The sequence below is a fragment of the Mustela nivalis genome (genome assembly GCF_964662115.1).
Source record: "Mustela nivalis genome assembly, chromosome: 2".
NCBI lineage: Eukaryota > Metazoa > Chordata > Mammalia > Carnivora > Mustelidae > Mustela > Mustela nivalis.
The window spans coordinates 108,030,844-108,605,488 of record NC_139021.1 but is presented as its reverse complement, the minus strand read 5'-3'; the positions used below and the strand labels follow the sequence as shown (position 1 = coordinate 108,605,488).

The 574,645-nt window shown below is 42.7% G+C and overlaps 8 protein-coding genes, 7 long non-coding RNA genes and 2 pseudogenes across 19 annotated transcripts; 13 read left to right on the top strand and 4 right to left on the bottom strand.

Annotated features, from left to right (window-relative positions):
- The first annotated feature begins 224 nt into the window (after positions 1–224).
- Positions 225–7,513, top strand: LOC309860435 (renalase-like). 3 transcript variants are annotated; one of them, XR_014309370.1, is made up of 4 exons: positions 225–327; positions 1,945–2,050; positions 2,705–2,847; positions 7,429–7,513. XR_014309370.1 is itself a non-coding variant. In XM_082722567.1 (4 exons), exons 1-3 carry the CDS (start codon positions 591–593, stop codon positions 2,775–2,777), a joined length of 297 nt encoding a protein of 98 aa, XP_082578693.1. In that variant the 5' UTR covers positions 511–590; the 3' UTR covers positions 2,778–2,847; positions 7,429–7,513. The 3 variants fall into 3 exon arrangements, 2 of the variants coding, with proteins under 2 accessions (XP_082578694.1, XP_082578693.1); XM_082722567.1 differs by lacking the exon at positions 225–327 and adding an exon at positions 511–708; XM_082722568.1 differs by lacking the exons at positions 225–327; positions 2,705–2,847 and adding an exon at positions 502–708.
- Positions 7,514–65,157: 57,644 nt separating this feature from the next.
- Positions 65,158–91,208, top strand: LOC309859821. The gene is made up of 3 exons (XR_014308945.1): positions 65,158–65,403; positions 78,499–78,602; positions 90,569–91,208. It is a non-coding gene; the product is annotated as an uncharacterized lncRNA (long non-coding RNA).
- A 12,915-nt stretch (positions 91,209–104,123) lies between these two features.
- On the bottom strand, positions 104,124–303,820 carry LOC309859805 (phosphatidylinositol 3,4,5-trisphosphate 3-phosphatase and dual-specificity protein phosphatase PTEN-like; annotated as a pseudogene). Its single transcript, XR_014316664.1, has 12 exons — positions 303,779–303,820; positions 297,643–297,802; positions 213,101–213,241; positions 191,605–191,717; positions 191,356–191,482; positions 191,016–191,111; positions 140,858–140,901; positions 138,893–139,131; positions 117,419–117,560; positions 112,551–112,717; positions 109,291–109,515; positions 104,124–106,277 (listed from the first exon to the last, which is right to left on the bottom strand). The product of XR_014316664.1 is annotated as a phosphatidylinositol 3,4,5-trisphosphate 3-phosphatase and dual-specificity protein phosphatase PTEN-like (transcript).
- On the bottom strand, positions 151,356–173,069 carry LOC309859823. The gene is made up of 2 exons (XR_014308947.1): positions 172,973–173,069; positions 151,356–151,509 (listed from the first exon to the last, which is right to left on the bottom strand). It is a non-coding gene; the product is annotated as an uncharacterized lncRNA (long non-coding RNA).
- LOC309859827 lies at positions 202,315–203,693 on the top strand. Its single transcript, XR_014308951.1, has 3 exons — positions 202,315–202,403; positions 202,884–202,908; positions 203,410–203,693. It is a non-coding gene; the product is annotated as an uncharacterized lncRNA (long non-coding RNA).
- On the top strand, positions 207,176–210,431 carry LOC309859809 (uncharacterized protein). The gene is made up of 4 exons (XM_082720917.1): positions 207,176–207,220; positions 207,383–207,465; positions 207,852–207,928; positions 209,136–210,431. Exons 2-4 carry the CDS (start codon positions 207,443–207,445, stop codon positions 209,618–209,620), a joined length of 585 nt encoding a protein of 194 aa, XP_082577043.1. The 5' UTR covers positions 207,176–207,220; positions 207,383–207,442; the 3' UTR covers positions 209,621–210,431.
- LOC309859813 (uncharacterized protein) lies at positions 275,113–279,704 on the top strand. Its single transcript, XM_082720921.1, has 4 exons — positions 275,113–275,261; positions 277,180–277,314; positions 278,790–278,860; positions 279,328–279,704. The coding sequence occupies exons 1-4, from the start codon at positions 275,234–275,236 to the stop codon at positions 279,454–279,456; spliced, it is 363 nt and encodes a 120-aa protein (XP_082577047.1). The 5' UTR covers positions 275,113–275,233; the 3' UTR covers positions 279,457–279,704.
- On the top strand, positions 285,580–292,690 carry LOC309859814 (uncharacterized protein). The gene is made up of 5 exons (XM_082720922.1): positions 285,580–285,759; positions 287,531–287,596; positions 289,304–289,389; positions 289,776–289,852; positions 291,060–292,690. Exons 3-5 carry the CDS (start codon positions 289,367–289,369, stop codon positions 291,308–291,310), a joined length of 351 nt encoding a protein of 116 aa, XP_082577048.1. The 5' UTR covers positions 285,580–285,759; positions 287,531–287,596; positions 289,304–289,366; the 3' UTR covers positions 291,311–292,690.
- A 3,912-nt stretch (positions 303,821–307,732) lies between the features above and the next one.
- Positions 307,733–317,999, top strand: LOC309859820. Its single transcript, XR_014308944.1, has 5 exons — positions 307,733–308,751; positions 309,061–309,190; positions 309,874–309,936; positions 313,753–313,909; positions 317,518–317,999. It is a non-coding gene; the product is annotated as an uncharacterized lncRNA (long non-coding RNA).
- LOC309859826 lies at positions 309,020–309,937 on the bottom strand. The gene is made up of 2 exons (XR_014308950.1): positions 309,840–309,937; positions 309,020–309,779 (listed from the first exon to the last, which is right to left on the bottom strand). It is a non-coding gene; the product is annotated as an uncharacterized lncRNA (long non-coding RNA).
- A 1,961-nt stretch (positions 318,000–319,960) lies between the features above and the next one.
- On the top strand, positions 319,961–338,599 carry LOC309859335 (contactin-associated protein-like 3B; the record flags this gene model as incomplete). The annotated part of the gene is made up of 8 exons (XM_082719985.1): positions 319,961–320,001; positions 320,162–320,289; positions 330,703–330,873; positions 332,009–332,227; positions 334,664–334,907; positions 335,449–335,678; positions 336,892–337,025; positions 337,830–338,599. 8 exons carry the CDS (start codon positions 319,961–319,963, stop codon positions 338,049–338,051), a joined length of 1,389 nt encoding a protein of 462 aa, XP_082576111.1. The 3' UTR covers positions 338,052–338,599.
- A 131,701-nt stretch (positions 338,600–470,300) lies between these two features.
- On the bottom strand, positions 470,301–473,110 carry LOC309859808 (14-3-3 protein beta/alpha pseudogene; annotated as a pseudogene). Its single transcript has one exon. The product of its transcript is annotated as a 14-3-3 protein beta/alpha pseudogene (transcript).
- A 33,294-nt stretch (positions 473,111–506,404) lies between these two features.
- Positions 506,405–508,082, top strand: LOC309860442. Its single transcript, XR_014309377.1, has 3 exons — positions 506,405–506,669; positions 507,412–507,469; positions 508,022–508,082. It is a non-coding gene; the product is annotated as an uncharacterized lncRNA (long non-coding RNA).
- Positions 508,083–508,273: 191 nt separating this feature from the next.
- Positions 508,274–512,344, top strand: LOC309858739 (spermatogenesis-associated protein 31E1-like; the record flags this gene model as incomplete). Its single annotated transcript, XM_082719053.1, has 1 exon — positions 508,274–512,344. The coding sequence occupies one exon, from the start codon at positions 508,274–508,276 to the stop codon at positions 512,279–512,281; it is 4,008 nt and encodes a 1,335-aa protein (XP_082575179.1). The 3' UTR covers positions 512,282–512,344.
- Positions 512,345–521,627: 9,283 nt separating this feature from the next.
- LOC309858738 (uncharacterized protein) lies at positions 521,628–529,217 on the top strand (the record flags this gene model as incomplete). Its single annotated transcript, XM_082719052.1, has 7 exons — positions 521,628–521,775; positions 523,699–523,833; positions 525,366–525,436; positions 525,901–525,925; positions 527,715–527,788; positions 528,490–528,703; positions 529,213–529,217. Exons 1-7 carry the CDS (start codon positions 521,748–521,750, stop codon positions 529,215–529,217), a joined length of 552 nt encoding a protein of 183 aa, XP_082575178.1. The 5' UTR covers positions 521,628–521,747.
- A 638-nt stretch (positions 529,218–529,855) lies between these two features.
- Positions 529,856–534,668, top strand: LOC309858737 (uncharacterized protein; the record flags this gene model as incomplete). The annotated part of the gene is made up of 8 exons (XM_082719051.1): positions 529,856–529,944; positions 530,425–530,449; positions 530,951–531,024; positions 531,397–531,421; positions 532,275–532,367; positions 533,535–533,598; positions 534,127–534,192; positions 534,589–534,668. The coding sequence occupies exons 1-8, from the start codon at positions 529,880–529,882 to the stop codon at positions 534,666–534,668; spliced, it is 492 nt and encodes a 163-aa protein (XP_082575177.1). The 5' UTR covers positions 529,856–529,879.
- Positions 534,669–535,914: 1,246 nt separating this feature from the next.
- Positions 535,915–538,978, top strand: LOC309854453. The gene is made up of 3 exons (XR_014306244.1): positions 535,915–536,012; positions 536,399–536,475; positions 537,683–538,978. It is a non-coding gene; the product is annotated as an uncharacterized lncRNA (long non-coding RNA).
- Positions 538,979–574,645: the final 35,667 nt, after the last annotated feature.

Sequence of the window (574,645 nt, the reverse complement as noted above, 5' to 3'; positions counted from 1 at the left end):
CTTTATTTTTTAACAGTTCACAGTTCTCATTGCTTTTTGTTGTTTCACTGAGAATGTCCAGGACAATATTGAAGAGAAACGAACCGGTCATGTGTCCTTGACTTGCTCATCTTTATGTACCTCAGAGCACGTGGAATGTGTTCTAAAATATGTACCGAAGAGGCGAGTGAGCTCAAGTTTTCTGGTGAACGGTCACCAATCTGACACGCAGACGTTACGGTCCCCCTTTGACAGATGGAGAAACTGAGGCTCAGGGTTACAGGGCAGGCACAGAGCCGGAGCCAACCTGAAAAGGACAGCACCTGCACTCACGTGCTTCAGGAGGAGGTGAGCAGCGGCCTTCAGGGTCCCTCCCTCCGCCCTGCGGGACTGCGCGGTCACTCCCGCGCGGCTCCGGCCTGGGGCGGCGCTGTCGCGCTCCATGCTGCATCCCTGTCCCCTCCACGAGGCTCGGGAGCACCGGGGCGTGGTGCTCGCCTCCCGTCTGCCCCCTGGAGGCCGGCGGGCGGCACTGCGCGCGGGCGGGGCGGGGCGGGCCTGGAGCGCGGAATCCGACAGCCGCGTGCGGCCTCGCCCCGAGACCCCGGGCCATGGCGCGGGTGCTCATCGCGGGCGCCGGGCTGACGGGAAGCCTGTGCGCAGCGCTGCTCAGGAAGGAGGCGCCCCCTCCAGTGCACCTCACGGTGTGGGAGGAGGCTGGGGACTCAGGTGGGTCGTGGGGTGGTCGAAACCGGGGAAAGGAAGCCTGCTGGCGGCCTACACCGGGAGGTCTGTGGGACGATCCGGTCACCGCGGCCACCACCTCCCGGCGGCAGCGTGCGCGGTGCTAGCCGGGTCACGTGACCGGAGCCTCCAGCTCCCCGGAGACGCCCGGGGGGGCGGAGTAGGCGGTGACCCCCGCGCCGGGCGGGGAGCAAGGGAGTGGGAGGAGCCCCGCGGGGCCGGGAGGGAGGAGCGGGAGGAGCCCGGCGGGGCGGGGAGGGAGGAGCGGGAGGAGCCCTGGGTAGGAAGAGGGGGCCACTGGGGGAGTAGGAAGATCCCCGCGCGGGGTCAGGAGCGTGAAGAGGGAGGACACCCGGGATGAGGAGTGGGGATTTGGGGCGGGAGGCGGGAGGAGCCCCGCGCGGGTGAGGGAGGAGGAAGGAGCCTAGGGTAGGAGGAGAAGGGGGATAGGGAGAGAGGGAGCCTCGGTCAGGGTCTAGGTTCCAGAAGAGCAGGAGGAGCCCAAGGCTGGGGAAGTGGGCGTGGCGGGGGGGGAGGGGAGCAGGAGAGGGAACCTTGGTAAGGGTCGGGGAAGAGCGGGAGGAGCACAGGTCTGGGGACCACGAGCGGGAGGAGTCCCGCGCGGGGTCAGGGAGGAGGAGCGGGAGGTGTGCCACCCCGAGGGCAGCCCAGGAGCTCTGGCGGTTTGCACAGCTTGGGCCTACCCCCTTGGCCAGTGCGCGGGTTTTTTTTGTTTTTGTTGTTGTTGTTTTGGTTTTCATCTCGACCTGGCCCTGCTTTCCAGGCCATCTGCACATGTCCAGGATCCCAAAGTGCCCTTGGACCAGGACTACCAGGATCTAGTTGACAGACTCCCTTTTTTTTTTCTCACGAAACCTGTTTGCGGGAGTGAAAACATGCTCCCAGTGATTATTCTGACATGTCATGCGTTTTTTCGTTGGACGTTCTCCACGCACCCATTCCTGTTGTTTAAATGTGTGAATCCAGGGGCCAGGCACAGCGCTGAACACCGCTGTGTCCTCTTTAAAAATACTTCGCAGTGACCAAGTTGTCCTAAGGATGGTAGAGGACAAAGCCCAAAACTAAAACAGAAAAGCACAACAAAGTCCTCTTTTAATACAGCCCTAATCTCTTTGGCCCCCCCGGGGGTGCATAATTGAGGTGTTCATTGCAGAAGGGTCATTCTGATGCACTAAGATGTTTCTTGTGAATGAATCCAAGGGGGAAGAATGACGACAGCCAGGAGCCCTTATAATCCACAGAGTACGGTTGACTTGGGTGCTCAGTACATCACCTGCACGCCTCACTATGCCAAGCAACACCAAAGGTGAGTTAGTTGGCAGAAATCAATCTTCATGCCCATAGGATGTAAAAAGATAGAAATCATTAACAGAGCGACACCTTGCCCCGTGATATAGTGAAGATATTACAATAACGTCATTGATGGCATTAGCCTGAGTTAAGTGGGAAAGCCAGAGTCCCTTCCTCCCAAGGGTGGTCCTGGATACTGGAAGAGACGCTACATCCAGGGTTCAATTTAAATATGAGTTACTGTGCTGTGTTGGCAAAGAGGACAGCTAGTCCTGGGGGGACTGCATACCTTTCTATGTTCACTGTCTGTAATTTTGAGATATACAAGAAAATAGGCCTTCAGCTAATGTCAGCAAGATTTATAGATTCGCAAAACGTTTCTGTTCTTCACCTGGATGATGGTTTACTGATTTTTTAAGGAAACTCTGTGCCCCATGTGGGACTTGAACTCACCACCTCAAGACCAAGAGTCCCCTGCTCTATTGACTGAGCCATCCAGGTGCCCCTTGAATTGTTTTCTTAATGTAAAACATGCACTGAGTCAATCTTATGAAGATTTCTAGTTATTATGTAGAGTGATACTCTCTAAGAATTCTTGGAAGAGAATAGAGTATTTTTAAGCTAACTGATAGTGGTATTTAATTATATCATATATATTAATTTATTTCAGTTTTTATGATGACCTGTTAGCTCTTGGCATTTTGAAGCCTCTGACCTCTCCTATTGAAGGGATGGTGATGTAAGAAGGAGACTGTAACTTTGTGGCACCTCAAGGAGTTTCTTCAATTATTAAGCACTACTTGAAAGAATCAGGTGGGGATAGGAGTTTCTCTGCTTTCTTTTACTACTGGCATTTAAAGATAAAAGTTGTAAACATAATTAAATATTAATACTATAAAGAAAGTTATAAAATAGATGTTCTTCTCTTTACCAATAGCTGATTTTCTTTTATCCCTAATAATAGTTTTCAGTGTATGCGTCTAGAAAAAACTTTATTCATCTGTGTATTGATTTACATGGCTGCCTCTATTTATTTATTCATGTGTGTTTATATTTATTCTTTTTAAGTATACCAATGGGATTATTTTTCATAAACCAACACCTTGTTTGGTCTATTTGTAATAAATCAGCCCCCCCCCCATTATCTATCTGTCTACCTCCTGTTGGTTCTGTTTCTCTGGAAAATCCTAATACATCATCATAAACTAAATCATATCTTAGGTCTATTTTCATAACAACAAATTCAGTATGCTTCATTTTTCTCAATGCCTGTTCAGTGTTATATGATTTCTTTATGAATAAATAAATTCATTGCTTATGTCAGGATTAGCTTTCTGGAAAATATTTAGGTTGTTGGTGGGGTGAGGGGTTGTTTTGGTTTTTGATAATACAGGTATTGCTGCATTGTTTAAGTGTAACACACTTCTTTAGGCCTATCTGTAGGACCAGTTTCTAACAGGACAGTTGCTGTATCAAATGGTATTGTGAATTTTTAATTAAACTAGGTGGTTCCATCTGTTCCTCTTATAGAATATCTCATCAGCAGTGAATGAGGAGGTGCCTGGGTGGCTCAGTCAGCATCCGACTCTTGGTTTTTGTCTCAGGTCACAATCTCAGGGTGGTGGGATGGAGCCCCACTCTGAGCTCAGTGGGGAATCTGCTTGAGATTCTCTCCCTGTCCCTCTGCCCCTCCCACTCATGTTCTCTCTCTAAAACAAGTAAATAAATCTTTAAAAAAAATTTTAAAAAGCAGTGAATGAAAATTTCTCTCTCTGTGCATCTTGATATTATGGAGATTTTTAATTTTTGCTAGTGGGGCAGGTTAAAGCTGATGTCTTTTTGTGTTCTGATTTGTACTTCCATAGTTATGACTGAGTTTATGCATCTTTGTGTTTTTAGCGAGCTCTTTCCACCTTCTTTCTGTGAATTTCTTATTTATCTTTGTCCATTTTCTTATGGATTTTTTATGGAGTACCTATGTCCATCTCTTATAACCTTTGTCCATTTTCTATTAGGATTTTCATTTATTCTTTATGTATTTTATGCATGTTATGAAATGATCTTTTTTTAAAAAGTTGATAAGTGATCTTTGATGATAAACAATTTGGGTTTTTTTAATTTTTTAAAGATTTTATTTTTGTGGGGGAAGCAAGCGCATGTGCATGAGGCAGCAGGCAGAAGGAGAAACAGATTCCTCAGGTGAGCAGGGCGCCCGGCCCAGAACTTGATCCCAGGGCCCCGGGGAACATGACCTGAGCAGATGCTTCACTGACTGAGCCCCCCAGGCACCCAACAATTTGTTTTTTTAATTTTTTTTTTAAGATTTAATTAATTTATTTATTTGACAGAGAGCACAAGCAGGCAGAGAGAGAGAGAAAGAGAGAGGAAGCAGGCTCCCTGCTGAGCCGAGAGCCCAATGTGGGCCATGACCCACCCAAGCGCCCCAATTTGTTTTTTTTTTAACAGAAGTAAGTTTCTTGATGAATCATAAGTAAGTAAGGTGCCCAATTCAAGATCACTGATGAAAGGTGCTGAGACGTTTTCTTCTATAAACTGTTTCTAGAATAATTATTATTATTTTTTTCTAGAATAATTATTGTTTTGATTTTCTTCATCAAGTTTTACTTGTTGGGAACCCCAAGAATCCCTGATAGCAGGCAAGGGAGGGGTCGGTTAGATTCAATATCATACAACATGGGGACATAGTAGATGTCATTCTGGTTAGACAGCTTCTTATAATATATAATATATAATATATAATGTAAAATATATAATATATAATTATAATTATATAGTATTATATTATATTAATTACATATTTAATATATTTTATAGATATAATTATATATAAATATCTAATATATTTTATATATGATTTGGTTATTAACATATAACTATATATAATATATAATATATGTATATGTATTATATACACAAATATATATAATAGGATATTATTATATATAATAGGATATATTTGTATGTATATGATTTATTATAAAGAATTGGTTCTTGATTAGGGAGATTGGCAGGTGTCACGATCTGCAGGATGAACTGGCAAATCCCAATACAAGGGGTAGAAAAACTCCCAACAACTCCTTCTCCCAGTCTGAAGGCTCTCAGTCAGGAAGATTCTTTCATTTTGGGGAGGGTCAGTCTTTTTGTTTCACACGTGCCAATGACTGGATGAGAGCCATGGGTATTAAGTAGGGAGGGTAATCTGCCTTACTCATTCTACCAATTTAAACGTTAATCTCATCCAAAATCATTGTCAAAGACAGAGCCAGAATAATATTTGACCAAATATCTTGGGGGGGACTCCATGACCCAGTCAAGCTAGTGCATAAAATTAACCCTTACAGAATGTGATAGCATTGGATTTTTGTAGAATGTCACCGTCAGCTTCATCTCTTGCCACCATATAACTTTTTAAAAAATCTCATTTCCATCATGATTTGACCCAATTTGGATGTTCCTATTTACTGAAATCCTCAAGTACTTACCAGCTGTATTATATGTCCTATCCATCCATCCACGCACGTACACATCCCTTCAGTAAACACTTACTGAGTACTTCCTATATGCCAGATGCTGTGTTAGGTGCTAAGGATACAAAAACCAAAGTCCTTGCCCTCTTACATCTGTTGTTCTTCTGGCAGAGGAACAGTTCTTGAATACACAGTACCTACATCCTTCTCTTGGTAGGTGTTTGGGAGAATATATATTTTATCTTCCAATTTTGCTTTGGAAGCTCTTGGGAAAAGAGGTCATATTTAATTATTTGTGGCTCACATAGAGTTTAACCTATCCTGTACATGGCTTGGGTCTCAGAACATACCCTTGTACCAGGTGCCGCCGGTGCTGCCGGCCTGGGGTCCACAATTAAGAGAACCACAGACATACACCTTGCAGAATACTTTGGGATGCATATCCAGGGCATCCGGCTGGGTATGGAGAATTTCTAGGTCCATGGACTTCAGTTCCCTGAAGCACACATGCCTGCTTACCACTGCCCGTAACCGTGCACCGCTCTTTCCCACGGCACCGTAAATAAATAGAACCGAGTGAAGGGGAACAGTTCAGGCCGGCCTGGAGCTGGCGGGTGGGAGTTGAAGGGGCCTCGGGGCAAGCAGGCAGGTTGGAGTCTGTTTACTAGCTCTTGCTCCAGTGTATGAACAGAATGAAGCTAATTGCCTCAAAGAGACGGACGCCTGGGCCTAGTTAGCACCTTGTTCCTTCTAATATATTTGCATTTGATTTAAAAACTGAATGTTCACAGTGTTGCCGCGGGATTCCAGGGACAGTGAAAGCATCTGAGGTCTAGAGACGTGACATCGAGGAAATGAGTGGTTTTGGATGGATAAGACATACCTGATACAGGCAGATATTTTGAATCAATGTCAGAAGGACTGTGGAGGGACCTTCTAGGGGAGGAGGATGGAGTCGCCTCAGGAAGGAAGCTTCAGGGCCAGGCGGACATAAGCCGGATGTTGCATGGCTGGGATGCTGTGGTGTCCCCTGGAAATGATGAACGAGATCTTCCAACGTGCTTTTGTGTCTTGTTCTTTCTTCATTTCTTGCTTTTCTGTTCCTGAGACTGCATACAAGCAGATTTGTAAAAACAAATCCAAGTTTTCTGGTAATTGAGATGTGAGTAAGTGCTTGGTCTCACAGAGACTTAGCGATCCAGGGATATTTTCTTATCTTTTGGTTTATGGTTCCTGATTCATTCTCTTCAACTGGTACTTAGGAAATTGCAGTATGTGGCGAGTACTCTACTGTGTATGAGATACGGTCTTCACAGACACAGACACAGAGCAGACATGATTCCTTCCCTGGGGGCTCACAGGTTAATAGGGAAGAAAATATTAGTCAAATAACTACTCAGTTAATTATCAAAATACCTTGGTGATAAAGAGGAAAAATGCGATGAGAGGACATTCTCAACTGTATTTCTCTTCATTCTAATTTTTTTTTAAAGATTTTATTTATTTGACAGAAATCACAAGTAGGCAGAGAGGCAGGCAGAGAGAGGGGGAGGAAGGCTCCCCGCCAACCAGAGAGCCCGATGTGGTGCTCGATCCTAGGACCCTGGGATCATGACCTGAGCCAAAGGAAGAGGCTTTAACCCACTGAGCCACCCAGGTGCCCCCTCATTCCAATTTTTAATAAAGGTAAATTGATCCACTAACGAGAGCTTGGATCTCATTCACAGACACCTTTTTCAGGTTTAAGAGGGAAAGAGAGGAATTCCGACTTAATGGGGAAGTGAGCCCCGAGAAGGGCACCTTCACTGTTCAGTTCCCCTGAATGGATCCAGTCTGTAACTCCTCTCTCTCTGCCTGTTCATACTGGAAACCCTGAGGATGTGAACATGACCTTGCTTTTGGACAGGTGCTGATGTCTGCTTCAGACACCGTGTGACTCAGGTCAACCTGCGGAATGACAAGTGGGAAGTCTCCAAGGAAACAGGTCCCCCTAAAACTAACCCCTAAACCTCTCAAGTTTTCCTGTCATTTTGCTTCTATTTTAAAGGCCTCAACCCATAGTTAAGCCCTCTTAACTGTACAATAGAATTCAGTGCAACTGAGAATGTGCAAAACCTCAGAAAAGAAAAAAAAATCAGATTTCACATGGGGAACAAAGTGTTTTATTATTTCTTTCAAGTTCTGCCCCCTTTACACTTTTCTGGATGCATCTCTCAAGGCAGGCATTGCAAGAGATTTTGAGGAGAGATAAATGGTGATCAAACACAAGCATGGCAGAAATGCCTTTTCTGAGGGTTAATGAGGTCACATTGTTTGTCATATTTTTTGAAGTCTTAGAATACTTGTGGATTTTTATTCTGATGACAAAGTGAAGCTGTTTTTAGTCAACTCTTTTAAATAAATTTCTTTCGTAGTGCATCCATTTCAGAATCAGCCAACTGGGCCCCCAGTGAACCTTCCCCTGTGTGAATGCCAGACACTTCCATTATTTGTGGGAGTTAATCTCCAGGTTAATCTCCAAAGATAGATTTTTTTGGAATCACATATAAGTAAATAAAAATCCCCATCTGGATCTCTGCATCTGAGACTTGTTTTGAATTCATATATAAATTCTTTATTTCCACACAATTGTGCTATGTTAACCATCTCTGAACATAAATTACACTTTTCCACTGCTGAAATTCTCAAGTGACTCAATGAGTATTTCATTCTTTTCTCCTCCAGGGTCCCCTGGGGACCCTAGATTTGGAAGGAGTTCACTTATAAAACTGTCATCATTCACACCATCTTTCCCCCTGCCTTTTATTTTTATTTTTACTGAAATATACATATAGAAAAATCCATGTGTATTAAGTACACATCTTGGTCAATTCTGGCAAACTGAACATACACCCATATAACCAGTGTCCCTCCCAAGAAACAAGACACACCAGTGCCCTGAGAAGCCCCCACTCACACTCCTGTCCCATCAATGCTTCTCCCATCCCCCAGTAGCTATCTGCCTAACTTCTAGCAGCATAGACTTTTTCTTGTCTGTTTCTGTGCTTTATTTACATGAAATCAAACAGTACATGTGCTTAAGTGTTTAGCATATTTCTCTTTCCATTTTTTGTAAGTTATCTTATTGATACATGTAGTTAAAAATGTTTCTTTTTTTTAAGATTTTATTTATTTATTCATAAGAGACAGGGAAAAAGAGGGAGAAGAAGTCTCCCTAAGGAGCAGGGAGCCTGATATGGGGCTTGATCCCAGGACCCCAGGATCATGACCTGAACCGAAAGCAGATGCCAAATCTACTGAGCCATCCAGGCACCCAAAATTGTTTCTTCTTACTGCTGTGTAGTATTACACTGTAGGGACTTGGACATTTTATCCATTTCCGTTGATGGATATCTGGGCAGTTTTCTTGTTGATGCTTCTACAGATAGTGCTCGCTCCTGTGAGCATTTTTCTGGATTTCCCTTGGTGAGCAATTTGTATACATCTCTCTTGTATCTATATACATAGGAGATCATCAACGTATTTTATGTTTTCAATTTTTTTTAAGATTTTTATTTATTTATACAACAGACAGAGATCACAAGTAGGCAGAGAAGCAGGCCGAGAGAGAGGAAGGGAAGCAGGCTCCGTATAGAGCAGAGAGCACGATGCGGGGCTAGATCCCAGAACCCTGGGATCATGGCCTGAGCTGAAGGCAGAGGCTTTAACCCACTGAGCCACCCAGGTGCCCCTTTATGTTTTCAATTTTATTGATGAAACACTTACATCACTGACAATGTCTGATCCACATAAATCAACCAGAGTGACTCTGTTGAGTTGATATAATTTTTTTTCCCTAAATCATAGAAACTCAGCATTTTAGTTAGCCAGGCTTCCCTCTTGGTTTCAGTCAAGCTCATTTCATTTCCACCCTGTGCACTGTCTGCCTCTTGCCCTGTAGACCTACTCGTGCTCACTGTACTCATGCTTACTCCTCCCTCTTTGCTTGTACTTCTTAGTCATCATACTTCTAGTGATAAGTAACAACAGCAACTATGTATTGAGCACTAACCGTGTGAAAAAAGTTATATTTTTTACTTTATTTTATTTGACCCTTACATTATTTTCATGTTATGCAAATATTAGTGTCCCAATTGATCAGTAACTTTAAAATTATGATTATTATGATACAAATCTACAAAACAAGGACCGAGAACAATGTAGTTAACCTTCATGGACTCAACCCTCAGATTTAATTTATGTAGAAAGTCTGACATTTTTGCTTCAATTTTTTCCTGTCCCCAAGCTTTAGAATGAGACAACTTGCTCAAGTCACGCTACCATTAAGGGAAAGAGCTGATATTAGAGCCCAGAAGATATAAGACTCTTCATTAGTGTCCCTGTAAATTCTATCCTCCCGCTCATACTTGGTATTATTTCAAGGTCATACCTCCTTCAGATGGCTCTTCCTTGAATGACTCCATCCTGTTTTAGCTTTACTTTTTCCAAGAATACCAGCCAGTGTTTATTCATTTAGCCAACAAATATTTACAAACTTTTTTAGGTACCAGGAATGCTAGTTAGAATCTTTCCATGTCTCTTGTAATTCTTACTACAGCCTGTGGGGGAGCTACTTACTACAGCCTGTGGGGAGTTCAGCTGACCCAAGGGGAAACCACAGTTTAGAGCCTAAATCCCTTTTTAGTGCTCTAGATCTAGGAGTCCCCCAAGCCAGCACCCATCTCAAGTGCATCTGCTTCTAAAACCAATGCTTTTTTTTTTTTTAAAGATTTTATTTATTTATTTGACACAGAGACAGATCACAAGTAGGCAGAGAGGAAGGCAGAGAGGGGGAAGCAGGCTCCCTGCTGAGCAGAGAGCTGGATGCGGGTTCCATCCCAGGACCTTGGGATCATGACCTGAGCTGAAGGCAGAGGCTTTAACCCACTGAGCCACCCAGGCACCCTAAAACCAATGCTTTCAATAACCTCTAAAATGTTCCTTGGAGAAGGAATGTTACTTTTTATTTTTTTGGTAATGGTAGTCAGTATGCAATGCCAGCTGGGTGTGAGTCCCTCTCCCCAGTGTGTTCCATCTCCCGTTACACAAGTGGCAATGTCCACATCCAGAGGGGTGTGTGATGGGCACTGGGTCGAGGGCTACTTTGGGAAGCCAGGGCTGGATCCCATCTTCACCACACCCAGTGCAGGGCTGCTTCTCTGTGACATGACGTGCAGGTCTCCAGGCAGGAGGGGGCAAGTATGTGAACAGGTCCATCCAACAAAATCAAACCTCTGGTTAACTCTCTGATAAAAACTTTTTCTTCAAGCCCACATCCAGTGACCTCATCATCCCATGTGAACCTGTTCTCAGTCTTCACCCTCCTTCCTTCAGAGCCTCCTTCTGAGGCACCTCTTCCCCTGGCCACTCGGCACCTCAACTCTCCTTGCTTTCTCTCTAACTGCAATCACACTCTCTCTCCTTCCTAAGTGACTCTTCCCCTTCCTCCTAAAATACAGCCAATACTCAAGGCTTTGCCTTGAACTCTCTTCTTTTTGTGTTCTCTCTCTGTCAGCGATCTCATTTACCCCAGGACTTCCTGTGTAGAAGACCCCAAATCCTTTTATTTTTAGCCCTGATTTCTCCTTTGTGATTTCTTTATTTCCTTTTTATTTTTAATTTTTTTTTATTTTTTATTATGTTATGTTAGATTTAGACCCAGGGCTGGAGCTGCCTGTGGAGTTCAACTCGTGCCAAGCAAATTTTGGCATTTGCTTTCCACCCCACACCTGTTCCTCCCTTTCATCCCACTGGTTGGCTATTCTCTCTGTCGTGACCCCATGCCTCATTGACCTCTTGCCTGTGCTTTTATAAGGGCTCTTCCTGTTCCTCATTTCTACTTAAACTCAGCCTGGTAACTGAAACCAAAGTCCTTTTCTTAAGGGCACCACGGGTCATTTCAGTCTCCCATCCAAATAAATTTTGAGGTCTCCCTGGTGCCCACCAACTAAAATTGACCCGTCTGTGTCCCCTTTTTATCTAATTTCAACTGATCTTTCAAATCAAATTAATCTTTTTTTTTTCTCCTGATGTGTCTACACTTTCCCTTTTCTGAATCTTTTCCTAATGCTTTTTCTTTCTTTTAAACCAGGGATGATGGACAGTAGGGGATAAGTCCCATCAAAGGGAATCCACTTCAAATGGGGAATGGGACCCACATTTTATACTTGGCAAGAATAAGAGGGTTGATTAGGGACTTTAACTTACAAAGTGTAACTGAAAATTATGTTATAAACATAAGTTTATTTTCCTTATAATTAATAAGACTTAGGTTATAAATGAAATTATGTGCTAATTCTTGGAAAGTACAAAGAGCAATTATTGATCATGTTTTGGCATGATTTTCTGGCAACTGTAAAATAAAGTGACTCAATCACATTGATTTTGACTTTTGCAACACAAATATAAATGATTTTTAAAAAATTTTGGAAACTTAGTTTTATTTAGAGCACCTTTTAAATTAACTTGATTTTACAAGCACCACGTCAGTCCTTTAATTACTTGGGTTCTCTGTACTAGATCCTCATTTATGAGTGTCTTTGCATGGAATTTGAGTGGTTCTTCCCTGTCTCTTCTTTCATCGAACTGTATACACCTGTGCAGAGTTTCCAATATCTACATTTAGCACTAGGTTACTGTTGATGTTGTAATCATTAAACAATTTACAAGACTTCCTTTGATGACCTGACACTTTTCCCTTAGGTCTTCTATGGTGTTTACCATGGTTTGAGTGTTTGAGTACGTATCTGTTCTACCAGGTTTTCAGTTTCTTGCAAGGCAAGAATAGTGCTTTGTTCTTTTCTGTACCTTTGTCAGAATCCATGGAAATGTCTTATACATAGTAAAAATTTAAGAAGTATTTGTTGAATTCTGTTTTCTATTGGTTCCCCAGTAGAACCAAGCTTTGCCTTTTGCTAGATCTCATCATTGGACACAATGCCATCTAGTTTATGGAAAAATGGGCCATTTTTTTTTCTATAAATGTACTGTACTAATGAGGAGTTCCATTCCAAATCAAGGAGTCAACTTCAGATATACCAATAGTGATATAGCCAATAGTGCTTCATAAAAGAGAGAATAACTAAAATCTTCTATGATAGCAAGTAAAACGTGTATTCCAAATCTTGTAAAATATTTATTGGTACATGATGTGTAATGGTTATTTGTGCTAAAATATATACATAAAATGAAAAGATATAAATTAGGCTATTTAACCTAAGTGTAAAAGTTGTTACAAAAATCAGTTAAGATTCTAATTGACAATATTCTCTTCTCTGTCCTAAACTTAGAAGGGACTTTGGAAGATGATTTTTTTTTTTTTTTTTTTTTTTTAACAGTTGTTTTTTTTTTTTTGTTTTTTTTTTTTGTTTTTTTGACAGAGAGAAATCACAAGTAGATGGAGAGGCAGGCAAAGAGAGAGAGAGGGAAGCAGGCTCTCTGCTGAGCAGAGAGCCCGATGCGGGACTCGATCCCAGGACTCTGAGATCATGACCTGAGCTGAAGGCAGCGGCTTAACCCACTGAGCCACCCAGGCGCCCTGGAAGATGATTTTAATAATCCAATTCTTTCTGGGACCCCTGGGTGGCTCAGTTGGTTAAGGGTCTGCCTTCAGCTCAGATCATGATCCTAAAGTCCTGGAATTGAGCCCTGCATCAGAGTGGGGAGATGTCCCTGCTCAGCAGGGAGCCTGATTCTCCCTCTTCCACTCCCCCATCCTTGTGCTCTCTCTCTCTCTTTCTGCCAAATAAATAAATAAAATCCTTTTCTTAAAAGATTTAAAAATATTTTAATATAATAATTTTTAATAATAAAATATATTTTTATTTAAAAATAACTATATTCTTTTAAAAAAATTTCACTCAAGGAGTAGAAGTGTGTACCTTTGGCTCAGGTCATGATCTCAGGGTCCTGGGATCAAGTCTCATGTTGAGCTCCCAGGTTCGCAGGGAGTCTGCCTCTCCCTCTGCCCCTAGCACCTGCTTGTGTTCTCTCTCTCTCTCACTCTCTCAAATAAATAAAATATTTTAAAATTAATTAATTAATTAATTAAAATTTTTCAAAAACCTCACTGGAGTATGCCTTAAGCAGATTACTTTACTCCTAAGTAAGTAGAGATTGAGTTTGGGAGAAGCTGACAATTCTGTCAACTTTAGATTTGCCTCATCTTATTTCAGGGGTCATGCAGTACCTCTTTGAGGACAAGATAATAATTTTGTTTCTACCACTAAGAGCTGAGCTAACATTTTACCCAGTCACCCCTTTCTTACTCAACTTAAAGCCGTTCAGTTGGAGAACAAATAAATACTACATAAGAGCAAAAAGTAGTCATGGCATTCTCCTTGATATTTAGTAATGAGAATACTTCACATACCATTGGAAAGCCATTCAAACTATTACCAGGTCAGTGGAAGGGACATTCTTCTTCTGGGCAGAAGACAATGCCCAGACTTAGCATGTACTGTTATATCAAAATCAATGAATGAATAAAGGTGGCAAAAATCCAAGAGTGGTAGGAAATACGTGGCTGTGATTGAGAAGCATTGTGATCTATGAAGTGGGTTGAGGCAGTGACCACCAACATTGCTAACATCTAACTAGGAAAAAAAAAAAAAAAAGAATTGCCTCCATAACTTGAACAACCTTGCTCTCTCTTACAAAGCTTTTATTCATAAGTAGCAATGTAGTGTACCTGGCCTAATGTGGGTTTTTTCCAAATGTTCTGATGAATATACTCTGGGGTCAAATTAAAATAGATAATGTAAGCAAAAATGAGCTTTTATACCATTTTTTATACTTCCCTTTCTTTTCAGTACCTGAATCTATCCTTCTGGCTCGGAGTTTCTCTTTGTTGCCCTAGCAATGCCTATTAACTTGGAGGCTCCTTAATAAAGAAGGCTGCCTTGTGATGTATTTTTCGATGCCCCCATGTACTTGTGACAGCTGAAATCAGATGCTGTTCTCTGTTCCTCTCCAGTCGTAACATGCTATTTCCTAACCTTTAGCTGAGTCAGGTATTAGGACCCATGACTTCAGGACCATTTATCAAGAAACAGTTGTTCAGTTCAACTCCTATGAAATAATACTTCATTCAGACTTCTTTGGTCTTACCATGAAACTTTTTTTTTAATTTTTTATTTTTTATAAACATATATTTTTATCCCCAGGGGTACAGGTCTGTGAATCGCCAGGTTTACACACTTCCCCAGCAAATTCTCATTTGAAACAGTTTATTAGAGAGCAAAGCAACATCCATTTCTGGAATCCGTATGTTATCGTATTAGGCTTCTTGGATGACCCTGCCTTGGTGGACTCACTCAAGGCACCCCTGTGGACTCACCCATTCATTTATTTTGTCATCAGCACATTCTTATTAAAAGAAAACTTTCACTACACATGGCATTATATTCATCCAGAATGAATGCCATCATTTGTGAGAAAAAGTATAAATTCTCAGTTATCCAAAGGCTAAAGGATAATTATTATTTACATACCATCACTATGAGAATTATTAAAGGATGTACTTAAGCAGGAAGAAAAGCAAGACCAAAGGAAAAAAATAAGACATACAGGAAGCAATAGTGAGCATGGAGTTTCATCAATGGATTTGTACATGTAATTAACTATCACCTGCAAACAAATAGCTATTTTTTCATATTTTTAAAAACATTAAACCAAGATACTAGACAGCACCAAGGAGATTGTATGTGCATATGTTCAATGGGTGATTAAATTTGTGATTCCAGAAAAAAATAACTGGATAAAATTATAGCTTCTAAACTGGCAGAGGGGGTCACCTTGATGGCTCAGTTGGTTAAGTGACTGCCTTCAGCTCAGGTCATGATCCTGGAGTCCAGGGATCAAGTCCTGCACTGGGCTCCCAGCTCCAAGGGGGGTCTGCTTCTCCCTCTGACTTCTCCTCACTCATGCTCTCTCGCTGTCTCTCAAATAAATAAATAAATAAATATTTAAACTGGAAGAGGGAAGAACATGGAATTGAGGAAAATGTCCATTCAATAAAAGTTAGGAAAAGAAAGAAAATGAACAAAGGGAAGAGAAAATACAGAAGATGACAGAAGTAAGCTCAGAGTGTTGGTAGTCAACCTCATGTCAACATGTCAGTCCCACCAAGAAGAAAGACTCAGTGCAGGTGCTCTGGTGTGTGCCAGGTGTGGCTCTGAGTTCTCTATCCAGAGCAGCTCATGGGCTCTTAACCGACAGCCCATGAAGGGGGGACATTTCTTACTCCCATTCTGTAAATGAGGATACTGAAGTGTAGAGAGAGTAGGTCTCATGCCAGAAGTCACACAGGTTCAAGGTTGGAGCCAGGATTTGATTCAGGTCAAGTGTTCTTGGGCCTAATACTCTCCACTGGCATCACTGTTTAATCGCTAATGTTGCCTGGGAAACACGAGTTGCAGAATTGTATATTCAGTATGATGCCACTTGTTAAAATGCTAAAATCCATAAAACAGTGGTCTATACATACGTATAGACCATAAAAATATGGTGTATATATGGTCTATACGTAGTGTATGTTAAAAGTATTGGGAAAACACATTCATCAGAATTCCAGAACGATGCCAGTTTCAAGATAGTAGTTATCTTTGGAGAGAGAGAGAGAAAAATAGTATATGATCTCAGAGGGCTTCAGCTGTATCTGTTATGTATTTGTTTTTAATATATGGTCTGTGGGGTGCCTGCATAGCTCAGTTGGTTAAGCGTCCAACTCTTGATTTCACATCAGGTCATGATCTCAGGGTCCCGGGACTGATTCCCGTTTAATTCTCCCTGACCCCGCTAACCCCTCCCCATGTTCTCCCTTCCTCTCTCTTTCTGTGTCAAATAAATAAATAAATCTTTAAAAAAACAATATATGGTATGAAGCAAACATGGCAAAAATGTTACACTTTGTTATGGCTGGGTGATGATTCACAAGTGTTTTTGTAATATTTTCTATTCTCTTTGTATGTTTGGAATATTTCACAATTAACATATTTTCTCTTAAAGCAAAGAAACAGTCCTAGGAAGGAGACTCTTCTCTCTTCTATACTCTAGGAAATTAGTCATTGAATCCTGAATTTTAAATTGTTCTTTTTACATATGGCTCATTCTGTAGAATACACTGCTACCCACCATTGTGCATGTACAAAACTATAACAGTGTTGCTGTTTGGGGGAGCAGTACCTCACAGACCTTTCCTTCACTCGAATTTGGAACCAAATTGACAAAGACAAAGAAGTCAGATAAATGCAAATCAGACTATCACCATTTGTTACTTACAAGACATCTTGGAGAATGTGGTGGGGTGTGTGTGGCAAAAGTGGGCTTTTAATACTGAACAGACCTATCCAGCCAAGCAGGTGGCCCTGGAGAATCATGGACCGTTGGAAGGGAGGGCCTACCCCTGTGAGATTTACGCCAGTGAGAGGAAAGACCAGGCTGGAGTTTTCCTGCATGAGGGAGGAAGCAGCTGAGCTCTCTATACCCAGCTCCTCCCCATGGCCCCTCTGGCCTCAATTCACGACTGTGGAAGACTGAGGCATGCAAGAGAGGCTGGAACTTTCTAGAGAAAATTATCCTAGTGGAAATCGGAAGAGTCAGGAAGAAATCTTCTATAATCCTCCCAAGCCCACTCAAACAAGAGTAAATCCGTCTTCTGTAGCTTCCAGATGCTCAGAATACTAGGAGTTTTGAGGACATGAGTCATTAATATCATTAATTCATAGCCTGATTGGCACATCTGGAAACAGGCCGTCCCATCACAGCAGATATTCTTACCAACTAATTAGTTTATGTATGTATTTTCATTCATGAATTCATTTATTATTTCCTTTTCTGAGAGACTCTCTCCCTTCGTGCTCTCCCTTCTGGAGCTCTTCTCTACGTGAGTTGCTCTGTGATCCCGCCTCAGAGCTGCCATTCCCCATCATTTGGGATATTTCCACCACCTCTGCCCTATGTCATGTCCTACTTCCTGCTTGTTTGCTTCACTCCCTCGTTGGGGTAGAAGGTGTCTCTCTGTGGTTTCCTGACAACAGGTACATGGGAGATTCACTCTTCAAACATGCCTCTCTAGAAGCATCTTTTCCCCACTCTTCCCTACTGCTTTCCATCTTTGGGGCTTTTTTCTACTTTTTTTTTTTAAGATTTTATTTATTTATTTGACAGATATCACAAGTAGGCCGAGAGGCAGGCAGAGGAGGTGGGGGAAGCAGGCTCCCCGCTGAGCAGAGAACCGGATGTGGGGCTCAATCCCAGGACCCTGAGATCATGACCTGAGCCAAAGGCAGAGGCTTTAACCCACTGAGCCACCCAGGCGCCCCCTTTTTTCTACTCTTCAAGTCTTCTTCAGTGTTATCCTTCCTTCCTACTGCTGCATGTTTTTGACTGTTTTATTTTTATTGTTGTGTCCTTTATTATAAAATAAGATACAATAGCTTCTCTTATCCATCTGAGGATAACAAACTTTTTTTTTCCAAGTTTCCTTTACCTTTCCTCTTGGTTCCTGCTTTTGTTTGTTTGCTTTTGGCTTTTGGTGTTCTTCATGGCCGGTGACACTTGGTCGTCCGTTTCTATTTTAAAGGCACACTGCTGTAATGCCAGTTGAAAGTTTCGTGTGTGTGTGTGTGTGTTTGTGTAGTGGGAAGAGGGGACCTGTGGGCTGGCACACTTCACTGAAGGAGGCAAAGTTCTGACCGTTGGCGAGGAGACCACTCAACAGGACTGCAGTTGACCCATATAGCCCCTTTGTAGGAATCAGAAAAAAGGATCCCCTAAAGCACATGAGTTGTTGACCTGTGGATGACTTCATGCTGATTAGAAAAAGGTAGCCCCCTCCCTTGTATGGGGGGTAAAGACTGGATTTCATTCTTTACTCACCCTCTCAGGCAATGTCTGTTGCCTGAGAAACTGTGAGGGCCCAGCTCCTGAATGTTGGTGTGTTTAGGCCTTTTTCCTCAGATGGTCAGTGCTCTGCCTGGGGGCGAGGCTGGCTGGGGTTGTGAGGGTGGGGAGGGTCTAAAGGTCTGGTGCCAGAGTTCCAGGAGCCATGTAGAGGAAGAAAGCCGGGGAGGGGAGAAGGTCTCACCGGTGAATGTGTAGGCTTTCCCTTAATCCTCTGTTGCACTGAGGAGAGCGACCAGTACCCAGATAACCAAGCCTGTCTGACTCAGTGTCCCAAGAGTGACTTCACAGTCTTCTGGTCGTGAGGGGCAGGGGAGGAAATGGGGGGAATCCCTGGAACCCAAGGACTCAACCATACTCTTGTTTTCTTCTCCATCCCTCCCCGTTCCTTCTAAGACACAGTTCCTGAATCTTCTTGGAATTTTGCATCTCTGCGGGCTTCCCATGTCTTACCTGCTTCTCAGACTTAGAGTTCAGGCTCTCTCTAATGAGCCTGGGAAACTTCCCTGCGTCCATCTACTGAATGACTTTCGAACTTTTGGTGCTGTGCCTCCCCTACTGTTTTCTCAAATGTTCTTTGTCCTTTTGTGTTTATTCTGTTTTTATGTGGGTAATGTCATCTTAGTAGGAAATCGTAAAGAAGTAGAAAAAAACACGGATGCTCTGTTCGTTGTGTTTCATTGGAAAGTCCTCACTTCTTTATCATTTGGGGCAAGGTTTCTGGTTTACTAAACTTCTGCATCGACTCATTCTAGCGTGAGTTCTAAATTTGGTAGTGAAGGGTTTGATGCATTTTACTCAATACTGTAGTTGTTGGCGTTGCTCTTACTGTTCGGATTTTTTTTTTTAAGATTTTGTTTATTCTGTTTCTGATTTTCTTTGGCAGTAGTAAGGTGCTAGGGTCCTTTGCAAGATTGAGAAGATGAAGTAGATTTAATTAAGGGTGAAGGTCCAGCTTTGGTGTGCACATTCATTCACTTGGACCTCCTGTCATCCCACAAAGTTAATGGGGCAGATGCATGGACCCAATCGCATCTTTACGATCCTGCTTGTACCCTGCAGCAGCCCTCTGTCCAAGCAATAGAAAGTAATATCGTTTACCAACCACTTGACCTGAGTGCTTCTTCTTTGTGTGTGGCTATGCCCTTGCAAGATCTTAATTACAAGCCTGAATAGCTAATTTGGTAAGATACAGTGATCTAGAAGATGATGGATTACTTCTTTCACCACAAAATCTATTTGAATACCAGTCAGTCAGTGTTTGCATGTGCTTGTGTGCACGTGTGTGCACGTACATATATACATTTGTGCATATATGCAGATATGGGCATATGTGTGTGTATGTATAGAATTGCACATCTAAGCTATGATTGCAAACTCAGGGAGTGTTATTTGTAAACATAATTCTTGTTAACAAAAAAAAAAACTAAATAAATTGAAAATAAAAATGAAGCTTGCTAGAAACCTGTTTACAGATGCTCCTCTTCCCTTGGCGCCAAATGCTTTTGTGCTCTGCTGTGGATTCCACCACCTGAACTGTTTCCAGAACTTGGGCACTCTACGTGCAGTTACCAGGACGACCCCAGGGCATTTGTACATTTGAAGAACATTGATCATCCTGTGAAAGGAGAAGGTTTACAGGTTTCTTTGTGCTCTGTAGAGCGTATTTCATATGAGGATTGAGGATTTTATGTAGAATGAATTAATGATGATATGAAGTCTTTGGTTCAAATATATCTTTCACACACACACATACACACACACACACAACAACAACAACAACAACAAAAATGCAGCATCCTTTTTTGTTACTCAGATGACAGAAAAGTCAACTTTCTCCTTGCCGATATTTTTTTTTTAAGATTTTATTTATTCATTTGACAGAGAGCACAAGTAGGCAGAGAGGCACGCAGAGAGAGATGGGGGGAAGCAGGCTCACCTCTGAGCAGAGAGCCCAATGCGGGGCCCGTTCCCATGACCCCAAGATCATGACCTGAGCCGAAGGCAGAAGCCTTAACCCACTGAGCCATCCAGGTGCCCATTTCCTTGCCAATATTTCTTACCATTGGGTCATTGGGGTGGGTAAAGAAACTATAGTGTTATCTGCTTTCAGACTAGGGCAAGGGTTTTTAGTACTTGAGGTGTGTTGAAAGGCTAAATAGAGTCAGTATTTGGACAAAATTATCCAGAGAGCCAATGTTATACAGATAAATTTGAAAATGGTCTACTCTAGGAATATAGAGAAGAACTTTTCTGTGGTGATGGGAATGGTCTGTATCCTGACTGTTGGATCTAGTAGATGCTACCACATATGGCTGTTGAGAACTTCAAATATGTGTAGTGTGATTGAGGAATTGAAATTTTGTTTAATTTTAATGAATTTAAATTTAAATAGCTAGCCTTTTCCTCCCTGGCTGCTTGAAGCTCACCTGCCACCATCATGAACGACACAGTAGCTATCCAGACTAGGAAGTTTATATCCAGCCAACCACTTCAGTGACCTGAACTGCTCCAATGACCAACAAATAGTCATTGATATTCTCCACCACAGAAAGGCAATAGTACTTAAGACAAAATTTGGGGGGAAACTAGCCAAAATGTACAAAACCACACCAGATGTCATCTTTGTCCTTGGATTCAGAGCCCATTTTGGTGGTTGGAAGACAACTGGCTTTGGCATGATTTAGGAGTCCTTGGATTACGCAAAAAAAAAGTTAACCCAAACATAGACTTGCAAGATATGGGCTGTATGAGAAGAAAAAAGGTCTCAAGGAAACAGCCAAAGGAATGCAAGAACAGAATGAAGAAAGTCAGGGGGACTGCAGAAGCCAATGTTGGTGCTGGCACAAGTGACCTATAGGTTGCACAACAGAAGGAGTAAGGATTCTGCAGTGACTTTATCTGTGGTCATAGTGCAGATTTTTCAGAAGAGGGTTGATGAATAAACTAAGAACTTAAAAAAGATAAATCTAAATAGCTAATAGTTAATAGAATGTTCTTCTACAATTGCCTGGGACTATAAATTGCAGAGTACATTTATTTTGAGTAGCAGATCTAGTTTACAAAAAAGAAAATTGCCAGTAGCTTGACTATGATACAGGTCATTTATTCACACACCGATTCAACAAATACTAAGTACTCGCCAAGTTCTCTTCTATACTTACTGTATTACACTACCTGTTGAGGTCAGCAACTTTCCCGTTGCTGAATTCATCCTGAAATAAATTAAAACTTTGTAAGGCCACAATATCTATGTGAAGCTGGCCAATTAAGGTTAGAACATGATAGAAAGAAGAGAATGGCCCAGAAAATCATCAGGAACATTGCCTACAGCCAAGGACAGAGGACAGAAGCCAAGAGACCTGAAGAATTGTTTGTATTTAATCAGTTTGAAGAAATGATGTATGGTTAAAAATTACCAGATCGAGTTCAAGAAGCTAAAACAGAAACAGCCAAAATCAAGTAGAAATTGTTTCAAGATTGGCAGGGTAAAGGGCACATCCCAGAAGACTGTTGTTCAACCAGGATCCAATATTGTTCCAAACTAAGCCAAGTGACCATAAGCCCAGATGAAATCCGTCTAGCAAGCAGATGTAGACTGAGGTGTGAGCCCGCCACTCGCTCATTCCCGTACACAGTGTCCTGGCTCAGCAGAAGGAGACGACAGGGTTAATTTGTGATCTGAACAGTGACATTCTGAAACCACTGTGGTCCCGAGCCCCAGCTAGATTCTGCATTTCTCTACAATATCTAACAAGGACTTTTCTTGGCTTCTTTTTTAAATGGAGTCTGTGACCAAAAAGCTGCAATGACTCATGAATCTGAGATTGTAGAATGTAACAAAAGAATATTTCGTTTTGTTCTTTGTAATTTTCTAAACTCAAAGGGCAGGATGGACTGTAGCCAAATGTTCCCGAGCTTGGAACCTGATATAAAGTGACCCCTGACTTCCAAAGGAGACAAGAATAGAGAGGACAATAATAAAAATGTTACGATCTAGTCATTTTTCTCTAGAGGCTGAAACTTACATGTGAACAATTCCTTTTAGAAAAGTTGTCACTTACTTTCCAAAAGTCTGTAAACATTCAGGTTTGTGGGATGGTAGACGGTCCAGTGTTCTGCACTTAGCTGGGAATATAGACAACTGAATACAGTTGTTTTCTGAACAGCGCAATGGGACATTGGCAGAACAGACCTATAGCTAATCAACAACAATGTTAAAAAAGATCTTTATGATTTAAGGTTCAGAATCCACCCTTTTAAGCTTCTTAAGAAAAAGCATTCTTGTGAGAGTTCCTTCTCACATCTCTTGATGCCTGAATGTATGTGAGGACTTCAGAGCTGTAAAGATAGAACAGGATTTCTGTGTCTCCAAAGTTGTTCCTTCTTCCCTGGACAGCTGTTTCCATCCATAGAGGTACCCTCATGCTAAGGAGGGTCCAGAGCAAGAAATCCAACTTCCTGTTACAGTCTACGAGACAGAACCATCCAGCCCCTGCAGGCAGGCAGTAATTGGGTGAAAAACCACTCTGGTGTCCCCTGTCAGGAAGCCTGTCTTCTCTTGTGCTACCTACAGGGAAGCCGACCAGCTGCTTACCACAATGACAGAATGCTTAAAGATGACTCTTGGCTTATCAGCCTTCTCTCTTTGGTTAAATAAACCATATTTTTTGTCTTTCTGTTTGGGGCCAATTATCCTACTTTTATTTTTTAATTCCCTTCATCTCTTTGATCAGTCTCCTTATGATTCCTTCCAAATGCTATAGATGTTTTCAGTTTGCAGACCTAAAATGGAGGCTAATCATTACCCTTCCAAAGGCTGGCCTGGTGCTGAGCGCGATGGAGCAAGATTGACTTCAGTCATCGGTGACATGTGACAAAGACTCTTGCACAGAACTCAGTTTTGAAAATTAAACTGTAGCGTCCTCAGCTCATTTTAGCCCTGTTTTTTAGGGCCACAGGTTTTTGTTTGTTTGTTCTGTTCTGTTTTTTTTTTTTTTTTTTTTTTTTTTTTTTTTTTTTTTTTTTTTTGCGTCATGGATACTCAACACCAGGCTTGCAAAGTCTTTATTGGCTCAGGAGGAAAAATCATCTCTGTCGAATCTGTATTGTTGTCTCTCTTAGCCAACCTCTAAAACACCATTGCCATTTAGCATTTGATTTGGTTCTCCAACTTCTCCATCAAGTTGGTGCAGAGGAAAGTTGTCCCTGTTCAGGCACTCGTTGGTTCCTCCACATATGTTTACTGAACTCCTATTTTTTTTAGGCACTGCCTGTCCTCCCATGCGCATTTTTAACATATCAATCAATCCTTTGAAATCACTGCTGCAACCTCATTGCAGTCAAGGCAAGAGTGCACTGGCCTTGTTTATGGGGAAATGTAGTTAAGGAAGTATAAAAAAGTCTTCATTAGAACGAGAGACTTTGAAGACCGCATTGAGGTGATGTTCTGGTGTTGGAGCGACCAGGAACCCGAGCCTTCCCAGGCTAGTCTGAGCATTTACCCCTGAGGCAAAAATGAAGCAGCCCTTACTTAGGAGTTTCTTGGGTAATACCAATTAACAAGAGTTCCAAGAGAAGTCACCCTCTCAAGTCCACTTACTGGCCAAAATCTGAATCTCCTTTTTTTCACTTTCCATTCTGGTAACTGTGGGTGTTCCTGGGGTTTATTTAGTTCTTGGTGTTCGGTTCTCTCTGTTCTCTCCTTTGGTGATACGATCCTGTGCTACAGTTTTAACTCTTTTTGTCTGTATTTATTTTTGTATCTTCCCTGTCCAAGCCTCAGCTCTATACCATTAACAATCTCAAACACCATTACCTGAAATGTGTTTTATCTCAAACTGAGTACATTTTATTCTCTCCCAAATTATTGCCCAGTCCTGATTGCTGCGTTCCTTTTGCTGATATCCACCTCCTTCACTTAGAACCTCCTTCATTTTTTTTTTTCATTCTGCCCCTCTATCATTCTGCTCTCTCCTCGGGGTCACCTGCTTTGGGGGGCCTCCTCTTTATAATCCATATTAAACCATTATGGGAAGACGGGATTTCATCACATCATGCTTCTCAGAAATTTTCAGTGGTTCCCCGACATCTGCGGGATGAAGTCCCAACATTTCAGGACACGCAGACCTGGGAGCAAAATGGGGTCAGAATATTAAACATGATTATTCTAGAGTCTTGCCTCTGTTCACTGCTCCCAACTTCTGAACCATCCAGTTAGTTCCCTGAAAGGCAAAACCTTTGCAAGTCAGGACAGGGAAAAAGTGTACCCTTGGTTAGGGTCTGAACCAGAACAGGCTAATTCAAGAATAAGTTGATTTGGACAGAAAAGATTTTAAGCACATTTCCCAGCAAAGCCTATAGAAGACAATGCATATGGGCAGGAAATAAATAAGGTGCCCTAAGAGGGAGAACAAGAGTGATGGAGGAGGGCGTGATGCACTGATCTCTAGAGTGGAAAAAGTAGTGAACACCCCAGGGCTGCCCGGTACATTAGTATAAACGAGGGTCTACATAGCATCTTGGCTTTTGATGACTTGCCTTCCTACAACTCTCTCCAGCTTGTTTTCAGTAGGCTGGTATTCAGGGGGCAGAGTTCTGCTCAGGGATTTAGAACTTCTCCTCTTGGTGGAAGCTTTGTGGCACCTGTTGAGTAAGATATATATTCGCTGTGTGGCTTGGCCCTGCTCAGCGTGTGAGACACAGAGGAAGGCAGGGGAAGGCCACGCAGAGGCCCCTCGGCTCTTCCACTACCTCAGTAGGCCCTTTGCGGTCTTAGCTAGTCCTCGGAAGCACATTCTTAGTGACATAGACATCGTGGTGGTTGCTAGCTGCAGCCTAAACCAGGCCCATTACCCAAATCTACACACATCTGGGCATGTCTTGTGGGGCCGGTACAACTGACCCAGCTGGCAGACAGTTCATGGGTGAGATGGGTCAGAACTTTTGGAGAGAAAAGCTGTCACGGGGTGGATGGAGTTAGACAGAGTTAGTCCAAGAACACAGCTTTGGTGATTGTTGGGCGTGAACTGAGAAGATCACAGTGCCCATCGCTTGGTTTGTCTACCAGCCTTTCCCACTTGAAAGGCCAGGTGAATCCTATGGAGACGTAGGCAGGAGGGAACTTGAAAGAAAAACAGAGAGCTCTGCCCTACAGTCTTGGAAGTCTGTGGGGCAAGACTGCTGTAGCGCACATGTGATAAAAAAAGAACACTGTGTCCAGGAGTGTGGGATTCCCAGCCAACTGTCCACTTCCCATGCAACATGCAGTGACTTCTGCATCTCATGACCTGCAGAGAGCCCAGACCTTGAGCCTTGAGCTCTTCAAGGACTCCGGTTCATTGGCCCGAGAGCACTGCGAGGAAGTGGTATCCATCAGAAACGGGCAGTGTTTGGCAGATGCAACAACGTCTAGGAAGTTATGGTGGGAAATCAGGGATCCGTCTGCCAGAGGCTGCCGATAAACACACTTAGACACTATAGAAGTCTTCAGAGCCTGGGTTTCAGACATAGTGGGGATGGGGCCAAGAGCACACATGAGATAAACCATAGAGGTTGTAATTATTTGTGAAAGGCTTTGCAGGGCATCAGAAACACTGTGTTTTAATAGGTGGGATCGGGACATAGCACAACATGAATTCTTAAGTGTTTTGGGCTTAGAAGAAGGCTTTGTCTGGTTGTCGGTTGGTTTGTTAAGGAATTCTTGAAGTAAATAATGATATTTGAAACTTTAAAGAGCGAGATAAGATGTATTTTAGAAAAAGATATGTATTTTTTTTTTGTTTTAATAAGTTTAAAGAAATGGTAACTGGGTCTCTATAAACATTGATCTGACGTTTACTGCCTACTAAAGGAGATACATATCTATGAAATCCTTTTTTACGATGCCTGGAACTTAAGTAGATGTTCAGTAAGTATTACTGTGCATGTACTTCTTATCTTTTCCTTTCAACCAGAAAGATGTTTATAATTTAGGGGAGGATAGGGCTAGAGCATTTGCTAGGTTTGGACAAGAATAGAACTTCAAGCCTGAATATGCATCATATTCAACTGTGGAGCTTTTTTAAAAATAGAAATGCCTGGGAGGATCCCAGACCTTCTGATTCAGGATCTCTGGCTAGGGGACCCAGATACTTTTAAAATGTTCCTCAGAGGATTCTGATGAGCAGCCAAGCTTCTGAACCGTCAATTGGAGGCTGGAGAAAGTGCTGGTTTTCTGCTTTATAAAAAACAAAGCCAAAGGATTATTTCTTCTTTTCCTGAGGATGCAGTGGTCAGATGGAAAAAGTATGGCGCTGGGGTCTGGTCCTGGACTCAGCTCTGCTAAGGGAGAAAGTCAGTTAATCTCTTTTCTCCCAGTTTCCCAGCAGCTTAATGGAGACTCTGATTCTTGCTGCCCAGAGCTGTGACGCATCTGGGCAAGTAAAGGAAATGAAGGAAATGAAGTAAAGTAAAGGAAAGTAAAGGAAATGAAGGAAATGAAAGCACCTCTCCCTAGGAGGTGATCTGTAGTAGACAATGACCATTACTTCCTCCCGTGTATACTCTGGCCCTTTCTCTGGGTAAACAGTTATTCTTCAAAACAAGTGCTTTAGCTCCCCCTTTCACAGTCTAATGGGGCAGATGAGTGACAAACCAATTATACCAACATTCATTCAGTTACAATTTTGTCAGTGTCACAGATGTAAATTGCATGGCATGGTGGTCTCTAACGGGATTTTCTGACCTAATCTACACAGTATGTTAGCCTTCTGTTTTAGCTATGATTTTTCTTCATATTGATGTATTGAACTAATTTTTTCTCCAGTGTCAATACAGGAAAGCTTATTGTAGGGAATAGAAATCCCTTATCCACAATTATAAATGAACAAATGCACACCATGTTTTGCCCTTGGTTATATTTACATATGTATGTTACTTCCTATTATGGGTAAATATGTACACAATGCCAATCTTTTTGAAAACCTTTTTTAATGTATTTTAATAAAGAATCTAGATTTTAAATTTTATTTAAGCTGTTGAGTTAAAGTCAAAAAGACTAGTTCTCATTATGGTCTAACTTGGCTGAAGTGACAATGAAGAAAAGTCCGGAGTCAGTTTTATTTGGCAATACTAGAAAGAGAAATCTCTCCTACCATGTTTTTAAAAACAACTTTCAATTAAGTTTCATTTGGGATTAGGGTCTGTCTTAGTTACATACTTCAGAAAAACAAAGTTTATAACAGAACAGTCCTAGTGTCTTAACACCATTAGGCAGAACTGTAATCTGGTCATTGTTTCCCGTTGTGTAAAAGTCAGTGTTCCTTTTCAAATGGCATGAGAATTGCCTCTCAAAATCTTCTGGCATTGGTGATCAAGCCTTGTTAGGTGGAAAATCTTTATTCAGTTTTTTCACTTTTCGAAAGTAACTTAGGCATTCAGACAACTGTGTCAATAACAAATCTTGAAGACATCCCTTTGCTGAATGGTATAGATGCCCATACAGGAAGATTCTAGATTACTGGTAAAAAATATTTGAAGAAGAAAAGAATGGCTTGTGGAAAAATCACAATTTAAATTTGTCAACTTTTATTATGTATGTATATATAAATGTATAAAACAAAAGGTTATTTCACCCAGTTTATATTGTACACACATAAGATAAATATCAAAATGAACCTCTGAGAAAACATCATAAAAATTAGCACATTTAAAGCATTTAAATTCTCAAAGCATTGCTAAAACATTAAACCTTTTAGATATGTTCTCAACTAAATATTATTATCCCCATTTTATAGCCAGTGTTATAGGCATCCAAGGGCAATGTCGAATTTTGTTAATAAATAGTGCATCAAATATGTGCATGGCAAAAAAATTGATACATTTATTCTTTCCTTATTATGTAAAGTCTGTTTGTAATATAAAGGAGTTCTGTACATAGGGTAATAGATTTATGCACAATGAATTCATAATGATTTCCCAGATGTTCATATTTAACTAGCAACCATTATGAAAGGAGTGAGGCTTTCAAAGGTCATCTTCTTGATTAACAGCTTTCACCGTCCCTGGCTGGGTGATTTTATAGTCTGTCAGGGAAATTAACCATGTAGCCTCCAGATCATAGCCATCATAATAGAGACAATATAATTTCACACGTTTCCATCATAACTTCAAGTGAAAACCAGACATTACTTGATTTCAGTTAATGATTTATGTAGTGCCATAGCTATATTGACTTACCCAAAATAAGAAGGGAAATAAACAGTTTGTCAAAGTTGTCATATAGTTTTTAATACAAAATTATGGCCATCATCACAGATGAAACGCATGGCCACAAGAGCACTCCCAAGGACTTCAGGTCCCATGATTAATTTTTCTTTTTCTTGTAATGCCATTGAGTATGGCAGTGTATCAGATTTCATTTTCTAAAGAAAGCATCTCTTTGAAACAAACTAACCCAGTGGGAAAGAGGGAACTAAATCTGAAAAATATCATTTCACTTTATAGGCAGACTAAAAATTATAGTGATCTTTCAACAGTCCCAATAATGCAGTGTTGCTGGGAATGCGTGTACCTCCTTCAGCTTGAGTGGCTTATTATAATCAGACTAAATTCTCACACCATGTAAATCCATTATAGTTTATGACTTAAATCCATGAGAATTATAATTGAGAGAGCCTTACCCAATCAAAATCAAATTTAATTATATGTTCACATTATAATCTAGAGAACAGAGGTTTTAGTTTAAAATCAGCCTCATCTCTTTGTTCTGAATGGAAAATAAAGAACCTCTCTTTCTTTCTCAATTGGGACATACTTGCCAAGACATACGGCTCTCTACTGTGCCTCTAATGGTCCACATTTAGACAGCCCCCAACCCAGCCATCCTCCTTCTACATCCTCTAAGCCTCTCCGTTGCTTTTCTGAGACTGTGCTTTTCTAGGGTTGCCGTACTGGAAATTTCACAGACTGGGTGACTTAAACCACAGAAATTTCCTCTTTCACAGTTCCAGAGACTCCAAATCCAAGGTCAAAGTATTGTTGAGTGCTCCTGAGGTCTCTTCCCTTGACTTGCAGACAGCTGCCTCCTCGGCATGTCCTCATGCACTCTTTTCTCCATATGCATACATCCCTGGTATCTCTCTGTAGGTCCATATTTACTCTTCTTAGAAGGACATTAGTCAGATTGGATTAGGGCCCCACATCAACAACCTCATTTTGTCTTAACCACCGTTTAAAGGCCCTGTCTCGAAATACAGTCACATTCTGCCGGACTGGGGGTTAGGGGTGTATCGTATGAATTTGGGGGAGGGCATACTTCAGGCCACAACACCCTGTATATATTGCTCCCACTCTCCCTTGCTTCTTCCCTCTTTTCCTGTTTCCTTGCCTTTTTCCTTAAACATTTATTGATCACTTGCATATATGCCCTGTACTGGGCTAGTGGCTGAAGACACAATGATGAACGAATAAATCGTAGCCCTTTTCCTCACAGATCTGGAGGAGAAAGCAAGGAAGTAGCTCATAATGTCAGAGAAGGAAGGTGTTCTGATCAGGGAACACATAGGGTACTGTGACAAGACAGGATGAGACCACCGAGACCAGCCTCGGGGATTAAGGGCACCGTGCTGTCCATGCAGCCTCTCCACTCCGTCTGAAAGGACCGGTAGCCATCATCCAGGAGAAAAGAACTGAGAGAACATCCACAAAGAAGCCATATCTTACAAGAGCCCGTAGGTGGGAGAGATGCTGCCGAGTTGAATCTTGCAAATAACTCAGTAGAATGCGAGTGAAGCAGTTGTGAGGGTTGAGACTGGGGCAGTCAGTGATGGAGAAATACTACATATTTATCACTGCCTGGAAATAAATTAACATAAAGATAAAGTCACGATTGGAAAAGTACGTTATAGTAAAATCAAAATAGCAATGACAAACTTGGAAAACAGCAATCACAACTTGTAATAGAAGGCTCGTTTTGGGGGCACCTGGGTGGCTCAGTGGGTTAAGCCTCTGCCTTTGGTTCAGGTCATGATCTCAGGGTCCTGGGATTGAGCCCCGCATCAGGCTCTCTGCTCAGCGGGGAGCCTGCTTCCTCCTCTCTCTCTGCCTGCCTCTCTGCCTACTTGTGATCTCTGTCTGTCAAATAAATGAATAAAATCTTAAAAAAAAGAAAGAAAGAAAGAAAGAAAGAAAGAAAGAAAGAAAGGGCTAGTTTCCTCAGTATAGAAAGTTGTACTACTCAGAGTGAAAAGGACGGTAATCTGGTATAAAAATAGGCAAAGAATAGAGAACTGAAAGGAAAAGAAATGGAAATGGCTTCTACACATATGAAAAAAAGATACAAAATAAAACTATACATTTTTACCTTTGGTATTGACAAATATTTAAAAATTTGAGAATATGAGGCACCTGGGTGGCTCAGTCTGTTAAGCATCCACCTCTTGATTTGGCTCCGGTCTTGATCTTGGGGTCCTGGGATTGAGCCCCGAGTCCCAGGCTCAGCACTGAGCATGGAGTCTGCTTAAGATTCTCTCTATCCCTTTGCCTGACCCTTCTTCCTCTCTTTCTCTCTCAAATAAATAGATTAATCTTTTTAAAAAATTAAAAAGATAAAAATTTAATGATAATAATATTGTAAAGGTAGATAGAAATAGATAACTTGCCTACATTGCTGGTGGAAATATCAATTATTATAACCTCAATAGAGGAAAATTTGGCAATATCCCTAAAAATTATCAGCACACGTTCCTAACAATCCAGTTTCTGGAAAATAGCTACACACTATGTGAAATAGCGTTTCTACAAGTGTTCATTGTGGCATTGTAATGGTAAAGCTTACTACTTAATAATAAATGATATGCATTAAGTATTTTGAGGGAGGTGTCATGATATGTGCAACATGTCTTGAAATTAACAATGAACAAAAATGTGAGAGATGGGATAAAGCAAGTATATAATAAAATATTATTTATAGAATCTAGGTGGTAAGTGTATGAGTGTTTCCTGTTAAATTCAACTTTTGTTTATGTTTGGAAAGCTTTATAATAATGTGTTGGAGAAAAAATATGAGTAGGAATCTTAAAGTCTATCCATGGGGGAGTGATTCATTATCCTGGATCACTACAGCTGTTTTAAAAAAAGATTAAGACAGTTGCTTGTGTACAGACAGAGAGGGTTCTCCAAGATACATTATAAAGTGAGAGAAGAAAAATGTCAGTAACTGTGCTTGTATACCACCTTTGTGGATAATATCTCTACAAGGATGCACAAAAAATTGGGAAAAAAATGTAGCCTCTGGTAGGGGAACTTCATCTGGGGGATGGAGTGTAAAGGAGATCTGTTATTTGACATATTTTTGAGTTTTGAATCATGTGCATTTGCCGTCTATTCGAAAACAGAGTTTAAAAACATAATGGAAAGTTATTGGGCCACTTTTGATGTGTTACTTTGCATAATTGTCACCACCATCTTGCAAGGTGGGGAGATCATTGGCACCATTTGCTGGGGGCCGAAAGAGCTTCTGAGAAGCTCAGTGATTGTTCAAGGTCACACAACGAGCACACGGGAAAGGCAGAGCAGGGCCATAGTTCTGACTGAATCCCAGACCTTTGCCCCAGGCATCTGTTTAGTAGTGATGGATGAGAGCCCTGCATTCCAACCAGAGGAGCAACATGAGAGGACACAGCCACCGGCAGGGGAAGCGCCCCAGGCGGGAAGGGGAAGCTCTCGCGGGAGACCTGGAAGCAGTGCAGAGCGCTGCGGTGCAAGAATGCGCATGGAGAGCGCGAGGGCCAGGCCACAGAGGAACCCGGTATCCACGATCTTACAGACGCCGGGAGCCGGGCATGATGTTCAAGATTAGTTACTTTGCAGTCCTGTATGCCGAAGGATAGAGAAGAGGGAGACCCGACGATTCCTGACACCCGGCATCGTGGTAGACTTTTGCTGACCTTGTTTTCTGAGTGCCAGTGAAGTGATGGAATGGGGAACGCCTGGTGAACACAGAGCACTTTTCGCTGGAAGTGGTCGTGCCTCCATTTTATATGCACGCATGGAGACCTTGCGTCTCCCCACTGAGCAGAGAGCCTGATGCGGGGCTCGATCCCAGGACCCAGGATCATGACCTGAGCTGAAGGCAGAGGCTTTAACCCACTGAGCCACCCAGGCACCTCTATTTTTTTTTTTTTTTTAAAGAAGGTGGGATTTAGAGAGAAGAGTGTTGACGCCCTTTTGTCAGGAACAAGTCCCGTCCAGCCATAATTCTTGCTGCAGTAGCTTGGGGAAGTTCTATTTGGGAGGCTTCTGTTACACCTAAGCAAGATTTTTATTTATTTATTTGACAGACAAAGATCACAAGTAGGCAGAGAGGCAGGCAGAGAGAGAGGAAAGCAGGTTCCCTGCTGGGCGGAGAGCCCGATATGGGGCACGATCCCAGGACCCTGGGATCATGACCTGAGCTGAAGGCAGAGGCTTTAACCCACTGAGCCACCCAGGTGCCCCAACAACTCACTCTTTAAAACAAATACAGTGTTTGGCACTATAATATAGTAAGCCTTTAATAAATATCAACTCGCTTACCTTTTATTTTCATCTTTGGTGATACAAATATGTCCTCTTTATTAACAGAGATTTTGCTGGAAGCTAAAAGCTGTTCACTGTTGAGTGAAACATTTTAGGGGCAGGAGATGTTTGTCAAAAGCTTGGTTCTGAAGCTGTTTGTGATATGAGTCAGTGGAAATTTTAATTGACACTATTAAATAATTCCTTGTTAGTTTGTATAATTGAAGAAAATTTAAAAGTGTTCTTTTATCTTTTTCTGTGCTATTTTTTCACCAGTTTATGTCAGGATGGCTAGGATTATCTGCCCAAATGTTTTGTTTCTATTTTTTTAAAGGGAGTCCTCTCTCGCATTAAACCAGCGGTTGCTTGATATCCTGTGTGCATTCAATTCTTATACAAGCCCTGCTATTCTGTTGGAAAAAATATAGTCCTCCATGTGAAAGGCTGACATAAATTTGACATACTTTCACGAAATGTGAAATGGTGGAGACTTCCAATCCTAAATTATTCTCTAAATGTTTATTTATATTAAAAGCCTCGGTCGCACATGTACTCCAAATGTTAATATCCTAGGAGATTACTTACAATGGCCATTTGGACATAGCTGGAAAGGAGGCGATGAAAAATTTATCAGCTTTGGAATGGGGCTTGAGAAGTCATCTTGGCAGAAGTGGCCCTAAACTGTTCCAGGCAGATGGGTATCACTCTTCCTGTTTTCAAAGATGCTTGAAGAAGAAAGATTATATGACCCATTGGTGTCTTACCATAGTATTGAATGACCAGCTGTGAGGGCCTCCTTCCCTCCAGATGCTACCATGACAGCCTCCCTCCTAACATTGGGTTCTTATTTGAGAACAGCTCACCTTTATAATCACTTCTTGCATTTATATATTTTTAAAGATTTTGTTTATTCATTTACTTGGCACAAGTACACGTGTGCAACAGAGAGAGAGAGAGCATGAGCTACAGTGGGGGAAGGAGCAGAGGGAGAGAGAATCACAAGCTGACTCCAACTTGAGCATGGAGTCTGTTGTGGGCTGTCTCATCACCCTGAGATCATGACCTGAGCTGAGATCAAGAGTTGGACACTTAACTGACTGAGCCTCCCAGGTGCACCACAATTATTTTTGAATTGTCCCTTGATCCTTCATTTTCCTGACCTAAACAGTTCTTAAACATTCGGCTTAACCATTGAGTGACATTTTTAAAGAAACTTTATTTATTGGGGCGCCTGGGTGGCTCAGTGGGTTAAAGTCTCTGCCTTTGGCTCAGGTCATGATCCTAGGATCAAGACCCGCATCGGGCTCTCTGCTCAGCAGGGAGCCTGCTTCCCCTCTCTCTGCCTACCTCTCTGCCTGTTTGTGATCTCTCTCTGTCAAATAAGTAAAATCTTAAAAAAAAAAAAGAGAGAGAGAGAGAGAGAGAGATTTTATTTATTTATTTGAGAGAGAGAAAGCAAGAGCAGGGGGAGGGATGACAGGAGAAGCAGACTTCCTTGTTCATCGGGGAGCTGAACATGGGGCTCGATCCCAGGACCCTGGGATCATGACCTGAGATGAAGGCACAGGCTTCACCACCAGAGCCATGCAGGTGCCCCTGGGTGACTTTTTAATTTTTTTAAAGCTATCAGATGTTTTATAGATTTTATTCGGAGTTTAGAATTGCCCTTTTCCTTCCTTTCCTTCTGCCCATCCTTTCTCCCTTTCTGTCTGCTCTCTCTATTACTGTCTTCCTGCCATTTATTCTGTCATTCGGTAAACGCTTTCCCAATACCTAGCCACACCAGCCGCTCTGCTGGGTATTGGGAATGCAGTGGGGGAGCAGGGTCCATGTGGTACCTTGTCCCACGGAGCTCGCAAAGGCAGCTCTGTCCCTCACTTAGGATAGCGGGCAGTCATCGCCTGTGTGCCAGGGTCAGAGGCCAGCCTTCCACAAAATCATCATCAAACAAATAGAGGAGAAAGTGATGAGTCTGTCTAGGTCCTTAGTTGTGTCGCGACATTGATCTTCACGGTTGTGCCTTTGTTCAGTATCACTTCGCTGGGGGTCAGATAAAAACCAAAGGGAAATTCAGTTTAAGAATGCAGGAGAACTCCATGGGGGCAATCTTGGCAATCTTGGAAGAGGTTCAAGAGCCGGCACATCCTCCCCCCGCCAAAAAAGTGCATCACCAAAGGAAGAACAGTCATTTAAAACGATTGCATCCTGGGACCCAGAGAGAAGCATGCCGTGTCTTCCAGAAAGGATTGGGGGAGGGTGACAGTAACTCGTAAATCAGCAGTTATATTTAGGGATTAAGCTGGAAGGGGGAATATTTGACATTATCAGTGCCAGTGTTTCTTTAAATTTCTGCATAGTTTTCTTCTGCATACATAAGGTCTCAGATAGACCTTCCTGGATGGGCTAGAATGCGGGGAAAGCAGTGGAGGGGATTATGGGAAATCGGCCTTCACCAAAGGACACAGAGCTCCCCCACCTCCATGGCTACTGTGGTTACCACCGCCACAAGCTTAACCCCAATCGATTCACAAGCTAGTGATGGGACAATGGTGGCAAAGACACATTGTCTCGTGGAATCATCACAACCTACCAATGGGGTAGGTCATTATTACATCCCCGTCTCACAGATGGAGAAGTGAATGCATGGAAAACATGCGATTTTCATTAGGTTGACAGCTTGTAAGTGGTGCAGTTATGACAACCCAGGTCTGTGTGACCACAGGGGACACCGTCATAACCACAGGCTGCGGTTCCCCTCTGCAGCCCAGTTTCACTCGAGAACCTTCACTCAGGTACCCTCCATTTCAAGCCGATCTTCACTTGGGCTTTGCTGTTTTTCCCCCAGTCTCACAGATACACAGCTGGCGACTGCAGACAGGAAAAGAGATTTACTAATAAAAGGCTTCAAAATAGTGCTTACTTACAGTATAGAGACCATTCAAGATTAAAATCCAGATTTTCAAAGAATGGGGATTCGTTTCGCAGCTGCAACTGCTCTCCATTAACTTATTAACTGCTCTCACTACTGACTGTTTACCCTATTTTAAGGTTGCAGAAATACCCAGTTAATCCTGCAGTTACCAGTCATACAGACATTATATTTACATAGAATCAAAGTTCAAAGTCATGCCCATGGACGTAATAAACGGTTCCGTTCTTTTATCGGTGGGTTTAGTTTCTCAGTGGCCGGTAATTTTGAACTTGCAATGTGTGCTTCATTGAAATTAAATATTCATTATGATCTTTTGAAGTTTACATTGGAAAGTACTTCAAAAACGAGCAGTCCATCAAATTATAATGTATCGCTTCTCTTTTAAAAAATCTGATCGTGGTAATCCTTTGTGAATTTTGCTCTTTACAATTCTTTCATCAATGCAGATGTTAGCAACTCACATGGGACGGCTCAAAAAATGCCTCCTCATAAAAGCTGTGGAAGAAAGTCAGTCATAAATCATACCCTTTAAATACGGGGGGAGTGTCTTGCTGTCGATTGTAGAGTTTCTCAAGAACAGATGATCGTGAAATGAAGGGTTTAATACTTCCACGAACAGAGCTCGTTCTTTATTGGTTTGTTTGCTGCTGATTGGACTCCTTCTTTGGAGGATGCCATTTCAGACTTACATTCCGTATTCTTCAATAACCTTGTAAAATTACCAGGAAGAACATTCAAAGAGAATTCTTAGCCTCACTTCCTGTACGAGTGTATGTGTGTGTGTGTGTGTGTGTGTGTGAGAGAGAGAGAGAGAGAGAGGGAGGGTGGGTTGGGAGGCCCTCAGACTATGCATTCATATTTAATTGCATTGCATAGTTCATCTCGTGGCGCTTGGACTTGACTGATGGCTAACAGTAAACATGTATAATTATTCTTTCATGCACTTGGCCATTGGCAAGGGATTTTCATGGCAGTAATTTAACTGCTGAGGTTGCAAGTCGAGATTCCTCAGTTTTATTGGGATGCTGAACCTTGCAAGCTTATGGTTGATAATGTTATTAACGCTCTCCGCATTTCCTCTGTAGTAGAGGGGAAAATTGGAGGTACAGCACTTTTTGACAATAGTCCATGTGTGGGTAGCACACGGGGCCCCGGCAGGCTCCCGCAGGTCCCTGCCACCCTAGGGATCTCGGCTGTGCATTTTGTTGCTTTGGGAATACTTCAATCTTTCACTTGGCAAAAATGCATGCCCAGATTTATTCTGTGTGTTGACTCTTGGCTTTTTTGGCTTTTGTCTTTTGGTTCCTAGACCTTTTTTGGCATTAATTTTGGTTCGCCTTCTTAGGAAAATGTTCAGAATTGCAGAAAAGCTGAAAAAAAGAGCTCAATGACTTTTATATACATTAACTATTAGTGTTCTTTCAGATTGAGTTTTCCTATGTCCAGGTAAATAGAGGGAAATTTTAATTTATCTGTTTATGTTTATTTTTCCTGAATCATTTGAAAGTAAGTTGATAAGTTGCAGACATCTTGATAGGTTTTCTTTTTCTTTTCTTTTTTTTTTTTTTTTTTTTTTGAAATCAGAATCCAGTTAAATCTCATTCATTGCATTTGGTTGTTATATCTCTTTAGCTTTTTTTTTTTTTAAGATTTTATTTACTTATTTGAGAGACAGAGCACAAACAAGGAGCAGGGGCAGAGGGAGAAGCAGACTCCCCTCTAAGCAGCAAGCCCAGTGCAGGGTTCCATTTCAGTACCCTGATATCATGACCTGAGCCGAAGGCAGGCAAGTAACCTATTGAACCTGAGGTGCCCCATCTCTTTAGCTTCTGTCTAAAGGTTTCTTCCCACAAACCCTCCCAGTCTCTAATTTTTTGTTATTTGTGAACAAATAGGCCAGTAGACAATATGTTAATCTGAATTTGTCTAATTTTCCCCTCATTAGATTCAGGCGCAACTAGGGGTTCTCAAATTTTAGCATGCTCTTGCATCATCGGGAGGCTTTCTCAACCTAGATTGCCTGCCCTTCCCCAGGCTTCCTGATTCGATAGGTCTATGTTGGGGTCCACTCACTCATTTCTAACAAGATCCCAGGAGATGCTGATACTGCTGGTCTGAGGACCACACTTTGAAAACCACAGGGTTAAGCATTTTTTACATCACTGACGTACATTTCTTGCAACATAGGGCAAAAGGTGAAGAACAGTTCCACTACTGATGATAAGCTTGATCATTTGCTTAAGGTACCAACTGCTCGATCTCTCCAGTGTAAAAGATCGTTTTTCTCCTTTGTAATTAATAAGTTATCTATGGAATGATGCTTTGTAATTAATAAGTAATCTATAAGGAGAAGACTGTGAATTTCTATTCCTTAGCAACCTGCTTTTAGCACCCAGTGATAATCCTAGCCTGAATCAATTGTCAATTTTCTTTCTTCCTCCTCCCCTCTCCCTGTCCAGACACCCCTACACTCTCCCTCACGTCCTGTCTCTCTCGCTGTCTCTTTCTTTCCCCTCCCTGCACACCTACTACACATACAATTTCTCTCTCTCGCTTGCTGTCTTCCTGCCCTCTCTTCCACTCTCCCTCCTTTCTTCCTCCCACCTACCCTGTTTCTGAGTTTCACTTTGGATCAAGATTTTTAAAATTTTGTTATTATTTGGGGATCTTAAAATTTTCCACATTTATCCAGTAACAGCCCCTTCTGGGTCCTTTTGAAACGATGCCATTACTCTCAGGCATTGCCTTGTTTTCTGGCAAAAGATGTTCAGCTCTCACCTTGCATTCTTCCTGCTCTAGGCCCAGAACCTGCCATTTCTTTAAGGAGAACTGACTCCTTTTAGGAGGGAATATCATTTAGAAGCCAGTATCTGCGTGCTGGGGGGTTCTAATTGTACTGGAGTGTCACTCGTGTCAGAGAACAAACCCGAGACTTCATCCCTTCGGAAGTGATGAGATCACACTGATATCTTCAGTTCAAATGCAGCATCAAATGCACCTTCCTCTGGTCCCCACTGGTCCCCACACTCATTTGCAGTGAAAACTCTGATGCTCTAAAATAATTTTTTTCTTATAACTTTAAAGTATATACATACTCATTTGCTCTAGTGCACACAGAATAGATTCAGAATTGCAACAGCGGTCCTTCAACCAACAATAATGGAACTACTAAGAAAACGAGATTTCCTTATAATTTTGTGTCAGAATTTACTACAGGGTCTAGTATTGAGTGTGGTAAATAGTCTGAGTTCTGTGCTTCAAAGGGTCTTAAATTATTTTTTATTTGTGTTTGTTATCAATTTGATAGACAGTTTATTGTAGTTGTTCCTGTTTTTATTCCATTTTAGGGTTTTTTCCCAATTATTTTTATTTCATTTTATGTCTGAATATGTGAAATATTTACTTGGCTGAAGTAAAAAATTACATAAAAATAAAAATTGAGATGTTTTAATCCTATTTGTGTTTATTAGTCTCAGGTTTATTTTTTTTTTCCTATGTTTCTTTTGACAAGAATAAGTGCATGGACATTTCACCCCCCCTTTTTTTTTAAGATTTTATTTATTTATTTGACAGACAGAGATCACAAATAGGCAGAGAGGCAGGCAGAGAGAGAGAGGAGGAAGCAGGCTCCCCACAGAGCAGAGAGCCCGATGCTGGGCTCAATCCCAGGATCCTCAGATCATGACCTGAGCTGAAGACAGAGGCTTAACCCACTGAGCCATCCAGTTGCCCCAGAGCATGTGTCTTGATGAGCACAGGATGATGTATGGAGCTGCTGAATTACTATATTGTATGCCAGAAACTAGTACTATATTGTATGTTAACTATATTGGAATTTAAAATTTAATTTAATATAATTTAATTTTAAAAAATGTGTGAACATATTTTTACAACTACCGCATTGTCTAATGTGGAGACTTCATCTCAAAACACGTATTCCATGATAGCACTTGTACTATATGAACTCACAAGCATTATCTCACTTAATGCTAACAACCATCCTGTCCCGTGCCACACATCTCTCACATCATAGCTTTATAGTTTTAATGAGCTTCCTGGCTGTAAATCAGTTGCTATGACTGTACACCTTATATTACATTTTAGTGGATCACCGTACATGTCTATGCTACTAAGTGTCTTAGTTATTGTTTTAATGTTTTGAGGACAATGATTTTTAAAATGTAACCAAAGAAGAGACAATGAGGAGATCATGGGGAGCATGGGGAGAGATGAGTGAGGTGATAGATAAAGAAAGACTGACTCTAAGTTGGTGATTGTTGAAGCTCTGTGAAGGAGAGAAGCTTTGGGGCTCATTATACTGTTCTATCTACTTCTATATACTTTTTAAGCTTTCCAATATGAAAAGTCAAAAAAGGGGGGGAGAGAAAAAGAAAACCTATCTCTTTTCATTTCAGTTTTCTGCCCAAGATTTATTGCAGTAAGGGAATATAAGTGTTTTTAATCATTGGAAAACAAAACAAAAACAAAAACACAGCAGATGAGCAGTTCTTCTCATGACTGACAACTTTTCCGGTCATCAGAATGAGCCACAACTTTCTAACACGTAGCCCTTCTTCTGTGACAGAGTCCCCAAACTTTACCATACACAGGAATCACCTATAGAGCTTGTTAAAATGTCCCCAGGTCCCAATACCACCAATTATCATTTAGAACATTTTGGTAGAATAAGGAAATCTGCATTTTAAGCAAATACCCCTGGTGTTTCTGATTTCGGTGATAAATAGGCATCAATTTTGATATACACTCTTCTATAGATTTATAGTGAGGGCCCTTTCACATGTCAAGCAGTATGATAGATACAAAGATGAATGTGATGTTCATACATTATGCTGTATTTCCTAAAGAGACTTGCCAACTGGTAGAGAAGAATGACATGCATAAAGCATTATAACAGGTGTATAAAGACTTAGGCTGAGTCCATGTTATCCTACCAGCTCTCAGTAAGGAGTAAAGATCAGATTTCTTGTTGGGTTGAGCAGAAGATAACAGGAGCTCTGAAAATATAGAGGAATATATCATTGTTTGCTTTTCTAAAGAATCATGTTTCAAGCTGGTCTCGTCAAATGGTGAAAACTGTTTATTTTTTGCATGACATCTCTGATAAGTTCCAGGGGTTTTGGTTTTTTTTTTTTTTAAGATTTTATTTATTTATTTGACAGAGATCACAAGTAGGCAGAGAGGCAGGAGGAAGGAGGAAGCAGGCTCCCCGCTGAGCAGAGAGCCCGATGCAGGACTCGATCCCAGGACACTGGGATCATGACCTGAGCTGAAGGAAGAGGCTTTAACCACTGAGCAACCCAGGTGCCCCAAGGGTTTTCGGTTATTGATTAAAGAGGAACCCACATGCTTTGAATATAAAATATGCAAATGAAAAAGGTAGTGTGGAATTAAATTCATATTGTTGGCATTAATTGTTTTCTAATAGCCAAGCAGGAGAAAGACTCTCCTAGTTCAGTAGCATCAAAATAACTAACTTTTATTAAGCAGTTATAAATGAAGGATAGTATTCAATATATATTAATCCATCATATGTTGTCTCTTGAGTTAAGACAATAATCTCATTATATGGTGGCTATTCATAAAGGGTAAGGGAAAGCAATCTAATTTGTCCATTTGCTAGACTGAGTTACATTTTTATTGCGTATCTCTCACTCGTGAGTAATCTTTTTTTAAAAAGAGTTTATTCGACATTATCACATAAAGGACTAGTATCCAAAATCTATAAAGAAGTTATCAAACTCAATACCCAAAGAACAAATAGTCCAATAAAGAAATGGAGAGAAGATATGAACAGACATTTCTGCAAAGAAGACATCTAGATGGCCAAGAGGCACACGAGAAAGTGCTCTGCATCACTCGGCATCAGGGAAATACAAATCAAAACCACAATGAGATACCACCTCACACCAGTCAGAATGGCTAAAATTAACAAGTTAGGAAAAGACAGATGCTGGTGAGGATGCAGAGAAAGGGGAACCCTCCTACACTGTTGGTGGGAATGCAAGCTGGTGCAACCACTCTGGAAAACAGCATGGAGGTTCCTCAAAAATTTGAAAATAGAGCTACCCTATGACCCATCAATTGCACTACTGGGTATTTACCCTAAAAATACAAATGTAGTGATCTGAAGGGGCACGTGCACCTGAATGTTTATAGCAGCAATGTACACAATAGCCAAACTATGGAAAGAACCTAGATGTCCATCAACAGATGAATAGATAAAGAAGAGGTGGTATATATACACAATGGAATACTATGCAGCCATCAAAAGAAATGAAATCTTGCCATTTGGGAGGACATGGATGGAACTAGAGGGTATTATGCTGAGTGAAATAAGTCAATCGGAGAAAGACAATTTTCACATGATCTCCCTGATATGAGGAAGTTGAGAGGCAATGTGGGGGGTTTGGGGGGTAGGAAAAGAATAAATGAAAGAAGATGGGATCGGGAGGGAGACAAACCATAAGAGAATCTTAATCTCACAAAACAAATTGAGGGTTGCTGGGGGGAGGGGGGTTGGGAGAGGGTGGTGGGGTTATGGACATTGGGGAGGGTATGTGCTATGAAGTGCGTAAACCTGGCAATTCACAACTTGTACCCCTGGGGCTAATAATACATTATATGTTAATAAAAAGTTAAACATTTTAAAAAAGAGTTTATTTGAGAGATAGATAGGGGAGGGGGAGGGGCAGAGGAGGAGGGAAGAGAGAAGCTCAAGCAGACTCCCCACTCAATGCAGAGCCTGACTCCAGGTTTGATTTCACAACCTTGAGATCATGACATCAGCTGATGTCAAGAGCCGGCCACTTAACTGACTGAGCCACCATCTCTTAAAGGGATGAGTAAGCACAGAGAAAAAGTGTAGCAAGCAAGCCAAACTTTTTGAAGAGGAGGATAATTTAAAATATATCTTTGGAATAAATGGTGTTGATTGAATTGAGCACTCATCTCAATTTCAGAGAAATGTCAATACTAAATAGTGCGATTTGCTTGCCTTAATTTCTCTCTGTGGTTTTGAAGAACTGCTTCTATCCTGAATAAAACGAAACAAAGGTAGAAGAATTGAAGTGTATCTAAGAGTCCAGGTGGCCACAGGAGCATTAACGACTCCTCATGTGTCCCTGAACAATAGGTCAGAACTAACTCTGGTGAAGCCTGAAGTCACTCTAGAGTAGAGCATCTAGTTTAGCAAATACAGGTCTCTCGAGCGCAAGTGAGTTCATTCAGCTTTCAAATATGTCTAACATCAGTGCTGGAACAGATTATATAATGGTCTGTATAAATCCCAATGCTGAAAGTGAGGCATGTGGCTCTCCTTACTGTCTGCAGTGACAGTAGACACTGGTGGGGTAGATGACTCCTCTGTTGAAATAATGAAATGATGGCCTCCTGTTCAAACAGCCAGGAGGTAACTTACAGCTAAGGTATTTGAGAATAATCCCTTGAATTTCATGTCCCATTAGTCAAAAGTTCTATTTGGTGCAACAACAGAAATAACAGCTTAGAAAATGCTCATAAAAATTGTATTCTAACCAAAGCAGAACTGTGCCCTCTTTAAATCATTACCGGTTCATTGTAAAGGATATTTATGAGTATACATTATTCACAATTCTCCATGCCTCATCTTGCTAACCAGAGAATCTCTGAAGATGTGCATATCTTATAAATATATGCAGAACATTCCTGCCTCTCCCTTTTATCTCTTTGACACTTTTCTTTAGACCACAGTGCATTTTTCTTGCTTATCTGCTTATTTGTTATATGTACTTCTTGGATCTCAGTTGGATGATAAACAAGACCTGGGATTTAGGGATATGAGGGCAAATGTGCTGGGTCAGAGCTGGCAGAAATTGATTGCAGAGCTGGTTGAGGGAGAAGAGCCTGAAAAGCTATTTGAGAAATAACCCAGGCTGTGTCTACTTCTGGGATCCACAGCTACCTGGTTACTGGGGAGGGTGGGGTCCGAATAAACCTACATACAGAGCCACCAAGAAGCCTCCTTGGAGAGGGCAGAAGTAGGGGAGAATGCAACATATGCCCCCCTTTCAAGAAAAAAAGCCTGACAAAGAAGTCACAGTAAGAAATAATTTTTGTTGAGAGCTTGTACCGTGTTAGCTATTATGAACACAGGCCTAAATCCTAGGGAGAGAGAGAGAATTGTAAGGACATGCTGAAGGGCTATTTACACTAAATTTTGGAGCTCATGAGAACCAAAAAATCCTGCTTCAAAATCCATCTAAAAGAGTAATAATCAAATAGGAGCTCTTGTTCCCCGGGGATCAAGGCAGTCACCGGCAGAGAAATGCTGTGCCCAACTAAGGGACAAAGGAAATATTGAGTGTTGGGGAGCACCACAGATTGGTGAGTATGACTGCTGCCACTATGCCTTGTGAGCAACGATGGAACCTTCTCCACACATGGAGCTTTTACTATCGTCACTCCAGCACATCTCCTAAGACTGAGAACATCATTCTACATAAGCACACCACGATCACTAAACCTGAGAAAGATCAGTTATTATGTAATTTCACCTAATATTTTGTCTATATCTGGGTTTCCCTAATTCTCTCAAAAAACTACAGCTGGATCTCCCTACCAACCACCACTCCCCCACCCCCAAGCTGGATCCAAGGCCATTTCATGAATTGTTTTAGTTTGGCTTCTTTCTCTAGGGAGTTTTTCACTGCTAATTTGGAAATAATTTCAGAGTTAGAGTTACAAGGTTACAAGCATAATACAAAGAATTCTGATGTATCTTTCACTTGGATTCCCTAAATGTGAATTCCTTTTTTTTTTTTAAAGATTTTATTTATTTATTTGACAGAGAGAGATCACAAGCAGATGGAGAGGCAGGCAGAGAGAGAGAGAGAGGGAAGCAGGCTCTCTGCTGAGCAGAGAGCCCGATGTGGGACTCAATCCCAGGACCCTGAGATCATGACCTGAGCCGAAGGCAGCGGCTTAACCCACTGAGCCACCCAGGTGCCCCCCCCATTTTTTTAAAGATTTTATTTATTTATTTGACAGAGAGAGATCAAAAGAAGGCAGAGAGGAAGGCAGAGAGAGAGGAGGAAGCAGGCTCCCTGCTGAGCAGAGAGCCCGATGCAGGGCTTGATCCCAGGACCCTGGGATCATGACCTGAGCCGAAGGCAGCGGCTTAACCCACTGAGCCACCCAGGCGCCCCCCTAAATGTGAGTTCTTGACCTCATTTGTTGTCTGTCTCTCTCTGTCTCTGTCTTAGTCTTTCTCTCTCTGTATGTGTATAAGATGAAATTGTTATTTCTTTCTGAACTGTTTGAGAGTAAGTTGCAGAAGTGATATTTCATATCCTTAAATACTTCAGTACATATTTCCTTAAAACAAGTACACTCTCTTGTATAACCATAGTACAATTGTCAAAACCAGGAAATTAGCATGGATACAATATTATCTAATCTACAGACTTTATGCAAATTTTGCCAGTGGATTCAGGGATGCCTTTTATAACAACAGAAAAATATTACTTTTTTATACTCCAAGATTCAATCCAGGATCACATGTACATTAAGTTGTTATGTCTTTTTAGTTGTTGGGTTTTTGGTTTTGGGTTTTTTAATCTGGAACAGTTCCTCAGTCTTTGTCTTTCATGACTTTGGTACTTTTGAAAAGTTGGAAAGTACAGAACAATTGTAATACAAAGTGTCCCGTGATTTCAGTTTGTCTGATGTTTCCTCCTGATTAGATGCAGGTTTTGCCTTTTTGCCTGGATGTGATGTGTGTTTCTCAGAACATTGTGTTACAAGCCATGTGATGCTGCTCTACCCCATCACTGGTTAACTTACCCATCACTTTACCTTGGTCGTGGTAACTGGTGATGATCACTGGGTAAGAGGATGTTTGTCAGATTTCTCTACTGTCAAGTTACAATTTTTCTCTTTGTAATTAATAAGTAATTTGTAGGGAGATACTTGGACTATGTAAATATCTGTTTCTTTAACCCACTGGTTTCAACATCCATGGATGATTCTTGACTGAATCCAGATAAATTTTATGCTTTGACCAGGACTTTTTGCTTCTTTCTCTCCTAAATGACCTCAAAAACACTATTTTATAACTCTACTCAGAGTTTCTTCCAAATTCTAGCTCGTTGGCTCCAGATATCTTCCACGGTATGTTCATAGACCAGGTGTTGTTGTGTCTCTTCCTTCTCACACCTTCCCCTTGGACAGGTGCTTGTTCTCTCCCAAACTTTTATTGGCTTAAGCCATCAGTTTGTTATGTAAGACATTTCACATGACATTTCTGCTTTGTCCCAGTTTTTCTCCTGACTGTTCCTGGTTTTAAACAAAAATCTTTTCTCTTTAATGCCCACATCCTGAAACACATCTACTTCTGTTTCTCAAGTGGGCATTTAACAGCTTCCTTCGTGAAAGACTTTCCCATTGTTAGTTGCCGTTGTTTTATAACCATGGCTTTGAGCTTCCAAATCTTCCACTTTCTTTGTAGTGTCCTTCTTCTACCTCTGCCGTTTTAGCTTTGGAAGGTCACCTTCATCAAGCCTCTTAGGATCTCTTCCCATGTGGGCTGTGGGAATTTGAAGCCCATTGCCCGGTGGTTGTCATCTTACATCTTCGAATGCTGGAATGCAAAAATGAGCAAATTCTGTACTGTTCTTTCTAGCACCTCTGCTTCCAGGGAACTGACTTGGGTTCATTACCTGTATTACTACTTTTTCCCCTTAGGTTATGTTTCTTCTATAGTTTTACCAATTTCAGCTTGTCTTCCAAAAACACTCTGAACTCATGTTTTACAAATAGTTTGTTCATTTTTCCATTTACCACAGATTGCATATGTTTTCCCCATCTGTGTGGCTGCAAGCAATCAATTTCATTCTCACGAGTGCCCATTATACAGCTTCCCCTTCATTTTCATTTTGATATGTTTCCCAGAGAAGCAGTACATTCAGTGTGAGATTCTAAACCTTCGGTGTACCTGTTCTTGCCTTTATTCTACCATGTCCTGTGCTCTGGCCATCTCCATAGCTATGTCTGTATTCTTGCAAAAATTCCATATAGTCTCCCTCTTAAGAAATACCAGGTCAATTGGCAGTTCTCAAACTTGAAACCTTCCCCAGCTGCACCCCACAGAGAAGTGTTTTTTTGAATGACAACTACCATTTCTTGAGCTTTAACCATGCCCTTCCATGAAATCAAGTCTTCTTTAAAAGAAATGCAGTTTGGGGCACCTGGGTGGCTCAGTGGGTTGAGCCTCTGCCTTCGGCTCAGGTTGTGATCACCAGAGTCCTGTGATCGAGCCCCGTGTCGGGCTCTCTGCTCAGCAGGGAGCCTGCTTCCCTTCCTCTCTCTCTGCCTGCCTCTCTACCTACTTGTGATCTCTGTCTGTCAAATAAATAAATAAAATCTAAAAAAAAAAAAAAAGAAATGCAGTTTGTTGTGTGTTGTATATAGTGAAGGACATAGCACATGATCACAGGTAGCCTGTGAAGTCCTTGAAATTGTGTCCAGACTTTTGTGCATTTCTCTTGGGGGAGAGGGTTTATGGCTTCATCAAATTCTCAAAAGCATCTGCCTCTCTTTCTTAAGTTCTGGTCTAAGTTCATCTTCTCTGGTCTAAAAGCCAACCAGACTACCTCTTTTGCATTTTAGCATCTTAAGAAGTAAATCTTCAATACCAGAGTCTTCCTCTTCTATGCCATTCTCCAAGTGGGTACTGGGTTTAGCTTTTCCCAGGTTACTGAAATTCTGAAGAGTTCTCTTGGAGTTTTCCCATCCTTTTCTCATCAAGAGAACCCAACTTTGCAATTTGAAAATCCTGTCAATTCCCGAACCCCAGGGGCATTAGTTACGGTGTTGGATTCCTGCATTGTAGTCTGTAATCACTCTGCTTTACTGGGCAGTTGCTCTCCTGTTTCGTAGGCAGATGACTACAAATAGTTTTCCTTCCAGGTGTCCTTCTGGAGTATTTCTCCCTTCCAGAAGCTACATCCATGTTCCCTGCCCTCTTCCTTCTGTCTCCCGTACCTTCTGTGGTCCATATGGAGGACAAAATAGACAGGTGAAAGGTGTTTGCCTCCTTTCCATTTATTGTCTTCTGTGTCCCCCACCACAACTTTGATAACTGCTGCCTCTGTCCTGCCCTAGTTTTCCAAATATGCTTTTCTTCCTTTCAAAATGCCCACTCGAAGCTGACACTTATCAAAATCCTGAATCAAAAGAGAAAATATGCTGGGATACACGTCTCTGTACTCTCTCATTTCCGCTTCCATTGCTCTTGCTCTTGACTTCCTTTGTTGGTTAGCTCTGCCCTCGCTACACCCAAACCACACTTTCATATGCCTTCCCTTTTCCCTCTTCTACTGTCCCACCTGCTCCTTCCCAGGCAGGCTTTCCCCCACCTCCCCAATATTGGCCGTCATATTCCCATCTCTGCATCCTCTTTCTCCCCTCATTTCCCTTCCCCTTCACCCTCTCCAGCAGTCTCCCCCTGATTTTCCTTCTTTGCAGTGTGCTCCACTCACTTAAATGGAGATGATTTGTTTTGACACAATCTCTGTGAGGTACTGAGAGCAAATGTATTCTATGCTCCATCTTATAAAGATAGTAAGTGAAGCTTGAAAAGTTTAACTTATGTGTCTAACACCACACAACCAGTTGCCACAAACCCAGAGTTCCCTTGTCACACTCGTTTTATCTAGTGATAAGACAAAGAAATAGGTAATACTTGAATGTTGCTTATTACTCTCTAGAATCTAGAATATAAGTGACTTTATCTAGTGTCTTGGTTTCCTGAGATTTCTGCATAATTTTTAATCAAAAAGAATAAAAAATTAACCCTGGCCTAGAGAAAGATTCACTACTGATTTGGGGAGTTACTGTTGGCCCAAATTATGTACTTGGCACAGCAGTGGGACCATGACCTGGGCTACGTTCTCTGCTCCCAGATCTGATGCTCTGCTCTTTTCTTTTCTTTCTTTCTTCCTTCCTTTCTTCCTTCCTTCCTTCCTTTCTTCCTTCCTTCCTTCCTTCCTTCCTTCCTTCCTTCCTTTCTCTCTCTCTCTCTTTCTTTCTTTCTTCAACATTTTACTTATTTATTTGAGAGAGAGCGAGCCCAAGTGGGATTAGGGACAGAGGGAGAGGAATATTCCCTGTGAGCAGAGAGCCCAATGTGGGGCTTGATCCCAGGACCCTGAGATCATGGCCTGAGCTGAAGGCAGACGCTTAACCAACTGAGCCACCCAGGCACCCCACTGATGCCCTTCTGACATAGCTTCACCATCACTAGGAATATTATCTTTTGAAAATACTCCCTCTACCAGGCTAGCCTTCCAATATGGCACCACTCACCTTCAGAAAGACCTCACGCTTAATTTCCCAATGCTCTTGGGTCACCTTAGAAACAACAGAAGGACTGCTTTTGAAAAGTAAGCAGAGATTCTCATAAATCCTTTAACAAAATGAAAAAGTGATAATAAATATTGTTCAATTAAATCGTAGAGTCTCCTGTTAATTTTATTCACTCCTCTTTAAGCTCTGTAGTTATCCTTGTGTTCTGTACTGGCTCAAAGCTGAGCCTGTTCACAGCATGAGTGAGAAAGTGTTTTGCTGAATGGAGAGATGAACGAATATTCCATTTGTATGCTGATGATCAAGAAAGTGAAAGTCAGAAAACTTTGTTTCATACTTTCACTTTTTTGCAAACAAATAGTAGTCAATCACGATGCCACACAACTTCCTGTCATGGTACTTTCTCCACTCTGACCCTGACCCTGACCCAACTCCTGCTTTCTGCATTCCTCTCAAAAATCTGTCACTGTCCCTGTGTGTATTTTAACAGAATCCATGTGTGCCGTCTTCTTCCCCTTTACCTGATTTTGTGTGTGTGAGCCCTGTGCACATCAGGCACGGGCATCTATGTTGTACTATCATGACGAAGGATAATCTATCTTCTTTTAGGTTAATTTCAGAGCCAGAGGTCAAGACATTGTCATCTGAATGGCTTCCAGTGTTTTCCATCTTGCTTATGCTCTACTAATGTTAGAATTGTTTGGGGATGTTTTTATAACCCAGTCATCCACAGTGGTAAAAAAAAAAAAAAAAAAAAAAAAAAACATGGAAAAATAGAGATTTGAGAAGTGACTTCACATCCCACATCCCATCAAAGGGAACGATCAGGAGAGTTAAGATTTGTGCCTTCAATTTATTGCTTGATAAAAGAGGGTAAAGATAAAAAAGGACAGGGAAGGAGAGAGAGAAAAAGGAAGGGAAAGTCTTCTCCCACAATATGAACAGATCTAAATTCATAGTCATAGCCCCACAAAAATGGAAGACTGTGGTCTTGAGTTGGCTTATAAAGTGATAAGGACTAGTAGAGCACTCACTGTCTCAAAAATAATGTACAGAGGAAAACCTGGGAAACTTACAAATTAAAAAATGAACCAGGGGAAGACACTCTGCTGAGCATTACACAAAATCACAGACCACCTGATATCATTGTAGTTGCTCATTAACTGATGACTGATACTCAGGTGTCATGCTTCCCTCTGTTCCAATATAGCTTCTGGTAACATCCAAAGATACTCTGCAGGAGGTGGGGGAAAACCAGATTATTATCTGCTCAAGCCTCTATTAAATATCCACTTATATAAATAAATATCCTTTATTATCTACTTTGCCAGAATATCAGAATATACATTGTTGACGAAAACAATTATAGTATATGTAACTGCTATTAAGAGTCTGTTTATTGTGTTTTCTGACGCTACGTCAGGTCATTGTAATGGTTTATTTGACGCTGGCTTGTAAGTCAACACACGCCAAAGCCAGAGGTGACTCATGCTGGTGAGACAGTGAAAAATAAGCATTGATTGAATTTCTTGTACAACAGGAAAAGTTGACTAGTGTAAATGGTCAGCTATTGGAAGTAGGCCTCATCTGCAAATGTTCTGGGTTATAAAATATGTTAAATGGTTTCAGATCTTATTCACTTTCAGTCTTACACAGGAGTTTGTCCTGTGTGGAAGGAGGACTGCCATACATGTAGGGAGGGAACAGAGGCTATCCTGTCTCTAAGTTTGGTCTTCTGTTTCCCTACTTTTCATTAGCTAATTTATTTGTTTGACATAGAGAGAGAGAGAGATCACAAGTACGCAGAGAAGCAGGCAGAGAGAGATGGGGAAGCAGACTCCCTGCTGAGCAGAGAGCCCGATGTGGGGCTCGATCCCAGGACCCTGAGATCATGACCTGAGCTGAAGGCAGGGGCTCAACCCACTGAGCCACTCAGGGCCCCCTGCATCCCTACTTTTAGAAACCATCTACAGGTCACCTTTTGGTAATATTCAGGGATGAAGAGATTGAAAACAGGGGATAAAATTGCACACACACAAAACTGAGCAGGAAAATCATGTTGGGAAAATATAAAAAGCCCACAAAAGCAGGTGAAAAATTTACATTTTACTGTTATAAATACATTAGCAGCTTGTATGCCATTTCCCATAGCTGCTACAATACCCACCTCTTGGATTTTTCCTGATGTTTCTTTTTTTTTTTTTAAAGATTTTATTTATTTATTCGACAGAGAGAGATCACAAGTAGGCAGAGAGGCAGGCAGAGAGAGAGGAGGAAGCAGGCTCCCCGCTGAGCAGAGAGCCCAATGTGGGACTCGATTCCAGGACCCTGAGATCATGACCTGAGCCGAAGGCAGCGGCTTAACCCACTGAGCCACCCAGGCGCCCTTTCCTGATGTTTCTTATGGGGACTGAATGTTACTTCAAACATTACCTTCTGAAATGCAGCGGGCACCTGTTCCACGAGGGTACCCTAAGAAAAGTTCTGCAGACTGAGGGGTGGTGGGAGGGGGGCTGTGGAGTTCCCAGTAAAGTAATATTAGGAGGTTCTCACACAATCTCTTTTCCTCTTGACACACATGATGCGTAGTCGTATATGGAAAGTTCTGCTGTCAAGCCAGTTATTTAACTTTGTTTATCCTAGTTTTTCTCAAACATACTTCTGAGGTATTTTTTAACCAAACTTTTATGTTACTTGTTTTGTTTTACTTTACTTTATTTTTATTTTATTTTACTCTCACACCATTTACCAGCTCTGAGAATTGGCAGTCTCACTTCAGAAAACACTGGGCCGCCCTTCACCTTCATGGTCCTTCGTCACCTCCTGTCACATCAGCCCTAGTGCCTCAAGTTCGGCAGCGCTATTAGGGGTAATTATAATTAATGCTCCTTCTCCTGCTGCATATGCTGCAGACACACAGGGCTGTGGATGGAGAACTCTCAGCACTGTTCAGTGAGGTGGAGGAAATCTTCATAAATGGCAGCTTAATGCGATAGTTTGATACATTAAATCCCGTTTTGAAATAGGGGCCAGAGTACTAAATAGGCTGTCTGGGAATTATACGTTAGTTCGTTGGTTAGCTCATGTATACTCAAGAGACAATGGAAGCTGATAGAGGAGAGTCGGTTTCAATCCATTTTGGGGTCTACAACACAGGAAAATATTTACTAGGGTTTGGAATGCCCCAGGGGTTTGGTTGTTTTTTCCTCCTGTTTTAGGCTTTACTATGTTACAACTCCTACGTAGTTTGTATGCTGTGGCTGAATTGCATAGCTGTAGTCTTTTCAAGAAATCTTATAGGAAAAACAAAATTTTAAATTTTGAATAAAATCCCAGTTTTAGTTAAGAAGAGGTTTATATTTTGATGCTTTATTGTACAACCTTAGAATTCTGAGAATTTGAATGGTTCATCAAAATAAATCCAGTTTAGGGGCGCCTGGGTGACTCAGTGGGTTAAAGTCTCTGTCTTCGGCTCAGGTCATGATCCCAGGGTCCTGGGATCGAGCCCCGTATCGGGCTCTCTGCTCGGTGGGTAGCCTGCTTCCCTTCCTCTCTCTCTGCCTGCCTCTCTTCCTACTTGTAATCTCTGTCAAATAAATAAATAAAAACTTTTTTAAAAATCCAGTTTTAAAAATGAGTATGTCATATTTTTCAAATGGGTTGTGACTGTGACTTGCAGTTTGTAAATTTACTTTTAAGAGATCTAGAACACGTTACTCCTGCAAAAACTGTGTTTACATTTGCTGAGAATAAACAGGATTCTTGACCTTAAAAAACAGACAACGTTCTCTATCATCTGATCTTGTTGAGTAATTTATTGCCAGAGTCGTGCCTAACGTTCATCTTGTGTGCACACGGTTCTTTTACATAAAGATTGTAGGTGCTCCCACTCACGAGGTTAAAAAGATCATAGGTAAGAGTGAAGAAAAACTTTTGGTTTAAAATGGCACAGTAAGGGATTAACCATAATTAAAGTAACTGCTTACTATGTGTGCTTCCTTTAAAATAATCTCCGACTACTTGATATTTAATAAACTTGGAGATTAAATATTAGAGAATTACCTCAAGGCATTGCAAAATAATTTCACTAATTCAGTTTCTAAAAGGTAAATGTTTTGCTGCAGCTTACTCTTAAATCAGCTTAAACCAGGTCCTTTTGATGGCTAAGTGAACAAATTGAAATTAGCATTCTGCCACATAGTTTTCTCCCCGTAAAATCCAGCCAAAAATCCATATAGAAGGTTTATTTTCCAAAGAGTTTTAAGAGACTTTTAATGTCATTCTAATCAATTTTCCAAGACAGGGGGTCCCTTTAGCTGAGCAATGGGCTGCTGTCTCACGTTGCCGCCCATCTAGCTGCTCAATATGGAAAATCAGTATTTCAGAAAAGAGTTTGTAGTTTGATCAAGGCCAGACTTTCGAATTTCCCTTCTTCTCTCATAAGAAATGACAGCGTGAATACTCTGATTCCATATTCTGAATTGCTTCTGGGTACAAACAGCTTGAGAATACCAATGAATGGTCTTCAAAATCTCGGCTGATGAACCGAGTCTTCCACATCCACAGACATGGCCGTGAGGTTGACTTTGCTGCCGTAAGCGTCTCCCGAGACAGGCCTGATATACTGGTGTGGCCGCCCGCTGCAAGGGGTTATCTGTTCTTGGAGAAAATGGGGAGCTCGAATTGAGGAGGTCTTGCTATTCAGTTTCAATCTGAAAAACCTTGGGAACCATACACTCCACATTCGTTTTGGCCTTCGGCTTGTTTACACAAAGGGAACAGATTCAAAGGACTCATGTCCTAGAATTCCTACCGGCCTCGTGGTGCAGAGCTGTGGGTTTGATGTTCTTGTTCTCAATGTATCGCAGGGTCTGAGTACCCGGGTACCATGGTGATTAAGTGCCATTGAAATGCACAGGTCATCAGTCAGTGTGCAGGAGGATTGCTTTCTCCCTTTCCTTTTGCCAACAGACAAAAGCAGTCTTCCTAGAAGCAATGAGCATAAGAGGACACTTAACATTTACGTTATGAGGACAGCAGTGATAAAGGCAAAGATGCCATTTAATTACTAACTTCACCTGGGCAGGGACTATCTCCAGGGAAAGAAAACCCGAGTTGGCCTCTCCCCATATAGAACACAGGCCTCTTCCCCCCACCCCATTTTTTAAATAGGAAGATATTGAAACGACCAATCATTTGCCTCTCAAGCTGACTTCAGGTCCAGAATGGAATTGGGACCAAGACCCAGAATTCTTGGATTTCCAAGCAAGACCACTGTGTGGAGGGGGTTGTCTCATAGATCCCCATCCTCGCTTGAATCACTCAAGTGTCCTGAAGAGAAAGCACGTGGTGGTTGAAAAGAGGCCATGCTGGCTAAACTAACGAATAATGCTTTCTTAAGTCTTTGAAATATTCAGATGCACACGTTTCATTTTAAACATTGGCAGCTTTGCCATTCACAACTATGACCCAAATTCCTCCCTCAAATATTTTAATTGAAGCCAAATTACTTTGCTTTTCTGTTTTTACATAAGAATGTAGCACCCTTATTGCTGTGACAAGAATCATGGAAAATTTGGCTTCTGGCACTTTTGCTTTCTTAGCCTTCAACCTCTGTTTCCTCACATTTATGTCCTTGTTCAACCCATGTTCTCATACTTTATATTTTATTTTCTTTGATTCATTTATTGGCCTTTTTCTTACAGTCATCTCTGAGACATTTTTAACAGGTAACATTTCACTGTTTTTTTTTTCCTTAAATTTATTGAGGTATATTTGACAGACAATATATATATTTAATAGTATTTAATATATATTTAAAGTATTTAGTATGGGGTGCCTGGGTGGCTCAGTTGATTAAGCGTCTGACTCTTGATTGTGGCTCAGGTCATGATCTCAGGGTCCTGGGATCGAGGCCCACATTGGGCTCCATGCTCAGTAGGGAGTCTGCTTGAGGTTCTCTCCCTCTCCCCCTACCCCCGCATGCTTTCTCTTTCTCTCAACAAATACATCTTTAGAAAAAATAAATGTACAATCTGATAAGATTTATGTATTGTACACTCATAAAACCACTTACAATAATAAGGGCATCCACAATCCCCCACATTTTCTCATGGTTCTTTGCAGTCCACCCCATCACTCCTTCCACCCTTGCATCCCTAAGCGACCACTGATCTGCTTTCTGTCTCTGTAGAGACTCTTGACTTACCTAGAATTTTATATAAATGGAATCATGCAGGCTGTACCCTTTTTTCACTTCTTTCTCTCAGTCTAATTAGTTTGAAAGCTATCCTTGCTATAGTAGGTGTCAAGAGTTCATTTCTTTGTATTAATCATTAGTATTCATATATGGGTATATCACAGTGGGTTTATCCATTTATCTGTTGATGGATAATGAATTGTTTCCAGTTTGGGCTATAACAAATGGCCATTACCATTCCTGGGCAAGTCTTTATATTTCCTGTTCTCTTACTTAAATATCTGGGAATGAAATGGCTGAATCATAGGTGAATTGTAGGTTTAATTTTTTAAGAAATAGTCTAATTCTTTTCCAAATGTTTATGCCATTTTATATTCCCATCAGTGGCATACGAGAGTTCCAGTTCCTCCACCGTCTTGCCTATGCATTGTATAGTCTTTTCATTTTAGTCATCCTAGTCAGTGTGTAGAAGTATATTATTGTGACTTTAATTTACATTTAATTTAATTTTTATATGTCATTGTCTAGTGACAGATGATATAGAACACTATTTAAATATCTTTTTTATACATTTTTTGTACATTTTTTATTCAGTTGCTTTTTAAATTTTTGAGTCTTGAGAATTCTTTATTTAAGTATTCTAGATTCAAGTTCTTCATTAAATATATGCTTTGCAAATATTTTGTCTCAGTTTTGGCTTTTTTTTTTTTTCCTTAACAGTATCTATTGAAGAATAGAGGCTTTTAATTTGAAGGAGGAGAATTTGAGAATTTATTTTTTGTGATTATATCTTTGGAATCACAAAGATTTTCTTCAAACTTCACTGCAAAGAAATGTTATGGACCTTAGGTTTCACCTTATGCCTATGACCCATTTTGAGTTAATTCTTATATATAGTATGTAGTATGGAAAAAGGTCATATTATACATATGGATATTCATACAGTTGTTATTCCAGAACAGCTTAATGAAAAGACTGTTTTTTTCTCCACTGATTTGCCTTTGCACCTTTGTCAAAAAAACAATCACCTGTGTATGTGTGGGTTGATTTCCAGACCCTCTGTTCTCTTCCATTAACCTAATTGTCTTACACCCATGCTACACTGTCTTCACTTCTGTCACTTTATCATAAATCTAGAAATCAGGTAGTGTCATTCCTCCAGTTTTGTTCTTCCTTTTGAAGTTGCTTCATTAACTCTCGTTTCTTTGCATTTCCAGGTGAAATTTAGAATCAGTTTTTTCAATTGCTTCAAAATTTGCTGGGATTTTGATGGGGATTTTCTTGAATCTATAATATCAAGTTGGGGGAAATTGACATCTTTAATGAATCGAGTCTTTTGACCCAAGAACAGGCATCAAATACTAAGAAATGCTCAGGTATGAATCTGACTGTGTGTGAGTTATATACCCTGAAACCACAAAAATTGCTGAGAGAAATTAAATGTCTAAATACATAGAGAGATATGCTTCAACTGATCATTTAGAAATTTTGCTATGCTTTACTTGCCTTGTAAGGTTTTTTTCCCCCCTTCTTCTCTGTGTTGCAGTCCAACTTTGTAGAAATTAAGATATAATAACTTTAAAGGTGTGCTATTTGACTCTACCTTCAGTCACTAATGAAAAAGTGACTGATGGAAAGTTTAGAAAAGTAGTGTTTACAATAAATTATTCATGGAATCATTAGGTGCTCTATGTATTCTCCAGGCACTTTGTTCTTTCTCTTCTTCCGTTTTTCTGTCTACCTTCTGGCACTTCTAGTTCTCATTAGTGTCTTTTGGGGTAGATGGGGTAGAGAGGAGAAATGGGACTGAACTCAAATTCTTTTGTCATTGCTATTAAAAGCCCTTACGGAAGAAGAGATTGAATGTTGTGTTTAGGGATTTCACTTATCTTTTTGTTCCCATTCCATGTCCTGCATTTTCATAGATGAACGACAACTGGCAATAGTAAGAAAGTACAAATAAGTGCTTTTAGCTATCCAAGGCTACCTCCTAAATTTGTTAATGTGCCTTATCAGTGAATACTCAGAACATATGTGAAGTGAATTTCTCAAGAGGGAAGCCTATCTTTTTGAAGAAGATTTTTCATAATAAAAATTTAGAATTGGTCATTGGTTAAATTACCTGGTAGAGTTGGTTTGGTAGCTGTTGCAATTAAAACAAGCTATTACTGAGAGCCCTCATAAACTTCTGTGTTATTCCTACTTCAAATGAATAATTCTTATGGAAACTTCCTTTTGGTTCTCATCTTGTCAAAGACTTGGTATAAATTATAGTATATATATATATATGTATATATATATAGTTACCAACACAGGGCTTTTAAGAACTGTGAGGTCTGGGGGTGCCTGTGTGGTTCAGTGGGTTAAGCCTCTGCCTTTGGCTCAGGTCATGATCTCAGGGTCTCGGGATTGAGCCCTGCATTGGGCTCCCTGCTCAGTGGGGAGACTGCTTCCCCCTCTATCTCTGCCTGCTGCTCTGCCTACTTGTGACCTCTCTCTCTGTGTCAAATAAATAAATAAAATCTTAAAAAAAGAGAATTGTGAGGTCTGATAAATTGGATGTTATTTATAAGAGTATCTTCAATAAGAGATAGTCAAACCTATATTACTCTGCATAAAATAAAGAAAGAAAATAATACATATTATGATGCAATATCCCTAATTATCTTCATTATAGTTACTTGGTTGTTAATTTGCAAATAGGTAATCAGCAAAAGACACTCAGTTATTACCCCCAATTTGTAAGGTGTTCATGCAGTTTTCCTTCATTTAGAGTATAACTGCTTACACAGTAGGTAGCATGAGGTTATCAATTCTCTGAGGGAAATTGTTGTGAACAAAGAGAAACAAACAAAGATGGGAACCCAGAAATTGTCAAAAAAAATGTATTTGGTCTTTGAGAGGTAAAACTATAAAAAACACAACTATAATAAGAGAAGAAATAGTTCAAGAGTATCAAGATAATCATTTTGCAATATGTGTGGGTATTGAATCATCATGTTGTACACCTATATGTACACAATTATATGTCAATTACATCTCAATAAAACTGGGCAGGAGGGGGGAGAGTACTAAGAAAGACTAAATTAAAAAGGCTAAATTTATTCAGTAAATTCAATAAATTTATTTAATAAGCAAGTTCTGTGACATGCATCATATGACTTTTAGGGAACCTGCAAATGTCATCAAGGAATCAGTAGCCATCAGCTTGAAAAATCAGAGGTAACAAATAATTGTCCATGTGATATTTAGGAAATGTATCTATCTTTAAAAAAAGAAAATTAAAAAGTGAACTTCTCTGCCAACAGTTTCTGCAAGCCTACTATGAGTTAAACCTTAGAATGCAGAGATGAAAAGTCAAGATCCTGATTTCAAGGACTTCCAGCTGTGACCAAATAAGAAGCTTGGTTAATCTTCCTCCCAAAAAAAGTGATTATAAAGCTGGAAAAAAAAAAGAAAAACTTAAGTGTTGTAGAATCAACCAAAGACATGTGATAATCTGAGAAGCTTTATGCTTGGAAAACCATTTACTGTTGGATTTATTCATCAGAGGATGGAGACTTTACTAGCTCAAGATGTTTGAGTGGAATAACCTCAATCCAGTCATTGGCTGACCACTGAACTGTGCAGTTGCAAGGGTAACCCCTAGGAATCCAGGCTTAAAAATAAAAACAAGAATTAAAAGACAACCAAGCATGGACATAACTAGCTATACTCCGTGGGGAGACACATTTCATTTGTGTTAGCCCAGTCAATTTGCCAAACAAACAAAACAAACAACAATACAAATAAAAAACCACCACTGTTGAGGGGGGGGGAATCAGAATCCAGAGTTGCTGCAATATATTATCTAAAATGTTCAGTTTACCACAAAAAGTTAAGGCAACTGGAAAGTGTGACTAAGAAAGAAAGCGGTCAATAGAAATTATCTGAGCCTCCCCAAATGTTGGATTTAGTAGACCAATACTTCAAAGCAGCTAAATAAAATTATTTTTAAAGAATCAAAGGAAATTATGACATTCTGAATCAACAAATAATAAATCTCAGTAAGTGGATAGAAATTATTTTTTAAAGAGAATCATATGGAGATTGGGAAGTTAAAAATGCAGGACCTGATCACTGTGGAGTATTATGCCTCCATCAGAAATGATGAATACCCAATTTTTGTAGCAACATGGATGGGACTGGAAGAGATTATGCTGAGTGAAATAAGTCAAGCAGAGAGAGTCAATTATCATATGATTTCACTTATTTGTGGAGCATAACAAATAGCATGGAGGACAAGGGGAGTTAGAGAGGAGAAGGGAGTTGGGGGAAATTGGAAGGAGAGGTGAACCATGAAAGACTATGGACTCTGAAAACCAATCCGAGGATTTTGAAGGGGCAGGGGGTGGGAGGTTGGGGGAACCAGGTGGTGGGTATTAGAGAGGGCACGGATTGCATAGAGCACTGGGTGTGGTGCAAAAACAATGAATACTGTTATGCTGAAAATAAATTAAAATAAATAAGAAAAAAAATGCAGGACCTGAAATGAAAAATTTAGAGTGATTTAAGAGCAGATCTGGGATGGCAGGAGAAAGAATCTGAGAATTTGAGACTGATCAATAGGAATTATGCAATCTGAAGCACACATAAAAGGTACTGAAGAAAAAGTAAGTGTGCATTAGAGATTTATAGGGCAACAACAAAAATACCAACATACATGTAATGGGAGTCCCAAAAAGAGAAGAAAGAGAGAAAACAGCAGAGCAAAAAGTTTGTTGAAATAATGGTTCAAAACTTTCCAAATTTGAAAACTACCTTTACAGATCCAAGAAACTTAACGAATCCTATGAAAAATAAACACAAAATTATCCACGCCTAGCCACATCATGGTCAAACTCTGGAAAGCCAAAGAAAGAAAATCTGGAAAGCAGCAAGAGAGAAACTGATCATTACCTGAAGATCTGGTGCACTTAATGATTGACTTCTCATCTGAAAGAACAGAGTCCAGAAAACAGCTGAAGGATACACTCAAAGTGCTGACAGAAAAAATATATATATACCAAGAATTATATATCTGCAAAACTTACCTTCAGAAATGAAGAAGAAATAAAATCATCCTCAGATTTAAAGAAGAAAATAAAAATACTGGAAGAACACATCGGTAGTAGACCTGCCTTTGGAGAATACAACAGGAAATCATTTGGGCTGAAAGGAAGTGATACCAGAAGAGAACTCAAATTCACAGAAAGAAATGGAATGCACTAGAAATATGAAATGTGTAGGTTAATATAAAAGGCTCTGTAAGTATATTTTATCATTTCTTCTAATGACTTCTTAAAAAGGCATAATCTGTAATTTAAATATCATAACATTATATTACTATATTCGGATATATAGGTACACATTTATATATAGGTAATATTTATAACAATAATAGCACAAAATGGATAGGAAATGGAGCTATAAAGGATCCAGTTTTCTATATTTTACTGCAATTAATTGACTGTTAGTCTGCCGTCAGAATGTATGTTGTAACTCTAGAGCATCCATAAAGACAATAATTTGAGTAAAATCACAGAAAAATCAACAAGAGAGTTAGAATACCACACTAAAAATACACTTAATCAAAAATAAATGAGGAATAGAACAAAAAAAAGACAGGATATATATAAAAAACAAATAGCAAAATGAAAAAAATATAAATCCAACCATGTACATTAAATATGAATGGTTTAAACATCTTGGCAGACTAGATTTAAAAAGCAGGATCCAACTATATGCTGTCTACTAAGACCACAAATTAGATTCAAAGATATAAATTTATTTACATAAATGATGGAAAAAGATATATTATACAAACAGTAACCATAAGAAAGATATAGTTATTATAATGATATCACACAAAATAGGCTTTAAAACAAAAAAAATATTGCTGGAGAGACAGAGGAGTATTTCACAATGACAAAAGGGTCAGTAGACCAGGAAGATACAAAATTATAAGTATATATACACACACCTAACAATAAAGTGCCAGAATACGTGTAGCAAAAGCTGACAGAATTGAAAGGAGGAATAGAACAAATCATGGAAATGAACTGGTTATTTTAAACCAACTAAAAACATACCAATATCTGGATATGACCAGCCATCTCTTTGTTAAAATAATGTTATACTAGACCAGTATAAGTTCTATTTGCAATATATGTAACACACACACACACACACACACACACACACACACACACACAAAAGTACTGGAATTAACAATATAGATTTCAGTCTCATAAGAATCCTAAAAAAGCATGAACTTTATTAAAGGTTTCTCCTAAGTCTTACAGAGGTAGGAATTTGACTAAAGTCTCATAATAATATTAGAGAAGTATGAATGTTACAAAAGGTTTCTCCTAAATGATAATTACCCATGGTTAGGCATCAACTTTGAAGAACCTATCAAATTCAGCCCAGAGCCATGTCAAAGAACTTGTACTTAATTGATGACCCAGGAAATAGCACTCAGAATATGCTTACCAGATTTAAAGGTCCCATATGAAATGACATTTCTAATGCTCTCAAAGGGTGAATTAAAATTCAAAATATGTTATTAATAGGAAAATAAGCCCACACAAATTAAACAAAGTCCTGGCAAAGCAAGTAGAGTACAAAAAATGCAGTAATATGCTGGGTTAAGACTGACTCATCATAAATTTAAAAGAAAAAGAGCTTAAATAATGGGTGAACACTTGATGAATGTAAAAAGCTGATACAATGCAAGACTCTGTTTTTTAAAATGCAACATACAAGTTTTAAAAAGGAATGTTTTTATTAAGATGGGTTGGTGAATTTTCTTCATAGGTTGTATCCATTTATTTCTATTATACCTTTAAAAAAGGAGAAACAAAAAGAAAATACAGAGAAGAATGGCTGATATGAAAAGATAATGAATGGAAAATAGGTCCTTTGAAAGGGTAGAAAAAAAAGATATCTGGGTTCCTCTTCCCCTAATGGGAAAGAGTAAGAGACGGCAGCATAATTTTCAAGTTCTCGAGTTTTAATATTTGTAGGTTTTTACAAAGCAACTAGGTAAAAATCTAACCAAGGGAAACATCAGTCTGAGGCGGGTGGTGTACCACGTGACCTCCTCTGATTCCATGCATGTATTCAACAGATCTGCATTAGGTATTCAACAGATCTGTATTAGGTATTCAACAGATCTGCATTAGGTGTCCCTGTGACCCTAAAATCCCCCAGCTGTGAGGCAGAGACAGGGGCAGTGCCCACCTCACCAGAAGGTTGTGGGAATTAAGTGGGTGGGGGGGGGGTGTATAGAGAGCCTTTAGTCCAGTGCCAGGCATGGATGGTGACTGAGTCAGATGTCACTGATGGCTGCCTCTGAGTTCCCATCATCACTGTCACCCCATCACCGTCCTGTTTAGCATCTTCCTCTCCTTCATAACCATCACCATCATCCCCACTGCTCTCTACGGCCGCGTCATTTCTGGCCTCCAGGTTAGGAATTCTGCAAGGTGATAAGCACCTATTTTGTTGCTCTGTGAGTCGGTTTTTTCTGTGAACAAGTCCTGAATGCTACCGTTTAAGGGGCAAATCTAGATGTGGAACAGGTCCAGATTTGTTGTTAGTTTAGGTCACACCGTGTCATTCTCCTCTTCATGCTGTAATAATAGATAGTTAGCCATCATTTAATGACATTGATGCAAAAATGTAATTTGCTGGAATTATTCTCACTGGGGCTACTCCAAGAACTCGAGTTCCATTTATATTATAGCAAATTAATTGCTTGGAAAAAAAAGTCACACTAGTGTGGCATTCTTACCTCTTGTGGCGAAGGAACACAGTAGAAAGCACTTAGACATATCCCTGTTCAAAAATGATTGAATTCAATTGGAATTCAGCTAGCATTGCTACTCACATTTGCTGTTTTACCAGGCTTTGCACTTTGCATGTTTGATGAACGCTGGTCTGCTGGTAAACAAGGAATGGAGATCTGGCCCCTCTTCTCTGCCTCTAAACTCCATTTGTGCAGGTTTAAAAAAAAATGATGGAAAGAATTTGGCCATCTTTTTATTATTGCTAAATACTTAACATCTGTGGAGAAGAGATTTGTGTTGCAGAAATGTTCTTAGCAATTTAGGGAGATGGCTTCTATTTTTGTCCAGACTTTAGCTTTGAAATGTTATTGGATTGTTGATTTAGGAAGTGGCTTTGACCAGCATTCCTCAAGAGAAAGGAATAGTGTGTTTCCATTTGCCACAGATTCATGTTGGTGGGCATGGAAGCTCGTTTTAGATTCACCATCGTCCTCTTCCTAGCGCGATGCATTCCACTAAGGTTAAGGGTAGTGCCCAGTGAATGATGGAGTCATTCCTCGGCTCATCTGTGGACCAGAGCCTTCCTGCAAACTGCCTGCTACCCATCAATGACAAGATAAATCAGGTATTCAGAGTATGTGCTTAGAACCTTTCATAGTAATGGCATATAGGCATGACATTCAAACATATGCTTTTCTATCTAGCGGAAATCTTACTTACTAATTGATTGAAAGTAAAAAAAAAAAAAAAAGAAAAAAGAAAAGCAGTCACAATAACCAAAGCACGAACAAACAAAATTCTTGTTCTTTATCTTAATGACCTACAGAACACCAGTTCTGTGGGATATGAATAAGGGAATAAGGTTAGGACAAAAGGGCATAACATCCTTCAAGAGGTTTGGGAGGAACTGATCGAGTAAGTCGGGTAAATTCATGTCTTCAGGGCTCCTCTGAGACTGCATTGTTAACCTCCAGGAGAGGGGTAGGATAAGCCTCTGATCTCATAAAACCCTGCATTTGTACATTACCTGCAACGGGGACTGTCCTAGGAAGACCTTTATGAAGAGTTAGTAGCCCATAGCTGTCCTTTTTTTTTTTTTTTTAAGATTTATTTATTTACTTATTTGAGAGAAAGAGTGAGAGAGAGGGAGAGAGAACCTCAAGCAGCCCTCGTGCTGAGGGAGGAGCCTGAGGTGGGGCTTGGTCCCATGATCCTGAGATCATGACCTGAGTGGAAATCAAGAGTCAGCATCTCGACCGAGGGAGGCACCAGGCGCTCCTATTCTGAGGCTGTCTTAAACGTTACACTCTCTTCTTACATAGCATTAGGGCAGCCCCATAGTTCTTAAAACTTAATTTTTCCCTTATTTAAAAATTTTTGAAACCCCTGTAATCATGTTACCATTTTTCTGGTATCATGGGTTCATGGGTTACTTTTCATTTAGTTCAAAAAAAAAAAAAAAACTGACCAGTTGATCAAAAAGAGACAAAGTCCCAGCTCCTAGAAGCCAGGGACTACATTTCTCCTATGATTTCTGAATCATCCCAGAGAACGTGGGAAGGGCCTCGGCAGATTATGTGAGGGATGACTTGGCAATAATTGTGTTGGAAAATACTTCTTGGCAAAGGAAAGTGAGATTAGGAACTGAACGGATCCTGGAATGAATCAGATACAAAAGGTTTTTTTTCGTGCCACTCCAAGAAGGTAGAGGGAAAAAGATAGGGCAACTGAGGGTTTAAAAAAAAAAAAAAAAGTCATCGAAAATGTGCTTTAAAAAAACAAACATAAAAGTGGTCTTTAAACCCTGTTGGGTATCAGTGTTCTGAGGCCAAGGTCTAACGGGAGCAGAAGGTTGTAGGGAAGAGATAACTTCCCTTCCCGGTAGATCCAGCCTCTCCTTTAGCTAGCACACTATCCGTTCCAGTTTCCTTTTTCTTGAGCTTCATCTCGTTTAAGCAGCTCTGATGAGTGCTGGCCATCTCTCTTGTTGCCGGGTGTTAATAGAGTGCAGAGCAGGTGAAAATCTCGGGGACATTGGGCATGGTCCGCGAACACGTAAGCGCAGCCTGGAGTTTGGAAAAGCCGCATAGAATGCTGGTGAGCTCTCGTCCCTGTGTGCCCAGCTGGCATCCTCATCCTCTCACGCCACCTCGCGGCCCTTTACATCCTCCTGAAACTCAGCCTTATTTTCCCTACCATCCCAGCCCGAGGCCTTCAAGAGAGCGCGTCAAGTACACACAGTGTTTTCAGGAAGGGGAGGGGCGTGGGAGAGAAACTGACAACTGGAATCTGTCTAGTAACTTTTTACTTCCCACCTCCCTGTTTTTGCAAAACGTCTTAAACAAGGTAACTGATTTCCTGGCCACCTCCGCTGTCCTTCGTCTCCGGCATCTGGCTTTCCCATCTGGACAGCACCCACCGTGACTGACTTGACTGCACCAGCCTGGCTGCCCGGTGCTTAGCGCGTGATGCTTCATTGCATTCTTAGGACAACCCTCAGGTCTTACTCCTACTGCAGTGTTATCGGTGGGATGTTTAGATGAAGCAGCTTGCTCTGCACAGCGGCCCCTGTGGACCGGGCTGGGATTAAGCTACCTCTTTGTTTACTCCAAAGTGCCAGGAAAAATTTTCCAACTTGGAGAGGCATTATTATTATTCATTTAATGCACCTGCTTTTAGCTGGGAGCATCACCACCTTCCCGGGGGGGGGGGGGGGAGTTTGCAGGTTTGTAACGGTATTCGGGTATCTCAAGGTGAGAGCTGAGAATGTTCCTGGGATCTAGTAGCCAGAAAAAGGAGGAGGACCACGGTGAGAAATGCTGAGGACCACCTCATGGGACAAAAGATTATCCTGCCTCAAATGCCAATAATGCCCGGCTCAGAAACAATGGTAATGGATGAGAATCTAATAATGGATTCAGAAAGCCTAAATAACTTCCCCAAATCTAGAGCCATAAATCAAACTGATCTCTGTCTGGCCCTAAAGCTTATGCCCTGTTCACTCTCTTCAACAGAACATTAAAATATTATGTATAATTTGATTTACTCTCTGAATTATCATATTTTATATGTAGCATCTCAAATATAATTTATTTAGAGAATAGTTGACTAATTTCCTGATTGAATGTTCTTTTAATACATTTAACGGAGATAGCATGTATCATAGTATTTGCCAGATTTTCAGAAGGATGCTGAAACTTAATAAAAGAAACCATCAGCGCTGTATTAGATTAAGAGAACTGCGTATTCTGGAACATGCTGCTTCTCCATGTCGGCCAGGAGGGGAAAGGACTCCTATAGGGAAGGAGAAGGATGCAGGAGGGGGAGGCGAAGGCCAGGTGAAGAGGTTAGGAGAGAAAACCAAAAACAAAAAATCCTTGGATTTTTTATTTCATTCGGCTTATGTCCTGAGCTCTGGGCTGTCACTAGCAACATTTGCTTCCTCTGGAGCTTTGCTTTTAAAAACATTCATGAACGTTCTAAAGGGCTGCCCAAACTTAAATAAAATTCTCTGCTTTCTCCATATATAAAGGCATCTTTTAATGTGCTCATTTCCAAAATATATGTCATGTATTTTTTGAAGCAGTCTTGGGTTTTGCTGGGCAAAGACCTTGTCATTCTTGGTTAAAAGAGCTTAGGCCTCATCAGATCGCACACAGGGCCATGCACTTGGACATCCTCATCATCTGCAGATCTTAGCCATCCTTTCCTAACAGAAAGGCCACACACACACACCCACACATATGTAGCCACCCAGAAAAATGTCGTAGTTTTAGCCTCACTCCATGCCTACCATGGAGATTCCCATCCTGAATTGGAAAAAAGGAGGAAGAAAAAAAAAAAACACAAAAAAACCCCTGTATCTATTGGTTTCTATAGTTTTTTCCTTCCTCTTTTCACAACTTGAGATATATTTAAATTCCCAGTGTATTCCCAGTGTAAATGACTTTCTGGGCACCAGAGAGAACAGAGAATCTCAAACTTTAGTGGTGAGAATATCTGGGGAGCTTGTAAAAAATGCAGATTTTCAAGCCCTGCACTAGAGACTTGAATTTGGTAGCTCTTGGGGGGTGTAATAGGCTTTGTCGACAAGCTCCTCAGGGGACGGAGGGGGGCTCATGAACCAAACTTGGATGATGGTTCATTCGGCACTTGGTAGGCCCTTAATAAACAGTTGGTGAATGGATCCGAAGGCTCTCCTGGCACGTCTGTTGGTATCAGGAGGCTGTTACTTTTAACCACATGGGCTTACGATCCTAGAGGACTCTAGGATTCTAGCCGCTCAGCTTTGTCCCCGTTTTCAGTGACTTTGAAAGTTGGCTGCTTTTCACAGTCTCCTGCACAGGCCCTCTCCATTCCCACTGCTTCAGGCCATCTTGTCCCACGGGGTGTTGGCAGGGTCCCCAGGCTCCAGAATCTTCCCTCCAGCTTATCTTTAAAACCACTCCCACGTGTGTTATCCTCATCCCCGTGCTTCTGTGCATTGAACCTCTTCATGGTTCCTCTTCATGGTTTGGGCGAAGCTACTTTTCCACTTGACCTCTCGCTCCTCTCCTTCCCTTTAATGCTACTGGTTTGCACTCTTGTCCCTAAGTGTGGGTTGTGCATTTCCACCTCTCTGTCTTGGCTCATGCATCTCCCCGGGGGCAGAAAAGGGTTAACTCAGCAGGCCTGTGTCGTTCAGACCCCACACTTGCCAAAGAAATGTGTCTTTAGGACTAGCCCTTCGCCAGCTCCCAAGAGATAACCTCTTAGCCCCTGAAATATTCTTCTTCATAAGAGTGTCTTTGTGTTCCAAAGTCCTGGGGTCATGCTGTGTATATGCTGTGTATATGCTGTGTATACATGTGTGTATGCTGTCACGTTTCTCTTTGTATGCGTGTGGTATATACTGTGCCCAGCAGTCTCGCTTTTCGGAGTTTAGTCTTTAAAAATCACACAAGGGTAAACTGTGTGTTGCGGTCTTGTTTGTTGAGTCAGAAATCGGAAATAACTCAGTTATCCACTGATGACAATATTAATGGAGTAAGAATTCCATAGGAGAAATAGTGATAGAACTCCCAATTACTGAGCCCATTCTGTTTCAGCCCTGTGCTAAGGGTTTTACTTACAGTATTTCACTTTCATTTACAGCAAATCCTCTGTAAGTTAACCCCACTTAGACAAACACTGAGACACCTAGCGGTGAAATGAGGTCACGTGGCCAAGATAGGTATGACTGTACCCGTCAGTTCACAGGAGGGTAGTAAAGAGTGATTATGACAGAGTCATAGAGCCCTGTGTGCTGGCACAGAAGGATGCTTATGGCACATTATTAAGCCTAAAGAGGAAAAATCATGAACTCATTTGCATGTTACCATCTTGTAAGCCATACATATATGTCTATGCATAATGTCTATGCATATTGTGTAAAAGCTATGTTCAACATATATATTAAGAGTAATTTTTAGCTGTAAAAATATCTAGTAAATGAAACAAAGAACAAAGAAGAAAGTCATGGTCCATGGCCTGATCCATTATTTCCTTAGAGCAGCATTTCTTTTCTGGGTCCTAAGACCAGATCATACCAGCAGACCTCAGAGACCTTGGTGCTAGCAGGCTTTTTCAAAGAAGAGAAGAAAAAGAAAAGTATTGTTGTTGAACTAAATTTAACAAACACGTGTCACATCCTTTCCTTGTTCTGGATTTCTGTGATATTGTGATTGTCTAACTCTTACACAAGTTGACCGTCCCTCCCTGGGCAGCCCGCGGGATGGAAGGTGACTGTTGCTCCCCACCTCATGGCAGGAACCTGGGCGCTAACCACACTGTTTTCTCATCTCTTCATCCAAAAACAAATCAAGAGTTCCAGTTTATTGTCCCAGTATTTGTACCTTCGCGTACCACCTGAGCCCACATGCCCAGGCAGTGACTATGGAGATGGGCATAAGAAACCCTGATCGGTTGACCTTGGTCATAAGTTGGACACTGTGGCCAGGGTACTGAGCTCTGTGATGGCCCAGATGGCATGAATCACCAATATCTGAGTTGGGAAAATTAGTTGCACCTTGGAAAAGAGAGAAGGGAAAAGATGGCAAAATGGAAGATGTCTTTATATGTGGCCATATTCTCTTCCTGTACTCTGGTTGGAGCTCCTTCCTGTTTCATACAAACATGTGTTACGTGTTCACACCATATATTCCTTCTCATATTACACTTTTTAAGTTAATATATATTATGAACATTTATTTCCCATTGATATTATTCTTCAGAAACATGAACTTTTAGAGCTGCTTCATGTTCCATTTTATGAATGAAGTAGATCTATTTGTTTTTCAAATTTTATTTTAAAGTCTAGTATAGTTAACGTACAGTGTAGTGTTAGTTCCGAGGGTATGATATAAGGATTCAGTGCTTCCATATGTCAGCCGGGGCCCATCACATGTGCACTCCTTAATCCCCATCTCCTATTTCCCCCATCCCCGACCCACCTCCCCTCTGGTGACCATCAGTGTGTTCTCTGTAGTTAAGAGCCTATTTCTTGGTTTACCTTTCTCTCTCTCTCTTTTTACTTTGCTCATTTGTTTTGTTTCTTAAATTCCACAAATAAATGAAATTATGTGGTCTTTGTCTTTCTCTGACCGACTTACTTCACCTAGCATTATACCCTCTGGATCCATCCATGTTGTTGCAAATGGCAAGATTTAGCTCTTTTTTATGACTGAGTAATATTCCATTCCATATACCACATCTTCTTTATGTCTTCATCTAGTGATGGACATGGGGATCATTTCTATAATTTGGCTATTGTAAACAATGTTGCTATAAACTTAAGAGTGCATATACCCTTTTGAATTAGTGATTTTGTATTTTTTAGGTAAATACCCAGTAGTGCAATTACTGGATCATGAGGTAGTTGTTTTTTTTTTTTTTTAACTTTAAAAAAAATATTTTACTTATTTGAGAGAGAGAGAGTATGTGTGTGCATAAGCAGGGGCAGGGGCTGAGGGAGAGGGAGAAGCAGACTCCCTGCTGAGCAGGGGGCCCTACTCGGGGCTCCATCCCAGGACCTCAAGATCATGACCTGAGTCAAAGGCAGACGCTTAACTGACTCAGCCGCCTAGGCATGCCTATTTTTAACTTTTTGAGGAGCCTCCATACTGTTTTCCACAGTGGGTGCCCAGTTTACATTCCCACCAACAGTGCGCAATGGTTCCCTTTTCTCTACATTCTCGCCAACACTCATGTCTTGGGTTTTTTATTTCAGCCGTTCTGACAGGGGTGAGGTGCTATCTCATTGTAGTTTTGATTTGCATTTCCCTGATGATCAGTGATGTTGAGCATCCTTTCTTGTGTCTTTTGGCCATCTGGATGTTTGGAGAAGTGGCTGTTTATGTATTTTATCCATTTTTAACTGGATTATTTTTGAGAGTGTTGAGTTGTATAAGTTCTTTATATATTTTGGATAATAACCCTTTATCCGATAGGTGATTTGCAAATATCTTCCATTCAGGAGGTTGCCGTTTCATTTCATTGATCATTTCCTTTGCTGTGCAGCTTTTTATTTTGAAGTAATGCCAATAGTTTATTCTTGCTTATTTGAATGAACTATACTCTATGAGTAGAGTATATTCCTCTATTGTTAGGCATTTAGCTTGTCCCTAATTTTGATCTTATAAAGCTCTGGTTTGGGGCGCCTGGGTGGCTCAATGGGTTAAAGCCTCTGCCTTCAGCTCAGGTCATGATCCCAGGGTCCTGGGATCGAGCCCCGCATCAGGCTCTCTGCTTAGCAGGGAGCCTGCTTCCTCCTTTCTCTCTCTCTCTGCCTGCCTGCTTGTGATCTCTCTGTCAAATAAATAAATAAAATCTTAAAAAAAAAAACAAAAACAGAACTCTGGTTTATACATTTAGCATCAAGAATTCTTCTTGGTTCTCAACATTCAGCATCACAAAGAACACACATGACACATTCTACTCAAAGTTATGTAGAACGGGAACAGAGCTTGCTGGAAGGGCAAAAATGGGTACTCCTTGCAGTGGTCCACAGAAGTTCATGTGCAAAGAGATGAAATGCACATCGAGTTAAGCACAGGAACTGTCCTGGTTTAGAAGCCTTATGCCTCCCCAGGGAACCATAACTCTGACAACAGTTTCACTGGGACAAGTTTCAGGGTCCTTATAAAGAACATGTCCAGTTATAAGAGCACATGCTCAGAGAAGCTCAGAGCTATGGTTCCTATCCGTTATTTATAGTTCCCATAGCTTAGATGCCACTCAGCACAGCCCACGGTCAGGTTTACTATAAGTCATGTTGACTAGTTGTCAACATACTTGATGCGCCCTTTCATCAGGTTACCAGGTAAATGAAGGTCAAATTCTCATGCGGAAATAGGGAAAAGCTTTATAAACCCTTTACCCACAAACATTTTAAACATAAATCACTGTCCAGATATATGCTTATTTTCTTTAAAAAACAAAACAAAACTTAAAAATGGGAATATTGAGTCTAAGAGAATTAACAATTTAAAAATCCCTAATGCATACAGAGAAATTATTGACCAGAAAGGTAGACCGTATTAAAATGCTGCTGGTGGTACTATCAGGGTTGTACCTCCACCTGACTTTCCGGCATCACTTCTTTCACTTTCTACCTGAATGCCACTTTCCCTCTGGCCCCATGAGCCTCTTGACCATTTCACTCATTTCATCTTCTTTCACATCTCTTGCTTAGCCTTGTCCTCTAACTGGAATGTTCTATCATTTCTCTGACTGGTCCTACCTGATTTCCCTTTAAGGGTATTCTAGAAATGTCATCTCTCAAAATGATCTCCAGACACTGCTTCCCCTCGACTTTTTCCTAAGTAGCATTCTTGACTCTGTCCTTCCCAAAGCTTTTTGTTCTGAAGGCTACTTTAATGCTTCTCGGGTTATCTTATTGCCTTATTGTTCATACTAGAATATGAACTCCTTATTGTTAGAATCTACATTTGTAATCCTCTAGCTCAGAGCACTTTGAATAGCCTATAATGGTCTTTTAAAAATGTTTGTTGAAGAGCATGGATTAGTTTAACTATCAAGATTTATTGAACAGTTCTTCTAGGGCGGGCACTCTTAAAAGTACTCCATCCCTGGCATCTAGAACTGTCCCTGCACATAACAGATGGCCCGTGAACAAGCAGCACTGGTTGAATGAGTGACTGAATGCAGACAGAGCACTGAATTAAGACAAGTTCCCCATTCTCATGAAGAATGCATTTTAAAGAGGGGAGAGAGAGAATAAACCAACAAATAAGGAAACCAAGAAACAAGATGGAATAAGTGCTATGGAGAGAATTAAAAGGAAGATGATGTTATAAAATTCTGTGTGGCTACGCTAGCTTGTAGCCAAGGAGGGTTTTGCTGCCCAAGTGACAAGCTGGGTTATTTATGCCAAGAAGTCGCTGGCCATGGAAAGATGTGGAGAAGAGCGTCCAGGGGGAAGTAGAGCCTAGGGCTAGGACCTTTGATGGAAAGAGCCTGGCATGCTTCAGGTGATGACAAGAAACACACTGGGGTGTGCCAAAACAGAAAAACAGATGATTTTCAAAATATTTAATGGCTGCTCCATTATGAACATGGATGAATCATCACTCATTTCAACCGCTGTCTCCCTCTCCCTCCTGTCATCCCACTTTCCAACTCTGCATGTGTCCTGGATCCAGAGCCCAGAAAGCTTTAGGGACACCCATCTCATCAGTACCATCCTTTTGTTCTCCTCCAACTCTGATCGGGTGAAGGAATACTCCCTATCTGTATTTATTGCATGGAACGTCGGGCAGATCATATTTTCGGTGGGTATACTGGAACTCCTCTAAGACTGAGTCTGAGACTATCAGCAGGTTGTTTGCAATAGCTGTAGTGTAGGGCCCTGATTCCCAAACTTTAATGCCCTGGGGAAATCCCCCAATTGTCCTGCTAAAATACAGGTTCTAATAGGGCATGGCCCGAGATTCTGCCTTTCCAGATGATTCGGGCACTTCTGGTCCATGGTCCCCACTTTTTGTAGAAGGGACAGAGCTCTGATTCTGAGTCTTGACCCCCTGTTAAAATCCACAAGGGAACTTTTCAATCTCTTGGCCACCCCCAGGCTGTTGGATCTAAACTTCTAGCATTAGAACTCAGGCAGATCTATTTTTTAAATTCCCCCCAGTAATTCTGCTCTTTGGTCCTGGTGTCACCAAGTCCCCTTGGTCACAGGCTAACTCCTGTAGTCATCAATAAGGCAGCAGGTGCACTTTCAGAAAACAGACCTCCTAGGAACAAAAACCTTACCCTGTCAAAGTCCAAAGAGAAGTCTAAAGATAATTAAGGTTTCAGGTTTTTAAACTTTGTTTTTAGTAAGAGTGTGTTTGTGTTTCTTCCCTTAAGAACAGGCAGGACTTCATTCTTGGTCTTCGGCTGTCCTAGTTTAAAACCTCTGTTATTGATACTGGCCTCTCTTAAAAGAACTTTTCTTTTTCTGAAACCTTTTAGACAAACTAGGGCTATAAAGTGGGGGGGGGGGGGGAGGGACCTGGACAATGGCTTTTGCTGTATAGCCCAGTGGAATGAATTAATGGAGTCTGAGGTTTGGGGTAAATATGGTCACACCAGGTTGGCATTCTCTCCGAACTGATGAAAAAAATTACACCCTTCTGGAGCCCACTGTAATTAACTCTCGGATAGCATTTCCATTATAAATCCCTGTTTTAAGAAGTTTGTTACTCAGCTGTAAAATTTTGCTCTAGGCTACAGCTTGGACATAGACAATTTCAGCTTGAAAGAAGCTTTAAAAATAAAAGTTTTTTTTTTTTCTCTTTCATTGAGCAAGTGAAGTGTGGTTTTTAAAAGGAATGAAATACCCACAATTCTCAGACATTCTTTGCATCTTTCTCTATTTTTTCTCCAAGTGGTCTTGATTCCCAACAAATGAAGCCTAGTTATTCACATATTTTAAACCAATCGTTTAAACTACCAAATGTTTGAGGGACTCTTTGAATTAAGGAAATGCATTTTGAGGGTCACGACTCAATAAAAAGGACGGAAAATGTTCTTTCCCGTTTTTCAGATGTGCAGAGCTAGGGTGGAGCAGAACTCTGTTCTTTGAAGATCCTCAAGTCTGTTGTTCATTTTTCAAAGGGGAGTTCCACAAGAAGACAGCTGCATTGAACAACAGGAAGCGCATTCCCTATGTGAACGCTTTCACCGACAGTTTCTCCAGGGCTTTCGAAAACGTCTCTCTGTTCTACTGCATGTTAAAATCAACAGTGGTCAATTTCAGGATTAGAAAAAAATCTTGATTTCTGTGTCTTGGTGTCCAGGACTTCTTCTGAGGTCGCTCTCTCCCTGAATTCGGAAGGGAACCGGCACCTTTCTCTGGCTTATGGCGCTCCCCCAATGGCGTACTGAGCAGGGCAGTCTTGGATTTCTCACAGGACCTCACCTGTAGCCTCATTGGCCTTCTATCTGCTCACAGTGAGTTCCTTTTCCCCACCTCTTTCCTCTCCATCTGACAAAGGATGCCACAGCCATCGCGTCTACCTCCTGCCCAGCTGTGGTGTAACAGGAACCCAGTTGCACACCCCAGGGCCCGGAGTGGCTCTGCCCTAGGACCCTGAGTCTGCACAACCTTACTAGGGGTCAGTCTTGGTCGGCCCAAGGCCCCACAGAACTTCATGCATCCAGACGGACCTTACATAGTGTGATGGTGGCAAGTTACCCTTTATAAATGTATGCTGTTAGCGTGAAAAGTACTATTTCCTCTATGGGGTGCTCAGTCAGTTAAGCGCCCAACTCTTTTAAAGACTTTTTTTTTTTTTTTAATTTGACAGAGTTTAAAAGTAGGCGGAGAAGCAGGCAGAGAGAGGGGAAGCAGGCTCCCTACTGAGCAGAGAGCCCGATGCAGGCTCCATCCATCCCAGGACCCTGGGATCATGACCCAAGCCGAAGGCAGAGGCTTTAACCCACTGAGCCACCCAGGTGCCCTAAGCATCCAATTCTTGATTTCGGCTCAAGGTGATGAGATCGTGAGATTGAGAGCCAGGTCAGGCTCTGTGCTGAGCCTGCTTAAGATTCTCTCTCTCTCCCTCTCCCCGTCCCCTCCTCCCCCACCTGCCCCACTTGCAAGCTCACTCTCTCTCTCTCTCAAAAAATAATAAGTAATAAATAAAAGTAGCATTTCCTTTGCAAGATGAGATAATATAAAATCATGGCCCATAAAGATTCTTTAAACAACTACCAAGGGAAGAAAGAACAAAGGTATGCATTGACTTCAAAAGCACACTTTGAGTTCTTGGTCAATGGTGCTAGGGAATTCAAGGTGTTCTGGCTGTTACCCTCAATCTGATTGGCCGTCTCCATTCTAACTGAAACAGTGACACCTCACATTTTTGTCCAGACATCACCTCTAGGGAATGCCGCCTGATCGTGGCCCACCCCCACTCTCCTCCCCTACCCCAGACAGTCTGGATCAAGGCTTCCTCCCTCTGGCTTCCTTCTTCTCTGTCCTCCCGCTGTACCCTCCCTTACCTGAAATGTAACTCCTCAGAATGTCTGCTCTGTCTGCTCTCCACCAGCCAGGTTGTGAGCTCTTTGGGGTCAGAGACTATATCTTATTCATTGTCAGAATCCTAGGCCATGGAGCCTTGCCCCAGTACAGGGCTCGATGAATATTTGTTGTATAAATCAGTACTAAAATGAATAAACCAACAATGTGGGAACATAGAGACTTGTGTCTAACCAACTCTTGAAGTCGTTTGCCAGTATCCAATATTACTTTCTGGTTTTATCCATGTTTTGGGGGGGAAAAAAGAGTCTGGTTTTGTTTGACGAGGCTCATTCCTAGCAGTGGCAGTAGAAATGAGAGTAGTAACAGGGAACATTTCCAGAGTGTTCAGTCACAAGGCACTCTTCAAAGTGCTTTTTTTTTTTTTTAAGATTTTATTTATTTATTTGACAGAGATCACAAATAGGCAGAGAGGCAGGCAGAGAGAGAGAGGGGGAAGGAGGCTTCCCATGGAGCAGAGAGCCCAAAGTGGGGCTTGATCCCAGGACCCTGAGATTGTGACCTGAGCCAAATGCAGAGGCCTTAACTCACTGAGCCACCCAGGTGCCCCCAAAATGCTTTATTTACAGAAGCCATAGTTGATGGATGAGGAGACCGAGCTATAGCCCCCATCACTACTGCTGGTGGTTTAAACCCAGCGATTTCCACCTGAACCACCTTTAGTCACTGTGGCCTGTGCATGAGATAAGCCCACTCGGCCGCCTTCCCTGTGTCGTGGTTGACTCTTTTCGCATCAGTGGAACCATGGCTCTTCTGCATTTAGCTTGGCAACCACCACACCCCCATGCAAAGTCCGTTTCTCTGATCTTCATTTCCTTATAATGTGCACATGTTTTCCTTTCAGCCCCTAGCTGTTAGTGTTTTATGACTCGGGGAGCTCAAGGAGGCAGCTGTATTGTTAATGTAAGTCATTACCAAGACGTTTCTGCTCTTTTCCACAACCTCATAATTTGTTAAAAGTTCTGGTTTGGGTTTTCCTCACGTCTTATTGCTGACAGTTTTAGCAGTGTATGCCAGCATTATCGGCTGTCTCCAGGGTACCAACTGAGACAGGAAGGTTTCTGTAATTGTCTGAGATCACTTGCCACTTTATATAGTACAACTTGCTCATGTAGGTTCACTCTGCTTCCCAGCGAATCTTCTGGCCCCAGTGGGCTATAAAATCATCTGATGCTGCTATAACTTTAAAGACAACAAAATATTAGCTCGGAATCATTTGCTTTGGTTAACTCACGTTTTAAGGCTGCCTCTGTATGCTGAGAAGGGGGAAAATGATAAGCCGGGATTCTTTTGTAAAATGAAAAAAAAAAATGGATATTTTTCTCATCCTCACTTCTTTTCATTGCTGATGATAGCAGTTTTCAGTGCTATTCTTATAAGCTTTCTACTAGTTCTTTCCCATTTGAAGCATGGATATTAAATTTTTTTTTTTTGCAAACAGTGGATCATGGCCAGTTTCAAAAGCTGCTCTGACCCAGGTTTTGCTTGAGCTGATAGCAGTTTAAAAATGAGCACCAGTCCAAGGCCACACAGTTTGTTGGGGCCCAAACTGAGGCTGGACTCTGGCCCCCAGACACACAATTCAGTGTTTTTTTCCCCCATTGTTCCACCCCCCACACAGTTTATTGGATTGACATAATGGTCCATACTGTGTCTTTGCAAGAGAAGTTAAAGAAAGAATTCACTTGCTAAAAGCCAATAATTTTGAGAGCTCCAAGTCCTCCTAGATTTAAGTTCCCAAAGAGTAACACACGCACAACCACAAGTGGCTTGCTAGGAGCCTAGCAGAAAAGCGATGTAAAACCCATCTTTCATTTTCTAGCCAAACACTAGCCTGACCTAAAGCTAAGCTAAAACAAAACAAAAGTGCATGTGACATATCTGAGCGCCCCTGTGGGAGTTACTATAGACAGAACTGAAGAAGAGATAGTCATCATTCAACTCCCGGCAGGAGGCTTTCTGCAGCCTAGAGCGGAGGGAGGTAAAACTCCTATAAATATCAGCTGATACCGACTGTCTTTAAAGTGAAATTTGAGCAATCACATTTTCAGAGACTGAGAATATTCTGCAAATAGTAATAAAGACCCCAAAACAAGGAATAATGGGCAGAGTAGGTTAAGGACCCATGTCAGACTCAGAAGGAGGTCAGCAGAGGCTGGGAGAAGAGAAATCTAGATCAAGCCAGAACAGAAACAGCTCCCCAAGCCACAATGGGCAACAGCTCTGTGTAGCCCCTCAGGGAGGAAGGGATGGTGGCTGTCATCAAAATTCTACCCCTGGTTATATAATGATTGTGTTAATATAGAATAAAATATGTGTGGTTCTTTTCTCAATGGCATCTCTGTCACCCTTGTTGTATTCCTTTATTATTTCCACGAGGTCCTCAGTTAGGAGGCCCCTCTAGGAATAGAGATACCCACCCACCTGCCGTTTGGAGTCATTTCTGGGGAGGAAAGTGGCTTATCCTTGTCAAAAGAAGCTTCAACCAGCTTCCTTTCTAGCTGGGCCTGCGACATGTTCTCCTGGCCTAGGAGACTTTCCCCAGCCAAGCTTCTCTTTCCTTTGTTCACTCACTCATTCATTCGTTCATTCCTTCAAGAAACATTTATTGAGCACTTACTATGTTGCAGGCACCGTGTTAGCTTCTGGATATAGAGCAACAGCAAAATGAACACAGCCCCCGCCTTATTGTTCTTACAGCTCAGCTCTGCATGGGAAGACAGACAAGAAACAGGTAAGTCGATAAATGTACAATTACATATGTAGAAAAGGGTCCTGAATGTGGGGGGAGAAAAGAGGAAAATCATGATGTTCTCCAATGGGGAAGAACAAGAGACATTCCACCGAGGAGATCATCTAGGAGCCTCTGCCTGGGGAGATGGTAATTAAATCATTTTGGTCTGTATGCACCTTGTCTCGTCAATATATCATAAACACCCTGGAGACAGGGATTTTTGCATTTGGCAAAGTTAACACACACAAATAGGTGCTCATTAAATTCACTGATAAGGCGGCTGCCTCTTTGTCTTCCAGAAAGGGTCGGTCTAACTCTGGGTTTTGACCTCGTCTTCTGCTCAACTATTAGGTACCTAGGGCCTTATGGATGGTGTGTGTCTTTGCGGTTCCCAGCAGGCTAGAGGATGCTGAGGAATGATCTTGGGAAAGGCTACCTTCCATATGCTGGCCTTGGCTGTTGACACAGGCATCCTGGGAGGGTTTGTCCTGTCTGGACAGTTGTCTGTAGCTTTAGTGTTGCTCTGTCCACTCTCTTAAAAAAAAAAAAAGGTACCACAGTCAGAGTTATTATTAAAAGGGAAAAATCAAACAGTAATAACACTCCAGAGACACCAGAAGTATTATGAAAAGGAAGTGTTTAAGTAGAAAATACTGAGCTTTGGAAACAAAACGGCAGGCATCCGAACTTACTTACATAGGAAGCCCCGGGAAGGGATATGAGGGACGGTGGGGAGGTCTTTTGCCACTGAGTCAAGTCCCCAGCATTTGCTCTGGGATTTGAAACTTTCCATGGTCTTACATTCCATCAGCTGCTTTGAGTTACGTTTAAAGAAACACATTTTTAGTGAGAAATTTTTGACAGAGAACGGGGAGCAGATGTAATGCTTTGGAATAATTACTTCCTTTGTTGACAGCTTTTTTTTTTTTCCACAACACCCACTTGCAATTAAATACAACAGTAATTAAAATCTCTAAATTCACTCAGAATGACTGTCCCATCGGTCACCTCCAGAAAGCCTTCAAATGTCATTGTGAAAAGAATGTCTTCTCAGAGATGCCGGGTGCTAAGACAGAGGGTTTGCATTTTTCTAATTTGTAGTCAGAAATTGATAATATGCAGGAATTGTTTCACTGATTTGAAAATCATTGCCGTGAATTAAAAATCCAAGGCTAGAGACCATAGGATAGCTTAAACTCTCTTAGGAAAAAAAAAGGGGGGAGACCGGGTTGGTTTTGTTGTTTTTTGGTTTGGGGAGGCGGGGGTGTTTGGGGTTTTTTTGTTTTTGTTTTTGTTTAACATTTTCATATAAATTACAAGCACATCCAAGGATTTAGTGACATACATGTTAGCGACATAGACCATTCCCCCAGTGCAGACATGAAACATTCGGTCTAATTTAGCCATGATCTCGGTGTCTTTTTGAGCCTACCCCTGAGACAGAGTATGTTTACATCTGTTGGTAAACCTGTCAGTTGAGTCTCTGCAGGTTTTTAAAGTGATTCAAGAAGGGCCTCTCCTCCCCCATCATGTTCACTCCAGTCCTTACAAAGCCGAGCCCTTCCCCAGGGCCTCTGATACATCCCTCTCCTATTCCTGTAACTCTGATGCCCACTTTGCCCGCCCACAGAGCACGGCAGGATTGAGCCTCAGTTTACCTTCTTGTCCTTAGTTCTCCATCTAGATAGCATGCTGACCCTCCCCGCACCCTCTGCCGTGCTTCTTTCTCCACAGGGAATGCCTTTCTTCTTGGGCGTGCCCCTCTAATTTCTCTCCACCCTTGAGCCCCAATCTGAGAAGAGCTGCTCCGTGAAATGGGTCCTAAGGTCAGCACGCGGGGTGCGGGGGGAGCCTGTGTGGGAATCCTAGGGCATACGGAAAGTTCTCCATGCTGACTCAAATTACATTCAGGCCCTCTTTTCTCCTCGGAGCCACAATCGGAAATCTTCTCCTGATATGCCCATCTCCTACAATTAATTCTCACCTTTTTAAAAAATTAATTTATTTATTTTCAGCATAACAGTATTCATTATTTTTGCACCACACCCAGTGCTCCACGCAATCCGTGCCCTCTATAATACCCACCACTTGATACCCCAACCTCCCACCCCCCGCCCCTTCAAAACCCCCAGATTGTTTTTCAGAGTCCATAGTCTCTCAGTGTTCACCTCCCCTTCCAATTTACCCCAACTCCCTTCTCCTATCTCCCCATGTCCTCCATGCTATTTGTTATGCTCCACAAATAAGTGAAATTGACTCTCTTTGTCAATTGTCAATCTCTCAAGTGATAATTGACTCTCTCTGCTTGACTTATTTCACTCAGCATAATCTCTTTGAGCCCTTCAACAGATGAATGGATAAGGAAAATGTGGTCCATATACACTGTGGAGTATGATGCCTCCATCAGCAAGGATGAATACCCAACTTTTGTAGCAACATGGACAGGACTCAAAGAGATTATGCTGAGTGAAATAATTCTCACCTTTTGTTCTTTTGCTGTTTTATTTCCAAGGAATGGGACTGAGAATTGGGGGACTGTCCTGGCCAGTTTGGGGGGTACAAGTAGGACGGAAGGAGACTGGCTCCCCAGCACTGTTGGTAGATAATCATTCGCAACTTGAGAACATTCAATGAGCCCTCCTTGCAGGGATAGAAGATCTCCAGCCTCGTGGACATGAGTGTGAAGAGCGAGCTCTCAGTCCTGCTGGTGACCTTCAAATCCTCAAGCTCCAGAATTCCTAGCCATGCTTTGAACCTGTGGGATTCCTGTGAGGTGGAAGAATTAGGAAAAACAGGATGAGGGGAAAGACAGAGTTTCACGGTTCCACTCCTACAAAAGGAGGTTCTCTTATGCTCAGGGTCTAGGGCTGGGTCTTCTGGCTGCGAGAACACGCAAGCTAACATACACAGGTCAGTCGTTTGAGAATCCATAGGACTGTCACAGAAATCCAAGAACAAGAAGGAAAAGCACACCTGGGTGCCTCCCAAGAACCACAGCCTGGAAACTTCTAGAACCTAGGCCATTATTTACTTAGACTCACCCACATTACTCAGCACACCTGTTCCTTCCTTCTTGTCCTCTGCTGTCTGTCCTGTTCCCTCACAGTCTTTCCTCCCTCATGATGTTCACCTGCCCTTGGCTTTTTAAGTCCTCTCTTGCTTCTCACCTGATCCCCTTGCCCTCCTCTCTTGGTCTCACTTGACCTGGGATCTTCATGTCCATTTCCTGACTGGCTGGACCTCTCAGCCCCCATTCTACCTTGCTGAAAGAGCAGTGTGATCTACCCAAAAACACTGTGCACGGTCCCTGAGCAGCCTAATCAAGGCTCCCACCCGGCCTGTTCTGTGTTAGTGTGAGGGGGCGGTCTTCGTAGCAATCAGTCACGTGGTAGGTGTGACCACTCATGAGGAGAAGTTTTTCCTTCTAGCAGGGCAGAGATTAGAGCCCACCAGGAGCCCTCCAGGGTCCAATGCGAAAGATGCTGGAGGGGGTGAGGGTGGCAGAGCTCCCAGTTCTCCCCTCACCACGTCTGTTTGGGGTAGCGAGCACACTGGGAAGTCTCTTCCACAGTTTGATAACCTAGCCTACTGGGCTCCTCACTAGGACCTTAAAATGTTTTAAGCTATTGCCTTACTTTACAGTTAAATATTAAGACAGGATTTAGGATCACACACTCATGGAAAGATGGCTCAACTTCCATGACTGCTGAATTCTTTCTTTAAAAAAAAGGAGAGTCTCCCTCCCATATAACTCATTGGGGTCTACTCTGTGGGAAAGGTCCAGGAAATAATTGTGAACACCTGAGATAATTGGCCACCTTTGCCAACTACCGCTCATAAGAGAAGGATTTGCCCATCGCTGTTGGAACTCCTGAGGCTTAGTCCTAAGGTTTAGGATTAAGGGCAGTTGTCAGATATGAACTAGTGCAGAATCAAAGCCCCTACTCAGAAAAGGGGGAGAAGGCAAGAAGCAACAGTAGAAGGTCCTCGTTACCTCGGCCCCTGCCTCCCTTCCGGGCATGTTGAGCTGATGAGGAGAAAACATGCCATGTCTACACCTGGTTATGTGGTTGGTGAAGAGCCAGAGAGATAGCTTCTATCCTGTTCCCCAGGTGGCTCTGTCTTGTTCCATGGCTGCAACAGGGCCCTGAGGTCCTGGCCTGGAAGCTGCCTGATCAGACTCCTGTTCTCTGTGGGGCGGGCTTCTGCTCTCAGAGGGTAATGAGAACTTGTTGTGACTGGGAAAAAAACACAACAACGACAACTAGAAAATCAGACCGCAGTCTATCCATCTTGCCCTCCTCATGGGCGGGGGATGTCCTGTCACTTGTCACTCAGGGTCTTGTTTTCATCCTACTCTGCAGTGACAGTTGGACACAAAGCAAGAAGACCAGGGTAACAGATGACCTCTCTCCATTAGGAAATGTATTTATTTGATTAAGTTAAATGGGGAGAAACTCACTTCTGCATGAAGGTCAAAAGGAATTGGATAAAAATACGATATCAACACTTTTTTTTTACTTGTTCAGTAACCTAGAAAGAGAGAGAACAAAGAGATAGAACCCAAACAAGATAAAGAATGCCTATGTACAGCCAGCAGCTAATATGATATACATGGTGAAAAAAATGAGTCCCACTAACACCAAAAATAAGATAAAGATGTCCTCTCTTACCATGTCTAACGCAATCTGGAATTTCTAGTCAATGAAAAAAGACAACAAAAAGAAAAGCGAGAGGGAGCTTTGGGGAAGGAGCTAAAATTGTGGTCTGTATCTAATATCGCTATTGAACTAAAAAAAAAAAAAACAAAGCAATTAATAAAAATTATCAGTCCAAAAAAGAGACTGGAATAGGACAGAAAGATCTAAAATAGACATAATTTTTTTTTCGTTAAGTACAGCAGGAGTGGTATTGAAATTGGATCAAGGTGATAGACCAAACGCAGATGACTGCCAGATTTTTAGGACAACAGGGATAAACCCAACAAGCACAAGAAACTAGGAGAAAGAAACATACACCAGAGAAAAACTCTATGAAGAGTAAAAGAGAACGCAAGACCCTCCACACAGATTGGAGAAATACGAAGACTGGGAGGGGGGCCTTGGCTCCATCAATACGTGATTATACGTGATTAATAGTTCACAAGCAGTGTTAACATTTCCTAGGCCGTTTTGTATATTCCTGTGTAAATGTACATACATATACATGAATATTTATGTATTCTATTATTGAGTTATTGGAGTCATGCTCCTACTAAGGTTTAGAGTTTGCAGTCAGGGAAGCTGAGGGGAGACCTTCAAGGTCACCAGGGATAAGGACTGGGTAATATCCACGGGGTTTGGCAAAGAAGGAATTAAGCTGGTAGGCTTGTGTGGAACAGCTCTGGAGGGCTCGCTGGAGAAGAGTCCTGGCTCCCCACATGGGAGATGAGGGAGAACAGAGCATGCTGTAGCTAGAGGAGGGGCTGCGTGGCACGAGCGACTTGACTTGTAAGCTGGGAAAAGCTTGAATGTGTTATGTAGATGGTGCCCATGCGTGTCAATATCTGGAAGAACGAGGAGAGTCACTAAGAGCTCAGTGGTCGGGGACAAGTCGAGGCAGAGCCAGAAAGTTCTTTGAACGTGCCAAAGCAAATGGGGAAGGAATCCTGGAGGGAATTGCCTTAGACACCACCAAAATGACTTCAGCAACACGTTCTCCTGCCTTCTCACTAACAAGAAACAGTGGCACACAGCACTTAGTAACTTCCATGAGCGATGGCAGGAGATGGCCTCCAGTTCTTGATCCGTCTTAGGATCCCTCCTGCTTAAGCCTGGGGCTTCCTTCCAAACCACAGAAAAGACAACCAGAAGTGGTGGGACCATCCTCAAATCTGAAAACCATCATGGCCCTAGCTGAGACCTCCATTTTCTTCACACCAACTGTGTACGCTTAGGATAGCTAAGATCCAAACACACAATGACTCAACATAATAAATGTTTATTTCTGACTCGCATAACAGTCCAGGTTGCGATTCCGGAGAGTAGGGAGGCCTATGTTCATGGCAGCACCAGGATCTTTCAGACTTGGTTTCCAAGGTCTCAACTCAGTTGGCCGGTAGGAAGAAAAGCATAAAGCCTAGCACAGGAGAGGTCTCAAAGGCCCTTGCCAGGATGCAGCACAACTCCCTTCTGCACACATGGCGTAGACTGGCATAAGGGCACATGGCCACACCTAGCAGCAAGAAAGATAGAGAACTGTCATCTAGCTGTGTATCCCGGCAGAAGACGTACATTTGGGAAAACAGCTGGTGTTCTCCGCTAAACATCTTTTCTTTGCCACCCCCCTTCACTCTGCTGCCAGAGTGGTCCAACATGGAACTTGGGTAACATCTGGTGAGTGCGTGAGTAGGCGAGAGAATGGCATCTGTAATTCTCCTCAAAGCTCCCCAACGTCTCCCCATCAGCCTCAAGGCAAAGACTGTAACTTCCTGTCATTGCCTCAAGGCCCTTTATGCTCTGCCCCTGATTTCCTTCTTAGCTTCATTTCACAATTTCCCTCTGCTCACACGAGCCTTCGGCCAGACTGCGCCATTTGCCATCACCCGACTTTGCCATGTTCTCTCATATGCGATGTCTTTACCCACTTCTCATCTCACTTTTCCACCCACAGAACACCCACGTGTCCCTCAAGCCTCAGTTCAAGAGTAGCTTCCTCTTGGAAGCCCTCACAAATGCCCAACTTCCACGTCCACCCAGGCAGAGGTAGAGGTGGGCTCCCCCTTCAGTCCCTTGGCATCTGGACCCACCTCCAGTCCACCGCTGCCAGGTGATCTCGTGATTCCGTGCTGGGATACGTGTCTCTCCCCCAGGAACAAAGCTGGCTCACAGGGAAAGCAGTGGCTGTTCTATCTACTCTCTTCCTATCAGCAATGGGGCAGCTACCAGTCAGCCATCTTTAGCTTTCTCCGTTTCAGATTCCACTAGCAGCCAAAAATAAGCATCAGCGTACAGAGAAAATATCAGAGAAGTAAATAAGAAGTTCCCTGCTCCTGTTGGGTAAAGAGCACCACTGGCATCCAATGGGGCTTGCCTCATCTTCCTTCATCATTTGCACTGAAATCACCAAATCCTATCCATTCCACGTTCTTGATGTCGCTGGGTCCCCCTCCTCTCTGTGTGCTCCACCCTGGCAAGTCCTGCCCTTCCCCCTCACTCTCTCCTTCTCCTAACTGACCTCCCTCTCCTCAGGCTCCCCCTTCCACCATATTTGCACCGGTATGGATCCAGGAGGGGACTTCTAGGGGCACTCTCTCCATCCTAGCTGGGGCCAGCTCCTCTCCCTAAGCGCTAGGAGGTCCCAAACTCTTCCCAGCTTCATCCCCTGCACACCTGCCCTCCACCGATGCTCGAACCCCAAATTGCTGTCTATCATTCCTTGACTCTAATAGAAACGTTGAGCCCTCCAAGTCTGGCCCTCTCTTTGGAAGCACCCTTCTGCCCCAGTCCCCACCCTGTCCTTTCCTACCACAGAACTCTTCATTAGGAACTGATGCAGAAAAGATCTTCTTCAGAATCCATTGCAGCACACAGAGGTCCACACAGAGCTATTGAGTTCTACCCTCAGTTAAGCCATGTAGAGAAAAAGGGGAGCCCTGCCCCTAGAGGTATGGGTGGCTCCCACATGTGGGTGATTCCAGGAAACTTTTCAAGACGGCCAAGAAAGAAGTGTCTTGCGGAGGCGCCTTGACAGAAACAGGCAGGAAATTCTCCCAACCTGACCCTGACCCCTGGCCTTCACTCAAAATCAACCAGTATTCCATTAAAAAGTTGCAGCCACAGAATAGGGCATTCTTTCCTTGTGATTCACATTACCCAGAAGTCTCTGGTTTCCCGGAATTTGTGTTAAGTAGTAGCTTTCAAAGATGATAATATTTGCCAATAATCCTGGGGCACCACTTTACATTTTCCTAAAACAAAAAGGGGATTATTTTGTCCGTATTTCTCCTTTCTACAGGCTTTGGCCCTATAGTCGCTCTTGCCCCCTCTGGCATTAAGTAGCAATGCTGTCCCATTAAATTATGAGAATCACGCTTTGTCCTGAAACATCGGTTGTCAATTAAGGTTGACAAACAAGCTTCCTGACATTCTCAGGAACATCTTGCCCAGCATGTGGTTACTCATTTCTCACTCCTTTTGTGAAACACTGGTCCCGGACAAGCAGGCAGAAATAAACCCAGGAACGTTTGGGGTTTTTACCAGCTTCCCAGCCCCACCTTCTCAATTCTCCGCGCCTGCATTGCCCTCCCCAGTAATGGGCTTGGACGATCGGGAGAAGAAAAATGAGGCTGTGATCATTGTTGATCGAATAAAATCAAATAATTCTCTGTGAACGGTTTGTTATTTTTCTCCTCTGGCTTTTCCCAGCCTCCCTCGTAATGCAGGAGGGAGGGGTTTGTTAGCTGTCTCCCTCCCGCCTGCGGATCCATGATCCAGATTTTGGCTTCCGTGTAAGGTGCCGTGTGTCAGCTCTGTGAAGGTAGACACAAGTACTCTGTGCCCCTCTGCCTGTTGTGTTTCATGCTCCACATGTACAGACCGAATTAATTCCTCAAGATCCAGCCCCATTTCTTTCCTAACCAACCCCAGGTTCACTTGTGCCTGATACTATGTACATACGTATATATATATATGTACTTATACATGCATACAGATATGTTTATCCACATGTGTTCACAGACTTTCTTTGGATAATTCAATATACCAAGCATCCAAAGTAAGTAGCCTTATCCCTATTTTATAGATGAGAAAACTGAGCATCAGAGACATCTCAGTAATCAGGTTACTAGTCTGAGGTAACCTAGTAACCTAGTAACCTCAGTAATCAGGTTGCTAGGTCTGAGGGGCAGACCCTGCCCTCACATTCAAGAACGTCTAATGCTACAGAGATCTTTTTACTATGCCGCCCTGTCTCTTACCACTCCCAGAGGACGGAAGTCTTCTTCACTTCCCCAAACCAGCAGCAGCATCACATAGTCCTTCCAAGGTTATGTTTATTTTAATATCCATATTCCTTTGAGATTATTTCTGTTTCTGTTCTTTACCTTGTGGAATGCTGTGCTTGGGAAAACCTTCTGCCTACGATGGGCGCTGGCACCCTTCGCAGCCTTTTCCATATAGAACGTTTTGGCTTGGATTTCTCTCAATTCTTACACTTTAGTAAAGTTTCCCAAGCCCCACCGAAGGTTTTGTTGTCTGTACGCACGTCTCCTCTGTCTTCCTGGCTACCCCTCTCTTAGGACGGACCATCTCTTTACTAATAATATTTCATGTGAGTATCAGCTGGCTAGCTTCCCCCCTTTGCTTTTTTAATTATCCAAGTAATACAACTTCACTGTAGAAAGGATAGAAATTTCATATAAATAAAAGGAAAATGTTTAATAATTAAAAATATCACCCCCCAGATGGGTCTGAGGGAGGACACGAGTTGTGATGAGCACTGGGTGCGGTAGGTAAGTGATGAACCACTCAATTCTACTCCTGAAACCTGCACTGCACTGTATGTTAACTAACTAGAATTTAAATAAAAATAATTTTAAAAACTGGAATGCCCCCCCAAAAAGAAATCCCACCACCCAGAGAAAATACTTTTCCTACTGCTGTCTCCATCTTGCATTATTTTTACCCAGAAAAATATATTTGTATACATGCATGCAGAATTTTAAAAATAAAATTATATTATACACATGAGATATTTTTAACTAAAGATTTGTCATTTAGTGTTCCAGGAACTTTAAAAAAAGAAGACTTTTTTTTTAATAAAGAATAAAATTTGTTACATATTTTTAAGTATTATTTCTATTACTCAATTTATCTATAATTACAGATACTTTTGTCTCTCTGATTAGGTAAAAACTCAAAGGAATTATGCTAAGGTTTCTTTCCACTGTTGTTTTGATTCTTCTGTTCACAGATTACAAGTAGAGTTTGTAGTATATATTTTGTTGTCCAGTGCATATACTTTTATTATAGTAATTTTACTGAGGCTTGTGTATGTCAGCAAAAAGACTGCAATCCTTCCTCCCATTGCTGATTTTTACACGAGTATATAACTTTTTATGTTAAAACTGGCATATATTTATTGAGTACCTACTGTGCACAGACCCCTGCCCACCCAAAGCTCATGTTCCCATCACTAGTAGGACTCTGCTCGGCAAAGTGTAAGTAAGTAATTCCGTAAGCCTGAATTCAAGAAAGTCACCAAGCTGTTTCCAGGTGCTGTTAATCTTGTCATGAATTCATGCACGGGCGTATCTGGATCTTTCTTGAGTTCAGAAGCAGCCTTGCTCCCTTTTCTCTCTCCCTGTCAGGACCGCCATTGATCCACGTTGCACCTTTCTTTTTTGTCTACCCGTTGCAGGTCCTGGATGTTCCTTCCAGTTCTCTGTTCTCGTTGTCATTTTCCTCTGTGTTCTCAGAGCGCCTTACACTCGCCTTTCACTGAACTGACCTTATTCTCTGCAGCGGCGACATTGCTCCTTGTTGCTTCCAATGCTGTTGCAGTTTCTGCCACGGTCCTACCATCCCCTTGCATTTCCCTTTCTCTCCCATTTTGTTGTCTTACCATAACATCTTTTAGCTCTTCTGTAAGAATTTATGATTTCTCCCAGTGCCCTGAGCACCTTAAGCGAATGCTCCCTGGGATTTCCCTCTTTCCTGAAATGCTTTCATCCCCTGGTTTCAAAAGCTATGGCGATCCTCTAATTCTCTCTGCGGCAGAGTTTTTTCATCTATCTCATTTCTGTCTTGTTCTATTGATGTTTGCTTATTTTTTAAGTCATTCACTTAATTGGAAAATATATTAGTAGAAGATCTCCACATGTCAGGCACCAGAAGGAAAATGGTGAAAGGGGAAAAAAAAAATCCTAGGAGTGGCTGCCAGTCCCATTCCCTGCTGTGAATGAGACTATAAACAAGCAAGAAACCAAATATCCAGTATGAACTGGGGCAAGCTATTAAAGAAAAGGAAGGGAGTCCTTCAAGAGAGAATACCAAAGGGGGAGGAGTCTGCCTTTCACTGGGTGATGCGCTAGACCTCCTGGGAAGTGACAGTTAAGATGAGACTTGGAAGATGAAAATGAGCAATCCAGATAAAGAAAGGATAGGTGTGAACTAGGCAGGTATGAAGCACAGCAGGTGCAAATGCCCTGAGGCTGGGAACGCTCTTGCTCTTCTCTGTGCTAATCACTCTACACGATCTAAAGTGAAAGAGATGGACAAAACCAGGTCACTCCCAGGCTTGGATGTTCTCGGAGATGCTATAAGAAGTTACTAAGATGTTCAAGGAAAGGAGTGCATGGTCTGACTGAGACTTTAGATCTACCGTGGCTGCTCCTGGGAAGCACAAGGTGGAAAACAAGTCTGTTAGGATGCAAAGTCAGTGATCCGAATGAGAAGTCACAGTAGTTCAGATATTGGCAAAAGGATTCAAGATGTATTTTTGGAATTGGAATTTTGGATTAAGTGAACTGGATCAAATGTGGCATAGAGGGTTTCATTAAATAAGAGGAAGAAATTGCTAGGCTTTAGGTTCAAGCAATGGAGTGGATAATGCCACGCTCTCAGCAGAGAAACAGGTTTAAGGGTGAGAATCAGGAGTCAGGTTTGGGACACAATTGTGATGCCATTTGAAAAATAGACAAGCTTGGGACTTTGAAGGGAAATCTTGGATAGAAATATAAATTTGGGAGTCCTCGGGTTACGGAAGGTGTCTCACATCACGTGAATGGATGAGGGCACCATGGGTAAAAGCACAGAAAGAGAGATGAGTAGATCCACCTGGAGAGCTGACTTGTGTTCTCAAAACCATTCCAAAAGAAGTCTACAGAAGACTGGAAAGAACTGAGGCCAGAGTCTGCCCCCGGGTCCCACTGCACTGGGCTAATTTGTCTTTGTTGGTTGACTTCCATATTTCATTCTCTGTTGTAGGAAGGCAATTCTCCACATCAGTTTGCTGTTGGCTTGGTAACCACTCTTGATACATCCGCTCACATGAAACAGCCCTCCATCCTCTAGAGAAGAAAGTAGACGTTAATACCACTCTGTTTGGGAAAGTCCTTATCTGCCTCCATGTGAAACCCTGAGTTACTGAGAAGATGGATCAGAGAAAATCCCCAATTTGCTTTTCATTACCGTAAGCCATGTGTCATGTTCTTATTTTAGCCACCTATCCCATCCTCATTCTCAACTTTGATCACTTTAACTTAGGGGGTGCTGATAGGGCTTTAGGATTTCCTTCTCTCTCTGTCACTTCGTCTGGTCCCACTGCTCTGTACTTAATAGAAATTCTTTGAATTTTGAAATTCTTTGAAATGTGGTTGGCATCATTCCCTGGTTTCAAAACAAATTAGTTGGGGGTATTTTGTTTTTATTTCTTTAATGTCTCTTGGCCATTTCCAATTCTGAGAAGAGCTTCAGAAATGTATACATAAGTTACCATCTTTGCCAAAAGTTCTGAGGCAGCTGGCATGATTTCTTGATTCCCCTACATGTACTTAATTCATATCTAAATATTCTCAGAAAACGTGTTAAAAATAGACCTTTTCAAATTCACAACACAACAAGGACTTGTGTTGTAATGTATACTGTTCATTCAATAACATATTGTTAACAAGAGAGTTTAAGATTCTAATGCAAATGAAAAGTGGTATATCCAAACAATGGAATAGTATTCAGCCACAGAAAGGGGTGAGATATCACATGGATGAAACTTGCAAATGTCACACTAAGTGAAAGAAGCCAGTCACACACACACACACACACACACAAACATATTACATGGTTTCGTTAATACGAAATGTCCGCTGTACACATCTATTGAGACCCAGAGTAGATCAGCAGTTACCAGATTTGTGTTGCATTTGCTTGAATTTCAGTGTACCTCTAATACTCTTACATGCTTTTCCCAAGATTCTCCAGCATCTGTGTCACCTACCTCCTGATAACTTTTTGCCTGCACTCCAAAAACACTGGTTCCACTCCTCCTGGAGACCTGAGGCCTCCCTGAGGACTCGACGTTTCTGTTTCAGTCTGGACTGGTTTTCCTCTAGGCCTGCTCTGTCGTTCTATTTTTAGGACTTCCTTTTGCTGTTCTCCCTCCCCTTGCCCAGATCCCATGTCTTCCTCTTTCTTGGTTTACTTCCACATTTTCCCAGGACACGTTCTCCCATACCTTGCCAGGAAAGGTTGCATAGGTGATAAAAATTCGGAATCCCTAAATATCTGAACATCTGTCTATTCTTACCTTTGACTTGATTGATGATTGCGTGAGGTCTGGAGTAGTTCTAAATCGGTGTATTATTCTACAGGTGATTCTTGAACGTGCCTTTGTAACTGAATTAATATGATAAGTACTAGAAATAGAAAAGTGAGTGAGTGAGATGAGGAAGTCAAAACAAGGGTAGATTCTTCTTTTTTAACTTGATTTTTAAAAAGAGAGAAAAGGGGGATGGGGAATGGGCAAAATGGGTGAAGGGAGGTGGGAGACACAGCTTCTAGTCATGGAATGAGTAAGTCATGGGAATATGAGGCAGAGCGTAGGGAATATAGCCAATGATATTGTAATAGCATTCCGTGGTGACAGATGGTAGTGACATGTGTGGTGAGCATAGCATCAGTATAGAGACGTCAAATCACTATGTTGTGTACTTGAAAGTAATGTCACAGTGTGTCAACTCTACGTCAACAAAAAATAGATTTAAAGAAATAAAAAATTAATACAAAATAAAGAGAGTGCTATGTAAGTAGAATGCAAGATAAAGGTTTTCTTTTTCTCCTTTTACTAAAAAAAAAAAAAAAAAAAAAAAAGAGGGGGAAGAAAAGGATATCTAATAGGCTCTAAGAAATGACCCAAAGGAGATTAAAATGTCAAAAATGAGATGAAAAAGAGATAATTCAAGAAGACATGACCTAGGTCCCAAGAAAGGGAGGACAAGGAGCACAGTAAAAAAGCTGGCCTTACACAAGAGGAAGAGGGTTTTTCCTTTTGCATCACAGGGAAGCAGATTGAAAGAGGGAGAGTGTGGGGCGCCTGGGTGGCTCAGTGGGTTAAGCCGCTGCCTTCGGCTCAGGTCATGATCTCAGGGTCCTGGGATCGAGTCCCGCATCGGGCTCTCTGCTCAGCAGGGAGCCTGCTTCCTCCTCTCTCTCTCTCTGCCTGCCTCTCTGCCTACTTGTGATCTCTCTCTGTCAAATAAATAAATAAAATCTTTAAAAAAAAATAAAAAAAAAAAAGAAAGAGGGAGAGTGTGGGTTGATGATAGAAGGGCAGGAAGTTGAGAGTCTTTATTTATTTAGGAAAAGGCCGGGGGTAGGGCTGAGGGAGAACGAGGGAAGTGGGAGGGACAGAAAGCGCAGGCAGAGAAGGTTTGTGGAGCAGGAGAGAGCCGGACCCAGGAGGAGGCCGGGTTTGCCAGGGAGCTCTGGATGAGGAGAAGCCCCTCTGCTCATGGCCCAGCCCTCAGTGGCAGACTCCTGCGGGTCAGGGCGGACACACACTTCCCCCTACTCATACTGCCAGGACTCAGATAGCCGGGAGGCCTGGACTGAGAGTGACTCGGAAGCTTCTTCAAAACATGGTGGCACACGCAGCTCTCCTGCTTCAGACTGAAGAGCCAGAGGCTCTGCGAGGGGGAGGCAGGGCACAGGGCTGGTGAACGGTGACACCAAGAATCCGCCCGGTGGCCTGAGCCGGTCCAAAGCCTGAACCTTAAACAAAAACGCACACAAATTTCGTATGCTCATTACTTCATTCAGTCAGTGCACGCTGAACAGTCTGCTGCTTGAATGAAGAAGGGGAGAGAAAGTTTCTTGTGTCCCATAGCAGCTGTCCCTTTGGAACCTGACCCTCGCCTACTGCGGACAAATCATGGGAGGAGAGCTCGTGGGGCCCTAGCATTCCTCAAAGTGCAGACTGATAACACAACAGAGACCAGACGGAGTCTTCCGGGAGGCCCTCTGGTCAAAACTGGGACCCACGCTCTGTCTGCAAACCTCAGAAAGAACAGTTAAAAGTAAAGTTAGGTTCTTCTTCAAGTTACTATTCTTTGGTTGGAAACTGTTAGCTCGGACAGCACTGTCCACTTTCTAATCTAAGCCATATCTATAATTTTAAATTTTCTAGGAACCATATATTTTTTTAAAATATAGATAAAATTAATAATATTTTCATATAAACCCATGTATCTAAAACTTATCTTTTTAACCAGTAATTCCTATTAAAAAAAACTACCGATGAGATATTTTACATTCTATTTTTTATACTAAGTCTTCAAAATCTGGTGTGTCACTTACACTTAGAGCACATCTCAGTTTGGACTTGTCCTAGTTCAAGTGCTCAATAGCCACAATGTGACTAGTGGCTTTAGTAAAGGGCAGCACAGAGCTAGGACATCAAACTGTCTTCTCCAAAGTCCCTCTTGGTGATGCTCTGTAAACTGAGAGACCACAACTCCATTCCTTCCAGGGACCTTAACCTCTCATGTTACAGACACGGAACACCGGTCAAGACTTGACGTCACTTGCTCAAGGGTGTCCACTGAGTTGGCAGAAACCAGGATGAGCACATTTTCAAATATTCTAACTCCTCATGCTATGATGTTCCCGTAAGGCCATGCTACTTCCTCTCATTAGGTGGCGTTCACAGATTTTATACTGGATAATACCCTCGGTATTTTCCTTTCTCAAGGCCAATTCTTTTCTCTGTGCCCCTCCCGTCTGCCATTTCCCTACCACGGCATTTTGCATATGGCGGGTACTCTATAAACGGTGTCTAATCAAATGAGCTTGGTTCAGTTTGTACAAGCAGTAGCCATACAAATTATCCTTCAACTGTCTCTTCATAGTTATTAAAATACTTCAGGGTATACGTATGCCACGTGAAGCACTTGTCAGGTGATTGTGCAGGAAAACAAAACTTAAGATGACCTCCCATGAGTTATTCTGTAGGGTTCTGAAGCTACCTGCTATGGGATATCATATAGTCTTTTTCTGGGAATCAGAGTTGGCCAGAATACATCCCCTGGGAGAGTGAAGGCAATCTTTTCTCATTCCTGCATGTCTGAACTCTCTCCCACTTCTCCTAATTTATCACAGATTACGGCTAGTGATTTTGAGACCATTTTCATGTTTCTTCAGCACCCTGGAAATTAATTTGTTAGGACCTTTAGATAAATGTTCTCTTCTTTACTTCTCCCCAATCAAAGGTCTTCAACCAGTGACCCTCAAAGCATGGCCGATGGCCCCAGTGGGATATCGAGACCCCTTAAGGAGAATGACAAACCGTATTTGCCGTCAGGGATAAAATTCAAGCTTTTAAGTAAACGTTAGTATTTTAAAAAACTTATATCTGCCACTTCGAACTTGACAGCTTCCCAGTATTTAAAGACTTTTCTAATGAGCTCAGGGTGGTGTTAGCAAATGTGATTTTTTTTTTATGTTTACAGTGAAGTGTGTCAGTATTTGGAATATTACACAAATCAGTGAGCCAATATTTTCTAAATAATCCATTCATAATGTTACAGAATTATACATGAGTAAAAAATCATTCAGAGAATAAGATAGGAGTGCCTGGGTCGCTCAGGCAGTTAAGCATCTGCCTTCAGCTCGGGTCATGACCCCAGGGTCTTGGGATCAAGTCCCACATAAAGTCCGGCTTGGGCTCCCTGCTCTGCATAGAGCCTGCTTCTCCTTCCCTCTCTGCCTGCCTCTCCCTTCGCTTGTGCTCACTCACGCTTACTCTGTGTCTCTGTCAAAAAAATAAATAAAATCTTAAAAAAAAAAAGAAGAAGAAGAACAAGATATACTAACAGGTTCAAATCAAACAAAAGGTTCAGTACAAAAGGTTCACTGAGGGGTCCCAATCCCACACTGCAGTGAACTTTTCAAAAAGTACAACTTGAGTTTGATAGTATCAAGAATACCTACAATCATCTAAAAAGGCTTTTAAAAAACTTCTCCCTTTCTAACCAAGTATCTGGTACAGAGGCCATATTTTCTTCATGTGCTACAACCAAAACAATATCTCAGAACTGATTAAATGCAGAAGCATATATAAAAATCCAGCTGTTTTCTATTAAGCCAAGTATTAATAAATATAGAATTTTTTTAAAAGCCACCCTTAATTGCTAAAGTTTTGTTTTGGAAAGCATAATTATCTTCACTAAAAATGTTATTTATGTTAACATGTAATAAGTTTATTGTTATTTTTAATTAGTAAATATTTCTCAGGTAATAATGTCTCAGATTTAATTTCCAATAGGGTAAAATATCTGTAGGTAAAAATAACCTACACACGCAAAGCTTTTCAAGGTCCTCAATAAATTTTAAGAGTCTGAAAGAATCCTGAGACCAAAACATGTGAAAACCACTGCTTACCCGGCTGTCCTACTCATTTCAACTTGACAACTGTGCCCTTTAAAGAAAAAAATTAATAAAGATTCTCATTTGGTTGTTATAGGAAGTAACTATGTAACACAGTAGCTAGTGGTCTAGGCTCAGGAACCAGATAGAGGGGAACTCAAATCCTGGTTCCACTACTTACCAGTTTTTCTGTGCTGAACAGTTATCGAATATGGGCCTGCCTTGATTCCTCACACATAAGATGGATATAATTGTGCTTCCTAACTTTTTTTTTAAAGATTTTATTTATTTATTTGACAGACAGAGATCACAAGTAGGCAGAGAGGCAGGCAGAGAGAGAGGGGGAAGCAGGCTCCCTGCTGAGCAGAGTCTGATGTGGGACTTGATCCTAGGACCCTGGAATCATGACCTGAGCTGAAGGCAGAGTTTAACCCACTGAGCCACCCAGGTGCCCCTGTGCTTCCTATCTTACAGGAATTAAATGGTAGCACGTGTTAAACTCTTAAATCCAGAATTATCACTATTACAAGAATTCACACTGCTTTTTAAAAATAATATGGCACTAATGTAACTATGAGAGATATTCTAAAGCCTTGAAATTGTCTTCCTTCATCAGGAAGTTATTTTTCCAAACATAATACCAGTCTCATTTCCTCCAGACTCGCCTTAATGATGTCGCGTAACAGATTTCTAAGTATTAGCAGCATTAAACATTGCAATTTTTTTTTTTTCTGTTATGAGATTGGAAAGCATGTGTTGGGCCTATGAGACAGGTCGATTTTCATGTGACATCTCTGTAATCACATCCACAATTGGGAAAAGGCCCTATTACAAATGCTGTAATTAATTATTACAAAGGGGGTCTGGGTGGCTCAGTTGGTTAAGCAACTGTCTTCAACTCGGGTCATGATCCTAGAGTCCTGGGGTCGAATCCCCACATTGGGCTCCCAGCTCCATGGGGAGTCTGCTTCTCCCTCTGACCTTTTACCCTCTCATGCTCTCGCTCACTGTCTCTCTCTCAAATAAATAAATAAAATCTTTTCAAAAATTAAAAATAAATTTAAAATTTTTTAAAAAAGCAAAGAGTAAACATGAGCAGGCGAGCAAAGCAATTTATCAGGCACTGACTCTGATGATGAGCTTGGCAATTATCTAGCGATGACTCTCTTAGGTTTTGAAATTGCTTTTGCTGCAGGTACAAAACTTAATGGACCCAATTAGGGAACATTCTTCATCAACGCATGCTTTAGCTCAGACATTGTAAGTTGCAGAACATATGTGACATTTTTTTAAAATTTTTTATTTATTATAAACATATATTTCTATCCCCAGGGGTACAGGTCTGTGAATCTCCAGGTTTACACACTTCACAGCACTCACCAAAGCACATACCCTCCCCAATGCATATGTGACATGTTTTTACATATTAAGCCCGAAAAAAAACAGTCACAGAAAATTTGCATAATCATCACAGTTGGACCTATGATAATGCTAATTCCTTATTCAAAGTAATTGACAAACAGCAGGAACTTCTTCATATGTATCTCAAGGAGCCACATGAATGTACTTAGATTAATATCTTATCAAGGATCCCTATAGCTAATTATAGTTCGATACAGTTTGCTTTTCAAAGCCTCATCCACCTTAAAGAACTTAGGGTCATCATTAAAATTGGACACTTATTAATTTACTTTCAAGTGTGCTGATTCTTTCCCGTCATTTCCATTTTTCTATTGTCCATCTACTGGTTTTTATTTCTAATTTTGGATATTGTATCTTTGGCCATAAAATTTCCATGTGGTTCTTTTTATAATTTGGTTCTCTGCTGAGAACTTCTATCTTTCTCTTCAAGTGTGTTTATCTTCACCTCATGGAGCATAATTGTAATAGTTGCTTTTATGTCTGATAATTCCAACATCTGGGTTACCTTGTGGCTGGCTGGCATCTCTTGATGGACTTTTTTCCTTGGAAATGGTTTACATTATCCTGGTTCTTCCTTCTTAAGCAATTTTGGATACTGGGTTGTATCCTTTGGGTATATTTTTCTGAAAAACATTTTATTTACCAGTTTGTTTGTTTGTTTGTTTGTTTAAGCAAGTAATCAACACAGTCAGGCTCAGACCACAAATTTTCTATCACCTTCTGTTAGTGGTGGTTCCCATCTCATTTTCATGTTTTTGTAGACTTTGCTATGGTTCTTTAGGTCTGTCTTGAGCACGCCCGCTCCGGACTGAGCTCAGGACTTGGAGAAGTTCGTATACACAATGAGAGGGTCCCCCATCCCAGCTCTCCTCGTTCAGGATTTTCCTCCTTCCCTTAACCCACACTCTCTGGCCAACAGGAGACACTTTTCCTGGTTTCCTCTGGCTAACAGGTGGATTTCTCCTAGAGTTTCAGCCGCTCGTGTCTCCATGGCTGCACAGCCCTCAAGTGGGATGGACCCCTGCCACAAAGCCGTAAGACAAAAGAAAGAAAAAAATAAAAGCAAATCATCCTCATATAGGGTGCTTCTCCGAGTCTTAAGCCTCCTTCCCGGTCTGTCTGCTTGTGTTTCCTTCTCAGAGTTCTTAGGTATTTGCTTCTTTGAATTTGGTCCAGTTTTTGACAACCACAGCAGAAATGGCCTTGAGTGGTTCTACTCCACCTTGGTTGGAATCAGAAGTTCCCACATCTACTTCTCCAAATTTTACCTTCCCCTGCTTTCCACGCCACTCACTGTGCTCTAGCCTTTCTCTTCTTATAGTTTCCAAAACGGCTAAGTTTGTTCCCGCAACAAGCTGTTGTACTCTCTCTTCCTTCTGCTCAACTCTGTTCGCTGCTCTAAAAGGTCAGTGACCTTTTCTGAGCTCTACAGCACCATCATTCCAAGTGGACATGCTAAGCACGCGGCATACACCTGACAGGCCGCTGGTCGACCAGCTTAATGGAGAACGAATTACTTTAAACCACAGCGCATCTCTAAGTTCAACCACATGTAAGGTACAAGTTTATTCAACAAATTTAAGGCCAAACTGGCCCAACTTGCTCTCGTTCTGGGTATTTCTGTAAAAACATGTGTCAACCCCTCACCATTGTACCGATCAAGAACCTTGCAAGGATGCGGAGTTCTCTTTCATGGTACAAACACCTGTTAGACATTTCTCTTCTTCATTCATTTTGCAGGACTCAAGGCTTGTAATAAAATGGGCTTTTCTTCTGCCTGCGATAAAGGATATTGGCAGGATTCCATTACTGATTGTTTATGCGTTCGTTGTTTGTGTTGTAAACTTGATTATGTGTACGAGGGGGCCTAGTGTCGTAGTGTGGTCAAGAAGCATAGTTCCAGTGGGCTCCAGTTCCATTCCCTCCTTACTAGTTGTGAGGCCTGGGCAATTCGAATACTCTTTCAGGTTTTGTGCATAAACTGAGGTGAAACCATCCACCTTGAAGGGTAGGTAAAGCCCGGCAAGCATCTGCCGCCGCGGGGCTGGCACAGCGTTTCCCTTGCTGCCCTCCAGTACTAAGGGATAGCAGGAGCTCCCCGAGCCCTCTCGTCTTCCCTTTTCCTTCTCTTCACACTTCAACTTCCTGCCTTTCTGATCTGTGTTTTGGTCTCCAGGTAGCTGACTTATCACAGGACTCCTACGAGTTTCAAATCTGTATCTTTAGGTTTTCTGAGGTAGAACTGTGTAGAAACTTCCTTGGGAAAGATTCGAGCAGCCTAAGGTTTTCAAGTACTTGTATAAAAAAAATTCAAAACCAAATACTCAAAATAACTTTTTTAAAGAAAAAAATACTCTCCATAGGAAAGCATTTCTGTTTTTATGTCCATCGGTAGCCAAATGGAACATGATATAGACATTTCCAGTGCCCCAACTTTGGTTAAATGCACAGGCCTGAAAGTAATTCATTAATGCACACATCAAGATGCTACTAACAAATTCATTAATATCCAAGAGTCATTCCTCTATGTCAAAGTCATCCAAGGCTGACATTACTTTCATTACAGTGAACTGTGAGATTTCATGGAGAACTATTTGCCTGAATCAAACTATTTGAAACCCTGAAGTTGGACTCCAGCACTCCAAAATTTAAGGCATCCACCCACCCACCCAACGCACATTTATAAAACTTCCCAGTAAGGCAGTTTAGTGAGAGATGAAAGTAAAAACTGAAAGGCATTTGTCAACATAAGATATCATGTGGACAGCTGTATAGAGTGGGGAGAAAAATCCCGAAGGTGCACGTCAACTGATGCCAGTGAATTACAGGCTAATATAGGAAGCCACACAGGAACATTTTCAGAATTTCGCTGCGGTGAACAGTTGACAATCTGCAACACTAGAGCCTTGTTCCATTCCAAACAAAACCTCTGACTCTTTCAAGAACAGATGAGAAACCACATGCAACAAGAGACATAAATTATATTTAATTAAAAGAATGAAAAAAAATATAAATCCTTGTTAAACACTTCGTTTAAAAATACACAGCTTTATTTTATGACCTGGTAATGCTCAAAGATGGCAGCCGACTTCACTCATTCATGTAAAAATATTCTTTAAATGTCAATCAATAAATTTCTAAGTTATGTGTTGCCCTGCCGCTGAATTTTTTTCACCAAAATCCTCAAATAACTACCAAAGAAGAGCTGCATGTTTTGTTAGAAGCCCCCCATTATATTAAACATGGTGAATTCCAGAGCTGAAGGTGAACCACGCATGAAATACTGTCTCTTTGAGATGCTGGAAGTCACACAAGCACAGATTTCAAAACAATTGACTGATAAATAAGCAGTAGCTTTCCCTTTTGGGCAGGTGTCAAATCAATTCAGACCAAATTGAACACCTGTTTGGGAACTATAAAAACTGAAAAGCTCATCCTTCTCCTCCAACCTCGCAGGATGTGGAAAGGCAATAGTGAAATGAACTATTGCATGGTGTCTCATAGGTTCTGTTTAACCATTTAACATGCAATCCCAAAATGCACGTTTAAAATGGCTTTTGAGGAGACAGATCTACAATATTCAGCTTGTCTATGCTAAATAAACGTTAACTATCTTACTTACTCACTTATCACCCTGATGCTAACAGGATCTACACATCATGAGGAATCCGGGGTCTTGGACAGGGCTCTGCACACGATCTGCACCTACAGCACTAAAGTCACTGATCATTGTCTGATGTGACTCAACGCTTTACAAATACGTGTCACATATACTAAACTTAAAGGCTATGAGTATGCATAGTACAAACTTCACTTCTTAAAGAATACACATGAATATGCAGAAAAAAAATGATTGCAGAGTCACAGAAAGTATTCACAATGGCCATGTCTCCACATGGTCGAATTATGAGTATTTTATTATTGTTGTTATGGGAAAGGATTCTCAAAAGAGCTAACTGAAGAACCAAAGGGTATTACCACCAATGAAATTATTCGTCCTTTCCTGTTTTCATATTATCTATTTTTAAAGTCACTGGCCAATAGGAATTTGCCAAGAGTGGATAGCAACATTCTAATACACTTGTAAGAAGGAAGCTCTTGAAGGATGGAGAAAAGAGCAAGATCATGGTTACAAGAGAATAGACTTGCTCCAAAACCAAAACCAAAAAACAAAACAAAAAACCGATAAGCAACTTAGTTGTTAGGTTTCCTATGGCTCTACAATTTTACAGAAAAACCGGTCTCTAACATTCCACCTTTAAAAGTTTTAAAATACTGTCCTTATACCCGTTTGGACTGATGCTATCCATCTCCATTCAGAAACTTTTCTCTCTGTGCTCGTTAACAGCACGGCCCATCAAAACCTAGACTTCAGTCATCAAGATGCGTGGCTTGTTATCTGGCAGGAATTAAAGAACAAAAGGAGTTGGACATCAGCAACAAATTCTGGAGATTTAAGGGCTTGATGTTTCATCTGCCTCTGGGAGCCTGCAGGTTAAACACGGGTGGTTTTTACTTCTCAGTAGAAATGGTGGTGGCATTCACTGAATCCCACGAACGCAAGAGACAGTGTGGACAAAACGCAAGAACAATGCTCCTACGTCTCAGACATTGCCATGATCCTCTTAGGAAACCCAGTACTTAAAACTCCAGGATGGTAACCCTCACAATACCAAATGGAAGTGCATACACAACCACACACTTTGCATACTTTTTTAGATGATTATACATTATTCACACTTACTGTTTTTTAAAAGCTACACAACATGTAAACCTGAAAGGACATGAAGTCTCACTGTTCCATACACGGTCTGCTTTACTTCTCCCAACATCCCTACAAGCTACACCGTCACCTACTAGATCTTACTGTGCTCCGACGAAAGGAGGATACGCCTTAGTCTTTAAACTTTGACTAAGATTAGAAATCACAAGATTAATACAAGCACACGGAGTCTTTCAGACTACTCAGGACTATCAATATTCAAATGGCACAAGTCATGATGAGTAGATGAGGCTTCCTGTATGTTGATGGCAGTATACAAAGGATGGAAAAGTCACCATGTTTAAATCCGAAGTATCAAATCCATGCGGGGATTTTCCTTCAGACATCTGGCTAAGTGGGGGAAAAAAGACAATTTTTCAAGACTCAAACTTTTTCAGGACTAGAATGTTATTTCTTGTGCCTGAAACAACTTACTAAGTGTTGACTGCGGCCCTAAAAAAGGGCACGTCTCTTATTAAACATGAGTAGTTGGGACACTCTACCCTCAAGCTGACAAAAGGCCATGTTTTTATAACCGCAGGCTTTGAAGAACACGGGGCGGAGGGGTGGGTGGTGGTGTTACAGAGAACCACATCTGGCTGCCTTTTATTTTAAACCTCAATTCAAATGATTTAAGCAATTCAAACGACCAGTACTCTCATTTAATAAAACACCCACACAGTGACAAGAATGAGACTTTAATCAGTTTTAAGTGGAGTTTATAACACTAAGAGATAAAGGGTTAACAAACACAGTAACAAACGGACATCTGATTTGTATGAGGTGTTATCCTGCACACGTCATTATGTGTTTGTGTATCCTCAGTGCATAGCATTTACACACAGATCCACGGCTGCACAGCACGAGAGTATCTGAAGAGGCTGAATCGCAGTAAGGCTGTTTAACAGACTGAAATGTTGAGTATATATATGCTCTAGGAAAACAGACTGAACTGCTGAGCCGGCAGGGTGGAAGGCAGCTCTGCCAGACACTGCGGTTAGAGCCCCCACTTCCGTGCACAGCCCCACCCCTTCCGTCTGCATGCATGACACATGAACAGAATGTAAAGGTACATGAGGCACTTTGTGGCGACCATGGCCATCGTTATGAACATATTGCACACATTTTCTAGAACTAAACATGGAACTTGTACCCTACTTTTTATGTTTTAAAGCTGAAACATTTGATGCTGCCAGTAAACTCCACTTAAGTTTATAACCTGTGCCACAGCAAAGAACAGGGATGCTAGGTATCCAACTGCCCTGTAATAATTATGGCAAAAAAAAAAAAAAAAGTTTGCGAGGAGCTACAGAGGACTTGGGATGGCACAGGGCCCAACTGTATAAGCTTTCTTAAAAGTGATGCCTTCAAGTAACTTCAGACATGTAAGCGGCTGCACATCCAAAAAGTCTAAGAAAACATTCCAGAAACTCAAAGAGATTACCTACAGAATGCATTTCAGGCTAATTATGAATACTGTCATAAAGTTTTAATTAGGACTCAAAAACCTAATTAAATATATATATATATATATATATATATATATATATATATAATGCCATTTTTCCATTTCCAATGACTACATCATAAAATGTAAGCAAGGCTTCTCAAAAACATTGAAACATTCAAAATCAAAACCCTCATTCAGACCTTCACATTCCAAAGGAAAAATAATGTCATTATTGATGACCGGGCCCTCCATGTTATGTTTTAATATACTGCGCCCAAAACTGTAACAAATAACAGTATTAATAACTATCATCAAAACATGAAGAGTGGATTTTCATTTTAGTCAATTTTCAGCTTTTATGAAAGATAAGGTGGCATATAAATTTTAATGCTGAGATCTTAGGAATAGCTGTCTTCTAACTTCACCAATTTAACTTGAGCAATTCTCTCTATATATCAATGTTTAAATACAAATGTGTAAATCCTAGGAGCTTTGTTAAAAATGTAAAAATTTTATTTGTTGAATGAAACTGATGAGGTATGGAAAACATGTCAACATTATTTACTAAGAATATTTTAGATGAAGTTCTGCCTTATCTATTTAACCATCAAACTTTATAAATGCTGCTCTAGTAGGTCCTATGCAATCTGTATTTGTAAATTAACTAGGTCAGACCACAGCTAGTGAACAATTTCAGCACCAATAAGTTATTGAAAATGAGATTTTACACCATTAAGAAATAAATTGGCTGGATATTTAAATGTTTCAAGGTTAAGGTACAAATTGAAAGACGCCAAATTACTGGGGAAAAAAACTTCTTTTTAAATAGTATCTTCACATTAGCTTTACAATAGTAGTTGTACTCTGCTTAGAATCATATGCAGTCTGGGCATATCAAATATATGATATTTAAGAAGTGAAATTGAAGCCCTAGTCCTAAGTCTAGCACTATGAAGAAATGATTCAACACTGCACATTTAAAAACAAACAAACAAACAAACAAAAAAACCAAGAACTATTCTTTCAATAAAAAATCGATAAAAGCATTATGTGGGACAATTTCTACTGAAAAAGTAAATGCCTTATTATTTGTGCAGTGTTGAAAATTTACTGCAACTCTAATTTCCTTTTTAACACAAATAATGTTCTTTTAAATATAAACATTATATGTATTCAGTATTCAAGTAAAATTCCCTAACAGTTAATGACATTTAAAAAATGTGCAAAACTGCAAAACTCATTGTAATAGAATGTGTAAGGTCAAAAGGGCGGAATGGCTGACAGCTATTGGATTGAATAAGTGCATCATAATCTTTAAAGAAAAAACGCTTACTGTAGAATCTCAAATTGAAATTTCCTGTGCAGCATTACAAAATATTTTATATTCAATGAGAAAAAAGAAGCTTGCAGGCAGCACGTGAAGCATCCACAGCAGGTATATGATTGAAAACTAATAAAGTAAGTGTACGTGGTTGACTGATGTAGGGACTAATAGCATCTGACTTTTCGCACTGGCCTTGATTACACAGGAGATGGAGCAGTCGTTACAATTCAGAAAATGTATTTTAATAGATCATTGTCGATTTTTATAATGTTTCAAGCCCATTCTTTGTTGATAGCCTCCACATTTATATGTCTAAGTCATTGTTGCTGTGTTTCTTATCTATGACCACATTATTTTTATATCCCTTCATTTGTGGATTCTTAACAAGTTGTGGAAGGTTCATTCCTGTACCCCAATACAGAGTCACTCTCTCTAGCTGCCTTTTCTAGCACCAATATGCTTTAAAAAAAAAAATGCACAAAACAACAAGCAGTGACAGCGCCCAGTTCCTCAAACATCCAGATTAATAACTGTAGCATGCTAAAGAAAGGTGCGTGAAGTAGCTGGAGATGGTATATGGTCCAGAGTCCAGCTAACAGATATCCCTTTCTGAGCACTCCCTCCATTCCCCTAACCCGAATACATGCATTAGAATGTAGCAAAACCCTGGAGAAACTCCTCTTAGCCAACTGCAAACTTACCTGTTGCCACAAGTGCAAAGGGGTAGGATGTGAACCTGTGTTATCACAAAACTCTTGAGCCACTTCAGTTGGTGACAGAACACAAAATGAGAAATTCCTACGTATACACATCAGTCTGTCTCCACTTTTTATAAAACTGGAATAAAATGGGAAAGTGCCATCTTTATTTATCCTAATTGAATTTTAAATGTCTTTTTGACACAAAAAGGTATATACATGACACAGCTACACAACCTTTTTTCAACTGGACAACAAGTGTCAAAACCCTGTGGATGTATAGGGTAAAACAAGATTGGTCAGGAAAAGAGAATTGTTCCTATAACTGGTAATCTGACACAATGTCCTATTGCCATTAAAAAAAAAAAAAGGTCCAATTTCAGTTTATTCAAGTTTGTTTTCATGGTGTTTTATCCCTCTTGATTAAAAAAAAAAATTCAGACTTTTGTAATTTGTGTATGCTGATCTTCATCAAAAGGTTCATTCTCTGGATCAGAGTCAGTGGTGTCAGAATATCTATAATGATCAGGTTCATTGTCACTAACATCTGGTGTTACAGAAGTTGAACTGCTAGCCTCGGGATTTGACGGCTCCTCTACTGTTTTCGTGAAGTACAGCTTCACCTAGAGAAAAAAGACCGAGTTTAAGTGGAAAATCCATAAATCTGACTAATCTTAAATGACTTAGTAGAGATACATATTTTAACAGATTTGTTTTTTAAAAATGCAATGACAAACAGGATCTTGAACAGGCAGCTATCTTTTAAATGACCGTCTGCTTCAGATTTCCAATGTTTTCTTGTTATACACTGAAAAGATACACTGGGATGTACTAACATAATAAGCATAAGCTGTAAGCATTAACTAAATAATTCTACTGAAAAAAAAAAAAAGCACTGAGACTGAAGTTCGTTGGTCATTTAAAAAGTGTCTTTTCAATAAACTTCAATGTACAAATAGCTGAGATCCAAAAGAATGTTGCACTTACTACCACTCTGAGCCTCAGTGTATTTTCTGACACAAATAACACTAAACAAGTACTACATTATAAAAACACTGACTAGCAGCGATGTTTGGAATCCCGTCAGCCCTGAAGGTTAAGAACATCAGACAGTGATCTGACAGTGGACAAAGGGCCATCACAGCAGTGCTGGAGAACCGTCCAACAACTCAGCGAGGCAGGGATTTCCGTCTCCCCGGAGAGGAAGCAGAGGCCCAGAAGGCAGTGGATCTGAGGCTTCCATCAGATCCGCCAGGAAGACCCTTGCTCTTTCTGCTCTATCTACAACCTACCCCCGACCCACTATCTAAAAGTCGTCCTCACTTCTCCTCCTCTTACATCCAACATCTGCTCCATCAGCAAACCCTTTTGGGTCCACCCACACGATGCCATCTCTACCTCCTCAGACAGCTTCTCAGTGTGCCCACTGCTACCACGCTAGTCCCTGCAGCCACCACCTCTCAGCTACATTAAACCACAGTGGCAGCTTCTCACTTCATCTCCCAGCTCTGTCCTTGCCTCCTCTCCAGTCTACATTTTAAAGACAAAATTCAGATGACATCCTTCCTGTGCTGGAAACACACCAATGTCTTCACAGTCAGACCGATGTGCTTTAGTCAAAATGGCTGCTTGTCTACTGCTCCTCAAACATGGGAGAATCATTCTGTCTCAGGGCTGTTGTATCTGCCCCTCCCTCCCATCCCAGATGTTTGTACTGCTCACTCATTCCATGTGGGCCTCTGATAAAAGGTCACCTGCTAGAGAGGTCTTCTCTTAACTATTGGGCTAAAAAACACACCAAGATCGTGCTTCATGCCACCTCTGCTCATTTGTTCATAAACACTTACAGCATTATATCTGTTTACTGATAACTGAAAGAGTTTTAATTTGTAATCACAAATATATATTCTTGTAATATTAAAAAATATTTAATATTAAAACAATAAAACCAGAGGAAGTCACACCATAAAAGATAATAATTAAGGAAAACGCAGACATAGTCGATGGAAACCTGTGAATTCTCAAAGACCCTTCTAATCACTTAAAAGAAGTCTAAGATTTAAAGGCACTTAATATTGGATTTATTTTCACTTAAAATATGTAGCCTCCCATTTATTTTTAGGATTGCTCACAATATTCTTATACTTACCAACTATGGGTAGGCTTGCTGCATATTATAAAAATGGAATGAGGCAAAATAAGTAAAAAAAATTTTTTGAAAGAGAAAGAAGGGTATGGTGAAAGGAAGGAGGAAAATCAGGTAGAGGGAGGAACAGGAAAGGGGAAGGAAAAAAGGGCAAACTACCATTTGGAAATATTGACAAATCAGATTTTTTTAACCTGGAAAATTCTTATCAACACACAGGACTAAAAATACACACACACATCACATATAGATATAAGTAAGGACCCAAATAATTCCACAATATGAGGAAGTAGAGCTTTAGAAAGGGAGTAACACAAGAGCTTGACAAGAGGCCTTTCAGACCAACAAGACTGAAGCAAAGGCTACCACATGGAAGGGTAGCCAAATGTGGGAACAGCAGGGGAAAGATGGAAGGTGGGGAGGTCCTCAGGGAGAGAAAAAGAACTGAAAAGACTGGAGGCAGAAGGAGCTTAGCATTTGGAAGAACTGAAGAGAGAACAGATTGGGTGAATCTTGGAGCAGGAGCAGAATGTGGCTAGAGCTCAAGTGGGAGGTAAGCCTGGGCTGAATTATGTAGGTCCTTGTAGGTTATATCAAAAAACCACAAGGTCTTTAAAAAGTATAAACAGGAGTGATAACACCATATCAATTATAACAATCTATCTATCTCAAGATCACTCTGAGGAGTTGAGAATAAACTGGAAGGGGACAAAAGTAGGAACAGTTAAGAACATTCCATATGAAATACTATGCAGCCATCAAAAAAAAATGAAATCTTGCCATTTGCGACAACATGGATGGAACTAGAGCGTATCATGCTTAGCGAAATAGGTCAAGCAGAGAAAGACAACTATCATATGATCTCCCTGATATGAGGAAGTGGTGATGCAACATGGGGGCTTAAGTGGGTAGGAGAAGAATAAATGAAACAAGATGGGATTGGGAGGGAGACAAACCATAAGTGACTCTTACTCTCACAAAACAATCTGAGGGTTGCTGGGGGCAGGGGGGTTGGGAGAAGGGGGGGTGGGGTTATGGACATTGGGGAGGGTATGTGCTTTGGTGAATGCTGATTCAGACCTGTACCCCTGGGGATAAAAATACATGTTTATAAAAAATAAAAAAAATTAAAAAAAAAAAAGAACATTCCATACGAATCATTCCCAAATGACTGAATTCCCTTTAACTTCGTTCTTCCCTCATTCCTATTTCATGTCCCAAAAACTGAATTCCCCTTCCCAACCCCTGCCCCAGATTTCACCAAACAACAACGAAGAAGAAGGGCCGGGGTGGTGGGGGAGGCAGCTTTTTAAAATTTTGTGTGCATCCATGTTAGAAACTCACATTACTGATACCTAAATATTGCTTCTAATTAATACTTAATTTGATTTAAACCTCAGTCACACAAGTCCTTTACCAGCTATATACTTAACACAGACACACACACACGCAGAGTCACCCACAAATTCCTCGAAATGTTTTTAACTTACCTTAAAATTTGGAGAAAAGTATCGGTTGGCCTTGTCTTTGTTTGCTTTGTCAAGATCATTTTTTGTTAGAGTGAGTACTAGATATTCCTTGTCATTATCTGCACATTCTATACTGCAAATACTATCAATTTCTTGATCACAGAGACTTCCATTTTCAACTTTTTCTGAGGTTTCCTCTGGTCCTGGTATGAAGAATGTGTTTACCCAAAAGTGAAACATTTTGTCCTTTAAAAAAAAAAAAAGACATTAAATTTTTTTAAAGAAAATATATCACCTATATTTAATACGCATCCCAAGAAGTCAATAAAATAGGTGACACGTCATTTGGTAGTCTGAATAAAGACAAACATACAGACTAATATTTGGCAAGCTACTGGTTATCTGTTGCTCTAATTCACGTATGTTTATTCTTTTTTCAAATTTTAGACAAAAATGTAACTCCACAGGTTCTAAGATAACTTAATTTTGTTTTAAAACCTTAGGTAAAGTATTTCCTTTCTTGTCTAATGTTAGCCTTAAAAAATGTTTGAGTTTGTATATATGTATGTATTAAATAATCAGAAATGGGTTTTATGGTCTATTTCAACAAGCTATCCATTACAGGGTCACCTGGGTGGTTCAGTCAGTTAAGTGTCTGCCTTCAGCTCAGGTCATGATCCTAGGGTCCTGGGCTCAAGTCCCGCATCAGGCTCCCTGTTCAGTGGGGTCTGGTTCTCCCTCTACAACTCCCGCCCCAAATCCTTCTTTCTCTCCCAAATAAATACATAAAATCTTAAAAAAAAAAAAAAGTTATCCATTAGAAAATTTACTTTAACAAAAGTTCTTGAAATGTCCGTACAACTTCCCAAAGAAGCAAGGCAGATACATTTCTACTTCAGAAGCAATGCAAACACTAAGTGGCTCCAGTTTCTTACACTACAATGTATATGCCTGAAAAACCTCAGAATATGAGGGAAGGAAGACAAGTCATTCTGACTTTTTTAGGTTATAAAATGCCTATTTTTAAAGAATTACTTCTTAAAAATAATACAAGGTCCTGTTAATCAAAAAAACATATCAATCAGAAGTTCATCACGTCAGCCCTTTCATGACCAACACAGAAAATGTTCTCTCTCTCTCTTCATGACTAGAATTTGGCTGACATGGCCCATGTGACAGTTAATGATGTGCAGCTTTATGACATCTTATCTGGTGCCTTGAATTGCCATCAAATCTTTTATTCTAATTTACCTATTAGAACTATTATTCTAATAGTTTTGCTATTTTCCCACAAAGATGTAAGACCTTCAAGTATCTTTCATTTAACATTCTTTTTATCTTTTAACAGTACCTAGCAATCTCATATGTAAGTCTTTTTTAAAAAATATTTTATTTATTTATTCGACAGAGATCATAAGTAGGCAGAGAAGTAGGCAGGGGTGGTGGTGGGGGGGGAAAAGCAGGCACCCTGCTGAGCAGAGAGCCTGATGTGGGACTTGATCCCAGGATCCTGAGATCATGACCTGAGCCGAAGGCAGAGGCTTTAACCTTCTGAGGCACCCAGGCGTCCCTCATATGTTAAGTCTTTAAAAAAATTTTTGTTAATTTCAATTATTTTAGCAAAGTCACTAAGTTAGTAACAGTACATATACTTAACTTAGAGTCAGAAAAACATAAGCTAGTAATATTTAAATCTTACAAAATGTGGATTCTGTATAGGTAATGATTATATTAAATCTATTTTTGTTTAAATCACAGCAACATTTATAATAGGTAAGCAAAATCACATAAAATGCAAATAAATATATGTAAAGTAATCCCAGATATACTACAAATATTAATCTAATCTTCCAATTTGTATGTATTAAAGTAACATACAGACAACTGAAAATAAGGACTTACACATTCCTAAAGGTATAGGGACAGAGTGATGCAGGTGCCTATTTTTAAAAGTAAAATATAAAATTTTAGGGGTACCTGGCTGTCACATTTGGTAGAGCTTGTGACTCTTGATCTCAGGGTCATGAGTTCAAGCCCCATATTGGGCGTGAAGCCCACTTTAAATAAATAATTAAATAAATAAATAAAATTTTGTGTGTGCCAGTCTTACAATGAGCAGAAGGGAAAAGATAATTTTAAACACCTGCTAATGCTTCCTGGACTACAGAAAAATTATTTCCCAAAGTTATCAAGATATATTTAACTTTCACTTATACAGAATAGGTAGGAAATGGGTTTCTAGTGGAAAAAAAAAACAGTTTAACATTTTGTCATTTCCCAGCTATATGGCTTCTGGGTATAGGAAATTGTATTTCTTTAGATAAATCAAGGGAGAGTTTAAAGTTTTAATAATAAATGAAACTTCCTTTTTTTTTTTTAAGCTAAATATCAGGAAAACTAAATCAGTTCTATTACTGAGAATGTCTAAAGAATGGCAATACACTATGTGGTATGTTTAATGAGGCAGTAACAACATACAAAGCTAGAATCTTTTTTCATTATACCCCAAAATGTTGCACCTTAGGCGCACTCATCTCAAATGTTCACACTTCACATCTTAAACCAAGAGGGTTTTAAGAATGAGCTCTTGAATTCCCTAACTATGGCTCAGTAAGAAGCAAACCCCACTAACTTTCTGAATCTGTATACTTAATATCACACTTTTTCACTCATTATTACTTCTTTTGTATACTTATCACTCTAACTAAAATTCAAAATATTCAATAAATTTGAGAAAGCCAAATATAAAATGACATAGTGTCACAAAAAATAAACCAAAATGGGGGGAAAGTGTTTTGTGTCATTACACAAGACCATGGAACAGATCTTATTTATACATATAGAGAATTTTTTTTTTTTATAAACCCATGGCCCCTGGCCCCTTGCTAACTTTTTCTTGGTAATTGATCATCCTGTCTAAAAAGATGGTAACTGATTTAATGGGGTATGCAATCTTTAATATTTTTATAAACTTTCTCTGCATAACCCAACTTAAAGAAAATTCATTTCAAATTACAATGACATAAGACTTTTCCTCTAGTAAGATTTTTTTTTTTTTACCAATATAATGGCTCATCAGTGCTATAGTAAGCAAACCATGCGTAGATCTAACAGAAAACCAATTATAATTAATTCAATGAATGGTCAGTCACAAAATATTATCCTGTAATCTCTCCTTACAGAATGATTTCTGCCTAACCAAATATTTTAAGCAAAAGATCGGAGGTTACTCTTCAAAGTATGATTTTGGATATTCTTCCCAATAAAAGTAAAGGGCAAACCTTTTTTAGCATCTTGTTCTGCTTGTGGAAGAACTCTACTTTGATGTCACCACACACAGGCAAAGACTGAGGGAACTCAAAGTACATGAACTTGTCTTCCCGTCGTGTGGGTCCTGAATTGGAGGAATAGATCTTCACCTTTAGCTGGCAGACCACAAACTGAGGATCTGCATGGTTAAATACATGTTAGCATCATTCCACAGGAAATGCCTTCAAATGTCAAACTGTCAAACACCATTTTAATGGTTAATATTAGCAATACACACAGAATAGTAATTCGGCATCTGTAGCCCAGATCTAAAACACATCAATATTTTTTAAAAAGGTCAGAAAATATAGCCAGTACAAAAGTTTCCCTAATTTTAACCTTCAGCATAAAGTTCTACTTACTGGTTCTAGTTCACAAATACTAAATCCCAACAGTAGACTTCTGGAACTACAATAACAGCAAAACTTTAACATTAAAATGTTAAAAATCTAATATAAATTAGATTTATAATTAAGATGCAAAAATAATCTTCTGGCACATCTATGAACTGCATGAAAAGTAACTTTAAAAACAGATATTTGCTGCAGTATTTTAATGTCTCTACCATGTAATAAAACCCACAAAACACAAATCATTACATGTTTATAAGACGCATGAGAATACAATCTGTAACAAAGTTATAATAAATTCCATAAACACAAGACTCTATTTATAAAAATATTAACTATCATTTATTTTACCTATAGCTCACATTTAATTTCTTAAAGGGATATAAAGCCATCATCATGAGAAACAGGAAGACAGAGATTGGAAATGTCGGCAAAGAAATACAAGACTCAAGCGGGAACTGTAGCAAAATCCCCCTCCCTCCAAAACACACTCCACTTTCATTAACAAGTATTTTGGCTTTGGTCCCTGTCTGTTTTAAAATAAAGGAAAGGATTATATGTTTTAGTGATTAACCTTACGAGTAAGTGGGTCTTGAAGGAAATATGCCAAGACCATCAAGAAATAAAATCATAAGCTAGCAAAAAGTACATGAAAAATTTCATGTGTATCTCATTTATATTTATATATAAAATATGCACATATATAAAAACTGGCATAAAATCCTTAACGCTAAAAGGCATCATCGTTAGAGATGCAGAAAGAAGTATCATGTTGTTTATCAATGTGACCAACAAGTGAGAAAAAGGCAAAAGGTGTATCCAAGCTAGATGCACGTTCCCATCAGTAAACACGTATGGGCTTATCCGTGCGTATCTAGAGCAGCACCAGCACTCACATAATAAACAGAAGGTCTGATAACAGCCTGTTGGGTTTTTCTAATATGAATGTGAGCCATTTATCACAAGAAAAAGGGCACTCCAAAAAGGGGAAACATTACCAACAATCTGTCCATAATTTTCACTTCCTTGACTAAAGGTTCAAAGTACAGCAAGCCATTTTACAAGACTATGTGATTCTGAAAATTTCACTAGAAACTCTAGCTTGAAAAAGCAAAACATTTATTCCAAAGCTATGATAAAAATCAGCCAGGATGAAATGCCTTGTAATCTTATTAAGACTCCACTAGTTCAGAATGTGATAATCCTCTTTTTAGGACTTTAAAAAGTGTATTAACAGTAGAAGCCAGATTTCAATTAAACTACATCTAAAATGTGCACCTTCAGGAATTCTAGAACTGTGTGATCCATTCATAAACTAATTACAAATCAGCGTCACTTAGAATCTACCCCAAAACCTAAGTTTAAAAGTTTTCCTTAAATCACTACAGAAAATCAGTTCATTTACAATACAAATTCCCCATCTTAGATCTTCAAGGGCTAACTTATCAGAAGTCCAACATCAGTGCAGTTCTGCTGACTTCTAAGACACAAGCCAAGTATTTTCTCTTTGATACAACTGACTGTGTTCTAAAGAAATGACAAGTCAATACCTGGTCAACAAAAATCAGGATTAAACTGTTTTGACATATGCCTACTGACAGAAAATCACACTGATCATCTTTTACTAATGTTTTAACCCTTTCAGATGTGAAGAGTATAGTAACTTTTCCTTTATTTAGGAATATTAGGACAATAATTCAGTAAGAAAACAGCTGCTGACCCCTAACAACTTTGCAGAAACTACTTCGTTTTCCTCAAGGGTCCCAACCTTTCCCCTGAACCCAAACTCCCAACTCACCAGGTCTCACACTCCTCCCATTCTGTTTCCCTAAGCCTTCCCAACCTCTAGTCCAATACCATATTTACACAGAAGGCTAATTAGTTACTATGCCTGCTGCCTGATGCTCCCAAAATACCAGATCTAGCTCTCACCTAAGATTCAAACCCACTTTCAAGAACCCACTGAGGATCTTCATATAAACAGCTCCCCTTAACCTGACCAAAACATGTTTAAAAACAAAAAACATTCATGTCTCCCAAGTCTCAGTGAGATTCGTTTTCCCTTCTCCCCTCTTTTGGGAATTATTCATATGGCCAGAATCAAAACTGACAAAATGTTTAAATATAAAAGGGAAAGGAGATTTGACTGCCTTAGCAAAGCACATCTGGCTCACAAGAAGTCCCGTAACTGGATTCCTTTCCACCACTGGTTCCCCATCGTGCAATCACCACTTCCTACCCAGCCAGACTTAAAACAGAGCCTACGCCTCTTGACCTGTCACTGATGCAACAGCACCTATCAAATCCAGTCTAACATCCCCATTTAGGCTCCTCTGACAGCGGGCCACACATGCCACCCTCCATGCCTCTGGGTCCAGTTCATGTCCTGCTATTGTACTTCAAGTCACACCTGCAGTACTTCCTTCAGTTTTAATGCCAATATAAAAGGTACACTTTCTCTACCATTCAAGGAAGAGCTGGACTTCCTCTGTGAAACCATATGACAACCCCTAAAACTTTTATTTTTCTGAATACACCATTTATAATTTATACGTATAACCTCCCATTCAATTATGTTTACTTTTAATACAGCTTTATTACATAGTATGAAACCACAGGGCATAAATGGAGAAAATTAGTAAAGATGAAAAGTTTTCAGCAGTCAGTAATTTGAAAGTTTAAATGTAATAGTGGAAAAAGACAAGAACAAAACAAAAATCCATCAGAACATTGCAGGCAGAGCAGAACTGTCAGGTTTTTGCTAGAGAAGCCAATGAAAAAATTACACTAGATAGGTGGATTATTGAACTGAATGTTCTCTTTCTCTTATTCTCTCCCTAAAATTAAACCCTCCTTTTGGCCCTTACACCTGATATTTATCCTACAGGAAGAGCAAGAATGTTTTCTTCCTTTTTCCTTCTCCTCTATGAACGTGTTACGTTCCTGTGTCAGTCACCTCTGACAGTCTAATGCCTTGCATTTAGAACTTTTTTTTATCACAGACTCTATTATTTGTGTTGACGCAGAGTTGACACTCAATGTGCCATTAGTTTCAGGTGTACAACACAGAGATTCCACAGGTTTACACACCATGCTGCGCTCCCCACCAGCAGAGCCACCGCCTGTCTCCACAAAGCCCTGCTGTGGTGCTTGGCCTTTGCTGTACAGAGATGACGACAGCCATCAGTTAGGGCTCCCATTGTGCTTTGCTAAGGCAATCAAATCAGTGAGCCTATATCACACTCTATTAATAAATCTGTGGCCTATGATAAAGGTGTCCAGCTCTAAGAACACAGGAAAGATATGAAGGTGGTAATACCTGAGAAAGACAAACACTATCAAGAAATTAATTTCCTCAGTACAGGATAATTTAGAGATAGAAATTTTTTAACTACATAAGTATTTTCAAGAAGCAAAACTTAAAACTAAAAACTAAAACCACTAACAAATTACAAAACCTCACTGAAATATTATTAGAGGTATTCAAAGAAATACTGTAGTAGTTGCTTATCTACAGACTACAGAACTGCTCTCTAAATAAATGAAACATATTTCTTAAACATGAAAACATGACTGATCACTGCCAAGGCAGTTACAGAAAAAAAGCAGCAACAGTCTGATCTTTTACTGGGCTGGATAATACTTCCACCCACGCATTCTCTCTTGACTAACTGCTTGGGTCTGGGTATTCAGTATTAAGGCTCCTTTCAGTCTAAGAACTCCAGCCAAGACTAGCAGAGAAGCAGACCAGGATCAGGATCACTGAGGGAGGCTCACAGAGGCTAGGGTAAGAGAAATCAATGGGAGGCAGACATCACCGACATGAGCTCTGTTTAGTACATACGTAGAAATTTTCAGATTTCAAAATGTCTTCATTTTATTGACAAGCAAACATAAAGACAAGTAGAGTGTGCCTGAGGTTATACAATCTAGCAATGAGAGAGCTAACAAAACTGTCACTGGATCTTGGATTTAATCCTAGGTTGTCTCTAATGCTCCACACACTCTGACTCAACCCTATTCACTCAACATATTTCAGCAGGTCACTACATCTTATAATTTTTTCCTTTCCTTTCTATTGCCCCTGTCACCATTACTACCAATATCTAATCTTCCTAAGATAGGAAGGAACTGGTCCCTGCCCCCACACAGGGAACTAATGAATCCCACTGCTACTCGGATGCTGGATCTCTACTGGGATAGGATTTTTAGTCATCTAGTCACAGTTTAAGCTGCATTTGGTAGATGCAGCAAAGAATGTTTCTTTCATAAATACAATTTGGCTTCTAAAACATTAAAACCCATGGCTGCTGGCCTCCTTAGCCCAATAAGCTGAACAACGGAGCTACTTAGTTTGGATACTTCAGAAATATATACCCCTATGTACATTTTAAGTGTGGTAAATTTCTTTCTAGATTTCTATGTAAACGTCTAGATATGTCCAGAAAAATGTTCCAGTACATCGAGGGATGAGAATTTAGAGCACTTACTGCAAGTTCCGCCACTGAACATTGGAATAGTTTCAAACATCATCTTGTGAAACAACAGTGCCACTGGTCTATAATCCAGATGATTCTTTAACAGGTAGCTATAATAATACACATAGCGCCTCTGACTGGGAATAGTTACTCCCTGGTGGAGAGAAAAAAAAAAAAAAAAAAAAAAAAAAGAAAAGAAAAAGAAAAGCCAAATTCAAAAGAAAAATTCCATTACAGTTATTTTACTAAATTGTTACGATAACTGGGTTGTAACTGGGTTGTATCCACTGAAGACCATATATACATTAGCTATTTGACCTTAAATGATTAATATTTAAGTCTAGTTCAACAAGAGTAAATCAGAGCAACATCAGTACAAAGGAAATATCAGAATAACCTTTTCCCTTAAAATTATCATAATCCGCTCATTTATTCAATGGTCACCACAATGCTCCAACCCATGAACCCAGTAAAATAAGGCCTCAGCAGTTCCAAAATACGTGTCAAAGGCACCTGTACTACAGCTGTGCTCCTGAGACGTAGGAAATTTATGGACTTTTATTGAACACACAACTCCTCAAAAGCTTGGTTACTTATTTTTTAGGCAAAAACATATCAGAATCAGCAGAACACATAAAGGCATAGTGCCTTTAAGAGACAGAAATAGCAGCAGAAAAAAAATGATACCCTGAGACCCCCAATAAGAACAGGAATATGTGGCTGGGATAAATGTATGCAAGAATTCTCTAACAGAGGGACTTAGGAAATGTCCTCGAGCCACATGCATCTCTCTGTAGAAGAAACCATGGATATACATAATGTTTGAGAAAATTAAGTATTACAAATGCTAAATATATATAATTCATGTTCTATTTTTTTAAAAAGTTATCTAAAGAAAAAAATCTAGTGTGTACAGCCATGCAATTCATTAATGCTGCTGAATAAATGAGGGCTGAGGTCTCCTTTCCTAGGATGTATATAACTTCAGGAAAATTCAGGCATTTAACTTAGAAACAGAAGGCAAATAGTAACAGAAAGATGTCTGACAGTTACAAGTGACTTGCAGAAAACTTAGAAGTATATTCAAGAGGAGAAAGAATTTGTAATATTTTCAGGTTATTACTGGCATCTGAATCTCCCCATCTGTTAAACACTCGGGACATAAATGCTTTTCTTCCCTCTAAATAAAGTATAAAGTACGTTCATATGAATTTAAAGACAGATACACAGAATGGCAGGTAAACAGGTATTCACTCTAGTATTCTCAGGTTTGTTTCAAAAAATTAGCATGATTTCATTACAATTAAAAAATATATAGAATGTCAAAAAAATGGATAAAAGCCATTTCAAAGAAGGACAAATGACTTAAGATTCTGGCTGCAGTGCAAAGACTAGAATTTAAAAGCTAATGGTCAAAATATCAACTCTGATTGGTTTCTTCAGCAAAATGAAGACAATTAATACCTACCCTGTTTTCACGGGATTCTCATGAGGAGTAAATACTAAGTGTAGTTACACAAAAGCATGCTAAACCTACAAATGATACACAAATCCTAATTAGCAGTTTTAGAAATCCTATCTACATTTGAAGTATAATTTTGGAAGAACTAGAATTTTGGTTTTCTGTATTAAAGAAACAGTAGTAAAATACTATTACTGTGAAAAGCTCCTATAAAAAAACTAATGTTAAAAATCATTATTAATAAAAAGTGTTTACACTTACAATGGTTTATTGTATTACATTACTTAAATGTTACTTCAGTAAACAACTTATTCATATTTATCAAGACAAGACACAGAATTGCAAAGCAAGGTGGGGGGAATATAGCAGATGGACGATGGCTGGGTAGGAAGGAAGCTTTTTTGAACCATGTGAATTTATGATTTAGTCTAAAAACTAAATAAAATTAAATTCAAAAAATCAAATCAATGGGAGTGTAGAAGAAGACCAAGCTGTCAAGTTATTTGTTGGGATTCAATGCAATCATAGATGATTTCTTCCTCTTTAGCTTCTTGGTATAAGTTTGTATGAATAATTAAAATGTTTTCAAAGATTTGATTTTTTTCAAGTAGCAAGTGATTAGCAGCACATGTATAATGCAGCTTTTTATATAGTGAGTTAATAACTCTTACCAAAGGGCAAGGCAAAAGGATAGAGGAAGAACATATGAATCTACTAGATGTCAAACATGGACGAATAATTTGTGTGTTAAATATGAGCTAAACAAAATTACTGACACAATTCAAAGAAAAACACTGAAAGGCACAATTTAACTTAATTCTTTTACTATCAAATTATGCATAATTCAGCTTCTGTAGCTTAACTTTGCAATTCCTACCTAGCAGCATGCTCAAATTCAATGCAGTCAGATTAGCAGAAATAATTGAGTTGTAAGGCTCAAATATGTACCAACCATGGGCATTAGCGTATCCTTCTATCTAGTTACATCTCTCATGGCCACAATGCACACTTACTCAAATTTAATTAATGGTACAATGAACCATATTGTAATGTAGATTTTGAAATAAAATGAATACAACGTCCATAATAAATTGACAATGCAATTTATAACACCTCAAATATATTATTTCCTGAATGCATATGCTGAAAACAATGGTTTACGTGCATGTTTTACCTATAGTATTTTGACTATAAAGACAAATCTCTTTTAAAATCTAAGAAATGAACATTTTAAAGATCTTCAAAAATTTATTTTACATATATGAAAAGAGGGCTGAACTTCGAAGCTCTTAGAGATTAAAAAATAACTATGTGTTTTTAATATTTCCATTTTCATTTAAATTAACCAAGAACATTTAAGTTAACTGGTTTGTAACTATATCCCCAAAGTATCCACCCTCTACCACCAACGATTCTTCTTTTCTACTCTAAATGTGAAGAAAATTACTTGTATTCTTGACCTTTTTTTCCCAAAGGTAACTTTTAAACATTCTAATCTCAGCTAAACTTGGCATTCTTCAGGGTTGCCTTTACACCACATTCCTGGCCATCATCGCAAAAGACCACCATTGCTTCTTCGATTCCCTGATGTTCACAGACCTAGAGGAGTGCCTGCAAAGATGTGTCGTGTTCCTCCCAAGGTCTACTGCCTTTACTCAGTCTCACCTATGACTCTGAATCTCTATCATTCCATACGTCATTCTTCTGAAACACACTTCTTAAACTGAGTGATGATTTCAGCACTCTGTTCAACCCACCTTTCTATCCTGTCCTAGACATCAACCTCAATGAATGTAGCTCCTACTCTACTGGGAACCTTGGGGTCACCCAGTGTGGCACTCTCAGAATTCCCTTGTCCCATCTTAAAATTTTCTCATATTCTCTGATATTTTATAAAACTGACTGCATGTTTCCCTAGGTTCCATTTTGGTAAGTGCTCTATTAATTATTCCCTCTCTGGCATTTGTCTTTGTTTCACCTGTCTCCTCCTAATACACATCTCGGGTAACCCTTGTCCTGTTATCCAAAGCCACTCATGGGCTAAAAATGCACACTCTCCCCAAATCTTTTATCTTTCTCAAATTGTCACCCTTCTTCTCTATATAGACTCTCAAAGGTAAGCCTCTACCCCTTACCCCATAGGAAACTGTTTTCATAAGGCTGATTTCTTAATGGTCAGTAGTTCTTAAGTGTCACTAACAGTCATTTCCTACTATTTTCTCAGTCCCATCCTATCTCATTTTCCATTGCCATTTTGAAAATTCTCTGCCTCTATCCTAGAACACACTCTTGAAAGTTTTCTCCTAACCTTACTGGGTAAGAGAAAACTACCTAACCTCTTTCCCTAAGAGTAAGCCTACCTTGAAAATCTGATCTGAGCGAGCCCCTCTTTGTCAATCTTCTGTCTTAGTTGTTCAATTAACATGAACTCCAAAACCTGTGTCTCTCCATACCTGATTCCCAACTCCCAGTCCAGAACTTCTAAAACTTAGCTGGGCATTTCTACCTGGAAATTTCAGAAGCACTTTAAACACAACATATCCAAAAACTGAAACTTTCCTATTTTTGCAGGACCAACCTCTGTTATTTTTATTAATGATATTTACTATTTTCCCCAGTGCTCAAAGCTCAAAACCTCTTCTAATACCACCACTGCTACTATTTATTGAACTGTTACAATGTTCTTTGTATTGTTCTAAGTACTTTCATTAAGTATAATTTAGTACTCATGAAGTGGGTATTATCAGTAACATCATTTTATAGACGAGGTAAGGTCCCAACTCTTGTAAGTAATGGAACTAAGTTTCACCCTAGTACTCCAGCTCCAGAGTTTACAGTCAATTGCTGATGCTGCCATCTTCTTCCTGCTCGAGTCAAGGAAACAATCTGAGAGGGAGTAGTGATCTACACAGGGCTATAAAAGAGGAATAAGGAAATCCCAGAACTGTAGCAAAGGCCCAGGCCAACTACCGAGCATCTACACACAGTACATACATACAGAGAGACACAGACAGACAGACAGACACACACACACACTGTCCACACAACACGAAAAGCACACCAGTGGTTCAGTTCCTTTAGGATACTCTTAGTAGACTTCTACACATCTATTCAGAGTCAAAATCCAGACTTTGTGACATACCTCTCAAAATACCAGTTCTAGCTTTCTGTGGCCATTCTAGTTCAATCACCTCCTGCAATTCTGTAATAGTCAAATGAATACCAGCCTCTGATTGATCTATTCTTCTATTTTTACACCTACTCTTTAATTAACTTTATGAAAGTGTCAGATGAATCACACTAACAATTTAAAATGCTAAATGGTTTCCCAGTGACTATCCAAATAAGAAAACTTATCACAGATTATATAAATCCATTAACAACATAAAAATACAGCCCAACCTCTTTTCTGCTCTTACTTCATACAACTCCCCTGAATGTGCTTTTATTTTTGGTCAAACCAAAGTACTTAATTTCTCCCATGCTATACTTGCTGCTTTTTAAAGTATGCTATCTTTACCAGATTAAGGACATTGATCTGCAAGCAGTCATCTGGGAAGTTTTACCTATCTTCTAACACCTAGACCAACTCAAGTGACAGAATTATTCAGTATTTCCAGTTTGATAGCACCACCTGAAACAGAATTCAGATTAGGTACATGTTGAGGGCTTCTACACATTTTCATTTTGGGATGGTCTGTTCAAATTTTGGATTTCACCTTGAAACAATGATGTTCACTGAAAATTGCTTATTTCCCATTGAAATAGTCAAATTCATTAGCAGGGACCCAAATAATTCTTAGTTACCTACACAGTGTAGTTCTTCCCCTTTCTCAAACTTAACGTATAATTTGTGTTTCCCCTTTATTTTTCCTCAAAAAAAACCTTAAAAGAGATGTATTGCTTTTATTGGCAATTTCATACAATGTTTGAAATGATTAGTTCAAAAGGTTTACTGTTTGCTAATTCACAACTTATATTTTCATCTTTAGTAATTCCTCTCTATGTTATTATCTTAGTAATCTCTAAAATATATTTGTATTTCCCAAATATAATTGACCCCAAATTATTTAAGTAACTAGTTTTAAATTTCCAAATAGTTGATCTTACTTGATTAAACGTTTTAAAAAATCTCTTGCTGGAGGTGCCTATGTGGCTCAGTCAGTCAGTTAAAGCACCCAACTCTGGGTTTTGACTCAGGTCATATCTCACGGTCATGAGATCCAGCCCTGCGTGGGGCTCCAGGCTCAGTGCAGAGTCTGCTTGAGATTCCTTCTGCTCCTCCCCCTCTTGCACACTCTCTCTCACACACAAATAAATAAAATCTTTAAAAACAGGGAAAAAATCAAAATTATACATTTAAGAAAATCTCTCACTGTACTGAATTATAATCAAGGAATGGGGTTTATATATTTCTACCTGGAGATGAGATTTTCTTTGTAGTTGGCCTAATGAATTATCAATCTTGGTTAACTATTATGTGGATGTCAAAAAAAGAAAAAAGACAGATCTTATGGGCCATTTTTTATTATACTATTCAATCCATCTACACATCTTCTTATCTTGTACTTTCTTGATCTTCAAGTATATTAAAGATTCCTATTATTGTTGTTTTGCCATCAGTTTTTTCTTCATTTCTTTCAGCTTTTCTTACTGTATTTGATGTTATGTTTAGCATGTAAGAGTTCATATCTGCTAACTCTTCATTGTGGAGTGCACCCTGTGTTAATATAAAATGACATTCCTGATCTAGTTTTACATATTCTGTTGTAAATGTACTGATAATGATATCCTGTCATCTGCTCTTGAAATTTACATTTGCCTGATGTATCTTTAATGAACCACTTATTTTTCTAACCTGAGCTGTTTTACGCAAGTCTCTTGTATATAATTAATCTCTTAAAGAACAGAAACTTAGAAGTAGAGATTAAACACATCTTTCAACATGGTACTTCAAGGCCAGAATTCCACCTGGATACCACAGCACAAGCTACGTAATGTTTTGCTCATATTCTGTGCATCAGTACCTTCAGATCATCTTCTCTAAGATGAAGTCACAATCTAGCTTCCTCAGTCAAAAAAGTAATTTTCTACTTCAGTAAACTTTTCACTGGCACTTTTAAACTCAGAAATAATTTCGTGTTTTAAAATAACAGTGTTTTCTGGAAGCTTGAAAAAGTATGTTTCAGAATGCTCACAACGTTGTCACAGGAAAGTAACTCAGCACAGGAAGGAATATAGCTCTTTAGGAATGGTTACTATTGCGATGACGCCATGTGGCAGGAGTTTTGTTATGAAGCTAACTGCTGGGCATTGTACATAGGACCCTAATACCACCACACTTTGTAAGACAAACACTGTCACCTCTATTTCAAGGGTGAGAAAACAGTCCTGGGGCACATGATTGTCCTGTTCAAAAAACCTGGACCTGAACCTAAATGTGACTCTGAGCCTAGAACTTCATCTTCCGATGTCCTGGGTTTTACTAAGAGCACACAAAGAAGTCGTGACCTGTTTGAGCACTATTTTTCCCAACTATGAAGAGCCTCCACAAAGTTTAGAGTATCACAGAGCTCCAGCTCCATGGAACTACTTTTGAGTAACCTATCAACAACAGTGCTGCACGAATCACAGATCTCTGCGAATAGTATGAAGCAGACAAGGGGCATAGGTCTCTCTGCACAGCACCCCTTCCCCTTTGGGAAAGCTATCACTCACCCTGCAGTCCGATGGAGATGGGATGGGATCTATTCTTCAGCATCAGATACATGTCCCAAGCCTCTCGCCAGAATGTTCAGTTCAGGAATGGGTACATGCCCTAATCCAGGTAAATCAGAACCTAATCTGGGAATATTCACTCAAACTGTAGCTCTCTTCCTCCTGTAGTTGCTAAAGTAGCCAGGATGTAACACCAGAGTCGCCAGGAATCATACCTTGCTATTATTTGCAAGGAGAATGCCTGAAAAGAAAGCAAATACAGAGCAAAGGAGAGAGCTGAGAGAAAGATTACCAACACCTATTAAGCATCTAAGTCCAGGCCAGAGCTTTTAAGGTTATATAAGTCAATATAAAGGTCTCCTTGGGTTTACACTCTTTGAGTTGGGCTTCTGTGAGTAGATATTGAGAGAATTCTAATATGTTATAATATAGCTACTTCTTTTTTTCTTTTTTAAGTTTCTATTTCTACTTTGGGGATCAAAATGATACAGAAGTATAATCTGGACAGAAGAACACAGTACTGTAGAAAGAATACTAGATTTGAGGTTAGGAGACAGTTTTGAATAACATTACACAGACAGATGAAATGACCTAGGAGAGACTGATCTTTATAGATTCATTTGATCATTTATATTAGAACAGGCCTTAACTAAATCATTGCTAAAATCCTTCAAGGTATAAAAACCTTATAATTTTATGAATGTATAGATTGTATGACAGGCTTAAATACCATGTATTAGAGAAACACAGTTTAGCCCAAAAGAATTAGTATGTTAAAAAAAATAAGAATATTGTATTAGGCATTCTTTTTGTTTTGTTTTTACTGAAAATGAGAACAATTAGAGTTTAAGTGAAGGGGAAAACTAGAAAAATTTTTTATGTTATCATATGGAGAAATTTAGTAGCTAGAAAAAAGTAAGTTGACTATACAATCAGGACATAAAAATTCACTCCTCAGAGAATCCAGAAAATTTCCTCTTCATGGGATCACTTAGAATAAAGTTAATACTTATTATTTCTAGAAAGTTTAAGTCTTCATTACAGATAAGCTAATGAACTCATGTACAGAGATAATAATATATATGAATTTTGTCTCTAATAATCACTTTGAAAGCAAAACAAAAAAAGAAATCAAAAGCTCAGGAGGAGGAGTCAAGATGGCGGAGAAGTAGCAAGCTGAGACTGCTTCAGCTAGCCGGAGATCAGCTAGATAGCTTATCTAAAGATTGCAAACACCTGAAAATCCATCGGCAGACCGAAGAGAAGAAGAACAGCAATTCTGGAAACAGAAAAACAACCGCTTTCGGAAAGGTAGGACCGGCGGAGAAGTGAATCCAAAGCGACTGGAAGATAGACCCCGGGGGGAGGGGCCGGCTCCCGGCAAGCGGCGGAGCAACCGCGCACAAAATCAGGACTTTTAAAAGTCTGTACCGCTGAGGGACATCGCTCCAGAGGCTAAACCGGGGCGAAGCCCACGCGGGTTCAGCGTGGCCTCAGGTCCCGCAGGGTCACAGAAGGATCGGGGGTGTCTGAGTGTCGCAGAGCTTGCGGGTATTGGAACGGGAAAGCCGGCTACAGAAACAGAGCCGACAGTAAGCTCACAGCTCGGTGTTACCTTGAACCGGTCGCAGGCTCGGTGAGCTCGGAGCGCGGCCGGAGGTCAGGCAGACGGGAGTAACTGGGCGCTGTTCTCTGAGGGCGCACTGAGGAGTGGGGCCCTGGGCTCTCGGCTACTCCGGGCCGGAGACCAGGAGGCCGCCATTTGTGTTCCCGTCCTCCGGAACTCTACGGAAAGCGCTCAGGGAACAAAAGCCCCTGAAAGCAAACCCGAGCGGATTACTCACCCCGGCCCCGGGTAAGGGAGGTGTAATTCCGCCTGGGGCAAAGACACTTGAGAATCACTACAACAGGCCCCTCCCCCAGAAGATCAACAAGAAATCCAGTCCAGACCAAGTTCACCTACCAAGGAGTGCGGTTTCAATACCAAGGAGAGCAGCAGAATTCCAGAGGAGGAGAAAGCCAAGCACGGAACTCATGGCTTTTTTCCTGTGATTTTCTTTAGTCTTGCAGTTAATTTAATTTTTTCTTTTTCATTTTTTTTTTTTTTTTTTCTTCTCGCCTTCGGGTAAAATTTTTTTTTTAACTGTTACCTTTTTCCTTTTTAACGATTTTTTACTAGTTTATCTAATATATATATTTTTTCTTTTTTACATTTTTCTCAGGTGTTTTCTTTTTTTTAAAAAAATTTTTTTTCTTTTTTTTTTTTTTTTTTTTTTTTTTTTTTCTTCTTTCTTTCTTTTTGAACCTCTTTTTATCCCCTTTCTCCCCACTCACGATTTTGGATCTCTTCTAATTTAGTTAAAGCATATTTTTCTGGGGTTGTTGCCACCCTTTTAGTATTTTACTTGCCCCTTCATTTACTCTTATCTGGCCAAAATGACAAGACGTAAAAATTCAACGCAAAAAAAAGAACAAGAGGCAGTACCGAAGGCTAGGGACCTAATCAACACAGACATCGGTAATATGTCAGATCTAGAGTTCAGAATGACAATTCTCAAGGTTCTAGCCGGGCTCGAAAAAGGCATGGAAGATATTAGAGAAAACCTCTCGAGAGATATAAAAGCCCTTTCTGGAGAAATAAAAGAACTAAAATCTAACCAAGTTGAAATCAAAAAAGCTATTAATGAGGTGCAATCAAAAATGGAGGCTCTAACTGCTAGGATAAATGAGGCAGAAGAAAGAATTAGTGATATAGAAGACCAAATGACAGAGAATAAAGAAGCTGAGCAAAAGAGGGACAAACAGCTACTGGACCACGAGGGGAGAATTCGAGAATTAAGTGACACCATAAGACGAAACAACATTAGAATAATTGGGATTCCAGAAGAAGAAGAAAGAGAGAGGGGAGCAGAAGGTATACTGGAGAGAATTATTGGGGAGAATGTCCCCAATATGGCAAAGGGAACGAGCATCAAAATTCAGGAGGTTCAGAGAACGCCCCTCAACATCAATAAGAATAGGCCCACACCCCGTCACCTAATAGTAAAATTTACAAGTCTCAGTGACAAAGAGAAAATCCTGAAAGCAGCCCGGGAAAAGAAGTCTGTAACATACAATGGTAAAAATATTAGATTGGCAGCTGACTTATCCACAGAGACCTGGCAGGCCAGAAAGAGCTGGCATGATATTTTTAGAGCACTAAACGAGAAAAACATGCAGCCCAGAATACTATATCCAGCTAGGCTATCATTGAAAATAGAAGGAGAGATTAAAAGCTTCCAGGACAAACAGCAACTGAAAGAATTTGCAAATACCAAACCAGCTCTACAGGAAATATTGAAAGGGGTCCTCTAAGCAAAGAGAGAGCCTACAAGTGGTAGATCAGAAAGGAACAGAGACCATATACAATAACAGTCACCTTACAGGCAATACAATGGCACTAAATTCATATCTCTCAATAGTTACCCTGAATGTGAATGGGCTAAATGCCCCTGTCAAAAGACACAGGGTATCAGAATGGATAAAAAAACAAAACCCATCTATATGTTGCCTCCAAGAAACTCATTTTAAGCCCGAAGACACCTCCAGATTTAAAGTGAGGGGGTGGAAAAGAATTTACCATGCTAATGGACATCAGAAGAAAGCAGGAGTGGCAATCCTTATATCAGATCAATTAGATTTTAAGCCAAAGACTATAATAAGAGATGAGGAAGGACACTATATCATACTCAAAGGGTCTGTCCAACAAGAAGATTTAACAATTTTAAATATCTATGCCCCCAACGTGGGAGCAGCCAACTATATAAACCAATTAATAACAAAATCAAAGAAACACATCAACAACAATACAATAATAGTAGGGGACTTTAACACTCCCCTCACTGAAATGGACAGGTCATCCAAGCAAAAGATCAGCAAGGAAATAAAGGCCTTAAACGACACACTGGACCAGATGGACATCACAGATATATTCAGAACATTTCATCCCAAAGCAACAGAATACACATTCTTCTCTAGTGCACATGGAACATTCTCCAGAATAGATCACATCCTCGGTCCTAAATCAGGACTCAACCGGTATCAAAAGATTGGGATCATTCCCTGCATATTTTCAGACCACAATGCTCTAAAGCTAGAACTCAACCACAAAAGGAAGTTTGGAAAGAAACCAAATACATGGAGACTAAACAGTATCCTTCTAAAGAATGAATGGGTCAACCGGGAAATTAAAGAAGAATTGAAAAAAATCATGGAAACAAATGATAATGAAAATACAACGGTTCAAAATCTATGGGACACAATAAAGGCAGTCCTGAGAGGAAAATATATAGCCGTACAAGCCTTTCTCAAGAAACAAGAAAAGTCTCAGGTACACAACCTAACCCTACACCTAAAGGAGCTGGAGAAAGAACAAGAAAGAAACCCTAAGCCCAGCAGGAGAAGAGAAATCATAAAGATCAGAGCAGAAATCAATGAAATAGAAACCAAAAAAACAATAGAAAAAATCAACGAAAGTAGGAGCTGGTTCTTTGAAAGAATTAATAAAATTGATAAACCCCTGGCCCGACTTATCAAAAAGAAAAGAGAAAGGACCCAAATAAATAAAATTATGAATGAAAGAGGAGAGATCACAACTAACACCAAAGAAATACAAACTATTATAAGAACATACTATGAGCAACTCTACGGCAATAAATTTGACAATCTGGAAGAAATGGATGCATTCCTAGAAACATATAAACTACCACAACTGAACCAGGAAGAAATAGAAAGCCTGAACAGACCCATAACCAGTAAGGAGATTGAAACAGTCATTAAAAATCTCCAAACAAACAAAAGCCCAGGGCCAGATGGCTTCCCAGGGGAATTCTACCAAACATTTAAAGAAGAACTAATTCCTATTCTCCTGAAACTGTTCCAAAAAATAGAAATGGAAGGAAAACTTCCAAACTCATTTTATGAGGCCAGCATCACCTTGATCCCAAAACCAGACAAGGATCCCACCAAAAAAGAGAGCTATAGACCGATATCCTTGATGAACACAGATGCGAAAATACTCAACAAAATACTAGCCAATAGGATTCAACAGTACATTAAAAAGATTATTCACCACGACCAAGTGGGATTTATTCCAGGGCTGCAAGGTTGGTTCAACATCCGCAAATCAGTCAATGTGATACAACACATCAATAAAAGAAAGAACAAGAACCATATGATACTTTCAATAGATGCTGAAAAAGCATTTGACAAAGTACAGCATCCCTTCCTGATCAAAACTCTTCAAAGTGTAGGGATAGAGGGCACATACCTCAATATCATCAAAGCCATCTATGAAAAACCCACCGCAAATATCATTCTCAATGGAGAAAAACTGAAAGCTTTTCCACTAAGGTCAGGAACACGGCAGGGATGTCCATTATCACCACTGCTATTCAACATAGTACTAGAGGTCCTAGCCTCAGCAATCAGACAACAAAAGGAAATTAAAGGCATCCAAATCGGCAAAGAAGAAGTCAAATTATCACTCTTCGCAGATGATATGATACTATATGTGGAAAACCCAAAAGACTCCACTCCAAAACTGCTAGAACTTATACAGGAATTCAGTAAAGTGTCAGGATATAAAATCAATGCACAGAAATCAGTTGCATTTCTCTACACCAACAGCAAGACAGAAGAAAGAGATATTAAGGAGTCAATCCCATTTACAATTGCATCCAAAACCATAAGATACCTAGGAATAAACCTAACCAAAGAGACACAGAATCTATACTCAGAAAACTATAAAGTACTCATGAAAGAAATTGAGGAAGACACAAAGAAATGGAAAAATGTTCCATGCTCCTGGATTGGAAGAATAAATATTGTGAAAATGTCTATGCTACCTAAAGCAATCTACACATTTAATGCAATTCCTATCAAAGTACCATCCATCTTTTTCAAAGAAATGGAACAAATAATGCTAAAATTTATATGGAACCAGAAAAGACCTCGAATAGCCAAAGGGATATTGAAAAAGAAAGCCAACGTTGGTGGCATCACAATTCCGGACTTCAAGCACTATTACAAAGCTGTCATCATCAAGACAGCATGGTACTGGCACAAAAACAGACACATAGATCAATGGAACAGAATAGAGAGCCCAGAAATAGACCCTCAAATCTATGGTCAACTCATCTTCGACAAAGCAGGAAAGAATGTCCAATGGAAAAAAGACAGCCTCTTCAATAAAGGGTGCTGGGAAAATTGGACAGCTACATGCAGAAAAATGAAATTGGACCATTTCCTTACACCACACACAAAAATAGACTCAAAATGGATGAAGGACCTCAATGTGCGAAAGGAATCCATCAAAATCCTTGAGGAGAACACAGGCAGCAACCTCTTCGACCTCTGCCGCAGCAACATCTTCCTAGGAACAACGCAAAAGGCAAGGGAAGCAAGGGAAAAAATGAACTATTGGGATTTCATCAAGATCAAAAGCTTTTGCACAGCAAAGGAAACAGTTAACAAAATCAAAAGACAACTGACAGAATGGGAGAAGATATTTGCAAACGACATATCAGATAAAGGACTAGTGTCCAGAATCTATAAAGAACTTAGCAAACTCAACACCCAAAGAACAAATAATCCAATCAAGAAATGGGCAGAGGACATGAACAGACATTTCTGCAAAGAAGACATCCAGATGGCCAACAGACACATGAAAAAGTGCTCCATATCACTCGGCATCAGGGAAATACAAATCAAAACCACAATGAGATATCACTTCACACCAGTCAGAATGGCTAAAATCAACAAGTCAGGAAATGACAGATGCTGGCGAGGATGTGGAGAAAGGGGAACCCTCCTACACTGTTGGTGGGAATGCAAGCTGGTGCAGCCACTCTGGAAAACAGCATGGAGGTTCCTCAGAATGTTGAAAATAGAACTGCCCTATGACCCAGCAATTGCACTATTGGGTATTTACCCTAAAGATACAAATGTAGTGATCCAAAGGGGCACATGCACCCGAATGTTTATAGCAGCAATGTCCACAATAGCCAAACTATGGAAAGAACCTAGATGTCCATCCACAGATGAATGGATCAAGAAGATGTGGTATATATACACAATGGAATACTATGCAGCCATCAAAAGAAATGAAATCTTGCCATTTGCGACAACATGGATGGAACTAGAGCGTATCATGCTTAGCGAAATAAGTCAAGCAGAGAAAGACAACTATCATATGATCTCCCTGATATGAGGAAGTGGTGATGCAACATGGAGGCTTAAGTGGGTAGGAGAAGAATAAATGAAACAAGATGGGATTGGGAGGGAGACAAACCATAAGTGACTCTTAATCTCACAAAACAAACTGAGGGTTGCTGGGGGGAGGGGGTTTGGGAGAAGGGGGTGGGATTATGGACATTGGGGAGGGTATGTGCTTTGGTGAGTGCTGTGAAGTGTGTAAACCTGGTGATTCACAGACCTGTACCCCTGGGGATAAAAATATATGTTTATAAAAAAAAAAAAAAAAAGAAAGCTAAAAAAATAGATACCATGCTCTTTTCATGTAGAGCTTCTCTAACACACTCAGAGGAGCATGGACATGAGAAGTACTTTATAGGGGGCTCTGTTGGTAGGGAGAGACCACTAGGCCAGTGGCTAAACAATAGGTTGACAGCTCATCTACCTCAGACATGAGCAGGAGATGCCACAGAACACACTGGGATAGGACCAAAACAGCACAAGACCAGGGCCCCCTCCCCTACAAGGATGCAAGTTTTCAGCAACTACTCCACATTCCACAAGACATACTCAGAGAGAAACAGAATTCCAAAGGATGAATCCACTTAACTGAGTCATTCAAGGAGAGACTGAGTTATCTAAGGAGATTATTTAAATTATGGGCTTGGGATGAGGTTACTAGATGGACTAAAATAAATTGTGAGCATCACAAATAGCATGGAGGACATGGGGAGTTAGAGAGGAGAAGGGAGTTGGGGGTAACTGGAAGGGGAGGTGAACCATGAGAGACTATGGACTCTGAAAAACAATCTGAGGGGTTTGAAGTGGCGGGGGCGGGGTGGGAGGTTGGGGGAACCAGGTGGTGGGTATTAGAGAGGGCACGGATTGCATGGAGCACTGGGTGTGGTGCAAAAATAATGAATACTGTTATGCTGAAAATAAATAAAAAATAAATTAAAAAAAAAAAAAAAAAAAAAAAAGAAATCAAAAGCTCAAATATTTTTTCCTAAAAGATTAATCAAAGAATATAAAGATTAATGTGTACTTGGCCTGCCACCATTCTAGAAGGGGGAAAGCAACAGAAAGAGAGAGGAGTAGCAGAAATTCTGGATGGGTTTGTCATGTAACTAAAGTTTGCTTCTGAACTCAGAAATTTGGGGACTCTTTCCAAAATACATACTTACCAGTATTAGTAGGATGCTTTAACACTTATTCATAGCTTACAATAAATGCTGTGAGTTTATTCTCATTCCGATACATAAGTGTTAAGTGCAGACAGTGTGAAGCACAGGACTAGACAGGCACTTGCCCTGGGATTTAACCTGCACCAGGCTCTCCTGGGGGGGCAGGACAGGGAGCTGCTGAGAGCCTGTTTTACTCATGAAGAAAAAGGACCAAATCTCCAAAGGAATTACTCTTAGGGAAGTGTAACACAGGTTTCTTCTCAATTATTGAATAAAAGAAGGACTCTTCTTTCCATCAAGCAGTTATCCTGCTCTGGGAAATATGTTTCTTTAGAGGAGGTATCAGTTGTACTTTGAATTCTCGGCAGCACTCAAAGCCTCAAGCACCATTTGGGCATCACTAACACAACGGCACACTGTAGGGTCAGCAGGCACCCACCGCTTTGCCATTTAATTTGCACCAAGTCCACTGAGGGAAGCTGAGGGAATGACAACGCTGCACCAGATTAGTTTGAGGAGAGTCCCTGCCAAGTCCACAAATTCTTCACTAAAACATGCCAACTGGGTCTTCTTTCTCCATAACAAAGAGGGGTGGGGGGGGGGAGAAGGAGAAAGGGGGGAGGGGGGAGGAAGGAGGGAAGAGAAGAAACCATATCCTCCCATAGAAACGTCACCAGAACACAACTTCCTTCTTAATGTTTCCCTACAACTGAAATTAAGGATACAGGCAAAGTCACATTAAAGACAGTTTTAGTAAAATTAATGCTATATAAGCTGAAAAACTGACAAAATATATGTATCTCCCGTAATAATGGTTCACAGTTACAAAAATACGAGTCTATACATTCAACCTAAAAGGAAATACTGGCAAGAAGATACATTTTTAGCAGGTGTTTCAAGGAATAAAACTACTCTGGATAATCAGTTATATTTACTATAAGATACTTACTTCCCTGGAAGAATTCCACAGTTGAATGACAACAGCTTTACCATGTTCAGCTTAGCTCAATGATGAAACTATACTTATTTCTCATGATGAAACTATACTTATTAAAGGCTAAAAACAGATTATTTCACTAGCACCCTAACCATTAGGTAAACGTCTGATATGTCTGAAAATTGTTAGACAATTAAATTTCAAAGATTTAAAGGAAACCTTCAGCATTATATTTATAAGACTAACAACTTCAAGCTGCCTTTATCTGTACTTAGGTCAGGGGCCACCAAATTCCTAGGCATCAGTAAAAAAGGGTATAAACTGAGGAGCCTTGTCAAAATAGGCCCATTTGGGGACAGCTTGTCCCCATAGAGATCAATTCTGAACAGCCGCAAAATTCTTTTGCAGTTCCAGGATTCAACAACGTTCAGGGTACTCAAATTTTACTCTAAATGCTATCATTAACTGTTCGAATCATCTTAATGAAAGCACTTCACCTTTCTGGGCCTCCGTTTTATCATTTTTAAAGTAAGAAAAATTCCTGCCAAAAAAGGCTCATAATCTTATGCCCATAATCTTTATCTATTTAATCTAACTTTCTAACACTGTTTCAACATAAAATGCAAATGAAACCGTGCAAATGGAACAGAGCTTCATTAAGAGCATCTGCTCGTAAATTTCTTTTTGCCTTTTTAAATATATACAGAAGTAAAAAGGTAGGAGCACATTTAGAATAATACTGCTTTAGATGACAGCTGTGACTAATTCATCCAAAAATGGTCTGGGTATATTGATTAATCATGAACTAAAGCACGAAAGATCTCAATGATTTATTTTGACTCCAAGATGCTAAAAGTGATCAATTTTGGCCAAATTACTTAACTCTGAATCTCGATATAATGTATTAGCTAAGCATAACAATTTTACTGAGGATACCCTTAACAGTACACACAGAACTCCATTCTGTTAGCCTGTTAACTTCCACCTGGGGGAGATTCAAACCCGTAAGAGAAGAGTGCTGTGTGCCTGAAGCATTTCTGCTGATAATGGAGGGATGTTCACATTCTACAGTATACTGTATTTTATTTTTATAAACACTTCTCTTGCTATCTTTTCACTCTGACCCCTATTTCACAACACTATCCCTTGGGCCTTGCCAGTTTACTAAGTCTCTCTTCACCTTTACAGAGCAAGAGAACTGACAATATTTTCAAATGGTAAGGAATACAGTATTTTCCCAATGATAAATTAAAACATGTCTTCACTTTTTCATTAAGAAGACTTCTCCTGGATCTAACTTAAACTGTTTAAGCATCCTTGGGTTTTACTTGTATCCCTGAGTATGGTGTGAGAGACTATCCCAAGTGCTCCTTACATGGCTGGTTCTCATGATTATAAGCATTTAGCCAACTCTCACACAGGGGAGGTATGTGTGTGGGTGAGTGTGCGGAAGAGGGGAAAAGAGAGCACATGTAAAAGCACAGCTTGGTCAGAAAAAGTTAGACTACTACAAGAACCTTTGATTACCCTCTAACTCAAAATCCCGAGTAAAGCACTCTACAAGTCTGCTGGTTGTAATGCCAAACAAACAAAAAAGGTGTAGTTCAATATGGTGAAGACAAATACTTTAGAAATGGTCAAACATGTTTGTAGCTTGCAAAAGAAAAAAGTTAAGACTGTTGCAGTATCTCTAGCAAACAAATCTGGCCACTCCCAGAAAAACTGACCTCTTTTCCTAAGACTATGAAGCAGGTCATGAGAGGACTGGAAATACCACTTCCCTTCAGTATATGATGACGACTTCTCGGGTTAGCCAGCTACTGGTTTTCATCAAGTACACACGTGGTAACACAATCAAAGAATAATACTTATTTTAGAGTACTCTTTGGAAATTTGGGGGGAACATTAACATTTTCAAAATGCCCCCAAAAAACCTTCCCCTCAAGAAATCTCAGTATTTTCTAGGCAGATAGTACACCTTAACACCTGGCAAAACTTCTGGCTTTGTTGCTTGGGGAAAGACAGCGCTCTCCACATCACCGTGGCACTCACTGCTGTGTTCCTCACTGTGCATGAAGTACAAGACTCTAGCTCCATCCTGGGAGAAATTCTAGCCATTGATGGGGAAGTAGCCTGCTCTAGCAGTGCCAAGCCTCGAATCACAGCCTGTACAAGAGGGTGTTTCGTGAAAAATCTACTGCTATGAAAATTGCCAAATTCAGGAGAGCCAAGACATTCAATCAAGGGCTTTTCAAGAGGTTTTGTCAAGAAATGGGAGCAATTATGAAATGCTTTTCTCCCTGTAAGTTCACTAGTTTCAGAAGGCAAAATTCTACAGCCAGGATTTTAAATGCAGTCAACTGGATAAAATACAAACTCATTTGCACAGTTTAATTCTTTAACCTTAAAACTAAAAATGTGAAGTCATAATCCTTCCCTTCCTAACATAGCGTTATGCCAGAATCTTGCCAAAAATGATGTCATTAACCAAGGCAAAGAAAATGATGCAACATGAATTTTTCTGGAGAATTTTAGAGAATCTTAATTTTTTGATACAATCCTACATTCATCTGACAAAAGAATCTACAGATTTCATTTGCTCTTTCATTCTTTCATGAGATAGCTTTTTAAGCACTTGTTTTCACCAAAAACATAGTCATAATTGATTGGATATAAAAGATAACAAAGAAGTTTTCAAGTCAAAGACAATGGCATAATTTTAATGTATTATTTATAATCTAAATACTAGCAGCCCTTTCATAAAACTTCCTATTGGCAAAACCAAAGTTCAATTCTGATTAATCTGTAACCATTGAGATTTCGTCATTAACCTCAAAGAGCCACTGATTTTTCCATTTAAAAAGGGGACACTGGGGCACCTGGGTGGCTCAGTAAGTTAAGCTTCTGCCTCAGGCTCAGGTCATGATCTCAGGGTCCTGGGATGGAGCTCCACATCAGGCTCTCTGCTCAGCAGGAAGCCTGCTTCCCGCTCTCTGCCTACTGTGATCTCTGTCAAATAAATAAAATCTTAAAAATAAATGAATAAAAAATAAAAGGGGACATAATTCTTATAAAGACTCCTTTAATTTTCCACATTTAAAAAATCTGTGTAATTAAAAACTATAAGGAAAATTTTATGATCATGTATACCATGTACATTTTTAGTGAGAGACTATAGCTTTCATCATATTTCTAGAATATATGTCACATAAATCCTTTAAGAGCCATGAGCTTTGGGCGCCTGGGTGGCTCAGTGGGTTAAAGCCTCTGCCTTTGGCCCAGGTCATGATCCCAGGGTCCTGGGATTGAGCCCCACATCGGGCTCTCTGCTCAGTGCAGAGCCTGCTTCTCTCTCTCTCTCTCTCTGCCTGCCTCTCTGCCTACTTGTGTTCTCTGTCAAATAAATAAAATCTTAAAAAAAAAAAAAAAGAGCCATGAGCTTAAATCTAGTGTTCTGGCTCCATAAAACACAGCTCCTCTACTTTTATTTGAAATTCTTTTGATTTGATTTCTTTCCCACAACTACATACAGTGTCTACTGCTCATCAACCCTGCTTGCTCTAAACTTCTACCACTACTTTAGCTACTGTACTTTGATTCGACCTGTTTCTCTATTGTTTTCTTTCCATTCAGTCTCTTTCCCCTGTGCTGCCCTGGACTTACTCACTTAAGAACAATTTACCTTTTATATTTTTAATCAGTAACAGCAACTATTTCCCTCTAGATGATGAAAAAAATGAACCAAAGTAAACATCTCAGGCCTTCCACTCAAGAATTCACTCCACCACTATCATCTCAGGACATACACAACTTCTAAAGAAGTGTAAGGCAATCTACTATAATGAATATTTACTAAAATCAAGCACTAACATGAGATTCAGTTTTATAAACTCTCACCAATACACAACACTCTAGCATCTCTAGGAGTAATTTTATAAAATCACAAAGATAAATAAAATAAGAAATGAGGAAGGAGAAAAGGAGGCAGGAATCAATGCAATCACCAGCTAAAATAATAGAAGTGATCATGTTTCTGTTTTGAAGTTGAATTAAAAAGAAATCAGCTTAGGGGCGCCTGGATGGCTCAGTCAGTTAAACATCCGACTCCTGACCTCAGTTCAGATCTTGATCTCAGGGTCACGAGCTCAAAGCCCACACTAAAAATTAAAGGAAGGCAGGCAGGCAGGCAGGCAAGCAACTTAAACTGGAAGAGAACCTTCCTGATTGTAAATGTTATTAAAACTAGAATAAATTTCTTCATAAAGTTGTAATGTCTCCCTCAAGAGAGTTCTTTGTCTAGGTGAGTTTCTCCCGCTATCTGGAGCGGTTTTTCCTTCTCAGAGACAGAGAAATGTACAAAATCTCTTTGTAAGAAACATAAACATATTTTGTCACATTTACCATCCAAAGAAATGAATCTCTTAGAAATTATTATGAAACTTCTCCTGACTTTATGTTCTCCCCTCAAACATATTACACAGATTAAGTTTGTCAGTGATTTTCAACATCGTCTTTATTAGCCTTCTGAATAACAGAAGAACCTTTGACTAATCTTAATTATAACTATATTCGTGAATATTCATATCAAAGAATAATTTTCATTTACTTATAAAGGATCATACTATAGTAGGAAATGGCATCCAAGTTATTACCCAAAGACATCTTACTCTCAAGCAAGGTTCAGAAATATCAAGCTTACTTTTGTTCAACGTACTGCTTCTTTAAATGCTCTGCCAGGATTTTATAAGACCAAATATGCCATACAGTTAATACATAAGATTTACTAGCATGATATGAAAATGCCAGCATCAAGAGAAAAATTGAGAGATTCAGTCATTTGCTCATACAACAGTTACGGTAGAAGGGTTACCAACCATCTTTTTAAAAAGCTGTTTTCTAATAAATGCTCAGATCAAGGAAGAAGAAAGAAAAAAACATCAAATATAACTTACCTTTTTGTCTCTGGTCCTTACTTCCCCATAGAAATCTAGGGCCTCTTGTGCCTTTAAAAATTTGCCCTGATTTAATAAATATGCACAAATCATTACACCGGTTCATCCCTTTCCAGCTTTACAGTGAATTGCTGCAACATGATTGTCATCTTCACTTAGCCATTGGTCAAGATCTTCACAAAAGGCTTTGATAAGTTCTAGCTGTGGTGGATTATGGTCTTCAAAAGGATACTGTGCAACTGTGGTAAAAGGATAACCTCAGAATTAGGGGGAAAAAAAAGTCTTTCCTGAATTGTTTATTAAAGTAGATTAACTTTAGAAATGTTGCATATAAGCTTAATAGATGTTTAAAAGAAAAAGTGAACTCCAGAGAAAAATAATTTGCTGCCTGATAATTTACCAATATTTGAATAGAAACTAGTGTCTCAATTCTTAAACCTACCCACTAGAGGCAAACTCAAAATGAAATGTCATGTAGGCAGGTTTCCTGTCAGGGCTCTGAATGCGTTTTCTGACAAAAGGAGTCGTAATATTTATAATATTACATCACCACAAAACATATATTCCAGAGAAGATATAAATTACCAATCAATCAACAATGTAAAGGACTGATTTTTATATTTCATATAATAAAAATGCTAAGCGTGTTATTTAAAGATGATCTTGCAAATGTTAGTGTTGTATACTACATGTGATTTTAAAGACATTTACAAAAGAAGCTGAAAAAACTACTTATAAAAACGTATACAGTTGTAGTAAAGTGTATCTAATGAAGCTTCAGGTCTTTTCACATGAGTTATAAAAACCCAAAGTTTCTCTTTGCTTATAGTCACAGGGGTTTTGTTGTTGTGTTTTTTAAGTTGCTCAGAAACAGGAGTTCAACTATATCACTATTAAATTTTTTCTTACTGGTCCCTGCCTCAGCAGTTCCATTCTACTAAAACCCTTACAAATCCTGACTGACATCTAATGTACATAATTGTCCTCTGTGTCATCTGAATATGTGAGAAGTATGCCTTCTATCTTCAGTCACATCATCACTAATATGGAACCGGATTCAGTGTGTCAGGTGAGTGGTCCTGGGAGACGACGATGACCATTACAGGAGTCGCTGGGATGCTTTCACCTGGGCCTCAGCATTCCATCTTCATCTCCCCACGGGCACACAAAACAGCCAGGAAACTGTTAAACGTCTATTTAAAGCTAGATAAACGTTGACTAAAACACGCTTTGCCTAGTAAGCAGTAGCTTAAATTCACGAAAAAGGAAAAATTCTTAGTGGATCTGTACTGGCTCTCACCACTACCACTTCTGAATTCTCAAACCAGCTGTTTGAACATCCAATCTAGACTGTCAGAAGGGATCCACCGCAAACACATCAACATGGAGCGCATGGACTCCACCCTCTCTTTCTATCATGGTAGCATCTGCCAAGCTTCTTCACTCTCCAGGTCTCTCATGGCTCAAGGGGTTCCACAAACAATGAGGGAAGGTTTTTGTGGGACCTCAGAAAAATTCACTACACCTGGAGAAGAACTCATTTAAAGCAGCTCCTGCTCCCACTTGTCAGGCTCCTCTAATCCACATTTGTCATAAGCTTTTGCCCCTTTTAGGTCACGGCTCCACGGAGTTACTCTGTTGTCTGCTTTGCTCTTCCTATAATCCTTTACTATTAGACCAAATGCCTCCAACAGTAGATATAACCCTTTCTTTATTTTATGGTTTGTCTATAAACTTTTCCTAATTCTTACAGTCAACCCTGCATTTTAGTATTCCTACTAGTACTGGCAGGTTTATATGGTAACTGTAAAATTAAATTTTTCCAAATTGTCTAAGACCATCTTTAACATAAATATTTACATCACTTAATAATTGAGTTTATTCACTACTGTTATGACAAGAAGATTTGGTCTATTGGTTTTAAGTTATATAACAGAAATACATTACGTGGCAGTTAATACCTACCTCTGCAGTTAAATTTGGCGGTATCATAATGTCTTTCAGCACACCTAAAAGAAAAGTTTAAATGTGATCCAAAGTTATCTTTTGCACTGGCAAAAAAAAAAAAAAAAAAAAAAGTATAGTAACACACATTTCCTGAACTTTTATACTGTACCAGGCATCAGGTTGTTTTTTATTAACTACTTCTTTCAATCCTAACAATTCTAGGAAGTAGGTAGTGTCATTATCCCCATTTTACCATTAAGAAAACTGATCTTAGGTGTTATGCACTTAGGGCTTCCACTACTTGCTCACAAAACCTGTGATGCCGCTCAGGCACGTGTACACCTCCCACCCAGCTGCACGTGTCCCCTGAAACTTCCTGCATGCTGAGGGAGTATATGTTTGACTTCACCAAGTATGTACAAATACCTAATGAGCAACAGTACTGTCTTTATCCCAGAGTTGAGCATACATCATTTTCTTGAAGTACTATTTAAAAAGATAAATTTTTAAAATACTAAAATAAGGGAAAAGAATTTTTTTTTAAAAAGTGAATGACACTAATCTACTCAAAAACTACACTTACTAAAAAATTGTTAAGGCAGACTTTTCTAACAAAGGTAATCTTTGTCAAAAATCTCTCAGTTACGAGTTTTAATTAAAGTCTCAGAGTAATGAAGGAATAAGAAGTAAAATAAAGACAGAGTAGTAAAATGTTAACTCTATATTACTTAGAACATACTAAAATTGGTCTCTTTAATAGTAGTGACATGTTTGTCATCATGCGCTGGTTTACTCATGGTTAATAGGTGTGTTAACAAACATTAAGAAGGCTCTGAAAGGGATCCCACACTTGAATTTGTGGTCAGCAAAATCATGGTAACTACAACTACTAACCAAATGAGATTTTTAAAAATTATTTAAAATAAAAACTTAGTGTTTTAAAACAAGTCAAGGTCATTGTACACTCCCTTCCTCTCCAATTCTGAAATCCCAAAAGTCTGAAATATCTAACATTTTCTGTTAAACTTATGACAGGCTCAATTGTGGCAGCATCCGATCTGAGTTTATGACAGTGTGCACTCTTTAACTAATGCACTTAAGAGTAAAGAGTAAAAATGGTAGGAAGACCATTTTGCCCTAGACCCCACAGGAGTGTTATGTAATATTAGTAAGTTTATGCTTCCATGTTATCTTTCTGCAAAGGGAGAAATTCTGAATGCTGAGACACACTGGCCCTAAGAGTTTCAATATGTGATTGTGGACATGTATTTCACATCTAAGAAATCCTAAAGATATCTGTATGGTTCCTCTACTTTAAATGGTTTTAAATCCTAATCCACATGAAAGCTGAACTAATTATAAGCAAATCAGAATCCACTATTTTCTAAATGGCCAGACCTGAAATAAATCAACTTTCATACTACTACTTAAAACAAAGCTTTCCCCCTTTTTCACTTATAATATATTGAGTTTTGCTCAAAAAAATCATTTAGTAATGCCATATGCATATTTATGTACCCTTGCTAAATAATTTCATACTCCCTCCTATGCAAAACATGACAGGTAAGAGGAAGACTGACCAAGAAAATAGTCACATTTTACGCTATCTTTAATACAGATTAAAGAAGAGGTCTGGTAAATAGTGCAGAATATTTTATAAAGACTCATGTAAAGATAGGACTTAAAAGGTGAGGGACAAGGAGCAGGCTAGGAAACAAAGCTCTAAGATGCTGGTCTCATGGCAGCATAACAGAAAAATCAACATTTTGAGTTTCACACAGCTTTAGTCTTCTAAAATTCTCCTGCTTTTTCAGGAGCTCAGACATTTGGTTTGACAAATACTGCTTAAGACTCCATCATAAACTGATTCTCAAATATTACTGTTAAGAGGCAGAAATGGTGGAAAAATGGAACTAATGAGCTTCTACATGTTTACCACATGTACACAACCTTACAAAGGAGTTTCCATGTTTTTTAATTCATAGTCACACCAATATAATAATAGAAAATATAATCTCCATCTTATATATGAGAAAGCTAAGATTTAGAAGAGCCAGGACTCAAACCCAGGTCCTCTGGTTACAAAAGTCAAACTTTTCCCAATACAGCTCCATACTTCTTCCACTTACAATACAAAATAGAGAACAGCTTCAAAAACAAAAGCAAAATCAGCCTTCCTACTAGAGCAGTATTTGGCATAAAAGATAGAACCAACAAAAAGCGACCATGAAAACATGAAAAGGTTATGAAAATCTCTACAGGTATCGATGAAGTGGATGAAGAGTATGTGAGAACATATACCGGGGCCTGTAGTAATGGAAGTGATCTGGAGGAGGGGTTGCTAGAATAAGAATGATGACTCTCTTCTTTAATTAAGACCTTCTCCAATAACCGTGCATACGTGCACACACACGTGCATGTGCACATACCCAATTCCTTATAACTTTTGTGTGGTATGTTAGTTGATAAGTCCTTCAACAAACCAAAACTGAAGATACATAAATGGAAAATGGGATTTGACTGAGACAAGTAGTAGGTAAATCTGACCATTTACACTTCCTTAAAATTAAAATTCAATGGAAAAGATACCTTTTTTAAAATCCTCACCTTATATTGGCTTATATGAGACAAGAGAGATGAAGAAGCATTGCAAGAGTTTCTAATGAAGGGGTTGACAGAAAGTGAAGGAAGAGTAAGACTAACAGGAAAAGCTTCCAGATAAGTGAGACTTCCCAAAGCATTAGGGAAGTATGCAGGTCTCTAACTCTCTTCAACATCACTATCTTAAAAAGAAACCTTAACAGATAAAAATTAACAACAGGTAGAGGTTCATCACCAAATGATGGAGAGTTGTGTGTCAAATAGAATACACAATGAAATAGAGTAACCCTCTTAAAAACAAGTATCCAGTGAACAGTTAAGGTCCTCAAAGGCAAGAAGTGTATTATGCTTCTATCCCCATCATCCTCCCTTCTCCTCTTTCCCTCACCAGCCTACAGGTATACAGAGGAACATAGAAATATGAAATACACACACCTGCCCAAAACAAATTCACTAAGCATCATCATACCCAAATTTGACTAACGATATGAAGCTAATTTTGTCCTTTCTTAAGATAATTTATTGAACACTTGATAATATAGAGACATAAACAGATTCAGTCAATTATTAAAAAGTCCATATTGAGTACTGTTCTTCATCCACACATCACAATTGCCATAAAAAGTTTAATATACCATTAAATACATGTACGTCTAGTGTCAATATTTTAAGACCTTTCAGTGTATATATTTGCAAAGATATACATCACATAGAATTAACATCCCAAAAATAAAAGAAAGAAAAGAGAAACAGCTTCTGCTTGCCAGACTCACTTACCCAGAGCCAGAAATACAAATAGGGGTAGAGAGAAGGTGAAAGTGACATCAGAAATCAAAACATGCTACAACCTGGTAGTTTTAGAAACTTCTGAAGTAAAATTTGGGGAGGTTAAAACAAATGACAACAAAACCAGAAAGGAAGACTGGCGTCAACGGTGGGTGGTCTGCTACCATATGTACCCATGTGACCTTGTTCAACTCACTTAACTTCTCTAGGCCTCAGATTCCCCATGTGTAAAATGAGAAGGTTGGACTAAATGATCTCTTTCAGATACTTTCCAGTTCTGAAAGTCTATGACTCCATCAAATGAACTGGGGAAGGGGAGCTGAAATATATATACCAAAAGCTACACTCAATTAACAAAGAGACGGTTCATTAACTCTGGGATCCTGTGTTTAGAAACACAAAAGTAAAAGGGCAGCCAAGTTCCCAGACTAGCTTCCCATGCCACCTATAGCCATAATAATGTTAAGTGAGCCACAGTACTGACAGTGCAAGCCTAGGTCCTAAATTCTGGAAGCAGGAAGCCACTGAATACAGGAATGAAAAGAAGTTCCTTCCTTTTCTTTGGATATAATGTTAAACTCGAATAAAATTTTGAAAAAGGCAGAATCTGTCTTTGGTATCTTTCTACCTTCCTTCTGGGACTCTAAATGCCTAATCTTAAGAGTCTAAACCTGCACTGACTCACTTAATAGACTGCAGCTTGACACTTCTTGTCCTGTGCTTTCTTTTCTTTTCGTTTTTTTTTTTTAACTCAGCTTCTGAATCTAGTTATTCAAAAGTATAAAGCTTTGTGGTTTTTATTTTCCTCCACTGAAGCATTCTGGCATCTGCAACAAGGCTTGTTGTTACAGGAGGTTAATCAGGACAAGAGGAAGATCTATGCACAGATCATGTGTAAGCTGGGGCCCACCTACACGCCAAGTCTCTGCAGCACCTTTCTTTCACCTTGTTACCTGTCACCCCACACCCTCCATACCCTACCCCCGAATCTGACCATAATGGATTATCTGCCATACTCTAAACCCCACCATGCCAACCACCTTCTTCCATGCCAACCTCTGCCCGCAATGCCATACGCCCCACCTGGAGGTCTCCAGGAGAGTCTCAGCGGATTCCTTCACCCCAGCTCAAAAATGCCCTTCTTTATGAAAACTTGCCTAGAGGATACAAGTCCTATTTCCACTGCTCTCCACACAGCTCTCTTGTATACAAGTTACCTCTTCTGCAATACTATGTCTACTTATCACCTCAGACTATAAAAACTACCAAAGACTGAAATGGTATCTTATTCACCTCTGTACCGCCAGCAAGTTTTACAAGGTCTAATATGTGGCAAAATCAGCATAAATGTTTGCTTCTTTGTGAATCTGAGGAAATTAATGAAAACTCACTAGAAGAAACAATAATGGTGTCTACTTTACTCGTAAGTCTTCTGAGGTCTTATTGCTCAATTAAAGATAGATCACTAAATTAAAGATAGAAAAGCAACATCCTATAAGCCAACAAAGCATACAGAATCTCTCATCCTTTCTGGTGACGATTTAAATGCCCACCAAAGGCAGAAAAGAATCTTGCTCTTACATTTGAGAAATAAATTCTACAGAAACTGTGACAATCAGGAAATGTAACTACAGATTAAAATTTTTTCTGTTGCATAATTTACAGACATCACAGAGGAAAAATAAAAACCAAGGAGAAAAATAACACATTTCATATACCATTTTTTAAAAGGTAGAAAATGGGTTAGTATTTTGGGAAGGAATAATAGTCTTTAAGGGCAAAAATGACAAAATATTTTCTTCCCATTTTTCTTTTGTTCTTTTTTCCTTTTCACATCCCTACTGACAAAGTCAAAAAGAAAAACAAAAGGTTAAAGATAAGATAAACCAGCTGTACCAAGTGGGCAAGCCTTACATCCCTGCCCCAAACAACAGAAACCACCCAACTCAACAATTTTAGGTAACTTATTTATGTTATATACAGTTGGAGAATACCCTAAAAGCTGTTTCAATTGAATGACCTAAAGACCAGAATAAATAGAACCACACCCACTCTGAAGCACACCTCCATGGAAGAGGTTATTAAAGTTCCATTTAAGAAAAATAAACAAACAAATTCCAATAAATATTCCCTTCATGGGTTTAAACTAATAATCACGTCATTCTTAAATAATTATTACATTACACAGATTTATACAATCTGAAGTAAAGCCAGAGCTTTTCACAGAATAAATATTTTCATCTCTCTTCAGCCTAACATTATGAGGTTGAGTATTAAGTAAGTTATTTAAAAGGCAGCATTAGCACTTAGCTTAAGTTCATCTAGCTCATTTAGATGTGAGAAAAATAGACATGTGTAATCAAGTAATCTTAAAAATAACATGAAAATTCAGCCATCAAAGTTTCTTTGAAAGAAACTTTCCATATCTGAAAGATGCAAGTAGTAACTATTAACTCCATACAAAGTTTATTAAGTATTTTCATATATATATTCTCAGTTGATGCTCACAAACATCTGAGAGATAGAACTTATTCACATTTTACAAACAAGGAAAATAGGAGTCAAAAAAATTATAAAACTCGCCCAAAGTCATACAGCTAATAAGCCAAAGAATCAAAACCAAAGACCTCTCCCTCCAAACAATTACAAATCTAAACAAGAGCAAAAAACAAACAAACAAACCTAAACAAGAGCAACAATTACAGCCAATAAAAGCACTTGCCATGTGTTTTTACCACATGTATGTACTTCATGTATATACATTTGTTTACCGTTAGGAGGTAGATAATAGGCGAGAGAGTTTAGAAAAGTATAAGCTGAGGAAACAGCAGGATAAACAGAATAAAAAAAAAAACAAATGGAAAACAAATGAGAAGATTTAAAGTCGAGGAGTTTCAACTTATGAGTTCTAGAGAAAAGAACAGAAAACACAAGGAGAAGAAATCCAAGATAATAATTCGAGAATAATACCCCAAACTGAAGGACAGGAGTTTCCTAAGTCAAAGGATACAACGAGTATTCAGCAAAAGTGATGAAAATAGACCCAAATACAGCATATATAGCTCAGTGAAATTTCTGAATACTGAAAAGATGAACGTAGGATCCTATAAGCTGCCCAAGAGGAAAGAGGTTTCATAAAAAGTATCTGGAATCAGAATTACACCACCCTTTTTAATGGCAACACTAGCAGCTAGAAAACAACTTCCAGGAAAAAACCTTCTGAATATTTCCAGCCTAGAATACCATACCAAAAGAGACATTAAATCAAGTGTGAATATATAGTAAAGGCATTTTTTAAACAAGAGAAATCTCAAATAATTTTGCTGTCCACATTTTCTCTCTCAGGAAGTTACTAGAAGATGTGTTCCACCAAAACAAGGTGGGAAACCAAGAAAGAGGACAATTCCAGGAACTGAAGAATCCAACTCATGAGAAGGGGAAAGGGGAATCCTCAGAATGATGGTGAAGAAACATCTGAAGTAGACAGCTATAAGGCAAACCTAGGGAACAACTGACCCAACTCATGGTAGATCAGAAGGCTCCTAAAGAAGATAAAATCGATTTAATGCCCAATGGGCTTGAACATGTTAAGAGATTTATATAGTTTAGGGATAAACTGAAGTTAAAAACATAGAGACTAAAGAAGTTGAGAGAGACAGAGAGAATTTTACCTCCAGGGAAAATAAAATGCTCAGGAAAAAACAGTTATAGTACTTAACTGTAAACTGCATTTATCTAGTCATAATCACATAAAACCCAAAATTGATATAACCAAAATTACAAATTTAGCTACTACAAAGAGGGCTGAAAATGTGTGTGGTTGGATAGAGAGGAAAGAGAGTTCATACATTTGGATGTGAAATATCATGCCACACAATAATTACTCATAACTTTGTCACTAATTGAAATGATATATTTGTATTTGTATGTCATACTAAAACAGTTGCAAATGGTAAAATACTACTTATTATCAACACTTAAGAATTAGGTTATTAGACTATAAATTTTATATAATGTGTTAACTATAGTATTCTAGCACATATTTGGTTTCTTAGTATTTTCTGAACTATTATAATCAAAACGAACATAACAATCACTTTCTCCTATACCAGCAAAACCTTCTCTAATGGACTTAGTATGATAAGATGGGTTCCTCTTAATTTCTGCAGAGTCAGGCCCTCATTCCATAAACAACTCAGCAGTTTCCAGACTAGGCTCTTTCCTTGCATGACCATGTTTCATTAAGGGTTCTGGGTCCCTACTATTTTTTTTTAATGGTATGCTTTCATGTTTTCATTCCTTGATACCCACTCCTATCAAGATTATCTTTTATTTAAATGTATTGAGAAAACGTGAATTAAGTACTTGAAATTGTGCTTATTTCCTGGGATAAAATTATTTATGAATTATTATCCCTGCCATCAAAAGTAATACTAGAGTAACTGTATCAGTGAGAATAAGGTTTAGCTGTGAGAAATAGAAGAATGTGGAGGGAGGAGGGGCTCATAAACAAATATGCTACTAATTACACTGAATACACTACTCTCCCACATAAATTCCAGGATTAGTAGTATATAACTGGTTGGGTAGATTTGTTTCATACAGGACTGGACCCAGGACCCTTCCATCATATGCTCAGCCAACACGATGGGCAGTGCAAGGTCTACGATGGTGCACCATCATATTTGTATAAGCAGACTGGAGAAGGGAAAGAAGGATAGGCCCCTCCTTTAAGAACTCATCATTTCTACTTAAGAACAACAGATCATAAGTTATCACATTATCAAATCTAGCCACAAGGGAAGCTGGAATTACCATTGGCATTCTGGGAAAACATGTACACAGCAAACAAGTGGTATTCTATTAATGAAGGAAAAGTAAAGAGGATCATTGATTTTCTCTACTGTTGTTCTAGTCTCTGGTTGCAATTATCTCTAACCTTTTCTCTTCTGCAAAACAAAAACAAGAACAAATGACTAATATTAATGTAACAGGTATATTTGTAATCCTAATTTAAAATCACTCTAAGAAGGGCTAAGAAGGGGTCCATAAGCTCCACCAGACTGCCAAAAAGGTACACGGCATAAAAAAAGACTAAGAACTCTTGCCAAGGGGCAAAGGGAAACAAAGGAAAATTACTACTTTGTGGTTCTGGTGGTGGTTGTTAATAAACCACAGAGAACAATTTCATCCTAATGTTTCAGGTGTACTTTTCTTTAAATATTTAAGGTATGGGTCACTTTTTAGGATTCTTCAGTTTAGCCTACTTCTTCAACTAACCAAGGAAGCAGTGATTCTGCTAAGATGACTTCTACTCAAAAATATGATTATCCTACAGAAAAAAGTGGTGCTACACACCCTTCTACTCTTGTCTCTCGTACCCTCTTTATCTTCCCAATTCCTAAACATTTCTCAATTTGTACTTTTGGATTTTCAGTTCAAAGTGAGATAAAATTTACATACAGTGAAAGAGATCATAGGTGTACAACCAACTCAATCAAAATACAGAATATTCCACCATTCCAGAAAATTCCTTATGCCTATTTGCAGTCAAAACCCACTAGGCTCCCAGGCAGCTAATATTACCACAGATTTGTCCTTATTCCTGAACTTCATATAAATATGACCATATAAGATGCAGTCTTTTGTAAATGGCTTCTTTCATTTAATCTACTGTTGTACAGATTTATCCATGTTACATGCATCAATAGTTGATTCCTTTTATTCAGAAAATGATTCCACTGCATGACTACACCATCATCTGTTTACCCATCCTCCTTTGATGGATATTTAGGATGTTTACAGTTTGGGTTTATTATGAATAAGTACATATTCTTGTGCAAGAATTTTGGAGACACATACTTTTATTTCCCTTGAGTAAATAAGTAATAACTAAGAAGTAGAGTTGCTGGGTCATAAGGTAGATAGGGCAGGTGTATGTTTAACTTTATAAGAAACTACTAAACAGTTTTCCAAAAACAGTTATACAATTTTACAATCTTATCTGCATTTTAAGAGTTCCATTTGCTCCACAGTCCCATCAACATTTGGTGCTGTCAGTTTTAATCACAGCTTTCCCAACAGGTACAAAGTGGTACCTTACTGTGGTTTTTCAACTTCCTTTTCCTGATGACTAATGATATTAAGCATATTTCCATTTATTTATTAGCTATTTTTATACTTTCTTCTTTGAAAATGTCTGTTCAACTCTTTGGCTCATTCCCCAGCCACCACCACCCCCCCGCCCCGTTGAATTAACTGGCTTTTTATTATTGATTTATAGATGTTTTATATATTCTGGGTAAAAGTCTTTTATCACATATATGTATTGACATAAATATTTACTCCTTATCTAGGACTTGCCTTTTCCTTTCCTTAATAATGTGTTTTGATAATCAACAATTTAAAATTCCGATAAAAGGCATCTGGGTGGCTCAGTTGGCTAAGTGTCTGCCTTCATCTCAGGACATGATCTCCAGGTCCTGGGAGCAAGTCCCATGTTGAGCTCCCTGCTCCACAAGAAGTCTGCTTCTCTCTCTGCAGCCCCCTTCCACTTTTCTTTCAGTCTCTCTCTCAAACAATAAATACATAGAATCTTAAAAAAGGAAAATAAAATTCTGATAAAAATCCAATATATCAAATATTTCTTTTGTTTACAACTTTGTATCCTTTCTGAGAACTCTTTCCCTACCCCTAGAGTTCACAAAGATATTCTCTATGCTTTCTTCCTGAAGCTTTATACTTCTACAGCTTTTTTTCAGTTTGCATTTTAATATGGTCAGAAATTTAGAAATTTAGATAAATGCTAAGGATAACTGGGATAACCCAAACAAAAACAAATTATTTGAAGGACAGTGACTATAAAATTCAGAAAACATAACTCATTGCTATCTGCCATATCTTTTCCTCCAAGGGTTTTTTGCTTGTTTGTTTTTGTTTTTGAGAGAAAATGAGTAAGCAAGAATGATCTGCAAAATACAATTTTCTCCAAGAAAGCTAAAATTTAAATGTGAGCAGTGAAAAAGTTATTTTGGGGGACTAACAATTCACTTTTAGTACATTTTGGGTCTGGGACTGTTAAGTTTTGAATCCAAATATACAAACCAATATTGTATAAATAAGGAAGCACTCATCTTATAGCCCAAATCCAAGGAACATGATTCACATGTGGCTGCCCTGCACACACTTAAGTGGGGCTGAAATACCAAAACAGTCATAGCAGTTATCACAAGTTTTCAGGGAGAGATGGAGGTTTTCACTATTCACTTTCAACACTTCCGCAACTGTTAAAACATAAGCATATACTACTTTCCAATGGAAAAAAAAAAGGTGTCCTACTGTATTTTCCAAAAGAGTATAAATTGATGAAGTTATATATTATTTTACCTCCAGAAAGTCAGTCTGATCAGCTTAGAAATCCAACTGTTTTTGAACAGTATATTTTAGTTTATATAAAATAAATATTTTCATATACTAGTTTTAGATTAGAAAAAAATGGAAACCTGGGGTTTTTTTTTTAACATGGCAACAGTCCTCCTTGAGAAACAGTTTGGGTTTTTTGGGATATTTTAAATTTTTATTTATTTATTTGACAGCACAAGCAGAGGAGGAGGAGAGGGAAAAGGAGGGCTCTCCTCTGAGCAGGAAGTCCAATGCAGGGCTCAATCCCAGAAGTCAAAGGCAGATGCTTAACTGACTGAGCCACCCATGTGCCCCCAGATATGGTTTTAATGAGATTCATGCAATTCCGGTTTATAAAGATTCATGATTGGGTGCCTGGGTGGCTCAGTGGGTTAAAGCCTTTGCCTTCAGCTCGGGTCATGATCCCAGAATTCTGGGACTGAGCCCCACATAGGGCTTTCTGCTCTGCGGGAACCTTGCTTCCTCCTCTCTCTCTCTCTATCTCTGCCTGCCTCTCTGCCTACTTGTGATCTCTGTCAAATAAATAAATAAAATCTTGAAAAAAAAAAGACTCATGAGGCTTTTTTAAGTGGTATCTTCATTCATACAAAGCCTGTCTCGAGGACATTTTTTAAAAAAATTATTAGCAGGGGCACCTGGGTGGCTCAGTGGGTTAGTAAGCCTCTGCCTTCAGCCCAGGTCATGATCTCAGGGTCCTGCGCATCTGGCTCTCTGCTCAGTGGGAAGCCTGCTTCCCCCTCTCTCTCTGCCTGCCTCTCTGCCTACTTGTGGTCTCTCTCTCTGTCCAATAAAAATAATTAAAATCTTAAAAAAAATTATTAGCATACACTACCACAAAATTGCAAATCTGATCTCAGTGAAAAACAATGATTAACAAAACACAATTTGTCAAAATGCTGGTCACTGACCTTTAAATCCCTCCTAGAGGCACAGCCATAGAAAGCTCAACCTTTAATTTCATCAAGACACTTCCTGTGTTATTTTAGCTGGTGTCTATAACTTATATTCAAAACCAGCTTTTTATTCTCTTTTAAATTTCAAGTATTATTTATCAGAGACACAAGTGCTAAGAATGTCTGCTTCACAAGCTTCTATTTTCTTACATTTCACTCAGGAAGTACTGAGAACTTAATAAATAGCCTTAATGATTCCTTTTAACATGAATTTTTTAAAAAAAATCACTTCAGTTCTTCAGTTCTAGAGAAGTAAACAATTTACTAGGGAAATCTTTCATAAAAACTATATATCCCACAAAATAATACTGATTGGGCTAGTAAAATGGAAATAAACACTAAAATGGTAAATAAGCATCAAGCTGGTGGTGGCTTGCTTACCAGTGTGCAATATTAAGGCTATTAAAACAACATCCAGGTTGGAGACTGGGGAAGAATATCATTAATGATTAGCAATGTCTAACATCAGTCAGGAAGAGAGAATGATATTAAAATTTTCACTGCATTTGCTATTTATGGAAAAAAATCAATACAAATTTATGGGTAAAATTCAATAAAAAGCAAAATTTGAACATTATAAATTATTTTACAGTAGTAAGGTTATTCTAAAAACTTCAGGCCTTAAATAAGTTTGTTCTTAAAATCGTTTTATATTGGTTTTCAATACAAAGGGGTCATCTACTGCAAGTTTTCTTACAGTAGCATGTATATACTTTCAACCATTATAGAGTATCTGGTACAGGAATTATCCTCTGACTAGAAGCAAATCTAAAACTGGGCAACCATTTTGGGCACTAAACAAAAGGCAGCACAGGCTTACAATCCTTCAGAAAAAAGGAAAATGAGGTAACTCCCATGACTACCTCACTTTCAGTGTGAAGGCTCTCTTCTGACACAGGGGGGAAACAGAACAAATGTAACAAAGGTCTCACTGAGGCAAAAGGCAGAGATTGAGTTTGGGGGTGCTAAGACAGCTGAAGTTTGTAGAACAAAAAGGCAGAGAAAAGGGATTGAAGAGTAGAACCTCAGGAGTCTGTGTGGAAATTCACCTTTGGTCCTTGGCCAAGAGTTGGGCTGCATATGTGCAGGATCTGAAAGCATAATGGAGATGACACCAGAGATAGCACAGCCAGGAGGAGGAGTTCTGGCCCAGCCAGAATGGAGAAACTTCATTGAAGCATACGAGGTATTCAGTTGAGCCCCCAGAAAGGCCACACCTTAGAATTGAGGACCATGCCCTAAGACAAATGACAAACCTGAAAGAAGCCTGCCTTAACAAAGAAAACCAAGCCTAACCATACCAGAAGAAACGCCTGCCAAAATGAAACTCAATACCCTTAAAGAAAGGAACAATCCAGATTCCCTACAACATTACCTTTCACAACATACAACATATCAATCACGACATTAAACAATTAAAATTTATTAGACATGCAAAGCAGAAAAATAAGACCCATGACCAAGAGAAAAAAGCAGTCAATAGAAACTAATTCCAAGATGAACCAGGTGTTGGAATTAGCAGATAAGGACTTCCAACAGCTATTATAAATACATACATGAATACAAAGAAAGATAACTACAATAAGTGAAAGAATGAAAACTCTCAACAAAGAAACAGAAACTATAAAAGACAAATTCTAGGCCTCAAAAGTTCAGTATCTGGAAAGAAAAGTCTACTCTTAAAAGAAGACTGGAGACTGCAGAAGAAAGCTGTGGCAGACTGCATTTTTCAAGAAGGACTGCATCATCCATCTCACATAGCTCTCCTTTCAACCTAACTTTAACACTTCCATCAACTGGTAAAGTCTATTGTTCCTCCCCCTAGAACTTGGGCACACCTTTGTAACAACCTGAATCAAGAGAATATAGCAGAAGTGGTATTATGTGATTCCTAAGACTAGATAATAAAAATGTCAAGCACTTCCACCTTGGACTCTAGATTTTCACTCTTGGCACGAAGTTAATACAATATGATGAAGCATGAACTAACCCACGTGGAGAGACCACTTGGAAAGGCCAAGTAGAGGGGTGCTGGCCAATAGCCAGGCTAAAAATCCAGATAACAGCCAGCATTTACCAGACATGTGAGTGAAAACACCTGTAGATGATTTGGCCACAATTTTCCAGCTCATTTCTAGTCAGGGAGTCCCAGGGTCCAGATATTTTGGAGCTAAAACAAGCCATTCCACCATGCCTATTCTGAATTCCTAACTCACTGAATTTGCACTTGCAGATAAAGTAAGTAAATGCTTTAGATAATAAATACGTGTAGAGGCAGCTTGATATGCATAAATATTAGCTGGAACACAAAAATATGAATCTGACAACAAATTAGTAGTAATTATCTAATCTGAAGAACAGAAACAAGAAATTGAAAAAATGAACAGCTTGTCAGTGACCTGTGTAACAATACAAAGTAGTTTATCACCTGTATTACTGGAGTCTCAGAAGGACAGGTGAAAGACAATGGGACTTGAGTGGCTCAATGGGTTAAGCATCCAACTCTTGGTTTCAGCTCAGGTCATGATCTCAGGGTCCTGAGATAAAGCCCCACTTCGGGCTCTGCACTCAATGCAGAGTCTGTCTGAAGATTCTCTCTCCTTCTCCCTTTGCCTCTCCCCCCATGCTCTCTCTCAAATAAATAAATAAATCTTAAAAAAAAAAAAAAAGATAAAAAAAACTAGAGAAAATTTGTTGCCATCAGACCTGCCCCTCAGGCTGAAGGGAATAATGGGAATAAAGGTAAAAGAACATTTTTTCCTTCCCTTTCTCTGAAACACAAGTGTATAAAGCAAATAAAGTAACACTGTATTCTGGGATGTAATACATAGGTAGACATAAATTCTTCTTTTATAAGGTTCTTACATTTAATGCTCACAATATCAACTCTAAGAGGACTAAAATAAACTAAAAAGTGTGTTTTCTAATCCTTATTGCAGAACCTCTAAAAAAAAATATATATATACATATAGCTAGAAAGTCAACAGAATTAAAATGGAATACCTAAAATTATTCCATTAATCCCAAAGAGTACAGGAAAAGAGGAATGAAAGAGAATAAGAATGAATGAATGTACAAAGGAGTATTGAACAACTAAACACAAACAGAAAAATGGTAAATAAAACATTTCAATAATTATACTAAATGTAAATGGACTAAATACACCAATTAAGAAAGTCAGTGATTATAAAGCAACTTTAAATTTGATCTTATAGTATTTTTTTATGAAATATAGTCTATGTAGGTTTATATATACTTGCTATATAAACTGGAGCACTCTACAGGCAAAATAAAACACAATGTTCAATTGAGGAATGCAAGATTACATTAAACAAATGCAAAACTCAATCTAGCTGCTCTACACACTTATACCAAATTAATAAACTTGTTCCAATAAAGGTAGGGGGGAGGAATCTGGGTTGCAAGATAAACTTTCTTTATAGGCCTCAGAAATTCTGTTACTACTCTGGTGAAGTTACTATGACAGTCCAGGGTCTGATCCTCTACCTTCTGTGTAAGATGTAATCCTATCAGTATAGTGAATGGTACTTTCATTCAGAAACAAATTCAAACTCATGTCATATGACTGATATATAAATATCATAAAGACCATAACAGCAATATATTAATTTCCTTGAAAAGTCCAACTGACACAGGAAGTATCCACATCTTTATGACAAGTTCAATATATTTCCATAAGGAGACACACCAAAAATTGAAAGTATAGTGCTGCTGAATAAATGTGGAATCAAAGAAAAGAAGCTAGTTAAAGCAACTTCTAACAAAGACATTTTGATGTCTCCATCTTTACAACAGGAATTGTCTTGCCAAAAATATCTGAGGTTCATGGGCTAAAGCCTGGCTATAATTTTTCCATGTTTCAACAGCTAACTGATCAATCCACCCACTGGAAGGGCTTTATGTAGACTAAATCTATTCTAGACAATTAAATTCAAGCTTTATTGGAAAGCCTGAGTCATTCTCTTTCTTGAAAGTGAACTGGTATATCTGCTTGTCAATATACACTGCTACTAAAGTTTATATTATTAGAGCATTTGATCACTTTTACATGCTTGGAGAATTGATAAAAATTCATCTTACAAATATTTATTGAGTACCTCCTCTGTGACAACTACTACTGTATTTACAGGGCAGCACTGACAATCACAATCATAGTAACAAATGCTCCTGGAAGTCTGGGAGAAACCCAGAAGCAAATCCTTTTTAAAGATATCCCATTCAGAAAAGACTACTACTCCAAAAATAGGTAAAAAAGAAAAATTCATATCTGAAAAGAAAAAAATATAACTACTTATTTGCTACATTTTTCTGTAGCTAACTCATTATTTGGCACCCTATTTAGTTCTGCTGCATTCATGTTAAATTAAAATTTGCTCATACGGTGCCTGGGTGGCTCCGCAGGTTAAGCTAAGCCTCTGCCTTCAGGCCAGGTCATGATCTCAGAGTCCTGGGATCGAGCCCTGCATCGGGCTCTCTGCTCAGCGGGGACCCTGCTTCCCCCTCTCTCTGACTGCTGCTCTGCCTGCTTGTGATATCTCTCTCTCTCTCTCTCTCTCTCTCAAATAAATAAATAAATAAATAAAATCTTTTTTAAAAATTAAAATTTGCTCTTAAAACTCTAATATACCTGCAGCTGCCATTGCTACTACTAAAACATGAAATTGGGTTGTTGTTTTTCTTTTTAATATGTAAGTCATCTCTGCCTTAATCCCATTAACACAGGCAAGCCCCAAACACTCTTTTATCCTACTCATTTTTAGGTTGTCAAACTTAAGATCTGTTATACATCCAATACAAGTAAAGTATCCTGTTAAAAATGCAATCTTAACACTTGCCTGCACAGTACTGCCTTCTCCTCTATTACTTCAAGTTAAACACAAAAGCAAAACTCAGAGTTTTATATTAAAGTCTGATCAAAGACTAGGATCCCCAGTAGGAAAGAAAATCTATTCTCTCAAAAGAGGGATAGAACTAGAGGAAAAAGAAACAGCAGAGGAAGTGAGCTATCAGTGAAAAAATTCAGAAAGCTATTACTATGAACTAAAAGCTGCCAAGCACTTCTCCAAAGAAGTTGTAACATTTTGCACTTTTACCAACATGGATTAGAGTTCAAATTGCTATATATCCTTGCCAACGCATTATTACCCCTTGAAGTTTTAGCTATCCCAGTAAAATTTGAAACAGGTCCTCGTTATCTTTTAATTTCCATTTCTCCAATGATTTATTTTGAATATATTTTAATATATTTACTTATCATTTAAGTATTTACTTTTGTAAAGTTTATGTTCAAAATTTTTTTTTGTCTTTTCTTTATGGGGTTGTCCTCTTATGAATTTTTTAAAATCATCTTTATATTGCATTGAGTTTAAGTCCTTTGGATATATGCATTGTGAGTACTTCTTCCAAATTTGCTGTTTTTGTTTTTGTTTTTTAATTTTACTAATGGTGTCTTTCAAACAACAGAAGTTTTTAATGCTGATCAAGTCCAGCTTGTGAATTTTTTCTTACCCGGTTAACTTCTTATGTACTAAGAAATCTCTGACTCGGGACGCCTGGGTGGCTCAGTTGGTTAAGCAGCTGCCTTCGGCTCAGGTCATGATTCCAGCTCCTGGGATCGAGTCCCACATCAGGCTCCTTGCTCGGCGGGGAGCCTGCTTCTTCCTCTGCCTCTGCCTGCCATTCTGTCTGCCTGTGCTCGGTCTCTCCCCTCTCTCTCTCTGATAAATAAATAAAATCTTAAAAAAAAAAAAAGAAAGAAATCTCTGACTAAACCAAAGGTCACAAAGATTTTCTTCTCTGTTTTTATCTATTTGTTTTATAGTTTTACATGTTACTTTTATACTTCTATCTACAATATCCATTTGTATGTAATATGAGATTTTTTTGTATTATCAGAAGTAATTGTCTTCATACTGATATTCAGTTGTTCCAACACCATTTGTTAATATGAGTATCCTGTCCCCAGTGAATTCTCTATCATCTTTTCTAACAACCTATGTCTGAGTTTTCCTGTAATCTCTCTTCTGTTCCATTAACCTAAATATATATACCTTTTTTTTCTTTCAGTAATTATATCATATGACCCAGAAATTCTTTTCATGGACATTTAACCAAAAGACAAAAAAATATATGTCCACAAAAGTCTTGGCCATGAATGCTCACAGCAAATGCCCATCACAGGTGAGTGGATAAATAAATTATATCGTAACCATACGGTGGAATACTATTCAGCTATAAAAAGAAAAAAGTCATTACTGAAATAAGCAACAACCAAGGTAATTATGCAAAGACTAAGAAAACCAACCAAAAAAAGTACATACTCTATAACTGCATTTATATAAAATATTAACACAGTCAAAACTTAACTACAGTGAAGAATTAGAAACTGCCCAGAATCAAGGCTGGGGAACTGACTAAAGGGAGACATGAAGAAAACTTTTATGGCACTAAAAATGTTCTAAATCGTGACTGTGGCAATGTTTACATGGATGTATATACATGTCAAAACTCCCTGAACTGTACACTTAAAGTGAATATACTTTACTGCAAATAAATTACACCTCAATAAAGTTGATTAGGAAAGTAATCTGATTACAACTACCAACATGTAAAATGCAACCCACGTCAAAATATCTCAAATGTATTTTGCTTAATACCAGAGATAGAAATACAACAAGTATATCACCTTCAGGAATGAGAACTTTTTAGAATGAAAAGCAAAATGACATTCAGAAAAGCACTGTCCAGGGTGCCTGGGTGGCTCAGTCATTAAGCATCTGCCTTGGGCTCAGGTCATGATCCCAGGGTCCTGGAACTGAGAGCCCTGCATCAGACTCCCTGCTCAGCAGGAAGCCTGCTTCTCTCTCTCCCACTCCCCCTGCTTGTGTTTCCTCTCTTGCTGTGTCTTTTAATAAATAAATAATTCTTTAAAAAAAAAAAAGCACTGCCCTATAGGACTTCCCTCAGTGATGAAAATGTTCTGTATCTATGCTGTCCAGCACAGAAGCCACTAACCGCATGTAGCTATTGAAAACTAAGGCAAATGAACATTAATGAGTAAATTTATCTTAACTAATTTAAACATAAATAGCTACATGTGGCTAATAGCTAACATATTGGACAGCACAGGTCTAAAACACAGAGATCATTGAAAAAACACAACAGACCACAATACATATGCTTAGGAAGGTAGTGGAAATGGGAACATTCTTGGAATAGAGCATAAAATTAAAAGAGGAAAGTTACAGTAATTACTGGGACTTTACAACTGTCAAAATACCTATTGACAAAGTATTATTTTCTTTTTAATATTTTATTTATTTATTTGACAGACAGAGATCACAAATAGGCAGAGAGGCAGACAGAGAGAGAGAGAGAGGAGGAAGCAGGCTCCCCGCTGACCAGAAAGCCCAATGCGGGACTCGATCACAAAACCCTGAGATCATGATCTGAGCTGAAGGCAGAGGCCTAACCCACTGAGCCACCCAGGCACCCATGAAAAAGTATTTTCAACCATACGCAGTTTTCTAACAAATACCTGGTATGTTTGATTAATTTTATTAGTAGATTAATACAATAAAGAAGAAAACTAAAATTCTGGACGTATTTCTAACCTAGAATGAGGAACAAGTTTCAGTGGAAATGCCAGGAAACAGGGAGAAAGTGTTCATATAATTTTAGAGTTCACATCAGACAAGGAAGGAAATACTGGCATAGTTAGATATGATACAGATCAGTAAAACGGATTTCAAAAGCTTCATTTAAATAATAGGGTATGAATTCATAACTCAAAATCCAAAAGGAAAGATTACAGAGAGACTAATTTAAAAACTAAAATTCTGCATAAACAATCACAAGGGATACTAGCTTAAAAAAGGCAAATGAACAGAAATTATCTTAGAAAACCAATCAATACAGTTGCAGAGAATTCACTCACAATGTTCAGACTTAAAAGGTTACAACCGGGGGTGGGGGAAAAGAAATAATCCTAGTGGAAAAAAGGGAAATAATCCTAGATGAATACAAAAGAGCATATATAAAGGAACATAAGAATAGTAAAGACAAAAGAAAAGGCTTGAAATGAGGAAAATGTCTGGATCCAAAAAGAACATTAAATAAGGTAGAACTGCACAGGTTAGAGAGTCGTATGACACTAGAGCCAGAGGATAAGCAGAACTCCAGAAAGAAAGAAAGAAAGAAAGAAAGAGAGAGAAAAGGCAAGGCTAGGCTTAGAAGCCACTAAATTCCCTTTCACTTCTATTGTCTCTGTCCAAGAGGTTTGCTCTGATTCAGTAACTCAAGCGTGGTGGATGCATGACATTTTTCTGGATTAAAATGGTTTCAAGTCGCTATTTAAGCAAGGTTATTTCTTAAAGAATATTCTTGAACAAACAACTGTTAACAAAATCTTTGACATTCCATGATTAGACATATTAGTAAAGCATACAGTTAGCAATCAATAATTTGAAACAGAGATAATCCATCAAGCTCTCTGTAACAGCTTCACCTGAATCTCGCAGTCATAAAATTCAAAAGACCAGCAAGGCAGGGCATTATAAAATTGTCTTAAGAAAGAATACCACTAACTTCCTTAATTTTTGAAGCGTTCATAAAAATCATTAAGTAAAAAGACTTTTAAATATGCTGAAGATAGGGTCAGTATACATGTACAAACCAAAAGGAAAAAAATATGACCAATAAAGATCACAAAGTCGCTTAATCTCACAATTAAAGAAATGCAATAAAACTCAAATTACCCAACAAATTACAAAAAGTTTAAGTTTGATAATATTGTTTGCCAAGACTGAAGGGGGAAAGATGCTGTCATACATGTTGGTGAGAATAAATTCCACTGTGGAGAAGAGAAAAACTCCACTGCTCCACTGCTAAGGATCTACCTTCAGTAAATACCTGTTAAAGGACACCAAGGTATGTGTGAGAAAATGTTTATTAGAGTGCTGTTTTCAATAGTGACAAACAAGAAATAACCGAATATGGATTGGAGGGGACTGTTTATTATGGAATGATCATAAAATGGAATAAAAGCCAATAACAAAATCAGTTCCATCTCCATGTCAGTATGGAAAATTCCTAAGTATGGTAAAAGGAAAAAAAAAAAAAAAAAAGCAAGATGCAGAAGAGTAGGAACTATGTTCCCAACTATTTCTCTTAAAAAGTGGATGTAAGAAGAAAAAGTTTCTTAAAGAATACCTGAAAGTTTTAATTGTAGGTATCTTTGGGAAGAGAGTCTGAGGATAGGACGTGTGAAGTAAGAGAAATTTATAGGAGGTTTTAGTACTCTTTAGGCTGTTCAGCATCCACAACCATTCTAATTTGGAGAGAATTTCAAAAAGTGAGAAGCAAATATTCCCTTCCTTCTCTTCCTCATCATGGGTGCAAGTCTAACACCAATTAGGTCCTCCTACTCTGGACACTGAATCCTAGGTGGTGATAGCAAGGGGCAAAGGAGTCAGATCACTGAAAGAAAGCTCCAGAAGTGCTGAAAGCTTATAAGCACAGTCAACAACATGCAGTCAAGGCAGCAGTACCCGGGATAGCAAGTTTTCAAGCAGCCATGTCCTAAGCAGAGACTGCCTTATTGTAACCTCTTAACCATGCCTTGCTTCCCTCAAAGCAAGGCATGGTCTTTTGCTTCTGCAAAATTCCTAAGCCTGATTCTCTACCTATGAGCTATCTAATATTTTTCAAACAATTCTTTTCTGCTTAATTAGAGCTACTTTCTGTCATGTGCAACCCAGAACTCTGACTCTGTTCTTTTATTTATTATCCTATAGCTGTTCTGTTTTTTTGGCTTTTGTTTGTTTTGTTTTTTTTTGTTTTTTGGGTTTTTTTTTTTTTTTGACTAAGGGTTGGTAAAATACTTTTTGTATTCCCTTTAATAATGTGAACTATACAATTTCTTATCTAGCACTTTGCGCAACAGTGAGACTGGCAGGAGAATAAACAATCTATTTAAGAGAAAATATCACAGCATTTTTAAAAAGGGGGGAGGGTAAGTTCTCTCAAAGAACTTGAATATTACTTAGGAAAACATTCACCATGGCTGCCCCTCCCACTTCCTCCTCTCTCCTCCCAAGGATTTCATGCCCACAATTGGCTCACTGCCTTATAAATTTGATACAATGGAAAAGTGGAAAAAAGCAAGAAAACAGCACTTTCCAAAGGGAAATGGGAAAATTTAACTACAGATAACTTGGAAAGTAGACTAAAAAATTAAGAGCAGAGAGGTAATACCCTCAAAATGTGGAATAGAGTACAATCTAAGATACACTATACCTTACTTCAAATAATTTCAATATATAATAATCTGAATTCATTAAAGACAGCTGTGAGAATACAGAGTCTTTAGTTTTTAGAAGTCTTTTCTTTCCTCAATTCCTGTGAACTCCTATGAGCTGCCAAAGTGCATTTTAAAATTATTTTTGTCAAAGGAATACATAAACACGTATTCCAAAAGATATAAAAAAAAACTTGTAATAAGAAATTAGTTGAGGGAAGATGGCAAAGTAGGAGTCACCAGGAATCCATCTCCCCACCTAAACAAGAATTGTACTGGCATAATCTGACTAGTGTAACTATTTTGGAATCCTGGAGTCTATTCAAAAGCTTGCAGCTTCTAGGGAAAGGCTTAGACAGTAAATCACAGTTAATTTCAGTCAATTTCAACTCTCACTATGGTAGCAGCTACCCACCCCAGTGCCCACCCCCTCACCTCGCAACAGGAAGCCATGCACATATGCCTAGCACAGCCTACACCAGCTTATGGGACCTTGTCCTCCAAATATCAGAGATCTGTGTTCTGATCATTGGCTGCTGCTTCTGATTACACACCTGCACACACAGAAGCAGGCCACCACTGCTGAAATCCCCACTGATGGAAAAGGCTTCCAGGGGACTTAAAGATCCAGAGCCCATTTTTTCCCTTCATTTCCCCCCTTTTTCCTCATTTAGGAGCCAGGCATTAAAGACTTGACATCCATTCTTGTGTGAATATAAGTTTGCAACTCTTGTGGGTAACTACCCAAAGGGATACAATTGCTTGATTTTATGGAGTATGTTTAGTTTTTTAAGAAACTACCAACTGTCTTCCAAGTGGCCATACCATTTTGCATGCTGTGGGTTTTTCATATATTGCCATATTGGATAGTACCAGAGTTTTTGTATGCTACATACTGGATGATTTCACCTATATAACAGTATAGAAAAGTCAGAAGTATGGAGACAGTTAAAAAAAAATCAGCAGTTGCCAGCAGCTGGGCTGGGAGGAAAGGGACAAATAGGCAGACTGCAGACTACTGTTAGAGCAGTGAAACCACTAGGTATGTTACTATGATGGCGGATACATGTCATTAAAATTTTTCCAAGCTCATACAACACACAACACCAAGAGTGAAGCCTAATGGAAATTATGGATTTTGTACGATAATGATGTCAGAACAGGTTCATCAATACAACAAATAAACCACTCTGGTAGAGGGCAAGGATAATGAAGGAGACCATATATGTGTGAGGGCAGGGGGCATACAGGACAGTTCTGTACCTTCGAATTGAATGTAGCTGTGAATGTAAAATAGCTCCAAAAACTAAAGTCGATTTAAAAAGAAAAACTCCACACCCCATAGCTACCATGACATGCGATGGTAAAAGACAAAAATTGTCCTCTAAGGTCAATAACAAAACAGGAAGTCTGTTTTGCTACTTCTATCCAAAAAGGCAACCATATTAAAAAGGAAGAAATAAAATTATCTCTGTTTGCAGATGACATGTTCTATATGTTTTTACATGTACCTTAAAGATTCCACACCATAAAAAAAAAAAACCATCAGAAAAAACAAACTAAGCAAAGCAGCAGGATACAAAATTAATGTGCAAAAATCAGCTGTACTTCTATACACTGACAATGAATAATCCAAAAAGGAAAATTCCATCCATGATAAACACCAAAAAAGAGAATCTAGGAAAGAACTTAATTAAGGAGGTGATATACAGAGAAAACTATAAAACACTGATGAAAAAAAAAATTAAAGACCTAAAAAATTGGAAAGACACCCCAATCTGATACTGTTAATATTTCAATATCATCCAACAAAATCTACTAATTAATATCATTCAAAAATCCCCAAAACTTTTTTTTTTTTTTTTTTTTTTTTTGCAGAACTAGAAAATTCCATTAAAATTCATATGGACTCTCAAAAACCCTCAATGGCCAAAAGACTCTTGAATCAGAGGAACAAAGATGTAAGACTCACAATTACTGATTTCAAAATCTACCATAAAGATACAAAGTGCTGTACTGGCATGAAGACAGACATGTATGCCAACTGACTAGAATAGAGAACCCAGAAATAAACTCTTGTATATACGGTCAAAAATTCTGACAAGTGTGGAAAGACCATTCAATGGGGAAAGGATGGTCTTTTCAACAAATGGTGCTGGGAAAAGTGGATATCCACATGTAAAGCATTAAGTTAGACCCTTATCTTAAAACACAGTCAAAATTACTTAAAATGGATTAATGATCTAAGCAAAAAAGACCAAACACTATAAAACTCTTAAAAGGAAATACAGAAGAAAAGCTTCATAATACCAGTTTAGCAATGATTTCTTGGGTGCGTCACCAAAGGCAGACAACAAAAAATAGTTAAATTGTACTGTACTGCATTTCATCAAGAACACTATCAACAAAGCAAGAGAATGGGAGAAAATATTTGCAAATCACATATCTGATAAGGGATTAATATCCAGAATATATAAAGAACTCCTAGAATTCAACAACAAAAACACAAACTGCTAAACATTTCTCCAAAAAGATAAACAAATGGGCAATAAGCCCATGAAAAGATGTTCAACATCACTAATCATTATGTAAGTGCAAATTAAAACCACACTGAGGTTACCACCTTACCACCTTACAACTGCCAAACGTCTAGAGTCCAAAAGACAAGAAACAAGTATTGGTTAAGAATGTGGAAAAAAAGGAGCCCTTATGTACTGTTAGTGGGAATGTGAATTGGTGCAGCCACTATGGAAAACAGTACAGAGGTTCCTCAGGAAATTAAAAGTGGAACTGCCTTATGATCCAGTAATTCCACTAATAAGTATATATAACCAAAGAAAACAGAAACTTTAATTCAAAATGATACACATACCCCTATGTTTACTGCAGCATTATTTACAATGTCCAAATTATGAAAGCAGCCCAAGTGTCCAATGACAGATGAATAAAGAGATGATTGATACACAAACAATGAACTATACCTCAGCCATTAAAAAGGAATGAAACTTTGCATTTGCAACATGGATGGATATAGAGTATTACCTTAAGCAAGGTAAGTCAGTCACAGAAAGACAAATACCATATGATTTCACTTATATGTAGAATCTGAAAAAAAAATTTTTTAAACACAAACAAAAAGCAGAAACAGACCCTTAAATACAAAAGGGAGCAGGTATGGCTATGGACAAAATGGAAAAATGGGTGACGGGGAGCAGGAGATACAGGTTAGTTATGGAATGAATAAGTCATGGTGATGAAAGGGAATATAAGTCAGAGTATTCTATGGTGACAAATGGCAGTTATACTTGCTAGATTTTTCCAATCACTACATTATAAACCTGAAACTAATATAACATATATGTTGACTATACTTCAATGAAAAGAAAAAAGATCATGCACAAAATTAGAGTCCCCAAAACTGAAAATCATTGGTCATTTTTCTGGTTCCTCTGGAACTTGAGCTATATTGTCTAGACTCAAATTTAAAAGAGGAACAGAAGAGGAAAGAGATGGAAGGCCTCCTATTAGGTGATGAGAAATATAAGACTGAATCAACCAGATGCTTAAATAGGCCTTCCAAGAAGGGAGACCATAGACCTCAAATTTAGACTTTGTAAGTTGTTTCAAGATAATTACAGTCATTCTAAGTGTGTACGCTAGAAGTACTGATGTGTCCAGTGTGCACATTTTAAATACCTCTGTTTCTAAAACCTTCTTTTAGCATTTGTTCATTTTTTTAAAACAGAGGGCCAGGGTACATGAGAGTGGCCAAGTGGCTAACACGAATTTCCTAGAGCGCTGGTTCCCAGCAAACAAAGCAATCATCAGCTATCATACTCCAGAAGTAAAAAGAATGGGAAAAATCTTACAAAGAGTCTAGCTAAAATAAGGGTGCATTATGCCCCATCCTTTTCCTCTTGGTTTTGGGGAAGGGGCTTTGCAGGAGAGGTCAGTTACCAAGGCTCATAGAGAAAAGGAAGTTTCTCAGGTTTCTGCTTCTGTAGCTGACATGTGTGATTTCTTCAAGTTACAGATACCACTTCACACCCATTAGGATGGCTCTATTAAAAAAAAAAAAAAAGTGGGGCGCCTGGGTGGTTCAGTGGTTTAAAGCCTCTGCCTTCGGCTCAGGTCATGATCCCAGGGTCCTGGGATCGAGCCTCATGTCAGGCTCTCTGCTCCGCAGGGGACCTGCATCCTCCAATCTCTGCCTGCCTCTCTGCCTACTTGTGATCTCTGTCTGTCAAATAAATAAATAAAATCTTAAAAAAAAAAAAAAAGAATGAGGAAAAAAAAAGCTCAGAAAATACCAAGTGTTGACAAGGATGTAGTGAAACTGGAACATTTATTCTTGCTGCTGAGAATGAAAAATGATGCGGCTGCTGGGAGAAACAATATGGTAGTTCCTCAAAAAATTAAACACAGAATCACTATTTGATCCAGCCACTCCATTTCTGGGTATACAACCAAACGAACTGAAAGCAGCAAGATGCAGATACTGGTACACCCATGTTCATATCAGCATTATTTACAACAGTCAAAAGGCAGAAGCAACTCAAGTGTCCATCCATGGATGAATAAACAGAATGTGCTATATACATACAAGGGAAGAAAACGTGGCCAATATAGGCCACAACATGAGTGCACCTTGAAGACATTATGCTAAACGAAGTCACATGCTATGCTAAGTCAGTCACAAAAAGGCAAAGATTGCATGACTCCACTTATATAAGGTGCCCAGAAAAGTTACATACACAGACACAGAAAGTAGAACAATGGTTACCAAGAGCTCAGAGTAGAGAAAATGGGGGAGCTACTATTTAATGCATACAACATTTCAGTGTGGTAGGAGAAAAAAAAAGTTTTAGGCTGTACAATATGAATGTACCTAAGGCCACTGAAGTATACACTCAGAAATGGTTAAAATGGTAAAGTTTAGTGGCACCTGGGTGGCTCAGTTGGTTAAACATCTGACTCTTCAGCTCAAGTTCTGATCTCAGGGATGTTAGATGGCGCACCGCATTAGTCTCTGGGTTGGGCATGGAGTCTGCTTAAGACTCTTCCTCTCCCCTCTGCCCCCTCACTGACCCCTCTCTCAAAAAAAAAAAAAAAAAAAGAAAAGAAAAAGAAAAATTTAAAACAAAATTTTAAAGCCCCTTTCTTTATTTTGATGGTTTATTCTCTTATTTTGTTAGGGCACATGGTCTAGGAATTTCCTAAGAAATGTTGCATGGTGGATATATTTTTTTCTTGTTCTTGAAGGTCTTTCTTTCCTCCTTTTGCACTTGACTAATGGTTTGGCTGGATACAGAACTCTAGGCTGAATGCAGAACTTCTAAAGCACTAGTCCTCCATCTTCCATCTTTAAATTAGATTCTTAGATTATGAGAAGTTAGATGACATATATATTCCTAATCCCTCCTAAATGATCCCAAAAGTTTTTGAGACATTCTCATTATTTCTGATATTCTTAAAGGAATTTTGTAATAACTGCCTGGTATTGGCCTGTTTTCATTTGTTGTGCTTGGCACTTTATAGCTTTTTTTCAACCTGGAAACTCAAATCCTAAACAAATTTTCTGGAATATGCCTATATAGGCATATTCTGGTGTACATATGTATGTGGTAAAACATTTCATCCTCTGATAGATATGGCTACTGAGACAATCAGCTTTGGAATCTCACAGACTAGACTCGACCCTCAGCTCACTACTTACCCACTATGGCACTTGGGGAAATTAACTTCTTTTAAACCATATATGAAATGGGGACAGGTTAATTGTAGAGATTTTTAATAAAATGACACATGTAAACAGCTTATACAACAGAAATAATGAAAAATAAGTGTTACCTATTATTAAAATCCTAAAAGCTAGATGGATGCAGATACTATAAACACTGTCAAATCTATCAAGGATCTGCTATATGTAAGGAAATAAAACTAACAAAAGAAGTGGGAGGCAGCCAATGGGTATAGGCTTTTCTTTTTGGGGTATTAAAAACGTTTGGGGACTTGAGAGAGGTGGTAGTTACAAAATACTGGAAAGGTACTAAATGTTAGTGAATTGTTCACTTTAAAATGATTGATCTTATGTTATATAATTTTTGCCACAATAAAGAGAAAAAAGGAAGCAGGAAAAAGAAAGGCAGTATAAAAGAGAAGTCAAAAGTTGTTGAAATGGAGAATGGAAACAATACTCTTTCCTCTAAATTAGTGTGACACTTTCCTCTATATGCTCTCTTTTTAATTCTTGGAACTGAACAGCCAATAATGATATTGTTGGGAAGACAAACAATTCCTTTTTTATCGGACATTAACACATAAATAAAAGGCTGATTGAGAGATCGACATATAATTAAGAGAAGATTATTTTAAATTTCTTTGGGAAGAATGTATAAAACAGGAAAGTTGGATATATATATACAAATACACACACACACACACCCACACACACACACGAACAAAAAAGCTGATAGTATAGAAGACAATGGATAAAGTCTTTTTTTTTTAATCACTATGTATCAGAATGCTCAGCTCTAAGCCTTCTCTTATGACAAATATGGGAATCTAAACGCATCTAAAATCTTTCCAATAAAAGGGGAAGTAAATTACTTCCTACTGATTTCAGACTAGGGGGAAATATTGTTACATGCATCTTTCTTCATTTTCAACACTTCCCAAATTGTGCTCCAAGAAACACTATTTTAGAAAGATGCTATTTTAACACAGTACAAAAGAAATGAGAGAAGGGAGAATGAGGGGAAGAAAAAGGAAAAGGAAAGCAGCATATTCGAATCTCATTCTTGGGAGATTTGCAAGGCATAGTAGTGTATTAAAGGTTCTGCAGTAAGAAAGCCAGTTCACGTCTATTAAACCTACATTTGGCTGATTTATTAAGTACAGAACAGTTCTTAAGCTATGTCGGTTAAACACATAATGCATCATTTTGTTAAAGGCTGCTTAGATTTATACCAGATAACATATAAATTAGGGTAATTTCAATATTAGCCCAGGGGGATAAGATTACCACACATATCCAAGAAAAATCAATTATCTGAATAAAACATTGTTTCAAATTACCAGCTCGTCAGAGCAAGAGCTTAATGACAATAAAGGAGGGGAAGAGAAGGTAGGAATAAGAGGAAAAGAAGAAAAAACAATCTGGGAAGAGTTAGCTCTTCATCTTCCTTTGTTCAAATGTCCTTGTCCTGACATGTCAATTCTGATTATTAAGCCTAACATTTGCAGTTAAGATAGTAAAAAATTCCAACTTGGTTCACTTCTCCCCCACTTTCTATTTTTTTACATTAATTCCTAACCCTAGGAGGTAACCTCAAAAGGAGAAGTTAAATATTTGTTACTTGAGTACCTTAAGTATAAAATTTCACATTGCCATAACAACCATATCCCAAAACAGTTTAATACTGCATAATTTAAGCATAAAGGCATTTGCAATTTCAGTTTCTTTTACTCAGAGCAAAGATGTACACCAACAAAACCTGAACCTGGAACAATATTTCTTGCTTGGGGGAAAATCATAGAAAAAAACATGGATTTAGAGAAGTAAAAATTCAAATAGATAGGGCAAAGGAAAATCCAAATGGAAATACATTTATGAGAAAACTTGTAAGAAGATAAAAAGACACCCTTTTCATTATCACTTTATCATCTTTGAACCAAAAAGAAATCACTACTGCTTATTACTACTATTTCCCATATTGTGGGAACCAATCAAGGAAATGAATCATTTAGGTATTAGAGACAGCCAATCCCTTAGAGAAGTTAATCCTCTTCTTGGAAATTATTTTACTTCATAGGGGAAAAGCTACAGCTACCTTCCTGGTGACTGTTCCTCCTTTTTCTCATAAAAGAAGTGGAGTGGAGTGAGCAAATGAAGCCAACGAAAGCCTCAATAGCCATATATATCCCCAAGTCACAAAACTGGAGGGGAGCAGGAGGGCAAGACAAGCCAGGCATGCACGCCCTAGCTATTCTACTCAGCAGATCATTCTTCATCATTTACAGGCTACCACCCTTGCCAAAGGGTGACATTTGGCTAAAGCAACTACTGGCTAAATAACAAACCATACACATAAATCTTTTTAAGGAATAACAGATTTGAAAAAGACAAAAGCTAGATAAAATAGATACATTAAAGTGGATAGAATAAACTTCAACTTTGGTTACTATTTCACAAATTAAATTTGTGAATCTTAATTCAGTGGCTTAAAGGCAGGAGTTGCAAAGTTGGAAGATGAAAGATCAAAGCACTGGTAGCACAGTATTTTCTTGGTGAGAGTATCAGTCTAAGGTCTGAAAATGAAATGTGCTGATCCAGAAACCGAACTTTATCAGTAACTTAAAGATGATCAATCAGCTTCAGTGACTTATTCACAGTCAGAAGAGAGCAAAGGGAGCAAGCACCCCAGGTAAACTCACCACAAGGAGGCCCTTACAGTGACCCAAAAACCTGTCCTCTATCCATAGTATTCATACTCTTTTTCCACATGAGTACTAATCTGATCTGGTTAAGTAGTACTTGGTTGAATACAGAATTATATAGTAGTAATATAAAACAGATCAACCTGCAAGGTATTTCATCTAGGTCCTAAGGGGGCTTAATAAACACTCCTGCACTTCAGGAGATGCACTGCTCATTTTCCAGATTCTCCATCTCTCTCGATGCAAAATTTACACCCGTCATTCTGTTTTCCATCACCCACTGTGTTTTCTGTAGATGTGTATTAGCCATATCAGGCTATTGCTCTCGTGGATCTGATATTATGTATCCTTCCAACTGTGTCCTGCCCAACCATGAGAAGACACATTTATTTCCCTATTTTCAAATTCTTAAACAGTAATTCTGACAGCCCCCTGTACCTCTAACTGTAATAAAACTACGAAAAAGTAGTCTGGTTTTTCTGTACTTTTTGTAGATACTGATACTGATTTTAAAATTCTGAACAATTTAAACACAACAACATCCAACTGGACACAACTCAATACTGCAAAATGTAAATATATACATTGGCTCAAAGCAAATTGTTAAAAATTAACCACTTAACAAAACAACTTATGGCCAGCTCATAATAAGGACACAGACAATTCATATACTCAATTCTATAAGGATTCTACATTTGCATAATGCTTTACAAAGTGCTCTCCCATTCAAGATAACATTAATTCTAATCAAATATTTAAACTGAAAGTCTCCAAGAAAGAGATTTCTCTAAGAAGATAAACAAAATAATCCAAAATTTTAAACTTTAAAAGGCATTAAATTTTCTGATGTTTACAGTTAATTTTTCATACATATATATTTTTGCTTTGAAATGAGAAAATATATTAAGACTACAACAGAAACAAATTCCTTCTCTCATAAAATAGATGACATACTCTTAAGTTATACATGTGTTAAAATTATTAAATCAGTCTTGAGAAATACGGTTTCAAGCTGGATAATAATTACACTTAAAAAATCATGCAAGTTTATAAAAAAGAGACAAAGTCAGGCCTTGGTCTGCCCAGCAATTCCTGTCCAGATCCTCTGTACCAAATTACTTCTTCAAATGCTTAGTATACTTATGCTCCATTATAAACTGTTCTATGTAAAAAATACATGGTATCAGTTATCTCTACCTTAGAATGAATAAATTTAAGTGACTGAATACACTCAAGGATTAAATCTAATCCCCAATTGTGAAATAAAAGACAAAAAACATAGTGTAACTGAATCCAGGACTTAAATTGGTAAGAAGCCTTAAAAGGAATCCAGAAAATCCTATTACATACACCTAACCATGTCAAAGGTTAGTTCTTATCAAATGAGCTGTATCCCATTGGGATCCATTAAACAAACAAATGAGTTCTTATCAAATGAGCTGTATCCCATTGAGATCCATTAAACAAACAAAAAGCAGTGATAGAGCACCAACATAATAAAAAGAGTTCACATCACAAAGCACATCATTTTCTAAGACTTAGAAATCTTCTCTAAATGAAAATATAGCATGAATACATCAATATTTGCAACAGAAAATTAAAAGTTCTTACCTTACTACATCATCAATATTGTTCCTGTATACGCCTTCAAGTCTTTCTGCGGGAAACCACATAGCAATAATGTTGGGATAAATATCTGAGTACTTAAGTTAAGGAAACACCTGAAATATACAACAATGCAAACTACATGGTTAATTTTTAACAATTTGCTTTGAGCCAATGTATATATTTACATTTTGCATATAGCTGATTATAAAAATCACTATACCTATGCTAGTAAAAGGATGTCAAATGTATTTATCTATAAACCATCATGTGTAATTAAGAAACACAGGTACAGGGGCGCCTGGGTGGCTCAGTGGGTTGCTGGCTTCGGCTCGGGTCATGATCTCGGGGTCCTGGGATCGAGTCCCGCATCGGGCTCTCTGCTCAGCAGGGAGCCTGCTTCCCTCTCTCTCTCTCTCTCTCTGCCTGCCTCTCTGCCTCCTTGTGATCTCTGCCTGTCAAATAAATAAATAAAATCTTTAAAAAAAAAAAAAGAAACACAGGTACATAAAATTAATTCCCAAAAAAATTCTCAAAATAATTATATGACAAAATAATTTTCAAATCTCTTTACCTAGTACATTAAAAGTAAGTACATAAAAATTAAGGAAAAAAGTAACTTCCACATTTACACTATTTAGGCCCACATACATGAAAACAAAAACCACAGACTATAAATCAGAACTGAAGTTACCTTGGGACAAAAACCAAGTATCAAAATAAAAACAAAAAAAGCTACACAACTTCTCATTTTTCATTGTTACAAAAGGAACGACAGCATAGAGAAAAGTAGATACAATTAAGAATTAGGAAGCCAGCGGCACCTGGGTGGTTCAGTGGGTTAAGCCGCTGCCTTTGGCTCAGGTCATGATCTCGGGGTCCTGGGATCCAGCAGGGAGCCTGCTTCCCTCTCTCTCTCTGCCTGCCTCTCCGACTACTTGTGATTTCTCTCTGTCAAATAAATAAATAAAATCTTAAAAAAAAAAAAAGAATTAGGAAGCCAGATTTAAGACCTGGCTAATGCCGCCATCCCGTTGTATAACCTGGACATGACTTCATCTTTCCAGGCTTCAATTTCCTACTCCACAAGATTAGGTTGAGACAACCACAATGATCTCTTCCAAGTCCTTGGTATTTGTGACTTAGTAATACTGAACTAAGGTAGAAAGTTTTCCTCATTCACCATCAAGGTAATCAACATTTAGCATGCCATTCTATTTACTTATGTTACACACTGTAGTCAGCATAAAAACAAACTTCTGTGCTCCAGAAGAATTTGCATCAAACTAAAAAAACAAAACAAAACAAAAAATACCAACCAATCTACATTTCTATCCATTTGTCAATAGTGGCAGACCTCATTTCTTCCCGAGTACCATTATTCCTCTCTCTAATCTCGTGATTTTTCTGAAATGGACCTTGCAAAACAGCCAAGCTGATCTGCCCCAAGCCTCCCTTCAACACCCTCCCTGAAGTTCTCCACCTACCTACTCCTGGACCCCATTTGATCTTCAAGTACAATCCAAAATTCACCAAATCCAGTGCCTTTTTGTAGATCTTTTTCCATCACTTTCGGCTGCTTTCACATTATTGAGTTAATTTTGGTATTATTTTCAATTGAAAATAATTATCAAGTTACTAAAAGCTTTTTAAAATTATTTTTTTAAAAGATTGTATCCATAGTTTTACCACACACTGATTGGACAGACCTAAAAATATTTTAAGGGAAAAAAAAAAAAAAAACAGGGTTGCCTGGGTGGCTCAGTGGATTAAGCATCTGCCTTTGGTTCAGGTCATGATCCCAGCGTCCTGGGGTAGAGCCTTACATCAGGCTCTCTGCTCAACCAGGACTCTGTCCCTCTCCCTCTGCCCTGCTCATGCTCTTTCACTATCTGTCTCCATCTCTCTCTCTCACAAAGAAATAAAATTTAAAAAATAAAAATAAAAACCTTTCATTAAAAGAAAAAAGACCGCACACAATAGCATATACAATATGCTACCTTTTGTACAAAAAATATTTTCTCTTTGGATAAAATGAGTAAGATTTACACACAATTTGCCTGAATCTGAACTTCTCAGCACACATGTGCTTTTGCACACACACAAATGATAACTGAGAAACCAATAAACATGTTTGCTTCATAGAGAAGGGGTGGCAGAGGGGAAAAACATTCACTAAAACCAGCAACAAACAAATCCAATTAAATATCAAATTGGTAACCAGGAGATAGAGTTTATTTCACAGGAGTTATTTGGCTACTGCAAGTTTACAGTACTTCTTGGTAGGAAGCACTGTAAGAACAAAAAGAACTACAAAGAGGGGCTCCTGGGTGGCTCAGCTGGTTACACATCTATCTCAAGGTCCTGGAATCAAGCCCCACACAGGGCTCCTTGCTTAGCAGAGGAGTCTGCTTCTCTTCTCCCTGTGCTCATATTCTCTCTCATGCCCATTCTCTTTCAAATCAATAAAATATTAAAAAAAAAAAAGAGGGGCGCCTGGGTGGCTCAGTGGTTTAAGCCTCTGCCTTCAACTCAGGTCATGATCTCAGGGTCCTGGGATCGAGCCCCACATCGGGCTCTCTCTGCTCAGTGGGGAGCCTGCTTCCCCCTCTCTCTCTGCCTGCCTCTCTGCCTACTTGTGATCTCTGTCTATCAAATAAATAAATAAAAATTAAAAAAAAAAAAGAACTACAAAGAAATTTTAAACTTCTTCTGCAAGTTTGTTTTTACTATTATCAGTATTGATATCCTCAAGCTTTCTTCTTTATATTGTATAAAAATATGAAATTTTACTAATGATTTTAAGATTTATGATTATAGGTATAAAATCAAGAAATCAAGTAAAAACCTTAATTAGAAATATCAATATATGGGTGCCTGGGTGGCTCAGTGGGTTAAGCCGCTGCCTTCGGCTCAGGTCATGATCTCAGGGTCCTGGGATCGAGTCCCACATCGGGCTCTCTGCTCAGCAGGGGCCTGATTCCCTCTCTCTCTCTCTGCCTGCCTCTCCATCTACTTGTGATTTCTCTCTGTCAAATAAATAAATAAAATCTTTAAAAAAAAAAAAGAAATATCAATATGAACTCATGTTTATAAAAATCTATGTTCTCTAGGTCTTTTCACTGAAATGGCCTAAAATCATATCAATCTTAGCAGCAAACAATCCCTAGATGGACCCAGACTGCATCTCTAATATTTAATATATTAAAACGCACTAAACTTGGAACTACAATGGATGCCAGGTCTGTGGCAGGAGGGTACAAGATGAGTCTGGGATATTTTTCTGTGCCAGGAGACAAGGAAGGTACTCAAGAGATAATGATCTCTATCACAGATATAGGAGCTAAAATGAAGGACATCCCAGGACCTAAAGCTCTAACAAACTGAGTATCAAAGAAACAACTTAAATGGTAGTAAATTAAAACACTCTAAATAAAATTAAAACCCTTGAGTCTATATAAAGACTCTCAAAGGAAAAAAGAACAAACTATTTTTCATTTATCACCTTTTGAAGTGGCTGTTAGAACAGTTCTTTCTCTACTCTGAAAGTAGAAAAAGGGGGAGATTAAGTATTTATGCTACTTTCCCTGTAGGTGCTGTATTTCACGACAACCAAATAGCATCATTTCATACAGTAAAGATCTACTTTACAGAAAAACATTGTGTTAATAAACACAAAAGAATAGAACTTTAAAAGTCATATTTTGCAAACCCTAATAAATTTATGGATTTAGGCAAGGATCAACAACTGGTTCTAAACCAACAGGTTAGTGGATGATGAAGAACTGAACTTTGTTTCTTAAGAGAGCCAAAGCAACACCACCCAAAATACCTTCTGATGTAAAGAGACCAATGTAACTGAACAGCGGGCAGAAAAGACTGCCACCACCCAATTTCAGTGGTCAATCTGGGCATCACCAAGGAAGTTAAGCAGACATCCTGTAACTTTCTCTGTGATACAATATGAAGGACACAGCATCACCTATGATATCCAAGGTATCTTCAACCTGAGACTCAACGAAGTATTTAAATATAAATTTTAATTTCCATTAAATATAAGAGATAGAAAAACAAGCTAAATGACATGAGAATAAACTGGACAAATTCAAAAGGTCTGAAACATATGACCCAGTCTCTGCTCAAATGTCTTTTTAAAAGGCAAGGAGGGGAGGAATGGGTATCCCTTATTTTTAAAAGACTTAAGGGTTGGGGTGCCTGGGTGGCTCAGTCGTTAAGCTTCTGCCTTCCGCTCAGGTCATGGTCCCAGAGTCCTAGGATTGAGGCCAACATCAGGCTTCCTGCTCAGCAGGAAGCCTGCTTCTCCCTCTCCCACTCCACCTGCTGTGTTCCCTCTCTCACTGTGCCTTTCTCTGTCAAATAAATGAATAAAAATCTTCCAAAACATTTTTTTAAATAAAAAAAAAGACTTAAGGATTCTAAGAGCCACGTTCATAGGTACAATGCTATTGTTTTAGACGAACAAGCCATAAAGAACATTTTTGAGCCAACCAGAGAAATTTGAAAATGATCTGGGCATTATATGGGATAAAAAAATGACTGAAATGGAAAAGCACACATTACTGACTTAAAAAAAGGTTTCAAAAGAGAATACACAGCATTATGCCATAATCGAATAAGAATGCATATATACCCAGATAGACATATGTAGACAAAAAGATTACAAACTAAGGTACTAAAAGTAATCATCTCTAGGAGGTGGGAATATATATTTTTCTCATTTTTGTTTTTTATTTTCTGTTGTTGATACAATGCCTGCACTATTTCTGCAACAGATTTTTAAAAATTGTTTGCTTTATAATTACCTCCAGGTCTATTTACCAAGTATCATGACAAAATATTATTTTGTCCCACATGACTTAAATTCAGCTCTGTATTTAGTTTTTAAAAAATGATGAATTTCTATCAATATATATATGTATATACACATACATACACACAAATATGTAATGAAAAAAGATTTAAGTAGCATTTACTATGTGGCAATTTTGTCACTTTAAGAATATATAAATTCACCCCCAATCTCAAAGTGTTCTTCTACTATGGAGACTCCAAAACTACTAGGATTATCACACATTACAAATAATAGCTGTCATCTATTATTCTCACCTAAGAAAGTAGTTCCACCTAAAAACATAACTCATTCAAAGAACTATGTTCAATTATCAAAATATTTTGGGTATTATGTCCGTTCATGAGAAAGAAAAAAAGAGAGAGAGAGACTGGAGGCTCAAATCAAGCCTACAGCAGTAGTAATTCCTGAAAGTGAATAATCTTTACTTTGTCTTGGGAGCACCAACATATAGAAAATAACACTCAGAAGACAAATGAGGCAGCAGGAGGGACCCAAAGCAGTGGCAGCTTCCACCAATCCAGAATTCCTACATAAAAAATTATAAATAGATATAAGTAAAAAATTTAAGTTGAATTATTCTGAGCAATGCAACAGCAAAATATTTCTTATTCAAAGTCATAGTAATTACTGCTCCTAATCAACTTTCCAACTGAATGCTTAATTTCAGTAAAGACACTAGTATGATTTTCAGCCTTACAGAAAAGCACAATAATACAATGCCCCTTGAAATCCAGTCATTTTAACCAGGACTAAACTCCAATGTATCCTTGCACTATGAATACTACTAAAGGAGTTAAAGTTGCAAAGGACTTGGTTACCTTATTTAAACAAAACCATTTGTCTCTAATTATACATAAATAGGAATGTTATATAGTCATTAAAGTAAACTCAGTTGGCCCCCTTTCATTCACTTAATTATTCAAACACACAGTGAACATTCCTTGCAAGGGGCAGTGAGAGCAGAGGCTAAGTAAGCAAAGACTACTGCACTGGAAAAGTCCCTACTCTGTCAGGAAAGACAGATAGACACACAGACATGCAGTGGTGCCACATGACTTATATTCTACTGAATATAAGACTGAAATATTTTAAGAGATAGAGAGGGGCTAATTCTAATTAAAGCTTCACAAAATAGGTGATATGTTAAAAAATCCTTAAGAAGTCAGTCAGACATCAGTAGACAGAAGAACAAACAAGCAATCAGAACACTTCAGGCAGGGAACAGAACAGGGATGCGGAAATACATACAACATGAGGAAGCAGCAAGCAGGCCAGTGTGGCTCACACACAGAGCTGTATGGAGAAGGCAGGACAGAAGACTGCATTTAGTTTGAAGGAAGCTGTGAGAGGGAGTTCAATTTAACCAGACATATAAAGAGTCAAAGGCCAGAATCGGCGTGGGGGTCTCTGACAGAGCAACAATCCAATGCTTCCTTTACATAGAATCTAAACATCCAGTCTTCTGAAGGTTTCATTTTTCACAGATCCTCACCTTTCTTATTCACAGTTTGAGATTTTACCCAAGACTTTAACCTCCATCATAAGTTAGAAGGATGCAGAGAACATGTGCCACACTACAGGAAATGCATTCCCATTTAATCCTAGCAACCCTACAAGGTATTATTTCCATTTCATGAATGACAAAATTGAGGGTCAAAAAGACTGGGTAATTTGCATTAAGTTCCACAGCCAGTAAGTACTGAGTTATGATTCAAACCAGTTAGGTACAAACCCAGCTTTTTATACCATGCTACCTCATAAAAGATTAAGAGTTCCTTGTATTTCCAAATCTGTAACAAAAATATAAAAGCTTCAAAGGAAGCAGGTTCAAATGAAAGTGAATTTACTAATCAAATGTTAAAGCTGAAAAACTTTTAAAAGACAATACAGAATCACTGGAATTTCCAAAACTGAGTAATGAATTATAAGACACATATTTCTTATGACAAGAATTATTCCAATGCATGTCCAATTTGACTTTTTTGCTTCCTAATGTTAAAATTTCTGACATACTCTTTTTGGACAATTTAAACCAAATAAAAATAACTGAGAAAACTATATATATATTATAAATACGGAATAGTGTTAACTTGCAAGTACCGGATATACTTTCAAATAACGAGAGTGTTTCATATGAAATTCTCATCTTATTACTTATAAATGCTGCACATAAAGAATTATACTAACTAGATCACTGCAGGAAGCCAAATATTTTTGCCATCTAGTGATCTACTCGCAGGCAATGTGGCAACATGGTCAAGAACATATGCTCCGGGCACCTGGGTGGCTCAGTGGGTTAAGCCGCTGCCTTCGGCTCAGGTCATGATCTCAGAATCCTGGGATAGAGTCCCGCGTGGGCACTCTGCTCAGCAGGGAGCCTGCTTCCTCCTCTCTCTCTCTCTGCCTGCCTCTATGCCTACTTGTGATCTCTGTCAAATAAATAAATAAAATCTTTAAAAAAAAAAAAGAACATATGCTCCAAGAGCCAAGCTGCCTGGATTTGAACTCTAGCTTCACTTACTAAGTCATCTTTTGCAAGTTACTCATCTTCAGTTCCCTGTGTAAAATGGGACTGGTAGGAGATAACATTTTGTTTTCTTCTCTGCTTAATTTTTATTCAAGCTTTTATTTAAATTCCAGTTAGTTAACATACAGTATAATATTAATTTTAGGTATAGAAATTAACCAGGTGTAGAAATTAACTGCATGTAGTTAACTCTATACTAACTAACTGGAATTTAAATAAAAGTTTGAATTAAAAATTAAACAGAAAAGAAAGTGTTACCTTCATTAAAAAAAAAGTACTTATCACATAGGGTTGTGATAAGGATTAAATGCATTAACCTATGGAAAACAACTAGAACATAGTGATAGCTGTCTATCAATTAAACAAATGGGATAGACCTATACCATTAGAGCTTACTGTAACGATTTGGGTATTTTTTTTTTCCAATGATACTCTTTACTGAATAACCTAATCCTTCTAAAGAGCATCAAAGTCTAATAGAAACCTTAACTCTTTGAAATCTTGACTATAGCAATTTGCCTTTTAAGTATTTAACTTCAGAACAAATGTAAAATATTCCCAAATTTCCCAAAGGGAACAAAACAAAAGACTGCTTTCCCCTTGTTATCAGTGGCTACATGAAGTAAGCAGAGAGGTAGAAGGAATTTCTGTCGGCCCTCAGAGGGACAGCTACCATTGCTATGGCAGATCTGCAGACACAGACATACGACGTTCAGTACATGACCTTTCACCCCACCTCTAAGCAAACATGCTCAGTTTGTTTTGTTTTAATTCAGGTATAATTTACATACAATAAAATACAAGATCTTAAGTGATTCATTGATGAGTTTTGATAATCATATATATCATGTTGGAGAGTCTTGATTCAAGTGCTGCAACAATCCCCTCTCAAACATAGAATGCTGACTGCAAGAAAGAAAATAATAAATGGTAATTAAGTTCTAAAGCCTGTCCACAGAAGTCAATTTCACCAATAACAGAACTGACACACTATAAAATGATGCAGCTAGTATATGAGCTAACTCAATTTTTACTGGTTGTTCTTAACATCCAATCCTGACTTTAAGGATATTCTAAGTTACACCAAATTAACAAAATGCCTTTAGAAAAAAACATGTGAGCTGAGATTTCATACTGACCTTGTCTCAAAATTTTACTTGTACCCAAATTAATGTCATTTGCACTACAAATTTAACTAGAATTTTCAAATAGAGAATAACCAAAAATAGCTCCTTAAGCCTTATTTTATGTGTCCCTGAATATACAGTCTTATTTTAAGTACAATTATTAAAAATAGAGCACTTCTGAAGTTTCTTTGTAGTACTACTCAACATAATATATAGATATACTTATCCCCAAACAAGTTATAAACTAAAATACCAGTATACAGTACTAGTATTCAAACCAGTAACACCTTTTTTCTGCCACAATTATTTTAAGAAAAATTACTTCCACAGATCACATATAAGTTATTTAAAAAATACACATATGGAAGCGGTAACATACATGGAATGCAGATGGCAAATAGAAAGTGACATGTAGATTACAGAGGTAGTGATCAAAAAGCAGTAAGAGCAAACCTGAAGTTGCCTAGCTCACAAGAGGAACTGACGTTGAGCTGAATCGGCAGCAGGAATGAAGGAATAAAGTCAGACTAACAAGAGGAGACAAGAAGAATCGAAACCTAGTTAGTAAATACCAAGACTGCACCATTTAATTCTATTTTCCAGGAATTTCTGGAGCTTTTCCCCTGCTTTCTGTCAGGGCTATCAACCAACAGATGCTTAAGGATCAGGTGAGGGGAAAAAAATTCAGCCACTGATTCATAAGCTACATCAGGTCTACATTTTTTTTCCAACAAATTTTAACAAGTTTAAAATTAACAAACAGTTTCCATGTATGTCACAGTTATATTCATATTAGCAACTTCACTAATCAAATTATGCTTTAAACAACTGCCATTCATAGACTTATACGGGAGTCTCATTTAATGCAAGATTTTTTATTTCTGACTAGGTATTCTTTTTCTCTATTAAATGTGTAAAATGTTTGTATCTGGTTTCTAAATTGAAGATTCATATTGGTAGGAAAGCAGAAAAAGGAGATGCTGATTTTTCCAGTTGATAAAGTGCTAATTGCATTATTTGAGAACAATTTGTCCTAACATATAAAGCGTATAAATATTCCTGTACAGAGCAAATTAATGCTGCCTAAAATCTGATTTTATAAAGTGAAAAGGGTGCGTAAGCACCAAAGCCTAAACTACAGAAATATTAAAAATATTTCTCAAAAAAATACAGAAAACTACAAAAATATTTAAAATATTGCTCCAAAAAAATTGGGGATTTTTAAGAATAAAGCATAGTGGTCAGAAACAGCACAGGACACAGGAACATTTGTTTAAATATTCCCAAGGTGCCAGGCCTGCATTAAAATACTTCATGCAGGGACGCCTGGGTGGCTCAGTTGGTTAAGCAGCTGCCTTCGGCTCAGGTCATGATCCCAGCATCCTGGGATCGAGTCCCACATCGGACTCCTTGCTCCGCAGGGAGCCTGCTTCTCCCTCTGACTCTGCCTTCCACTCTGTCTGCCTGTGCTCGCTCTCAATCTCTCTCTCTTACAAATAAATAAATAAAATCTTTAAAAAAAAATACTTCATGCATAATGTCGTTTGTTTGTTTATTTATTTTTATTATGTTATGTTAGTCACCATACAGTAAACCGTTAGTTTTTGATGTAGTGTTGCATGATTCATTGTGCATAGTGTCATTTAATAAATAGAAGACCAAAGTTCCATTCTCAGCTTTGCAACTTAAAAGCCTATGACTGCAGGTAAGTTACTAAGTCTCTGGGCCTCAAATATTTTTGTTTCTTTTTTCTGCAAAATGATGATCCTAACACCTGATGTAATTTCTTTATTGGTTGTTTCAAGGATCAAATGTGGTATCTGGAAATATCTTTAAAACTATAAACTGTAAAGGGCTATTAGAATTGTAATAAGAAGCTGTTATGATTTGAGGTTGCATGGACTAGAAATATCCTGTTATTTAATTTTAGTTTCAATGTCTCATTACAAGGCAACTCAATATGATGTTTTTATAAACAAATTATAAAAGAAAAGAATTCCAATATATTCACTTAAATCCACTTTAACATAAATTTTAGGTTCCTTTTAACACTTCTAAATTAGCTGCCCACAATGGCAAACCAGAAAGGAAAACTGACTGCCAAGTAATTTATGAGCTCTACTGGAGCTTTCTATTCCTCCAAACAATTAGGACCTCACAACTTCCTCTAAAATTGTTACATTATACCAACTTGCCTTGACTGAAGAGTTTATACACATTTTTGCTTTGAAAAGAAGTTTAGATGTCACTATGTGGAGTTCTTTTTGTTGCTGTTGTAGTTTCGTTTGTTTTAAGCAGGCTCCATGCCCAGCACAGGGCTTGAACTCACAAACCGGAGTTTAAGGGTCCCATGCTCTACCAACTGAGCCAGGCTTAGATCTTACTTTCTGAAGGAAAATACCACATTCTTCAAAGGTAACATCAAGAATTGCTAGTAATTCTTCTACTTAGTAGCAATACCATAAATTGGTTCATTTGGCACAAAATCTGCAATCTGTAACAAAGAACTATGAAACTGTTTTACCTTTGATTCTAGAAACCCCACTCTAACAATGTGCACTAAGAAAACAATGTAAACTATGCAAAGATAGTCACAATATGCTGTTTTTAAAGGGAAAAAATTGAAATAATCCTAACAGCACAGTAAGCAATGCCTGATATTTAGCCCAAAAAAATGCTACCTATATAGCTTTAAAAATGACAAATGCCCACTGACAGATAAAAATTAAGCTGTGAATACCTAAGAATGTAATTATGAGCATAAACACATTAACACAGAGGGAATTATAATTTCCAGTGACAAATACCTGACACAGAATCAACTTCTTCTATTCTTTAAATTGAAGATTACAGTTTTAAACAAATACTTTTTAAAGGAACAATCAAGGCCCTCTGAACTTTATTTAAATGTAAGCAAACCAGAACCACAGAAAAATATCTAATCAAGTCACTGATAATGCTAGCAATGCTCTAAAACCCAAAGTACAATTTTTGTGTGTATTAGCTAAGGGATTATTCCTCTCAACAAATTTAATCAATTTTTCTTCAGAGCTGTTATGAAATAATGTATCTACAACTGTTCAAACCTACATCTGTGAATCTCTAAAATTTAAGTTGCCCAACTAACTGGTTTTAACGAGCGTAAGAAACAATTACCTCCTTCCTAGCTCTCTGGATGAATACGATAAGGCAGATTTCCTGTTTCAGAACTCTGCTGCTGTTAAAATACACACACGTAAACCCCGCCCCCTCCCTGCCATGGTTCTGCTCCCACTAACAAACATCCAAGATTGACTACCAATGACAAATCAAATAAAACATGGTTGTAACTTACAGAACAACTTTCAGAAAGATCATCAGTCCAATATGCATTAGATATACTTGTCAGCATTATATACCTGAACTATAAGCCAAATGCTAACCTAATTTTCTACAGCAAAATCATAATAAAGTATATGAAAAATTAAAAAACTTAAAATTATGACATCAATCCAGCATTATTGTAAAGTACATAAGAGTGTATCTTTTACGCTCTAATCTTTATATTCAGTGTTAGGTTTATGGTACTTCTGTAGTTCATTTCATTATAAAAGCCATGCTTTTTATCATTTAATTTACCAGAGATAACTATCTAAAACACTAGGTTTGGGCTGCTCTTTAAGGTCACTAACTTCCACAGAAAGACAGACATTCCAACAGGTAAGACAAAAAAGATGATAAGGGATGTATCAATAGTTTGAGAACAAAAGCCTAATAATATTTAGTGCAAATTTACTCAATACTAGTAAACTACTTTAAAAAAAACACACAACAGATTCCAACTTTTCCAACTCTATTGATCTTTTAGATGCAGCCGTGCACAAATTTCCTAATGTTCGAAACTACTACACATACATAATACGAAGGAAAAAAGCTCAATACAAAACGTATCGACAGCAAATGGGTTTTCATTTTCCTACTAATTAAGCTAAAACTGTAAAATTTCTAAATTTACTTCTATCAAAATTACCTTTCAATGAAACCACTGCTAATTTGAACCATTTTAATGGAAGAAAGCTCCAAACAAGTGTGTGCTAGGCTGCTTCATTTTATATTTGGCTTTAATATAACAGACCCAAATCTCTTTATTTTATATCTAAGCCAGGACATCATCTAGAAATGACTTGCTTTTTTTTTTTTTTTTCCAAGTGGCAAAAATAGTTTTGCCTAACTGCTGTATTTTAATCCTGGAAGGGTTTATACTAATATAAACTAGAAATACAGGTCTACTTTAAAATATTAAGGCACAGAATAAAAAATATTAAGGCACAGATATTGGCATTTATTACTACATTAATAAGAATCATATTACTGATTTTATGAAAACTGCCTTGGTTCTAATACTGAAAAACATGATTTATATTCTCACTGAGGATATTTTTATCATTATATCAACTTTATAATCACTTGAATAAGTGGATCATCAAAAAAACCTTTGAAATTACATATACTAAAATACTAGCCAAAATTCATATTTTCAAGTTTAGTAATATGCAGATTTAAATATACTAAAAAATATGAGAGCAAGTCTACATTGCTTGGTTTGAAAAGGCAGTACTTTTAGTTTTAGTCAGCTACCCATAAATGCTTGTTCCTAAAGCAAGTATCATTTTAGTATAAATCCAATTATCACAATTGGGGGGAAAAAGCACAATTACTAATCAATTAGTTGTGGAATCTTCATATGCAAAGGAGAATATACAAAAAAACTTCGAAAATTATTAAGCTGAAACATGAAAGATAAAAAGGGAGACAACTCTGTCAACCAAAAAACTGTTTAAAAACATAAAAAGGTCAACATACAGAAAAACAAAAATACCAACAGTTAGATGGGAGGGACAGAAATGAAAACAAGGGAAAGGAGCTCATAACACCTCACACCCTTTAAATACTATTAGGCAAACAAAACAGGTAAAGACTGAAAATTTGGATTAAAATCTCACCTACATACATGCTCCCTCACTTAATATAAGAGACAGAATTTACACACATATTATCTGTTTATCCAAAAGGGCACCATTCTTTTCATGACCTACCACTCAGACCCAAACAAATTCTATAAAGTGATGCTTGTCAAACAATCTACTTTCATCAGACATGTTTTAAATTGGCAAGATGATTCTTACACAAAAAATAGAGGCCCTAAACACAAAGTTAGATCCTATCTACACTGAAATAGTATGCCTGATCATATTAATCATTTGGCATAACAAACTTCTCAGTAAAAATATCAATAAATAAAGTAGATTAAAACTAATCAGACCCTATTAAGCCCAATATGCAATTTTAAAGACATCTATCCAACCTGGCAACACCAGTTCTTGAGGTGGGGGAGGGAGGGTGTGAAAAGGAATTGTGTTACAGAAACAACTTATATATTGTAGCTTGAAAAAGCAAAATTTTAAATGGGAAAAATCACTTCACAGCAGAAAGACAAGAAATGAGTTGTGCAAGAAAGCAGAGGACCTGAAAAATATTTAAAGCAAATATTTAAGGAATACATATTAAATCAGTTCCCTGATGAAGTTCCATAGTAATGAATTTCTATATAGCAACTTTTAGGAAAATTACAGCTTAAAACTATCAAAATCTCATATAACTTAATATCTCAAGATAAAACATGGTGTTCCCACTTACATATCCAAATAATCTTCTAAAACTAAAATGACTAAAAGCCAGACTTCCATTACATAAGCTTTAGTTCTCAACCAATATCTTCACATTTTATAAGAAAAATATAAACACTGGCATAACCTCTAAGCTTTATTTGTGCAAAAACTTAAAATTTGGTATTAGTCTTTAAAGACTATAATTAATAGATGATTCCAAAAAACAGAAATGTCAAAACCACTCATATCACTAGATTATCTTAACTTTTTCCTGTATTTGAGTAACAGATGGCAAACCTTAGTTCTTGGACACTACACAGTAATCACAATCTGTGTGAGCTTTTCAGTATTAAAAAGAATCCAAATAGCCTTAATAACCAGCACGTGAGTGTATTTTACAGTATTATCTATAATCCTGATCATAGTGAACAGAAACTAGATATGCGAAAATGCATCAGACTTTTTGGTGTGCTGATTCTTATTTTCCATAAATTTCCTACAACTAGCCCACGAAAACTAGCCAGATGTCAGACTGCTTCTTCAGTTTTCAAAAAACATAGATGCACACATTTACAAAGTATTTTTACCATTACTTCATTTTCATTAGTACCTAAAAGGTATATAGCATACCTAGATCAAAATTTCCTTATGCTTATTGAAAGAATTTTATCTCATTTAAAAAATGTTACTCTAACAAGTAATTTTGTTTAAAAAAGAGAAGAGTTTGTTTCTTTCTCAATACTTTTGTTCTAAGTACATGAATTAATACATTTGCTCAAGACATCATTTTACCTAATAAGGTTAAAATTATCTCCCTGTTTTAATACTCTTAAAAATAAACTTAAATAAACTTAAATACTCTTAAAAATAAACTCTGTAATAAATAAATAAATAAATAAATAAATAAATAAATAAATAAATAAAATGGAACACTAATCGGCAACTAAAAGGAACGAACCATTGATACAATAACTTAGATGAATATTCAAGGTGTTATGTCGAGGGAAAGAAACTAATCCCAAAGTGACATACATAGAAATCTATGTAACATTTGAACTGACAGTGGCAGAGCACACAGGAGTGAAGAGGCTGTGGTTATAAAAGGGCCAACAGTAGAGGTCCTTATAGAACTATAGAGTATTTTGACTATGGGGCAGATACGCAAAACCTACACAAGTGACAAAGTTGTACTGTACTAAATGCATGCAAACAAATGAAGAGAAGAAAAACTGGAGAGATCTTTCTTAGGCCCCCAAATTTTATCAATGTCAATATCCTGGATATGATATATATATTTTTTCTGGATATGATATTTATACAACAGTTTTGCAAAATGTTACCATTAGTGAAAACTGGGTGAATTGTTCCCAGGACTTGCATATATCGTTTCTTAAAAGTGCACTGGAATCTGTAGTCACCTCATAAAAAGAAGTATTTCAATTTAAAAAATTAGCAAGATGGTAGTTCAACTAAGAACTTGCTCCAAATAAGAGCATTAAAATAGAAGCTAGAGATGATCATCCCAGGACCATGGTATCATGATCTGAGCCAAAGGCAGACACTTAATGACTGAGCCACCTGGGCGGGCCCTGAACAGATTTTTGCCAGTATGTATTCATCCTTGGGGTTCTTCCAATTTGCTTTCTTTACTGTAATTATATTTTCTGTTCTCCTTTCTCAGTTTGACACCTTGCCATGTGTTTGCTATTCCCTTATTAATATCCTTCTTAAATACCTGTATCACAGAGATAATTAATTCAATTACTACACCCTTTGGAAACTCATGATTTAATATTTGGTCACATAATTTACCTACTTTATGACTACTTTGATCAGATGACAATTCTATCACCAACTAGCTTTCTTCCCAATACTTTTCACCCCTTTTTTCTTATAATCGTTTTGCATGCATTTGTGCTGGTTCCTTTTCCATTACTTGGGCTAAAAGGATGAGAGCTTTACAAGGAAGACCACACGGCAAAAGGTTTACTTGAGAGACCGAACAGAGTCATCCCTTAGGCTAGAGGGGTAATTCATTATGAACAAGTTTTCAGCACATGTTGGTCTCAGTTTACAGATCAACCAGGATGTGCCTTCCTTCGTCGTTGGAGTAGCCTCCACAACAGCTTGCTCTCTTGCTCATCACAGAGCCAGCTCACTGGGTCTGGCATTGCTGCAGTTCCAAATTGAGGAAAACCAAGTGTTGGGCTCATTTCACAGAAATAAGCCCAGAGGCCGAACTGGGCCCATGGAGGCTCCGACTTCCCCAGCATCTGCCTAGGTCAACTGTCTGATGCAATCCAGGAAAGAAAGGTAGTTAAAGCTCTACAGAACAGTTTCATCTGAGAGAGAGGAACAAGACAAAAGATAACATCCTTTCCCCTTCCACGTTTCTGACCAGTTGCTCTGGCACACAGTGGTTCACACTGAGACTCGGAACATATCCTGCTAGTCTGAGCAATCAGATGTGCTATTTACAAATCTACAGTCAATGAGGTAATCACCCCCCTGAGCATTCCCCTCCTCCTAACCAGCCTTACCGTCCCCCATGCTTCCCTCACTTTTGTAGAAGGTCTGCAAATCCCGATCAACCGTTGTCAAGTAAGTTTTTGCATCAAATTCTATGTCAGAGGAGTACACGCTAAGATGGCATGTAAGATTATTTCTGCACATTTAGTGTCTATGAGGTGGTTTTCCCTCATGTACAGTCTCTCTTGCACCATCATGGAAACAGGGCTACTGAAAAGTGTGGTTTGTGCTTCTACACTTCAGTATGTCTCCTTTGCAGAATGAAACTGTCTCCAAGGGAGCTCAGCTATCTAGTTTATGGCACCGTTGTTCATGGAAGTCTTAGGTGTGGATGTGCTCTGTTCATGAGAAGCGCACTGCCAGACCCCGTGCGCATCAGAAATGCTTTAGTTTTCTACCCACCTGCTAACACACACACGTTCCTTGATCCACCATCAGCTTTGCTGCAGGTACACTTGCACTGATTTGGGATTTCAGATATCCACTAGTGTCATAGAATGAAGCTTGTCTTGCTCACTTCCCTTAGTGCTTCTGGATGATTTGGAGACAAAGGCAGAAAACGCTGACTTTATACGTTTTTCTTCAAGAAGTTCATTTTGTCTATGAAAACCATCTACACTCAGCTACAGGACACCACATTCTCTGTTTCCACCTTCTCTCCAGACTGTTCCTTCTCTCTTCTTCGCTGAGTCCTCTCATTTTCATGACTTCTAAACATCAGTGTCCCAGGGAACAGCTTTCAGACCTCTCAAATTTGTTCATTCTTACTTCTGAGAGGAGGTTACCTGATCCCTTAGCTTCAAATACTAATTTTAAAAACTTTAAATACTACCATAAGTTGACAATTTCCAAGTAAGTATCTCCAACCTGGGGTCTTCCCTATATCACCTCTATTCATACAACCAAATGCTTATTCCCATGTAAACCTGTGCATTTTATAATCATTGCATTCAAGTTGATATCATCCAAATGCCTTCCTGAATGCCTTCCTTTTCTCAAGTATTACATTTCATTATTTCAATTTATAACTTCCTTGCTATTTTGTTGACATACTATGTATATAGTATGTGTATGTGTGTACCTATTATGTATATTATGACATATTATGTGTATAGTATGTGTATGTGTGGTTATGTCTTTTCTTTCCCTATCAGAATGTAAGCTCCATGAGGTCAGGAACAAATTCAGTTTGATCATGTGTTTCAGCACCTAAAACTGGAGTGAGGCACAGCAGGTACCCAGTATTTGTTAAATGTGGAAACGAACATATAAGCAAGTACCTGAGAATAAAAAGAATTCATACCATGTCACCTAGTGTCCATCTGTTTAATACATACTGACTCACCTGGGTAGCTCTGACTTGGGGTCTCTTCCTCTAGCATCCATGGCTGCTCTCCTTGCTCCAACTTCAGGATCACTTCTGGTTTAGGGATGCAACACGCTGTAATTGGGAAATGACATGGGAATTCGGCGAGGCTCATGGGCTTCAGGGCCCTTGAAGAAGACAGAAGACGAAGCTTCAGGGGCCAATTACAACACTTCATTCTTTACAGTGATTCAACAATCCTTCTGCTTAATACTTGGAATCTCAAACTTAAATATCATTAAACTCAACAAAGCTTCTACAGGTGTCAAACCAAGAATGAAGGTGCATACTAGGAGTCTACACGGGAAACAATCCTTACCCACTGAGACAAGGTGGCTATAGTTCTCTAGCATCACCTCCCTGTACAGGGTCCTCTGAGCAGGGTCCAGATGCTGCCACTCCTCCTGGGTAAAGCCCACAGTCACATCCGCAAATGATAAGGATCCCTGAAACAGCACATTTGTATTCAAATTTAGAGTAATCACAATGGGAAGACATGGAAAAGCTGTCAAAGAACTGTTACGGAGTTCACTATTCACAATCAGAAGATGTGTTCTGGCGTGCCTACCTTTGTACTTGGTTGGAGGAGAAAGCATGGATGACATTCCTCGAAAGTGTGATAAATTACCGGCATCCCATCATGTGCCTACATGCCATAAAGAACACTCCTATCTTGAGAATCTGAAAACCAATAAAACCATATCACTGTTCTCAAGGAGCATATAATCTGACAGACACAAGCATGATGCATCCAACTACTATGTAGCATGAAATCCTACTATAGTAAAACAGGTGCAAAGTAGAGTGAGATTACAGAGGGGAGAAAAGTTCTATTCCTGCTATTAGGGCAGGTTTCACTGATAACACAGTATCATTCATGAGCCTGGGCCAAGAGCATAACCACGCACACTTCTAAAATATGGAGTTAAGGGGCACCAGTTGGTTAAGTGTTTGCCTTTGGCTCCGGTCATGATTTCAGGGTCCTGGGATCGAGCCCCATGTCAGGCTCCCTGCTCAGTGGGGAGTCTGCTTTGCGCTCTCCCCCTGCGTGTATGTGTTCTCTCTCTCTGTCAAAGGAATAAAAATCTTTTTAAAATGTAGTTAAAGGAGTCAGTGAACACACAGGAAAGGACTGCTGGGACTATGTTCACATAAAGAGCTACAGTCGTCTTCAGGGAAAATGCTATTTAATAATTTTGAACATAACTCCTGTAGGACGGGGTGTCCAAAATGTTTGGTTACTGTTCCATGTAGAAAACCTTTTTCTTTCTTTCTTTCTTTCTTTTTTTTTTTTTTTAGGAAACCCTTTTTTATAAACAGTAAACTTACAATGTCAATTTATATATTAAATTCCATTATTGTTATTTTTCCTAAGTCACTTTTCTTTTTTCAGATGAATATATTTGGCATGTAACATTGTATAACTCTGATAGGCTTATATACTGTAACGATTGCCAATGTAGCTATATTTATTGTATTACATAATTACAGCACATTAGTGTGTATATCCATTTCACTGTATACTAGATTTCTTCATTCTTCTCTTTATGGATTACAATAAATCTAGGGAGATACCCAAGTATTTTCTTCCCATAACTGAACTGACTGTCTTATACAGTTCATAGCTTTTATACCACCCATTTTATAAAATGACCACTGTGGAAAATACAGCAAGAAGAAAGAGAGACATATCATTCCCAGGTTATCAAAACAAACAGCTAATCAATGTTCATGACATACACTAAAAATTGGTTACTAGGAAAAACAAGACTATTTTCCAGAAATGTATAAGGTATTATTGAGAAAACAAAAAACAAAGAATACCTAAGTAAATGAATACACTATATTCATGGCTTGGACAACTTAATATTACAAAAATATCTCATTTCTCCACAAATTGGCCTATAGATTCAAGACAATCAGAATTAAAATCTTAGCAGATATTTTTGTGGAAACTGATAACTTTACTCTCAGACTTACATAGAAACTTGAATGGCCAAGAATAACCAAAACTACCTTGGAAAACAGAATGGATAAACTCACACTAATTATATAGGCAGAATCTAAGATGACGACCTCCAATGGATCCAACAACGTGACATGAACTCCTCTTAAATGGAAGAGACTTAAGTCCCTGTGATTGTGATACATTCTACAACAAAACAGATTTTGCAAGTATAAATGAGATCCTTTAATCAGTTGACTTTGGTCTAAAAGGAAGATTTACTTGGGTGGGCCTGACCTAATCATGTGAGTCTTTTATTAATTTATCTTAAATATTTTATTTATTTATTTGAGAGAGAGAGAGAGAAAGAGAGCGCATGAGCACACGAGCAGGGTGAGGGGCAAGGAGCCCAACATGGGACTTGATCTCAGGACCCCAGGATTATGACCTGAGCCAAAGGCAGACACTTAACCAACTGAGCCACCCAGGCGTCCCACATGTGAGTCTTTTAAGGAACGTAAGATATCAGAGACCCTTCTTCTGACCTCAAAGAAGAAACAAGCTACTGTGACTCCTACGGCTGTCCAGAAATAAATTCTGCCACATATGTACAGATGGGAACCCAACCAAGCCTTAGATAAGAAGTCCCAAGCAACACCTTGATTGCAGCATTAATGCCTAAGAAACTTAGTTAACCTACTCCTAACTCATTATCGTCTATACATATGAGCCATATGAGCAGGGAGCCTGATGCTAGGATTGATCCCAGACTCCAAGAGCAGGACCTGAGCCGATGGCCAATACTTAACCCACTGAGCCACCCAAGAACTCCTGGAGAGACTTTGTGAAACAATCTCGTATAAATAGTTTTCCAGAGTAGCAGATAGGATAATGAACATTTCAGTCTCCTAGGTGCCCTCAGGAGTATCCTTTTTTTAATGTCCAAAAATGCAGGTAGTTAACGTACAGCGCAGTATTGCATTCTGCAGCACAACTCAGGGACTCATCACTTCTCTCCACCACTCAGAGCTGACCATAACAAGTGCCTTAATTGCCCATCATCCATCGACCCCTCCCTGACCCCCTTCCCTCCATGACACCCTCAGAGTTCTGTCATGAGCCATCGCCACGGTGACCTGATGACACGCATCCAACGTTCCATTTCAACTGTCACTCTGTGAGCCGAGCCCCTGGCGGTTGGGTGAACAGGACTAACAGTCCCCACGATGGGGAACCTTAACTGCTGTTGTATAGGTAGGTGCCTATCGATTTTCTCAATTCTCTTCTCTGGAGCTGGCTGTCTCCCTTTCACAGAGATCGGCTTCTTCTCTTTGGCTTTTCCTCTCCACCCTCTGATTCCCCCTCCCGGTTGGATGCCTGTGTTTGTTCGTTTGTCTGGGTGATTTCATTGGGATTTCGTGGGGAAGCTGCCTTCCTTAAAGCGCTTCGATGTTCAGAAAACCGTACTCTTTTTGAATGCCCATTTCGGACACAGTCCTACAGGGACAACACACAGGTCACACGCCACACTGCTGTCCCTGCATCAGGAGAATCTTGGTGCGACCCAGGCACCACATTTGAGGGGAACGAATTGCCGGTCTCCTCTTCCCGATGGACATGACAAAATTGGAGAGGAAAGGTCAGAGGTCGAAATGCAGCTGTTCTTAGAAGGAGAGACACTGGAGGATAGCGGGGTGGTCTCATGGGTTGATGTGCAGGGTTTCCCGGGCCGTCTGCTTGATGCCTGGGAGTGCACGGGAAAGGGCTGTGCCACCGGGTGGGTGAACAGAACACACGGCAGCTGCACAGTGGACTGTCTACTGCTCTCAAAGGTACTGCTGGGCTGGGTTCTCCAGGCCCGGCCTAGGGAGGGAGACAGAAGACTGTCTGCTAAACCTACAGTCTCCAGAGGGGATCAAGAGACCTGAGAGTAGACAGGGGATGCTGGCAAAGAATGAGAGAGCAGGGAGGGACTCACGCCAGCCAGGGTAGCCTCACTTCCATCCAGCCTCCTCAGAGCAGTCCGCACGGCAAGAGCAGGCCACTCAGCATCATCCGTCTCCTTCCTGAAACCAACCACTCCCAGCCCACATGGCCACCTACATGTCCGTTTGTACCCATCGACTGCTCCTCGGGACTGGCGAGCTCAAGGCAAGCGAGTTCTCAGCCAGGTCCTATGCGACTGTTGGGAGTTTGAATCAGCTTGGGAGCCAAGCAGAACCCCAGGAGCCTGGGCTTCAACTGGCCTTCAGGACGGCCTTGGGCGACTGGGCTGACCTTGCAGAGAGGTGAGGGAACGTGGCTCAAGCTACCCGTTCCTGGTCCTTCACTAGGGCCCCACTGGGCAGAAACCACCACTTAGTTGATGTCAGGGCCCCAAACACAGAGGTGAGTGAGGACTGAAGCTGGTCTCGTGGCCCTTGCTCTCCCCTACAGACACAGTGGCACAGAGGGATTTGAGACTGTGAGGGCAGCTCTTGGTTCAGGGCTTCAGAACCTTTTAGCAGGGGCCGTGGGTTGGTGTCAGGGGTTCGGGGATCTCCGGCCACAGGGAAACGACGACTTTCCTGTCCCAGATCCATCCTTCATCAGGGTGGCAACTCTGGACGGACCCTTCGGCACCCTATATTTCAGGGCCCTCCACTGTCCTCCACTGTGGCTTCACCCACAGCCAGCTGTCTAGCTGAGTCCCTAGGTGGTCCCTTCCTCAACACCTGCCGAGCGGCTGGGAAGCATCCAGTCCTCCCCTAGGTCCCAGGCACTCCTTGGACTCAATCACTTGGGACACCGTGGTGGCACACTAACGTCTACGCCGGAGGGCAGGGAAACAGGGCACAGAGGGTTCTGGGGAACACTCTCGGGTAGGAGTGGCTGCTCAGTGGATGTGACCGAGGCTATCACGCGTGCTCACGGCGCTCTGTTGCGTGCTTTTCTGTCCTGTCTCTGCTCCATACAAGCCGTTGCCCACGGAACCTGTGGGTGTGGGAGGGGGCGGAATTCAGAGCACAGCACATGGTGACCCCTTCCTAAGTCCCACCTGGAGGGAGGAATGCCTGCTGGGCAGCTGGCGAGTAGGGGCAGGAGACGGATGGACTAGAAGGAAAGGACTTCCAATCCCCCTGTGGGCTCCTGACGACAAGGTGCCGACACTGTTCTCTATTTCTGTGTGTCTCCCAGAAATCTGTGGGGAGTGTCTCCTGGAGGATGTGGAGACGCCCCCACCCACGCCGCCCCCTCCACAATGCCACAGCAAGAAGAGAGTCCGGTTCTCCCTCCACAATGAGGTCTTCACCATTGAGGACCCCGAGGAAGGTACCTTGGGGATTGACTCATTACGTTGATTAGAGACGCATTCTGTCATTCAGTAGCACAGACATAACCGAAGCTTTTAAAACTGCTGAGACACATTGTCCTCTGATTTCACTTGTAGCCATTTCCCTCTATGCCGTCCGTCCATCCCCTTTTAAGTCCACAAGTCACGATGAGATCCTCATTCAAACTGGATCCAAGGGGCACAGGAAAAAAGTGTCTACTAGCTGAAGGGATGGATCTTAGGTCTTTCTGGAACACACAGGTCCCTATAGGTCTCCCCAGGAAACATGGTTCTTAGATGTGTAGGAAGGAAGAGACTATGTTTTTTGCCAGGAACGCTGAACAGAAAAATGGAACAGAATACGACAGGAGGTTTCACGATGTCCCCCCTTCACTTCTGCCCATTAGCCACATCTTACATGGGTGTGCTACGTATCTTCAAAGGAACAGAACGACCTCACCACATTTGGGGAACTCAAGTACCCAGTACATTCCACGTGGTTACCGTTCTACAAATGGGGCCAATGCATTCGGTGATGTCTTCTCATTCTGGAAACAGACAGAAATCTGTGCACTAATGTCTCACACAGTTGGGTTCCCAATAGCCCCAGAGAGGCACTGCCCCCAAATCCATCACGGGAGGAATAACACATTCAGAGGCATCCATACACATCATAGAGTGCAATTCAGGCGTAAGAAGAAACTAAGGTTTCCAATATTTTACGAAACAGATGGAACCTGGAAACTTAACACACATTTTGAAAGCAAGCACACAAGGAAAGAGGTACATTACACGATCCCAGGCTTTGAGGACACTCCAGTAGGGACATTCGTAGACCCAGAAAGTGGAAGGGACAGTGGAGGGAGGAAACGGGGAGGGCCGGTCATGTCCTCACAGATACAGAGGTGCCATGAGATAGGATGGCAACGTTTTCCCTGTAGATGGCAGTGCGGTCTACAAAGCATCACGGATGTCAGCAGGGTCACTGAACGGACACGCACTAACAAATATAACCCGTCCCCAGTACTTAGATTCCATCACCGAAAAACCCACTACTCCAAGGCACGATAGAGGAGCGATAGGGTCACACAGCAGAGGTGCAGGGGAGACAGCTGAACAGGCCCCATGACCAGCTGAAGAAGTGGCAAGCTGGCTTGGCTTCACAGTGGGCAGGAGGGCTCAGGGGACTGCGCCCTGAAACCCAGGGTGCCTTGAGTGTTTCCTAGACAGACGCTGAGAGTTCCCACTGATGACATCCCCTCCGTTAGAAAGCCAAGGCCCCATTTCCCTTTTCCATCCTGCTCCCCTCCTCTGTGTTTCTGTGTACACCACTGCGTTCTGCGTACACCACTGTGTACTGCGTCCACCACTTTGTCCACCACTGTTGGCCCACTGGGAAGTCAGGCCTTGCTTGGTCACCCTTCACGTCCATTCCCTCTGGCCCCACATCCATATCCAGCAGACTTAACTCCCGAAGTCATTCCTGAGTAGCGCAACCAATGTCCTGACAGCTCCTCTCTGTTCTCCTAGACCCTGTGGAGGGCCAGTCCAAGGACCTTCCTAGGAGCTGGACAAAAGAAGGTCCCCCAACTCTCCCTGAGGTAAGCTCGCCTCTCTGATTTCTCAGAGACACAAATGGTGCTTCCTTGATTTCTTCCATCAGTGGAGTTTGATGAACATCTGGCACTTTACCTCCCAGGGGAAGGGGGCAGCAGTCTCCCCTCGTGGAGGAATGCTGGGACTGACCTCTTACACACATAGACCCAAAAAGGGTGAGGACACAGGACAGCCTCAGTTACAAACTCCATGGGATCAAACACCTTCTTCAGCAGAAAAGGTTTCTCCTTGAAAGAGAACGTTCTGTCTGTTGATCAGAATGGACTTCGGAGATTGAATGATGCTCCAGCATCATTCAAATGGTCCACTTGAACTCAGGTGGGAGGACATGGACTCAACCACCGGACCTCTTCCAATTAACTGCCTGAAGTCCTCCCCAAACCAAAGAGCTGGCCCAACAGGACAGGATGCTGGGATCCTCACTGTATTTCCTTTTCCCCAATCGCAGGTAGACGCTGGGAGCAAGGACAGCTGTACGTATTTAAGACCATCGGGCTCTGGGAGGAAATCTAGAGTACAAAGAAGCCTGCCCCCTGATTCTGGGTTCTAACAAGGAACGGGGGTTGGGGGATATTGACCGAGACTGTCCGGTGAGGCACGGTCACCACATCAAACAGGGCCTGGAAGAACTCGTACATAGGGAAGGGGTGATCTGTGTGCACGTGGGATGAAGGCCCTGTGTGCGTGGGTGTGTGCGTGGGGGTGTGTGTGTGTGTGTCCCCATGCATTATGCTTGTGAACACAATTGTGTGCCTTTACCAGGAGATCTTTCTCACACTTCCACCACAATTACAGTGTCCCTCTTCCAATACACACTCATCACCCTGGCACACTTTACATACTCCTTCCCCTACTCCCCACAGCTGTACCTGGAGGACATTTCCCTCTGATTTCCTGGGGCGGGCATCGTGCGGAGATAAAGGGTCCAAACCCTTGACCTCCTACTTGGAAAGCCATGATTGGAGCTCAGGTTCCAATCTGAAAGTTGCTCTGGCCTACCCACCTCTGTTAGTCCCTCAGCCAGGGCGTCATGATGTACCATGGGTGCTAGCTAGCAAAGGGCCATCAGCATCTGTGCACACAGCCAAATACCTAGATTCTATGATGGTCCCCGACAGGACCCAACATGACACAGTGGCTTCCATGGACACAGAAGCCAGGGCAAGCTTAGAAGCCCACCTTAAAGATTACAGGCTGGTCCCTGGAGTCAAGTGCACAGAGAAAAGCCACATCCTCATGCTCAAGCCCACATGGCTGGAAAGCGTGTGGACCCGTGGAGGACAGAACAGGGCAACATCGGTCATAGCCGGTCTCAGTGTGTACACACGACTGACCAATGGCAGAAAAGCATCACGGAGGGAACTGACTGTACTTGATAAGATTTCCCTAAGCCTCAGGAAGGTTCAAATTCTCTAAGCACACACTCAAACACCACTGGCCAATAGGAAATCAAGGTGAAGCTTGGGTGGAAGCTTTGGACCCACATCCCCGGAGCAAATCTCCTGCAAAGCAGGCCTACAGCCGATCAGCACACACTCCCAGACTCCTCTGTGTAAGCAACTTCCCACTGGTCAGAACACCTGGGAGGGTTCAGACAGCCACTGTCTTCAGGGGAAACACACACACACACACACACACACACACACACATGGGACAGCTCAAGAACAGTGGAAGGAATCTATCACACTCATCGACGGTGCCGGCTGTTTATGGAAGCTACGATGTCCGTGCTCTCAAGTGTTGCACATGGCATTTTCTGAAGACAAAGGATGAGTGAAGCAAACTACTAGGCTCCTTTCCTGAGGGTTGAATGCAGCCTGGCAAGCAAGGCTGCTTTTTATGCTGTGCAAGATCTTACACAGACGTGATGCATATAGTCGCAGCAGGTGGGGATCTTGGGCCCAGAGCTGATGTCCAAAGCAGCAGCGTGGGACACCTTAGTGGCATGTCAGTCAGGAGAGGTTATGGGACTCGGTCTTCACACAGAAGCCAGGTTAGGCTTCCCATGTCCTGGACTGGCTATTTGGCTTTGATCGGGCTCACTTTAGCTAGAAAGACAAGAACCCTCTTCGCGTTTCCTCCCTGCTCCTCTCCCGTCCCTTCCCCTCTGCACCAAGGACAAGGCCCGGCAGCAGTGCGGCCCATACCTCCTAGGCGCCCCAGCACGCGCACACTCCCCTCCTGTCCTCATCCATCCAAACTCCCCGCCTACTTCCTGAGCAGCCTCACCAGTGTCCTCATGGTGCCTCTGTATCCTCCTAGCTCTCCACGATGACCTGATGGCAGAGCTACTACCCACTTTGAGGGCCGAGGAGGAAACTCTGACTCTCCCTCAGGTAAACTCATTGTTCCTCAAGATTTTGTTTATGTGAAAGACAGAAAGACAGAGAAGGGGAGAGAGAGACAGATAGACAGAGAGTGCACGAGAGCGCAAGCAGGGGGAGTAGCAGAGGGAGAGGAAGAAGCAGGCTCCCCTTTCGAGCAGGGTGCCCAATGTGGGCCTCCATCCCAGGACCCTAGGATCAGGTCCTGAGCTGAAGGCAGAAGCTTCAATGTCTGAGCCGCTCAGTCACCTCTCTAAAGTCATTTTGTGCTTCTGAGGGATAGCCAGTGTTTGATTTCTCTTTCCATGAAAGTGTCTCAGCATGGACATGCCAGAGGGGAGAGACCATGTCCTTGGTGCTGAGAGCCTGCCGTGAGTTTATACCATTAACGGACAGCAAATTGAGACGGGCACCACCACTGCTTAGGCAGTGGATGGTCGTGAGCATTTTCCACCAGGTCGTTCTGTCTATGGGAAATGGCTTTGGAATGAGTGGCTGACGAAAATGGATGGGGGAATTTTGACATAACATGCCGGAGCCAAGGACAAGGGGGTCATTATCGGGAGGTCATTTCCTCCTCCTCTGGAAAATAGACTCAATGACCACATCGCATATAGCTTGCTTACGACACACACCAAGGGCACAGAGATGTGTGCACACGGTGTGCACAGGGTGCGGGGATCCTCACTGGGTTTCCCTTTCTCCAACTGCAGGAGGCGGCGACTGGATACACCCCATATGCTTATACCCCCATCACTCCCCTTAGGGGGACAGATCTAACTCAACAAGGTAGGGTTTTCTCTCCTCCTTTGGTCTGGAGAGCTTCCCCCCTTCTGAGTTCCTCCCGGGAACAGAGGCTGGGGCGGACTGAACAAACGGAGTGTCCTGCAGAAACCCAGGACCCTGTGCTACAGTCCCTGCAAACTAGTAGGTCATTCGGGTGGTGTGCTTGGAACGCTGGAGGGTTGGGGCTCGCTTTCGCGTGGGTCGATGCGACGGGACTGGGCATGTGGGTGTGTGGACTGCGTGCGTTTCACCAGAAGACATCTCCCACTGAATGGACTTGAGGGCACGGGTCAAAGTTTCAAAGCCAAACCTCCTTCATCCCCGCTGCACACACCCCGCTAGGACACCACATTCCTTGCTGACCACAGCTCCACCTGGAGGGTTGCTCAGGATTCCCTTTCCTCAGACAGGGATGGGGAGAAAAGGGGCCCACATCTGTCCTAGCTCGGGACGTTTCTCAGACAGGGTCAAAACACAAAGGAATCAGAAGCTACTTTAGTCGACCCAAACATCACCACCAGCCTTACAAAAATGCTCCCATCTTGAATGCACATAGAGGGAAGGCTCACTGGCAAATGGCAATGGCCAGGAAAGCTTCATCATTAGCTTGGGGCCCGATCCGACTTCCTGACAATCTGCTACATGGCCAGGTTAGAGAGTGCCCTTCTCTCGCCTGGCCTCCACTCTCTCGTGAACTTGCCGGATCCTGACTGGAGGAGCTGGGTCCCGGGAAACTGGGTCCCGCGGACTCCAAGGACACACCCACAGGAAAGGAAAGACTAGAAAGAATCAGCACTTTGCGGATGGGCACTCTGTTGGAATGGTCAGATGTCAGTACGTAGAAATCCTGGGTCTTTGGTTTTCCTGACCCTGCATGACTCAGGGACAAATAGAAACCTATAGGGTACTTGTGCTTGCATTGCATGCAACCCTGCCACACAGTGTTCTTCTGCAGAAATACAATCTCCTAGAAGAGGCGAGAGGTAGGTGGGAACAGCCAAGAAACGATCTTGACCATGACCATGACACAGGCGCTGGTTGGAGGAACTTGCCTGTCAGTACGGAATGTGTCTCTTAGTGTTTCCCTTTCTGCTTGAAGAGGTCACCCTGATTCCACTCCCTGTAGCTCAAGTTCAGAGTCAATATTTCTCCCTCCATTCCTGCTCCTTGCCCTGACCTCTCTCGATGCAGCAGCAGCTTGCTCAGTCCATACCAACACCATACACTCCCGGGCACGCCCACCCCAAGCGAAACTCCCTGAGCTCTTCCTGCCGAGCTGGACTGACCATTCTGTGGATCTCTCCCTAGCTTGGCTGGATGGACAGGCGGGTGAGCGTTCAACAGGAAAGAATGAGAAAGACGCCCCATTTTACACCAGAGTGGTACGTTGGCCTTTCTTTGGGGGAGACACAAAACTCTTCTGGCTTTTTAAATCAAGGTCACATAAAAAAATTCTCAGCATGCACCATTGACAGGGTAGGGAGAAGTTTGAGAGAGAATCTGTTACCAAATGCTACCTAACCCCGAAGGCATTGCAGGGGGGCTGGGACCACCACAGCAGGGGGGCTGGGACAACCACAGCAGGATCACCTACCATCTGGAGGGCAGGGAGCTTTGGTACGGGTAGCAGCTATTCCTCCTTACCACCTATTTTGTCCAGTGGGACCTGGAACGTGGGACCTCTAGGAAGACTGGGCGCATCTGCGGAGGACTCATTTTGCTCTCGTCACACTTTGGGGCTCACGGGCCTCTAGCACACTTCCGCATTGGGCTTCCTCCCATCCCCCAGGGAACAAAAGAGCCATGCAAACGGGACAAAGCCTGATTTGATGTTCATACTGTTTTCTTTTCTGAAATCACAGGTGTCCCTGCTGGAAGAGGATGGCGGTAAGTATTCTGTACTCTAGAGTCACTCACTTGTTTGCAACAACCTGGAAAAGGGCAAAGGTTGGGGCTTCCTCACAGGCTCCACCACGAGAACCACCCTGATTCCAGGTCCGGCGGGACTGAGAGGAAGGGTCGGAGTAACAGAAAGGGATTTTCTGGGGAAAGACCCGTGGCCTCATGGCCCTGTCCCCAGAAACTACTGCGCTGCTCTTAGGTGGTGCAGGTTTGGGGGCAGGCAGTAGGTGTGCCTTGGAGATGGACTATTTCACAGCCAACCTAGGCCCTGTAGCTCCAACAGGAGCCAGAGTTTCTATTCACATCCCTGCTCCTCTCCAGGACCTTTCATCCTCCATCCAGGAAGGGCCCACTGCAGCTCAGTCCATACTGATGAGCTCCCCACTTCCACACACTTGTCCACACGTGCACGCCAAGCAAAGCTCCCCGAGCGATTCCCGAAGAGTCCCATCGGGGTCCCGACACTCTCTGTGTGTATCCACCTAGATCCCCTCGATAGTCTGTTTGATAACCTTGACGTGGACAGCACAGAAGGAGAGGTCCCATTTTTCACCAAGGTGGTAAGTTAGCCTTCCTTCAGGTGAGGTACAGCATCCCTTGATTCTCTGATACTCGCAATCAGATCCAAACACCTCAGCACGTACAATGTCCTTGGTGGGGAGATTATTGAGGGAGCGACTCTTAGCCAGGGACACCCCATTTCAAAGACCCTGAAGGAAACAGCAGGTTCGGTTACAGTCCACAGGGTCCTTAGCTTTTTCACGGGTGCTACTGACACCGCCATGCCACCAATGGACCCAGGGCATGCGACCTCTAGGTGGATTCCATATCACTGCCCATAACCCTGCCCATCACCAAGAGACCAAAAGAGCTGTGCACACAGGACGAGGCAGGACTTGATGTTCATCATGTTTTCTTTTCTGAAATCACAGGTGGCCCTGATGGAAAGGGAGCATGGTAAGTATGCTGTCCTCAAGAGTCACTCATTGCTTTTGAGCAACCTGGACAATGGGCAAGGTAGGGCCTCCTTGCAGGCTCCATCTTGAGAGCTACCCAGAATCCAGATCCTGTTGCAACGAGACTAAGGGTCATGTTCCGGACCGAGACCCGAGGCCTCGTGACCCTGGCCCTGGAAGCTACCGTGCTGCTCTTAGGTGCTGTAGGATCGGGTGCTGAGCACAAGGTCTGTTTCCATGGGAATCCATGTGCTGTGATTCGCAGGGTTGGTGTGTGTGTGTGTCAGGTGGATGAATGCTGTGCTCTCGAACGTGTCTGGTCCCCTCAAAATGGCGATTAACGGTGTCCGCGTTCTCAGAGATGTTGCCCATCACTGTCACATCATGAACGTCCATTCATGGGAAAACTCTTCAACACCTACAATTGAAAGAGGTGTTCTTTCCTTGCAAATACACATCATTTCCCACAGAAAACAAATCCCGTCGCTAACTAGGAAGGGCTAGACTGTGCCCCAAAGACACAAGTGTGTCTTTTCCAATCCCTGTTACTGAGTCAGTACGAAGTCTGTCTGACTGGCCGAGTCATTCGTTCCCTTTGCAGCACAGACTATTCCAGTCTTTTTCTCGATTCTTTCATTTGGTGAAATCACAGTCTTCTTTTGTTTGGTTGGTTTTCTTTGTTGTTCTTCCTTTACGTCAGTGAACACACCTTTTCTGAAATAAGGATTGCCAAGGGTGTCTCCAATCTGTGGGCTGCCTTTTCACTCTGTTCGCTGTTTCAGAAGAGGATGCTTTTTCTGGGCGGTCCTCTTGGGAAGCATCGTGATGCCAACATGAGCGCATTTCCGGGGGCATTTATCTTCGGCTCCCAGGTGCCCCTGACTCTTTGTATGCCAGCACCCTCCTGTTGGCTCAGGGGAGTCATTCAAGGTATTGGAAGGTCAGCTTCTAGAGACCCACCAATGACTTCTTCATATTCAGAAACGTCGTGGCTCCTTGTGTTCCTTTATGGTTCCCTTATCTATTCTAACAGCTCCTCTGTCCTGAGAGCATCACATTGTATGCTTTAGATCAGTGCTGCATGGAATCCGTTCCCCATTTATTCTAGGAACTGGGGCTTCACCTTAATCTCTTCGGGTCCAAAGACCTCCAGCAGCGCCTGGTGGGTGTGTGTGAGCCCGGGAACGTCTTCCCTTGATCAACGTCCCTGTCAGGCCAGCCACTGATGCCCGAGCAATACGCAGGAGAGCAGGCCTCCTCTCTCGCTCCTGGTTGGTGTCTAGTGCTGAGTGATCCAGGAGAGAGTCTGTCTAGCATCCATCATACACAGTCATTTATTATCTCAGCGCAGTACACGGAAATCATCAAGGGAACAAAAATGTCCAGTTGCTCACTCCCACTAGCCACACGTCAAGAGTCCCATAACGACTGGAGTTTCTGATGGTTGCGCTGGGAGGGGACAGCGGTCATGGGCATGCAGAACTGACACTGAGGTGACTGCTGCAGCGTCCTGGTCTCATTAGAAGGCATGAAACTCCAATCCCTGTCTCCTCCAAGGGCTCCGGCTCCGCCAGCCCCGTGAACCTCTGAGAGCACTGCAGAAGGGTCAGGCAGATGCTGCACGGCCCAGAGACATCTCAACGCACCTGGGATGAAGGGGTGAGGCGGTTTCTCTCCTAACGGCATTGCTCCTCTTTCAGTTCTTGCAGATCTACTGATAGAGAGCATCGAGGACTACTCCTTCAGTGAGGACGAAGTCTCTTCAGGTAGGGAATGGCACCGAGGAGGGGAACACTGGGACAGGGCTCCCGGGAACATGGGGTTGCCCCTGCCGCTCTGGAGAAGGAAGAAGGTGGGTCAAAAACCACCAAGGAAAGCAATGCTCTGTCACAGGCATGATTTGCTCATGTCACGGTCTCAGGATGAAAAGAACAGACGAGGTGTCCACGGGCTTTTAGGGTAGGCTGGGTTTGTCATCACCACTCGACTCCTTGCGCGGCTCCTTGAAGGATCTTTCCCATCAAAGCTGCTCGTGCCTCCCTTGGCCACTGCCACACGTCAAAGCTTGGTGGAGCAAAGCTCTTTGCTCATGGCCTATCGGGAATGGTGCACAAGAGATTCTGCATCATTCTTGGCACGGGCCCAGACCTGGTCATGCTCAGGACTTGGCGGCCCGAACCGCACTCTCCTGGGCAAGAGACACTACGCGACACTCCGTTCTGGTCTGAGCCAGGAGGTGTAAGACAGGTCTAAATTCTCTCCCTCATAACCTCCACTACCAAACCATCCTGGTTCTCTCCAAGCTGCTGTACTTCAAGGGGACGCCCAGAGCTGCAGAAGGGAAAGTGTACTTCTCCTGGGTTCACTACACAGGCTCCCGTAAATCGGAGCTTCTGCCAGCCTTCACACCCCAGCAGAGTCTGACCTGGGGACGTGTTCCCAAGGGTGGGATGCCCCTATGCAGCTGCCCTGGAGAACCCCTGTCGTGGGCCACGGTCCCCTGGGCCTGTGTGATGGGGCTGATGGACCTGCTTCACACACTTGCTGCCCCGGGTCCACTCTACCTCTCACTAGCTGGCCTCGAAGCATAGCACAGAGCCTCTTGGGAGCAGGGCCAGGGAGTCATGGTTCCTCTCACAAACCCACCTCGCTGGCCCACAGCCCTGGCCATGCTCCCCACTCCCTAGGCATGCCCAAATGGCAAACATTCCTCAGGCCTGCCCAGGGCCCTACATACACCCCGACCCCGTCCATTCCTGGCAAGCCTCAGCAGGAGCACTGGCAGGAATCCTGTGTTTCAGTAACCACACCGCTGGACGTTTTCCAGCCCTGAACAGCTGAGGGTGCCTGCACAATTTCCCATGCTCCTGTCTCCTGTCTCTGTAACACTTAGGGAAACAGAGGGCGTTGCGTTCCCTGAAACACGTCCCTGGGAAGGTCATCCCAGTCCCTGGGCAGACATGGGCTGTGGGGACGTGGTGGGCCATCTCTCCCGGCACTTCCCCAGCAATCCCAGACCCATGACAGCTGCTCCCAGCACAGACGGATCGGGGGATTGATTCCAGGGGACCCAGGATATCTCCTCTCTTTCCTTGGTGGCCCCCTCCTGGACAACAATAGGACTGGTGGAGCTTGGCAGGGGGAAGGACATGGAGCATCTCTAGGGGAGGAGGTGGAGGAGGAGGAGGAGGACGAAGTAGAGCAGGGAAGGACAGGAAAAAGGACAGAGGAAAACAACGTCCCGCAGAGGCAGTCTTAGGGACAGTGACAGCATCCAGGGGGGAAAGGATCACACAGCCAGGATTCCGGGTCTTGGAGAGAATCGGAGGTGGGAAGAGCAGGTGGGCAACCAGAGACCCCCCTGTACCCTGCGGAGATCAAACGACCAAGGCCAGGGAGGACTCGGAGCTAGGGACGCACCCCACTGAGGGCAGAGCCCAGCATCCCCAGAGCAGCAGGCCGTGGGTCGTCACCTGCACTAACTCCCCTTTGTTCTCTCTCAGGGCCAACCCCAGCACCCTCGCTGCTCCCTAACCCGAAGGATTCCACAGAAGGCGATTCCGATGGAAGGAGCCACCCTGCGCCTGTAATTCACTTCCACCTCCATCTCTTGGGCTTCCTCTCTCCTCTGTCCCTAAGTGCCTCCGCCCAGCTCTTCCCCTTTCCCTGCTTTGACGACGCCAACTCCGGAGGCCCTCGTCTCTGACAGGCACTCGGGCTCTGCATGGGAACTGCTGCATGAAATCCCTGGGAAGTCCTCCTCACCCCTTTCCTACCATCACCCTGACCCCTCACCGCGGACTCTGGGAAGCAGCCCCGGACAGCAGAGCAGGGAGGAGGGCTGGGAATCGGCAGGGCACGGATCACCCGGCTGGAGAGGCCTCGGGAAGGGAGGCTGGGCCTGGGTGTCCCCACTTGGTTCTCTGATGCCGGGGAGTCTGTGCTCATGCCCACTTCTGCTCTTGCTCTTAGCTCTCAAGAAACTTTCCTTCAGTGGACTTGGCGCAAACGACAAGGGAAGCAGAAGAAGAGGAGGACTCGGGAACGGGGTGAGTCGGGCAGGAAAAGGGGCCGGTGAACATGGATACACCTTTTCTATCATTGCCCCGTCCCTGTTGTGGGTACCTCAGCAAACAGCACAAAACCCGGGGTGCTGCCCTAGCCTCTGACCACAAAGAGGAGAGGAGAGGAAGATCCCAGTCCCTGCAGGCACTAGGAAGTCCTGAGAACATCCCACGGGGAACCTCCACCTGATCCCTGCAACTCCCTGTGGTGGTTGGGCGCTGTCGTCCAGGAGCTGCTGATCTTGGAGGAAGGGCCCTGGCTGCCTGGAGGGACTGGACCCCAGGCAGCCTAGGCACAGTGACCTTCTGGCAAAGGGCTCCACACCCCCCATTGAGCCCCTCCCTCTGCATGACCCAAACCTTGTCCTCCCACCCTGCAAAAGCCAGCAGACGGCTTGCTCCCGGACGACACTAGTCGCGAAGAGACAGTGGTGAGGTGGCCTCATCTCCCACTTCAGGCACGTGAGAAATGAGCAAACAAGACAGGCCCCCGGGCTCACAGGAGCAGGACAGCTCACCCCTCCCAGCGCTGCATCCCTGTGGGCGGGGAGTCAGGCCCGGTCTCCAGCTGAGTCATGTCCGCCGGCGACTCCCATACAATCTAACCAACACCTCCAGTCCCCTGAGCCTCCAAGATGCCTCGTGGGAGGTAGTGGGTCCCCTCATGGCACACTTTGCTTTGTGAGTTTCATACTCTAGAGACTCACCTCGATCCCTCAGTCGGCAGGGGAGACCCACCAGGGAAAGGCCACCCTGCCTACTCCCACCTTGCCCAACACCTGCCCACAGCCCGTGGACTGTGTGAACTCACTTCCCATGGGGGTCGGGAGCATGTCGTCTCTGCCACGCCACCTGCAACACTCATGTGGGCAAAGGCTCCCCCCACAGAGAAGGGCACGTCCAGGGCTCTCAGAGAGGCTGGGGAAGGGACAGCCCAGCAGGAGGAGGACCCCGCCGTCATGGAGGAGGACGCTCAGGGAAGGGGCCTGAGGGACCCTGGCAGTGTAGCCTTCATTCAGCTCCAGGGGGCCCACGGGAAATTCCCCTTTCTTCAGGTCATGCATGGGTCTTGCAGGAAAACCTCTACCTCAACACCTCAGAAGACACGTCCCGCAAAACCCCACAGGCCTCTGGTAAGGCCCAGGCCACACGCCACTCGCTATCTCACACCACTCTACCCTTGTCTCCACAGCTGCACCAAAGGACAGTGTGCCCACCACCCCAAGGCACCAGAGGCTCCTGGGGTGCTCCGACAAAGGAAGCGAGGCGGGCCCTGGGGCCTCACTTGCTGCTCCGATTTGGGCCCGGAGGAGGATTCGGCGTGAACGTACAGGGAAACACGCCTGCAGGAACGGCTCTCTTACGCCTGACCTCCGTAGGCCAAAGAGAAGACTTCTGGGCAGCCCACCAGAGGACGGCACTGGAGCCCCGAGGACAAGACGAGAGGACCCTCTGAGTCGGCCGCCACACCCAGAGTTGGCTGCCCGGGCCCTGCCGATGACGGACACTTGGAACACGAGGCAACCACCTGGGCCCACAACAGTCCATTGTGTGGGGAGAGTGGGCCACCTGGGACTGGGCGGGACAGCAGCCTTCCCGTTGTCTCCCCTGTCTGCTGCAGGGGCTGCTCCTCCTCCCGCTGTCCCCTGCAGTCCCCGACAACCCTGCAGGGCATGACACATGCAGGACAAAGCGGCACTGCCAGGGCCCCTTGACCACCCTGGGATCGACTCGAGGGGCAGCAGCCCTACCCCTGCTGGATTCCCCGAGGGTGCCGCACCCGAACCGCCCCCGTCACTTCGACGCACAGGACCGTGACCAATGCTGGGCTCAACACTGGCAGCAGCCCCACAAAACGGGCCCCGCTCAGCCTGTGTGTTTGGCAGCAGCAAGAGGTTTAGGGAGGAGAGGCTCTCCCCTGCACTCAGCGGCCTCTTCCTTTTACAACTCAGACAGCAGAGGCCTCCCCCAGCTGGGCCTCTGCCACCTGACCAGGAACGACCCACGCGGAGGGACAGCTCTACGCCCCTATTCAGCAGGAAGAAGCTACAGAAGATGAGACCGTCCTCCTTCAACAACCTTAACCACGCAAGGCTCCGCCCTGGTCAGGGGCACACGAGGAGGGAGGGGAAGGCTAGCTGAGCGCCAAGCAGGAGCTGGCACGCCACACCGCCCCCCAACCTGTGATACGGGGGACATCCCTCAGGCGCTCTGACTGCCCTCAAGCTGAGGAAAGGAAAAAACAGATTCTCCACAGATGGAGATCAAAACCCGGCAAGACCGGAGTCTCCCTCGGTTTGTAAAAGTCCTCCTGATTCTGCAGGAAGAGGCCTGCTTAACGAGAGCCTAGCGACCTGCCAGAGGCCCGGATCTCCGTTTCCTGAAGCCCTGACATCTCCCTCCCCTCCACGACACTGAGGGAGGCTGAGGCCGAAGGAAATGTCCGTAGGACAGAGTTTCTTTTCAAACGTGCAGTCCCTGGGATGGACCTGTGAGAGGAGGAATGTAACATTCCTCCAGGAAGCTCTGCACCATCTTTCAACTCATGCCTTCCTAGCAGGAAAAACCACCTTCCCTTCACAAGAGCAAAGCCAACTGTATCCTCAATGTCCTCTGCCCTCCTGCCACATTCTTGCAAAACCTCCCTTTTGCTTGACCTCCTCCAATGCCATCCCAGAAAGTCAGCCTCCTGTCACGACCCCAGCAAGCAGCCCTTTCTACCCAAGGGTCGTATCCCTGTTCTTTAATAAAAACTGCCTCCTGCCAGCAGAGCCGTCTCAAGACTTCTTTCTTGACCATCGGCCTTGAATGCTAACCTCTTTCCTACATCAGTCCTGTCTCCTGTAGGGCTCCTGTGGAAACAACCCTGCAACACGAACCCATTTCTGTCAACCCTTCCGACTCCATCCACCTCACCCACTGCACATTCTGTGTCCTCCGAGGACTGGACCCTTCTGTGATTCTTGCACTCAAACCCTCACATGGCCCCTCTTTCGGTCCTCGACGTGGTTGACGTTGCCCTTCTGAAACTCCCCAGCCTCCCATCCTCATTTTCTTTGTCTCGCAGGTTTATCTGGTCCATAGGTTCTCATCACCAACACGCTACAACCGGTTTCTGCTCCTGAGTAGAGGACTCCATTCCTTTCCTTTCTCATCAAGCTCAAATCTTAACTCTCAGATGTTTGTCTCACAACTTTCAAAATTCTTCTTTCCCCTAATGCCTCTCTACCAGTTTCTCTTCTTCCTTTTTCAAGCCGCCCTCCCTCCCTCCCTCCCTCCCTCCCTCCCTTCCTTCCCTACATGATCTTTTAATTCTTTGTATTCTTTCCTCCCTCCCCCTCTTTCATTTTCTCCTTCTGTTCTGTTAGTACCCACAAAGCACTTCAGTACTTTTTCACCAAGTGTTCCGGGACTCACTCTTTGTGTACAAGACCCAGGAGCTCATGGCAATTCGTTCCCTATTATAAAGGATGAAGGGAGACCCACACGGGGGCAGCTCAAAGGTCTGCTTCTCTGCAAGTCAACGGGAAGCTTCAGGGTCATGAACCCTGGCCTTCCACACTAGAGCTAGACACGGGCTACGCTAAGCATTCCCCACAATCCCCTGTCATCCAAGACCCTGAGCATACGGGCTGTCCCACCAGAGACCTGAAGAGTTTCATTTCTCAGCTGAAATGGGCCTCGAGCCAAGCTGCCGCCCGAGTGTCTGGAAAAGTCACTGGCTTCAGCACGACTCACGGGTATATAGTCTTTGAAACGGAAACATCAAAAATTTAATCAGCAGTTGACGTGGTATGAGGCTACCATGTAGAAAGATCTATCAATTCCGAAAAGGAACAAGGCACGCGACTACAAGTGGCTTGCAGGGGTAGACGCAGCGACCGTTCCTGAAGGGAGGGGCTAGAACGCGTTCCTTGAGTCAGGGAAAGGGAAAAACTTGAGTGAGCGATCCTGCCACAGCCCCTCGTGCTCTGGCCATTAGCACAAAGTTCACACTGCACAGGAACCCGGGCAATGCTGGAGCACAGCACGGAGAGGTCTCACGTGCCTCACCTCACTCCCGGTGTGCTGTGTCCTGGGAAGACAAGCCTTGTATTCGCTGACAATGTGGAAGAGCCTTCAGCCATGGGTCCCTGGTGCCAGGGACATCAGAGCTCGTTCATCCTCGATCGCAGCACACCCATCTCCCCAGTGTGGGAGAGCCTTTAGTTGGGGCTCTAACCTCGGGAGACACGAGAGAACTCACCCTTCCGGGGAACGGAGAAGTGATACACATGGGGGGAACAACTCCAGGGCAGTGCTCAGCTCTGTACACAGTAAGACCACTGGAGACGCACCTCAGCGATGGAAAGAAGGTGGGGGACCCTTGTTTCAGAGAGCTCTGCTCTTCTTCATGTCCAGGACCTCACACGGGGTAGAAGCCATGTGCTGGGATTGCTGCACAAGAGCTCACAGCAACATACATCTCTTTGAGGCCATGGGCACATTCCCACAGACAGAAACCAACTGAATTTCATCTTCAGGGAAAAGCATTTAGGCCAGCCACACCCTTAGCCAGTATCTGAGGATCCACATTGGCGGCAACCCCGACAAATGCGGTCAACGTGGAAGAGCCATTCAATACAGGTCTCACATTTGGAGACACCAGACAACTCAGAGCAGAGAAACCCGTGTCTGTCATCACTGGGGCCCCACCTGTACCCAGAGCGCCCACCTTGCTCACCGCCACAGAAATCACACAGTACAAACCCTTGTCTCCCGTCACTGAGGCAGAGCCTTCAGCCAGAAGTGGGCCCTTTCCCAACACCAGAGAACTCACACAGGGAGAGCCACTAGCCCGGTATCCTGGTGGGAGAAGCTTCAGGTGGGGCTCAGGCCTGAGGCGCCCGCTACCATCTCAGAGTGTGCTTCATCCCTCACATGGGAGCGAGGTGCAGGCACCCCTGGGACCCCCTGCATCATCGCTGTGGCTGAATGCGAGGACATCCCATATGGGAATCCCATTCCTCACGGAGCCAACACAGGAAGGACCTGGCAGGATTCGCACACAAGAAAATCCTCCCGGTCTGATGAGCAAAGGAATGGGCTCAGCTATCCCTTCTTCCCTAGCCAGCAATGACACCCTCACACCGAGGAATCAGAACCAAGACAACTTACCACTGCGATGCACGTGCACCAGCGAGATGACAGCGGTCACACTCCTGGACGTGCTGCACTACCATCTGCACTGAAGAGACAGAAGCCAGACGCTCTTGATGCTGCCCAGTAGGTCACGTCCCCTGAGCCTCAAAGCACCACCTGTAAAAACAAGGAGAGCATTCAGTCGAGGTCTCAAGACCCGCACGTGGGGAGAGACAGAGTCACCCATGATGGAAGCAGGCCCCTCCGTCCCAGCAGGGAGGGCAGGTTCAAGGAGGCCAAAGCCACAGGGCCCCGCCATCTGTCAAAGTCTTAGCATTGCTGCTGGAAGGCCTTCCCCTAAAGCATGCTTGGCCAATTGCCTGCCAAGAGTTCCATGAGGCTGAAAAGGACGTCTGGTCTTTCCTTGCTAAGACATGCCTCTCATGGGCCCTGGTACTCAACAAGGGAAAAAAAAAAACAAAAAACCAACAACGACTGACTACCTTCCCCTTCCACAACACCCTTCCACTTCAGGGTCGTGACTATGGCAGAGTTCACACTGTGCGCATTTTGCCCTGATAAACGCCAACCCTCCAATAAAGCACAGAGCAGAGTGTCAGGCTTGAGCACCCCAGCGACCTGGCTGGCTGCTGTGGCTCCCTGGGCCTCCCTCCCTCGCTCCCTCCCTGGCTCTAATCCTTTCCAATAAGCATCTGCCTGGGCCCTGGGACTCTGGCTGTCCCCAGGTGCCCCGGGCCCTGGGTACAGGCCATGAAAGGCAGTTGAGGGGCTACAGACTCCAGCCGGCCGGCCCTGTGCTCCCCTCAACCCAACCACCGTGGTAACCAACGTGGGCCCAGGTGCCAGATCCAACTGCAGCCCCCGCCTTCCTGCTCAAACACAAGGTCGCTTCCGAAGCAAGGCACATTGGCCCCAAATAACCTGCCCCTTTGCCCCCACCCCACCGGCCTGAATATCCCCTGGGGACAGAAACCCCAGAAGACAACACAACCTCCATTCCAGTCAGCACATTTCACTCATCCTCACGTCTTGCACAGGCTGTCTGATGGGTCCAGAAAAATCCGCCTACGGTATGGCCCACGTGCTGCTGTGATGTTAGGAACCCTTCACCTCCCCAGAGTTTGAAAGGTCACCTGACCCATTTTGGAGGGCTGTCCCAGCGACCACGCCCACTTCTCCTGCCAGCCTGGGACTCTGCCTGCAGAAAAAGAACAAGAAAGAACAAGAGTTGGTGATAATGTGAAGAAATAGGAACCTTGTGTTCTGATGGTGGGGATGAAAACTGGTGCAGCCATTATGGAAAACAATGTGGGGGTTCCTCAAAAATTTAAAAATAGAACTGTCATGGGACGCCTGGGTGGCTCAGTTGGTTAAGCAGCTGCCTTCGGCTCAGGTCATGATCCCAGCGTCCTGGGATCGAGTCCCACATTGGGCTCCTTGCCCTCCGCAGGAGCCTGCTTCTCCCTCTGACTCTGCCTTCCACTCTGTCTGCCTATGCTCGCTCTCGCTCACTCTCTCTCTGACAAATAAATAAATTAAAAAAAAAAAAATAGAACTGTCATATGTTCCAGTAATTCCATTACTGGGTATTTACTCAAACAAAATGAAAACATTTGAAAAGATACGTTTATATTGCAGCACTATTTACAGTAGGCAAGATATGGAAGAGCCCGGCAATAGATGAGTGGATAAAATGACGTGGTGTATATATAGATATATATATAGAGAGAGAGATATAGAGATTATATAGATAGCTAATAGACTAGTACTTGGCCAGAGAAAAGAATGAAATCCTAACATTTGCAACAACACGGATAAATCTAGAGGGTATAATACTAAATGAAATAGGTCAAAGAAAGACAAATATCCTATGATTTCAACCATATGTGAAATTTAAGAAACAAAACAAAGCATAAAAGAGACCCAAAAAAAGAGACTCACAAATATAGAGAACAAACTGGGGATTACCAGAGGGAAGGTGCGTGGAAAGAGGGCATGAGACAATGAGGGTGTGTCATTTAAAAGGAAAAACAAAACTCTATCTGAAGTCAATATTATTGTCTATGTAGAAAATCTCAAGTATCTTATAAAAAAATTCTATTGGAAGTAATGAGGAAATACCAAAACATCATAGGATACAAGGTCAATGTAAAAAAGTCAACTATTTTCCTATATCTGAATAAAGAATTGAATTCCAAATTTTCAAATGAAAAAAATACTCTTTACAATACACCCCTAAAAAGGGTACTCAAGTATAAAATCTAACACAATACATATACACAGGAAGACAAAACTGATGGAAGAAATCAAAGATCTAAATAAATGGAGAGAGAGTTCGTATTCATCAGTAGCAAGACTCAATATGGCTAAGAGGTCAATTCTTTCCAACTTAATCGATAAATTCAATAAAATCCAAATAAAACCTCACAGTTATTTTGCAGATAATGACAAGAAGATTCTGAAGTTTACACAGAAAGGCAAATATCTAGAAGAGCCAACACACTGGACACCTGGGTGGCTCAGGTCATGATCCCAGAGTCCTGGGATCAAGTCCTGAGTCAAGCTCCTTGCTCAGAGGGGAGCCTGCTTCTCCCTCTGCCCTCTCTGCCTGTGACATCCCCTGTTTGTTCTCTCTCTCTGACAAATAAATAACATCTTTAAAAAAAGTTTAAAAAAAAAATTGAATAGCCAACACAATGTGGAAGAAAAATGAGAATTCACCTCACCTGGTCTTGAGACTTACTATAAAGCTACTAGCCACCAAGACAGTGTGTTAGTGCTGAGAGAGACACACAGATCAACAGAACAGATTACAAGGACCAGGAATAGATCTACCAAAATAAAGTCAAACATTTTTTGACAAAGGCACAAAAGGAATAAAAGGAGAAAAGATAGTCTTTCAACAAATGGTGCTCGAACAACCGAACACTCATGCAAAAGAAATGAAACTAGACACAGACCTTACACAAGTATTAACTAAAAATGAATCAGAGATATAAATATAAAAATACAGGAGAAAAATCTCTAGGACACTGGTTTGGGGGATGGGTTTTTAGATTCAACAGCAAAAGCATATTCCACAGGGAAAAGCATGTGTTGGATATTATTAAAAATAAAGTCTTCTGCTCTGTGAAAGACATTTTTAAGAAAATGAAGGGATAAGGCACAGACAGGGAGAAAATATTTGGAACACAGGTATCTAATAAAGGCTTTGTGTCCAACATCACAAAAGAGCTCTTAATGATTCAATAATAAGAAAAGAAATGACCAAATGACAAATATGCAAAAGATTTGAACAAACTTTTCACCAAAGATATAAGGATAGCAAATAAATACACAAACAGATAGATGCTCCACATCACCTCAGTGGGAATATGCAGACAACATGACACAGGTATTGGAATGGTTACATCAAAAATAATGACAGTGCCAATTTCAGGTCCAGAATCAGAACAACAAGATTCTCATTCATAGTTGGTAGGAACAAAAACTGATACAGCAACTTTGTAGAAATAGTTTGGCAATTTCTTGCGAAGCTAAACATACATACATACATACATACATACATACATAACAAACACAGCAATTTCACATCCTATGTTTTTGAAAACTTGTGTTTTAAAACCTACATGTGAATATTTCTAACACCTTAATCCAAATGGTCCCAAACTGGGAGAATCAAGCATCCATGGGTTAACCAATCTGAAATCATGTATGCAACTCTGAAATCATGTATGTGTATTCTGGAATTGAACTATCAAATAAATGAAATCCTGATGTTAGCTGGATTCTCACTGTTAGTGCAGGAGATTACAGACAAGCAAGGAGAGAAGGTTAGAATGTTGCATCTGGTAATGCTTACAAGAGGAGACAACAGTGTGAATACTTAGCTTACTATAGATAAAGATGGTGACATACTAAAATATTTTTAGACACGTGTATATACATGAGTGAGTATACACAAACACCCTGTTCAGTTAGCTGAGTGGGTCTTTGAGCAATGACTTAACAGTCACAACAGACACATCTAGTCCCCCAATCTTGGTTTCTCATACTATGCTCCAATGAATAGAACCAGAACTACTTAGGGGGCAAAAATGGCTAATTCTAGGGCAGGAAAGACAGAAGATGCACCTGGAAAATCTACTGCCACAGAGTAAGGTAGAAATATTCAAACAATAACCGGGTATGTCAATAGACACAGGAAGCGACAGAAGGTGCTTTTTAAAAAATTAATTTACTTGTTTTTGAGAAAGTAGCAAAAGGAGAGAAAGCATAAGCAGCAGGGAGGAGCACAGGGAGAGAGAGAGAATTTCTATTTATTTATTTACTTACTTACTTACTTACTTATTTCACAGGCAGAGATCACAAGTAGGCAGAGAGGCAGGCAGAGAGAGAGGGGGAAGCAGGCTCCCTGCTGAGCTGAGAGGCCGATGTGGGGCTCGATCCCATGACCCCGGGACCACGACCTGAGCCGAAGGCAGAGGTTTTCACCCACTGAGCCACCCAGGCACCCTGAGAGAGAGAATTTCAAGCAGGCCCCACACTCAGCAAAGAGCCCAACCTGGGGATGGATCCCAGGACCCTGAGATCATGACCTGAGCTAAAATCAAGAGTCAGACACTCAACCAACTGAGCCACCCAGGTGCCACTAGAAGATGCTTTTACTAACCAACCTGGAACAACTTGAGCAACAAAAGGAACAAGGTATCATTGTACTATAACCAAAATATAAAATAACTAGCCACGAATTCGTGCTGATATAAATGGATTAGTAAATAGGAGAGAACAGAAAAATCTCCTATGCAGAATTCCTGATAATTTATGTACATAATCATGTAGCTACTCCAACAGGAAGGAGGTATAGTGTAAGTGGTATAGTGTAATTGCCCACTTCCTTCCAAGGAGTACAGTATGAGGACAGAGAAAACAAAGTAATAAGTCATGTCCAGAGCACTAACCCTTGATATGCCTTGATATGATAAGACCAAAGGACATTTTATCTCTGTGGTCTTCCTCCAAGAAACCCATAACCTCAGTCTAATCATGAAAACAACAGCAGACAATTCCCAGTTGAGGGACATTCTACAAAACACCTAACTGTACTCCTCAAAACTGCCCAGGTTATCAAAAACCAGGGAAGTCTGAGAAATTGTCACAGCCAAGGGGAGCCTAAAGAAATGACTAAGTGAAAGGTGGCATTCTGAAACAGAATACCTGCATGGGGGAGAAAACACCAGGGTCAACTATCAAAAGACAAATCACATCCTATAAAATAAGAGTTTGCAACCCATAAAATGGACAAGCACTGGTATCCCTAATCTATAAAGAGCTAGACACTGAAGAAGAAGAAAAACAAAAAAAGCCACAAACCTAAGAGCAAAATGGGCAAAAGATATGAACAGAGGGTTCACAGAAACGTAAATACACCTTTCAGATACATGAAAAAATACTTAATCTCACTCATAAATAAGAAGCTTGCAGAGATAAACTTCATAAAATACCACGTTTCTCTTTCCACTGCCAAAATTCCAGAAGTTGAAGCACATGTTCTATGGGTGAAGCTGTGGACAAACAAGCATGGATGTGGTGTTGATGGGAGTGACACAAAATGATACCAAAATCCTGAATGATCGAGTTATCAATTCTATGCACCCGTTGACCTGGCAGCACACTTCTAGGAATTTATCAGATAGAAAAAACCTATATGTACAAGGTCATTCACTAGAACATGGTTTGTAATAGCAAAAGGTTTGAAATAGTGCATAACTAATAATAAACAGTTAACTAACTATGGAACGTCCATGCTTGAATTACTGTGCAGTTATAACAAAGAAACAATCCATGTTTGTTTAGATACAGATGTCTTGGATGGGCTTTTAAGAAGTGACAAAAAATCAAAGAAAGAACAGAAAATCATGTATAGACTTGTTACTCAAAGTGTGGCTCCCTGAGCAGCAGAGTCAGCTTCACCTGGGAGCTTTTTAGAAATGCAAAACCCAGGGTCCCCACCAGATCTACTAAATCAGCATCTGCATTTTAACAGGATGCCAGTGGTATACAGCTGCATCTAAGTTCTGAAAGCCCTAAAGATGATGGATTCCCTTCTAAATAACAGTAGGGGGCATACAAGAGTATCCTTTACCTGAAAAAAGCAGCACTGCTAGGACAAACAATACAGACAGACATATCTACAGCAAGAGGACCATAACTCCAGTTTGTCTGGTACTGTCCCAATATAGACAGCTGTACCATCATAACTTTATGGAACCTCTTTCATTCTCAGTGGAAGTGTCTCAGTTGAGATGAAAAATGTCACCCTTCCTTGAGGGAACATCACTTAACCTTTAACCATGTTATTACTAATTCAGAAGTATTTCATTAAAAAGAGAGAGAGAGAAGACCAGTCAGGGAAAAACACAGACTGAAGAAAAGCAGTGAGCCAAGGATGGTTGGGCAACAAACCCAAGGAGAGGCAACGTCTGGGGCAAAAGGGAAAGACAACTTTGTGAGGAACAGTAAGGAGATGTATCAGAGTTAAGAAAGGAAAGCTAGCAGGCAAGTGTCAGAGACAACAGAGACTGAGGGTTATGCTGCAGGATGGTCAAGTAAGACTAAAGCCAGAAACTGGATTTGACTACAATTTGGTAGCCTTTTCCAGAGCTCAGGTGAATGTCGAAGAAGCAAGAATGCATTCATGAAGTTGAAATATGAATGAGAAATGCAGAAACCAAAGCCAGAACAGTCGGCTATTCAAGCTAGAGATGTGAACAAACTGACACAAACCCTTAGGGAGAGTCATCTGGAGGACATGTGGTCCCTCCATTCCACCAGATCTTCAAAGTCCTATTCATGGATCAAGCAGGACCATGAGAGGGCTGTCCACTCAGACCTCACTGTTCGGTCCCCTGAAAAGCATCCATACACTTCTAGTACAATGCTGTGTCTATCAGAAATGATTATAGGCAATTTCAGTGTTGTTATTAGAAAAATCAAAGGAAGTTTTACAACTTGCACAACTCTGTGAAATTAAGAGTCCTGCTTCTCATTCTACCAACTGTTCTTTGAATTTGCTTGATATACTTGATATACTTCCCTTCAAGTAATTCTTGCCTATTTCTATCTTTTCGGGTTTTTTTTAAGATTTTATTTATTCATTTGACAGACAGAAATCACAAGTAGGCAGAGAGGCAGGCACAGAGAGAGAGGGAAGCAGGCTCCCTTGCTGAGCAGAGAGCTCAATGTGGAGCTCGATCCCAGGACCCTGGGATCATGACCTGAGCCAAAGGCAGGGGCTTTCACCCACTGAGCCCCCCAGGAGCCCTCTATTTTTTTGTTTTAAAAATATGATTCCTTTCAAATTTTAGAATACTCATTTTGAAACAAAGTGGAAATAAACAAACAAAAAGATCACCTGAGATGTGTTCATTTTCTGCTCTTAGTGGAGGAGGGACAGCTGAGGAAGAAGGAAGGAAGAAGGAAGTTAGAAGAGACTTGGCCTGCCTTGCAGTTCCTGGATTTACCTGCCTACACAGCTCCACATACAAGATACTTACGTGTCCATGTGTGGCTCAGATAGATGTTGAGCTTAGACATGATACTTTTCACTGAGTGAATGTAAACATTTGTTTCTTATTGATTTATTACCAATTTAGGTTCTGTGACAGAGAAAAATTAAAAACATGAGAAGATGAGTTTAACATTTACCAGTAGCCTAAAGGAGGAAACACTATGGCTTTTTCAGAACTGATGTGGGAAAAATTAAAAATTAAAAATCTCAAGCCACGCTGTTCATCTGTTTTCCTGTGAACACTATTAATCCCCGGAAGTCAGAAAATCCAAGCAACCTCTGGAAAAAAGAGATGCGGTGTTTAAGGCAAGATAAAAAATAAATGTTTAATGTTTGTTTCTTACAACTTTCAAAAGGTCTTAATAAGAAACTATCTTTGCCTTTATTAACAGTTACAAAATGAGCCGTGGCCTGGGAATTCGCAGACCTGACTTAACCATGGTTCTGCCACCAACAAACTGCATGATCTTGGTCAGTCACCTTCTCAGACTCAAGTTTTTTTTTTTCATTTTTCAAATAAGGCCAAAGCAGATAACCTCGTGCCTGCACTACCATCCTGTATGTCTATAAGGCCAGGAGAGCAGGAACCTCTGCATCTTTCTAGACGCCATCAACAATGGCAAATGGGGAATGGAAAATGAGGGGAGGAGTGGGTATTCAGGGAGGGGTGATGACAGAATTTCCTTCGCTATGGCTGGTGAGCCTTTCATCCTGACCATGCCCTCACAAACTCTCCAAAGGGGTGACATTTCCTGTGTAGCCTGCATGCCCACCCTCTCAGCTCCAGCTCACCTCGCTCTTCTTAAATTTGTCCCAGACCTTCCACCATCACACAGCCTTCGATGCTTTCAGGATACTGTCATGCTTATATGTAACAAATAACAAATGAATACATAATAAATAATAACTGGGGACCTAGGCAATGTTAGAGTCAGGAAAGGGCCTTGGTGGCTAGCTAGTACAGCCTCTTCCCTCTTCCATTGCACAAATGAGTTAACTGAGCAATGAAGGCCCTAGAGAATTGTCAAAGCTCCAGCCGCACGTTATTACATACACAACAAATACAACAGCAGCTAACAAAATGTGAGTTTCAAAAAAATCTTGTCGACTATTCATTCAGGGCTCAGGAAATGCTTCTTGAGACCCTTTGACTTGGAGGGCTCAACCAGAGTCAAATGCGCCATGCTTTTAACGTGCTTCCAAAGGAATGTTAGGTCCCATTTCGGTACGTCCTAGGTGTCTAGCATTGCCATCCCTGAGGCCCAAGTTTTCCCCGAGGAAATTCTGTCATGGGGCCCCAGTTCCTCTGGCGTGGTGTCTGGGGGCTCCCGAGTCAGAGCTCAGATGAGAGACAGCCTCTCCTCGCTACACCTCTTGCTTCTGCCAAACACACAGGCTGAGCGGGGCCCATTTTGTGGGGCCGCTGCCAGTGTTGAGCCCAGCATTGGTCATGGTCCTGTGCGTGGAAGAGACAGGGGCGGTTCCAAGGCAACACCCTCGGGTAATCCAGCAGGGGTAGGGTTGCTGCCCCTCGAGTCGATCCCAGGGTGCTTTCCAAGGACATGAGCCCTGAGTTGGCTGTCTCTGGAAAGGAGTGTTCTTTTGAAGAGGAAAAGTCAGTTTCAAGAACCCACCTTTGTGCATGTTCCCGTCTAACTCTGGTGGCCTTTCCAAATATGTCACTTAACTAAGCTAGACAACTTGAGGTCACCCTCAGAAACATGGCCACATTAGCTCGTGGGTGGGCAGTCCCCTTGCTCCTTATTCTGCGGGCATAACACCGGGACCCCATGGGCTCAAGGTTCATTCAGCAACTGGACCATGCGATTGATTCCTCCACGATTGTGGAACTCAACGAGCACCTTGACCAGCTGGATGGGGCTGGGATGAGGAATTCTTTCCCTCAAAGCCAGAGAACACGCACCACTCCACAGAGTTCTCTGGGGACTTATGGGGACAATGAAGGACCTCGCTCTCCACCTGGAGTGGAGGGTGCACTTGGGGTGCCCTTATCTCCCGGACAAGTTTTCTCCCACTCACCGGCGATTCCTACTAACGAGGATCTCCCAGCGGGACCTCCAGTCAAAAGGGTTTCTTGCAATGGTTTCTTCCCTCCCAGTCCCAGTGATCCAAGAAGCCACCCCTATTCAGGTACACTGGAAAACAAAGGCTTTAGCTAAGCATCCAATTGCCCTCATGGGAAAATTCATACAGGGATAACCCCTGACTGTAAGGACCTGGCATCACCTCCAGAGTGTCCCAGAGAACAAAGGCCACCAAACCATGACAGCAGGCCCATGATATTACCAAGTACCACCTTCCACTTCCAGATATGCCTGAACTAACACCCGAAACCAGCACAACTGGAAACCCAGTGATCCTTAGGCCTGGACCCGACTGCTCTACGCCCATGGCTCCTAACTCTGGAAAGGTTCTGAAGTCCACCACACTGCAGAGGCCCCTACGAAAACGTGGAGGACAGGTGCTTTAGCAACGGCAACAGTTTCAGGGAAAGGCGGTAAGAAGAACCAGGAGTGCTGTCATCAGTCGAACTCGGACTGCTGAGGCCAAAGCCTGTCAGCAAACATGTCTGCCCCCAAAGCAGAGATCCTAGTGCCCACCTGTTGGTTCTCATTGGCAACAAATCATACAAGAATTTATCCGGACTCTGACAGGCCTTCCTCATCCTTGTCGCCCATGAAGCAATTGACAGAAAAGGCTCTTCTTCCCAAGCCAGAACCCGCCAACCCGATATGGGCCTGAAATGCTTGCACGTTCCTCCCAACCCAAGGAGCCCTTGAAAGCCTGACTGCGGTTTAAGGAGACTGGGGATTCGATAAGGGCCCCTAGCTGGGACGCAATGGCCATGAAGCTCTAACCTGGGCCCATGGCTTCCCCAAGCTCCAGAGGCTGCCAGACATTTGGCCTGGGCCAAATGCATGGGCGCATCATGAAAACCATCACCGACCCAGCCCACCTTCCCCATTTTAAGCAATGGTGCACGGGTGCTCTGTTCCACTGACGTGGCCACCTGGCATCCATCGTTGCCCCTCTTTGGGAATGGAGGATGTCGTGGGGCATGGGGAAGTCCTTACTGAGTACACAGTCAAGGCCCACCGTGTCACCCCAAACAGGATTTCTCAGTGAAATACGGGAATGAACCCAACGCATAAAGCAGTTCTACAGAACACAAAGGCTTCAGAGGTGGTAACTGCTGCACAAGGTGGAGCCTGTGCCCATCGAAAGACACAATGCTATGCATACATTCCCCATGATCTCAAAGAGAACTCTGGGTTTCTACCAGACACCACTGCTCAAATCCCCACTTCCAAGGATTCCTCTCCTTAAGGACTGGCTCAACTCCTGGCCTGGGGAAGGGTTCTCACCCACTATCAGAGGACTCTTCATGGGGATTCTCCTTCTCTTTCTTCTTCTAACCCCGCTGTGTTGTTTCCCACCCCATGCCCGGTCTCTGCAGGTGGTGCCAGAAACCCTTCACTGCAGTAACTTCCAGATGACAAATGGTCCTTTCCGCTCAGGAAGATCCAGTCACAAGTTCTCCCCTGCACTCAGCGACCTCTTCCTTTTATGACTCTGACAGAAGAGGCCTCCCCCAGCTGGGCCTCCCCCACCTGACCAGCAATGACCCACAGGGAGGGACAGCTCTATGCCCCTATTCAGCAGGAAGAAGCTACAGAAGATGAGACTGTCTTCCTTCAACAACCTTAACCACACAAAGCTCTGCACTGGTCAGGGGCACACGAGGAGGGAGGAGAAGGCTAGCTGAGCACCAAACAGGCACTGGCACGCCACACTGCCCCCCAACCTGAGATACGGGGGACATCCCTCAGGCACTCTGACTGCTCTCAAGCTGAGGAAAGGAAAAAACAGATTCTCCACAGATGGAGATCAAAACCCGGCAAGACCGGAGTCTCCCTCGGTTTTGAAAAGTCCTCGTGATTCTGCAGGAAGAGGCCTGCTTAACGAGAGCCTAGCGACCTGCCAGAGGCCCGGATCTGCCATTTCCTGAAGCCCTGACATCTCCCTCCCCTCCATGACACTGAGGGAGCCTGAGGCCAAAGGAAATGTCCGTAGGACAGCTTCTTTTCAAACCTGCAGTCCCTTGGGAAGGACCTGTGAGAGAAGGAAGGTAACATTCCTCCAGGAAGCTCCGCGCCATCTTTCAATTCATGCCTTCCTAGCAGGAAAAACCACCTTCCCTTCACAAAAGCAAAGCCTCCCGTATCCTGGGTGTCCTCTGTCCTCCTGCCACGTTCTTGCAAAACCTCCCTTTTGCCTGACCTCCCCCAATGCTATCCCAGAGAGTCAGCCTCCCGTCACGACCCTAGCAAGCAACCCTTTCTACCCAAGGGTCATATCCCTGTGCTTTAATAAAATCACCTCCTGCCAGCAAAGCCATCTCAAGTGCACCCTCAATGTATGTTCAAGAAAACCTTAACCTATCGACGTATGTATATCGCGCAAGGATGAATGGCCACAAAATTCAACACATGGTTTGTGATCTACCTCTCATGTGTCCTTAATTCTACTAATATTGTCCTTACAAAATGCAAAGGATTTACAAATTAATTACATGGTTAGAAATATTTCTATTTACTTCACATATCGGAGAATGACAGAGCTAGAGAGAGTGCAAAACAGTCAGGGTCGCTCAGCAAGGAAGATGGAGAAGGGTGCTCAATACAGGGCTTGATATCCAGCATTCAGGTATCCTACCTCAGCCAAGGGCAGATGCTTACCCAACTGTGCCAACCGGGGGCTGGCAAATTAATTTCATCTTTTACAAAGAAGCTCTTCTGGAAGACCTGTTGGGATCAGGGCAGGAAAACCTCGACAGTTCAGCATCAGGCAGTGAGGGCTTCGTCCCTGACTATGAGAACATGGGAGCCCAGGGCTTTTCTCCACCACCAAGAACAGCTATGTATCTCTGGGCCTGAGAGGGTGTATGACCACAGCAGATGTGGAAATACTCCCCGATTCGGTAGATTTTAGAACAGAAGGGGGTTCTAACGGTCCCTTCCATAAACACAAAGACTGTCCAGGAATGCCTCCGTGGTTCTTTCAGTTAAGGGACCAACTTTTGGCTTTGGCTCCAGTAATGACGTCAGGGTTATGGGATTGAGCCCGTGTCAGGCTATGGAAGGCATGTGGAGCCTGTTGAAGTGTCTCTCTCATCCTCTGCAACTCCCACTCCGCCCACAAAAAGAAACATAGAGATAGAGAGAAAGAGAGAGAGAACACATGTGCGGAAGTCCACTCAGACATCCATTTGTAAAGAGGCCCGGGATTCTTTGCTCTAGATGTATGGCCCAATGAAGCAAGTGTGGGCAGATAGTTGATCGTCGAGAGAATGTCTATTCAAGGTCAGGTTGCAATAACTCAGGATTCTGCTACCAGAGGCAACCTGGAGCTCAGAAGTATTTTGAGGGGCAGGGACTTGCAGAACCTTCTCCACATGTGCAACTAAGTCATCTTCCACAAGCAGCCAACTCTAAACATTCTGGTTCAGGGTACCTCTCCAAGTTAATCGACAAGGGGTATTTTTCCCTCCAGAAGAAAGACAGAAGCTGGCAAAAAAGATACCCCAGTCAAGGCCTAAACCTCAACCCTGGCAGGAGGTTCAGAACCATGACAACTTACAACTGTGATATACATCCACCAGGGAGATGACAGAGGTCACATTCCTGTATATTTTGCACTTGAATCTGCACTGAAGAGACAGAGGCCAGACGTGTTGGATGCTGCCAACGAGGTCCAGTCACCTTAGTTTCGAAGCACCACCTGTAAAAACAGGGAGAGCTTTTAGTTGAGGTCTCAGGAACCGCACTTGGGAAGACACAATGTCACACAAAACTGAAAGCATGCCCCTCCCTTCCAGCAGAGAGCACAAACTCAAAGAGGCCAAAACCACAGAATCCCGAAATTTAAAGATTTAGCATTGCTGCTGGCAGACCTTCAAATGATACATGCACGGTCAGCTGGCTACTGGGAGTTCCACGATATCTTTGCCAGACCCAAGCAGGAGGATGTGGGCCAGGAAATGGCCCAGAGGTCAATCACCATGTGCAACTAGTGACAGGAGTCTAAATAAAGTTTCTGCTGCTCCCATAAACCAAACAGAAGATCTGCATAAACCCTATTTCAACTGCATTTTGCATGACCGTCCTAGGGTTGCTTACTTCTCCTTGAATCTTCATTCACCTTTGACATGCATTCTCATTCCTCTACCCTGTAACTTCAATGACACGGAACTCCCATTGGAGATATGCATATACTCTACCTCCTCAATGTCTTTTCTACTCTATGTGAGTGACTCTGTTAGTCTTGCTTTCTTTCTTTCCTCACAACTCTATTTGGCTGAAATGAGCCTCTGGTCTTCCTTTCTAAGACATGCCTCTCATGGACCCTGGAACTCAAAAAAAGAAATAAGAAACCAACAACTAATGACCACACAATATGAATGTAACCTATACCTTGGAGATCGAAGTTGCTTCACTCCTAACCAGAGACTATGCTACTGACCTTAAGGGCAAGCCCTTCAACAACCAGCTTCTAGAGGATTCTGGGATGATTTTGGGTATAGTTCTGATAGGATTTTCCCAATCTGAAAACACTGCCACCCTACAAAGAGGTCCCCAAACCTGATTATCAACTAAACAGATTCAGAGCTTCATGGGACCCATTGTGAGGCACATAAACGCCTGGCGGTGGTGGCAGCAGGTGCCAGTCCACATGGGTGATGGCTTTCAGTTTAACAGATTTGGGACGGTTTCTTAGATGCAAGGAGGCAGCCGCAAGCACACTTGGTTTCTTAACATCTATTCTAAGCCTGGCAGGCATAGTGATGGACTGTTCCATACAGATTTTGAAACCCTGCTGTGCTGGAACTTCTCATGAGGAATCTCTAGAGTGAACTTTCAGTAGTGTGTCCAGGCCAAAGCGAAGCGCAATACTCCCATCAGACTTGACTGCAATACCTGTCAACTTGGGTGGATTCCTCTTCTTGAGGTCCCCCAAATATCCTGAGGTTCCTATACCTGCCAACAGGTAACATTCCCTACTCATCTGGCAAGGCTCCTAAGCACTGTGTCATCAAGGTGTGAAGCCGCTATTGACAAGGGGCTCCACAAAGTCACCCTTAATTCCTGAAAATTGTCTGGTCATTATCTGAGTCTATACACATAACTGTCAAATTGGACATTTCACTCAATCCCTTGGTAAAATAACCAATGTTTCTAGCGGTGTCCTGTTACAGGAAAAAGGCGCTTGTGCTGAACTTGTGCTAATAATCCTAAGTACCTTGGAAGAAAGAATTCTCCCTGAGAATTTCTGAATGATGGAGGGTTCAGGAAGGGAGAGAAGTTAAATTTTCCCATTTGTTCACACAGAAATACTTCATCACATTTCTGTAGATCATGGGTATTTTCAGATAAAGTTTCTCTAAATCTGGAAGAAGAAATACTAAAGAACCAGCAACATTTCAAACAAGAGTCACAAAGGTAGGCTCATGTTCCTCAACTCACTCAGTTCCCCTTTACTAATTCTTGATTGGCTTGAATGCAGCTTTTCCATGAGTTCTGCAAACCTGTAACCAGTTGAGTTTGAGAATTTTCACGATCAGACACTAAGACCCCACAAGACACATCACCGTGTATAGTCACAGGCATTTAACGGAAAAGTAGGGATAAAAGGCCTGTGGACACACACTTAATGAGATATATTTTCACCTAACATAGAAGGCAAGACATCAAAATGGAAGCAGAGAGGCCACAAGACCTGCATCCTCGTTGCCAGGGCATGGCGTGTCCATGAGTTTCTGTATCTCCAAGCCAAATACGCTCATGTCTTCTGAGCTAAGGTTTCTGCTTCTAGAATTTTCTCCCAAGGAGAAAATCAGAGAGGTTGTAAAGGATTTGCAACAGCGTTTACGGAGGTTTTCTGGATAATGGCGAAGCCCTGCAGCTCACCGCCTTGCCCAAGGCCCACAAACCTGTTCAGTGCCCCCTTTGCATCCACCATGGTCAGGCAGGTCTAGCCCCTTCTCCCCCTGTTGCACAGCACACCCTCTCCTGGTGTCCACCAGGTCGCTCAGCCTCTGTGTTCCATGTCCTCAATGGATCTCTTTGGAAGAAGGTAACCTGCATAGTGGTGGAAAGAGCAAATATACTCCTTCCCACCCTTTCTCCTTCCTTGCACCCAACCAAGGTTTCTGCAGAGACATGCAGATGGGGTTCTTCTTTTGTGGTGCCTCCAAGAATCCCCTTGCACAAAACCTGAGCCTTAGCACATAGCAGGCTATTTTGGTCTCTACCCCACCGCCCACCTCAGCCACGGGGCAGCATTCCACCTGCCAGCCACCTCAGAAAGAACTAGTTAGCTGCTCTCTGTCCAACGCCCAGGTGCTGACCTAGACATTTGAAACTCCTTTCAAATGAGGAGGAGGAGGAGGAGACACACCCATGGCACCCAGGTGCCTGAGTGCACGCCACATCACACCATCTACTTCAGGGTTGTGGTGATGGCAGACTTCCCACTGTGTGCTTTTTGCCCTGAGACATGCCAACCCTCCAATGCAACAGAGAGCACAGAGCCAGGCTTCAGCCCCCCAGTGACCTGGCTGGCTGCCGTGGCTGCATGAGCCTGCCTGCCTCCCTCCCTCCCTGGCTCCAGTCCTTTCCTATGAGCATCTTCCTGGGCCCTGGGACTCTGGCTCTGCTCCAGTGCCCCAAGCCCTGGGTGCAGGCTGTCAACAGGCAGTTGAGGAACCACAGACTCTGGCTGCAGGCCCTGTGCTCCCCTCAACCCAACCACCGTGGTAACCAACGTGGGCCCAGGTGCCAGATCAGACTGCAGCCCCCAGCCTTCCTACTCAAACACAGGGGGCTCTTCGGAAGCAAGGCATGTCAGCCCCAAATACCTGCTCCCTAACCCCCTTCCCACCAGCTGAATAACCCCTAGAGACAGATGTACAGAGAAGCCAACATAATCTACACTCCAGGCACTGCATTTCACTCAGCCTCTCCTGGTACGCAGGTGGGTCAGAGAAGGATTCAGCATAACAGCACAAATAACGCTTGAGTAGTGAGCAAATGTGTTTCTCCCAGGGCGGCAACATTTCCAGATAGGCCTGGTTGTCAGTCTACCTGTGATCCAGTAAGAGCCCTGCTCTGACACTGATGAGCAAGCCATAGACCAAGAGTACCTCTGCCGGTAAATGGGCCCAAATGTATCCTGGATCCTTTCATTTTGTTTTGATTTTGCTCCAAAGTCCAGGGAGATAGCTCTGGGACATGGATGGGGCTCTCCGTTCAAGAGCACAGGTGGTAAATGAGCCATATGTTCCCCTCAACACCACTCCTGGGACAGGCCAAGTCAAGCTACCACCCGTGTGCTACCTTGTGGCCTCAGCAGGGCCAAAGCACAGTCTGATCCCTGGATGTGGAGAGAACAGGGATGCAGTCTCTGAGCCACACATTCTGAAGCCAGAGCTCTAAGGGAACTATGCATGTGGGCTGGTGGTAGCACAGAAACTGGCAGGCACCACGCTTCCCTGAGAGCCACGCAGGAGCCTGGCAGCCTCAGATTGGGGGTCCAGTGCCTGCTCTGCACTCCAGATTGCCCCTGCTCTGTCCTGACTCAGACCTAAGCTGGAACCCTTGTGGTTCCTCCAAGTTCAGGTGGGATAAAAAGGGCCTATAGTAGTTGGGGTGCTCCTGGGAAGGGAACCCCGAGGCAGATCCCGGGATGAGGCTGGATGGCATATCAGGGGCTCACTGAGATGGGAACCCACAGCAGATTGCTGTGGGAACAGGGAGCCCAGTGTCTGTGGAAGGTGTCCACATCACTGCCTCAACAGCTGTGTCCCTGGCAAATGACTGAATCTGTCTGTGCCCCATGTCTTCTGTAGAACTGGACCTCACAGCACTTTGTCCCCCAGAATTTGGTTAAGGATAAACCAAGACAATGAAAAATAAGCACCTCACTAGGGCTTGGAACAGAAGCACCATCCAGGAAGACATATCTCCCTAGGATTGCTTGGTAGGAAACCTGTTTTGGAATCCCTGGCTCAGCTGTTCATGTGGTCTTGAACATCAGAGAAAAAGCACCTGGCTTCAGGGAGCCTCCCTCCAACATGGTGACTCAGAGCCACCCAGATCCAGTTACACAGCCTCATGCCTATCTGGTAAATATCGGGCTATGTAGACGCACTACCCTGCAAGCCCTGCCCCAGAAAGCCTTGGGCCCAGCTGTCTTCCTACATCACCAGGACAATGGACCTGGGCCTCTGGCCTTACCTCGCTTCTCAGTGGTGATGATGGTGGCCTCTAGGGGCTCCCCAGCCCTGCCTCATCTTGATCATCAGCCTGAAGATGTATGCTGACTCTGGGTCCAGCTCGGTGGCCATGAATTGTCTCACCATAGCACCCATCTCCACTGTGGTGAACGTGCAGGAGTTGCTGTTGGCCAGGCAGTAGGCAATCTGATACCCTATGGGTGGGACAGGAGGGCCACGCATCAGTCTCATCACCCCGCTCGGACCCCAACTTTCTGCCACCACCACTCTGCCATGTTTCCACCAGTCCTTCATCCTCTGCCAGCATCTGAGAGGAATGACACAGCCGCAGTGGCAGATGGAGCCTCTGAGTGCTGGGCCCCCATGACTCTCCCTTCATCCATCCCACCACCAAGATATGGAAACAGTTTCATCTCTAGTGATTCAATTCTTAAATAAAACACCAGTACTCACCGTATCAGCCATTTAAAACCTCCCAAAAAACCATGTTTCAGAACCAGATGTCTTTTATGGTAAATTCTACCATTCAGGGAAGGATTCATACCAGTCCTTTGCCCGCTTTTCCAAAAAACAGAAGAGAAAGCTTCTAAAGCCACTTGCTGAGGCCAACATTACCCTGATACAAAAATAAACGAGGACACCCCAAGAAAAGAATCTTATAGTCCAATATCCCTGATAACTATAGATGTAAAAATGTCCAACAAAATACTAAAAACCCATGTTCACCAATATGCTGAGATGATCATATACTATGATCAAGTGGGATCTTGCAGGAATGCAACGATGGTTTACAGGAGCACATCGATCAAAGTGATATAGGACATTAACAAAATAAAGAATAAAAATGATGTGATCATCTTGAGAAGCAGGGAAGCATTTGACAAACTTTAATATCCATTTGCAATCAAAATTCTCAACAGAGCACGTAGACCAGGAACATACCTCAACACCAAAAAGGCCATATATGGGCCACCTGGGTGGCTCAGTGAGTTAAAGCCTCTGCCTTAAGCTCAGGTCATTATCCCAGGGTCCTGGGATCAAGCCCTGCATCGGGCTCTCTGCCCCTCTCTGCCTCTCTGCCTACTAGTGATCTCTCTCTCTCTCAAATAAATAAAATCTTTTTTTTAAAAGACCTTATGCAACAACCACACAGATTACGTCACATCCCATACTGAAAAGTTTTAGCTGTTTCTATTTCCTCTAAGATCGCCGAAGTTAGGAACACTGTCACTTTTTCCTTGCCACTTTTACTGAACACAATATTAAAAATCCAAGGCAGAACAATTATGCAAGAAGATAATCAGAAGGCATCAAAACTGGAAATAAAAAAGTAAAATGGTCACTATTTGCAGATGATACAGAATATAAGGAAAACCTCAAAGAAGCCAATGAAAGCTTGTTCAAACTATGACTAAATTCAGTAAAGGGACAGGATACAATATTACTACCCCAAAACCTACTGCATTTCTATACACTAATAATGAATCATCAGAAAATAAATTAGGAAGATCATACCACCTTAAGTTGCATCAAAAAGAATAAAATACCCAGGAATACACTTCACCAAGAGGTAAAATCTTGTATAATTGAAAACTACAAGACAGTAAGGAAAGAAACTGAAGGCAACACACATAAACCGAAAGATATCACATATTCATGGGTGAAAAGAATTAATAGTGGTAAAATGTCCATACTTCCCTAAACCATCTACTTTGTCATTACTATCAAAATTCCAAGGACAGGGCGCCTGGGTGGCTCAGTGGGTTAGGCCGCTGCCTTCAGCTCAGGTCATGATCTCAGGGTCCTGGGATCGAGTCCCGCATCGGGCTCTCTGCTCAGCAGGGAGCCTGCTTCCCTCTCTCTCTCTCTCTGCCTGCCTCTCCATCTACTTGTGATTTCTCTCTGTCAAATAAATAAATAAAATCTTTAAAAAAAAAAAAAAATTCCAAGGACATTTTTCACAGAAAGAGAACAGAAGGATCTAAAAATTTGTATGATGCCACAAAAGACTCTGAATACCAGAGCAATCTATAGAAAGAAGAACCACACTAAAGGCACTGCGCTTGCACTTTTCAGACTAATGACAAAGCTTGAGAATCAAAACAATCTAACATTGTCATAAAAACAGACACACACATCACCAGAAGACAGGAGAGAGCCCAGAAGTGAAACACACATCTATGGTCCGGGACCTTTATGACAAAGGAGCCAAGAATAAACAAGGGGGAAAAAACAGTCTCTGTCATCAATGGTGCTGGGAACACTGGAGAGCCACATGCAAAAGAACAAAACTGCACCATTTTCGTACACTAGACACAAAATTTAACTCAAAATGTGTCAAATACTTGGATATAAGTCCTGGAACTATAAAACTTGTAGCAGAAAACACAGGATTTGGAAAGGCCCTTGACACAGGTCTTGGTAGTGGTGCTTTTAAGCTGATACCAAAGTAAAAACAAACAAAGAAGCAAAGTGTGGGCCTACATCAAACTATAAAACGTCCAAACAACAAAGGAAACCATCAACAAAATAAAACGGTAACCTAAGGTAAAACATTTGTAAATTATATATCCAGTAAGGGGTTAATGTTTAAAATATAAAGAACTCATGCAACTCAACAGCAAAACAAAACAAAACACACAAAAACACCAAAAACTCCACAAGTAATCTAATGTAACAGCATCAGATCCAAATGGACATTTTCCTGAAGAAGAAATACAGATGGTCTACACGAACACGAAAAGATGCTTAATATCATTAATCATCAGGGAAATGCAAATCAAACCAGAATGAGGCACCACTTCACACCTGTCAGAAGGGCCATTACCAAAAACACAAGAAATAGCAAGTTTTGGTGAAGATGTGGAGTAGAGGAAAACTCTAGTGCACCATTACTAGGAGTATAAAAGGGTGCAGCCACTATGGAAAACAGTACAGAAGTTCCTCCAAAAAATGAGAAACAGAACAACCAAAGGACCCAGCAATTCCATTTCTGAGTATTTATCTGAAGGAAATGAAAACACTAACTCACAAAGGTATATTCACCCCTGTGTACACTGCAGGAAAAGAACAACAGTGAAAATAAAGAAACAACCTAAATGCTATCAGTGGATGAATGAATAAGGAAACTGTGGTCCGTAAACAGTGGAATTCTACTCAGCCATAAAAAAGGATGAAATCTTTCGATTTACAACATGGTGGCCCTTGAAGGCATGATGCTAAGTAATACAGGCCAGACAGAAAGACAAATACTAGAAATCACATGTAGAACCTTAAACAAAACAAAAACAAAAATATAAGTTCACAGACAGAACAGATGGAGGGTGGCAGAAGTTTGGGGTTGGAGGTGGGAGAAATGGGTGAAGGGGTCAAAAGGAAAAAGAAAACAAGCCAAAATATAGCATCTTTTTTTTTCAGTTAAGTAATCTGTACCCCCAACATGGCTTAAACTCATAACCTGGAGATCAAGAGTCAGACACTCCACTGACCCAGGAAGCCAGGGTCCTGGAATTGTAGCATCTTCCGATACTCAATGTATGGAGAAAGGGGAAACTAATTTAATCTACGGTATTTTGAAGGCTACGTATTTTTTGGTAAATGTAAAAAGTAAAGAACACATTCTTCATGGTCACACACTCAGGACTATATCTAGTTCTAACATTTATCATGACACTGAGCAAGTAACTTACCTTTTTAATTTAATTATTTATTTGAGAGTCAGGGGGGACATAAACAGGGGGAGACATAAGCAGGGGGAGGGACAGAGGGAGAAGATGACTCCCCACTGAGCAGGGAGCCTGACCTGGGGTTCGATCCCAGGAACCTGGGATTATGTTCTGAGCCAAAGGCAGAAGCTTCAATGACTGAACCACCCCAATGCCCCTACTTAACCTCTTTTCTGCCTGTTTGCCCACCTCGGAGTATATTATGAATATTTGCTTTTAGAATCGCTTCTATTTAAATTTAAAAATAGTTTTTAGAATTGAGTGAAATGGAGATCACTTAGAATAGTACCTATGAGAGTAAGCCCTCAAAAAATGTTGTAAAAAATCTTATTCTGGGGGTACCTGGGTGGCACAGTCAGGCAGCTGACTCTTGATTTTGGCTCAAATCAAGAACCCAAGCTCCTGGGAGAGAGCCCTGCACCAGGCTCCACACTCAGCGGGGATGCTGCTGGAGGATACCCTCTCTCCCTCTGACCCTCCCTTCTCTAGCATATGCTTGTGCACTCTCTTTCTCTCTCTACAATAAATACATATGTCTTTAAAAATCTTATCCTGAACATTTGGTGGTTGCGCAATCATTTTCATAATTGGGCAGTATCTCCTAGTTTATAAAGCACTTTTATACACATTCTCGTATTGGAGTCAGGATATGGTCATTGGAGAAGAATTTATTGTGTTTATTTACAGAGGAAAAAAAAAGAAAACCAGACTTAGAGCAGGGGTGTGCTTTGTTCATGGCTGCAGAACTAACAGATGATCTTCTTATTTTCAGCCCAATGGAGTAGAACAAGAAAAAATCCAAACACTGTAACAAGAGCCAATGAAGGGCACTACAACTGATAATGGAATTAACGCAGTAAAATTATCCAACATTTATAAATATTTACCGCCCCAGCATGGAGCAACTAAATATGTAGAGCATATATGAACAAACCTAAGAGAAGCAATCAGCACCAATACCATAGGGAACTTTAATACCTCACACTTCTCTCAATGATCCCCCATCCAGATAGAAGATCACAACGGAAACATCAGCCTCAGACAACCCCTTACTTGGATGGACTTGACAGATACACACAGAACCCTCCATCCAAAAGCAGCAAAAGGAATATACTCCTCTCAAGTGCCCCTAGAACGTTCTCCACCTTAGGTCATATGTAAGGCCACAAGACAAGTCAATAAATTCCAGAAGCCTAGAATTTTCCCAAATGAGGACTGAAATCAAATCAACCATCTTTTCCAACCACAGTGGTATAGAACTAGAAATCAATTACAAGAAGAAAACTGGAAATTCATAAACACAGAGACTAAACAACATGCTACTGAACAACCAATTGGGTTCATGGACAAACCAAAATAGGAACACAGAAATACTTTGAGGTAAATGAAAAAATAATACAATGAAACAAAGTTCACAGAATGCAGTAAAACAGGTTCTAAAATGGGGCACCCGATTAGTCGATTAGTCTAGTCGATTAGTCAGTGGAGCTCTGTGACTCCTGATCTTGTGGTTTTGACTTTCAACCCCACACTGGGCATAGAGCTCACTTTATGTTTTTAAAGATGCCATTTATTTATTTGACACAGAGCTGGGGAGAGAGACAAACAGACAGACTGAGCAAAGTGGAAGGAGCAGCAGGCAGTAGAAGAGAGAGAAAGGGGCTCCCCGTGCTGACAAGGGACCTCATGCAGGGCTCAATTCCAGGACCCTAAATTCATGACTTGAGCCAAAGGCCAACACCTAACAGACCAAGCCACACAGGCAGCCCTTAGAGCCAACTTTAAAAAAAAAAAAAGTTGTTCTAAGAAGGAAGTTTATAGTGATACAGGCCTAACTCAAGAAACAAGAAACATCTCAAATAAGCAACCTAACTTGATACCTCAAGGAAACAGAAAAGAACAAATAAAGTCCAAAGTTAGTAGAAGGAACACATCAGAACTTAAATAAATGAAATAAAAACTAAAAAAACAAAAGAAAGATATATATTAAAAAAAAAAAAAAACACCAACAAGAATAACAGATCAACAAAGAGCTGGTTCTTTGAAAAGAACAAAGCTGACAGAGTCTCAGCCAGATTCAAAGAAAGAGGACTCATCATCAGAAATGAGAGAGATGTTCCCTGAAACCATTGATATGCAAAGGCTCTTAAGAATGTACTATGAACAATTACACCCCAACAAGCTGGATAATCCAAAAGAAAAGGACACATTTCCAGAAACATACAACCTACTAAGATTGAATTCTAAAGAAACAGACATCTGACTGTTCAGCTGTCTACTAATGACCAGTAGAGAGATTAAATAAGAAATCAAAAACTTCCAACAAGCAAAAGTCCAGGACCCCATGGTTTCACCTGTGAATTCTACGAATCATCCACAGAAAAAAATGAATACCAATCCTTCTCCAACTCTGCCAGAAAAACAAGAGGAAGAAACGCTCCCCACCTCATTTTATGAGGCCAGCACGGCCCTTATCGAGACCTCCCAAGTATCTGTGATGAACATAAACATAAAAATCCTCACCCAAATATCTGCAAACCAAATTCTACAATACAGGAAGAGGTATGATCCAGTACGATGTATTTCAGGGATGCAATGGTGGTTCAACATCCACAAATCAAACTAATGTGCCGCATTCACAAAACAAAGGATCAACATCATAGGACCATGTCAACAGATGCAGAAAAAGCATTTGATAGCGCCGCTACCAAATCACTGCCACACCGACCTGTGCTTCTGCCGCCTGGCTGGTCCCCACACCCTGTACCACTGCCACCCCACTGTGCCATCCCCCACTGCCACCCTGCTGCACCCCACACACCCACCGCTGTCCCTTCCACCCCCCCCATTCCTGACATGCTACTGCCACCAGCGCTGCCACCCTCCACCCTGCTACTCCACAGCAGTGCCCTTTTTTCCACAACAGCTAACCCTCACCACAGCTGCTCTGCTGCCCTGCCGTTGCAACTGATGCCCAGTTGTGCCACCCCTAGTGCCCTTACCACTCCCTTGTGCACCCCCCAGGACTCTGCCACCCTGCTGCGCCACCCTCCAGTGCTTCTACTGCCCTGATGCCTGTGTTTCCAACAGCACCACCACTGCTACCGTGGTCACCCTGCTCCTGCCCATCTCCACTGCCCCACCCAGCCCCCAAGCCATGCTGTGCCATTGCCATGTGGCTGCTGCACCACTAGTCCCTCCCAACCACATCCAGGCCAATCCCTCCCCGCTTCGCCTCCCTGCTTTGCCTCCCCATCTGCTGCCATCTCAAGTCACTGCCTTCCTCTAATCACTGCTGCCTCACTGCCCTCCCACCGCCATTTCTTCACTGCATACTCTCCCCTTGCTGCCACTGTGCAGAGCCCCTGCCCTGCCCACACAGCTATTAACCTGATGCTCTTGCCCTGCTGGTCCCACCAAACACCCCCGAACTTCTCCCGCCTGTCGGCCCCCCACCCCTGCTCCAGTGCCTCCAGATTCCCTCCCCGTTGACCTGCTGCTGCCGCCCCACACATCCCAGCCTTCTCCCAATGCTGCTACTGCCTGGGTGCCCCTGCCTCGTGACCCTGCCCTCTGCAGCACACCCCTCATACTGTCCACCTTACCACCACTGCTGCAGCTAAGCTGCTGCCCTGTGCCCGATGCCACTGCTGACCTTCACTGTCCAGCCCCATTGACAGGCACTAAGGCCCTACCCTGCCATTCGTGCTCTACCTGTGCAGTTGCTGTGCCGCTGCCTCCCAGATGGTTCTGTCCCCCCTTCTCTGCATGCCACCACCAACCGCCTGCCACCCCACATGCACCTGTGCAGCTGTGCTGTCCCACCCCACCCACCAACATGCTCATTCCTGTCCTGATGCCCCACCACATTGCTGATACCACCTCATCTGCTCTCTCCACACCCCCACTACCAATCCCCTGCCCCTCGCCGTCACTGCCCCCTTACCACTACCCTGCTTCTGATCTGCTGCCACCCTGGGTCCCACTCTTACCCCATGTCCTGCTGCTCCCCTGTGTTCTGCAACTGCTGGTCTTCATAGCCCTGCCCTGTTGACTTGCATGACTGCCCCACCTACCACGCTGCCCCTCTGCTGTTCCTGCCCACCCCTCCCTGCAGCTACCACCTAGATGCTACCCCTGTCCCCCACTCGAGCCTTCCCAATTTCCTAGCCCTGTTGCCGCACTGCTGCCGCCCCATGAGTCCTACTCCACCTTCCCCGCACTGGTACCACCAGGCTGCCCCCACCACGCTGCACCACCGTCCACAGCGCCCCCACTTACAACCACCATTGCCTCTCCACTGCTACCCTGGGTCCACGCTGCTGCTGCTAACAGTGGTCCCGCCCTGTAGACATGCACCAAGCCCAGCAAAGCCAGGCCCTTTGCTTTGCTGCCTGACCCACCACACCATGATGTTGAGACCCCACTCATACCCGGCTAGTCCTGCCCACCCCCAAGGACACTACCGCCTAGCTACTCCCCTCCCCCCACTCTGATGCCTCCTGGCTGCCAAGCATGTGTCTGCCCAGCACATCCACCACCACCACCCCCCGTGTGGCTACCAGCTTGCTGCCCCCAAAAATGTACCCATGCCACCCTGCGGTGCCCCCCCACAGGTCTCCTCACTGCCGGGCAGCCTCTGTCCTGTGCCCCGGCCTCTGCTGCGCTTCGCTTCCCCACCTCGTTGGCATGCACTATGAGCAGGCCCAGCAAGCCAGCCAAGCTGTCTCTGTGCTGCTGCCTCAGGGCTGGTCCCACCCTCCCTATACTGCCCTGCCACCTCTAATCTCCCCACCCCCTCCAGGTGCCACACTGCTGACCCCCTCAGATGGCACACAGCTCCCGACCCACGGGCGCTACCCCTCCCTGCCCCTCTACTGATTGGTTGCGCCCTCCCCTAACTCTGGTGACCCCAGCTCTCTCCCCCACTGATCCCGCCCCCATACGTGAGCGTTTTCACCTCTCTGACACCTCCTGGCACCCTTGCAGCCCTGTTACCCTGCTCACCACCCCAAACACTGGCCTCCCGATGATGCCAGGTTGGTCCCTCCCCTCCACCCACCACCACCGCCTAGCTGCTTCCCTCACCCCTGTCTCCGTGGTCTCCCCACTGCCAGCCACATTACTGTGTTACTAGCACCCTATCCACCACCTCCCCGTGCTTCCACCACATTGCAACCGCCCACATACACCCCTGTCCCCCTTACCTCAGAGGCTGCCGCTCCACTGCGGCCCTGTGCTCCAGACCTCTGCTGCGCTTCACCTCCCCGCCCCCTTGACACGCACGATGGGCCGACCCACCACCCCCTCTTAACTGTTGCTGCCCGGCTGCCTGGGGCTGCTCGCACCCTCACCGCCTCACCCCCTCTGCTCCCGCCTAGATGCCGACCATCCCCCACAGGTGACACGCAGCTCCCACCACTCCCTGTGCCACTACTGTATGTTCCCTTCCCCACCTCTGGTGAGCCCTGCTCCCTCCTCCGAGATCCCGGCCCCGAACCTCAGTATTGCCTCCCAGTTGCAAACCCCTCAGGCTCATGCAGCCCAGCCCACCATGCCCTGACTTTGTCCACCCGCTAACGCCCGGCTTGTCCCGCCCCCAAACCCCACTACTGCCCGACAGTTTCCCCCTCCACCCTGCTCCGTTGCCTCCCCGCTGCCAGGCATGTTACCGCTACTTCCACCCTGAATATCCACCCCCCTCCCAGCGCTTCCTCCATATTGCTACAGCCCACATGCACCCTGCCACCCTGCTGTGCGCCTCACCCTGCCCCCCTTACCTTAGCTGCCGCCGACTGGATGCGGCCCTGTGCCCCAGGCCTCTGCGGCGTTTCGTTGCCCTGCCTCCTTGGCGTGCACGATGGTCTGGCCCACCACACCCGCCCCCGCCGTTGCTGCACTGCTGCCTAGGGCTCCTCCCATCCCCTCACCCCTGTGCTGCCTAGATTCTACCCATCCCCCAGAGGTGCCACATGGCTGCCCCGCTCGGGTGCCACGCAGCTCCCACCCCTCCCTGTACGACTACTGCCTGCCCCCGTCCCCGCCTCTGGTGACCCCTGCTCCCTCCTCCGTGATCCCGTCCCCCTACCTCAGTGTTCTCTCCCGGATGCAAACCCCTCCGGCTCATGCAGCCCAGCCCACCATGCCCTGACGTTGTTGACCGCTAACGCCCGGCTTGTCCCGCCCCCAACCCCCCACTACTGCCTGACGGCTTACCCCTCCCCCCTGCTCCGGCTTACCCCTCCCCCCTGCTCCGTTGCCGCCCCACTGCCAGGCGTTACCGCTAGTTCCGCTCTGAATATCCGCCCCCCTCCCCGCGCCTCCTCCACATTGCTACAACAACATGCATCCTGCCACCCTGCTGTGTGCCTCATCCTGCCCTCCTTACCTCAGCTGCCGCCAATACGCTGCGGCCCTGTGCCTCAGGCCTCTGCGGCGTTTCACTGCCCTGCCCCCTTGGAACGCAGGATGGTCCCGCCCACAACGCCGCCCCCCCGCCGCCCCCCCCCCCCCGCGCCGTTGCTGTGCTAATGCCTGGTGCTCCTCCCATCCCCTCACCCCTCTGCTGCCTAGATTCTACCCATCCCCCAGAGGTGCTGCATGGCTTCCCCACTCGGGTGCCACGCAGCTCCCACCCCTCCCTGTACGACTACTGCCTGCCCCCTACCATGCTTATGGTGACCCCTGCTCCCTCCTCCGTGATCCCGGCCCCCTACCTCAGTTTTCTCTCCCGGCTGCAAACCCCTCCGGCTCATGCAGCCCAGCCCACCATGCCCTGACGTTGTTGACCGCTAACGCCCGGCTTGTCCCGCCCCCAACCCCCCACTACTGCCTGACGGCTTCCCCCTCCCCGTCCTCCGTTGCCTCCCCGCTGCCAGGCATGTTACCGCTACTTCCACCCTGAATATCCACCCCCCTCCCAGCGCTTCCTCCAAATTGCTACAGCCCACATGCACCCTGCCACCCTGCTGTGCGCCTCACCCTGCCCCCCTTACCTTAGCTGCCACCGATTGGATGCGGCCCTGTGCCCCAGGCCTCTGCGGCGTTTCGCTGCCCTGCCTCCTTGGCGCGCAGGATGGTCCCGCCCACCACGCCGGCCCCCCCACCCCCGCCGTTGCTGCGCTAATGCCTGGTGCTACTCCCATCCCCTCACCCCTCTGCTGCCTAGATTCTACCCATCCCCCAGAGGTGCTGCATGGCTTCCCCACTCGGGTGCCACGCAGCTCCCACCCCTCCCTGTACGACTACTGCCTGCCCCCTACCATGCTTATGGTGACCCCTGCTCCCTCCTCCGTGATACCGGCCCCCTACCTCAGTTTTCTCTCCCGGCTGCAAACCCCTCCGGCTCATGCAGCCCAGACCACCACGCCCTGACGTTGAGGACCCGCTAATGCCCAGCTTGTCCCGCCCCTAACACCCCACTACTGCCTGACGGCTTCCCCCTCCCCCTGCTCCTTTGCCTCCCCGCTGCCAGGCATGTTACCGCTAGTTCCGCTCTGGATATCCGCCCCCCTCCCCTCGCCTCCTCCACATTGCTACAACAACATGCATCCTGACACCCTGCTGTGCGCCTCACCCTGCCCCCCTTACCTTAGCTGCCGCAGATCAGGTGCGGCCCTGTGCCCCAGGCCCCTGTGCCCCAGGCTGCCCTGCCCCCTTAGCGCCCAGGATGGTCCCGCCCACCATGCCCACCCCCCACTGTTGCTACACTGCTGCCTGGGGCTCCTCCCATCCCCATGGAAGCAAACGAATGTTACAAATTAAGGCTACTTTGTATTGTTCTGAACAATCAACAGATAAACATTTTCTATCACACCCCTCTTCATAATAGTGAATTCTATAGAATTCTGTTATTAAAATGGCTAAAAGTATAAAATTATATTTTAAATGTCATGTAAGTGGACTTCAGAGTGAGATATGAAAAAGTCAAAGAAATAACAATCCTTGAAAGAAAGTGATGAAAATGGAAGAATTATTATTTTCTACCAGAGGATTTTCTCTTAAGTAGAGGAAGAATTTTGATATATAAGGCATATGGAATGATAAAGATCACAAAGTCGCTTAATCTCACAATTAAAGAAATGCAATAAAACTCAAATTACCCAACAAATTACAAAAAGTTTAAGTTTGATAATATTGTTTGCCAAGACTGAAGGGGGAAAGATGCTGTCATACATGTTGGTGAGAATAAATTCCACTGTGAAGAAGAGAAAAACTCCACTGCTCCACTGCTAAGGATCTACCTTCAGTAAATACCTGTTAAAGGACACCAAGGTATGTGTGTGAAAATGTTTATTAGAGTGCTGTTTTCAATAGTGACAAACAAGAAATAACCTAATATGGATTGGAGGGGACTGTTTATTATGGAATGATCATAAAATGGAATAAAAGCCAATAACAAAATCAGTTCCATTTCCATGTCAGTATGGAAAATTCCTAAGTATGGTAAATAGAAAAAAGAAAAAAGAAAAAAAAAAAAAAAAAAAGCAAGATGCAGAAGAGTAGGCACTATGTTCCCAACTATTTCTCTTAAAAAGTGGATGTAAGAAGAAAACAGTTTCTTAAAGAATACCTGAAAATTTTAATTGTAGGTATCTTTGGGAAGAGAGTCTGAGGATAGGACGTGTGAAGTAAGAGAAATTTATAGGAGGTATTAGTACTCTTTAGGCTGTTCAGCATCCACAACCATTCTAATTTGGAGAGAATTTCAAGAAGTGAGAAGCAAATATTCCCTTCCTTATCTTCCTCATCATGGGTGCATGGGTCCTCCTACTCTGGACACTGAATCCTAGGTGGTGATAGCAAGGGGCAAAGGAGTCAGATCACTGAAAGAAAGCTCCAGAAGTGCTGAAAGCTTATAGGCACAGTCACCAACATGCAGTCAAGGCAGCAGTACTGGGATAGCAAGTTTTCAAGCAGCCATGTCCTAAGCAGAGACTGCCTTATTGTAACCTCTTGACCATGCCTTGCTTCCCTCAAAGCATGGCATGGTCTTTTGCTTCTGCAAAATTTCTAAGCCTGATTCTCTACCTATGAGCTATCTAATAATTTTCAAATAATTCTTTTCTGCTTAATTAGAGCTACTTTCTGTCATGTGCAACCCAGAACTCTGACCCTGTTCTTTTATTTATTATCCTATAGCTGTTCTGTTTTTTTGGCTTTTGTTTGTTTTTTTTTTGTTTTTTGAGTTTTTTTTTTTTTTTGACTAAGGGTTGGTAAAATACTTTTTGTACTCCCTTTAATAATGTGAACTATACAATTTCTTATCTAGCACTTTGCGCAACAGTGAGACTGGCAGGAGGATAAACAATCTATTTAAGAGAAAATATCACAGCATTTTTAAAAAGGGGGGAGGGTAAGTTCTCTCAAAGAACTTGAATATTACTTAGGAAAACATTCACCATGGCTGCCCCTCCCACTTCCTCCTCTCTCCTCCCAAGGATTTCATGCCCACAATTGGCTCACTGCCTTATAAATTTGATACAATGGAAAAGTGGAAAAAAGCAAGAAAACAGCACTTTCCAAAGGGAAATGGGAAAATTTAACTACAGATAACTTGGAAAGTAGACTAAAAACTTAAGAGCAGAGAGGTAATACCCTCAAAATGTGGAATAGAGTACAATCTAAGACACACTATACCTTACTTCAAATAATTTCAATATATAATAATCTGAATTCATTAAAGACAGCTGTGAGAATACAGTCTTTAGTTTTTAGAAGTCTTTTCTTTCCTCAATTCCTATGAACTCCTATGAGCTGCCAAAGTGCATTTTAAAATTATTTTTGTCAAAGGAATACATAAACATGTATTCTAAAAGATATAAAAAAAAAAAACTTGTAATAAGAAATTAGTTGAGGGAAGATGGCAAAGTAGGAGTCACCAGGAATCCATCTCCCCACCTAAACAAGAATTGTACTGGCATAATCTGACTAGTGTAACTATTTTGGAATCCTGGAGTCTATTCAAAAGCTTGCAGCTTCTAGGGAAAGGCTTAGACAGTAAATCACAGTTAATTTCAGTCAATTTCAACTCTCACTATGGTAGCAGCTACCCACCCCAGTGCCCACCCCCTCACCTCGCAACAGGAAGCCATGCACATATGCTTAGCACAGCCTACACAAGTTTATGGGCCCTTGTCCTCCAAATATCAGAGATCTGTGTTCTGATCATTGGCTGCTGCTTCTGATTACACACCTGCACACACAGAAGCAGGCCACCACTGCTGAAATCCCCACTGATGGAAAAGGCTTCCAGGGGACTTAAAGATCCAGAGCCCATTTTTTCCCTTCATTTCCCCCCTTTTCCTCATTTAGGAGCCAGGCATTAAAGACTTGACATCCATTCTTGTGTGAATATAAGTTTGCAACTCTTGTGGGTAACTACCCAAAGGGATACAATTGCTTGATTTTATGGAGTATGTTTAGTTTTTTAAGAAAGTACCAACTGTCTTCCAAGTGGCCATACCATTTTGCATGCTGTGGGTTTTTCATATATTGCCATATTGGATAGTACCAGAGTTTTTGTATGCTACATACTGGATGATTTCACCTATATGACAGTATAGAAAAATCAGAAGTATGGAGACAGTAAAAAAAAAATCAGCAGTTGCCAGCGGCTGGGCTGGGAGGAAAGGGACAAATAGGCAGACTGCAGACTACTGTTAGAGCAGTGAAACCACTAGGTATGTTACTATGATGGCGGATACATGTCATTAAAATTTTTCCAAGCTCATACAACACACAACACCAAGAGTGAAGCCTAATGGAAATTATGGATTTTGTATGATAATGATGTCAGTACAGGTTCATCAATACAACAAATAAACCACTCTGGTAGAGGGCAAGGATAATGAAGGAGACCATATATGTGTGAGGGCAGGGGGCATACAGGACAGTTCTGTACCTTCTAATTGAATGTAGCTGTGAATGTAAAATAGCTCCAAAAACTAAAGTCAATTTAAAAAGAAAAACTCCACACCCTATAGCTACCATGACATGCGATGGTAAAAGACAAAAATTGTCCTCTAAGGTCAACAACAAAACAGGAAGTCTGTTTTGCTATTTCTATCCAAAAAGGCAAGCATATTAAAAAGGAAGAAATAAATTATCTGTTTGCAGATGACATGTTCTATATGTTTTTACATGTACCTTAAAGATTCCACATCAAAAAAAAAAAAAAATAATCAGAATAAACAAACTAAGCAAAGCAGCAGCATAAAAATTAATGTGCAAAAATCAGCTGTACTTCTATACACTGACAATGAACAATTCAAAAAGGAAAATTCCATCCATGATAAATACCAAAAAAAGAGAATCTAGGAAAGAACTTAATTAAGGAAGTGATATACAGAGAAAACTATAAAACACTGTTGAAAAAAAAAAAATTAAACACCTAAAAAAATGGAAAGACACACCAATCTGATACTGTTAATATTTCAATATCATCAACAAAATCTACAGATTAATATCATTCAAAAATCCCCAAAACTTTTTTTTTTTTTTTTTTTACAGAACTAGAAAATTCCATTAAAATTCATATGGACTCTCAAAAACCCTCAATGGCCAAAAGACTCGAATCAGAGGAACAAAGATGTAAGACTCACAATTACTGATTTCAAAATCTACCATAAAGGTACAAAGAGTTGTACTGGCATGAAGACAGATATGTATGCCAACTGACTAGAATAGAGAACCCAGAAATAAACTCTTGCACATACGGTCAAAAATTCTGACAAGTGTGGAAAGACCATTCAATGGGGGAAAGGATGGTCTTTTCAACAAATGGTGTTGGGAAAAGTGGATATCCACATGTAAAGCATTAAGTTAGACCCTTATCTTAAAACATAGTCAAAAATTACTTAAAATGGATTAATGATCTAAGCAAAAAAGACCAAACACTATAAAACTCTTAAAAGGAAATACAGAAGAAAAGCTTCATAATACCAGTTTAGCAATGATTTCTTGGGTGCGTCACCAAAGGCAGACAACAAAAAATAGTTAAATTGTAATGTACTGCTTCAAGCTTTTAACTTTTTGTTCATCAAGAACACTATCAACAAAGCAAGCGAATGGGAGAAAATATTTGCAAATCACATATCTGATAAGGGATTAATATCCAGAATATATGAAGAACTCCTAGAACTCAACAACAAAAACACAAACTTCTAAACATTTCTCCAAAAAGATAAACAAATGGGCAATAAGCCCATGAAAAGATGTTCAGCATCACTAATCATTATGTAAGTGCAAATTAAAACCACACTGAGGTTACCACCTTACCACCTTACAACTGCCAAATGTCTAGAGTCCAAAAGACAAGAAACAAGTATTGGTTAAGAATGTGGAAAAAAAGGAGCCCTTATGTACTGTTAGTGGGAATGTGAATTGGTGCAGCCACTATGGAAAACAGTACGGAGGTTCCTCAGGAAATTAAAAGTGGAACTGCCTTATGATCCAGTAATTCCACTAATAAGTATATATAACCAAAGAAAACAGAAACTTTGATTCAAAATGATACATATACCCCTATGTTTACTGCAGCATTATTTACAATGTCCAAATTATGAAAGCAGCCCAAGTGTCCAATGACAGATGAATAAAGAGATGATTGATACACAAACAATGGACTATACCTCAGCCATTAAAAAGGAATGAAATTTTGCATTTGCAACATGGATGGATATAGAGTATTACCTTAAGCAAGGTAAGTTAGTCACAGAAAGACAAATACCATATGATTTCACTTATATATAGAATCTGAAAAAAAAAATTTAACACAAACAAAAAGCAGAAACAGACCCTTAAATACAAAAGGGAGCAGGTATGGCTATGGACAAAATGGAAAAATGGGTGACGGGGAGCAGGAGATTCAGGTTAGTTATGGAATGAATAAGTCATGGTGATGAAAGGGGATATAAGTCAGAGTATTCTATGGTGACAAATGGCAGTTATACTTGTTAGATTTTTCCAATCACTACATTAAAAACCTGAAACTAATATAACATATATGTTGACTATACTTCAATGAAAAGAAAAAAGATCATGCGGCAAAAAGATCATACACAAAATTAGAGTCCCCAAAACTGAAAATCATTGGTCATTTTTCTGGTTCCTCTGGAACTTGAGCTATATTGTCTAGACTCAAATTTAAAAGAGGAACAGAAGAGGAAAGAGATGGAAGGCCTCCTATTAGGTGATGAGAAATATAAGACTGAATCAACCAGATGCTTAAATAGGCCTTCCAAGAAGGGAGACCATAGACCTCAAATTTAGACTTTGTAAGTTGTTTCAAGATAATTACAGTCATTCTAAGTGTATACTCTAGAAGTACTGATGTGTCCAATGTGCACATTTTAAATACCTCTGTTTCTATGATCCAGAGATCATAGCATTTGTTCATTTTTTAAAACAGAGGGCCAGGGTACATGAGAGTGGCCAAGTGGCTAACACGAATTTCCTAGAGCGCTGGTTCCCAGCAAACAAAGCAATCATCAGCTATCATACTCCAGAAGTAAAAAGAATGGGAAAAATCTTAGAGTCTAGCTAAAATAAGGGTGCTTTATGCCCCGTCCTTTTCCTCTTGCTTTTGGGGAAGGGGCTTTGCAGGAGAGGTCAGTACCAAGGCTCATAGAGAGAAGGAAGTTTCTCAGGTTTCTGCTTCTGTAGCTGACATGTGTGATTTCTTCAAGTTACAGATACCACTTCACACCCATTAGGATGGCTCTATTAAAAAAAAAAATGGGGCACCTGGGTGGTTCAGTGGGTTAAAGCCTCTGCCTTCGGCTCAGGTCATGATCCCAGGGTCCTGGGATCGAGCCTCATGTCAGGCTCTCTGCTCTGCAGGGGACCTGCTTCCTCCAATCTCTGCCTGCCTCTCTGCCTACTTGTGATCTCTGTCTGTCAAATAAATAAATAAAATCTTAAAAAAAAAGAATGAGGAAAAAAAAAAAAAGCTCAGAAAATACCAAGTGTTGACAAGGATGTAGTGAAACCGAACATTTATTCTTGCTGCTGAGAATGAAAAATGATGCGGCTGCTGGGAGAAACAATATGGTAGTTCCTCAAAAAATTAAACACAGAATCACTATTTGACCCAGCCACTCCATTTCTGGGTATACAACCAAACGAACTGAAAGCAGCAAGATGCAGATACTGGTACACCCATGTTCATATCAGCATTATTTACAACAGTCAAAAGGCAGAAGCAACTCAAGTGTCCATCCATGGATGAATAAACAGAATGTGCTATATACATACAAGGGAAGAAAACGTGGCCAATATAGGCCACAACATGAGTGCACCTTGAAGACATTATGCTAAACGAAGTCACATGCTATGCTAAGTCAGTCACAAAAAGGCAAAGATTGCATGACTCCACTTATATAAGGTGCCCAGAAAAGTTACATACACAGACACAGAAAGTAGAACAATGGTTGCCAAGAGCTCAGAGTAGAGAAAATGGGGGAGCTACTATTTAATGCGTACAACATATCAGTGTGGTAGGAGAAAAAAAAAGTTTTAGGCTGTACAATATGAATGTACCTAAGGCCACTGAAGTATACACTCAGAAATGGTTAAAATGGTAAAGTTTAGTGGCACCTGGGTGGCTCAGTTGGTTAAACATCTGACTCTTCAGCTCAAGTTCTGATCTCAGGGATGTTAGATGGACACTGCATTAGTCTCTGGGTTGGGCATGGAGCCTGCTTAAGACTCTTCCTCTCCCCTCTGCCCCCTCACTGACCCCTCAAAAAAAAAAAAAAAGAAAAGAAAAATAAAAATTGAAAATGAAATTTTAAAGCCCCTTTCTTTATTTTGATGGTTTATTCTCTTATTTTGTTAGGGCACATGGTCTAGGAATTTCCTAAGAAATGTTGCATGGTAGATATATTTTTTTTCTTATTCTTGAAGGCCTTTCTTTCCTCCTTTTGCACTTGACTAATTGTTTGGCTGGATACAGAACTCTAGGCTGAATGCAGAACTTGTAAAGCGCTAGTCCTCCATCTTCCATCTTTAAATTAGATTCTTAGATTATGAGAAGTTAGATGACATATATATATTCCTAATCCCTCCTAAATGATCCCAAAAGCTTTTGAGACATTCTCATTATTTCTGATATTCTTAAAGAAATTCTGTAATAACTGCCTGGTATTGGCCTGCTTTCATTCGTTGTGCTTGGCACTTTATAGCTTTTTTTCAACCTGGAAACTCAAATCCTAAATAAATTTTCTGGAATATGCCTATGTAGGCATATTCTGGTGTACATATGTATGTGGTAAAACATTTCATCCTCTGATAGATATGGCTACTGAGACAATCAGCTCTGGAATCTCACAGACTAGACTCGACCCTCAGCTCACTACTTACCCACTATGGCACTTGGGGAAGTTAACTTCTTTTAAACCATATATGAAATGGGGACAGGATAATTGTAGAGATTTTTAATAAAATGACACATGTAAACAGCTTATACAACTGAAATAATAAAAAATAAGTGTTACCTATTATTAAAATCCTAAAAGCTAGATGGATGCAGATACTATAAACACTGTCAAATCTATCAAGGATCTGCTATTTGTAAGGAAATAAAACTAACAAAAGAAGTGGGAGGCAGCCAATGGGTATAGGCTTTTCTTTTTGGGGTATTAAAAACATTTGGGGACTTGAGAAAGGTGGTGGTTACAAAATACTGGAAAGGTACTGTTAGTGAATTGTTCACTTTAAAATGATTGATCTTATGTTATATAATTTTTGCCACAATAAAGAGAAAAAAGGAAGCAGGAAAAAGAAAGGCAGTGTAAAAGAGAAGTCAAAAGTTGTTGAAATGGAGAATGGAAACAATACTCTTTCCTCTAAATTAGTGTGACACTTTCCTCTATATGCTCTCTTTTTAATTCTTGGAACTGAACAGCCAATAATGATATTGTTGGGAAGACAAACAATTCCTTTTTTATCGGACATTAACACATAAATAAAAGGCTGATTGAGAGATCGACATATAATTAAGAGAAGATTATTTTAAATTTCTTTGGGAAGAATGTATAAAACAGGAAAGTTGGAGGATACACACACACACACACACACACACACACACGAACAAAAAAGCTGATCGTATAGAAGACAATGGATAAAGTCTTTTTTTTTTTAATCACTATGTATCAGAACGCTCAGCTCTAAGCCTTCTCTTATGACAAATATGGGAATCTAACCGCATCTAAAATCTTTCCAATAAAAGGGGAAGTAAATTACTTCCTACTGATTTCAGACTAGGGGGAAATATTGTTACATGCATCTTTCTTCATTTTCAACACTTCCCAAATTGTGCTCCAAGAAACACTATTTTAGAAAGATGCTATTTTAACACAGTACAAAAGAAATGAGAGAAGGGAGAATGAGGGGAAGAAAAAGGAAAAGGAAAGCAGCATATTCGAATCTCATTCTTGGGAGATTTGCAAGGCATAGTAGTGTATTAAAGGTTCTGCAGTAAGAAAGCCAGTTCACGTCTATTAAACCTACATTTGGCTGATTTATTAAGTACAGAACAGTTCTTAAGCTATGTCGGTTAAACACATAATGCATCATTTTGTTAAAGGCTGCTTAGATTTATACCAGATAACATATAAATTAGGGTAATTTCAATATTAGCCCAGGGGGATAAGATTACCACACATATTCAAGAATAATCAATTATCTGAATAAAACATTGTTTCAAATTACCAGCTCGTCAGAGCAAGAGCTTAATGGCAATAAAGGAGGGGAAGAGAAGGTAGGAATAAGAGGAAAAGAAGAAAAAACAATCTGGGAAGAGTTAGCTCTTCATCTTCCTTTGTTGAAATGTCCTTGTCCTGACATGTCAATTCTGATTATTAAGCCTAACATTTGCAGTTAAGATAGTAAAAAATTCCAACTTGGTTCACTTCTCCCCCACTTTCTATTTTTTTACATTAATTCCTAACCCTAGGAGGTAACCTCAAAAGGAGAAGTTAAATATTTGTTACTTGAGTACCTTAAGTATAAAATTTCACATTGCCATAACAACCATATCCCAAAACAGTTTAATACTGCATAATTTAAGCATAAAGGCATTTGCAATTTCAGTTTCTTTTACTCAGAGCAAAGATGTACAACACCAACAAAACCTGAACCTGGAACAATATTTCTTGTTTGGGGGAAAATCATAGAAAAAAACATGGATTTAGAGAAGTAAAAATTCAAATAGGGCAAAGGAAAATCCAAATGGAAATACATTTATGAGAAAACTTGTAAGAAGATAAAAAGACACCCTTTTCATTATCACTTTATCATCTTTGAACCAAAAAGAAATCACTACTGCTTATTACTACTATTTCCCATATTGTGGGAACCAATCAAGGAAATGAATCATTTAGGTATTAGAGACAGCCAATCCCTTAGAGAAGTTAATCCTCTTCTTGGAAATTATTTTATTCATAGGGGAAAAGCTACAGCTACCTTCCTGGTGACTGTTCCTCCTTTTTCTCATAAAAGAAGTGGAGTGGAGTGAGCAAATGAAGCCAACGAAAGCCTCAATAGTCATATATATCCCCAGTCACAAAACTGGAGGGGAGCAGAAGGGCAAGACAAGCCAGGCATGCACGCCCTAGCTATTCTACTCAGCAGATCATTCTTTGTCATTTACAGGCTACCACCCTTGCCAAAGGGTGACAAGATCATTTGGCTAAAGCAACTACTGGCTAAATAACAAACCATACACATAAATCTTTTTAAGGAATAACAGATTTGAAAAAGACAAAAGCTAGATAAAATAGATACATTAAAGTGGATAGAATAAACTTCAACTTTGGTTACTATTTCACAAATTAAATTTGTGAATCTTAATTCAGTGGCTTAAAGGCAGGAGTTGCAAAGTTGGAAGATGAAAGATCAAAGCACTGGTAGCACAGTATTTTCTTGGTGAGAGTATCAGTCTAAGGTCTGAAAATGAAATGTGCTGATCCAGAAACCGAACTTTATCAGTAACTTAAAGATGATCAATCAGCTTCAGTGACTTATTCACAGTCAGAAGAGAGCAAAGGGAGCAAGCACCCCAGGTAAACCCCACCACAAGGAGGCCCTTACAGTGACCCAAAAACCTGTCCTCTATCCATACTCTTTTTCCACATGAGTACTAATCTGATCTGGTTAAGTAGTACTTGGTTGAATACAGAATTATATAGTAGTAATATAAAACAGATCAACCTGCAAGGTATTTCATCTAGGTCCTAAGGGGGCTTAATAAACACTCCTGCACTTCAGGAGATGCACTGCTCATTTTCCAGATTCTCCATCTCTCTCGATGCAAAATGTACACCCGTCATTCTGTTTTCCATCACCCACTGTGTTTTCTGTAGATGTGTATTATCACTGACTAAGCCATATCAGGCTATTGCTCTCGTGGATCTGATATTATGCATCCTTCCAACTGTGTCCTGCCCAACCATGAGAAGACACATTTATTTCCCTATTTTCAAATTCTTAAACAGTACTTCTGACAGCCCCATGTACCTCTAACTGTAATAAAACTACAAAAAAGTAGTCTGGTTTTTCTGTACTTTTTGTAGATACTGATACTGATTTTAAAATTCTGAACAATTTAAACACAACAACAGTCCAACTGGACACAACTCAATACTGCAAAATGTAAATATATACATTGGTTCAAAGCAAATTGTTAAAAATTAACCACTTAACAAAACAACTTATGGCTAGCTCATAATAAGGGCACAGACAATTCATATACTCAATTATATAAGGATTCTACATTTGCATAATGCTTTACAAAGTGCTCTCCCATTCAAGATAACATTAATTCTAATCAAATATTTAAATTGAAAGTCTCCAAGAAAGAGATTTCTCTAAGAAGATAAACAAAATAATCCAAAATTTTAAACTTTAAAAGCCATTAAATTTTCTGATGTTTACAGTTAAATTTTTCATACATATATATTTTTGCTTTGAAATGAGAAAATATATTAAGACTACAACAGAAACAAATTCCTTCTCTCATAAAATAGATCACATATTCTTAGGTTATACATGTGTGAAAATTATTTAAATCAGTCTTGAGAAATACGGTTTCAAGCTGGATAATAATTACACTTAAAAAATCATGCAAGAGACAAAGTCAGGCCTTGGTTTGCCCAGCAATTCCTGTCCAGATCCTCTGTACCAAATTACTTCTTCAAATGCTTAGTATACTTATGCTCCATTATAAACTGTTCTATGTAAAAAATACATGGTATCAGTTATCTCTACCTTAGAATGAATAAATTTAAGTGACTGAATACACTCAAGGATTAAATCTAATCCCCCATTGTGAAATAAAAGACAAAAACCATAGTGTAACTGAATCCAGGACTTAAATTGGTAAGAAGCCTTAAAAGGAATCCAGGAAATCCTATTACATACACCTAACCATGTCAAAGGTTAGTTCTTATCAAATGAGCTGTATCCCATTGAGGTCCATTAAACAAACAAAAAGCAGTTATAGAGCACCAACATAATAAAAAGAGTTCACATCACAAAACACATCATTTTCGAAGACTTAGAAATCTTCTCTAAATGAAAATATAGCATGAATACATCAATATTTGCAACAGAAAATTAAGAGTTCTTACCTTACTACATCATCAATATTGTTCCTGTATACGCCTTCAAGTCTTTCTGCGGGAAACCCCATAGCAATAATGTTGGGATAAATATCTGAGTACTTAAGTTAAGGAAACATCTGAAATATACAACAATGCAAACTACATGTACATTTTGTAAAACATTAGCTGATTATAAAAATCACTATACCTATGCTAGTAAAAGGATGTCAAATGTATTTATCTATAAACCATCATGTGTAATTAAGAAACACAGGTACATTAAATTAATTCCCCCAAAAATTCTCAAAATAATTATATGGCAAAATAATTTTCAAATCTCTTTACCTAGTACATTAAAAGTAAGTACATAAAAATTAAGGAAAAAAGTAACTTCTACATTCACACTATTTAGGCCCACAAACATGAAAACAAAAACCACAGACTATAAATCAGAACTGAAGTTACCTTGGGACAAAAACCAAGTATCAAAAAAAGCTACACAACTTCTCATTTTTCATTGTTACAAAAGGCACCACAGCATAGAGAAAAGTAGATACAATTAAGAATTAGGAAGCCAGGGGCGCCTGGGTTGGCTCAGTGGATTAAGCCGCTGCCTTTGGCTCAGGTCATGATCTCGGGGTCCTGGGATCGAGTCCCGCATCGGGCCCTCTGCTCAGCAGGGAGCCTGCTTCCCTCTCTCTCTCTCTGCCTGCCTCTCTGACTACTTGTGATTTCTCTCTGTCAAATAAATAAATAAAATCTTAAAAAAAAAAAAAAGAATTAGGAAGCCAGATTTAAGACCTGGCTTATGCCGCCATCCCGTTGTATAACCTGGACATGACTTCATCTTTCCAGGCTTCAATTTCCTACTCCACAAGATTAGGTTGAGAGAACCACAATGATCTCTTCCAAGTCCTTGGTATTTGTGACTTAGTAATACTGAACTAAGGTAGAAAGTTTTCCTCATTCACCATCAAGGTAATCAACATTTAGCATGCCATTCTATTTATTTATGTTACACACTGTAGTCAGCAAAAAACAAACTTCTGTGCTCCAGAAGAATCTGCATCAAACTAAAAAAACAAAACAAAACAAAAAATACCAACCAATCTACATTTCCATGCATTTGTCAATAGTGGCAGACCTCATTTCTTCCCGAGTACCACTATTCCTCTCTCTAATCTTGTGATTTTTCTGAGATGGACCTTCCAAAACAGCCAAGCTCATCTGCCCCAAGCCTCCCTTCAACACCCTCCCTACCTACTCCTGGACCCCATTTGATCTTCAAGTACAATCCAAAATTCACCAAATCCAGTGCCTTTTTGTAGATCTTTTTTCATCACTTTCAGCTGCTTTCACATTATTGAGTTAATTTTGGTATTATTTTCAATTGAAAATAATTATCAAGTTACTAAAAGCTTTTTAAAATTATTTTTTTTAAAGGTTTTATCCATAGTTATACCACACACTGATTGGACAGACCTAAAAATATTTTAAGGGGAAAAAAAAAAAAACAGGGTTACCTGGGTGGCTCAGTCGGTTAAGCATCTGCCTTTGGTTCAGGTCATGATCCCAGCGTCCTGGGGTAGAGCCCTACATCAGGCTCTCTGCTCAACCAGGACTCTGTCCCTCTCCCTCTGCCCTGCTCATGCTCTTTCACTATCTGTCTCCATCTCTCTCTCTCTCTCTCTCAAATAAATAAAATTTAAAAAATAAAATAAAAATAAAAACCTTTCATTAAAAGAAAAAAGACCACACACTAGCATATACAATATGCTACCTTTTGTACAAAAAATATTTTCTTTTTGGATAAAATGAGTAAGATTTACACACAATTTGCCTGAATCTGAACTTCTCAGCACGCATGTGCATTTGCACACACACAAATGATAACTGAGAAACCAATAAACATGTTTGCTTCATAGAGAAGGGGTGGCAAAGGGGAAAAACATACACTAAAACCAGCAACAAACAAATCGATTAAATATCAAATTGGTAACCAGGAGATAGAGTTTATTTCACAGGAGTTTTTTGGCTACCTCAAGTTTACTGTACCTCTTGGTAGGAAGCACTGTAAGAACAAAAAGAACTAAAAAGAGGGGCTCCTGGGTGGCTCAGCTGGTTACACATCTATCTCAGGGTCCTGGAATCGAGCCCCACACAGGGCTCCTTGCTTAGCAGAGGAGTCTGCTTCTCTTCTCCCTGTGCTCATATTCTCTCTCATGCCCATTCTCTTTCAAATCAATAAAATCTTAAAAAAAAAAAAAAAGAACTACAAAGAAACTTTAAACTTCTTCTGCAAGTTTGTTTTTACTATTATCAGTATTGATATCCTCAAGCTTTCTTCTTTATATTGTACAAAAAAATGAAATTTTACTAATGATTTTAAGATTTATGATTATAGGTATAAAATCAAGAAATCAAGTAAAAACCTTAATTAGAAATATCAATATGGCAACAACATGGATGGAACTAGAGTGTATCATGCTTTGCGAAATAAGTAAAGCAGAGAAAGACAACTATCATATGATCTCCCTGATATGAGGAAGTGGTGATGCAACATGGAGGCTTAAGTGGTTAGAAGAAGAATAAATGAAACAAGATGGGATTGGGAGGGAGACAAACCATAAGTGACTCTTAATCTCACAAAACAAACTGAGGGTTGCTGGGGGGAGGGGGTTTGGGAGAAGGGGGTGGGATTATGGACATTGGGGAGGGTATGTGATTTGGTGAGTGCTGTGAAGTGTGTAAACCTGGTGATTCACAGACCTGTACCCCTGGGGATAAAAATATATGTTTATAAAAAATAAAAAATTAAAAAAAAAAGAAATATCAATATGAACTCATGTTTATAAAAATCTATGTTCTCTAGGTCTTTTCACTGAAATGGCCTAAAAGCATATCAATCTTAGCAGCAAACAATCCCTAGATGGACCCAGACTGCATCTCTAGTATTTAATATACTAAAAGGTACTAAACTTGGAACTACAATGGATGCCAGGTCTGTGGCAGGAAGGTACAAGATGAGTCTGGGATATTTTTCTGTGCCAGGAGACAAGGAAGGTACTCAAGAGATAATGATCTCTATCAGACAGATATAGGAGCTAAAATGAAGGACATCCCAGGACCTAAAGCTCTAACAAACTGAGTATCAAAGAAACAATTTAAATGGTAGTAAATTAAACACCCTAAATAAAATTAAAACCCTTGAGTCTATATAAAGACTCTCAAAGGAAAAAAAGAACAAACTATTTTTCATTTATCACCTTTTGAAGTGGCTGTTAGAACAGTTCTTTCTCTACTCTGAAAGTAGAAAAAGGGGGAGATTAAGTATTTATGCTACTTTTCCTGTAGGTGCTGTATTTCACGACAACCAAAGAGCACCATTTCATACAGTAAAGATCTACTTTACAGAAAAACATTGTGTTAATAAACACAAAAGAATAGAACTTTCAAAGTCCTATTTTGCAAACCCTAATAAATTTATGGATTTAGGCAAGGATCAACAACTGGTTCTAAACCAACAGGTTAGTGGATGATGAAGAACTCAACTTTTTTTTCTTAAAAGAGCCAAAGCAACACCACCCAAAATACATTCTGATGTAAGGAGACCAATGTAACTGAACAGCGGGCAGAAAAGACTGCCATCACCCAATTTCAGTGGTCAATCTGGGCATCACCAAGGAAGTTAAGCAGAGATCCTGTAACTTTCTCTGTGATACAATATGAAGGACACAGCATCACCTATGATATCCAAGGTATCTTCAACCTGAGACTCAACCAAGTATTTAGATATAAATTTTAATTTACATTAAATACAAGAGATAGAAAAACAAGCAAAATGACATGAGAATAAACTGGACAAATTCAAAAGGTCTGAAACATATGGCCCAGTCTCTGCTCAAATGTCTTTTTAAAAGGCAAGGAGGGGAGGAATGGATATCCCTTATTTTTAAAAGACTTATGGGTTGGGGTGCCTGGGTGGCTCAGTCGTTAAGCCTCTGCCTTCCGCTCGGGTCATGGTCCCAGGGTCCTAGGATCGAGGCCAACATCAGGCTTCCTGCTCAGCAGGAAGCCTGCTTCTCCCTCTCCCACTCCACCTGCTGTGTTCCCTCTCTCACTGTGCCTTTCTCTGTCAAATAAATGAATAAAAATCTTCCAAAACATTTTTTTTAATAAAAAAAAAAGACTTAAGGATTCTAAGAGCCAAGTTCATAGGTACAATGCTATCTGGATATTGTTCTAGACGAACAAGCCATAAAGAACATTTTTGAGCCAACCAGAGAAATTTGAAAATGATCTGGGCATTATATGGGATAAAAAATGACTGAAATGGAAAAGCACACATTACTGACTAAAAAAAAGGTTTCAGGGGCGCCTGGGTGGCTCAGTGGGTTAGAGCCTCTGCCTTCAGCTCAGGTCATGATCCCAGCGTCCTGGGATCGAGCCCCACATCGGGTTCTCTGCTCAACAGGGAGCCTGCTTCCTCCTCTCTCTCTGCCTGCCTCTCTGCTTACTTGTGGTCTCTGTCTGTCAAATAAATAAATAAAATCTTTAAAAAAAAAAAAATAAAAAAAAAAAAAAAGGTTTCAAAAGAGAATACACAGCATTATGCCATAATCGAATAAGAATGCATATATACCCAGATAGACATATGTACACAAAAAGATTACAAACTAAGGTACTAAAAGTAATCATCTCTAGGAGGTGGGAATATATATATTTTTCTCATTTTTGTTTTTTATTTTCTGTTGTTGATACAATGCCTGCACTATTTCTGTAACAGATTTTAAAAAATTGTTTGCTTTATAATTACCTCCAGGTCTATTTACCAAGTATCATGACAAAATATTGTTTTGTCCCACATGACTTAAATTCAGCTCTGTATTTAGTTTTTAAAAAATGATGAATTTCTATGAATATATATATGTATATACACATACATACACACAAATATGTAATGAAAAAAGATTTAAGTAGCATTTACTATGTGGCAATTTTGTCACTTTAAGAATATATAAATTCACCCCCAATCTCAAAGGGTTCTTCTACTATGGAGACTCCAAAACTACTAGGATTATCACACATTACAAATAATAGCTGTCATCTATTATTCTCACCTAAGAAAGTAGTTCCACCTAAAAACATAGCTCACTCAAAGAACTATGTTCAATTATCAAAATATTTTGGGTATTATGTCCGTTCATGAGAAAGAAAAAAAGAGAGAGAGAGACTGGAGGCTCAAATCAAGCCTACAGCAGTAGTAATTCCTGAAAGTGAATAATCTTTACTTTGTCTTGGGAGCACCAACATATAGAAAATAACACTCAGAAGACAAATGAGGCAGCAGTAGGGACCCAAAGCAGTGGCAGCTTCCACCAATCCAGAATTCCTACATAAAAAATTATAAATAGATATAAGTAAGAAATTTAAGTTGAATTTTTCTGAGCAATGCAACAGCAAAATATTTCTTATTCAAAGTAATAGTAATTACTGCTCCTAATGAACTTTCCAACTGAATGCTTAATTTCAGTAAAGACACTAGTATGATTTTCAGCCTTACAGAAAAGCACAATAATACAATGCCCCTTGAAATCCAGTCATTTTAACCAGGACTAAACTCCAATGTATCCTTCCACTATGAATACTAATAAAGGAATTAAAGTTGCAAAGGACTTGGTTACCTTATTTAAACAAAACCATTTGTTTCTATTTATACATAAATAGGAAGGTTATATACTCATTAAAGTAAACTCAGTTGGCCCCCTTTCATTCACTTAATTATTCAAACACACAGTGAACATTCCGTGCAAGGGGCAGTGAGAGCAGAGGCTAAGTAAGCAAAGACTACTGCACTGGAAAAGTCCCTACTCTGTCAGGAAAGACAGATAGACACACAGACATGCAGCGGTGCCACATGACTTACATTCTACTGAATATAAGACCGAAATATTTTAAGAGATAAAGAGAGAGGGGCTAATTCTAATTAAAGCTTCACATAATAGGTGTTATGTTAGAAAATCCTTAAGAAGTCAGTCAGACACCAGTAGACAGAAAAACAAACAAGCAATCAGAACACTTCAGGCAGGGAACAGAACAGGGATGCGGAAATACATACATCATTAGGAAGCAGCAAGCAGGCCAGTGTGGCTCACACACAGAGCTGTATGGAGAAGGCAGGACAGAAGACTGCATTTAGTTTGAAGGAAGCTGTGAGAAGGGAGTTCAATTTAACCAGACATATAAGGAGTCAAAGGCCAGAATCGGCGTGGGGGTCTCTGACAGAGCAACAATCCAATGCTTCCTTTACATAGAATCTAAACATCCAGTCTTCTGAAGGTTTCATTTTTCACAGATCCTCACCTTTCTTATTCACAGTTTGAGATTTTACCCAAGACTTTAACCTCCATCATAAGTTAGAAAGATGCAGAGAACATGTGCCACACTACAGGAAATACATTCCCATTTAATCCTAGCAACCCTACAAGGTAATATTTCCATTTCATGAATGACAAAATTGAGGGTCAAAAAGACTGCATAATTTGCATTAAGTTCCACAGCCAGTAAGTACTGAGTTATGATTCAAACCAGTTAGGTACAAACCCAGCTTTTTATACCAGGCTGCCTCATAAAAGATTAAAATTTCCTTATATTTCCAAATCAGTAACAAAAATGTAAAAGCTTCAAAGGAAGCAGGTTAAAATGAAAGTGAATTTACTAATCAAATGTTAAAGCTGAAAAACTTTTAAAAGACAATACAGAATCACTGGAATTTCCAAAACTGAGTAATGAATTATAAGACACATTATTTCTTATGACAAGAATTATACCAATGCATGTCCAATTTGACTTTTTTGCTTCCTAATGTTAAAATTTCTGACATACTTTTTTTGGACAGTTTACCAAATAAAAATAACTGAGAAAACTATATATATATTTCTAATACGGAATAGTGTTAACTTGCAATTACCGGATATACTTTCAAATAGCGAGAGTGTTTCATATGAAATTCTCATCTTATTACTTATAAATGCTGCGCATAAAGAATTATACTAACTAGATCACTGCAGGAAGCCAAATATTTTTGCCATCTAGTGATCTACTCGCAGGCAATGTGGCAACATGGTCAAGAACATATGCTCCGGGCACCTGGGTGGCTCAGTGGGTTAAGCCGCTGCCTTCGGCTCAGGTCATGATCTCAGGATCCTGGGAAGAGTCCCGCAAGGGCACTCTGCTCTGCAGGGAGCCTGCTTCCTCCTCTCTCTCTCTCTCTGCCTGCCTCTATGCCTACTTGTGATCTCTGTCAAATAAATAAATATAATCTTAAAAAAAAAAAAAAAGAACATATGCTCCAAGAGCCAAGATGCCTGGATTTGAACTCTAGCTTCACTTACTAAGTCATCTTTTGCAAGTTACCCATCTTCAGTTCCCTGTGTAAAATGGGACTGGTAGGAGGTAACATTTTCTTTTCTTCTCTGCTTAATTTTTATTAAAGCTTTTATTTAAATTCCAGTTAGTTAACATACAGTATAATATTAATTTCAGGTATAGAAATTAACCAGGTGTAGAAATTAACTGCATGTAGTTAACTCTATACTAACTAACTGGAATTTAAATAAAAGTTTGAATTAAAAATTAAACAGAAAAGAAAGTGTTACCTTCATTAAAAAAAAAGTACTTATCACATAGGGTTGTGATAAGGATTAAATGCATTAACCTATGGAAAACAACTAGAACATAGTGATAGCTGTCTATCAGTTAAACAAATGGGACAGACCTATACCATTAGGGCTTACTGTAACAATTTGGGTATTTTTTTTTTTCCAATGACACTCTTTACTGAATAACCTAATCCTTCTAAAGAGCATTAAAGTCTAACAGAAACCTTAACTCTTTGAAATCTTGACTATAGCAATTTGCCTTTTAAGTATTTAACTTCAGAACAAATGTAAAATATTCCCAAATTTCCCAAAGGGAAGAAAACAAAAGACTGCTTTCCCCTTGTTATCAGTGGCTACATGAAGTAAGCAGAGAGGTAGAAGGAATTTCTGTCGGCCCTCAGAGGGACAGCTACCATTGCTATGGCAGATCTGCAGACACAGACATACGACGTTCAGTACATGACCTTTCACCCCACCTCTATGCAAACATGCTCAGTTTGTTTTGTTTTAATTCAGGTATAATTTACATACAATAAAATATAAGATCTTAAGTGATTCATTGATGAGTTTTGATAATCATATATATCATGTTAGAGAGTCTTGATTCAAGTGCTGCAACAATCCCATCTCAAACATAGAATGCTGACTGCAAGAAAGAAAATAATAAATGGTAATTAAGTTCTAAAGCCTGTCCACAGAAGTCAATTTCACCAATAACAGAACTGACACACTATAAAATGATGCAGCTAGTATATGAGCTAACTCAATTTTTACTGGTTGTTCTTAACATCCAATCCTGACTTAAAACACTTAAAAGGATATTCTAAGTTACACCAAATTAACAAAATGCCTTTAGAAAAAAGCATGTGAGCTGAGATTTCATATTTACCTTATCTCAAAATTTTACTTGTACCCAAATTAATGTCATTTGCACTACAAATTTAACTAGAATTTTCAAATAGAGAATAACCAAAAATAGCTCCTTAAGCCTTATTTTATGTGTCCCTGAATATAGACAGTCTTATTTTAAGTACAATTATTAAAAATAAAGCACTTCTGAAGTTTCTTTGTAGTACTACTCAACATAATATATAGATATACTTATCCCCAAACAAGTTATAAACTAAAATACCAGTATACAGTACTAGTATTCAAACCAGTAACACCTTTTTTCTGCCAGAATTATTTTAAGAAAAATTACTTCCACAGATCACATATAAGTTATTTTAAAAATTCTAGTTAACTGGAAGCAGTAACATACATGGAACGCAGATGGCAAATAGAAAGTGACATGTAGATTACAGAGGTAGTGATCAAAAAGCAGTAAGAGCAAACCTGAAGTTGCCTAGCTCACAGGAGGAACTGACGTTGAGCTGAATCGGCAGCAGGAATGAAGGAATAAAATCAGACTAACAAGAGGAGACAAGAAGAATCGAAAGCTAGTTAGTAAATACCAAGACTGCACCATTTAATTCTATTTTCCAGGAATTTCTGGAGCTTTCCCCCTGCTTTCTGTCAGGGCTATCAACCAACAGATGCTTAAGGATCAGGTGAGGGGAAAAAAAATTCAGCCACTGATTCATAAGCTACACCAGGTCTACATTTTTTTTCCAACAAATTTTAACAAGTTTAAAATTAACGAAGAGTTTCCAGGTATGTCACAGTTATATCCATATTAGCAACTTCACTAATCAAATTATGCTTTAAAGAACTGCCACTCATAGACTTATATGGGAGTCTCATTTAATGCAAGATTTTTTATTTCTGACTAGGTATTCTTTTTCTCTATTAAATGTGTAAAATGTTTGTATCTGGTTTCTAAATTGAAGATTCATATTGGTAGGAAAGCAGAAAAAGGAGATGCTGATTTTTCCAGTTGATAAAGTGCTAATTGCATTATTTGAGAACAATTTGTCCTAACATATAAAGCATATAAATATTCCTGTACAGAGCAAATTAATGCTGCCTAAAATCTGATTTTATAAAGTGAAAAGGGTGCGTAAGCACCAAAGCCTAAACTACAGAAATATTAAAAATATTTCTCAAAAAAATACAGAAAACTACAGAAATATAAAAAATATTGCTCCAAAAAAATTGGGGATTTTTAAGAATAAAGTATAGTGGTCAGAAACAGCACAGGACACAGGAACATTTGTTTAAAAATTCCCAAGGTGCCAGGCCTGCACTAAAATACTTCATGCATAATGTCGTTTGTTTGTTTGTTTATTTTTATTATGTTATGTTAGTCACCATACTGTAAACCATTCGTTTTTGATGTAGTGTTCCATGATTCATTGTGCATAGTGTCATTTACTAAATAGAAGACCAAAGTTCCATTCTCAGCTTTGCAACTTAAAAGCCTATGACTGCAGGTAAGTTACTAAGTCTCTGGGCCTCAAATATTTTTGTTTCTTTTTTCTGCAAAATGATGATCCTAACACCTGATGTAATTTCTTTATTGGTTGTTTCAAGGATCAAATGCGGTATCTGGAAATATCTTTAAAACTATAAACTGTAAAGGGCTATTAGAATTGTAATAAGAAACTGTTATGATTTGAGGTTGCATGGACTAGAAATATCCTGTTATTTAATTTTAGTTTCAATGTCTCATTACAAGGCAACTCAATATGATGTTTTTATAAACAAATTATAAAAGAAAAGAATTCCAATATATTCACTTAAATCCACTTTAACATAAATTTTAGGTTCCTTTTAATACTTCTAAATTAGCTGCCCACAATGGCAAACCAGAAAGGAAAACTGACTGCCAAGTAATTTATGAGCTCTACTGGAGCTTTCTATTCCTCCAAACAATTAGGACCTCACAACTTCCTCTAAAATTGTTACATTATACCAACTTGCCTTGACTGAAGAGTTTATACACATTTTTGCTTTGAAAAGTTTAGATGTCACTATGTGGAGTTCTTTTTGTTGCTGTTGTAGTTTCGTTTGTTTTAAGCAGGCTCCATGCCCAGCACAGGGCTTGAACTCACAAACCGGAGTTTAAGGGTCCCATGCTCTACCAACTGAGCCAGGCTTAGATCTTACTTTCTGAAGGAAAATACCACATTCTTCAAAGGTAACATCAAGAATTGCTAGTAATTCTTCTACTTAGTAGCAATACCATAAATTGGTTCATTTGGCACAAAATCTGCAATCTGTAACAAAGAACTAACTATGAAACTGTTTTACCTTTTATTCCAGAAACCCCACTCTAACAATGTGCACTAAGAAAACAATGTAAACTATGCAAGGATAGTCACAATATGCTGTTTTTAAAGGGAAAAAAATGGAAATAAACCTAACACAGCACAGTAAGCAATGCCTGATATTTAGCCCAATGAAATGCTACCTATATAGCTTTAAAAATGACAAATACCCACTGACAGATAAAAATTAAGCTGTGAATACCTAAGAATGTAATTATGAGCATAAACACATTAACACAGAGGGAATTATAATTTCCAGTGACAAATACCTGACACAGAATCAACTTCTTCTATTCTTTAAATTGAAGATTACAGTTTTAAACAAATACTTTTTAAAGGAACAATCAAGGCCCTCTGAACTTTATTTAAATGTAAGCAAACCAGAACCACAGAAAAATATCTAATCAAGTCACTGATAATGCTAGCAATGCTCTAAAACCCAAAGTACAATTTTTGTGTGTATTAGCTAAGGGATTATTCCTCTCAACAAATTTAATCAATTTTTCTTCAGAGCTGTTATGAAATAATGTATCTACAACTGTTCAAACCTACATCTGTGAATCTCTAAAATTTAAGTTGCCCAACTAACTGGTTTTAACGAGCGTAAGAAACAATTACCTCCTTCCTAGCTCTCTGGATGAATACGATAAGGCAGATTTCCTGTTTCAGAACTCTGCTGCTGTTAAAATACACACACACGTAAACCCCGCCCCCTCCCTGCCATGGTTCTGCTCCCACTAACAAACATCCAAGATTGACTACCAATGACAAATCAAATAAAACATGGTTGTAACTTACAGAACAACTTTCAGAAAGATCATCAGTCCAATATGCATTAGATATACTTGTCAGCATTATATACCTGAACTATAAGCCAAATGCTAACCTAATTTTCTACAGCAAAATCATAATAAAGTATATGAAAAATTAAAAAACTTAAAATTATGACATCAATCCAGCATTATTGTAAAGTACATAAGAGTGTATCTTTTATGCTCTAATCTTTATATTCAGTGTTAGGTTTATGGTACTTCTGTAGTTCATTTCATTATAAAAGCCATGCTTTTTATCATTTAATTTACCAGAGATAACTATCTAAAACACTAGGTTTGGGCTGCTCTTTAAGGTCACCAACTTCCACAGAAAGAAAGACATTCCAACAGGTAAGACAAAAAAGATGATAAGGGATGTATCAATAGTTTGAGAACAAAGGCCTAATAATATTTAGTGCAAATTTACTCAATACTAGTAAACTACATTAAAAAAAAACACAACAGATTCCAACTTTTCCAACTCTATTGATCTTTTAGATGCAGCCGTGCACAAAATTCCTAATGTTCGAAACTACTACACATACATAATACGAAGGAAAAAAGCTCAATACAAAACATATCGCCAGCAAGTGGGTTTTCATTTTCCTACTAATTAAGCTAAAACTGTAAAATTTCTAAATTTACTTCTATCAAATTTACCTTTCAATGAAACCACTGCTAATTTGAACCATTTTAATGGAAGAAAGCTCCAAACAAGTGTGTGCTAGGCTGCTTCATTTTATATTTGGCTTTCATATAACAGACCCAAATCTCTTTATTTTATATCTAAGCCAGGACATCATCTAGAAATGACTTGCTTTTTTTTTTTTTTTTTTTTTCCCCAAGTGGCAAAAATAGTTTTGCCTAACTGCTGTATTTTAATCCTGGAAGGGTTTATACTAATATAAACTAGAAATACAGGTCTACTTTAAAATATTAAGGCACAGATATTGGCATTTATTACTACATTAACAAGAATCATATTACTGATTTTATGAAAACTGCCTTGGTTCTAATACTGAAAAACATGATTTATAGTCTCACTGAGGATATTTTTATCATTATATCAACTTTATAATCACTTGAATAAGTGGATCATCAAAAAAAACCTCTGAAATTACATATACTAAAATACTAGCCAAAATTCATATTTTCAAGTTTAGTAATATGCAGATTTAAATATACTAAAAAATATGAGAGCAAGTCTACATTGCTTGGTTTGAAAAGGCAGTACTTTTAGTTTTAGTCAGCTACCCATAAATGCTTGTTCCTAAAGCAAGTATCATTTTAGTATAAATCCAATTATCACAATTGGGGGAAAAAAAGCACAATTACTAATCAATTAGTTGTGGAATCTTCATATGCAAAGGAGAATATACAGAAAAACTTCGAAAATTAGTAAGCTGAAACATGAAAGATAAAAAGGGAGATAACACTGTCAACCAAAAAACTGTTTAAAAACATAAAAAGGTCAACATACAGAAAAACAAAAATACCAACAGTTAGATGGGAGGGAGAGAAATGAAAACAAGGGAAAGGAGCTCATAACAACTCACATCTTTTAAATACTATTAGGCAAACAAAACAGGTAAAGACTGAATATTTGGATAAAAATCTCACCTACATACATGCTTCCTCACTTAATATAAGAGACAGAATTTACACACATATTATCTGTTTATCCAAAAGGGCACCATTCTCTTCATGACCTACCACTCAGACCCGAACAAATTCTATAAAGTGATGCTTGTCAAACAATCTACTTTCAACAGACATGAGTTTTAAATTGGCAAGATGATTCTTACACAAAAAATAGAGGCCCTAAACACAAAGTTAGAACCTATCTACACTGAAATAGTATGCCTGATCATATTAATCATTTGGCATAACAAACTTCTCAGTAAAAATATCAATAAATAAAGTAGATTAAAACTAATCAGACCCTATTAAGCCCAATATGCAATTTTAAAGACATCTATCCAACCTGGCAACACCAGTTCTTGGGGTGGGGGAGGGAGGGTGTGAAAAGGAATTATGTTACAGAAACAACTTATATATTGTAGCTTGAAAAAGCAAAATTTTAAATGGGAAAAATCACTTCACAGCAGAAAGACAAGAACTGAGTTGTACAAGAAAGCAGAGGACCTGAAAAATATTTAAAGCAAATATTTAAGGAATACATATTAAATCAGTTCCCTGATGAAGTTCCATAATAATGAATTTCTATATATCAACTTTTAGGAAAATTACAGCTTAAAACTATCAAAATCTCATATAACTTAATATCTCAAGATAAAACATGGTGTTCCCACTTAAATATCCAAATAATCTTGTAAAACTAACTGACTAAAAGCCAGACTTCCATTACATAAGCTTTAGTTCTCAACCAATTATCTTCACATTTTATAAGAAAAATATAAACACTGCAATTTGGTATTGGTCTTTAAAGACTATAATTAATAGATGACTCCAAAAAACAGAAATGCCAAAACCACTCATATCACTAGATTATCTTAACTTTTTCCTGTATTTGAGTAACAGATGGCAAACCTTAGTTCTTGGACACTACACAGTAATCACAATCTGTGTGACCTTTTCAGTATTAAAAAGAATCCAAATAGCCTTAATAACCAGCACGTGAGTGTATTTTACAGTATTATCTATAATCCTGATCATAGTGAACAGAAACTAGATATGCAAAAATGCATCAGACTTTTTGGTGTGCCGATTCTTATTTTCCATAAATTTCCTACAACTAGCCCACGAAAACTATCCAGATGTCAGACTGCTTCTTCAGTTTTCAAAAAACATAGATGCACACATTTACAAAGTATTTTTACCATTACTTCATTTCCATTAGTACCAAAAAGGTATATAGTATAGCTAGATCAAAATTTCCTTATGCTTATTGAAAGAATTTTATCTCATTTAAAAAATGTTACTCTAACAAGTAATTTTGTTTAAAAAAAAGAAGAGTTTGTTTCTTCCTCAATACTTTTGTTCTAAGTACATGAATTAATACATTTGCTCAAGACATCATTTAGCTAATAAGGTTAAAATTATCTCCCTGTTTTAATACATGACTCTTAAAAATAAATAAATAAAATGGAACACTAATGGGCAACTAAAAGGAATGAACCATTGATACAATAACTTAGATGAATATTCAAGGTGTTATGTCGAGGGAAGGAAACTAATCCCAAAGTGACATACATACAAATCTATGTAACATTTGAACTGACAGTGGCAGAGCGCACAGGAGTGAAGAGGCTGTGGTTATAAAAGGGCCAACAGTAGAGGTCCTTATGATAATGGAACTATAGATTATTTTGACTATGGGGCAGATACGCAAAAGCTACACAAGTGACAAAGTTGTACTGTACTAAATGTATGCAAACAAATGAAGAGAAGAAAAATTGGAGAGATCTTTCTTAGGCCCCAAAACTTTATCAATGTCAATATCCTGGATATGATATATATATTTTTTCTGGATATGATATTTATACAACAGTTTTGCAAAATGTTACCATTAGTGAAAACTGGGTGAACTGTTGCCAGGACTTGCATATATCGTTTCTTAAAAGTGCACTGGAATCTGTAGTCATCTCATAAAAAGAAGTATTTCAATTTAAAAAATTAGCAAGATGGTAGTTCAACTAAGAACTTGCTCCAAATAAGAGCATTAAAATAGAAGCTAGCGATGATCATCCCAGGACCCTGGTATCATAACCTGAGACGAAGGCAGACACTTAATGACTGAGCCACCCGGGCGGGCCCTGAACAGATTTTTGCCAGTATGTATTCATCCTTGAAGTTCTTCCAATTTGCTTTCTTTACTGTAATTATATTTTATGTTCTCCTTTCTCAGTTTGACACCTTGCCATGGGTTTGCTATTCCCTTATTAATATCCTTCTTAAATACCTGTATCACAGAGATAATTAATTCAATTAGTACACCCTTTGGAAACTCATGATTTAATATTTGGTCACATAATTTACCTACTTTATGACTACTTTGATCAGATGACAATTCTATCACCAACTAGCTTTCTTCCCAATACTTTTCACCCCTTTTTTCTCATAATCGTTTTGCATGCATTTGTGCTGGTTCCTTTTCCATTACTTGGGCTAAAAGGATGAGAGCTTTTCAAGGAAGACCACACTGCAAAAGGTTTACTTGAGAGACGGAACAGAGTCATCCCTTAGGCTAGAGGGGTAATGCATTATGAACAAGTGTTCAGCACATGTGTTGGTCTCAGTTTACAGATCAACAAGGATGTGCCTTCCTTCCTCGTTGGAACAGTCTCCACAACAGCTTACTCTCTTGGTCATCACAGAGCCAGCTCACTGGGGCTGGCATTGCTGCAGCTCCAAATTGAGGAAAACCAAGTGTTGGGCTCATTTCACAGAAACAAGCCCAGAGGCCGAACTGGGCCCATGGAGGCTCCGACTTCCCCAGCATCTGCCTAGGCCAACTGTCTGATGCAATCCAGGAAAGAAAGGTAGTTAAAACTCGACAGAACAGTTTCATCTGAGAGAGAGGAACAAGACAAAAGACCACATCCTTTTCCCTTCCACCTTTCTGACCAGCTGCTCTGGCACACAGTGGTTCACACTGAGACTCGGAACATATCCTGCTAGTCTGAACAATCAGATGTGCTAATTACAAAGCTACAGTCAACGAGGTAACCACCCCCCTGAGCCTTCCCCTCCTCCTAACCAGCCTTACCGTCCCCCATGCTTCCCTCACTTTTGTAGAAGGTCTGCAAATCCCGATCAACCGTTGTCAAGTAAGTTTTTGCATCAAATTCTATGTCAGAGGAGTACCCGCTAAGATGGCATGTAAGATTATTTCTGCACATTTAGTGTCTATGAGGTGGTTTTCCCTCATGTACAGTCTCTCTTGCACCATCATGGAAACAGGGCTACTGAAAAGTGTGGTTTGTGCTTCTACACTTCAGTACGTCTCCTTTGCAGAACGAAACTGTCTCCAAGGGAGCTCAGCTATCTAGTTCATGGCACCGTTGTTCATGGAAGTTTTAGGTGTGGATGTGCTCTGTTCATGAGAAGCGCACTGCCAGACCCCGTGCGCATCAGAAATGCTTTTGTTTTCTACCCACCTGCTAACACACACACGTTCCTTGATCCATCATCAGCTCTGCTGCAGGTACACTTGCACTGATTTGGGATTTCAGATATCCACTAATGTCATAGAATGAAGCTTGTCTTGCTCACTTCCCTTAGTGCTTCTGGATGATTTGCAGACAAAGGCAGAAAACGCTGACTTTATACATTTTTCTTCAAGAAGTTCATTTTGTCTATGAAAACCATCTTAACTCAGCTACAGGACACCACATTCTCTGTTTCCACCTTCTCTCCAGACTGTTCCTTCTCTTCTTCTCATTTTCATGACTTCTAAACATTAGTGTCCCAGGGGACAGCTTTCATTCAGACCTCTCAAATTTGTTCATTCTTACTTCTGAGAGGTGGTTACCTGATCCCTTAGCTTCAAATACTAATTTTATAAAAACTTTAAATACTACCATAAGTTGATAATTTCCAAGTAAGTATCTCCAACCTGGGGTCTTCCCTATATCACCTCTGCTCATACAACCAAATGCTTATTCCCATGTAAACCTGTGCATTTTATAATCATTTCATTCAAGTTGATATCATCCAAATGCCTTCCTGAATGCCTTCCTTTTCTCAAGTATTACATTTCATTATTTCAATTTATAACTTCCTTGCTATTTTGTTGACATACTATGTATATAGTATGTGTATGTGTGTACGTATTATGTAAATTATGACATATTATGTGTATAGTATGTGTATGTGTGTTTATTTCTTTTCTTTCCCTATCAAAATGTAAGCTCCATGAGGTCAGGAACAAATTCAGTTTGATCATGTGTTTCAGCACCTAAAACTTGAGTGAGGCACAGCAGGTACTCAGTATTTGTTAAATGTGAAAACGAACATATAAGCAAGTACCTGAGAATAAAAACAATTCATACCATGTCACCTAGTGTCCATCTGTTTAATACATACTAACTCACCTGGGTAGCTCTGACTTGGGGACTCTTCCTCTAGCATCCATGGCTGCTCTCCTTGCTCAAACTTCAGGATCACTTCTGGTTTAGGGATGCAACACGCTGTAATTGGGAAATGACATGGGAATTCGGCGAGGCTCATGGGCTTCAGGGCCCTTGAAGAAGACAGAAGATGAAGCTTCAGGGGCCAATTACAACACTTCATTCTTTACAGTGATTCAACAATCCTTCTGCTTAATACTTGGAATCTCAAACTTAAATATCATTAAACTCAACAAAGCTTCTACAGGTGTCAAACCAAGAATGAAAGTGCGTACTAGGAGTCTACACGAGAAACAATCCTTACCCACTGAGACAAGGTGGCTATAGTTCTCCAGCATCACCTCCCTGTACAGGGTCCTCTGAGCAGGGTCCAGATGCTGCCACTCCTCCTGGGTTAAAGCCCACAGTCACATCCGCAAATGATAAGGATCCCTGAAACAGCACATTTGTGTTCAAATTTAAGTAATCACAATGGGAAGACATGGAAAAGCTGTCGGAAGAACTGTTACGGAGTTCACTATTCACAATCAGAAGATGTGTTCTGGCGTGCCTACCTTTGTACTTGGTTGGAGGAGAAAGCATGGCAGACATTCCTCACCAGTGTGATAAATTACCGGCATCCCATCCCATGTGCCTACATGCCATAAAGAACTCTGCTACCTTGAGAATCTGAAAACCAATAAAACCATATCACTGTTCTCAAGGAGCATATAATCTGACAGACACAAGCATGAAGCATCCAACTACCATGTAGCATGAAATCCTACTACAGTAAAACAGGTGCAAAGTAGAGTGAGATTACAGAAGGGAGAAAAGTTCTATTCCTGCTATTAGGGCAGGTTTCACTGATAACATAGTATCATTCATGAGCCTGGGCCAAGAGCATAACTATGCACACTTCTAAAATATGGAGTTAAGGGGCACCAGTTGGTTAAGTGTTTGCCTTTGGCTCCGGTCATGATTTCAGGGTCGTGGGGTCGAGCCCCATGTCAGGCTCCCTGCTCAGTGGGGAGTCTGCTTCTTCCTCTCCCCCTGTGTGTATGTGTTCTCTCTCTCTGTCAAAGGAATAAAAATCTTTTTAAAATGTAGTTAAAGGAGTCAGTGAACACACAGGAAAGGACTGCTGGGACTATGTTCACATAGAGAGCTACAGTCGTCTTCAGGGAAAATGCTATTTAATAATTCTGAACATAACTCCTGTAGGACGGGGTGTCCAAAATGTTTGGTTACTGTTCCATGTAGAAAACCTTTTTCTTTCTTTCTTTTTTTTTTTTTTTTTAAGGAAACCCTTTTTTATAAACAGTAAACTTACAATGTCAATTTATATATTAAATTCCATTATTGTTATTTTTCCTAAGTCACTTTTATTTTTTCAGATGAATATATTTGGCATGTAGCATTGTATAACTCTGATAGGCTTATATACTGTAACGATTGCCAATGTAGCTGTATTTATCGTATTACATAATTACAGCACATTAGTGTGTATATCCATTTCACTGTATACCAGATTTCTTCATTCTTCTTTTTATGGATTACAATAAATCTAGGGAGATACCCAAGTATTTTCTTGCCATAACTGAACTGACTATCTTATAAAGTTCATAGCTTTTATACCACCCATTTATAAAATGACCACTGTGGAAAATATAGCAAGAAGAAAGAGAGACATATCATTCCCAGGTTATCAAAACAAACAGCTAATCAATGTTCATGTCATACACTAAAAATTGATTACTAGGAAAAACAAGACTATTTTCCAGAAATGTATAAGGTATTATTGAGAAAACAAAAAACAAAGAATACCTAAGTAAATGAATATACTATATTCATGGCTTGGACAACTTAATATTACAAAAATATCTCATTTCTCCACAAATTGGCCTATAGATTCAAGACAATCAGAATTAAAATCTTAGCAGATATTTTTGTGGAAACTGATAACTTTACTCTCAGACTTACATAGAAACTTGAATGGCCAAGAATAACCAAAACTACCTTGAAAAACAGAATGGATAAACTCACACTAATTATACAGGCAGAATCTAAGATGATGACCTGCAATGGATCCAACAACGTGACATAAACTCCTCTTAAATGGAAGAGACTTAAGTCCCTGTGATTGTGATACATTCTATGACAAAACAGATTTTGCAAGTATAAATGAAATCCTTTAATCAGTTGACTTTGGTCTAAAAGGAAGAGTTACTTGGGTGGGCCTGACCTAATCATGTGAGTCTTTTATTAATTTATCTTAAATATTTTATTTATTTATTTGAGAGAGAGAGAGAGAGAGAAAGAGAGCGCATGAGCACACGAGCAGGGTGAGGGGCAAGGAGCCCAACATGGGACTTGATCTCAGGACCCCGGGATTATGACCTGAGCCAAAGGCAGACACTTAACCAACTGAGCCACCCAGGCGTCCCACATGTGAGTCTTTTAAGGAACGTAAGATATCAGAGACTCTTCTTCTGACCTCAAAGAAGAAACAAGCTACTGTGACTCCTACGGCTGTCCAGAAATAAATTCTGCCACATATGTACAGATGGGAACCCAACCAAGCCTTAGATAAGGAGTCCCAAGCAACACCTTGATTGCAGCATTAATGCCTAAGAAACTTAGTTAACCTACTCCTAACTCATTCTCATCTATACATATGAGCCATATGAGCAGGGAGCCTGATGCTAGGATTGATCCCGGACTCCAAGAGCAGGACCTGAGCCGATGGCCAATACTTAACCCACCGAGCCACCCAAGAACTCCTGGAGAAACTTTGTGAAACAATCTCGTATAAATAGGAGTTTTCCAGAGTAGCAGATAGGAAAATGAACATTTCAGTCTCCTAGGTGCCCTCAGGAGTATCCTTTTTTTAATGTCCAAAAATGCAGGTAGTTAATGTACAGCGCAGTATTGCATTCTGCAGTACAACTCAGGGACTCATCACTTCTCTCCACCACTCAGAGCTGACCACAACAAGTGCCTTAATTGCCCATCATCCATCGACCCCCTTCCCACCCCTTTCCCTCCATGACACCCTCAGAGTTCTGTCATGAGCCATCGCCACGGTGACCTGATGACACGCATCCAACGTTCCATTTCAACTGTCACTCTGTGAGCCGAGCCCCTGGCGGTTGGGTGAACAGGACTAACAGTCCCCACGATGGGGAACCTTAACTGCTGTTGTATAGGTAGGTGCCTATCGATTTTTCAATTCTCTTCTCTGGAGCTGGCTGCCTCCCTTTCACAGAGATCAGCTTCTTCTCTTTGGCTTTTCCTCTCCACCCTCTGATTCCCCCTCCCGGTTGGATGCCTGTGTTTGTTCGTTTGTCTGGGTGATTTCATTGGGATTTCGTGGGGAAGCTGCCTTCCTTAAAGCACTTTGATGTTCAGAAAACCGTACTCTTTTTGAATGCCCATTTCGGACACAGTCCTACAGGGACAACACACAGGTCACATGCCACACTGCTGTCCCTGCATCAGGAGAATCTTGGTGCGACCCAGGCACCACATTTGAGGGGAACGAATTGCCGGTCTCCTCTTCCCGATGGACATGACAAAATCGGAGAGGAAAGGTCAGAGGTCGAAATGCAGCTGTTCTTAGGAGAGACACTGGAGGATAGCGGGGTGGTCTCATGGGTTGATGTGCAGGGTTTCCCGGGCCGTCTGCTTGATGCCTGGGAGTGCATGAGAATGGGCTGTGCCACCGGGTGGGTGGACAGAACACACGGCAGCTGCACAGTGGACTGTCTGCTGCTCTCAAAGGTACTGCTGGGCTGGGTTCTCCAGGCCCGGCCTAGGGAGGGAGACAGGAGACTGTCTGCTAAACCTACAGTCTCCAGAGGGGATCAAGAGACCTGAGAGTAGATAGGGGATGCTGGCGAAGAATGAGAGAGTAGGGAGGGACTCACGCCAGCCAGGGTAGCCTCACTTCCATCCAGCCTCCTCAGAGCAGTCCGCACGGCAAGAGTGGGCCACTCAGCATCATCCGTCTCCTTCCTGAAACCAACCACTCCCAGCCCACATGGCCACCTACATGTCTATTTGTACCATCAACTGCTCCTCGGGACTGGCGAGCTCAAAGCAAGCAAGTTCTTGGCCAGGTCCTATGCGACTGTTGGGAGTTTGAATCAGCTTGGGAGCCAAGCAGAACCCCAGGAGCCTGGGCTTCAACTGGCCTTCAGGACGGCCTTGGGCGACTGGGCTGACCTTGCAGAGAGGTGAGGGAACGTGGCTCAAGCTACCCGTTCCTGGTCCTTCACTAGAGCCCCGCTGGGCAGAAACCACCACTTAGTTGATGTCAGGGCACCAAACACAGAAGTGAGTCAGCACTGAGGCTGGTCTCGTGGCCCTGGCTCTCCCCTACAGAAACCCTGGCACAGAGGGATTTGAGACTGTGAGGGCAGCTCTTGGTTCAGGGCTTCAGGACCTTTTAGCAGGGGCCGTGGGTTGGTATCAGGGGCTCAGGGATCTCCGGCCACAGGGAAACGACGACTTTCCTGTCCCAGATCCATCCTTCATTAGGGTGGCAACTCTGGACGGTCCCTTCGGCACCCTATATTTCAGGGCCCTCCACTATCCTCCACTGTGGCTTCACCCACAGCCAGCTGTCTAGCTGAGTCCCTAGGTGGTCCCTTCCTCAACACCTGCCGAACGGCTGGGAAGCATCCAGTCCTCCCCTAGGTCCCAGGCACTCCTTGGACTCAATCACTTGGGACACCGTGGTGGCACACTAACGTCTAGGCCCGAGGGCAGGGAAACAGGGCACAGAGGGTTCTGGGGAACACTCTCAGGTAGGTGTGGCTGCTCAGTGGATGTGACCGAGGCTATCACGCATGCTCATGGCGCTCTGTAGCATGCTTTTCTGTCCTGTCTCTGCTCCATACAAGCCGTTGCCCAAGGAACCTGTGGGTGTGGGAGGGGGCGGAATTCAGAGCACAGTACATGGTGACTCCTTCCTAAGTCCCACCTGGAGGGAGGAATGCCTGCTGGGCAGCTGGCGAGTAGGGGCAGGAGACGGATGAACTAGAAGGAAAGGACTTCCAATCCCCCTGTGGGCTCCTGACGACAAGGTGCCGACACTGTTCTCTATTTCTGTGTGTCTCCCAGAAATCTGTGGGGAGTGTCTCCTGGAGGATGTGGAGACGCCCCCACCCACGCCACCCCCTCCACGACACCACCACAAGAAGAGAGTCCGGTTCTCCCTCCACAATGAGGTCTTCACCATTGAGGACCCCGAGGAAGGTACCTTGGGGATTGACTCATTACGGCGATTGGAGACACATTCTGTCGTTCACTAGCACAGACATAACCGAAGCTTTTAAAACTGCTGAGACACATTGTTCTCTGATTTCACTGGTAGCCATTTCCCTCTATGCCGTCCATCCCTCCCCTTTTAAGTCCACAAGTCACGATGAGATCCTCATTCCAACTGGATCCAAGGGGCACAGGAAAAAAGTGTCTACTAGCTGAAGGGATGGATCTTAGGTCTTTCTGGAACACACAGGTCCCTATAGGTCTCCCCAGGAAACATGGTTCTTAGATGTGTAGGAAGGAAGAGACTGTTTTTTGCCAGGAACGCTGAACAGAAAAATGGAACAGAATACGACAGGTTTCACGATGTCCCCCCTTCACTTCCGCCCATTAGCCACATCTTACATGGGTGTGCTACGTATCTTCAAAGGAACAGAACAACCTCACCACATTTGGGGAACTCAAGTACCCAATACATTCCACGTGGTTACCGTTCTACAAATGGGGCCAATGCATTCGGTGACGTCTTCTCATTCTGGAAACACAGAAATCTGCGCACTAATGTCTCACACAGTTGGGTTCCCAATAGCCCCAGAGAGGCACTGCCCCCAAATCCATCACGGGAGGAAAGAACACATTCAGTGGCATCCATACACATCATAGAGTGCAATTCAGGCGTAAGAAGAAACTAAGGTTTCCAATATTTTACGAAACAGATAGAACCTGGAAACTTAACACACATTTTGAAAGCAAGCACACAAGGAAAGAGGTACATTACACGATCCCAGGCTTTGAGGACACTCCAGTAGGGACATTCGTAGACCCAGAAAGTGGAAGGGATGGTGCAGGGAGGAAACGGGGTGGGACGGTCATGTCGTCACGGGTACAGAGGTGCCATGAGATAGGATGGCAACGTTTTCCCCGTAGATGGCAGTGCGGTCTACAAAGCATCACGGATGTCAGCAGTGTCACTGAATGGACACATACGAACAAATACAACCCGTCCCCAGTACTTAGATTCCATCACCGAAAAACCCACTACTCCAAGGCACGATAGAGGAACGATAGGGTCACACAGCAGAGGTGCAGGGGAGACAGCTGAACAGGCCCCATGACCAGCTGAAGAAGTGGCAAGCTGGCTTGGCTTCACAGTGGGCAGGAGGGCTCAGGGGACTGCGCCCTGAAACCCAGGGTGCCTTGAGTGTTTCCCAGACAGACGCTGAGAGTTCCCACTGATGACATCCCCTCCATTAGAAAGCCAAGGCCCCATTTCCCTATTCCATCCTGCTCCCCTCCTCTGTGTTTCTGTGTCCACCACTGTTGGCCCACTGGCAAGTCAGGCCTTGCTTGGTCACCCTTCACGTCCATTCCCTCTGGCCCCGCATCCACATCCAGCAGACTTAACTCCCCAATTCATTCCTGAGTAGCGCAGCCAATGTCCTGACAGCTCCTCTCTGTTCTCCTAGACCCTGTGGAGGACCAGTCCAAGGACCTTCCTAGGAGCTGGACAAAGGTAGGTCCCCCAACTCTCCCTGAGGTAAGCTCGCCTCTCTGATTTCTCAGAGACAGAAATGGTGCTTCCTTGATTTCTTCCATCAGTGGAGTTTGATGAACATCTGGCACTTTACCTCCCAGGGGAAGGGGGCAGCAGTCTCCCCTCATGGAGGAATGCTGGGTCTGACCTCTTACACACAGTGGACCCAAAAAGGGTGAGGACACAGGACAGCCTCAGTTACAAACTCCATGGGATCAAACACCTTCTTCAGCAGAAAAGGTTTCTCCTTGAAAGAGAACGTTCTGCCTGTTGATCAGAATGGACTTCGGAGATTGAATGATGCTCCAGCATCATTCAAATGGTCCTCTTGAACTCAGGTGGGAGGACATGGACTCAACCACGGGACCTCATCCAATTAACTGCCTGAAGTCCTCCCCAAACCAAAGAGCTGGCCCAACAGAGGACAGGATGCTGGGATCCTCACTGTGTTTCCTTTTCCCCAATCGCAGGTAGACGCTGGGAGCAAGGACAGCTGTACGTATTTAAGACCATCGGGCTCTGGGAGGAAATCTAGAGTACAAAGAAGCCTGCCCCCTGATTCTGGGTTCCAACAAGGAACGGGGGTTGGGGGATACTGACCGAGACTGTCCGGTGAGGCACGGTCACCACGTCAAACAGGGCCTGGAAGAACTCGTACATAGGGAAGGGGTGATCTGTGTGCACGTGGGATGAAGGCCCTGTGTGCGTGGGTGTGTGCGTGGGTGTGTGTGTGTGTGTGTCCCCATGCGTTATGCTTGTGAACATGATTGTGTGCCTTTACCAGGAGATCTTTCTCACACTTCCATCACAATCACAGTGTCCCTCTTCCAAAATACTCTCATCACCCTGGCACACTTTACATACTTCTTCCCCTACTCCCCACAGCTGTACCTGGAGGACATTTCCCTCTGATTTCCTGGGACGGGCATGGTGCGGAGATGAAGGGTCCAAACCCTTGACCTCCTACTTGGAAAGCCAAGATTGGAGCTCAGGTTCCAATCTGAAAGTTGCTCTGGCCTACCCACCTGTGTTAGTCCCTCAGCCAGGGCGTCATGATGTACCATGGGTGCTAGCTAGCAAAGGGCCATCAGCATCTGTGCACACAGCCAAATACCTAGATTCTATGATGGTCCCCGACAGGACCCAACATGACACAGTGGCTTCCATGGACACAGAAGCCAGGGCAAGCTTAGAAGCCCACCTTAAAGATTACAGGCTGGTCCCTGGAGTCAAGTGCACAGAGAAAAGCCACATCCTCATGCTCAAGCCCACATGGCTGGAAAGCATGTGGACCCGTGGAGGACAGAACAGGGCAACATCGGTCATAGCCGGTCTCAGTGTGTACACACGACCGACCAATGGCAGAAAAGCATCACGGAGGGAACTGACTGTACTTGATAAGATTTCCCTAAGCCTCAGGAACGTTCAAATTCTCTAAGCACACACTCAAACACCACTGGCCAATAGGAAATCAAGGTGAAGCTTGGGTGGAAGCTTTGGACCCACATCCCCGGAGCAAATCTCCTGCAAAGCAGGCCTACAGCCGATCAGCACACACTCCCAGACTCCTCTGTGTAAGCAACTTCCCACTGGTCAGAACACCTGGGAGGGTTCAGACAGCCACTGTCTTCAGGGGAAACACACACACACACACACACACACACACACACACACACACGGGACAGCTCAAGAACAGTGGAAGGAATCTATCACACTCATCGACGGTGCCGGCTGTTTACGGAAGCTACGATGTCCGTGCTCTCAAGTGTTGCACATGGCATTTTCTGAAGACAAAGGATGAGTGAAGCAAACTACTAGGCTCCTTTCCTGAGGGTTGAATGCAGCCTGGCAAGCAAGGCTGCTTTTTATGCTGTGCAAGATCTTACACAGACGTGATGCATATAGTCGCAGCAGGTGGGGATCTTGGGCCCAGAGCTGATGTCCAAAGCAGCAGCGTGGGACACCTTAGTGGCACGTCAGTCAGGAGAGGTTATGGGACTCGGTCTTCACACAGAAGCCAGGTTAGGCTTCCCATGTCCTGGACTGGCTATTTGGCTTTGATCGGGCTCACTTTAGCTAGAAAGACAAGAACCCTCTTCGCGTTTACTCCCTGCTCCTCTCCCGTCCCTTCCCCTCTGCACCAGGACAAGGCCTGGCAGCAGTGCGGCCTGTACCTCCTACGAGCCCCCACACGTGCACACTCCCCTCCTGTCCTCATCCATCCAAACTCCCCGCCTACTTCCTACTTCCTGAGCAGTCTCACCAGTGTCCTCACGGTGCCTCTGTATCCTCCTAGCTCTCCACGATGCCCTGATGGAAGAGCTACTACCCACTTTGAGGGCCGAGGAGAAAACTCTGACTCTCCCTCAGGTAAACTCATTGTTCAAGATTTTGTTTATTTGAAAGACAGAAAGACAGAGAAGGGGAGAGAGAGACAGATAGAGAGCGCAAGAGAGCGCAAGCAGGGGGAGTAGCAGAGGGAGAGGAAGAAGCAGGCTCCCCTTTCGAGCAGGGTGCCCAATGTGGGCCTCCATCCCAGGATCCTAGGATCAGGTCCTGAGCTGAAGGCAGAAGCTTCAATGTCTGAGCCGCTCAGTCACCTCGCTAAAGTCATTTTGTGCTTCTGAGGGACAGCCAGTGTTTGATTTCTCTTTCCATGAAAGTGTCTGAGCATGGACATGCCAGAGGGGAGAGACCATGTCCTTGGTGCTGAGAGCCTGCCGTGAGTTTATACCATTAACGGACAGCAGATTGAGACCGGCACCACCATTGCTTAGGCAATGGATGGTCGTGAGCATTTTCCACCAGGTCGTTCTGTCTATGGGAAATGGCTTTGGAATGAGTTGCTGACGAAAATGGATGGGGGAATTCTGACATAACATGCTGGAGCCAAGGACAAGGGGGTCATTTTCGGGAGGTCATTTCCTCCTCCTCTGGATCATAGACTCAATGACCGCATCCCATCTAGCTTGCTTACGACACACAGCAAGGGCACAGAGATGTGTGCACACGGTGTGCACAGGGTGCGGGGATCCTCACTGGGTTTCCCTTTCTCCAACTGCAGGAGGCGGCGACTGGATACACCCCATATGCTTATACCCCCATCACTCCCCTTAGGGGGACAGATCTAACTCAACAAGGTAGGGTTTTCTCTCCTCCTTTGGTCTGGAGAGCTTCCCCCCTTCTGAGTTCCTCCCGGGAACAGAGGCTGGGGTGGACTGAACAAACGGAGTGTCCTGCAGAAACCCAGGACCCTGTGCTACAGTCCCTGCAAACCAGTAGGTCATTCGGGCGGTGTGCTTGGTGCGTTGGAGGGTTGGGGCTCGCTTTCGCGTGGGTCGAAGTGACGGGACCGGGCATGTGGGTGTGTGGACTGCGTGCGTTTCACCAGAAGACATCTCCCACTGAATGGACTTGAGGGCACGGGTCAAAGTTTCAAAGCCAAACCTCCTTCATTCCTGCTGCACACACCCCGCTAGGACACCACATTCCTCGCTGACCACAGCTCCACCTGGAGGGTTGCTCGGGATTCCGTCTCCTCAGACAGGGACGGGGAGAAAGGAAGGGGCCCACATCTGTCCTAGCTCAGGACGTTTCTCAGACAGGGTCAAAACACAAAGGAATCAGAAGCTACTTTAGTCGACCCAAACATCACCACCAGCCTTACAAAAACGCTCCCATCTTGAATGCACATAGAGGGAAAGCTCACTGGCAAATGGCAATGGCCAGGAAAGCTTCATCATTAGCTCGGGGCCCGATCCGACTTCCTGACAATCTGCTACATGGCCAGGTTAGAGAGTGCCCCTCTCGCCTGGCCTCTGCTCTCTCGTGAACTTGCCGGATCCTGACTGGGGGAGCTGGGTCCTGGGATACTGGGTCCCGCGGACTCCAAGGACACACCCACATGCCACAGGAAAGGAAAGACTGGGAAGAATCAGCACTTTGTGGATGGGGACTCTGTTGGAATGGTCAGATGTCAGTACATAGAAATCCTGGGTCTTTGGTTTTCCTGACCCTGCATGACTCAGGGACAAATAGAAACCTCTAGGGTACTTGTGCTTGCATTGAATGCAACCCTGCCACACAGTGTTCTTCTGCAGAAATACAATCTCCTAGTAGAGGTGAGAGATAGGTGGGAGCGGCCAAGAAAAGGTCTTGACCTTGACCATGACACAGGCACTGGTTGGAGGAACTTGCCTGTCAGTATGGAACATGTCTGCTTGAAGAGGTCACCCTGATTCCACTCCCTGTAGCTCAAGTTCAGAGTCAATATTTCTCCCTCCATTCCTGCTCCTTGCCCTGACCTCTCTCGATGCAGCAGCAGCTTGCTCAGTCCATACCCACGCCATACACTCCCGGGCACGCCCACCCCAAGCGAAACTCCCTCAGCTCTTCCTGCCGAGCCCCACCAGTGGACTGACCATTCTGTGGATCTCTCCCTAGCTTGGCTGGATGGACAGGCGGGTGAGCGTTCAACAGGAAAGAATGAGGAAGACGCCCCGTTTTACACCAAAGTGGTACGCTGGCCTTTCTTTGGGGGAGACACAAAACTCTTCTGGCTTTTTAAATCAAGGTCACATAAAAAAATCTCAGCATGCAACATTGACAGGGTAGGGAGAAGTTTGAGAGAGACTCTGTTACCAAATGCTACCTAACCCCGAAGGCATTGCAGGGGGGCTGGGACAACCACAGCAGGATCACCTACCATCTGGAGGGCAGGGAGCTTTGGTACGGGTAGCAGCTATTCCTCCTTACCACCTATTTTGTCCAGTGGGACCTGGAACGTGGGACCTCTAGGAAGACTGGGTGCATCTGCAGAGGACTCATTTTGCTCTTGTCACACTTTGTGGCTCACGGGCCTCTAGCACACTTCCGCATCGGGCTTCCTCCCATCCCCCAGGGAACAAAAGAGCCATGCAAACAGGACAAAGCCTGATTTGATGTTCATACTGTTTTCTTTTCTGAAATCACAGGTGTCCCTGCTGGAAGGGGATGGCGGTAAGTATTCTGTACTCTAGAGTCACTCACTTGTTTGCAACAACCTGGAAAAGGGCAAAGGTCGGGGCTTCCTCACAGGCTCCACGGCGAGAGCCACCCTGATTCCAGGTCCGGCGGGACTGAGAAGAAGGGTCGGAGTAACAGAAAGGGATTTTCTGGGGAAAGACCCATGGCCTCATGGCCCTGTCCCCAGAAACTACTGCGCTGCTCTTAGGTGGTGCAGGTTTGGGGGCAGGCAGTAGGTGTGCCTTGGAGATGGACTATTTCACAGCCAACCTAGGCCCTGTAGCTCCAACAGGAGCCAGAGTTTCTATTCACATCCCTGCTCCTCTCCAGGACCTTTCATCCTCCATCCAGGAAGGGCCCACTGCAGCTCAGTCCATACTGATGAGCTCCCCACTTCCACACACTTGTCCACACGTGCACGCCAAGCAAAGCTCCCCGAGCGATTCCCGAAGAGTCCCACCAGGGTCCCGACACTCTCTGTGTGTATCCACCTAGATCCCCTCGACAGTCTGTTCGATGACCTTGACGTGGACAGCACAGAAGGAGAGGTCCAATTTTTCACCAAGGTGGTAAGTTAGCTTTCCTTCAGGTGAGGTACAGCATCCCTTATGTCCCTGATACTCGCAATCAGATCCGAACACCTCAGCACGTACAATGTCCTTGGTGAGGAGATACTTGAGGGAGCGACTCTTAGCCAGGGACACCCCATTTCAAAGACCCTGAAGGAAACAGCAGGTTCGGTTACAGTCCACAGGGTCCTTAGCTTTTTCACGGGTGCTACTGACACTGCCGTGCCACCAATGGACCCAGGGCATGCGACCTCTAGGTGGATTCCATATCACTGCCCATGACCCTGCCCATCACCAAGAGACCAAAAGAGCTGTGCACACAGGACGAAGCAGGACTTGATGTTCATCATGTTTTCTTTTCTGAAATCACAGGTGGCCCTGCTGGAAAAGGAGCATGGTAAGTATGCTGTCCTCTAGAGTCACTCATTGCTTTTGAGCAACCTGGACAATGGGCAAGGTGGGGCCTCCTTGCAGGCTCCATCTTGAGAGCTACCCAGAATCCAGATCCTGTTGCAACGAGACTAAGGGTCATGTTCCGGACCGAGACCCGAGGCCTCGTGACCCTGGCCCTGGAAGCTACCGTGCTGTTCTTAGGTGCTGTAGGATCGGGTGCTGGGCACAAGGTCTGTTTCCATGGGAATCCATGTGCTGTGATTCGCAGGGTTGGTGTGTGTGTGTCAGGTGGATGAATGCTGTGTTCTCGAACGTGTCTGGTCCTCTCAAAATGGCGATTAATGGTGTCCGCGTTCTCAGGGATGTTTCCCATCACTGTCACGTCATGAACGTCCATTCATGGGAAAACTCTTCAACACCTACAATTGAAAGAGGTGTTCTTTCCTTGCAAATACACATCAATTCCCACAGAAAACAAATCCCGTCGCTAACTAGGAAGGGCTAGACTGTGCCCCAAAGACACAAGTGTGTCTTTTCCAATCCCTGTTACTGAGTCAGTGTTCATGGAGCTCTCCCGCCAAGCTAGGCCTCGGGCAAGAATGGTCACAGCACCTCCCTCTTGACACTGCACTCACACACACACATCTCTGCATCAGAGGCCCCACGATGCGTCTTCCCAACCTCATCGAAAACACTGAGTACGGGGACACACTTCCTCCCTTCTGCAGGTGGCTTCCGGTGCAGCCGCGTACAATAGCCCATTCGGGGATGACCCGCACAAAGGGGTAGTGGCCAGGGAACAGATGGGGCCAATTCACTCCGTGTTTCTCCATGGAGATCTACCATTTCCCTGCAGATACTGTGTCTGAGAATGCAACTGGCCTTCTCCCAGGGAAATCCCACACCCACCACTGGTCCTTGCTGGGGATCTTGGAGGTGGGTCCAAAAGGTGTCCTATCCAAGGGGAATGAGGTGGTCTTCGGGGACTGAGCATCACTGGGGGCACCTGGGCCCCCTCTATGCAGGAACGAAGGATGCTCTGTGCATCGCAAGGTGGCCAAAGAGAACCTCAAACCTCAACAGGGGTGACAGAACAATCATCACCCATTTCGCTGGCCATCTGTCCATGCAAGAGGGCCTTGTTAGATTCGGAAGGTTTGGGCCAAGAGACAACTCAAGGGAGTTCAGTGCCTGGGAATGGAAACAGAGCCAAATCAGGGTTTCAGGGTTCTTTGGCAGACAACAAGACTTTCTCTCATGAGAAACATGTATTGGAACAGAATCTGATTTTCCAACATCTCTTTTTCTCACTCGCATGCGCGGAATCCACGGGAGTACATTTCGCTGCTCTCCGAGGACACTCAACGGGCTTTTCCAGGGTAGTTGCACCAGTCTGCATTCCATGAATTGCATACAAAGTCTCTAATTTTCTGCCTCCTTCCAACATGGGTCCTGGGTTTGAATTCCTGGTTTGGGTCCTCGCCACCCTAACTGACAATGCCACAGCTCAGCATCCTTTGGATTCGCATTGCCCTCACGATGCCTTACGTTGAGCATCTTTTCGTACGATGTCTGTCTGACTGGCCGAGTCATTCGTTCCCTTTGCAGCACAGACTATTCCAGTCTTTTTCTCGATTCTTTCATTTGGTGAAATCCCGGTCTTCTTTTGTTTGGTTGGTTTTCTTTGTTGTTCTTCCTTTTTGTCAGTGAACACACCTTTTCTGAAATAAGGATTGCCAAGGGTGTCTCCAATCTGTGGGCTGCCTTTTCACTCTGTTCACTGTTTCAGAAGAGGATGCTTTTCCTGGGCGGTCCTCTTGGGAAGCATCGTGATGCCAACATGAGCGCATTTCCTTGGGCATTTCTCTTCCGCTCCCAGGTGCCCCTGCCTATTTGTATGCCAGCACCCTCCTGTTGGCTCGGGGGAATCATCCAAGGTATTGGAAGGTCAGCTTCTAGAGACCCACCACCGACTTCTTCATATTCAGAAACGTCGTGGTTCGCTGTGTTCCTTTATGGTTCCCTTATCTATTCTAGCAGCTCCTCTGTCCCGAGAGCATCACATTGTATGCTTTAGATCAGTGCTGCACGGAATCCGCTCCCCATTTATTCTAGGAACTGGGGCTTCACCTTAATCTCTTCGGGTCCAAAGACCTCCAGCAGCACCTGGTGGGTGTGTGTGAGCCCAGGAACGTCTTCCCTTGATCAACATCCCTGTCAAGCCAGCCACTGATGCCCGAGCAATACACAGGAGAGCAGGCCTCCTCTCTCGCTCCTGGTTTGTGTCTAGTGCTGAGTGATCCAGGAAAGAGTCTGTCTAGGATCCATCATACACAGTCATTTATTATCTCAGCGCAGTACACAGAAATCATCAAGGGAACAAAAATGTCCAGTTGCTCACTCCCACTAGCCACACGTCAAGAGTCCCATAACGACTGGAGTTTCTGATGGTTGCGCTGGGAGGGGACAGCGGTCATGGGCATGCAGAACTGACACTGAGGTGACTGCTGCAGCGTCCTGGTCTCATTAGAAGGCATGAAACTCCAATCCCTGTCTCCTCCAAGGGCTCCGGCTCCGCCAGCCCCGTGAACCTCTGAGAGCACTGCAGAAGGGTCAGGCAGATGCTGCACGGCCCAGAGACATCTCAACGCACCTGGGATGAAGGGGTGAGGCGGTTTCTCTCCTAACGGCATTTCTCCTCTTTCAGTTCTTGCAGATCTACTGATAGAGAGCATCGAGGACTACTCCTTCAGTGAGGACGAAATCTCTTCAGGTAGGGAATGGCACCGAGGAGGGGAACAACATGGGGTTGCACCTGCCGCTCTGGAGAAGGAAGAAGGTGGGTCAAAAACCACGAAGGAAAGCGATGCTCTGGCACAGGCATGATTTGCTCATGTCACGTTCTCAGGATGAAAAGAACAGACGAGGTGTCCACGGGCCTTTAGGGTAGGCTGGGTTTGTCATCACCACTCGACTCCTTGCGTGGCTCCTTGAAGGATCTTTCCCATCAAAGCGGCTCGTGCCTCCCTTGGCCACTGCCACACGTCAAAGCTTGGCCTCTTTGCTCATGGCCTCTCAGGAATGGTGCACAAGAGATTCTGCATCATTCTTGGCATGGGCCCAGACCTAGTCATGCTCAGGACTTGGCGGCCCCAACCACACTCTCCTGGGCAAGAGACACTACGCGACACTCCGTTCTGGTCTGAGCCAGGAGGTATAAGACAGGTCTAAATTCTCTCCCTCATAACCTCCACTACCAAACCATCCTGGTTCTCTCCAAGCTGCTGTACTTCAAGGGGACGCCCAGAGCTGCAGAAGGGAAAGCGTACTTCCCCTGGGTTCACTACACAGGCTCCCGTAAATCAGAGCTTCTGCCAGCCTTCACACCCCAGCCGAGTCTGACCTGGGGACGTGTTCCCAAGGGTGGGAATGGCCCCATGCAGCTGCCCTGGAGAACCCCTGTCATGGGCCACGGTCCCCCGGGCCTGTGTGAAGGGGCTGCTGGACCTGCTTCACACACTTGCTGCCCCGGGTCCACTCTACCTCTCACTAGCTGGCGTCGAAGCATAGCACAGAGCCTCTTGGGAGCAGGGCCAGGGAGTCATGGTTCCTCTCACAAACCCACCTCGCTGGCCCACAGCCCTGGCCATGCTCCCCACTCCCTAGGCATGCCCAAACGGCAAACATTCCTCAGGCCTGCCCAGGGCCCTACACACACCCCGACCCCGTCCATTCCTGGCAAGCCTCAGCAGGAGCACTGGCAGGAATCCCGTGTTTCAGTAACCACACCGCTGGACGTTTTCCAGCCCTGAACAGCTGAGGGCGCCTGCACAATTTCCCATGCTCCTGTCTCCATTCAACCTCTGTAACACTTAAGGAAACAGAGGGTGTTGCGTTCCCTGAAACACGTCCCTGGGAAGGTCATCCCAGTCCCTGGGCAGACGTGGGCTGTGGGGACGTGGTGGGCCATCTCTCCCGGCACTTCCCCAGCAATCCCAGACCCATGACAGCTGCTCCCAGCACAGACGGATCGGGGGATTGATTCCAGGGGACCCAGGATATCTCCTCTCTTTCCTTGGTGGCCCCCTCCTGGACAACAATAGGACTGGTGGAGCTTGGCAGGGGGAAGGACATGGAGCATCTCTAGGGGAGGAGGTGGAGGAGGAAGACGAAGGAGAGCAGGCAAGGACAGGAACAAGGACAGAGGAAGACAAAGTCCCGCAGAGGCAGTCTTAGGGACAGTGACAGCCTCCAGGAGGGAAAGGATCACACAGCCAGGCTTCCGGGTCTTGGAGAGAATCGGAGGTGGGAAGAGCAGTTGGGCAACCAGAGACCCCCCTGTACCCTGCGGAGATCAAACAACCAAGGCCAGGGAGGACTCAGAGCTAGGGACGCACCCCACTGAGGGCAGAGCCCAGCATCCCCAGAGCAGCAGGCCGTGGGTCGTCACCTGCACTAACTCCCCTTTGTTCTCTCTCAGGGCCAACCCCAGCACCCTCACTGCTCCCTAACCCGAAGAAGGATTCCACAGAAGGCGATTCCGATGGAAGGAGCCACCCTGCGCCTGTAATTCACTTCCACCTCCATCTCTTGGGCTTCCTCTCTCCTCTGTCCCTAAGTGCCTCCGCCCAGCTCTTCCCCTTTCCCTGCTTTGAGGACGCCAACCCCGGAGGTCCTCGTCTCTGGCAGGCACTCGGGCTCTGCATGGGAACTGCTGCATGAAATCCCTGGGAAGCCCTCCTCACCCCTTTCCTACCATCACCCTGACCCCTCACCGCGGACTCTGGGAAGCAGCCCCGGATAGCAGAGCAGGGAGGAGGGCTGGGAATCGGCAGGGCACGGATCACCCGGCTGGAGGGGCCTCGGGAAGGGAGGCTGGGCCTGGGTGTCCCCACTTGGTTCTCTGATGCCGGGGAGTCTGTGCTCATGCCCACTTCTGCTCTTGCTCTTAGCTCTCAACAAACTTTCCTTCAGTGGACTTGGCGCAAACGACAAGGGAAGCAGAAGAAGAGGAGGACCCGGGAACGGGGTGAGTCGGGCAGGAAAAGGGGCCGGTGAACATGGACACATCTTTTCTCTCGTTGCCCCGTCCCTGTTGTGGGTATCTCAGCAAACAGCACAAAACCCGGGATGCTGCCCTAGCCTCTGACCACAAAGAGGAGAGGAGAGGGATATCCCAGTCCCTGCGGCACTAGGAGATCCTGAGAACATCCCACGGGGAACCTCCACCTGATCCCTGCGACTCCCTGTGGTGGTTGGGCGCTGTCGTCCAGGAGCTGCTGATCTTGGAGGGAGGGCCCTGGCTGCCTGGAGGGACTGGACCCCAGGCAGCCTAGGCACAGTGACCTTCTGGCAAAGGGCTCCACGCCCCCCATTGAGCCCCTCCCTCTGCACGACACAAGCCTTGCCCTCCCACCCTGCAAAAGCCAGCAGACGGCTTGCTCCCAGACGACACTAGTCGCGAAGAGACAGTGGTGGGGTGGCCTCATCTCCCACTTCAGGCACGTGAGAAATGAGCAAACAAGACAGGCCCCCGGGCTCACAGGAGCAGGACAGCTCACCCCTCCCAGCGCTGCATCCCTGTGGGCAGGGAGTCGGGCCTGGTCTCCAGCTGAGTCATGTCCGCCGGCCACTCCCATACGATCTAACCAACACCTCCAGTCCCCTGAGCCTCCAAGATGCCTCGTGGGAGGTAGTGGGTCCCCTCATGGCACATTTTGCTTTGTGAGTTTCATACTCTAGAGACTCACCTCGATCCCTCAGTCGGCAGGGGAGACCCACCAGGGAAAGGCCACCCTGCCTACTCCCACCTTGCCCAACACCTGCCCACAGCCTGGGGACTGTGGGAACTCACTTCCCATGGGGGTCGGGAGCACGTCGTCTCTGCCATGCCACCTGCAACACTCATGTGGGCAAAGGCTCCCCCCACAGAGAAGGGCACGTCCAGGGCTCTCAGAGAGGCTGGGGAAGGGACAGCCCAGCAGGAGGAGGACCCCGCCGTCATGGAGGAGGACGCTCAGGGAAGGGGCCTGAGGGACCCTGGCAGTGTAGCCTTCATTCAGCCCCAGGGGGCCCACAGGAAATTCCCCTTTCTTCAGGTCATGCATGGGTTCTGCAGGAAAACCTCCACCTCAACACCTCAGAAGACACGTCCCGCAAAACCCCACAGGCCTCTGGTAAGGCCCAGGCCACACGCCACTCGCTATCTCACACCACTCTACCCGTTGTCTCCACAGCTGCGCCACAGGACAGTGTGCCCACCACCCCGAGGCACCAGAGGCTCCCAGGGTGCTCCAACAAAGGGAGCCAGGACGGCCCTGGGGCCCCACTTGCGGCTCCGATTTGGGCCCGGAGGAGGATTCGGCATGAACGTACAGGGAAACACGCCTGCAGGAACGGCTCTCTTACGCCTGACCTCCGTAGGCCAAAGAGAAGACTTCTGGGCAGCCCACCAGAGGACGGCACTGGAGCCCCGAGGACGAGATGAGAGGACCCTCTGAGTCGGCCACCACACCCAGAGTTGGCTGCCCGGGCCCTGCCGATGACGGGACACTTGGAGCACGAGGCAACCACCTGGGCCCACAACAGTCCGTTGTGTGGGGAGACTGGGCCCACCTGGGACTGGGCGGGACAGCAGCCTTCCCGTTGTCTCCCCTGTCTGCTGCAGGGGCTGCTCCTCCTCCCGCTGTCCCCTGCAGTCCCCGACAACCCTGCAGAGCATGACACATGCAGGACGAAGCGGCACTGCCAGGGCCCCTTGACCACCCTGGGATCGACTCGAGGGCCAGCAGCCCTACCCCTGCTGGATTCCACAAGGGGGCCGCACCGGAACCGCCCCCGTCGCTTCGACGCACAGGACCGTGACCAATGCTGGGCTCAACACTGGCAGCAGCCCCACAAAACGGGCCCCGCTCAACCTGTGTGTTTGGCAGCAGCAAGAGGTTTAGGGAGGAGAGGCTCTCCCCTGCACTCAGCGGCCTCTTCCTTTTACAACTCAGACAGCAGAGGCCTCCCCCAGCTGGGCCTCTGCCACCTGACCAGGAACGACCCACGCGGAGGGACAGCTCTACGCCCCTATTCAGCAGGAAGAAGCTACAGAAGATGAGACCGTCCTCCTTCAACAACCTTAACCACGCAAGGCTCCGCACTGGTCAGGGGCACACGAAGAGGGAGGGGAAGGCTAGCTGAGCGCCAAGCAGGAGCTGGCACACCACACCGCCCCCCAACCTGTGATACGGGGGACATCCCTCAGGCGCTCTGACTGCCCTCAAGCTGAGGAAAGGAAAAAACAGATTCTCCACAGATGGAGCTCAAAACCCGGCAAGACCGGAGTCTCCCTCGGTTTGTAAAAGTCCTCGTGATTCTGTAGGAAGAGGCCTGCTTAACAAGAGCCTAGCGACCTGCCAGAGGCCCGGATCTCCGTTTCCTGAAGCCCTGACATCTCCCTCACCTCCACGACACTGAGGGAGGCTGAGGCCGAAGGAAATGTCCGTAGGACAGAGTTTCTTTTCAAACGTGCAGTCCCTGGGATGGACCTGTGAGAGGAGGAAGGTAACATTCCTCCAGGAAGCTCCGCACCATCTTTCAATCCATGCCTTCCTAGCAGGAAAAACCACCTTCCCTTCACAAGAGCAAAGTCAACTGTATCCTCGGTGTCCTCTGCCCTCCTGCCACATTCTTGCAAAACCTCCCTTTTGCTTGACCTCCTCCAATGCCATCCCAGAAAGTCAGCCTCCTGTCACGACCCCAGCAAGCAGCCCTTTCTACCCAAGGGTCGTATCCCTGTGCCTTAATAAAAAGCACCTCCTGCCAGCAGAGCCGTCTCAAGACTTCTTTCTTGACCATCGGCCTTGAATGCTAACCTCTTTCCTACATCAGTCCTATCTCCTGTAGGGCTCCTGTGGAAACAACCCTGCAACACGTTGGGCCCATTTCTGTCAACTCTTCCGACTCCATCCACCTCACCCACTGCACATTCTGTGTCCTCCGAGGACTGGACCCTTCTGTGATTCTTGCACTCAAATCCTCACATGGCCCCTCTTTCGGTCCTCGACGTGGTTGACGTTGCTCTTCTGAAACTCCCCAGCCTCCCATCCTCACTTTCTTTGTCTCGCAGGTTTATCTGGTCCATAGGTTCTCATCACCAACACGCTACAACCAGTTTCTGCTCCTGAGTAGAGGACTCCATTCCTTTCCTTTGTCCTCAAGCTCAAATCTTAAGTCTCAGATGTTTGTCTCACAACTTTCAAAATTCTTCTTTCCCCTAATGCCTCTCTACCAGTTTCTCTTCTTCCTTTTTCAAGCCGCCCACCCTCCCTCCCTCCCTTCCTTCCTTCCCTACATGATCTTTTCGTTCTTTGTATTCCTTCCTCCCTCCCCCTCTTTCCTTTTCTCCTTCTGTTCTGTTAGTCCCCACACAGCACTTCAGTACTTTTTCATCTAGTGTTCCGGGACTCACTCTTTGTGTACAAGACCCAGGAGCTCACGACAATTCGTTCCCTATTATAAAGGATGAAGGGAGACCCACACGGGGGCATCTCAAAGGTCGGCTTCTCTGCAAGTCAATGGGAAGCTTCAGGGTCATGAACCCTGGCCTTCCACACTAGAGCTGGACACGGGCTACGCTAAGCATTCCCCACAATCCCCTGTCATCCAAGACCCTGAGCATACGGGCTGTCCCACCAGAGACCTGAAGTGTTTCATTTCTCGGCTGAAACGGGCCTTGAGTCAAGCCGCCGCCCAAGTGACTGGAAAAGTCAACTGGCTTCAGCACGACTCACGGGTATATAGTCTTTGAAATGGAAACTTCATTTAATCAGCAGTTGACGTTGGGGTGAGGTTACCATGTAGAAAGATCTATCTGAATTCCGGAAAGGAACAAGGCACCCGACTACAAGTGGCTTGCAGGGGTAGACGCAGCGACCATTCCTGAAGGGAGGGGCTGGAACGCGTTCATTGAGTCAGGAAGGGAGGAACGTGAGGGAGCGATCCTGCCACAGCCCCTCGTACTCTGGCCATTAGCAGAGGGTTCACACTGCACAGGAACACGGGCAATGCTGGGGCACAGCACGGAGATGTCTCATGCGCCTCACCTCACTCCGCGTATCCTGTGTCCTGGGAAGACAAGCCTTGTATTTGCTGATAATGTGGAAGAGCCTCAGCCATGTGTCCCTGGTGCCAGGGAAATCAGAGCTCGTTCATCCTGGATCGCAGCACACCCGTCTCCCCAGTGTGGGAGAGCCCTTAGTCGGGGCACTAACCTCGGGAGACACGAGAGAACTCACCCTTCTGAGGGAACCACCCCAGGGCAGTGCTCACCTCTGTACACAGTAAGACCACTGGAGACGCACCTTGGGGATGGAACGAAGGTGGGAGACCCTTCCTTCAGAGAGCTCTGCTCTTCTTCATGTCCAGGACCTCACACGGGGTAGAAGCCATGTGCTGGGATGGCCGCACAAGAGCTCGCAGCAACAGGCATCCCTTCGAGGCCATGGGCACGTTCCCACAGACAGAAACTGGTTGAATGCCATCTTCAGGGGAAAGCATTTAGGCCAGCCACACCCTTAGCCAGTATCTGAGGATCCACACAGGCGGCAACCCCGACAAATGCGGTCAACGTGGAAGAGCCGTTCGATACAGGTCTCACATTTGCGGACACAAGACAACTCAGAGCAGCGAAATCTGTGTCTGTCATTACTGGGGCCCCACCTGTACCCAGAGTGCCCACCTTGCTCACCGCCACAGAAATCACACAGTACAAACCCCTTGTCTCCCGTCACTGAGGCAGAGCCTTCAGCCAGAAGTGGGCCCTTTCCCAACACCAGAGAACTCACACGGGGAGAGTCACTGGAGCCGTATCCTGGTGGGAGAAGCTTCAGGTGGGGCTCAGGCCTGAGGCTCCTGCTACCATCTCACACTGTACTTCATCCCTCACACGGGAGCAAAGGTGCAGGCACCCCTGGGACCCCTGCATCATCACTGTGGCTGACTGCCGAGGACATCCCATATGGGAATCCCATTCCTCACGGAGCCAACCCAGGAAGGACCTGGGAGGATTCGCACACAGGAAAATCCTCCCAGTCTGATGAGCAAAGGAAAGGGCTCAGCTATCCCTTCTTCCCTAGCCAGCAATGACACCCTCACACCGAGGAATCACTGATCCCAACACAACGAGGGGAAATTCTTCCCCGGACACTACCATCAGAGAATCACTGGGCAACTACCTCCCAAGGAATTCCTCGGGGTGACACTGAGATACAAACTCAGACACTGCAAACACAGACAGCAGGGCCCCGTTCTGAGAGATGCGGAATGTGCTATTCCAGTAACCAATAGCTAGGAATCAAGCACACCTGCTCTGATCCAGGAGTACTTGCATAAAGGCCAGTCTCACCGAACAGGCGGGTCTCACAACACTGCACACTGTGCCAAGTAAGAACGGGGGATGTTTCCTTTACGACCTCTCACAACTGACACAGGTACTGTCTCTTGCTAGCAAGTGGGGTCACAGGAAGTAACGCTGCCCGGGATCCATGAGAACATCAAGTCGAGGGTGAGCTCGGAATCTCAGAACACAAGGTGATCAATGGATGTTCACGAAAACATGAACCTAACCATGTAGGTAGATCGCAAGGATGAATGGCCACAAGATTCAACAAACACATGGTTTGTGATCTACCTCTCACGCCCTTCAATCTACTAATATTGTCCTCACAAAGTGCAAAGGATTTACAAATTAATTACACGCTTAGAAATATCTCTATATACTTCACTTATCAGAGAGTGACAGAGCTAGCAGGGAGCAAGAACAGTCGGGGTCGGGCAGCGAGGAAGACGGAGAAGGGTGCCCAATACAGGGCTTGATCCCCCAGGATCCAGGGATCCTGACCTCAGCCAAGGGCAGATGCTTACCCAACTGCACCACCTGGGGGCTTGCAAATTAATTTCATCTCATACAAAGGTGTTCTTTGGAAGACCTGTGTGGACCAGGGCACAAAAACCTCGACAGTTCAGCATCAGGCAGTGAGGGCTTCCTCCCCGTCTATGAGAACGTGGGAGCCAAGGGCTTTTCTCCACCACCAAGTCAGCTACGTATCTCTGGGCCCGTGAGGGTGTACGACCACTGCAGACATGGAAATACTCCCCGATTCGGAAGATTTTAGAACAGGAGGGGGTTTTTACACTCCCTTCCATAAAGACAAAGCCTGTCCAGGAATGCCTGCAAGGTTCCTTCAGGTTAGGGACCAATGTTTGGCTTTGGTTCAGGTTATGATATCAGGGTTATGGGACTGAGCCCAGAGTCAGGCTATGGAAGGCATGGGGAGCCTGCTGAAGGGTCCCTCTCATCCTCTGCAACTCCCACACCCCCACCAAAAAGAAAAAGGAGAGAGAGAGAGAGAGAACGTGTGCCGAAGTCCACTCAGACATCCATTTGTAAAGATGCCCGGGATTCGTGGCTCTAGATGAATGGCCCAATAAAGCAAGTGTGGGCAGAACGTCGATGGTCGAGAGAATGTTTATTTATTAAGTTTTATTTTATATAAAAGAATTTATTTTTTATTAAGTCAGTCGTGTGTCTTACTAAGTCAGGCTGCAATAACTCAGGACTCTGCTACCAGGGGCAACATGGAGTTCAGAGGTTTTGTGTGGGGCAGGGACTTGCAGAGCCTTCTCGATATGTGCCCAGAAGTAAATTTCCCCCACAGCCAACTCTAGACATTCTGGTTAAGGGTACATCTCCAAGTTAATCAACAAGAAGAGGCTATCATTTCCTCCGGAAGAGAGATGAAGCCGGCAAGAAAGACACCCAAGTCAAGGCCTGAACCTCAACCCAGGGGGGAGATTCAGAACCAAGACAACTTACCACTGCGATGCACGTGCAACAGAGATGGGAGCGGTCACACTCCTGGACGTGCTGCACTTCCATCTGCACTGAAGAGACAGAGGCCAGACGCTTTGGATGCTGCCCAGGAGGCCACGTCCCCTGAGCCTCGAAGCACCACCTGTAAAAACAAGGAGAGCATTCAGTCGAGGTCTCAGGACCCACACATGGGGAGACACAGAGTCACCCATAACGGAAAGCAGGCCCCTCCCTCCCAGCAGGGAGTACAGGCTCAAAAAGGCCAAAATCACATGGCCCTGCCATCTGTCAAAGTCTTAGCATGGCTGCTGGAAGACCTTCCCCTAATAAATGCTTAGAGATTTGGCTTCCAGAACTCAACACAGGAAAAGAAAAAAACCAACCAAAAAAAAAACCCCAACAACAACAACTACCTTCCCCTTCCCCAACACCCTTCCACTATAGGGTCGTGGCTAAGGCAGACTTCACACTGTGTGCATTTTGCCCTGATAAACGTCAACCCTCCAATAAAGCACAGAGCGCAGAGCTAGGCTTGGGCACCCCAGTGACCTGGCTGGCTGCCGTGGCTGCCTGGGCCTGCCTGCCTCCCTCCATCCCTGGCTCCAGTCCTTTCCTATGAGCATCTGCCTGGGCCCTGGTACTCTGGCTCTGCCCCAGGTACCCCGGGCTCTGGGTGCAGGCCGTCAGAAGGCAGTTGAAGGGTCGCAGACTCCAGCCGGCCGGCCCTGTGCTCCCCTCAACCCAACCACCGTGGTAACCAACGTGGGCCCAGGTGCCAGATCGAACTGCAGCCCCCACCCTCCTGCTCAAACACAGGTTCGCCTCAGAAGCAAGGCATATCGGCCCCAAATAACCTGCCCTTTAGCCCCTACCCCACCGCCCTGAATATCCCCTCGGAACGGAAGCCCCAGAAGCCAACACAACCACCATTCCAGGCAGCGCATTTCACTCATCCTCACGTCTTGCACAGGTTGTCTGAAGGGTCCAGAAAAACCCGCCTACGTGCTGCTGTGATGTGAGGAACCCTTCACTTCCCCAGAGTTTGAAAGGTCACCTGACCCATTTTGGAGGGCTGCCCCAGCGACCACGCCCACTCCTCCTGCCAGCCTGGGACTCTGCCTGCAGAAAAAGAACAAGAAAGAACAAGAGTTGGTGATAATGTGAAGAAAAAGGAACCTTGTGTACTGATGGTGGGGATGAAAACTGGTGCAGCCATTATGGAAAACAATGGGAGGTTCCTCAAAAAATTAAAAATAGAACTGTCATATGTCATATGTTCATATGTCATATGTTCCAGTAATTCCATTACTGGGTATTTGCTCAAAGAAAAGGAAAACATTTGAAAAGATACGTTTACAGTGCAGCACTATTTACAGTAAGCAAGATATGGAAGAGCCCGTCAATAGATGAATGGAAAAAAAAGACGTGACGTATATATATAGATAGATAGACAGATCTCTAATAGAATAGTAGTTGGCCAGAGAAAAGAATGAAATCTTAACATTTGCAACAACATGGATAAATCTAGAGGGTATAAAACTAAATAAAATAAGTCAAAGAAAGACAAATATCCTATGATTTCAATCATATGTGAAATTTAAGAAACAAAACAAAGCATAAAAGAGACAAAAAAAAGAGACTCACGAATATACAGAACAAACTGGTGATTACTAGAGGGAAGGTGGGTGGAAAGAAGGCATGAGACAACGAGGGTGTATCACTGAAAAGGAAAAACAAAACTCGATCTGAAGTCATTATTATTGTCTACGTAGAAAATCTCAAGTAACTTATAAAAAGAAAAAAAAACTATTGGAAGTAATGAGGAAATACCAAAACATCAAAGGATACAAGGTCAATATAAAAAAGTCAACTATTTTCCTATATCTGAATAAAGAATTGAATTCCATATTTTCAAATGAAAAAAATACCCTTTAAAATACACCCCTAGAAAGGGGTACTCAAGTATAAAATCTAACACAATACATATATACAGGAAGACAAACCTGATGGAAGAAATCAAAATCTAAATAAATGGAGAGAGAGTTCATATTCATCGGTAGAGACTCAATATGGCTAAGAGTTCAATTCTTTCCAACTTAATCTATAAATTCAATAAAATCCAAATAAAACCTCCCAGTTATCTTGCAGATATTGACAAGAAGATTCTGAAGTTTACACAGAAACGCAAAAGATCTAGAAGAGCCAACACACTGGACACCTGGGTGGAATGTTCCATTTGGTTGAGCATTTGCCTTCAGCTCAGGTCACGATCCCAGAGTCCTGGGATGAAATCCCGAGTCAGGCTCCTTGCTCAGAGGGGAGCCTGCTTCTCCCTCTGCTCTCTCTGCCTCTGACATCCCCTGTTTGTGCTCTCTCTCTGACATATAAATAACATCTTTAAAAAAAGTTTAAAAAAAACAGAACAGCCCACACAATGTGGAAGAAAAATGAGAATTCACCTTACCTGGTCTTGAGACTTACTATAAAGCTACTAGTAACCAAGACAGTGTGTTAGTGCTGAGAAAGACACACAGATCAACAGAACAGATTACAAGGACCAGGAATAGATCCACCAAAATAAAGTCAAACATTTTTTGACAAAGGGACAAAGGGAATAAAAGGAGAAGAGACAGTCTTTCAACAAATAGTGCTCAAACAACTGAACACTCATGCAAAAGAAATGAAACTAGACACAGACCTTACACAAGTATTAACTAAAAATGAATCAGAGATCTAAATGTAAAAATGCAAGAATAAAGAATACAGGAGAAAAATCTCTCGGACACTGGATTTGATGATGAGTTTTTAGATAGAACAGAAAAAGCGTATTCCACGGGGAAAAACATGCATTGGATATATTAAAAAGAAAGTCGTCTACTCTGTGAAAGACATTTTTAAGAAAATGAAAGGATAAGGCACAGACAGGGAGAAAATATTTGGAACACAGATATCTAATAAAGGCTTTGTGTCCAACATGAGAAAACAGCTCTTAAAGCTTCAATAGTAAGAAAACAAATGACCAAATGAAAAATATGCAAAAGATTTGAACAAACACTCCACCAAAGATTTAAGGATAGCAAATAAATACAGGAACAGATAGATGCTCCACATCACCTCAGTGGGAATATGCAGACAACATGACACAGGTATTGGAATGGTTACATCAAAAATAATGACAGTACCAATTTCAGGTCCAGAATCAGAACAACAAGATTCTGATTCATAGTTGGTAGGAACAAAAACTGATACAGCCACTCTGTAAAAATAGTTTGGCAATTTCTTGCAAAGCTAAACATACATACATACATACATACATAACCAACACAGCAATTTCACACCCTATATTTTTGAAAACTTATGCTTTAAAACCTACATGCGAATACTCTGAAATCACGTATGTAATTCTGAAATCATGTGTATGTATTCTAAAATTGAACTATCAAATAAATGAAATTCAGATATTAGCTAGATTCTCACTGTTAATGCAGGAGATTACAGACAAGCAAGGAGAGAAGGTTAGAATGTTCCATTTGGTAATGATTACAACAGGAGACAACAGTGGGAATACTTAGCTTACTATAGATACAGATGGTTACATACTAAACTATTTATAGACACATGTATATACACGAGAGAGTATATACATATTCCCTTCTTGAGTTAGCTGAGAGGGTCTTTGAGCAATGACTTCCCAGTCACAACAGACACACCTAGTCCCCCAATCTTGGTTTCTCATACTATGCTCCAATGAAAAGAACCAGAACTACTGAGGCGGGGGAAATGGCTAATCCTAGGGCAGGAAAGACAGAAGATGAACCTGGAAAACCTACTGCCACAGAGTAAGGAAGAAATATTCAAACAATAACAGGGTATGTCAATAGACAAGGGAACCAACAGAAGGTGCCTTTTAAAAAATTTATTGACTTGTTTTTGAGAAAGTAGGAAAAGGAGAGAAAGCATAAGCAGCAGGGAGGAGCACAGGGAGAGAGAGAGAATTTCTATTTACTTACTTACTTACTTACTCATTTATTTATTTGACAGAGATCACAAGTAGGCAGAGAGGCAGGCAGAGAGAGGGGGGGAAGCAGGTTCCTTGCTGAGCAGAGAGGCAGATGTGGGGCTCCATCCAAGGACCCCGGGATCACGACCTGAGCCTGAGCCTGAGCCAAAGGCAGAGGTTTTAACCCACTGAGCCACCCAGGCACCCCAAGAGAGAAAATTTCAAGCAGGCCCCACACTCAGCAAAGAGCCCAACGTGGGGCTGGATCCCAGGACCCTGAGATCATGACCTGAGCCAAAATCAAGAGTTGGACACTCAACCAACTCAGCCACCCAGGTGCCCCTAGAAGATGCTTTTACTAACCAACCTGGAACAACTTGAGCAACAAAAAGAACAAGGTATCATTGTACTATAACCAAAATATAAAATAACTAGCCATGAATTCATGCTGATAGTAAATAGAACAGAAAAATCTCCTATGCAGAATTCCTGATAATTTATGTACATAATCATGTAGCTACTCCAACAGGAAGGAGGTATAGTGTAAGTGGTATAGTGTAATTGCCCACTTCCTTCCAAGGAGTCCAGTATGAGGACAGAGAAAACAAAGTAATAAGTCATGTCCAGAGCACTAACCCTTGATATGATAAGACCAAATCACATTTTATCTCTGTGGTCTTCCTCCAAGAAACCCATAACCTCAGTCTAATCATGAAAACAACAGCAGACAATTCCCAATTGAGGGACATTCTACAAAACACCTAACTGTACTCCTCACAACTGCCCAGGTTATCAAAAACAAGGGAAGTCTGAGAAATTGTCACAGCCAAGGGGAGCCTAAAGAAACGACTAAGTGAAATGTGGCATTCTGAAACAGAATACCTGCATGGGGAGAAAACACCAGGGTCAACTATCGAAAGACAAATCACATCCCATAAAATAAGAGTTTGCAACCCATTAAATGGACAAGCACTAGTATCCCTAATCTATAAAGAGCTAGACACTGAAGAAGAAAAACAAAAAAAGCCACAAACCTAAGAGGAAAATGGGCAAAAGATATGAACAGAGGGTTCACAGAAACGTAAATGCCTCTTTCAGATACATGAAAAAATACTTAACCTCACTCATAGTTAAGAAACTTGCAGATATAAACTTCATAAAATACCATGTTTATCTTTCCACTGCCAAAATTCCAGAAGTTGAACCACGTGTTTTATGGGAGAAGCTGTGGACAAACAAGCACTCAGGCGGTGTCGATGGGAGTGATACAAAATGATACCATAATCCCGAATGATCGAGTTATCAATTCTATGCACCCGTTGACCTGGTAGCGCACTTCTGGGAATTTATTGGATAGAAAAAACCTATATGTACAAGGTCATTCATTAGAACATGGTTTGTAATAGCAAAAGGTTTGAAATAATGCATAACTAACAATAACCAGTTAACGAACTATGGAACGTCCATGCTTGAATTACTGTGCAGTTATAACAAAGAAACAATCCATGTTCTGTTTAGATACAGATGTCTGGGACAGGCTTTTAAGAAGTGACAAAAAAGCAAAGAAAGAACAGAAAATCACGTATAGACTCGTTACTCAAAGTGTGGCTCCCTGAGCAGCAGAGTCAGCTTCACCTGGGAGCTTTTTAGAAATGCAAAACCCAGGGCCCCCACCAGATCCACTAAATCAACACCTGCATTTTAACAGGATGCCAGTGGTGTACAGCTGCATCTAAGTTCGGAAAGCCCTAAAGATGATGGATTCCCTTCCAAATAAAAGTAGGGGGCATACAAGATTATCTTTTAACTGAAAAAAGCAGCACTGCTAGGACAAACAAGACAGACAGATATCTACAGCAGGAAGACCATAACTCCAGTTTGTCTGGGACTGTCCCAATATAGCCAGATGTCCCATCATAACTTTATGGAACCTCTTTCATTCTCAGTGGAAGTGTCTCAGTTGAGATGAAAAATGTCACCCTTCCTAGAGGGAACATCACTTAACCTTTTAACCGTGTTATTACTAATTCAAAAGTATTTTATTAAAAAGAGAGAGAGAGAGAGAGAGAAGACCAGTCAGAAAAAAAGCACAGACTGAAAAAAAGCAGTGAGCCAAGGATGGTTGGGCAACAAACCCAAGGAGAGGCAACGTCTGGGGCTAAAGGGAAAGACAACTTTGTGAGGAACAGTAAGGGGATGTATCAGAGTTAAGAAAGGAAAGCTAGCAGGCAGGTGTTAGAGACAATAGAGACTGAGGATTATGCTGCAGGATGGTCAAGTAAGACAAAGCCAAAAACTGGATTTGACTACAATTTGGTAGCCTTTTCCAGAGCTGACTCAGGTGAATGTCGAAGAAGCAAGAATGCATTCATGAAGTTGAAATATGAATGAGAAATGCAGAAACCAAAGCCAGAACAGTCGGCTATTCAAGCTAGAGATGTGAACAAGCTGACACAAACCCTTAGGGAGAGTCATCTGGAGGACGCGTGGTCCCTCCATTCCACCAGATCTTCAAAGTCCTATTCCTGCATCAAGCAGTACCATGAGAGGGCTGTCCACTCAGACCTCATTGCTTGGTCCCCTGAAAAGCATCCATACACTTCTAGCACAATGCTGTGTCTATCAGAAATGATTACAGGCAATTTCAGTGTTATTAGAAAAATCAAAGGAAGTTTTACAACTTGCACAACTCTGTGAAATTAAGAGTCCTGCTTCTCATTCTACCAACTGTTCTTTGAATTTGCTTGATATACTTGATATACTTCCCTTCAAGTAATTCTTGCCTATTTCTATTTTTTTGGTTTTTTTTTTTTTTTTAAGATTTCATTTATTCATTTGACAGTCAGAGATCACAAGTAGGCAGAGAGGCAGGCAGAGAGAAAGGAAGGGAAGCAGGCTCCCTGCTGAGCAGAGAGCCCAATGTGGGGCTCGATCCCAAGACCCTGGGATCATGACCTGAGCCAAAGGCACGGGCTTTAACTCACTAAGCCACCCAGGAGCCCCTCTATATTTTTTGGTTTAAAAAATATGAATCCTTTCAAATTTTAGAAAACTCATTTTCAAACAAAGTGGAAATAAACAAACAAAAAGCTCACCTGGGATGTGTTCATTTTCTGCTCTTAGTGGAGGAGGGACAGCTGAGGAAGAAGGAAGGAAGAAGGAAGTTAGAAGAGACTTGGCCTGCCTTGCAGTTCTTGAATTTACCTGCCCACACAGCTCCACATACAAGATACTTACGTCTTCATGTGTGGCTCCGATAGATGTTGAGCTTAGACATGATACTTTTCACTGAGTGAATGTAAACATTTGTTTCTTATTGATTTATTACCAATTTAGGTTCTGTGACACAGAAAAATGAAAAACATGAGAAGATGAGTTGAACATTTAACAGTAACCTAAAGGAGGAAACATTATGGCTTTTTCAGAACTGATGTGGGAAAAATTAAAAATTAAAAATCTCAAGCCACACTGTTCATCTGTTTTCCTGTGAACACTATTAATCTCCTGAGGTCAGAAAATCCAAGAAACCTCTGGAAAAAAGAGATCGGGGTATTTAAGGCAAGATAAAATATAAATGTTTAATATTTGTTTCTTACAACTTTCAAAAGGTCTTTTTTTTTTTTTAAAGATTTTATTTATTTATCAGAGGGGGGGGGGAGAGAGCAAGCACAAGCAGACAGAATGGTAGGCAGAGGCAGAGGGAGAAGCAGGCTCCCCACTGAGCAAGGAGCCCGATGTGGGACTCGATCCCAGGATGCTGGGATCATGACCTGAGCTGAAGGCAGCTGCTTAACCAACCGAGCCACCCAGGCGTCCCTCAAAAGGTCTTTTAATGAGAAACTATCTTTGACGTAATTAACAGTGACAAAATGAGCCATGGCCTGGGAATTTGCAAACCTCACTTTTAACCATGGTTCTGCCACCAACAAACTGCATGATCTTGGTCAGTCACCTTGCCAGGAGAGCAAGAACCTCTGCATCTTTCTAGATGCCATCAACAATGGCAAATGGGGAATGGAAAATGAGGGGAGGAGCGGGTGTTCAGGGAGGGGTGATGACAGAATTTCCTTCGCTATGGCTGCTGCCCTGTCTGCCCTCACAGACTCTCCAAAGAAGTGACATTTCCTGTGCAGCCTGCATGCCCACCCTCTCAGCTCCAGCTCACCTCGCTCTTCTTAAATTTGTCCCAGACCTTCCACAGTCACACAGCCTGCGATGGCTTCAGGATATTGTCATGCTTTTACATAACAAATAACAAATGAATACATAATAAATAATAACTGGGGGCCTAAGGAATGTTAGAGCGGGGAAAGGACCTTGGTGGCTAGCTAGTACAGCCTCTCCCCTCCTCCACTGCACAAATGAGTTAACCGAGCAATGAAAGCCCTAGAGAATTGTCAAAGCTCCAGCCTCACGTTATTACATACACAACAAATACAAGAGCAGCTAACAAAATGTGAGTGCTCAGGGGACACCTGGGTGGCTCAGTTGGTTAAGCCGCTGCCTTTGGCTCAAGTCATGATCCCAGGGTCCTGGGATCGAGTCCCGCATTGGGCTCCTTGCGCGGTATGGAGCCTGCTTCTCTCTCTGCCTCTGCCTGCCACTCTGCCTCCTTATGTTTTCTCTCTCTCTGACAAATAAATAAATAAATAAAATCTTAAAAAAAAAATAATGTGAGTGCTCAGAATAATCACGTCGACTATTCGGCCAGAGCAACTCATTCACATCAGACACCCTGCCTGGTTCTCCTACAACCGCGCCCCTCCTAGGAAGCCCGGCGCACTTAAGACGCGCAAACACACACACGTCATAACGCCAAGAGTGCACGCATGTCGCACAAGCACACTCACCCCTACCCGCAGCCCCACCCCCTCCCCGTGGGTCTGGCGCACACGTCACGCATGCAAACTCCCCACCCGCCGCCGCAGGACGGCGCGGCCAGCTTAGCGCTGCAGCCGGACACCTGCGGGCCTTGGGAACCCCAGAGCCAACGTTCCCACTCCGGACCCTGGTCCCTCATGCAGAGACGCCGCCGCTCGCCGGCCCTTCAACTCTGCAGGCAACGCAGAATCCAGGGGTCCGTCCGGTGCCCGCGGAGCTCCGACCCACAACCGGGCACCCCCGCCCCCGCCGGACCCCCGGGCCGCACAGGGCCCCTTAGGCACTCGCCCCCATCCCCCGGGACTCACCCCTAACTCCCTCACCTCGTGAACCCGGCCAGAGAAGGTTTCGCAGGAGGGGCTGGAGGACGGGGAAGAACAAGCCAGGAGGAGAAGGCGGGGATGCACATGCGCAGAGGGAGGAAACAGCGCAGCGGCGAGGAGCTGGAGGCCGGTAACGGTCCAGCGGGGAGGAGAAGGCGGGGATGCACATGCGCAGAGGGAGGAAACAGCGCAGCGGCGAGGAGCTGGAGGCCGGTAACGGTCCAGCGGGGAGGAGAAGGCGGAGATGCACATGCGCAGAGGGAGAAAACAGCGCGGCAAAGGAGAGGGGCGGGAGGCTGGGAAATGTCTAGCGGGGAGGAGAAGGCGGAAACTCACATCGGTAGAGGGAGGGAAGGGCGCAACAGCGGCGAGTAGCTGGAGGCGGATGAAGGACCAGCCGGGAGGAGAAGGCGGGGAAGCACCTCTGTTGAGGGAGGGAGCAGCACGGCACGGGGCAGCCAGGAGCTGGAGGCCGGGAACGGACGAGCGGGGAGGAGAAGGCGGGGACGCACTTGCGCTGAGAGAGGGAGCGGCGCGGTGGCGGGTAGAAGCTGGAGGCGGGTGAAGGACCAGCGGGGAGGAGAAGGCGGGGACGCACCTCTGTTGAGGGAGGGAGCGGCGTGGCGCCGGGCGGCGAGCTGGAGGCCGGGAACGGACGATCGGGGAGGAGAAGGCGGGGACGCACTTGCGCAGAGAGAGGGAGCGGCGCTGAGGTGGCGGCGAGGAGCTAGAACTCTGCTCCTGGCAGCTAGTGCTGTGATAGTGCGTCTACCCTTAAGAGGGCTATCTAACCCTAAGTCTTAAAAAGTTACTCATCGTACTGAGCTAGCAGGGGTTTTGTGAAGATTAGAGGCGTTTACCATGTATATCTGGCGCATAAATGATTCAGTACCTCTCTCAAGATTCTCTTCCCAGTTGTACCCCAGGCGCTTTTCTTGAGAAACCAGCTGGAGAGTTTCTGCCCAGTCGGCTGAGCTGAGAGATTGCTGTCTGAGGTACTCACTCCTGCTGCCTGGAGCCAGGCTTTTGTCCTGGTCCTTCGACCAAATTTTAGACGCAAGCCGAGAGAAGGGAAGCTGTGTTTGGATTTCATCTCTGTACCGCTATCTGTGACCAGCATGGTTATTCTCGAATGAGAAAAGCAGCAAGCTAGCAATTCGGTATTAATACTAAAAACCGTTCATGTGTAAAAAAACTGTCCTATACCAAACTTGAAGAAAGCACGCTCTCATCTCCTGCAACCTCCCATATACACTTCACGCAACTCCCCCCAATGTTAACATTTTACAGAGCCATGGTACCCTTATCAAAACTGAGAAAGCAACTCGGGCACAATTGTATTAACGAAATTACAGAGTTTGTTCAGATTCCGTCAGGTTTTCCACAAATGCCCTTTTACTGATCCAGGATTCTGTCCAGATACCACGATACATTTATTTAATCATTATGTCTGCTCCAACCTGTAAGTTTTTTTGGTCTTTCCTTGTCTTTCATGGCATTCACATGATTGAAGAATAGTGGTCAGGTATTGTGAAAAGTGCCTCTGAATTTACGCTTGTCCAATGTTTTCTCCTTATTGGACAGGTATATATTTTTAGGAAGAATACCCTTGGAAGGATGTGCCCTACCTATGTATCAGGTGACACATGATATCAACATGATTCGTCATACTAACCTTTAGTACTTGGTTAAGGTGGTATCAGAGGGGTTTCTGCACTATATATTTAGGATTTTTCCATATCCAGTCTACACTTAAGAGTGGATTGGCTAAGTCCAGTGCACACCCAGGGACAGAGGAAATTCGCTCCTTTCCGAATTTATGGTCATATTTTAAAACCACCAGGAGTGTTAGTAAATTTGAGGAGAAACTCTGAGGCTACCCAGGTATCCTGTTTATATTTATAGTTTTGGCCACTAATTTTCGCTTTCATTGTTGGGTCTTGCCTGCAACCACTTTTACTGTGGTGTTCTAAAAGGTGATTTTTCTGTTTTACTTATATGTTTATTGGGATTCTTCTGTAAAGAAAAGATTTTCATTTTCCTCATTTATTTCATCATTTGTTTATGTCAGTACGGGCTCATGGATAATCTAATTCATTCCCCGTGGTCATTACTCAACCCTGCCTTTTTCACCCAACCCTTTGGTCTATGTTTTACAATTTTACCCTTTTCAGAATGTCAACGGCATTATATAATATGTATCTCCTGAGTTTGGCTTATTTCACTTAGCAAAATTCATTTAAGACTCATTTGTGTTAAAAAAAAAAAAATTCATTCATGTTTTTGGTCCTTTTCTCAGATCAGCTCCTTTCTCTCCACTCTTTTCATTTCACCCATGCTATTATTATGTACCCTATGTCACAACACTAGCAGATAAACGATCTGAACGTTTGAATCTTAACCATGTAGTAGCTCTGTGTATGGGATTTCTAGATGTCTTCAAAGCCTCTAATAGAGACCGTATAATTGTATCCAAGTTAGGTTTGTAACAGTTGTCAGCAGTCTTGATTTGAATTTATAGAAGGTCTGACCTGAGAGTCTATGGAATAACAAATACATTGGAACTCTGGGCCTGGGTGACAATTCCAGCTAAAATGAATTTGCCCCTCAGGTGTCTTTCTCATCTACGTTAGAAAAGCACATCTTGGAAAGTAAGAAGGAGGAGTCTCTAAGTATATGTTAGTTGGAGAGAATCCTACAACTATTTGAGGTTTTTTTCTCTTTTCTTTTTCTTTCTCTCTCTCTCTCTCTCTTTTGTTTTTAAGTAGGCTCACTGCAGGGCTGAGCTCATGACCCTGAGATCAAGACCTGAGCTGAGATCGAGTCGTTTGCTTAACCAACCAAACCACCCAGGCACCTCTTGAGTGATTTTGAGCAGAGTGTAGTTTGGAGAGAGGAGCAGATCCTAGGTTTTCACAGGCGTGTTCACAACAAGTGAGAATTGAGAATATTGCCCCATTCAGAAGCTCCCAGGCTGCCTAATGGAGAGAAGCCTGGACCAGGGCAGCTGGGCTGGAAGGAGTGAAGGATGGTTAGATGACCTGGGAAATAGAACTGTGCTGGAGGCATTCCAGGGATTTGTGGGAAAGGGCCTTAAAACTAGATGTGAGTCAGTTTTGTCTCACCAATCCCAGTTCAACCCTTACTCTTTGTTTTGTGCTCCCTCTTCCCAGATTCTAAGCTCTGCTCACACAATGAATCTGGCATTGAAAGCTGTGCTGTTGAGTTCTTTACAAGACAGCAGTACAAGGAGAGTTACTTATTTTTCTTCTTGAAGGTTGAGAAGAAATTGGTGCTGAAAATGTAAGTGAATTTCCCTGTCTTTGTGTTGGGGCAGAACCCAGAGGAAACGTTGAGTTTTCCTACCCCAGTCCTGTACTGACCACATCACCACTGGTTTAAGAAAAGATAGCCATTTGAGAAACTGCAATGCTTTAGAAAAACAAAACGTACACTCACTTGAAAGTGCCTCCATCCTTTTTTTCTTAGCTTTGGTTGCCTTCTCTAACTTGAGTAAACAAGGAAATACAGATGTAACAACTTTTGTTGTACAACCTTTGCTGAAGGTTCCGTGTTCCTTCATTTAGCGTATTATAATTTGCTTAACCAATTTTTCTCATTTTTAAAATTTCTTTGAAACAGAACATAGGGGTACAGACATTGTTTAAAAATGTCCTAGATGATAGTTCCATTCACCCAGTGAAAAATTGCACACTCAAGCTCTGCATGGCCAAATCACAGTCAGACGTAGTTGTGTGGGTGGTTTACATAGGTCCTTCCCTGCCCCTTCTGCGAGGTGAAAAGGGTATTCTCCCACAGAGGGGCATTTCACCCAGGTGATGTTTGCAGCTTTTTAAGAAGGCAGGTCCGGGAACTGCAAGGCAGTCTGTACCTTTAATGACTTCATTCCTCTTTCTCCATCCCAGCTCTGCCTTCAGAGGGCAGTCTGTACCTTTAATGACTTCATTCCTCTTTCTCCATCCCAGCTCTGCCTTCAGAGATTTCTGCATTTTTCCAAGGGAGACCAGCAAAATATGAAGAAGTCCTGTGTGAGTTATTGAAGTCATTTTCTGCTTTGTTTTATAAGGGAACTTATGAGGATTATGACTCGTGTTTAAAATAGTAAAGTAGAAATAGATAAAATGAACCTGAGGGAACCAGCCTGACACAGTGTTTCTCAGACTTTAGTGTGCATCAGATCAAAACTGGGAGGTGTTTTAAACCATAGAATGGGGCCGGAGAGTTTTGGTTTTGAACAAGGTTGCAGGTGATGTTGAGGTGTGTAGACCAGTAGCATTGGATTAGCAGATCAATAGGGCAAAGTGGCGCACACACACACACACATCATATAAAGTCACATGGTTATCAAACTTGCAAATATTTCAGACTTTTGACCATGACTCCCCCACACTCCCTCCCCATCCCCCCCCAAAAAAAACATACATAGAGCATCCCTATTCCTTTTGGAGCCTGAAGACTTTATGGGATCAAGAGCTGAATAAAAAACTTCTGTTTCTCTTTATATAAATGATGAACAACCTTCTTGTGGCAAACCACAAAATAAATGACTATAATTATTCTTCAGTGGAAGCAAAAGACAGATTACCAAGCAGAACCCAGTTAATGAGGTTTTTTAGGAGAAGGTATTACTAAAGCCCATGTAGAGAGCTTTCCCCCGGTCTTGGTTTGTTTTTGTTTTCCCTTTACAAAACCTCGAATTTTTATAGAATAAGTTGACCGCACGTCCTTAAAATAACTCCAAAATTCTCAGACCCTGGAAACCACTAATCTACTTTCTGTCAGTATGGACTTGGATCTTCTGGATTTATTGTAGGAGTATAGTCATACAAAATGTATATTTTATGTGTGTCTTCCTTCACCTTGTGTAATGTTTTTAAACTTCATCATATTGGAGCACGTTACAGACTTCATTGTTTTTCTTTTCTGGCTTTATTAAGGTATATTTGACAGAACTATAAGGTATGTAGTGAACATTGTGATGATTTTGATATTCGTATACATTGTGAGAGGATTCCTCCCATCTAATCTAACACATCCCTCATCTCACATATTTCTTTCTTTCTTTGTTTTGGGTTTTTGTTTTTGTTTTTGTTTTTTTGGTGAGAGTATTTAAGCTCTGCTGTCAACAGATTTTAATTGTGATATCAGCTGTAGTCACCGTGTTATACATGAGATCCTCAGACCTTCGTTTTATAACTAAGTGTGCCTTTTTACCAAGACTTCATTTCTATCATTGAAGAATATTCCATTGTGTAGAAGGACCCGAGTTCTGTTCATCCACTCACTGGTTAACAGACGTCTGGCTTGTTTCTGCTTTACCGCTGTTGGGTAGTGCCCCTCTGAACATTCATGTGCAAATTTTGATAGAATACATGTCTTTGGTTCTTCTGGGTATTTACTGAGAAGTGAAAATGCTGGATCATGCATTAGTTGTAGTTTTAAATTACCGCCGAACCGCCTGTTTTTCATAATGTGCACAATTTTATATTTCCACCAGCAATGCATGAGGGTTAGTTTCCCCTCTTTATTGACAGCACTTGTTGTCATATTATAGCCAACATAGTGGGTAGGAAGTAGCATGTCATTGTGGTTTTGATTTGCTTTTCCCTAATGTCTAATGAGTACCTTTTCGAGTGCTTGTTGGATATTTGTGTATCTGCTTCGCAGACATGTCCATTCAAATCCTTGGCCTGTTTTTAATTGGATTTATTGAAGAGTATTTTGGGTAATAGATTTTTATCACATATGTGGTTTTCAAATATTTCTTCCTATTCTGTGAGTTGTCTCTTCATTCTCTTGAAAGTATATCCTTTGATTCACAAAAGGATCTCTTTTCCTTTGTTGTGTTTGCCTTTGAGGTCATATCTAAGAATCTGTTGTCATTCTAAGATCATGAAGATTCACTCGTGTATTTTTCCTAAGAGTGTTATTGTTTCTAGCTCTCACATTTAGGTCTTTGATCTATTTAGAGTTAATTTTTGTATATGATATGAGGAAGGGGTCCATTTTCATTCATTTGCATGTGGATATTCAGTTCCAATACCATTTGTTGAAGAGACTCTTTTTTTCTCCCATTGAATGATCTTGGTACCCTTGTTGAGCGTCAGTTGACCATAGGTGTATGGGTTTGTTTCTGGACTCCCACTTCTGTTCATTTGTGGAGATGATAATATTCATATGTGGATATTATCATGCTGGTTCCTTGTGTTTGATACTGTAGTTTTATAGCAAGTTTGAAGTCAGGAATGTAAGTTATCCAGTTTGTTCTACTGAACAAATTCTTCTTGACAAACTTGTCAGGATTGTTTTGGCTGCCTTTTTTTTTTTTTAAAGATTTATTTATTTATTTGAGAAAGAGCGAGAGAGAGCACACACAAGCAGGAGGGGCAGGGAAAAGAAAAATCTCAAGCAGATCTCTTGCTGACCCTGACATGGGGCTTGATCTGACGACCCCGAAATCGTGACCTGAGCTGAAATCGAGTGCTGGATGCTTAACTAACTGAGCTATGCAGGTGGCCCTTTGTTTAGAATTTAATATTGTGTTTAAGATCTATCCAAACTGGTTACTTCATTCCTTTTAATATTCTGTTATGACAGCATACATTTTAGTTGTCTGTTTCTTATGTCATTTCTGTTTATCATTATTATGAATAATTGTGCAGTGACCATCTTTTACATTTTCTCTCCCTGTAGAAGAACAAGCATTTCAAGTATTCTGTAGTGTACATGCATGATACATATTGTTGGGTCAGAGAGACTAAGCATTTCCAGTGTCACTTTATGCTGCCAAATTGGTCTAAGTGACCATACGACTCCCACCAGCTGTTAGGTGACAGGACAGCTTTCTTTGTCTCCTTGTTCACAGTTGATACCGTTATTTCAAAATTATGGCCAGTCTGATGAAAGATGAAAACCCTATTGTTTTGTTTTTTATTTCTCTGATTTTGGATAGGATTGGGCCTTTCACTTTTCTTCTGTGAAATGTTGATTTATATGTTTTGTATATTTTTACATACCTTTCCATTAATTTTGTTCTGTATTTCTTACTGATTGATAAATATCCTTTATGAGTGTTGTATAGTAATCTTTGTTCTATTCATTGTAAATATGTTCTCCAAAGTTTGTCTTATTTTTTCACTTTGTGGCATCATTGGTAATATGAAAGTTTTACATGTTGATGTGGTCAGATTTGTGAATCTTTTTTCGATGGTTTTCTTTTGTTTTTTGGTGTTTTGTTTTGTTTGTTTTAGTTCTCTTATCCTTCAGTGAATTCCCATTGTGGCACATAGTCACATTCCTGTATCTTAAGCTTAGCAGGTATTTCCTCTCTGAGGTATACCATCAAATTGAGACACAATTTGATTGATTTCTTTCATTTGCTCTTTGTTTTTAGGGTTTTGTTTTCATTTTGATTATTGTTTTTGTATAAGTATTAAAAATATTACATCTTTCAATGGCATTTTAGGCTCTCGAACAGCATTTGGATGCAGTGTACAAATTACTCTGGTTTTCATTCATTCCTTTTTTTAAAATGACAGTTCTTTCAGTGTTGTGTCCAAATAAATGATGTCATTGGAGTCCTCAAGAGAAATGTGTAGATATCATGCCTGAATGAGTTAGGGACGACTTGCTCGTTTTCTAATAAAAGTAAAACATACAGTGAGAACGTATGTCTAGATGTGGAAATATGTCTTAAATCTTTGGAAATCCTCTTAGAAAGGACCCTGTTGTGGAGTTAACCTCTGCTCATCTGTGTTTTAGACAGAGGGGAGTAAAGGACTGTGCTGGGGAGGCAGGCAGTGGGGGGCAAAGTAGGTGTCACCTTTCTCATACTTGTCTTTTAGATGGAACCCCAGTGAACTGGTGGGTTGGAAGAACCAATGAGACACACACTTACTGGGGAGGTTCTCTGCCTGGTGCTCAAAAATGTGCTTGTGGATTACAGGGGAACTGCCTTGATTCTCAATATCACTGCAACTGTGATGCTGCCCGGAATGAATGGTGATTTCCATATAATTTCCCTGTGCAAACTATAATTCTGTGTTGCTTAAACTGTGTAAGTTAGGCAGACATTGGACAAGACAGTTGTATAAAGAGAACAGATTAAAGTATTCCCCAACCAGTTCAAGGTGTAAGCTTTGATGTGTACAGTGTAATTAATCTGAGGACTGAGGCATTAAGGTAGCTATTTCTGCTTACCTGTGAGTAACTAATCATGTCCACTTAATTTTTTTCCTAATAAGACAAGATATGAATACCAGATTAATGTTTCCCATTCACTGAAAGTACCATTATCAGAGTTCCTAGGGTTAAGTTTAACCCGATAGATGACGATGGCCCCGTGGCCAGCCCCAGCATGCTTGCTCACCTCCCTCGCTGCCAGCTGCATTTTTAAATGGCCTCATAGGGAAAATCAAACGGGGTCTAGGGTGCATAAAAGGGGGTTATGAGACACAAACCTCTCCCTGTCACTGGAGGTCTCAGAAGGCTTCCAAACCCAGAGGGAAGGTGGAAAGGGAGCGATCTTCCAGCTAACCCCCCAGGTAGCAAGAAATAACTCCCTGAAAACACACATCCACAGACCTGCCCTCACACAGATCCGGAATCCTTGGATTAAGTTAGTGTGTCCACATGTCAGCAGTACCAATGGTTCATCGTAGAAGTACATGACATTCTTGCTAGAGGCCCGTCCTCCCCAAGGATTCCCACAGATAAAAATGCCACCAAACATGAGCTCACAATCAGGGCTACACAGCCCCAGGGGACAGAAGTGGGACGCAGAAGAAACAATGGAGTAAATGGATGCCTAAAAATCCCAGATCACAGATAACTTAAGAACATCAGATAAAATAAATGTGTGAGCTGTTGGAAAAATAAGGCCTGGGATTGACTGATAAAGCAACCAGATACTATCAACAAAGGTGATCGCGATTTACAAAAGAACCGAATGAACGTTTAGAAATGAAAATATTCTCATTGAAATTTAAGACTTGTCAGATCAGATACTAGACACACGGGATCAGGACACTGGTGAAACGGAAAATGCATGTAGATAAGTGGCAGGGACTCTAGCCTAGAGAGACCGGCATGGGAGGAAGGAAACCTGGGACAGGGAGGGGAGAGCTGCGGTCAGAGTCAAGTTTTAACAGAGGAGACTGGTGATAATGAAGGGCTAAAATAGCTAAGAATTGGCCAGACTTGAGAAAATACTAGGATACCAGGCAGGGTAAATAAGAGTAAATCCACCTGTAGAAGCATCATGCTAAAATCAAGGAAGATGAAAGAGAATGTTAAAGGGAGTGGAGGTGACCAGAAGGTGTCAAAGCAAGGACTGTCGGAGCCAGGCAAAACCCCCTCTGTGGATCCAGCAAAGCCTGCGGGCACTGGCACTCCCCTCGCTGTGCCTCAGTAAGTACAGTACTGTCTGATTCCAAGTGTGTCCCTAGCCAAAATACAGGGACACCCAGACAAACAGACACAGAAGAAATACACCAGCAGCCAATTCCAAAAGACAGTTTAAAGAAGAGTTTTTGTTTTTTTAAAATTTTTAATTTCTTTTTTTAAGACTTTACTTATTTGTTTGACAGAGCTCACAAGTAGGCAGAGAGGCAGGCAGAGAAAGAGGAGGAAGCAGGCTCCCCGATGAGCAGAGAGCCCGACATGGGCTCGATCCCAGGACCCTGGGATCATGACCTGAGCTGAAGGCAGAGGCTTTAACCCACTGAGCCACCCAGGCTCACCCAAGAATGGTTTTTAGAATGAAAGTGGGTGATCTGGTAAGGAGAGTCTCAGACCCTAGAAGAAATACCGAGGAAAGAAATGTGTAAACTCAGAGGTTAACAGACACATAAGAGGCAAATACAAGACACTAGTCATGTGTCAGGCATGTACCATACTGAAACAGGAGGGAGTGGTCCTGTCCAGGACTACAGCCAGGGTTAGAAATAAGAATATGATTGAATTTAAAAATTTGTTTTGTAGAAGTTTGTCAGCATTAAATGGCTCATAGTGCATGCATTAGGATTTCAAGTGTAAGCACTGAAGAATAGAAACAGTGTAATACTCAAATCCAAAGAGGGAAGGAAGGAAAAACAGGATTTTAAGAACAGTTAATTCAAAAGAAGGTAGGAAATAAAATTTAAAAAGGAAGAAGAAACAACAAGCAACAAAATGACATAAGAATATTACGGGGGTGCCTGGGTGGCTCAGTGGGTTAAACCTCTGTCTTTGGCTCAGGTCATGATCTCAGGGTCCTGGGTTCGAGCCCCGCACCAGGCTCTCTGCTCAGCGGGGAGCCTACTTAGTACGCCCCACCCTCTGCCTGCCTCTCTGCCTACTTGTGATCTCTTTCTTTCTGTCAAATAAATAAATGGAATCTTAAAAAAAAAGAATATTATGAGTAATTAGACACAATAAATGTGACAAAACAGCCATTTAAGTGCAGATAGGTCATTTTGAATTAAAAATAAGTATATCTTGTTTGTACACCTAGAAATGTTGAACGCAAAAATCTTAAAACAACCTATGAAACAAATGTGCACAGAAGTAATTTAAGTTTAAAAGTCTTTTTTATGTTTTTAAAGATTTTTACTTATTTGACAGGGAGGAAGGGTGCCTGTGCCCATAAGTGGCGGAAGGGCAGAGGGAGAGGCAGACTCCCTGCTTAGTGGGGAGCCCAATGAATTGGGGCTCACCAAAGGACCATGAGATCATGCATGACCTGAGCCAAAGTCTGATGTTAAACCAATTGAGCCACCCAGACACCTCAAAATTTTGAAGTCTTAATATAGAATGATTAGCATTACCATATAATGATGCTTTTTAATTTCACCAAAACCCCCTAGTAATCCTAAAGTTGTATGTTTCTAACATACATGACTCAAAATGTATATAGAAAATAATTGCCTGAATTGAAAGAAGGAATATACAAATCAACCATTGTAAGGAGAGGTTTAGACATCCATCTGTTGACAACTGGTAAATCATGCAGATGACAATTATAAAGGATATGGAATATTTTTATATGGAATCAATGGATTGATTTCGTAGGCCCTGAAAATTACAGAGTATATAATTTTCTCAAGCACACATGGCACATTTTTGCAAACTGATTTTCCTAATGTTTCATAAAGCAAAACCCCAAAGATTTTACAGATGTTGTTATGGTATGGACAAGTTCTCTGATTACAGGACACTGAGGTTAGAAATGATTAACAGAGGGACAAAAATATAGGTGGCATTTCAAAGCCACAAATGATTAGAATCAAGGAAATGAAGACATTATTCATAGAAAATATAGTTGCTACCAGGAAATCCCGAGGATAGACACAAATATTATTGAAATTAATGAGAATTCAGTAGGGCTTCCCACTGAATCTTAGAATAACTGAATTCCTACAAAGAGCTTATTACCGTAAGAAAATATCATGAAAACCACTTGCAAAATCAGCATGAAGACTGTAGATCCTGCAATAAAGATAACAGAAATATGCAGAACTTTTATGTTTTATTATGAGATTATAAGAAGGTATATCTAAATGGAAATATCACATGACGGCCATGAGTGGGAAAAACTTCATTTTCTTGATTCCATTTCATTCCAATGCCAGTTATTTGCTGAGTGTTTGGGACGGTGAGACGCTGGAAAGATGCACGTGGGAAAGCAGTGGTCCATGGCAGTCCTGAAGGTGGAAGCAAGGACGGGAGACTGGCCCCCCAGGACTTGGAGTGTCAGGGGACCGCAGGCTCCCGACGGAGGGCGTTTCCTACGGGATGAAGGAAGGGAACAGCACAGCCCGAGAGCGAGCCCGGGAGCTTTCAAAACAGGGAGCTCCGGGCGGCGATGGTTCCCTGGTCCCCAGGCTCGCTTTCTCCAGAACAATTAGGAAACGGGAAAGCTGACTCGGTGTTCCCTGAAGCCTTTCCCAGAATGCAGGAGTCGCGGTGGCTGTGCTGCACCTGCGAAAAGGTGTTCTGCGAAACAGCCCGCGCAAGCAGCGTCTAGAGCGCCGGGAACGGAAGACCAAGAGGAAGCGGCCTTGGAAGTCCCGTCACTGAGTGCTCGGAACCTACCGTGAGAGCTGCGGGGCCTAGAGAGCAACACTCTGGCCTTCGGGGAAAAGAGAGAAACATGGAGAGGCAAGGAAAATCCTGAGATGTAACGAAGTTCGGCGATTTCGAAGGAGTCTGGTGACCCTGGCAATGAATCTCGTCCTACGTGAAGCGTGGGCATTTGGGAATGACCTGTGCTGAGAAAGAATTCTCAGTTCTGAGCTGTTTAAAATTTCCTCAGGCTCAGGAAGTTACTTTGCAAACAACAGAATTAAAAAAGAATGTATTATGATTATCTGCCTTAACACACACAATTACCCATTATGATTTCCCTTAGGTTTTTTTGCAGGGCTCTCTGTGCTTTGTCATTGCTAAAAACAATTAAAGTGTAGCTTTTCACTGCATTATAAATGTAGCTTTTAAATGGCTCTTTAAAATTCAGGGTTACTCAATGAATAACTAATGCCCTTACATTTTCCCTCTAGATGTTCTACCAAAATAACAATGACAGGAATGAAAATGCTTATTTGTAACATTTCCTGATACTTAACACCAGGAATTAATTTTGTTGTGTTAGCCCCACATTTATAAGAAGTATTTATTCAGACTGACTCCCCCCACCATCCATGCCACCTTCTGGCTTGTGACCGACCACCTGTCCCATTCCCAACAAAACCAGGAGTTCCGTGTTTGGGACGACCTGCCTGTGTGCTTCCAAGCACAGAAATTGCAGGGCCTTACAGATAAAGCCCTGGGGTTTTGTTCCATCTGATTTTTGGAAACCATCTGATTCCAAAAAAAATGTTTCTGAACTTTCAGGATATTTAGTTCAAATTTTTGATATCTTGCCAATATGCACTGGCAGTCACCTTGTCAATTTTTAAAGCAAAATAAAAATGCTAATAATTTCAATCTTCCTACCTCGAAAGAATATTTTTGATGCCTCAACAGAATTGGAATGATTAATTACCAAGTGATGCAGGGTCTTTTTGAAGCAAAGCTATTAGCCTGAACCATTGGAACCATGCTGATTGTTTTGACTTGCAAAAACATCAGTTTCAGTTGCTTCCATTTGTATACATCAGAGCAAGTGAGGGCTTTATAATTGTTAGAAACTGAAACTTCCTAGGTTCTACACAGATGCAGGGCACCTGAAGGATACATTAGACACACTGTTATTTGTTCTAAATCCAAAGTACATACATAATTGAAGCAGGACGTAAAAACATGAGCAGCTCACAAGGTGCGGAAGAATCTCCTTTCTTTGCCCAGAGCGGTGGTTGGTGGCACAGCTTGCTTCCTACTCAGGACCTCTGGCTCTAGTCTGGTTTTTGTTACATTGGAACTATAGATATTCAGTCCTAAATATTCACTTATGTGATTGTATTATATTACAAGTATATTTCTGTCATTATATGTAATATCCACTAGATTCCTTGGTGACGCTGATGGTGGTTCTTATGCTCATGCCCCCAACACGCAGGACCGGCAAGGGGTCACTTTGCACCAAATGTTAGCTGAATGAATGGATATAGACAGTCACGACTAGCTCTTCCCCTGCATTTCCCCAATTATTAATTTTAAGAGCATATTGTATCATACCTTCACTTTGGTTTAATCAACCTTCTCCTTCTTTCTTTTTTTTCTTTCTTTCTCTTTCTTTCTTTCTTTCTTTCTTTCTTTCTTTCTCTCTTTCTTTCTTTCTAATGGATGGCATCAATACATAAGGAAAGGCCTAGTAACCACGATAGGAGTTTTGGAAAATTGAGTTAAAAAAGAAAAATCTAGGAATTGAAAACCTAAATCTTTTCAGTTGGGTGGTTTGGTTTTTGTTTTGTTTTGTTTTGTTTTGTTTTTAACAAAGCCAAGTAAGTTTTGCATTTAAATCTCATAAGGCGGGCAAATGGGAAAGGGCCTCAAGCTGCTTCATTGCAGGGAAATATAATCTCATGCTCGCACTGACGATTATGATTTCAGCCCTGCCCGTTTTTCTCTGTGGTCATGCAGAGGAACAAGGATATTGGATCCTCAAACCTTATTGAGTACGTTACTATGTCAGAGTTCAGATGAGTCCTTTGATTTCCTTATTGTTACATATTTACAAATTTAGCTTACCATGTCTTGCGCTGCAGTAAGAGAATATTTGCTCCTTCTCTGGATGTCATTCAGAATAACATTAACGTGGTCGTTTTTGTTTTATAGAACCAGTGACACAGTAGTTCTTTCCCATAAGGAGCACCTGCCAGTCACTCAGGTTGCGATGAGAGACACAGGCCAACCACATTCAGAAGCGGCTTATGCGCTGGGGCCTCTGCTCTGCTCCAGGGACAGTAAGTAGTGGCAAGAGAAACTGCCTTGACCCCTGGAAATGCATGTCAGTGTTTTAGGAGACATGTAGCTGCCTGAGTCAGTAAGAACACTGTCTATGCTAATACTCTGCATCTCATTAGGAATGTGTTAACTTACAAAAGAAGTGTGTATTGTCGTTCTACTTGAGAAAAAAAGGAGGTATATTGTATTACCTTCGGAGTGTGTGTCCTCTGTAGTATTTGAGTCAGACTATTGCTGTGAATGTTGGTGGGATGATCTGAAACACTGATCACCGTCAGCAAAATCTAGTCATTTGATAATTAATTAATTGGAGTAAGTATTGGATGAGTGCTGAGATGCCTAAAACTGGTAAGATACTGAGAAACGGGGTGATAGAAGCCATCATTTGTCTGTTCGTTGTCACCCTCTGACAGTTTGTGAACCTCAGTGGTCCTAACTGTCCTCACCCGTCCCACTACATGTGGATTTCTTACCCACAACATTCTGGGTTTTCCCTCCTTCCTCCCCATGCCAGTGACATCCTATTGTGGTGCCCCCGGCCTGTGTGCTCAGCCCTCTGTCTCTGTTCTCCAGTGGTGAGCTGTTCCCAATAGGCTCATGGCTTTAAATCCCACATTGAGGTCAATGATTCTGCCATCACTATACCCCAGGCTGTCTCCCTGCACTCCCACCTCTGCCACCCAGCTGCTTAGGCTCAACAGGCATTTCAAAACAATTTGTCCAAAAGAAGGAAAAAAAAAAGTTTTTCCACGAGAACCTTCCCCAACTCAGGACATGGCAACTCCATGCTTCCGTTCGCTTAGACGGAAAATGTAACAGCCACTCATAACTTTTTTCCTCTCTTAACACACATTGGACTCATCCACAAATACAAATCATATCACTTTGAATTTCAAAACTGGATCCAGCAACCCCCACCCAGTGGCTTGACTGGCCTACTTGCAACTGCTTCTTCCCACTTAGCGGAGACGCCACAGAACGGCCAGAGGGAAAAGTCAGGGCACGTCAGTTCTCTGGCCCAGACTCTCCAGTGGCACTTGTATCAGAGAAGAGGCCAAAATTCAACATCTACCAAGGCTGCGGTGGCCATCCCTTCCCAGGGTCACATAGAAGGTGTTGCCATGTGGAGAAATCTTGTCATTTCTGAGATTTGCCATTCAGAAAATGGAAGTTTCCTACTTCAGATGACAAAAATATTGAGAGGTGGATAGTCACAGTGTAAAGAACATATGAACATGCCTTGATGGAAGATAGTATGAAGAATTGTTCTTCCCACTCATGACCTTAGACAGCAGACCACACTCTGTGTCCGGATAGGACGAACTAAGCACGCCAACCTCACTTCTCCTACAAGTCCCCCTATGAAACCTGGGCAGCACGCCTGAAACAGTTATCTCAGGGCTCTAGCAAGCCAGGAGAGGCAAGGAGGAGAAACCAGAAGGCATCATTTACTTTTCCCTCCAGTATCTGTCGGTCAACCCACACGTGGGCACTGGGTCATGGACAGAAGTTCCAGGAGAAGCCCTTGAGCCCTGGCTAGAGGCTGGAACAGAAAGTTCCTAACTTTCAGGGAAGGCAGGAATCCCATTTCCCTCTTTTTCTATCTAGGCAGACCCATAACGATAACAGCAGAAGCTGCCCAGGGAACGCACAAGAGCCAGGACTTCAGAAGGGGACTTTTGCCCTGCATAGGGCAGCTGTGGCTCAGAGATGATGGAAAGACTCCTCTTATTTTTATTTTCTTCCTCCACTCACCCATCGCTTCGCAATGGACCAGGTGCAGTTGCATAGGAGAACATTATAGAGCAGTCTCAGTAGAGCCTGTTTTCCAGTTCTGTGACTGACAAGGGAGACCAGAGGACCAGAAAGTACCTAGAAGAGCAGAGGGAGGCAGCCATTCAGGAAAGCATACTACATGTTGTTTATGAAGTCCTGGGCTCATCTCAGAGTGACACATGCATGGATCCGGTCCTAACTGTAGACCCAAGACCTAGGCTGGCCACTGGGTCGTGCACAAGTGAGGCAGAGCTGAGTCATGCTGCAAAGGCTTTGGAAACTGGACTGCCATTAGAGACAGCCCACCCTCTCCAACACACATTGCCTGTCTTGCTAATTTTGGCCATTCTAACTGGTGTAAGGTGGTATCACAATGTGGTTTTAATTTGAATCTCCCTAATGGCTAGTGATGATGAACATTTTTTCATGTGTCTGATAGCCATTTGTATGTCTTCATTGGAGAAGTGTCTGTTCATATCTTCTGCCCATTTTTTATATGACTATCAGTTTTGTGTGTGTTGAGTTTGAGAAGTTCTTTCTAGATCCTAGATATCGACCTTTTGTCTGTACTGTCATTTGCAAATATTTTCTCCCATTCCGTGGGTTGCCTCTTTGTTTTCTTGACTGTTTCCTTTTCTGTAGAGAAGCTTTTGATCTTGATGAAGTCCCAAAAGTTCATTTTTGCTTTTGCTTCCTTTGTCTTTGGAGACATATCTTGAAAGAAGTTGCTGTGGCTGATATCAAAGAGGTTACTTCCTATGTTCTCCTCTAGGGTTCTGATGGATTCCTGTCTCACATTGAGGTCTTTTATCCATTTCAGTTTATCTTTGTGTATGGTGTAAGAGCATGGTCTAGTTTCATTCTTCTACATATAGCTGTCCAGTTTTCCCAGCACCATTCATTGAAGAGACTGTCTTTTTTCCACTGTATATTTTTTCCTGTTTTTTCGAAGATTATTTGCCCATAGAGTTGAAAGTCCATATCTGGACTCTCTAATCTGTTCCACTGGTCTATGTGTCTGTTTTTATTCCAGTACCATGCTGTCTTGGTGATCACAGCTTTGTAGTAAAGCTTGAAATCAAGTAACGTGATGCCGCCAGTTTTATTTTTGTTTTTCAACATTTCCTTAGCGATTCGGGGTCTCTTCTGATTCCATACAAATTTTGGAATTATTTGCTCCAGCTCTTTGAAAAATGCAGGTGGAATTTTGATCAGAATGGCATTAAAAGTATAGATTTCTCTAGGCAGTATAGACATTTTAACAATGTTTATTCTTCCGATCCAAGAGCATGGAATGGTCTTCCATTTTTTTGTGTCTTCTTCAGTTTTTTTCATGAGTGTTCTGTAGTTCCTCAAGTGCAGATCCTTTACCTCTTTGGTGAGTTTTATTCCCAGGTATCTTATGGTTCTTGGTGCTATAGTAAATGGAAATGATTCTCTAATTTCCCTTTCTGTATTTTCATTGTTAGTGTATAAGAAAGGCACTGATTTCTGTACATTGACTTTGTATCCTGCCACGTTGCTGAATTGCTGTATGAGGTCTAGTAGTTTGGAAGTGGAGTCTTTTGGGTTTTCCATATAAAGAATTATGTCATCTGCGAAGAGGGAGAGTTTGACTTCTTCATTGCCAATTTGAATACCTTTTATTTCTCTTTGTTATCTGATTGCTGTTGCTAGGACTTCTAATACTATGTTGAACAAGAGTGGTGAGAATGGGCATCCTTGTCATGTTCCTGATCTCAACAGGAAGGCTGCGAGCTTTTTCCCATTGAGGATGATGATGATATTTGCTGTGGGTCTTTCATAGATATATTTTATGAAGTTCAGGAATGTTCCCTCCATCCCTGTACTTTGAAGTGTTTTAATCAGGAACAGATGCTGGATTTTGCCAAATGCTTTTTCTGCTTCAGTTGAGAGGACCATGTGGTTCTTCTCTCTTCTCTTATTGATTTGTTCTATCACATTGATTGATTTGCGAATGTTGAGCCATCTTTGTAACTCAGGGATGACTCCCACCTGGTCATGGTGGATAATCTTTTTAATATGCTGTTGGATCCTGTTTGCTAGGATCTTGTTAAGAATCTTAGCATCCATATTCATCAGGGATATTGGTCTGAAATTCTCCTTTTTGGTCGGTTCTTTGCCTGGTTTGGGGATCAGGGTAATGCTGGCTTCATAAAAAGAGTCTGGAAGTTTTCCTTCTGCTTCAATTTTTTGAAACAGCTTCAGGAGAATAGGTGTTATTTTTTTCTTTGAAAGTTTGGTAGAATTCCCCAGGGAATCCGTCAGGTCCTGGGCTCTTGTTTTTTGGGAGGTTTTTGATCACTGCTTTAATCTTGTTACTAGATATCAGTCTATTCAGGTTGTGGCCAAACTCTGGAAAGAACCAAGATGCCCTTCAATGGACAAATGGATAAGGAAGATGTGCTCCATATACACTATGGAGTATTATGCCTCCATCAGAAAGGATGAATACCCTGGGGTTATGGACATTGGGGAGGGTATGTGCTATGGTGAGTGCTGTTAAGTGTGTAAACATGGCGATTCATAGACCTGTACCCCTGAGGATAAAAATATATTATGTTTATAAAAAATTAAAAAAATTTAAAAAATCATAAAAAAGAAAGAAAGAAAGGATGAATACCTAACTTTTGTAGCAATATGAAGGGAACTAGAAGAGATTATGCTGAGTGAAATAAGTCAAGCAGAGAGAGCCAATTATCATAGGGTTTCACTTACTTGTGGAACATAACAAATAACATGGAGGACATGGGGAGATGGAGAGGAGAAGGGAGTTGAGGGAAATTGGAAGGGGAGGTGAAACATGAGAGACTATGGACTCTGAAAAACAACCTGAGGGTTTTGAAGGGGAAGGGGGTGGGAGATGGGGGTACCAGGTGGTGGGTATTATATAGGGCACGTATTGCATGGAGCACTGGGTGTGGTTCAAAAACAATGAATACTGTTATGCTGAAAAAAAATTTTTTAAAAATTTAAAAAAAAACTGTAAAAAAAAAGAAAATGGCTGAGCCTCTAGAAAATAAATACACTTTAAAAAATACCCTCTCACTTGAAAAACTTAGATGTTAAAAAAATAAACTGAAAGTAGAAATACATGAGTCCTTTTGAAGCCTAAAGGCGTATGGCAATTTTCTAAAAATAATTTTAATTTTAGTCATATGATACTTAAGAAAAATAATCCTCCAATTGAATACAAAACTACTTTGAGAACCTTGATCCTTTTATATTTGTCCTGAGAGCATAGACTATAGTGTATTAGAAGTTGAGAAAGCTTTTGAACATATAATGTAACTTTTACAGTGTGTTCTAAATTGATACAAATTCCATGAAAAGATAATATATTAATACAACACATTTATTATACACTTGTAATGTAAAGCCATGCCTACATTTATATAATATGATTCAGACCTCACGTGAAGCCATGCAAAAGCCTTTTGGAATGTTGTGACATTGTAAAAAGGACTGAGTCTCCTCTTGAAATGAGAAAACAGGTGTCCTGACTTCCATTGGTCTGACATTTAACAAGGAAACCACAAAATATATGCCATGCTTGAGTGACCTTGAGCTCAACAGGCATTCTTAGTGGAGTCTAAGCAGGAACACAAGTGAAGATGAACAGGAATGATCCAAAATTCTTGAAGATATAGATTGGTATAGCTTTGTTGCTATACTACCTCCAAGCTGTTTTCTCAGACATCTTTGCAGATGAGTCTCCAGATCAGGCACACATGAAGTGACAGGGTGTGGAGTTTCTCAGGATTTACTCCAGTCAATACATTTCATGCTCTTATCTAAGGTGCTCAAATATGATTGCATACTCTTATTATTTACAATAACTCTGAGATCTGTCCAGACATGGAAAATCATGAAAAATCCTCAACTTTTAAATATAGCATGTTTGTTACTTCTGCAATTTGTTGGTTTGTTCATTCATTGCCAATTCTCTGCCATACCTAAGAATATATTTAGCATTTATTCTATTTTTATTTATATATATTTTATTTACCCTCTAGTCTAAAAGCTATTTGTTGTGAAAATAAACAACACTTTGTCTTACAAAAAGATAAATAAAATAAAATTTGTATATATGCATATGCATATATATATGAAATCAACATGCTCCATAACATTTAAACAAAGCCCAGAATTTATTAATATAATATTTAAAATATATAGGAAGTCATCCAAAATTACTTAGCACAAAGAACCAGAAAAATCTAAGCCGGCTTAGGAAAATATAATCAACAGATACTAATGCAATTGTGACACAGTGGTTAGAATGAACTGATAAAGAGTTTAAAAGAGCTATTACACAAGAACTTTAACAAGTGATCATAAACACTTTTGTAAGAAATAGAAAAAGAACATTCACCAAAGAAATAGGATATCCAAAGAGCTAAATGAAAACTTTAGAACTGAAAAATACAGAACTGAAATAAAAGATGTCCTGGGTGGGCCAAATAGTGGATCTGAGATGAGACAGTCAGTGGCCTTAATGATAGGAATGACTTATCTGATCAAAAGAAAGAAAAAATCTAAAAATGAACAGGGCCTCAGGGAACTCTGAGTCAACAACAAAAGATCTAACATTCATGTAATTGAGCATCCAGAAGCAGACAGAATAGTGTGGTGCTGAAAAAAAAAAAATGGAAAGAAAAAAGGCTGAAAATTGTCCAAGTTTGGCAAAAAACAGACTTGAGAAGCTGGATGAACTTGAAACATAAACTCAAATTCACCTCCAGACACATCAATATTAAACTGCTGAAAATAAAGGCAATGAAGAATGTTTGAAATCAACCAGAGAGAAGAGTGATGCATCATCTGTAGGTGAACTCCTACTCATATGTCCATGACTTTCTCAGTAGAAATATGGAAGCCAGGAAGGAAGTGGCAAAACATTTCTCAAGGGCTAAAAGTAAAGAACTGTTGGTCTGGAATTCCATATTCAGCAAAAATCTCCTTCAGGGATGAAGATAAAGAAATTCTCAGATGAAGAAAAGCTAAAAGCATTCCTTACCAGAAGATACTTTAAAAGACTTTCTAAAGGAAGACTCAGACAGAAGTGAAATGCTATCAGAAGGAAATTTGGGATCTCAGGAGTATAAAATCAGCTTGAGAAATGGTAAATATTGGGGCACATATAATAGACTATTGTCCTGTTGAGTTATTTTAAATATACCTTTGTTTGAAAGCAAAAAATACAACATTATTTCATAGAGCTCTTAATTTGTATAGATGGAATACATTTGGCAGCAATAAATGAAGAGCACTTGGTAAACTGACAGAATTGTTGGTGAGGTTTTGACATAGGAGTCCAAGTGGTTAAAATGCAGATTCTGAGCAGACTCTGAAAAGTTAAGTGTATATATTGTCACTCCTAAAATAACTAACCAAGAGACAAAAATAGAATACTAAAAAATGTTTAACTCCAAAGGAGACAGAAAAGAACAACAAAGCCTAAGAAACAGGAAAAAAATAATAAAATGGTAAAACTAAATTGAACTTGTCAACATTTATATTTAATATAAATGGTCCAAACAAACCCGTTAAAGGACAGATGGGTATGACTCAACTATGTACTTTGTACAAGAAACTCACTCCAAATATAATGATATCATAAGTTTAAAAAGAGCGACAGGGAAAGATATACTACACAAACACTAACTGAAAGAAAGCTGGACATTCTGTATTAAATTTTTGTTTGAAAGCATAGAAAATTAATAGATACAAAAAGCAATTAAGAAGACATGAGAATCTTAAATGTGTACACTGATAACTGACCTTCAAAATACATAAAGCAACAACTGACAAGATGGAAAGGGGAAGTAGGCAAAATCACAATTATAATTAGAGAATCAAATACTCCTCTCTCATTAATCTTTGGAACTAAAACAGGGGAAACAAGCAAAGTGTACATAAAACCTAATGTCACTACAAAGCAACAGAATTTAATTGACATTTATGTAACACCCTACCAACAGTAAAATACACATTCTTTTAAATTGCACATGGATACATCATATTCTATGTCACAAAACAAACTTGAGCACATATCAAATAAATCACACAAAAATACATTCCCTGACATAAATGAATTAAACTAGAAACAAAGAACAAAGAGAGTGAGAAAGTCTCCAAACACTTAGAAATATTAAATATAATAGTATAAATATAGTATAGTATATAAATATAGTATAGTATAAATAAATTTAATATTTAGTAGTCTCCAAACTACTAAATATTAAATATAATATTAAATATTAAACACCAAACTACTAAATATTAAATGAGTCAAGGATGTCTCAACATTATAAAACATATTGATCTGAATGAAAAGGAAAATACAACATATCAGCGGTGGGAGGCAGTTATGTCAGTGCTGGGAGAGATAGTAATAGCATTAAATGCTTGTATTGTGAAAGAAAAAGATCTCAACTGAATGATTTAAGCTTTTACCATAATAAATTAGAAAAAAAGAAAAAATAATTCAAAAAAGCAGAAGGAAGGAAATAATAAAGATAAGAGAAATTAATTAAAGGCAGAGATCTATAAAAACAAAATATTTGTAAAAGAACAATAAAATAGATAAATCTCTAGCAAAATTGTTGAGAGAGAGAGAGAAGAGAAATATTACCAATATGAGTAGTGAAAGCTGGAGTATCACTATAGACCCTACAGACATCAATAGGATAATAATGGCATACCACAAACAATTATACACATATCAGTTCTCCAATGTAGATAAAACAGACTAATTCCTTGAGAACCACTAACTACTAAAACTCACTCAAGATAAATTGAACTAGTAGAGACCCAGAAGTATTGACAGAATTGAATTCAGTCAGAGATGACTTCACTGGTGAGTTCCACCAAAGAAGAAATAACACTGTGTTTGCACAATCTCTTTCAGCAAATAGCAGAGGAAATTCTTTCCAACAGTTTATGAGGGCCCTACATTGCCCCAGTACCAAACTAGACAAAGAAAATCCCCCCCCCAAAAAAAAAATTAAGACAGGGATAACTATGAATAGCAAAAATCCTCAACTACATTAGCAAAAAATCCAGGAACATTAAAAGAATAATACATCATCACCAACTGGGGTTTACCCCAGGACACAAGGCTGATTCAGTGCAGCTGACCCTGGAAAAACATGGGTCTGAACTGGGTAGGTCCACTTGTGTGCAGAGTTTTTTCAATAAATACAGTACCATCCTATAAATGTGTTTTCTCTTTCTTGTGATTTTCTTAATAATATTTTGTTTTCTCCAGTTCACTGTATTGTAAGAATACAGTTATATAATAATATAACATGCAAAGTGTGTATTAACCAAATGTTGATGCTTCTTGGTAAGGTGTCCAGTCAACCTGTCCAGTAGGCCATTAGTAGTTAAGTTTTTGGAGGGTCCAAAGTTACATGTGAATGTCCAACTGTGCAAAGGTCAGTGCCCCAACCCCCTTGTTGTTTAAGGGTTGACCATATTTGGAAATCAATCAATGTCATCTATCATATTAACAGTTGAAAGAAGAAAAATCACATCAAATGCTTTTTTTGCATCAACTGATATGAACGCAATCATTTGAATTACTATGATTATATCATGAACTAACATGATACATTCATATCAGATACCACTCATGATAACATTTTTAGGAAACTATGAATAACAGGAAACTTCTTCATCCTAATAAAGATTATCTACATACAGAACAGCTGGCAGCATGGTTACTGGTGAAAAACTGAACCCTTTCCCTGCAGCAGTGGGCACGAGATAAGGATATTCAATCTCACCACTTCTGTTCTGTGACTTCAGTCACACTGGATGTCCTAGCCAGCGCAGCAACCGAGGAAGGAAGGAAGGGCATCCAGGTTGGAAAGCGAGAAAGACAACTATTTGCAGATACACGTGTGATCAGCAGACATGTTTAGGGCAGCTCTGTTTGTGAATGATCAAAGCTGGAAACCATACTGACGTTCTCCAGTGACAAAGAAATGGTGACCCGATCCACACAATGAAGGACGATAGAGCAGCAATAAGTCATGGCATACTGAATGAATCTCGAATTCCAATGAGTGAGAGAAGCCAGTCTCAGAAGATTACCTACAGTGTGATTCCATTTATATGACACTTGGAAAAGGCACAACTGTAGATCACAATGACCAGGGCTTAGGGGCAGGAGGAGGGTGTGACTGTAAGAGAACAGCCTGAGGGAGGAGGGGGGATGGAGCTGTCCTTTATCCTGATTTTGGTGGTGGTTATACGACTCTACATGTGTATTAAAGTTCATCTAACTGTATGTTCCCCCAAAGTCTATTTGACTTAATGGTAATCTATAAATAATATTGTCTTCTAAAAAACACAGGGTATTTCCAGTGATTATCTGTCCACTCAGTTGCAGTCTTGTCCGTCTTAATCCTTGAAAGAGTCACTCTGTGGATATTCACATTGTGGCTGTATGTTTGGAAGAACCCCCAAATGAAGGCTTGCATAGATAATGAATGCATTTAATGATGGTAAAAATGGTAACAACGGTAAAAAAAATTGCTAGAAATACAAAATATGGTTATTATTCTGTTTCCTTGCTATTGTCACTGTCTTTTTTTTGGAAACAGATTCATTTTGGAATTCCGCTTCCTTCAACACTGAGACCTCATACCTTCACTTCGCTGCATTCCGTGGAGAGCTCAGTGCTGATGTGTCTTTCTTTTTTAAGACGACAGCAACTTCTGAGGTGTTTGTAGAGAACCTGGGGATCACAGACTTCATCAGGCTAGAGCTGCACAGTGAGTTGCCTTCTGGGCAAAGCCACCAGGCCTCAGTATATAGCAATAACCCTTCTGGGAACCTAATTCCCAAAGTACTGCTATGTTTTCTTTGTCACTTGTATTCCTTTAATGCAAACTAAAGTTCTAATACCTTTTTAAAAAAGCTTTATTTATTTGGGAGAGAGAGAGAGCAGGCTTGAGGGGGGAAGAGGGAGACAGAGTCTTAAACTTTTTTTTTTTTTAATTTTATTTATTTATTTGACAGAGAGAAGTCACAAGTAGATGGAGAGGCAGGCAGAGAGAGAGAGAGAGAGGGAAGCAGGCTCCCTGCCAAGCAGAGAGCCCGATGCGGGACTCGATCCCAGGACCCCGAGATCATGACCTGAGCCAAAGGCAGCGGCTTAACCCACTGAGCCACCCAGGCACCCGGGAGACAGAGTCTTAAGCAGACTCCAAGCTGAGCATGGAACCCAGCCAGTGCGGGGCTTGACCTCATGGCCCTGAGATCACAACCTGAGCTCACACCAAGAGTCGAATGCTTAACCAACCGTACCACCCAGGAGCACCTAAAGCTCCATTATTTTAAATCCTTATTTTCAATAGAGAGGTAAACAGTGATTCACAAAACACACACAGTCTGTCCAATTTTGTGCTGCCCTGTGTGTGCAGTAAGGATCTTTTAAACCAAACTGGTTTGATAACTACTCCCTAAATCGCAGAATCATTTTATGTAATTGACTCGCCACATTGTTCATGCATGTATGCAAGGCTCAGTTCCTTACTTCAAAATTTCACAGAGGGCTTTTTAAATAAAGTACATGAGGATTCCCCCCACCTTGAAATAAATTCTCTGATATATAAGAAGGCAGGCCACAGACCAGTTTCCCTCTGGTGGGGACAGATCTCTACTCCTTAAGGTTTAGCAAGATGAGGAGCATTGTCTGAGGGGGAATCAGGTAAAATGGCTTTGTTTTTCTTCCCTCGGGACACACATTTCTTTTGCCCTCCTAGCCAGCTCAGAATGACATTGGTCGGCAGCAGTGTCACCGTCTGCTTTCATAAGGAGCGTGTCGTGCCGCTGCCCTCCTGTCTCTTGAGGCTGAATTTCCTCCCTGGGGAATGAACCACACTACTCTCTTCTCTGTATTTGCAGCTCCTGCAGAAGTGACCTTTTCCTTCGATGTGGGGAATGGGCGATGTGAGGTCACAGTGCAGTCTCCCACTCCCTTTAACGACAACCGGTGGCACCACGTGAGGGCCGAGAGGAATGTAAAGGAGGCGACCCTTCAAGTGGACCAGCTCCCCAGCAAGACACAAGCTGCGCCTGTGGATGGCCATGCCCGCCTGCAGCTCAACAGCCAGCTCTTTGTGGGTGAGTGTGGCTGCCCTCTAACTGGGCTGTGCTGGTGGACACAGAGAAGACTCGAGCCATCCAGCCATGATGGCAGCAGGTGCACGTGACTCCTGCCAGCACCACAGACTGAGAGCTCTAGCAAGAGTCAGGCTCTTTCCACAGATGGTTGTTAATACAGTTTCCATAGTGTGTTTTTTGGGATCATGGTTTCCATAGATTTCCCAGGTCACAGATGAGATAACGGAGGTCCAGAGAGAGTGAGTGATGTAGTCTAGAAACTGAAATAGAAGAGAAACCCAGTCCCCAGTGGGTGGATTCCCAGGCTGGACCTCAACAGTATTGATGACCTGTGTTTGCTTTAGTGACTTCTTATCAATGCTATTTATAAAACGGTTAGCAAATTTCATCTAGAACTCCCGGCTTCACTTTTCAGTGCAGTCAGGGAATCCACTGTATGACTGTGTCCGAGTTCTCCTGTTCCCCCTCTAACACAGACCAAAGGAGAACTCATGTGGCTGTGTCACCCTCCTCTGCTTCCCAGTCCTTGCAGACACAAGGTTCAAAACTGGGCTGGCGCCATTCTCAATGCTGGTGCTTCAGGGATGAAAGCTCTGGGTAGTGGAAGTCTTCCTTTTCATTTACTTGCTTATTTTTTTATTAATTAATTTATTTATTAAGACTGCTATCTTGTTTTTTTAAATTAATTTATTTATTTTCAGAAAAAGAGTATTCATTATTTTTTCACCACACCCAGTGCTCCATGCAATCCGTGCCCTCTATTATACCCACCACCTGGTACCCCAACCTCCCACCCCCCCCTACCACTTCAAACCCCTCAGATTGTTTTTCAGAGTCCATAGTCTCTCATGGTTCACCTCCCCTTCCAATTTACCCCAACTCCCTTCTCCTCTCTAATACCGCTTGTCCGCCATGATATTTGTTATGCTCCACAAATAAGTGAAACCATATGATAATTGACTCTCTCTGCTTGACTCATTTCACTCAGCATAATCTCTTCCAGTCCCATCCATGTTGCTACAAAAGTTGGGTATTCATCCTTTCTGATGGAGGCATAATACTCCATAGTGTATATGGACCACATCTTCCTTATCCATGTTTTTTTTCTTTTTCTCAAAGGGAGAGATAAGTTTTGCTACATTACTTTTCAGATAACTCTATTCTAATTTGGAAAGCAAGCAAACAATTGAGGTAACTATTCCTTGGTCATTTCTCATGTGTTTTCAAGTAAATAAAGAGCTGGTCCAATTAGGAACTAATCTAAATCACAGTTTAGCCTGCAGTCTGCTTTGCCAGAGGACACCTACAGCTTCTAGGGGCTGTACAATGCAGGTAGTTGTGTGTGTGTGTGTGTGTGTGTGTGTGTGAACAACCCATGATACAGAAAACTTCAAGGCTTAATGTCAAGTCATCAGACTGTTACTCAAATTAAACAATTCTGTTTTCTGATTTGTAATCCTGAGGATCAAGGAATGGAATTTCTAGGAACAAAGTTGACATGAACACCTACATGGAATTGACATCCTCATGGAAACAATGTTTCCAGAGCATGGGAAGCTGGCAGAAAATGCTGATCTATGCCCCAGGCCCACCGAGTCAGAATCCCTGGGAATGAACCCCAGGAGTAGCAAGCACTCCAGGTGACCCCCGCACCCCCAGATTTGAGATTAGGCTCATGTGAGGCATGATAGAGAGCTACTCAGTGTTCAGTGACTGTTACCCTCCTGACCTCAGAGCCAGCAGCCTGGAGCAAGGCAGGCCTGAGCCTGGATTTTAATGTCACCCCTGCTTTCTCTTTCTTTGCCTGCTCCTCAATTCCCTTTTCATGGCATTGTTAATGGGGCATTTCTAAGAAAGGATGGTATTACATATATAATTTGTTATTATATGTAATGTATGCATTATATTATATACAAAGAGCGTATAACAAATACATAACAAAATATGTATGACAAATGCATATACAAATTATAATGTATACTACATATTAACCCTATACAATTTATATACATTTGTATGTTACAAATTTGTAGTATGTATTATATTGCAAAGATTTTCTACTATTTAACTTTATTGTGCCCATCACAGTTTATACACTTAAACTTTAAAAAGGAGAGATGGTCTTTTCTTTTTTTTTTTTTTTAATGAAGGAACCAACTTTAAATTGTAAAAATCTTTCTAAATAGAACTTGAAGAAGTACTTTTTAGAATAAATATTTACCAAGTTCAATTTTAAAAATATTTCCGTCCGTGGTTTATTCGATACCATTTGATGATTCTTAGTATGAGATCACAGCCTAGGTTTTCAAAATCGCATGTGTTTGTAAAGCTTCGGGTGGGTCACCTTTCTGAAGGGATCGGTCTGGCCACAGTTGGATGTCAGTTGGAAATGCCACCTAGACCCCCAGGGCACGGCTGTAATTGTTTCCCTTGTAGGCGGGACAGCCACCAGACAGAGAGGCTTCGTGGGGTGCATTCGGTCACTGCGGTTGAACGGGCTGGCCCTGGACCTGGAAGAAAGGGCCACGATGACGCCAGGAGTGGACCCAGGCTGCCTGGGACACTGCAGCAGCTATGGACACCTGTGTCGCAATGGAGGGAGATGGAGGGAGAGACCCAGGGGCATTGCCTGTGACTGTGCCTTCTCTGCGTATGACGGGCCATTCTGCGAGAGCGGTGAGTGTGCCCTGGGCAGGATGGGGAGAGGGAGGCACCTTATGTGGGTCTTTGCCTCCTATTTCTGGCATTTGACCCTTTCTCTACAAAAGGATAAGGCGGTTCTCTCTGATTGGCTAAAGGAGAGTTGTTTCTCTCCCAAATTTGTCCATTTATGATTCTGTTCTTGAGAAGCTCGTGATGACTTCTGTTGGATTCTGCATCATTCACGTGACACTGAGATGGACAATAACTCTAAGTATATGTTCACACTTGACGTTTAATGCTGTGTAACTCTGAGATGAAGCATTTTGTGGGCCATAATAAAATATTGTTACTCAGTTCAACATCATGCGAATATACACGGGGATAAGTTATCTTTTTATCCATACTTGATTACCTTTTTAATCAGAAATATTTCTAAATTTAAAAAAAAAAACAGCAAAGTGTGACATTCTTGTTTTCTGTCTTGAGAGACTAAGGGTTAGAGATAGTGTGTAAATACACATAGAGAAGAGCCTTGCCTTGACTTCGTGCTAACATAACAAAAATGAGTGTCATTCCAGAGATTTTGCATATTTTGGAATTGGCTCGTCTGTTATCTATGACTTTCAGGAACATTCTAACTACACCACCAGCAAGAATTCGAGCTCCTTTGCAACTTTACTTCATGAGGGTTTGACGCTGGCTGGAGAAATGGCCACACTGAGCTTCTGGACCACAGGGACACCCAGCTTACTCCTCTATGTGAGCTCCTTCTATGAGGAGTACCTGTCTGTGATCCTCACCCCCAATGGTGAGTGTCGAGATCATAAGAATGAGGAGGCTGAATTAGAAAATAAGGACCACAATGAGGGGGACCCTTTAGGTGTTTAACTACAAAAAGGAAACACAATTGCATGGCTTGCCATGCTTGTAACACTAGTTCATGATAACCCTCAAGTGTTTATTACTAAAGTTCACATTTCCATGATTATATTTAAGATACATTCCCTCCATGGAAGTTTGATCATTTTAGGTATTTGATGTGCTGCTAGGCTTCTTGCTATTCTGGGAAGTCTTTCCATCTGTGTGTGAATAAATTAGTTCTGCAATTCACTCTGAAACAAGATAGCTCACTTTGTACATGGAAAATATTTCCTCCTCCTTCTTAGCAAAGTAAAGAAATATATTAAGCTATCTAAAACCCATGATTCCTATGCATCACATGAATAGCATTGTTCTTTACTCTTCAGTGGCTGAGAAGCCATTCATGGCAATATCTACATACGAAGAAAAGTGGGATGAGAGGTACCCAACTCATGGCCACAAGTCTTTCCAAGATGTTGCAGATGAAGCATTAGCTCAAGCTGTAACCTTGCTTCACAGGGCGGAAGGGCAGGGACCTACTTTCTGGAAGATCTTCTCCAGGCAGTACAGGGTTATGGGGCAGTGGGCATCCCTGTGAAGGACATCAGGAGATTTAGATGTTGTAGCAAATCACTGGTCTTTCTTCTGTTTCTTGATTATGGCAGAAACATAAGGGAAAAAATTCTAGTTGTGCAAAAAGATTCTTTATGCAAATGTCAGCAATACATTAAAATGCATTAAAATAAGTCATATTAAAAGAAGTGATGCTTATAGAAACTGAATGTTAATGCAATATTGCTTGAGGTTTTGCCATTTAATACTATGAATACCACATGAATAATTAACTTCAAGCCTAGCTCCGAGTTCTCATATGCCTAACTTAGAATTTTTTCCTTTTGTTAAAGAAAATGGAAGAACTTGGGGAAAGACCATTTGGTCTTGACTTTTAAAATAGTGTAATCGGATTCTGAACTCAGCCCTGGAATAGCACATAAAAGATCACTCTTCCAGGAATAGAGACTCTCAGTGTCCTTAAGCAAATGCTCAATAAATTCAAATTATAGGAAATAAATAAAAATAAAATGTGCTTTAGAACCTGCATTGATGGTTTTTATAAAATTCCACTTTAGTTAAAAATGTCATTTTTTGGTCTTCTTTAGGAAGTTTGCAGATCAGGTATAAGCTGGACAGGCACCAAGAACCTGATGTTTTTAACTTTGGTTTTAAAAACTTTGCTGATGGGCAGCTTCACCAGGTGACGATTCACAGAGAAGCAGCGGTGGTCTCTGTAGAGGTAAGAGATAGATTCACAGCAGCCACAGTAACCAAACCTGTGGCATTCAGTGTATGATCTCCAGCAAGGCTTTGAGAATAAATCCTAGTAACAGAGATACACATTCATCAGTCTTCCCAGAAAGTCTTGAGGACAGAAAACGTAGTCAAAGTGTTTTCTTTAGCAGTGTCATTAGTTTGTTTAGCAAGAGGCTGACAGGGTTTTTGTTAATATCTGACCGCTGAAAATGCCAAGCTGTCCTAGTCGGTCGGGGAATATTGCCAGTTTCTCCCAGTGATTACTGGAGATGTTCCGACGAGAATGAGAGCCTATTTCCATCTGAGTACAAAAGAGCAAAGGTGGCAGAAATGTAAACACAAGGGGAAAAGCAAGATTTTGCTGAAAGTGGGAATACATTTTTTAAAAGCCTCCATGTTTCAATTATTCATTGGCACTGGGTTTTGAAGAATTACCTTTATATATTGAATCTGTGCCAGTAATACTTTTTGTGGCTTGTGTTACTAATTTCTGTTTGAAATAAGTAAAAGCTTTAAGGTTTTAAATAGCTTATTGCATTTCTTTGTGAATCGTACCAATTACGGATCCCTAAACCATGTAGACTAATAAAGGGGAAAGAATAGGCAATGGGGTGGTGTGAAATCCGAGGTATTAAAACAATTGCTATGAAACCCATTTAACCTTTGTAACAGCACGAATGTATGGCTTGTTTTTACCATTTTCCTTGGTCTCTCTCAGACTCCCATTCTCCTATCCACCAAAATTACTTGCCATTTTGATGTTTGCTTCTCATGGAATATTTAATAGGTTAACCAGAATGCAAGGAGACAAGTTGTCCTGTCGTCAGGGACAGAATTCAATGCTGTCAAATCCCTTATGTTGGGGACAATTTTAGGTAAGTGTCAGAAAGAGCACACCCCCCACACCCAGCCCCCTGACATGGATCAGAAGTGTCAGGTTGCAAACAGGGGAAGGGTTCATAAGGCTGAAAGAAGCTCCTTGTCGTATTCATGGTTTCCCAGCAAGTGACAATCAAGGTAGAAGCAGCCCTTTTGTCCAAGTGTGCCTGTAATCACCAGGGAGGGCTGTCTGCTAGGTGAGCCACAGTGACCCCTGAGAAGTGTCTCCACATGTGCCCTCTCACTTGGTAATCAAGCAGAATGAAACTTGGTATTTTTCTAACAATTGGGGAAAGGCAAAATCAAAGCAGCTGTCACGTTTACAATTGTATATTAATCAGGGGTCAAATGCAGAAATCACCCAACAGCAAATATAAATTTATATTAAGAAGAAAGGACTTACATTTTCTTTGGGCAAGTGAGTATGTGTTGGTGGTAGGCTGGGCTCTGCTCTGAGATGTGTTCAGTGCTCCCAGCTACCCCTGGAAGGTCAGGATCTGAAGATCCCCCACACCCGCTTTAGGGCTGGTAAAAGAATACCAGACTACGTAAGCATCAAATTATTTATGCCTTTGTTTTCCCCCTTGTCACCAAGAATTAGATTGAAATAAAAATAAAATTTGAAAGGTATTTTTTTCCTTTTAATTGTTTATATTGTAAACTGTATGTGCTATCAATATCTAAAGTTACTTAGGAGAAATCTTCTTGTAGTCTTGGGTAGAATTTCTGCTCTGGTACATGACACTCATCTGGCTGTGTTGGTCCAAGATAATTCATGGACTTTTTACTACCTTTTCAGCCATTTGTACCTTGATTCTTTGATCATTTCTTCCATCCCTGGCATATAAAACATCCTATAGATGCTGGAATCTACAGACAGCCCATGAGCCCATGTTCAAAATAGGGTGAGAAGCACAGTAACTGTTAAAATGGTGACATTTTTCTAAAAGATGATGAGCAATAAAATTATAAGTTCTTATTTTTCAGAGGAAATGGGGCAGATTGCAGTGTGTCCTTGTAAATGGTAAATGCAGATGCACATCATTTAGATGGTAGAGGGGATGGGAAGCTCTGTGTTGGTCCTGGGAGTTACAGTTGCAGGTTAAGCCAGTGAAGCAGGGTCCCAGGGTTCTTTGCTGTGAAAACAGTCTTGGCATCATGTAATGGATACCAACTTTGGGCCAAAGTGGTGCTCCTGCTTTCTAACTGTGCCTTAGTGTGGATAAAGAGTCAGGCCCCATGATGTGTTGGCAGAAAGGCTTTGCTGTGGCTTGCCGTTCCTGCCCCCTCTGCACGTGCAGAGTGGGCCTCCAGCAGCTGGCACAGAAATGCAGATGAGCACAGTTGTTCCCCTCAAGTGCTGGGAGAAGTCTGTAGCTCAAACAGCCCATGGGAAAGAGAGGGGAATAGCTTAGTCTCTAATGCGTGAATTCAGGTGTGTTTTCTAGGTGTTTCTGGACATCCATGTTTTGTGATATTAGTAGATTTTTTATTTTATTTTTTAAAGTTTTTATTTAAATTTTAGATGGCTGACATATAGTGTAATATTAATTTCAGGTGTAGAATTTAGAGATACAACACCCAGTAAGGTTTTTTTTTTTTTTTTTCATTCTATTTAGAACAGTGGCATAAAAAAGGGGGGAGGGAGGGTGTTTGCCTGAGTGGCTCAGTCGTTAAGCATCTGCCTTCGGCTCAGGTCATGATCCCAGGGTCTTGGGTCAAGCCCCATATCAGGCTCCCTGCTCAGTGGGAAGCCTGTTTCTCCTTCTCCTACTCCTCCTGCTTGTGTTCTGTCTCCCACTATCTCTCTCTCTGTCAAATAAATTTAAAAACCAAAACCAAACAAAACAAAACAAAAACAGTGACATAGTATAGAAAAAGCACAAGAACTGGGAAAACAATAGAAAGAGATAAGGTTCTCCTCTGGCTTTGGCCCATGAGAATAACAGTATACAATTAGCGGCAAGAGGTTATGAAGTTCATAAAAAGTCAGAGCCTAGTTGAGTTTCACAGAACAGTGGGATGGAACCCCAGCCTCAGCTGTCAGCTGAATAGTATAATTTTTTATACAATCGAAGTGGAAAGGAATTTTTAATATCCAAGTGGAAAAGAATTTGCTCCCTTTTTATGTGCTACTGAGCTCCACTCTCTGGCCTGACAGTTACCATTCATGGCTTGAACAGAGTGAGGAGTAGATCATCTTAGGGGTGTGCAAGCCTCAGAGCTCAGCTTACTTACGTGCAGGTGAGGTCTGTGAGTGCAGGGATGGCCCCATCTGCCCCCAGTAGAGTCATCCCTCCTTTGTTGCTGGAGCAGGTTTCTGTGGGCACTCTTCCCAGCTAGGAGGACAGATAGGGTCAAGGAACAAAAGGAACATAACACACACAACTAACTGCCTGCCCTCAGTGACTCTGGCTCTGAGAGGAGAGATGAGGTAGTTTCAGAAGTGACTGTGGCATAAGGTAGGAAGTTGCCAGCAGGAAGTGTGAAATTGACAAACATTTTTAAAGACAATTTAGCTTTGAATGTATTAACTGTAAAAAGATACATCATGGGTTATGGAAACTGATTTAATAACTAAACTACCTTATATAAAGGGAGTCATTTAATAAAAAAGGAGAATAATACATTTTATCATATACATTTTTATTTTCCTGCAAGTTCATCTGTAGAGAGCAGTAGCATGGAATCAAAGATGTTAATGTTTCTATTCAAGAATGGTCTAGTCAAAAAGCATCTCTCTCAGGCTGTAGAAATTGAAGTTGAAATTCATCAATGAAGTTTATTGCCTGAAGCAACTGAGTCTAATAAAATTATAAATATTTATTTCATCTGTACCTAGAGGTACACATCTTGATCAAAGGCTAATAACACTTATCGTGTTTTGGGTAACTTTATTTAGGATAGCTTCTCCTTAGCAGTAACTACGAGAAGATGACTATTTCATGTTCAGATTTGGGAAATAGAAGCTGAGCTTCTTTTCATAAAGTTGCATAAAATAGACCAAGAGATTGGCTAATGAAGAGCCATTCCTTTTCCAAAGACAGTTGTCCCAAGCTATGGCAAGCTGTCCTCCACTTATTTTGGTGAGCTCCCATTCTTCAGTGGTCTTATTAACAATGACACTCAGGTCAAGTGCTCCCGGTTACTATAAAATAATTTCAGTAAAATCTGAGTTTAAGTGCAGATCATTAGGTTTCTAATTTTCTGTCCAGTCTTGACTTGGATGTGACCTGTAACCCTGAAGTATGAGAGCTTTAAAATACAACAACCCAGTAAGATGTCCTGGCATTTTCATTAGGTTTTATCTCTCTAAAGGCTTTTGTGTAAATGGTATTCTGTGGATTTTGTCTTTTGTGCATTAAAGAACAACAATAGCAAAGATCCCCAAATTACCAAAACAAAAATCTGTTTTGAAGGGTGCAGAGTAAAGATGTGCCTTTCTCTTCCCTCCTGGGAAAGAGTGCAATACGTTGAATGTAGTTCAAGTCAGTACAGTCATGCAGTTAAACCTTAGTGGGGAAAAGAAACCCACTGAATGATCTTGTGTTGAAATGGAACTCCATATATTAGAATTGGGTTATAAATAATATGTGGGGGTTACTGATGCCCTCATGGACAGACTACAGTTTGGATACTAAAAGCTCCATTGACTTCTGTGACGTATGTTTTGTCTTTGCTGTGCTCTGCCTAAGAATTTATCTCATTTGGGAGGAAAGTCATAGGGTGGAAGACACAAAAGTTTATATAATTTCAGAATATGAATACAAATGAAAAGTTCCTCAACAAAATATTAGCAAATCTAATCCAGTAAAATCTAATCCAGTAACACAAACAAATTGTCATATGTGACCAGATAAGATTTATCCTAGGAATTTAAGGTTGGGTCAGCAGATAAAACAATCAATGTAATACAGCATATTAATAGAATAAAGGACAAAAACCACATGGTTGTCTGAATAGGCACATAAAAAGCATTTGAAAAAAATCCACTGTGCTTTCATTAAAAAAATAAAATAAAACAAAAAAAACAAAGTAGGAATAGAAAGAAACCTCCTTGCATGTAAAAAGACAGCTACAAAAACCCCATGCCTGGCATCACACTTAATGGAAAATAATGGAAATCTTTCCCTAAGATCAGGAATAAGATAAGGATGTCTACTCTCACCACCTTCCTTCAGGACTGTAGTACAGGTTTGAGTGAGGGCTACAAGGCAAGAAACAAAGAGTAAAAAGTATCCAGAATGAAAAGGAAGAAGTAAAACTATGTCTATTTGTACAGAACGGGATCTTATAAGGAATCCATGAAAAAAGCTAATGGAGATAGTTCACAGTAGGAGCAAGGATATAAGATCAACATACAGAAATTTATTGTATTTTTATACTAGCAATGAATAATACAAAAACAAAATGAAGACCAAAATGTAAATTCCACTTAAAATAGCATCAGATAGAATAAAATACCTTGGAATAACTTGAACAGAAGAGGTGTGAGACACATACCCTGGAAACTATGAAGAACTGCTGGAAAGACTTAAGATTCACACAAATGGAAAGACATCCATGTCCGTAGACTGGAAGTGTTAACATTGCTAAGGTGGTGGTGCTCTCCAAATTGATCTACAGGTTCAATACAATTCCAATCCAAGTCCAAGTGACAAGTCGATCCTAAATGCATATGGAAATGCAAGGCACTCCAATTAACTAAAACCATCTTGAAAAGAAGAGTGAAGCTGGAGTTTTTGCCCTGGATTCTTTTTTAATTTATTTTTTTATTTTCAGCATAAAATAAAATTTTATGTATTTTATAAATAAATACTGAAAATAAAATTTTCAGTATTCATTACTTTTGCACCACACCTAGTGCTCCATGCAATCCATGCCCTCTATAACACCCACCACCTGGTAGCCTGACCTCCCAACCCCCGCCCCTTCAAATCCCTCAGATTGTTTTTCAGAGTCCATAGTCTCTCATGGTTCACCTCCCCTTCCAATTTCCCCCAACTCCCTTCTCCTCTCTAACTCCCCATGTCCTCCATGCTATTTGTTATGCTCCACAAATAAGTGAAACCGTATGATAATTGACTCTCTCTGCTTGACTAATTTCACTCAACATAATCTCTTCCAGTCCCATCCATGTTGCTCAAAAGTTGGGTATTCATCCTTTCTGATGGAAGCATAATACTCCACAGTATATATGGACCACATCCTCCTTATCCATTTGTCCATTGAAGTGCATCTTGGTTCTTTCCACAGTTTGGCAACCTTGGTCATTATTGCTATGAACATTGGGGCACCGATGACCCTTCTTTTTACTATGTCTGTATCTTTGGGGTAAATACCCAGTAGTGCGATTGCAGGGTCATAGGGTAGCTCTATTTTTGATTTCTTAAGGAATCCCCAGACTGTTTTCCAAAGTGGCTGCACCAACTTGCATTCCCACCAACAGTGTAAGAAGGTTCTCCTTTCTCCACATCCTCTCCAACACACATTATTTATGGTTTTGTTAATTTGGGCCATTCTAACTGGTGTAAGGTGGTATCTCAATGTTGTTTTGATTTTGATCTCCCTGATGGCTAGTGATGATGAACATTATTTCATGTGTCTGTTAGCCATTTGTATGTCTTCATTGGAGAAGTGTCTGTTCATGTCTTCTGCCCATTTTTTGGCATGAATATCTGTTTTGTGTGTGTTGAGTTTGTGGAGTTCTTTATAGATCTTGGATATCAGCCTTTTGTCTGTACTGTCATTTATGAATTTCTTCTCCCATTCCATGGTTGCCTCTTTGTTTTCTTGATGGTTTCCTTTGCTGTGCAGAAGCTTTTGATCTTGATAAGTCCCAAAAGTTCATTTTCACTTTTGTTTCCTTTGCCTTTGGAGACATATCTTAAAAGAAGTTGCTGTGGCTGATATCGAAGAGGTTACTGCTGATGTTCTCTTCTAGAACTTTGATAGATTCCTGCCTCATGTTGAGGTCTTTTATCCATTTAGAGTTTGTATTTGCATATGACGTAAGAGAATGGTTGAGTTTCATTCTTCCACACATAGCTGTCCAATTTTCCCAGCACCATCTATTGAAGAGACTGTCTTTTTTCCATTGTATATTTTTTCCTGCTCTGTCAAAAACTATTTGACCATAGAGTTGAGGGTCCATATCTGGGCTCTCTCCTCTGTTCCACTGGTCTATGTGTCTGTTTTTGTGCCAGTACCATGCTGACCTGGGGATCACAGCTTTGTAGAACAGCTTGAAATCAGGCAACATGATGCCCCCAGTTGTTTTTCTTTTTCACCATTTCCTTAGCAATTCAGAGTCTCTTCTGATTCCATACAAATTTTAGGATTGTTTGCTCCAACTTTATAAGAAATTTTTTACAGAGTATATACAGAGCTCTCACAACCAAACAAAATGACAAATGACCCAATTTAAAAATGGTCAAAAGATCTGGTCAAAGGCTGAAATCAAAGACATTTCTTTGAAGATTTACCAAAAACTGATATGAAATGATGCTCAAGATCATTAGCCAGCAAAGGAATGCAAATCTAAACCACAAGATATCACTAAAAAACCATAACAAGTGGAGGAGGTGGAGAAATTTGAGTGTTTGTGCATTGGTGATGGGAATGTAAAATGTATAGCCACTGTGGAAAAACAGTTTGGCAGTTTATCTGGGAGTTAAACACAGAGTTACCATATGACCTCTCCTAGGTATATACCCAAGAGAATTGAAAACATATGTCCAGACACAAAAGGTGTGCGTAAATCCCTGTAGCTGTGTTCTCCACTAATAACCCAGCATGGGAATAGCCCCAGCCACTGACCACTAAGTGATACAGTGTTATGTTTCATGCCAGTGTTTCACTGTGTGCCACAAACAAAAGTGAAATGTTGGCCATAAAATGTAATGAAGTAGCAACACAGGCTACAAATGGGTGAAAACATGATGTTAAATAAATGAGGATAAATACCAAAAGTGACTTACTGTGTGATTTATTTTGGATGAAATGTCCAGAATAGGTAAATTATAGAAACAGGAAGTTTATGTTTTCCCAGGGCTGGAGAAGAGTAGGAATGGGATGTGGAGTCTAATGTGCACTAGTTTTCTTTAGGAGAGATAGAAAGATTCTGCGAGTGAATACTGGTAATGGTTTTACAACTGTGTAAATATACAAAATCCCCTTGAATTGTATACTTTAAAAAGATCAGTCTTATAGTATGTGAATTGTATCTCAATATAAAAAAAAAAAGTATTACAGATTCATTTCTTTTGCCAATGCCTCTTCTGCACACACAGCTGGGAGAAGTGATGGTGAGTGATGGTGAGTGATGAGTTGTAACCGGGTGTCTATTCTGAAGTGTGAATGAGTGTGTTCCAGGACAGGGTGTGATGGGAGGTGGGGGGAGAGAAGTGGAAGGGCTCAGGGTTCAGGACTGCTGAAACAGGCAGAGACACATCGGGTGGGGCTGCACAACTGTGAAGACGACTAAGGAACTAAGAGCAGCGATTGTGTGGAGTTCTGATGTAATCATCTTGTTGGGTGAAAGAGTGGTGGGGATTGCCTACTTGTCATTACACAAAGAGTCTGTATTATATACTAAGGACTAGTGCTCCAGGAAGCGCCTACTAGCATTGCTCACTCTGAGCACATAGGGCACCAGATTACCCCCTGATTTTTTCTCTGGTATTAGCTGCAAGCACTGGGAGAGCCTGGTGCTCCGTGGGCCTGTGTTTCGGGGAGGAAGGAATAATTCACTCACTTCTTTCTCACTCTGAAAATCAGGGCCTCCTGTCTCTGAATTGTTGGAAAGATGGACTGGAAAAGTCTGTCTTCTACTCGTTTTCTAATTATGTCATTTATCTTGAATTAAAAAACAAAAAAAAAAAGGTTTGACTTCCAGAGGGAAGGTCAGCATTGCTTAGCATGGTTATACCTATCCTCAGTGCTCCTCGTGGAGCAGGAGATGGGCTGAATGGTTGGGCCATATTCCTTCTGCCATGGTAAGAGAGAGAGAGACTTCTTCCTACATTCTGTTTGGGGCCAGATCATGAACCTGCAGGTACGCTGCCGGGTATGGGACAGAAAAGATGCAGCCTCTAGCTTGCCAGGACCCCCATACCGTCTAAGATTCTCATCCACGGAGTTCTCATTAGCAGAACAATAAATCAATAGCTAAAAAGATGATGTTGCCCCTAAGAAGACAGGGAGGAGGACTGAAGACAACAACTACAATTCCCACATCAAAATAGAGCCATTAAAGAAGACAGAACAGGGCGCCTGGGTGGCTCAGTGGGTTAAGCCACTGCCTTCGGCTCAGGTCATGATCTCAGGGTCCTGGGATCGAGTCCCATATCGGGCTCTCTGCTCAGCAGGGAGCCTGCTTCCATCTCTCTATCTATCTCTCTGCCTGTCTCTCTGCCTACTTGTGGTCTCTGTCTGTCAAATAAACAAATAAAATCTTAAAAAAAAAAAAAAAGAAGACAGAACACAACTGCGATGAGACTTGGCACTCAAAGACACTTGAAAAACTCACACACCAACTCTGGGGGTTAAAGTAAATACGGGTTTTCACAATTTCACAGGGTTATCTGAAGGAGAGAATCATCACTGGTTATCATTAGACAGTGGTCTGGAATATTACAAACCGCAAAGAAAAAAAGATTAAGAGAGAGAAATTAGAAGGGAAAATAAGAGAAAACCTAATGGGGATAATTAGAGATCCAGAAACAGAACTGGAAGCAAAGACAGTAATTATGCATGAAAAAAATTCTCTGAGCTAAAGGAAAACTTGAGTTGCAGATTGAAAGTACGCATCAATTCTGACGAGAAAAGGCATACAACTGGGAAAATTTCCAAATTGCAAAACCCACAGAGAAAAGTCCTCCAAATTTTCCGGGCAGAAGTTACTACAATGAAAAAATAATGATTGTGGCATCAGCATCTAACTTCTCATTTGTTACAGCGGGATAAAAAAATGATGTGGATCATTGTTAGTATGGCTGAGGAATGAGCCACAATGCAAGCATATAATATATAATGTATTTGACAAGGTTAAAAAAAGATATTTTGAATAACAAGGAAGGATGGAGATTAAATATGAACCGTGCCTCCCATCTAAGGAAAATACTAGAGAATTATTCCAGTCAAAAAACGAATCACAAGCATGACTTTAGGATGGAAAATACGAAGGCAGCAGTGAGCAGTAAACTTGCATGCATCTTGGTACCCCATATGCATACAAAGTCATGGCTACAGCTATGGGGTTAATAACAGGATATGGGCGCACATGAGCCCACCCACACATGCCCATACCCACAATCCACAAGTATGTATAAATGTCAAGTACAAGTTCTTGTACTGGCACTCCTTTCTTGAATAATAGCACTGCCTATAGACATTTTTAAATTTACCTTTAAAATGAATTTCACAAAGTTAGTCCAATTAGTTAGTAAGATACATGTCTGCCCAGGATTGATTCTGTGACCCTAGCCTGGTAGCGCTCGTGTCAGACTTTGACCAGGAAAGCGAGTGTTGTCCCGTTCCTCTTTTGGCTCAGTGGCTGGGACTTTTAATTGGCCTGTGGTGTTCTGTTTTTGTTTTTAGTATTTTAGCATTGTGGTAGTCCTATGTTACTATCATAGCATTTTCCTGTTTTAGTTCTTCTTGATATTCTTTTAAGTATATTCAAGCAAGGATGCCTTTCTTTATGGAATGAATATATATTGTCTGAATGCAAAAAAAAAAAAAAAGTGACCTGTAAAAAACTCTATTTTTTATTTATTTTTTATTTGAGGGAGAGAGTGTGTGCATAAGGGCTAGAGGTGGCCGTAGGTCAGTTGGAGAGGGAAGGGCAGACTCCCCGCAGAGCAGGGAGCATGAAGGGGCTCAATCCCAGGACCCCTAGGTCATGACCTGAGCCAAAGGCCAACCCTTAACCAGTAGAGCCACCCGGGTGCCCCAGAAGAGCTCTTTAACCTAAAATGATCCTTCAAGTGAGTTGTCTCCAGCTCGCTTACTTCACTGTAAGAATCTACCTGGAATTCATCATACATAAGCCTCCTTGATGCCTCATATAATCAGCCTGGCCAAGAAAGCTGTGTGTTTCAGAGAGTTGTTTATTAGGATTGTAACAATGTAAACATGCCCCTCATTTTAGTTGCTTTTAGAGGTCTTTTACATAGCACTTAGAGCACCCTTCAAAAACTCAAAGGAAGTAAACATTACCCCCTAAGAGTTTATCCACAACATCAAGAGGGAGGGATCACAGCTGAGATTCTCAGGGTGAACTTAAAGACCTGCTATTGTGCTAACCAAAAAGACTTGTAGAGTCACGCATCTATTCTATGGAAGGTATAGCATTCATTCTAAAAATAGTGTAACGATCCCCATTTACCCCTCCCTTTATGCCAGCAATTACGAACATGTCCAAAAGCTACTGGCAGGATAGAGAGAGAATATCCTGTTGAAAAGGGGACTCCTGTGACCAGCCTGGATCCAGGCCGCCCCACATGAGAGACATTCAGATATTTCTGAAATCTAATGTGAACTGGCTTCCAGCAGGAATAAATACACTGGCGGTATTACATTGCGAGCATTAAATTCTCAGTTCTGTGGAAGGTACCGGGTGAATTCTTGGTTGCTGTGTATGGTTGGTTGGAGAAGATGGACACACTGGTGTACTAGTGGACACACTGAAGAAGGGAGGGAATCAATGCAGATGCCGCGGGTCCCCACACTGAGGCGGCTTCCCTGCGCATCCATGAAACGTCCGAAGCCTGGACGTAGCTGCGCCGGGTCAGATTTGGGGCTCACTGAGCAAGTGCAGTGTAGGGGCTAATCGTCCTCGAGGTGAAGGGATTGGTGCTCTGCTTTCATGGGTGCGTCGCGGCCCTTCTCCCGCTAACTAACCTCGGTCAGATCCTAGCCAGGTCAGGGACTAGGACAGGGAGCCAGCCCAGACTTGGGGGAAGGGGGCAGAGCCCACCGCTGTGACTGGGGAAAGGCAGCGGGAGGTGGGGCTCCCCGGTGGCAGCTGCAGCTGGGGTGGGGACTCTGTGGGACTGAGAACAGGGGCCAGAGTCAAGTGTAAATGGGGAGGTTAGAGCCGCCCTAGGGATTATTCCCAGAGCACTGTTGTCCCCACGCGGGTGACATTTCACTGCGACCGCCTGGATAACCGGCCACAGATTGTTACAAAATACTGTCCTGATCTTTGAAACGGGCAACAGCAGAGGGTGGAATCCTTTGTTGGGCGGGACTGCACCCGGGGTCGCTACGGCCTGCCCGCGGGCAGAGCTGGCACCTGCCGGTCACTAACAGGGGCCGCAGGGACGGCACTGCCTGTCATGCCCTACGGGAGGAAGGGCAGAGGATTGGAGGGCGGGTCGGTTGGTGGCGGCCCTGCAGACGCGGGCCAGGCCTGCGCCCCCCGCACCCTAAGGCGTGCCGCGCTTGTCTGCCCGCAGAGCCCCCCCGGCGCGGACCCGGACATGCTGCGGGCCGGCGCGCGCGGCTTCACTGGCTGCCTGTCTGCCCTGCGCTTCGGCCCGCCACTCCGCTCAAGGCTGTGCTGCGCCCCGGCGGCCCCGTCGCGGTCACCGTGCGCGGACACGTGGCCACTGCCTCCCAGTGCGCAGAGTCCAAGGGGACCAGAGCCCCAGCGGGGGAGGCCAAACGCCCAATCGCAAGTGGCACAGGTGCGTGCCCCTCCTCCCGCAGTGGCGCTTGCTGCCCACGGTCTTCCACCCCGTCTGCCTCCCGGGGCTGCCCAGGCCCTCGGTGGGGTCGCGCGGCCCTGCTCTGGTCTGGGTTTCTTGCTCCTTCCCGCCCGCGCAGCGCGCTCTGCTCTCCTGTCAGATGTTTGCGAATGTCACCAAAGTCCTCTTCCCTCTGCCTCTGTCATTCTCCCTTTCTCTGCTGTAGGTGGCTCTGGACCGACAGACGGGGGTGAGCCCTTAGTTAGCGCTGACAGAAGTGACCCTGCTGTCATTGGAGGTAACAGGGCTGTGAACGACCTGGTCCTTGGCATTGCTGTCACCGCGGGCATAAACCCGTGTCCAGGAGTCCGAGCTGAGGGGCGAGGTCAATGGCGGGACACCCCTTTGCAGGCATTCTTCACGGGCTTGCCCCGATGTCAGCCTCTGCCCGGGCTCAGGGGCGCTGAGTGGAGAGAACCCATGGTAGGACCGAGACACTCTTTAAAGGATAGTTGCCGAACTACAGAGTAATAAGGTTTTTCATTTGAAAATACCCATTCATATCACTCAGGAGATCATGTACATATATGACATATTCACCTTTACTTCTTTGATCCAAAATAGCCAAGACCTCTCAGTCCATTCGCCCAAAACTTTAAAAAATAATATTAAAAGTAAAGCATTAGGTGAGTTTAGAACCACCTAAAGTGTGCAAGTTGTCATTTTCATAAACATAAAGATAGAACAACCTAAAGATTTTTCTAAACATAAATATGCAGAACTGTTTTCTGGTGTCAATCTTATCTTAGATTTACATATATTTATTTGTATTTCTAAAGTAACTATTCCATCTTAAATATCTCCCTCTGTATTCTCTGAAACAGAATTTATTTAGGCCTGCTTTAAAAAATGAATATTCAAGTCTCCTCCTTATGATTCAGAGAATGCTTATATTTATTAGACTACTGGAATGTGTCATTTGTAAACTCTATGGGCTGAGAGGGAGTGAGCTGCTCTCCATTTCATGGCTATTCCAGATAAGGGAGGTCAGCCCCAAGCTGGCAGATGCACGTGGGTGTCCACTTTTCAGGCAGACCAGACTGCATCTGCCCCTTGGTTTCTGTTCATCAAGATGTCAGTTTTCTCCAGACTATTAGGAAGGTACTCAGATATTTTTACGTGCTGACCAAATCTGTGTAAGAATGTGAACTTGCCCATTCCTATCGTAATTGCTTCTGTTTTTCTAATGAATGAGGTATATGCTCTCCTGATTTCACAACTCCAGGAACAAAGAAACATATATGTTATTCATAATGTATACCTAAAAGGATTACTTTTGTGTTAAAATATAAATCAAGTCTTAATCCTGTTCTCATTTATTTTGAGTGAGAAGGCTTCAGTATAAAGCAAAAAGCCGATTTAAAATAAATCAACTTAAATGTGATTCATGTTTTCGAAATAGGAATCAAAGTCTAAACATGCAAAATGTCATGGTTGGTGCCATGTTTAGAGAGAGCAACGATGATAGGTTGGTGCTAGAATAGAAGGCGTGGTCTCTGGAGCTGTATTGCCTTTGGTTAAATATCATTGGCAAGTTGTACAAAGTAAGTAAGTTGCACCAATATTTTTCCCCTTGAAAAATCCTGCTTGGCTCCTTGCCACTTCCAGTCCATGAACAGGAGGAGAATGAGGCACAAACAAGTCAGCTGCAAGAGAAAGGGAGCAGGGGACAACAGTAGAAAAGACTGTTGTCCCCAACAACTCCTCGATCCCGCTTTCATTAGATAGAAACAGTAACCAACAGAAGAGCCAAAGAAGGCCAAACATTAGTCATAGCCCTGTAGATAACAAAGAAGGAAGGCAAAATATGTCTGGACAAGCAGTATATAGTTGAACAAGCACATTCAGAGGACTTATCTAAGTAGCCACAGGTGCTTTCTGGGGGAAAGGGGAGATAACGGAAAAATGAAGCAGGTGGCACCCTGAGCGGGCCGGGCATTCCCAGCTGCTCAGCTTCAATGCCGTATATCGTCCTCTACCCTACAGCCTGTTACCAGTATGTGTTTTTCTTAAGGCTATGTCTAAATGTGCTTGGTAACTAGTAAAATTTCCCATGGGTTATATTTTAAGTAATACATTGTTCTAAGGTTCAGCTGAAGCTCCTGACAGACGGGAGGGAGAATCAGAGCACATGGGGTGTTAGGGAGGTAACAACTCAGGTTGCAGCTCCTGAAACTCACGTAGCTCTGCCTTTGATCTGTGTGGTGGCTGTGTGCTGCGTGGTTTGTCCACTGCCAAGTATACTGAGCTGCAGTGTAGAATCCTGGGTGGAATCCTCAGCCTTGTGTCCAAATGACCCCAGACCGCACCACATGTAAAGTACTTAGTCCGGTTAAAGAACCACCCCAGCAGGTGGATTTCTTCACGTGCTGCGCTCCATCACCTCTCCTCTTGCAAACAAAGGGAACAATATAGGAAGGGGAAGTAACCTAAATCATGTTCACACCTGGTACACCGGAGATCATGGAGTTTTTCTTGCCATGGGATCCATCATGTCAATGAACAGGCAGAGAAGGACACAGATGTGTAGATGGATGGAGAGACAGACAGACCTAAGTGATTGTCACAAACGCATTCACAGTTGGATTGCTGAAAGGAGGGTTATAGAAGGCATCAGATGCATTAGTCACATCATCCCCGACTCTTCAGAGAGCAAATGAAGACAGAGGTTGCTCTAGAACCCTACCAAGTCTCAGAGAATGAGCAAGCTAGTACTCAGTTACATACACAATAACATCCTGGGTATTTGAGGATAACAGTGACAGTGATTGGATAACCAAGTGGCCTGGTCACTGTTATTGAGTTCCTGTCCCTGACACTAAAATTGGATACAATGTAGCTCTTCAAAGAGAAGTCCTGTAACAAAATTTAAGAGTAATTAAAGTGACAACTCTTTGTTCTCAGGTGAGGTACAAGGTGTAGTGAACATGTTGACTGTTGTACTTGTTAGTATTTAAGAACCTTTCCAGAGGCTCTGAGCATCTGATCAGGAATCCCTGTGACCAGAGGCACCCACTGAGCTGCGAGTCTGTTGGGCTCCATTATGCTCTTTATCTCTGTCCCAGAGCATAGTGAAGAATCTTCATTTAACAACACGAATTTGGATTCAGTTAACTAAAAAGGAATGCATTTTCTAACATTTGCTAACTGCAATATCAATGCCTGTGTCAGCCATCTTAAAAGTGTTTGACTGATGGATGCTGTTTTGGTACCTCCCTGCTTCGGTATGGATTAACATTCATTCTTTAATGAATATGGCAGCTTGAGCAAACCCCTCTAGGCCTCATCTGACCGTCCCAACCCTGACAGCCCTTGAAAAAAATCAGAGGAAATTTTAAAACAATACTTGGTGCTCAAGCCTCCCACTGAAGATTCTGAGCTATCATCTGCTGTGCAGCCAAAGTTGAGATGCACTGACACAGCTAACACTTCAGTACTTAAAGCATTACCAGCAAAAGATGCCAAATAATCTACTTTCCCTGTTGCTGAACATTGTCTCTCTTTCTACAAATTTTTAATATAGTGGTATATCGGTTATCTACTGCTGCCTGACAGATCACCACCCACTTAGAGCTTAACCCAACTCCTTTTTAGTATGTCCCAGTTTCTGTGGGTCAGGAGTCTGGGTGTTGATGGCATCCAGAGTCTTGTAGCTGTAGGACCGAGAGCGTCTCGATTTTCACTGGCTGCCCTTAGCACCTAGAGTTTACCTGTAGTTCCGTGCCATGTAGGGATTCCCATATGGACTCCCACCATGACTGCCTGCCCCCTTACCACCAGCAGAAAGAGGGATGGTTCCATAAGACAGGTGCTACCATCTCACATACCATAATCACATAACCTAGGTACAGCGCATCACCTCTGTTGTTGTTTTTTTTTTAAATTTTTTATTTTTTATAAACATATATTTTTATCCCCAGGTGTACAGGTCTGTGAATCACCAGGTTTACACACTTCACAGCACTCACCAAAGTACATACCCTCCCCAATGTCCATAATCCCACTCCCTTCTCCCAAACCCCCTCCCCCCAGCAACCCTCAGTTTGTTTTGTGAGATTAAGAGTCACTTATGGTTTGTCTCCCTCCCAATTCCTGTGGCTTGTTTTTAACCAATGAAAACAACAGAGGTTGTCGCAAATGGCATAGTATATTTGCGACAACCTCTGTTGTTTTCATTGGTTAAAAACAAGCCACAGGCCCTACACACAGCAAAAGAAGGGGATCATGCTCAAGGCATGGCCCCCAGCAGCAGAGATCACGAAACATTTTTAGCCTCATAGAAGGAACTGGTGTACTCACCACAGAACTGTAAATCAGCAGAATATCAGCAGCAGATCTTTTAAATGTACTTGTACATAAGTACTTAATTACTGTATGACAAGTCTATACACTCCATCCTTTTAAAATAATGAAAACGTGCCCGCTTGTTAGCATGAAGTGAGGGCATGACCTAGAGGCCATGCTGTGGTTCTGAATTTTAACAGGTAGACACCAAGTGAAAGCTAGGCCAATAGATCTTTAACCTAAAGGCAAAGAACTGCTGTATCCAAAGGACGTGTGGACTTAGAATTCAGTGTTCCAGTAGGCCAGTGCCCACTTTCCTGATGATGCACGTGTGATGTACGTGAGCTTGCTATCAGCTATGTGAGTTCTGCACGTTACAAGTCTGTGTTCTGACTGTGCCTCCCCCTTCTCTCACCAGGTGTGATAGCGGTGGTGGTATTTGTCTTGCTCTGTCTCACCGCCATGGCCACACGCATTTATCAGCAGAGATGGTTGTACCAAAAAAATGAGTCAACTGTTCCCCCGGCTGGAGACAGCACTGAGACAGCTCTGAAGAGTGAGGTCAATGTGAAAAGCTCAGTCAGTGAGAGCCAGAGAGAGTACTTCTGAAGGGCAGCTGCACCTCACTTCAGGCTCTGGTGATGGGACTTTCTCGCTAAGCAAGGGGACTCCCAGAAGATGAAGCCCCCCACGTCCCCATCCCCCGGACAGGTGGCCATCCTGCAGCACTGTCAGCTTGCTCAAATGCAGTCCTGGGAGACTCTGCTCTGTGATGCTTCATGACCTGTGTATGTAGAAGGACTCAGCAGTGCCCATTAACCCCTGTGCGGTGGTGTCTGACTCTCTGGCCCGATTGTTGAAAATTCACACATGGTTTGCATAATGACTTTGCATTTGAAGTGAGAACAAGGATGTGAGCTGTGGTCCTACTCTCTTAAAAATGAGACCTGGAGGGGCGCCTGTGTGGCTCAGGGGGTTAAGCCTCTGCCTTTGGCTCAGGTCATGATCTCAGGATCCTGGGATCGAGCCCCACATTGGGCTCTCTGCTCAGGGAGCCTGCTTCCCTCCCTCTCTGCCTGCCTCTCTGCCTACTTGTGATCTGTCTGTCAAATAAATAAATAAAATCTTTAAAAAAAAAATGAGACCTGGAAGTTTATAAAAGTCAAAGTTGGACCCTAGTGTTGTGTGTTGCATGCAAATCTGTATTTTGCCTCCTCTATCAATCACCTGCAGATGCTTCTAAAGTCGGGAAGTGCTTCTCCAATGTTCTGGGAGTGTGTTTCTATCTCCATTTGAACCAAAGCCCATGGGCCAAAAATGCACTAATAACCTAGAAAAAAACATTTTTTTTTGGCTGATTGTTTTTATGATCTGTCTCTTTAAAGTCACTTTGCATACATTTTTAGTGATGAAATGAATATTGAATGCCAGCTATGAAATTGTAGTATTTTATTCATTTACGGAGCAGAAAAATTCATAGGTAGCAAAGCATGTAAAGCATCCTAGTCTGCGCTACTTTGCTTTTTTTCTTTGTAATTCATCATTTTAATCTTTGTAAATTATGATAAAGATCAGCTGATGATCTCCCCAACATGTATATTTTCTAACTGAAATAGTGCCCAAGTATAAACTGGCCTGAACACTGCAAATGTATCCTTCCTCCCTTTCATCAGAATGAACTTAATCCTTTTTTTAAAAGATTTTATTTATTTATTTTACAGAGAGAGAGAGAGAGATCACAAGTAGGCAGAGAGGCAGGCAGAGAGAGAGGGGGAAGCAGGCTTCTCGCTGAGCAAAGAGCCCAATATGGGGCTCGATCCCAGGACCCTGAGATCATGACCTGAGCTGAAGGCAGAGGCTTAACCCACTGAACCACGCAGGCACCCTTGAACTTAATCCTAAATTTGTTTCTTTCAAATGTGGGGTGCTATGGTCACAATTCTTTGCAGTCTTGTGGTTCTCTTGTTCTGAAGGTAGTCACAACAACTGGATATCTTGCAACTGTCTTTTCATTCACTTGGGAAAAGTCCCGTTTTGAACAAAATCTCTCCATTTCTTTTTTCTAAATTCCGAGTGATCTAGGCCAACCATTCTCTGAAATACCATCTCAGTCTAGTCACTGTTTGGAATGTCAGGGGAAGGGTGCTGATGCCAGGGAAAATGCAGGTTGTAGGATATGGACCCAATCTGTCATGCTGGTCAAGAATCTAGGATCTCGGAGTCAGAGTCATCCACCAGAGTGCCCAGAATCAACCAGTTCATTTCATATTCAAGGATATTTGCATACTCGGGCGTAAAGAATTTGTATTAACCACAGGAATTTTTCCAGTAACGACTTTTGTGGTAGCGGTCAGAGGATAATTGTATGGAGCTGACCATTTGCACTCACTAGCCATTTCTAAGTGAAATGTCTTGATAAGCCACTTGCCACATGCCTGTCAGGAATCATGTTGCTTCCTTTGACCACAGCAGGACCACCCAGAACTCCATACACTGAGCCTTGCAATGACCTTTGAGTGTATGCCTATTTTTCTGTGATTTTTTTTAAACAATAGAAAAAGATGCCCTCTGTACTAAGCCTTTTCTCCAAACAAAACAAAACAAAACATAGTTTTCAATGAGGTTTAATAAGTCACCATAATATATTATCTCATAGTTTCTGTGGATCAGGAGCTAGGCACGGGTTTACTGTGTTTTCTGCAAGTCTGCTTTGAGGCATCAGCCAGGACTGTGTCCTCATCCAGAGACTCGGCTGGGGAAGTCCTTGGTCTTACGGTTATGGGCAGCATTCCATTCCTTACTGCTGGGAGATTCCTGGAAGCCTGTTTTTGCTCGAGACCAGCAAGACAGAGAGAGGGGAAGAGAGAGACAGAGACTCTAGAGCAAGTCTGCTAACAAGATGGAATTTTAAATACTGTAACATGATGATGGGAGTGAAGGCTCATCCCCACTGCCAAATTCAGTTGGTGAGAAGCAAGTCCTAGGTCCTGCCCACACTGAAGAGGAGGGCATCACAGAAGGACTCGAACCAGCAGGCTGAGATCATGGGAGTCAGGTGAAAGTTAATCTACCACAGTACTATATTGAAGTTTCTTTAAGTGAAGAATGAAGGATTTTCAGGATCTGAATAGAATAATATATGAAGAACCTACTTCGGTAAATGATATATACTCCCCCTGCCCCAAAAGTGGAGAAGGATTCAGCACAAAAATGATAGTTTCTAGTTAATGCACAGCTGACTGTTAACACTCTGAAATCATGACAACTTTAACAAATGATCACAATAAGTTCCGGAAATGTTCATCACTTTGGTAGCTGGCATTTTGCAGATTTATAGATAGTGAAATTAATCGTATTCTCTCTTTTTAAAAGAGAAAACAAAATATTTGTACCAAACTGCAGTGATGTATCACCCAGTTTACTGATTTGTAAATTTTACCTGCTTTTTGTTAATGAAATAATCTTTTTGAATTAAATTAAGAAAATATTTTAAGAGAAATTGAATGAAATTTGAATTATGAAATTATATTCATTTTCCCCTAAAATATTAAAAATTGTGCAAATGCATATATTCTGTTGTGGTGTGTGTATTATTTTATCTCTGCTGTATGTAGAGAGTACTATGCTCTGTTAATATGATTTGCTAAGGTGTTTAATTGTCAAACACAAGGTAAAACATAAAGTGCCTCGTATTTACTGATTACTACGACTTAAAATACCTATGAATATAGGTATTTATACCTTTGCCAGAGAACAATAATTTAGCATTCAGTAAGTTGTTTGTTGAATGTTTACTATGTACTCAAAACAGGTTACACAAGATTTACTCCCAGAGCTGGGTTTCTAGAGCACTATAAATATACAAATCCCAGTTTGCAAATAACACCTTTCAATGAAATAAATGTTCAAAGATAATAATTCCCCAAGTTTTATTTCCAGATGGTAAAGGAAAATAGCACATAATTAACACATTATTGGGACTAGAACTTCAGAACCCCTGCTTATTCCATGAAGAAGTAATGCCCCCTTTACTACTGCCCCAGGATTATGTAGCTGTAGAGAAAAACATATTGGGGCATTCTGTGCATCTAGAATAATCACCATTTCTGGAATTTCTGTTTGCTTGTTTTCTTTCCTTACAGAATATCTGGTAAATCATTGTTTTCCATGGATTTCTTTAAGAATAAAATATAAAGTTCAGGATTCTTACTCTGAAGGAGGACAAACGTGATGGAGGTACTTTCCTGTATAGGCATAAACTGACAGTGATGATGTGACTGGGATGTTGAAATAGTCTTCCTACACAGGGTCCGTGGACCATGTTCCTGCACAGGGGGCGTGGACCGTCTTCCAACACGGAGGGCCGTGGACCCATAATGAATGAACACGTTTATTGCATTGCCTAATCTGTTCACAGTGCATGTAACTAACATGTTAAGAAGTCCCTGGGTGCTCTCCGTGGTCCTGGCGGTCTCCTATGCCAGCCTGGCTTATCAGGTGTGGCAGCATGGGAGGAAGAATTAGGAAGATAGTGATAAACATGAAGTGGTCTGCCTTCCAAATGAGGAAATGGACTTGGTGTGTATGTGTGTCCACAGCTCCCCTGGAGACCATGGGCTCATTTTCAAGCTCTAGGGCACTGGAAGATTCTCTACACGTTGAAAATACTACAGCTGAACAAAAACGTTATTAGTGTTAGATCTTCGGGCTACTTAAACCCACATATGAGTATTATGACGTTTTGTGGGGGACGAACGTATTCATAAGCACTGACCTAACCCTTGGGAGGGCTTAGCGCAGCCCCTAACCTACAGTGATTCTGTTAGTTTACTGCTTCTGTTGAGTCAGCTGAGGCTTTGGAGATCTCATACATATAAAGTATACTGAAGTGGGAATGAAAGTGGTTATTTGGGTATCTTTTTTAGATATAAACAGTTGACTGATAGTTCAGACCCCATGGGAAAGATTCATTAACTGAAAGTAACTCATTAATAACCATCTTACATCCAAGTTAATGATGTGGGAGCCACTTTATCCACGCTTACAGGGGAGTAAGAGGAACTGCAGATGCAGTCGTCCAGGTCATGGGACACTCCCAGTCACAGGAGCAGGAACCAGCCGGGCCAGGTCCCAATTTCCAGCCTCATCTGGGGCTGCACACAGGGATCAGACTTAGGGAGAAGGACCCCGACCTAGGGTTTCTCAGCTGCAGGATTACTACCCTTGTTATATGCAAATTCAGGAATTCAACCCAGAATCCTATACTCAAGAGAAGATTTGTGAAAAGGGAGTGTGAAGGGAAGACACTTTGGATAACTAAAAGTGAGTACGTCTTTACATGGAGATCTTCATTAATGACATTTTAAAGCAACATGGCTACAAAAGTTGGGTATTCATTCTTTCTGATGGAGGCATAATACTCCATAGTGTATATGGACCACATCTTCCTTAACCATTCATCTGTTGAAGGGCACCTTGGTTCTATTCCATAGTTTGGCGACCGTAGCCATTGTTGCTATAAACATTGGGGCACAGATGGCCCTTGTTTTCATGACATCTGTATCCTAGGGGTAAATACCCAGGAGTGCAATGGCAGGGTCATAGGGAAGTTCTATTTTTAATTTCTTGAGGAATCTCCACAATGTTCTCCAAAGAGGCTGCACCAGCTTTCATTCCCACCAACAGTGTAAGAGGGTTCCCCTTTCTCCACATCCTCTCCAACACATGTTGTTTCCTGTTTTGTTAATTTTGGCCATTCTAACTGGTGTAAGGTGATATCTCAATGTGGTTTTAATTTGAATCTCCCTGAGGGCTAATGATGATGAACATTTTTTCATGTGTCTGATAGCCATTTGTATGTCTTGATGGGAGAAGTGTCTGTTCATATCTTCTTCCCATTTTTTGATATTTTTGCCTGTTTCGTGTGTGTTGAGTTTGAGGAGTTCATTATAGATCCTGGATATCAACCTTTTGTTGCAACATGGACGGGACTGGGAGAGATTATGCTGAGTGAAATAAGTCAAGCAGAGAGAGTCAATTATCATATGGTTTCACTTATTTGTGGAGCATAACAAATATCATGGAGGACAAGGGGTGTTAGAAAGGAGAAGGGAGTTGGGGTAAATTGGAAGGGGAGGTGAATCATGAGAGATTATGGACTCTGAAAAACAATCTGAGGGGTTTGAAGTGGCAGGGAGGTGGAAGGTTGGGGTACCAGGTGGTGGGTATTATAGAGGGCATGGATTGCATGGAGCACTGGGTGTGGTGAAAAAATAATAAATACTGTTTTTCTGAAAATAAATAAATTGAAAAAAAAAAGCAACATGGCTCAGTAGAAATTTCTACGAGGATAGAAAATTAGCCACCAGCCACATGTGGTTATCAATAAGCATGTAAAATGTGGCTACTCTGACTGTGGAACCCCATGTAAATGTTAATGTTAATCACCTTAAATTTGGTGCGCCTGGGTGGCTAAGTGGGTTAAAGCTTCCAGGTCATGATTTTAGGGTCCTGGGACCACATTGGGCTCTCTGCTCCACGAGGAGCCTGCTTCCTCCTCTCTCTCTACCTGCCTCTCTGCCTACTTGTGATCTCTGTCAAATAAATAAATAAAATCTTTTTAAAAATCACCTTAAATTTAAATAACCACATGTGACTAATGGCTACTATGTGGGTCAACACGGATCAAAGGATGTGTCCTGAGCACAAAAACAGCAATTGTAGGAACAGCAGGGTCTGAGATGCAGGAAGGAAGGAAGAGCACAGAGTATAATATGTGGATAAACTGCAGGAAAATTGTTCAAAATAATAATACTGATACCTTCGTAGGATTTTTAAAAAGAATTAACATGTGGATAAGCTGGTGAATCTAGAAACTATAATACTAATGACGTTGTAATTGCATATGGCTCCACTTCATTTGTTCTAGGTTCTTAAGCTGGTAGCAAGAGTCCAGATAGGGGCGTAACTGAAAAAGAGAGATTCCGCTCTAAGAAGACCAGTAGTGAACCATAAGGGCACACATGGCAGGGGAGATTATCTCGGGTGTTCTGGGCTGAGCTCAGACAGCTAGTGAGCGACACCTCTGATGACCCAGCAATCCTTCCCTTTACAGGGTCCAAAGTACTCAGGGGACAGAGAGGTGTTCAAAGGCTATCCTCTGTGTCTGTTTCTTCCTCACAACCTCAGCAGTGTGTGGTGTGGAGTGTATTGGACTGGGTGGCCCTTTCCTCTCTGGGGGAAGCATCCCAGCCAGGACCCCAGACATCAGTAGTCAAAACTCGTCTCACAAAGTCCAAGTTCTGGTGGACTCAAGTTCTACCCTTACTCAAGGACTAAGTACTTCCAATGTAATCCCACATATTTAGGGGGGGGGAAACAAACAAACAAACAAAAGGCACATTCTTGATAATAAAGCCAGACAAAGGTAAAAAAAAAAGACGAGGTTCAAAGGTTGCTGGTTCAAGGCTATACACCAAGAACATCTGTGGAATCTTGTCAAATGCCTTTTCTGCCCCAACCAGGGTGGCCATGTGGTTTTGACCTTCTCTGTGTGTGTGTGGTGATCTGATTGATTTTCATGTGTTGAATCACACTTCTATTCCAGGAATAAATGCCACTTGGTTGTGGTGTATAATCCCTTTAATATGCCATTGAATTCAGTTTCCTTGTATTTGCTGGGGGCTTTTGTACCAATATTGATCAGAGATACTGGGCTGTAATTTTCTTTTCTTGCAGTTTATTTGTCTTGCTTTGGTCTAAAGGTGATACTGACCTCAGAGGATGAGCTTCAAAGTGGTCTCTCCTTTTCAATTTTTTGGAAGGCTTTCAAGAGAATTGGTGTTAATTATTCTTTAATTGGTAGAATTCTTTAGTGAAGCCATCTGGTCCTGAGCTTTTCCTTGCGGGAAGGTTTTTGATCACAGATTCAATCTCCTTAATACTTATTGGTCTGTCCAGATTTTCCAGTTCATGATTCAGCCCTGGTACGTTGTGAGTTTTCAGGAATGTTTCCATTTCTTTTCATTACCCAATTTCTGGGCATACCATTTTTCACAGCATGTTCTTATAACCCTCTTTACTCCTGTGGCACTGGTTATAATGTCTTTTATGATTTTATTTATTTGAATGTTCTCTGTTTTTTTTTTCTTACTTAACCTAGCTAAGAATTTGTCAAATTTTTGATCTTTTCAAAAACAACCCTCAGTTTTATTGAAGAACGCTGTCGTTTGGTACAGTTCAGATGCACCTTGAGGACATGATATTAAGTGGGATAAGCCAGTCACAAAAAATAAAAATACTGTGTGATTCCATTGGTATGAGGAACCTAGAGTAACCACATTTATAGAAACAGATACTAGGGAAATATTATAATTGTTTGAGTCTTAATATATGTAGAAGAAATATTTGGCAATTATATTACAAAAAGAGAAAAGGAGAATGTTTCTGCATTCCCTCTGGACAGATAACATGGTGCCACCAGTAGGCTGTTAGGAGTTATTACAGACCATGTACCACCTACCGCAGCCCAGGGGAGCTGTGCAAAAGGATAAACTTAAAAACACTATGAGTAGCTTATAGCAGCAATGGCCATGGTTACCAAACTGTGGAAAGAACCAAGATGCCCTTCAACAGACGAATGGATAAGGATGATGTGGTTCACATACACTATGGAGTATGATGCCTCCATCAGAAAGGATGAATACCCAACATTTGTAGCAACATGGACGGGACTGGAAGAGATTATGCTGAGTGAAATAAGCCAAGCAGAGTCAATTATCATACGGTTTCACTTATTTCGAGCATAACAAAGAACAAGGAGGGCATAGGGAGATGGAGAGGAGAAGGGAGATGAGGGAAATTGGAAGGGGAGGTGAACCATGAGAGACTATGGGCTATGAAAAAAAATCTGAGGGTTTTGAAGTGGTGGGGGGGGGTGGGAGGTTGGGGGAGCCAGGTGATGGGTATTATGGAGGGCATGTATGGCATGAAGCACTGTGTGTGGTGTATAAACAATGAATTCTGTTACACTGAAAAGAAATTAATAATAAAAAAAAAGCCTAAAAGAAAACTGAGAAAATCAAAATGGAGTCTAGAAATTATTCAAGTAAACCATGGGATAGCAGGAAAAAGAAAGCAAAAGCAAAGACAAACACACAAAAAAAAATCAAAAAGCAGATTTTAGCCCTCACATGTCAAGATGATGTTAGTATAAATGGTTATACATGCTCAATTAAAAGACAAAGATTGACAGGTGGGCTAGAAATCATGATCAACTGTATGCCACCTACAATAAACTCCCCTTAAATATAATAATGCAGGCACGTTAAAAAGAAAAGGCTATACCATGCAGACACTAACCAAAGGAAAAGAGTAGCTGTATTAGTATCAGATAGAGCAGACTTAACAAGAAGAAATGCCTGGAGACAGGGACGTTAAATAATGATAAAAGGGTCAATCTACCCAGAAGCAGAATACACATGTTTTTTCCCCAACAGCTCACAGGACATATACCAGGATAATCCATATATTGTGATATGAAGTAAATCTCAACAATTCAAAAATAATCGGCATTATTCAGGGTTCTCTCTGGCTGTGGTCAAATCTGACCTCCATGACAAAAATCACAGGCCATTCTCTGAACACTTGGAAACTATATAGTACCCTTCTGAATAATACGTGGGTCCAAGAGGAAATCAGGAAGGAACAAGACAGAAAATATGATTGACTGAGAAGAAAAACATACCACATTGAAATCCGAGAGACCAATGAGAGCAAAGCCGATAGCCAGCATCCTAAGACTAAAGGCCTATGTTAGAAAAAGGAGAGTCTCAGTCAGAAATCTACAGCTCACATCTCAGGAGCCAAGGAAAGGAAGAGCAGAGCAAGCAGGAAAAAGGAAATAATAAAGAGCGAGAATTCATGTGATTGCAAACAGGAAAATTACAAGGAAACTCAATGAAACAAGGAGTTGGTTCTTGGAAAAGATCAACAAAATTGACAAACATCTGGGAAAATGAACAATAGAAAAGAGAAAGTACCAAGTACCAATATCAGGTATTGGACGGGGGTAATCACTACAGACATTGCAGACATTAAAACGTGTAATAAAAAAATAATGTGGAAGACCCTACACAATTAAATTTGACAGATAAAATGAATGAATTTCTCAAAAAAAAAAGCACAAACACAATTCACCCAATATACCAAAGGATAACTTGAAGAGCTTGAAACTACTAAATAAATCCAATTTGTAATGTAAAACTCCCAAAAAAGAAATATTTGTATCCAGATGGTTTCATGAGAGAATTGCACCAAATACTGAGAAATGAAGTGAATACAGTCCCTGCAGGTAAACAGAAGAGGACGTGACACCACCTAAGTCATGTTATGAAAGCAGGGTTACTCTGATTTTGAAACCAGAAAAAGACAGAACAAAAAACTGTGGACAGATATCCTCATGAACATGCATACAAAAAGCCTTAAAAGACATACAGTTCTCTGTACTCTACTCTACAACAGCATGTGGACATAATAAAGAGATTCATACGATAGAAAAATGAAACAAAAATATTTCATTAGTCTAAAGCACTAGGGTCATAAAAAATAGCTAATTTTTGTTTTTGTTTTTGTTTTTTACATTCAAGACACAGTCACAGATTATTATGTGTATGCTTATACTGGGTCAATGTGAGAGGAAATATATCAAAATAAATCTTTTCCTGCTGTTAAGTAACCTATTTTGTGTAATTGGATAACTGAGTAACCTAAATTCAGAAAAAAACAAGGCAAACAGGCTGTTAGTGTAGACTTGCTGATTATGGAGGATTATGGAGACTCGCTACTTTGATTAAGTGGGGCACTATGGTCAGCCCTCCAGAAAGAAGTGTCCTAATCTTAGTGTAACAGAACCATGAATAGCAATTAACCAAAAACAAGAACAATGTATATATTTCCATTTGTAAAATGAGAATATTTTCAAGCTCACAGAGTGGCTGTGGGATTATGTGAGGCAATGGGCACAACAAAGAATAATACCTACCCCCCCATGCTGTCCACATACTAATGCCCAGAACCTAGGGATGGTTCCTTCCACGGCAAAGGGGTTTGCAGGTGTAGTTAAGTTAGGGATTTTGAACTGGAGACATTATCCTGGATGACCGAGGTGGGAGCCAGGTGGGTCAGAGTCATGGAAAGATCTAGGATGAGGGAATCCAAGGTTGGAATGAAGCTCTTTCAAGACAGAAGAAGGGACCACAAACCCAACTATGCAGGCAGCCTCTAGAAGCTGGAAATGTCCAGAAAACAGATTATCCCCCAGAGCTACCAGAGGAAAAAACAGTCCTACCAACACCTCCTCAATGGGAAGGTAACTCATTGTTGTTATTTTAAATACCTACTTTGCGGTAGTTTGTTACAAATGCAATAGGAAGGCAACACAATATGAAGACAGAACATTTTGGACCAAGATGGGGTAACAAGGAACAGATTTACCCTCTCAGGGGAAACCAGAAAGAAACAAAACATAGGAAACAATGGTATTCAAAATGTTGGCTGTTAGGTGCCAAAGAGTGTTGATCCCAGAGCCACAGGAAACAGAAAGGGAGAGCCCTCCAGGTACCTGGGCTTGCTGGCTGCTTTGGGAGAAGTTGCATATGCGATGTGGGGAGGGGGAGGTGGGGCAGAGTCAGGGAGTCCAGTGTGGCTGGGTGCCCGAAGCAGGCTTCTCTGGAGGAGACATTTGCATGGGGGTGTCCCTGTGAGTGTCTGAGCACAGCGGCTGTGCACCACGAATCCTCTGTGTCACCCATAGGAGCCAACACATCCACTGTCCCCTCCATGGGCAGGTACCAAAGGAGGTGCACCAAGATGGATGCCATTGCTGACAATAATCACAAAAGGCTCCACGGCATTTTCTATCACAGAGCCCATGAAAGTGATTTCTTGAGAACAAAGGGACATGCAGTTTCCTCTCTCAGTAAGAAGGATTTGTTGACCTTCACTTTTGGGGGAAAAAATCCAACTTTCTTTTAACTCTCAGGAAAAACACCATTCAGTGAAACTGTGAAGTTAATAAAGAAATACACCTTTAAATGTCCAGGCCTCAGCAACCAGGTCCTTTATCTTTGGGAAGGTGAGAAAGGAAGGTGAGAAATCGTGGTTAGCTGCTTTGTTCTCACTTTGAAAGAACACCAGGTTCATAAATATTAAGCTCAAGTGGCAGGTGGCAGGTGCCCCGAACTTCTGGAGGCGTATGTCATTGCCAGAGCAATGCACTGCTCTGGGTGCAGATTATTCCAGATGATTTATACATATTCGGAAACTCCCTCCAGAAGAGTCTGAACCAGGGATGACAAATGTCTCTACACCTTCTTGGAGCAAAGCAATATGTGTCATATAGTTGACTTCTCCCATTGTTTTCTCTGGCATGAGCATCCTTTCACTGGATATAATATTCTCGAAAAATAAACTATGGGACTCTGCAAAAAAATGCAGGTGATTAAAATTCCCCTGCACAGTTACATAGTTATGCACTCATAAAGGGGTCACTGAATATTCTGGAGAATATTAGATAGAAATAGGGATATAGGATATTAGATAGAAATAGGGATATAACAAATATTCAGGGAATATATATATATGTGTTATATCTGATATCTGATAGATTCATGGAAAACAATTGCAGGGTCTTTTCTACTTCTTAAATTCTTCAGAGTACAAACTGGACCTAGCACGATTTTATACTTTTCTGTTATCAGTGTAAACTCAAAATATTAAAAATATAGCACCACAAATATGTAGGATGGGCACGTGCAGAAGACTTTGTCTACTCATTAGTGAGGAACAGATGGTGTCATACAGCAGCCTTGATGGTGTTTGAGGGAATGGATATTTTTAACCATCTTTCAAAAGTATGTCATAATACGACTTCTAGATGTAAAGCAAGCTAATGTCCTATAGGACAATAAAGTAATAAAGCAGACTATCCCTTTTAACTTAGAAATCACTTGCATTTCTAGAGGACTCAGTTCTGTAAATTAACATATAACTTCACAGAATCTGGGCTCTATGCATATACTAAGTAGCAAAGTCAACCACATTCTTAGAAAAATAAATGATCCTTGTACATTAACAATGCTGATGAAATAATGCTCTAATGTAACAGGGAAAGGACATGTCCTCTCCTTCAGCTTACTTCATGTTCAGATCAATTTTCTTCACATTGTGCTTCCTACCATCCCTGGGCAATGTCACCATTCAGTAAACTTGTATCACAGTTAACTTCATTATGTCATAAACAAACTTAAAAAAAAGTGGCAAAAATCCATAACTAGTGGACACAGAACGTCTTTACAACATTCCAGTGCTATTGGACTCATTTAAACGTATATGGAAAGGACTCTTCCTGTCCACCGGTCTTAGATGATCGGTCTGGCTGAGTTCGCTTGTAACATGACTGTCCTCCATCCTTAATTTTTTATTCAGCTTATGTTTACAAAGGACCAGTATAACTAGCTGCCCTTTCTTGAGTGTCCCCAGAAGCAAGAGCCACAAACCAATGGAAGAGGTTGGCCAACCCCAACAAGGAAAAGATTTTCCACCAAGCGCAAACACACAGCTCAGCAGAGAGTCTCTAACCTGAGTCATGGAGTTGCTTTGCAGATCCAGCTGTGGTTGGTCCCAGAGGCCCCCAGGAGCATTAGGTGCTAGTGTGTGTGAAAAACCCGGGATCTCATTTACACAGGATGGGATATTTCAAACAGCGTGATCTCTACACACAGATAACCAGAAAACCTAGTGCAGAGTCCAGTTCAGAGACACCAAAAAAAATTTACTAATTATTAAGTTTTACATTATTTAATTAAAAATATTCTATTTATTTATTTATTTTTAATATTTTATTTATTTATTTTACAGAGAGAGATTGAGATCATAAGTAGGCAGAGAGGCAGGCAGAGAAAGAGGAGGGAAGCAGGCTCCCTGCTGAGCAGAGAGCCCCATGCAGGGCTCGACCCCAGGACCCTGAGATCATGACCAGAGCCAAAGGCATAGGGTTAACCCACTGAGCCACCCAGCTGCCCCATTTTATTTATTTATTTGACAGAAAGACACAAGACATTGAGAGAGGAGCACACACAGAGGGAGCAGGAGAGGGGGAAGCAGGCTTCCCGCTGAGCAGGGAGCCCGGTGCAGGACCCTGATCATGACCCAAAGCAAAGGCAGACACTTAACAACTGAGCCACCCAGGTGCCTCTAAATAATTTATTTTTTTTTTAATCATGCGTAAACGACTCAAGTTTTTTTAAAAAAGATAGCATTAAGCATTGAAGTTTCCTTCATCTGAGAACCAGAAGAATGGTGTTACTAAAATAGTGTGGGTTTCTTTCTTTCTTTCTTTCTTTTCTTTTTTTTTTTTTTTTTGGAAAACTTCATTCAAGTCCTAACTTATCCATAACAAATCACGTTATTTCTCTCAGCCTCAATTTCTTGATTTTTGAGTAAGTTTATACTGAATATGTTTCTTTGGGGAAAAGCACAGTTAACTTTAAATTGCTATACAGAAATTTGTAGCTATATTTAATTTCTTCCTTTAAGTCCAAACTACGTGAAGATCTCTGCACCAAGAGTACATAATCACAACTTAAAAAAAAAAAATCTATCAATCTTAAGAAAATCTATTTGATTTATGTCATAAACAGGAAAATGATGGTTCTTTCAAAGAGCGTATCTCTTGGAAAGCATAATCAGGAGTCAGCTCCGAAACGGCTTCTGATTACAAACCAGAGTTAGCACCTTTACCTTCCTTCTCTTTTTTTCCTTCAAGTTTTTATTTAGATTCTGGCTGGTCATCTTACCATGTAATATTAGTTCCAGGAGCAGAATTTAATTGACTCATCACTTCCATACCACAGCCAGGGCTCATCAGGGCACTTTGTCTCATCTGTTTCTGAAATTTCTAACATTTGCTGCAGGATAAAGGGCGCTGGGGAGAATTCTGAAGCACAAATTTGGGGGTCAAGAGACCATTTTCCTACAGGACGGGAGGTCCGTGCCAAGCCCCACAGACAGGTGCTGGGACTTGGTAAAGGATGTGCAGCCCCCATGGGGGCAGACGGTGTGGCAGCTTAACTGGCTTTCGGGGCTGACATGGTCATCAAATCACTAATCAGTTTTTGGATTTTTTTTCATTCTTATGAAATGCGTTCCACAGGTCATCTGATCTGGGTTGTTCCCTTGAACTCTAAGGCATTGTCCTCACCGAGAAAACATACCCGTGCCTCCTCTGTTGTGCTCCAAGCAAGGATGGAGCTAAGTTCTCACTGTGCCTTTCCTGGTTGGTGTTCTCCTGATTAGTTTGGAGGGAGGGACAGAAAGAGAGGGGGAGAGGATCTCAAGTGGATTGCTTGCTCAGCGTGGAGCCCCATGCGGGGCTGATCTTGGGATCCTGAGATCCTGACCTGAGCCGAGATCCAGAGTCACATGTCCGAAGCCATGACGCCGCTCAGGAGCTCCCCTTCCCTGCTTTTAAAGAGAATCCTTCTGCTTGATTTTGCATGTTTTTCTCTTCCTTTTCTAGTTTCTGGAAATAATTGATGAGAAATATTGATTACGATTATTGATTTAAGGCCAAAGGTTAATACTATACATTATACATACATATACTATATATACTATATATATATACACACATACTATACGTACTATTCCTCCAAGCACTGCTTTGGTGATGCCTCACAGGTTTCAATTAGCTGTATTTTCCTCTTCATGTAATTAACAATATGTTTTGATTTCTTTTGAGATTTGGTTATTCCCATGGATTATTTAGAAGTGTCTTGTTCTATTCTGAAGAGATGTTTCTATCATCTTTCTGTTACTGGTTTCTAGTCCAGTTCCTTTATGGTCTGAGAATATACTTAATGTGACTGCAGTTATGTTCAATGTGTTATGGCTTGTTTTGTGACCCAGAATATATGGTCTGTATCGGTGAACATCCAGGCACACTGTAAAAGATTGTGTGTCCTGCTGTTCTGTGGAGCATCCAATAAAATGTCAGGTAAGTCCAGCTGATTGATGGTGCAGGCTAACCTTTACGTCCTAGCAGACCTCTTTCTACCAGCTCTCTCCAGCTACAGGGGCGTCTGGGGGCCTCAGGTGGTAATTAAGCATGTGCCTTTGGCTCAGGTCACCATCCTGGGGTCCTGGGATCTAGCCCACATCAGTCTCCTTGGTGAGCAAAGCAGACTGTTCCTTCCCATATCTAGACTTTTTTCTGTCCTTTTCTATGTACTATTTCATCTTGGCAGTGATTGGTCAGGATTTTTTTGTTCCATGGAAATCTATTATTTTATATTGTATACAAGACAGCAGAGATAGTACATTTTCTCAAGTGAGTGTTGGCTTTAATTCTGGAAAGCAGGAAGACCATCCCCAGATCACTATGACCTTATGTAGACCTTGGGTTTGCTTTTTAATGGTACACTAACTTCAGATTTGCCTTTACTCCAAGTGTGTGAAGACCAGCCCTAGACTGGAGCCCTTCTGGGGTTTCAACTGAATGCCAGATGTCTTCCCCAAAGCCTCAGAACTCAGGATCGACCCTAACCTTGGCACTGCTGTAGCCTTTTCTGACAAATAATGCCAGCTCCAGCTTCCCTACAGCGAGTACCTAGCAGTCCCAGCATTTTTCTCCTGGCCTGTGCCACCCAGTGTTGGCCCTAGACTTGAGCAGAATCTCTGCACAGAGGTCAAAAGTTTCCTCTGCTTGCCCAGGCCCCCTGCACTGCACTCCCAAACCCAGCCTCCCTGGCCACCTCTTGTCCTGAGGACATTTTCATTCTGGCAATGAGATCGCTGTTCCTACTGGAGCTCCACATCCCCATGCCAGCCAAGAAAATGTCTTTGGGAACAAACCTGGATGGATGTAGGACTCATGTTACAGGCCTCTTCCTTCTAAGAATTATGATCTTGTATTTTTTTATTGCACATAGTGGGTTTGCATATTTTTCTGTATTCTATCTATCCAATACTTAATTTTTAGAGTCTTTTAAATCATTTCACAAATGGCCCATGGATTGAGACATTGTGAGAATCAGAGCCTTTTCATTACATTTTGGGAATGAAGTAGAAATCTTTTGAGGAGGGACTGATAAAAGATGAAATATCCCTCCACAATTCACGCTGGTTACATGGCACAATGGACCATGGTGACGGCTTGGCCGCTCAGTGCTGGGGCCTGGCACTGGGTTTTGTCATTTCTGTGTCGTGTCCTGTCCCTAAAGAACACATATTTTTAAGGAAACTTAATTGTTTTTCTTACAGTCATTCAGAAGATATCCTGACTTCCATACTATCACCCTACAACATGAACAACAGGAAAGGGTTAAAACCCTGCCCCCTGCCCCCTGCCCCAGCTTGTCAACAGGGCAAGCAGATTGGAGAAGACTTACTCCCACTTGTGTTTGGAGCATTTGACCTGCTCTTCTGTTGTTTTCAATGGACAAAAGGACAGTTTCATAAGAAAGAGAAATCCCAAGATCTCCGGTCATTTTCTTCCAATCTGTCCCTGACTCCAATAAGTCATCTCTGAACATATGAATTTTAGGCCTGGCGATTGAAATGTTGACTCGTGGAGTCAAGATTGAACCAGAAAATATATCTCAGAAGAGCTGGAAATAACTCCGTGACTATAAGTGTGATTAGTTATCTGCACATTCAGAACATTACCAAAGATTGTGTGAGGTTTTTGTGGACAAGACATTTCAGGTCCATCAGGATCTTTCAGTGAAATAGCCTAATGCAGGGTAAATTAAAAATGAATCATCATCGAGCATAAAATCGTATTTATTCTCTACCAACTATACCAAAATAGGGATGACATAAAAGAACATTTATTTAGGAAAATGCCCATGACATCATCTTCAAAGAAAAACAAAAATATAACACGGGACAATATTTCATTTGTTAAAATAATTTTGTGAAAATTGAGTTCTGTATTTTCCAACACAGGATTTTCATTAATTGTCACTTTTTTGGTCAAATTTAATTTTATCCCATACTTCCCAAATTATATAAAATGACATGTGTTTACTTTTGTTTTGATCCAAAGTGAGAACATTTACTTTTTCTTTTTTTTTTTTTTAATTTATTTTTTATTTTCAGCATAACAGTATTCATTATTTTTCACCACACCCAGTGCTCCATGCAATTCGTGCCCTTTATAATACCCACCACCTAGTACCCCAACCTCCCAACCCCCACCCCTTCAAAACCCTCAGATTGTTTTTCAGAGTCCATAGTCTCTCATGGTTCACCTCCCCTTCCAATTTCCCCCAACTCCCTTCTCCTCTCTAACTCCCCATGTCCTCCATGCTATTTGTTATGCTCCACAAATAAGTGAAACCATATGATAATTGACTCTCTCTGCTTGACTTATTTCACTCAGCATAATAATCTCTTCCAGTCCCGTCCATGTTGCTACAAAAGTTGACAGATGCTGGCGAGGATGTGGAGAAAGGGGAACCCTCCTACACTGTTGGTGGGAATGCAAGCTGGTACTTTTTCTTTTAAAGGCATTTTAAAAATAGAAGGTGGTTTAAACACTGTGCTAAGTGAAAGAAGCCAGTCACAAAAGGCAGGATACATATCCCATTTATATGAATGTCCAGAACAGAAAAATCTGTAGAGAAAGACAGTAAATGAGTGGATTCCAAGGTCTGGGGGTGATGTTCTTGGTGATTGAAGAGTGCTACGTATATGAACTATATGTCTCTTAAGAAAAAAAGTTCAAGTAAAATTTTTTAGAAAATGTATTTTAGTCATTATTTATTGATACCCATTTCTAATCTGTTTCTTTAAAAAAAAAAAAAGGTTTATTATGATATAATCTAAAAATGGGGCACCTGTGTGGCTCAGGTAGCCGAGCATCTGACTCTTGACGTCGGCTTGGGTCGTGAGATCAAGGCCTGAGTGAGGCTCCAGGCTCTGTAGGGACTGTACTGGGGATTCCTGCAGAAAAGGCAACCAGACGCAGGAAGTGGATTGAATCAGTAGGTCATCTGGGGGAATATTGTTACCTTAATACTATTGATCCTTTGAGAAATACGGAATTTCCTTACATTTATTTAGGCATTTGATTTCTCTCCATCGTGTTTTGTGGTTTCAGTATACAAGTCCTGTGTTTCTCTTTATTCACGAAGTGTTTTACTGTTTTTGATGCTATTGTAAATGGAATTATTTTCTTAATCTCATTTTAGAAGCGCTCATTGCTAATGTGTGGAAATGCAATTGATTTTGTTTTGTTGATCTTGTTTCCTGAAACCTTGGTGAATTCACTCATTAGTTCTAACAGATTCATGTTGGACTTCTGGGATTTTTATGCATAAAAGTTCATGTCTTCTGCAAAAAAAAGACAGTTTTTTGTTTGTTCTCCCTTTCTAGTCAGCAAGCTTTGTACCTTTTTTTCACTTGCCTAATTGCCCAGGATAGAATCACTAATACAGTATTGAATAGTGTGAGATCTCCTACTTTGCCCTGTTCCTCATCTCAGGAGAAAAGCACTTAGGCTTTCACCACCAACTATGACATTTTCTTTGGAGTGTGTGTGTGTGTGTGTGTGTGTGTGTGTGTAGCTGTCCTCTATTAAGTTGAGGAAATTTTCTTCTTTTTCCCAGTTGGTAGAGGGTTTTATCATGAAAGAGTGTCGGATTCTGTCAAATCCCATTTTTGTGTGTGTCTGTGGAGAGACTCCTGTGGTATAGGACCTTCATTCTGGCAATGGGGTCTGCAGCAGTGACTGACTTCCCGATACTCAACCACTGCGGTGTTATTGGGGTAACTCCCACCACGTTGGTCATCTGCAGCCCAGAGCTGTGGTAAGGGGGTGTTCAGACTTTCTTGGGCCCTGAATCCAGTAGGAATAGTTCCCCTCCCCTGCCCCTGCCTGCAGAGTGGGTGAGATGGGAACCACCACTAGACTGCTGAGCCTGCTGGTAGGTCCTTCTGGAAGGTTCTTCTGCCAGGCAGAAGGGTGGGTTGCATGCCACCACCTCTGCCAGCCTGAGCATCAATAGACAGCAATAAACAAATGCTCCTTAATTTATTGCCTTCTGACCAAATCCAGAGACTCTGAATGCTTGTCTTTGCTAATTTTCATTAGTCTCGCAAATGTCTCTCTGGAGAAGCAGCCTGCCTGAGCTCCTTACACTGTCACCTCAGATGCCCTGATCATCACTTATTCTGTCCAGGACTAAATCTTGAGCTCATAGATATTTTATTGTCTCCTCACACCTCCTCCCAGCAATGAATATTTGGTTTCTTGTGGTCTGGAAAAAGACCATAGATTTCTGTAGTAACTAGATTCTAAGACACTGCTAAATGGGAGGCACAGAAAAGACTTAAAGTTAAAAAGATAATGAGATGATGTTGCATTAAAATGAGGACGTTGATTGAAAGATTATCCCTACATTAAATTTTAAGATACCTGTTATATCATCAAGGAAACATAGTATTTTTTTAAACAGGTCAGTGAGTAGTAATTTCCAATGTCAAATTTCTTTGAGTGCCTGCAAAGCAGAAGATAGATTGATAAAAGCTTCCTCACAACCAGCATGCCTGCCTTTGTGCATAGGTTTGTGAGCTCTGAGAGGGCAGCGAGCATCCGTACTCCAAAGCATGTGTAATGAGAGGGACCATGCGGGGTGGCTGGGTGAGGTCGCATCAGCTCACACAAATGAACAGACCAGGCTGCAGAAAGGTCATTCTGAAAACCCACTTGATGACCCCATTTGTCCTCCTCTTTATGAATATGCAACGGTGATTCCTTCTGTTCTAAGACATTTAAGACAAACATAAAAATTCAGGACATTTCTTTTAAAATAGAACAAGCATAAAAGGAAAGCAATGCTCAGAGCACTGGGTTGTTCCAAACGCAGGTGAGACTCTTCAAGCTAGTTACAACGGCTTCTGGGAGAAGCACAGAAGACCGTGTATGCATGTGTGTGTGTGTGTGTGTGTGTGTGTGTGTGCATGTGTATGTGTACGTGCAGTATCCTGCACTTTGAGACCACGCCCACACCTAACTGTGGCAGACCCTGACGTCATGTAGGACCTGCAGCCCGTTTGCAGGGACTACTCTCCCAACACACACACACACACACACACACACCGTTCTCCATCATGGGTCAGTGTCCCGTCCGGCACAATAAGCTGGTCAGGCTGCATCAGGGTGGAAACAGAAAGGGTCTATGACAAGGCAAAGAGCTCTGTTTTGGAGGCTCTGGTTTGTTCCTGTGCTGTGAACAAGGCTGACTATACCACAGTGCTCCTCCACTCTCTCAGCCTGACTGTTTCTCACCGTGTCTCCTCGTTCTCCCCGTTCATCTGATTACTGTTCATCTGATTACTGACGGCTTCCCTCCCTGGTTTTTGACCCCTCTGCCAAGTCAGGACCAACCAGAGAATGCCAAGTATGTATCCTAGCCAAACACCTGGGATGTACCTGCCTGCCTCTGGGTCTCTGCCAAGACATGAGTTAGGACAGCAGATGCCCTTGCAGTAGCTCACTCTAAATAAGTAGACTTCCTTGTTACCAGTTGGTTGCAATGCTTCCCCCACCCCCCACTCTGAAGCAGATGACAAAAAAAAAAAAGTAAAGTATGATCTTTGTCGTCCACTAACCCTGACTCCATTCAAACATTTTTGTGTCAGCGTACACAATGCTGATGAAATAACAGTGCTTGTCCACATCTCCCTGGTGTGTTTAATAAATTAGCCAGCTATATCTAAAACCATGCTGTGAGTTTGGTGAGTACAGTATCTGGAGCCCCTAACCATTGTTGTGTGTGGGTTCCATGGGAGGAAGCTAGAAGGTTCTCGATGAAGAGGGTGGTCTGCAGCCCTCTGAACTGCTGTGAGCGGAGCATAAGCCATCTGAAGCTGATTGGCTCCAGAGCTGTGAGTTCAAAAGATTGCTCAGGTGATCTCAGAACCCCTTCACACACTTGCAAGAATTGGTGGCCAAGAGAGAGCACCCAGCTTGAGTATGAATCATTGGCATTGCCCTCAATCCATGACCACATTCCTAAACACTGTGAATGTGGAATCAGAGTTGTTCCACAAGGTAGTATCATAGCCACTCAATAAGAAAGCATGACATCGAGCATTATGTTTCCATGTGCATGCCCCACTTTCTGCCTCCACCCACCACACACACACACACACACACACACCCTAAATCCACATGTCCTGTGCTGAGGTAAGGTCAGTGAGGCATTTGTCTCAGATGCAAACTTTCAGGGGAGGAGGAAGTTCAGAAACTGAGCGATCAAATTAAGAATATTTGATACATTGGGGATGCCTGGGTGGCTCAGTTGGTTAAGCGGCTGCCTTAGGCTCAGGTCTTGATCCCAGCATCCTGGGATCGAGTCCCACACCGGGCTCCTTGCTCGGCAGGGAGCCTGCTTCTCCCTCTGCCTCTGCCTGCCATTCTGTCTGCCTGTGCTCGCTCGCTCTCCCTCTCTCTCTCTGACAAATAAATAAATAAAATCTTTAAAAAAAAAGAATATTTGATACATGGTGGGGGGTATTATGGAGGGCACGGATTGCATGGAGCACTGGGTGTGGCGAAAAAATAATGAATGCTGTTTTTCTGAAAATAAATAAATTAATTTATTAAAAAAAGAATTTATAAGCTAAAGGAAATGCTGGATAGATCATTTCTGGGTTTCTTATTAAGAATTTTACTGGGGGGGTGGGAGGTTGGGGTACCAGGTGGTGGGTATTATAGAGGGCACGGATTGCATGGAGCACGGAGTGTGGTGAAAAAATAATGAATACTGTTATGCTGAAAATAAATAAATTTAATTAAATAAAAAATTATATCAAGAAAAAAAAGAATATTTGATACAATCTCCTTAAAACCAAAATTAATGAAAACATCCACAATAAACAAAAGATCACAATTTCAAAGAAAGTCAGGATCCCATCCACCATGTAAACAACCACCCTGCCTCACCTGCTTCCTGCTGGAAAGTTTTATATACAAAAATAGATGGTTCATAGTTTACCAACATTATTCTTCAGAAATGTGTTTCCTTTGCAAATATTGGGAAACGTTACATCCGTGAAAATTTAGAAACACATGGTTTGCTCTGCAAATTAGTACCTAGACACATTCACAAAATAAGATCCTCGATTTGTCAATTCTAGTGTGATAGTATTTACCAATATAAGAATCTCATACATGATAAGAAAACTACGAACATGACCAGTGAACTAGACACCAAGCAGAATTTGAGAATCTTTGAAGATTTGATCTATAATCTTTGAAATAGCACTTCAGGAGTCCACAAGTCAACCCGTTGATCTGGGAGGAAGAAACCCGTCAGGTGAATAAACCTTCATGCACCGCAAAGTCTTCTTAACATTCATTTATCGCACGAGTGCATCTGTCCATTACATTCCCATCCCTTCCTCCGATAAAGGGCTGAGGACTGTATCTCAGGTTGTCATATCTGAGGCTAACTTCTGTTCACTATTAGGCGGGACAGTCACTTTCCCACACAGACTCTCTCTCAGGAAGGGGAAATTGCCACGCCTTACACATTTGACTGCGCCGTGCCTATGTCTACTGCGATTCTATTTCCCTCCAGTGGTGGTTGCTTCTCTTCCAGTTACAGAAGGAGCCCCTTCCTCCTCAACAGGAGAACAGGGTTTCGTGTGGGTGTGGACTTGTGTGAGCCCAATTCCCAGCCTCCTAAATAAAATCAAATTTTTTATCTCTATATTTCTTTTCCCTTCATTTCCCCCCTAGTTTTTGTGGTTTCCTCTCCAATTCATATCTTTCAAAACATGCTACCATGACCAAAAGAAAAAAAATAAATCATTCTCTAACATTGTTAGAAAACAGAATATATCAGTTACTGTCAAGGTCTTTGAGATTTGCATTGTTGAGAAACAATTCTTCACACAGAAATAAGTAGATGACCATGTTTATGACCGTGACCTTTACAGAGGAGTGTCCTCAAAAGCTTGTAAGCCCTTCAGGGAACAGTATAGGAAATTCTACTTAACTCACACTTGTGATGGAAAGACTGAAGTTATGGCAACCACAGTGAGGCCGATTTCTTACATTCACAGCAGAGAGTTGGTGTGAATATGTTCAGGGGTCAGTGGGTTTTTCTTCTTATTGTTGTTCTTTGGCTTCAGAGACATAAGGCAGGATGCAAAGGTATAAAAAGGAAACAATACTCCTCTTCTTCGGGCCACTTATTCTATTTCTCCCCAAGAAGGTGGATGAAAATACACATGGCATGTCCGCACGTCTGGCTGAGAAAGAAGATGTGGAGTGCTTGTGCTCAGCCGCTGAAAACACGACCACATAATCTACAACACCCGGAAATTTACCTGAAAACCATTCACATTTTTAACAACTTTTTAAAAGTGAGAAAGTAGTAAATATTCACCATTTAGATTTATGCAGAAAAATATGCCAAAATTAGTCAGCTAAAATAATCTCACAATGGTAGGGTTTTTTCTCTCTTTTTCTGTTTTCTACATAACATATGTTTATTAACTTTATTGGCACAGAATTCACATGAAATAAGTTCAGCAGATTTTAATTATAAACAGATTGATGTTTTTGACAAATATATATGTATATATATTAAGAAGAGATTATCTTTATTTAAATAAAATAGAAAATACAAATCTGTTTTCTTCATATTGTCGTATTTTTGCTTTCAAATGACCCAATGCCTTTAAAATCAATTAGCCGTATATATGTGGGTCTGTCTGGACATCCCTTCTCTTCTATTTCTTTACCCTTATGTCACTGTTCCACTGTCCTGACTATTACAGCTCTATAATAATAGATCCTAAGGGTTTACTAGGATGCCCCAGCACACTGGATGGTCTGGAAGAAGTGGATCAATATGACTCACATACACCCACCGAGGCTGACTCACAATGAGAGGGAAAAGTTGGACAGGCTAATTATTTAAAAAGAAGAAGAAGAAGAAGAAGAAGAAGAAGAAGAAGAAGAAGAAGAAGAAGAAGAAGAAGAAGAAGAAGAAACTCGTTTCACAAGGCAAGGCCTGCCTTCCCCTGATATCAGAACCACAGAAGGATGACACAAGAAAATAAAATCACAGGTCACTACCCCTGATGAATGTAGTATGCACAAATTTTTAACATAACATCAGAACACTGAATTCAACAGTGCATTAAAAGGCCAGTGAATCTCAGGACAGAAGGGCAACAAGATGCGTCCTTCCTGAGCACATGGAGCAAAGCAGGAGGGAGGGAAAAGTGAGGGAAAAGGAGGAAGGAAAGAAATATCATTATGGATTTAAAAAAAACTTATTTGAGCTCTATTAGTATAAATTTACCATTTGACAAATATTATCTTCTGTGCTACCGTGGAACTCACATTATAGGAGGAAGAAAGAAAAACATAAATAATGATACCCTTAACTAATAGGAATTTCTGTTTTTGTAGTAATAAAATATTTGGGGTGAAAGAAAAGGCAAAAAAAACCCTTGCTATTTTAGGCTTCTACAGGTTATTTTCAAATAGGAAAAATTGTTGTAAAGTTTAGAAACCAATTATAAATTTAAAGCATAAAAACAGAAAAGAAAAAAAATCTGTGCTGAAGAATATGTACCAGTGAGTGGAATCTGTAATAACCACAGAATAGAGCACAGTCTGGTTTTAATTAAGTTTAAATTAGCCTCACATGAAAATGAATTGGTTCTGAATCTACAAGATTAAAATGGTAACATAAATATCTAACAGAAATGCTGCTTTTAAAATCTTCTCAATCAAACCCACCTACCTAGATGAAATAAAAAAAACACATATCACAGATTATCAATTAATTTAAATTGCAGAGTTATTTATGTTCATTTGATTTTGGGGACATATTTAATAGGCAATTTAAAATACTGAAGGCTATCAGTCAGGTGTATGTAATGAAAATTAATATTATTATCAAGAGAATTATTTGAAAGATGTGAGTTTTTTCCTGTCTTGGAAAGCTCGGTTCTGCTAAATCAATAGGAAAGTTTACATATTATTGTTAATTTAATACATTTAATAATTTATGTTAATAAAAAATTATCATTAATTGTAGTAAAATCAACATTTTTTCTATTTTCTTATTCTAACAAGATTTCTAACAAGCTTCGATTTAAGGAATCATACACACAATTAATAATTGTTTATTATGAATTATTAAAATAAACAATTTCATCATTGTTTATTTTTCTCACGAACAAAAATCAGAATTTAGGGACACCTGGGTGGTTCAGTCCTTAAGTGTCTGCCTTTAGTTCAGGTAATGATCCTGGAGTCCTGGGATTGAGACCACCCATTGGGCTCCCTGCTCAGCAGGAAGCCTGCTTCTCCCTCTGCCTCTCCCCCTGCTTGGTTTCCCTCTCTCGCTGTCTCTCTCTTTCTGTCAAATAAATAAATAAAATCTTTTAAAAAAATCAGAATTATCACTGACACACACAGATACCCCCCAATACACGTTTGTAGAGTTTCCTAATGTAACATTATTAGTGACCTATTAATGTTCCTAGAAACGGAGATGGAGCTGTGCCTTTATGAACGAATGAATGAATGAATGTAAAAGTCTTGACAGAGGTGAAGCCTCCCTCACGTTTCTGTTTCTCTCCCTTCTTATCTCACTACTCACTTTTCTAGAAAATGCACATGTGCCAAGGTCCTCACAGGGCCAGGAAAACAAAATGTGAAAGAAAACTTAAATATGAAGAAGGGAAAGCCCACGGAGTCTGAACGCTGTATGCATGGTGCAGTCACACTCCGACTGTGGTTCAGGTGACCCTCCCAGAGATGCCTAGTGGCCTTTCCCAAGGGAGCTCATAAGCACAGGAACCACCGCCTCACAGCTGCATGGTTGGGCTGGATGGGACCACTGCTGAGCCTCTGTGTCGCCCCCAGGAGGCTGTTGTAAGGGCTGAATGATGAGTGTGTACAAAATCCCACCATAGCACCCGGCACCAGAAGAAACTGACCGTTGAGATGACATATATATATATATGTATATATATATACATATATATTATATATATATAAATATTTAGGAAAGTTTTTATTCCAACTTCAGTTATGTTATTATGAAATTTAAACAAATTAAGTAATCGGTGGTGTAGTGATCACACACATGTGAGCATTGAATTCTAGCCATAGCCATGGAGACAGATTCAAGCTGCATCAACTTCGGTACTTCTTTTGGTCAGAAATACCAGAAATACTCCTGGATATCTATTTTCAAGCCAAAGTTGCCTAAATAAATGAATTTTAACTGAGTCAAACTCCTTTCTCTGTCCCTTTTCAATTTCTCAGAATCTGTGTTCCCAGGAACTGTTCTCTCCCAGACCCCAAACCCCAGCTCCCACTGTGTCTTGTCGACCTTGCTCTGCTGGTCATCTCCTCTCTTACCTCTCCCTTCTTCACTGATACACCTGCTGCTTTCTTTGGGAATCCCCTACAGACAAAGTGAGCTTGACTGTCCTAGAAATTAGGAGCAAGTTATGCAGAGAGCCAAATGAGAAAAAGAAAAGCACCCTGTGAAAGAATGGGGTTGACCATGATGGGAGTCACTACAGCTTGAAGACTAAGGCCTCCCACATACTAACTGCCAGCTGTACACAGGCAGCATTCTTCAGAAATGGAACTCGTGCACACATGAGTTCTTTTGAACTCGTGAGAATCTGGAATAGCTAATATTATTATTATCCCTGTTTTTTAAATTTGTAAGATTCAGGTGGGCTTATAGGATCTGCATGCTGGAGTGTGGCAGCACCAAGTTCACGATCTCTAAATGTTCCATTGAGATGATACACACCAAGGCCTGAATCTGTTCAACTTTACTCAGACATGGTTCTGGAAAAATCAAGTTTTGACCAAAGATGTGAGCCCTAATTAATGAGCTGGTAGGTGAAGTAAACATGTATTTGTAGGAGGGTTGTGGACACTTTCTAAAGCTAGACCAGAGTGGTGTTTGTCCAGGACTGTTAACAAAATGGAGAAGAAAGAAGAGGTACAAGCCTTATTTGGAAGATGCATTCTGTCATGAATGGTCCCGAGCATTTCAACACCACCGTGATGAACCATCCCACGGAAATAGCTCAGTTCTTTCTTGGACAAAACCAATACCTCATTGCAAACATGTCCAGTCGTTCACTTGGAAGCATAACCAGGGTATTTCTGAGACTGGGCTGCCAAGAACTGTCTTTGGCATACAGGTTTTCCCAAATAATCTATCAACTGTAATTCCCACTTGGTACTTCAAAATAGTTATTGTTGGCTGTTTCTGATTACTGAATTCTGAGACTCATTGAGTGGATCAAAACGCTTTGAGTTTAGGAGTAAGCATAACCCATAGTGAACACTGGAAAAGACAGCAGGGAGGTGACAAAGGCCGGGTGTTCTTCCGGCCCAGTCCTTCCTGGTGAGACTGCTACACACAGACAGAGCACACTGATCTGTGGACCTCTCCGAACACTGTCCCCCTCCCCTCACTTTTCCGCCCCATGTCCTGCATGCATTTCCTCTCACATGGCCATTAGACTCCTGAAATGATGTTTGAACTCATTAAGAACCAGGGAAATGCAAATAACGCTAGGGAGAGATTGTTACCCAACCACAGAAAGGGTTAAACTCCCCAAACAAATAATAACAAACAGGAGTACCTGGGTGGCTCAGTGGGTTAAAGCCTCTGCCTTCATCTCAGATCATGACCTCAGGGTCCTGGGATCAAGTCCCACATCAGGCTCTCTGCTCAGCTGGGAGCCTGCTTCCTCCTCTCTCTCTGCCTGCCTCTCTGCCTGCTTGTGATTTCTGTCTGTCAAATAAATAAATAAAATCTTTAGAAAAAAATAATAATAACAAACAAACAAAGAACAAAGATAGGAAAACAATGCCCATTATTGGTAAGGCTGTGGAGTCATCATGAGAGTCACACTGCTGGAGGACATGTAACTTGTGACAGTGACTTTGAAAACCAATTGATGTTATGTCTAAACTTGCAAATAACTGTACCCCATGAGCCAAAAAGTTCTCTCCTATGTATAGAGCCAACAAAAGTGGATCCAGATGTATACAAGAAGCATGTCCAAGAATACTCAGAATGGAGTCATTCATAATAACCAAAACCAAGAACAGTGCAAATGTACATCCGCAGAAGAGTGGATACATTGTTACATGTTCATAGAATATTATGTAGCACTAAATTTGAAGGAATTAGTTTGATGCAACAACAGGGAAGAATCTCTAGAACCTGGCAAAAGAGCCAGGTTCCCAAGTACATTCTGTATGATTTTATTTGTAAAGAGTACCAAAGGTGACAAAATTCCTCCTTTGTGCTGGGATTCAGAATATTGGTTATCTTGGTGAGAACAGGAGCATGGTTTTTGGTAGGGAGCTTGAGGAGAGCTTCTGAGATGCAGGTCACGGTCCCTCTCCTGATCTGAGACTTGAGTCCCCAGAAACTTCCACTCCGTGAGGAGACATTAGGATATTTAACAGCTTCTCTCTGTGTGCTTCAAAAGGCATTTTTTCATAAAACAACTTTATTTTTTTAAGAAATGCAGCAAAGAAGTAAACATGTTGTAGTGATTGGTATATATGTATCTATAGGACCAATTAGAAAGAATGATTTAATGTTAGCTGAACCCATATGTCTCCTCTAAGATGAAATTTTCACTGACAATATCATAAAGCTTTAACAAGTGCTACTTTCCAAGCCCTTAGAAGGGAGCCCTAATGATGGAGAACTTCATTAGCCTGCTCAGAAATGTTCTCAAAAGCGGTACAAGACACAGTGTAGGAGGTACTTGCCAACCGGATGAGCGCAATTGTTTTCTGGAATACCCAAGTGGAAAAAAGCACGATTTGTACTATTAAGGAAAAAATGGGAAACTGTGACTTGTGTCCCCTGCACACCCAGAGGCACGATTTGTACTATTAAGGAAAAAATGGGAAACTGTGACTTGTGTCCCCTGCACACCCAGAGGAAAAACTTGAAGGTCAATACTGACCTTTGGAAATGAATAGAACTTGTTTCAAGCTACTTTTCTAACAAGAAGAAAAAATATTTCTTTTAAAATCAAGACATTCCCTTAAATTTCACCTAAGCAAATCCTCCAAAGCCCCAGCTAACTTAATCTATAAAAAATCACTGCTAAGTTGTACACGTGCACACACGCACACACACACACACACACACACACACCAAACATGTCAGCTGTCTGTAGAAAGCTACTTATTGAATTTCAGTAAATAAACTAATCTCTCCAATTTTTTCATTTAGAGAACATAATTTTTAAGTTTAAGCCAAAATGTTGTTTTTCCTACATATTCACTCAATGGAGATAAAACTATAGACACTTGATCTCATCCTGTTCTGGGCTCTGTTAATAGAGCACTCTATGATTGCTAATTTTGTGTCTAATTTTAGATGGAGCCACGGACGCTCAGATGCTCGGTTGAACATTGTTCTCCATATGCCTGTGAGGGTGCTTCTGGGTGAGATGAACATTTGCACCCATAAAGTGAATAAAGCAGAAGGCCCACTCCTATCCCAGCCTCTGCGTGAATGGGCTTACCTGATCCTTTGAAGGCCTGAGTAGAGCCAAAGACTGAGTATGAAAGATTTCCCTCTCTCTGCCTCCCTGGCTCTGAGCGGGACATTGCTCTTCCCTTAACTCTGCTGGGCTCCAGCCTCCTGACCGCAGATGGTCAGCTCTCAGCCTCCATAACAATGTGAACCAATTCTTTATAATATCCTCTGGGCTCTTTTTCTCTAGAGACACCCCCCTACACACACACACACACAGTTTTCTCACATTATCATGTTTATTTCTGCCTATAGCTCCAAGTCCTCCTAATTCCACTCTTACTGAGATCTACCTGCTCTCTGCTCTAGAGCTGGAGCTGGAAATCCAGGCTACCTTTTCATTACACATTCAAATATTGTGGGATCTTGGGCCCAGCCAGTGAGATCTGGGGCCCAAACTGCCATCCAGTCATGCTCCAGGGCTGTGGCGTGAGCAAAGGGCAGGAAGTGAGCTAGGTGTGATGTCCCAGGGAGGGGAGCATTCTGGGAGACCCTTTAATTTCTTCTACTCACAACTCTCTAACTCCATCTTTGCTGTCATGGTGCCCAAGTCTGGCCCCAAAACACCAGAAGAGCTTTAAAACATACAATATCACTAAAATATTTCTCCTGGAGCTCCAATAAAGAAGACAGATTAGGATACAAAGCACCTCAACCGACTTTATGCCAAACATCTAATTAAACAAAGAATTTGCCACACCTGTTTCTCACCCACCTCTTGTTAACACAATGGGGACACTTCTCCAGCCTTATTTCTTTTTCCTTTTAGCCAATCAGCTGCCACAGGAACACCCCCAAAATCCCTGCAGGATCCCACTCGGCGCTGACGGCTGAAGCAAGACCACCGCTGTGGTCTGATGCATTCCCTCTCTCTTGTTATCGCCTCCAAAGTGTGTATCTCCTCAAATCTGAGGAAAAGAAGACACTGGTCTGAGAACAGGGATTCTGGAGAAGAAAACAGGAGTGTTCTCACAGATGCTGTAAGTGCAGCTGTTTTCAAGGTCAGTCTTAGGATCAACCTGTGAATTACTGTAGCTCATAAACCATGAGAGCATTTCATGAGCAAAAGAGCTTAGGTTAGACTTTTCTCTCCATAGCAAGAGGGGGTATGACATAAGACCACAGATGCTGCCACTGATAGCCTTCTGGGCTATAAACAGCAAGATGGACAGAATTTCCTTGGATCCAAACAAAAAGCTTACAGAACAACTCCTAGTGAGCTCTTTTGTTCTGTTGAGCGCTAAAAACAGCGGGTGAGGTTATCTTCCCTGCCGGGAAACGATGGGCTAACCACAGATGGTCTTCCTATCAAGGTCATCACCAAGATCACTAACAAAGCATTCTTAATTACTCATTTTCCACCCCAGAGAAAATTGTTCTCTTGTGACTTTGAGACGGATTACACTCAATTCCCTTGACATCTGAGAGGGCTCAAATATGACCATTTCTCCCAACAGGGTGTAGTCTCAGCAGCACCCTTTCCCTTCCCCGCCTCTGCCATGGAGAGAGAACATGAAAAATGCTGGTAATGACCCAAAGTCCGATTCACTTTCAGATCTTCTCCAATGTATTTTTTTTTTAAGTTTTTAGACTATTATCCTATAGGCATGATGTCAGTGTCATAAACTGTGATTCTCTGTTCCTATATGTGTCCCCAAGGCCTCTCAAATCAAAGCAGAACATCTAATCCCAAGCTTCAGGGCAGTTAAGCGATTATAGGAGAATTGGAGAGAGGAAGAAGAGATTCAGAGCATCCCCAAAGAGCACGTTTCACAGAGAGAACCAGTGGCTGTAGCCTCCCTCAGTGTTTGAGTGCTCCTGCAGATATTTCCTAGGGAACGTGGAAGTATTATTTCAAGGGGATAATGCTTTGGTAAGAAGGTAGTTCTAAAGTTCGTGTTCCTCAGGATGTTTCTGGGTAGGAAATGCTATGATGTTGTATGGCAAATAGATGGTTAAAACTCAGGGTGTGATGTGCTACTATCATGCTCTGATTCTCCCTCCCATTAGAAGATAGGTCTTCTGTTCCATTCATCTAAGCTTCAAGCCCAACTGTCAGTGAACTTCCAGTACCAGCTGTCCTCACAAGGGTCAGGGCACAGCTGCCCTTGGTGCTCCTTCAGCCGCATCTCCCCATGTTCCAGAACAATGGCAAACTCCTGTTTTTCTTCATTAAAACAATGTTTCTGAATGATTCCTTATGGGCAGCCTATCCAAACTGAATAGACTTCTATTACTGCATCATTTCTTATGACTCTTGTGAGTAACAGACTTGGTTATCAATTCTGTATTTACTACATATAACCACCCCTTCCTTCCTCCCCTTCTCTTATTTTTTCACTTTATTCTTTAAATTTTTGTTTGCATACAATATTATATGAGTTTCAGGTGTACAATGTACTGACTGGATATTTACATACTCTAGGAAGTGGCCCCATAGCTGTCCTAGTTACTACCTGTCACCTGTCAAACAAACTTGTCACTGTGTTATTGACTCTAAATCCTATGTCAAACTTTTCATCCCTGTGATGAATTGTGTCTCCAAATTCCCTTCACATCTGCTCTGTCTTTTCAGAACAATGTTTTACACTGATATCCTATGTATTGTAAAACTCCCCAGACATCTTATAGAGAACTCTGTATATTATGCAAATGATAAATATTGCTTATCAACATTATAATACCTCAGCTTTGCAGCATCACATTTCTATAATTTGATAAATATTTAAGTTTTTTAAACATGCCCCTTTTTATGTCAATCAAAATAAATATCCGTATTATCCGCCAAATGATTTCCAAAACAAGATGGAGTTTTAGGTGGAGGAAGGCACAATTCCAGAAACATTCCCATCAGTCACTGGAAGAATTCAGTGGGAAAGTAATTCAGATTCATCTCATTCTGCAGCTGCTGCTAGCTACATTTCTACATGAAAATATTTTGTGATCCTTGCTCTTTCCTGAAAGAACAGCATGAACGGCCCTTAACACTTTCCTTCATGTGAGGACCAGGAACGAACTATGAGCCGGTCGGTCAAAGAAGGTTTGGGGCTGTGGCCTTAGGACTCATTTCAAAGGCATAAGCTGAGATTGTAGGTACACGATTCACCACATTCCTGCATTGGGCTCCATTCTGTGTGGCTCAGTGGTCTGGAGGGGTCTTGAGCGGACACTAGCCCTCCCTGGAGCAGCTCATGCACTAGGTAGCAGCTCACAGAGTCACAGGTGTCAGCTCCCGATTTCCTGATCGGACATACCCATCACCCATCACCCTGGGTGATGAGCAGTCTCCCCTGCCTCCTGGCTCCATCCCCAGGTAAGTCCTTGGTAAAATGTCCGCCCTTGCAGAGCTTACCAAAACCCTGATCTTTTTCACTGGAGTTGACTAATGTTGCCTTAGCTCTGGAATTCCAAAAGCACTTGCCCTCAGACGCCAATTGTGGCACATGCCCATGGCTGCTGGGCTCTCTGCCTGCACCCTGTCTGACCTCCCTTGGTGGCCCTTCCAAGGAGCCACAGGTCTCCTCCAGGGCCTGTGACCCATCAGGTCTCGACTACTCTCTCCCTTATGGTTTTGCTGAACTGTGGCTTTCCATCCAACACCCCTCTCAGAGCTCTACTTAATAAATGTTAACTTAACAAAATCACAACGCTGAAAAATATGACTTGAATGGCTTTGACAAAACTTGGGCTAAATAATTTCCTAAAACATAAATTGTCTTTATTAATGTTGTGTTTTAAACAAAGAGTCAAGATAGGCAATGAAGACTTTCACAAGGGGGAAAAAAAGTGCTGCTTTGCCATTGAGTGATCCTGAACTGTGGGCACAAGAAGCTCTTGAGAGAGTCTGACATAAATAGAGTGTGTCCATGGGTGTGCGCTCTGGAGAAGGTGATTTGGAAGGACGACCCAAATCCACATGCCTTACGATACAGGCACTTCATTGCCAGGATTGCCCTGCAAAACGATGTTGACAAAAATGCACGAGAGTGCCCAGTGTAGTGGATTTTAAGAGTATAACTCTATAAAAGAATGCTAGGCAGAAAATGGCAGGTTTGAACAAAATATTGCTTATCGCTCCACACCATACAGCTTTGTACAACTGGCATACATTGTTTTAACCTAAAAAATGATGACAATGTTATGAGTTGTTCTGTTCTCCTACATTATACTTTAATGTGATCTGTGTACATTACTAAAATGTAAATATAAATTATGGGGTGGCCGTTTGGAAAGAAAAACATAGACGTAGTATGGAGAAACACTGAAACCATTCTCCTCCCTAACTTCTGCCCTAAATTCCACAGACTTGGGAATCATGGCCAACCTAGAGCAATGTTTGTTAAAACTTGTTTAGTTTACTGTAAACTTTTTTTTACAAAAAAACCACAAGTGGTTGTTCTATTTTACTGAGAATTCACTCGTTATCATATAGTTTTTGCAACAGAGTCAAACATTCTGCCTTTGAGCTTGGGGTTAATCCCAGGTGTTCTGTTTTCCAAGGCTTAAACACAATGAAGACACAGGTGAATTCTTGCAGTGACTTGAGAGTTTAAATCCTGGTCCAACGGACTTTCAGGGAATCATGACAACTTTTTATGGGGAGACAAAGTTTTCTTAGTTCCTAAAACATTAGAAATTTCTGATAAGGAACAATAAAAAATAACCGTTTTGGTTTTGGGGTTTTGTTTTTCCCATCACCAGGAAATGGCGCAGGGAGCGGCGGTGGCATCTCCAATACCACAGGACCCTGGGCCAAGGGGGAGGGATGGCCCCGCCAGCTCCAGGGACTGGGTGCACAGGAGTTTTACCAGAAAAGGATCCCCCCAAGCTGGATGGTGCGTGCACATGCGCGTGATGCTGGTGCCAGAAGTTTCCTCTGACCGTATTCAAAATTCACCTTTTCAGCCCAAGCAGCCCTGGTGATGGCGGGCCTTCTCCTATGTCTCATCACAGAAAACCCTGCTCCTTCCAGAAGTGGCTGCAGCCTTCACAGCAGCTCAGAGATGGGCTGGTCCCATGGGGACTTTGAAACAGTCTTGACAACGAGGAATAATCCATTCACACCCCACAGTGCTTTTTCTTCCTTTAAACAAAACAAGGATCATGTCATAACTGCACTCGTGAAAATGAAGGTTTTCAAGAAAATTTCCACAGAAGAGATTTGTCAACATGCCGTGAGTGGTGCCATTGCAACTTGCTCTGCTGATACAGAAATGGTTTTATATTATGCCTCTTTAAAAACATACCGATTGAATTGGTATATAATAAGTGACATAAATTATGGGTTTTAATTTCCAGATAGGGCTAGAAATAGGTCAAATGTGAGTAAAATAAATAACAAAGAGACATTACATTTCAGGTTAAAATTATTGATACAAAACAGACCCCAGTTCTTTGTGAACTGTTCTTGTGTTCTCTCTGACCCTTGTGTACTTGCCTTCCCACTCGGAAAACAGTAGGGGCATGGCCTTCCTGTGCTCAGAATGTACTTCTGCCCAGGAGAAGTCCCATAAGTGAAGAACACGGGATACAGGGACACACAATGAAAGTGGGGCTTGCTAGTCACAAACGTCTTACATGTTTTGTAATCCCACCAGTGAGAAGACAGGATGCACCTGTGGACATAGGCTTGCCAACACTCCAGATATGGTCGAAACATCCTGAACATTTAAGTTCAGTCACTGGGCACACAAGTATTGCAATTTTTAAAAAAATCAAGCTAATATTGATAAAATGAAAACCACAACACCACGAAGATACAAAAGCTCTTCATAGATGGGAAAACCTTGGAAGACATTGCACAATGCCTTTTGTGACCAATATGCATGGGATTCCCCATAGAGGTGCCCTAGGAAAGTAACAGATGTAAGTTATTTTGAGATAAGCAGTTTTCAGGGTCAATAATAGTATCTGCAAAGGCAGACCTCTATTTTGATAACCAAAACCAGGATGCAAAAGGGAAGCCTCTCATAAGGTGAGGTGAGGCCGGCCCACAGCAGGACGGCCTGGAGGGGAGTTGCTCTTCAGGGCACAGCCTTTTGGAAACTGAAGCCTGTTTCTTAAAAACTGGCCAGTGCTTAGGGCAGTCAGTCCTTATGGAGAGTCTGAGGGCAGCACCTGCTGGAGTCCATCCTACTGGAACCCAGTAGGAGCTCACACTTGCTGGGCTTTGCTGGGCTAAAGACTGCCCCACTGTCAAGGACACCGTTCCCTTCTCCAGTCTTACCAGGGATGCTGCTAGCTGCTGTGTGCTGCACCTGGGGGGAGCTGCTGTACTGGAGCCTATTAGGGGTCATTTCACTGGTAATCCCTGCTCCAAGTCAGGCTGGGGGATCCAGGCAGCCAGCCATGTTCACGGATTTAGTCTCAGCAAATAAACATATTGTTAGGCTTCAAAATAAACCTGATATGTTTAGGAATTTGCATCAAAGTATTTTCCTCAAAATGGACCAAAGACCTAAATGTGGGATGCCTGGGTGGCTCAGTAGGTTAAGAGTGTGCTTTCAGCTCAGGTCATGATCCTGGGGTCCTGGGATCAAAGTGCTACATTGGGCTCTCTGCTCAGTGGGGAGGCTGGCTGTCTTTCTTCCTTTACCTGCTGCTCCCCCTGCTTGTGTTCTCTATCTGTCAAATAAATAAATAAATAAATAAATAAATAAAATCTTTTTAAAAAAAGACCTCAGTGTAAGACTTGAAACCATAAACCTCCCAGAAAAAAAAAAAAAAAAAAAAACATAGACGATACTCTCTTTAGCATCAACTTTAGTTAACAGTTTTCTAGACACGTGTCTTCAGGCAAAGGGAATGAAAGCAGACATAAACGACTGGGATTACATCTAAATAAAGGACTTCTGTACAGTGAAGGAAGCCATCAACAAAGAGAAAAGGCAACCAACTAAATGGGAAAAGGTACCCATAAATGACATATTTAATAAGGGGATAATACCCAAAATATATAAAGAATGTACACAACACCAAAGAAAGAGATAATCTGATTAAAATGGGCAAAGGAGCTGAACAGACTTTTTTTTTTTTTTTTAAGAAGACATGTGGATGCTCAAGAGACACATGAAAGATGTTCAACCTCACTTCCCATTTGGGAAATACAAATCAAAACCCCAATGAGACCATCACCTCATCACCACCATCACCTCACACCCGTCAGAATGACTAAACTCAAAAACACAAGAAACGACAAGTGTTGTCAACGATGTGGAGAAATGGGAACTGTTGGTGGGAATGCAAATTGGTGCAGCCACTCAGGAAAACAATGTGGAGGTTTCTTACAAAGTTAAATAGAAATACTATAGGATCCAATAATTCTCTTAATGGGTATTTATCCAAAGACAATGAAAACACTAATCCAAAAAGATATGCATACCCTCATGTTCATTGCAGCATTATTTACAATAGCCAAGATATGGAAGCAGCCCCAGTGCCCATCAATAGATGAATGGGTAAGGAAGGTATAATATATTAAATATGTATATAATGGAATACTACTCAGCCATAAAAAAGGGTGAGATCTTGCCATTTGTAACAACATGGGTGGACGTAGAGGGTATTATGCTAAGGGAGGTAAGTCAGACAAACAAGGACAAATGCCATATGAGTTCACTTACAGATGGAATTAAAAAAATAAATAAATAAACAGACAAAAACTAGAAGTGGACCCGTAAATGCAGAGAACAAACTGATGGTTGCCAGAGGGGAGAGGGGTGGGGGAATGGGCAATATGGGCGAGGGGGAGTGGGAGTTACAGGCTTCCACTTATGGGATGACTAAGTCACAGGGATGAAAGGAACAGAATAGGGAATATAGTCAATAGCATTATACCAGGGTTGTATGGTGACAGACAGTAGCTATATTTGTAAACACAACATAAGGCATACACTTATAGAATAACCATGTCATATGCCTGAAGCTAATGGTAACCTGGGTGTCAACTCTTCTTCAGTGAAAAATACATAAAGGGGGCACCTGTGGCCCAGTAGGTTAAGCCCCTGCCTCCCACTCAGGTCATGATCCCAGAGTCCTGGGATTGAGCCCCACATTGGGCTCTCTGCTCAGCAGGGAGCCTGCTTTCCTCTGTCTCTGCCTCCCGCTCTGCCTACTTGTGATCTCTTTCTGTCAAATAAATAAAATCTTTAAAAAAAAACTGTAAAGCACAATGTTAAAAAATATTTCCCTGCTATAATAATTCTTTACATTTATTGATGTTCTTTTTTTTTCTTTCCTTTATAACTAACTCCAGGGGCGACTGGCTTAGGTTCACTTTCAGAACAAAGCCCAGGATTTGTCGTGTGTAACATAACTAGTTTACTCTCTTAATTAGTTGAAGTGTGTGAAACTTCTCTTTATCACCAGTGTAAACATGTTCAATGTGCACATCCCACATATATTTCATATAACAATAATGAACTATGATGTCTCACACTCTAGGACAATCTGTGAGATTATTTGAACTGATAATTCAGTGATGTTGACACTGAGAAACTCCTTGCCTGGAAATCCACACAAGACACTGGCAACAGCTGATTTATGGTGGTCAGAAACTCACCATGACCCAGGCGGTGTGGAATACAGGTAAACAATACTTGGAAATGCAATTCAATGAAGGCTATTAGTTGTCCTGCAAGGTCCAAGCTCTAATAAGGCGATGGAACTCCATTCTTAGGACCTTGATTAATGAACATCTGTGATCAAACAGCTCATGGCAAAATGTATTGCCCATGACCTGCTGGCCAAGGGCAGCAGAACCAGTTGGTTTCAGTTTGTTGTGGAAAACCCTGCCTCCAATTTACATTGGAGCAAAGAGTGTTTCATAAAAGAAAGATACTCTTTATTCATGATCCCTAACAACCTTCCATTGCAATAAAAATTACACTCTTTCTATATTAGCAGTGCTTTTAAAATTAGGAACCATCTTCTTTCTTTTTTTTTCCCCCCTAATTTGCTGCCTACATCCGATTTTCTAGCAACCAAAGGTTTTGGAAGATGGGGAGTGTAATGCCTGCAGAGATCTGCCCCACACTTCCCAGCCCCACACTGCCCAGGCATGGTTTCCTACCCTTAGCACTACTGTCAGCTTGGACTGACAAGTTCTTTAGGTTGGGGGCTGTCCCGTGAAGGGGAGGGTATTAGCAGCATCCTTGGTCTTTGCCCATTAGAAGCCAGTAGCTTTCTCACCCCCATTGTGAGAACCAAAAATGTTTGCAGCCTTTTCCAATGCCCCTGGTCTGGGGCTGGTCCTCCTCCAACTGAGGAAAACTCTGAGGGCCCCCTTCTGCCCCCAGCCCCAGAGCTCCCTGGATGACAGGGGAGATCTTTGCTGTGAAGAGCTCACCATTCAGGGTCTCGCTCCTGCCAGTCAGATCTGCCTCCTTCAGTCCAGTACAGGTGTCGATGGCGAGAGCTCACGCTGACTGCTGATACCCATCTCAGTGTCCGCTTCCAACCGAATGAGCTGTGTAACAGATACAGGATTTCCTCAGTTCACAGAGACACATTTTTACCACACTTTATCATCAGTGAAATCAGAAATCAGATTGTCCTCAAATCGATGGCATGCTATATGTTAATTGGCAGCGTGTTTTCTTTATTATGGTAAATAAAATAAGCCTTAAAATGAATCCTGTTTTACTTGATTAAATATAATAGATAAAATTACAATTTGGCCTGAGAAAACAATGCACTAGCCTCAGATTATCCAATGCTTTAATCAAAATGCTGGCTGGGGAGCGAGGGTAAAATTAGATATCTGTGCTAGCTAACTTTTTACTAGTAATATTTTGGTATAGCAATGATCTATTATTTTATATAGTATATTTAAAATTATTAATCATGAGAGATGATTATGCATGTGGCCATTCACCCAGACACTATGCATTTGTCCAGGTGTATATATCTAATATATGTTTGAATAGATTATAAAGTGATAGATACAAACAAAGCCGCCATATTTTTTTAACTCTATTTTCTCATTAAGTTAGTTCTTAAAAATATACATGTGAGAGCCAATGTCCTCTGTTCCACATTCTATTTTTAGCCTCTAAGTCATGACCTGTCTGCACCCCTAACCTACTTCATGGTTTCTCTTGTCCCGAGTCAGACCGTACAGAACTGCAGTTCAAGGCGCATGTCCTGAATACTACCTCTCTCCTCCTTTAGAAACCTTGGCTTCCTTGAAAGCAGTTCAATGTAATTGCCGTCTGCTGGTACGTAATTTTCTGTGATCTGGCATTGGGCTACAGATTCTTTTTTCCTCTTCCAAATCAGTAAATATAATGTGGCTTTTTTCAGCTTTCAAAATTGTGTCTAATTAAAATGGATCTGAATTATTTATGCATTAATGCTCCATTTACTTTTTCAAGATGTTTAAAATATTTTGAGCTATAGTGAAATTTTCAACATTAAATTCTTCAAAAACTTTCAGTGGAGCCATATCTGTAGATTTAGAAAAGTAGCCATCATTCTCAGGAAAGACAAATTTTTAAAAAGAGTGTTACATAAAACATGGGCTACTTGATAGAGCATCAGTATTAAATAGTCATGGAAATAGATTTCCAATGTGAGGCTGACACCACAGTTGATTGAGAACAAGCTATAAAGTCAAATACTCAAAGTCAAACCATAATTTCAATAATTATATCTTGATAATCACGTGATGGCCTCACCGTGCCCTTGTGCATAAAGTAACAGCCCTTTTATAATGTCATTCGTGGCTTAACTTGGACATTGTAAGGCAAGTGATGGGGCAGCCTTAAATTCTCAGGCAGCCCAGGTCTGTCTGGGTCAGGTCCGAAGCTTCACCTTCCAAAACCCACGACACCTAGAGACCTGAGATCTGTGAGATTTTCGCTCACAAGGCAAACGGTGGACTCTGGACCTAGTATCTCAGTTTCTAGCTCAAATAATGACCCAATCAAATGCAATTTAATTACCTTTAGGTCACCATCAATCTGTACACTTCTCATGATCTCATCAGTTGATTATAAAAAGACAGAATGCTTCATCACCTCTTTTTTCGGTAAGCAATTAAGACACCGTAATTCTTGCCAGGAGCGTATTGAGGGCAGCTCTGATGCCCCACCGACCTTCATAAAATGCCATCCCATCTGCTCTCAGGTCACATCTCACTGCTAGCAACAGCAGCATCAGCTACTTTCGAAACTGTTGTGACTGGTGCTGCTGGTGGCCCGAGTTAGCCTGTGATAACGCTAGTTTAATTAAACTGGAGAATGAAATTAGCCCAACTTCCTAAAAAGTTGTTCCAGATACGATGACAAAGGGAAATCGGAAGTGAGCAAGAAAATGGCATTTAAAGAGAAAGCAGACTTTCCTGAAATAAAATAGGTTGACTTAATGAGACCATCTTGAAAAAGTGAGTAAAGCAGTCTTGGCTTTTATTACATTTCAATACATGTCTGTTTCCCTGAAAAACCAAAACAAAAGCAAAAACTAATCACTATGCTTTTTTTTTTTTAATTGTCAAATTCTGTGTTTTCACGAGTTCCACTTACTTTATAAAGGAAAAAAAAAGTCTAAGATTTTTTTTTCTGGTGGTTAAGAATTCAAGTTGAACAAGTGCATACATTTTTCTTTTCTTGCCTTTTTACAAAAGAGCAAAGGGCGTCAGAAACACACGGGGGGCCGTGAAGTCCTTCACGGAAGGGTTTCTGTTACAAAATGCACATGTGCTCACCGAGAAGAAAACGGCAGTGTTTCTTGATGTAACTGACACAGAGGATACGTGTTTATATTAGGGGTCAGAGATAAATTATCTGATATTTGTTAGTTTAGTTGTTTTGTTTGTGGGGTCTTTTTTAACCAGGTACTATAATAACAAGAGGCTTGAAGGAGGGCTAACCTGCACATAATATGGCAATGCAGAATCTGGCTCCCACTGTGAATCCACTTCAAGCAGCCGCTCTGTCAACCTCTGTAGCTGTAAACCTGGGATGTGTAGGCAGGACCGAGCAGACTGATACAAAAATTATTGTTATATTTGTCTCAGCGTTTCTCTTTTCCTTCACTTTCCCAATTACTGTTATTGTTCTTCTATGCGACTTATGCCAAGAAACTGTGCACCTGTATTTAGAGCCTTCCACATTACAGTGGGCCTTAGATCATGATTTATAAGCTTTGTCAGAAATAGGATCTTGAATTTCAAGGGCACTCTCCTTGCAAACTACTTCAGGCTTTTGAAGCCTTCTGAAGAGATTCTTAATCCAAATACACTTAGATTATGATGATACAATAAAAGATGAATATTTTGGAAGTGTTAAGAGTGCTGAGGTTTTATTTTTGTTTTGTTTTGTCTTGTTTTTTAATTCGCTAAAAGCAAACAAACAGGATAGCACTTTCTTTGAACACATTAGAAGAAAAGACTTGATTGTCCTAAGTCATAATGCAACAGAAAGGTTTTCTGGAAAAGCAAGAAATGTCTGATTAAAATTTGTGAGTGTGGGGTTTTTCACAGCAAGTGCACAAGAACAGAAGCCTCCCTTGCATCTGGAGACCAGGCTGTCTCTCCAGGGCTCCTTCTGCTGAGGTGCTTTCACGTAAAGGCCACCGCCTACCCAGCGGGGGTTCTCTTCCCCAGTGGGAAGTGATGTCGGCTGCCATCTACGAAAGGGAAAAGTGAGGTTATGTTATGTCTTTCTCCTGACCAACACTTTTCTATGGCTGTTGTCGAGGCTGAATCCACATAAGTTTTGGCACCAGATGTATTCACGTGTTTGCATTAGATCAATCCGTCCCTTTAATAAATGTCGGTGGGAAAACCAGACAGGCACCTGCCAAACAAGGAGAAGACGGATTAGATGGATGGTGAGGTGAGGCACGTGCTGGTTATCCTGGCAGTGAAGATACTCCCACCACGCACTTGCGTCCCTCATCACCACACTGTACCCTCAGTACACTACGGTTTTACTTGTCACTGGTTCTCGGTAAAGCCGGAAGACGAAATGCAGGCTGGCTGAGGAAAATGAAGTAAATATCCCTCATACTTGGGCGGTATGAAGTAAATGCCAAAGTGACTCAGACATTTGGAGAAGCCCTTTTGCTCTCTATTTAAAGGGAATACATTCAACCACCATGTTTTAAATAGATTTAACATTTTATGAGAAAGGATGATTTTTAAATATCACTTAAAAGATTTGTTTCTGACTCAAAGTCATAAGGAAATGCTCTACTTTAGAATGATTGGTAGAGAAATTGGTGTCTCAGAGATTCCGCTTAGAAAGATTCCGGAAGTCAGGGTCATGGGGAACGTGCAATGAATCAGTCACTCATTGAATTGCCTCTGAGTGTTAGATGCTGATTCCAGAATTGAGGTACTGTTATTCCCGTTTTATAAACGAGGTTGGGGGAGTGTGTTCTCAAGGTCACAGTTAACTTTCCTCCTTCCTTGGCAGAACAATGTATGCCTAGTGACTGAAATTACAGAAAGGAGCACAGGCACGCTGTCCTGCAGGGCCTTCAGCTATATGGATAGATGTGCCAAAGTAAATGGAAAAATCCATCTCGAATTTATATATAATCAGAAAGGATTACTAAAGCTGGTGCTGCTGATGGATATAAGTGTAGGGAGAACTTTGCCCCACTCTCACTCAATATTTCAGACGGCACAGTCAGCCCTTCTCTACCGAACACCCTTCTAAGCCACAGAGACAATCATCATGTTTGCCTTCGGTACTGTCTACCAGGATTCTGCCTGCCTTCGCGGATCCTGCTGAGGAGATGAGGAAACTGAAGAGAGTAAAATCAGTCTGATCTGAAGTGTGTATTCCAGAACACGTGAGTGCTTTTTCGGGATTTCGAGGGATTCCCAGAACTGTAGGGCAGCAACACAACAGGAAGCCTCTCCTGCCTCATCTAAAAACGGATTCTAAATCCCTCTCTGATTCCACCATTTGGGACTACTTTGTTTGGCTTAATGAAAATTGTAAAGCAGATAAAGGAAAAATACCAGTCCACGGTGGCCAGGCACCTCCCACCTAAGGTGGGAGGGCTTATCCCTGGAATCGGGCCAAGTCAGACCCAACTGTGGGTGTGGAGCCCCGTGAGGCAGGCAGCCTTCTTGGTCCACTAAACAGACGGCCGAGCCTAGCAGATGCCCCGTCGCCTTCACAAGGCAATCTAGCCGTACCCACCTAGTCGAGTCCCCTTAGCGGGGACTGTGCAGTACGTGTACTCCTGTGTCACCAGACCATTATGGCTCCCTAAAAACTATATTTTATTTCCAAGAAATATCCTTTTTTCTTTCTTTTCTGTCTCTTTTCTTATTTTTAAAAATATTTTTCTCTCATCTTGTTTTAGTCACTAACCACATCAGTCTTATTTACTCCCTAGATATTTTCAGAAATCCATATTTTGGTGCCAAGTATTCTATTTTTGTTCTATTTTCAGCTCTTCTGTGTTTTTATATCCTCCTCTTGTCTGCTTTTATTCCACTTATTTATTTTATTTTCTGATTTTTTCAGTGGAATTTCTGCTTTGGCATTTTAATAAGTTTTGTTATGGAGGTATATGATGAATTTTTTATAAATTCTCTATGGACACACAGAGGATGCATGTCCTCTGTTGAAGGTACTACCTAGTGTATCTTTTTTTTTTTTTTTTTTTTTTTAAATGTTTTTTTTTTTTTTTTTTAAGATTTTATTTATTTGTCAGAGAGAGAGAGGGAGAGGGAGCGAGCACAAGCAGACAGAATGGCAGGCAAGACAGAGGGAGAAGCAGGCTCCCTGCCGAGCAAGGAGCCCGATGTGGGACTCGATCCCCGGACGCTGGGATCATGACATGAGCCGAAGGCAGCTGCTTAACCAACTGAGCCACCCAGGCGTCCCCTACCTAGTGTATCTTCATGAAATGGGACTTTTTGATTAAATGATTTGTGTCCTCAACATGAATGCTCATTTTCCTCCAATTTAATTAGTGAATTTCTGAAAAGTGTGTGTTATATTTATATGTCACATAAGTGTTGTATGTTATTATTACCATTATTGCTATGATTATGTTCTATATTACATAATATATATCGTGAAAGTTATAATTACAACATGACATAGTTGCTTTCTTTCCCTCAAGACCTATTTGCACACCAGGAAGTACTCGTACTCCAAGTCTGCTCCATTGTTTAGTTCATAATGTTTTGACACATTTTCTTTGTTGGCTATGACTTTTGTTCTTCTGGGTCTCAGTTCTTCAGACCAACTTCTTTCAGCAAATATTAATATTGTATCCTGTAATCTTTATCTCTGTCCAGTTAATTTCAATGTTACTTTGTCCATCCATGTGATTCTTATGAAGAGTATCTTGCCGAATTGTGCTTTGTGTTTCTAAACCTGATTGGGCTGTTACACTTTCAGTAAGGGAATTCAGGATCTGGTGGCCCTTCCAGCCACCACCTGCCGAGAGATCTCCTGTCTAATTACTTCCACGCCTTGGGAGTATCTGAGATCACTGGGCATCAGCTTCCTCCGTGGATGCCTGTCCAAAGCTCAGCTTGAGCCTCAGGAAGAGGTGGGGCCAGATCTCTGTCCCCTCGTGAGCTCCGTGGACATGCCCAGCACGTGTTCTGCAGGGCTTTGCAACTCAGACAGAAGGTCAGGGCTTAGGACAGATGCTCAGGATGCATCGGAATATATGGGACTGTAGAGGTCACAGTAACACCAATGGGATGTGGAATCTTGGAAGCTTAGTGGCAGAGAAGATTCTAGAAGGTAATGGTCAGTGCTATTAAATGCTGCCTGGATGTCATAAAATGACGGAAAACTATGCTTGGATTAAGCTTCAGGGAGGCCTTTCATCATCTCGGGCAGAGCAGGTTCTGTGAAAAGGGAAGAGAGAGAAGATGGAAGTTATCTGAGGCACGGAGGGCAGGGGAGAACAGGAGACGGACACCCTTTCAGCCCCAGTATCTCACCCGATTTGATCTCCCGTGGCATGAAGTTGGCCATCTTCAGCACAGTTCCTGCCCTTTCCCACCACAACCGGCATGGAAGTGGACACCAGGAGGCTCCATGGGGCACACTTACCTCTCCTCGCCCTGACTCCTTGGAACCACCCCCACCTCGGGACGTCCATTTCAGGTCCCAGCCCACACTGTTATTGGGATCGCAGGGAACCAACCTAGTCAATAGTAAGGGAAGAAGGCTTTGTTTTATTTTATGCTTTATGTTTTTCAGTGCTTCCCATCAGAGAAGGGGAGAATGTAGTACTTAATTCACCAGGGAAATCTCATAATTTACTATTTCTTTAAAAAACCCTAATTTTAAACATGTTTAATTATTTACTTCATGCATATTTCGTGGTTTTTGTTTGTTTGTTTGTTTGTTTGTTTTTGTTTTGTTTTGTTTTGTTTTTTACTTTTTTAAATCACCTCCTCACCAGAGAATGAGATCTCTGACCTCAGGAAATTTCCTTTAAGTAATTCCTAGCAGTGGTTACTGGTGAGCAGCTAATGTCCTCAGAAGCTTGCAGTGTCATGGGGTAAATGTGCTTAGCAATTCCCACCCCAGGGGTCCTCATCCAGATGAGGTCTGCTTCCCATCCCACTTCACTATGAAGTCTTGATTTCCATTTGTCTCGAGATCAGAGCTCTGTGCCGAACACTCCAGAGACTCAAGTCTAATTACTTAAAAAAAAATCACTTTGAGAAATGAAATGGGATTCTAAGAATCATTGTATGAAAAAAATTAGTATTCATAAAAGTACAGAGATTAGTATGATGTACTTTTTACCCAGAAGGAAAGGAATGTGATTTTATAATATTTGCTTCCATTTTTTAAATTATAGACATAAAATGGTCTGATAAAGTTGAAATCCTCCTTATACCCCTCTATTTGGGAGATGAGAATATGGTATATAATCCCCGCATTTGTAGTCTCACACATTTCTATACGTATATACACATCCATCTACAGTATTGGTTTGTAATTCAGTCACAGGTTTCAAATGAACTCATACTGGGTGTGATGTTATGCAGCAGACTTTCTCCCCCAACGTTATCTTTCCAAGATCCACCAGTGTTGATAAATGCAGATCTGTAATAGCCATTTGAGAATCATGTACTGTCTCATCACATGAATGGACCAGATGCTCTTTGTCTGTCCCCTTCTTCTCTCCAGAAGCCTTAGCCTTAGCCAGGAAGGCACACTGTGGGGCTTCTTTCCCATCACCATTGTCAGAGAGCTGGCCTGTCTCTGCCACCTGGCCAGGCAGGTGTCTCTGCTTTATGGTGAGTACAATAATCTGACAAAGCACTTGGTTTGTTATGTTTTTGTTAAAATACAGACTTTAGGTACGAGGCCTGTCTCAGTTGTGACACTCTTCCATCCGTTTCCTTATGTGCTTGGTCCTTCCCGTCCAACAAGCAGCGCTCCTGGCTGGGACACAGTTCTTGCTGGCTGGACTTTACGGTGCTGCTTCCTTCTGACCCCCATGCAAACCCTCTAAGGCCTGCCGAAGGAGAAGTGCTTTCTTTCGTGCCTCTGTTTGTAGGAGGTGATTCTTACTGCTGAAGTTGATCCTACAGTCCTACAGATGACACGATCAAGTATCTCCCCAGAAACAGAAATCCAGAATTTTGACCATTTAATATTCCTTTTACATCGCGTGACCTGCAAATATAATAAACACGACAGAAAAGGGGGTGATCAGTGTTGCTGGCGACTGTAGCACGAGGCAGAAATGGGACTGGGGCTGAGCCCTGAAGCGTGGGCAGGTTTGGACGCTGGAGAGGAGAGGGGATGCGTGCCCAGAAGGGAAACAGAGGGCACAGTCCAAGGAGGAAGCCATGGGAGTTGTGGGAGCAGCAAGAAGTTTTTTTCCTGGGAGAGGAGCCAAGTGCTGTAGATAAAGAAGATAGTATCAAACCTTGAACCCCTATCTTGTTGGATGCACAGAGCTCCCCCACGGGAGATGCTGAACCAGAATCCTGCAGGCATGGAAGGAATCCAATAAGAACACAGAGATAAGAACAAACAAGTCACAAATCCTACTACAGATTCCAATTAGCTTCATTACTTCCGTGTAAATTTGGACTCTGATCTTCAAGATAGAAACTTCATAAGGGACTTGAAGATAATTTCAAGTCATTGTTTTTGTCAAGGATGATCGCATAAAGGAACGGGAGTTGAATTAATGAGAGGAATGGTCACTGGATGCACGAGGACCAGTCTCCAGGTGGGAGGCGGGTAGCCCCTGTTCAAACAGCTGCCCACAAGGGCAGAGCCACCACCCACACAGCTGCCTGGAACTGTGTGCTGCCCCCTGCTCCCGGTCACCTGCTCCAGCACTGACTGAGCCTGGGGCCCATGCCCCCAGGAGAGTCAGGCACTGGGGTCAGAGCCCAGGAGGCCTGGGCCTTCCACCAAATCTTACAAAGTCAGGGATTTCCAAAACATGTTGCAAAGACCACTAGAAAACCTGATAACTGACTGTCCTCCTTACAATCAAATTGGATCTTTTCCTAGGGGGTAACTAAAATAGTTTCAGTGACTTTCTCCTGAAATGGCTTTAACAGTGATGCTAATATGGTCAGACACAGGCACTGGTGGGTGAACACAGACCAAGCAGCTTCCTGCAGTCTCAGCAGGTGCTGAGATGGCCAGCCTGCAGGTGACCTTGGCCTCCCGTGGAGGCTGCAAACACCTGAGCGCTCCTCATCTCCTGGCCCACCCCCTGCAGCATCCCTGTCTCCTCCCCATCTCGGGGCTCAGTCTGCCTCCAACCTACCCAGCCGGGCTGTGGAAGGGCTGCTGTTGGCGAGGGGGTGGGTAGTGCTGCCGATGTCTGGGTGCCCCCAGCCATTCTCAGATACGGCTTCTCTTCAGTCCGCATGCATTAGGGTGCAGCTGTGACCTCACTATCCCACTGAACTCTCTAAACTGGGTCTTCACTCTCTAAGTCGCCAAACAGGGCCTTTGGCCAAACCCAGGCCACAGACATGTCTTACTTGGTCAATGCCATCTATGTAGGAATATTTCAAATGTCCCTTAACTACCCACATCTAGGGATAAGCAGAACCTGTGTTTATTCAATAATGGTTTTCAGCTCCTCTGGAAATATGAGAAGACCCTCTAGAGTTGAACCTGTTCGGCAGAGTCCTTAGACAAATCCTTGGCTTCCAGCGCCCCTCCAGGCTCACTGTGCCCTGAGGCTCCCAGCTAGAGGCCCTCCCACCTGCCCCTGCAGAAGGGATTTGGGCTCCTGCACTGACCTCTGCCTGGACCCTCGCCGGACTGCCCTGTGGTGTGCCCCCCTGGGTGTTTCCACATCTGCATCTAGTCCCACAGCATGAACTCCACCCTGGGAGCTGGTGGTAAAGCCGGGGTTAGGGGATGAGGCCATGTCCCAAGGCTCACCTGGACGCCAGGGCAGGTGCTCCTCCCTGGGACCCTGACGTCTGTGAAGCCCAGAGTACACACATCTGTGTGGCCAGAGGCAAGAGGGCAAATTGAGGCCCCTGTGTGAAAGGTGTGAAACACTGGAAAGTCATAGTCTGAACCCGTTGAGTCTAATCTCCTGTTTTCACTCTCACAAGTGGCTGGAAGAACTCTCAGACTATCTCCCGAAATGGACATTGCAGAGACATCCCAGGTTGGACAGAGTATCTCTCCTGGGTCTGGTCACCACCATCAGAGAAGGAAATCAGCCCCCAACACCTGGGGACTTGGAAGGAGGGCTCAGTGTGCAGTCACTGGGTTCTCCTGCTGGATATCATCTCAGACAAGGTCAGACAAGATCACTCTGAGATGATAATAAAGTGAGACAAGACAAGGACCCCTCATTATTTATCTGAACACAGGTAGAAAGAGTCACCATATCAACCACAGAACAGCAAACCTCCCAGCCCCGGGCTTCTCCCCAGTTACATCCTAACCCTGAGGCCAGTCTGCTCCCTTTGCAGATGGGACTTGCTGAGCTAGCCCATCACACAGCTGTCCTGCTGGAGTGCATCCCTGTTTCGTGAACTCTTCACCAAATGACCCAACAAAACCAAAATCCGACAGTAGCTAACCCTCTTACAGATAGACCCCATGGTCCCTGGTCCCTCAGTGAGCAATTCACTCCGCTCTGCAGTGATAGGGATGCTGAGCTTCTGGTGGTGTTTCTGGAGCAGAGGACACACTCACCCCAAGCAAGTCCTGGAGAAAAGACAGAATAGGGGAATTCCGAGAGCCCTGAGCCAGTCCCACCCGGGAACGAACGGCGACCTTCATGCAGACTGAGCGGAGCTGGGGCCTTGACTGCTCTCAAAGGGGTAGAGCCCACTCAGCTGCTTCTGGACTCTTGCCTTTCCTCACAGAGACCCAGGAGGCTCCTCCTTTGGTGAGGCAGCATGAAGACCTGTGGCGTCCGGCAAAGGGACTTGGCTAAGTTTTTTTTGTTTTGTTTTGTTTTTAAAGATTTTATTTATTTATTTAACAGAGAGTAAGAGGGAGAGCACAAGCGTGGGGAGGAGCAGCAGAGAGAGGGGGAAGCAGGCTCCCCACTGAGAGGGAGCCCGATGCGGGACTCGACCCCATGACCCCGGGATCATGACCTGAGCTGAAGGCAGTCACTTAACCACGTGAGCCACTCATGTGCCCAGGATGTGGCCAAATTTTAAGTGATGCTGCGACCACATCGGCAATTCTATTCAGACATTTTGCACCATGAGTGCATTTCGCCCAAGTGTTTTCAAAATGTCTGATGCCTTTTTCATTTTGATTTGAAATTCCCAACTTCAGATATAAGCTGAAGCTTAAAATGAGCAGTGGCTCACTCCCTTGACCTGTGCGTAATGAGGTCGGTTGGGAAAGCCAGGTCCTCACAGCACGCCGTTATATTGCTTGTTGAGAGGAACTGGGAGAGCTTAATTCTGCTCCTTCTAGGTATTCATCCTCTAGCTTGTTCCCAGATAGTGTGACTGCTTTACCGAGGCATCTTTAAAAATTAGGTTCAAATGATTAGGAAAACACACACACACACACACACACACACACTAAAGGGGAACCCCAAGTGGCAAGACCTAAAGAGAGAGTCCCTGCTCTGGATGTGCGTCCCTTCCCGGCCCCACTGACAGGCCCCACTGACAGACCCCACCAGCAGGCTCACCCCACCACCTCTGCTCCCCATCCAGGTTGCCCGCACTCACAGATGACCACCTCCGTCCCGGTGAACCCAGAACTCCTCCTAGCCCTTCACTTATCAGTCACCCACCATGAGAAACTGCAGAACCCTTCACATTCTGTACTTTTCTCCATGATTCTGTCCCCTTGTTTTCCCTCAGGAAACCCTAAATGCCCTGGAATCCCATCAGCAAAACCTAATTCTTCCCTCCCATCACCTTCTTGTTATAGTAACTCCCCCAGGACACCCTTAGGAGCCTTAGCCACCTGTGCAGGGGGCAAGATCATGTCCACTGGGCCTCTGTGGCTGGTTTTAGGCCCTGCTCTGACTTGCTTTCCTCCAACCCAGCCTTGAATCTCACATCTGCAGACTAACTCATCTGCTGTCCCTCACTGCACTGCCCCAAGTTTCTGAACTTTGGCTCTGCGTCTACTGTCGCTCTGTTCCGAGGATGCTTGGTACATACGTGTGTTCTTGGGAATCTTGGTACATACGTGTGTTCTTCCAACCCCTGCTGGATTCTCTTGGGTTCTCCAGTGCTGGTCTCCACAGCCCAGTGTCGCGCTCCCATAGACAGGTCCAGTCCCCACGTAAAGTGGGGTCCCAGGTCACCAGCATCAGCATCACTGGAGAGCTTATTAAAAATGCAAAATCTCAGATGTCATTGCAGACCTCCGGACTCAAATCTGAGATCCCGGGTGATTCTTATCCGCAGGAAAGGCTGAGAAGGGCCTACTTCTGGAACACAGCTGGAACATCTCCCTCATCTCAACGTCCTGCCTCCCACTCTCTGACCAATATTTTGTTTCTCCAAGTCATTCTCTCTAATTTTCTCCATCATCAACATGGCTTTGGGTGCCACTGAGACCTCAGCTCCATTGAATGGGCCAACCATCCCTCACACACGTGATGGCTTCTCCCTTGCCTTCCCTAGTGGGGTGCAGACCAAGCCTAAGCCCTCCATAGCACAGACTCCCTCAAACCTGAAGCTCTGCTCTTGCCTGTTTGCCTCTGCTGAGTGAAACCACAGCCCCCAGGTTATTAAGCCTAACATTCCACATTTATTGTGCCTGCATTCAGGAAACCAAACATGGCGGAGAAAACCCACACGACCCCTGTGATGGATCTCGTGTCATCCATGACCCCTTGGAGCAGGCCGACCCTGGCAGTCTGCCCCAGGCTCCTCCGGTCCACTGAGCCTGCCGCTTTCCCACACGAGTATCCCCCATCGTCTCCTCCTTCCCCAACCCCCAGCATATCCACCTGCACCGATGGCTCTTCTCCCTACTTCACCGAGAAAGTGGAAGCCGTCAAAGGAGAAGAGACTCACACCTCATACGTGCACACATGTACCAGCATCACTTCTGTATGCCCCTCTCTGGCCGATCTCATGGGAAGGGGAGGCCAGAAGTGCTCAGGACACAGAATCACTTGGCATAGAAGCCTGCACAGACTTAATCATGGATAAGAATTTGACTCTAGACCTCCCAACCATCAATACAAATTACATGCATGAGCCATTCTGCTCATAAATCACTCTACACAATCATTTCCCAATCTCCAGAGCATAAGTCATGTGTACTTTTTCATCTACCAACAGGCCTCCAGATCCTGGATCCTACTCACACTTTTTCCTCTGCAGGTGGATCTTGAAGACCATTTCTTCTTGAATAGTCTAGTGTGTTTCAGACCTTCTCTCTTCACTAAGGAATGATGGGGGCATTGATAGTAGAGGGTAATTTGTATTCTAGCAACAAGCGTTATATGTGGCACATATAGAACATTTCGGCAGGTTTTATGATGGAGATAAAAATTGGTTCCTGGAACTCTTAATCTCAGTCTTCTGTGAAGTGACCAACTCGTGGTTTCAGCTCAGGGTCATGATCTCAGGATCATGAGATCGAGTCCCGTGTTGGACCCTGCACTCAGTGTGGAGCCTGCTTAAGATTTTTGCCTTCTCCCTCTACCCCTCCTACTGTTCACACTCTCTCTATAAAATAAAAATAATAAAACCTTTTTTTTTAAAGGTATTTAAAACTCATCATTCAAGTATTAGCTGTGATTCTGTTGTTCTCTGGTAATATTTTTCAGTTTGCCAAGAGGAGATCAGCCACACTTTTGGCTTCACCCTGAAGGGCTGACCTTGGGTTTCCCACTGACATGCCAGAGAGAAAGCTACCTTTCCCATCCATGTCAGTTTTCTCTCCCCGTGCCTGGCATGTGGTCAACACATCTTCCTGGCTGCCTCCCAAAAAGGCTTTCTGCAATCATTACACTGGTATGTGAGGTTTTTTTCTTTTTTTTTTTTTCCAATGTTTTAGTATTATAACAGAAAGCACACTTTAAACCATCTAGGATATAGATAAAAATGAGTGTGTGTATATTTAAGTCAAAAAATCTTCAGAGGAGAAATTCAAAGGCCACCTAATAATCTTTCAGTAACAAATGTGTTTTATCCTTTGTAAGGGACAGTGGCTAATTCTGGAGCAACTACTCATATCTTGCCATGTTTCATTATCTTTTCTTATTTTAAAATATATTTTTTCTTTCTGTTTAGGGACCACAATGCCCAGGAGACCCTCACACTGGCCTTCTCAGGCTGCGAGTCCTGTCCGAGTGTCCTCTAGAAACTATATGTGCAGTGCCCTTCACAGAGGACAAGAGGATAGATTAGAAAAGTGGCATCTCCTCCATGGAGTTTTGAAATCAAGTGTGTCGAAAAATCCTATATCACATTCTGCCCCCAGGTCTTGTTCTAATTTAATCACATTCATAGGAAACAATGATATCGATTTCTTTGGGCACCTTGTAATAACTTCAGGTACATAACATCACAAGGAATCGCAACCCTAAGCAACATTTTTTAACTAATGAAATGCACAGAAAAAAAAACACATGGACATGTTTAGTGATTATCAAATAGGGACTATCTTGTCCTACAGGGGACACTTGGCAATGTCTAGAGAAATGTTTTTGTTGCCACAATTGTGGGTCAGGAACAGGAAGTGGGTACTGGAATCTGGTGGCTAGAGACCAGGGTTGTTAGTAAACAGCCCACAGTTCACAGGACAGCCCCCACAATGAAAGCCCTGGCTAACTCAGTTGGCCAAGGGTATCAAGGTTGAGAACCTCTGATGGAAGTGTTTCGTGCCTCAGTATGGCGGAGTACAAGTCCCTATCTTATTGATACCATCTTTTGTTGATCTGTTCATCTGCTGATGGATGTTGTGTTGTTTCCAGTATTTGGTTCTTTCCAGTAATGCTGCTATGAACATTTGTGAGCAAGTCTGTACACATAAATGATTTCCTTTATGTTGGATGCACAAACATTTTAAATTTGATGAATTCCTATTTGTCAGTTTTTTTCTTTTATGGATTGCACTTTTACTTATGTGTCCGTTTGCTCTTTGCCTGATGCAAGCTCAAGATGATTCCCTCCTAGGCTTTCTTGAAGAAACTATACACTTCTAGTTCTTATGTGTACATCCAGTATGTATTTGGCATTATTTTTAAGTGTATTACATAGTAAAGGTCAACCTTCATTTTTTTTTTTTTTTGCATGATGATATCTAATTTTTGCCAGCATGATTTATTGAAAAATCTGTCCCTTTTCCACCGAATTCCTTTGGTACCTCTGTCAAAAATCAACCATTTCTTTTTTATAATAAGTATCATGTACATCTTTGTATGTGTATTTTAAACTCTATGTATGTGTACTCATATTTTATCTCCCTTCAATTCTAAAACTTAATAACATCCGCCACTTAGAGATTATAGTGTAGATTGTCTGTGGATCATCTACTTGGGGAAAAATTAGAAGCAATATCAATTCTAATTCAAAATATTGAGAATTGGAAATATACTTTGGAACTGGGACTTTAACCTTTGCTTAAAGTAAAATTATAGTCTACTGTAGTATAATTCTGTGCTAAGAAAATTTTTTGGATTTATATTATTATTTCCTGTGATAAGTTTCCAGGAAATTAGAGAAACCCGACACGTATTCCATCTTATAATACATTCCACTGTACTGAATGTTTCTCTGACAGTGAATAAAAGCACATGCACAAATGTCAGGTGAATTTTGTCTAAATTTGAAGGGGACATTAACTGTTCTATGATTTCTGATTTCACCTTGAGTGAAGCCTGACTAGAAACATGGGGAGAGAATGTGGCTGACAAGTGAAAACATGAGGATCCAGTCCCACAAACATCTTTCACACACAGGTGCAGAGAACCTGCTCAAATCACAAACAAAGGCCAAATCCGGGCAGACTGTATAAATTCATTGAGATGTCTGTTTTTTGACTTCTGCTCTTGATGGGAGAGATGAGTTACATTTCAAGACCATGCCATCGTCCTCAAAGAATGTGGACATCACATGCTTTTCTCAGTGCAAGACAGAGCCACAGCTAGGTCAAGAGCAAGCTTAAATGGTTTCTGGCTTTTAAGGAAAATAAACATTTTTCAATAGCAATTTTGCTTTATTTCCCTCCTTGAAGTTTCCACCTGTAGTCCAGTTCTGTTCCCCACATCTCCTTTCTTCACAGCTGTCTCTTCTAAAGACATGTCCTGGTCTGGTTTTGCAAATGCCAACCCAGAACAGGAGGCCACAGCATAGGTTTCCACAGAAAATGAAGCTCTCTTCTAAAACAGAACTTGCCTCTCATTTTTAAGAGGCTAGGGTCATCTGCAATTGCACTACTGGGTATTTACCCCAGAGATACAGATGGAGTGAAAAGAAGGTCCGTCTCTACCCCAATGTTTATGGCAGCAGTGGCCACATCGCCAAACTGTGGAAAGAACCAGGATGTCCCCCTTCAACAGATGAATGGATAAGGAAGATGTGGCCCATATACGCTATGGAGTAGGATGCCTCCATCAGAAAGGATGAATACCCAACTTTAGTAGCAACATGGATGTGACTGGAAGAGATCATGCTGAGTGAAATAAGTCAAGCAGAGAGGGTCAAGTATCATATGGTTTCACTTATTTGTGGACATAACAAATAACATGGAGGACATAGGGAAATGGAGAGGAGAAGAGAATTGAGGGAAATTGGAAGGGGAGGTGAACCATGAGAGACTATGGGCTCTGAAAAACAATCTGAGGGGTTTGAAGGGGTGGGGGTGTGGGAGGTTGGGGGAACCAGGTAGTGGGTATTGGAGAGGGCACAGATTGCATGGAGCACTGGGTGTGGTGCAAAAACAATGAATACTGTTATGCTGAAAATAAATTTCAAAAAATTATTAAAAAAGAGAGAAAGAGAGAGACTAGAGTCATAGCTCAAAGCCTTGGTCTTCTTTAAATCCTACAGTAATTAGGAAGATTGTATTTTGGTGTTAGGAGGTCAGGTTGGAATAGTCCATAACGGACTAACAGTGATTACTGAACACACCTCAGGGGATCAAACAGACGCAGGATGGAAAAGGGCTGAGCAGAGCCTCCCACAGCAAGCCTAGGTCCTACACAGCCTATGGCCTTATCGAGAAGCCAAGAGCAGGATTTCATCTGCTAGAGCCCTGACTTAGCAAGAAACTCGCATCATCATAACAATAAGCAAACCAGAGCTGACAATCAGAAGACACACTCTTCCTGTTGCAGATTGAACTTACTTTTCATACTGGTCTTGGTACTATCTTCACTTGTTTGACAATTTCTGTACAAACGGATGTATTGATAAGTCCTCATACCTATGACAGTGATAAAGGATTAAGTATTATAACTGCTATCACGTTAGTAAACAAAGAGGAAAAACACAGAGAGTGCAAATTATAAATTTTGACCAAAATAGAAACTGTAAAGACATCATTGCCTAATAAGTCAGGTAAACTTTTTTTTCTCTATAAACCAAGGCATCTACCATATCATAAATTAGAAACAACAAAATGAAGGTATGTGGTGTTATTAAAACAGTTTACTTCTGGGTTCCTCCAGTCTTAAATTACAGCAGTTACATGTGATTTCCCTAAGAGGATCCTTTTGTTCAAGGGATTATATTAAAAGTAAGAAAAAAGATGGGGTACCTGGGTGGCTCAGTGGGTTAAGCCTCTGTCTTTGGCTCAGGTCATGATCCCAGGGTCCTGGTGGGTCCTGGAATCGAGCCCCACATCGGGCTCTCTACTCAGTGGAGAGCGTGCTTCCCCCTCTCTGTCTGCCTCTCTGCCTGCTGGTGATCTCTGTCTGTCAAATAAATAAATAAAATCTTTAAAATAAATAAAAGTAAGAAAAAAGAATGTCAAGTCTATGCTGATACAAATGCATATGCAAGAAAAAACAAAATGATTTTAATTGCTTATATCCTAAACTGAAGATGATGAAAGGACATTATGATGAGAATTCCTCTCATATCTTTGGAATACAATGCAACATACACTTATCTCTCAGACTGTGCACACATTTCAAGTTAATAAGAAGGCATGCTTAAATTATTTTAAAAGCATTATTTGTTAGAACTTGCTGTACAAAAAAATAAAATAAAAATAAAAATATAGGGGCACCTGAGTGGCTCAGTGGGTTAAGCCTCTGTCTTTGGCTCAGGTCATGATCCCAGGGTCCTGGGATCAAGCCCCACATCGGGCCTCTCTCTCTCTCTGCCTGTCTCTCTGCCTACTTGTGATCTCTCTCTCTGTCAAATAAATAAATAAAATCTTTAAAAAAAATAAAATAAAAAATAAAAAATAAAATAAATAAAATGAATCTCTTATAAACAAAAAATAAATAAATAAATAAATAAATAAAAGCATTATTTGGCACCATCATAGAGTAGTTAAATATTATTAATATGCAAATAAAAGTGTACACATTTTAATAAATTTCCTTAAATAACTTTTATGGCAGACTTTTAAAATACAATTATGAGACATGAACATTATCAATACTGATTGCCAAGATATTGAAGGGATATTTATCCTGCACATTTGCAAGGAACACAGATTACCTGAAATCTGTCACTGTTGGTGTGCTGACATATTGATACCATTAGTTCTGCTCCTGGCTCTCGGCTCAGAGCAGAGCCTGTAGATTCTACCCAGCCTATAGATTCTGTTTTACCGGCTCGTGTCCGGTAAAACACGAGTTTTACCGAGTCCGGAAAAACAGAATCTACAGGCTGGGGTCAGGGTACCAGCATTTTGAAACTCTTTTTAGGTCATTCTAATTTTGTATTTAATCATTTTCTTTGGAAATAATTATCGACTCATACGCTGCTTAGGAAAACTACAGAGTTCTCCTCTGTGTATCTACCCAGGTGCCCCCAGTGGAAACATCTTAAATCACTATTTCTTAATTCCTTATTTTAGCCATCTTTTTTAAAAATGTAGCTGCATAGAAAGTTACAAGGACAGTACAGAGAAGCCTCATGTATCTTTGACCCACTTTGCCCTAATAGTTATATTTCACAGAGTTGGGTGATTCTAATTTGCAGCAGGTTGAGAGCTCTCAAGCGACTGCACAGAAAAGCATTTATTCAAAGGGTCATATCGAAAAGTATGAATGTCAGATCCATGAGGGGCATATATACATGTGAAAACAAAAACAGAAGATCTTCCATTATAAACTAAATAGGCTGTCACTGATTCAGAACTTCTACTAGCAAAATATTCATGAGGATTAGAACTTGTGCTGTAAAAGTTGTTTCTCATGCTACTTGAATAGGATGTGGAGCCCAACAGACTCAAGCTTGTGTGGGTGCAAATGGTCACTAGGGAATTCGGGACATGGGCTCCGGGGAGCCAGTAAGTGCTGTACTCTTTGGTCTGGCTGATTCTGTCTTCAAGAACACAGACTCCACTTTAGGTAAGAGAAGGTAACATTTTCCCAAATGTCTATTTTGGCTTATCTATCCTGTTTTTGAATGTATCATTTGTGTAGACCTTTTCATCGTTACTTTGGGTATTACCTTTTACTCATACACCTTATTACATTGGTGTCTGCATTTTGCCATAAGAAGTGGAGGAAAATTATTCTTTATACTTTTTAATTGGTCTTAAATATTTTATCTACATGCACTGAAAACCACATTAGACAAGGCAGCAATTTCTGGCTTCAGTTGTCAAACACAGCTTGGAAAACTCAAGACAAGATGGTTATTTATATTGTACTTAATTGCATTTTTATTCTTTTGGTTTTTCTCTCTTCTTTCCTGGTTCTACAACTTTAATTCTATTGCCATCTTATTTCTAATTTTATAACTTCTTTTAGTCGCTCTTAACTAGATTTCTGTCTCAGGACCTCAGACAGTCCCAGTGTGTCTCTGGGCTGACCATGGAAGGTCCTGGAACTAGGCAGAGGGATCTGTACTTGACCCAAAAGACACCCCAAGGCAATAGAGCTTCTGAATCAGGACAGGGTCATGGAAGCTATTTCATGGTGATTACCTTCATCTATAAGGATTGACAACTTGGATTATTATTAAATCTGTGAGATCAACTGAAATAATTCATAATAAGGGGCGCCTGGGTGGCTCAATCAGTTAAGGGTCTGTCTTCAGCTCAGGTCATGATCGCAGGGTCCTGGGATGGAGCCCAGCATTGGGTCTCATCAGGGAATCTGCTGTCCCTCTTCCTCTGCTTGCTGCTTCTCCCCTCCCCCTTCATGAAGCCCCTCCTCTCTCTATCAAACACATATGCAAAATCTTTTTTAAAAAAAGAAAAAAGAAAGAAAGATTTCATAGTTATTTCAATATATATTTAAGGTCCAAGCCAAAGGGGAACTAAGTAGGGCTGGAGAATAAACAACATATTGAGGTCATCCAAAGGGAGGAAACGAAATGTTTCTCTTGTTGATTTTGAAAAGAGTTAGAAGGTGCTCCTTGCTCCCACTCTCTTCTCTGGGAGAAACTGTGTCAGAGCCCCCCACACTAACTACCTGCTCTTTCCTGGTTGTGAGCAGTGCCTGAGAAGAATCACACATGCTGTCATTTTCTGAAAATAAGAGAATAATGTTATTAACAAAATCTCCTTTGATTAAAAGGTACATGTCACTTGTATGCAGTGTGGGATGTACACTGAGCATTTATGAGTGATCAGGAAAGAAACCTTTATTGCTTTGCTCTCCAGTCAAGTCTGGAAAGAGACAGAGAGGGTGGTCCTGGGTTTGAACTAAACTTTGTGTAAATGACCTTGGCCTTTTCTCCCTGGGAATGCATCTCTTGACCTTGAATCAAAGGTTGCCTGACAGAAGGAATCGCCAGGGCTCTGAGTGGGGAGGCGTGGGACCCTTAGCTCACGTATCCACAAGGTGGACCCTCTGGCAGGGCAGAGACCACCACCACACACAGCTCTGAGAGATCCGCACAGACCATTCCAGGCCAGCCACATTTGCAAAGGGAACTGAGTCTGCATGCCTCTGGAAAAATGCTCTGTCACCACAAGACATCTGCCCCGCCCTGCCATGGTCCAAATAGCATCTTATGAACAGAAATGCAAGAGAGAGACACCAGCAGGCTGTGTAGGTCCGCACAAATATACAAGGCAGAAGTGTCTTTCATTGATTTGTGTTTATCTAGTCTGTTTGAGGTGTGCAATCAACATCATATTCTTGAACTATTTGAACCATTTGGACAGTGATTTCTTCCAGCTGAGATTTGCTTTACCACATATTAGCAGTGATGTTCTGTTTTATAGTTGGGCTGCAGTGTGTTGAGATGGAACACAGTCTGTGAGTAAAGGTACAGAGGAGTGTGTTACTAATTACTAGGAAGTGAAGTCTAGCTCATCTGCTACCAGTCCTCCACCACTCTGCAGCCCCGCAGACAGCAGGCACATGTTCCTAGAGCAGTTGGCACACAGCTGGCAGAGCGGGGTTGGCAAAAAGGACCTGGTCCTCCAAATAGGGAGGATCAGAGTCTCATCACCAACTGTTGCTTCTTTTTTTTTTTTTAATTTATTTTTTATTTTCAGCATAGCAGTATTCATTATTTTTGCACCACACCCAGTGCTCCATGCAATCTGTGCCCTCTCTAATACCCACCATCTGGTACCCCGACCTCCCACCCCCGCCCCTTCAAAACCCTCAGATTGTTTTTCAGAGTCCATAGTCTCTCATGGTTCACCTCCCCTTCCAATTTCCCCCAACTCCCTTCTCCTCTCTAACTCCCCATGTCCTCCATGCTTTATGTTATGCTCCACAAATAAGTGAAACCATATGATAATTGACTCTCTCTGCTTGACTTATTTCACTCAGCATAATCTCTTCGAGTCCCATCCATGTTGCTACAAAAGTTGGGTATTCTTCCTTTCTAATAGAGTCATAATATTCCATAGTGTATATGGACCACATCTTCCTTTTCCATTCATCTATTGAAGGGCATCTTGGTTCTTTCCACAGTTTGGCAACTGTGGCCATTGCTGCTATAAACAATGGGGTACAGATGGCCCTTATTTTCACTACATCTGTATCTTTGGGGTAAATACCCAGGAGTGCAATTGCAGGGTCATAGGGAAGTTCTATTTTTAATTTCTTGAGGAATCTCCACACTGTTCTCCAAAGAGGCTGCACCAACTTGCATTCCCACCAGCAGTATAAGAGCTGATCACAGGGTGAGACCAAGAGGCAGATGGCCAGTGTTGTCACAGCCCCCCACATCACTACAAGCTCTTCACCCTGTGGTGGGACTGACTTCCACAGGACTTAAAGGGATGGTGCCTTTCCCACCCCTTCTTTGTCCTCCTCTTTTTCCCCCTTTCAAAGACACAGACATTGATGATTAAGAAATTCAAAAACAGCTGCATATTCAGGGAAAATTAAGAAAGTTACTGGACGTGCCCAAGGGAAGGTGTCAGCTGAGAAAAGACTTGAGGAGGCCTTAAGTTTACACTGCAGGCTGGTCTTCAGCAGAGAGACATAGGACAGTGCTCTCAAAACAGACCACGGCACAAAGCCAGCAGGGCCTGTGAATGGTGGGGAAGATGGACTCTAGAAAGCTTCTCTAGGTTTCTAGAGTCATCACCCTATTTTATTCAAATTGTTCAGTTTTCAACAACAAAATATCATAAGGCATGCAAAAATAATTGAAAAGTATAACCCATTCAAAGGGAAAACATACAGTGACAGTAAATGTCCCTGCAAAAGACTGATGGTGGACCTACTAGACAAAGACTTGAAGTAACTGTCTTCATGGTGCTCAGAGAACTGAAAGACATAAAGTCAGGAAAATGGTGGGGGAATGAAGCAGCAATGGAACAAAAAGTTAGAAACCCTAACAAGGAGCTAAAAAGAAATTTGGGGACTGAGAAGTACAATTTCAAAGGTACTGAAATGAGAAATTTACTGGAGCAGGAAGACGAAAGACTCAGTGAACTGAGAGGACCATGGAAGTCGCCTACTCTGAGGAACAGAAAGGAAGGAAGGTTAGAGAAGAACGAATAGAGCCCATGGGACCAATGAGACAATATTAAGAGGACCAACGTACGTCCAGTGGAAATCCCAGAAAGAGAAGGAAAAGGAAAAAGAGAAGGAAGGACAGATGGACAGGAGGGAGGGAGGGAGGGAAGGAGGGACAGGACAAAGAGTCACAGAGACAGAAATTTTTTATTTCTCTTACAGTCTACCACAGTTATAAAAGACACATGCTGAGAAGATGTGCCCATAGACTCATGATGTAATACAACAGGAATGAACTCTTTTTAACTAAAATGAGGGAATTCTGTGGTAGCTTCTATACTAGTGGTCAGGCCTTGAAGAACCCAAGAATCCGCATGTCTTGCCTACCTAGTGGAGCCGTTCGGTGGAACCCCTGTGAACGTCTGGACATCTGCTAACAGGGTTTCTGAGGTATTTCTGTCTCAGCAGTTACCTGTATTTGTTTGGGAAAAGCTTGAAAAGCTGGCAATCTGATAACTGAGGAAAGGGTATCTTGGCTTTTTTAGCGTTCTCATTAGTGAACCCAGAACCATGGGGGCAGGGGTGTGGGTGTAATCCCATTACTCAGGAGCACAGAAAGACTCCAGAATCAGAGGACCAGGGGCACCTGGGGGGCTCAGTGGGTTAAGCATCTGCCTTTGGCTCAGGCCATAACCCCAGGTTCCTGGGATGGAATCTTAGCTCCGGCCCCCTCCCCAGTGGGGAGCCTGCTTCTCCTTCTGCCTGCCACTCCCCTGCTTGTTCTCCCTCTCTGATAAATACATAAATGAATAAATAAACTTAAAAGAAAAAAGAATCAGAGGCTAGATAGTAGACCGAGAGTTGGTCAGATTCTCCATATGCACTGTCAGGTCAGCTAAACCCTGAAATAATACATTTGGTAAATGTCCGAGTTTATGTAGGCACATATTTACATATTTACCACATATTGGCAGCTGGAGATTTACACGTGGCATCATTTTCTGAAAATAAGAGAATAATGTTATTAACAAAATCTCCTTTGATGAAAAAAGTATGTGTCACTTGTTTGCAGTGTGGGATGTACACTGAGCATTTATGAGTGATCAGAAGATCAAGCTAGAGATTTAACTGCTATGGAGATTGGACAGATAATCCACTGGACCTTAAACAAGTAAACCCGTATACTGCAAACCCCTCTCATTTTTTCACATCCTGGGGATTTTTTTCATGGCTTAGCTGCCAAATGTTCCTAAGGCAAACCTGACAGCTTTGGGACTTTCACACACTCCCAACTTAACAAAACAAAACAAACAGGAACAAGTAACAACATCAAAAGCAGCACCCCCCATCACTGCTTTCATTTGCTTTGTTAAGATAGGGGTATGTGAAAGCTTTGAAATAATTCTGACTCGTACTATCAATGAATATTATAATAAAATCAAAGTAATTAGTACAACTTAAAATTCAGGAAGAGCAAATTTGTCTTGCTGGGGCATCTCACTGACCACGCTCACAGGAAGAGTCCCTAAGTTTTCCATAAGTACTTTGAATTTCCACCGACGTTCCTTCCACCTTCAGGAATTTTATGCTTTAAAGTTTTGTGGGAAATTTCTAACAATGGACCTGTCATTGGGAGTCTCCCCCAAGTAAAGAGAAGGGTAAGCCTGAGTGACACCGTATCTATCAAACTCCTTTTCTAAAGAGTAGACTAGAACCTAGAATATGAGATATTGTTCTTTCTATCAAAATCACTGCTTTCTATCCTATTACTTGAAAGAGTGAAGCAAAGATGGAACCACATTGCATTTCCCTAAAAACACAGCAGGTTAGTCTCGTTGTGCAAGGATACAGACAAGCTGGTTGGAGCATTAATATGACCCTCCCACTTCATTATTTCTTGGTAAAAAGACAGGTCCTCAAGAACTTTAAGGTACCCGCCCAATGATAAAGATTTTTTTTGATGTTCACTGATGTTTAAATCAAGGAGAGCGAGTGGGGAGATTAATTACAACGATGGCTTCAGTGTGGGAAAGGCTGCTAGAGTACAGTTGAGTTAGCCCACCTCAGAACTGGTTTATTCTGACTCACTGGAACCTGTTTTATTAGCCCATAAGGAGCATAATTATTAACTGACCTTTGTCTACCCTTGAAAGTTCGGTCCAAAAAATACACAGTTTAGTAAATTAAGCTAATTTAAGTTTATGATTGGGTTAACAGGATGCAAGTAGGAAAATTTACTCATACCATTCTAAAAATTCTTCCAGGGTTTTTTGTGCATATGTGTGAAATTACACTCCTTCCTCAATTTTGCAACATTTCCTTGTATTTTATTAATATTTTTTTTATTAATTTTTTATTTTTTTATAAACATATATTTTTATCCCCAGGGGTACAGGTCTGTGAACCACCAGGTTTACACACTTCACAGCACTCACCAAAGCACATACCCTCCCCAATGTCCATAATCCCACCCCCTTCTCCCAAACCCCCTCCCCCCAGCAACCCTCAGTTTGTTTTGTGAGATTAAGAGTCACTTATGGTTTGTCTCCCTCCCAGTTCCATCTTGTTTCATTGATTCTTCTTCTACCCACTTAAGCCCCCATGTTGCATCACCACTTCCTCATATCAGGGAGATCATATGATAGTTGTCTTTCTCCGCTTGACTTATTTCACTAAGCATGATATGCTCTAGTTCCATCCACGTCGTCACAAATGGCAAGATTTCATTTCTTTTGATGGCTGCATAGTATTCCATTGTGTATATATACCACATCTTCTTGATCCATTCATCTGTTGATGGACATCTAGGTTCTTTCCATAGTTTGGCTATTGTGGACATTGCTGCTATAAACATTCAGGTGCACGTGCCCCTCTGGATCACTACGTTTGTATCTTTAGGGTAAATACCCAGTAGTGCAATTGCTGGGTCATAGGGCAGTTCAATTTTCAACATTTTGAGAAACCTCCATATACCGTAACCACTTTTGCTAGTGTCTGTCATTTGCAAAATCCTTTTATTGTCTTCAGGTAACTATTCATTCTTTCTTCCAAATGAGGGCATACGGATTCTAAAAGGTAGAGTAAATCTCAAGAGTTCTCACCTGCAATAGAATTGTAAGATGCTTTTCCAAGTTATGGTGTCTGCAATTCACGACTACACCTTGTAATTAAGTAAGAAATTCTGATTTTAGCATTGTATCTTGGTAAGAGAATATCTGAAGTACATTAATTCAATCTCCCTAAATGGTCTGTTACCATCTAAATGCTTATGCTATAATTGATTTTTAAATTATGCAATAATTATCTCCTAGCTTGCTTAAAACCATGTTACAAATAATTGTTTTAAGTCAATGAACATTATTTTGCAAACCAGCAGCTCTTCCTCATTAAAAAATTTAAAGTTGCTTTAAAAGCTATTTTCCATAAATGTTCTACAAATGAGAATTCAATTCAATGTAATTGCAATTCAAAAAAAGGGGGACACATATTTATAGATAAGAGCCCAAATGACCAGACCTATGGGGTTCACGCTCACCTAGCGTTCACACCAACAGGGCTAAAGTAAAGTGGCTGGAAGGCGGGCCAAGAGAAGGGATAAGCTCATTCAGAATCAAAGGTCACATCTCAGGAGGGAGAAGGGATAGATGTATGTATAATATTAGCTAAAGCTGATTTTGACCCTGACTTAAGTTATTTTACTTTGTAAAACACTCATTATTTTTTTTCGAATATTTAAAACAGATCCAGGGATGAGTACAGAAATAATGGTTTTTTTTTCCTCCTTTCACCGAATGGATAATTTAAAGGAATATTTCTTCACACAAAGAAATTGTGAAAGGGAAGAGCTAAGTGGTAAATACAGCCGATGTCAAGAGAGTTGTTTCATGGTAAATTGCCCACATCAAGCATGTTGCTTTCATGCTATGTAGGATCCTGTGGACAGCATGGATTGGTTCTTTAAAGATTTTCAAGGTCACTCATGTATATGATTGTACAAAACATATCATGCTCATAAAAATCATTGAAATGTCTTCATATTGATCCCAGGGGATGGGGCCTGGCATCGCAATGAGAAGGGGGCTTGCCTTTCACAAATTGTTGGCATTTCTGCGTGGGGCAGCAGACACACACGTCATTTGCATAAATGTCCAAAACCAGGGCCTGTGTCTCTGGACCTGTCAGCCTCGCCTTCTCCTGATTGGTTCCTGCTGTTTCACAAAATTTCTCATCTCTTTACTTTCCCTGTTTTGGATCAAACTGTGAATCATAGTTGAAAGAGTCTTTCAATCTTTTAAATTTCTTCAGAGTTGTCATTTCAATAACAGCTCACGGTTGGGCTGTACTAGCAGCTAATGATCAGCAAGAATGACTCAGCAGTGAGGACGTCTGACACGAAGGCATGGCAGTCTGGGCACGGGAGGAAGAGCGGTGGCTCCTGCACCTGCTTTGAGCCCGGAAAAGTCATCTGCCTCTGGCTTCCAAGGCTGCCAGGCCCCTGGAAGAGTCGTAGCAAAGACAACCTGTTCTGCGCAGTCTCCAGAGGAGCGGTGTGCCTGTCCCTCTCCCTCTGTGCCTCCCCCCATTCATGCTCTCTCTCTGTCTCTCAAATAAATAAAAATTTTTTTAAAAGTTTGCTGAGTGGATAGATCTTATGTCAAGTCTTCCTGGGACAAACAGGAATGAGGTGGGAGAAAACTTTTGGTGGGTCGATACACTCATGGCAAAGACTGTGGTGATGGTTTAGGTTTATTTTCAGACTTTTCTGCTTTTGGAAGATGTGAAATTCCAAATTCCCCTTTTGGAAGATGTAACTCAAGGATTTTGTGAGAATTCACTGAAAGAGTGACACCCTGAGCCTCCTACCTCCTCCTCTTCCTTCCTGGAGTGATTCCGTACAGTGTGTGTCAGAACTCCAAGTAGTAGCTGGCGTAAAGGGTAAAGGAGAAACAATGTTTCACTTCAAGAGTAAGAAAATAAAGGTTAGGAAAGGATTTCAGACGTTAAATGGATCCAAGTGCAACAGAACCACTTTTTCAAGTCTATCTGCCATGCATGCAAAGGGCCCACAGATATTTTTCATTAGCTGAATCTTTTGGTCAAAAAATAAATAAACAACTTACTACTTAGGTCTATCCTTAAACTGGTAAATATCTCTGAAAATCTATTTAAGGTTTGGTACTTGAGTGACATATACATTTCTGGGGTTTTCTTGTCCTCTTTTTTTTTTTTTTTTTTCCCTCCTTAACTTTAGTAAGAGCTACAGGAACAAGGTAGGCAACAAGGATTCCTCACATTAAAAAAATACAGCTGGATGCTGTCACCTCATGGCAAAAACATGGCAAATGAATCATATTTGGGGAGTGAACTGACAAGAAATGAAGTCCAAATGAAGGTAACGTACAAGCGTAAAATCACCGCGGCATTGGCCCAGAGCTGGCAGCTCTCCTCACTCCTGCTCCCCTAGTCCAAGGTCACCTGAGTGTGGGTGGCCCTGCCCTGCGACCTGCCTTTCCAGCGAGCAGACTGCTTGCAGCAAGTCTATCCAGACCTTCCCCATCTCCAAGGATGACTGATTTCCAGGCTTGGGGTGACAATTAGAAGTGAACACAACGAGGTTCTATGCCCAGATGTGAAGGTCGAGGGCTATTCGGTGAATCTTCACTTCACACATCCCTCATCTGTCCCTTGATATCTTTTAATACACATCAGCAGAATATGCTCATGTGAGAAAATTGTTTATGTGAAAGAAATAAATGTCTTTCTTGGAGGAAGTTGTGTTTTTAAAACATATGTATCTCTGAATAGGTTTGAAAGTTTTAACTCATTTCCCCGAATGTGATAATTTTCCAATAAATCTGAAAAAGAGTGTTTACACAAAGGTGTAACACCTCGGGGGTCTGTGTGGAAAACAAAACACTCATCCCATGTGGTTTTAAATGTATTTTAGTGGTTGCAGGTCCATGTACTCTGTCTAAGCAAACTGTGCCTTCGTCCCTCTGAGACCGAGAAGTGAGTGGAATTGGTTTGGGGAAGGAGCATCTCACCCCCGTGGCATGTAGGACGTGCAGATGAAATGGCCCCATCCTTTCCACTAGAATGATGTTTCCCTTTAAAAACGGTGGTAGGATCTACGATTCAGTTCGCTCAGCTCTGCTCCGAGTGTTTCTAGAGCAGACATGAGTGTATCACAACACACAAAGACTCACACGGTCTTGTTCTAGTGACTCTGGAGATGGGGCTCACAGGGAGAGAAGGAAGCACCCCCCCCCATAAATACAGGATCGATGGCAGACCCCGGCAGCTGGCATGTGACCTCACCATGCAGGTATATTTTCTGCTTTTTTGTTTGTTTTTATTAGTGCATGATTATTACTCAGCTTTTTGAAGACTCATTCTGCCTCCTTTACAAAAGTGGTATGTATGATATTGTTCATTTGTTCCTGAATGGAAAAGAAAAGGAAAAAAAAAAAAAACAAGTATGGGCCAGTGTCTCACTAATTAGAAAAAATCTGTTGCTACGTAAAAATGTACAAAGCACTAAGTGAGTGCCTTGGCATGCTGGGGAGAACTTGTAAATATCACCATATGCTTCCCCCCAACCCCTTGTTTTACTGTTTTTAAACGTGCAGTGTGATTGCCTTTTCCTTCTGCGTTGGATGAGCTCATCTCAACACTGGTTTCTGCCAGTGTTTCCCCACTGTGCCGTATGCTCCTCCTTCACCGTAATCTATCAGTTCTGTGGTGGCTTCAGTTCTGCCGTCCAGTCTTTACTGAGAAATCTGCAACTGTCTGTCTTCATCTTCCTGATTTTACCAGCTCTCCTTTATGCCTGTTACTCATTAAATCTACATTTCCTCTAAATTTACTATGGCCTAAAACATTGGTAAGGAATTCTCTTCTTCACTTGCATATACTTCTAGAATGTTCTCGCCATGGCCACTTATCCCTTCTCCCTGCACGGTGTTTGCCCGGAGCCCTGTTTTTCCACCCACCACTGGCTCAGGAACTTCCTTTGTTCTGGGGTGTTATGAGTTCTCCTTGCTCCCCCCTCAACCTTTCCTGAGGTGAGCCTGTGACCTGTGGCCTGAGCAGTGGGGCAGGGGGACAGCTGTGCACAGCCTTGTCTCATGCCCGCCACTGGCTCCATCTGCCTGTTCTGCACCTGTCCACTTCCTTGCGCCTTAGCACAGGGCTCCCCACGGGGGCCAGGCCAGCAGTGAGCACTGCCTTCTCCTGGAAGCCTTGTTCTTCCCCAGGCTGGGAAAGGATATTCCGGGTCAGGGAGCCAACTTCACCCAGGGCCCTGAGTTCCTTTTCCAAGGACTCTGGATATGTTGAGAAGACCTCTTATGACACTGCCTTATATTTGGCTGGACCATTCTTATTGCCCAGAGAAACATGGGACCCGTCTCTGTGTGTCTTCTTTCCTTTTTTTCCCCTTTCAGCATAGTTGCCAAAATATCCTAATTCAGTGGCCTTTTTCTGTCACTGGCTGCCCCCACATGAGCTTCTGCTCTCTAGGAAATGTATAAATAAATGTCTCCCTACTGCTCCAGGCTTTCTCCTTTTACCAGTCCCTATTTTGGTGGATACCAGTGAGATTTTTCTGGATTGGTGTTTTCCCTCGCACCCCGTCTTCCCCAGAATTTGGGGACACGGATCTCAGGGGGTGCAAGGACCCCAATATCAGCTGCGTGGGAAGTACAGACTTCAGACCCCACACGGCCTTGGTGGAGTCATGGACGCTGGACAGCTGCCCTTCTCCCCCAGCACTGCTAACGTGGCTTCCAGCAGAGCCAGCCGTGGCATCTTCCCCACCTACGTCTGACCTTGAGAGTGTGGGGAGAGCAGGAAAATAAGGCACTGAAGGGTGCATCTGGGAAGCCAGGATGGGGGCAGCACACTGACGGCAGGTTGCAGACAGGTGGCAAAGCTACAGAGTCAGGCTGAGAGCTGCAATGTGCACAGCCCCTTGTCTGTCCCCCACCGTCGGGAGCAGCCTTGGCTGAGTCCTCACTTCTGCACGTGGGGGCTGGGATGGTAGGGCCTGTCCTTCTGCATTTGTGAGAATTGCATGAGATTAGTGGGCGGCCGGGCAGGACCCAGTGGGCAAGTCTTCCAGAGATGCCTGTCGCTCCATTCCTTGCTTTCCCATGTCTCCTTTTCGTCAGGCTGGATGCAGTGCACTTCCAGAAAGCAAGACTGGAATGTGTGTGGCAAGTATGTTCTCAACCCTCATTAGCAGAGACCTTTTCCCCTAAGATTTCCTGTAAAGCAGTGGGATCAAAGCTGACGGTGGCTCTGAACCTTGTCCTGGAGAGAGGCCGTGGCGGGCTAGGACCCCCATGGCTGTGTGCGCTCCCCGGAGCAAGGACTCCTTTCATCTGAACACAGATAACCCAGAGCCAGCCTCGCGCCACAGCTATGCTTCCACCAGCAACTCTGTAATCTCTAAAACATCCATCGTGTTGCAGCATTTGCCCGAAATAAAGCTATTAGTTCATGGTCTGAAGATTTGCACCCAGGGGTCTCACCCTTAAACCCACCCCCAGCCTTGGCACTTCTAAAGATAAATGATCTCATTTGGTCTGTCTTCAGGGAGAGAATTACAACACGCCGTGATCGGGGTTGATTCCCAGGAAGTATGACTGTTTAAAGATAAAGGGTTTCACAATAGGATATAAGTACTACACAATATAAAGCATCATTGCCAATGACTTATGTAAGGGAAGGCATGGGTTTTGTCTAGGAAGGAGTTTTCTGGTCTATGTCTGGATGGGTTCTTCAAAGAATTAAATCTTCTGCATTTATTTATTGGGAGATGATGTGTTCACAATTATTAATAATCAACATGATGTGTTCACAATTATTAATAATCAACAGAACACCAAAAAAAGAAAAAAAAAAAGATCTTCTAAATAAATGTGTGCCTGGGAAGCATGGGGAAAGTGCTGTCCCACAGAACTCCCTGTGTGACTGAGAAGAGCTCTATCCCAACCTCCAACACAGCAGCACCAGCTGGGTGTGGCCAGGGGGTGCCTGGAATGTGTCTCCTGTGACTGAACTTGAATTTGTCCATTGGCTATGGTATTGGATGCTTTGCTGGGTAAAAACTATTCTTTTTCTTTTTGTTTTCCTTTTTATTTTTTTTCATGTATACAGTTGATTATAAAAGAAGCTGTATGTATTGTCGCCACCATTTTGTGACTTGGAATACCTAGTCACATACAATTTAGATCCTATGATCTGTCCTTAACCAAAATGGGAAATGGAAGAGTGAGTAAAAATAGCTACAAACAACAAAATTTGGAGACAGAGAAGAACCAATTTTCCCAGTTAGGAAAAAAAAAGAAAAGAAAAGACCAGTTGTACTGTTGATTTTTTTTTTCACAACTGAAGTTTTCCAGTTTGATTTAATGAATACAATCTTAAAGGAATGTCTCTTTGATCTATAATTAAGATACCATTAGGTCATATGTTTTATAAAATTTGAATTATTTAAATCCAAAGGTAATATCAGCTGTTTTTCAACTACCAGACACCTGCTAAATATTGGAAAACCAAGGCTGTTTCTTTTCTTTCATGCTTCCTCACCTTCACTGCAAGCATGGCTTTTCTGGAGGCTCATTTTGGCTTCAATGTACTTTCTTCTAAGCTGTGAATTCAGTAGAACTCTCACAAGACTCTTAAGTGGATGCCCAACTTACTATTCTTTTCCGAATATTCTACTTGCAATGGACATGGTTTTCACCAAAACCACTCTTCCATCGGTCAGTCCATAGTGAGGCTCAGAACCTGGGGTTGTCTATGCCTTGAATCACCGTATAAGACAAAGCACTGATTTTTTAAAAATCTGTACCCATACCCATAGGCTGCCAAGATCGGAGGCACTGCCTCGAGCTCGTTGGTGAACAGAGCGTGCTCTGGTGCTCTGAGAGGCACGAGCAGGGAGCCGGTTCCTCATGAGATTTACAGGTTCTTGGCAATTCTCCCACAGAGCTGCTTCAACTGCCTCCTTGTAGCCACCCAGTTCACAAGCCCCCAGGTGTCAACCCACATCAGTGTGGCCTGTGAGACTCTGCCTGGTCCCACTGCTCCCATAACCTTCTCTCTTGGTCACTTACCACTCCCTGGGGTGACCTTTCTTTCCCTGCCTTAATGGCACCATGCTTGTTCCTGCCTCTGGGCGTTTAGACTTACCCTTCCTTCTGGCTTATAAAGCTCTCCCCAGAGAGCTTTCCCAGGCTGCCTCCTTTCACTGTTGGGGTTTCTATCAAATGGCAGCTGCTCTGTGTGGCCTTCCCGGATCCCTTAGCTAACCCTCTGTCCCCATCCCCACAGTCACACCGCACCGTTACTCCTCACTGCTATGCTCTGTCTCGTGTGACCCTACACTGCATCTGTCTTCATGTTTACTGACCACCCCCACCCCCAGCATTGTCTGCTCTCCACTGAATACCAAACCTAGCAGGACAGCTGCTCTGTCGTGGGCACACAGGAAATACTTAATTAAATAAAGATGTGTTAAACTTTAACTGATGATTAAGGCTTATTAAACATAACCGATATTTTCCAAATTAATTTCTCAAAGATGTTCTACTTCTCATGTGAAACAAACCTCTGACTGGAATTCTGGGTGGTGTGTATGTGTGTAGGGCATGGGGGGATCACGGCACAGAGTTCCCGCTCAGAGGAAAGAAAGAGGTCATGGTCTCCTCCGGCCTGCCCACTGGGGATGACTGAGCACCACATCTAAGTACTTAGGCTCTGGGGGTTCGAACACGTTTTCAGGCTCATAGAATTTCGTATTGAAAAATGCAGGTGCCTTTTCATGGTGATTTTTCTCAAGCACTGTGTTCAGCTCTGGAAAGTAGATTTGAAGAAGATAAGACATGGTGTCTGTTCTTGGGGAGCCTACATTATAGCCTCATTTGCTTCTTATTGGGAACAACACATACAGACAGGGTTTTTTAAAAACACAGGGAAGAGGGAGAAGGGAAAAAGGAAGAGAGAAATTGCACAAGACTAATTTTGCCCACTTTACTATTTTTTTCTCAAATTGGTCGTATAGAACATAAAATATGTGTAAAGACTGTGGCAAAGTAAATGGCTCATATAGTGAGTGTTTCTAAAAGAGTGTTAGGGCTCACTCTATCAATTTTATTGTATAACTGTCGGCTTCCGGTACCTTTCAGAGACAAATCTGGAGCAAGCAATGTGATCAGAAGGGCATTTTGATCTATAAGATCTTATCATCCTACAGATCTATAAGATCTACATTGACACTCCTGAGGTTTCACCCATTTCAAACTGTTTGTGCTGAGCCTGTGAGGCGTCAGCTTGATTCAAGGGGGTGCATAATCTCTCTTCTTAGTGTTTCTGCATAAGACTGTTTTTCTAAAAAATTGTACAGCTGTGTAATCAGGAACTCTAAATGAAAACACTGAAAATAGCTTTTGCTGTTTTCAACATTAAATACTCTAAGCAGAGCTGAAGTACTGAAAGATAATTCCTCTGTTGTTTCCTTGCCACCTAAAGAGCTTTTTCTCTTGGAAATTTTGAGTTCTGAATTTATCTGAAAAGTCTTAATTATGTTTAAGAAAATGTTTCTTATTCACAACCTGAATTGACCTTCAATCAGTCAAAGCCCTGTTTGGATGCTCCTGGAAAGTTATAAGCCACTGACAAGCTTTCGTCTGTGATTCCTGGATTCTGGGTTAGATCTATTCCAGGAGTCCTGGGAGCCTGCTCCTGGGGAATCTTAATGACCCTTGCACAATCACAGACAAAGCCAGAGGCAAAAAGAACCCTCAGACTCTTACCTCCTGTAGCATTCACTATCTGGTGCTTCCTCCCACGGCCGTACCCTGGGCTCTTCCTACAAAGCCTAGAATGGCTGGGCCAAGAGAACTCTCAGATGGTGAGTTTTTAGGACCTTCTGCCAAATTTTCATTTACTCATATGCTTAGGAAACAGCGCTGGATTCTGTGGAACAGGGATATTAATAGTTTTTAAGTTGAAACTTCTTCTTTTTTTTTTAAGATTTTATTTATTTATTTGACAGACAGAGATCACAAGTAGGCAGAGAGGGAGTAGAAAGAGAGAGAGGAGGAAGCAGGCTATCCGCGGAGCGGACAGCCCAATGCGGGGCTCGATCCCAGGACCCTGGGATCATGACCTGAGCCAAAGGCAGAGGCTTTAACCCACTGAGCCACCCAGGCGCCCCTAAGTCGAAACTTCTATATCAGAATTACTGCCCTGTCACTTGCAAATCAAGAGTGAATTAACTTCATCTTTTTGAACTATCTCATTGACAATAGAGATAGTGAAGATTGCTCCAAGTCCTTTACCTAAGTAAACACCTGTGAGTATTCTGTAATACAGCACTCTCAAAGACAAGAAATGATTTCTTCTTCAAATCAATTCAGAATGAGGCAAGGTAGAAAGAAAGATGAAAAAGAAGGAAGGAAAAAATCTTGCATTATTATTTTTAGCAGTTGAATAGAGGACCCAGGAGTTTGAAAGGTGAAAGGTGCTGGATGTGTTATGAACAAACCTCCTGTAGGTCCATGGACACCCTCAGCAAAATGGCACCTGCATAAACGGTCTGTCACCATTCCCTAACACCAAAAGCAGAACACAGTCTTCTCTCCCTGTGACTTTCCATGCACTTAGGCTCTGGGGGTTCGAACACGTTTTCAGGCTCATAAAAGATGATGTATTTCAAACTTATGTTGAGCACCATCAAAATGAAAGTGTTTATCTCTCACTCTGAGTAAGGAAAACAAGAATGAGAATGAGGTGATATTGGCAGACAATGGATTTCTTTTTCGTGCCAAATGTAAGGAGTTTAGGAAAGCACAATATTTCCTTAATCTCTCTCTCTCTCTCTGGGTTTCTCTGGATTGTGGAAAGTCACCAGAGAATGTGTTTCCTGGTTATTTGTTCCTTATAGTTCACAATTTCTCTCAATGTTCATCTTTAATTTTATCCCCTATATAAGCCCAAACAGGGTCTTTGATTCACAGGTGTGTTATTTTCCATCAGCTATAGCTTATTGCCACTCAAATTATATTGTGTAAAATGTAATAAAATGAAGACCTTGAAAAAAATGCAAATAAGCAAAAGAAAAATATATATTTACAATATACAAAATATGCATGTGTGTGTATCCACACACTATGCAACTATATGTGTGTGTACATATGTGTATATATTTATAGTTGTAACGCATAACTTACTTGGAAGATACAGTGCAGGGACAGCGACATTTCTATAGTCCCAGATGCACAGAATTATGGGAGAAAAGATTCATTTCTAGGCAGTGTGACGCACTTTTTATGGACTCGATTAATCTTGGGAAAATAGAAAACATTAAGTAAAACCGTACATAATAGTAAAGCTATGTATCTGCTATATTCTTTAAGATGCTGTCGTCCGGGCCATGGTGACACCGAAGAACGCGCACAGAGAGGAGTGCAGGGGCCGGAGCCAGGCTCTCAGGGCTGCGCAGGCTGGGGCTGCGGGCCAGGAACCAGCACCACCGGATCGGAAGCCCCAGAGCCCGGGGTCCGCGGGGAAATGCAACAGGTGCGTTCATTGAAGTCAGGGAGTGCTTCCCTGAGGAGGAGGCGGTGGATGCGGGGGTTTTCACGGCATGGAGTTTAGAGGGAGGCCACCAGAGCAGGGAGGAGTGGGGCAGGGCACACCTGCAGGGATGATGCCGAGCTGGAAGGAGGGCGGGGAGGGGGGCTGGCAGGCTGCCCCCGGGACACGGGAGGACGTTTAGGACACGGGTTGGCCAGGGGACGAGCCGGAAAGCCGGGTCAGGACGCCGCACTGTGAGGGACCCTGAGTGTCCGAGCCAGGAAGGGTGATGCAGTGCCCAGGCAAGGGGCACCCAGGGAGGCTTCAGGGTGCAGACCGGCACCTGCTCCAGTGGAATGACAGAGTGGGGGAGGGGAGTGGGGCTGCTGCGAACCTGGGCTGGGAATCTGTCTCTATAGACTGTATCTGAAATGGAGCTAATTAGTGATCAGGACTGAGTCAAACGGAGTGAGACCAGTTCTTGGAAGGTTGCAAGGTGGTTTGTCTCCTGGTACCTAGCCTGGCTTTCGTTGTTGTCGGGTTTCCCTCCTCTTCCAATCACCAGCCGTGAAGTCAGGTTTTAAAATTGAATTCATTTAATGATTTTAGGCCCTAACCCCTTACCCAGAGGGGAAAAATGCTGTCAATGATATCTTGTATATCCACCCAGTAATATCCATTTCAGGGATGTATTGTTATTATTATTTATTGTTATTATCTTGCTTTTAAAAAAACCTGTCTCACAAATGCATTCTATGTGATCCATGTTATTCCATAGAATGAAGGTAGCATGCTTTATCTCTGTGCTCACCAGCGGCAGAGAACCGGACCGAGACTGTGAGGACGTGACACTGTCCTCACAGGCGTATTCTGTGTTGCTCATGTGTCCCTGTGGGATTCGTTCCCAGGAGTGGAGTTTCTACTCTGTGTAGACGGTGCACTGAGGGGATTTAAGGTGATCCTCCTTCTGGACTGTCATCTTCAGAGCTATGCAGCAGGTGTTTGGGACATTTTTATTTAATGTTATGCAAATCGCCTTCCAGGGGCTCCTGCCTAAATCCCCTGGACCATGGCAAGCCAGTTTATGTGGGTCAGGCAGCCAGTCCCCCTGGGTTCCAGTTTTATGACCTCACAACTAGCCGTGTCATGTGAGGACAGTGAACTGAGATGCCTCCTGCCTCAGTTTCCCTACTTGTGAATGTGAGGATGTGTTGAATTATCACATGTAAAGCACGTGAGGCAGTTAGAGTCCTGGACGTCCTGAGCACCCAGCATGGGTTAACTCTTCTGGTGGCTTTAATGATCATCTTTAAATGTATTCTGTTTTTAAACTGCATCTTATGCTGAATGATACACAGGGATATCATAGATCTGATGTGCTAGCTACAGGTCACACTAAGACATGGGAAATAGAATATTATAAAATAAAAAAAAAAAAAAGCGTTCAAACTCCGCCACAATTTGGAAAGTTCTAGCCTGAGCAAGATCATTCCTCGGAATGCCTTGAGCTCCTTAAATCAGAGAGGGTCCATGGTGCCACATGGGTGTTATGAGACTCATCTCTCCAAGTGGGAGTGAAGTTGGGCATTTCTCGTATGTTCACGAGTCATTTTATTTTCTTTTTGTAAACTGACCATTATCTTTTTTGCCTGATTTTATATGAAGTTTTGGTCTTTATCCATTGGTTTGTAAAAGGGTTTTATAAATGGAAGAGATTAGTTCTTTGTCAGGTGTACTAACAATTTTGTTCCTATTCATGTCTGAAGTATTTCTGAGGGCTCCCCCCACCCCCATTCCGTTCCTTTCAGTTGAGCTAAGTTATCAGTCTTTTCTTCCCTGGCACCTGGGTTTGGGCCTTGCTGACACCCTTGATCTTACCCACAAGGCTGAGAAGCGATTGGGTCCTGCTTAGAAAGCCACAGCTGGCCACCTGTGCTTTGTATCCACAAACATTCTCCCCTGGTTTTGTCCTGTCCTTTCTCTGGGTCTCTTTTAGTGTAAATCTTCATTCCATTCCACAACTACTTCAATGTACGGTGTAAAGGATGGACCTTGTGTGACGTATGGACCTCTAGATGGCTATTTGGGCCAGCATCACTTACTGAGTAACTCCGTTTTCCTCACTGAATTGAATTGCCACGTTCACTGGCCGCATGTGCTACATTCCAGGGTAAGTCTGTGTGTTTACTGCCGGGCCCTCTGATCGCTCGTCATGAACACCTGTCCTGACACACTAATCTCTGAGAGCCCGAGTCAGGCTCTGTCATGTACTTCTCTACACCTGTAGAGCTAACACTTGTTACTCTTTTCACTAAGTACTCTTTTCACTAAGTGTACTCTTTTCACTCAATGACTCTTGAATGTAACATTTCAAATTGAAACATGGCATTATCAAAAAAATAAATAAAAGGAATGATCTTATTTTACTTAGCATTTTACTTTAGGAAGGACTAATGTCTTTATAATATCAAGTCCTGGTACCCAACCCAGGGATTGTTTCTGTCTCCTGTCATGTCCTTCGGTGCTGTTCTGAATATTTATTCATAGAAATCTTGAAACATTTCTTGTTAATTTTTTATTTCAGATTCCATTAAAATTGGAGACAATTTTTCCTTATTTTACATATGTGGGGAGAACCATTGACTTTTGAAATTAATTTCAGAGGGAGAAACTTTACTGAATTTTCTTACTACTTACTGTTTTTTGGGATCTTGTCTTATTTTCAAGAAACAGACACTGATAATTTTGATTTATTTCTAATGTTTATGCTTCTTGCTTTATACCTCTTCTTGCTGAATGTGCTAAGAAAGGTAAGAATAGAAACCTGGGAGGGGGAGTCAAGATGGCGGAGAAGTAGCAAGCTGAGACTGCTTCAGCTAGCCGGAGATCAGCTAGATAGCTTATCTAAAGATTGCAAACACCTGAAAATCCATCGGCAGACCGAAGAGAAGAAGAACAGCAATTCTGGAAACAGAAAAACAACCGCTTTCTGAAAGGTAGGACCGGCGGAGAAGTGAATCCAAAGCGACGGGAAGATAGACCCCGGGGGGAGGGGCCGGCTCCCGGCAAGCGGCGGAGCAACCGCGCACAAAATCAGGACTTTTAAAAGTCTGTTCCGCTGAGGGACATCGCTCCAGAGGCTAAACCGGGGCGAAGCCCACGCGGGTTCAGCGTGGCCTCAGGTCCCGCAGGGTCACAGAAGGATCGGGGGTGTCTGAGTGTCGCAGAGCTTGCGGGTATTGGAACGGGAAAGCCGGCTACAGAAACAGAGCCGACAGTGAGCTCACAGCTCGGTGTTACCTTGAACCGATCGCAGGCTCGGTGAGCTCGGAGCGCGGCCGGAGGTCAGGCAGACGGGAGTAACTGGGCGCTGTTCTCTGAGGGCGCACTGAGGAGTGGGGCCCTGGGCTCTCGGCTCCTCCGGGCCGGAGACCAGGAGGCCGCCATTTGTGTTCCCGTCCTCCGGAACTCTACGGAAAGCGCTCAGGGAACAAAAGCTCCTGAAAGCAAACCCGAGCGGATTACTCACCCCGGCCCCGGGTAAGGGAGGTGTAATTCCGCCTGGGGCAAAGACACTTGAGAATCACTACAACAGGCCCCTCCCCCAGAAGATCAACAAGAAATCCAGCCGAGACCAAGTTCACCTACCAAGGAGTGCGGTTTCAATACCAAGGAGAGCAGCAGAATTCCAGAGGAGGAGAAAGCCAAGCACGGAACTCATGGCTTTTTTCCTGTGATTTTTTTTTAGTCTTGCAGTTAATTTAATTTTTTCTTTTTCATTTCTTTTTTTTTTCTTTTTCTTCTCGCCTTCGGGTAAAATTTTTTTTTTTTTAACTGTTACCTTTTTCTTTTTTAACGATTTTTTACTAGTTTATCTAATATATATATTTTTTCTTTTTTACATTTTTCTCAGGTGTTTTCTTTTTTTTAAAAAATTTTTTTTCTTTTCTTTTTTTTTTTTTCTTTTCTTCTTTCTTTCTTTTTGAACCTCTTTTTATCCCCTTTCTCCCCACTCACGATTTTGGATCTCTTCTAATTTAGTTAAAGCATATTTTTCTGGGGTTGTTGCCACCCTTTTAGTATTTTACTTGCCCCTTCATTTACTCTTATCTGGCCAAAATGACAAGACGTAAAAATTCAACGCAAAAAAAAGAACAAGAGGCAGTACCGAAGGCTAGGGACCTAATCAATACAGACATCGGTAATATGTCAGATCTAGAGTTCAGAATGACAATTCTCAAGGTTCTAGCCGGGCTCGAAAAAGGCATGGAAGATATTAGAGAAACCCTCTCGAGAGATATAAAAGCCCTTTCTGGAGAAATAAAAGAACTAAAATCTAACCAAGTTGAAATCAAAAAAGCTATTAATGAGGTGCAATCAAAAATGGAGGCTCTCACTGCTAGGATAAATGAGGCAGAAGAAAGAATTAGTGATATAGAAGACCAAATGACAGAGAATAAAGAAGCTGAGCAAAAGAGGGACAAACAGCTACTGGACCACGAGGGGAGAATTCGAGAATTAAGTGACACCATAAGACGAAACAACATTAGAATAATTGGGATTCCAGAAGAAGAAGAAAGAGAGAGGGGAGCAGAAGGTATACTGGAGAGAATTATTGGGGAGAATTTCCCCAATATGGCAAAGGGAACGAGCATCAAAATTCAGGAGGTTCAGAGAACGCCCCTCAACATCAATAAGAATAGGCCCACACCCCGTCACCTAATAGTAAAATTGACAAGTCTCAGTGACAAAGAGAAAATCCTGAAAGCAGCCCGGGAAAAGAAGTCTGTAACATACAATGGTAAAAATATTAGATTGGCAGCTGACTTATCCACAGAGACCTGGCAGGCCAGAAAGAGCTGGCATAATATTTTTAGAGCACTAAACGAGAAAAACATGCAGCCCAGAATACTATATCCAGCTAGGCTATCATTGAAAATAGAAGGAGAGATTAAAAGCTTCCAGAACAAACAGCAACTGAAAGAATTTGCAAATACCAAACCAGCTCTACAGGAAATATTGAAAGGGGTCCTCTAAGCAAAGAGAGAGCCTACAAGTGGTAGATCAGAAAGGAACAGAGACCATATACAATAACAGTCACCTTACAGGCAATACAATGGCACTAAATTCATATCTCTCAATAGTTACCCTGAATGTGAATGGGCTAAATGCCCCTGTCAAAAGACACAGGGTATCAGAATGGATAAAAAAACAAAACCCATCTATATGTTGCCTCCAAGAAACTCATTTTAAGCCCGAAGACACCTCCAGATTTAAAGTGAGGGGGTGGAAAAGAATTTACCATGCTAATGGACATCAGAAGAAAGCAGGAGTGGCAATCCTTATATCAGATCAATTAGATTTTAAGCCAAAGACTATAATAAGAGATGAGGAAGGACACTATATCATACTCAAAGGGTCTGTCCAACAAGAAGATTTAACAATTTTAAATATCTATGCCCCCAACGTGGAAGCAGCCAACTATATAAACCAATTAATAACAAAATCAAAGAAACACATCAACAACAATACAATAATAGTAGGGGACTTTAACACTCCCCTCACTGAAATGGACAGGTCATCCAAGCAAAAGATCAGCAAGGAAATAAAGGCCTTAAACGACACACTGGACCAGATGGACATCACAGATATATTCAGAACATTTCATCCCAAAGCAACAGAATACACATTCTTCTCTAGTGCACATGGAACATTCTCCAGAATAGATCACATCCTCGGTCCTAAATCAGGACTCAACCGGTATCAAAAGATTGGGATCATTCCCTGCATATTTTCAGACCACAATGCTCTAAAGCTAGAACTCAACCACAAAAGGAAGTTTGGAAAGAACCCAAATACATGGAGACTAAACAGTATCCTTCTAAAGAATGAATGGGTCAACCGGGAAATTAAAGAAGAATTGAAAAAAATCATGGAAACAAATGATAATGAAAATACAACAGTTCAAAATCTGTGGGACACAATAAAGGCAGTCCTGAGAGGAAAATATATAGCGGTACAAGCCTTTCTCAAGAAACAAGAAAAGTCTCAGGTACACAACCTAACCCTACACCTAAAGGAGCTGGAGAAAGAACAAGAAAGAAACCCTAAGCCCAGCAGGAGAAGAGAAATCATAAAGATCAGAGCAGAAATCAATGAAATAGAAACCAAAAAAACAATAGAAAAAATCAACGAAAGTAGGAGCTGGTTCTTTGAAAGAATTAATAAAATTGATAAACCCCTGGCCCGACTTATCAAAAAGAAAAGAGAAAGGACCCAAATAAATAAAATCATGAATGAAAGAGGAGAGATCACAACTAACACCAAAGAAATACAAACTATTATAAGAACATACTATGAGCAACTCTACGGCAATAAATTTGACAATCTGGAAGAAATGGATGCATTCCTAGAAACATATAAACTACCACAACTGAACCAGGAAGAAATAGAAAGCCTGAACAGACCCATAACCAGTAAGGAGATTGAAACAGTCATTAAAAATCTCCAAACAAACAAAAGCCCAGGGCCAGATGGCTTCCCAGGGGAATTCTACCAAACATTCAAAGAAGAACTAATTCCTATTCTCCTGAAACTGTTCCAAAAAATAGAAATGGAAGGAAAACTTCCAAACTCATTTTATGAGGCCAGCATCACCTTGATCCCAAAACCAGACAAGGATCCCACCAAAAAAGAGAGCTATAGACCGATATCCTTGATGAACACAGATGCGAAAATACTCAACAAAATACTAGCCAATAGGATTCAACAGTACATTAAAAAGATTATTCACCACGACCAAGTGGGATTTATTCCAGGGCTGCAAGGTTGGTTCAACATCCGCAAATCAGTCAATGTGATACAACACATCAATAAAAGAAAGAACAAGAACCATATGATACTTTCAATAGATGCTGAAAAAGCATTTGACAAAGTACAGCATCCCTTCCTGATCAAAACTCTTCAAAGTGTAGGGATAGAGGGCACATACCTCAATATCATCAAAGCCATCTATGAAAAACCCACCGCAAATATCATTCTCAATGGAGAAAAACTGAAAGCTTTTCCACTAAGGTCAGGAACACGGCAGGGATGTCCATTATCACCACTGCTATTCAACATAGTACTAGAGGTCCTAGCCTCAGCAATCAGACAACAAAAGGAAATTAAAGGCATCCAAATCGGCAAAGAAGAAGTCAAATTATCACTCTTCGCAGATGATATGATACTATATGTGGAAAACCCAAAAGACTCCACTCCAAAACTGCTAGAACTTATACAGGAATTCAGTAAAGTGTCAGGATATAAAATCAATGCACAGAAATCAGTTGCATTTCTCTACACCAACAGCAAGACAGAAGAAAGAGATATTAAGGAGTCAATCCCATTTACAATTGCATCCAAAACCATAAGATACCTAGGAATAAACCTAACCAAAGAGACACAGAATCTATACTCAGAAAACTATAAAGTACTCATGAAAGAAATTGAGGAAGACACAAAGAAATGGAAAAATGTTCCATGCTCCTGGATTGGAAGAATAAATATTGTGAAAATGTCTATGCTACCTAAAGCAATCTACACATTTAATGCAATTCCTATCAAAGTACCATCCATCTTTTTCAAAGAAATGGAACAAATAATGCTAAAATTTATATGGAACCAGAAAAGACCTCGAATAGCCAAAGGGATATTGAAAAAGAAAGCCAACGTTGGTGGCATCACAATTCCGGACTTCAAGCTCTATTACAAAGCTGTCATCATCAAGACAGCATGGTACTGGCACAAAAACAGACACATAGATCAATGGAACAGAATAGAGAGCCCAGAAATAGACCCTCAAATCTATGGTCAACTCATCTTCGACAAAGCAGGAAAGAATGTCCAATGGAAAAAAGACAGCCTCTTCAATAAATGGTGCTGGGAAAATTGGACAGCCACATGTAGAAAAATGAAATTGGACCATTTCCTTGCACCACACACAAAAATAGACTCAAAATGGATGAAGGACCTCAATGTGCGAAAGGAATCCATCAAAATCCTTGAGGAGAACACAGGCAGCAACCTCTTCGACCTCTGCCGCAGCAACATCTTCCTAGGAACAACGCAAAAGGCAAGGGAAGCAAGGGAAAAAATGAACTATTGGGATTTCATCAAGATCAAAAGCTTTTGCACAGCAAAGGAAACAGTCAACAAAATCAAAAGACAACTGACAGAATGGGAGAAGATATTTGCAAACGACATATCAGATAAAGGACTAGTGTCCAGAATCTATAAAGAACTTAGCAAACTCAACACCCAAAGAACAAATAATCCAATCAAGAAATGGGCAGAGGACATGAACAGACATTTCTGCAAAGAAGACATCCAGATGGCCAACAGACACATGAAAAAGTGCTCCATATCACTCGGCATCAGGGAAATACAAATCAAAACCACAATGAGATATCACCTCACACCAGTCAGAATGGCTAAAATCAACAAGTCAGGAAATGACAGATGCTGGCGAGGATGTGGAGAAAGGGGAACCCTCCTACACTGTTGGTGGGAATGCAAGCTGGTGCAGCCACTCTGGAAAACAGCATGGAGGTTCCTCAGAATGTTGAAAATAGAACTGCCCTATGACCCAGCAATTGCACTATTGGGTATTTACCCTAAAGATACAAATGTAGTGATCCAAAGGGGCACATGCACCCGAATGTTTATAGCAGCAATGTCCACAATAGCCAAACTATGGAAAGAACCTAGATGTCCATCCACAGATGAATGGATCAAGAAGATGTGGTATATATACACAATGGAATACTATGCAGCCATCAAAAGAAATGAAATCTTGCCATTTGCGACAACATGGATGGAACTAGAGCGTATCATGCTTAGCGAAATAAGTCAAGCAGAGAAAGACAACTATCATATGATCTCCCTGATATGAGGAAGTGGTGATGCAACATGGAGGCTTAAGTGGGTAGGAGAAGAATAAATGAAACAAGATGGGATTGGGAGGGAGACAAACCATAAGTGACTCTTAATCTCACAAAACAAACTGAGGGTTGCTGGGGGGAGGGGGTTTGGGAGAAGGGGGGTGGGGTTATGGACATTGGGGAGGATATGTGCTTTGGTGAGTGCTGTGAAGTGTGTAAACCTGGCAATTCACAGACCTGTACCCCTGGGGATAAAAATATAGGTTTATAAAAAATAAAAAGTTAAAAAAAAAAAAAAAAAAAAGAAACCTGGGAGGGAGGAGTGAAATATTAAATACAGGTTTAAAAAGGAAGCTATAGCTACCAAAATAAATGTCCTCTCTGGAGCAAGTTATGAGAGAAGTCAGAAATAGAAGTCTGGGACCTTAAAGAGACATGAAGGAATGAAGAAAAAGCTTACAAAACATTATATTGCTGTTATTATATGACAGAAGTTTTAAATCATTTTATCATCCCTGAATGATGAACCAAATCCAGTCTCTCTCTCTTTTTTTAATTTAAAATCAATTAATTGGGATGCCTAAGTGGCTCAATTGTTAAGCGTCTGCCTTTGGCTCAGGTCATTATCCAGGGTCCTGGGATCCAGCCCTGCACCCAGGCTCCATGCTCAGTGGGAAGCCTGCTTCTCCCTCTCCCACTCCCCATGCTTCGGTTCCCTCTCTCCCTCTGCTTCAGTTCCCTCTCTCAAATAAATAAATAAAATCTTTAAAAAATTTTTAATATAAAAAAATCAAGTAGTTAACACATAGTGTATTCTTATGTATTTATGTACTATGTATGTATTATGTATATTATGTATTATCCTGTAGTTTCAGGATAGAATTTGATGACTCATCTGTTGAGTACAACACCCAGTACTCATCACATCCGTGCCCCCGCTTAATGCCTGTCACCCGGTGACCCCATCTCCCTGCCCACCTCCCTTCAGCAGCCCTCAGTTTGTTTCCTGGAGTTAAGAGTCTCTTATGGTTTGTCTCCCTCTCTATTTTTATCTTACCTTATTTTTTCTTCTTTTCCCCTAAGCTCATCTGTTTTGTTTCTTAAATTCCACATATTAAGGAGATCATATGATAATAGTTCTTCTCTCGTTGACTTATTTCACTCAGTATTATGCCCTCCAGTTCCATCCACATCGTTGCAAATCACATCAGGTCTTTCGATGTGCATATATATTCATTCGAGGATATCAAACACAGCTTCACATTTACTTCTACTTTTTTCTCTGTAAACTCCTAACTAATTTGCTTTTTCAAGACTCATAGATTTTGAGAAAATAAGGCAAGATCAACCACTTTTATTACATTAGCTTTGGGGCATAATATATATATTTGTTATGGAATCATATATATATACACGATTATGAACAATGAAGGAAACATAATAATAATTATCATAATTAGTGATATTAATAATGTAATTAAAAGAGAAATAGCCACAACACCACTGAAAACTTCCTGTGTGCCAAAAACTGAGTGAAGTGATGTAAATGGATTTTCTTGTTTAATCCCCACAAAAACTAAGTTTGCAAAAGCTTAATTGCCCAAATCCATTGTTTATGACTTATTTTCAAAGCCAGTTCTGTACAACTCTAAAATCCCAGCCCAGGCACTAACTTAGTCCCAAAACTATTCATTTATTTTTTGGTAATACTTAAGAAATCACAAATTTTGGTCCCAAATCAATTTTTTTAAAAAGTTCATCAATAAATGCAAGCTGCTGAAAGATTAACTTAAACACTTGGTAGAGATTTTAAAATAACATAATCTAATCCGGGGAAATGGGCTGAGAGCTCACAGGGGCGTTTTCTGGAGATGCGCACGTAGCATCTCTATCCGAGAAAGAAAACCATCCTCAGGGAGCCTGCGCTCCAGAACTCGGGCATCCCCGACCTTTTATGTAGGACGTTCACGAAGAAACGTCTTAAATGATAGCTAACATGGGACTCGGAGAGTCTTTGCCCAAAGGCAGACACACACACGTGGCCAGCTTCTGCGGTCAGCTTCTTCCTAAGGCCATGTCCTCCTCGAGAAGCCTGGCTGCGGGCCAAGCCTCGTGAGGGATGCGGGAGATCGGGATCGTCCGGGGCCAGGGAATGGGATCGTCCGGGGCAGGGGAACGGGATCGTCCAGGGCAGAACAGGATTGTCTGGGGCAGGAGAACTCTGCCTCTGCAGGGCCTCGGAAGCACCAGGCAGGGGCGTCTCAAGAAACAAACCGAGCGACCCCCATTCCCAGAGGACAACTGGGTACAGCTAAGAAGATGGTTTTCCACTGGGAAAAAAGGGGGTATTTTTTTCAGCTGGTGACAGGGAATGAGGTGGGGGACAGGCTGTCAGGGGACTGCTAGAGTCCCCAAAGGCTGAGTCCCTGGGACTCAAAGGGAGACTTCCTTAGGAAGCCACTTGCGAGTCCCCAGGGTTCCTGAGGCTGCTCAGAATGGGAACAGTCTGTCGCTCCCTTTCATTTAACCACTATCCTCTTTTTTTTTTAAATTGAAGTATGGTTGACATAAAATGTTATATAAGTGTCAAGTGTATGACATAGTGATTTGACGTTTACACATGTTATAAAATACACGCCAGGTAAGTGTCCCCACCATCTGTGGCCACACAGTGTTATCACATTACTGACTGTATTCCCTGTGCGGCACTTTTCATTGCCGTGACCGGTTTATTTTATAACTGGAAGTGACTCAACCCCCTTTACCCATTTAGCTCATCCTCCAACCCCCTTCCCTCTGGCAACCACCGATTTGTTCCTTGCATTTAAGAGTCTGTTCTTTTTATTTTGTTGTTTAGATTCCGCATGTAAGTAAAATCGTATCGTATTTGTCTTTCTCTGTCTGACTTTTTTCAGCTACCACGACACCCTGTACGTCCAGCCAGTGTGTCTAACAAACAGAGGCCCCAGAATTTTCACAGTATAGTCTTTTGCTTCCTTGGTTAAGTTTATTCCTAGGTATTTTATTATTTTTAACCAATTATAAGTGGGATTCTTTTCTTCCTTTCTTTCTGCTACTTCGTTATTGCTGTATATAAATACAATAGATTTATGTATATTAATTTTGTATCCTACAACTTACCTGAATTCATTTGTCAGTTTTTCTTTGCTGGCTGTCAGTTTTCCTTTTTTTTTTTTTTTTTTTTGCCATTTGCAAACAGGGAGAAGTTTGCTTGTTATGAATTTGGACATCTTTTATTTCTTTTTCTTGTCTATGTGCTGTGGCTAGGACTTCCAGTACTATGTTTAGTAAAAGCAGTGAGAGTGACCCTCATTTTGTTTCTGATCTTAAGGGGAAAGCTCTCAGTTTCTCATCATTAAATGTAATGTTAGCTGTGGGCTGTTTGTTTGTTTTATAGAGAGCCTTTATTGTTTTGAGGTGAGTCCCTTCCACACCTACTTTGCTGAGAGTTTTTTATTATGAATTGATGTTGTACTGTATCAGATGTTTTCTTTGCCATCTCTTGAGATGATTGTGTGTCTTTTCATTCTTTCTCTTGTTAATGTGATATAGCATATTCACTGATTTATAGGGGAATATTGAACCACACTTAAATTCCTGGAATAAATTCTACTCGATCATGGTGGATGATTTTTTTTTTAATGTATTCTTCAATTTGTTTCACTCAAGTTCTTTTGAGAGTTTTTGCAACCATGTCCCTCAGAGATGCTGGTCTGCAGTTCTTTTTTTTTTTTCTTTTGTGGTGTCTTTGGTTTTGGTATCAGGGTTATGTTGGTCTTACAGAGAGAATTTGGAAGTTTTCCACTCTCTTCCACTTTCTGGAATAATATGAGAAGAATACGTTTCAGCTCTTCTTTAAGTGTTTGGTAGAATTCACCTGTGAATTCACTTGGTCCTGGACTTTGTTTGCAGAAAGTTTTTTGATTACCAATTAAATTTCATTACTAGTAATCAGTCTGTTCACATTTTTTATTTCTTCCTGATCCAGTTTTGGAAGATTCTGTTTACAGGAATTTATCCATTTCTTCTAGGTTGCTTCACTTGTCAGCCTACAATTTCTCATATTATTCTCACACAGTCCTTTGTATATTCTCCTCTTTCATTTCGATTTCTATTTATTTGAGTCCTCTCTCTCTTTTTCTTGATGAGTCTTGCTAAAGGTTTATCAATTTTGTTTATCTTTTCAAAAAAACAGCTTCTAGTTTCATTAATGTTTTCTATTTTTTGTAGCATTTATTTCATTTATTTCTGCTCCAAACTTTATTATTTCTTCTTTTCTACTAGTTTTGGGCTTTTTTTCATAGCTGCTTTAGATGTAAGGTTGGGTTATTTATTTGAGATTTTTTTTGTTATATGAGGTAAGCCTGTATTGCTACAGTGTTCCCCTTTAGAGCTATTTTTGCTGCATCCTAAAGGTTTCAAACTGCTATGTTTTCATTTTCATTTGTTTTCATGTGTTTTTTTATTTCCTCTTTGACATCTTGGTTGACGCCCATTATTTGGAAGCCTGTGGTTTAGCCTCCATGTGTTTCTTCTTGTAATTGATTATTCTAGTTCCATACCACTGTGGTCAGAGAAGATGCTTGGTCTGAGTTCAGTCTTCTTAAATTTACTGAGACTTGTTTTGTGACATAACGTGTGACTTCTCCTGGAGAAGGTTCCCTGTGCACTTGCAAAGAATGTGGGTTCTGCTGTTTGGAGTGAACTATTCTGTTGGGTCTGTATATATGTTGCGTCTGTATGGTCTAATGTGTCATTGAAGCCACTGTTGCCTTGTGGATCTTGTGCTTGGATGATCTGTCCTTATGTAAGGGGGATGATAAAGTCCCCTGCTGCTGTACTGCTGTCAGTCTCTCCCTCTACGTCTGTGAACTTCTGCTCTGTGTGCTCAGGCACTCCTGCGGTGGGTGCACGTACATTTATGATCATTACATCTTCTTGTGGAATTGTTCCCTTTGTCATATTAATGCCTTTCTTTGTGTCTTGCTACAGTCTTTGTTTTAAGTCTGTTTTATCTGACATGGGAATTGCTACCCTGACTTTTTTCTTTCTCTGCTTCCATTTGCATGATCCATGCTCTCCAATCTCCTCACTTTCAGGCCACCTTTATGTTTGAAATGAATCTCTTGTAGGCAACATACAGACAAATCTTTTTTGTTTGTTTGTTTTGTTTATTTTATTTTATTTTATTTTATCCCTTCTGTCATCCTGTCTGTTGATTGGGGCATTTAGTCCATTTACATTTAAAGTAGTTGTTGAGGGTGCCTGGGTGGCTCAGTTGGTTAAGCAACTGCCTTCAGCTCAGGTCATGATCCCAGAGTCCCAGGATCAAGTCCTGCTTCAGGCTCCCAGCTCCACAGAGAGTCTGCGTCTCCATCTGAAATTTCCCTCATCTCTCAAATAAATAAATAAATAAATAAATAAAATCATTAAAAAAAATAAGCAGTTGTTGATAGGTACATACTTATTGCTATTTTGTTAATTGTTTTTTGGTTGTTTTTGTAGTTCTTCTCTGTTCCTTTCTTCTCTTCTTGCTTTTTTCCCTTATGGTTTAATGACTTTCTTTAGTGTCATGTTTAGACTCCCTTCTCTTTTTTGTGTGCATACCTACATAGAATTTTTATTTGTTATACCATTGCCATCAGGTTACCATCAGTTACCATCAGGTTGACATATAACGTCTTATGTATGCAGCATTCCATAGTAAGTTGGTGGCCACTTAAGTTTGAACACATCCTAAAAACACTAAATTTTTACTTCCCCTTCCATGATTTATGTATATGATGTCATATTTTATATCTTTTTTTATATCTCTTGGCTGATTTTTGTAAAATAATTAATTTTACTGTTTTTGTGTTTTTCCCTCCATACTGGTTGTATAGTCTACTAATTAGTAGCCAGCAGACTGGTTTTATTAGTCTTTACCTGTATTATATATTTGCTTTTACTCGTTAATTTTTTGCCCCTTCATAATTTCTTACTTCCAGTCTGGACTTTTTATTTTTTTTTTCCATTCAAAGCATTCCCTTTAACATTTCTTGTGAGGTTGGTTTACTGGTAATGAACTCCTTTAAATTAAAGAAAATTTTTAAATGAAATACTTTTAAAACTTAAATGCATTTAAAGTAATTTCTTTATTTTCAAGTATATTTTCCCAACCTGTTCTTTGGGAAGGAATCTTTTTTCTTGCATATAGAGACTACATGATAAGAAAATCCACTTAAGTTTTAAGTTGTCAATGTATTCAGAATAATAAGTCTCATCTTGAATTCATAAGAGCTATAGCAACCTTTTAAATTAGAGTTCTAATGAGTTTTTAATGAAAACGACAAAACTCTGATTATTGCAGAGAGTGCAGATTAAGGATTAAATGATGGCTGTCTAGACTCATCAACATCTGGCCGTTATTTATTGATTCCTCCCAGCCCCACGTTCCAGGCCAATGGCTGCCAGGAGGACCCTGCCTCCGGCTGCCACCCCCATATGAGCACTGCCGCAGGAAGGTTCTTTCGGTCAACGCAGTGAGAGTCATCTGCTTGGGCTGACAGATGGACAGAAGGAAACTACTTCCTAAAGCAGGCAGAATCATTCTTATGATTCCTAAATGTTTTGGGGAGGCTGCATGTGTTCTGTTGTAGAAGAAAGAAAAGAGGGAGGAAAAGAAAGATCATGTGTTTGAAGAAGGAAAACACAAGTCAAGACAAGAGGGGAAAGGGCAGAAAAAGAGAAAGAGAAAAGAGCATGTGACATGCTGGTGTTGCCTCCTGGCCTCCAGCCTTTGCTGCTAGAACCGCTGCCCCTGCCCCCCTGTAAAGGGTTCCATGTCTCTCGATGGCCTTCCAACAGCCACGTGTGCTTAAACCAAGGTGGGTTCAGACCTGAGCTGGCCCCCTTCCTCTGAGCTGCGCTCACCACTAAGGCTGGGTATGTCTGAGTGCTCTTCCAACACATTTTTTTTTTTAATTTGACAGAGAGATAGAGAGACAGAGAGAGCAAAAGTAGGTAGAGCGGCAATGAGAGGGAGAGGCAGAAGCAGGCACTCCACTGAGCAGGAAGCCTGATGCGGGACTCAATCCCAGGACCCTGGGATAATGACCTGAGCTGAAGGCAGACATTTAACAGACTGAGCTACATAGGTGCCCCTCCAAGACTATTTCTAATCAGAGTAGAGGGAGAAAAAGTGTCTTTGTGGCCATGAAAATTAGAAGATATAAAACTCAGGGCTCACTGAGATGCCTGGGAGGCTACATTGGTTGAGCATCTTACTTTTGATTTTAACTTAGGTCATGGTCTCAGGGTGCTGGGATCCAACCTGACAACATAGGCTTTGGGATCCACACACAACGGTGAGGGGGCTCTGCTTAGGGATTCTCTCCTTCTGCCACTCCTCCCACTCTCTTTCAAATAAATAAATCTTAAAACAAAGAAACAAACAAACAAACAAAAAGACCTCAGAACTCACAAAAGCCAAGGTTTCTACCAAGTTCAACAACTGACCTGTAGGAGGGAATGGACTAGCAGGTGACATGAGGCACCGTTTGCCTCCTCAGCACAGCTGGGTCTTCTCATTCTCACTACACAGCAGAATCCGCCATTTGTCTGTACTAATTTGAGCTTTTTAATCTCATGAATCATAAATGCTGTAGCAAGAAAGTAAAAATAAAGAAGAGGAATAAAACAGACAAGAGAAAATAAAAATAAAATAATAAAATAAAATAAAAATAAATCATAAATGCTGTAACATGAAAGTAAAAATAAAGAAGAGGAATAAAACAGACAAGAGAGGTTAGGACAATGTACATAAATGAGGAAAAGAATGAAAAAAGAAAGACACACATATAGGCATTCTCCTTCGTTGGCTGTCATGAAGCATGTGAGCATTTTGGGGAGACCCACATGACAAGGGGATGAGGGTGGTCACCATGCAGCTGCCAGCAAGAAACTGGAGCTCTCAGACCCTCACACAAGAATAAATGAATTCTAACCAGTAACCTGGTAGAGTCTGGTAGTAACATCCTGAAAGTGATCTTGCTGGAACAACGACCTGAAAATGTGAGCGTGACTGTGGATGGCAGTGAGTGGAAGACAGAAAAATTCTGAGGAGTGTGAGAGAAAGTCTCAATGTCCTGTTAGTAGAAATTTAAGTATTGAAGATGCTGTTGATGAAGCTCAAAAGGAAGTAAGAAGCAAGTTACTGGAAACCAGAGGAAGCAAGATCCCTGTTATGTGGTTTCAAGGCTTTGCAGAAATCATCTCCTGCAGTCGTTTGAGAAGCAACAGGACTTGCAAGCCATGAACTCGGCTTTATAGCTAAGATTTCCAAGGAAAGATGGAGGTGCCTTCTGGCTTGTAGTACTGATAGCTGAGCACTGCATGTAATAACCCTCCTACTTAGTGTAAAATGCAAGAGGAGAGAGGTACATTAGAGGAAGCACTGTTTGAAAAAAAAAAATCCAGGTTTTGATTATTTTGAAATTTTTCAAGTCTTTCCAGGCAGCAGAGAGAAAAAGCCAAGAGTGTGACCATGTACATTTTGCAAAACCTTGGAAAGATCAAATCATCAGAGTATTCCAAAGGGCTTTCAGATGATCAAGGATGTTCTCCTTGCAGACCCTCTTGGCCATACCAGAGAGCTTCTAAGAAGGTAAATTGTGTTGTCCCTCAGCCCACACATCAGGAATACCAGGTAAAAAGGGTTTATCCAGAAAAGACCTTGGGGGCTTTTGTCTAGAAATGTGAGCCCCATCCCATCCAGGAAATTCATGGGAGAGACACAAGTTCTTGATAAAATTGTATCAGTAAAATTCTAGCCAGCTTGGTCTAAAAGAGAGTATAAAAGGGAAAGAGGATACCAAAATCCTAAAATTATACTGTCAGGAAGCTGGCAGAGGGAAGTTGGTTGCATGTACATAGTATCCTCATAAAGAAGGAAAGATGACTCTCATGTCTAAACCAAGAACCCAGAGACTGGAGACAAGAGCCATGGAGGGTTACTCTCTGTGTTTGAGAATTATTATGGACCAGTAACCTTTTGTCCTTTACTTTTTCTCCTTTTTAGGGTGGGGACATCCATAGCTGTTATGGATGGCTATCCCACCACTGCACATGGGGTGCATGAGGAGGGTGCAGGTGACTTTTCTTAAGGCTGGTTGCTGCCTCTGTAGGTTTGCAGAGTGGCCAGTCAAGAGGAGTTTTGCATAGTGTCATCCACACCTTGGAATTGACCTACATGATGAGATCCTGGACTTTGAGCAGATGCTATCATGGGATGAGGCCCTTGGAGACCTTGGGATGGATGAACGTATTTTACATTTGGGAAGGGCATGAATTATTGGGTGTTGCAGTGACTCTGGCAATCTTGTAAGGAGGACCCCATGATTCCTGTTTCTGGATTTGCCCTTTAAGAGCTCCCTCCTTCTGAGTATGGATAGGACCTGTGACTTCTAATCTATACAGTCCTGCAAAGGTAATAGACATAAGTTGTAGGTGGGTTTCAGCAACATGGCTGGAGACTCTTTTGCAGACAGTGGTAAGGCACGCAGGTACTGGGGGAAGGCCTACCTCTTGAAGAAATGCAGGCAGCCTCTAGAACCCAAATGCAGGCTATGCTGTAGAACAGCTCAAAGCCAAGGCCTTCCGTTCTCCAGCTGGGAGGGAATGAATTCTGCCAACAAGTGAGCGAGCCTGGAAGGAGACTTTTCCCCAGTCCAGCCTCCGAGTGAGAACCCAGCCTTACTGGACAACCTTGAGTGTGACGGAACCCAACTAAGCCACACCTATGCTCCCAACTCACAGAAGCAGCAAGATAAGAAGTGTGTGGTGGTTTAAGCTGCTCAGTTTGTGGCACTATTTTTATGCAGCAATGCATATCTACCATGGCAAGTGAGAGGGAGAGAGAGATAAAAGAGAGTGAATACAAAAAAGGACAAGAAAACACAGTCAACAGTCCTGAAAAGACAGTCCCCAGAGGGAGACTGAATGCAGGAACTGCCAACAACCAGGGCCAGTTCGCTGATTTGGGGGAGGACAAGAAAGCAGTTCAGAGTGGGTGGACTTGAACCACTGAACACAGGCCCCAGCAGCACAAGAAGAAGAGGTGCTGAAGAGGACACATCGGGGCTGGAGAACTCTGTCAGCCCTGTCTGGGGTGCTGTCAAGACCTGGTCCAGCAGGAACCTCCATACCTGCTGAAAGCCAGAGCTTTCTGCCAACCTGCTTTGGCACCTTCCATGCTTCACAGAAGGAAGACAAGCCATCTGACAACACTTTTGAGGCTCTTCAGGGGCCGCTCCGACTGCAGCTCGTGGTCATCTCTTTAGAAATGGAAAGTAATGAGCTTAGCTCGACATCTGCTAGTTTACAGGGTGGCCCAGAGAAATTTTCATGATGAATCACACATCATCTCTTTCTTTTGAGTTTCTGGTTCTTAATTCTCACAGAAATAAGTAAAAACTATACATCAGGGATAGCGACTTCTCAGTGGTCATCAGTCTACTGCTTCGGTCAATAGAACATGGTCACAGAACCCCTTGGTCTGGATCCAGAATGTTTATAAGCCACTGTTAGGCTGGGTTTCTGGGCATCTTTTATCCTGACGCTGCCCCTGGGCATTTGGTCTCTCCAGGCAAGTGGGTCCTCAGACAAACCAACAGCAGAAACACTATTACCCACAACACTCGCTCCTTTGTCTTTCTTCTTAGCACTCACAGTAGTTCTGTCTTGTTTGAATAATGGTTTGAACGATGCTGAATTCGGGTTATTTGTCAGACACATGTTGTAGGAGTAAGTGCCTGAGGTAATGCAGTCGCCCGGAGTACAACAGACAGTGAGATTTCTTGGGTGATCAAGAAGAAAACCACACACACATACACTCTCTTGTTCAATACAAGGGACTCTCCTTTGAACATAGCATTCATGACTAGAGCTTTCATTAACTTCTCTAATGGCAGCTAAAGTGAAACATTTATGAATAAGTAAAAGAGGCTAAAACAGCCTCTTCTCCCTCTCCCACTCACCTTGCTTGTGCTCTTTCTCTGTCAAATAAATAAAATCTTGCAATAAATAAATAAAGTCATTTGCAAAAAAAGAATAATATCGAGAGTTGACTACAGCCAAATAACAGAGAGCTCCATGGGCACGAGCTCCTGCCAGGGCACTGCTGTGCCCTCAACATGCTTTTCCTTTTATTACACACTTAAATATCCAGTGTCTGTTGGAATTTCCAGATTAAATCAGGAAGCAAGAAAAATAAATAGGTTTTATAAACGTAAAGAAATGGAAAGGCTATGTAACTGAACAACATAAAAATAGATTACAATGACATTGATTTCTTAGATACCCAGACCCTGTTCTCATTCAGAGAATGCTTTTATCCCTCAATTATGCATGTGGAATGCATGTAAAATACAATTTGGACCTTGCCATCTTCTGCAAAATATTTTCAAAGTAAATTGGTAGGTTTGGTTTCTCTACTCAATATAGGTTAAAATACATGTGGGTCTTTAAATAAAAGAACATGCCCAGATGCTTCCTTCTTGCCAATATTGCTTCTAATTTCTCCCACTGTCACTGAACATCAGGATGTAGCTGGTCACTCAGTGGGAGGTCCCACTTCCCCCACTCCCCAAGTGGCCTCAGCTGGGACCTCCATTCTCTCTTTAAAATCAATCTGCAGCCACTGGTATTTATTTGACCTAAGTGGGGATCAATCACCAGCATCTTTATATAGGCATCTTTCTATAAAAGGAGGAAAATAGAAACAAAAAGAAGAAATTGTTAAGATCATTGTTAATAGAATAAAAACACCTGTGAGGCTGTGTATATACCAATGATTAAGAAAATAATAGTCCTCCAATGCATAACATGCAACTTCTCATCATTACAGAAAAAAAAAAAAAGCATAAAACCATGAACTGAATGTAAAGGAATGGGACTTAGATTAATTGCTGGACATTCTAGGGCACAGACACCCCTGAATCTGTAATGTGGTTAATATGGGGAGAGGCCCCCAGACATCCTGTGCTCAGGTCCCCTCACAGAAGTGGTGGATCTCCTGGGTCCCGCGTAGGGTTTGCAAAGAGTCCTGCTATCTGAGCCCTTTGCCTTTAGCTCTACCTAAGGAAACAAACTCACATTAAAGAAATTCTCAGAAATAGTTCAGCACATTGAAAAGGATCCAAAAGAAAATGTTGGAAGCTGATCCAAATGAAGTTTCATGGTAATTCTCCACAGCCCAGAAAAGAGGGTCACTCGCTATCATCAGTCATGTGATGGGAAGAAGGCAGGCCAAGTTCAAAATACTCTTGCTAAGTATTTACAAAGACATAAGACACTAATTTTCAATGTTTCTAAGTGTATTAAATTATACCGTACTACATAAATATGGCCTTCATCTGTCATAACTAGGTAGATGCCCAGCTTAACTTCATGACCAAAGGGGTGTAGCAGCCGGTGGAGAACTTCAGCTTTGAGCTCTCAAAGCCAAGTCTCATCATGCCGTTGTGGTGGTTTCATCCAGAAACGAGTCTGTATGTGTGAGTACGAGCCCTGCAGAGCTCAGGAGCTCGTACCCACATGCTTTCCCTTCCTGTCTTTCTCTTGCTGCCTCCTGTTCTTTTCCTTTAAATACAAACCATTCATGAATACAACCCATGGAGTCCTCTCAGACACACCAAGTGGAGAAATCTTTACATTTACCAAATACATATGCCGCATGGGAAGAGACGTTGTTATGACTCCGAGATTTAGAGTGTGAATGGAGACAGCATGCCTAAAGTGAATTTCTCTAAATATAAGTATGCATATTTCTGGTGCCATATCTTCAATAACATGAAAGTAATAAAAATAGAAAGAGAGAACACTCTCATCTCTCCATGAAAACACTTCTTAGTGTAACGTGGCTCCCTAAATCTGTTGAACTGGAAGACAGCACCGTTTTCTGACTTCAGCATTTTTCTCTTGTAGACTGTTTTGTGCTCGGAAAATATATGATTGGGATGGCTCCAATTATGTAATCTTAGAGTACATCCTTAAGTATCTTAAAATGTGTTGAACCTATTAAAACCAGTAAGAAGTTACAGAGCACCAATTATTAAGGAATTAGTCCTAGGACCTCAAGTAGGCTGGCATGGGAGATCCTTTTTTGTTTTTGTTTTAAAGATTTTATTTATTTGACAGAGATCACAAGTAAGCAGAGAGGCAGGCATAGAGAGGGGGGGAAGCAGGCTCCCTTCCAATCTGAGAGCCCTATCTGTGGCTCAATCCCAGGACCCTGAGGTCATGACCTGGGCCAAAGGCAGAGGCTTTAACCCACTGACCCACCCCAGCGCCCCGATGCTTTGTATCTAATGCACGCACCAGAGATTCAAATGTAGATAAAATGCTTACATTATAGGGACTCAGAAGGGACTCTGGGAAGAGAGAGGATGTGGATGGGGGCTTGAAATCCAGCCTTCATTCGATGTCGTGGCAGAGAAGTAGGACTGAGGACCATCTCAGCCTGTACGACCTTGGACACATCAGTGAGTCTCTCTGTGCTGCTGGGCCTTGCTCAGAACATGCACGGCTTTGACATCTCTAAACTCTATTTCTTCTCTATAAATCTGTTGTATCACTGAATCACTGCCTTACTTTTTTCAGCAAAACTCTTCTGGTCTTCACTGAATCTTTCCAATTCCTGGGCATGGTCTTTCTTTCTCATCAGAGATCTACTGCAGCACATCAGTTGGTAAAAGCCTTAAGAAAAGCTGGCAGCAAGTATCTTTGTGAACAGTCCTTGCTTCCACTACTAGATTTATTAGCCAACCTATGATTAAACCCATTCTATTTAACAAATACCATTTAACAAAAAACACAATTTCAAACACTCAAATGTGTCATATGGAAGTGTGGAATGGTTTCAGTTCAGTATTTCTAAACCTCCATTAAATCTGTTTTGTTAAATTATCAGTCTTTCAGGAAGTCTTTGTTTGTGATATGATTTTGCAAATGAGGTAAAGGGCTGATTCCAAGTTTGAAGTTGTCTTTTGAAAACCTCAGCCTCCAATAATAAATTTGGCAATACTTATCTAACATTTTATATTCTGAAAAATTCATTGATAAAGTAACTCAATAAATTGGTTATCTGCTCTGCCATTGTTATTCATGAGCAATTAGTTTTAATAGGAAATTGTGAACTTCCTGCTGTGAGAATGGGCCCTGCTGCTTTTTGTTTTTTTAACAGATTTATTTATTTATTTTGGAGAGAGGGAGAGAGCATCAAGCGGATTCCCTGCTGAACACCGAGCCAGACATGGGACTTGAACTCATGAACCTGAGATCATGACTTGAGTGGGAACAAAGAGTTGGAAGCTTACCCGACTGCACCACCCAGGTGTGCCCTCCCCCATTGCTTTCCTAAGCTTTTTATGCAGACTTGGGAATGGTCAGAGATGTGTGTAAAGACATAACTGCTTTCTAATGTTCTCCAATTTGAATCTGACTTCCCTTTAAAAAAAAATGACACATTATTTAACAGCTCTCAGTGCCTTTTGCACTCATACCATTGGCTGTCAAGTAAATGCTGAAAAAAGACACCCTAAAGAAATGTCTATGTGTAATATTCACTTTAATGTCGTAGTATAGAGACATCAAATCCATTACAACAAACACTCCCACTTTTTTCATCTTTCTATTTCTCGTATTCAACACAGTTCATACTGTAGGTGTGAAATAAATGCTTCCTGATAAATGATAGATAAAGTGCTACGTGCTGGACAGCCCTGTATTGTAAAGGGGCAGTGCAGCAGGTGGGTCAGCACGTGCATGCTAAGGCCAGACAGAGCTGAATTCGAGTCTGGCTGTGCCCGTTCCTAGCTGAGTGTTGGAGGGTGTTAGATGCTCCTTGTCTCCATGAAGAGCAGAGTTTAGGGCCCTGCCTTACAAGTTCCTCCTGACCCATTCCATATTGGTTTTCTGTATTTTCTCTAGATAAGGCTTTGGGGCTTAAGAGCAACATGGCAAAGCCTTTCCCCAACTATACCTATTAGGGATCACATCTGTCAGTAAAAATGTGTCTAAAAACAACGGCCAAATAAAAATAATTAAAAATCTCTAAGTATCAGGAGTTCTATCACCATATATCTGAAAATCTATCAGAAGTATTGGCATTTCATGGTTACTCAGTTTTCTTTATATTTAAGCCAAGTGGAAAGATGAAATGAAATCAATTATGTTATGTTACTAAAGATCATAGTAAAGTTGGAAAATATTAAAGGAATTAATCCACTTTCTGGACAAAATTAACCTGCTTCCTAAATTTATGAATCTTATGCAATGCAAATTACATATACTCTGCCATACGACCAAACTCCAATAAGTGTCCTAGAAGGTTGCTGATCCCGCATTTAATTCTGGCTGAGCTATTATCAGAAAGATCTCTCACATCATAAAATCGGTTTTACAGTTTATAGATTCAGTACTTGCCAAGTACGAGGATGCATCTGATAGAGAATATAGATTATGGTCGGTGCATTTATATTTTCTTTAATTTATTTGTTCCTCCTCTGATAGTTTAAAGACACATTTGCTAAACACACTACAAAAATCATTTTACGTTTCCTGACTGACCCCGTCCTGTGTGATGCAGTCCCGGGCAGGGTATCCACGTGCCGTTTTCCCACAAGCGAGACCTGCCTGCCGTCAGTGACCCCTGGCAATTCTTGGTGTGTGGGCGTCACCTCTTCCCCTTCTGGCATATCTACTAAGGTGCTTTTCCTTCTTTTTTCAATAACATACACAGCGAATTTTTAGTAGGTTATAGAAAAGTAGATATTTTTCTTTCTAATAGGTTGATGTTCTGATCTTTCCAACCGGTCTCATCCTCGTATAATTTTTTACTCGCCTTCGTAGTCAGGTGTGACTATGAACAGACAGCTCTGTTGTCATTCTGAACCATGGATCGGATCACACCGAGCTCAGAAAACTCTGGAGACTCTCCTGTCTGTCCTCCTCCCCACCAAGGCCAGGCATACTTCGCAATGAGGTCCGTGTCTTGCCACAAATCCCTCCATCCTCTTGTCCTTCCCTGAGCCCTGAAACTCCATCCCTTACCAAGGCCCACCCTCCACCGTTACTCCTCTAAGATCAAAGTCCTCCTGGTCTTGGGAAAATTGAGAACTCTTTCCCATCAGCTTCTCTCTTCACCTGCTTTCTAGATGTCATTCTTCCTCACTCTCAGCTCACCCTTTGGTGTCTTTTCATTTTATTTTGCAACCAGGAAATCCAGAACCCTCTCTCCCTCAGACCAGCAGCTCTGCACGCCTGTGGAGGCCCCCCTCCATTTTCCAAGGCACCACGGACCGAAGGATGAGTGACTATAACATATGTTGTGGTCAGAATGGGGATGGCTATCTTAGGGGACTTGTGATGTATTGAGCAAAGCTTGGAACTGGGTATAAACATGACTGCCTCAAGATTCCCTGTAAGGAAGCATGACCAGGACCTTCCCACGGTTCTCCCATAGCCAGCCTGGCTCTGCTTCCTGGACAATCACCAACCTCCTGACCCTGAGAGTCAAATTCAGAAGCTCTTCTCTTCACTCATCTTTAGGAAAAAACAAACCTCTGTATACACAGTCATTGCTCTGAGCCTAGAATATACATCTTGGTCCAACCACAATCGCCCACTTAAAGTATCAGTTCTCCAATGATGTCTTCCTGCGGGCTGATTTTTTTACTCTAAACCTGACCCAGAGCTGTGCCCTTGCAGACAACCTAGGGCTGGACTGCCCAGGACTACTAGGTAAGTCCTAGGAGGGATTTGTCAGTCTGTCCTGGATCCCCTTTAGTTCTTTCTTACAGAGGACGTGCCCCTCCATTCTTCCTGCAATGTGCTTATTTCCTGTGGATTCCTCTGGACAGAACACCTGTGCGCATACACACACACATACTGCACACACTTGCACACACAGACACGTACACAACACAAATCCATATATGCACATTACACATAAGTATGTATAAACACGCACAGCACACACATATGCACATGCACACAGACATGGGCATTGCACACATTCATTCTTCCAGCAAAAAGTTACTGAACCCAATGTGAATACAATATGAGCAAAATATGGTCATCACCCTAATGGAGCTTATGGCCAAGTGAAGGAGATGGCAAATCGCTGCAAAATAAAATCTCTCTTTGTACTCTGTGACAACTGTAATGAAGGCCAAGTGCTCAGATGATGCCCCACGGAGAGACGTGCCAGGGCTAGGGGCTGAGAGCAGCTTCAGACCTGGAGGGAAGGGCACTTCAGGGAGAGGGAACAGCACATGCAAAGACCCAGTGAGATGAGGAAGCATGTATTTAGTTTTTAGAATTGGTTTTGAAAGAATCACCAAGAGAAAAATCAAGACTCCACACCCTACAAAAAAAGTAAATATATTTACCTGGGAAGTTGAGTCAAGAAAAAATCCCATTCATATATAAAGTCCTGGTTTTTTTTAATCATAAGATGATGATATTTGAAAAAACTGCACACCATTTTCTTTTCCGTTTGAAAAACTCTCACTCGATGTTTAAGTGCCGGCAAGTACCAGACTTCTCACTCTGCTGTTCCCTTTGATCACGTGAACTTCGGTTGCACTTGGCTTTCCGGCAGACACAGAACAGACAGATGTCATGCTTCCACTTTTACCTTCTCAAATCCTGAGAAAGAGCACATCCTAAAATACAAGCGCTGATGGCTGATGGACTAAATGTCACTCACAGACGTGGTTCAGTGAACAACCTTTAGAAACAAGTAAATGAAAAGTGCAATTGCTCTAAGTTTTATGGCTTCCAAAGCCTCTTTTTTATCCCGTATGATTCTCAATGGATCCGACAGAAAAATGCTAGACACTTACAGTACTTTTTTTTTTTCCTCTTGGAGTAAATAAGATGCTGGTGTTATTTTTAGACTATGGATTGAGTAATTCTAAAACAAACAAACAAAAAAATGTAGAAGTGACACATGTTCAAGGAACGTAATCCAAAGAAGAGGGACATTGTGGGCTGGAAGCAGGGGTGTGATCTGGAAGGCAATAGGGGTTAGTAGCCTCAGAGCTTGTCAGTCAAATAGATAGGGCTCTTCTGGGAGAAGACAGGTTTTCTCTGATTTTCCCCAAACCCAAATTCAGTTTCTGGTTAGAAGAACTAGACTCAGCCCCTGGTTATGTCTTTGTAGCTATGGCTATGCCCATGATTCAGTAATCCATGGATGACTGCAACCTTCAGGCCATCCTTTGGAACACCAGGTCCTCTTTCTTCTGGGGAGCTTGCCCCCTTGACCAGCCTGTGAACTTGCTCCATAGCCCCAGGGTAGAGGAGACTCCCTGTCCCTTGCATCCTGTTCTCATGGTAGTTGTGCTGGGTCTGTCCCTGATGCTGACCCTGACCGTTAGCTTCCCATGTTCTGCCCAGGTCCTCAATCCTTGTAGCTTAATCTTCCAGATGCCAACCCTCACTTCCTGTGTGGACCACGTTGACCTTCTGCCCTTCCTCTGAGTCTTCAAGGCTCACTGCTTACGTTATCAGGTCTTTTGTTGTCAATGACTGTTCATTCCAGACTTCATTTCACCCATTCAGACCTGACCTCTTGTCCATTTGCTTGGGTTCTGAGGGCATCCCAGAACCTGACCATCTTCTACATGGTACATTTCCCTCTTTCTGTAAGATTCCTTTCAGAAATGTCTGAGACTTTTGTTGTTGTTTCCTTGGGTCTCCCAGAGTTTCTAAGTCCAACCCACTTGGGCAATGGACATATTGGACAAATCCATCCCACTGATGAGCAGTCCAGTGCTGGCTCCATTTCTCAACAGAGCTGCCACTGACTCATTAGAACACACACCTGTCTGTTCTCTTATGTGGTGAGCCTGTCACGGGCACAACAGTCTCAGTAACACACCTCACTGCCCATGACTATGCGATTCCTTCTAGGGTGCTAAGTCTGATCCCTCATCGAGCGCTTTTCTTCTGAGATGTGGCGAAGCAAGTCAGAGGTCAGTGTTCTGAGCTGAGGCCAGGAAGCAAAGCCAGAGGCTGGGTTCCCCAGCTTGCAGACTTAGGTGATGGAAATCTCAGAGAACAAGGGCTTTTAGAGGAGTTGGTTGAGGAGGGAACTGTTCAAGGATCCAGCAGGATCTTACTATCTACATAGTATAGAACCCCAGGGTGTTAATTGTCAGGGCACCACCGAGGTAATAACTACTCCCCCACTTCATGGCATGAGGAACCCCGGTGGCCTGTGTAGGAACCCCCTTTGTTTCACTTTATTTTTCCTTACCACCACCAAGTCCCACTGTAGTCACTTTAGTGTTAATGACTCGTAAAGTGTAGATGCTCCCAGCACTCCTTGCACACACTGACACACTTCCCTACATCATACCCACAGCTGTGTGTGCTTTAGTGTGCAAAATAGCATTGCATTTTGCTATGAATTTTATTGTTTCATACTTTTTTTTTTATTAATGTGATGGCTTTTTAGCTTATTTCCATTACTTCAGCTGTTCTAACTCCTTTCTGAGGTCACAGGGCGTTCATGGATCATTTTACACTTTGAGTTCTCTAAAAGTGGATGCTTTGACTCTTTGCTGTCACTAAGAACACTGTGATGAACACAATGGACCTGCTGAAGAACTTTTAATATGAGGAAGATGCACTTTTGGCCAAGTTAGCCATAAAGTTGAGTGCAAGTGATCTACTCACATGACTCTGCTCCATTGGATTTCAGGAGCAGAATGGAGCAGTTCCGACAGTGCTTTCAATGTCTTGTGCACAGGGAACCAGCAGGGTTAACCTGACTTGGTTAATATACATAGTACCCTAATACACAGCCTCAGAAGTTGCTGCTGGGACACCTTTATCCATAACCATCATGAAGTGCTCAGTAATGCTCTAGCAAACCCAAAATGTCAACGTCTTTTCTTGCTGACTTGACAGCACAGAAGAACATGCAGTAATTAGACTTCAGAAATCTGAAGCATACTTACATTTGTTTTGAACCTTGGAGGACTCTTTATTCGCACACTTTAATTAGATAACATGCTTGTTTTGGGGAAAAGACTATTATTTACTTCTTTTTTTTTTGGAGGAATTATTTTATTTATTTATTTTTTACTTTTTAATTTTTATAGGTATTTACTTCTTGATGAATCATTAATGTCTAAGAACTTCACATGTCCAATTTAGGGATTCTAAGAATACAGACATACATTGCCTAATGCAATGGGTGATTATCAGGACCTCTGGGCTTTAGAAAGTGTAGTATCCTCAGGACACAGGAGTAGCTTGGGTCTTCCAGAGTCACCTGAAGGGACTGACATGGCCTTTGGGAGATCCTCACATGAACAGACTCCTATGAACCATGGGCCGCCAGTGCTTTCCTTTCTCTACTGGAACAAGATATTTTAGGCCTATGTCACTCTTGAGCTTGATGTTTGGCATCCCAGAGACTGGCTCCACTCCCTGTTTTGTTTTGTTCTTGTTCTTTACAATGAATTTTCTATCTGTATTTAAAAATAAAAATTTTAATAAAAGTACAAATTACCAACTTCCATAATCTGGCTATCGTGGATAATGCTGCTATTAACATCGGGGTGCATTTATTTCTTTCAATTAGTATTTGTGTCTTCTTTGGGTAAATGCCTAGTAGTGCAGCTGCTGGGACGTGAGGTGGTTCTCTTTCGAACCTTCCGAGGAGCCCCCAGACTCTTCTTCAGGGTGACTGCACGAGTTTGCCTTCCCACCAGCGGTGCAAGAAGATTCCTCTTTCTCCACATTCTCACCAATACCTGTTCTTTCTTGTGTTAATTTCAGCCATTCTGACAGGTGTGAGGCAACACCTCATTGTGGTTTTGATCTGCCTTTCCCTGAGGGTGAGGGATTCTGGGCGTCTTTCACGTGTCTGTTGGCCATCTGTTTGTGTTCTTTGGAAGGATACCTATTCATGTCTTCTGCCCATTTCTAATTGAATTATTCACTTTTGGGTACTGAGTTTTGTGCGTTCTTTATATATTTTGGATACTAGCCCTTTCTGAGGTGTGTTCCACAGATTGCTCTTTAGTCTGTTGATTGTTCCTTTTTTATCTTGATGAGGTCCTGTGGGTTTTTTTTTTTTTGCTTTTGTTTCCCTTCCCTCAGGAGACACATTCAGAAAGAAGTTGCCACAGCCAATATCAAAGAGGTTACCGCCAGTGTTCTCTTCCAGGATTTTTACAGTTTCAGGTCTCACATTCAGGTCTTTCATCCATTCAGAACTTATTTTTGCATGTGCTGTAAGACAGTGGGCCCATTCCATCCTCTTGGAGGCAGCCGTCCAGTTTTCCCAACACCAAGGGGAGGTGGGTGGAGGGATGGGGGAAATAGGTGATGGGGGTACAGAGTGCACCTGTTGTGATGAGCACTGGGTTTTGGGTGGAACTGTTGAGCCACTAAAGTGTACACCAGAAATGAGTATCACACTGCATGTTAACTGATAGGAATTTTAAAATGTAGATGATCTACTTAACTCGGCAACAGCTGGTTAAAAGTGGGAGCAGATGCCTCTGAAGGATGAGGTATGAGATTCTCCATCAGGCCACAACAGTAGGGTCCCTCTCATCGTGTGCCCAACACAGAGGCTGGGCATCCACCATCTTGTGTTTGTCATAGGTACCATCTACACTGTCTTACTAATGTTACCTGACTTCTCTTGGAGTAATATGAGTGTCTGATGCAGAGGCTAACATAACCGGAGTGTGTGCCATGAAGAAGGGGCCAGGGGGTCAAAAGACTCAGGCTTGTGGGTCAAGAATTTCAGTAACGAGTTATGTGACCTCACATGAGTTACTCCACTTCTCCAGCATTGGTAATCCTTTGTAAAGTCAAGGGATTGGACTGCTTGCCATTTTTCAAATCATACACTGCTGTTCACAAAAAACTAATAGGTAGCCCATAAAAAAAATTAAAAAGAAAACAATGAAAATTTTCTTCTAAAATGCATTTTTAAATATAGGCTTACAAAAACATAAGTAAGCAAAATAAGCTTATTTTTCAGTCTTTTAGCCTGCCAACTTTATCCTGCAACTTTCCTAATTTATATCTGCAGGTTGTAACTATGTAAGAATTAACATGTCTAAATCCACACCTTTGATCCCCCTAGCCCTGTTCCCTGTTCCCATTCCCACTTCCAGATGTTAAACCGTCAACCCAGCCACTCAGGCAGAAACTTCTGTAATATATTTGGCTCATTATTTCCCCAGATGTATCTATACTGTCAGCTAATTCTTTCTCACTATCAGTTACCCAGCTGTGTAAAAAATGACCCCAAAACTTCGTAGCTTAAGGAAACAAACACTTTGTTAGCTCACAGTTCCATAGGTCAGCAGTTTGGGCCAGATGCAACTGCATGGCTCTTCTCTTGGCCTTGCAGAATGCACTCCAGTGGCAGCATTAGCTGGGGGGTTGGCTAGTGTCTGGTGGTACCCAAGCTATGACAGCCTGTATCTGCTATATATGGCCCAATCATCTGCAAGGCCAGCTTTGGCTTCTTCCCGTGGCAGTCTAAGGGCAGCAAGAAAGGGCAAACACCACGGAGAAGGTACATTCCAAGTCCTTGTCTGCATCGCACTTGACAATATCTTGTTGTTCACAACATGTCAGCTGGCCAAGTCCAGAGTCAGAGAGGGGCCACAGAAGAGTGTGGATAGATGAGGGGCCATTGGATGCCACTGCTGTGACCCTCTTTCCCCCAATCCAAAGCAAATCCCAATGTCTGCACTTTCCGTACCCACTGGCTTCTCTGGAATCAAGCCCCTCTCATCTCTCACTCGGAGATTGTAATAGATTCCTACTAACTTGTCTGTCCAGTTCTTCTCTCAGATACCCCGAACAGGTTTTCCAAGGACAACAGAGAGATTATTTAAAATGTAAGCAAGGTGGTCTTGTTCCCTGTCAAGAATCCCTCCAAGATTTCTTATTTAATTGAGAATGTGACGTAGATCAATTCCTCGGGCGGAAACATCTCCGCAGCTTTGTCTCCACTTACCTGTGATGCTCGTCTTCCTTTCCCTCAGCTGTTGTCAGGGATGCCCATCTTTTAGTTTCGCAGAGAAATCAGGCTCTTCCCAGCGATACGTTATTCCATTATCATTCACGCACCCCCACCCACAATGTTCTTCCCTGAGCCTTTGCATGACTTAGCTCCCTCTTGGATCTCATTAAAGTGGGATTCTTCAATGACTTTCTTTCAAACCTGGTCTGTTTCTTTTGAAGCTCTCTGTGCATCACAGTTTTTTTTGTGTGTGGGTTACTTTTCCACTTACCTGTTAGCTGTTAGACAGTAGTTTGTGGGCACAGGAGGACAGGGTTATGGCTTTTCGTATTCTCACTGTTTAGCTTGTTGTGCTTGTACGTAGTAGAAACTCAAGAAATCTCTGTACAATGATCTCTCCAAACTCAAAGCAGCATTATCCACATGGCTAAAAAGTGGAAATATCCGATATGCCCGTAAACTCATGAACGTTGAATGGATACAATATGGTACACACATATGGAGGAATCTTGTTCCACAATAAAAAGGAATGAAGTAGTAACACATGCCACAGTGTGGATGGACCTGAAACATGACACTAGTGAAAGATGCAGACCACAGCAAAACCAGACCCTACATCTCGTAGGATTCCATTCATACGAAATTTCCAGAATAGGCAAATCTGTGGAAACAGAGGCTAAGTAGTGTGAGTGCTGGGAGACAGGGAAAGGCTGCTCATTATATGGAACTTCTTTTTGGTGGGAAATACTCTAAAATTATATAACCGGTGGAAATGCACAACTCTGCTAATTCACTAAAAAATTAAATGTGCACTTTATGTGGGAGGATTTTATGATATGTGAATTATATTCTTCAAAATTGATTTAAAAAATAATTCTTAGAAAATGAAATAAAATCAGGTGCAATAATGTTCACACTGATCCCGATTTTGGGGGGCACAGGAGAGGAACAGCTATTTCAAAACTTCTTCAATTTCTGTGCATTATCTTTTTCATTTAAGAGGTAAAACTGTAGAAAGAGTTGTGAAACCAGAAGCAGGAGGAGTCAACTTCAAACTCCTTTGGTAAAGATGTTTTCGTTAAAGAAAAGTTAAAAAATCAGGGGATGTGGAGAAAGGGGAATCCTCTTACACTGTTGGTGGGAATGCAAGTTGGTGCAGCCTCTTTGGAGAACAGTGTGGAGATTCCTCATGAAATTAAAAATAGAACTTCCCTATAACCCTGCCATTGCACTCCTAGGTATTTACCCCAAAGATACAGATGTAGTGAAAAGAAAGGCCATCTGTACCCCAATGTTTATAGCAGCAATGGCCACAGTCACCAAACTGTGGAAAGAACCAAGATGCCCTTCGATGGACGAATGGATAAGGAAGATGTGGTCCATATACACTATGGAGTATTATGCCTCCATCAGAAAGGATGAATACCCAACTTTTGTAGCAACATGGACAGGACTGGGAGAGATTATGCTGAGTGAAAGAAGTCAAGCAGAGAGAGTCAATTATCATATGGTTTCACTTATTTGTGGAGCATAACAAATAGCATGGAGGACATGGGGAGATAGAGAGGAGAAGGGAGTTGGGGGAAATTGGAAGGGGAGGTGAACCATGAGAGACTATGGAAAACAATCTGAGGGGTTTGAAGGGGTGGGGAGTGGGAGGTCGGTTTACCAGGTGGTGGGTATTATAGAGGGCACAGATTGCATGGAGCACTGGGTGTGGTGCAAAAATAATGAATACTGCTATGCTGAAAATAAAAAATAAATTTAAAAAAATTCATGGAATTTTAAACCTCGAATTCACCCTAAAGAATATTCCATCATAAAATGCAATGTCTTGGAATATATTTTAATTAGCTATGCAAGTTTGCATGCACACATATGCGCACACACACATACACACACACACATATTCTGAGTTCATTTCATCTGTGCAAGAACCAGGCAAGACCCTGCCAGCCATTTCCAAGTCCTGACATAGGTGTGGAAATTGGCCTTTTCTATCATTGTGAAGATGTATCTTGGCTGTCAAAGAACTAAACATTATTTATTTTAACCTGCCTGAAACTTAAAATAATTTGAGTTTGCAAACTGAATGTGCTCTAATTCCCTTCTTAGTCAAATGAGGAAAGTCAGCCAGTATGTTTGAGACTGACCTTAGGCGGCACAGCTAAAAACCACACTCCAGTCTGCAGGCTTAATTTTCCTTGCTCTTCCTCCTGAATTTTATTACCCTTCAGTTGTCATTTCTGATCTCTAGTGTGTTGTGATAATACCCTCCTCTGGAATATGCTTCCACTAGAAACTTTTTGGAACTATGAAAAAGGAATTACTTATCATGATCGTTCACTCATTAATGTCACATTTTTGTTGATACCTGATGTTGTTGAAGCTACTCTTAGCATCCAGAGTCTTGCCACTCAAGAAAAATAGCCACCAATCCACACAATTCCTTTCAGAAAACTCTTTTCCTAAGAAGTGTGATAATTGTATTTCTCACTGCCCATATTCTTTTATGTGTTCTATCCTATGCTTAGGAATTTAAAAAACACGTACATAAACAAAACAAAACAAACCACACATACACACCCACCCACCCACCCACACTCACACACACATATATATAAAATATAAATATAAAAAACCCTCTGAGATAAAACTCTGCTTTAGCTAGTAACCTTGGATTAGACAATTCTGCTAATAGTTTGTTACATGACTATGTGGCAATCAAAGGAGACAGTAAGATACCCGAGCTCTTCAAGCTGTGTTGGATCCCTACACTTCCCCAATTTAACCAGGATCCTCCATGCTGACAGGACAACCCATTCTGCTGGCATGAGCCTTGCCTCCCTCCTTGACTCATGGGTCCTAATGACAAAAGCCCCTTGAACTCGCAATCTGACTTGCCCTGTTGCTTCAAACAGCCCACCTGAATGAGAGTCAGGCATGTAAGATGCAATGTAACTAAACAATGAGATCTGTTAAATGTGAATTGGGAATATGAATATAAAGATATTTGAATGTGAAACTGAACAGAAGTTTACCTAGATAAAAAACTGATGACCTGGCTTTGGTCCACAATTCTTCTTATTGGAAGAAAGACAGCTGGTGATTTATGAAGTAATTTGATGTGCCATGCAACTTACAAATCATGTTCTATTTAATCTTCACATTAAAGTGTGAGGGAAGTGTTGCTCCATCTGTGAACCAGATGAAGACTTAGAGGATCGAGAAGTTGTAATAATTTATTGAGATTATATAATTTGTGAGATTCAGAATTACATTTTAAGATATACCTTATCATATCATTTCTATAATAGCAATTATTCTCCTAGAGTTCTTCAAACTTAGAGAAATACATAGAAATTCAGTTGAGATCATCTCACAGTAATTTATTGAGGACAGATGATAATACGGATCTTTGGGGAATTGAAAAGATTGTTAAGGGAAAGAAAATTGGTAAACTGCATTTTTTTTCCTGAAACTAAATGCTTTTCTTGCCCTCAGAGCTAGGCACAGGTTTAAAAAGCAAGTGTATTATTGTCTGTCTCTGCTTCTCAGAGAAGCATGAAAGGCTTCCAAAATTTAAGGCAAAATATCAGAAAACCTGATATTATAAGATGTCTTGGCTCCAAAGTTTTGTTACTGCCATTTTGATGCAATTCATGTGTTGAACATGCTGCTTCCACATTTATGACAAGCATACAAAACTTTAATCAAAATTATCTCAAATTTGAGTCTCATTAAAATATTCACCTAATTAATACCATCTTCCTTGATGCTATAGATAAAACCTTTCCAATTTCTAAACTTTTTTTTACTAAATGTATTTTCAGTGGTTCCTATTCCTTAATTAATACTTCAGAAAAAAACTTGATTTACTGTTCAAAGTTTACTAAGTCTATCTTATGTCAATGTGTATTTTGTTTTGCACACAGTTGTTAACTAAATGCAACTATCCAAGATCTTAAACATTACAACTTTGTCAAAAATATTTTTGTTATCTGTCCATATTTTACCAAATAAAACTTCTTACCATGTCAAGTTTTACATGCTATCAATATTTTGGGGGAGATTCCTTCTACCAAGTGTGTTTTTTGGCATTTTATTATTGCTATTTTTAATACTTCCAAGCTATATGATTCTTCAAAAATATTTTTACTTATAACTCTCAGTTTGGGGGTTTGTTGATTACTTCAATCATAATATTTACTAAGAAATGGTTAAAAGTTTTGGATGTAATTATCATCATGTTTTCATGATAGACATTTCAAAAATCATTCCTGGATTCATTTGAGGAAAAAAAAATCTTACAGCTTTAGTAATTACAAAATAAGAATGCTAATTTCAAGAAATATTACAAACACCAGCATCATTTGGTCTATTGTGAAAGACTAATTATTCAGTTAAGTAAAATAATAGGTATTAATTTCACATAACCTTAGTAGAGATATAAATCCTATATATTATTTCTAAATCATGTATTTTTTATTATGGCCAAATATACATGACACATACCATTTTACCATTTACTATAACATCTGCCATTTTAATTATTTTTTTTAAAGTAGACTCCACACCCAGCATAGAGCCCAACACAGGACTTGAACTCACAGTCCTGAGATCAAGACCTGAACTGAGCTCAAGAGTTGGACACTTAACTGACTGAGCCATCTAGGCATGCTGTTAACCATTTTTAATTGTACAATTTAGAAGCATTAACTTTTATAATGTTAATCACCATGACCCATTTCCAGAACTTTCTCTTCATTCAGGACACTCCACACCCATTAAGCAGCAATTCGCCATTTCCCCCTTCCCTCAGCCTGAGGTAACCTTTTTCCCGCTTTTTGTCTCTATGCACTTAGTTATTCTTGGTACATCCCATAAGCAGATTCATGTAATATTTGTTCTTTTGTATTTGGCTCATTACACTTACCGTAATATCCGTGATATATTTGAGGGTCACATACAGAGCGTGTGTCAAGATTTTATTCTTTTTTAAGACTGAATAATATTCCATTGTATGCAGACACCGTATCTATTCATGCATTCCTCTATTGATGGACACTTGTGTTGTTTTCAGCTCTTGGCTACCGTGAATAGTAATACTGCTGTGAATGTTGGTGTATGAGTACCTGTCTGAGTCATTGCTCTCCATTTGGGGAGGGGATGGTGAATACCTAGAATTGGAATTGCTAGATCCTATCATCCAGCTTTTTGAGGAACTAACAATTTCACACAGCAGCTGTGCCATTTGAAAGTACACATGGACTTCTGGTCCTCCATGTCCTTACCGAAGCTTGTTGTCTTCAGCGTTTTTGAGAATAGCCACCCCACTGAGTGTGAAGTGGCATCACATTGGGTTTTGCCTTGCATTTCTCCAATAATGAGTAATTTGAGCCTTTTTCATGTGCTTTTTGGCTATTTGTGTATCTTCACTGGTGAAGGGTCTGTTCAAGTCCTTGCCCTTTTTTTTTTTTTTTTTTAAATTGGGGCTCTTCGTTTTTTTATTCTTGAGTTGTAATATTTGTATATTCTGGATATTAACCTCTTATCAAATATATCATTTGAAAATGTTTTCTCCCATTCTATGCTATTTTCCCCACTCTTGCTAATGTCTTTGATGCACAAAGTTTTTAAATTTGATGAGGTCGAATTAATTTTCTCTTCTTGCCCATGGCTTTGGTGTCCTTCTCCCTGAAGTACCAAATCCAAAGTCATGAAGACTTTTCCTTATGTTTTCCTTTATGACTTTTATAATGTTAGCCTTTACATTTAGGCCTCTGATACATTCCAAACTAATGTCTGTATATGGTATTAGGTCAGAACTCAAACTCATCCTTTACCATATAGGTATCCAGTTTTCCCAGGACCATTTCCTCAAAAGACTGTTTTCTCCCCCATTGAATGGTTTTGGCACCGTGCTAAAAATAATTTTACAATACATGTATGAGTTTATTTCTGGGCTCTCTAGTCCATTCATTTGTATTTCCATCTTTATTCCAATACCATGTTGCTGTGATTACTGCAGGTGTAGAATACGTTTCAAAATCAGGAAATGGGCGCCTGCCAGTTTTGTCCCTCTTTTCCAGGATGTTTTGGCATTTCAGGTTTCCTTGATTTTCAGCAAAGTGAGCTTTGTATTTGCTCATGTATTTACCTTCACCAGAGATATTTATATCTTCCTATGGGTTCTACTTGCTGTCTAATGTTGTTTTATTTCCATCTGAAGGATATACTATTTTTTTTAAAGATTTTATTTATTTATTTGACAGACAGAGATCACAAGCAGGCAGAGAGGCAGACAGAGAGAGAGGAGGAAGCAGGCTCCCTGCTGAGCAGAGAGCCCAACGCGGGGCTCGATCCCAGGACCCTGGGATCATGACCTGAGCCGAAGGCAGAGGCTTCAACCCACTGAGCCACCCAGGCACCCCGGATATACTATTTTTTGTGGTGAGGTCTGTGGTCAGGGATTTTATCAGATTTTGTTTATCTGAAAGTGTCTAATTTCTTTAATTGTTCCCTCAAAAATGAAGGACAATTTTGCTGGTTACAGAATTCTCAGTTGACAGCGTTCTTCTTTTGGCTCTCTGAACATACCATCCCACAGCCTTCAGATCTCCAAGGTTTCTCATATGAAATTGCCTGGCAATCTTCCTGAGGATCCCTTGCATATGATCACTCATTTCTCTCTTGCAGCTTTCTCTCTTAGCCTTTGTTTTTTGATAACTTCATTAGTGTGTTTCAGTGTGACTATCTTCGGGTTTATTCAACATGGAGTTTGTTGAACTTCTTAGGCTTACATTATTTATGTCTTTAATCCAATTTGGAAATTTTTTTACATCATTTCTTCAAATGCTCTTTCTATCCCTTTATCTCTCTTGTCTTTTCCTAGGACTCCCATAATTCTTACGCTGGCTTGGTTGAGACTGTCCCACACAATATTGATTCTCTGTTTATTTTTCTGTTTTATTTTTCACCCTACTGAAAGCTTAAGGTGCTCTCAGATCCTTTCTAAGCATACATCTTTTCTGGGCATGGACATGGTTTTCTAATTTCTCCCCTTATATGTGGTTGCTTTTGAATATCCTAATTTCCAAAAGAGTCACAACCCAGCTTCTCTAGGCCTTAGATGGTTTATTCTATATCTCCACTTGTAATCTCTTGCTCCAGGCATCTGTGAGTATAGTTCTCCTAGATTTTACAAACAGTTCCCATTACTTTTCCTGCTTGTGTTACAAGTTATGCAAGATGGGAATGAATGCCTTGCATCAGCCTTTTGGGTATAGCAGATGTATGAAATTACTTGGGAAAAAAGTCTTTTCCTCTAATTTAAGGAGAAAATTGGGAACCAGGTTGCTACCAGCTTAAGACCAAGACTATTACCAGGTCAGGCAAGGGATAGGGTTAGATGACTATTGCTTGGTTTCTACAAACTTTTACTGTTTTCAGAGCTCTTATGAATTGATTCATACAACTTCTGACATGAGCATGTGTGTGTCAGTGTGTCTTGGTGTGTGTTATATGTAGAAATCAGTCCTTGGGACTTTCTACTTTGCCATTTTGCTGATAACATTGCTATATTTTTTAAACCTAAGAAATGTTTACAGATAAACAATCTCCTTGAATATTTTTTTCTGTTCCATTTTTTTTTAACTGATAAAATTTTTTATTTCACTTTTGAATTTTTACACTTTTCCTGATTATTCCGTGTTAAGGTGGAAACTAGAACTGTTTAAAAGACATACACAAATCTAGTACATCAATAACCGGGGATTTTTCTTTTCTTTTCTTTTTTTTTTTTTTTTTTGCTATACTATTTTCACAACCACAGGAGTGCTTGCTAGGCAATATAACCGTCACAGAAGCAAATGTGAGGCAGAATACTGGTAAGGAAAAATGAAGCAAGAAAGAGCTACCAGATATACAGACAGGCTCATTCCACATTCACTACTGCATTTTCAAGCGCCAAGTATTAACTGCACATTTTTGTTCAGCTAGAAAGGGGGGAGGGTTTATTTTTGTTTTGTTTTGTTTTGTTTTGTTTTTCCTTTTTTTGGGTTTTAAATCAGTGCATGAATGTTTCTTTTCTCATTTCAGCAGATGGACAAACAGGCGGACACTACGGCTACATGGAATGTTCAAGGGAGAGGGGGTACTGTGAGACTGGTAGGCCTGGCTATTCTGGACTCTCCCCACTGTGGTGTTCATGCAACTTCCCTGCATTATAGTGCCTTGTTCAAACAGGTCTGTGAACTTGGCTGAAGGAGCACACTTGGGAGAGCTGGTGACAGGTACTAACAAGCATTATCAGGGCTGGCTGCAACACAGGGAGAAATCATGAGTATTTAAAAACACTTTTTTGACTCAGATCTCAGTCTGACTGAAGAGCAACGAGCGTGCTGAGAAATCAGAGGAAGCCAGAACTATGTGCTGGCTCTTCTCAACTCCCCTGAAGTGAGGCCTGCGGACCAAAGTGCTTGCCATCTTCGCTTACCCCCTCCAGGCCCCCGCCCTGCCCCTATGGTGTTCAACAACAAACAGAAGACAGCAACAGAACTGAAAAGGAACAAAAATGTAAAGAAGCAGGACAGACACTTCAAGAGGGAAAAGAAAAACCAAGGTCAACAGTCAAATAGGACAGTGGGAAGAATGTCTCGATTTCAAAATTTAAAAGCCCCAAGCTAGGAAGCACCCAAAGACTTGAGTACTTCTTAAGTGAAAGGCAATCTCTACAGAACATGACTCTGAAAGGTATTACCCAGGAAACAGATAAGGCCATTCATAAGATACACGGCTTTTCTCTTCTTTAGGTCTTGGTTACAAGGAAAACAGATTCCACTAATGGAGCCCAAGTTGCAAATCAGTAAGATGGCTGTGGGAAAGGGGTGTTAGTCACAGGGTCTAGGAGCACTGGGCCTTTTCACGGTGTCAAAACCCAATTATCTGCCACAAAGAGTTTCCATTTTAGGCTTCGAGTTTACGGAGAGGAAGACACTGTGGACATCTGCAGTCATGAACTTTTGAGTGGCAACAGCTCAAACTGGCCAAGTGTCTGTACTTCCCCCCCCAAAACAGGCAGAACTACTGTGAGTTGCTGTCACAGGAAGGGGTCTCACTCTGCGTCCCAGCGTCACAATATAATCTCTATAACTTTCTGTACAACTTTACAATGAAACTGTTATTTCCGTGACTAATTTGATTATCAGTTTAAACTTTCCAAAAAGTTACACATAATTTAGGTCTAGTTTTTCTACCAGTAAGAGTTCTGCTAAGTTACAAAATCCCATAATCACAGTGTTCAGTTTAAAAAAAAATTCAGCACACAGTAATCCTGTCAATGTTAATCAAAATCAAAACTTCAGAATGCCGTGGCATTTATGTGACCAATCTGAGTTTTAGATACACACACCAGCTGTTTATCCCATGGACCATTTTGCTAGGCTGAGGCTATGAAAAATTGAAAGTCACCGTAGGACTTTTTTGTTTGTTTGTTTGTTTTTTTAATCGCACAAAGGGATATATGTGGAGGGTACAGAGTGACACTGAACAGATCACGAAGCACAACAGACATTAGTTCTCTCCCTCCCCAGCATCTCCTTCATCTCCCTGGTTTTCCGACGTCCACAGAGTGAGATTGTCCCTAAGCAGCTGCATGATCAGGGTGCTATCTTTGTAAGACTCCTCGTTCAGCGTATCCAACTCAGCAATTGCTTCATCGAATGCCGTTTTTGCCAGGCTGCAAGCCTTTTCAGGAGAGTTTAGAATCTCATAGTAGAAGACTGAGAAATTCAGTGCCAGGCCAAGTCGAATTGGGTGTGTAGGCTGCATTTCTTTCTTACTAATTTCAAACGCTTTCTGGTAAGCCTGCTGGGAGTTCAACACAGTGGTTTGTTTATTATCCCCAGATGCCACCTCAGAAAGATATCTAAAATAATCGCCTTTCATTTTCAAGTAGAACACCTTGCTTTCCGGTTGTGTAGCATTGGGAATAAGAGATTTGTCCAACAGCTCCAGAACGTCATTGCAGATGTCCTGCAGCTCGGCCTCCATCTTCTCCCGGTACTCTTTGCCCATCTGCTGCTGCTTCTCATTCCTCTCTGTTTTCTGCTCAATGCTGGAGATGACGCGCCAGGAGGAGCAGCGGGCGCCCACCACGTTCTTGTAGGCGACAGAGAGCAGATTTCTCTCCTCGTTGGAGAGTTCGTGCCCCTCTTCCGTGACGGCCTTCATGGCTGCGGCCATGTCGTCATACCGCTCGGCCTGCTCGGCAAGTTTGGCCTTCTGTACCAGCTCACTTTTATCCATGGTCGTTCCCGGGGGAGGGCAACAGGAGGAAAAGACGCTTGTGAGCGAAGCTCCGAGCGCGGTGACCGCTTCCTTCCCAAGCCCACTCCTCAGGCGGCAGCGGCGGCGGCTGCACTGGCGGCGACGGCAGCAGCTACCCCGGCTCCGGAATCTGCGGCGGCGGTGGCGGCAACTCCACTTCCCTCTGTTCCATTTTTATTCCCTTCTATTTGGACTCTAACTGCACATATACCGGGAACTTTGGGTAAGTCCCACGTGTCTCTCCTGTTCTTTTCTATTCTTGGTTTTCTCTGTGTTATACTGTGGACATTTTCCATTGACCAGTTCAATAATCTTAGTCTATCCAATCCTTTCTTAAACCCATCCATCTTGTTCTTAATTTCACATACATATTTTTCAGTTATAAGCTATGGCTTTTGCTTATATATAATGTCTAAATCTCTGGTAAAAATTCTCATTCATTTTGTGTCCATCTTTCTCTTTTTTTCTTCAGCATATTAATCACAATTATTACAATGTCTGCTAAGGTTATTTTCTGGATTATCTGTCAGGCTTGCTTTTTAGAGTTTTATTATCTTGTTTATTTCTTGTTGGTTTTAGCCATACTGTATTACCTCCTTGCATGTCTTGTAATTTTTAACTGCATGCAACATATTTCAGACAAAAGAACCTTTGAGGGTCCAGATGGCATCTTCCACCACTTGTCCATCTCCCCCATTAGGCAAAAACAGTAAGTGGTTGGTAACATCCATCTAATCTCTAAATTTCAGCTTAGGTAAGTTTCAGTTTCCCTCTCCTTCATCTCTCCTTTTCAGGTGGGGCCCTCAATAGCTTCTAATTGAAATATTCATGGGTCTTCCAACAACATAGCCTTAAAGTGGATATTCTAGAATTTAAAAGTACAATATCTAAAATGAAAACACAGAAGATGAGTTTAAGAGACCCACTTTTGTCCTCTAAAGATTTTCAGCTCAGTCTTTAGTCTATCAGCCAACAGCTTCGACATTTGACAAGTGGAATTCCATCTGATTTTAGATTAGATATAGACAGAGAAAGAACATCACTCCCATCCTTAAAATAAGAAAAAAGCTATAAAGCTGAAAGTTGACTAATTTCTATGAGACCATGAAAGAACCAAAGTCACAGCTACAGAGACAGGTGCCTGCAGGAAGAACAGCCCCAGAGCATTTGCTTCCCTGAGACAGAAGTGGCCAAATGTCATATAAATAAATAGAAATATCAAACAAGAAAAATTTTAACAAGTTGTTGAAGCATGGACTTTACTGGGAGTGTGAAGCCCCTGGAGACCACTGCTATAAAGGAGGAATTTCACCCTCTTACAGGTTTTTCCTCTAGGAACCCCGCCTAACAACCACAGGGAAGATGGGGAGAATGCTAAGAAAGAAAGGTAATGGCTGAGGGAGAAGCAGCTTGGCCAGCGCTCCACCCAGACCCATCCCCCCTTATTTTCCCTAAAACACAAAGGCCTTTAGCCTACAGAAGAAAGATCAATTAAATCATAGTCTGAGTCCTGGGAAAAGGAAATGGAGACCACCACTGAAAATCTACCTTCCCCCATATCTTTCAAAGTGGATAAGAGCCCCAACCTGCAGAAGGCACAGTGGCAAATCCACAGGCTGGGGGTGCATAATGGAAACCCATTCAGCGTGAAGGAGGGAAAAAGGAAGCTCTATTTCAGGAAGAAGTGTAGGAACAATAGTGACATCCATATTCTTAAGACCAAGGTTCAATCTCTTTAAAAAGAAAAAAAAAATCCTTAAAAAAATGGGATTACCTGAAGCTGAGATTTAATTAGAAAATCAGGGAATTTCACCAACCAAATTTCATCCCCAGCAGCACACTAACTAGCCAAGAGTAAAAATATCAATGGATATAGCAGAAAGCACAAGAGTATTGGTCTTTCCGGAAGTTCAAATTAAAAACACGATGAGATGCCACAATCAGCACTGCTAAAACAAAAACAATAAATGTCTTACATGAACCTTTATAATTGCCATTCAAGCTGACAAAGAATGTAAACAGCCAAGATGTCCTTGAGCAAATGAAAGGATAAACACGCTGGACACCTTGTGTACTGGGCTGCGACTCAGAAAAAAAGACACGGTGAGCTGCTGAGTCACAAAACAACATGGCTGGGGGACTTTGGGGAATGCCTGCTTCCTAAGGATTGTGAGGTTTGTGCACATTTTACTGCCTTTCAGGAGATTTGGGGAATATGCCTTTTACTGTCTGGTGTAGAAATCAGCAAACACTTTCTGGGGTCCCCTATTCTCTCCAATTTATGATTTCAGCTCATGTGACTACTAAAATTTTTGTTAGTTTTATTTTCTTTCTGCATCCCAGCCTTTGCTGACAACAGGGGAAATAACAACTACTTGTTATTCGTTCTTTCCCGAAGTCTGCCGTCCTTGAAGTTTTAGCTCATTCAGTACTGCTGTTTCTACCTGCATCTCATGCCTTCAGACACCTAACTTTTCATGGTTTATTCTACTTTTCCTATTTGTGATTAGTGAAGGTCTGCCATGAGTAACTCTCTCATCCAGGAACATACATTTTTTTTTTTTAATTTCTTTTCACGTAACAGTATTCATTGTTTTTGCACCACACCCAGTGCTCCATGCAATCCATGCCCTCTATAATACCCACCACCTGGTTCCCCTTCAAAACCCTCAGATTGCTTTTCAGAGTTCATAGTCTCTCATGATTCACCTCCCCTTCCAATTTCCCTTAACTCCCTTCTCCTCTCCATCTCCCCTTGTCCTCCATGTTATTTGTTATGCTCCACAAATAAGTGAAACCATATGATAATTGACTCACTTTGCTTGACTTAATTCACTCAGCATAATCTCTTCCAGTCCCATCCATGTTGCTACAAAAATTGGGTATTCGTCTTTTCTGATGGAGGCATAATACTCCATACTGTATATGAACCACATCTTCCTTATCCATTCATCCGTTAAAGGGCATCTTGGTTCTTTCCACAGTTTGGCAACCGTGGCCATTACTGCTATAAACATTGGGGTACAGATGGCCTTTTTTTTCACTACATCTGTATCTTTGGGGTAAATACCCAGGAGTGCAATGGCAGGGTCATACGAAAGCTCTATTTTTAATTTCTTGAGGAATCTCCACACTGTTCTCCAAAGAGGCTGCACCAACTTGCATTCCCACCAACAGTGGAAGAGGGTTCCCCTTTCTCCACATTCCCTCCAACACATGTTGTTTCCTGTCTTGCTAATTTTGGCCATTCTAACTGGTATAAGGTGCTATCTCAATGTGGTTTTAATTTGAATCTCCCTGAGGGCTAGTGATGATGAACATTTTTTCATGTGTCTGATAGCCATTTGTATGTCTTCATTGGAGAAGTGTCTGTTCATATCTTCTGCCCATTATTTGATATGATTGTCTGTTTTGTGTGTGTTGAGTTTGAGGAGTTCTTTATAGATCCTGGACATCAACCTTTTGTCTGTACTGTAATTTGCAAATATCTTCTCCCATTCCATGGGTTGCCTTTTTGTTTTGTTGACTATTTCCTTTGCTGCACAGAAGCTTTTGATCTTGATGAAGTCCCAAAAGTTCATCTTCAATCCTAATTATTTTCAAGAAAAGCTAAATTTCAAATCAAAACATAATCTGTATTTTGATTACAATATTAAGTACGATTATTTATTGGATGCTTTCTTCAGAAACTCACTTGATACGGTACTGTTCAGAGGACCCAATTAATGGAGATTATAGTTGGTGGAAAAAGTGATTAACAGCCATTTATTAGTGAATTTTGAAAATAGCATGGAGAGTTCTCTGAACTAGTTAAAGAATCCAAAATTGGGGAGCAGCAGTGTAACTCAGTCGGTTGTGTCTGACCCTTAATCTCAGCTCAGGTCTTGACTTCAGGGTGGTGAGTTCAAACCCCCTCTTGGGCTCCACTGGGTGTGGAGTCTGCTTAAAAAGAAAAAAAAAAAGAATTAAAATTGGACTATCTGAGTCAGGAAAAAAAAAAAGAGGATATTAAAAATGTAATATGAGTGGCTCACATCTCAAATTATTTCTATTAAAGTCTAGCAAAAATAAGCCAAAAACAGTTTATCTACTTAATGTATCATAGACATCGCTTAACAAACAAATGCTTGGTGAAAAGCCAATATAAAGGGGTGCCTAGGTGGCTCAGTGGGTTAAAGCCTCTGCCTTCAGTTCAGGTCATGATCTCAGGGTCCTGGGATGGAGCCCCTCATCTAGCTTTCTACTGGGTAGGGAGACTTCTTCCCCCTCTCTCTCTGCCTGCCTCTCTGCCTACTTGTGATCTCTGTCTGTCAAATAAATAAATAAAATCTTATAAAAAAAGGAGAAAAGCAAATATAAATAATGAGAAGGGGATCAATAATGCCAATATCTTCTCTATACTCACATATTTTTCATGCTATGAAGTACAGAAAAAATGTCCTTGATTTACTATAAGAAAGATGTTAAAACCTTGAGCAAAGGGGTGCACTACGTCTCTCCTGCTCCTCACTTGAGTCTGCGGCAGGTGCGAGGCCGCCCGTGCACCGGGACCGTCTGGCTGCAATGGCTGGAACAGCTCACGGACCGTAGGCTCGAGGGAGCCGAGTCGTCTTCGCTGCAGCAAGCATGCAGGAGGTGGGCTGCATCTCCATGGAGCAGTCGGTATGGACTAATTCCCTTACCCTCTGTGGTCTGGCGTGACACCAGCACTCCCACCGTCGCTGTTCCTGGACCAGAACCACCTGCGGGCCTGGCCTCTGCCCGGGGCGGGTTGACGGGGCAGTCCCACCCCTGGCAGTCTCTCCACACCCACAAGTAAGACATACTCAGGTCAGGACGGGAATATTGACTTGAGAAAACCTACCAAGTGGGATCTGGAATCCAAAGAGGGGTTCCAAGTTTCAGTCCTGCAAATGCCCAACACTGGTACCTTGGCCATGGTGGAGTCTGGGACCTGTAAACTGTTATATGGCAAACACTGAAACGTGAGCCCCATTTAGTCCCAGGTGGGGACCTGGTCCCTTCCGTCTGATTTGGCTTTTTGCTAAAAGATCAAGAACTCTGAAGTAATATGGATTTTCCCCATCTATAATTTTTAAAACCTTGTTTCTGATTCTAAAAGTTCTTCATGGTTATAGGAAAATATTTGGGAAATACAAAATGATTTAGGCAGAAACATATGCCCTTCAAAACCCCAACTCTGGTAAATGAGGAGTTAAAGTCTTGGTACTTTTACTTCCAAAGTGCTTCAAGTTCATTTCCTTACCATTTTAGCACAGCTTTCTATATTGGACATACTTGTAATTAACACCACCAAAGTCTGAATGTGACAGCATTGAGAAGTGGGAATGGGGATTCAACTCCATTCAGGCAAGCTTCTGTGGTAGCTGAAGGAACTAAGGGGGTGCCTAGGGGACCATCTGCCCCCACCCTCACTTGCCTGAGCATCTGGGTCAGGGACAGGCTCTTGGAGAACAGTGAGGACACCTAGCTGTGTCCACAGTAAGCAGGAAGGGGTGTGGAGATCCCTCACACCTGCACTCTGGGGTCTCACACTCTGGGTTTCCCTGGGGAGAATGCTTTCTGCAACCTACCTGGAGTTCTCATCCCCCTGCCTCAGCTGCCTATTGAAGGGAACCCCACCAGGTGGGTCACAGCACATTTTTCTAATTAGATTTCCGGACTGCTCAACAAATGTTGAGTCAATAGCATAATCTTAAAATTCCTCTTTATAAAAATTGAGGTCGTGACCACTGGTGGTTCTGACCTGTGCCTGGCAGAGTCTTTTCCTTTCCTATGTGCTTCTCACCTCCACCACTGTTCCTGCCACTGACAGGGCTTACCTCCCCACGGATGCAGCTCCCTGTCCCAGGGATGGCTCCCTCCTCCTGGAGGAACCCCTCTCCATCATCAGCTAACATCCAAGGACACATCCAAGGACACTCTCTTAGAGGACACATTAAATTTAATATCTTTATCTTAGAAGAAAACATAAAAATATATCTTCATGATTGGGGCAGGCAATGACTTCTTAGATATGACACACAAAAGAAATGAAGAAAAAGAGGTAAATTGAGCTTCATCAAAATTAAAAACCTTTGGGCTGCTATCAAATAATTAGTATTATAAAATAAAGTAGAGACAAACCACAGAATGGGAGAAAATATTTACAAAGCGTATATCTGATAAGAGACTTCTCTCCAGAATATGTAAGATCTCATACAAGTCAATAATAAGATAACTAAACCAATGGGAAATGGGCAAAGGATGTGTATAGACCTCTCTCAAAGGAAAATATACAAATGGTAACTGGCACACACACACAAAAATGTGCAAAATCATTAGTCATTAGGGAAATGCAAACCATAATGAGATAAAACAATAATGAGATACCACTGGAGAAACACTAGGATAGCTAAAATAAAAAGAAAGAAGCAGGTGTTGGTGAGGGCATGAAGAGATGAGATCCCTTATACGTTGCAGCAGGAATATAAAATGATGCATCTGCTTCAGAAAACAGTTTGTTCCTCAGGATGTTAAACACAGATTTATCACAGGATGCAGCAGCCCCACTGGTAAACGTGTCCCCAAGAGGAGTGAGAACAGAGGTCCACAGGAAAACCTGCACATGAATGTTCACATCAGCATTGTCTATAAGGGCCCCAAAGTGGAAACAACCCAGTGTCCATCAACTGCTGAAGGCATACAGAAAATACAGTATACCCTCCAGTGAAATACTCAGTGTAAGAAGTACTGATGTATCCTACCACGTGGGCGGGCCCTGAAAAATACTATGCCAAGCAAGAGAATCCAGTCCAAAAAAGATCGTATGTTCTACGATTCCACTTGCACCAAGTTTCCAGAAGGGGAAAATGTCCAGAGACAGAAAGTGTGCTAATAATATTACTAAGGAGTAATAGTGAACAAGGGGAAAGGGGGAAGCATAGAGGATATGGCATACCTGCCCATGAGTGTAAACTTCCTTGGAAAAGAAATGAGAATGTTCTCAAATTAGAGTGTTGTGATGGTTTCGCACCCTGTAACTGTACTTGAAGAACACCGTGCACTTTAAGTGGGTGAATTTTATGGTATGTGAATTTTGCCTATTACAGTTTTAATTTGGCTTTTCCCACCAGAAACTAATATTTAGAAGAGCTGCCCTTTCCATCTGCTACTTTAGCAAATCAAGTCTCAAGACGTCTGTGGTCCTCAGGAACAATTCATTAAGAAATTACCACACCCTGCCCAGCACTGTCCGCAATAAGTTATCTTTTGGAGAGCCATGCATTTATGGTTAAATCCATAACAATTTAAGGAGATAAAATAAGAAGAATAAAGGGAGATCAATAGTTCTACAATTATCCGCAGAGCTGCAGCATAATTATATTCCAGACATCTACACCCTTAATGGACTTCTGATAAGAAGCCATGGATTAATAGTCCACATTAACTTGGGCTGAGTTGCAGAAGAAAATCTGCACTTATAATTGTGTCACTTTTGCCTGTTTTGCAGAATTCTATTCTAGACTGAAGTGCACTATGAAAAGATACATCTGTAATCAACCACCATTGAGAAGAAACATGAAAGAAACCACCTCATGTACACAACAAGATCAAAAACGAAAAAATCAAAAGATATGACAAGAAGTTTTTTAAGTCATGTACAAAGCCTATGTGAGGAAAACTATTCAACACAAGGTAAGTCTTCTTCATTCTGTTTATTCAATTTCTTTTTAGTCATGATATCTAATGCTTTGAAATTTCAAGTGATATTTAATAACCTTTAAAAAGGACTTTTTAAATTTATTAAAATTTAAAATTTATTAAATTTAAAATTTATTAAAATTTTAAATTTACAATTTCCATCTGTAACAAACATGACCTAAGTTAGGATGCACAGCTCTCAAAGTACATTTCAATAAATACTTTTCCTTCCTGGGCTGTCCACTCTGAACTTTAGACCCAAAGTGTATCAGAAGTGACAGTACAATTTAAAAGGCATGCATTACTTGGTAGATATTTTATGAAGACTATTTCTTTTCATCTCCATAAGAGCTCTAAAAAGAAGATTGTATTTCCACTATGTGAGAAAGAAAGCTACTTCCAAGATTTGGAAGCTCTGCTCCTGGGCGATGAACTCAGATCTGCCTGTCCCAAAGTCCCTATTCTTCCCACTTTCCACTGTCCGTTGGTGCATTAATCTAATAAATAGTATGGAAAATACGAAAGAGGAGAGCTTTGCTTCTAGGCTCGTTAGATCCTGAAGAAGATTTTCTGTTTTCATTGGTTCTTACTACTTAATCTCTCAGATCTGAATTGTAAATGTAGACTTCTTATCTTCACTATGAAGTTATAGACAGTTTGTGAGCAAAAGCAGTAATTCTACATTGTATCTTTTGAAGTGCCTAGAGCGAAGATGACAAAAGAATAGACTTGACAGATGCAGAGAAGTCTTTCAAGGAATATGGGTAGAAGGGAAAAGGAATCAATAATAATTTGACAGGAAAATCTGTCTTAAACAACAGATTTGTGAGATATACTCAGTGTAATTGAAATGTCAGTTATTCTTAAATTAATATATACATTTGAAGGGATCCCAGTTAAAACACCAACAGGTTTTGATCTCCCATTTTTGTTTTAGTGAGTGGTGAGGTCCTTTAGTCAAGCCAATTCCAACCTATTTGTAAATAGACCAAAAAATTTTCACAAAACCCTGAACAACAAGAGAGTGACATTGCCTACCAGGTAGTGAACATTTGCCCCCCTGTCCTGCGTGCTAAATGCCTTCATCCTATCCCAATGTTCCCCCAAAGTCCTAACCCGTTCTAGCATCACCTGTAAGTTCCAAATCTCATCCTCTAAATCATCCATGTCAGGCAGGAGTATGACTCTGAGTAGAGGCCACACTCAGAAAGGCTCCAACCGTGGACCTGTGAAGAGAGAAAATAGCTATCTTCTTCCAGAATAGCATGGTAAGGCAGGTACAGGATAGACATTCCATTTTCCATAGAGGGAAACTGAAAGGAGTAGAGGGGTCACCAAGTGAGTCCAAACTCAGCAGAGCAAGTTCCATTAAGGCTTGGAAGATCCTCTGAGTCTTGGTGCCTTGTCCCCAGGGCTTTTGGGGTGGCCCTGCTGGCCTGGCCTTGAGCCTCTCTGACCTCTGTCTCCATGTCCACATGTGTGTCTTTGGAGTCATTCTTCCTTGTTCCTGAAGGACAGCCTGTGTTTTCCCGCAGGTAGATCTGGAAGCCCACTTCCTGCTTCTAGAATCTCACAGGTTTTGGATAGCCTCCCTTCATTTATTCCTGTCTCTGTTCCTTCAGGAGAAGCTCGTGGTGTTTCTTCTTATACAACATTCCATGAAACCGTGCTGGTCTGTGGTGTACATCGTGGAGCACCCATGCCATTAGACCTCTCCAGCCAAACCCCATCTCTGCTCCTGGCTCTGCTGAGATGTCTGAGTGGGTCCATGGGGCCCCAGATCATGTCTTCAGCAGAAGGTTGCCCAGCCTCACAACTTGGCCTTCTCTCCTGAGCATCCTTCATCAGCCATGGATGGCCTTGTTTTCCCACTCCCAACTGGGATTGGCTTGGGACTAACCCAGTCAAGCACTAGTCTGTCTTTGCTGAGCAACCCCTCCTCAATTTATCTCCTTATTCACACATTGCTACGAGCTGAGTGGAGCCCTGCTTGGAAATCTCTTCAGTTATCCTCAGGATCTCCTCAGCTAAATCTCAGCTACACCTCTCCATATTTGCCATCATAAATTGTTTTCCACTGGACAAAAGAACACAATTCATTTGAGTTTTCTGCCACTTTGCAATGAAGATGAACTTTTCTCCAATTTCGGATAACATGTTCCTCCTTTCCTTTTAAGACCTCACCAGAAGCACCTTTAACATTTGTATTTCTGCCAAGATTCTGGTCATCAACAACTCTATGTTCACAATGAGAAACTTTCTCTGCCATGCTTCTTCCCGAGTTGTCACCAGAATCTCCCTTAACATCATTCTTCCTTCCCAGTTCAGAAGCCACTTTGCTCAGGTGCTGCCATAACAAACAGTCACAAACTTGGTGCCTGAACAGAAGTGTTAAGGTTTTGATAGGATTAGGGCAAGCTGTTCCTTCTGGAGGCTCTGAGGCAATCATTTGCTCCACACTCTCTCATGGTTTCTGGGGGCTGCCAGCAACCCTTGTCATTTCTTGAACTGTTATTTGTTGTTGTTTTTTTAAGATCTTATTTATTTATATGACAGACAGAGATCACAAGTAAGCAGAGAGGCAGGCAGAGAGAGGAGGAAGCAGGCTCCCCACGGAGCAGAAAGCCTGATGCGGGGCTCGATCCCAGGACCCTGGGATCATGATCTGAGCCAAAGGCAGAGGCTTTAACCCACTGAGCCACCCAGGCGCCCCTCTTGAACTGTTGATACATCACTCCCATCTCTGACCCTGTCTCCACGTGGCATTCTCTTTTGTGGCAAACATTTTTTCCCATTTTTTTTTTTATATTCACTATTTAAAGTATACTTCTTACAGAGAGAAGGGCCGCAAAATACAACCATATTTTACAATTAATTTGCAAGTGGAAAGTGTTAATTAAAATTTAAGGCTCTCGAAGTTTCTAATTAGCCTGTAAAATTCATTCTGCTATTGGGGTTGAGTTTTTATTTCTTTTCTTGGTTGTATCTCTAATTATAGACTGTAAACTAAAAGTTGGGTGTTTTTTTTTTTTTATATTTCACAAGAGCATTTTAAAAGAAAATCACCAAAGTTTTAAAAATGTAAGTGGCTTCCTAAGATTCAGTTGATGCAAATACTATTAGATAATTTGGTTTCACTGTGAAGTGAAAACTTCTAACAGAAATGGCTGAGCTTTTACTTTATGAATTGGAATTTAGGGAAAATAATCTCAAATATTGATTAGATTTAGTTAAATCATGGGCATAATTCCATCAGTTGGTGATAATACACAAATTTCATATTTTTTATCCAAGTAGCACAAGAATATGGCAAAAAGTGTGGGTTACCACTCTATTCTTATAAAAAGATTCATTTATTTATTTGAGAGCAAGGAGAGAGGGGTGGAGGGAGGGGGGAAAGGGAGAAAGAATCCCAAGCAGACTCCCCACTGGGCACAGAGTCTAAGGCGGGCTGGATCCCATGACCTGTGATCCTGACCTGAGCAGAAATCAAGAGCTGGATGCTTGGTGGACTGAGCCCCCTGGGTGTCCCCTCAATTTTTTGAATATACATCCAGGACTGATTTTTAAGATTACAGTCTTGCATAATAGGCAAGAAGCTGAAATAATGACTGAGTCAGAAATTAAGGCAACAGCAATTCATTGACTGGTCCCCATACATCAAGCACATTGATGTCCCTCGTCACAGCAGTGCTGACCCTTACTACTTCATTTTTTAACCACATTCATATGTACCTAGATAACATAGCATCCAGAGCCAGTAGATGTATCTACATCCTGAAGGCACCGAATTTTAGCATACAACTCAGTAATGCCTAGTCACTCTGGAGGGCTGTCAATATGACCACTGTCTCGTTTGAAAGCATTTCCAAAGAGGCTCGCACTCCCGTGCTGTTGGCTTCATTCCCACTCCAAGCCGAAGTGAGGGCTAATGTACTTCCTGTCTCTACAGGCTTGCCTTTTACAGACATTTCATATAAATGGAATTTCACAATCTGTGCTTTTTAAAAATGTACTTAGCCTGATATGTTTTGAGGTTCATCTCCATTGCAGGATGGATGCGCACTTGGATTATTTCTACTTTTTGGCTCTTCTAAATCATGCTGCCATGAACATTCATGCACACATCTCTGTACAGACACATATTTTCATTTATCTTGGATGGATATTCAGGAAAGTCATTGCTGGGTGATCTAGTAAATTTACATGTTCATTTTCAAATAACTGACAGATTGTTTTCCACGGTGGCTGCACCTTTTTGTGTTCCCATGAGCAATGAATGAGGGTTCCAATTTCTCCTCAGCTTCTCCAACACTCATTCTTGACTTATATTTTTTTCACTTTATTTTTTTTTAAGATTTTTATCTACTTATTTGACAGAGAGAAAGAGAGCACAAGCTGGGGAGCAGAAGGAAGAGAGAGAAGCAGACTCCTCTCTGAGCAGAGAGCCCAATGTGGGGCTTGATCCCAGAAACCAGGATCATGACCTGAGAAGACAGACGCTTCATCCACTGAGCCACCCAGGTGCCCCTGTCTTTTTTGCTGTGGTCATCCTTGTAATTATGAAGTGACATCTCATTGTGGTTTTTATTTTCATTTCTCTGATGAGAATTCTGCCTTGGGCTTGTTGGCCATTCTATATACATATGCGTTGATGAAATGTCTATTCAAATTTTTAGCTTATATTTTACTGCCTTTTTGTCTTGTTGGCAAAAAGGCAGTAAAATGTGTTTTAATTGGGATGCCTGGGTGGCTCAGTTGGTTGGACGACTGCCTTCGGCTCAGGTCATGATCCCGGAGTCCCAGGATCGAATCCCACATCAGGCTCCCAGCTCCATGGGGAGTCTGCTTCTCCCTCTGACCTTCTCTGCGCTCATACTCTCTCTCACTGTCTCTCTCTCTCTCAAATAAATAAATAAAATCTTTAAAAAAAAATGTGTTTTAATTAGTCAATTCGTTGACTAATTGAGCTGCAAGCTTTTAGAATCTATTTGGGATGCAAGTAATTTATCATAATATGTTTTCAACATTTTTTCTTCCCATCTAGGACTTGATTTTCACTTATTAATGGTGTTCTTGAAGTTCAAAATTTTTTCATTTTTATGAATGCGAATTTGTCTTTAATCACATGTGTTCTTGGGGTTGTAGTAAGACTGTCTAACCTTAGTCCCTATTCTGCTGAAAGTGGAAACTGAAGTTTCATGTGGCCCAGGAGATGCTCAAGGGCACACATGTGTTCACAGGCAGGAAGTTGTCCCTATGCCATCTCTCCTCTGTGCTCACTGCTACCAGGATTCAATTCCTGGGAGCCCAGATGGGGGACGTCTGACCCTGCGCCTGCGATTTCCCCAGTGGTGGACATATTTTGAGTGACCCAAGCCCAGGAAGAAGGAACAGACCTGTCTTTTCAGAAAACACCTCAAGCTTCTTCTGTACCATGTGAAATAAATGTTTTGTGAGCAAATACATCCTATAAGAAAGTTTCTGATGATCCCTTCATCACCCTAAAGTAAAATGAACAATGCTCTTCTCTGATTTTAAGATACAAAAAGTATAAATGTAAGTTAAAAAATTGGCCTTTAAACCTTTTTTTTTTTTTTTAATCTATATAAACAAACTCTAGGAGTGCCTGGCTCAGTCAGTTGAGCACTGGGCTCTTGATTTTGGCTCAGGTCAAGATCTCAGGGTCATGAGATGGAGTCCCTCGCCAGACTCTGTGTGGGGATGGACTCTGCTTCTCTATCTCTCTCTCTGCCCTTCCCCCAACTCACAAGTCTCTCTCTCTCTCTCTCTAAAATAAATAAATAAATCTTTAAAACTTTTCTATAGGAAAACCAGGGGACCAACTGTTAAGTTTAAAGTAATCAAAAATTTCAACTGCATTACCCAAATTATTATAATGTGCCAATAATTAAGGTCAGTCACAGTGTATGTTGGTTTAATGTTAAAACTAACTAAAGAGACTTTACGAAGAATACGTGGAGGAGACTAGCTCATGTTGTGAATTTAGGAAGCATTTCAAATATGTCCTTGTGGAAGGCGGCCTCAAAAGTGACCCCAATGACCCCTACCTGCTTGTATACCCACCCCCTGAAATCCCCCCACGTCTTGGACATGGGCTAGGCTGAATGACCTGCTTCTAACAAATACACAGCAGAAGCACACACACAGCACTCACAGCACTGCCAAGGTAGGTGACAACATTATGTCAGCATGCCCCTGGCCCTCCCTCTCTTGAGCACTTGCTCTGGAAGAAGCCAGCGGCCATGTTGTGAGCTGCCCCACTGATATGCCACGTAGTAAGGCCCTGGTGTCTCTGGCACACAGCCAGAAAGCACCTGGGGCCAAGGAGTGCCAATCTCCAGTCCTGGGACTGATCAGGTCTCTAAAGGGATCCTCATATTTGAACCAACAGGAAAAAGTCCTATCCTTTAAGTCTGTATGACTTTTGGATAAACCACATATTCAAATTAAGTGGAGTTCAATCAGACCAGGAGCGGGCGAGAGGACTTTAAGTATTGCATCATGATCCAAGCACGCTACAGGTAAGGGCTAATGAGAAGTGCTTTCAGCAGCAGCTGTCACTCCACCAACCTCTGGGGGTGTGGGTGAGCTCGGATTCTGCCACGAGGACATCACACTCAAGGCAACACCTGGCATCTTAATTATTGAAGGGCTGCACAAGGATCTCTCGTTCATGCAAACTGCACGCTTGTAATTCTTGACAACCGACGGTTAGAGGTAAGGGGTTCATTTATATTCTCTTGACCAGCAGTTGTGTAGATGAGGGCACAACTTAAGATCGAGCAATTAGAGGGAGTGAGATTTCTTCTAACTTATCTCTCTTCAGTTATGTTATCAGGAATGATTCTAATGACTCCATGTGACTAGCATCATAGTAACAAAGATGGAAATATATAAGGCATCTTATAAAGCAGCGCTTCTCAAAGCACGGCATCTTTTCTTAGAAAACCAAGTGCCCTGTCTCCACCCCCAAACTACTGGACCAGTAGAGGAAAAAGTCCCCATTGTTTTCAAGAATGACGTTTGGTTACCAGGACATCATCAGGATAGATCAGGGTGCTGACTGAGAGGCCAGTTTCAAAGGGAAGAATTCTGTCTTTGTAGTATTAACACTGAGGTCATGCATCTAGCAAAACAAAAACACTCCAGTAAACCAGGTTTTTAAAATAGCTTCTTTTTACATCATTATGAAAGATTTTCTGAAAGAAGTGGAAGGAGTTTGGATGGGACATTTATGACTCATGTATTTTTGTTTTGTTTTATTTTGTTTTGTTTTGTTTTACAGTGGGTTCAATACCACTCAGAGCACACTGGTTCTCTACGACCAGGCAGGTCCAGGAACAGCCTTCCCTGGCTCCTCTTGAGAAATGTGGTATTGTCGGAGTCTTGCCAGTGTCCAGATTGTAGAAGAGCTGAGGTGAAGGGCGTGAGGCTGAGGGCTGGTCCACCCATTCCTTGGGTTCAAGGATGAGAAGGGCAGATCCTGTGTGAAGGGCTGTGGGCACAGGGGCCGTTCTGATGGATCAGGACTTGAAGGAGCTCAAATGAGAAGTTCTCAGAAGAAGGGAAGGATTGAAACAAATTTTCCCTTCTTCCCCCAATGAAGATGTGTGTCTCTCTTCTTATTTCTTCATGTTTCTGAAAAGATTTTGAGTTGTTTTTCATTTCTGCTGCAAAGGCAAATTTTCTGTCAAATAAAAATGTGAACTGAGAAAATTAATAACTAAGAGAAAAGGGGTGAGGTGGGAAGAGGTCTGCACAGAATGACCTGCAGGCTCAGGCTGACCTGCTGTTTTACTATCTCACAATTCAGTCCTGAGGGAGGTTCTGGGGCCTCGGAGGCATTTTGCTGTCTTCTCCAACTGCAGACAACTTTCATCATCTTTCCCTTCTTCTACGTACTTCAGTCCTCCCCGTATTATGGTCAGAGACATTCCCATTTCTAGATTTCTAGAGTGGAGTCATAGGATTGTTTCCTTTTACTCATGCCCTTTATTCAGCTGTCCTGTTTGCCCTTAACTCCCCATGGCCTGACCCCTACAGAAGCCGAGACCATGGAGGATGACATCAGGAGGAGCTTGATGAGGACCAGGCCTAGGAAATACCACCGGATCAAAGGAGGAGGTTTTGGGTAACACCTCAGAGAGGAACCCCTGGAAAGGGCCATGAGGAGGGGGAGTATCAAAGCCCTGTAAGATACTATCACTCTGGCTATTCAACATGAATATCTACAATCACCATAATTGGGTTATGAAAAAGGAGCATATTATACAAACACATATAGAGAATTGTTTTACTGCATTTCTACTATACGTATAAAAATTCTATTTAAAATTCTATGAGCACAATTATATATTTTAATTTTCTTTTCAGTAATGTGTATTTTAGCTCCTTAAAAGTACTTTTTCTAGGGGCACCTGGGTGGCTCAGTTGGTTAAGCATCTGACTTTTGGTTTCCGCTCAGGTCATGATCTCATGGTCGTGGGATTGTGCCCCGAGTCGGTCTCTGTGCTCAGAGGGGTCTGCTTGAATGTTCTCTCTCCTTCTCCCTCTGCCACTCCAGCTCATGCTCTCTCTCTCTCTCTCTCTCTCTCTCTCTTTCAAATAAAAAAATCTTAAAACCAAATGAAACCGAATAAAACAAAACCTTTTCTGGCTACTGTACACATGCCCCAAGGTTGTTAACCCAGAGAGCCACTGGCCTAAAGCCACACATGTTTGGTCTGATGCACCACTGCCTTTCAGCTCTTGTGGACTCCATTCTCCCATCTATTTTTCAGGGTCACAGATTCTAAGAGGCTTTGCCACAACATCCCAGGGTCCCAGAGTAGCCACATCACAGCATGACATCCATATGTATGGAGACAACCACAGTCCAACTCCAGAAAAAAGAGTCACAGGGCATGTATCAAGGAAGAAATAGAATTTTATGTTTGCATTTTAAGTTTAGGAACCATCAGAAGTACTTGTATTGGCACTGGCTTGTTGTCAACAGAGTAACAGGGAGACAGCAGAGAAACCCTATTTCAAAAGCTAAAAATCTCACTAAATCCTTAAGATGTTATGAAATAAAGCTTTGATTCTGGTACACAAAGCAGGCCCTGGAATTTTTCCTGTGCCCTGCATAATACTTTCTAGCAGATAGGGCTTACTTTTTGGTGTTGTTATTAGTTACGTTCCTTTTCCCTAGTTTTTGGTTGACTTTATTATTTTGCTTTATTTTTAAAGCTTACAAAATGAAGGGTGTAAGCTATGCAGAAGATGTAAGGGATAAAAATAAAGAAACACCCATGCATAACTCCTCTGCCTAAGACAGAAAACTCAGCCATGTCTTCGCAGACCTTTATTGGTCCATCTCTACTCCCATCCTGTTGGTTATCCCCATTGTTCCTCCTCATAGTTTACTTGATGGGAATATACGGCTGAAGAAAATATCACTTTGAGTTGCATACTTTGAAATTTAAATAGAGGGAACCATATACTGTGTGTATTCTTTGACTTGCTTTCTGGCTCAGAATCATGTTGATAATATTAAATCTCATAAACTTTCATTGTGGTCTATGGTCATTGCTTTATTATATCTCATCATAAAATTATATTAAGCAAATGCATCCATTCTAGTTGATTGGATTGGGTCTTTCCCCCATTTTTCATATTACAGTGAAAACAGCTATGCATCTTCTCAGGATCTTGGAGACGGGGCTGAAATTTATTTAGAGAATATACAATAGGAATGGCTGAGTCCAAAATTTGACACATCTTCACATCTACGAAGCTTCAACAAACTGTTTTCTGAGATGGCTGTGTCCTCATGAGCAGTTAAAAGGCTCTGGAAGTCCATGTTGCTATGTAGAGTTGATAGTGTTGCTTTTTTTAATTGTGTCCAACTTGGTGGTTGGGAAATGGGATCTATGTTTTAATCTTCATTTCCTTCATTACTAAGGCAGCAAATAAAGAAAAATAATTTTTTAAGTATTTTATTTATTCATTTGACACACACACAGAGAGAGAGAGAGAGATCACAAGCAGGTAGAGAGACAGAGAGAGGGGGAAGCAGGCTCCCCGCTAAGCAGAGAGCCCAATGTGGGGCTCAATCCCAGGACCCTGGGATCATGACCCGAGCTGAAGGCAGAGGCTTTAACCCACTGAGCCACCCAGGCACCCCTAAAGAAAAATAATTTCATTTAGACAAACCAAGAAGGAAAAATGGGAGGGGGCTACCTCGGATGAAGGATCAAATTGGGTGTCTCCTGTGCAGAGTCATCTATGTAGACATGAGAGACGAGATGGGCTGTGCCAGGTAACCAGCCGTGGGCAGGGGGCTGCAGACAGAGGGAGTGGTTTCTAGCAGTTCCAAGAGGCAAAACCCTCTTTCCTTTTAAGTGCTGTAAGTATTCTTAGCTGGTAAATAAGAGACCTTGCCAGACAGTTTTCATCTAGATTAAGAGACTAGGGAGAAAAGGGAGAATGTAGGGAGACATACTTTGTGCCTATTTATTCTCTTAACTGGGGTGAATTACTTTGCACTGTAAGAAAAGGAAAATCACACATAAAAACAAATTTTTAAAATCCTTGAGAAGAATTAATCTGGCATGAATCATGCAATGTTTTAAGCTTAAAAGAATCATTAAGAGCTTTCTAGATTTGGAGAAATATATACATATATATAGTCGGTCATATTTTAGATCTACATGACTTGCCTGTGTTAAATCTAGATGAAGCATTTCTAGCCCATTGGAGATGCTCCTTCTTGTTCCCAAGTTCCATTATATGTAGCTGCAATGGGTCATTCCCTATCACTTGAATGTTGAGTCGAACTGAGTGTCACCATTCACTCCTGGAAAAGGACCCACCTTTAATTATCAGTGGAGTCCAGAAGAGCCCAATGGGGAACCTTTCTAGTTTTTCTTAGTCACTTTGCATTCTCTTGGGAACAGATGCCGGGATGGAACCAGTCATATGAGTGATTTGCCAGGGAGATGCCTGTGGAGAATGAGGAAGCAGGAGTAAGCGTGGAAAGCGTTCCTATTTCGATGCAGGTCTGATGACCGAGGAGACAGGATGAGGCAGGATTGGACAAGAAGAGCTTCGGACTTGACTGCAGTTCAGAGACAGCTTCAGCCAGGCTGATGCGGAGTCTGGAGTAAAGGCACCCTCCAGAGAGACCCCACATGAGGCCAGGAGAGCCCTGCTCCACCATCCAGTCATTGGCTGAGAGAAGCCTTGGGAGAATATGGCCACAGGATGGAGGTGAGTGGGGACCCAGAAGTCCCAGAGGTACCTAGGCTGGAGGCTGTCACTTTCCCATGCCTCTCACAACAGGTTCTTTTGAAAGGGAGAGCTGAAAAACGTATCTCCATAACTGCCTCACTAAGAAATATAAACCTATTAAACTCCCCATACAAAGAAGCTCACAGTCTTTAACGTCTGCATAACAATGAAATATCATGAATGCATCGGGCTCCTAAACTACATGTGGGCCTACCAGTTATGACATCCAAGAGCATCTCACTGGTGTTCCTAATGACATCGAAATGAAATGAGGGTTATTTGCCTGGTTCAAGGGATTATTTTTTAGAACTTTGTGTTGTTTGCAAACAAATTAAGAAAGACATTTTTTAAATTTACAAATTAAACTGATGTAGAGACATCTGTTAGTACCCTATAGCTTCAGTTCTCTATTTGTCTGTAAGCACAGTGATTCCCTTTCATGTTCCTATCCTCAGCACTGAGTTGGTTTGCTCTAAGTAGATTTTCTTCTGCATGAGCACGTACTCATTATTTATTTGGACTTCACATAAAATGGTTGCTATCCTTGACCCAGTGGTCCCAAACCACTCACATGGGTCTAGAATGTTCTGTTCCTAGGGATGCTGTCATATGATTGCAGAAGCCAGGCCTCCTGCATTGTTCATTCATTATGTGACATTCAGATTTCTCAGACTCATCTGCTTCATTATCTTATTCCTACTAACCACACAACCCATCAAAGCAGAAGAACACAAAAATTGGATTCAGACAAAAGAGGCCCAGCTTAACCAAGAGACTGGTTCTTCCTCCTCCCTTTGTTTGCAATGTTCAGTGTATCTACTTTACAATGGGAAAGGAGTGGAATGGCTCACTTACACAGAGTAGGAGTTAGTGGAGAAGAATCATTAAATAGTGAGAGGAAGGGTAACCTTGTGTTAGGTTGGCCATCTGTGTGGGAGAGGAGAATTATGAATCCCTACAGGAGATTTGTCTAACAGAGGCCATGCAGTTGGGAAGAGCAGAGAGCCCTAGAATGACATGCATCTGTGATGCCCACCACGTGACATGCCTTCCCCCAAACCTCTTTATGTCTTATTAGAACCTCTTACTACTCAGCATGGTTGCCTGCTTAGTCCCATGACCACCATAAAACTTCTGGAAAGATAATAACTTTCCAGTTGGAACATAAGTATTGTTAGCTCCCCCGATGGCCCCCTTCCAGGTCCATGACTCATGGTTTGCTACCTTTGTCCTGAATGGCTCTCACTGATAACTTGATCTACCTTTGCTCCTGTCAAGGCCACTCAGCACCCTTTAATAGAAACAAAGAATGTTCAATGACAGTTGCAAAAAGACCAACTAAAAATAGAACCCAAGTCACTATTAGAAGGCTAAATAATTAACTAAATAATTAGCTACTTTCAAAATCAAAGTCGACCCCCCAAAGCCAAGGAAACTCCCTGACTGACAAATGCACTAAGACAGCCACTTTCCAAGGAGACTCCTCCTCCACCACCACACACTGTCCCCTGCTCAATCTTCTGTAGAGACAGAAACTTAATGGACACAACACACTGCAGCTGCTAACACCTGAGGCTGAGAAGCTCCTTGGAAGGATGAGGCAGGAGGCTTCACCACTCAGATGGGTTTTGGAGACACCCAAATTGGCCACTGGGTCTCTTCTTGGTCTTTCGCCCAAAATTTAGCCCACAGCCTTCATAAAATTACATGTTAGCCCAAAGGAAATCTCAAAGATCTTCTCCACAAATATTGGTGGTAATGGTAATAACTAGCTCTTCTGCACAACCAGAAATAGGCACCATGTGTTCTCATTTATGGACTTTTGTCTGATGCATGTAGAAGTTTTAGAATTAAAGCTCTTTATTTATACCTGTCTGGATGTTTTTGTGTCTACACATATGTAATAGTTTCCTGCCTTTGGATGGTATTACAAAATTACACCATAAATTTCTTAAAAGAACTTTTATTTTAATTGCTGCAATGATAAATAAACACATACAGATTGAACAGTTCTAAAATTCCCAGAAATTTGGGAAATTTAACTTTTAACACTTTCACATGCTTTAAAAATATTCTTATACAAACTGACTCAATGATTTTCAAAATTCAAGTTTCCATAATTTGGGTAGGTCTTTAGCAATCAGGACTAGTTTGATATTGCCGGTTGAAACACTGGCATTTCTAGCATCATACATTTCTATTCTATTTGGGTACATTCTTCCCAAAATTACAAAGGTTTTCTGATTAAATAAACCCGCCTGTGGCTACAGCTGTTTCAGACTATCAAAAATGCAAATTTTTCCTTAACCAAATTGAACCTTCTTCTGACCAACCTTATTTCAACAGTACTTACGATTTGTAGTATAAAAATAGTTTCCAAGCTCTTTACATAACCTAAAACCTTAAAGTTATGCTAACCTGAGTTAATGGTTTTCTTTAGATACCTAGGTCACTTATAAAGAAGAGAAAATACTGAAACTTAATTACTAAACTTAATTAATTCTATATGCTTTTTGTCTCTAATTTTTACATGGTACAGACTGGGATAAGATTTCAGAATTGCATTCAGGCCAGGTTATTTCTCCTGGAGAGCACACTTCTATTCTATAGAAAGATCTGGACATATTTCTAAATAATTCCTATGCCCCAACTACCTCCTCCTCTCATCCACCCCCCTCCAAAGCCACAAAGGCACCTTTCTCCATCCTTACCATGAGAACCTACAGGGCTTCTGATGGAGAAGGCCCCAAAATGGTGGCCCCCAGGATTTTCCCAATGAGTCACAACCAGCCTCCAGCCATTTGTGAAAAGTATCATTTAAATCTCCCCACGTGTCTGTGGCTTCAATGTGCTTGCTATGGGCCTCAGGAGGCAGTCACAGGTTCAGTTCCTGTCTCTCTGGATATGCCTGCCTCTCTAAATTTCAGGGTGGCAGCTAGTCTTGAAGCCTTGGTTCTCTGAGGAGCCCAAGAAAATCTACTGATCTCCAGTTTGTCCTGATTTTTCTTCCTGTAAGGCTAAAAGTGATGACTTCTGGAAGTTGCTTCTCTTGCTGCCAACATGTTATACAACCATGTTATGTCTGTAATACTGAGCAGTGAACATCGGTACCACTGTTAACTACAGATTTTATTCTGATTTCACCAGTGTCTTCCATTAGTGTCCTTTGTCTCTCTCAAAATCCAAATAAGGATAACACATAGAATTTAGTTATGTGTCAGCTTAGTCTCCTCAATCTGTGATACTCCGATAGCCCTTTCTTTCTTTTTTTTTTTTTCAAGACTTTTTCACATTTGAAGTTCTCTCATTTTGGATTTTTCTGATATTTTCTATTAATTAGGCTGGAGTTATGTTTGGGGGGAAGTATAGCACAAAGGTGAGTCCCCTTTTTATGCATCATATCAGGATGTACATGACAGAAGCTTGACTAATAACTGGGGATGGAGCTTGATCACAGGGTTTAGATGGCACCTACCAGATTTCTCTGCTGAAAAGTTACACTTTTTCCCCTCAAATCTCTATCAGCTAGAAGCCAATCACTAAATTCAGTGCACACTCAAGGGGAAGGGAATTAAACTCTACCTCTTGGTAGCAGGAATATCTGTATCTATATCATGAATAATTTTTCTGTTATTTATTTTTTCATATGGACTCATGGACATTTATTTTATTCTTTGGAATTTGATCCAACATATGCTTGCTTGTGTCATTGCTCAATTTGTTAAAATTTCCTGGTTTCACCTTTGTTTGAGCTTATAACTTCTTCAGTCTGTGTCTGCCCTGAATAATGCTGTATTCTTACTTCTCCCAGTGAGTGCCTGTCACTCTCTAGTTTTCAGGTTGCTTCTTCTTCCTGTGACATCAGTTCTCTGCTGGGTTCACAAAAAGTAACTCATTTCCAACAATGCTCTTTCCAGCTCTCTATGTCTCTGAAATCATTTATTAGACTGATATCTGATAAATCATGATCCAAGAGCTCGCATGAAAATAATGGATGTATAATTACAATATGAGTTCTGAATCACTGGTTCTGTGTGCTCTGAAATTTTCTGATCCAGGCTGGTGCCATTAGAGAAGATAAAAATAGATTATTTCTTCGTGTCACTTCAGTTCCCTCCCTTCACATCACTCCCATCTGTCCCTCACCTACAGAACCCATTAGACACATAAGGCCCATGACTTGGCTTGTTCTATATCAATACTATCAATCATGCTCTTTGGCTTTACAGCAATAGACTCACTCCTGACTTTGCCCTCAGGAGAGAATACAGTAAATTATCAAAAAGAGAAGGTTTACATTACTCTCATAAAGTGTAGTTAACAAGCAGGGAGGACGTTCATACAACACCCCCATCAATCAGTACCTGTGCTGAGACATAACAGTAAATGTCAGTGGTAATAATAATAATAATAACAATTGAATAAATAAAGGCTTTTAAAATGGGTACACCTCTGAGAATTTTAGAAAAAAAATGCAACATGAATTTAGGACTCAGAGAGTTTAAAGGTCAGAACAGGTCAGGAAGAGTAAAACTAATACCATTTCATAGATTTGAGCAATTACTTTAGGAAAAATTCATTACATAATACATCTGTTAGATGCTGAGGAAGTAGTATAAAAAGGGACTATCTCATCTGATAAAACACTATCAAAATGTATTCTGGAAAGGGATTCAATATGGCAGCAAAGGAAGATCCTGAAGTGATCTCCCATAAACATAAACACATCAAATCTACAGCTACATATGGATCATTCCCCTGTGAAAAAGATCTGAAATCTGGATGACAATCAACGGATAAAAGAATGTCATTGAGACAGGTAAGAGAGGCAGAGATTTGGCCTTCACAAAAAACTCAGGCCCCAGAGCCCAGCACGAAATAGGGAGGGGTCTCACCAGTCTGGTGCTTCCTCTGGAAAAGTGAGGAGTTGGTGCCTCATATCAGGCATTCCAACCCTTGGGATCTGCACCAGAGAGATGAGTTCCCCAGAGATGCCTGGCTTAGAAAACCAAGGAAGATAAGGGATCCAAAGTACTATAGGAAACTGAGGTTCTCTTTCTAAAGAGATCATGTTTGGTCTCACTCATCCTGGGATCCTACTCAAAAGCACCACTTTTTTTTTTTTTTTTCGATGTGGAAAAATTATTTTTTTATTTCTTTTCAATGTAACAGTATTCATTGTTTTTGCACCACACCCAGTGCTCCAGGCAATACGTGCCTTCCCTAATACCCATCACCTGGTTTCCCCAACCTCACACCCCCCACCCCTTCACAACCCTCAGGTAGTTTTTCAGAGTCCATAGTCTCTCATGGTTCACCTCCCCTTTTAAAGTGTCTAGACTCTATGGCAAGAAAATTCATTTGTTCATCTGAGGGTATCTGCCCGAGGGGCAGGGAAGAGTCAGGGGTCTCTCTGGAGACAAAGGCTCTGGCAGACACCATTTGTGTGTTCTCCACCTACCCTGTTAGGCAAGGTAGGCACATTGTGACACAGCACATTCCTGTTGCCTCACAAGAAGGGCTCGCAGTCCCAGCATGGTCCCACCGCCTTGCTGAGGCTAGAGAGAGTGGGTGGTAGCAGCAATTCTTCACTCCCGCAAGGGAAGACTAGTGTGAAAAATCATGGCATTTCCCTGCCCCCAATCTCGGGACTGGGATAGGGCAGCACAGCTAAAATTGATGAGTACATGCAGTCAAGGCATGTTCCTGTTCTCGTTCTGAAGCCAGAGGGCATGCCTTGTCCCCTGCACATACCAGCTTCCCTGCTAAAGCCAGTAGGCATATGAAAACCGCACAGGGGATGCCCCTTATTTGTTTGGCTCTGGTGGCCAAGGGGGCTGGCATTCCTGAGCTCCAGGGAACTATAACAAATGCAAAGACACTTCTTGGCAGACCAGTACCCCCAGGACACTGCATAGACAGCAGGCTGATACACAACCCCTGTCTTTCCGTGAATAAAGCCTTTTTACTTACCCTGGAGCTTCAACCTGAGGGACAAGCTTCATGTCTCCCAGACATCTAGAGGCTACAGAGGTGCTCCCAGGGAATGTAAGCAGAAAGAAACCATCCTTGCTCATCCCTTTTGCCTCAATACAGCTCTACCAAACATCCCAGAAAGGAGCTTATACACTTATCTAGAGCCCTGATTTTTGAAACTGTCACCAGGGACACCTCCAGATCTCCCAATCTGGAGTCCAACTGGGATTGAAATTGCCACCTTACAAGACTATATATACTTGCACACTTTAAAAGCTTCTGCCTGAGTGTCTGACTTCCAATCAGCCTAAAACAAAGTGTTAGATTAGATTCCTTTCCTTGGAACACTGACAGGTCTTGGGGACAGATCAGAAATAAATCAGGCTATTCAGACAATCACAAAGGTTAGGAGACAACTAAGAACCAGGACAAGGGTAAGGGAGAAAGTTCGTCTCCCACACATGGCAACTTTTCATCACTGGAAGAAGTAGTTGTTTTGCCAAATATATAGAAACACAGGAAGTCAAGCAAAATGAGGAAATAAAAATACGTTCCAAATAAGAGAATAAGACAAAACTTCAGAAAAACGTTAATGACATTGAGATAAGTAACCTACATGTAATGAACTCAATCTGATAGTCATAAAGATGCCCGTGGAACTCGGGGGAAGAATGGAGGAGCACAGGGAGAACTTCACCAGTAACAGGAAGTGTGCGAAAGAACCAGAGGTGACAGGAATGACGAATACAATAATTAAACCGAAAACTACACTAAAGGTTTTCAGCCTGAGACTGGATGAAACAGAAGATAGAGTCTCTGAGGTGGAACACAAAGCTGCCCAAACAGAGCAACAAAAAGAAAAATGAATTCAAAACGTTAAAGATAACTTAAGAAACTTAATGTGACATCAAGCAGCATAACACTCAAAAAGGTCCTAAAGGGTGAGGAGAATCAGAAAGGTGCAGAAAACTTATTTGAAAAAATCATGGGTGAAAACTTTCCTAACCTGAGGAAGAAAACACCACACTGGGATATTCAAATCAGAAAAAGAAACAAATAAGAAACACCTCAAAGACCCCAACACCAAGCCACATTATAATTTGAATGTCAAAAATTAATGATAAAAAGCAGCAGCAGAACACCTGTTTATTATGTGCAGGGAAGTGTACCCAGTAGGCTACCAGCAGATTATTCAGCACACGTTTCACAGGCCAGAAGAGAGCAGTGTGATGTGTTCAGAGTACTGAGGGAGGCACCTCAGTGGCACAATTGTTTAAGAGTCCAACTTTTGGTTTCTGCTCAGGTCATGATCTCAGGGTTGTGGGATCGAGCCCCACCTTGGGCTCCCTGCTCGGTCTGCTTCAGTTTCTCTCTCTTTCATCCCTCTTCCAAACAAATTGTTAGTGTCCATGATCAAAGCAACGAGGCTGATGCAAAGTGAAAGTCAAGCATAGCTTTATTTCGTGCCAAGCATCGAAAACCAAACCGACTGGTAGGGGCCATGTCTTACAAAGAGGTGATGACGACGACCCTAACGAAGCCACTCCCCAGACAAGGCCATTCTCTGGACAAGGATGCTCCCCAGACAATGACCCTGATGAGGCCGATGACTACCCCAACGACTACCCCCAACGTCTACTACTACTCCCACCCATCCAGCCTCACAAACCAACCTTTAAAGAGGCGGTTGAGCCCAGCCCACACACAGGTGGCCAATGAGATTGCAACACACAGGGAAAGCTGCACAGTCATGCTCGGTCAGCAATATGGGTGACCAGTTGAATTTCAACTGACCACAGTAAATATATGAAAACCCCACTGATTGGATGTCTCCATCTGGTCTGGCCCACCCCTATATCCGAGGGTTGCAAGTAAGTTCCTCTGGCAAATGAGACCCTCAAACAGGCCCTCACATTCCCCCCCTTTCCTTGGAAATTAGTCAAATCCTTGACTTTTTAGCCAGTTCTATGTTCTCCTGTTGTAAGGGCTTATATTGAGCTTGTAAGACTAACATTTTTTTTTAAGATTTTATTTATTTATTTGTCAGAGAGAGAGAGGAGCGAGAGTGAGCACAGGCAGACAGAGTGACAGGTAGAGGCAGAGGGAGAAGCAGGCTCCCTGCCAAGCAAGGAGCCCGATGTGGGACTTGATCCCAGGACGCTGGGATCATGACCTGGGCTGAAGGCAGCTGCTTAACCAACTGAGCCACCCAGGCGTCCTGTAAGACTAACATTTTATCGCTCTAATTTTCTTTTGTACAAATGACATTAGGGCATTTACAATGCAGGGGCCAAAAGCAACAGTAGTGCACAGTCGGCTGATGAGTTAGCCATTTACCGCTTTGTATGACCTTTTGCATTTTTCTTAATTCCATTCATCTAATTTCCTGCCTATACTTTACATAAACAGGTAACAATAGGAGCAACAATAAACTCACAAGTTTTTTAGTCTTAGCTTTAGTCCATGGTCAGCAGGGTCCGTGGGCTGCGGCTTCCATCTCTGGGGGGCGTCCTCGTCCTCATCTCATTTGACATGATCCGCGTGAATCCAGGCCCTAATGCCTTCTACTTTTACTGACATGGGGGTGGTCAGGATGACAGTAAATGGTCCCTTCCAGCGAGGCTCTAAGTTTCCCACTTGATAGCGACATATCCAAACCAAGGCCTTGGGTTGGTAAGGATGTGGTTCCACCTTTGTCTCTGACCCAGTGTGGGCAGTCCGGATCCCTAAGTGGGCTTTTTAAAAAATAGACTGTAATGCCTGCAGTGACTGGAGTACAGAATTATCAGTCATTTTTGCTAGGGCAACCTCTTGTAGCCAAGGACAGAGCGGGGGGGGGGGGGCGGTCTCCTGAACATTGTTTCAAGTGGGGTCACCTTGTTTAAATAGGGTGTACATCTTTGCCTTGAGGAGGGTGAAAGGAAGGAGATCAACCGATCCACCACCAGACTCCAGAATTAGTTTTGTCAAGGTATCTTTAAGAGTCCGGTTCATTCTCTCTACTTGCCCGGAACTCTGGGGCCAATAGGCACAATGTAGTTTCCAATTAGTGCCAATGGCCTTGGCCGATCCCTGTGAGACTGAACTCACAAATGCAGGGCCATTGTCTGACCCGATTGCAAGAGGCAGCCCAAACCTAGGAATTATTTATTCTAGTAGCTTTTTGGCTATCACTCTTGCCATCTCATGTTTGACAGAAAAAGCCTCTACCCAGCCTGAAAAGGTATCTACAAAAACTAACATATACTTGTGCCCATATTTTCCAGGTTTCATTTCTATAAAATCTATTTCCGGGCGCCTGGGTGGCTCAGTGGGTTAAGCCGCTGCCTTCGGCTCAGGTCATGATCTCAGGGTCCTGGGATCGAGTCCCACATCAGGCTCTCTGCTTGGAAGGGGGCCTGCTTCCTCCTCTCTCTCTCTGCCTGCCTCTCTGCCTACTTGTGATCTCTCTCTGTCAAATAAATAAATAAAATCTTTAAAAAAAATAAAATAAAATCTATTTCCCAATAAATTCCTGGTTCCTTACCTCTTTCTCTTTTCCCTCTTCCCATTTTAGTTCTTCCCACATAAACTGTCTGGCATTGAGCACATCTATCAACTACATCCTGAACCATACACCCTAGTTTAGAAACATGGAATTGCTTGTCTATAAGTTCCTTGAGCTTGCGTATCCCCAAGTGAGTACCCTGATGTATCTGGTCTACTAACTTCTTCTCTAGTCTTCGAAGAAGAATTATTTTTCCTGCTTTAGTCTTAGCCCGATTCCCTTCATAGTCCAATTTAACCCATTTTTGTAAATACTTTAAATCTTCTTCTAAATAGTTTGGTTTTTCTGGTAGGGCTGGAGCCGGGAGTGTAGCCAGTTCTTGTACTGTTCCTCAGGCTCCTTGCTTTGCAGTTTGATCTGCTAATTGGTTTCCTTTTGAAATCAGATCAGTCCCCTTTTGGTGACCTGGGTAATGCATAATGGCCACCTCTTTTGGGTCCCAAATAGCCTAGAGGAGAGCCAATATTTCTCCTCTGTTTTTAATTCCTTTTCCTGCTGCTGTTAATAGGCCCCTTTCTTTATAAATAGCCACATGTATATGGAGAGTAGCAAAAGCATACCTGCTGTCCATATAGATGTTGGCGGTTTTACCTTAGGCTATCTGCAGTGCTTTGGTGAATGCAATCAGCTCCACTTTTTGCACCGATGTTCCGTGTGGCAGGGCTGCTGTCCAGAGTTCCTGCTCAAAAGAAACCACCAAAGCCCCCACATACCTCTTTCTATTGACCATGTAGCTACTCCCATCTGTGAACAGAGTCATCTCGGCATCTGGGAGGGAAATGTCTCTGAGATCCGGCCTTATTCCTGTGACTTGGGTTAGGACCTCCCCACAGTCATGTAGGTGATCAGCCAGCTCCTCTGGCAGCAGCGTGGCTGGATTTAGCACCACTGGGGACTGGAAGGTCACTCTTGGTTCATTAAGGAGGAGGGCCTGATACTCCGTCACTCAGGCGTTTGTCATCCATTGGTCTGGTGGAGCCCAGAGAAGGCCCTTGATAGCGTGTGTGGTGGTTATGATGAGATTTTGACCCAAAGTCAATTTACTTGCACCCTTGACCAAGAGGGCCGTGGCAGCAATTATGTGGAGGCAAGGGGGAACCCAGCTGCTACTGGATCTAGTTTCTTGCTAAGATAGGCTACTGGCCTTTGCCAAGGCCCCAGAGTCTGAGTCAAAACTCCTTTGGCCACCCCTGCTTTTTCATCCACATACAAGTGGAAGGGCTTGGTAACATCTGGGATGACCAATGCTGGGGCACTCAGTAAGGCTGTTTGTAATTCCTGAAATGCTCCTTCGGCCTCAGCTGTCCACTCTTATCATAGCGAGCCCCCCTTTTGCCAGTTTGTAGAGAGGTCAGGCAATCTCTGCTAACCACGGTATCCACAGCCTACAGTAACCCACCATCCCAAGAAACTCCCTCACTTGTCGGGACATGGTGTGGCAGGGGTATCGGGTGATCACCTGTTTCCTGGACTCAGACAGTGAACGCACACCCTCGTGGAGATCAAAGCCTAGATAAGTGGAATGGCTCTGACAGAGCTGTGCTTTCTTTGCTGACACCCGATATGCTTTTTCCTGGAGAGTCTGTAAGAGAGCTCTCGTCCCCCACAAACATGACTCATAGTCCTCAGCGGCTTCTAGCCAAGTTATCAACATACTGTAACAGAGTGACTCCCGGGTTGGAGGTTCTGTACTCACACAAATCCTAGTGTAGAGCCTTGTCAAAAATGGTGGGTGAATTCTTGAATCCTTGGGGAAGTCTTGTCCAGGTGAGCTGGCCTTGGAACCCTTCTTGTGGGTCGGACCACTCAAAAGCAAAAAGGGGCTGAGATTCCCTTGCTAAATATATCCAGAAAAATGGATCCTTGAGATCTAAGATGGTATACACAGTTCTTTCGGGGCCCAGGAGGGAGAGTAGGTTATAGGGGTTAGGCACCATCGGGTGGGTATCTACAACCCGTTAACTTCTCGCAAGTCCTAAACAGGTCGGTACTCCCCAGTCTCAGGCTTTTTGATGGGCAACAAAGGTGTGTTCCATAGAGATTTGCAAGGAAATAGAATCCCATCTCCTCTGATCCCTTCCTTTGCTCCCTGGGGCAGGGGGGACTGCCAAACGCAAACAGCCATAGCCATCGCCTTTAATTGCACCACCACTGGCTGTTGTCCCCTGGCCAAGCCAGGCGGGTTCCCTTCTGCCAAGACCTAGGGAAACTCGACCTGTAGGGTTTGGAGAAGGCTCCCCCCCCCCCCTTTGTCTCCTCTGGTTTTGAGACTGGCTCATAAAGGAGGTATTCATCTACTGCTGCCATAAGCACCTGTACAGTGGGTTGTCTCAAGGTTACAGTCATGTCTCCTTCCAAGAACTGAATGCCAGCTCATAACTTGTGGAGGAGATCTCTTCCCATCAAGTTATATGGGGCATTAGGAAGGGAAAAAAATCAATGTTTAACTACTCCTGAGGCCAAATTTAAAGTCCTTTCTGTTGTTCATTTATGCCTCTCTGTGCCTTTTGCTCCTTGTACCTAGACTTCCTCTCCAGATAGTTTCCCCATAGGTTTAAGTAATGATGAAAATTGGGCTCCTGTGTCCACCAAAAAATCAATTGATTTTCCCTCCACTTCAATTCTTACCTGAGGTTTGGAGAGGGGATTCGAACCATGGCCCCTTCAGTCTCTGGTGGCGGCAAGCATTGCTGTCTTCTTTTGGGGGCACTCCTTGGCCCAATGTCCTTTTTCCTTACAGTAAGCACACTGATCTGAATCTAAGTCTTCCCGCCTGCCTTCTCTGGGCTTAGGCTTTTCCTTCCATTTACTATCCCCTACCTGTCTCCTCCCCTCCTCATGTAATGCCAAAACCTTAACCAGTTTTTTTTGTCTGCTTTTCATCCTCGTGTGCATCCCTGTTGTTAAACACCTTTTCTGCTATTCCCACTAACTCAGTCAGATTCTTCCCTTCAAATCCTTCAACTTTCTGAAGTTTCCTCCTTATATCTTGGGGCTGACTGACTGGCAAATGCAAGATTCATTGCCCTCTGATTTTCGGGTGCCCTAGGGTCAATCTGACTATACATTTTATAGGCTTCAATAAGCCTTTCTAGGAAAGCTCCTGGAGACTCATTCTTACCTTGAGCCACTGTACCAGTTTTAGATAAATTTATGGGTCTCCTTGCAGTTGCACGGAGGCCTGCCAGTAGAGCCTGGTGGTAGAAATGTAAGCTCTCCTTGCCTTCATTGGAGTTTGGATCCCAGTTGGGGGGTTCCCTCAGGCAGTAGTCCTCCATTCAGCAGGGATCGAGGTGAGGTCCCTGCCAAGTATCTCACTTTTCACCTTATGGGTTTCTCGCATGATGCGATCCCTCTCTTCTGCGTTAAAGAGAGCCATAAGGAGCTGTTGAATATCCACCCAGGTAGGTTGGTGGATAAGAAAGACAGTCTCCAAGAGACTAATTAAATCCTGAGGGAGGACATAAAAGGATTTGTGTTGGGCCTTCCAGTTATAGATGTTAGAAGAGGAGAAAGGGATATAGGTTAGGTGGGGGTGCCCTCTCCCGTATGGTAGAGCAAACTCACGGAGAGGCAGCATTGGCGCCAACAGCACTGGTGAGGTAAAGGGAGGCAGAGGGGGATAGAGGAAAGGGGAAAGATCAGGGCGGTCTCTCTGCTTGGTGGTCCCATAGGTGGACCCCAACCGCATATGAGGTGGACTGGTAAGGGCATCTCAGGACTGAGAGTCAAGTTTAGGGGACAGATGGGGACGGGGAATTCCACATCCTCCACATCCGATGGGGGTAGGACGGTCTTCTTCCCTGGTTCCCCTTTATCTGTCTGTTCTGGTTTTGGTCTTTGACCTGCCTTAGAGGGAGAGAGATGGTTTCATTAGCAGGGGAAGGTGGGACTTGAGCCATGACGGTGGCTCTTCTATCAGATATCACCAGGCCACAATGTAAGGTATTTGGTCTCGATGTAGATTGAACACCTCACTCAGGGTAGAATAGATCTGAGCCTAGGCAAACGTTCCTTCCGGCAGCCACCCTGTGGGCCACTCTAACTGGCAGAGTGTTTTTAGTGTTCCGGGGAAACCTTGTCACCTGACTGGGTGGCTTTACCTTGAAAATCCTTGAAATGTTCAAGAACAAGACCTAGGGGTTTCACAGGTCCCTTACTCTCCGCTTGTCCCATTTCTCCAAATACAACAAACAACACAACAGACAAGAAAAAAAACAAGGCAAAGACAACCACAGGCCCAGCAATTCCCATCCAGAGCCCACTGATGGTGGGGACTTTCTTGGTCCCTGACAAACCAGACAATGGACAAAAAAAAAAAAAAAAAAAAAAAAAAAAAGCTAGAGTGAAGACAAAAATAATATGTTTAACTAAAACTACAATAATTAGTTAAAAGATTTATATTTTAAAAAGGTTGTGACATCAAAAACATTAAACATGTGGTTCCCCACAGTATAGAACTTCAACAGTTTACATCAATGGAAAAGTCATCCACACAGAAAGTCAATAAGAAAAACATCAGTCTTAAATGAACCATGTATACTGAGGTGAATGGATAAAGATATCACACAAATCAATACTATTCAGCCATAAAAAATAATGAAATGGTGATGGTCGTGGTAACATGGAGAACCTTGAGAATATTTTGTTAAATAAAATAAGAGAAAGACAAATACCATATAGTCTCACTTGTATGTAGAATTGGGAAAAAAAAAAAAAGAAACAGATTCATAGATACGGAGAAGAGATTGGTGTCTGCTGAGGGGAGGGACTTGGAGGCCTGGGAGGGCGGAGGGATAGAGCCACAGGGTGGGGCTCCCTCCCCCTCCCTCAGGAGCCCTTTGTGACCAGACACTAGCTCTGTGATGTGGGCCTGGGCCTTGTATCTGCACCTCCACACCCAGGGCTCAGTTGTCTGAGGACAGCAGTGTGGTTGGACGCTAAGTCTCAGAGCTCAGTTGTCTGAGGGCAGCAGTGCGATCAGACATTAATGTCTGCTGAGGGAAGAGATGGAATATTATCTCTTCCCTCAGCAATTCTTTTTTAATGGTTGGCTGAGCTCCAGTCCCATTATCTGGGCAGTTAATGTCATCTTTGCCCTTGTTTGTGGGATAGGGCTCTTTGTATATTTAGTTTCTTATTTCCAGCCTGATCCATCCTCACCACCAGGGAAGAAATACAGGAAGAGCGGGAAGGTAAGGAACCCTCGGACCAGACCCAGCAGAGTATGATTCTATCTTCTTTTCTATTATTCCTTCCACTTTTCTGAGTCACTGGAGAGACTCCTGAAATGGGAAAGAATAGAATGGGTATTCTCAGGAGAGAGCAGACCACCATCCATCCAGGACAAGCCAGACTCAGCAGGGGTTAGAGGGACACGAGGATTTCTCCCTGAAGATCTCGGGCCAGAATCCAGGTGTGGTGGAGGGGTCCAGGGCAGTGTCCCAAACACAGTGACCGGTGGCCAAGGACCAGAGGCTAAAAGCTGCCTCTGTAGCGGAGGTCAGGCCCCTGAGCACTGTGTCACCAGCCACGGTCCAAGGACAGGTATTTCAGGTGAATGTTCCCCCTTCAGGGCTGATTGAGGGCAGTACTGAGCCCAGGAGGTCCCAAGCAGCAGCTAGAGTGGGGCTCTGGCCTTGGAAAGTGGGGTCCTATGTGAAAAAGTCCAGTTGCGCCACCAGGTCTGGTATTGTGTGTGTTTCTTGAGCAGAGGAACAGTGGCAAACTTCTCACATAGGATATCCTTCTGTACATTCTTCAAAGAAGGAAAACTGGAAATATTTGTATCCATTTTGAAAAGGAAATGAGTAAAACTAAAGAAAATCACAATCCGCCCACCCCCTTAGTTAAATATAGGAAGTCACACTACTCATGAGCAGTGAGCACCTGCTGCTGGGCTGGGGGTCCCAGCCTCCCAATGTTCTCTTATCTCAGTACCAAGCAGAGCCACGGAGGAGCATCAACAGAAGCCAGAGAAGCCAGACTCTGAAAGGTGAGTGTCCACCACTCACCCCTGCGTGCCCCAGTTACACTGTGCCCCCTGCTCTGAAACCCGGCCCCACCACCTCCCAAGACACCAGGGCCTGAGCCCATCCCTCAGGAAACAGAGCCCTGGGAGGCAGGTTGGGGGCTCCTGGGAGGGAGATCACAACCCACCCAGAGGCTTCCCAGATTCTGCACCAGAACAAAGCCCTGAGGGGCTGGAAACGGGTGTCGCCCAGCAGGGGCCCCAGGGCCTAGACTAGGGGCAGGACCTCCTTCTTCTACTGTTGACAAGCTGTTCAACTCAGCTCAGATTCCTCTGTAAAGCCATGCAGTCCTTCCTCCCCCAGCAAGGTCATGAGTGAGAAAACACTTTGGAAAAGACAAAGTAATCCCCAAAATGAACCCTGTAATCACCGTGTGGGCACGTGACCTTTGACAGTGCTGTTTGGGGCTTCCAAGTCCAATCCCCCAAAGGTTTCCCCTAAAGGGACATTATACCCAGTCTCCTGTAAGACACCTGGGCCCCCGCCTTCCCCTTGACCCAGTCTCCTGTTTCCAGCTTGCAGAAATTGCCTGCACGAGCTGGAAGAGTTCCGCAGTTTAGTCTCTCTTCTGCAAAGGTAATGAATCTGCCCCCCTTATCACCTGGGTGGGCCTCCCCGAGTCTGTGGTGTGACCCCCAGGGCTGCAGGGAACCGGCCTCTGGGGCTGCTTGCGGGTGCTGGGAGGAGCCATGGGACAGATTGTGACCAAAGCCCCAGGCTGAGGGACAGCAAGAGCATTGTGATGTGGGTGTGGGGCGTGGAGAGCCATGGGGTCCTCTCCCGGCCCCAGGCTGCTGCAGCGACAGCTCACACCTCTTGTCTCCCACAGCCATCTGACAAGGGTCTCTGACCAGGGGGGCTTTCACCAGTCCTTACATCAAGCAGCCCCTGGTCAGGTGTGCCAAGGGGCACCAGCTGGAGCCCATCAGCCATGCAGGGAGCCTGTGGAAGGCGCTCCTCCTGCCGTGGCCTCATCACCTGCTCGTGCTCCACTGACAGGGCCCCCTCGGCCTCTGGCCTCCACCCTGCCAGTGAGACCTCAAGAAGAGCAAACTAACTTTAAAAAAATCCTACCAGACACAGTGAGAAAGAACTTTCTTCCAAGTCATTCCAACTGGGCCTCTCTCATTCCAGCCATCTCAGGCCTTGGCCATGCCAGCTACCCCATTTTTTCCTTTTCCTGGTGGTGGGAAAGTACCAAGTCCTTGTTCTTGCCTGGCACATTACAGCACAAGTGCCAGCAAGAACACGTGTCCTGCCACCCACCAGATGCCTCGTTCTGGGCTGGCCTTGCTAACAGGCAGATAGAGATTCATAACCCTCCATTTGTCAATTCGGATGTCCAGAAGCTCCTTGAACTACTAATCAGCAAAAGGGTAGAACTGAAGAGTTGGAAGGAGAAAGAAAAGGTTGGGTCAGTTTTCAAAAAGTGGTGCCCAGATGACCACGTGAGCTTCTGGGGGACTCTGTGGAAGCTTCTGGGTACTGAGCAGACCACCACCACCCCACCATCCTTCTGGAACATGAAAAACAAAGCAGAGCCACTGGCCCAACCTCAGCCGTTCTCATCTCCCAAGGTCTTGGAAGACCACTTGCAATGGAAACGCAGCCAGCTCTTCTGGGGTCTCCCCTCTCTGCACAGTGAGTCCCTGGTGACCACTGCCTTGTTTTCTACTCACTCTTCTCCACTACAGTCTCCCTCTGTTTTATTCAATGGGACCTCTAATTGCTTGCCCGTTCTAAACCAGGATCAAGTATCTTCACAGTTTTCCCATGCCCCACCATTGTTCCACCGTGGGATCCAAACTCAACCCTCAACACTAACCTTGCCCCAGCCCCAAGTCCCCCTTGCACCCTCTGTCCCAATAAGACCACCTTCTCTCCCATCCCAGAGGAGGACCAGTAGGGTATCTTTTGCTACATCCCAGAAAAAGACACAATCCTTCACCCCAACTAAAATGCAACATCTGGAGTGGCCCTTGTTGCCAAAGCAACAAGGAAGGGGGAAGACTTTACCCACTATGGAGGAAAGATCTCCAAAATTCTTTAGCCAAGTCCCTCCCAAGCTTCTAGAGGACCACCAGGCCTCCCGGGCCCACAGATCAGGTTCTACCTATCAAGGGGACTTTGTCATCTTTAATATCCAGAAGCCACAGCTTCAGAGGAAGCTCAGCAGGGATAAACAGCAAAGCTGCTTGCCCCACAAGGTTCAGCTGTCTCTGGAACTGAGGTGGTCTCAGGATGAATCCCCGGGAATGAGTCAGGCACAGAGAGAGCAGGGGCTCTCAAGGCCCTTTGTGTTTAAAGGTAAAAGCAGCCAAGCTACATGGAGGACCAGGTCCAGATACTACAGGAAGTATAAAGCAAGATTCAAACTAGAGAAGAACTTTGGTAAGGGTCTATGGCAGTGTCTGAAGAGGACACCAACAGGTCTCTCCAGGATCTCAGCTAGATTCCCAGTGAAGGTTCTGGGAACCAACTCTGAGAAGGAGTTTGGAAGACCCTTAATAGGGGCCTTGGAGGGTGATCCAGGAAAATACTTAGCCAGGGGCCCAGACAAGAAACATATAGAAAAAACTTTAAAGGTTCATTTACACAGGAAATTAGGACAGATCAGTATAGGTCTGATCCCTGTGACTGTGCGTCGATCCTGGTTTGTGGCCAGCCATGCTTTACCCAAGTCCCAACCCCACATGGCTATCAGAAATCTAGCACCCTTAAAGGATCAGGAGCTCTGCGTAAACACCTCCCATGAGCTGTCCTTCCTTTGTCCTAACACTCAGCAGAAGCTGGAAACACACATCATAAGTTTTCGAGTGAGGCGTAAGTGGGACCTACCTCTCCAAACTGTTGAGCCCACAGATCTCAAACTACTTGAAGCTCAACATTTGCCTTTTCCCCAGTCCCCCTTTCCATGCTCAGCCACCTTTGTACCTGGGGCCCCCTCAAAAGCCAAATTTTACAAGTTCTTGGGGAAACCACCTCAGCCCCATCCAGAAGAGAAGGGTATAACTGAAAAGTCTGATCCCACTTCAGGGAGTCCCCTGCCTGTTCCCTCACCCATACGTGAGCAAATCCAGCAGGCCCTGGGAAGGACTTTACCTGGTGATGGCCATCAGTCCTCAAAGACGTCTTTATCAAGACAGGAGGGCAGTTCACCTTCTTGGGCCTCCATTCTCAGCCACCCAAACAGAACCCTGCACAGCAAGACTGGTATGGGGGCCAAGAAAGACAACCTGGAACCAAGTCCAAGTTTAGCAATGGCCAGGGATGAGCTAAAAGAGAGTGGGGGTCAGGCCTCACCAGACATGGTAGCAACACTGAAGATGAAGCTCAGGTCCCAATCTCCAAGGTCTGAAGGGGCCACAGAGGCTATGGAGGCCAAGAAGGCTCCTGCTTGGAAAGTTGTCTTAAGACCCAGTGGGCTGGCCAACAAACCAGCCATTTATGTGGATCTGATATCAGGATATCCAGGTGCTAGGAAAAGCCCCTCACCATCTACAGTGTTGGTTGCTCAAGATCCAGAGGAGGTAAGCCTTGAAACAAAGGTTAGTAAGGTTGAGCTCCAAGAGAAGATAGAGTCGGAGAACCAGCCTAAAGGCTCTACCACTAGTGAGCTTCCTCAAGATTCTCCCAGTGACCTCCTCCTTCCAGACTTTGCCACTTGTGTGCTTGTTGAAGACAGTGGCACCAATGTGCTCCCACCAGACTCTCACACTAATGCTGTCCTTGCTGCAGACAGCTTCACCACTCAAGAGTCACCCTTCTGTTCCCAAATGGAACGTGCCAGTGGAGAGACACCATCTTCCCCGGTGTCACATAACCTTAGCTCAAGTGGATCAAGCAGTGAGGGGCAGCAAGAGCCCTGTGGACCAAAGGTTGAGGAACCAAGTGACAGCCAGAGCAACAAAGAGACCACTGATGAGGGAAAGGACGAGAAGAGACCCAAACCAGAAGAGAATGAAGACAGGTGTGCAGAACCATTGGCAATCAGGGCTTCCCAAGCTAGCAAGATAGGCCACCCTCCCCAGGTCAGAGGATCAGGAGAGAGCCTTGGGAGCAAATACCTCCGGCTCATGCCACCGGAAAAGGGACATGTTTTTCCGGAAAGCCACTTTAGACAAAGGATGAAGAACTTTCTGCAGTGCCTTAATCCCAATAAAAAGAGCAAAGGACTGGAAGGCCCCCTTCAAAAAGGCAAGCCTGCATCGACTTCTTCCCCGAGCTGGGTACCAGTCAGAAGCAGATCAGTTATGGACAACAGGGCTGCCGAAACTCAGACGGTAGTGACAGCCGTGAGACAAATCCTGATGGAAAAATTGGGACTCCACCAAGGAATTCGGGCCTCAGAGATGTATCAGCACAAGGAATTGCAGGCCCCAGTACATAGGCATTCTTGCCCTCACAGGGCTTTCGCCTCTACAGACCAGAAGAGAATGATGGGAGGAATAGCCTCCAATCAGCAAGGTACCTCCAAGGGCCATAGCTGCCCTAGCAAAAGCCAGCTGACCAGAGACAGGAATGGTGAATGGAAAAGCCTCCCCAGGAACCTGGGGTCCCCAGGCAGACCCAGCCAGCACCAGCCGATGGTGGCAGGTGTCTCAGGTCGAGTTCACCATTATCCTACATGCAGTTTTCGAAAATATGCCTCAACCTATCAGGCAGAGAACGCTTCACACATCTTTTCTGGTCAGAAAGATTTCCCTCAAGAAAAAATCGAGTATATGCAAAGAAAGTCCATTTTTTCCCATATTAGCACATCCTCTGTGTGCTAATGACTTCCCCATGCCACAATTTTGTCTCCCAAAAATATATGTTTGGTGTTTTTTCTCTCAGGAGTGGTGCTGGACTTTGTGTGTGCCCTGCTTGGGTGGAGGGGATCAGAGTTTTCTCTCCCCAAAGGCCTTCTTTGGTTTCCAGAATGATGGGGCCTTGGAGGGCCAGGGACCTTGGGGTCCACCCTGTCCCCTTCCTCACACACCTTCCATTTCCACGACAAGGTGAACAAGACCCAGAGTGGGACCTTGCTCTGCCCATCCTCTCCTGCTTTCCTTCCACCTGAAATTTGTGTGGTTGTAGGGAGGGTCTGCTGAGGCATAAATCCCACTCAGGCTCCAGGAAGACAGAGTCTTAGATCAGAGTGGGGCCTGCAGTTGGGAGACGCAAGGCTGGCCTTGAGGGCAGAGGTGAGAAATCATGCCCCCATCCACGTATCCTGTGGGGAGTAGAGGACGGCCATCCCAGGAGCCTTCTCACCCCCAGATAATCTCATCTTAGCTCCATGCAGCCCCTCTTACACTCGGAGCAGCAAGGGATGAGCTCTCTCCCAGCACTGAGGGTGTGTGGGATGCCACAGAGACCCCTAGGCACCAGCCTGCCCAGCCCCAGGGCACTGAAGGGGCCTTCTCACCAGCACCCCCTTCCCCTTCTGGGGGATGGGTGGGGTGTGGCTGTTGGCAGGGGGACCCTGTACTTAGGGTGGGAGGCCAGGAAGAAAGCCAAGTGTCAGGGTAAGCCCATGCCTGGTGTGACGACTTAGGACCCTTTGTGTCCCACTGCCACCTACAGGCCCAGAGGGGAGAAGTTAGAGGCCCCGGGACTGTCCCCACAGGATTTCCACCCTACTCCAGCTGCCAAGTCCAGGGGTGGGGTTGTGAAGAGGGTGGGGCGGGGGTTGTACAGAAGCCACCTGAGCTCCCACATGGAAAGCCAGGTTCCCAGAGACAGCCAGGCCTTCAGGCAGAGAATTTAAGTTCTGCACAATTTGATAAGCTTGTAGGACTGCGGGCCCCGGGAAGACTTGTGGTCTGTGACCTTTATGTACACGTGTGGCCCAAGGATGGCTCCCAGGGGACTGGTGGGGACTCGGAGGCCAAGGGACTGGCCTGGCTCCTGGTCATGGTTACCTCAGAGCCCAGAAGGGCAGGAGGACAAGATGGGGCTTGTCCCACCACCGGCTGGAAGGAGGTGTCCAGAATGAGCGTGCAGTCCAGGAGGCTCCCCCACCACCCGTGTGCCCCGGTCCCAGCCCAAAATCATCCTCTAGGGCCCCTCACACATAACTCACATGGTAGAGAGTCCCACAAGTCGGACGTGCACTCCACACTCCTGTTAGTAGAAGTGCCGTGGACAGGAGGCTGGTGGAACAGCCAGAAACAGGAAGGAGCAAATCCCCTTGCCCTTCTCCTGCCAGATGGTACAAGAAGGCCAGAAAGGGAAAGCCCCATGCCAAGAGACCTTGTGCAGAGACCTCTGACAGAGACCCACCAAGGCCTCCCACAGAGACTCATACAGAGACCCACACTGAGACCTCCCACAGAGACCCACACAAAGCCCGCATAGATCCTACACAGAGACCTCTTACAGGGGCCAACATCAAGAGCCCTCATGAACACCATGTCCAAGGATGATCTTCAAGGCCCTCCCACACAGACCTTATGCAGAAACTCTCACAGTGAACAACACCAAGAGACTTCACAGAGAACTGTGACAGAGATCCACACAGATTTCTCTCAGACACACCTCAGAAACTGATCTGAATACCCACACACAGCTCTGCAGAGCCCACACAGAGGCCTCCAAGTGCCCTGCAGACACCAAAGACATACCTTGAACAGAGGGCTCACCTCCATCCTTAGGAGCCCAAGTAGCCACCCAGTGTCAGGCCCCGCTTGGATCTGAAGCCACTTAACAAACTGGCAGTGAAGTTGTGCTGTAAAGGCATGTGTATTTTTTAATTACTTCTGAAAAAGACTTAGATTCCCCATGTAAACCTGAAAAATCCTTTCCTTCACAAATTTTCATTAGCCTGAGCTCCCATGCACAGTTTAAAGAATCAGAAACTGAAAACAAAACTTTGCCATCGTCTAATGAGGGAAGAACTCTTATTTGTCCAGTTTTAGCTATGGTTTAGTGAAATGGCCTCAGGGGTCATGTTCTTTATTTTGATAGGGACAAGTCCCTCCACCAAAAGTGACTTATTCACATTGGAAATGCTGTAGGGAGGCCTACAGCCATTGGAATGTGGGATGGAGTGAACGAGCAGAGAGGTCATCGACTCAAATGTACAGACAGCATGCTCTTTGGCCCAGAGCAGCTTGTGGTAGGTTTGGGAGGCTAGCTTTATTTTTAAATCAAAGAACTCACAGTGTCAAACACATGAAGCTGTTTTAGAAATGAAACAGTTTGGCAATATATCTTTTTAAAAATTTTTTTTTTATTTTTTAAAAACATATATTTTTATCCCCAGGGGTACGGGTCTGTGAATCACCAGGTTTAAACACTTCACAGCACTCACCAAAGCACATACCCTCCCCAATGTCCATAAACCCACACCATTTCCCAACCCCCCTCCCCCCAGCAACCCTCAGTTTGTTTTGTGAGATTAAGAGTCACTTATGGTTTGTCTCCCTCTCAATCCCATCTTGTTTCATTAATTATTCTTCTACCCACTTAAGCCCCCATGTTGCATCACCACTTCCTCATATCAGGGAGATCATATGATAGTTGTCTTTCTCTGCTTGACTTATTTCGCTAAGCATGATACGCTCTAGTTCCATCCATGTTGTTGCAAATGGAAAGATTTCATTTCTTTTGATGGCTGCATAGTATCCCATTGTGTATATAAACCACATCTTCTTGATCCATTCATCTGTTGATGGACATCTAGGTTCTTTCCATAGTTTGGCTATTGTGGACATTGCTGCTATAAACATTCGGGTGTACGTGCCCCTTTGGATCACTACGTTTGTATCTTTAGGGTACATACCCAGTAGTGCAATTGCTGGGTCATTGGGCAGTTCTATTTTCAACATTTTGAGGAACCTCCATGCTGTTTTCCAGAGTGGCTGCACCAGCTTGCATTCCCACCAACAGTGTAGGAGGGTTCCCCTTACTCCGCATCCTGGCCAGCATCTGTCATTTCCTGACTTGTTGATTTTAGCCATTCTGACTGGTGTGAGGTGATATCTCATTGTGGTTTTGATTTACATTTCCCTGATGCCGAGTGATATGGAGCACTTTTTCATGGGTCTGTTGGCCATCTGGATGTCTTCTTTGCAGAAATGTCTGTTCATGTCCTCTGCCCATTTCTTGATTGGATTATTTCTTCTTTGGGTGTTGAGTTTGCTAAGTTCTTTATAGATTTTGGAAACTAGCCCTTTATCTGATATGTCGTTTGCAAATATCTTCTCCCATTCTGTCAGTTGTCTTTTGATTTTGTTAACTGTTTCCTTTGCTGTGCAAAAGCTTTTGATCTTGATGAAATCCCAATAGTTCATTTTTGCCCTTGCTTCCCTTGCCTTTGGTGATGTTCCTAGGAAGATGTTGCTGCGGCTGAGTTCGAAGAGGTTGCTGCCTGTGTTCTCCTCAAGGATTTTGATGGATTCTTTTCTCACATTGAGGTCCTTCATCCATTTTGAGTCTATTTTCGTGTGTGGTGTAAGGAAATGGTCCAATTTCATTTTTCTGCATGTGGCTGTCCAATTTTCCAAACACCATTTATTAAAGAGGCTGTCTTTTTTCCATTGGACATTCTTTCCTGCTTTGTCGAAGATTAGTTGACCATAGAGTTAAGGATCTATTTCTGGGCTCTCTAATCTGTTCCATTGATCTATGTGCCTGTTTTTGTGCCAGTACCATGCTGTCTTGATGTTGACAGCTTTGTAATAGAGCTTGAACTCCGGAATTGTGATGCCACCAACTTTGGGTTTCCTTTTCAATATCCCTTTGGCTATTTGAGGTCTTTTCTGGTTCCATATAAATTTTAGAATTATTTGTTCCATTTCTTTGAAAAAGATGGATGGTACTTTGATAGGAATTGCATTAAATGTGTAGATTGCTTTAGGTAGCATATACATTTTCACAATATTTATTCTTCCAATCCAGGAGCATGGAACATTTTTCCATTTCTTTGTGTCTTCCTCAATTTCTTTCATGAGTACTTTATAGTTTTCTGAGTATAGATTCTGTGCCTCTTTGGTTAGGTTTATTCCTAGGTATCTTATGGTTTGGGGTGCAATTGTAAATGGGATGGACTCCTTAATTTCTCTTTCTTCTGTCTTGCTGTTGGTGTAGAGAAATGCAACTGATTTCTTTGCATTGATTTTATATCCTGACACTTTACTGAATTCCTGTACAAGTTTTAGCAGTTTTGGAGTGGAGTCTTTTGGGTTTTCCACATATAGTATCATATCATCTGCGAAGAGTGATAATTTGACTTCTTCTTTGCCAATTTGGATGCCTTTAATTTCCTTTTGTTGTCTGATTGCTGAGTCTAGGACCTCTAGTACTATGTTGAATAGCAGAGGTGATAATGGACATCCCTGCCGTGTTCCTGACCTTAGCGGAAAAGCTTTCAGTTTTTCTCCATTGAGAATGATATTTGTGGTGGGTTTTTCATAAATGGCTTTGATGATATTGAGGTATGTGCCCTCTATCCCTACACTTTGAAGAGTTTTGATCAGGAAGGGATGCTGTACTTTGTCAAATGCTTTTTCAGCATCTATGGAGAGTATCATATGGTTCTTGTTCTTTCTTTTATTGATGTGTTGTATCACATTGACTGATTTGCAGATGTTGAACCAACACCGCAGCCCTGGAATAAATCCCACTTGGTCGTGGTGAATAATCTTTTTAATGTACTGTTGAATCCTATTGGCTAGTATTTTGTTGAGTATTTTCGCATCTGTGTTCATCAAGGATATTGGTCGATAGCTCTCTTTTTTGATAGGATCCTTGTCTGGTTTTGGGATCAAGGTGATGCTGGCCTCATAAAATGAGTTTGGAAGTTTTCCTTCCATTTCTATTTTTTGGAACAGTTTCAAGAGAATAGGAATTAGTTCTTCTTTAAATGTTTGGTAGAATTTCCCTGGAAGCCGTCTGGCCCTGGGCTTTTGTTTGTTTGGAGATTTTTAATGACTGTTTCAATCTCCTTACTGGTTATGGGTTTGTTCAGGCTTTCTATTTCTTCCTGGTTCAGTTGTGGTAGTTTATATGTTTCTAGGAATGCATCCATTTCTTCCAGATTGTGAAATTTGTTGGCGTAGAGTTGCTCATAGTATGTTCTTATAATAGTTTGTATTTCTTTGGTGTTAGTTGTGATCTCTCATCTTTCATTCAAGATTTTATTTATTTGGGTCCTTTCTCTTTTCTTTTTGATAAGTCTGGCCAGGGGGTTATCAATTTTATTAATTCTTTCAAAGAACCAGCTCCTAGTTTCGTTGATTTGTTCTACTGTTTTTTTCGTTTCTATTTCATTGATTTCTGCTCTGATCTTTATGATTTCTCTTCTCCTGCTGTGCTTAGGGTTTCTTTCTTGTTCTTTCTCCAGCTCTTTTAGGTATAGGATTAGGTTGTGTACCTGAGACCTTTCTTGTTTCTTGAAAAATGCTTGTACCGCTATATATTTTCATCTCAGGACTGCCTTTGTTGTGTCCCACAGATTTTGAACCGTTTTATTTTCATTATCATTTGTATCCATGATTTTTTTCAATTCTTCTTTAATTTCCCAGTTGACCCATTCATTCTTTAGAAGGATGCTGTTTAGTCTCCATGTATTTGGGTGCTTTCCAAATTTCTTTTTGTGGTTGAGTTCTAGCTTTTACTATTAGGTGACGGGGTGTGGGCCTATTCTTATTGATTTTGAGGGGCATTCTCTGAACCTCCTGAATTTTGATGCTCGTTCCCTTTGCCATATTGGGGAAATTCTCCCCAATAATTCTCTCCAGTATACCTTCTGCTCCCCTCTTTCTTTCTTCTTCTTCTGGAATCACAATTATTCTAATGTTGTTTCGTCTTATGGTGTCACTTATCTCTCGAATTCTCCCCTCGTGGTCAAGTAGCTGTTTGTCCCTCTTTTGCTCAGCTTCTTTATTCTCTGTAATTTGGTCTTCTATATCACTAATTCTTTCTTCTGCTTCATTTATCCTAGCAGTGAGAGCCTCCATTTTTGATTGCACCTCATTAATAGCTTTTTTTTAAATTTCAACTTGGTTAGATTTTAGTTCTTTTATTTCTCCAGAATGGGCTTTTATATCTCCAGAGAGGGTTTCTCTAATATCTTCCATGCCTTTTTTGAGCCTGGCTAGAACCTTGAGAATTGTCATTCTGAACTCTAGATCTGACATATTACCAATGTCTGTATTGATTAGGTCCCTAGCCTTCAGTTACTGCCTCTTGTTCTTTTTTTTGTGGTGAATTTTTCCCTCTTGTCATTTTGGCCAGATAATAGTATATGAAGGAGCAAGTAAAATACTTAAAAGGGTGGCAACAACCCCAGGAAAATATGCTTTAACCAAATCAGAAGAGATCCTAAATGGTGAGGGGGGAGAAAGGGGATAAAAAGAGGTTCAAAAAGGAAGAAAAAAAAAGAATTAAAATAAAGAAAATGAATAAAAAAATATAAAAAAGAAAAAAATATATTAGATAAACTAGTTAAAACACGTTAAAAAAGAAAAGGGTAAAAGTTAAAAAGAAAACTTTACCAGAAGGCAAGAAAAAAAAATGAAAAAGAAAAAAATTAAATTAACTGAAAGACTAAAAAAAGTCACAGGGAGAAAGCCATGAGTTCCGTGCTTTGCTTTCTCCACCTCTGGAATTCTGCTGCTCTCCTTGGTATTGAAACCGCACTCCTTGTTAGGTGAACTTGGTCTTGGCTGGAATTCTTGTTGATCTTCTGGGGAAGGGGCCTGGTGTAGTGATTCTCAAGTGTCTTCGCCCCAGGCGGCATTGCACCACCCTTACCAGGTCCCGGGCTGAGTAATCCGCTCGGTTTTGCTTTCAGGAGCTTTTGTTCCCTGAGCGCTTTCCATAGAGTTCCAGAGGAAGGGAATACAAATGGCGCCCTCCTGGTTTCCGCCCCGGAGGAGCCGAGAGCCCGGGGCCCCTCTCCTCAGTGCGCCCTCAGAGAACAGCGCCCAATTACTCCCATCTGTCTGACCTCCGGCTTCACTCCGAGCTCACCGAGCCTGTGGCTGGTTCAAGGTAACCCTGAGCTGTGAGCTTACTGTTGGCTCTGTCTCTGTAGCCAGTTTTCCCGTTATAATACCTGCAAGCTCTGTGATACTCAGACACCCCGATCCTTTTGTGACCCTGCGGGACCTGAGGCCACGCTGACCCTGTGTGGGCTTTGGCCCGCGTTTAGCCTCTGGAGCGATGTCCCTCAGTGGAACAGACTTTTAAAAGTCTTGATTTTGTGGGCCAGTGCTCTGCCGCTTGCCGGGAGCTGGCCCCTCCCCCCAGGGTCTATCTTCCATTCGCTTTGGATTCACTTCTCCACCAGTCCTACCTTTCAAAAAGTGGTTGTTTTTCTGTTTCCAGAATTGCTGTTCTTCTTCTCTTCGATCTGCTGATGGATTTGCAGGTGTTTGCAATCTTTAGATAAGCTATCTAGCTGATCTCCTGCTAGCTGAAGTAGTCTCAGCCTGCTACTTCTCCCCTCAGTTCGGCAATATTTCTATTACCCTTGGTTTGTTTATATTTACTGTTAACAACATAAAATAATTATATCTTTTTGTTTCTTTTAAAATATGATAGTATCCTTAGATGATATCATGTATATGTTCAGAACATGAAAAAAATCACAAGCTAATGATCAGCTATGGTAGCTTAAACTTCTGGAGTATTCAGAAATCTAGGGAGATACCCAAGTATTTTCTTCCCATAACTGAACTGACTGTCTTATACAGTTCATAGCTTTTATACCACCCATTTATAAAATGACCACTGTGGAAAATACAGCAAGAAGAAAGAGAGACATATCATTCCCAGGTTATCAAAACAAACAGCTAATCAATGTTCATGACATACACTAAAAATTGGTTACTAGGAAAAACAAGACTATTTTCCAGAAATGTATAAGGTATTATTGAGAAAACAAAAAACAAAGAATACCTAAGTAAATGAATACACTATATTCATGGCTTGGACAACTTAATATTACAAAAATATCTCATTTCTCCACAAATTGGCCTATAGATTCAAGACAATCAGAATTAAAATCTTAGCAGATATTTTTGTGGAAACTGATAACTTTACTCTCAGACTTACATAGAAACTTGAATGGCCAAGAATAACCAAAACTACCTTGGAAAACAGAATGGATAAACTCACACTAATTATATAGGCAGAATCTAAGATGACGACCTCCAATGGATCCAACAACGTGACATGAACTCCTCTTAAATGGAAGAGACTTAAGTCCCTGTGATTGTGATACATTCTACAACAAAACAGATTTTGCAAGTATAAATGAGATCCTTTAATCAGTTGACTTTGGTCTAAAAGGAAGATTTACTTGGGTGGGCCTGACCTAATCATGTGAGTCTTTTATTAATTTATCTTAAATATTTTATTTATTTATTTGAGAGAGAGAGAGAGAAAGAGAGCGCATGAGCACACGAGCAGGGTGAGGGGCAAGGAGCCCAACATGGGACTTGATCTCAGGACCCCAGGATTATGACCTGAGCCAAAGGCAGACACTTAACCAACTGAGCCACCCAGGCGTCCCACATGTGAGTCTTTTAAGGAACGTAAGATATCAGAGACCCTTCTTCTGACCTCAAAGAAGAAACAAGCTACTGTGACTCCTACGGCTGTACAGAAATAAAGTCTGCCACATATGTACAGATGGGAACCCAACCAAGCCTTAGATAAGAAGTCCCAAGCAACACCTTGATTGCAGCATTAATGCCTAAGAAACTTAGTTAACCTACTCCTAACTCATTATCGTCTATACATATGAGCCATATGAGCAGGGAGCCTGATGCTAGGATTGATCCCGGACTCCAAGAGCAGGACCTGAGCCGATGGCCAATACTTAACCCACTGAGCCACCCAAGAACTCCTGGAGAGACTTTGTGAAACAATCTCGTATAAATAGGAGTTTTCCAGAGTAGCAGATAGGATAATGAACATTTCAGTCTCCTAGGTGCCCTCAGGAGTATCCTTTTTTTAATGTCCAAAAATGCAGGTAGTTAACGTACAGCGCAGTATTGCATTCTGCAGCACAACTCAGGGACTCATCACTTCTCTCCACCACTCAGAGCTGACCATAACAAGTGCCTTAATTGCCCATCATCCATCGACCCCTCCCTGACCCCCTTCCCTCCATGACACCCTCAGAGTTCTGTCATGAGCCATCGCCACGGTGACCTGATGACACGCATCCAACGTTCCATTTCAACTGTCACTCTGTGAGCCGAGCCCCTGGCGGTTGGGTGAACAGGACTAACAGTCCCCACGATGGGGAACCTTAACTGCTGTTGTATAGGTAGGTGCCTATCGATTTTCTCAATTCTCTTCTCTGGAGCTGGCTGTCTCCCTTTCACAGAGATCGGCTTCTTCTCTTTGGCTTTTCCTCTCCACCCTCTGATTCCCCCTCCCGGTTGGATGCCTGTGTTTGTTCGTTTGTCTGGGTGATTTCATTGGGATTTCGTGGGGAAGCTGCCTTCCTTAAAGCGCTTCGATGTTCAGAAAACCGTACTCTTTTTGAATGCCCATTTCGGACACAGTCCTACAGGGACAACACACAGGTCACACGCCACACTGCTGTCCCTGCATCAGGAGAATCTTGGTGCGACCCAGGCACCACATTTGAGGGGAACGAATTGCCGGTCTCCTCTTCCCGATGGACATGACAAAATCGGAGAGGAAAGGTCAGAGGTCGAAATGCAGCTGTTCTTAGAAGGAGAGACACTGGAGGATAGCGGGGTGGTCTCATGGGTTGATGTGCAGGGTTTCCCGGGCCGTCTGCTTGATGCCTGGGAGTGCACGGGAAAGGGCTGTGCCACCGGGTGGGTGAACAGAACACACGGCAGCTGCACAGTGGACTGTCTGCTGCTCTCAAAGGTACTGCTGGGCTGGGTTCTCCAGGCCCGGCCTAGGGAGGGAGACAGAAGACTGTCTGCTAAACCTACAGTCTCCAGAGGGGATCAAGAGACCTGAGAGTAGACAGGGGATGCTGGCAAAGAATGAGAGAGCAGGGAGGGACTCACGCCAGCCAGGGTAGCCTCACTTCCATCCAGCCTCCTCAGAGCAGTCCACACGGCAAGAGCGGGCCACTCAGCATCATCCGTCTCCTTCCTGAAACCAACCACTCCCAGCCCACATGGCCACCTACATGTCCGTTTGTACCCATCGACTGCTCCTCGGGACTGGCGAGCTCAAGGCAAGCGAGTTCTCAGCCAGGTCCTATGCGACTGTTGGGAGTTTGAATCAGCTTGGGAGCCAAGCAGAACCCCAGGAGCCTGGGCTTCAACTGGCCTTCAGGACGGCCTTGGGCGACTGGGCTGACCTTGCAGAGAGGTGAGGGAACGTGGCTCAAGCTACCCGTTCCTGGTCCTTCACTAGGGCCCCACTGGGCAGAAACCACCACTTAGTTGATGTCAGGGCCCCAAACACAGAGGTGAGTGAGGACTGAAGCTGGTCTCGTGGCCCTTGCTCTCCCCTACAGACACAGTGGCACAGAGGGATTTGAGACTGTGAGGGCAGCTCTTGGTTCAGGGCTTCAGAACCTTTTAGCAGGGGCCGTGGGTTGGTGTCAGGGGTTCGGGGATCTCCGGCCACAGGGAAACGACGACTTTCCTGTCCCAGATCCATCCTTCATCAGGGTGGCAACTCTGGACGGACCCTTCGGCACCCTATATTTCAGGGCCCTCCACTGTCCTCCACTGTGGCTTCACCCACAGCCAGCTGTCTAGCTGAGTCCCTAGGTGGTCCCTTCCTCAACACCTGCCGAGCGGCTGGGAAGCATCCAGTCCTCCCCTAGGTCCCAGGCACTCCTTGGACTCAATCACTTGGGACACCGTGGTGGCACACTAACGTCTACGCCGGAGGGCAGGGAAACAGGGCACAGAGGGTTCTGGGGAACACTCTCGGGTAGGAGTGGCTGCTCAGTGGATGTGACCGAGGCTATCACGCGTGCTCACGGCGCTCTGTTGTGTGCTTTTCTGTCCTGTCTCTGCTCCATACAAGCCGTTGCCCACGGAACCTGTGGGTGTGGGAGGGGGCGGAATTCAGAGCACAGCACATGGTGACCCCTTCCTAAGTCCCACCTGGAGGGAGGAATGCCTGCTGGGCAGCTGGCGAGTAGGGGCAGGAGACGGATGGACTAGAAGGAAAGGACTTCCAATCCCCCTGTGGGCTCCTGACGACAAGGTGCCGACACTGTTCTCTATTTCTGTGTGTCTCCCAGAAATCTGTGGGGAGTGTCTCCTGGAGGATGTGGAGACGCCCCCACCCACGCCGCCCCCTCCACAATGCCACAGCAAGAAGAGAGTCCGGTTCTCCCTCCACAATGAGGTCTTCACCATTGAGGACCCCGAGGAAGGTACCTTGGGGATTGACTCATTACGTTGATTAGAGACGCATTCTGTCATTCAGTAGCACAGACATAACCGAAGCTTTTAAAACTGCTGAGACACATTGTCCTCTGATTTCACTTGTAGCCATTTCCCTCTATGCCGTCCGTCCATCCCCTTTTAAGTCCACAAGTCACGATGAGATCCTCATTCAAACTGGATCCAAGGGGCACAGGAAAAAAGTGTCTACTAGCTGAAGGGATGGATCTTAGGTCTTTCTGGAACACACAGGTCCCTATAGGTCTCCCCAGGAAACATGGTTCTTAGGTGTGTAGGAAGGAAGAGACTATGTTTTTTGCCAGGAACGCTGAACAGAAAAATGGAACAGAATACGACAGGAGGTTTCACGATGTCCCCCCTTCACTTCTGCCCATTAGCCACATCTTACATGGGTGTGCTACGTATCTTCAAAGGAACAGAACGACCTCACCACATTTGGGGAACTCAAGTACCCAGTACATTCCACGTGGTTACCGTTCTACAAATGGGGCCAATGCATTCGGTGATGTCTTCTCATTCTGGAAACAGACAGAAATCTGTGCACTAATGTCTCACACAGTTGGGTTCCCAATAGCCCCAGAGAGGCACTGCCCCCAAATCCATCACGGGAGGAAAGAACACATTCAGTGGCATCCATACACATCATAGAGTGCAATTCAGGCATAAGAAGAAACTAAGGTTTCCAATATTTTACGAAACAGATGGAACCTGGAAACTTAACACACATTTTGAAAGCAAGCACACAAGGAAAGACGTACATTACACGATCCCAGGCTTTGAGGACACTCCAGTAGGGACATTCGTAGACCCAGAAAGTGGAAGGGACAGTGGAGGGAGGAAACGGGGAGGGCCGGTCATGTCCTCACAGATACAGAGGTGCCATGAGATAGGATGGCAACGTTTTCCCTGTAGATGGCAGTGCGGTCTACAAAGCATCACGGATGTCAGCAGGGTCACTGAACGGACACGCACTAACAAATATAACCCGTCCCCAGTACTTAGATTCCATCACCGAAAAACCCACTACTCCAAGGCACGATAGAGGAGCGATAGGGTCACACAGCAGAGGTGCAGGGGAGACAGCTGAACAGGCCCCATGACCAGCTGAAGAAGTGGCAAGCTGGCTTGGCTTCACAGTGGGCAGGAGGGCTCAGGGGACTGCGCCCTGAAACCCAGGGTGCCTTGAGTGTTTCCTAGACAGACGCTGAGAGTTCCCACTGATGACATCCCCTCCGTTAGAAAGCCAAGGCCCCATTTCCCTTTTCCATCCTGCTCCCCTCCTCTGTGTTTCTGTGTACACCACTGCGTTCTGCGTACACCACTGTGTACTGCGTCCACCACTTTCTCCACCACTGTTGGCCCACTGGGAAGTCAGGCCTTGCTTGGTCACCCTTCACGTCCATTCCCTCTGGCCCCACATCCATATCCAGCAGACTTAACTCCCGAAGTCATTCCTGAGTAGCGCAACCAATGTCCTGACAGCTCCTCTCTGTTCTCCTAGACCCTGTGGAGGGCCAGTCCAAGGACCTTCCTAGGAGCTGGACAAAAGAAGGTCCCCCAACTCTCCCTGAGGTAAGCTCGCCTCTCTGATTTCTCAGAGACACAAATGGTGCTTCCTTGATTTCTTCCATCAGTGGAGTTTGATGAACATCTGGCACTTTACCTCCCAGGGGAAGGGGGCAGCAGTCTCCCCTCGTGGAGGAATGCTGGGACTGACCTCTTACACACATAGACCCAAAAAGGGTGAGGACACAGGACAGCCTCAGTTACAAACTCCATGGGATCAAACACCTTCTTCAGCAGAAAAGGTTTCTCCTTGAAAGAGAACGTTCTGTCTGTTGATCAGAATGGACTTCGGAGATTGAATGATGCTCCAGCATCATTCAAATGGTCCACTTGAACTCAGGTGGGAGGACATGGACTCAACCACCGGACCTCTTCCAATTAACTGCCTGAAGTCCTCCCCAAACCAAAGAGCTGGCCCAACAGGACAGGATGCTGGGATCCTCACTGTATTTCCTTTTCCCCAATCGCAGGTAGACGCTGGGAGCAAGGACAGCTGTACGTATTTAAGACCATCGGGCTCTGGGAGGAAATCTAGAGTACAAAGAAGCCTGCCCCCTGATTCTGGGTTCTAACAAGGAACGGGGGTTGGGGGATACTGACCGAGACTGTCCGGTGAGGCACGGTCACCACATCAAACAGGGCCTGGAAGAACTCGTACATAGGGAAGGGGTGATCTGTGTGCACGTGGGATGAAGGCCCTGTGTGCGTGGGTGTGTGCGTGGGGGTGTGGGTGTGTGTGTCCCCATGCATTATGCTTGTGAACACAATTGTGTGCCTTTACCAGGAGATCTTTCTCACACTTCCACCACAATTACAGTGTCCCTCTTCCAATACACACTCATCACCCTGGCACACTTTACATACTCCTTCCCCTACTCCCCACAGCTTTACCTGGAGGACATTTCCCTCTGATTTCCTGGGGCGGGCATCGTGCGGAGATAAAGGGTCCAAACCCTTGACCTCCTACTTGGAAAGCCATGATTGGAGCTCAGGTTCCAATCTGAAAGTTGCTCTGGCCTACCCACCTCTGTTAGTCCCTCAGCCAGGGCGTCATGATGTACCATGGGTGCTAGCTAGCAAAGGGCCATCAGCATCTGTGCACACAGCCAAATACCTAGATTCTATGATGGTCCCCGACAGGACCCAACATGACACAGTGGCTTCCATGGACACAGAAGCCAGGGCAAGCTTAGAAGCCCACCTTAAAGATTACAGGCTGGTCCCTGGAGTCAAGTGCACAGAGAAAAGCCACATCCTCATGCTCAAGCCCACATGGCTGGAAAGCGTGTGGACCCGTGGAGGACAGAACAGGGCAACATCGGTCATAGCCGGTCTCAGTGTGTACACACGACCGACCAATGGCAGAAAAGCATCACGGAGGGAACTGACTGTACTTGATAAGATTTCCCTAAGCCTCAGGAAGGTTCAAATTCTCTAAGCACACACTCAAACACCACTGGCCAATAGGAAATCAAGGTGAAGCTTGGGTGGAAGCTTTGGACCCACATCCCCGGAGCAAATCTCCTGCAAAGCAGGCCTACAGCCGATCAGCACACACTCCCAGACTCCTCTGTGTAAGCAACTTCCCACTGGTCAGAACACCTGGGAGGGTTCAGACAGCCACTGTCTTCAGGGGAAACACACACACACACACACACACACACACACACATGGGACAGCTCAAGAACAGTGGAAGGAATCTATCACACTCATCGACGGTGCCGGCTGTTTATGGAAGCTACGATGTCCGTGCTCTCAAGTGTTGCACATGGCATTTTCTGAAGACAAAGGATGAGTGAAGCAAACTACTAGGCTCCTTTCCTGAGGGTTGAATGCAGCCTGGCAAGCAAGGCTGCTTTTTATGCTGTGCAAGATCTTACACAGACGTGATGCATATAGTCGCAGCAGGTGGGGATCTTGGGCCCAGAGCTGATGTCCAAAGCAGCAGCGTGGGACACCTTAGTGGCATGTCAGTCAGGAGAGGTTATGGGACTCGGTCTTCACACAGAAGCCAGGTTAGGCTTCCCATGTCCTGGACTGGCTATTTGGCTTTGATCGGGCTCACTTTAGCTAGAAAGACAAGAACCCTCTTCGCGTTTCCTCCCTGCTCCTCTCCCGTCCCTTCCCCTCTGCACCAAGGACAAGGCCCGGCAGCAGTGCGGCCCATACCTCCTAGGCGCCCCAGCACGCGCACACTCCCCTCCTGTCCTCATCCATCCAAACTCCCCGCCTACTTCCTGAGCAGCCTCACCAGTGTCCTCATGGTGCCTCTGTATCCTCCTAGCTCTCCACGATGACCTGATGGAAGAGCTACTACCCACTTTGAGGGCCGAGGAGGAAACTCTGACTCTCCCTCAGGTAAACTCATTGTTCCTCAAGATTTTGTTTATGTGAAAGACAGAAAGACAGAGAAGGGGAGAGAGAGACAGATAGACAGAGAGTGCACGAGAGCGCAAGCAGGGGGAGTAGCAGAGGGAGAGGAAGAAGCAGGCTCCCCTTTCGAGCAGGGTGCCCAATGTGGGCCTCCATCCCAGGACCCTAGGATCAGGTCCTGAGCTGAAGGCAGAAGCTTCAATGTCTGAGCCGCTCAGTCACCTCTCTAAAGTCATTTTGTGCTTCTGAGGGATAGCCAGTGTTTGATTTCTCTTTCCATGAAAGTGTCTCAGCATGGACATGCCAGAGGAGAGAGACCATGTCCTTGGTGCTGAGAGCCTGCCGTGAGTTTATACCATTAACGGACAGCAAATTGAGACGGGCACCACCACTGCTTAGGCAGTGGATGGTCGTGAGCATTTTCCACCAGGTCGTTCTGTCTATGGGAAATGGCTTTGGAATGAGTGGCTGACGAAAATGGATGGGGGAATTTTGACATAACATGCCGGAGCCAAGGACAAGGGGGTCATTATCGGGAGGTCATTTCCTCCTCCTCTGGAAAATAGACTCAATGACCACATCGCATATAGCTTGCTTACGACACACACCAAGGTCACAGAGATGTGTGCACACGGTGTGCACAGGGTGCGGGGATCCTCACTGGGTTTCCCTTTCTCCAACTGCAGGAGGCGGCGACTGGATACACCCCATATGCTTATACCCCCATCACTCCCCTTAGGGGGACAGATCTAACTCAACAAGGTAGGGTTTTCTCTCCTCCTTTGGTCTGGAGAGCTTCCCCCCTTCTGAGTTCCTCCCGGGAACAGAGGCTGGGGCGGACTGAACAAACGGAGTGTCCTGCAGAAACCCAGGACCCTGTGCTACAGTCCCTGCAAACTAGTAGGTCATTCGGGTGGTGTGCTTGGAACGCTGGAGGGTTGGGGCTCGCTTTCGCGTGGGTCGATGCGACGGGACTGGGCATGTGGGTGTGTGGACTGCGTGCGTTTCACCAGAAGACATCTCCCACTGAATGGACTTGAGGGCACGGGTCAAAGTTTCAAAGCCAAACCTCCTTCATCCCCGCTGCACACACCCCGCTAGGACACCACATTCCTTGCTGACCACAGCTCCACCTGGAGGGTTGCTCAGGATTCCCTTTCCTCAGACAGGGATGGGGAGAAAAGGGGCCCACATCTGTCCTAGCTCGGGACGTTTCTCAGACAGGGTCAAAACACAAAGGAATCAGAAGCTACTTTAGTCGACCCAAACATCACCACCAGCCTTACAAAAATGCTCCCATCTTGAATGCACATAGAGGGAAGGCTCACTGGCAAATGGCAATGGCCAGGAAAGCTTCATCATTAGCTTGGGGCCCGATCCGACTTCCTGACAATCTGCTACATGGCCAGGTTAGAGAGTGCCCTTCTCTCGCCTGGCCTCCACTCTCTCGTGAACTTGCCGGATCCTGACTGGAGGAGCTGGGTCCCGGGAAACTGGGTCCCGCGGACTCCAAGGACACACCCACAGGAAAGGAAAGACTAGAAAGAATCAGCACTTTGCGGATGGGCACTCTGTTGGAATGGTCAGATGTCAGTACGTAGAAATCCTGGGTCTTTGGTTTTCCTGACCCTGCATGACTCAGGGACAAATAGAAACCTATAGGGTACTTGTGCTTGCATTGCATGCAACCCTGCCACACAGTGTTCTTCTGCAGAAATACAATCTCCTAGAAGAGGCGAGAGGTAGGTGGGAACAGCCAAGAAACGATCTTGACCATGACCATGACACAGGCGCTGGTTGGAGGAACTTGCCTGTCAGTACGGAATGTGTCTCTTAGTGTTTCCCTTTCTGCTTGAAGAGGTCACCCTGATTCCACTCCCTGTAGCTCAAGTTCAGAGTCAATATTTCTCCCTCCATTCCTGCTCCTTGCCCTGACCTCTCTCGATGCAGCAGCAGCTTGCTCAGTCCATACCAACACCATACACTCCCGGGCACGCCCACCCCAAGCGAAACTCCCTGAGCTCTTCCTGCCGAGCTGGACTGACCATTCTGTGGATCTCTCCCTAGCTTGGCTGGATGGACAGGCGGGTGAGCGTTCAACAGGAAAGAATGAGAAAGACGCCCCATTTTACACCAGAGTGGTACGTTGGCCTTTCTTTGGGGGAGACACAAAACTCTTCTGGCTTTTTAAATCAAGGTCACATAAAAAAATTCTCAGCATGCACCATTGACAGGGTAGGGAGAAGTTTGAGAGAGAATCTGTTACCAAATGCTACCTAACCCCGAAGGCATTGCAGGGGGGCTGGGACCACCACAGCAGGGGGGCTGGGACAACCACAGCAGGATCACCTACCATCTGGAGGGCAGGGAGCTTTGGTACGGGTAGCAGCTATTCCTCCTTACCACCTATTTTGTCCAGTGGGACCTGGAACGTGGGACCTCTAGGAAGACTGGGCGCATCTGCGGAGGACTCATTTTGCTCTCGTCACACTTTGGGGCTCACGGGCCTCTAGCACACTTCCGCATTGGGCTTCCTCCCATCCCCCAGGGAACAAAAGAGCCATGCAAACGGGACAAAGCCTGATTTGATGTTCATACTGTTTTCTTTTCTGAAATCACAGGTGTCCCTGCTGGAAGAGGATGGCGGTAAGTATTCTGTACTCTAGAGTCACTCACTTGTTTGCAACAACCTGGAAAAGGGCAAAGGTTGGGGCTTCCTCACAGGCTCCACCACGAGAACCACCCTGATTCCAGGTCCGGCGGGACTGAGAGGAAGGGTCGGAGTAACAGAAAGGGATTTTCTGGGGAAAGACCCGTGGCCTCATGGCCCTGTCCCCAGAAACTACTGCGCTGCTCTTAGGTGGTGCAGGTTTGGGGGCAGGCAGTAGGTGTGCCTTGGAGATGGACTATTTCACAGCCAACCTAGGCCCTGTAGCTCCAACAGGAGCCAGAGTTTCTATTCACATCCCTGCTCCTCTCCAGGACCTTTCATCCTCCATCCAGGAAGGGCCCACTGCAGCTCAGTCCATACTGATGAGCTCCCCACTTCCACACACTTGTCCACACGTGCACGCCAAGCAAAGCTCCCCGAGCGATTCCCGAAGAGTCCCATCGGGGTCCCGACACTCTCTGTGTGTATCCACCTAGATCCCCTCGATAGTCTGTTCGATGACCTTGACGTGGACAGCACAGAAGGAGAGGTCCCATTTTTCACCAAGGTGGTAAGTTAGCCTTCCTTCAGGTGAGGTACAGCATCCCTTGATTCTCTGATACTCGCAATCAGATCCAAACACCTCAGCACGTACAATGTCCTTGGTGGGGAGATTATTGAGGGAGCGACTCTTAGCCAGGGACACCCCATTTCAAAGACCCTGAAGGAAACAGCAGGTTCGGTTACAGTCCACAGGGTCCTTAGCTTTTTCACGGGTGCTACTGACACCGCCATGCCACCAATGGACCCAGGGCATGCGACCTCTAGGTGGATTCCATATCACTGCCCATAACCCTGCCCATCACCAAGAGACCAAAAGAGCTGTGCACACAGGACGAGGCAGGACTTGATGTTCATCATGTTTTCTTTTCTGAAATCACAGGTGGCCCTGCTGGAAAGGGAGCATGGTAAGTATGCTGTCCTCAAGAGTCACTCATTGCTTTTGAGCAACCTGGACAATGGGCAAGGTGGGGCCTCCTTGCAGGCTCCATCTTGAGAGCTACCCAGAATCCAGATCCTGTTGCAACGAGACTAAGGGTCATGTTCCGGACCGAGACCCGAGGCCTCGTGACCCTGGCCCTGGAAGCTACCGTGCTGCTCTTAGGTGCTGTAGGATCGGGTGCTGAGCACAAGGTCTGTTTCCATGGGAATCCATGTGCTGTGATTCGCAGGGTTGGTGTGTGTGTGTGTCAGGTGGATGAATGCTGTGCTCTCGAACGTGTCTGGTCCCCTCAAAATGGCGATTAACGGTGTCCGCGTTCTCAGAGATGTTGCCCATCACTGTCACATCATGAACGTCCATTCATGGGAAAACTCTTCAACACCTACAATTGAAAGAGGTGTTCTTTCCTTGCAAATACACATCATTTCCCACAGAAAACAAATCCCGTCGCTAACTAGGAAGGGCTAGACTGTGCCCCAAAGACACAAGTGTGTCTTTTCCAATCCCTGTTACTGAGTCAGTGTCCATGGGCTCTCCTGCCAAGCTAGGTCTCGGGCAAGAATGGTCACAGCACCTCCCTCTTGACACTGCACTCACACACACATATCTCTGCATTAGAGGCCCCACGATGCGTCTTCCCAACCTCATCGGAAACACTGAGTGCGGGGACACACTTCCTCCCTTCTGCAGGTGGCTTCCGGGGCAGCCGCGTACAACAGCCCGTTCGGGGATGACCCGCACAAAGGGGTAGTGGCCAGGGAACAGATGGGGCCAATTCACTCCGTGTTTCTCCATGGAGATCTACCATTTCCCTGCAGATACTGTGTCTAAGAATGCAACTGGCCTTCTCCCAGGGAAATCCCACACCCACCACTGGTCCTTGCTGGGGATCTTGGAGGAGGGTCCAAAAGGTGTCCTATCCAAGGGGGAATGAGGTGGTCTTCAGGGACTGCGCATCACTGGGGGCACCTGGGCCCCCTCCATGCAGGAACAAAGGGTGCTCTGTGCATCGCAAGGTGGCCAAAGAGAACCTCAAACCTCAACAGGGGTGACAGGACAATCATCACCCATTTCGCTGGCCATCTGTCCATGCAAGAGGGCCTTGTTAGATTCGGAAGGTTTGGGCCAAGAGACAACTCAAGGGAGTTCAGTGCCTGGGAATGGAAACAGAGCCAAATCAGGGTTTCAGGGTTCTTTGGCAGACAACAAGACTTTCTCTCATGAGAAACATGTATTGCAACAGAATCTGATTTTCCAACATCTCTTTTTCTCACTCGCATGCGCGGAAATCAACGGAAGTACCTTTCGCTGCTCTCCGAGGACACTCAACGGGCTTTTCCAGGGTAGTTGCACCAGTCTGCATTCCATGAATTGCATACAAAGTCTCTAATTTTCTGCCTCCTTCCAACATGGGTCCTGGGTTTGGATTCCTGGTTTGGGTCCTCGCCACCCTAACTGACAATGCCACAGCTCAGCATCCTTTGGATTCACATTGCCCTCACAATGCCTTACGTTGAGCATCTTTTCGTACGATGTCTGTCTGATTGGCCGAGTCATTAGTTCCCTTTGCAGCACAGACTACTCCAGTCTTTTTCTCGATTCTTTCATTTGGTGAAATCCCGGTCTTCTTTTGTTTGGTTGGTTTTCTTTGTTGTTCTTCCTTTTTGTCAGTGAACACACCTTTTCTGAAATAAGGATTGCCAAGGGTGTCTCCAATCTGTGGGCTGCCTTTTCAATCTGTTCACTGTTTCAGAAGAGGATGCTTTTCCTGGGCGGTCCTCTTGGGAAGCATCGTGATGCCAACATGAGCACATTTCCTGGGCATTTCTCTTCCGCTCCCAGGTGCCCCTGCCTATTTGTATGCCAGCACCCTCCTGTTGGCTCGGGGAAGTCATCCAAGGTATTGGAAGGTCAGCTTCTAGAGACCCACCACCGACTTCTTCATATTCAGAAACGTCGTGGTTCGCTGTGTTCCTTTATGGTTCCCTTATCTATTCTAACAGCTCCTCTGTCCTGAGAGCATCACATTGTATGCTTTAGATCAGTGCTGCACGGAATCCGTTCCCCATTTATTCTAGGAACTGGGGCTTCACCTTAATCTCTTCGGGTCCAAAGACCTCCAGCAGCGCCTGGTGGGTGTGTGTGAGCCCGGGAACGTCTTCCCTTGATCAACGTCCCTGTCAGGCCAGCCACTGATGCCCGAGCAATACGCAGGAGAGCAGGCCTCCTCTCTCGCTCCTGGTTGGTGTCTAGTGCTGAGTGATCCAGGAGAGAGTCTGTCTAGCATCCATCATACACAGTCATTTATTATCTCAGCGCAGTACACGGAAATCATCAAGGGAACGAAAATGTCCAGTTGCTCACTCCCACTAGCCACACGTCAAGAGTCCCATAACGACTGGAGTTTCTGATGGTTGCGCTGGGAGGGGACAGCGGTCATGGGCATGCAGAACTGACACTGAGGTGACTGCTGCAGCGTCCTGGTCTCATTAGAAGGCATGAAACTCCAATCCCTGTCTCCTCCAAGGGCTCCGGCTCCGCCAGCCCCGTGAACCTCTGAGAGCACTGCAGAAGGGTCAGGCAGATGCTGCACGGCCCAGAGACATCTCAACGCACCTGGGATGAAGGGGTGAGGCGGTTTCTCTCCTAACGGCATTGCTCCTCTTTCAGTTCTTGCAGATCTACTGATAGAGAGCATCGAGGACTACTCCTTCAGTGAGGACGAAGTCTCCTCAGGTAGGGAATGGCACCGAGGAGGGGAACACTGGGACAGGGCTCCCGGGAACATGGGGTTGCCCCTGCCGCTCTGGAGAAGGAAGAAGGTGGGTCAAAAACCACCAAGGAAAGCAATGCTCTGTCACAGGCATGATTTGCTCATGTCACGGTCTCAGGATGAAAAGAACAGACGAGGTGTCCACGGGCTTTTAGGGTAGGCTGGGTTTGTCATCACCACTCGACTCCTTGCGCGGCTCCTTGAAGGATCTTTCCCATCAAAGCTGCTCGTGCCTCCCTTGGCCACTGCCACACGTCAAAGCTTGGTGGAGCAAAGCTCTTTGCTCATGGCCTATCGGGAATGGTGCACAAGAGATTCTGCATCATTCTTGGCACGGGCCCAGACCTGGTCATGCTCAGGACTTGGCGGCCCGAACCGCACTCTCCTGGGCAAGAGACACTACGCGACACTCCGTTCTGGTCTGAGCCAGGAGGTGTAAGACAGGTCTAAATTCTCTCCCTCATAACCTCCACTACCAAACCATCCTGGTTCTCTCCAAGCTGCTGTACTTCAAGGGGACGCCCAGAGCTGCAGAAGGGAAAGTGTACTTCTCCTGGGTTCACTACACAGGCTCCCGTAAATCGGAGCTTCTGCCAGCCTTCACACCCCAGCAGAGTCTGACCTGGGGACGTGTTCCCAAGGGTGGGATGCCCCTATGCAGCTGCCCTGGAGAACCCCTGTCGTGGGCCACGGTCCCCTGGGCCTGTGTGATGGGGCTGATGGACCTGCTTCACACACTTGCTGCCCCGGGTCCACTCTACCTCTCACTAGCTGGCCTCGAAGCATAGCACAGAGCCTCTTGGGAGCAGGGCCAGGGAGTCATGGTTCCTCTCACAAACCCACCTCGCTGGCCCACAGCCCTGGCCATGCTCCCCACTCCCTAGGCATGCCCAAATGGCAAACATTCCTCAGGCCTGCCCAGGGCCCTACACACACCCCGACCCCGTCCATTCCTGGCAAGCCTCAGCAGGAGCACTGGCAGGAATCCTGTGTTTCAGTAACCACACCGCTGGACGTTTTCCAGCCCTGAACAGCTGAGGGTGCCTGCACAATTTCCCATGCTCCTGTCTCCTGTCTCTGTAACACTTAGGGAAACAGAGGGCGTTGCGTTCCCTGAAACACGTCCCTGGGAAGGTCATCCCAGTCCCTGGGCAGACATGGGCTGTGGGGACGTGGTGGGCCATCTCTCCCGGCACTTCCCCAGCAATCCCAGACCCATGACAGCTGCTCCCAGCACAGACGGATCGGGGGATTGATTCCAGGGGACCCAGGATATCTCCTCTCTTTCCTTGGTGGCCCCCTCCTGGACAACAATAGGACTGGTGGAGCTTGGCAGGGGGAAGGACATGGAGCATCTCTAGGGGAGGAGGTGGAGGAGGAGGAGGAGGACGAAGTAGAGCAGGGAAGGACAGGAAAAAGGACAGAGGAAAACAACGTCCCGCAGAGGCAGTCTTAGGGACAGTGACAGCATCCAGGGGGGAAAGGATCACACAGCCAGGATTCCGGGTCTTGGAGAGAATCGGAGGTGGGAAGAGCAGGTGGGCAACCAGAGACCCCCCTGTACCCTGCGGAGATCAAACGACCAAGGCCAGGGAGGACTCGGAGCTAGGGACACACCCCACTGAGGGCAGAGCCCAGCATCCCCAGAGCAGCAGGCCGTGGGTCGTCACCTGCACTAACTCCCCTTTGTTCTCTCTCAGGGCCAACCCCAGCACCCTCGCTGCTCCCTAACCCGAAGGATTCCACAGAAGGCGATTCCGATGGAAGGAGCCACCCTGCGCCTGTAATTCACTTCCACCTCCATCTCTTGGGCTTCCTCTCTCCTCTGTCCCTAAGTGCCTCCGCCCAGCTCTTCCCCTTTCCCTGCTTTGACGACGCCAACTCCGGAGGCCCTCGTCTCTGACAGGCACTCGGGCTCTGCATGGGAACTGCTGCATGAAATCCCTGGGAAGCCCTCCTCACCCCTTTCCTACCATCACCCTGACCCCTCACCGCGGACTCTGGGAAGCAGCCCCGGACAGCAGAGCAGGGAGGAGGGCTGGGAATCGGCAGGGCACGGATCACCCGGCTGGAGAGGCCTCGGGAAGGGAGGCTGGGCCTGGGTGTCCCCACTTGGTTCTCTGATGCCGGGGAGTCTGTGCTCATGCCCACTTCTGCTCTTGCTCTTAGCTCTCAAGAAACTTTCCTTCAGTGGACTTGGCGCAAACGACAAGGGAAGCAGAAGAAGAGGAGGACTCGGGAACGGGGTGAGTCGGGCAGGAAAAGGGGCCGGTGAACATGGATACACCTTTTCTATCATTGCCCCGTCCCTGTTGTGGGTACCTCAGCAAACAGCACAAAACCCGGGGTGCTGCCCTAGCCTCTGACCACAAAGAGGAGAGGAGAGGAAGATCCCAGTCCCTGCAGGCACTAGGAAGTCCTGAGAACATCCCACGGGGAACCTCCACCTGATCCCTGCAACTCCCTGTGGTGGTTGGGCGCTGTCGTCCAGGAGCTGCTGATCTTGGAGGAAGGGCCCTGGCTGCCTGGAGGGACTGGACCCCAGGCAGCCTAGGCACAGTGACCTTCTGGCAAAGGGCTCCACACCCCCCATTGAGCCCCTCCCTCTGCATGACCCAAACCTTGTCCTCCCACCCTGCAAAAGCCAGCAGACGGCTTGCTCCCGGACGACACTAGTCGCGAAGAGACAGTGGTGAGGTGGCCTCATCTCCCACTTCAGGCACGTGAGAAATGAGCAAACAAGACAGGCCCCCGGGCTCACAGGAGCAGGACAGCTCACCCCTCCCAGCGCTGCATCCCTGTGGGCGGGGAGTCAGGCCCGGTCTCCAGCTGAGTCATGTCCGCCAGCGACTCCCATACAATCTAACCAACACCTCCAGTCCCCTGAGCCTCCAAGATGCCTCGTGGGAGGTAGTGGGTCCCCTCATGGCACACTTTGCTTTGTGAGTTTCATACTCTAGAGACTCACCTCGATCCCTCAGTCGGCAGGGGAGACCCACCAGGGAAAGGCCACCCTGCCTACTCCCACCTTGCCCAACACCTGCCCACAGCCCGTGGACTGTGTGAACTCACTTCCCATGGGGGTCGGGAGCATGTCGTCTCTGCCACGCCACCTGCAACACTCATGTGGGCAAAGGCTCCCCCCACAGAGAAGGGCACGTCCAGGGCTCTCAGAGAGGCTGGGGAAGGGACAGCCCAGCAGGAGGAGGACCCCGCCGTCATGGAGGAGGACGCTCAGGGAAGGGGCCTGAGGGACCCTGGCAGTGTAGCCTTCATTCAGCTCCAGGGGGCCCACGGGAAATTCCCCTTTCTTCAGGTCATGCATGGGTCTTGCAGGAAAACCTCTACCTCAACACCTCAGAAGACACGTCCCGCAAAACCCCACAGGCCTCTGGTAAGGCCCAGGCCACACGCCACTCGCTATCTCACACCACTCTACCCTTGTCTCCACAGCTGCACCAAAGGACAGTGTGCCCACCACCCCAAGGCACCAGAGGCTCCTGGGGTGCTCCGACAAAGGAAGCGAGGCGGGCCCTGGGGCCTCACTTGCTGCTCCGATTTGGGCCCGGAGGAGGATTCGGCGTGAACGTACAGGGAAACACGCCTGCAGGAACGGCTCTCTTACGCCTGACCTCCGTAGGCCAAAGAGAAGACTTCTGGGCAGCCCACCAGAGGACGGCACTGGAGCCCCGAGGACAAGACGAGAGGACCCTCTGAGTCGGCCGCCACACCCAGAGTTGGCTGCCCGGGCCCTGCCGATGACGGACACTTGGAACACGAGGCAACCACCTGGGCCCACAACAGTCCATTGTGTGGGGAGAGTGGGCCACCTGGGACTGGGCGGGACAGCAGCCTTCCCGTTGTCTCCCCTGTCTGCTGCAGGGGCTGCTCCTCCTCCCGCTGTCCCCTGCAGTCCCCGACAACCCTGCAGGGCATGACACATGCAGGACAAAGCGGCACTGCCAGGGCCCCTTGACCACCCTGGGATCGACTCGAGGGGCAGCAGCCCTACCCCTGCTGGATTCCCCGAGGGTGCCGCACCCGAACCGCCCCCGTCACTTCGACGCACAGGACCGTGACCAATGCTGGGCTCAACACTGGCAGCAGCCCCACAAAACGGGCCCCGCTCAGCCTGTGTGTTTGGCAGCAGCAAGAGGTTTAGGGAGGAGAGGCTCTCCCCTGCACTCAGCGGCCTCTTCCTTTTACAACTCAGACAGCAGAGGCCTCCCCCAGCTGGGCCTCTGCCACCTGACCAGGAACGACCCACGCGGAGGGACAGCTCTACGCCCCTATTCAGCAGGAAGAAGCTACAGAAGATGAGACCGTCCTCCTTCAACAACCTTAACCACGCAAGGCTCCGCCCTGGTCAGGGGCACACGAGGAGGGAGGGGAAGGCTAGCTGAGCGCCAAGCAGGAGCTGGCACGCCACACCGCCCCCCAACCTGTGATACGGGGGACATCCCTCAGGCGCTCTGACTGCCCTCAAGCTGAGGAAAGGAAAAAACAGATTCTCCACAGATGGAGATCAAAACCCGGCAAGACCGGAGTCTCCCTCGGTTTGTAAAAGTCCTCCTGATTCTGCAGGAAGAGGCCTGCTTAACGAGAGCCTAGCGACCTGCCAGAGGCCCGGATCTCCGTTTCCTGAAGCCCTGACATCTCCCTCCCCTCCACGACACTGAGGGAGGCTGAGGCCGAAGGAAATGTCCGTAGGACAGAGTTTCTTTTCAAACGTGCAGTCCCTGGGATGGACCTGTGAGAGGAGGAATGTAACATTCCTCCAGGAAGCTCTGCACCATCTTTCAACTCATGCCTTCCTAGCAGGAAAAACCACCTTCCCTTCACAAGAGCAAAGCCAACTGTATCCTCAATGTCCTCTGCCCTCCTGCCACATTCTTGCAAAACCTCCCTTTTGCTTGACCTCCTCCAATGCCATCCCAGAAAGTCAGCCTCCTGTCACGACCCCAGCAAGCAGCCCTTTCTACCCAAGGGTCGTATCCCTGTTCTTTAATAAAAACTGCCTCCTGCCAGCAGAGCCGTCTCAAGACTTCTTTCTTGACCATCGGCCTTGAATGCTAACCTCTTTCCTACATCAGTCCTGTCTCCTGTAGGGCTCCTGTGGAAACAACCCTGCAACACGAACCCATTTCTGTCAACCCTTCCGACTCCATCCACCTCACCCACTGCACATTCTGTGTCCTCCGAGGACTGGACCCTTCTGTGATTCTTGCACTCAAACCCTCACATGGCCCCTCTTTCGGTCCTCGACGTGGTTGACGTTGCCCTTCTGAAACTCCCCAGCCTCCCATCCTCATTTTCTTTGTCTCGCAGGTTTATCTGGTCCATAGGTTCTCATCACCAACACGCTACAACCGGTTTCTGCTCCTGAGTAGAGGACTCCATTCCTTTCCTTTCTCATCAAGCTCAAATCTTAACTCTCAGATGTTTGTCTCACAACTTTCAAAATTCTTCTTTCCCCTAATGCCTCTCTACCAGTTTCTCTTCTTCCTTTTTCAAGCCGCCCTCCCTCCCTCCCTCCCTCCCTCCCTCCCTTCCTTCCCTACATGATCTTTTAATTCTTTGTATTCTTTCCTCCCTCCCCCTCTTTCATTTTCTCCTTCTGTTCTGTTAGTACCCACAAAGCACTTCAGTACTTTTTCACCAAGTGTTCCGGGACTCACTCTTTGTGTACAAGACCCAGGAGCTCATGGCAATTCGTTCCCTATTATAAAGGATGAAGGGAGACCCACACGGGGGCAGCTCAAAGGTCTGCTTCTCTGCAAGTCAACGGGAAGCTTCAGGGTCATGAACCCTGGCCTTCCACACTAGAGCTAGACACGGGCTACGCTAAGCATTCCCCACAATCCCCTGTCATCCAAGACCCTGAGCATACGGGCTGTCCCACCAGAGACCTGAAGAGTTTCATTTCTCAGCTGAAATGGGCCTCGAGCCAAGCTGCCGCCCGAGTGTCTGGAAAAGTCACTGGCTTCAGCACGACTCACGGGTATATAGTCTTTGAAACGGAAACATCAAAAATTTAATCAGCAGTTGACGTGGTATGAGGCTACCATGTAGAAAGATCTATCAATTCCGAAAAGGAACAAGGCACGCGACTACAAGTGGCTTGCAGGGGTAGACGCAGCGACCGTTCCTGAAGGGAGGGGCTAGAACGCGTTCCTTGAGTCAGGGAAAGGGAAAAACTTGAGTAAGCGATCCTGCCACAGCCCCTCGTGCTCTGGCCATTAGCACAAAGTTCACACTGCACAGGAACCCGGGCAATGCTGGAGCACAGCACGGAGAGGTCTCACGTGCCTCACCTCACTCCCGGTGTGCTGTGTCCTGGGAAGACAAGCCTTGTATTCGCTGACAATGTGGAAGAGCCTTCAGCCATGGGTCCCTGGTGCCAGGGACATCAGAGCTCGTTCATCCTCGATCGCAGCACACCCATCTCCCCAGTGTGGGAGAGCCTTTAGTTGGGGCTCTAACCTCGGGAGACACGAGAGAACTCACCCTTCCGGGGAACGGAGAAGTGATACACATGGGGGGAACAACTCCAGGGCAGTGCTCAGCTCTGTACACAGTAAGACCACTGGAGACGCACCTCAGCGATGGAAAGAAGGTGGGGGACCCTTGTTTCAGAGAGCTCTGCTCTTCTTCATGTCCAGGACCTCACACGGGGTAGAAGCCATGTGCTGGGATTGCTGCACAAGAGCTCACAGCAACATACATCTCTTTGAGGCCATGGGCACATTCCCACAGACAGAAACCAACTGAATGCCATCTTCAGGGAAAAGCATTTAGGCCAGCCACACCCTTAGCCAGTATCTGAGGATCCACATTGGCGGCAACCCCGACAAATGCGGTCAACGTGGAAGAGCCATTCAATACAGGTCTCACATTTGGAGACACCAGACAACTCAGAGCAGAGAAACCCGTGTCTGTCATCACTGGGGCCCCACCTGTACCCAGAGCGCCCACCTTGCTCACCGCCACAGAAATCACACAGTACAAACCCTTGTCTCCCGTCACTGAGGCAGAGCCTTCAGCCAGAAGTGGGCCCTTTCCCAACACCAGAGAACTCACACAGGGAGAGCCACTAGCCCGGTATCCTGGTGGGAGAAGCTTCAGGTGGGGCTCAGGCCTGAGGCGCCCGCTACCATCTCAGAGTGTGCTTCATCCCTCACATGGGAGCGAGGTGCAGGCACCCCTGGGACCCCCTGCATCATCGCTGTGGCTGAATGCGAGGACATCCCATATGGGAATCCCATTCCTCACGGAGCCAACACAGGAAGGACCTGGCAGGATTCGCACACAAGAAAATCCTCCCGGTCTGATGAGCAAAGGAATGGGCTCAGCTATCCCTTCTTCCCTAGCCAGCAATGACACCCTCACACCGAGGAATCAGAACCAAGACAACTTACCACTGCGATGCACGTGCACCAGCGAGATGACAGCGGTCACACTCCTGGACGTGCTGCACTACCATCTGCACTGAAGAGACAGAAGCCAGACGCTCTTGATGCTGCCCAGTAGGTCACGTCCCCTGAGCCTCAAAGCACCACCTGTAAAAACAAGGAGAGCATTCAGTCGAGGTCTCAAGACCCGCACGTGGGGAGAGACAGAGTCACCCATGATGGAAGCAGGCCCCTCCGTCCCAGCAGGGAGGGCAGGTTCAAGGAGGCCAAAGCCACAGGGCCCCGCCATCTGTCAAAGTCTTAGCATTGCTGCTGGAAGGCCTTCCCCTAAAGCATGCTTGGCCAATTGCCTGCCAAGAGTTCCATGAGGCTGAAAAGGACGTCTGGTCTTTCCTTGCTAAGACATGCCTCTCATGGGCCCTGGTACTCAACAAGGGAAAAAAAAAAACAAAAAACCAACAACGACTGACTACCTTCCCCTTCCACAACACCCTTCCACTTCAGGGTCGTGACTATGGCAGAGTTCACACTGTGCGCATTTTGCCCTGATAAACGCCAACCCTCCAATAAAGCACAGAGCAGAGTGTCAGGCTTGAGCACCCCAGCGACCTGGCTGGCTGCTGTGGCTCCCTGGGCCTCCCTCCCTCGCTCCCTCCCTGGCTCTAATCCTTTCCAATAAGCATCTGCCTGGGCCCTGGGACTCTGGCTGTCCCCAGGTGCCCCGGGCCCTGGGTACAGGCCATGAAAGGCAGTTGAGGGGCTACAGACTCCAGCCGGCCGGCCCTGTGCTCCCCTCAACCCAACCACCGTGGTAACCAACGTGGGCCCAGGTGCCAGATCCAACTGCAGCCCCCGCCTTCCTGCTCAAACACAAGGTCGCTTCCGAAGCAAGGCACATCGGCCCCAAATAACCTGCCCCTTTGCCCCCACCCCACCGGCCTGAATATCCCCTGGGGACAGAAACCCCAGAAGACAACACAACCTCCATTCCAGTCAGCACATTTCACTCATCCTCACGTCTTGCACAGGCTGTCTGATGGGTCCAGAAAAATCCGCCTACGGTATGGCCCACGTGCTGCTGTGATGTTAGGAACCCTTCACCTCCCCAGAGTTTGAAAGGTCACCTGACCCATTTTGGAGGGCTGTCCCAGCGACCACGCCCACTTCTCCTGCCAGCCTGGGACTCTGCCTGCAGAAAAAGAACAAGAAAGAACAAGAGTTGGTGATAATGTGAAGAAATAGGAACCTTGTGTTCTGATGGTGGGGATGAAAACTGGTGCAGCCATTATGGAAAACAATGTGGGGGTTCCTCAAAAATTTAAAAATAGAACTGTCATGGGACGCCTGGGTGGCTCAGTTGGTTAAGCAGCTGCCTTCGGCTCAGGTCATGATCCCAGCGTCCTGGGATCGAGTCCCACATTGGGCTCCTTGCCCTCCGCAGGAGCCTGCTTCTCCCTCTGACTCTGCCTTCCACTCTGTCTGCCTATGCTCGCTCTCGCTCACTCTCTCTCTGACAAATAAATAAATTAAAAAAAAAAAATAGAACTGTCATATGTTCCAGTAATTCCATTACTGGGTATTTACTCAAACAAAATGAAAACATTTGAAAAGATACGTTTATATTGCAGCACTATTTACAGTAGGCAAGATATGGAAGAGCCCGGCAATAGATGAGTGGATAAAATGACGTGGTGTATATATAGATATATATATAGAGAGAGATATAGAGATTATATAGATAGCTAATAGACTAGTACTTGGCCAGAGAAAAGAATGAAATCTTAACATTTGCAACAACACGGATAAATCTAGAGGGTATAATACTAAATGAAATAGGTCAAAGAAAGACAAATATCCTATGATTTCAACCATATGTGAAATTTAAGAAACAAAACAAAGCATAAAAGAGACCCAAAAAAAGAGACTCACAAATATAGAGAACAAACTGGTGATTACCAGAGGGAAGGTGCGTGGAAAGAGGGCATGAGACAATGAGGGTGTGTCATTTAAAAGGAAAAACAAAACTCTATCTGAAGTCAATATTATTGTCTATGTAGAAAATCTCAAGTATCTTATAAAAAAATTCTATTGGAAGTAATGAGGAAATACCAAAACATCATAGGATACAAGGTCAATGTAAAAAAGTCAACTATTTTCCTATATCTGAATAAAGAATTGAATTCCAAATTTTCAAATGAAAAAAATACTCTTTACAATACACCCCTAAAAAGGGTACTCAAGTATAAAATCTAACACAATACATATACACAGGAAGACAAAACTGATGGAAGAAATCAAAGATCTAAATAAATGGAGAGAGAGTTCGTATTCATCAGTAGCAAGACTCAATATGGCTAAGAGGTCAATTCTTTCCAACTTAATCGATAAATTCAATAAAATCCAAATAAAACCTCACAGTTATTTTGCAGATAATGACAAGAAGATTCTGAAGTTTACACAGAAAGGCAAATATCTAGAAGAGCCAACACACTGGACACCTGGGTGGCTCAGGTCATGATCCCAGAGTCCTGGGATCAAGTCCTGAGTCAAGCTCCTTGCTCAGAGGGGAGCCTGCTTCTCCCTCTGCCCTCTCTGCCTGTGACATCCCCTGTTTGTTCTCTCTCTCTGACAAATAAATAACATCTTTAAAAAAAGTTTAAAAAAAAAATTGAATAGCCAACACAATGTGGAAGAAAAATGAGAATTCACCTCACCTGGTCTTGAGACTTACTATAAAGCTACTAGCCACCAAGACAGTGTGTTAGTGCTGAGAGAGACACACAGATCAACAGAACAGATTACAAGGACCAGGAATAGATCTACCAAAATAAAGTCAAACATTTTTTGACAAAGGCACAAAAGGAATAAAAGGAGAAAAGATAGTCTTTCAACAAATGGTGCTCGAACAACCGAACACTCATGCAAAAGAAATGAAACTAGACACAGACCTTACACAAGTATTAACTAAAAATGAATCAGAGATATAAATATAAAAATACAGGAGAAAAATCTCTAGGACACTGGTTTGGGGGATGGGTTTTTAGATTCAACAGCAAAAGCATATTCCACAGGGAAAAGCATGTGTTGGATATTATTAAAAATAAAGTCTTCTGCTCTGTGAAAGACATTTTTAAGAAAATGAAGGGATAAGGCACAGACAGGGAGAAAATATTTGGAACACAGGTATCTAATAAAGGCTTTGTGTCCAACATCACAAAAGAGCTCTTAATGATTCAATAATAAGAAAAGAAATGACCAAATGACAAATATGCAAAAGATTTGAACAAACTTTTCACCAAAGATATAAGGATAGCAAATAAATACACAAACAGATAGATGCTCCACATCACCTCAGTGGGAATATGCAGACAACATGACACAGGTATTGGAATGGTTACATCAAAAATAATGACAGTGCCAATTTCAGGTCCAGAATCAGAACAACAAGATTCTCATTCATAGTTGGTAGGAACAAAAACTGATACAGCAACTTTGTAGAAATAGTTTGGCAATTTCTTGCGAAGCTAAACATACATACATACATACATACATACATACATACATAACAAACACAGCAATTTCACATCCTATGTTTTTGAAAACTTGTGTTTTAAAACCTACATGTGAATATTTCTAACACCTTAATCCAAATGGTCCCAAACTGGGAGAATCAAGCATCCATGGGTTAACCAATCTGAAATCATGTATGCAACTCTGAAATCATGTATGTGTATTCTGGAATTGAACTATCAAATAAATGAAATCCTGATGTTAGCTGGATTCTCACTGTTAGTGCAGGAGATTACAGACAAGCAAGGAGAGAAGGTTAGAATGTTGCATCTGGTAATGCTTACAAGAGGAGACAACAGTGTGAATACTTAGCTTACTATAGATAAAGATGGTGACATACTAAAATATTTTTAGACACGTGTATATACATGAGTGAGTATACACAAACACCCTGTTCAGTTAGCTGAGTGGGTCTTTGAGCAATGACTTAACAGTCACAACAGACACATCTAGTCCCCCAATCTTGGTTTCTCATACTATGCTCCAATGAATAGAACCAGAACTACTTAGGGGGCAAAAATGGCTAATTCTAGGGCAGGAAAGACAGAAGATGCACCTGGAAAATCTACTGCCACAGAGTAAGGTAGAAATATTCAAACAATAACCGGGTATGTCAATAGACACAGGAAGCGACAGAAGGTGCTTTTTAAAAAATTAATTTACTTGTTTTTGAGAAAGTAGCAAAAGGAGAGAAAGCATAAGCAGCAGGGAGGAGCACAGGGAGAGAGAGAGAATTTCTATTTATTTATTTATTTATTTACTTACTTACTTATTTCACAGGCAGAGATCACAAGTAGGCAGAGAGGCAGGCAGAGAGAGAGGGGGAAGCAGGCTCCCTGCTGAGCTGAGAGGCCGATGTGGGGCTCGATCCCATGACCCCGGGACCACGACCTGAGCCGAAGGCAGAGGTTTTCACCCACTGAGCCACCCAGGCACCCTGAGAGAGAGAATTTCAAGCAGGCCCCACACTCAGCAAAGAGCCCAACCTGGGGATGGATCCCAGGACCCTGAGATCATGACCTGAGCTAAAATCAAGAGTCAGACACTCAACCAACTGAGCCACCCAGGTGCCACTAGAAGATGCTTTTACTAACCAACCTGGAACAACTTGAGCAACAAAAGGAACAAGGTATCATTGTACTATAACCAAAATATAAAATAACTAGCCACGAATTCGTGCTGATATAAATGGATTAGTAAATAGGAGAGAACAGAAAAATCTCCTATGCAGAATTCCTGATAATTTATGTACATAATCATGTAGCTACTCCAACAGGAAGGAGGTATAGTGTAAGTGGTATAGTGTAATTGCCCACTTCCTTCCAAGGAGTACAGTATGAGGACAGAGAAAACAAAGTAATAAGTCATGTCCAGAGCACTAACCCTTGATATGATAAGACCAAAGGACATTTTATCTCTGTGGTCTTCCTCCAAGAAACCCATAACCTCAGTCTAATCATGAAAACAACAGCAGACAATTCCCAGTTGAGGGACATTCTACAAAACACCTAACTGTACTCCTCAAAACTGCCCAGGTTATCAAAAACCAGGGAAGTCTGAGAAATTGTCACAGCCAAGGGGAGCCTAAAGAAATGACTAAGTGAAAGGTGGCATTCTGAAACAGAATACCTGCATGGGGGAGAAAACACCAGGGTCAACTATCAAAAGACAAATCACATCCTATAAAATAAGAGTTTGCAACCCATAAAATGGACAAGCACTGGTATCCCTAATCTATAAAGAGCTAGACACTGAAGAAGAAGAAAAACAAAAAAAGCCACAAACCTAAGAGCAAAATGGGCAAAAGATATGAACAGAGGGTTCACAGAAACGTAAATACACCTTTCAGATACATGAAAAAATACTTAATCTCACTCATAAATAAGAAGCTTGCAGAGATAAACTTCATAAAATACCACGTTTCTCTTTCCACTGCCAAAATTCCAGAAGTTGAAGCACATGTTCTATGGGTGAAGCTGTGGACAAACAAGCATGGATGTGGTGTTGATGGGAGTGACACAAAATGATACCAAAATCCTGAATGATCGAGTTATCAATTCTATGCACCCGTTGACCTGGCAGCACACTTCTAGGAATTTATCAGATAGAAAAAACCTATATGTACAAGGTCATTCACTAGAACATGGTTTGTAATAGCAAAAGGTTTGAAATAGTGCATAACTAATAATAAACAGTTAACTAACTATGGAACGTCCATGCTTGAATTACTGTGCAGTTATAACAAAGAAACAATCCATGTTTGTTTAGATACAGATGTCTTGGATGGGCTTTTAAGAAGTGACAAAAAATCAAAGAAAGAACAGAAAATCATGTATAGACTTGTTACTCAAAGTGTGGCTCCCTGAGCAGCAGAGTCAGCTTCACCTGGGAGCTTTTTAGAAATGCAAAACCCAGGGTCCCCACCAGATCTACTAAATCAGCATCTGCATTTTAACAGGATGCCAGTGGTATACAGCTGCATCTAAGTTCTGAAAGCCCTAAAGATGATGGATTCCCTTCTAAATAACAGTAGGGGGCATACAAGAGTATCCTTTACCTGAAAAAAGCAGCACTGCTAGGACAAACAATACAGACAGACATATCTACAGCAAGAGGACCATAACTCCAGTTTGTCTGGTACTGTCCCAATATAGACAGCTGTACCATCATAACTTTATGGAACCTCTTTCATTCTCAGTGGAAGTGTCTCAGTTGAGATGAAAAATGTCACCCTTCCTTGAGGGAACATCACTTAACCTTTAACCATGTTATTACTAATTCAGAAGTATTTCATTAAAAAGAGAGAGAGAGAAGACCAGTCAGGGAAAAACACAGACTGAAGAAAAGCAGTGAGCCAAGGATGGTTGGGCAACAAACCCAAGGAGAGGCAACGTCTGGGGCAAAAGGGAAAGACAACTTTGTGAGGAACAGTAAGGAGATGTATCAGAGTTAAGAAAGGAAAGCTAGCAGGCAAGTGTCAGAGACAACAGAGACTGAGGGTTATGCTGCAGGATGGTCAAGTAAGACTAAAGCCAGAAACTGGATTTGACTACAATTTGGTAGCCTTTTCCAGAGCTCAGGTGAATGTCGAAGAAGCAAGAATGCATTCATGAAGTTGAAATATGAATGAGAAATGCAGAAACCAAAGCCAGAACAGTCGGCTATTCAAGCTAGAGATGTGAACAAACTGACACAAACCCTTAGGGAGAGTCATCTGGAGGACATGTGGTCCCTCCATTCCACCAGATCTTCAAAGTCCTATTCATGGATCAAGCAGGACCATGAGAGGGCTGTCCACTCAGACCTCATTGTTCGGTCCCCTGAAAAGCATCCATACACTTCTAGTACAATGCTGTGTCTATCAGAAATGATTATAGGCAATTTCAGTGTTGTTATTAGAAAAATCAAAGGAAGTTTTACAACTTGCACAACTCTGTGAAATTAAGAGTCCTGCTTCTCATTCTACCAACTGTTCTTTGAATTTGCTTGATATACTTGATACACTTCCCTTCAAGTAATTCTTGCCTATTTCTATCTTTTCGGGTTTTTTTTAAGATTTTATTTATTCATTTGACAGACAGAAATCACAAGTAGGCAGAGAGGCAGGCACAGAGAGAGAGGGAAGCAGGCTCCCTTGCTGAGCAGAGAGCTCAATGTGGAGCTCGATCCCAGGACCCTGGGATCATGACCTGAGCCAAAGGCAGGGGCTTTCACCCACTGAGCCCCCCAGGAGCCCTCTATTTTTTTGTTTTAAAAATATGATTCCTTTCAAATTTTAGAATACTCATTTTGAAACAAAGTGGAAATAAACAAACAAAAAGATCACCTGAGATGTGTTCATTTTCTGCTCTTAGTGGAGGAGGGACAGCTGAGGAAGAAGGAAGGAAGAAGGAAGTTAGAAGAGACTTGGCCTGCCTTGCAGTTCCTGGATTTACCTGCCTACACAGCTCCACATACAAGATACTTACGTGTCCATGTGTGGCTCAGATAGATGTTGAGCTTAGACATGATACTTTTCACTGAGTGAATGTAAACATTTGTTTCTTATTGATTTATTACCAATTTAGGTTCTGTGACAGAGAAAAATTAAAAACATGAGAAGATGAGTTTAACATTTACCAGTAGCCTAAAGGAGGAAACACTATGGCTTTTTCAGAACTGATGTGGGAAAAATTAAAAATTAAAAATCTCAAGCCACGCTGTTCATCTGTTTTCCTGTGAACACTATTAATCCCCGGAAGTCAGAAAATCCAAGCAACCTCTGGAAAAAAGAGATGCGGTGTTTAAGGCAAGATAAAAAATAAATGTTTAATGTTTGTTTCTTACAACTTTCAAAAGGTCTTAATAAGAAACTATCTTTGCCTTTATTAACAGTTACAAAATGAGCCGTGGCCTGGGAATTCGCAGACCTGACTTAACCATGGTTCTGCCACCAACAAACTGCATGATCTTGGTCAGTCACCTTCTCAGACTCAAGTTTTTTTTTTTCATTTTTCAAATAAGGCCAAAGCAGATAACCTCGTGCCTGCACTACCATCCTGTACGTCTATAAGGCCAGGAGAGCAGGAACCTCTGCATCTTTCTAGACGCCATCAACAATGGCAAATGGGGAATGGAAAATGAGGGGAGGAGTGGGTATTCAGGGAGGGGTGATGACAGAATTTCCTTCGCTATGGCTGGTGAGCCTTTCATCCTGACCATGCCCTCACAAACTCTCCAAAGGGGTGACATTTCCTGTGTAGCCTGCATGCCCACCCTCTCAGCTCCAGCTCACCTCGCTCTTCTTAAATTTGTCCCAGACCTTCCACCATCACACAGCCTTCGATGCTTTCAGGATACTGTCATGCTTATATGTAACAAATAACAAATGAATACATAATAAATAATAACTGGGGACCTAGGCAATGTTAGAGTCAGGAAAGGGCCTTGGTGGCTAGCTAGTACAGCCTCTTCCCTCTTCCATTGCACAAATGAGTTAACTGAGCAATGAAGGCCCTAGAGAATTGTCAAAGCTCCAGCCGCACGTTATTACATACACAACAAATACAACAGCAGCTAACAAAATGTGAGTTTCAGAAAAATCTTGTCGACTATTCATTCAGGGCTCAGGAAATGCTTCTTGAGACCCTTTGACTTGGAGGGCTCAACCAGAGTCAAATGCGCCATGCTTTTAACGTGCTTCCAAAGGAATGTTAGGTCCCATTTCGGTACGTCCTAGGTGTCTAGCATTGCCATCCCTGAGGCCCAAGTTTTCCCCGAGGAAATTCTGTCATGGGGCCCCAGTTCCTCTGGCGTGGTGTCTGGGGGCTCCCGAGTCAGAGCTCAGATGAGAGACAGCCTCTCCTCGCTACACCTCTTGCTTCTGCCAAACACACAGGCTGAGCGGGGCCCATTTTGTGGGGCCGCTGCCAGTGTTGAGCCCAGCATTGGTCATGGTCCTGTGCGTGGAAGAGACAGGGGCGGTTCCGAGGCAACACCCTCGGGTAATCCAGCAGGGGTAGGGTTGCTGCCCCTCGAGTCGATCCCAGGGTGCTTTCCAAGGACATGAGCCCTGAGTTGGCTGTCTCTGGAAAGGAGTGTTCTTTTGAAGAGGAAAAGTCAGTTTCAAGAACCCACCTTTGTGCATGTTCCCGTCTAACTCTGGTGGCCTTTCCAAATATGTCACTTAACTAAGCTAGACAACTTGAGGTCACCCTCAGAAACATGGCCACATTAGCTCGTGGGTGGGCAGTCCCCTTGCTCCTTATTCTGCGGGCATAACACCGGGACCCCATGGGCTCAAGGTTCATTCAGCAACTGGACCATGCGATTGATTCCTCCACGATTGTGGAACTCAACGAGCACCTTGACCAGCTGGATGGGGCTGGGATGAGGAATTCTTTCCCTCAAAGCCAGAGAACACGCACCACTCCACAGAGTTCTCTGGGGACTTATGGGGACAATGAAGGACCTCGCTCTCCACCTGGAGTGGAGGGTGCACTTGGGGTGCCCTTATCTCCCGGACAAGTTTTCTCCCACTCACCGGCGATTCCTACTAACGAGGATCTCCCAGCGGGACCTCCAGTCAAAAGGGTTTCTTGCAATGGTTTCTTCCCTCCCAGTCCCAGTGATCCAAGAAGCCACCCCTATTCAGGTACACTGGAAAACAAAGGCTTTAGCTAAGCATCCAATTGCCCTCATGGGAAAATTCATACAGGGATAACCCCTGACTGTAAGGACCTGGCATCAGCTCCAGAGTGTCCCAGAGAACAAAGGCCACCAAACCATGACAGCAGGCCCATGATATTACCAAGTACCACCTTCCACTTCCAGATATGCCTGAACTAACACCCGAAACCAGCACAACTGGAAACCCAGTGATCCTTAGGCCTGGACCCGACTGCTCTACGCCCATGGCTCCTAACTCTGGAAAGGTTCTGAAGTCCACCACACTGCAGAGGCCCCTACGAAAACGTGGAGGACAGGTGCTTTAGCAACGGCAACAGTTTCAGGGAAAGGCGGTAAGAAGAACCAGGAGTGCTGTCATCAGTCGAACTCGGACTGCTGAGGCCAAAGCCTGTCAGCAAACATGTCTGCCCCCAAAGCAGAGATCCTAGTGCCCACCTGTTGGTTCTCATTGGCAACAAATCATACAAGAATTTATCCGGACTCTGACAGGCCTTCCTCATCCTTGTCGCCCATGAAGCAATTGACAGAAAAGGCTCTTCTTCCCAAGCCAGAACCCGCCAACCCGATATGGGCCTGAAATGCTTGCACGTTCCTCCCAACCCAAGGAGCCCTTGAAAGCCTGACTGCGGTTTAAGGAGACTGGGGATTCGATAAGGGCCCCTAGCTGGGACGCAATGGCCATGAAGCTCTAACCTGGGCCCATGGCTTCCCCAAGCTCCAGAGGCTGCCAGACATTTGGCCTGGGCCAAATGCATGGGCGCATCATGAAAACCATCACCGACCCAGCCCACCTTCCCCATTTTAAGCAATGGTGCACGGGTGCTCTGTTCCACTGACGTGGCCACCTGGCATCCATCGTTGCCCCTCTTTGGGAATGGAGGATGTCGTGGGGCATGGGGAAGTCCTTACTGAGTACACAGTCAAGGCCCACCGTGTCACCCCAAACAGGATTTCTCAGTGAAATACGGGAATGAACCCAACGCATAAAGCAGTTCTACAGAACACAAAGGCTTCAGAGGTGGTAACTGCTGCACAAGGTGGAGCCTGTGCCCATCGAAAGACACAATGCTATGCATACATTCCCCATGATCTCAAAGAGAACTCTGGGTTTCTACCAGACACCACTGCTCAAATCCCCACTTCCAAGGATTCCTCTCCTTAAGGACTGGCTCAACTCCTGGCCTGGGGAAGGGTTCTCACCCACTATCAGAGGACTCTTCATGGGGATTCTCCTTCTCTTTCTTCTTCTAACCCCGCTGTGTTGTTTCCCACCCCATGCCCGGTCTCTGCAGGTGGTGCCAGAAACCCTTCACTGCAGTAACTTCCAGATGACAAATGGTCCTTTCCGCTCAGGAAGATCCAGTCACAAGTTCTCCCCTGCACTCAGCGACCTCTTCCTTTTATGACTCTGACAGAAGAGGCCTCCCCCAGCTGGGCCTCCCCCACCTGACCAGCAATGACCCACAGGGAGGGACAGCTCTATGCCCCTATTCAGCAGGAAGAAGCTACAGAAGATGAGACTGTCTTCCTTCAACAACCTTAACCACACAAAGCTCTGCACTGGTCAGGGGCACACGAGGAGGGAGGAGAAGGCTAGCTGAGCACCAAACAGGCACTGGCACGCCACACTGCCCCCCAACCTGAGATACGGGGGACATCCCTCAGGCACTCTGACTGCTCTCAAGCTGAGGAAAGGAAAAAACAGATTCTCCACAGATGGAGATCAAAACCCGGCAAGACCGGAGTCTCCCTCGGTTTTGAAAAGTCCTCGTGATTCTGCAGGAAGAGGCCTGCTTAACGAGAGCCTAGCGACCTGCCAGAGGCCCGGATCTGCCATTTCCTGAAGCCCTGACATCTCCCTCCCCTCCATGACACTGAGGGAGCCTGAGGCCAAAGGAAATGTCCGTAGGACAGCTTCTTTTCAAACCTGCAGTCCCTTGGGAAGGACCTGTGAGAGAAGGAAGGTAACATTCCTCCAGGAAGCTCCGCGCCATCTTTCAATTCATGCCTTCCTAGCAGGAAAAACCACCTTCCCTTCACAAAAGCAAAGCCTCCCGTATCCTGGGTGTCCTCTGTCCTCCTGCCACGTTCTTGCAAAACCTCCCTTTTGCCTGACCTCCCCCAATGCTATCCCAGAGAGTCAGCCTCCCGTCACGACCCTAGCAAGCAACCCTTTCTACCCAAGGGTCATATCCCTGTGCTTTAATAAAATCACCTCCTGCCAGCAAAGCCATCTCAAGTGCACCCTCAATGTATGTTCAAGAAAACCTTAACCTATCGACGTATGTATATCGCGCAAGGATGAATGGCCACAAAATTCAACACATGGTTTGTGATCTACCTCTCATGTGTCCTTAATTCTACTAATATTGTCCTTACAAAATGCAAAGGATTTACAAATTAATTACATGGTTAGAAATATTTCTATTTACTTCACATATCGGAGAATGACAGAGCTAGAGAGAGTGCAAAACAGTCAGGGTCGCTCAGCAAGGAAGATGGAGAAGGGTGCTCAATACAGGGCTTGATATCCAGCATTCAGGTATCCTACCTCAGCCAAGGGCAGATGCTTACCCAACTGTGCCAACCGGGGGCTGGCAAATTAATTTCATCTTTTACAAAGAAGCTCTTCTGGAAGACCTGTTGGGATCAGGGCAGGAAAACCTCGACAGTTCAGCATCAGGCAGTGAGGGCTTCGTCCCTGACTATGAGAACATGGGAGCCCAGGGCTTTTCTCCACCACCAAGAACAGCTATGTATCTCTGGGCCTGAGAGGGTGTATGACCACAGCAGATGTGGAAATACTCCCCGATTCGGTAGATTTTAGAACAGAAGGGGGTTCTAACGGTCCCTTCCATAAACACAAAGACTGTCCAGGAATGCCTCCGTGGTTCTTTCAGTTAAGGGACCAACTTTTGGCTTTGGCTCCAGTAATGACGTCAGGGTTATGGGATTGAGCCCGTGTCAGGCTATGGAAGGCATGTGGAGCCTGTTGAAGTGTCTCTCTCATCCTCTGCAACTCCCACTCCGCCCACAAAAAGAAACATAGAGATAGAGAGAAAGAGAGAGAGAACACATGTGCGGAAGTCCACTCAGACATCCATTTGTAAAGAGGCCCGGGATTCTTTGCTCTAGATGTATGGCCCAATGAAGCAAGTGTGGGCAGATAGTTGATCGTCGAGAGAATGTCTATTCAAGGTCAGGTTGCAATAACTCAGGATTCTGCTACCAGAGGCAACCTGGAGCTCAGAAGTATTTTGAGGGGCAGGGACTTGCAGAACCTTCTCCACATGTGCAACTAAGTCATCTTCCACAAGCAGCCAACTCTAAACATTCTGGTTCAGGGTACCTCTCCAAGTTAATCGACAAGGGGTATTTTTCCCTCCAGAAGAAAGACAGAAGCTGGCAAAAAAGATACCCCAGTCAAGGCCTAAACCTCAACCCTGGCAGGAGGTTCAGAACCATGACAACTTACAACTGTGATATACATCCACCAGGGAGATGACAGAGGTCACATTCCTGTATATTTTGCACTTGAATCTGCACTGAAGAGACAGAGGCCAGACGTGTTGGATGCTGCCAACGAGGTCCAGTCACCTTAGTTTCGAAGCACCACCTGTAAAAACAGGGAGAGCTTTTAGTTGAGGTCTCAGGAACCGCACTTGGGAAGACACAATGTCACACAAAACTGAAAGCATGCCCCTCCCTTCCAGCAGAGAGCACAAACTCAAAGAGGCCAAAACCACAGAATCCCGAAATTTAAAGATTTAGCATTGCTGCTGGCAGACCTTCAAATGATACATGCACGGTCAGCTGGCTACTGGGAGTTCCACGATATCTTTGCCAGACCCAAGCAGGAGGATGTGGGCCAGGAAATGGCCCAGAGGTCAATCACCATGTGCAACTAGTGACAGGAGTCTAAATAAAGTTTCTGCTGCTCCCATAAACCAAACAGAAGATCTGCATAAACCCTATTTCAACTGCATTTTGCATGACCGTCCTAGGGTTGCTTACTTCTCCTTGAATCTTCATTCACCTTTGACATGCATTCTCATTCCTCTACCCTGTAACTTCAATGACACGGAACTCCCATTGGAGATATGCATATACTCTACCTCCTCAATGTCTTTTCTACTCTATGTGAGTGACTCTGTTAGTCTTGCTTTCTTTCTTTCCTCACAACTCTATTTGGCTGAAATGAGCCTCTGGTCTTCCTTTCTAAGACATGCCTCTCATGGACCCTGGAACTCAAAAAAAGAAATAAGAAACCAACAACTAATGACCACACAATATGAATGTAACCTATACCTTGGAGATCGAAGTTGCTTCACTCCTAACCAGAGACTATGCTACTGACCTTAAGGGCAAGCCCTTCAACAACCAGCTTCTAGAGGATTCTGGGATGATTTTGGGTATAGTTCTGATAGGATTTTCCCAATCTGAAAACACTGCCACCCTACAAAGAGGTCCCCAAACCTGATTATCAACTAAACAGATCCAGAGCTTCATGGGACCCATTGTGAGGCACATAAACGCCTGGCGGTGGTGGCAGCAGGTGCCAGTCCACATGGGTGATGGCTTTCAGTTTAACAGATTTGGGACGGTTTCTTAGATGCAAGGAGGCAGCCGCAAGCACACTTGGTTTCTTAACATCTATTCTAAGCCTGGCAGGCATAGTGATGGACTGTTCCATACAGATTTTGAAACCCTGCTGTGCTGGAACTTCTCATGAGGAATCTCTAGAGTGAACTTTCAGTAGTGTGTCCAGGCCAAAGCGAAGCGCAATACTCCCATCAGACTTGACTGCAATACCTGTCAACTTGGGTGGATTCCTCTTCTTGAGGTCCCCCAAATATCCTGAGGTTCCTATACCTGCCAACAGGTAACATTCCCTACTCATCTGGCAAGGCTCCTAAGCACTGTGTCATCAAGGTGTGAAGCCGCTATTGACAAGGGGCTCCACAAAGTCACCCTTAATTCCTGAAAATTGTCTGGTCATTATCTGAGTCTATACACATAACTGTCAAATTGGACATTTCACTCAATCCCTTGGTAAAATAACCAATGTTTCTAGCGGTGTCCTGTTACAGGAAAAAGGCGCTTGTGCTGAACTTGTGCTAATAATCCTAAGTACCTTGGAAGAAAGAATTCTCCCTGAGAATTTCTGAATGATGGAGGGTTCAGGAAGGGAGAGAAGTTAAATTTTCCCATTTGTTCACACAGAAATACTTCATCACATTTCTGTAGATCATGGGTATTTTCAGATAAAGTTTCTCTAAATCTGGAAGAAGAAATACTAAAGAACCAGCAACATTTCAAACAAGAGTCACAAAGGTAGGCTCATGTTCCTCAACTCACTCAGTTCCCCTTTACTAATTCTTGATTGGCTTGAATGCAGCTTTTCCATGAGTTCTGCAAACCTGTAACCAGTTGAGTTTGAGAATTTTCACGATCAGACACTAAGACCCCACAAGACACATCACCGTGTATAGTCACAGGCATTTAACGGAAAAGTAGGGATAAAAGGCCTGTGGACACACACTTAATGAGATATATTTTCACCTAACATAGAAGGCAAGACATCAAAATGGAAGCAGAGAGGCCACAAGACCTGCATCCTCGTTGCCAGGGCATGGCGTGTCCATGAGTTTCTGTATCTCCAAGACAAATACGCTCATGTCTTCTGAGCTAAGGTTTCTGCTTCTAGAATTTTCTCCCAAGGAGAAAATCAGAGAGGTTGTAAAGGATTTGCAACAGCGTTTACGGAGGTTTTCTGGATAATGGCGAAGCCCTGCAGCTCACCGCCTTGCCCAAGGCCCACAAACCTGTTCAGTGCCCCCTTTGCATCCACCATGGTCAGGCAGGTCTAGCCCCTTCTCCCCCTGTTGCACAGCACACCCTCTCCTGGTGTCCACCAGGTCGCTCAGCCTCTGTGTTCCATGTCCTCAATGGATCTCTTTGGAAGAAGGTAACCTGCATAGTGGTGGAAAGAGCAAATATACTCCTTCCCACCCTTTCTCCTTCCTTGCACCCAACCAAGGTTTCTGCAGAGACATGCAGATGGGGTTCTTCTTTTGTGGTGCCTCCAAGAATCCCCTTGCACAAAACCTGAGCCTTAGCACATAGCAGGCTATTTTGGTCTCTACCCCACCGCCCACCTCAGCCACGGGGCAGCATTCCACCTGCCAGCCACCTCAGAAAGAACTAGTTAGCTGCTCTCTGTCCAACGCCCAGGTGCTGACCTAGACATTTGAAACTCCTTTCAAATGAGGAGGAGGAGGAGGAGACACACCCATGGCACCCAGGTGCCTGAGTGCACGCCACATCACACCATCTACTTCAGGGTTGTGGTGATGGCAGACTTCCCACTGTGTGCTTTTTGCCCTGAGACATGCCAACCCTCCAATGCAACAGAGAGCACAGAGCCAGGCTTCAGCCCCCCAGTGACCTGGCTGGCTGCCGTGGCTGCATGAGCCTGCCTGCCTCCCTCCCTCCCTGGCTCCAGTCCTTTCCTATGAGCATCTTCCTGGGCCCTGGGACTCTGGCTCTGCTCCAGTGCCCCAAGCCCTGGGTGCAGGCTGTCAACAGGCAGTTGAGGAACCACAGACTCTGGCTGCAGGCCCTGTGCTCCCCTCAACCCAACCACCGTGGTAACCAACGTGGGCCCAGGTGCCAGATCAGACTGCAGCCCCCAGCCTTCCTACTCAAACACAGGGGGCTCTTCGGAAGCAAGGCATGTCAGCCCCAAATACCTGCTCCCTAACCCCCTTCCCACCAGCTGAATAACCCCTAGAGACAGATGTACAGAGAAGCCAACATAATCTACACTCCAGGCACTGCATTTCACTCAGCCTCTCCTGGTACGCAGGTGGGTCAGAGAAGGATTCAGCATAACAGCACAAATAACGCTTGAGTAGTGAGCAAATGTGTTTCTCCCAGGGCGGCAACATTTCCAGATAGGCCTGGTTGTCAGTCTACCTGTGATCCAGTAAGAGCCCTGCTCTGACACTGATGAGCAAGCCATAGACCAAGAGTACCTCTGCCGGTAAATGGGCCCAAATGTATCCTGGATCCTTTCATTTTGTTTTGATTTTGCTCCAAAGTCCAGGGAGATAGCTCTGGGACATGGATGGGGCTCTCCGTTCAAGAGCACAGGTGGTAAATGAGCCATATGTTCCCCTCAACACCACTCCTGGGACAGGCCAAGTCAAGCTACCACCCGTGTGCTACCTTGTGGCCTCAGCAGGGCCAAAGCACAGTCTGATCCCTGGATGTGGAGAGAACAGGGATGCAGTCTCTGAGCCACACATTCTGAAGCCAGAGCTCTAAGGGAACTATGCATGTGGGCTGGTGGTAGCACAGAAACTGGCAGGCACCACGCTTCCCTGAGAGCCACGCAGGAGCCTGGCAGCCTCAGATTGGGGGTCCAGTGCCTGCTCTGCACTCCAGATTGCCCCTGCTCTGTCCTGACTCAGACCTAAGCTGGAACCCTTGTGGTTCCTCCAAGTTCAGGTGGGATAAAAAGGGCCTATAGTAGTTGGGGTGCTCCTGGGAAGGGAACCCCGAGGCAGATCCCGGGATGAGGCTGGATGGCATATCAGGGGCTCACTGAGATGGGAACCCACAGCAGATTGCTGTGGGAACAGGGAGCCCAGTGTCTGTGGAAGGTGTCCACATCACTGCCTCAACAGCTGTGTCCCTGGCAAATGACTGAATCTGTCTGTGCCCCATGTCTTCTGTAGAACTGGACCTCACAGCACTTTGTCCCCCAGAATTTGGTTAAGGATAAACCAAGACAATGAAAAATAAGCACCTCACTAGGGCTTGGAACAGAAGCACCATCCAGGAAGACATATCTCCCTAGGATTGCTTGGTAGGAAACCTGTTTTGGAATCCCTGGCTCAGCTGTTCATGTGGTCTTGAACATCAGAGAAAAAGCACCTGGCTTCAGGGAGCCTCCCTCCAACATGGTGACTCAGAGCCACCCAGATCCAGTTACACAGCCTCATGCCTATCTGGTAAATATCGGGCTATGTAGACACACTACCCTGCAAGCCCTGCCCCAGAAAGCCTTGGGCCCAGCTGTCTTCCTACATCACCAGGACAATGGACCTGGGCCTCTGGCCTTACCTCGCTTCTCAGTGGTGATGATGGTGGCCTCTAGGGGCTCCCCAGCCCTGCCTCATCTTGATCATCAGCCTGAAGATGTATGCTGACTCTGGGTCCAGCTCGGTGGCCATGAATTGTCTCACCATAGCACCCATCTCCACTGTGGTGAACGTGCAGGAGTTGCTGTTGGCCAGGCAGTAGGCAATCTGATACCCTATGGGTGGGACAGGAGGGCCACGCATCAGTCTCATCACCCCGCTCGGACCCCAACTTTCTGCCACCACCACTCTGCCATGTTTCCACCAGTCCTTCATCCTCTGCCAGCATCTGAGAGGAATGACACAGCCGCAGTGGCAGATGGAGCCTCTGAGTGCTGGGCCCCCATGACTCTCCCTTCATCCATCCCACCACCAAGATATGGAAACAGTTTCATCTCTAGTGATTCAATTCTTAAATAAAACACCAGTACTCACCGTATCAGCCATTTAAAACCTCCCAAAAAACCATGTTTCAGAACCAGATGTCTTTTATGGTAAATTCTACCATTCAGGGAAGGATTCATACCAGTCCTTTGCCCGCTTTTCCAAAAAACAGAAGAGAAAGCTTCTAAAGCCACTTGCTGAGGCCAACATTACCCTGATACAAAAATAAACGAGGACACCCCAAGAAAAGAATCTTATAGTCCAATATCCCTGATAACTATAGATGTAAAAATGTCCAACAAAATACTAAAAACCCATGTTCACCAATATGCTGAGATGATCATATACTATGATCAAGTGGGATCTTGCAGGAATGCAACGATGGTTTACAGGAGCACATCGATCAAAGTGATATAGGACATTAACAAAATAAAGAATAAAAATGATGTGATCATCTTGAGAAGCAGGGAAGCATTTGACAAACTTTAATATCCATTTGCAATCAAAATTCTCAACAGAGCACGTAGACCAGGAACATACCTCAACACCAAAAAGGCCATATATGGGCCACCTGGGTGGCTCAGTGAGTTAAAGCCTCTGCCTTAAGCTCAGGTCATTATCCCAGGGTCCTGGGATCAAGCCCTGCATCGGGCTCTCTGCCCCTCTCTGCCTCTCTGCCTACTAGTGATCTCTCTCTCTCTCAAATAAATAAAATCTTTTTTTTAAAAGACCTTATGCAACAACCACACAGATTACGTCACATCCCATACTGAAAAGTTTTAGCTGTTTCTATTTCCTCTAAGATCGCCGAAGTTAGGAACACTGTCACTTTTTCCTTGCCACTTTTACTGAACACAATATTAAAAATCCAAGGCAGAACAATTATGCAAGAAGATAATCAGAAGGCATCAAAACTGGAAATAAAAAAGTAAAATGGTCACTATTTGCAGATGATACAGAATATAAGGAAAACCTCAAAGAAGCCAATGAAAGCTTGTTCAAACTATGACTAAATTCAGTAAAGGGACAGGATACAATATTACTACCCCAAAACCTACTGCATTTCTATACACTAATAATGAATCATCAGAAAATAAATTAGGAAGATCATACCACCTTAAGTTGCATCAAAAAGAATAAAATACCCAGGAATACACTTCACCAAGAGGTAAAATCTTGTATAATTGAAAACTACAAGACAGTAAGGAAAGAAACTGAAGGCAACACACATAAACCGAAAGATATCACATATTCATGGGTGAAAAGAATTAATAGTGGTAAAATGTCCATACTTCCCTAAACCATCTACTTTGTCATTACTATCAAAATTCCAAGGACATTTTTCACAGAAAGAGAACAGAAGGATCTAAAAATTTGTATGATGCCACAAAAGACTCTGAATACCAGAGCAATCTATAGAAAGAAGAACCACACTAAAGGCACTGCGCTTGCACTTTTCAGACTAATGACAAAGCTTGAGAATCAAAACAATCTAACATTGTCATAAAAACAGACACACACATCACCAGAAGACAGGAGAGAGCCCAGAAGTGAAACACACATCTATGGTCCGGGACCTTTATGACAAAGGAGCCAAGAATAAACAAGGGGGAAAAAACAGTCTCTGTCATCAATGGTGCTGGGAACACTGGAGAGCCACATGCAAAAGAACAAAACTGCACCATTTTCGTACACTAGACACAAAATTTAACTCAAAATGTGTCAAATACTTGGATATAAGTCCTGGAACTATAAAACTTGTAGCAGAAAACACAGGATTTGGAAAGGCCCTTGACACAGGTCTTGGTAGTGGTGCTTTTAAGCTGATACCAAAGTAAAAACAAACAAAGAAGCAAAGTGTGGGCCTACATCAAACTATAAAACGTCCAAACAACAAAGGAAACCATCAACAAAATAAAACGGTAACCTAAGGTAAAACATTTGTAAATTATATATCCAGTAAGGGGTTAATGTTTAAAATATAAAGAACTCATGCAACTCAACAGCAAAACAAAACAAAACACACAAAAACACCAAAAACTCCACAAGTAATCTAATGTAACAGCATCAGATCCAAATGGACATTTTCCTGAAGAAGAAATACAGATGGTCTACACGAACACGAAAAGATGCTCAATATCATTAATCATCAGGGAAATGCAAATCAAACCAGAATGAGGCACCACTTCACACCTGTCAGAAGGGCCATTACCAAAAACACAAGAAATAGCAAGTTTTGGTGAAGATGTGGAGTAGAGGAAAACTCTAGTGCACCATTACTAGGAGTATAAAAGGGTGCAGCCACTATGGAAAACAGTACAGAAGTTCCTCCAAAAAATGAGAAACAGAACAACCAAAGGACCCAGCAATTCCATTTCTGAGTATTTATCTGAAGGAAATGAAAACACTAACTCACAAAGGTATATTCACCCCTGTGTACACTGCAGGAAAAGAACAACAGTGAAAATAAAGAAACAACCTAAATGCCATCAGTGGATGAATGAATAAGGAAACTGTGGTCCGTAAACAGTGGAATTCTACTCAGCCATAAAAAAGGATGAAATCTTTCGATTTACAACATGGTGGCCCTTGAAGGCATGATGCTAAGTAATACAGGCCAGACAGAAAGACAAATACTAGAAATCACATGTAGAACCTTAAACAAAACAAAAACAAAAATATAAGTTCACAGACAGAACAGATGGAGGGTGGCAGAAGTTTGGGGTTGGAGGTGGGAGAAATGGGTGAAGGGGTCAAAAGGAAAAAGAAAACAAGCCAAAATATAGCATCTTTTTTTTTCAGTTAAGTAATCTGTACCCCCAACATGGCTTAAACTCATAACCTGGAGATCAAGAGTCAGACACTCCACCGACCCAGGAAGCCAGGGTCCTGGAATTGTAGCATCTTCCGATACTCAATGTATGGAGAAAGGGGAAACTAATTTAATCTACGGTATTTTGAAGGCTACGTATTTTTTGGTAAATGTAAAAAGTAAAGAACACATTCTTCATGGTCACACACTCAGGACTATATCTAGTTCTAACATTTATCATGACACTGAGCAAGTAACTTACCTTTTTAATTTAATTATTTATTTGAGAGTCAGGGGGGACATAAACAGGGGGAGACATAAGCAGGGGGAGGGACAGAGGGAGAAGATGACTCCCCACTGAGCAGGGAGCCTGACCTGGGGTTCGATCCCAGGAACCTGGGATTATGTTCTGAGCCAAAGGCAGAAGCTTCAATGACTGAACCACCCCAATGCCCCTACTTAACCTCTTTTCTGCCTGTTTGCCCACCTCGGAGTATATTATGAATATTTGCTTTTAGAATCGCTTCTATTTAAATTTAAAAATAGTTTTTAGAATTGAGTGAAATGGAGATCACTTAGAATAGTACCTATGAGAGTAAGCCCTCAAAAAATGTTGTAAAAAATCTTATTCTGGGGGTACCTGGGTGGCACAGTCAGGCAGCTGACTCTTGATTTTGGCTCAAATCAAGAACCCAAGCTCCTGGGAGAGAGCCCTGCACCAGGCTCCACACTCAGCGGGGATGCTGCTGGAGGATACCCTCTCTCCCTCTGACCCTCCCTTCTCTAGCATATGCTTGTGCACTCTCTTTCTCTCTCTACAATAAATACATATGTCTTTAAAAATCTTATCCTGAACATTTGGTGGTTGCGCAATCATTTTCATAATTGGGCAGTATCTCCTAGTTTATAAAGCACTTTTATACACATTCTCGTATTGGAGTCAGGATATGGTCATTGGAGAAGAATTTATTGTGTTTATTTACAGAGGAAAAAAAAAGAAAACCAGACTTAGAGCAGGGGTGTGCTTTGTTCATGGCTGCAGAACTAACAGATGATCTTCTTATTTTCAGCCCAATGGAGTAGAACAAGAAAAAATCCAAACACTGTAACAAGAGCCAATGAAGGGCACTACAACTGATAATGGAATTAACGCAGTAAAATTATCCAACATTTATAAATATTTACCGCCCCAGCATGGAGCAACTAAATATGTAGAGCATATATGAACAAACCTAAGAGAAGCAATCAGCACCAATACCATAGGGAACTTTAATACCTCACACTTCTCTCAATGATCCCCCATCCAGATAGAAGATCACAACGGAAACATCAGCCTCAGACAACCCCTTACTTGGATGGACTTGACAGATACACACAGAACCCTCCATCCAAAAGCAGCAAAAGGAATATACTCCTCTCAAGTGCCCCTAGAACGTTCTCCACCTTAGGTCATATGTAAGGCCACAAGACAAGTCAATAAATTCCAGAAGCCTAGAATTTTCCCAAATGAGGACTGAAATCAAATCAACCATCTTTTCCAACCACAGTGGTATAGAACTAGAAATCAATTACAAGAAGAAAACTGGAAATTCATAAACACAGAGACTAAACAACATGCTACTGAACAACCAATTGGGTTCATGGACAAACCAAAATAGGAACACAGAAATACTTTGAGGTAAATGAAAAAATAATACAATGAAACAAAGTTCACAGAATGCAGTAAAACAGGTTCTAAAATGGGGCACCCGATTAGTCGATTAGTCTAGTCGATTAGTCAGTGGAGCTCTGTGACTCCTGATCTTGTGGTTTTGACTTTCAACCCCACACTGGGCATAGAGCTCACTTTATGTTTTTAAAGATGCCATTTATTTATTTGACACAGAGCTGGGGAGAGAGACAAACAGACAGACTGAGCAAAGTGGAAGGAGCAGCAGGCAGTAGAAGAGAGAGAAAGGGGCTCCCCGTGCTGACAAGGGACCTCATGCAGGGCTCAATTCCAGGACCCTAAATTCATGACTTGAGCCAAAGGCCAACACCTAACAGACCAAGCCACACAGGCAGCCCTTAGAGCCAACTTTAAAAAAAAAAAAAAGTTGTTCTAAGAAGGAAGTTTATAGTGATACAGGCCTAACTCAAGAAACAAGAAACATCTCAAATAAGCAACCTAACTTGATACCTCAAGGAAACAGAAAAGAACAAATAAAGTCCAAAGTTAGTAGAAGGAACACATCAGAACTTAAATAAATGAAATAAAAACTAAAAAAACAAAAGAAAGATATATATTAAAAAAAAAAAAAAACACCAACAAGAATAACAGATCAACAAAGAGCTGGTTCTTTGAAAAGAACAAAGCTGACAGAGTCTCAGCCAGATTCAAAGAAAGAGGACTCATCATCAGAAATGAGAGAGATGTTCCCTGAAACCATTGATATGCAAAGGCTCTTAAGAATGTACTATGAACAATTACACCCCAACAAGCTGGATAATCCAAAAGAAAAGGACACATTTCCAGAAACATACAACCTACTAAGATTGAATTCTAAAGAAACAGACATCTGACTGTTCAGCTGTCTACTAATGACCAGTAGAGAGATTAAATAAGAAATCAAAAACTTCCAACAAGCAAAAGTCCAGGACCCCATGGTTTCACCTGTGAATTCTACGAATCATCCACAGAAAAAAATGAATACCAATCCTTCTCCAACTCTGCCAGAAAAACAAGAGGAAGAAACGCTCCCCACCTCATTTTATGAGGCCAGCACGGCCCTTATCGAGACCTCCCAAGTATCTGTGATGAACATAAACATAAAAATCCTCACCCAAATATCTGCAAACCAAATTCTACAATACAGGAAGAGGTATGATCCAGTACGATGTATTTCAGGGATGCAATGGTGGTTCAACATCCACAAATCAAACTAATGTGCCGCATTCACAAAACAAAGGATCAACATCATAGGACCATGTCAACAGATGCAGAAAAAGCATTTGATAGCGCCGCTACCAAATCACTGCCACACCGACCTGTGCTTCTGCCGCCTGGCTGGTCCCCACACCCTGTACCACTGCCACCCCACTGTGCCATCCCCCACTGCCACCCTGCTGCACCCCACACACCCACCGCTGTCCCTTCCACCCCCCCCATTCCTGACATGCTACTGCCACCAGCGCTGCCACCCTCCACCCTGCTACTCCACAGCAGTGCCCTTTTTTCCACAACAGCTAACCCTCACCACAGCTGCTCTGCTGCCCTGCCGTTGCAACTGATGCCCAGCTGTGCCACCCCTAGTGCCCTTACCACTCCCTTGTGCACCCCCCAGGACTCTGCCACCCTGCTGCGCCACCCTCCAGTGCTTCTACTGCCCTGATGCCTGTGTTTCCAACAGCACCACCACTGCTACCGTGGTCACCCTGCTCCTGCCCATCTCCACTGCCCCACCCAGCCCCCAAGCCATGCTGTGCCATTGCCATGTGGCTGCTGCACCACTAGTCCCTCCCAACCACATCCAGGCCAATCCCTCCCCGCTTCGCCTCCCTGCTTTGCCTCCCCATCTGCTGCCATCTCAAGTCACTGCCTTCCTCTAATCACTGCTGCCTCACTGCCCTCCCACCGCCATTTCTTCACTGCATACTCTCCCCTTGCTGCCACTGTGCAGAGCCCCTGCCCTGCCCACACAGCTATTAACCTGATGCTCTTGCCCTGCTGGTCCCACCAAACACCCCCGAACTTCTCCCGCCTGTCGGCCCCCCACCCCTGCTCCAGTGCCTCCAGATTCCCTCCCCGTTGACCTGCTGCTGCCGCCCCACACATCCCAGCCTTCTCCCAATGCTGCTACTGCCTGGGTGCCCCTGCCTCGTGACCCTGCCCTCTGCAGCACACCCCTCATACTGTCCACCTTACCACCACTGCTGCAGCTAAGCTGCTGCCCTGTGCCCGATGCCACTGCTGACCTTCACTGTCCAGCCCCATTGACAGGCACTAAGGCCCTACCCTGCCATTCGTGCTCTACCTGTGCAGTTGCTGTGCCGCTGCCTCCCAGATGGTTCTGTCCCCCCTTCTCTGCATGCCACCACCAACCGCCTGCCACCCCACATGCACCTGTGCAGCTGTGCTGTCCCACCCCACCCACCAACATGCTCATTCCTGTCCTGATGCCCCACCACATTGCTGATACCACCTCATCTGCTCTCTCCACACCCCCACTACCAATCCCCTGCCCCTCGCCGTCACTGCCCCCTTACCACTACCCTGCTTCTGATCTGCTGCCACCCTGGGTCCCACTCTTACCCCATGTCCTGCTGCTCCCCTGTGTTCTGCAACTGCTGGTCTTCATAGCCCTGCCCTGTTGACTTGCATGACTGCCCCACCTACCACGCTGCCCCTCTGCTGTTCCTGCCCACCCCTCCCTGCAGCTACCACCTAGATGCTACCCCTGTCCCCCACTCGAGCCTTCCCAATTTCCTAGCCCTGTTGCCGCACTGCTGCCGCCCCATGAGTCCTACTCCACCTTCCCCGCACTGGTACCACCAGGCTGCCCCCACCACGCTGCACCACCGTCCACAGCGCCCCCACTTACAACCACCATTGCCTCTCCACTGCTACCCTGGGTCCACGCTGCTGCTGCTAACAGTGGTCCCGCCCTGTAGACATGCACCAAGCCCAGCAAAGCCAGGCCCTTTGCTTTGCTGCCTGACCCACCACACCATGATGTTGAGACCCCACTCATACCCGGCTAGTCCTGCCCACCCCCAAGGACACTACCGCCTAGCTACTCCCCTCCCCCCACTCTGATGCCTCCTGGCTGCCAAGCATGTGTCTGCCCAGCACATCCACCACCACCACCCCCCGTGTGGCTACCAGCTTGCTGCCCCCAAAAATGTACCCATGCCACCCTGCGGTGCCCCCCCACAGGTCTCCTCACTGCCGGGCAGCCTCTGTCCTGTGCCCCGGCCTCTGCTGCGCTTCGCTTCCCCACCTCGTTGGCATGCACTATGAGCAGGCCCAGCAAGCCAGCCAAGCTGTCTCTGTGCTGCTGCCTCAGGGCTGGTCCCACCCTCCCTATACTGCCCTGCCACCTCTAATCTCCCCACCCCCTCCAGGTGCCACACTGCTGACCCCCTCAGATGGCACACAGCTCCCGACCCACGGGCGCTACCCCTCCCTGCCCCTCTACTGATTGGTTGCGCCCTCCCCTAACTCTGGTGACCCCAGCTCTCTCCCCCACTGATCCCGCCCCCATACGTGAGCGTTTTCACCTCTCTGACACCTCCTGGCACCCTTGCAGCCCTGTTACCCTGCTCACCACCCCAAACACTGGCCTCCCGATGATGCCAGGTTGGTCCCTCCCCTCCACCCACCACCACCGCCTAGCTGCTTCCCTCACCCCTGTCTCCGTGGTCTCCCCACTGCCAGCCACATTACTGTGTTACTAGCACCCTATCCACCACCTCCCCGTGCTTCCACCACATTGCAACCGCCCACATACACCCCTGTCCCCCTTACCTCAGAGGCTGCCGCTCCACTGCGGCCCTGTGCTCCAGACCTCTGCTGCGCTTCACCTCCCCGCCCCCTTGACACGCACGATGGGCCGACCCACCACCCCCTCTTAACTGTTGCTGCCCGGCTGCCTGGGGCTGCTCGCACCCTCACCGCCTCACCCCCTCTGCTCCCGCCTAGATGCCGACCATCCCCCACAGGTGACACGCAGCTCCCACCACTCCCTGTGCCACTACTGTATGTTCCCTTCCCCACCTCTGGTGAGCCCTGCTCCCTCCTCCGAGATCCCGGCCCCGAACCTCAGTATTGCCTCCCAGTTGCAAACCCCTCAGGCTCATGCAGCCCAGCCCACCATGCCCTGACTTTGTCCACCCGCTAACGCCCGGCTTGTCCCGCCCCCAAACCCCACTACTGCCCGACAGTTTCCCCCTCCACCCTGCTCCGTTGCCTCCCCGCTGCCAGGCATGTTACCGCTACTTCCACCCTGAATATCCACCCCCCTCCCAGCGCTTCCTCCATATTGCTACAGCCCACATGCACCCTGCCACCCTGCTGTGCGCCTCACCCTGCCCCCCTTACCTTAGCTGCCGCCGACTGGATGCGGCCCTGTGCCCCAGGCCTCTGCGGCGTTTCGTTGCCCTGCCTCCTTGGCGTGCACGATGGTCTGGCCCACCACACCCGCCCCCGCCGTTGCTGCACTGCTGCCTAGGGCTCCTCCCATCCCCTCACCCCTGTGCTGCCTAGATTCTACCCATCCCCCAGAGGTGCCACATGGCTGCCCCGCTCGGGTGCCACGCAGCTCCCACCCCTCCCTGTACGACTACTGCCTGCCCCCGTCCCCGCCTCTGGTGACCCCTGCTCCCTCCTCCGTGATCCCGTCCCCCTACCTCAGTGTTCTCTCCCGGATGCAAACCCCTCCGGCTCATGCAGCCCAGCCCACCATGCCCTGACGTTGTTGACCGCTAACGCCCGGCTTGTCCCGCCCCCAACCCCCCACTACTGCCTGACGGCTTACCCCTCCCCCCTGCTCCGTTGCCGCCCCACTGCCAGGCGTTACCGCTAGTTCCGCTCTGAATATCCGCCCCCCTCCCCGCGCCTCCTCCACATTGCTACAACAACATGCATCCTGCCACCCTGCTGTGTGCCTCATCCTGCCCTCCTTACCTCAGCTGCCGCCAATACGCTGCGGCCCTGTGCCTCAGGCCTCTGCGGCGTTTCACTGCCCTGCCCCCTTGGAACGCAGGATGGTCCCGCCCACAACGCCGCCCCCCCGCCGCCCCCCCCCCCCCGCGCCGTTGCTGTGCTAATGCCTGGTGCTCCTCCCATCCCCTCACCCCTCTGCTGCCTAGATTCTACCCATCCCCCAGAGGTGCTGCATGGCTTCCCCACTCGGGTGCCACGCAGCTCCCACCCCTCCCTGTACGACTACTGCCTGCCCCCTACCATGCTTATGGTGACCCCTGCTCCCTCCTCCGTGATCCCGGCCCCCTACCTCAGTTTTCTCTCCCGGCTGCAAACCCCTCCGGCTCATGCAGCCCAGCCCACCATGCCCTGACGTTGTTGACCGCTAACGCCCGGCTTGTCCCGCCCCCAACCCCCCACTACTGCCTGACGGCTTCCCCCTCCCCGTCCTCCGTTGCCTCCCCGCTGCCAGGCATGTTACCGCTACTTCCACCCTGAATATCCACCCCCCTCCCAGCGCTTCCTCCAAATTGCTACAGCCCACATGCACCCTGCCACCCTGCTGTGCGCCTCACCCTGCCCCCCTTACCTTAGCTGCCACCGATTGGATGCGGCCCTGTGCCCCAGGCCTCTGCGGCGTTTCGTTGCCCTGCCTCCTTGGCGTGCACGATGGTCTGGCCCACCACACCCGCCCCCGCCGTTGCTGCACTGCTGCCTAGGGCTCCCCCCATCCCCTCACCCCTGTGCTGCCTAGATTCTACCCATCCCCCAGAGGTGCCACGTGGCTGCCCCACTCGGGAGCCACGCCAGCTCCCACCCCTCCCTGTACGACTACTGCCTGCCCCCTTCCCCGCCTATGGTGACCCCTGCTCCCTCCTCCGTGATCCCGTCCCCCTACCTCAGTGTTCTCTCCCGGATGCAAACCCCTCCGGCTCATGCAGCCCAGCCCACCATGCCCTGACGTTGTTGACCGCTAACGCCCGGCTTGTCCCGCCCCCAACTCCCCACTACTGCCTGACGGCTTCCCCCTCCCCCCTGCTCCGTTGCCTCCCCGCTGCCAGGCGTTACCGCTAGTTCCGCTCTGGATATCCGCCCCCCTCCCCGCGCCTCCTCCACATTGCTACAACAACATGCATCCTGCCACCCTGCTGTGTGCCTCACCCTGCCCTCCTTACCTCAGCTGCCGCCGATATACTGTGGCCCTGTGCCTCAGGCCTCTGCGGCGTTTCGCTGCCCTGCCTCCTTGGCGCGCAGGATGGTCCCGCCCACCACGCCGACCCCCCCACCCCCGCCGTTGCTGCGCTAATGCCTGGTGCTCCTCCCATCCCCTCACCCCTCTGCTGCCTAGATTCTACCCATCCCCCAGAGGTGCTGCATGGCTTCCCCACTCGGGTGCCACGCAGCTCCCACCCCTCCCTGTACGACTACTGCCTGCCCCCTACCATGCTTATGGTGACCCCTGCTCCCTCCTCCGTGATACCGGCCCCCTACCTCAGTTTTCTCTCCCGGCTGCAAACCCCTCCGGCTCATGCAGCCCAGACCACCACGCCCTGACGTTGAGGACCCGCTAATGCCCAGCTTGTCCCGCCCCTAACCCCCCACTACTGCCTGACGGCTTCCCCCTCCCCCTGCTCCTTTGCCTCCCCGCTGCCAGGCATGTTACCGCTAGTTCCGCTCTGGATATCCGCCCCCCTCCCCTCGCCTCCTCCACATTGCTACAACAACATGCATCCTGACACCCTGCTGTGCGCCTCACCCTGCCCCCCTTACCTTAGCTGCCGCAGATCAGGTGCGGCCCTGTGCCCCAGGCCCCTGTGCCCCAGGCTGCCCTGCCCCCTTAGCGCCCAGGATGGTCCCGCCCACCATGCCCACCCCCCACTGTTGCTACACTGCTGCCTGGGGCTCCTCCCATCCCCATGGAAGCAAACGAATGTTACAAATTAAGGCTACTTTGTATTGTTCTGAACAATCAACAGATAAACATTTTCTATCACACCCCTCTTCATAATAGTGAATTCTATAGAATTCTGTTATTAAAATGGCTAAAAGTATAAAATTATATTTTAAATGTCATGTAAGTGGACTTCAGAGTGAGATATGAAAAAGTCAAAGAAATAACAATCCTTGAAAGAAAGTGATGAAAATGGAAGAATTATTATTTTCTACCAGAGGATTTTCTCTTAAGTAGAGGAAGAATTTTGATATATAAGGCATATGGAATGATAAAGATCACAAAGTCGCTTAATCTCACAATTAAAGAAATGCAATAAAACTCAAATTACCCAACAAATTACAAAAAGTTTAAGTTTGATAATATTGTTTGCCAAGACTGAAGGGGGAAAGATGCTGTCATACATGTTGGTGAGAATAAATTCCACTGTGAAGAAGAGAAAAACTCCACTGCTCCACTGCTAAGGATCTACCTTCAGTAAATACCTGTTAAAGGACACCAAGGTATGTGTGTGAAAATGTTTATTAGAGTGCTGTTTTCAATAGTGACAAACAAGAAATAACCTAATATGGATTGGAGGGGACTGTTTATTATGGAATGATCATAAAATGGAATAAAAGCCAATAACAAAATCAGTTCCATTTCCATGTCAGTATGGAAAATTCCTAAGTATGGTAAATAGAAAAAAGAAAAAAAAAAAAAAAAAAAAGCAAGATGCAGAAGAGTAGGCACTATGTTCCCAACTATTTCTCTTAAAAAGTGGATGTAAGAAGAAAACAGTTTCTTAAAGAATACCTGAAAATTTTAATTGTAGGTATCTTTGGGAAGAGAGTCTGAGGATAGGACGTGTGAAGTAAGAGAAATTTATAGGAGGTATTAGTACTCTTTAGGCTGTTCAGCATCCACAACCATTCTAATTTGGAGAGAATTTCAAGAAGTGAGAAGCAAATATTCCCTTCCTTATCTTCCTCATCATGGGTGCATGGGTCCTCCTACTCTGGACACTGAATCCTAGGTGGTGATAGCAAGGGGCAAAGGAGTCAGATCACTGAAAGAAAGCTCCAGAAGTGCTGAAAGCTTATAGGCACAGTCACCAACATGCAGTCAAGGCAGCAGTACTGGGATAGCAAGTTTTCAAGCAGCCATGTCCTAAGCAGAGACTGCCTTATTGTAACCTCTTGACCATGCCTTGCTTCCCTCAAAGCATGGCATGGTCTTTTGCTTCTGCAAAATTTCTAAGCCTGATTCTCTACCTATGAGCTATCTAATAATTTTCAAATAATTCTTTTCTGCTTAATTAGAGCTACTTTCTGTCATGTGCAACCCAGAACTCTGACCCTGTTCTTTTATTTATTATCCTATAGCTGTTCTGTTTTTTTGGCTTTTGTTTGTTTTTTTTTTGTTTTTTGAGTTTTTTTTTTTTTTTGACTAAGGGTTGGTAAAATACTTTTTGTACTCCCTTTAATAATGTGAACTATACAATTTCTTATCTAGCACTTTGCGCAACAGTGAGACTGGCAGGAGGATAAACAATCTATTTAAGAGAAAATATCACAGCATTTTTAAAAAGGGGGGAGGGTAAGTTCTCTCAAAGAACTTGAATATTACTTAGGAAAACATTCACCATGGCTGCCCCTCCCACTTCCTCCTCTCTCCTCCCAAGGATTTCATGCCCACAATTGGCTCACTGCCTTATAAATTTGATACAATGGAAAAGTGGAAAAAAGCAAGAAAACAGCACTTTCCAAAGGGAAATGGGAAAATTTAACTACAGATAACTTGGAAAGTAGACTAAAAACTTAAGAGCAGAGAGGTAATACCCTCAAAATGTGGAATAGAGTACAATCTAAGACACACTATACCTTACTTCAAATAATTTCAATATATAATAATCTGAATTCATTAAAGACAGCTGTGAGAATACAGTCTTTAGTTTTTAGAAGTCTTTTCTTTCCTCAATTCCTATGAACTCCTATGAGCTGCCAAAGTGCATTTTAAAATTATTTTTGTCAAAGGAATACATAAACATGTATTCTAAAAGATATAAAAAAAAAAAACTTGTAATAAGAAATTAGTTGAGGGAAGATGGCAAAGTAGGAGTCACCAGGAATCCATCTCCCCACCTAAACAAGAATTGTACTGGCATAATCTGACTAGTGTAACTATTTTGGAATCCTGGAGTCTATTCAAAAGCTTGCAGCTTCTAGGGAAAGGCTTAGACAGTAAATCACAGTTAATTTCAGTCAATTTCAACTCTCACTATGGTAGCAGCTACCCACCCCAGTGCCCACCCCCTCACCTCGCAACAGGAAGCCATGCACATATGCTTAGCACAGCCTACACAAGTTTATGGGCCCTTGTCCTCCAAATATCAGAGATCTGTGTTCTGATCATTGGCTGCTGCTTCTGATTACACACCTGCACACACAGAAGCAGGCCACCACTGCTGAAATCCCCACTGATGGAAAAGGCTTCCAGGGGACTTAAAGATCCAGAGCCCATTTTTTCCCTTCATTTCCCCCCTTTTCCTCATTTAGGAGCCAGGCATTAAAGACTTGACATCCATTCTTGTGTGAATATAAGTTTGCAACTCTTGTGGGTAACTACCCAAAGGGATACAATTGCTTGATTTTATGGAGTATGTTTAGTTTTTTAAGAAAGTACCAACTGTCTTCCAAGTGGCCATACCATTTTGCATGCTGTGGGTTTTTCATATATTGCCATATTGGATAGTACCAGAGTTTTTGTATGCTACATACTGGATGATTTCACCTATATGACAGTATAGAAAAATCAGAAGTATGGAGACAGTAAAAAAAAAATCAGCAGTTGCCAGCGGCTGGGCTGGGAGGAAAGGGACAAATAGGCAGACTGCAGACTACTGTTAGAGCAGTGAAACCACTAGGTATGTTACTATGATGGCGGATACATGTCATTAAAATTTTTCCAAGCTCATACAACACACAACACCAAGAGTGAAGCCTAATGGAAATTATGGATTTTGTATGATAATGATGTCAGTACAGGTTCATCAATACAACAAATAAACCACTCTGGTAGAGGGCAAGGATAATGAAGGAGACCATATATGTGTGAGGGCAGGGGGCATACAGGACAGTTCTGTACCTTCTAATTGAATGTAGCTGTGAATGTAAAATAGCTCCAAAAACTAAAGTCAATTTAAAAAGAAAAACTCCACACCCTATAGCTACCATGACATGCGATGGTAAAAGACAAAAATTGTCCTCTAAGGTCAACAACAAAACAGGAAGTCTGTTTTGCTATTTCTA

What these genes read in the sequence shown, in the direction of transcription:
- LOC309860435 (XM_082722567.1), top strand. Translation starts at nt 591, where the DNA reads ATGGCGCGGGTGCTCATCGCGGGCGCCGGGCTGACGGGAAGCCTGTGC. An exon ending in GGAGGAGGCTGGGGACTCAG is followed by an intron (nt 709 to 1,944) that starts GTGGGTCGTGGG and finishes AATGAATCCAAG; the next exon opens with GGGGAAGAATGACGACAGCC. An exon ending in TATGCCAAGCAACACCAAAG is followed by an intron (nt 2,051 to 2,704) that starts GTGAGTTAGTTG and finishes AATTTATTTCAG; the next exon opens with TTTTTATGATGACCTGTTAG.
- LOC309859809 (XM_082720917.1), top strand. Translation starts at nt 207,443, where the DNA reads ATGGAAGGAGCCACCCTGCGCCT. An exon ending in GAAGGAGCCACCCTGCGCCT is followed by an intron (nt 207,466 to 207,851) that starts GTAATTCACTTC and finishes TCTTGCTCTTAG; the next exon opens with CTCTCAAGAAACTTTCCTTC. An exon ending in GAGGAGGACTCGGGAACGGG is followed by an intron (nt 207,929 to 209,135) that starts GTGAGTCGGGCA and finishes TTGTCTCCACAG; the next exon opens with CTGCACCAAAGGACAGTGTG.
- LOC309859813 (XM_082720921.1), top strand. Translation starts at nt 275,234, where the DNA reads ATGGGGAACCTTAACTGCTGTTGTATAG. An exon ending in CCTTAACTGCTGTTGTATAG is followed by an intron (nt 275,262 to 277,179) that starts GTAGGTGCCTAT and finishes TGTGTCTCCCAG; the next exon opens with AAATCTGTGGGGAGTGTCTC. An exon ending in CATTGAGGACCCCGAGGAAG is followed by an intron (nt 277,315 to 278,789) that starts GTACCTTGGGGA and finishes CTGTTCTCCTAG; the next exon opens with ACCCTGTGGAGGACCAGTCC.
- LOC309859814 (XM_082720922.1), top strand. Translation starts at nt 289,367, where the DNA reads ATGGAAGGAGCCACCCTGCGCCT. An exon ending in GAAGGAGCCACCCTGCGCCT is followed by an intron (nt 289,390 to 289,775) that starts GTAATTCACTTC and finishes TCTTGCTCTTAG; the next exon opens with CTCTCAACAAACTTTCCTTC. An exon ending in GAGGAGGACCCGGGAACGGG is followed by an intron (nt 289,853 to 291,059) that starts GTGAGTCGGGCA and finishes TTGTCTCCACAG; the next exon opens with CTGCGCCACAGGACAGTGTG.